A 512,077-nucleotide genomic window follows, 5' to 3' on the forward strand; every position below is an offset into this window, starting at 1 on the left:
TTGCTGAACAGTCACCACAGGTCTAGAGCCATTTCCAGCTCACATTCAGTCTCCAAAAAACACAATCCTGGACCTGCTTGGTGTATAGATGAATCTTCTTCTCACCAGGTTTGAGTAGACAAGACTGCACAAGCCATGGCACTAGGGAGTGTGCAGGGCCACTAATGTCATGGTTGTTCAGTGGGAAGAGAGTTCAACCTCATCCACTATTGAAAAGTCCAGAATTTGTGGAAATCCTGATATCATCCATTTTGTCTGGCTGCCCTACGTACATATCCATGAACATCCTGACACTGGCACCACAGGAGTTATAGCTCAGTGGTTTGAGCATTGGCCTGCTAAACCCAGGGCTGTGAGTTCAATCCTTGAGGGGCCATCTAGGGATGTGGGGCAAAAATTGGGGAGTGGCCCTGCTTTGAGCAGGGGGTTGGACTAGATGATCTCTGGAGGTCCCTTCCAACCCTGATAATCTATGATTCTATAGGACTTTGGGGAGCGTCACAAGGAATTATGGGAGTCTGAAGTCTTCTCCTATATTTTCCAACTTCCTGAGAATTCCAGAAGACCTTTCAAAATCTCCTAGAATCCATTACTTCTGGGAGCTGTGCCAGGAATTGTGGGATAAGCACCCAGAAAGCAGTATTACTGCATTGCTGTAGAAGAGCAGTTGTGTACATGGGGGGCAAAATTCCAAATGGTCCATCACCCAAACCTGTACAGCTAGTGTGGGTGCAATGCCCTATTGGTGCTTAGCAATGGTTCACTTCTCTAGTGAAGGCACAGCAGGGGAGATAGAGAGTCATCTCCAAGTCTTGTCTACAGTGCACATATTCACTGTGCTGACGTGGTTTCTGCAACAACGCTCAAATTAGTTTATCCTTGCCTATACTGAAGCTAAACTGTATTCTAATACTGTACCTGTCCTTGACAATCATTGTCAATAATGCATCATTTCTGTGTTGTAAACAAGTCCAAGAAGTCATGTTCCACCAAGATTTTACTGTAGATGGAAACCTTGCAAAAAGTGTGCTAGAAACCAGCGCCTGATTGTCCCTTCTTTACACTGATGTAAATCCATTTACTTCAATGGAGTTCTCCTACAGGTGTAAGTCAGAGGACAATCAGGCCTCAGTCCACAAAAACTAAAAGAGCTGAAAGTGGTTTAGCCCCATCTATGCTAGCAGCCAAAATGTTTTTTCAGCTCCAGTTGAAGGAAGTCCAAGGGGCAAACTATTGTTAACAATCATTGTCAACAATGACAGGTTTCAGAGTAACAGCAGGAGAGTGGGGTGGGGGGAGGTATTTTTTCATGCTTTGTGTGTATATAAAAAGATCTTCTACACTTTCCACAGTATGCATCCGATGAAGTGAGCTGTAGCTCACGAAAGCTTATGCTCAAATAAATTGGTTAGTCTCTAAGGTGCCACAAGTACTCCTTTTCTTATTGTCAACAATAGGACTGCTTCCTAGTACAGACAGACCCTTGCAACTGCCAGTTTCTGGAGGCCATTCATGTGGAAAATCCATGTTTGAGAGCTTATCATGATTTTTACTAAGGGTTCAAATGATCACTAGATTTGGGGAAGATTTCAATACAGGCCTCCCACTTATCTGTACTCCTCATCTCCAGATGTGTCTATGATAGCAGGAACTCCACTTCAGCCCTCTGGGAGTTAATAACCTGATTGTCTGCTTCTCCTCTTTTGTTCTTAAAGTCCAAAAGGGCATAAACTAGTATGTGAGACCCAGCAGCCAATGCGGGTACATAACTTACATTTTCATAGAGCTCATAGAAGTTTTATGTGTGGGCCATGATGCTTCTGGGCTGGGCCTGGACAGGGATCGGGGGCCTTTCTGCAGGGCAGGGAGAAAGAATAAAATCCTCACCGAGAAAGGAGAGAACGTATATTAGTAGAGGGAGGTGGGCCAGAAACACAGACACAAGCACACCCACACTACATACCCCGCCCTTTCCCCCAGCTAGCTTCCTGCTCTGCTAGGACAGAACAGCTAGGGAAAGAACGGGGAGGAGAAAAGAGGAGTGAGAAGGAGCACAGAAAAGAGGAGAGAAAAAAGAGAAAATAGATGATCATACAGAAGTGAAACTTTGGATTCAGTGCTTGGAAAAAGGAGGCCAAGCCACTGTAACAAGGTCTCGCTGTGGTTTGCTACCTTCCCACATTCACTGCTCACCAGCATATAAAGAGCTCCCTTGGGAGTGTGAAAGGAGTCAAGGGAAGAGAAGGGAGAGCTTTTGGTAGCGTCTCTTTCTCAGGTCAGGGAGAGGAAGGCAAGGAATATATTCAAAAGAGGCTTACAGATAGTTCCTTGGAATGAAGAGAGAAGGCAAGAGAATATATTGGCTGGTACTGGCTCCAGAAGGCTATCTCTGGTGAGTGTATGCTGAAAGTGATGGCACAAAGGCTGCTGCAAAAGACTGTCTTGATGGAGGCAGCTGGAGAATGTGTGTCTGTGCGACTGCTGTGTGAATCAACGTGTATGAATGTGCATATGTGCTTGCAGGAGTTCAGATGTGCATAGGTATAACTGTACGTATACCACAGCTGTGTATTTGTCTATGGGGGAAGGGAGGTGTGTAAAAGAGAGTGTGAGTGCACACATAAGTAGGCTTACAGGGTTAGCCCCCAAAGGAACAGTGCACATACTAGGTGCTTCAGAGAAAGGCAAATGTTATGAGGATATTCCCTCCTGATGTCTTGAAACATAAGATTTGATTAGCCCTAGTCTGGTTTGTAGAATTACAACTATTAATGCTCACAATATCACCCATCCCTTTTTTAAATCTAGGCATGGCATTTGATACAATGTGTGTATGAACATTTGTTTGTGAGTGTGCCTATCTAAGTAAGAATACTTGAGAGTGTGCTTGGGAGTAGATGTGGTTGCCTATATTACTGTGTGTCTGTGGTATGTCTGGGTACATGCATGAACATGTCCATGTATGTGCCTGTTTGTGAATGTGTACATGCTTGTGTGGGTGTATTCACCTGCCTGTGAATACATGTATGTGCAAGTGTATGCCTATGAAAGTATGTATGCAAATGTGTTTTTATATCTGTATATCTATCATAGAATCATAGAATATCAGGGTTGGAAGGGACCTCAGGAGGTCATGTAGTCCAACCCCCTGCTCAAAAGCAGGACCCATCCCCAATTAAATCATCCCAGCCAAGGCTTTGTCAAGCCTGACCTTAAAAACTTCTAAGGAAGGAGATTCCACCACCTCCCTAGGCAACGCATTCCAGTGTTTCACCACCCTCCTAGTGAAAAAGTTTTTCCTAATATCCAACCTAAACCTCCCCCACTGCATATCGTTTGTATGCGTGTGTGTTTGAAGCTGTGTGAATCAGTATAATCTGTGTGAATGCAAGAGTAAGCATTAAATAAAGAGAAATTTGATTTTGATTACAAAAACAAAAAACATCCTGTGTAGGTCCAGGCAAATGTCCAGCACTGGTGTCTGTATGCCTATCACTTCTCTCCCTCTCTGTGTCACTATTTCTGTCTTTTTCCTGTTCTCTGTCCCTCTCTCCTTTCTCCCCAGCCTGAGTCTGGGATTTCCTAGGTATGCAGCTCCATTTCTAGTCTCAGGCTCTGCACTAGCAACATGGGAGGCAAGGGCCCTCTCTCTGTAGAATGTTCCTGGAACTGTCCAGTGTTTGCTAACAAAGTCTGCGTCGATCTTAGATAGGGACAGGGTGGCCTTAGAAGCAGCGTTCAATACAGCACTGACTTCACATAAGGAGAGCATTCCCTAGCCTGGGATGAGCTTGTGGCTGGCCTATGGGACCAATGTTCACTAACACCATAAAGCAAGGAGAGGGATCCCTCAGGTGTTTCCCTAGGATTGACCAATTGTTAGAGGAGACTTGTGCTAGTGTCAGACGATAGAGGGCGTCCTTGCACTGTAATTTTGCTGTGCTGTAAGTATTGACTCTGAGGTTTGCCTGCTCTATTCTCCTGAGTTTTCCCACTAAGCGGGGTAAAGGAGGGGACAACTCCTTACTTCTGGTCTTTGCTTCAGCACCAGAGGTCCCTGGTATTTGTGACATACAGGCTGCAACACAATGATAATCCCTGTCTCCTGCAACAAAGAAAAGATGACAGGGAGAGTCAACCAGGGAGTCAACTGGGGTACTTGGAACGTGGAGGTGGGAAAGAGCCAGCCAACAGGAAGGGATTTGGAGGGGCCACAGTGCATCTAAAATAAACCCCAACAAGATTTGTGCTGAGTTTTGCCTGTGTGCTGGAATCAAAGCTGAGTCTGGTCACAGCCATAGGGTATGCATAGAGCCCTGCAAATCTGGGGATATCTACCTTATATCTGCAGATATGTGCATCTGTGGATGTGGATATCCACAGACCATTTTTTGTGGATTGCAGATCAGATGTGGATACAAATTATGTAGCCACACAGGGCTCTAGGTATATGGCTGCATGTTGCACATTATTTGACAACAGACGCTTATGCTCAGGCAACTGATATTCCTGTGTTCAAGGATTCAAGTGTGTACATGCCACATTCCATTATCTTTTGTTACTCCATTGTGTTTGCCTGTCATTTCTTTTATATATGCCCTCATGGGAGAGTATTTGCATGTCTGTGTACATTTGTCCACACTAATTTCCTCATATTTGTGCATGTTGACCTGTAGACATGTTTGCATATGTGTATCCTACATTTGGTGTGTATTTGCATAAGCATGTCCTCATGGTGATGTGTATTGATATTGGCATCTATTTATATACCTGTGTCCCTGTGTTGTGCATGTGCATGTTCTTGTGGTGGCATGTATTTGCACAGGCATGCACCCATGTTGACATGTTTTGTGGTCTCATGTTTTATGTTCAAAACCCCTCCATATCTTCCACAGATCTCTGTTTCCCCAGCTGCCCAGCCTTCTCCCACTGCCTGCCATCACCATCCACATCACCATGTGGGTAGAGTCACATTGGAGAGGCATCCGCCAAGCTCTGTTGTTTGTCTTCACTGCTGCACTTCTCACTGGGGTCACCATGCTGGCTATCTCCTCTACCATCAACCCCGTGGGATTCTTCTTCCTGGGGGTGGGGGGCATGTGCCTGATTGGCTACCTGCTGAGTGTGTTTGTGGAATGCTTCCTGAAGCATCGGCACCCACAGGATACAAATCAGGCAGCCACAAGGAGGCAGAGCCAGGCAGGGTAAGCAACTATATCTATTACTTCCCTTTATTTACTCCTTCCTTCAGCCACAACCATTTTAATCTTTCCCTTTCCTCATCCTTCTGCTACCCTTCTCCCAAGAGGCAAAAGTCAAAGTCCATTCCAGGAGGCACAGTAATCTCTTCTCCTCCCATATGGAGGTTCCCAAAGTCACAGGATTTTAGAAATGTAGGACTAGAAGGGCCCTCTAGAGCAGTGTTTCCCATTTTTTTTTTATACCAGATACTGGTTTGCTGCCTTCCTAAACTGTGTCAGGGAGATCTCAGGGACTGGCGCTGGTCCATGGACCAGTCGTTGAGAAACACTCCATTAGAAGTCATCTTGTCCATCCTCCTGTTAAGACTGGGCTAAGTATTTTTTACAACACAGATATCACATTCATGGTATTCCCTTCACTGACTCAGAGTCCATTTCAGAGGCCACATAGATCCAGCCCAGTTTTCTCTGCCCCTCAGTAATCCTGTCTTACCCCAACCTTCCCTGCAACGCTTTCCTGAATGCTAGCATCACTAATGAGCCAGAACAGAACAACTACTGTCTTGCAACAAAATGAGCCACACAAGATAGGAGATAGAAATAGCTGGGGAAATGCTATGGTATGGTATATGCTCAGCTGGGTTTCTGCTGCTCGCTTCTCCAAACCTCATCTCCAGGGCAATTATTCCCTAGAAAAGTAGTCTCTAATTTTTGGTGCCTCTGTGTTTTGACTGTCCAACTTGAGACACACAGGGACTGAATTTGAGAGGCGTTGAACACCCACAACTCCTATTGGCTTCAATTAGAGCTGTAGGTGCTAAGCACCTACATAAATTAGACCCAAATTGTCTATAATTAGACACCCAAAAATAGAGTCCACACAGGGCCTTAAGTTCTCTGTACCTCAGTTTCCCCTATCTGTAAAATGGAGATAAGAAGTTACCCATCTTGGTAAAATACTTTCAGATCCTCAGATGCTGTATAAGAGGAAAAGATTATTTATTATTAGAAAGGCAACATATTAAAAACTGATTTAAATATTTTTTTAGATATTGTTCATTGCCGCTGCCTATTCTGGAGGCAAATAGCTCATGAGAGTTAAAAAAAAAAGATTAGATATTATTAGGAAGAACTGCATCTACAATGTTGTTACCTAGGATAAAAATGACAAGGGCTGTCAGTTCTCCTGACAGATACCCGTTAATTCTACATGGAATAGAAAGTTCCTATTATTTAAACTAAAATACAGTATTTCTTATTTTCCTTACTCTTTGTCTTCAAAAAACCCACCACTGCCAGTCTGATATAGTACGGTAGAGCTAAAAGGTGCAGTGTTTTTTCTCCCTATTAATTGATTTTAAATGTTGGCAGATCTGCTATGTCTGCTAAACTGAGCACCAGTTGATGGGTCAGGAGGAAACCAGACTAGATAGATTAGTATGATCCATTGTGGCAAGTGTTGGAATACCAGGCTAGATGAACCATTGTTTGGATCCTGCACAACAGGAGGTGGGATATTGAATTATATGAACCAGTGTTCTGATTTAGAGTGGCAGAACATGGCATACAGGACCATATGGACTAATGATCTGAGAACTGCTGACCTGTTGAGCTATTGTCTGTTGCATGGCCCCCATTCTGGAGGACTCAGATCCCCTCCCTCATGGGTTTATCTCTGTGTAGAGTATAAACATCACAATGTCCTATTTAGTCAATGTCCCTATCTTTTGTGTGTAGGGTGAATGCTGCCTATGAAGCACCAGCCTATGAGGAGGTGGTGACAATGACACCAGCCCCAACAGTCTGGACGATCACCTCCAATTCAGGCACAGTGCCCTCAACAGTGGGGGAGCCCCCACCATACAGTGTGGTCATTGAGCCGCCCAGCATGGCAGAAACTGGGGCGGAGACCTTCAGCATCTCAGTGGCATCAGGCATCAGGCGTGCCTCTGAGACAGACGCAGGCTCCAGGCTGCACCTTAGGTTGGTGCTGCCCCCGAGGATGCAGCGCTTTGTCTCAGATATCCATGACGTCAAAGGTGTTGAAGAGAGGCTGGAGCGGCTGGAGCCACTCACCCCACCACCTGCTTATGAGAGTCCCACTGATGATGATGTCTTTGCAGAAGCTTTCCAACCCTCAAGACAATGATTAAAAACAGACAGAGCCTGCTTGTTGTGGATGAGGCACAAAACCTATCTAGTGCCACCACAAACTGGAGAAAGGGGGTCAGTGCTGTGGGCCATGTCATGGAAGCACCAAAGGGTCCACAATGGAGGATGTGGGGCAAAGATGGAACATTGAGCCCACATATTTGCCAACATCCTGGATCATTCCTTAGATTTCATGCTGTCTTGGCATCTTCCTCAGAAATTAAGTTTTAGGTTTTTCCAGAAACAATACAATAACTGATGGGCTGTGAGTTAGAAACTATCCCTTAAAGTGGGTTGTTCAGAACCAGGGTAGTCTTAGATGAGAAACAGAAATGAGTGACTACTCACCAGCAGGTACCAAAGACATTAACGGCCTTGCAGAGACAGCCCTACATTTTATAGGGTCCTACACTACACAAAGTCCCTGTCTGTCTGCATCCCCTCCTGAAAAGCTATTTATGGGACCCCACAGATTCCTTTGCCTTCTCTCCATGGAGCCAAAAGGTGGAGAAGAAACACAACTGTCTTAAAGGAAGCTGGGAGAAGGAATTAAGGGACTTAACTGTCTGCCATGGACTGCTGGGACCAGAATCAGATGGGTCTGTGCATGTGGAACTGATTGCAAAAAGTGTTCCAGAGCCACTGAAGGCCACAGCCCAGTGCAGCTGCATTAGTTGCAGGAGCCCAAGTTGCCCTGCATCCTTGGAGAATAACCAGAAATCTAGGTTCCAACTTACTACAGTCTTGAATTTATATATTTTTTTAAACTTGTATTTTTAGTGCTGTTGATTTATGATTTTTTAAAAATACAATTAAGTGTGTTTCAGCCAAAGCTTCACTTCCCAGTGACTTATTAAATATTACTGGTATTACAGTAATGGCTACATGTTCCAACCAAGATCAGAACCTCATTGTGCTAGGCAGTGATAAACAGATAGTAAAGGACAGTTGCTGTCCCAAACAACTTACAAGACAATGGATAGGAAGAAAAAAAGTGTGTGTGACACCTTATATGGCAGTCTCTTTTGGCGTTGAAATATATTAATTTTGTTTCCCATAGAGGCACTATTGCAGAGAGAGAGAGAGAGAGAGAGAGAGAAGCAGTACTCTTCATACTTAAAACAGTAGCAGGTCTACCACTCCTTGAACCACACTAGAACTTCTGCAATAAAGCTTTTGATTCTACTGGAATCCTTTGCATGTTCAAAACAATACTGCAATGGACCCTCTTGACAGAAGGGGCATAGAGAGACAAAGAATGAAGCAGTATGATCTAGAACAAGAAGCCCAGATGCACACTGCAAAGCACAGTGGACTAAAGGAATGAACCCTAGATCAGAGAATGGAGGTATCATAGCCAGCAGCAGGGGTGGGGTGAGCATACATCCAGTTTTGGCTAGGACAGTCCCTTTTTTAAGCCCAGTCCCGGCCCCCCAAGGGGCTGTAGTTGGAGCAGCTGCAGCAACCAAGGGTGGGGAGGTCCAGCAGCCGACCAGCAACCAGATAGCAGAGAAGGAGGGGGTGGTGTCTGGCCCAGCCAGGGGGGAGCAGCTGGAGCAGAAACAGCAGCAGCAGGGAGAGCCCATGGCCTAGCAGCAGCACCAGCAACAGGAGCAGGAGCCCTCTCTCTCCTTTCTCCCTCCAGGCCAGAGGGCAGCAGGAGGGTGATCCTATTGGGATCCAGGAAGTGGGCAGGTGAAGCCCTCCCACTGCTAAAGGATCCCCCCCAGCCTAAGAGTGGGGTCCACAGGACCTGGAAACCAAATGGTTATGGGGGTCAACTAATGAAATAACAGGGATAGGAGTGCGATTGAAGGGTCAAATGAAGGGAACCAGATGGGGACACCGAGCAGAGAACCCCGGACAGCGCCTACTGCTCCTCAAAGGCATCAAGGGAGTCAGTGGATGGCACCCAGAGGAACTCTGCCCGGATACGTGAACGGATGGAGGATTGGAAATAGGCCCCACAGTCACAGGAGACTCCATCGGCCGACCTCCTCACGCTGGTTTTATAGATGGCCGTTTTAGCCAGGGCCAGGAGGAGGTTGACCAGGAGGTCCTGTGACTTTGTGGGGCCATGGATAGGGAGTGCATAAATAAGAAGGTGAGTGGAAAAGTGCAACCAAAATCTTAACAAAATGTCTAAGAGGAGCCGGAATAGGGGCTGCAGCCTGGTGTACTCCAGGTAAATGTGTGCCAGGGTTTCCCTCATGCTGCAAAAGAGGCAGGTGTCTGGGATAGGGGTAAACTGCGCCAAGTACACGCCCGTGCTCACGGCCCTGTGAAGGAGCTGCCAACTAATATCCCTGGCGGGCCTCGGGACCAAGGTGGAGTAAAGGCTGGCCCAGAGACAGGAGGCCGAACGACAGACCATCCCTACACCTGAGCTCCAAGAGGTCCCGGACCACATACAGGTTGTCAAAGATGGTGCGACCCAGGACGGTGTAGGTCTGGTCTCGGTGGACCATGTCCGCCACCATGGACCCTAGCTGCAGCGAGATGGCTTTTGCTACGATTTTGTAGTCCATGCTAAAGAGCGAGATGGGACGCCAATTTCGTAAATCACGGAGGTACCCCTTCTTCGGCAGTAAGGTGAGCACGGCTCGCCTGTACGAAAGAGGGAGGACCTTGCTCTGCAAGGACTCGGCCCAGACGGTGACTAGGTCTGGCCTGAGGACATCCCAGAACATGCGGTAGAACTCCACGGTCAGCCCATCCATGCCCAGAGATTTATTGGTGGGCATGCAGTGGAGGCTTCTGAGAACTTGGCCAGAGTGAGAGGCAGCTCTAGCTGGTCTCGGTCACCCGCTTACTGTAGGGAGTTTGTCCCAGAGCACTCTGCAAGTGTTAGGATCGGTCGGATCCCGGGAGAAAAGGCCTGCGTAGAAGGCCCTGGCTCTCCCGCACATCTCCACTGGATCCGTGAGGGGGGTGCCGTCCTCTGCCAGAAGGTAAGTGACATACTTCTTGGCCCCCCTCCTTTTCTACGGGGCATGGATCATGGCTCCCACTTCCTCTATCTCCCGAAGGAGACGGATGTGGGATTGAACAAAGGTGCCTGGGGCCCGATGGTCTTTGAGGGCCCGGAGCTCCTCCCACTTCTCCCGGAACGCTCCGCAGAGGGATGGATCCTCGGGGCTGGCGGTCAGACGCCTCTCCAGCTCTAAGTCCTCCTGTTCCAACTGCTGTATTGCCGCATCCCTCTGTCAGCTGGCGCCCCGGGTGTAGTCATGGCAGAAGAGCCGGGCTCGCACCTTCCCCAGGTCCCACCACCGCCGTGCCAAGGAATAGGCACACCGCTGCCTTTGCCAGGCCAGCCAGAACTCCTGGAAGGATGTCACAAAGCCCAAATCCTCCAACGAGCTGTTGTTGAAATGCCAATAGGCCGGCCCCAGCCTCTCCGGTGGTTAAATGATGATCAGAGAACGGGGCCGGCTGGATTCTGGAGGAGTGGGCCTGTGAAAGGTGAAAATATGATAAATAGATGTGGTCCAATTGGGAGTGGCGCGAGCAATGGGCCTCCACCCGGACAAAGGTGAACGTCGAGATGTTGTCCAGGTGGTGGTCGCACCAGACGTCCACTGGGGAGTGAAGTCTGACAATCTCCTGGAGGATGTCTGCGGTGGCCAGGCACTGCTTGGTCCCTGAGCAGTCCCACTCCTCGAGGGTGTTAAAGTCCCTGCCCAGGACCAGGCACTCTCGAGGATCCAAGGTGCCAAAGAAGGCGGACACCTGCTGATAGAAACGCAGCCGCTCCGGGCTCGATGTCAGGGCAGAGACGTTGACGAGATTGATCACAAGCCCCTCCATACAGATCCAGAGGTGCAGCAGGAAACCCGGCACAGTCTCGGCGACCCCCAGCACCTCAGGCTGTAGGTCGGGAGAGAACAGGGTTGCCACTCCAGCTGTACGAATGGTGAGATGGCTAAAGTACACCCTGTCCCCCCATTCCAGCTGCCAGCTGTCTTCGGCAGCTGGACCCATATGGGTCTCCTGCAGAAAAACCACAGAGTACCCCCACTCCCGAAGGAAGGAGAGCACCCGGCTCCTGCGGAAACCCATCCTACAGCCCCAAGTGTTCAATGTTACAAAGATGATGGGTGCCATGAGGAGGGCTTGGGGGGATCCTTGCTGGCAGGATCGCTCATGGCCCCCGTCAGGCCGTGCAGCAAACCGTGACCTACCCTGTAGGTGAGTAAGGAGTCACGGAAGAGGCGGACCCGCTGGTAGGCTGCGGCGGCCTGCTTCCTGGTCCTTTTACCCTCCCCCATGAGGGCCCTTGCGGCCCAGAGGATTTGATGAACCCTGGGGGCCAGGGGAGGGGCATCTGCAGAGCTGGCAGAGGGAGCAGCGGGGAGGGCCGCGGCTGTGGGGGCAGTCACTGCCATGGAGGGCCTGGTCTTTTTGGTGGGGCCCTTCCCCTTCTTCTTACCCTGGCCCTTCCTGCTGGCTGGGGGAGCTCCCCCAGAATCTGAGGGGGCAAGGGATGTGGCAGCAGCAGAGGTCACCCTGTTGCCTGCTGCTGCTGATGCCCCAGCGGGGGCAGTAGCCCATGGTTTGGCAGCGGCGGTTGAGGTAGAGGCTTGGGGGGGGTGACGGAGGGGCAGGTGGGGGAGTGGCAGCTGGGTCTGCTGGAGGGGTCCAGCCTGTCTTGTCCCCTGCAATAATGAGCGGGGAGGGAGGGGAAACACCGGAGAGAGGAGAGGAAAGGGTAAGGCGGTCAACCACTCCTCCCTGCTAGGCTGCAGGGAGGGGAGGAGGGCGTCAAAAGGGGTGGACTGGATGGGGGGAGGCAATCAAGGGCTAGGGGTCAGTTACTGACATGGGGTGGGATTCAGGCTCCTCTAGCTGCACTAGGGAATGGGGGAAATACAACAGCATTGGGGGGGGTGTAGTGAAAGAGGTTCAAACTAAAATGGGGAGGGGCACAAGCGCATGGGAGGGGGCATGGGCACATGGAGCAAGGGGCTAAGCAGGCTGGAGGTAGGACAGGGAATCCAAGGGGTTAGCTTCAGAGGCTGGGGTGAGGCAAACAAACAAAAGCTGCAGAGGGAAAAGGGCGGGGCAGGCAAACAAACTGAAGCTAGTATGGGGGGCTGGGGCAAAGGGGAGGGGCAAAAGGCTGCTAGGGGCAAATGGGGCAGGTAGCAAGGGGCAAAGCTGTGGGAGGAGGTCAGTTCAAGGGGGGGCACATGTGCCCACATGCAAAAAAAGAGTCCTTGTTTGGGCTGGCTGCTGCTTCTGGCCCAAATGGTGGAATCAGGGCATGGCAAGCCAAGCAAGCAGCTGAGTCCAGAGGCAGGAGCTGAGGCAGATGGTAAACAGCCAGTGGGGGCGGTGGAGGGGGCAGCAGTGGGGGGGGGGACAACACAGATGGATTGGGGGGCAGGCTCCATGCCACACCCACTGTGTCCCCACAAACACAGTCAAAACCCCCACCACAAGAGCACAGTTCAAAAGTTACTCAGTCCAGGGTTGGAAAGCCCCCTCCACGGTGATCTGCAGAGCCTCTGTGTGGTCCCCCACTGGTAGATGGTCCTCTTCGTTCTCCTCCCTGAGGATCCAGCAGCTTCTCGGCAGCAAGCTCCTCAGCAGTAGCTCCAGCAACTCCAGGTGGCAGTGCAGGCAGGCAGAAAGGACCCCTCTTAGGTGGTGGTGGTGATGGTGGTGTCTGCAGCAGCAACAGCTGGGGCCCCTCACTCCCCTCCTCTGGGTAGTGGGCCAGCATCCCCCCACCCCCCAACGGGCTGTAGTTGGAGCAGTAGCAGCAACCAAGGGTGTGTGTGGGGGGTCCAGCAGCTGACCAGCAATCAGGTAGCAGAGAAGGAGGGGGTTGTGTCTGGCCCAGCGGGGGTGGGGGTGGGGGGGAGAGCAGCTGGAGAAACAGCCCTATTGGGATCTGGGAAGTGGGCGGGCAAAGCCCATCCACTGCTAAAGGATCTTCCCCCAGCCTAAGAGGGGGATCCACAGGACCTGGATACCAAATGATTATGGGGGGCAACTAATGAAATAACAGGGACAGGAGTGTGGTCAAAGGGTCAAACGAAGGGAACCGGATGGGGGAACCGAGCAGAGAACCCCGGACAGCGCCCACTGCTCCTCAAAGGCATCAAGGGAGTCAGTGGACGCCGCCCAGAGGAACTCTGCCTGGATACGTGAATGGACCGAGGATCAGAAATAGGCCCCACAGTCACAGGAGACTCCATCGGCCTCCTCACTCTGGTTTTATAGATGGTCATTTTAGCTAGGGCCAGGAGGAGGATGACCAGGAGGTCCCGTGACTTTGTGGGGCCATGGATAAGGAGTGCATAAATAAGAAGGTGTGGGGAGAAGTGCAACCAAAAACGTAATAAAATATTTGTGAGGAGCTGGAATAGGGGCTGCAGCCTGGCACACTCCAGATATACGTGTGCCAGGGTTTCCCTCACGCCGCAAAGGGGGCAGGTGTCTGGGATAGAGGTGAACCGCGCCAAGAACACGCCCGTGCTCATGGCTCCGTGAAGGAGCCGCCAACTGATATCCCCGGCAGGCCTCGGGACCAAGGTGGAATATAGGCTGGCCCACTGGGGCTCCTCACCCTCCAAAGGTGGCAGGAGGTCCCGCCATTTTGTATCGGGGTGGGACACCAGGGTGAGGGCGTGTAGGTTGTGGAGTATGAGCGTGTATAGATGTTTCCTTGGCATAGTTTGGAAACAGATCGGCTGCAGCTTGTGCAGCTGGCTCATAGTGAAGGGGTGAGCGAGTCGGTTGGGTCCACAGGGCAGGGGCCCAATTAAAAGGTCCGGCGGGCCTGGGGTAGAGGGTATGCGGGGCGCGCTCTCGTGCAGGACCTGGTCGAGGTAAACCTGAGCAGCGGGCGGCAAAGCAGCCTTCACCTCCTGAAGTACGCGCTGGGGAGTATGAGGTCTGGAGAGCCCCATGCGCTGAGCAAGTGTCAGGGGATGCAGCCAGTCTCCCCGGTTGTAGTTGAGGTCTCCGACTCTTGTGACTTCTGCCAGGACCAACCTCTGGCGCACGAGGGGGACTTTGCCGCCTGCATGCGAGCCTGGGGGCTGTGTAGCAGGGGCTTCATGAGGAAATCTGCCCCATTGGTGGCCGCCACGGACCTGGTCGTTGAAAACAGTTTCCAGGTCCGGAGGAGGTCCTGGTAGAAGACCGGCAGCACGGAGAGGTCTCGCGGAAGACCTCTCGGATGGATAAAAAAGGAGCTGCTGGTCGTATCGGAGCTCTCGGAAACAGTGCAGGAAGGCGTGCACCAGTATGCTCCACGCCTGAGTATTCAGACATTTCAGGCCCTGCCCTCCCTCCTCCAGGAGCAGATGGAGAGCCCCTGCAGGGATCCAGTGCAGTCCTGACCAGAAGAACTCCAGAATCGATGTCCGGAGGGTGGCCAGGAAACCCGGGGCCAGGACCAGGGTGTTGAGCCGGTACCAGAGCATGGACAGGACTAGTTGATTAAGCACCAGTGCTCTCCCTCAAAGGAAGAGGCACTGGAGTAGTCCTGTCCATTTCCGGAGCCACTCTATCACCCCGCCCTCTAAATTTTGCCAGTTCTCCGGCAGAGAGGGATGTGTGGCAGAAAGGTAAATGCCGAGATAGAGCAGTGGGCCCACGCTCCACCGGATGGCCTGAAGCGCGGGTGGGAGGGAGCTCACCTGCCAGCCGTCCCCGACCACCAGGCTAGAGCTCTTGACCCAGTTGACCTGGGCGGAGGAGGCTGCCGAATAGATGGCCTGGCAAGCCTCCACCTGCGCCAAGTCGACCGGGTCCTGGACTACGAGGAGCACGTCATCGGCATACACCGACAGGACCAGCCGCAGCTCCCACAGCTCCTGTCAACCTCCTTTGGAGGAGACAGAGGAAGGGCTCAATCGACAGAGCATACAGCTGGCCCGAGAGGGGGCACCCCTGCTGTACTCCTCGCCCGAAGATGACCGGTTCGGTCAGGGTCCAGTTGAGCCTGACCAGACACTCTGCAGAGGTGTACAGCACCCGGAGAAAACCCACAAACTGGGTTCCGAAGCCAAATGCTTGCAGAGTGTTCAGGAGATACCCGTGATCCACCCTGTCGAACGCCTTCTCCTAATCCAAGGACAGGAGAGCGAACGACAGACCATCCCTACACCCGAGTTCTAAAAGGTCCTGGACCAGATATAGGTTGTCAAAGATGCTGCAGCCTGGGATGGTGTAGGTCTGGTCTGGGTGGACCACGTCTGCCACCACAGACCCTAGCCGCAGTGAGATTGCTTTTGCCATGACTTTGTAGTCCGTGCAGAGGAGTGAGACGGGATGCCAATTTCATAAATCGCGGAGGTCCCCCTTCTTTGGCAATAAGGTGAGCATGGCTCGCCTGCACGAAAGAGGGAGGACCCCGCTCTGCAAAGACTCGGCCCAGACGGTGACTAGGTCGGGGCCAAGGATGTCCCAGAACATGCGGTAGAACTCCACGGTCAGCCCATCCATGCCCGGAGATTTATTGGTGGGCATGCAATGGAGGGCTTCCGAGAACTCGGCCAGAGTGAGACCGTAGGGAGCTCCTCCCAGAGCACTCTGCAAGCGTTAGGATCAGTTGGATCCGGGGAGAAAAGGCTTGCGTAGAAGGCTCTTGCCCTCCCGCACATCTCCACTGGATCTGTGAGGGGGGTGCTGTCTTCTGCCAGAAGGCAGGTGATGTGTTTCTGGCCCCCCTCCTTTTCTCCAGGGTGTAGAAGAAGTGGGAGCCACGATCCATCTCCCGAAGGAGGTGGATGCGGGATTGAACAAAGGCACCCCGGGCCCGATGGTCCTCGAGGGCCCGGAGCTCCTCCCAGCACACTCCGCAGAGGGGCGGATCCTCGGGGCTGGCGGCCAGACGCCTCTCCAGCTCTAAGACCTCCCGTTCCAACTGCTCTATCGCCGCATCTCTCCGTCGGCTGGCGCACCTTGGGCCATAGGTCAGGGGAGAACAGGGTCACCACTCCAGCCGTACGAACTGTGAGATGGCTAAAGTAGACCCTGTCCCCCCAGTTCAGCTACCAGCTGTCTTCGGCGGTCAGATCCATATGGGTCTCCTGCAGGAAAACCACAGAGTACTCCCCTCCCGAAGGAAGGAGAGCACCTGGGACCTGCGGAGACCCATCCTATAGCCCCGGGTGTTCAATGTTGCGATGGTGAGAGGTGCCATGAGGAGGGCTGGGGGGATCCTCACCGGCAGGGACGCTTGCGGCTCCCGACGGGCCGCGCAACAGCCCGTGAGCTACCCTGTAAGTGAGTAAGGTGTCACGGAAGAGGCGGACCTGCCAGTAGGCCGCAGCGCCCTGCTTCCTGGTCCTTTTACCCTCCCCCATGAGGGACCTCGCGGCCCAGAGGATTTGATGAAAGTCCCCCCATCGCTGGAGAGCAAGCTGTACCTTGTTGTGGGAGCCACGGACATCTTCTAAAAACTCCCGCAACTCTTCTTGCAGCGCATGGGGGGTTGGGGTTACGGTCTCCTGGTTATTCCCAGACACGGACCTTGGTACAGCCCTGTGGCCCACCAAGACAGGCAGACATGGTGCGGACCCCCGACGTAGCGCCTGATGGACTGGTGCCATTTGGCCTGCCTTGAACCTTGGGGCAATAAGGATAGCAGCTCCTAGTGGGTCGGGACAGGTAAACACAAAGGCCGCTCCCTGGGGGTCATCTCCTGGAAAAGGGAAGGAGACAGCCCCAGGGGTGGCAATAACATCGCGGGAGGTGGACGGGATAGGGACAGGGTCAGGGGTGAGATTCTGGGCTTCAGAAGCCAAGCAGCTGGATGGTGGTGCCTCCCGATCAGGCTCAAGGGTTGAGGGGGTGGGGAGGAAGGAAGGAAGTAGATTCCTCACACCAACAAGGTGTGCCCCTGGTGGCTCGGGTCCCGGCCGTGTGGCACTGGCTGTCGCCTGAACAGGCTGGGTGGCCGTCAGCGGGGTGTCATCTGTGGCCGGGTTGATGGAGGAGTCCAGGGGCTCCTCAGAGGTGGGAGTGGAAATAATGGTTAGGGGGAGGGAGCATGGGAAAAGGAGGGCTGGAGTGAGGTCGCCCAGATCGAGGCCCATTGGCATAGGGTCGTCCTCCCCTTGGGTGACTGGGGTCAGACCCAGGGCCTCGATCTCCTCGTACATGGAGGGGAGATCGCTTTCTGCCACCCTGGGGTTCTCCCCGCTGGCACCCGATGCGATGGTCGCCTCGAGGATTACAGAGGCTTCAAATGGTACCAGGGCAGAAGGGGCCCCCTTGGGGGTCTCGGAGGGGAGGGACTCCCATGGAGGGGAGATACTGCCTTCCAGTGCTGCCACATCTTCCCCAGCCGGCACCGGTGGATGGAATACACCCGTGGGCAAAGCAGAAGGCTCGGCATTGGTGCCCCCCTTCCTGGTCTTCTGGGGGGCCTCCGTATCAGATGGGAGGGGCGGAGTTCGAGCCTTCCGCTTGCCCCGCTTCCCCTGGACTAGAGCCCAGCCCTCCATGGCATCATCTGGGGGCTGGCTAGCAGGGGTCGTGTCAGGGGGCAGAGGCGATGGCTCAGGGACTCGGGGGCTAATGGTGGGGCAGCACGAGGGAGGGAGGATTCCCCCTGGGACGGGCCCTCTCCCATGCCCGGCAGTGTCCCTGCCGCACCCTCCTCCACGGGCCTCACTAGATTGCAAGCAGCAGGGGCGGGGCTCTCTCGCTCATCTGGGCATAGTGGGGGAGGTGCCTCTTGGGCCTGAGTGGGAGCAGTGGTAGACTGAGAAGGAAAAGGGGTGGCTTCGGGGGCTGGGCAGCTCCGGGCACTGGTGATGATGGGGCCGGTGCCCTGCTGGGGCTCGGGGGTCCCAGATGCCCCTCCTTGCCGGGCCAAGGGGCAGTCCCTCCAGACATGCCCCATCGCCCGGCAGAGGTAGCACTGGGCCTCCCCTGTAGAGTAATGCACCAGGTAATGGGCGCCCTGGTACGGGACCAGGAAGGACCCCTCAAGCGCCTCTCCGTCATGCACCGCTGGCGGCAGTTGAAGCTGCACTTGCCGGCGGAATGAGAGGACATGACAGAGGGCGGGGTCTTTGCAGCCCAATGGGAGAGGGCTGATCACAGAGATAGGTTTCCCCAGGGTGGAGAGGGCGGGTAACAGAGCGGCATTGGGAAGAAAGGGAGGGACGGAGGTCAGGATCAGGCGGACGCTCAGGTCCTCTAGCAGCTCCAGGGGGACGAACACCCCTCCCTCCCCCCACTGCCAGGCCCTTCTCAACCGCCTCCTGGGCGGCGGCCTCCAATGCTAAGAAGAAGACGACCTTGCCATACATTTTGGAGGCCGCCACAATGGCCGTGGGCCCCACCACCCTCGCCAACACCCGCACGTAGGTCTCCACATGGGGCGAGGTGGGCACCAGGAGGCAACGGACGTCATGGTGGGAAAGGGGCCCCGGCCGCTATAGATGGTAGTGGAGGCGGTGGGCAGGGGAGATGATGTAGCGGCAAGCGGGCGGGGGCTGCCACCATCTGGGCGTATGCCCTGGGGGCCGGGAGAGGGACACCCACAGAGCTGGTGGAGGGAACAGTGGGGAGGGACGCTGCGGCCGGTGGTGGAGCCGCAGCAGTGGGGGCAGCCCCTGCCATGCAGGGCCTGGTCTTTTTAGCAGGGCCCTTCCCCTTCTTCTTACCCTGGCCTTTCCTGCCGGCTGGGGGGGCTCCCTCCGAATCTGAGGAGGCAAGGGACGCAGCAGCAGCGGAGGTCACCATGGGTGTGGTAGCAGGTGGTTCAGCAGCGGTGGTAGAGGTTTGGGGGGTGACGGAGGGGCAGGCAGGGGAGGGGTAGCTGGGGCTGCTGGAGGGACCCCACCCGTCTCGTCCCCCGCCATCGTGAGCGGGGAGGGAAGGGGAGACACCAGAAGGAGGAGGGGAAAGGGGAAGCAGGTCAACCCCTCCTTCCCGCTAGACTGCAGGGAGGGGAGGAGGGCACCAAAAGGGGTGGGCTGGATGTGGGGACAAAACAAGGGTTAGGGGTCAGTCGCCAACACGGGGTGGAATTCCGGCTCCTCTAGCTGCACTAGAGGTGGGCGGGATACAACAACATTGGGGGTGCAGTGAAGAGGGTTGAAACTAAAATGGGGAGTGGCACAAGCACACGGGAGGGGGCATGGGCGCATGGAGCAAGGGGCCAAGCGGGCTGGAGTTAGGGCAGGGAAACCAAAGGGCTAGCTTCAAAGGCTGGGGCAGGGCAAACAAACAAAGGCTGCAGAGGGAAAACCAGCAGGGCAGGCAAAGAAACTGAAGCTAGTAAGGGGGCTGGGGCAAAAGGGGGGGCAAAGGCTGCAAAGGGGGCAGGTAGCTAGGGGAAAAAGCTGTGAGGTGGGCAGTCCGGGGGAGGGGGCACGTGCGCCCACGTGCGCTTGCACAAAGTCAATTTGGCTGGCTGCTGCTTCTGGCCCAAATGGTGGAATCAGGGCATGGCAAGCCAAGCAAGCAGCTGAGTCCAGAGGCAGGAGCTGAGGCAGATGGCATACAGCCAGTGGGGGTGGTGGAGGGGGCACTGGTGGTGGTAGTGGTGGGGTTTGGGGGGGGACACAGATGGATTGGGGGGCAGCTCCACACCACACCCCCTGTGTTCCTACAAACACAGTCAAGACCCCCACCACAAGAGCACAGTTCAAAAGTTACTCAGTCTTAAGGCCCCCTCCATGGTGGTCTGCAGAGTCTCTAGGTGCTCCTCCACTGGTAGATGGTCCTCCTCTTCTCCTCCTTGGGGCCTCAGCAGCTCCAGGCAGTAACGTCCGCAGCAGCAGCTCCAGGAACTCCAGGTGGTGATCCAGGCAGGCAGGCAGACAGAACCTCTCTCAGGTGGTGGTGGTGTCCACAGCAGCAACAGCTGAGGCTGGGGTCCCATCACTCCTCCCTTCTGGGGAGCAGGCCAGCAACTCCCCCCAAGGGACTGCAGTAGCAGCACCCAAAGGTGAGGGGGGGAAGGTCCAGCAGCCGGACAGCAACCAGGTAGCAGCAGAGAAGAGGGGTGGTGTCTAGCTTAGCCAGGGAAGCAGCTGGAGCAACAACAGCAACAGGGAGAGCCCAGGGCCTGGCGGCAGCGGCTTACACACTCTCTCTCTCTCCTTGCTAAAGAGCAGCAGGAGAGTGATAGAGAGGAGAGTTGTAAGCCCCAGGATGAGGAGAGCTTTATTCCCTGTAGAGGGAAGAGAGGTTGCTATAAATTAATTAGAGCACCTGAAGCCAATTAGAGCACCTGTAGCCAGTCATCTGATAACCCCCCCCCCCCACTTCAATCAGACAGTTGGAGGAGTTGAAGCAGAGTGGTTTGGTGTTGGAGTAGAGAGCAGTTTGAAGGGAAGCAGAGGAGAGTTTGGAGAAGTACTGTGGCGGGCCAGAAGACCAAGACCCTAGGTAAAGAGAAACCTGGCTTGTGCAGAGCAGAGGGACTCCACAGACACAAGGGGTTGGGAGAAACCTAGCCCAAGCAGAGAGAGGGCAGGAAGTCCCACAAGCTGAAGGGCCAGAGAGAGAAGTAGCCCAGGGGAAGGAATTGCTAGTTCAAATGGTTTGCCACTATCCCTAGGGCCCCTAGGCTGGGACCCAGAGTAGAGGGTGGGCCTGAGTCCCTCCCTCTCCACTCCCCTTCTCTGGAATACTAGTGGGATAGTTAATACTCCAGATCAGGGGCAAGAAATGGTACCCTGAACCCCCCCCCCACCCCCACAAGAAGAGAAAGCATGGGACCTATCATTGTAGTGCTGGCAATTTCCCACACCTTGTAAAAAACTCACTGGTTGTAGAAACTGAACCAGGTTACCATTACAGTAAAAATGGCTGGTCAGCAGAGAATACTACCAACCCCTCATGCTGCATGAGGGCTCCTGGTGAAAGTCAGTCTCTGGAAGCCAGGACATGAAAATGTTTGATGCTGGCAGCAAGAAAACACTTCAAGGTTGGTTACTGGAAAATGTTTCAAACATCAAAAATCTCACAGATCCATAAGAAAGATGAACAATTATGGACTCAAAATCCTAGGCATCAGTGAGAGCAAATTGACAGGTACGGATAAGAAGCATTTCAAGCAACAGAAGAAACATCTCATTTATTCAGGTCACAGTGACAATGAACACTCAGAGGGACTAAAACTTATTATGACAGATTCTGCAGAAAAATCACTCATCAGTGGGGAACCTACCAACCTACACATCATAGAGTCATAGAATATCAGAGCTGGAAGGGACCTCAGGAGGCCATCCAGTCCAACGCCCTGCTCAAAGCAGGACCAATCCCCAACTAAATCATCCCAGCCAGGGCTTTGTCAAGCCCGACCTTAAAAACTTCTAAGGAAGGAGGTTCCACCACCTCCCTAGGTAACGAATTCTAGTGCTTCACCACCCTCCTAGTGAACAGGTTTTTCCTAATATCCAACCTAAACCTCACCCACTGCAACTTGAGACCATTACTCCTCGTTCTGTCATCTGCTATCACTGAGAACAGTCTAGATCCATCCTTTTTGGAACCCCCTTTCAGATAGTTGAAAGCAACTATCAAATCCCCCCTCATTCTTCTCTTCCGCAGACTAAACATCCCCAGTTCCCTCAGCCTCTCCTCATAAGTCATGTGTTCCAGTCCCCTAATCATTTTTGTTGCCCTCCGCTGGACTCTTTCCAATTTTTCCACATCCTTCTCGTAGTGTGGGGCCCAAAACTGGACACAGTACTCCAGATGAGGCCTCACCAATGTCGAATAGAGGGGAACGCTCACGTCCCTCGATCTGCTGGCAATGCCCCTACATCATATACACCAAAGTCCAAAAATGTCAATTTTACAGTGCTATGCTCTGACAGAGGAATATAGTGATGAGGATAAAGATGAGTTCTACAAATGCCTCCAAACTGCGCTTGACAGAATACCAAAACATGCCTTATTCCTTGCAATGTGCAACTTTAATGCTGAAGTAGGATATCTTTTATTGAACCAACTTCTGTTACCTTACCCACCTTGTCTCTCTAATATCCTGGGACCAACACAGCTATAACAATACTATATGCAAAGTACGATGTGACACTGAAGAAATGAAAGACCAATAGGGATGCATAGTTGAATTGTCCTTGGTGTCCGACCTAGTTCTTGCAAGTAACCTGTTCCCTCACAAAGACATACACAAAGAAAGAGGAAGATACTCACCTTGTGCAGTAACGATGGTTCTTTGAGATGTGCGTCCCTATGGGTGCTCCACTGTAGATGTAAGTGAGCCCCTGCACCTCTAATCGGAGATTTTTGGTAGCAGTGTCCATAGAGCCGGTGCATATACCCTCCCCCACTCGTGGTCTGCCTCGAGGCTATTTAGCACTGCACAGACAAACCCCCCTCACTTCCTTCTCCACCGCAGATCCCTATAGAGAACTCCAAAGTAGAGGGGAGGAGGAAGGGTTGTGGAGCACCCATAGGGACACACATCTCCAAGAACCATTGTTACTGCACTAGGTGAGTTAACTTCCTCTTCTTCTTCGAGTAGTGTCCCTATGGGTGCTCCACTGTAGGTGACTCCTGAGCAGTACCCACCACTGGAGGCTGGGACTTTGGAGTGATGTCTTTTACTACAAAGAGCAGTGTGGAGTCGAAGATGGTGTCAGCGGCCAAATCTTCAGTGATCACATAATGTTCTGCAGAAGTATGGGCAGAGGCCCAAGTCATTGCTCTATAGATTGCTGAGATAGGGGTATCCCTATGGAATGTGATTGAGGTAGAAACTGACCTTGTGGGGTGCGTAAGGACTCTGGACAGAAGCAAGTTGTGCCCTTGATAAGAGACTAATGCAACTAGAACTCATATGGATAGTTTTTGAGCCAATATCACAGAGCTTTTGGATCTTTCTGTGGACAAAAGGAAGAGTTTAGGGGATTTCCTGAAGTCCTTAGTCCTGTCCAAGTAGAATGCTAATATCCTTCTAATATCTAGCATATGCACAATTGTCTCCCAGTTGTCATGATGGTTTTGGGAAAAAACAGGGAGATGGATCTATTGATTCATATGGAAAGTGTAGAGAAAGTAGGGAGAAACTTGGGATATGGCCTTAGAGTTACTCTGTCTTTAAAAAGGGGCCGTGAATGGTGGGTGTGCCAACAGGGCTGCTATTTCTCCTATGTGCCTAGCTGATCTAATGGCAATTAGAAATGCTGTCTTCATGGACAGGTGTAAGAGAGAACAAGTTGCCCTGGAATTGGAGGGAGGTCTAGTCAAAGTTCTGAGAACTAGGTTAAAGTCCCAGGCTGGAGAGGGTGGTGTCACATGCGGGAAGAGATTCCCAAAGCTCGTAAAGAATCTATGCCTTAGTGGGTGAGGAAACACCAGGTGGGAAGCCATTTTTGCTGCAAGATGTACCTTAAGGTTGCTGAGTGAGAATTTAAAATGTAGTGCAAAATCAGAGGGAGGAAAGATGAGATTGGGTCTGTGTGTTTGGAATGACGCAAATTTGGAGTCGTTTTTCCATTTTGTAGGTAAGTATGTCGAGTGGTCAACTTTTGGTTGTGTTGTAACACTTCTTTCAGCTTGTCAGAGCATTCTGCCTCTAAGCCTTGGAACTAAGAAGGAGCCAAGACTGGAGGCAGAGGACCCGCAGGTTGGAGTGAAGGGTCAGCCCATTGTCTTGAGAAAGCGGATGAGGAATGGGTTAAAGAGAAACAGGAGGGCATATTGCCATCTGTGTCAGGTAAGGGAGCCAGACTTGTCATGGTCAAGAGGGACAATCAGAATAACTCTCGCTTCGTCTCGTTAAATTTTCAATAGAATCTTGGATAGAGTAGGAAACTGGGAAAAGACATACAAATGGGCCCTGTCCATGGGAAGATGAGGGCAACTGCCAGCGAATGTTTTCCCAGGCCAGCATGGAGCAGTAACAAAGACCTTTCTTGTTCCCTTAAGTAGAGAAGAGATCCATAGTCAGGGTTCCCCAAAGGGCGGATATATCTTGAAGCACCTCTTAATTCAGTACACACTCATTGTCGTGAGAAAATTCCAAATGAGACTGTTGGCTGTCACATTCTGTATCCCTGGTAGACAGCTGAGATGGGCACAATGGAATTGATGCGCCCATCACAAAGTTTGAGTGCTGTCTTGTAAAGGGAAAGAGAGCTGGCAGCCTGTTGGCGGTTTATACAAAACATACAGGTCACATTAAGTCCATCATGACCTTTGTGTGTTGCTGAAAGTGTGCACAGGCACTCCTGACAACCCTTAGCTCCAAAAGAGTGATATGGAAGGTCATTTCTGTGGAAGGCCATTTGTCCTGGACCTTGTGGTTGTGTAGGTGAGCTCCCCAGTGTATTAGGGAGATGTGTCCCAGAGTGGTGAATGTGGGTAGCGAGAGGAACGCTGTCACTTATACTGCATCAAGGCTGGTGCTGATAAAGTCCAGTCACTGTACTGGGGTTAGTATGCCGCTACAATGAAGAGAACCTTGGAGAATACCCTGTGTGGAGTAGTCTGTACTGATAATGATCCTGTCCCAAAGGTAAGCAACAGGAAATCTCCTGTACAATGGCTGTATTGAGATATGGAAGTAGACACTGTCAAGGTTCCTTCCCCACTCTGAACTCTAGGGTACAGATGTGGGGACCCGTGTAAAAGACCCCCTAAGCTTATTCTTACCAGCTTAGGTTAAAAACCTCCCCAAGGTACAAACTTTGCCTTGTCCTTGAACAGTATGCTGCCATCACCAAGCGTTTTAAACAAAGAACAGGGAAGAGACCATTGGAGACGTCTTCCCCCAAAATATCCCCCCAAGCCCTACACACCCCTTTCCTGGGGAGGCTTGAGAATAATACCCTAACCAATTTGTTACAAAATCATCAAAGACCCAAACCCCTGGATCTTGGAACAATGGAAAAATCAGTCAGGTTCTTAAAAGAAGGATTTTATTAAAAAAAAGAGAGGTAAAAATCATCTCTGTAAAATCAGGATGGAAAATACTTTACAGGGTATTCAGATTCAAAACACAGAGGATCCCCCTCTGGGTAAAACCTTAAAGTTACAGAAAACAGGAATAAACCTCTCTCTTAAAACAGGGAAAAATGACATAAAACAAAAGATAAACTAATCTGCCTTGCCTGGCTTACCTATACTGGTTGCAATATTGGAGACTTGGATTAGGATGGGTTGGAGAAGATGGATTTCTGTCCGATCTCTCTCAGTCCCAAAAGAGAACCACCACGTAAACAAAGAGCACAATAAAAGCATCCCCGCCCCCGCAAGATTTGAAAATATCGTGTCCCCTCATTGGTCCTTTGGGTCAGGTGCCAGCCAGGTTAGCTGAGCTTCTTAACCCTTTACAGGTAACAGGATGTTGCCTCTGGCCAGGAGGGATTTTATAGCACTGTATACAGAAAGGAGGGATTTTATAGCACTGTATACAGAAAGGTGGTTACCCTTCCCTTTATTTATGACAGGCACCCTGTAGGTTCAGGGCTAGAGTATGCTCTAGAACTGGTCTTAACTGCTGTGAAGTAGGGCAAGGTGATTTCTGAGTGGCGTGACAGGTGTATAGATGGCAGCTGATGTTGTAAGGTATCATTGTTCAGGCCCTTGAGCAGCTCATCAAACGTGCTTATAAGAGGCAGTTTGAGAGGTCATGGACTGGGGTGCAGACTGTTCCCACTTTTGAACTCTGGTCCTCTTACACTGTGGCTCATAACAGCACTGAGATGGTGGGTATTGAGAAGATTGTGACCTGTGGTGTGGCTGAGAGGTATATCTTCTCTTCTGTCCAACAATGTAGATTCCTAAGGAGTGTAATGTGGTCCGAGAATCCTTCAGGATCTGGAAAGAAAACCTGTCTTCTACGCGAAGAGTTTGGCCCTTCAAACTGGAATTCTGTAGCTCTTTGGGCAATCTAGAGAGATGTAGCCAAAAAACCCCCACAAAAAACAAAAACACAACCTGCCTCAGTACCACTGTCTTGGAGACTGGGAAGGCAGCTGTAACAGCTACACATCCAGTGCTGTCTCTAGGACCAGTGTGGCTATTAACTGACTGTCTTTAAGAATGGTCTGAATCTGTTCTTTTTGTGTTTCCAGTAATGTTCCAGAAACACACTAGGTTTCCCATAATTAGTAAAATTGTATTTGGCCATGACAGTTTGGGAATTCATGACTCTAAACAGTAATTTTGTCGATGAATATGCCATCTTGCCAAGTCTGATCGTATGGAGTTGAGTTGGCATTATATTGCTTGCTTCATCCATTAACCACATCCACTATGATGGAGTTGGGGTGCAGATGTTCAAAACAAAGTCTGCCTCTTTGGGTAGAGACGTAGGGTGGATTTTTTTTTAACCACTCTGTTGTTGTTTGGTGCAAAGGAGGCTGGTGTCTGCCAGATGACTTTAGGAGGATCTAGAATCGCCTCATTAATTTGGAGGACAATTCTAGAGGAGAAGGTGGTGTGCAGAATTTCCACCAACTTGTGATGTGTATCCGCCACCTTCTGTAGGGGAATCTGCAGCTCGTCTGCCACCCTCTTGGTAAAATCCAGAAAGTTCTTAAAATCTTCACCTAGTGATGAGGGCTGGGCAGTACAGCCTCATCTGGTAGAGATTAGGAGAAGTGTGCTGGAGGGGTACCTTCCTCTTCAGGTTCTTTTTTCCTGTTCTGAAAAAGCTCTCTTGACCTGGCTCAGGTGCTCTGGACAGCCAGGTTGTAGCAAACCATCTGGTGGACTCTCCCTGAGAGACACCGGGGACGGTCACGACATGAGTGTATACATCACCCAAGAGTTACAATATGGTCTTTGGGAGAGGGAGGAAGGCGGGCATGGGAGGTGGGCTTACCTCAGGGGGCCTGCACTGCAGTTGTAGGTTGGCTTGATGGAATTGGGGAGGACACTTGTAGTGTGACGGTGCCCACAATGAGGGGCCAGGGAAATGATCTCCTCCTGGCCAGTGTCAGATTCTTCAGTGGGTAAGGGTGGTGTTGACTGGGGTATTGGCAGCATACAGCCCAGTACTAAGCGATTCTGGATGCTGGAATGTGCTCGATGCCGGGGTCCTGGTACCAGTAATGGGGATTGCGGTTCTTCCCCAACCATCAGGTCTCCAGGGTACTAGAGCTCATGCAGTACCATGGGCTCATTTGACACCACAGAGGAGTGTCCGTGGTACATTGTCAGTACCAATAGTTGGGCAGAGCACTCCCTAAATGAGAGTTTTGTTCTGTCCGGTACAGAAAGTTTGTTGGTACCACTATTTTAGAGATGGTACGGTAATTGTCTTTCCCTGGGTACTGAGGCCACAGGTCTCCAGAGTACCAGAGCACGTGTGTTACCATGGGCTCACATGGTACCACAGAGCAGTGCCCGTAGTATGTTGTCAGTATCAATGGTTGGGAAGGTGAAAAACGCTTCCTAGATGGGAGTTTTGTTGCATTTGGTACCAAAGGGTTTCTCTGTGCTGCTCTTTCAGAGATGGTATGGTAATTGTCCCCTCTCCTTAGTGGGTGGTACTGTTGCCTCAGAGCCTGACTGCGCAGACCTCACAGCAGGGGGCCTCTTCTGGGTGCCCCGTGGTGCAGAGCTTGGAGGCCCCTTCTCGGTGCCGTACTTCAGAGCTGCTGGTGTTGTCCGACCGAGGTGGCTGCCCTGGGGAGCCCCACTGGCTGGCCAGCTACTCGGAAAAGATAGTTACTCACCTTTATAACTGTTGTTCTTCGAGATATGTTGCTCAAATCCATTCCAATTAGGTGTGTGCATGCTGCATGCACAGCCATTGGAGAATTTTTACCCGAGCAACACCCGGTGGGTTGGCTGTGGAGCCCCCTGGAGTGGGGCCTTCATGGCGCTGGATATATACCCCAGCCAACCCAGCGCCCCCTTAGTTCCTTCTTGCCGGCTACTCCGACAGAGGGGAAGGAGGGCGGGTTTGAAATGGATATGAGCAACACATCTCGAAGAACAACTGTTACAAAGCTGAGTAACCGCCTTTTCTTCATATCGATTCCAATTAGGTGACTCCCAAGCCTCACGTAGGTGGTGGGGTTGGAGTGAAGTACCGTAGATTGTAGGACTGCTCTATCTAATGCCGCATCTTCTCTGCTTGCTGGACGATGGCATAGTGAGAGGCAAAAGTATGTACTGAAGACCAAGTAGCAGCTCTACAGATCTCCTGGATTGGAACCTGGGCCAGGAAAGCTGCCGAGGAGGCCTGAGCCCTTGTAGAGTGAGCGCTGAGGGGCGGGGTTGGAACACCGGCCAGATCATAGCAAGCACGGATACAGGACATGATCCAAGAGGAGATCCGCTGGGAGGAGACTGGGAGGCCCTTCATCCGGTCTGCCACCGCAATGAAGAGCTGGGTCGTTTTCCTGAACGGCTTCGTATGCTCATTGTAGATGGCAAGGGCCCTACAAACATCAAGGGAGTGTAGCTGTTGTTCCTGACGAGTAGCATGCGGTTTTAGATAAAAAAGCGTGAGGAAATTGTCCTGGTTGATATGAAAGGTTGATACCACCTTGGGAAGAAAGGCTGGGTGGGGTCATAGCTGCATCTTGTCCTTATGGAAGATCGTGTATGGTGGTTCCGAGGTAAGAGCTTTGAGCTCGGATACACGCCTCACCGACATAATAGTGACGAAGAACACTGTTTTCCAAGAGAGGTATAAGAGGGAACAGGTGGCCAACAGCTCGAACGGGGCCCCCATAAGCCTGGAGAAGACCAGGTTAAGGTCCCACGTGGGGACTGGCTGCCGTACCTGTGGGTAGAAACGGTCCAGGCCCTTAAGGAACCTACCGACCATGGGGTTGGCGAAGACAGATCGGCCATTCGCTCCCGGGTGGAAAGCTGAAATGGCCACTAGGTGGACCCTGATGGATGATATTGTTAGGCCCTGCTGTTTCAGGCTCAGGAGATAGTCCAAAATGAGAGGCATGGACGCTTGGATGGGGGGGCATGCCATGGTGAGTGTACCAGCATGAGAATCGCTTCCATTTAGCCATATATGTGGCCCGAGTGGAAGCTTTCCTGCTACCCAACAAAACCTGCTGCACCAAATGAGAACAGAGGAGCTCTGAGTGGCTCAGCCATGCAGCATCCATGCTGTGAAGTGGAGGGATTGTAGGTTGGGATGACAGAGGCAACTGTGATCCTGAGTGAGCAGGTCCGGAAAAAGAGGCCGTGGAACTGGGGCATCCATCAAGATCTCCAACAGTGTGGTGTACCAATGTTGCCTGGGGCATGCCAGGGCAACCAGAATCAGCCGTGTTCTATCCCTGTGCACCTTGAGCAGGACCTTGTGTACAAGGGGAAACGGCAGGAAGGCGTAAAACAATCAGCTCGTCCATGGGAGTAGGAAGGTGTCTGTGAGAGCCCGGAGAGCAGCCTTGAAGGGAGCAAAACACCAGGCACTTCTGACTGCTGCACGAGGCAAACAGGTCAACCTGAGGAACCCCCCACTTTAGGAAGATGGAGTGGATGACATCGGGACGGAGCGACCACTCATGGGATTGGAAGGACCTCCTGAGGTGGTCCGCCAATGTGTTCTGGACCCCTGGGAGAAAAGACGCTACCAGGTGAATGGAGTAGGCTATGCAGAACTCCCACAGTCGAGTGGCCTCCTGACAGAGGAGGGAGGAACGGGCCTCCCCTTGCTTGTTGATGTAGAACATGGCCGTGCTGTTGTCTGTGAGGACTGCCACACAACGACCATGCAACCATTCCCGAAAGGCTTGACACACAAGATGCACCGCCATCAGCTCCTGCACGTTGATATAAAGAGAGAGCTTGGACGGGGCCCACAGACCCTGCATCTGGATGTCCCCAAGATGTGCGCCCCATCCCAGGGCTGACGCGTCCGTGACGAGGGACAAGGAGGGCTGAGGGGTGTGGAAGGGGACCCCTTCACATACTGCCCTGGGGTCTAGCCACCAGCGGAGAGAGACAAGGACCTTTTCTGGGACTATGACCACCAGGTTCAGGCTGTCTCGACCTGGACGATAGACTGATGCCAGCCAGGCTTGAAGTGGGCGGAGCTGTAATCTGGCATGCCAGGTCACGTATGTGCAGGAAGCCATGTGCCCTACAAGACTCAAGCACGTTCTTGCTGTCAAGGTTGGGAAGCTTTGAAGGCTCTGGTTGAGGCCCGACAAAGCTTGGAAACTAGTGTCTGGCAGGAGGCTCCATGAAGATGCCACTCCAGCGGGCTCCACAGCCGACCCACCTGGTGTTGCTAAGGTAAAAATTCTCTGACTGCTGTACACGCAGCGTGCGCACACCTAATTGGAATCGATATGAGCAAGCACTCGAAGAAGAACCCATGTGTTTGGATAGGTGCTGAGATGGCCACGCTGGGGAACCCCTCTGGCTAGCCAGCTGCTTGGAGGAGCCTCGGGGGTGGGGGGGTGGGGAGTCTGCTGGTGGTTTGTTTGTTTTTCTTCTTCTCCTCTCCTCTTCACAACTCGACCCCTTTTGAAGTGAAGGCTCTGGGGATGATCCAGGGTCAGCACCCACCAGAGTCCCCTGCAGACTGAAGTGTTTTTTTCCATAGGGAGTGTTAGGGGGCTTATTCCTTCACCCACTCACTTCCCTGGTCCTTCTCGCATGAACAGAGAGCAACAATACCCGAAGTCCGAAGGTGCAAACAATTCGATGTTTATTGGGGTGAACTTCCAGCAAGCTTAAATACAAGTTCCTTTTTTCCTTATTTTCGAATCCCAACTTACTTCCTGTTTGCCCCTAATTTATATAGTAATATTCTTAGCTATACCTTAACCAATCATTCTACTAAAATTTAACTAACCAATCCTAACATGGATTAGCTAACCAATTATATCCCACCACCTTAATTAGTTTACACCCAGCAAAATTAATTATACAGCAGACAGAAGCAATCACAGAACCAGACAGAGACCATGCCAATAAACAATAGCAAAGTGGGAACTATAATGACAAAACAATACAGAAGTGAGGATTTCACAACTACATCTGTAAAGACATAAGAGTTTCCCAGCTATGTCTATTGATAAGTGAGTTCTTACCAGACAGAAAACTATCAACCTCAATTTCCTTTTACAGCTTCTAGGCACTTCCCTTTCTCTGGAGGTGATAGGCACTATAAGGACAGGATTAAATTCCTAACAGCCCAATAGCACCTTATTTCAATGTGACTAGTTTGGAATGTGAGGATGTGACCATTCACTTCCCAGCTTATGGCTGCCTCTGTCGCTTAGCCAAAGGCCTTAGCCTAAGAACAGGGCCTCAGACTGTCACAGTAAGAGAAGGCCCTTACACTGGCAGACAGTGATTTTGATTCTTTCTTTTATACCTCTAACTAGCCAAGTGATAGGAATACACCTAAATTCTTAGAGTATAGGCCTTTACAGACAGGCCTGAATATCTATATCCTAACAGGGAGGAGTTTTAACTTCAGCTCCCAGCTTCTGTGAGGCTGCGGTTTTAGCTGTGGCAAGTAAAGCACTTCTGTGAGGTTCTCCCAGGCACAGTGAGAGTGTCTAGCCATTACAGGAACTGACTCCTGGCAGGAGAGGCACTGCTTGGAGCAGAGGGAGCCAGGCATGCCCCTAGGCAGCAGGTTGTCATCCTCTAGCAGTGAGGAATGCAGAAGAACATCGTCTTTACTTTTTTTTTGTTTAAAAAAAAAAAAAGAATGAGTCTACTAGATATCTGGGAATGCCCCCAGAGAGGGCAGGAAAATTGAAGTTCTGTTTCTTTCTCTCTCTCTCTTTTTTTTAACCCCAAGGAATACACTAGACTAGACTAGAATAAAATAAAATAAAGAAGCACTAGCCTAACTACTTTTAAGGAGAACAAAGGTAACAAAACAAACACTAATTATACTAATGCAGGGCTGGCCCTCAAGATTTTGGCACCTGAGGCGGGTAGCTCAAATGGCGCCCCCATGCACCCACATTTGGGCCAAAATTTGGAAAGGCTCAATTCTGCCTTATTCCTGTTCTACTCCTCTCATGGTACTGCTCTGCTACCTACCCCAATAAAATGCCTTGTTCACAAATTTTAAGTAACACTTAACTTTCAAATGCCTGAACAGCAAATGTAACTTTTCTTGTCTGTGTAGTAAACACTGGCATTTTTATCTGTTTGAATAATCAAAGTGGTGCTTTCCATCCCTTCTTGGTTGCAACGAGCTGAACAGCTTCCTGCCGAAGGTCCACAGTCTGGGCCAGCTCATGCTCTATTGAGATGGTTGCAAGGTCGACCAGCCTCTCCTGTGTCATTGTGGAGCATAGATGTGTTTTTATTAACTTCAGCTTGGAGAAGCTGCGTTCTCCACTGGCAACTGTTACAGGAAGTGTTAGAAGTATGCACAGAGCAACAAAAGCATTGGAAAGGGGGTGGTCATCTTATTTGTGCACATATATTCCAGAACAGCCTTTGGAGTTGATCCTGCTGAATTGTATCTTGAAAGGGCTTTCAAGTTCATCACCTAAATCACTCACACCAATATTGCGCATGTCATCATGAGTCAACACTGTCTCTAGTGCCCTGCATTGCTGGTGTAGGTCTTCTTCAGGTATAGTGAGGAGTTTTGGAATATCATACAACATCCCAAATATACTGCTGTGTACCTTGGGCTGCATGAAACGTTCAACTGACTGTATTGCACAATCTAGCACCTGATTAAAGAATTCAACTTAGAATTATTGTTTGGGGTCTCTTATGGGATTATCCCGTGCCTCATAATTAAAATTTCTTCTTCGGTGACTCCTGTATTCTTGAATGGATGGGAAAACAGCTTCAGTGTGAAGTTCCTCTGCCAACTTCTGTGCACTCTTCAGAACATATTGAAATCCCTCATCTGACCGGTAAGACTGTAGATATGACTTCGCTTTGCCCAGTTGTTCCATTGCTACAGATATATCAAGGTCACCACCTAGGAGTCTCTTGCTTACAACATTTACTTCAAACAGTATGTCATGCCACAACACTAAGCCACACAGAAATTTGAAGTTATGTATGTTTCTGGTGATTCCATTTCCCTCTGCCACTGTTCTCCCACGAACAGTTCCTGTCATAGCATTATATTCCATAATGGCAACTATGGCATCATCTATCTTACCAATGTGGTGTTTGATAGGCTTTATTGCCTCCACTCAACTTTCCCATCGTGTGGCACTCAGTGGTTTCAGTGTCAGAGAGGATGTTCCCAGAAGTTGCTTCAAAATTTGCCATTGATGAGTTGATGCAAAGAAAAATACATTAAAAAAATTCAGCAGCCTCACGAGAAGCTGATGCTGCATCACTGACCACCAAGTTCAATGAATGAGAACTGCATGAATGGGACAAAAAAAGAAACACATGTATTATACCAGCTCCCGTAGTATCATCAATGTGAATAAATTCTAGAAAATGCTCTCTGACAGTCACCATTGCAGGGACATTTTCACTAGGTTCTGTTACAAAACACACCATTAAAGTCATTTGTTCTGTATGGCTGACATTAGGTGTGCAGTCCAGAATAACAGAGTAACATCTTGCTGACTTCAGATTTGCCACAATCTTCTGTTTGACTTTTGTTGCCAGTAACTGTATGATCTCATTTTGAATTGTTTTCCCAAGGCAGTGGTGTGTGTACATTTCTTGGGTGGTGATGCTTCTTAGATGCTCCTAGAGTACAGCATCACTCAGCCATCAGCTCCACAATTTTAAGGAAGTTTCCATTGTTTGGCACATACAGCTGATCTGAAGTGCCATGCAGCGCTAGGTTTTATGTAGCAAGCATTCTCACAATGGCAATGAGCCTTTTCAGAACATTTTGCCAGTAAAGAGACACTGATGCAATCTTCTCTTGATGCTGATCATCTATGGTGGCCTTTAACCTTAGTCTCATCTCAAGCTCTTTTCACCTATGGAATGCTCTCTGGTGATTTGCTGCCTTCTCATAGCATGCCAGATTTCTAGCCAGATTCTTCCAGTCCTTTGTTCCTGTAGAATCCAACGTGGCTGGAACATTAGACTGGAAGAGTTTGCAACAAAACAGTACGCAGCATTCTGGGTTTTTGAGTACATAAGCCATGGCCTCTCCATTTTGTCACCATTGGGGATTTCATGCCAGTAACGTGTTGGAGGGAAACTTCTATTTTCATTGTCTTTGGGGAACATGAAGTTTTTCACTTGCTGTGGTGCATGCAGTACAAGGAAGTCCCTCGGGCTACTGCTCAAGTGGGTCCACAGTCCTGGATCATCTAGACTTAAGGAACTAAACTCAGCAGCAGCTGTTTCTTGTGCCTCCACCACACTCTTCTCTGATCTACACTTTTCTTCAGGAGTGTGCATGGTTACATCCATTTGAGATGGACATATGGATGCTGCGGTAACTGCCAGGTCACCTGCACTCTAACTGGAAGATCAGGCATCTCCTCACCACTCACATCCTCCGTGGGGCCAGAAGGCTCAGCATGAACATTTGTTTCTATGTATCTCAGGAGAGCTCCTTTCTGCTTAGCTAGAAAAGCTTTCCTTTGCTTTCTTTCTTTTTCTGAATGCTGTCCCAGAGGGGTGTTTTCTTCTTTCACTCACAACTGCTGTTCTGTGCCAGGTATAGTGGCTCTCAACACTCAGTTGAAGGGGACAAATAAGCAGGCTGGTAGCAAGGCCTGAGTGAGGCAAGATATCAGCGTCTTAAGGGCCTAATTGGCTCCTACTTCAGTTATCTGCCTGTTCTCCTCAAGTGGGTTCAGGGAAGCAACAGGAAGCTCCCTGAGAAGCTGGTGTTAATCAGTCCAGGCTCCTGGGGGTGCTAGAGAGGTACACTCCTCCTCCTTTATCTCCCTGCAGCTCCTGCTGCTTTCTGTTATTCCCTCTCACCTTTTCGCCTGCCTGCCTGTTATGTTTCTTGTGCCCGCCTTCCTCTAGCACAGCACTCCACCATCTCTGTGCATCTAGAGCAGAGAGAATACATATGCACCAGCAGCAGACACATTTTCTACACTCTGGGTCCTAGTGGCGCCCCCCCACAGTCTGGCACCTGAGGCAGCCGCCTGAGTTCGCTTCATGGTAAGGCCAGCCCTGTGCTAATGACACAGATAAGGAAGGGATGACTGCTCAAGGCAGTACAGAAGGAAGTGAGGGGGGTTTGCCCGTGCAGTGCTAAATAGCCTGGAGGCAGACCATGAGGGAGGGAGGGCACATACGCGGGCTCAACAGCTACTGCTAGCAAAAATCTCTGATTAGGGGCGCACATACACCTACAGTGGAGCACCCATAGGGATACTACTTGAAGAACATGGAATTCATAAGATGGCAAAATGAAAAACCAGATTGACCACATATGATGGGGTTCCTGGGGTGCAACCTGGACTGTGGGACCACTGAGCCCTCTGTCCCACCAATCTAGGGTATCCCTCTTGCACTGTGATGTTGTTTTTAAGTCACAAGCCTTTAAGCCACTTACAGACATCCACAGGCAGGGACACACCCAACTGAGTTACATGAATGGTTGGCCAGCCACTCATGAACCAACAATAGAGAGGCTCCAGCCAATTCCCCAGCCTTGCACCCCACAACTGTACAGTCTTGCCCTGGTTAGAAGCCTGAACAACACTAGACTTTAGGAACAAAGTGCATTCTATGCTGCACAGGTTTACTGTTGTAACAGGAAGGTCTCACATTACCTAGTGAATAAGCAACACCTCCCACAGCACCTAACTTTTTCTGAGAGGCTTCCCACCCAATTACTAAACGTAAACCTGCTTCACTTACAAGGGCTGAAAATATCAGGTAGTATGGTCACAAAAGCAAGGCACTTCTGAATTCAGTAGGAATTTTGGATGTGCACAGAACACAGACAGGACTGGTTCCTGCATGGTTACAGAACTGCAGTAAAGTGGAACAATTTTCAGCTTGTGTGATTGGAGGATATTTGGGTCCATATTATAATACTGTCCTACATAAATGAGGAAAAGTTGAGTTGCCTTTATTATTCTTTTGTTCCACTCTTCGTTTCTATGGGGAATTTGCCAATAGAATATTACTGTCTTCCTTTTAAACAAACAAAACTAAAGAAAAAATGGTAATGGTTGTTGAAAATAGCAATTCCAGTCCTAGTTAGTGCTGGGGAGATGCCACCATTTGTTGCTCAATTTTATCCTACTTTTTCTAGAGCAAGTTACAGTGGACCAGCATATTTGATTTGGGAGAAATGAAGTAACAGCAGCCACAATTGAGCTTCAGCACTCCTGAATTTTGGGAGTGTTCAAATCTGGAAGGCAGGTGCTAAGATTCCCTTTCTGAATACTAGATAAATCTGGAAAGGAAAAGCCAATTTCTGCTTCCATGGCTCAGATGTGGAAATCCTCCTACGTGCCTGATACTGCATCTAAAGCTGCCCAGGTCCTCTAGTAGAGCTTTCCCTCCCTTACTTATCATTTTAACTTCTGGTGGGATCCACATACCTCCCTTGCTAGGCTTCAGATAGAGAGGTGCACTGTCCATTTAGTCCACCCAATTCCTTCTTTGGGGGCTGCCAGGTGAGGTCACACCAGCATCCCTAATCCAGTCTGGGGAAGTCTTCTGAGGGTGATATCTGAGTCAAAGCCTTCTACTCCTTGTTTATACTTGTTCCCCCTTCTAACAGCCAGCTCTCCATTCACAGCAAGCTGCAGTGCCAGGGAATGCTGGGAAATGTAGTTCCTTCCCTTCTCCAGGAACTCTATATGCAGGGAGCTGGCCAACGCCCCTTGGGTTCTCAGCTCCCATACTGGATCCCTGCTGCTCTGAGGTTCACGCTCAGGGCCTCAGCATCTGCCGTGCTGCGAGAGGGGAGGAAGTGAGTGTTATGGGGTCCCTTCTGAACTTGGGCCTGGAGCTATGGAGCCATTGGTGAAATGGTATATCCGGTACTGTGTGTAGGCTGTCAAATGCCTTTTGAACATCAATGAAATTGATGAGCGAGCCTGCCATTCTGTACATTCTTCTATAATGGTCCTTAATATGACTATCTGATCTACACAGGATCTCTTGGGCTTGAATCCAGCCTGTTCTTGTGTAAACTTTGCATCCACTGCCTAGATTCATAGATTTCAAGACCAGAAGGGATCCTGTGATCATCTAATCTAATCTGACCTCCTGTATAACACAGGCCATAGAACTTTACTCCTGGGGGAATTCTGCGCCAAAAAATTAAAGTCTACACACAATATTTTAAAATTCTGCAAATTTTATTTGTCAAAATAACACAAAATAACACCCAGTTTCAATTATTTTGGTAATTTATTTCAAAATACCTGTCAGCAAGTATGTCTGTCACAATATAGACATATACAAAAATTCCCCCAGGAGTAGAGAGTTAAACCCCTATGACAACCCAGTTCCTGTTTCTCTGCCCCTTACGCACACACCCCAGGGCTCAGCCGGGGGGCCAGACACTCACAGTCACTACCCCCCCAGAGGCACGCTGCAACTCCCCGCAGCCCAGACACTCACCCCCACTGCCAGAGGTCAGCCTTGAGGCCCCCCGGCCCAGACGCTCACATCCCCTACCTCCAAAAGGTCATCTGCGGAGCCCGCCTGGCCCAGACACTTACACCCCGTCTCTCCCAGAGCCCAGCCGCACCCTCCCAGCCCAGACACTCACCCTCTACTCCTCAGAGCCCAAGGATCTGGAGGGAGAAATAGCCTGATGCTGGTTCCCAGGGTTGCAGAGTTTTCTGTGCACCGCAGCCTCCTTCCCAGTGACGTAGCCAGGTGGAAAAAACAGGGGGAGCGGAGATTAAAAAAAAAAAAAAGGCGCCACCCCCTGGTATTCACCTGGCGGCGCTCCAGTCTTCTGCACTGAAGGACCCCCCTGCCCCCCCAAATGCCGCCAAAGACGAGAGCGAGTGAAGGACCCGACACAGAAGGGCTGCTGAAGACCCGGAGCGCCACCGGGTGAGTACCAGGGGGTGGCGCCTTTTTTTATCTCCACTCCCCCGACCCGCCACCAAAGACCCAGAGCGCCGCTGGGTGAGTAAAAATTTAAAAGGCGCCAAGTAATTAAAAAGGCGCCACTTCTGCTCAGTGCGGGAGCAGCTACTGCCCCGCTCCCCCCATAGCTACGCTACTGCTCCTTCCTTCAGGGCACGCTGGGAACTTCAGCTGCTGGGAACCCTCCGGTTCCTTTCCCCTCCCCCTGGCCTTGTCTTCTATTTGTGAGCTGGGCTCTGCTGGGTCCAGCGGCCTCTAGTGGTGGCCAATATTTCTGCAGCCCATTTCAGGGGGGAGGGGGGAGGAGGAAAGGAAGTTCTGCACACACATTAATTTCTGCAAAATTCTGCATTGCACAGTGATGCAGAATTCCCCCAGGAGTAGAACTTGCCCAAAATAATTCCTAGAGCATATTTTTTAGAAAAACATTTGATCTTCATGTAAAAATTTCAGCTGGAGAATCCGACATGACCCTGGTAAATTGTGCCAATGGTTAATTACCTTCACTGTTAAAAATATACACCTTATTTTCAGTCTGAATTTATCTAGCTTCAACTTTCAGCCATTGGATCATGTTATATCTTTCTGTGCTAGATTGAACAGTCCATTATTAAATACATGTTCATCATGGAGGTACTTACAGACTGTAATCAAGTCACCTCTTAACCTTCTGTTTGTTAAACTAAATAGACAGAGTCAAGGAACACTATAAGACATGTTTACCAATCCTGCCTCTTTCATCCTGTGTAGAACCAGACTGCAGAAGGCTTTCCCCATAACAAAGTAGAGTTAACTCCTCTCCAGTCAATAAGATCACTCATTTGTATTCTCACAATCATTCCATGTTACTACTGGTCGGGGTGTTTCCTTTGCTCAGACTTTAGGGTTGTGGTAAGTGATTTTAGCATTTCTGTTGTGATTTGATCACCTCCTGCCATTTTGTTGTTTTTCAGCTTCTTAATTACAGCCTGTACTTCTGACATCTCTACTGGACCAATGCTAATGTCAAGTTGATCAAGTTTGCTTGTTTCATTGAAATCTGCTGCTGAGGTGGGGCTGGCTCTGTTGAGGACTTCTTTGAAATGCTCTGCCACACTGGTTCTCTGTTCTACCTCAGCTGATGTGGAGGCACATAATGTGTTTGGTGTCCTCTATGCTGCCAGACAGCTTGAGAACTAACTCAGTTGTAAACATTTTTCCATCTTTGCTTTTTAAATTTTTGAAATTTCCACACTGGATTTTAGTTACTCGGTAAATGGCTGTGTGTACTCCTTTGTTTCCAGTTTTGTATTATTGATTTCTTTACAACTTTCTGTTTAAAGCTGATCTTTTTCTATTTTAATTTCAGTTTAGCAATGCAAAGATATGTGGTGACTGCTGACATCTCGTGCTTGATAGGCCTTTGCCTATCGAACAGATGACCTGAAGCTTGAGCTGACGTAGATGTGGTGTGACACTCCACCATCCCTGCCCAGCACCCCACTTACACAGCCACACCACTGCTGCCCAATGCACTTCCCCACAGCCCACCACCACAACTACACATCACCTCACTCAGACCCGCCACTGCCCAGCATCCCAACACACAGACCTCCCGCACCGCCCCCCAACAGACCCTCCACTGGCCAGCAGCCCCCCCACACCTCCAGAGACCCTCCCCCCTCACACCCTGCCCCCTGGCCACACTCACTGACCCTGCTGGAAGGTGACGGTGTCTGCCAGGCTGAGGTGGCAGCGCAGCTGGGGCCGGCCCAGTGCCAGGGCGTGGAATCACTCCAGCCTTTCGGGAGTGGCACAATTAGCCAGGCCAGGGTCTGCTCCTGCCCTGGCCGGACTGCCTCAGGACCCACTTGCCTGGAGATAGGATGACCATACGTCCCCGTTTGGCCAGGACAGTTCCCCTTTTAAGCTTTGTCCTGGCCATCCTGACATTTTTTGACAAAAATGGGCTTTTATCCTGTTTGCTCTTGCCAACTGATCAGCAAATGAACAAATGCCCAGTTTACAAAAAAAAAAGTCCTGTGTGTCCCCCAGCGGGGTGTGGAGGAGTGTGTGTGTGGGGGTGGGGCAATGTGAGGTGTCAGGCAGCAGGGCCAGGGGGGTCAGCCCCAGGTAGAATGGAGCTGGGGGGGGGGGGTGGTTAGGAGCCAGCCCCAGCTTCTGGCAGCGGTGTGGGAAAGGTGTTAGCCTCAGTTCCTAGCAGTGGTGCGGTGAACTGGGGCGAGGGAAGGATCAGCCCCTGTCCTGCAAGCGGCACGTGGAGCTTGGCGGGGGGGTGGGGGTGGTCAGCCCCTGACTGTAGCATGGGGAGCTGTGGCGGATTTAGAGTTAGCGGGGCCCTGTGCTCAGCTTCATTTTTGGGGCCCCCTCCTTAGGACCGAGCCAAGAAAAAGAACATTCTCTCATCTCCCTCCCGTCCCCGTTTTTCATTCTTTTTTCTTCATCCTCCTCCTATAAGTAATAGCAAGTAAATGAAAATAAAGTGAGGTACCTTGATTGTTTTTGTAGACTAACTTATTTTTCCACAGACCTCTTGAAAATCGCTGGGAGTCTCGGCAGACCACTTAATGATCTTTTCAAATATTGTTTGTACCGTTAGGTAACTATTGTAAAGTGCTTTGGATAAGAGTGCTTTATAAAAAAAAGTAAAAAAAAATGTTGAGGTGCGGGGTCTGGCCAGGACATAAGGTGTGGGAGGGGGCTCAGGGTCTGGGCAGGAGTTAGGGTGCAGGAGCAAGCTGGGGTTGGGGTGCAGGGTCTGGCCAGGAGTTATGTTAGGAGTTAAGATTCAGGAGGGAGCTCAGGGTTGGGGCAGGACGTTTGGGTGTGGAGCACTTACCTGGGGCAGCTCCTATTTGGTGCGAGGGGTGCAGGTGGGAATGTGGGGGGGGGGTGCAGGAGCTCCCATTTGGTGCTCAGGGTGGGGATGTGGAGGGGGCGGTGCAGGAGTCAGGGCATGGGGTGTGGGGGGGCTGGGTATGTGTGGGGGGTGCAGGAGTCAGAGCTGGAGTCGTGACAGTGTCCGAGGGGGGGATGCAGGAGTCAAGGCACGGTGCTGGGGTCATGGGGGGGCTCTGTGCTCCCAGCCCCCTTCCCTGAGAGGCTCAGGGCAGGGGGGGGGTATGTGTAGGGGGAATGCAGGGGCCCCACCTTTGCTCTGCCCTACCCTGATTCCACCCCCTTCCCCAAGGCCCCGCCCCTGCCTCTTCTCTGCCTCCTTCTCCCAGTGCACTGTAGCCCTGCTCCTCCCGCTCCCTTCAGGGGTGCCAGCAAACAGCTGTTCAGCAGCGGGGGAAGCGCTGGGAGGGAGGAGAGGGAACACAGCATACTAGGGGAGGAGGCAGAGGTGGGAACTTGGCTGACGGTGGGTGGGTATGTGTAGCCAGACAGACAGCCACCCCCCCCTCAGACCAGCATTGCTGGAAACACAGGAGGAAGCCGGAACAGGGCACTTAACATATATTCCAGCACAGCCTTTGAAGCTGTGAAAAGCACAGGTGTGCTGCTACAATGTGCCTCTGGGAACATATACAACGATTAAGCTCACAGCAGGCAGAGGCCCTGTGACAGACATGGCTCTTAGCCCCTACTAAACAGCGTGATGCACACACACCAACATCCTAGGTGGGAAAATATTTACCCTGATAAAAGAAATGTCCAGTAGTCAAAACTTATTGTTTCTCTCCCTTGCAAGTGTAAACTACTCTTGCGAAAGCTGGTGTCACCCCGACAGACCAGCCTCAATTTGGCATAAGAAAGGAGAAAGAGAATAAAGGAGTACAGAGGTATAAGTAGGGGACCTACAGCACCACGATTTTTGAGTGCTTTTCACTATCTATCTGCTGGTCAGATAAGTGACAGCCTCCCAAGGCTTCTGCAGCTAAGAGGGTCCCTAAGCCTTGTCCCTTATTTGTCTTTCCACGGAATTGAGTGACCAATCCTGGCTTGGCACCGCTGGAATCGAGAGATGCAAGGAGGGTAAGAAGCACCCACACCTGATCTCCTATCTTTAGTGTACACATATTTTGAAATAGAGCTCTATACTTCGTTTTCTTTCTTTGGGATTGTGGCTTCAGTTTTGTAACTTGTTTGTGTGTGTAACATCTCTACATTTAAATAAGTAGGCACTAGCAATTTTGTAACCACATGATTAGAATCTAGCTTAATAAATTTTTGGTAACCATTTGTGCATAAGCCTGACTTGTTTTCTCTGGTTTACTGTAAAGCAGCCAACACAATTAAAAAACCTCAGCCGTTTTGGCTCTAAAGCCTGGCCATTAGGTGAGAGTACTAAGAACCTTAGCGTTGAGTTGTGCCGCCTCCACGGGGCAAACTCTTGGGGCACCTGTCAGTCAATCCTGGCTGCCCGCTGCGAAGGAGCTCTGAGCTCTAGCAGTTAAAGTCACGGGTGGTTAGGACCTTGGGGCATCCGTCAGCCTAGCCTGGGCTGCCCGCCGCGAAGGGACAGTGTGTCCTAGCGGTTAAAGTCACGCATGGTATAAACGGGCATAGCTGGCACCTCACCAAACATCCTTGGCCGTCGGCTAACAGTATGGGACAGAGGCGGGGGGCGGAGAAGAGCTGATGGGGCTGCAGCCCAAGCAGAGCAGGCTGGGCCGGCTGGGGCCCCTTTGGACTGTGTCTCAGAGATTTAGTACTGGGTATACTATGGCACCAATGGCACTGCCACACCAGGCCCACACTCGGAGCCCACAAATATGTTTGGTGCTGGGGCCCACAAAAGGTTAATCAGGCCCTGCCTACACAGACAAACATTATGGAATATTCTCATCTTATGGAACCCCAGCTAAAGCTGACATCATCATCAAGACCAGGCATAAAGATGCACTCTGCTCTGTAAGAGTGAACAACCAGACAACACAGTGATTTAATATGGACACTGGCATAAAACAAGGCTGCACTTTATAGAATCATAGAACTGGAAGGGACCTTGAGAGGTCATCTAGTCCAATCCCTTGCACTCATGACGGGACTAAGTATCTAGACCATCCCTGACAGGTGTTTGTCTAACCTGCTCTTAAAAATCTCCAATGATGGAGATTCCACAACCTCCCTGGACAATTTATTCCAGTACTTAACCACCCTGACAGCTAGAAAGTTTTTCCTAATGTCCAACCTAAACCTCCCTTGCTACAATTTAAGCCCATTGCTTCTTGTCCTATCCTCAGAGGTTAACAAGAACAATTTTTCTCCCTTCTTCTTGTAACAACCTTTTATGTACTTGAAAAGTATTATGTCCCCTCCCAGTCTTCTCTTTTCCAGACTAAACAAACCCAATTTTTTCAATCTTCCTTCATAAGGCATGTTTTCTAGACCAGTGGTTCTCAAACTTTTTTTTTTGCGGACCACTTGAAAACTGCTGAGGATCTTTCCAAATGTTGTTTGTACCATTAGCTAACTATTGTAAAGCATTTTGGATAGAAGCGCTATATAATAAAAACTTAAAAATAATAAACTTTTTTTGTTCTACAAATAAGAACACACAACTCATATTTTAATATCAGTAGTCTTACCTTTCTAATGCAATGGATGTGCCCTCTCTCCCCTGCTGGGGCTGGGAAGGAAGGGGGTCTCCCCTGCCACGGCAGCCACTGAGCTGGGCTGGGAAGGAGGGGCATTTCTCCCCCGCTACAGCAGCCAGAGAGCTCAGACTGGGAAGGAGGGCCGTCTCTCCCGGCAGCCGCAGACCCGGAGCTGGGGAAAGTCACCTCTTTCTCTGGCCGCTGCAACCCTGCACATCCCAAATTCCTCCCACCCCCTCTTCTCACCCCACTTCCCCCTCCCACCTATCCCTTATTCCCCCAAGACCACCACCTCACCTTACATGTGGGTCTTCTCCAGGGTCCAGGCACTTAATTAGTGGAGCCATGCCTGCACAACTCCACTAATTAGGTGGATGGTCCTTCATTCTCTTGTGTGCGGCCGCCCAGGCATGCACCTTGGAGGGAACTAACCTCTGTTCTAGACCTTTAATAATTTTTGTTGCTCTTCTCTGGACTTTCTCCAATTTGTCCACATCTTTCCTGAAATGTGGTGCCCAGAACTGGACACAATACTCCAATTGAGGCCTAATCAGCATGAAGTACAGCGGAAGAATTACTTCTCATGTCTTGCTTACAACACTCTTGCTAATACATCCCAGACTGATGTTAGCTTTTTTTCAACAGTATTACACTGTGGACTCATATTTAACTTGTGGTCCACTATGACCCCCCCAGAGCTCTCCCCGCAGTGCTCCTTCCTGGGCATTCATTTCCCATTTTGTACGTGTGCAACTCATTGTTCCTTCCTAAGTGGAGTACTCTGCATTTATCCTTATTGAATTTCATCCTATTTACTTCAGTCCATTTCTCCAGTTTGTCCAGATCATTTTGAATTATAATCCTATCCTCCAAAGCACTTGCAACCCCTCCAAGCTTGGTATCATCCACAAACTTTATAAGTGTACTCTCTATGCCATTATCTAAATAATTGATATATCTACTGTTGTTTGGCATTGCCATAGACTGGAGAGTGAAGAAGTGTACGAGCAACACAAACTCTGGTATAGCATGGATAGATGGCAAATACCTAGAACTTTGCTGACAATATTGTGCTACTGAGTGATACCTTCCAAAAAGCTACAAATTAAGACAATTTGGTAAAAACAGGAGGCCAAATAGGGCTCAGAATCAGTTATGCTAAAAGAAACTCCTTGAAACCCTGACATCAGGCAACATCATCATATTAGAAGGCAAAAATATCAAGAAAGTATAACAGTTCACATACCCTATAAGTCAATGGCCACCTCAAGAAGAAAGGGACACCAAAGATAGAAAAGGCATCCACAGCATTTGCTAAACTTGACAAAGCATGGAAATCAAAAAGATACACAATACCAGAACAAAACTGAGAATTGTTAACTTGAACATAATCTCAGTGCTAACCTATGGCTATGAGAGCTGGAGATTCACCAAAACAACAGACAGAAAACTAGACATGTTAAAAAATAAGTGCCTGTGAAAGATTTTGGGCATTGGCTGGAGAGACTTTCACCAACAAACAGATTTGAAAAATCTTCACCAGAATCAGAAGAAAGTGCTGGACACATTTAGAGCAAGTACACAGGGACTCCCACATGAAGCCATCAAGTGGGAACCAACTGGTGTGAGGAAATGAGGATGTCCAAGATAAACCTTAAGAAAAACCCGTAGCAGGGAGGACAGAACAGTTGATGTCAGCACCACAGAGCAGACAGAAGCAGCAGTAAATGTCAGAGTGGAGCAGAAGAGATTACTTTCCATCCTAAGCACCAACACTGGCATAAGAGTAATATATATATATTAAAAAAGTTGCCAACCACAAGCATAAAAAATTATGAGTCAAGCTCCAAAATAAATAAATAAATAAAAAACATGATTGACTTAAAAATGAGCTATTTTTAAAATGACTTTGGGTTCTTTCTAATTTGTCTTCTGGTGTCAGAGTCTTTGTGGGACACAATTTCAAGTTTTTCTTTGCAATCAGGAAGGCTGAAACCTTTTCCCCCCCCCACATAATCCCAGGACTCCAGGAACTGAGGCTTTCAGAAAAGCAACAACTATCCCAAGGCTGCTGATAAAATCATGCAAATTGGCAGCCCTACCCCAACTATGGGAGCAAAGCAGAGTGGAGGGAGTGGCAGGGTGGGGATCCCATCTGCCTGGGTGCATTTTAGGGTTGCTAGGTGCCTTGTTTTCAACTGGAAAGCCTGGACAAAAGGGGACTGGTACCATGTCCGGTTACCATGAATGGGAGAGGAGGGAGAGGGTGTCAGCATCTCATGGGCCGACAGGCTCTGCATCAGGGGCTGTAGCTCATATCCGAGCCCCAGAACAGAGGGCCCCAGCTGGTGGTGGAGCCGGGGGAGATGGAGAAGATCCAGTAACCTGGAAAGGGGAAGGACAGAAGCGTAGTGATCAAGGAGCCACAGGGGATGGGGAGGGAGAGAGAGAGAGAGGAGCAAACGGGGAGAGACCTTGAGAGAAGAGATAGGGTGCGAAGCTGGGCTCCAGGGGAGAGGCGGGGCAGGGGATCCAATGAGAAATTTGGCAAGCGTAGTCCCAGACCGCCCCTCCCCCCCAAGTAGCAGCCCCAGAGCAGGGGTCAACAACGTGTCCATAGATGGACACAAGTGTCCATGGTAAAAATGCTGAGGTCTGTGGTAATTTTTCAAAAAACTGAATGACTAAATGACATATCCTCTTCCCCCCACAATGTCCGTCACTAAGTACGGTAATTTTGTCAGGCACCCATCGGGCAACATGGTGGTACCGACCCCTGCCCGAGAGGAGCGACCAGGGGGCGGGGAGCGGTGGGGGAGCGTGGTCAAGGGGTGGAGAGAAGCCAGCGACGCAGGGCCCGCAGCGGCGGCGCTGTCAGCCGGGTACTGCCCGGAATAGGGATCGGGCTGCCCTGCCACGTGGGCAGCAAACACCAAGGGGGCTCGCGGGGCGCCCTCGCCGCCGCCACGCCAAAACTGTCCCCGCAGACCCGTCACGGAAGCCCCCGCTGTGCCCCCACCTCTCCTGCGACCGGCGCACGCGCACAGCTGCCTTGCCCGCCCAGACCACGCCCCTCTCCTTCCCGTGAAGGAACATAGACGCATGCGCGTTAACTCCAGAAGGCTGAAAATCCCTCGGCTGCAGGCCCCATGCACATCCACGGGAGGGGGAGGGAGATGAGGGGACTACGCATGCGCATATGGACAGTGCCCAATTTTGTGTAGGTGCTAGGGGCCGTTGAGGCTATCCCGGAGGGAGGGGTTTCCATTACAGGAGCCTGGCTCACGTGATCCAGAGGAGCGGGTGCCTTGTTTGAATCCCCAGCTCGGAGAAGCGGGTGCGCGCTGTAGCGCGCGGGAAGAGCAGGTGAGTGATCCGTGCAACGGACCCAGCACGAGGGGACGGAAGTGGAGCAGCCTCAGTGCCTCTTACTGACCGTTCTCTCCCCTCCCCGCGTAAGTCACCCCCGGCGGGAACAGCCTAGGAGCACGGCGGACAGGGCCTGGGCCACCCGTGCAACAGGTCTGGGCGGGGGAGCAGAGGCAGCCTGGCTAGTAGCGGGTGCGTCAGGGCCAATGTGCCCTGGAGAGCAGGGGCAATGCCCCGCCCTGGCAGCCAGTGCCCCGCCTAGGGAGAGGGATGCCAGCCCACGTAGGGGAGCAGGGCCCTCTGGGGATGGGCAGGGGAGGCGAGTGACAGCCTGCAGTGCCCCATGGGGCAGGGAGGAGACATCCTGGGGACATTGAGGCAGATTACTAAGAGTTAGCTGGGCTATACCAGCGCCTGGGAGGAAACGCTCAGGAGGTGAAATCACACTCAGCTAGTTGTCCCTGCCCAGTGATAGCATATGGTGGGGTGGGACTGCTGGCTGGGCTGTCTCGGTGCCAGTTGGATGGATGAGGGTGCCCTTTCTAGGTTTGTTATTAATGCTGTCTTCCCCCCCTTACCCCCCCCCCCCGCTGTGTGGGGAGAACTGTTGACCCTCATGCTGGGGCTTGTGTGTTTTCTTTCCCCTTTGACAGGATGCTGGGTACATGTGGCATGCAACGATGTCACCAAGAGGTTCTAAAGAAGAACAGGGTGTCACTGGCAAAGCAGCTGGTGTTGAAGGAATTGCTGGAGCATCTGATAGAGAAGGACGTTATCACCATAGAAATGATGGAAACTATACAGGTATTCCTCACATTCCTGTTTGGCCTAAGCAGTTTGTATAATTTTGTTTTCTGTGAAATAGTGACATCACCAAACCCGTGTTCATATTAATTTCAGGTTTGCAGTCTGAGCTGGTCTGTGTCCTCCCCTCCCCTGCCCCCAGTACTTTGAAAACTCTGGCTATGTTTTCTCTGTTAAGGAAAAGCATTGTGTCCTAAAATAGTTTAACTAATATTTTAAACTTGAGTTAGCATGTAGCATAGGCAAGAACAAGTCCGTATTTAAATAGGTGTTAGTTGGTTGAGGTCACCTGTAGGACACCCTGTCAGTGATGAGAGGCAGCTGTGTAGAAGCTTAACCAAACAAAAGAAGAGAGAGAACAGAATGCTATTTGCATCCACTTGCCATGTAAATAGCACTAATGTCAGCAGTGGGTGGAGCATAAGTCCTCTCAGGTTTTTCAGGGTCAGAGCCTCTATTTTTAATAGGTCCTGATGAAAGTAGTGGTTTTGACAAAAATAACTAAAACAAAAGTGGATCTTCATGGAGCATGAATCTCATAAATTGGAAAAGGTGAACAAACTCAAGAAAGGTTTGCAGGTTATTTTTAAAACACAGGTCTGATAGTCACTGGTGTGATATCATTGTAATCATATCTCTGTTATAGATGTACAGTGTTATCTTTGCAAGTAACTTCACCTCAACTCAGTTTCCCTAGGATAACATCTGCCTTCAAAAGGGTGCGATAATGCTGAAATACATTCATGTCTTTGATTATACGTTATGTGCTTGTACAGTGGGGCCAATCCTCAGTGTGGCCATTAATTGCTTCTCCAATAAAATTATTAAAAAAAAAACAATGTTGTGTAGACTGCTTTAAGAAGGTTGGATAGCAAGTGCTCTAATGATTGCAGATAGGTACTAAGAAGGGCAAGGTGCTATTATCCTAGCTAGAGCAGTAGGGACTGATCAGTTGGGACATTCATCTCTTATAAGTAGGGCTGTCAAGCGATTAAAAAAATTAATCGTAATTAATCACACTAGTAAACAGTAACAGAATACCATTTAAATATTGTTGGATGTTTTCTAAATTTTCAAATATATTTTAATTCTAACACAATACAAATTATACAGTGCTACCTTTATTTTTGATTACAAATATCTGCACTGTAAAAAACCAAAAGAAATAGTATTTTTCAATTCACCTAATACAAATACTGTAGTGCAATCTCTTTGTCATGAAAGTGGAACTTACAAATGTAGAATAATGTACAAAAAATAACTGCATTCAAAAATAAAACAATGTAAAACTTTAGAGCGTACAAGTCCACTCAATCCTATTTCTTCAGCCAATCGCTCAGACAAACAAGATCATTTACATTTGCAGGAGATAATGCTGCCCGCTTCTTGTTTACAGTGTCACCTGAAAGTGAGAAAAGGCGTTCTCATGTCACTATTGTAGCCAGCGTTGCAAGATATTTACATGCCAGATGTGCTAAAGATTCATATGTCCCTTAATACTTCAACCACCATTCAAGAGGATATGCTTCCATGCTGATGATAGGTTCTGCTTGATATCAATCCAAAGCAGTGCGGACCGATACATGTTCATTTTCATCATCTGAGTCAGGTGCCATCAGCAGACGATAGATTTTCTGTTTTGGTGGTTTGGGTTCTGTAGTTTCTGCATCAGAGTGTTGCTCTTTTAAGACTTGTGAAACCATGCTCCACACCTCATCCCTCTCAGATTTTGGAAGACACTTCAGATTCTTAAACCTTTGGTCAAGTACTGTAGCTATCTTTAGAAATCTCACATTCGTACTGTCTTTGCATTTTGTCAAGTTTGCAGTGAAAGTGTTCTTAAAATGAACATGTGCTGAGTCATCATCTGAGACTACTATAACATGAAATATGGCAGAATGCAGGTAAAATAGAGCTGGAGACATACAATTCTCCCCAAAGGAGGTCAGTCACAAATTTAATTAATGCATTATTTTTTTTAATGAGCATGTTCTCTGGAATGGTGGCCGAAGCATGAAAGGGCATTTGAATGTTGAGGCTGAGGTGCACGTATGTGTACAGCTAATTTACCTGAACAGTGTAAAAAATGTAGTGACGTGCACAGAGTCCTTTGGGCATCATTCATAAGGTATGTGGCATAGACCATTCTGATGAACTCCAGTGATAAATTTCCATGACATGGAAGTTTTTTTCTTTTTTAAACCCTAAGAAATTTCATCCAAAAAACTGTTAATGCTCATATAAATGTTCCTTATTACATTTGTCTTTAATTATGCAATCTTATATTATTTCTCAAATACTATGTCATAGTTCTTTTTTCCTACCAGTTTAGATACTTATATATAGCATCTTGTAACATTTTTCTTATTTAACAAGGAAACATTATGCTTATACTAACACATTTTCTGATGGATTTGTATATAAATATATGGGACCTGGAACTGAGTGGTTGGGATATGATAGAAATTGTGTTAGAATGCAGAGTGTGGAATAAAGGAAGAACAGGATAGATACTTTTCAGAGTAACAGCCGTGTTAGTCTGTATTCGCAAAAAGAAAAGGAGGACTTGTGGCACCTTAGAGACTAACCAATTTAATAGAGCATAAGCTTTCGTGAGCTAAGTGAGCTGTAGCTCACGAAAGCTTATGCTCTATTAAATTGGTTAGTCTCTAAGGTGCCACAAGTCCTCCTTTTCTTTTTGCAGGATAGATACTGTACAGGGAAGTGGGGGTAAGAATCATATAGAGGAAAAATATGAAAGATACACAGCCTAGAGGGCATGATGATGGAGCATTTGAGCAGGGAGTTGGACTAGATGACCTCCTAAGGTCCCTTCCAACCCTGATATTCTATGATTCTGTGATCTCAGATGAGGGAAGAGGATTTGAAACTCATTTTGAGGTGTAATTAAAATTAATTCTGGAGGGGTTTTTTGTTCTGGTTTTAATTTTCTTATCTGTGGATCCAGGCTAAGGCTGGGAGCTTCAGCCAAAATGTAGAGTTACTCAATCTGCTGCCCAAGAGGGGCCCCACAGCCTTCTCAGCCTTCTGTGAAGCTCTGCGAGAAACCAAACAGCAGCACCTGGAGGAAATGCTCTTGAATGCCATACCCAGCCTGAGCAATGGGATTTCAAGGGTAAGAGAGGGCTACAAAATCGGGAGAATGGAACTTATTTGGGAATAGATGTGATCATGAAGGGCGGGTGTACCTTGAATGTAAACAAAAGAAATTTTTGGCTTTTGGGGGTGAGAAGAGATTGGGGGAGAACCTGAGTGTAATAAGTGATAAGCAAAGGGTTGTGGGGATATTATACTGTGAATTGGGCTCATATACTGTGAAGAAGTATAAAGGCCTGAAAAGGTTTGTTGTGGTGCTCTTTTACATTAAAGTTTGGGTACTGTCTAAGGGTGGAAGATTCTCTGACTAGAGAGCTGGTGAAAGTGAGTTGTTAAGAGGGGAAGGGATTTTGTTCTTGCTTTTTTATTTACAGTGGCTAATGTTGGAATAAAGGAAGCCTTTGTTAAAGATTCAGTACCATTACCATATTAACTATGGTGATCTCTCAATAAGCACTTTAAACCTGGGAAAGACCAGATTTTACGATCCTGATTGTTAAAAACAAGCAGAAAAATCCTTTTGGTAAAAATACAACACTTCCCAGGCATTTTTTATACCTCATAAAGAGGCAAGGGCAGGGGGAAGCACCAGCACAATTTAAAAAAACCCTTTGAAAGTAGCCTAAAAGAGGGGAATGGTGGGGGAGGAGGAGGTTGAGTGGGGCATATAGCTGAGAATAAAGATGAATCCAGAGAGGGCACCCTGAATGTGCGGAGGGGGAACTCTACAGGGGGATTCAGATGGGATTATGTGAGCATGGAGAAGAAGAGATCTTGTGTTTAAAGAAAACATAGCCTAATCCTCTTGAGCCACGCATTCCTTGTGACTGAGATCTGGATCAGAGTTGGTGATCTAAAGGTTTAAAGTTTTATATTCAATTCCTCAATCCCTACAGTTCTGTACTGGAAAGATTAACAGGAATCTTCGACTGGTGACTTCATGGATTTCTATAATCTCTTGCAGCCGGGCCAAGGTTACGAGTCAAGTGTCCCGTTCCCAGTTCGTGAATCCTGCTTCTCACCAAAGAGACCATGCCGGATTCGTGGTGAGTAATCCAAGGCATAGTGAAGGTTGAATTGGCCATTTCTTCAAGGGGCAAAATGGACTACTACTTGCTCTCCTTCCCCGAAATACTGCACACCATTTTGCTTAGCCCAGAAATCTGGAAGTTCCAATGGTAACACACACTTTTCACCAAGAATGTCTTGAGACGTGGGATATTAGAAATATACTTTGTTAGATTAGCTTTTTTGAGTTTGTTGCTGGAGGAAGAATTTAGTTGAGAAATGACTGTGACCCTAGTGGAAGAGACAGCAAATCAGTTTCTAATTAGCTTTCATCATGGTTCATACAATCATAGAAGTAACTGCATTATGTAAGCAAAATGTGTGAACTGTAAAATTCTGAGTTTTAAAATTCTTCTTTTTAAGTTTAAGATGTATGAGAAGAGAGGGATAGAATATAGAGAATGAGAGCTTGAGTTAGCACTAGAGATTGAGAGGATTATATTGTTATCTTAACAGCACCCACAGGTATGGTGAGTGCTTTTACAAAACAAAAGAAAGGCACAGCCACACAGTCCCAATGAGTTTACAATCTAATTTTAGATGTGATTTGACATCTGGGGTTAGCAAACAGTAGAGGGAGGAAGGAAGGATTACGTCAGTAAAGTAAAAGTTACAAATCTATGGCACGTGCATGTTTTACTGATTCGGTTCTGTGGATCATATAATAATGAGTTTTATGTTCTAATAAAAAAAAGGCAGCAAATGAAAATTTTAAATAATTACTAAGACAAACAGAGTTAAATCACAAAAAAAACTTGTGATACTAAAAGAAATGTGATCCCTTTAGTCCCCTTGCTCTAGTCCCCAGCCTCTTTTTTTATTACCTACATATATCCCATCCTGACTGGATCTGTGTTACTCTTCCATTCTGGGACTTCTCATCCAACCTAAGTGTTCTTGCCTCCACTGGATCCTTGTCCCAGCCAGCATAGAGGAGAGAGAGAGAGAGAGAGACAGAAAAGGGACAATGATGGGAGTAAAGGTTGGGGAAACAAGTCACACGTCCACCCAAATTAGGCCTAATCAATTTTTTGCCTTTATTCAACAATTTCAGACAGAATTATTGTCACTTATAATGTCTGGATATACCTTTATGCCAAACAAATAATAACAGACAAGACAGAACTAGTAAATGGCCCAAATTACCACATTTTGGGGCACTGGGAAGGTCTTCCACCTTCCATAATAGACATTGCTTTCTCTCATCCCTTGGTCCCATTCTTCAGTTTCTGGTCCAGTGTTTTTCCACTTTAGGTCCATGTTCATTATACATTTCTACGTTACAGATTAATCTTTATCCAGTCGGCTTTTAGCACCGCTCCTCTTTGGATTTTACTCATGTGTAAGCTTCAATTACCCAACTTCTACGTATTTCCTGCTGGTTTTGCAGTTTTTGGATCATGTCCTGGGCCTTTTCAGAAAAAGGAGGGGTTTATTTATCATTACATGTTTGTGTATCTCTTACTTACATCTTTCAACACACACATAACGTGATATTGCTTATAGAAAAAGGGTAAAGAAGATTAGCAATCCTATGTAAAGGAAGAATTGGCAAAATCACACTTATGCTAGCAAGGACTTGGTCTAATCATTTACCTCATCTGTGTTCATTCACTATATAGAATTACAAACTATTAAAAGTATAGGTATCAATACTCTTAATCTTACCATTAACAATTCTTCATTTTGTATTTCATTGTTACGCATCAGTATGTGATTCTGTGCTCCCCTTAATCTTTTGGGAAGGGGGAGTTATGAAAAACATGATGATTCTTTAATGTCAACATTTCTTAACTTAACACTTTCTTTTTTTTTTTTTTAATTTAAAGTCCAGTTTTGTTTGTGAATCATTGCAAAGAAACTTCATTAGAGTTTTTTCTGTGAGTGCAGTTTTAGTGCATGGATATGTAGTTGCTTTTAATGGTACCCCAACAGACAGGTTCCCTGCTTTCACTTCTGGTGCCCAGCTCCACCTTAGCATGGACCAGTTGCGGGTCCAGGCTACCCCTCCCCTGGCCACCCAGTGTGACAGGTTGGACCCCTTAGGATGCCACCTGATGTGCTGGGATACCACTGAGCCCGCCTGTTATGCCAGCCTTAGGCCATTAAGCCTCCTCCAGCAAACAGACAGGCAGGGCCACACCCCACTGCAGAACAAAACAGACACTGAGATCAGATCTGGGAAGGCTCAGCTTAAGGGACTTGCCCAAGCACTCAGGTGTCCACCTCCCTTCGAGTGCAGACCCAAAGGTATATTAGGAAATCCGCCTCCTCTCTCAATGTAGAGGAAAGTATGCATGTCTCTTCTCTTCTTTTCTCTTCTCCCCCACCCCGCCCAATTAGAAATGACAGAAACTGAGTTTAATAAGAAACAAAATAAATTTTATTAACTATAAAAGGCAGGTTTTGAGTGGTTAAAGCGATAGCAAACAGAACAAAGTAGATTACTAAGGAAATAAAAACAAACACTTAAACTAAGTTTGTTTCACTAAAGAAATTGGTTACAAATAGTAATTTCTCACCCTAGATATTGTTGCAGGCAGATTACAGAAAGTTTTGAAAGACAAATGCTCTGGTCTCCATCTTGAAACCTCGGTTAGTATTACTCACAAGCTAGATACCCTTCCAGCTTGGGCTCAATATTTCTCCCTCCAGTTCAGTTCTTGCTTTCAGGTCTTTTGCAGTGTTTCTTAGGCTGGGGAGGCAGAGGAGACTCCTAATGATGTCACTCCCTGCCTTATATAGCTCTTGTGTAAGGCGGGAACTCTGTCTTCTAGTGGAAAACCACTGGCATTCCAAAAGGGGAGGAGTATCCAGTACCAGGTGATTCAGACCCATGACGCTGCATGGCTGTGGCAGGCATTGCCTGTAGGCTGTCTCCAGCATCCACAGGAAGACTAATCTCTTTCACAGTCCATTGTCTCTGCTAATGGCCCATTAGCCCTGTCTGGCTTTTCCATTGTTATACCTAAAGGGCTGGTTGGGGGTGACACCCAAAGTCACACATTTGAAATACAGATACATAGTTAATATTCCTACTTCAGATACAGAAATGATACAGGCATACAAATTGGATAATCACATTCAGTAAATCATAACCTTTCCAATGATATGTCACATGAGCCATCTTGCATAGAGTATATATCAGTTATGTCCTATTAGATCATAAACCTATTTTCATAAAGAATATGGAGTGAAACATCATGGGCAGGTCTGGGGCTGAGTGGGTGCCCCCATAGACTGACTCTGTGGATGTTCCAGGGCTGGAGCACCCACAGATTAAAATTAGCAAGTGCTGCTCAGCAGCACCCACTGGCAGCCAAGCTTCCCCCTCCCCCAGCTCCTCTCACCTGCTGGCAGCCCCATTGACCAACTCCTCCCCCTCCCTCCCAGCACCTCCCACCTGCCACAAACAGCTGTTTTGCGGTATGTCGGAAGGTCTGGGAGGGAGAAGTGGGGATGGGGTGTGTTCTGGGGAAGAGGTGGGGCAGGGAAGGCAGAGTGTGGGCAGGGACTTGGGGAAGGGGTCGGGGGGGGGTGAAGCACTCCCTGGTGAGTGGCAAGTCCCGGCTGGGCGGGTTCCCCAAGTGCCTGCGTGGTGCTAAATAGGCACAGCTTACAGGGAACTTAGCACATCATTTCTTTTTTTTTTTAATCCCTTGCTTAAATGTAAGAATTAAGAACTTTTAATTAAAAAAATAAAAATAAAAACTTCCTTTACATGTCTGAAATTCTTTAATTGACACACTGCCATCCTGTGTATATCACAAGGAATGTCAAAACAAACTACCACAGTTTTGCCTTAAAAGGTGCAGGTTTTTTCAATGATTATAAAAAGTAAGTTTAAAAAAACCCCAAAACTGGAATTGTTTAAATCGCTTAAGTGCCGTTTTTAGAACTTTGATACCGAAATAACTTGAATGGTATGTATCAGGATTACTGTTGCTTTTTGAAAAAAATTTAACAGAAAAACTGCTCACAGAACTGACAGCAAGCTGGTACAACAGTGACGGCATAGGTGCTAAGCACCCACGGAGAAAAATTTGTTGGTGCTTAGCACCCACCAGCAGTCAAGCTCCCCTCCCTCCACCCCACTCCTGCCCACTGCAGGTCCCTGCTCATCAGCTCCTCCCTCTCTCTCCTGCATGCAGTAGAACAGCTGTTCAGGGGCATGAGGTGCTGGGAGGGAGCAGAAAGAGGCGGGGTGGGGTGGAGCGGGGGCAGGAAGAGGTGGGGCCTTGGGGGAAGGAGTAAAGTGGGGGCGGGGCCTGGGGCTGAGTGGAGATTGAGTACCTTTGGGGAAAATTAGAAACTGGCGCCTGTGAGTGACAGTATGTGACATCACAGAACAACAAAACCTGTGAGTGTGATTCTCTGACCAGACTTGAGCCGGTGTACTACACCGGATTCGGGGCAAGGGAGATAAACATATATAGGAGAGAGAGGCTCAGACAAAATATTTAGCAATTTCCTGAATAGGCGACTTTTGGTAAACCAATGAGAGACTTAGTGTTTTCCTGCAAATTACCACAGTCTGTGTGGTGGGTTTTTTTTTCTTTTCTTTTGCCCACCCAACGCCGCTTGCAAGAAAATACATTTTACCTGTTCCTGCTATTATGGCAGCTGGTTCTGTCATATTATGGGATCCCAGTCCCATTGCAGGTGACTGAAAAGTGACTAAAAATGATCTTTTAGAAGACTGCTTCCTATGTGTATTATTCAGTCGTGTATACTCCTTTTAATAACTACAAAGATTCTACTGCTTTTTTTTCTTCTGCTGCAGAAACAGCATAGCTCAGAAGGAGTGAGCTAGGTTCCCTTTCCTGTTGTGCAGTTCAAATTAATTGAAGTGATACAAAAGCCAATAAAAACCCTGGGTTTGCATGAGTGTCACTGAAGGAATAATTGGTGGTGATGAATGCGGAGGAGAAAGCCCAGTTTGATAAATCAAACTGTGTCCCTTGTCCCCAGTCCAGTTTCCTTTAATGGGTTTGCATGGATGTAACTGATTTGGGACTTGGTAAACAATTCTGTTGATGCACAAGAAGCAATAGGCACCAGTTCCTTTCTCTGAGCAATAGGCACCAGTTCCTTTGTGCAGGGCAAACAGCAGTAAAAGCAGTAATAACTTCTCATTCACATCACAGAGCTGACCCCAAATACCCACAAGGGGCTGACCTACTGGATGAAAGATGAGTGAAAACATCTTACAGTAGAACCACACTTTAACATTAGCTAGTTAACATTTGTGCAGTGCTTTCAGTATGTGAAGCACTGTATACTATGTCTAAGTAACTGTTTCATATTAAATATGTTTTGCAGCCAGATCTTTCATTTGTTCATTGCTGATTTTTTTTGCATCAAACAGAGCTGATGGAGCATTCCTTGGATAATGGAGATGGTCCTCCTTACGTTCCGGTGAAGCCATGCACCCCAGAATTCTATTATGCTCACCAGCGCTTGGTGAGTACTTGGTGGGGCAGGAACTGAGGTGGGATGGTTGGATGAGCTGAAGAAAGAGCACTCCACAAGCAGGCTGGGTGAAGAAAAATGCATTTTTGGGCTGTAAATATATATATAATATTGACACACATGTAACTCAAAGGTGTTACCTGCCATAGTCCACCTCATGCGACTCCCACCAGCAAGAGTCGGAGAAAACCCTAGATCAGTGTCATAATCCTGTGCTACAGACCCATGCCTTCTTGAAACAGCTATTCCAGTCTGTCACTCTTTGTGCCAACATTCACAACTACATGTGCCTGTCAGTCCGTGCATACATCTGTTTCATCTGTGTTGGGACTGACAAACTCTGCTGCTTTCGTTTTGTCTCAGCTGGAAAGGGAGGAGTTGCTCCCTAGATTCACAGGAACTGGATGAGTATTCTGTACAAATCCTATGGGAGAAGCACCTAATCCTCCACGGTGGTCTGTATGTCTCAGTACCTGTCACAGATGATGGAGCCTTCACCCCATGTAGGAAGCAAAATAGAGCATTTCTAGCCCGAGATGGTTTCTCTATCTGTATCTTTGCATCTCTTGTGCCCCAAAGGTCTTGCACACCTCATCACAATAATGGAGTGGATGTGTAGTACCCTGTAACTTTATTTCTTTTCCCACATAGCTGGGTTTATCTATTTCTGCCCTTCTCTGTTAACAGTCATATAAGTTGATATCACAGCCCCGGGGCCTGGCACTTGTGCTCAGCAACATGCATTTCAGCAGTGAGAAGGACCTGGAGTTCCGTTCAGGTGGAGATGTGGATTACACTGCTCTGGAGATGCTTTTCAAGCACCTTGGCTACAGGGTGACTGTCCTGCACGATCAAACTGTGCCGGTGAGGAGGTTCCTTTGCTGCCTAGAGATTGGGGTTGGGGATTTGTAGCTATTGCATTGGTGTCTTGGGGACAAGCTGAGAGTAAATGGAAGGGAAGGATGGGGCAGAGTAATGGTAAGGGGCGGTGTCCATGAGACACTCTCTCTATTAGGATATGGTCGACAATATGAAAGTGTTTGAGAGCCCCTGTATGGAAGGTCTCAGATTAATGTTTTCACATAAATATTTCTGTTAGAGAATATATGGTCTGTGAAGGATTCAGATCTTTAGGGATGTTACCTTATTACTGTCATACTCTTCAGTAGTAAAGCTGGGGGTTTAACTGCAGCTGTAGTATTTTTTCCTAACGTTTGTTACACCAACAAGCTTAATTTAATGTTAACAAAGGGCGGGGTTGGTTTTTTGTTCTGGTTAAATAATCCGAAATTCTCTATTTCATTCTGAGGATCTTGTAGAACCTCACAAATATTCACTGATTAAGCCTCACGGTGAGAGTGTAAAGTATTAACCCATTTTGTAGATGGTGAAACTGAAGTGACTTGCACAAAGTCTTGTGGAAGTTAAGGTTAGAGGTTCTCTTAAAACCCAGGTCTTTTGACTTCCAGGCCTATGGTCTTGCCAGTAGACATCAGTCTCCTCAGCAAACTTGTTCTTCATTTGCTAGTTCAGTAGGAGTGTTTTTCCCTCGAGTTGATAGTAAACCAAGTGATGCACACTAAGGGGTGCTGTGCTGCTCCAGAAGCCATTTTCTGGATAACAGATCAAACCCAAGGACCTGTCTATTCATTAAAGATCCATCCATTGTAAACAGTTCTACCACAACAACAATGAGGACACCGGTGGCACCTTAAAGCCTAACAGATTTATTTGGGCATAAGCTTTCATGGGTAAAAAACCCCCACTTCTTCAGATGCATGGAGTGAAAATTACAGATATGTGCCAATATGTTTATGACTGTATCTGTAATTTTCACTCCATGCATCTGAAGAAGTGGGTTTTTTTTACCCATGAACGCTTATGCCCAAATAAATCTGTTAGTCTGTAAGATGCCACCGGACTTCTCGTTGTTTTGGTGGATACAGACTAACACGGCTACCGCTCTGATACTTGGCAGTTCTACCATGTTCATGACTATTAGTATCTAAGTACCTGAGTTACCATGGGCACTTATCCCAAAAGCTGCCCCAGTATCCTTACCAGGCTCTGGCAAATAATATTCTGTCAACCTAAGCTCCCTGTGTAGTAATTGTCTATGAAATTTATTATCTCTCAAATGGCTCTTAACGTAGCTGAATTTCAGAAGTGGTTGAGTGGCTCCTATGTAGAGCCTACAAAACATTTTGGGATCCTTAGGAATGAAAGATACTAAAGAAATAAGGGCATTTTGCTGCTGTTTAAAAGCATTAGAATATTCCTTCCTCCCTATCCTCCCCCTTTAAATTAGGTTTATGGTTCACTTTACTCCTGGGGGAATTCTACACCAAAAAATTAAAAATTCTGTGCAAATAATTTTAAAATTCTGCATATTTTATTTGTGAAAACAACACTATATAATCATGCCAGTTTCAATTATTTTGGTAATTTATTTCAAAATACCTATCGGCAGCTATGTCTGTAACAGTACACAAAAAAATTCCTTTAGGAATAGTGTGTTAAGGAAACCCCTACAACACCCCAGTTCCTGTTTCTCTGCTCCCTCCCCCCAGAGCCCACTAGGGGAGTTAGATACCCACACTCCATCGCCCCACCAGAGCCCAGCTGTGGGGTGTATTCCCCAGGCCAGACATTCATATGCACCCCCTAACCCTCAGAGCCCAGCTGTGGTGCACCCCTAGACCAGACACCCACACCCACTTCCCCCAAGACCCTAGCTGTGAGCCGCCCCCCAGCCCAGACACTTGCACCCCCTCCCCCTCAGAGCCCAGGGATCAAGAGGGAGAAAAAGCCTGATGCTGGATTCTGAGTGGAGTTCTTGTGTGGAGTTTCCTGCATGTCACATGCTTCTTTCAGGGTGTGCTGAGAACTGCAGCTGCCAGGAACCCTCTAGCTCTCTCCCTCTTCCTGACAGTGTCTTTTACTTTCAAGCTGTGCTCCGCTGGGTCCAGCGGCCCCTAGTGGCAGCCAGCAGTTCATTTTTGTGGAGGGCAAGAAAACATTAATTTCTGTGTAAATTCTGCAAGCGCAGTGGCACAGAACTGCCCCAGGAGTATCACTTGACTCCTTCCACTCGTTTCCCTTTCTGAAGGGACCACTGAGTATGTTTCTCTCCCTCCAGGAGATGCAGGAGGCATTGCAGATGTTCTCTCAGCTGCCAGCTCACCGAGATGTGGATTCCTGCATTGTGGCCCTACTCTCGCATGGCATCGAGGGTGGGATCTATGGAGTTGATGGCAAGTTACTGCAGGTACCTTCCGACATACTAATCCCTTCCATAGCTTTACGAAGCGGTACTGGGGAGGAGGGATATTGGGGAGGCTGGAAGCACATGTGGAGTGGATGGGAACTGGTGGGGAACTCAATGTAATACTGAGAAGATTGCATGTAAGAAGCGTAAAGGGAAATTATGGGAAGTTATGGGGAGGCACATATGGAAAGAAGGGGGAAGTACTGTGGGGATATGCTTAGCTCTCTTCTTTCTTCTCACAGTTGCAGGAGATTTTCAGGCTCTTTGATAATGCAAACTGCCCAAATCTCCAGAACAAGCCCAAAATGTTCTTTATTCAGGCCTGTCGTGGAGGTGAGTGATGCCAGGGATCATGAGGGCCAGGTACTTGGTACAGCATTAAAGCTGGAGTCTGGATTACGCACATACGCACACATCCTCCCACCCAATTTCCTGTCAACTCTCCTCTTTGCTTCTCTCAGGTGTAAGCAGAACCCACATTCACCTCCCTGCTGCCACAGCCTCTGTTGTTCTGTAAGTGCCTTTCACTCTGCATGGGGTGTGTGCATTGAATCACAGACCCCACAGCACCCTGGGAATGACAAGTTTCATCATGGCATTTCTACTTGGGGCTTTCTCTTGCTGTGCCTGCATGGGGGAATAGGGGCATATAATATTATAATCCTTGTGCAATTTTGAGTGATGCATCTATACTCTCGAGTCTTGTTTGAAATCCTTCTCTCTCTCTCGCTCCCTTTCTTCCCCCCACCCCCCAATGTCCTGAAGCTGTTGTCTCCTCTTTCCCTATCCCGAGCTCCCAGAACTGGGCTCTCCTAATGTCAGAGCCCTTTCCTCTTATCTACCTTCTGGTCCCCAAACCAGTGTGTTCTCTCATTTTTTTTTTTTTTACATCCATGTGCGGAATGAATTTGTTATGTGCAACAATATGGAGGTGATGTGGGGTGAGGCTGAGGGGTTTGGAGTGTGGGAGGGGGCAGAGGCTTGGGGTGCAGGGGGATGAGGATTCTGGCTGGGGGTGTGGGATCTGGGGGGGTAGGGATGAGGGGCTTGGGGTGCGGGAGGGGGCTCAGGCTGAAGCAGAGGGTTGGGGTGCAGGCTCTGGGGTGGGGCTGGGGATGAGGGGTTTAGGGTGTAGGCTGCCCTGGGGCTGTGGCGGGGAGAGAGGACCCTCCCTCCCCCGCCCTCTCTTGCTGCAGCAGTTTGGTTCCAGGGGAGGGGCACCTCTCTGTGGCAGCTCGGGCTGGGCTGGGCTGGGCTGGACTGGGCCGGGGGAGTGGCTCCTCTCTCCGGCAGCTCTGGCGGGCCTGGGCTGGGCCGGGCCGGGGAGGGGCTCCTGTCTCTGGCTGCGGCAGGTCTGGCGTGGCCGGGCCGGGGAAGGGGCTCCTCTGCCCGGCAGCTCTGGGCATTTTACAGGAACTTAGCCCCAAACCCTTGTCCATGTCTCTTCCCACCTCTGTCTCCTTCTTTTCCTGAAGTTCTTTCCCTTCTCCATCCATGCACTAAGTCTACTCTTATGGCAGTATGTAGAGTGTATATACACTGCACATACCCGTAGCACGCTTGTAAATAGAGTAGTTGATATGGCACTGCTTAAGTGAGTAGATACCTGCCTGAACCTTAAGATGTAAACCCTGTGTGGCTCTCTAAGCACCCAAGCAATGCCTCCCAGTTTTAGGAGTGTAGTGTCCCACTGCTGTGAAAGGCTGAAGCAGCAGGGAAAGGCTTATGCAATGGGGAGGCAGCTGGGAAAGGCTCTGGCAGCTGGAGCCTTTCCCTTCTGCCTTTCATTGCCAGATGTAGCTACACACCACAGCCTGCTTTTCACAGCTGCAAGTCATCACTCCCAGAGGAATTCATGCATTGCACAGAATTCATGTTATGTGCAGAATTTTTTTCTGCAGGAAATACGTTCTGCCCCAGAAGTGCTGCAGTTCCGCCTTTCACCCACCAGAGGCTGCTGTGGCACCAGAATAGCCAGCAGCATGAATACATCTGGCTGTTCTGGGACCACAGTGGCCTCTGGTGGGGGAAAAATGCAGTACTGCAGCACTTCTGGGGCAGAACATAAGATTTTATGCAGGGCGGGGGGTGGGGGGAGGAATTATGTGCATGCGCATTGGCACAGAATTACCCCAGGAGTAGAAGTTCATCACAGCACTCTGCCCATGGAGCCAGGTTAGGACAGAGTGGGGCACATGGAGCTGCTGGGTGTGTGTGTGTGTGAGAGAGAGAGAGACGGGTTCAGAATGGCTAGTATGGCGGGGTGGGGGACAGACTGGGGCATAGATTCAGGAGCTAGTAGGGTGACAGCCTTGGGCCAGGGGCTGAATGGGAGTGAGGGTGCAAGGCCATATGGGGAGGGGGCTGCAGGGACACATGGGGATGTGGGGAGGAGGCTGCAGACACCCATGGGGGTGGGGAGGTGCCAGGACAGGGGCAGTCGTGCCTGACTGAATGGGAGAGGCTTGGGATCAGCCGGGTCTGCATGGGGGAGGCTCCCCAACTTCCTAACAATCCTTACTCCCCTCCCCCCCCCCCAAACCCAAAAAACTGTTCTGTACTTATGCCACCCACACCCAACAACCCTCCAGGTTCACTCCAGGCTCCTACCCTCTCCCTTAGCTCCTCCATTACCTCTGACTCCCCCAAGCCTTTTCACTGCTTCTGACAGGTGAAGGAAATACAGTTCTGTATTGTAATTCAAATGAATTACTCAAAATTCTGTATTAATATGCCTAGTAAGGAATCTATTTGTGTGATTTTAAAAAAAAAAAAAAAAAAATTTACCAGAATCTCTTTTTTGGTCTGTATTGTTACAGACATACTTGCTGACAGATATTTTGAAATAAATTACCAAAATAATTGAAACTGGCATGATTATATTGTGTTTTTGACAAAATATACAGAATTTAAAAATCTTGTGTGTAGAATTTTAAATTTTTTGGCTTGGAAATTTCCCAGGAATAATATTATATGTACCCCACATGCTGCCACCAGTGTCAACAAGGCCATAGTCTCCTACTGGCCTCATTGCCCCTTTTCCAATCTCCTCTTAATCTTCTAGCTGTCTCTCTTTTCTCTACTGTGCTGTCCCCATCACACTTCTTCATGCTTCTCACTTCTTGGTTCCTTCGTAACTCTAACGTGGCCCTACAGCATGCAGACCCTTCCCAAGTAATATCCTCCTTTTGGCCCTGCTGCTATGATACAATCCAACACAGCCTCTCTTTAGAGCATCTGTTGTACAAGCTGTCTTTCTATCTGTGTCAGTGGCAGTGAAGTCTGAAGATGACTGTTGAAGTCTCTACCCCTCTTCATAGTTGCTTGCAACTGCCTTACAAATTTTCCTTTTGGGCTGAAAGTTCATATCTGGAGGTGGGGGTGTTTAAGCAAAATTAAGTCCACCATTTGAGTTTGGTGAATTTTATTTCAGACTTGGAAAATCTCCCAAATCTCAGAAATAAAAATTTCTAACTGGACCTCAATAGGAATGTTTGGGCAAAAAGGTGTTCAGATCTTTTTTTAAAATGTCATAATAACTTGAAGTTATGCTGTAGTACATGTAGGAACTACATACAGTAAGATTTTAGTGTGATTATAACATTTTCCTGTGTTGTGCCAGCAGATGCTCTCTTGTACAGAAGTGAAAATGAATCTGAGTTACCTGCAAATGTCTTTTTTTTTTTTTTTTTTTTTATTTTAAAGGAGCTTCTACCCTCTTTTTTTAAATTCTTTCCGATGTATAGGTTTTCCCTTCTAGTGAGAGAATGGTATGGTAGATCTCAAATCAATGAAGGCTATACTCAGAAAGACCTCAAGATTTCTGGAATATGCTGCTCAAACAGTTTCACTTTTGTTTCTACTGCCTGTCCCTCCCTTCTCACATTTATCTCCAAGCTTCTTCTTGTCCAGATTTATTCCACCCCCAACAATCTTCTATTCATTGAACTTTTTGAAACTTTGCACTTTTAGAGAGAGGTAAGGGATTGACTCTGTGTACACAAATTTGCAGAGGGACAGTAGGACTGAGATCTGTTTGTTTGTTTTATTTATTTATTAACATTTTTGCTGTTAACAAGCATGTTGTCTCTGGAGACACACATCCACAGTTTGAGAACTGCAAAACTAAGCATCTCTGATGGTATCCTCTAGAGCGGGGGTCTCAAACATGCGGCATGCGGCCCCTGCAGTTATTTCCTGCGGCCCGCCATAGGCACCAACTCCGTGGGTGCTCTGGAGCACCCACGGGGGAAAAATTAGTGGGTGTTCTGCACCCACAGCAGCCAAGCTCCCCTTCTCCCCCCAGCGCGCCCCAGTCCCACTCCTTTGCCTACCTCCCAGCGCTTCCCACTGCCAAACAGCTATTCTCCAGTTATTCTCCACCCTAGAGCAGTCCCTAGAGGCCATTTCAGATTGTCCCAGAAATCCAGGGCAGGATTTTCCCTACCTCAATCCAGATGAAGGAACAGGCTGCGAGAGTCCTCTGTCTCTCTTAACCCTAATGCAAGAGGTTAAGAAGAACAATTTTTCTCCTTCCTCCTTGTAACAGTCTTTTATGTACTTGAAAACTGTTATTGTGTCCCCTCTCAGTCCTCTTATCCAGACTAAACAAACCCAGTTTTTTCAGCCTTCCCTCATAGGTCATGTTTTCTAGACCTTCAGTCATTTTTGTTGCTCTTCTCTGGACTTTCTCCAGTGTGTCCACATCTTTCCTGAAATGTGGCCCCCAGAACTGGACACAATAATCCAGTTGAGGCCTAATCAGTGCGGAGTAGAGCAGCTGAATTACTTTTCCTATCTTGCTTACAATACTGCTGCTAATACATCCCAGAATGATGTTTGCTTTGTTTTTGCAACAGTGTTACACTGTTGATTCATATTTAGCTTGTGATCCACTATGACCCCCAGATCCCTTTCTGTAGTACTCCTTCCTAGGCAGTCATTTCCCATTTTGTATGTATGCAACTAATTGTTTCTTCCTAAGTGGAGTACTTTGCATTTGTCCTTATTGAATTTCATCCTATTTACTTCAGACCATTTCTCGTTTGTTCAGATCACTTTGAATTTTAATCCTATCCTCCAAAGCACTTGCAGCCCCTCCCAGGTTGGTATCATCCACAAACTTTACAAGTGTACTCTCTAGGCCATTATCTAAATAATTGATGAGGATATTGACCAGAACCGGACCCAGAACCTATCCCTGTGGGACCCCACTCGTTATGCCCTTTCAGCATGACTTTGAACCACTGATGATTACTCTCTGGGAACAATTTTCCAACCAGTTATGTAGCCACCTTATAGTAGCTCCATCTAGGTTGTATTTCCCTAGTTTGTGTATGAGAAGGTCATGAGAGTATCAAAAGCCTTACTAAAGTCAGGATATACCACATCTACCCCCCCCCCCCCCAAAAAAAGGGGGGGGGTTTGTTACCCTGTCAAAGAAAGCTATCAGGTTGGTTTGACATGAGTTCTTGACAAATCCATGTTGACTGTTATATGTCACCTTATTATCTTCTAGGTGTTTGCAAATTGATTGCTTAATTATTTGCTCCATTATCTTTCCGGGTACAGAAGTTAAACTGACTGATCTGTAATTCCCCGAGTTGTCCTTATTTCCCTTTTTATAGAAGGGCCCTTTTCCAGTCTTTTGGAATGTCTCCTGTCTTCCATGACTTTTCAAAGATAATTGCTAATGGCTCAGATATCTCCTCAGTCAGCTCCTTGAGTATTCTAGGATGCATTTCATCAGGCCCTGGTGATTTCATGACATCTAACTCGTCTAAGTAATTTTTGACTTGTTCTTTCCCTATTTTAGATTTTAATGCTACCTCATTTTCACTGGCATTCACTATGTTAGACATCCAATTGCCACCAACCTTCTTGGTGAAAACCAAAACAAAGAAGTCCTTAAGAACCTCTGCCATTTCCACATTTTCTGTTATTGTCTTTCCCCCCTCATTGAGTAATGGGTCTGCTCTGTCCTTGGTCTTCCTCTTGCTTCTAATGTATTTGTAGAATGTTTTCTTGTTTCCTTTTATGTCCTTACTAGCCCCTTGTTTTGTGCCTTGGCTTTTCTAATTTTGTCCCTACATACTTGTTGTTTGTTTATATTCACCATTCGTAATTTGACCAAGTTTCCACTTTTTGTAGGACTCTTTTTTGAGTTTTAGATCATTGAAGATCTCCTGGTTAAGCCAGGATGGTCTCTTGCCATACTTCCTATCTTTCCTATGCAGTGAGATATTTTGCTCTTGTGCCCTTAATAATGTCTCTTTGAAAAACTGCCAACTGTCTTCAATTGTTTTTCCCCTTAGACTTGCTTCCCATGGGATTTTACCTACCAACTCCCTGAGTTTGCTACAGTCTGCCTTCTTGAAATCCATTGTCTTTATTGTGCTGTTCTTCCTCCTACCATTCCTTAGAATCATGAACTCTACCATTTCATGATTATCCATAAAAATGTTCAGAGTTCTCAACTAATGCTAACAAATTCTGGAAGGGATATTAAGCATACTTAAGCAAGTTAAAGACCTGCACGAGACCTAATGTATGGGGGACTTTATCTCCTATCAGCCTACTGTGATGTTCTTACACCTTCCTTTTGAAGTAGCTGGAGTTGGCTACTGTCAGAGACAGGACATTGGACTAAATGTAGACTTGAAATTTAGATGAAGGTTTCTAACCATCAGAAGAATGAAGTTCTGGAACAGCATTCCAAGGGAAGCAGTGGGGCAAAAGACGTATCTGGCTTCAAGACTAAACTGATAAGTTTCTGGAGGGGATGATATGATGGGATAGCCTAATTTTGGCAATTAATTGATCTTCAACTATTAGTGGTAGATATGCCCAATGGCCTGTGATGGGATGTTAGATGGGGTGGGATCTGAGTTACTACAGAGAATTCTTTCCTGGGTGTCTGGCTAGTGAGTCTTGCCCACATGCTCAGGGTTTAGCTGGTCACCATATTTGGGGTCGGGAAGGAATTTTCCTCCAGGGCAGATTGGCAGAGGCCCTGGAGGTTTTTCGCCTTCCTCTGCAGCATGGGGCACGGATCACTTGCTGGAGGATTCTCTGCACCTTGAAGTCTTTAAACCACGATTTGAGGACTTCAGTAGCTCAGACATAGGTTACGGGTTTGTTACAGGAGTGGGTGGGTGAGATTCTCTGGCCTGCGTTGTGCAGGAGGTCAGATTAGACCAGGAGCGGGCAAACTTTTTGGCCTGAGGGCCACATTGGGTTTCCGAAATTGTATGGAGGGCCAGTTAGGGAAGGCTGTTTCTCCCCAAACAGCCAGGCGTGACTCTGCCCCCTATCTGATCCCTCCTGCTTCTTGCCCACCGCTGACTCCCCCCCTGCCCCCCCATCCAACCCCTCCTCTTATTCCTGACTGCCCCCCGGGACCCCTGCCGCATACAACCACCCCTTCTCCCTGTCCCCTGACCGCCCCTGGAACCCCTGCCCCTGACTGCCCCCTCCACCCCCCCATTCAACCCCCCTGTTCCCTGCTCTTGGACTGCCCCAACCCCAATCCACACCCCTGCCCACTGACCACCACCCCAAACTCCCCTGCCCTCTATTCACCCCCCCACACCCGCTCCCTTACTGTGCTGCCTGGAGCACTGGTGGGTGGAGGTCTACAGCCGCCCCACCCAGAGCACTAGGACAGGCAGCGACGCTGCCCGGCTGGAGCCAGCCACGCCACCGCATAGCACAGGTCAGGCCGGGCTCTGCAGCTTTGCTGCCCCAGGAGCTCACAGCCCTGCCGCCCAGAGCATTGCGCGAGTGGTGCAGTGAGCTGAAGCTGCAGGGAAGGAGGGGACAGGACGGGGGCTAGCCTCCCAGGCCAGGAGCTCAGGGGCTGGGCAGGAGGGTCCCATAGGCTGGATGTGGCCCATGGGCCATAGTTTGCCCACCTCTGGACTAGAGGATCATAATGGTCCCTTCTGACCTTAAAGTCTATGATTCTATGAAATGGATCTTGAGTTTGATTCACTATGGCAATCTCTGTTCCCATGCTCCCCTTCAGGCCTTTTCATTTGAGGACTGAGAGAACTTGTAGTTCAGAACTGAGTCTTCCAGAGAGCACTTAGCGAAAAGCACTGAAGACACAAGGCTTTATATCCTTGAAATGTCTAAGGTAGAAAACATGCAGGAGGGGAAAAAACATTAAAAAGAAAACCAAAATCCCTTCAGTCTTCATATGTTATAAAGAACTAAAAAAAGAACCATTATTTTTTCTTTGCAGGTCTCCTTTAGATGTGTAGGGGGTAGAGGGAAATGCAGAACTCAGATCATCCCTGGTCTGGTCAGACTGAGTCAGTTCATTGCAGCGAGCTGTACGCTAGCACTTTTTGGTATCCCCAGCCATTCATGCAGTATCAAGGCTCTAATTTTTAAATAGTGTTTCTAGTCTTCATGGCTGTATAGAGAATCTGTCCAAAAGTGCAACCAGTGCAGGGATTCCTGATTTTATCTACGGATCGAGAAAACTAATAGGGTTAAATGGGTTCTGTTGGAACTGTTGACATTGTGAACTGCTATTTTAGCAGATGCATCCTGCTATCCTGGGATTGAGGGGAAGATTTGGGATTTGGAGTTGTGTCCAGGGTTTAGAAAGAGTGCTGCAACTTCCCAACACACCCAAATTCTCAGTGATTATAGAGCTATGCTACTGTAATATATAGACATTGAAGAAGAGCTAGTGGTACTGCAGCAGTGATACTAAATTAACGACAATAGTAGCGTGGGCTTAGTCAGCACAATATTAACAGAGTTTCTATTGCTGCCAGTAATCACAGAAGACCACATGTAGAAGGAAAGAGGAGTTTAAATGTTATAGGTAAGGGAAAAGATTTTTCTGTTGAAATTTGAGAAGACACAGATGCAGAAATGCAGGAGTTGTAGAGAAGGTTCTTGTGCTAACAGCTGTGGCGTTGGGTCCTGGACAAAGGAAGCCAGCACTATGGAAGCAGATAGGGCTCAGTGACTGGGGGAATATGAGGAGACTGCACAACAGGTTTGGGAGTAACTTGTTTCCCTGTTGCTGTTTTTTTTCCCCAACCCCTCAGATGAGACAGACCGGGGAGTGGATCAGAGGGATGGGAAAGAGCGCTCTGACTCTCCAGGCTGCGAGGAGAGTGATGCCAACAAAGAGGAGAATCCCAGGCTGCGTTTGCCCACACGTTCTGATATGATCTGTGGCTATGCCTGTCTGAAAGGTATCAGGGAGGGTCCCAGGGAGGTGTCTGTCTCCCTGTCTTTGAGGGTGTTAAAGGTGGTAGCCCTCCTCTGAGCTTCAGCAGTTCCCCTGTGTGTGTCTGCTAGAGACTTCCTTCTCTCGATCTTCCTGTGTTTGTCTGTCTCTTTTTTTCACCATGGACTGATGCACTTTTTATGTTTTCAGGCACAGCAGCCATGAGGAATACCAAGCGTGGATCCTGGTATATTGAGGCTCTCACCTCTGTGTTTGCCGAGGATTCTCAAAACATGCATGTGGCTGACATGTTGGTGAAGGTAAACTGAGACACCCCTCTCCTACATTTGCCTGGTTCTTGCAGTGTCTTGTGCTTCAAGTTGTTAGGCCTGAGCTGCCCACAGAAGAGTGCTCCTGCCCCACACTCTACAGCAGAGGTTCTCAAACTGGGGGGTCTCAAACTGCAGAATGTATTCTGAGGGGACATGAGAAGCTTTAGGAGTGCAGAGGCTGCTGGCCGGGCACCCAGCTCTGAAGGCATCGCCAGCAGCAGCGGAGGGTGGCAATGCCTGGCCAGAAGCTGCCGTTCTCCACTCTGCCTTCAGAGCTGGGCAGCGGTATATACTTCGGTGGTGGTGGTGTGGGGGGGGGGCATAAACAACTACAAACACACAGAAGGGGGGCTGCAATCAAATAAGTTGGAGGAAAAACTGCTCTGTGGTACCTCCTGCTGTGAATGGCCATGGCAGAGCCTCCTACATCCATTGCTCCTACACCACTATCTATAGAGCCTCCTGCTAGGAGGAACTGAGACAGTTCCCTAGAACTAATTCTCTGTGGATGCCTCTACCTGAGAGCTTTGGACTGGAGTAACTTAACTGCCTGATCTGTTTGTTGGGGCTTGTTTCACTTATACCCCAGGAATGAAGTTTTCCTTAGCTCTGTTTGTTTTGTTTCTCAAACCACCTCCTGTATCTTTCCTCTTTCAGGTGAATAGACTGATCAAGCAGCGAGAAGGCTATGCCCCTGGCACAGAGTTCCACCGATGTAAGGAGATGTCAGAGTACTGTAGCACACTCTGCCAAGACCTTTATCTGTTCCCTGGCTATGTTCCTAGGAACTAACCCTGCTGTTCTTGCTCTGACGGATGTTCTGACAAAGCTTTAATGTGGACAGCCACACCTTTACTGCTGTCAGTCTGGGCATCTGACAGTGCAGCCCACAACAGGAAGTGTCCCTTCAAGATTGGGTGTTCTTCCTGCTTGTGTGACTCTCGCTAACTCCTCTCTGTCTTGGAGAATCTCGCAACTGTTGGTGACCCCCAACTCAGTTCAAGGTTTAAAATCTTAATGTTCCACTGGATTGTCTCACTTTTAGCTGCTGGACCAGGGGGAATCAATGGGGGAATCAGGGCAGTGGTGGCAGCACCTTTTGAATGAAAGGAGACCTGTGGGCATTGGTAGCCAGGAATGTGAAATCAGAATCGGCCTTTCCTTTTTAAATTTTGGAAAACTTGGGTCTGTTTCTGTCAGGGTTCCCTCCCCACTCTGAATGTGGAACTCCAAGTGGTCCTTTCCCTGATTCTTTGCCGCCACCACCAAGTGATTTAACAGTATACCCTCCAAGGGCAAAGAATTTGTGCCTTGGGGAAGTTTTAACCTAAACTGGTAGAAATAAGCTTAGGGGGTCTCTTATTTCTAAAATTTTTTTTTATACTGCTTAACTTGTTATGACTTTTTAAGAAGTTCTCTGCCTGGTTTCCCAAGCAGCAGGGTCTACAACTGTGAAGGACAGGAAGGGATGCCCCTCCCTGAAGTCAGGAGAGACCTTCCTCCCAGTAAAACAGAATCTCTCACCACTGAAAGTCCATGGTGAAGGTTTTCTCTTCATTTCCAGTATATACCCAAATTTGACACACTCATCTGATTTGGTTTGGTTTTTGTGTTTGTTGTTTTGTGTGGTTTTTTTTAAAGTCGTGATATTTTGCCTGTGTTTTCTGTAGCCATAGGAGAATTTCAGATTAGCTGGAAAAGACATTGTGTTGAGATCTAGCTCTGAAGGCAAAGGTATGTTTTTATTTTAGAAGTCTAATTCTGTCTTGGAAATATTTTGAATCTGGGAACTCCAGGCTTGTTTCCCTCATGAGTTCCAAATGTGAGTTAGTACACAGTTTTTGTAACATCCACATCTAGTTGCTGTGGTTTTCTGACCATTTAAATACTTCAGCAGGCTTCTGATGAGTCTATAAACTGTACTTGGCTTGTGGATTCCTTGTCTTTTTTGTTTAAGTAACGTATAAATCTTTTTCCTTGCAAAGAGCCTGTCACTGTTTCTTCATCAGTGATTTTCTTTTCTTTTTTAAAAAAAAAAGGGGGGGGGGTTGCAGAATTCAGCTTCACTCCTCCCCTCCCCCATAACTTTTGCTCCCCCCAACTATGGGCAGATAGAGATCTTTGCTTGTCCACTGTTCAGTGCCACCACACAGGGCCAGTCAGAGAGAAGAGATGGAGTAGGACACTCCATCTGTTGGAATCTACCTATGCGTTCTCTTTTCCAGTACTGTAATTGTCTCCCACTTCAGGACCTGCCCTGGGGTGTGATCAGGGAGATAGAGGGCGTTTCTGCACCCTCCCTTTGTTGTCCTCTTGTGTGTTTCATGGCAGCCAAAGCCCAGGAGTGCTGGATTAAGGTCTGAATTCCTGAGCCTACTTTTTCCCTACTCCATGGCAGTGTGTTAGCAGCTCTCTCACTTGGATTACTCTGTGTGTCTCCTTTTGCCAGGATCTTTCTTATTTTAAAAAAATATTGTAGGGTTTTTTTTTTATATTTCCGGAGGAAGGCCAGAAGGCTAGGTGTCTGCTTCCTTCTTGCCCTGCCCAGCAGATATGAAGGTCATATTCTTCCAGTTAAAAGGTGTGCTGCACGGTTATACGTCCTACATACAGCAACTGAGGAGCAGAATACCAGTGACCATGTCTGCCAGCTGGCACCTTACCCTGGAGCTCAAGATAGCAACTCAAGGGGTATTTCCTCTCTAGATGAGAAGTTTTTCTCGGAGTGCTCCTTCCTCGGCAGGAATGCATGTCAGTGCGGCATCTCCTCTCTGTTTGGTGAAGGGAACTCCAGTAGAGCTACACCAGGTCTCAATGTCACTGCCACTTTCATATATACTTTTTTTATATGCCTGTATGTACTACCTCTGGATGCCAAAATACAGAGTTCATGTTTGGTTATATCTGTGCCTTGTTTCCTGTCTAGAACACTGCACCTTTTTATTTTTTTTTTAAAACCCCCATAATGGAACTTTGTGTATGGAGAGAATTTTGAATGAGCTTTTGTGCAGCAGTGCCCAGGGACTCTGCTTGGGGGGTTGTGTTCTTGTGCTATTGCCCAGGCATTCTGGTGTAGGGAGTGTGGCCAACTGAGAAATAGTTGGGCTGTGGTATGAGGCAGACTTCCTTACAGCAGTGATCAGCCTGAGTGTGAGTGTGCCTGGTAGGTTGTGAATAGAATCAGGTCCTGGAAAATCTCCCACAAGGGTGAGGGTTTGTTCAGAGCACCTGCCATTAAAGCTAAAAGAAAAGAGTACTTGTGGCACCTTAAGACTAACCAATTTATTTGAGCATAAGCTTTCGTGAGCTACAGCTCACTTCATCACTGCATCCGATGAAGTGAGCTGTAGCTCACGAAAGCTTATACTCAAATAAATTGGTTAGTCTCTAAGGTGCCACAAGTACTCCTTTTCTTTTTGCGAATACAGACTAACACGGCTGTTACTCTGAAACCTGCTATTAAAGCTGTGAGTCTGTTTATAAGAATTAGCCACACTGAGGAAAGAATATAGCAGAAGGTTTTTTAATAATATCTTTCCCTGTGGCCACCTACTCCGTCCAATTTCACAGAAATGGGCATCATAAAGGGTCCCCTGAATGACATCTCCCTGTCTCTTACTTTTAGTGTTTTTGCAACCCACATATGGGTGCAAAAGTGCAGTACCAATGGGAAGCCACATGGTGGCTGCAGAGATGCAGGCATAGAAGGCTGAAGGGGATAAAACCCGGTCCCATTACTAGTGAAAGAGAATACAATCTTCTATAGAGAGTCATTTCTGTGACTAAGCCCTAAAGAGTTTATAAACGAACTGTAGATAAGTCAAGGAGCCATTTCCTCCCATCTCCCACAAAAACACCCATCACTGTCTCCTCTGCTCTCTGTGCCCCTCATTGTACTTCCCTGCCTCATTTTCCAGAATTTGCGAAGAAATCTGTGAGTGAAGTACAGTACAATGGAAGGAAGAATTATTAAAATCCAGCAGTGTAGAAAGTAACTGGAGAATTGTAGAAGATGCAGCAGTAAGCACCCATTGCTATATTCCTCTGGCTGTTCCTGTTGCTTTTTCAAAGTGCCTTAATAAGCAACTGTTAAGATTTGAACTAAAAACAAACAAACAAAAACAACCCTAAAAGAATCAGTTAAAGCTTTCAGGGAGAAGAAGACACACAAGAAAAAGTTAATGCTAGCCAAAGGGGTTCCTATAAATAAGCCTTTTATAAATCTATCAGTTGAAAAGAATTGGAGAGTGAAAGTAATTGTTAGTGAGTGAATTTGGAGTTTAAGTTCATAAAGACATGAAAAATGTGACGATACTAAACTTTTTTCCATCTCTATAAGGATTAATAGAGATTCTGGTGATTGGGAAGAAAGGGAGCTTTTGTAAAAATAGTTACTGATGGCAGAAGGAAAAAAGGGGGAAACACTGAGTCTGTAGTAAATACTAATGATGGACTATGTTTTATGGAGTGTAGGAGGAATTAGTTAATGAGCTTTCCAAACCACTTATTTAAAAAAACAAAATCATAGAGAAGCAAGCACTCATCCAGGCTGCAATGTGTTGCTATAACTGAGGCATTTATCTGCAGGACCTGAGGAGGATTTTTGACCACATTACTAACAATTCCCCAGGCCAGCATGGAGTCTGAGAAGAAAACCTCAGAAGAAAACTGAGTAGCAGTGCTATCAGCAACACATCACCCATACAGTGGATTATCTCGTCTGTCCTATGGTACATAGTCTGAGCTCATCCCTACAGAACACATTTCTTCAAGTAAAGTTAAAAAATGGGAGCAGAACCCCCAGCATACATAGCTGCTGCTGCTGCTGTAGTATCAGGCTTCTGGATTTCACCAGGCACAAGCAGTAGGGTTCATGGGTCACCTTTGCTACTCAGCCTATCATCTTGTGTGCTGCTGCTATCAGTGTCGTCTTGTTCCTGGGTAGTTTCTGTCCATCTGTACATGTTCCATTGTCCATCTGTGCTGCTGCCTGTCCTTTAAAGCAACCTCGAGCTGCACTTTTTCACAAACTACTGCTGGTGCCTGAATGCACAGGACTTTAGGGGGACGCTGCAATGTATGCAGTTCATTATCATCTGCCCAGGGGTCAAAGTATATATTGCATGCTTACTTCTCCATTGCAGCACAACAAGTAGTGAATGGGATAATGGGGGCTACTGTTAAGGAAAATATTTACCATTTTCTTCTGTTTCTCCCAGAAACTCTGATCTTAATTTGGAAAATGAATTAAATTCAGCTTGGATAGCAACATTTGCTTGGGTTGAAATCTGGCAGAAGAACAAAGGACATGCTGCACTGGGAAAGTATCTAGGGGTGGGTCTCTGTTCTTATTTATGGTCTTTGGTAATAATCTGGAAGAGAAGACCAGCAGTATGTTAATGATATTCACAGATGAGGCTAAAGTGGAAGGAGTTACAATCAGCACTGAGGACATGGAAATAATTAGCTACCCATAGAGATTAGAAAAATAGGCAGGATAAAAATATTTTAACTTGGAAAAATTCAGTCCAGGCAATAATACAATTATTTAACAGTAGGGAGAAACCTGGGAAGCACTGAGCCTGTGGAGCATTTGGTGTGATAGAGAACAGCAACTTGATTAGACATCTTCAAAATGGGAGATGGTAGGACAAAAAGGCCTCTGTGGTTTGGGGCCATACATGAAGAGCTATCAAATCACATAGCAGGGAGATAATTTTTCAAAAGATAGCAGGGGTGAGATCAGATCTAGAGCATGCATTCCATTCTGGGCTCCTACTTACCAAAGTGCAGGGTTTTCAGAACCACAAAACTGATTGGGGAGCTGGAGGATATGACTATTCATTATTATTTCTGTGCACCCAAAACTGTGGGAGGTGCCTCAACAAAACAAGGGACCCAGTGGAGTCTGTAATCTAAATTTGACATGAAACAAGCATGGGGCTCCTAACAGGTATGGCAGAGAGGAAGGCACGTGGGTGACAATAGTAAGGTTGCCTAGTAAGGATTTTACATTTCCGGATGGTTTCATTAAATTAGTTTATCTACAATGAGTTATAAAAGTTTCTTCTTGTGGACATCATGACAGAATTGGTTTTCAGAAGAGAGAATGAAATGAGAAATACGAGAGCTGTAGTAAACCTAAGTTGACTAAATGATGGGTGTGGAGGTGATAGTGTGGAATGATTACTGGCTACAAGAGTGTAAACATCAAGGAAGGAGAACAAATGTGGCGGGGGTGGGGTGGAGGGATAGAACCAGGAGTAATAGGACATAATTTAAAAAACAAAAAAACCCCAAACAAACAAACAACCTACATTGAATGTGAGGGCATCTATGTGCACAGTGAGATTTGAATGTAGAATACTCTCCCACGGGTTGCTGTAGAAGTCTTGTCATCTGGGACATTTAAAATGCACAAAGCTGTACTATAGTATTCTTGCCAGCAAGTTAAAGTATGGGCTGGATGAATGGACTATAAGGTGGATAGAAAGCTGGCTAGATTGTCGGGCTCAACGGGTACAGACAAAGGACTAAATGGCTAGGCAGCAGTTCTGCAGACAAGGACCTAGGGGTTTCAGTGGATGAGAAGCTGGGTATGAGTCAACAGTGTGCCCTTGTTGCCAAGAAGGCCAATGGCATTTTGGGATGTATAAGTAGGGGCATTGCCAGCAGATCGAGGGATGTGATTGTTCCCCTCTATTTGACATTGGTGAGGCCTCATTTGGAGTACTGTGTCCAGTTTTGGGCCCCACACTACAAGAAGGATGTGAAAAAATTGGGAAGAGTCCAGCAGAGGGCAACAAAAATGATTCGGGGGCTGGAACACATGACTTATGAGGAGAGGCTGAGGGAACTGGGATTGTTTACTCTGTGGAAGAGAAGAATAAGGGGGGATTTGATAGCTGCTTTCAACTACCTGAAAGGGGGTTCCAAAGAGGATGGATCTAGACTGTTCTCAGTGGTAGCAGATGACAGAACGAGGAGTAATGGTCTCAAGTTGCAGTGGGGGAGGTTTAGGTTGGATATTAGGAAAAACTTGTTAACTAGGAGGGTGGTGAAGCACTGGAATACGTTACCTAGGGAGGTGGTGGAATCTCCTTCCTTTGAGGTTTTTAGGGTCAGGCTTGACAAAGCCCTGGCTGGGCTGAATTAGTTGAGGATTGGTCTTGCTTTGAGCAGGTGGTTGGACTAGATGACCTCCTGAGGTCCCTTCCAACCCTGATATTCTATGACTAGGAACTGCTGTAGGGAATAATCCTGCACAGGCCTCATAGACGAGGGTCCAGATCCTCACAGGTATATAGGTGCCTAACTTCCATTTATATCGTTGGGAGTTAGGTGCATAAATACCTTCAAGCATCTGGGCCTAGATGACTCAAGAGAGTTTCCCCTATGTGTAGTTTAGGTGATTCTTAACTTCCAACCTCTCCAATTTTTAATCTTCCTCTTCACCAGCCTTCAAGTGCCACGAAGCCCCATTCTGCCCCAAGAACCTGCCATCCACCCCTCCCAATCTCTGGCCTTGGATGGAGAAACAACACCGCCTGAGCAGGGAGACAGAAATCTTATCACCTTTTAATTTACTGAGCTGTCCCAGTGCCAGTGCAGCAGGGACAGATATCAGAGCAGAGAAGCGGCTGCTGTGTCAGAGTATGGACAGAGTAGGGGGTCTCTGGTTACATTCTCCCACCCCCACCTTCACTCTCAGGTTCTCTCGACTCTTAGCTGGAGCACTCCGACTCCCTCCTCTGTTCTTTCCCATTCTGTAATCCTGCAGCGGGGAGGCAGAAGGGCCTCCCCGCATACCTTCCTCTCCCCAATATTTTTTCATTCTGGATATGACTGGTGACACCCTTCCAAAAAAGGAATTTCAATACCAGCAGACTCTGGTGAGTATGACACCTGCACGACTCCTCTAGTCTTCTTCCATTTCTCTGCTTCCTCCTACCTGGGCCCCCAGATATCCAGCAGAACAGCCCTGCAGGAAGCAATCTCTGGTTCCCTTCTCTCCTGGTTAGCTGGATAACATTTTACAAGGCCATGCATGGGAGCCACAGGGAATCTTCAAACTTGCTGCTTCCAAACACCAGTTCTTCCCTCTACCCAAATCCCCCTGAAGGAGAGCACTGCCCAAGCTCTTTCTAGGAGGGGAGAGGATTGTTTTTTAGGACAATTGCTCCCTCCTGCATACAAGGGTTAAATCACCCATTTAACCCCAGCCCCCTTTCCTTATGAACTTGGTGGGGGTTTGTCTGGGCCGGTGACATGAGAATCCCCACATTCTCTCACAGTGAGGGAAAGGAAAATGGTACTTCCCAATGTGCTGTGAACTGGCACTACTGAAGTTGGAGGAGGATAGGAAGGGAATGCCTGGGAGGTTGGACCAGTGCCTCTAGGGGTGGGTGGCTGCCAGCCCCCAAACTGAGCTCTTGCTCCCCTGGGAGAGCTATAGACTGCCGTAGAGGTCAGTGTCCTGCCCTGCCCTGTCCTGTTATACTCATCCTAAGGAGTTAGTGCCCTTCCCTATCCTGCATAATGGGTGTCCTAGGGGGCAACTGCCCTGCATAGTCCTTTGTTATGGACACCTTAGAGGGTTATACAGGTGCCTTTGAGTCAGTCATTTGAACTACTATGTGTTGTGGGCACCTTAGAGGTCAGTGGCCTACATTGCCTAGTGTTATGGGTGCTGCAGGGGTCAGTGTCCTGCAGTGCTATGTATTATGGGGCCTGAGGGATCAGTCCCCTGCAGTGCTGTATGTTGTGGGGCCCGAGGGGTGCGTGCTGTGCTGTGTGTTGTGGGGCCTGAGGGGTCAGTCCCCTGCAGTGCTGTGTGTTAGACTCTAAGCGTCAATGTCTAGTAGGAAAACTGGGGTCCCTTGTGCTCCCTGGTCTCTCACTCCCCAGGGCTGTCAGAAGAAGAGGTATTCATCTGCACCGCAGTGGAGAAACCCTGCCTTTGACTATTAAAGGAAGAGGCGTGTCCTCCCATCAAGACTGGCTAGGGAATAATGCAGATGGAATCCTAGCCCTCCTCTGGATGGTGGTGGCTGAGTGGCACTCAGACCCACTGGGTATGTGTTATACAGTACAGTGATAGAAGAGGTGCTGGGCAGAGGCTGTAAGGCTGAACTACATCAGATCTGATGGGAAAGCAATATTTAATACTTTTCATCTGAGTGCTGCAAGCGAGCACTGCCCTGTCCTGAGGCCCAGTTCCATCCAGGTCAATGAGAAGCTGGGTTAATTCTAGGGTCATCCACACCACTTTATCCTCTGAAAACTTTATTTCAAATCCTGATTTAAGTGACTTAAGCCTTTGGTTCCATTGCAAATGTATGAATAAATTCACACCATTCTGCTCAAGCACTCAAGGGCTGGAATTGTGAGAGTGCTACATGTCAGTACTGAGGGCATTGGCAGAGCTGGAGGGAGCCATGCTTGCTATAGCAGGTTGTGTGCATTAGTTAAGCTTTCTGAGGGCCAAGTCTAGAAGAACAAGAGGTACTGAGTGGGTCAGGAGGACTGAGTTATTAGCAGAGTTGGGTGGAGAGTGTAGGACTAAAATAGCAGGTCAGAACTGAGGTTTCTTGGTGGAATGGCAGGTAGGAGCCCAGGATTGAAATAGCAGGGGGAGCTGAGTATTAGCATCAAGTTATAGTGATGAAAATCTCTAGGTTTGAGGATGATAGCTGGGAGAACTGCAATTCAGATTAAGATTAATAGATTTGTTGATTTATAAAACCAGAATGGACTACTGAGATCATCTAGTCAGACCTCCTGTGTAACAGGACTGAACTAGAGCATATGCCTTAGAAAAACAGCCAATCTTGATTTTAAAATTGCCAGTGATGAAAATTCACTACAACCCTTGTTATGCTGTTCCAATTGTTAATTACCTCACTGTTAAAAATGTACACATTATTTCTGGTCTGAATTTGTTTACCTTCAGCTTCCAACCATTGGACCTTGCTGTACCTTCTCTGCTAGACTGAACAGCCCGTTAACATTATTTTGCTCCCAATGCAGGTACTTATAAACTGTGATCAAGTCATCCCTTAACGTTCTCTTTGTTTAACTAAACAGACTGAGCTCCTTGTGTCTATCACTATGAGGTGTGATTTCCAAACTTTTAATCATTCTCATGGCTCTTCTCTGAACCCTCTCCAATTTATCAACATTCTTCTTGAACTGTGGACACCAGAACAAGACACAGTATTTGAGTAGCAATCACATCAATGCCAAATACAATATCCTCCGTACTACTACTCAAGATTCTCTTGCTTACCTGTACAAGGATGACATTAATCCTTTTGGTCACAGCATTGCAGCTGGTTATTCACCATAACCTCCAAATCTTTTTCAGAGTCACTGTTTCCCAGGACAGGGTCCCCCATTCTGTAGGTATGGACTATGTTCTTTCTTCCTTCCTACATGTATAACTTTGCATTTGGCTATATTAAAATGCATATTGTTTTCTTATGCCCAGTTTACTAATCGAACCAGATTGCTCCGTATCAATGATCTGTCCTCTTTAGTTTTTACCACTTACCCATTGTGTCACCTGCAAACTTTTTTCTTCCAGGTCATTGACAAACATGTTGACTAGCACAGGGATAACAACTAATCCCTGTGGGACCCCACTAGAAACACACCCGCTTGATGATAATTCCCCATTTACAATTACATTTTGAGACGTATCAGTTAGACAATTTTTAATCTATTTAATGTGTGCCATGTTAATTTTGTATCATTTTAGTTTTTTAATTAAAATGTCAAGCAATACCAAGTCAAGTTAGTCTCTAAGGTGCCACAAGTACTTGTTCTTCTTGCTGATACAGACTAACACAGCTATCACTCTGAAACCTGTACATCAACACTGTTACCCTTATCAACCAAACTTGTAATCTCATCAAAAACAAGTAAGAAGTTAGTCAAGATTTGTTTTTCATAAATCCATGTTGACTGGCATTAAGTATATTACCCTCCTTTAATTCTTCATTAATCCAGTCCTATATCAGTTTTTTTTTTTTGTTTTGCCTGGGATCAATATCAGGCTGACAAGCCTATAATTACCCAGGACATCCATTTACTTGTTTTATATATTGGCACATTAGCTTTCTTCCAGTCTTCTGGCTGCGCTGGAGAAGCTCAATGGGTTATAGCAAGTATTGCAGAATTGAGTGGCAATGGCAGAGCTGGAGAAAAATGTACTAACATACCTTATTCTTTTTATGTAGCACAACTGGTGGGTGCAATTGAAATAGCTGGGAGTGCTGCGGGTCACGACTGAAGTGCATCAGCAGTACTGAGTGTATGTATGTACATCAGGACTTGAACAGCAGTGGGGGCTGCTAATCAAGACTGAAGTACACTGTTAGAGCTCAGATGAACCCCCAAACTGGAAGTATAAAGGGGCTCCAGATCATGACAGTAGCACTAGCAGAGCTGGGTAAGAGGCCAAGGCTTGAATATAAGGGGGTGCTGCATGTTTCAGTCAAGGTATATTGGCAGGAGCTATATGTAGTCCCAAAACTGGAATTGCAAGGGGTGCTGGAAGTAAGAGATGGAATGACAATTGCCTGTATATGTCAGATGATGCTCTGAGGAGAAGCACAACTAGTTAATAGCTATATGAACAAGAATGATGCAATGTTCATATACTTAAACTATGCATGTGATCCAGCTCATCTATGCCAAGAGTGCTGCTGGCACTTAATAAATAACAATAATGAAAGCCCAGACCAATTTTTTCAAAACTATAATCCTGCCTATAAAAGATGTATAAAACAATCACAACCCTACCAAGCATTAACAACTCATTAAAATAGGCTCAAATGTAGATTGTAACCAAACAAACCATTCCCCAAAGCTGATCTTTACATTTGAATACAGGTGCTTGTTCTCCCCCCCCCCCCCCATTCAGATTCTAGAACCCTAAGGCTTGGGTTCCTAGGCACGATGGTGGTGGTAATAAATAAAGTATAGTATTCTAGAACTCCATCTCCACTCCCAGAATTGTTTTCTCTGAAATTTCATCGTTACTCTTTGTTGTCTGTCACAGTTTTGGTCCACTACAGCACTGGAAAGAGATCAGTCTGTGGCAAGTGGACACAATCATTGGGACCCACCTGAATATAAGCCAACTGGGTCTGGTCCAAGAAATAGCTTCCAAGGCCAAAAAAGAACCATTGTGATCATCTAGTCTGACCTCTTATATAGCACAGGCCAAAGAACTTTCCAAAAATAATTCCTAGAGCAGATCTTTTAGGAAAAACATCCAATCGTGATTTAAAAATTGTCAGTGATATAGAATCCACTACAATCCTTGGTAAATTGTTCTAATGATTAATTGCTCTCATTGTTAAAAATGTACACCTTATTTCCAGTTTGAATTTGTCTAGCTTCTTTAGCTGAGCAAGATAATGGGGTGACTGATATGAGACTCAATTAATAAAGAATTAAAAGAGAGTAATATAATTATTGCCAGTCAACATAGTTTATAGACAATAGATCCTGTGAAACTAACTTGATATTTTTTTTTGGTGAGATTACAAGTTTGGTTGATTACAATGAATTGTAGTTGTCTATTCAGCATATGACACAGAAAGGAGGTTGTAATACAAAATTGAGCTTACAATACAAAATGCAGTTCATCGTTTGATTCAGATATTCCCCATTCTGTCACAGCCGCCACTTGAATTTTAATTAGAATCATAGAACCATAGGGTTAGAAGGGATTGCAGGGATCATCCAGTCTAACCACCTGCCAAGCTGTAGGATTTGTTGGGTCTAAACCATCCAAGACAGATGGCTATCCAGCCTCCTTTTGAAAGCCTCCAGTGAAGGAGCTTCCACAATCTCCCTAAGCAGTCTGTTCCATTTTCCTACTGTTCCTACAGTTAGGAAGATTTTTCCTGAGATTTAATCTAAATCTGCCATGCTGTAGTTTGAACCCATTGCCTCTTGTCCTGTCCTCTGCTGCAAGAGAGAACAACTTTTCTTCATCTTTTTAGAGACACTTGATTTGCTTCTGGATATGCTAAGGGAGCTTTGGGCAATGACATGTAAACTGGACTTTCACCCCTCTAAGCAGGTGAAGTTCTGCCAGGAGGTACTGTGTATGTTATCAGAGGAGGCTGTCAATGCCTTTCTATGGAAATGCAAGGACTGAGCATTTCTTAAATAAATGGGTGTTTGGCTCTTGTTCAAGAAAAAAGTTCTTGTAATGGACTTGCTAATTATCACCCAGTCTTCAGTCTTCCTTTCCTGGAGATAGCTTTGGTGACACCTGGAGTTTCCTCATTCTTTTTTGACCATGGTTGCAGGCTGTATGCTGGTTTCAGTGACAAGTGATCTCCTAGGAGTGCAGAACAAATATCCATGGTGAAATGTTTAAATTCAAAGATTTTAAGGCCCGAAGGTCTAGGCCTCTTGCATAATACAGGTCCTATAATTTCTTCTGCATCAAGCCCATAATTTCTGATTGTACAAGAGCATACTTTTTAGAATGACATTTAATCCTGGTTTAAAGGCATAAGGTGTTGGAGAATCCACCACATCCCTTCATAGATCTCAAGACCAAGTTGCTCTTGAGTGACTCTATTCTTTCCTTTCTGAGAGCTCCCAGAGAATAGACTGGGTGATTCCTTACCTGCTCCTAGGGCTTTCTCATGGCTGGTTCAGTCGGGTCTCATTCTTATTCAGCATGTAGATGTGCTAGTACAATGGAGGGCCTATTTACATATGAAGTCAAGGGAGGGATGTGAAGTCAGCAGGAGGCAGGGCACTGGAGAATAAGCCACACGGTGGGAGGTGTCATTCTGACTCTGGGGACAAACAATGAACATTGGGGGATGTAAGAAGGAGGCAAGGAAGATACCCTTTGATCCTGCACGTAGGACATAAATAGACAGCATGTTTACATTCATGAAAATGAAATCCCAACCAGACTTGGTTGAAAACACAGCAGAGGACATTTGAGGCGAGATGAAACTGATTTAGACTGGAGGTTAGCCTGTTAAATTATAAAGTGATATAACTTTGTTTTATTTATAACCTGTTTCCATTAGCCTTACTCACTATCTCTTAAATATCGATATTTGATAATAAATTTGAGTGTTTTTCACAATACATATAACTCACTGCTGTGCTGTTAAGCTTGGTGTTGACCCTGAGTACAATCATACAAGGTGGAGTGTACACTGTTTCCTTGGGATAGCAGACCTGGGAAGTCTGTGAGTGTTCAGTGGATAATGGACTGGATGCTACAGGGGATCCCTTCAAAGGGACTCTGGGACTGGGTTGTACCTATTTGTTAATCTGCAAGGCACAGTAAGGGCTGGTATATCCCAGAGAAGCACAAATAAGCACAAATAAGTCTCCCTCTGGCTGGAAGCAGGGAGGCAACAAGGTGACTCAAGACATGAATCTGATGAAGTGAGCTGTAGCTCACGAAAGCTTATACTCAAATAAATTTGTTAGTCTCTAAGGTGCTACAAGTCCTCCTTTTCTTTTTGCGGATACAGACTAACATGGCTGCTACTCTGAAACAAGGTCCTGGGTATCTCAAAAATTGTCACAGAGCCCTTGGGGAGATATTGAGGCTTTGTGAGCTGTGGTGCCTCTGCTATGCAGCTAACACCTGCCTGAACATCTCTGTTTTAGCAGCATCAGCTGGTGCAGTTATTTATTTCTATTGTACTATAAACATGTTTACAGACAAATAGAAAATGATGCCACTAGCCCAAGGAGTTTGTAATTTTGACTCAGTACCCAGCAGCTGTGACTGGGCTTGTTAAATGGAGGAAACCTAACTCAGCTGAGACTGAGGTGATTTTTGTGAGGTGCAAAGGGGAGAAATGGTAGAGATTACATCAATCACCTGGATTTAAGGGAGTTTACTCAGGTTGGCAACCCAGGAGCTCCTCAGCCATTCTAGATGTCCAAAGAAACAAGAGGCAGGAACTTTTTTTTTTTTCCCTTCATCTGAGCTTGGCTGGAAAGTTTGCTGTCTTTTCTTTTGGATATGCACCTTACCCCAATGATCCCTGCCTTTGTCATCTCAAAACATCTTTGTCTATGTCTTAAAACCATTTGAAAACTGTAGCTGATGCAGAATGTGGCTGCCCATGTGTTTAAACTATATTTCTTACAGGGAGCATTTTGCCACCTCTTGTGATTCCAAGCAGTAGCAGTATTAATTTTCTTCAACTGTCAGTGTAATGAATGCATTACACTGTAGACAGCAGACACAGCTATTGTATAAATTGCTTAACACACCCATGGAGAGCTAAGACTAGACCTAGAGCTCCAAAGTCTAACCTCTGCCACTCGAGCTAAGGCAGAACTCCTTTAGCTGTAAATAGCAAATGGTTAGAAACACTCAGGCAGCTATTTGAGGGAGACACTAAGACAATGTATTACATACTCCCCATTAGACAAGTTTATCCCAATGTTTGAACTCTATGGGAGGTTCTGTCCCATCTGGGTTATATTATCATTTTGTAACAAATGATGGTTACACACACCTACAAACACTGAGGGATTTAGCACCAAAACATAAGATCATGCCACTTGTAATAAAGGAATAAGGGACAGATTTTTAGAGGTACGTAGCCACCTGAAGATTGTCACAAGAACCAAAGCAAGTTAGCTACCTAACTCCCATTGAAATCAATGGGCATACACTGTCTACACTGGCAAGCTTCTGTGCAGTAAAGCAGCTTTCTGCATAGTAATTCCTGAGGTGTACACACTGCCAAGCCACGTAGTGCACAGAAATTGCACAGTTGCCACACTGTAAAAAAAAAAACCCCACCCCGATGATAGAGGCATACGACTTTCTGCACCGGGGGTACACTGTACGTGCGGTGCCCGTGTAGATACCGTGGTCGATTACAGCACTGCAATTGGCCTCCAGGAGGTGTCCCACAATGCCTGCTCTCGCCTCTCTGGTCATCAGTTTGAACTCTACTGCCCTGCCCTCAGGTGGCCAACCGTCATCCCCACCCCGTAAATTCCTTTGGAATTTTGAAAGTCCCCTTCCTGTTTGCTCGGTGATGCGTGCAGTGATCTCAGCGCATCCTTCCAGGTGGCCATGCCTACTCCATGCACCAGGCGATCCCCTGCTTGGAGCAATGCCGAGCTGCTGGCCCTCATCAGCATTTGGGGAGAGGAAGCAGTCCAGTCCGAGCTGTGCTCTAGCCAAAAAATTATGATACCTACGGACAGGTTTCACAATGCATGACAGAAAGGGTCCATGACCGGGACACATTGCAGTGCAGGGTCAAAGTGAAGGAGCTGTGGAACACCTACCACAAGGTGCTGCGCCCATGAGCTGCTGGTTCTACAAATAGCCAGACACGATACTCGGTGGTTACCCCACCTCTACTGCGAAGGCCGCTGTAGATACTTCAGTGGCTCGCGTGCCAGTCGTGAGTGGACCAAGCCAGGAGGAGGAAATCTTGGATGAGGATGTGGAGCAGGAGGGGGACTCAGAGGCAGAGGATGACTCGGAGGTCAGAGGTGTATGCAGCCAGGAGCTCTTTTCTACCCTGGAGGAGGCTAGCCAGTCACAGCTGTCGGATGTTGGCAAAGCACAAGCAGGAGAGGAGGCCCTTGGTAAGTGGATTTGATTTTGGGAATCGCTGAAGCAAGTTGTTGGGGACAGGAGGGTTGCAGAAAGCAGGCTTCTGTCGGTATTATGCACGTATCACCACATGCCTAGTCTGAGTGGTGGAACAGGCTGTTCATTGACTCCCTCACTTCACGGGAATCTGCCTCAGAGATCTCCAGGAAACTCTCGTGGAGATACTAGGCAATCCGTTGCTGCAGGTTCTTCAGCAGAGCTGCTTTGTTTCTTGCCCCATTAATGGTAACTTTCCCATGCCACTCTGCCCTCACTGGGGGGGACCATTGCTGCACCCAGGCAAGCCACATAAGGGCCAGGGCGGAAGCTGCAGTCTTGGAGAAAACCCTCCTTTGATTCCTCGCTCACCTTTAGCAGAAAGATATCTTCCATAATGAACACAGCCTGTGGAAAATGTGGGGACAGGAATGATTATGAGGCCCCCCACTTACAGTGCTGGCTCTCCCCAAGAGCCACATGCCCAGTGTACAGCAGGGTTTGGGAAGACTTATTTACCCTGCCCCTGTGGCTACTCACCATTTTGGGGGTCTTGTGGCTCATATGTGCTTGCCTGGGGTCATCCAGTTAGTGACAGGTATGTGAATAGTGGCTGTGTTTTAAATCACTGAAGCAGTGTTCTGTGTATTGCAAACAGTACTGCTTCTGTAAAATGTTGCGTTTTGGCTTCACAGAGATGACCTTGGGAGCCCAGCCTCCCTCTTTGTAATCGGCAGCTGAATGGCTGCGCAGAATTAGAAAGCGACCATGAAGAACTAAGGAGGACTTTCTGCATGAGGCTGAAAAACAGGAATTTAAGGAGTGGTGGGACAGTGAGAAGAGGGACCAAAAGGAGAATGAAGCCACAGAGTGGTTCTTAAATGTTATGGAGCGCTAAGTGGACACACTCCAGGCGATACTACTTCTTCAAACCGAACAGCTCTGCGCCTGCCCTCCCTTGCAGCCACTGTCACAAAACTCTTTCCCATATGGCCCCCAGACAACGCCAACACACTCTTATTAACCTCCTGGCTCCAGTCTATACCCGCGGTATTCCACTTCTCCCCCCTCACAGTCCAGTACTGCGGACTCCCAGTACCCACTGCACTCAACACCCATCCCTCTGCAGTTTAACCCTGTAGAAGTACAGTACCTGCTGCACTGTCCTCCAAAGGAGAAGGTTAGATATGATCCCTGGACATACACAAATCTTTAACCATCCTGGGACCCCACCTCCTCCTGGGACCTTCCATTCCCCCCGTCCTCCTCACTGCTGATGTGTTTTTTTGTTTGTCTGTCTCCTCCAGTTGTTTTTTAATAAAAGAGTTGTGTTGGTTTGAAAGCAATCTTTATTCTATTAATTGAAAGCAAACAGAGCCCTGCAAAGCAACAGACAATTATCTTAAACCTTCATATTTCTTCCTCTCCACCAATCACAATCACCTCCGAGCATTACAAGCACTGAACTCCTGAGCATAGCAACAAATATTATAGAATCATAGAAGATAAGGTTGGAAGAGACCTCATGAGGTCATCTAGTCCAACCCCCTGCTCAAAGCAGGACCAACACCAGCTAAACCATCCCAGCCAGGGCTTTGTCAAGCTGGGCCTTAAAAACCTCTTAAGGATGGAGATTCCACCACCTCCCTAGGAAACTCATTCCAGTGCTTCATCACCCTCCTAAAGAAATAGTGTTTCCTAATATCCAACCTAGACCTCCCCCACTGCAACTTGAGACCATTGCTCCTTGTTCTGTCATCTGCCACCACTGAGAAGAGCCGAGCTCCATCCTCTTTGGAACCCCCTTTCAGGTAGTTGAAGGCTGCTATCAAATCCCCCCTCACTCCTCTCTTCTGCAGACTAAACAATCCCAGTTCCCTCAGCCTCTCCTTGTAAGTCATGTGCCCCAGCCCCCTTATAATTTTCATTGCCCTCTGCTGGACTCCCTCCAGATTGTCGACATTCATTCTGTAGTGGGGGGCCCAAAACTGGACACAGTACTCCAGATGTGGCCTCACCAATGCTGAATAGAGGGGAATAATCACTTCCCTTGATCTTCTGGCAATGTGCCTACTAATGCAGCCCAATATGCCGTTAGCCTTCTTGGCAACAAGGGCACATTGCTGACTCATATCCAGCTTCTCATCCACTGTAATCCCCAGGTCCTTTTCTGCAGAACTGCTGCTTAGCCAGTTGGTCCCCAGCCTGTAGCAGTGCATGGGATTCTTCTGTCCTAAGTGCAGGACTGTGCACTTGTTCTTGTTGAACCTCATCAAATTTCTTTTGGCCCAATTCTCCAATTTGTCTAGGTCACTCTGGACCCTATCCCTGTCCTCCAGCATATCTACCTTTCCCTGCAGCTTAATGTCATCCGTGAACTAGCTGAGGGTGCAATCTACCCCATCATCATTAGTTGGGGATTGGTCGGGGTTGGACTAAATGACCTCCTGAGGTCCCTTCCAACCCTGATATTCTATGTTGAACAAAACTGGCCCCCGGACCGACCCCTCGGGCACTCCGCTTGATACTGGCTGCCAACTAGACATCGAGCCATTGATCACTACCCTTTGAGCCCGACAATGTAGCCAGCTTTTTATCCACCTTAAACCATAAATCCATCCATACTTTTTTAACTTGCTGGCAAGAATACTTTGGGAGACCATTCAAAGTTAGTGGCTTTCAACTTAAAATTGCTGCCTCAAGGCATCCCTGATGCTTATGGTCCTGCTCTGTGCCCCTCTAATAGCCCTGGTCTGTGGCTGTTCAAATTCAGCCTCCAGGTGCTGAGCCTCAGCAGTCCAGCCCTGAGTGAAGCTTTCACCCTTCCCTTCACAAATATTATGGAGTGTACAGCACGCGGCTATAAGCATGGGAATATTGTCATTGGCCAGGTCCAGCTTCCCATATAGGTAGCACCAGTGGGCCTTTAAACGGTCAAAAGCACACTCAGCAGTCATTCTGCACTTGCTCAGCCTGTTGTTGAATTGCTCCTTGCTGCTGTCAAGGTGCCCCATGTATGCCTTCATAAGCCACGGCATTAAGGGGTAGGTGGGGTCTCCCAGGATCACAGTGGGCATTTCGACTTCCCCTGTGGTGATCTTCTGTTCCAGGAAGAAAGTCCCTGCTTGCGGCTTCCTGAACAGGCTAGTGTTCCGAAAGATGCATGTGTCATGCACCTTTCCAGACATTAATGTCCGTGAAACGCTCACAGTGATCCACAAGCGCCTGGAGAACCGTTGAGAAATACCCCTTCTGATTAATGTACTCAGGGGCTAGGTGGTCTGGTGCCAGAATTGGAATGTGCATGCCATCTATTGCCCCTCAGCAGTTAGGGAAGCCCATTTGTGCAAAGCCATTCACAATGTCATGCTCGTTGCCCAGAGTCATGGTCTTTCAGAGCAGGATACGATTAATGGCCCCGCACACTTCCATCAACACGAGTCCAATGGTCGACTTTCCCACACCGAACTGGTTAGTGCCCGAACTGGTTAGTTAGCAGTCCGGAGTTGCCAGCTTCCACAGTGCAATTGCCACGTGCTTCTCCAAAGGCAGGGCAGCTCTCATTCTCGTGTCCTTGTGCCGTAGGGCTGAGGCGAGCTCATCACACAGTCCCATGAATGTGGCTTTCCTCATGTGAAAGTTCTGCAGCCACTTCTCATCATCCCAGAAGTGCATGACGATGTGATCCCACCACTCAGTGCTTGTTTCCTGAGCCCAAAAGCGGCGTTCCACTGTGGTCAGCACCTCCGTGAAAGCCTCAAGCTGTCTCGTGTTGTAGCTATTACGCTTGGTGAGAACAATGTCACGCTCCTCTTGCCTTTTTAGTTTAAGGAATAACTCCACTGCCACTCGTGACATGTTAGTCAGAGTGAGCAGCATTCTGGTCAACAGTTTGGGATCTATTCCTGCAGCCCTAAGCCCTGGTCTACACTAGGACTTTAGGTCGAATTTAGCAACGTTAAATCGATTTAAACCTGCACCCGTCCACACAGTGAAGCCCTTTATTTCGACTTAAAGGGCTCTTAAAATCGATTTCCTTACTCCACCCCTGACAAGTGGATTAGCGCTTAAATCGACGTTCCCAGCTCGAATTTGGGGTACTGTGGACACAATTCGATGGTATTGGCCTCCGGGAGCTATCCCAGAGTGCTCCATTCTGACCGCTCTGGACAGCACTCTCAACTCAGATGCACTGGCCAGGTAGACAGGAAAAGAACCGCGAACTTTTGAATCTCATTTCCTGTTTGGCCAGCGTGGCAAGCTGCAGGTGACCATGCAGAGCTCATCAGCACAGGTGACCATGATGGAGTCCCAGAATCGCAAAAGAGCTCCAGCATGGACCGAACGGGAGGTACGGGATCTGATCGCTGTTTGGGGAGAGGAATCCGTGCTATCAGAACTCCGTTCCAGTTTTCGAAATGCCAAAACCTTTGTGAAAATCTCCCAGGGCATGAAGGACAGAGGCCATAACAGGGACCCGAAGCAGTGCCGCGTGAAACTGAAGGAGCTGAGGCAAGCCTACCAGAAAACCAGAGAGGCGAACAGCCGCTCTGGGTCAGAGCCCCAAACATGCCGCTTCTATGATGAGCTGCATGCCATTTTAGGGGGTTCAGCCACCACTACCCCAGCCATGTTGTTTGACTCCTTCAATGGAGATGGAGGCAATACGGAAGCAGGTTTTGGGGACGAAGAAGATGATGATGAGGAGGAGGTTGTAGATAGCTCACAGCAAGCAAGCGGAGAAACCGGTTTTCCCGACAGCCAGGAACTGTTTCTCACCCTAGACCTGGAGCCAGTACCCCCCGAACCCACCCAAGGCTGCCTCCTGGACCCAGCAGGCGGAGAAGGGACCTCTGGTGAGTGTACCTTTTAAAATGCTATACATGGTTTAAAAGCAAGCATGTGAAAGGATTACTTTGCCCTGGCATTTGCGGTTCTCCTAGATGTAGTCCTAAAGCCTTTGCAAAAGGTTTCTGGGGAGGGCAGCCTTATTTCGTCCTTCATGGTAGGACACTTTATCACTCCAGGCCAGTAACACATACTCGGGAATCACTGTAGAACAAAGCATTGCAGTGTATGTTTGCTGGCATTCAACCAAAATCCGTTCTTTCTCTCTCTGTGTTATCCTCAGGAGAGTGAGATATAATTCATGGTCACCTGGTTGAAATAGGGTGCTTTTCTTCAGGGACACTCAGTATAGCCCATTCCTGCTGGGCTGTTTGCCTGTGGCTGAACAGAAATGTTCCCCGCTGTTAGCCACAGGGAGGGGGGAAGGTTGAGGGGGTAGTCACGCGGTGGGAGGAGGCAAAATGTGACCTTGTAACGAAAGCACATGTGCTATGTATGTAATGTTAACAGCAAGGTTTACCCTGAAAGAGTGTAGCGACTGTTTTATAAAATGTGTCTTTTTAAATACTGCTGTCCCTTTTTTTTTCTCCACCAGCTGCATGTGTTTCAATGATCACAGGATCTTCTCCTTCCCAGAGGCTAGTGAAGCTTAGAAAGAAAAAAAAAACGCACTCGCGATGAAATGTTCTCCGAGCTCATGCTGTCCTCCCACACTGACAGAGCACAGACGAATGCGTGGAGGCAAATAATGTCAGAGTGCAGGAAAGCACAAAATGACCGGGAGGAGAGGTGGAGGGCTGAAGAGAGTAAGTGGCGGGCTGAAGACAGGGCTGAAGCTCAAATGTGGCGGCAGCGTGATGAGAGGAGGCAGGATTCAATGCTGAGGCTGCTGCAGGACCAAACCAGAATGCTCCAGTGTATGGTTGAGCTGCAGCAAAGGCAGCTGGAGCACAGACTGCCACTGCTGCCCCTCTGTAACCAACCGCCCTCCTCCCCAAGTTCCATAGCCTCCACACCCAGACGCCCAAGAATGCGGTGGGGGGGCCTCCGGCCAACCAGCCACTCCACAACAGAGGATTGCCCAAAAAAAAGAAGGCTGTCATTCAATAAATTTTAAAGTTGTAAACTTTTAAAGTGCTGTGCTTAAAGTGCTGTGTGGCATTTTCCTTCCCTCCTCCACCACCCCTCCTGGGATACCTTGGTAGTCATCTCCCTATTTGTGTGATGAATGAATAACGAATGCATGACTGTGAAGCAGCAATGACTTTATTGCCTCTGCAAGCGGTGATTAAAGGGAGGAGGGGAGGGTGGTTAGCTTACAGGGAAGTAGAGTGAACCAAGGGGCGGGGGGTTTCATCAAGGAGAAACAAACAGAACTTTCACACTGTAGCCTGGCCAGTCATGAAACTGGTTTTCAAAGCTTCTCTGATGCGTACCGCGCCCTCCTGAGCTCTTCTAACCGCCCTGGTGTCTGGCTGCGCGTAACCAGCAGCTAGGCGATTTGCCTCAACCTCCCACCCCGCCATAAACGTCTCCCCCTTACTCTCACAGATATTGTGGAGCACACAGCAAGCAGTAATAACAGTGGGAATATTGGTTTCGCTGAGGTCTAAGCGAGTCAGTAAACTGCGCCAGCACGCCTTTAAACGTCCAAATGCACATTCTACCACCATTCTGCACTTGCTCAGCCTGTAGTTGAACAGCTCCTGACCACTGTCCAGGCTGCCTGTGTACGGCTTCATGAGCCATGGCATTAAGGGGTAGGCTGGGTCCCCAAGGATACATATAGGCATTTCAACATCCCCAACAGTTATTTTCTGGTCTGGGAAGAAAGTCCCTTCCTGCAGCTTTTGAAACAGACCAGAGTTCCTGAAGATGCGAGCGTCATGCACCTTTCCCGGCCATCCCACGTTGATGTTGGTGAAACGTCCCTTGTGATCCACCAGAGCTTGCAGCACTATCGAAAAGTACCCCTTGCGGTTTATGTACTCGGCGGCTTGGTGCTCCGGTGCCAAGATAGGGATATGGGTTCCGTCTATAGCCCCACCACAGTTAGGGAATCCCATTGCAGCAAAGCCATCCACTATGACCTGCACATTTCCCAGGGTCACTACCCTTGATATCAGCAGATCTTTGATTGCGTGAGCTACTTGCATCACAGCAGCCCCCACAGTAGATTTGCCCACTCCAAATTGATTCCCAACTGACCGGTAGCTGTCTGGCGTTGCAAGCTTCCACAGGGCTATCGCCACTTGCTTCTCAACTGTGAGGGCTGCTCTCATCCTGGTATTCATGCGCTTCAGGGCAGGGGAAAGCAAGTCACAAAGTTCCATGAAAGTGCCCTTACGCATGCGAAAGTTTCGCAGCCACTGGGAATCGTCCCAGACCTGCAACACTATGCGGTCCCACCAGTCTGTGCTTGTTTCCCGAGCCGAGAATCGGCGTTCCACAGCATGAACCTGCCCCATTAGCACCATGATGCATGCATTGGCAGGGCCCATGCTTTCAGAGAAATCTGTGTCCATGTCCTGATCACTCACGGGACCACGCTGATGTCGCCTCCTCGCCCGGTATCGCGTTGCCATGTTCTGGTGCTGCATATACTGCTGGATAATGCGTGTGGTGGTTGACGTGCTCCTAATTGCCAAAATGAGCTCAGCGGCCTCCATGCTTGCCTTGGTATGGCGTCCGCACAGAAAAAAGGCGCGGAACGATTGTCTGCCGTTGCTCTGACGGAGGGAGGGGCGACTGACGACACGGCTTACAGGGTTGGCTTCAGGGAGCTAAAATCAACAAAGGGTGTGCCTGTACATCAAGGAGTATTTCAGGCAGGACTGCACGGAGGGTTCCAATAAGAAATGGTGCACCAAAGTTATCGTTGTTATTGGAACAAGGAGGTTAGCCTGGCCTCTGATTGATACATGGCTAGATTAACCTCGCTGCGCCTTCTCTGTGACTGACTGCAGTGTGATCTAGACAGGGGAGGAGGAAAATGAGTACAAAACAAATCTGGTCTATTTTTTGTTCTGACCCACTCCATCTATCCTTTACATCTTTGGCTGGCAGCAGACAAAAAAGGCGCGAAATGATTGTCTGCCCTTGCTTTCACGGGGGGAGGGAGGGTGGGAACGGGGTCCTGACGATATGTACCCAGAACCACCCGCGACAATGTTTTAGCCCCATCAGGCATTGGGATATCAACCCAGAATTCCAATGGGCAGTGGAGACTGCGGGAACTGTGGGATAGCTACCCACAGTGCAACGCTCCGGAAGTCGACGCTTGCCTCGGTACTGTGGAAGCGCTCCGCCGAGTTAATGCACTTAATGCACTTAGAGCATTTTCTGTGGGGACACACACACTCGAATATATAAAACCGATTTCAAAAAAACCGACTTCTATAAATTCAACCTAATTTCGTAGTGTAGACATACCCTAAGAGGCATTGGGAGAGGACCCAGGATGCCGCACAACCCCCTCCGCCTTCCCACAACCTTTGGCGGCAGAAGAGGAAGAGATGCTCTATGGGATAGCTGCCCAGAGTGCACCGCTCCGAATACCCACTGCAAGTGCCACAAGTGTGAACATGCTATTGCGCAGGCAGCTGACAGTGTGAACACACAACAGCGGTTTTCCTTCAGCGCTCTCTGAGCAGCGCTGTAATTACTGGCACTGTGTCTCTGCCAGTGTAGACATACCCTTACACACTTTTGAAATCTCCGCTAGGCACCTATCTGTATATTTAAGTGCCTAAGGACTTGAAAATCTGGCCCTAAGGCTATGTCTACACAGCGCACCTTACAGCAGCACAGCTGTGCTGCTACAGCCATGCCGTTGTATGGTATGCACTGTAGCCCCTCTTTGTTGGCAGGAGAGAGCTCTCCCACCAACAAAATAAAACCATCCCAACGAGGGGTGGTAGCTTTGTCGGCGGGAGATTGTTTCCCACCGACATAGCGCTGTCCACACCAGTGCTTTTTGTCAGTAAAACTTTTGTTGGTCAGGGTTTTTTTTTTTTGACACCCCTGCCCCACAAAAATTTTACCAATGAAAGTGAAGTGTAGACAAAGATGTTAATCACTGAGCTAAAAGAAAAGGAGTACTTGTGGCACCTTAGAGACTAACAAATTTATTTGAGCATAAGCTTTCATGAGCTACAGCTCACTTCGCTCACAAAAGCTTACGCTCAAATAAATTGGTTAGTCTCTAAGGTGCCACAAGTACTCCTTTTCTTTTTGTGAATACAAACTAACACGGCTGTTACTCTGAAACCAATCACTGAGCTGTAAGTTCAAGTCTTTTATCCTAAGAGGGAGACATGATTGCATGTGCTAAGCACCTTTTCTCCTGCACATTGCAGACACACATGCAAATGGCTGTTGCAGCCCATGGCCATGATGGATACATGTCGATTCCAAACTTTGTTGCTGAAGTATCCTCTCATGAGGTCCCAGAGAATGTTAACCATTCAGATTGGGATTCAGTATTCAACAAATATTACACCATTTCTTGGAAAGCGAATACTATACTGAGCAAACCAGTTTCAGTTCTAAGTTCTTTTTCAGTTGCATTTCACCAGCTGAAAAATTTTCCTTGTCGCTTAAATTTATCAGCTGAAAAGCAGATTTAGAAAAAAATTAAGGAAATCTCATTGTTAATGATATGCATGAGACTGAAAAACAACTCAAACCTGTGTCCGACCCTCCCTCATGCCTTCTCTGCCCCAAAACTCACTTTCCCTTCCCAGCTCTCCCAATTCTCCTCCCTTACCACACCCTTTCTTTTCCCCCTTTCTCAGTGGGTCCTACTTTCTCTCTTCCCTTTTCCAAGTGCCACTGTTACATTCCTCTGCTTCCTCGTTCTCTTATCTCCAGCATAATGGTAATACAGGGTTTTCCAGTTATGGCAGATTATGTCCAGGCAGGAGCAATCACAGTGGGGTTTCCCCCAAAAGATTAATCAGGAAAGTGATCTAAAAGAGTGTGCGTCTCTGAAGGGAGAGGAGGAATTCCCCTTCCTACCTCTTTCTGAGTACTCTCAAATAGGGTGATTCATCCCCCTGCCTGCAGGAGAAACTTCGGAAGAGCAAATATTTTGCCTTTGGGATGCACCAGGTGGGATGGCTTTTTTAAAACAATGTCACTGGGGAGGGAACTGAAAGAGACACCTAAAAGGGCTTTATCTCTGCGGAGGAGGGGTAGCATATGTAGATTCTCACCACCTGCCTATGCCAGGGATAAGCTAAGTGGGAAGAGCCCTGATGAGCCAACTGGCCTTTTCCTGTCCTGCAATTCCTTCGGCCCTTAAAGAGACAGTTTTTGATTATTTACAGAACACACAACATGGTCAATTAAGTTCCACCTCTCTCTCTTGCCCACTTATTCTCTCTCTCCTTTTCAGCTCTTTCTTTCCCATGTCCTATCACTTTTTCTTTCCTCAGTCTCTCTCTCTTTCCCTGACCCTTCACTTTCTTCCCACCACTTATCTCTCTCTCTCTCTCTGCCTCCTCAGTTTCTCAGCCCACCTCCTCCTCCTGTCCCTCTCTCAGTGGCTCCTGCCCTCAGCAGAGAGGAGGCCAGGCATTAGGTTTCACAGCTGCGGTTCTCTCTGCCCCTCCCTGCGTCACTGCCATAGAATTCTGTTCTATAAATATCCCACATGACTTTGCCCCTGAGCTGTCCCAAAAGGGTGCAGGGGAGGGGGTATCTGTGGGAAACTACTTTATCTTTGCTCCCCCTCATCCCAGGACCTGTAAACCCCAAAAAGTAACATCAGAGGGAAGGCGAGAAACCCAAGGGAAGCAAGGTCATGGGCGAGAGCTCTGGCAGGGGATTCCACAGCTAATTCCAGGGCTGGAGAGAATAGAACAGCCGGGTGGACCTAGGGCCAACATTTCATAAAAGGAAACAAACAAAGGGCCAGGTGGGCTGTTGGCACTGCTGGGAGAAGGGGAGCGGGACCTGCTAGTGCCTCTTCCTGGTGAGATTTGAAAGGGACTCAGGCTTTCTCATAAAAAATGCAGGAGTTAATCCCTCTTGAATGCCAGAGCGTCCCCTACTGATATGAGGGAGACATTTGCAGTTCCTCACACTCGGTCCTGGAGTCTCTTCTTTGGGGTACTGTCTGTACTCCCTGACCTGGGGAGAGCATCCCCTGCAAATGCTAAGGAAAAATATCTCCCCCTTCCCACCCCGTCTATTGGCCTCCTCTCCCTCTGCACTGTTAGCATGTCCCAAGCTACAGTCTCATCCCCAACACGCTCATTCCTGGACTCCATGAACTGATAGCAGCCCTCACCCTGGGGCAAAGGAAACAATAAGGCCCAGATCCTCAAAGGAGTGGAATTTGGGTACCTAAATGATTTTGAGGATCTGGCCTTCCTTCCCTGCAGACTCAGGCCTGGAGTCTCTTCTCTGAGGCACAGTGCACCGTAAGTGCTCCGTATTGGGAGTGGACCCCCTGCTGGGGCCAGGGAGACATTACTATCACTTTCTCACACAGTCCTGGGATCTCTTCTTGCCTGAGCTGTTAATCCCAACTCCCCGACCACTGAGAATGCCTGCCCCACGCTGAGCGCCTCTGGCTCCTCCCAGCCTGGGGGACTGTGTGACAGGATCACTGAGGGTATAGTATGTTTTGTCACTTCCAAACCGCTTCTGGGAGCAGAATGTGTTTGGTGCTACTGGGTGCCCACAGAGGAGGGTAGGAGAGTGGAGAAGGGGGTACAGGTGACTGGAGTTAGTAGCAGCTGACTCTCCTCTTTCCCTCCACCTCCCAAAATGGATTTCATTTTGATTAATTTTAGGCTAAGCCAGGAAGTGCTTGACATTGCCTGGCTACAAATTGGGGGCAGGTCAGAAGGTGGCATGGGTATTGAGTTCCTGCCCTGGGCAGCACCAAGCCATGGAGGGAGACCAGATGGAGTCATTTGTGGTTGCTAAGAGGATGGCTGACAGCAACTGGGATAACAGAATTGCAATGCTTAAAATGATCTTGTGTCTATTCCAATCTAGGAGCAGCAACTTTAGTAAAACAGAGCTTAAAGTGTGTGCCTTAGCAGCCCAGCTCATTGATTTATTTATTGTCGGGTCTGAAACCCTTTGTGACTCCCTTTCTCCCCCACCCCTCCAGTTTAAGCACTACCAAGTCACATATGAGCCCCCGGCTATTCCACAAGAGCTTCCCCCTCTATCTTCTAGGGGCTGCTGCAGGTCCCAGAGCCAGATGGGGATAGGAGATTCCCATAAGCTCACACCGTCTATCTGTGTCTGTACCTCTTGCCTTAAGCCCCATAACAGTTCTCACCCACCCCTAGAGCTCCCTGGATAGTCTCAGTTTACCTTTTTAGGGGATTGTGGTCTTCCATGAGTGAGAAATGCCAGGCCTCATTCCTGCTTCACTGGCAGGACTATATCCATGATAGCAGAACCTCAAGTCCATATTTTCCCTCCCTGAGATAGAGGCTCTGAGAGCTCATAGCTCACCCTTGTCCCTCAGAAGGGCATCAAAGACCCATTTGCACATACCTTTTTCCAAAAAGGGGGCTATAATTCAGGCTGTGACACTCAACAGCTAGTGAAACTTCTGCTTGGGACTGCTTTTGTACTCTAAATCAGGATTTCTCAACACATGGGTTGGACCCAAAATTGGGTCACCAGAATGTTTCAAAGGGTCACATGGCAGCTCCTGTCCCACGGGGCTGGCTGGGCTCACCTCCCTGCTCCCGGCACTGCAATCTCTGGCGTCCCAGTGCCACTCAGGTTTGGCCCAGCCATCAGGATGGTGGGAGTCTGAGTAGGTCAAATTTGAGTGAGTGGCATTGCAACCCCATGAGCCAGGTCACAACTCCACTCACACAAATTCGGTCCAGTCACAAGGGCGGGGTAAAACCTGAGCAATGCTGCAACTCTGGAGGCTGCAATGCCTGGAGCAGAGAGCCAAGCCCAGCCAGCCCCACAACACAGGAGCTGCCACTGTCGGGTGAGTGCCAGGCAAGACCAAACCCCCAACCCCGGTGGGTGGGACCCAAACAAAACCACCCCAGGGCCTCCACCCCTAGACTATTTACTGGGTAAAGACCTGCCATAAACATTTACAAATGGGTTCTGAGTCCAAAAAAGTTGAGAACCACTTCTCTAAACTCTCCCCAGCTGGGGCCTCTGTTCCACATGCTGCAGGTGTAAACATTCACCAGCAGAGGGAGATATTCCCATGTGGATGGTTTGCCTGCAGGTGTTTTAGCCTTGCTCCATGGGATTGTTCAGGCTTCAGAGTGTCATGCCCAGCGCTCCTCCTGGGTCCAAGCCACAGAGAAACATGCCGTATTGACCTCTGCCATTACTCCAAAAAGGCGGGTACTTACACTGCTCTCCATCTTCCTGTCTCTGAGAAGGTTAAACAGGGACAAGCTAGAGGGGCTGCCATGCCCCGAGTTAGCTGCAGTCCCCTGTCTGTATCCCTCAGTGATTCCCCACTCTCTCTAAGAGGATGTTAAATAGGGGTCACCCTCATCTGAACTGCCCCAAACACATGTCTGGTTCCCCTGTCTGCATCATTCACCCCCCTTCCCTCCCTCTCTCTTGGAAGAACCCCATTGGAGCTGCCACAAACATCATCATGTCCCCTAAGGATTCCCTGCTCTCTTGTTCTGTCAGTGACCTGAAGACAGTTATGTGGGAAAGTAAGAACCATCAGGCCAGTGCCTGAGCCTCAGATCCGCAAAGAGAACAAGCCATTGCAATACTTATAGGTATCTAGAAAATCACAGGAACAACAATGGGATCCCCAAAGCCTGAGTCAGGTGCCTAGGTTCCTTAGCCAATGAATGGGGAGAGAGAGGCCCATAAATCTGGGATCAAAAAAAGCCAGAATGTTAGGTGAAGAGGTGGCTAAGATAGCCAGTGAGAAATACCAATGAGAGGGGTGTGCCTAAAACTTGCCCCCTCCTGGGATTAGGCACCCAAACCCAGGCTATAGATAGGGTTAGACCAAGGGTCATCTAGTCTACCCCCCTGCCAAGATGCAGGATTTATTGCATCTAGACCATCCAAGACAGATGACTATCCAGTCTCCTTTTGAAAACCTCCAGTGAAGGAACTTCCACAACCTCCCTAAGCAGTCTGTTCCATTGTCCTACTGTTCTTACAGTTAGGAAGTCTTTCCAGAGATTTAATCCAAATCTACTATACTGTAGTTTGAACCCACTGCCTCTTGTCTTGCCCTCTATGGCAACTTTTCTCCATCTTATTTATGGCAGCCTTTCAAGTATTTGAAGACCACCATCATGTCCCCCCCTTAATCTCCTCTTTTCCAAACTAAACATACCCAGTTACTTCAGCCTTTGCTCGTGTGGTTTGCATTCCATCCCTTTGATCATCTTTCAGAGTAACAGCCGTGTTAGTCTGTATTGGCAAAAAGCAAAGGAGTACTTGTGGCACCTTAGAGACTAACCAATTTATTTGAGCATAAGCTTTCGTGAGCTACAGCTCACTTCATTGGATGCATACTGTGGAAAATACAGAAGATGTTTTTATACACACAAACCATGAAAAAATGGGTGTTTATCACTACAAAAGGTTTTCTCTCTCCCCACCCCACTCTCCTGCTGGTAATAGCTTATCTAAAGTGATCACTCTCCTTACAATGTGTGTGATAATCAAGGTGGCCATTTCCAGCACAAATCCAGGTATTCTCCCCACCCTTCCCAACAAACCCACTCTCCTGTTGGTAATAGCTTATCTAGGGTGATCACTCTCCTTACAATGTGTGTGATAATCAAGGTGGGCCATTTTCAGCACAAATCCAGGGTTTAACAAGAACATCTGAGGAACGGGGTGGAGGGGGGAGGGTAGGAAAAAACAAGGGGAAATAGGTTACTTTGCATAATGACTTAGCCACTCCCAGTCTCTATTCAAACCTAAGTTAATTGTATCCAATTTGCAAATGAATTCCAATTCAGCAGTCTCTCGCTGGAGTCTGGTTTTGAAGTTTTTCTGTTGTAATATTGCAACTTTCATGTCTGTAATCGCGTGACCAGAGAGTTTGAAGTGTTCTCCGACTAGTTTATGAATGTTATAATTCTTGATATCTGATTTGTGTCCATTTATTCTTTTACGTAGAGACTGTCCAGTTTGACCAATGTACATGGCAGAGGGGCATTGCTGGCACATGATGGCATATATCACATTGGTGGATGTGCAGGTGAACGAGCCTCTGATAGTGTGGCTGATGTTATTAGGCCCTGTGACGGTGTCCCCTGAATAGATATGTGGGCACAGTTGGCAACGGGCTTTGTTGCAAGGATAGGTTCCTGGGTTAGTGGTTCTGTTGTGTGGTATGTGGTTGCTGGTGAGTATTCGCTTCAGGTTGGGGGGCTGTCTATAGGCAAGGACTGGCCTGTCTCCCAAGATTTGTGAGAGTGTTGGGTCATCCTTCAGGATAGGTTGTAGATCCTTGATAATGCATTGGAGGGGTTTTAGTTGGGGGCTGAAGGTGACGGCTAGTGGCATTCTGTTATTTTCTTTGTTAGGCCTGTCCTGTAGTAGGTGACTTCTGGGAACTCTTCTGGCTCTATCAATCTGTTTCTTCACTTCCGCAGGTGGGTACTGTAGTTGTAAGAATGCTTGATAGAGATCTTGTAGGTGTTTGTCTCTGTCTGAGGGGTTGGAGCAAATGCGGTTATATCGCAGAGCTTGGCTGTAGACGATGGATTGTGTGTTGTGGTCAGGGTGAAAGCTGGAGGCATATAGGTAGGAATAGCGGTCAGTAGGTTTCCGGTATAGGGTGGTGTTTATGTGACCATCGCTTATTAGCACTGTAGTGTCCAGGAAGTGGATCTCTTGTGTGGACTGGGCCAGGCTGAGGTTGATGGTGGGATGGAAATTGTTGAAATCATGGTGGAATTCCTCAAGGGCTTCTTTTCCATGGGTCCAGATGATGAAGATGTCATCAATATAGCGCAAGTAGAGTAGGGGCGTTAGGGGACGAGAGCTGAGGAAGCGTTGTTCTAAGTCAGCCATAAAAATGTTGGCATATTGTGGGGCCATGCGGGTACCCATAGCAATGCCGCTGATTTGAAGATATACATACTAATCCACAGAGACCTCCCTACCAACACTACAAAAAGAAGGATTCTAGGTGGACTCCTCCTGACGGTCGAGACAGCAGACATGACTTCTACATAGAGTGCTTCTGCTGACGTGCACGGGCTGAAATTGTGGAAAAGTAGCATCACTTGCCCCACAATCTCAGCCATGCAGAACACAATGCCATCCACAGCCTCAGAAACAACTCTGACATCATAATCAAAAAGGCTGACAAAGGAGGTGCTGTTGTCATCATGAATCTCCTACCTGTCAGTCGTGAATCAGTTTGGTGTCAAGAAGTCCACCGTTGGGTGTGTTAATGCAAGTGTGTAGGGCCATTAATTGCATCCTGCTATGACTCTTGGCAATGTGGGTGAAATAGTGGGTGGCTTTGCGTAAATGGGCTTCCCTAACTGTGGAAGGGCAATAGATGGCACGCATATTCCAACTTTGGCACCGGACAACCTTGCAACTGAATTGGTATTCCATGGCACTTGTTGATCACTGCAGGCATTTCACTGACATCAATGTGGTGTGGTCTGGGAAGGTGCCTGATGCACGCATCTTCAGGAATACTGGCCTGTACAGAAAGCTCCAAGCACGGCCTTTCTTTCCAGACCAGAAGATTACAGTAAGGGATGTTGAAATGCTCATAGTGATCCTGGGAGACCCAGCATACACCTTATTCCGATGTCTCATGAAGCCTTACATGGGAAACATGGATAGCCGAAAAGAGTGCTTCAACAATAGGCTGAGTAGGTGTAGAATGACAGTGGAATATGTGTTTGGCAGATTAAAAGCTCGGTGGAGATGCCTTTATGGCAGATTAGATCTAAATGAGGAAAACATTCCGATGGTCATTGCTGCATGCTGCATGTTGCATAATCTTTGTGAAGCAAAGGGCAAAAGTTTTGCTCAGGGATGGGGTGCTGAGGCAGATTGGTTGGCTGCTGATTTTGAGCAGCCTGGGCTATCAGAGGGGCCCAAAAACCTGAGTGTCTCTGGATTAAGTTTAGAAGTGTGAGCAACAGGAGTGATGTAGTGGTGGGAGTCTGCTATAGACCACCGGACCAGGGGGATGAGGTGGATGAGGCTTTCTTCCGGCAGCTCGCAGAAGCTACTAGATCGCATGCCCTGGTTCTCATGGGTGACTTTAATTTTCCTGATATCTGCTGGGAGAGCAGTACAGCGGTGCATAGACAATCCAGGAAGTTTTTGGAAAGCGTAGGGGACAATTTCCTGGTGCAAGTGCTAGAGGAGCCAACTAGGGGGGGAGCTTTTCTTGACCTGCTGCTCACAAACCGGGAAGAATTAGTAGGGGAAGCAAAAGTGGATGGGAATCTGGGAGGCAGTGACCATGAGTTGGTTGAGTTCAGGATCCTGACACAGGGAAGAAAGGTAAGCAGCAGGATACGGACCCTGGACTTCAGGAAAGCAGACTTTGACTCCCTCAGGGAACGGATGGGTAGGATCCCCTGGGGGACTAACATGAAGGGGAAAGGAGTCCAGGAGAGCTGGCTGTATTTCAAGGAATCCCTGTTGAGGTTAAAGGGACAAGCCATCCCGATGTGTCGAAAGAATAGTAAATATGGCAGGCGACCAGCTTGGCTTAATGGTGAAATCCTAGTGGATCTTAAGCATAAAAAAGAAGCTTACAAGAAGTGGAAGGTTGGACATATGACCAGCGAAGAGTATAAAAATATTGCTTGGGCATGTAGGAATGAAATTAGGAGGGCCAAATCGCACCTGGAGCTGCAGCTAGCGAGAGATGTTAAGAGTAACAAGAAGGGTTTCTTCAGGTATGTTGGCAACAAGAAGAAAGCCAAGGAAAGTGTGGGCCCCTTAATGAATGAGGGAGGCAACCTAGTGACAGAGGATGTGGAAAAAGCTAATGTACTCAATGCTTTTTTTGCCTCTGTCTTCATGAACAAGGTCAGCTCCCAGACTGCTGTGCTGGGCATCACAACATGGGGAATAGATGGCCAGCCCTCTGTGGAGAAAGAGGTGGTTAGGGACTATTTAGAAAAACTGGACGTGCACAAGTCCATGGGGCCGGATGAGTTGCATCCGAGAGTGCTAAAGGAACTGGCGGCTGTGATTGCAGAGCCATTGGCCATTATCTTTGAAAACTCGTGGCGAACAGGGGAAGTCCTGGATGACTGGAAAAAGGCTAATGTAATGCCAATCTTTAAAAAAGGGAAGAAGGAGGATCCTGGGAACTACAGGCCAGTCAGCCTCACTTCAGTCCCCGGAAAAATCATGGAGCAGGTCCTCAAAGAATCTATCCTGAAGCACTTACACAAGAGGAAAGTGATCAGGAACAGTCAGCATGGATTCACCAAGGGAAGGTCATGCCTGACTAATCTAATCGCCTTCTATGATGAGATTACTGGTTCTGTGGATGAAGGGAAAGCAGTGGATGTATTGTATCTTGACTTTAGCAAAGCTTTTGACACGGTCTCCCACAGTATTCTTGTCAGCAAGTTAAGGAAGTACGGGCTGGATGAATGCACCATAAGGTGGGTAGAAAGTTGGCTAGATTGCCGGGCTCAACGGGTAGTGATCAATGGCTCCATGTCTAGTTGGCAGCCGGTGTCAAGTGGAGTGCCCCAGGGGTCAGTCCTGGGGCCGGTTTTGTTCAATATCTTCATAAATGATTTGGAGGATGGTGTGGATTGCACTCTCAGCAAATTTGCAGATGATACTAAACTGGGAGGAGTGGTAGATATGCTGGAGGGCAGGGATAGGATACAGAAAGACGTAGACAAATCGGAGGATTGGGCCAAAAGAAATCTGATGAGGTTCAATAAGGATAAGTGCAGGGTCCTGCACTTAGGACGGAAGAACCCAATGCACAGCTACAGACTAGGGACCGAATGGCTAGGCAGCAGTTGTGCAGAAAAGGATCTAGGGGTGACAGTGGACGAGAAGCTGGATATGAGCCAGCAGTGTGCCCTTGTTGCCAAGAAGGCCAATGGCATTTTGGGATGTATAAGTAGGGGCATAGAGAGCAGATCGAGGGACGTGATCGTCCCCCTCTATTCGACATTGGTGAGGCCTCATCTGGAGTACTGTGTCCAGTTTTGGGCCCCACACTACAAGAAGGATGTGGATAAATTGGAGAGAGTCCAGCGAAGGGCAACAAAAATGATTAGGGGTCTGGAACACATGACTTATGAGGAGAGGCTGAGGGAACTGTGATTGTTTAGTCTGCAGAAGAGAAGAATGAGGGGGGATTTGATAGCTGCTTTCAACTACCTGAGAGGTAGTTCCAGAGAGGATGGTTCTAGACTATTCTCAGTGGTGGAAGAGGACAGGACAAGGAGTAATGGTCTCAAGTTACAGGGGGGGTAGGTTCAGGTTGGATATTAGGAAAAACTTTTTAACTAGGAGGGTGGTGAAACACTGGAATGCGTTGCCTAGGGAGGTGGTGGAATCTCCTTCCTTAGAAGTTTTTAAGGTCAGGCTTGACAAAGCCCTGGCTGGGATGATTTAATTGGGTATGGGTCCTGCTTTTGAGCAGGGGGTTGGACAAGATGACCTCCTGAGGTCCCTTCCAACCCTAATATTCTATGATTCTATGATTCTATGATTCAATGGAGAGCAATTTGAATCAGGGAGGCTTTGAGAACCGGTGATGTATATTTCTACACAGCAAGCATTAAATAGAGTTTTGTTTGTTAGCACTTGTGATGATTCCTGAGCTGGATTTTCAGTAAGTAAATGATTAAACTGCCTATATATGTTTAATCACCAGCTGCTATCACAATTTGTAAGAGACAAATAAAGATTTGTTATATTTAAGAGACTTTGTTTTTAATAAACACCAGTTAACACAGTCACACAGAGGCTTTGGGGGAAGGGAGGTACTAGTGAAGGGCAGGCTCTCATAGCTGTGAGTAAGTCCAAATATCATTTTGGAAGCTGTCCGAAGGGGTGGCGTGAACAGTAAACCGAGACGTTCCAGAAAGTTGAAAGGACTGTGTGTGGGAGTTTGGGGAGGGCATGGAAAACAGGTCTGTACGGGCTGCGGGGGGTGTGTGTGGGGGGGAAGGTGAGCATGCATCTGTTCTGACTGCAGTGTGATTAGAGACTTCAGCATTTCTGTTTGTTCCTCAATTACTTTAATCATTCGCTCCATGACCTTTTGAACAATCTCTTGATTTTCTTTTCTGTCCCACCTTTCTATTACTCTCCACTCCCTGCATTCCCTTTTTTCTGACTCAGAGGATTGCAACACTTCTTGGAACATGTCCTCCTTGCTCCGCCTTGGTTGCTTTCTTATCTGGTGGTGGTGCTCCGCTGGTGTGTAGGGGGTTCCCCAAAGGCCACACCTGCATAAACACAAGAAACAATGCACAGAAGAATGATTGTTAGTTCATTAACAGCATTGAATCATTACAGTAAAATACACCTCTTGTAACATATCAGTCACTTTGTCACTGACCCTTGGCAAGCACACATCTTGGCTAACACCCTAAACATGGTGAGTTCTGCCCCGGTGGGTATGGGACATTTAAGCTGCGGTAAACAGCGATAATGATGATTCCAGGGTAGCAGTGTAGGAGACTAGGGACAATACTGTAAAATTCTGATGCCATTTTCCACAGGCAGGGTCATTGAAGCAGATATCTCACTGCTGAGGGTAAGCAAGGACACAAGGGTGCATTTACTGCATGCATCTGGCTTCAGACCCAGGCCCTATGCTGCTTGCTTGTGTGCTACTTTGGTCCCTGTACAAGTGATTGCCAAGTGGCATGGGAAAGCAGCTCTGCCAAGAAAGCTTCGGCAGAGGATTACTAAGTACCTCCAGGAAAGTTTCCTAGGGATCTCTCTGAAGGATTCCCGTGAAATTTTGAAGTGCGTCAACAAACTGTTCTGCCACACTGCTCAGCTGCACAGGGGAATTTGTAGCACAATGAAACACAGCTAGTCTTGTAAACTTCTTGCCCTTCAGCCACTTCCACATTATACATAGCAAAGGAAAGTTAAACGTCATATAACTGACTCAAAAAGATCACTTATCAGGGGTCTCCTCTCTGGCTTCTTGCTTACCAGAAATGTACTGCTGGGACTGGCTAGACACTTCCAAAGTGGAGAAAAATTCCTGACTATTTGCCCTGCCAGGCAACCCTGACATGGGCTCCACATCATCCTCCATCTCCACCTCCTCATCCAAGACTTCGTCCTCCGGGTTAGGCCAACTTTCTACCACCTGCAGCCAAAGTATGTAGGGGGCTCTTGGTGAGGGAGGTGGGGGTTGCTACCAAGGATAGCGTCCAGCTTCTTATAGAAGCGGCAAGTCTTTGGTGCAGCTATGGAGTGATGGTTTGCTTACCTTGCCTCCTGGTATGCCTGCCTCAGCTCCTTTATCTTCGCTCTGCCCTGCACTGTCTCATTTGTAGCCCTTTTCACACAAGACACATGAAATCTGCCTGTAGGTATCGAAATTCCTATGGCTGGAGCGCAGCTGGGACTGCATGGCCTCCTCTCCCCATATACTTGCAGATCCAACAGCTCCACAGAGGTCCAAGTGGGAGAATGTTTGTTGCATGGAAGCGGAATTTCAAAAATTCCTGGGCCTTTAAAGGGGGAGGGGCAGATGCTTATTTACCTGGTTGCAGGGCAGCGGAGTTCGACCTGCTGACCAGGGCGGTCATGTGGACATTGTGGGACACCTCTTGGAGACCATTTACAGTGACAAAACCAAGCGTGGTGTCTACACTGACACTTTGTTGATAAGCCTTTGCTGAAAAAAAGCCTCTTGCTGAGGTGGTTTTATTTTGTTGCCAAAACAGAAGAGTTTTGTTACCAAAAGTCGCATTGTAGTGTGTACACCTCCACTGTTTTGTCGGAAAAAAACCCTGTCTTTTGCCGACAAAACTGTGTAGTGTAGACAAGGCCTGTGTCTACACTAGAAACCTTACAGCAGCACAGCTGTACCGATGCAGCTGCTCCACAGTATGCTGATGGGAGACAGCCCCACATCCCTGAGTGATGTAGTCATACTGACATGAGTTTGTAGCGTAGACCTGGGCTCAGGCTCCAGTCCTATTTCTTCCATTACACTTTAATTATCTATAAACAGTGGAACAGATTCAACAGGAGAGACTGACATCAGAATATCTGATAGTTCAGTGGTTAGAGCATTCTCCTGAAAAGTAGGAGACCCCTCTTCTTTCCTCAGGCAGAGGGGAAGATTGAAGCCAGTGCTCTAACCATTTGGCTCAAAGCTATAAAGTAGGCAGCACCCCCACCATTTTGTATGGAGTGAGGCAAATTGATAATTTTATCTCAAGGAAGCAAAATTAGGCAGACTAACCACTTGGTAAAAGGCAAGAGCACCTTGCTCCCCACCCCAAAAAATACTGTGAAGAAGATGATTGCAGTCACCAGGGGCACAGGGAAGGCTGTAAGAGCTGAGGAGCTCCAAGCCTGGTTACCATACAGCATTTAGCAGTAAGCCTGTGTTGAGGTGTCTGGGTCTGACTCTGAATGTTCTCATATTTAAGGGGATGATGTTGATGTTCTCATTTGATGTTCAATTGCTACAATTATTATAACATTCATGGGTGGGGCCAGGGCCGGCCCACAACATTTTGGCACCTGAGGCGGGGAGCTCAAATGATGCCCCCATGCATCCTCGCTTGGGCCAAAACTTTGAAAAGTCTCAATTCTGCCTTATTCCTGTTCTACTCCTCTCGTGGTACTGCTCTGCTACCTACCCCAATAAAGGAAAACTAATAACTTAAAATGCCTTGTTCAAAAATTTTAAGTAACACTTAACTATCAAATGCCTGAACAGCAAATGTAACTTTTCTTGTCTGCATAGTAAAGACTGGCATTTTTATCTGTTTGAATAATCAAAGTGGTGCTTTCCATGCCTGCTTGGTTGCAAAGATTTGAACTGCTTCCTGAAGGTCCACAGTCTGGGCCAGCTCATGCTCTACTGAGACAGTTGCAAGGCTGACCAGCCTCTCCTGTGTCATTGTGGATTGTAGATGTGTTTTTATTAACTTCAGCTTGGAGAAGCTGCGTTCTCCACTGGCAACTGTTACAGGAAGTGTTAGAAGTATGCGCAGAGCAACAAAAGCATTTGGAAAGAGGGTGGTGGTCTTATTTGTGCACATATGTTCCAGAACAGCCTTTGGAGTTGATCCTGCTGAAATGTATCTTGAAAGGGCTTTCAGTTCATCGCCTAAATCACTCGCATCAATATTGAGCATGTCATCAGGTGTCAACACTGTCTCTAGTGCCCTGCATTGCTGATATAGGTCTTCTTCAGGTATAGTGAGGAGTTTTGGAATATCATACAACATCCCAAATATACTGCAGTGTTCCTTGAGGTGCATGAAACGTTCTTCAGCTGACTGTATTGCACAGTCTAGCACCTGATTAAAGAATTCAACTTAGAATTGTTGTTTGGGGTCTCTTATGGGATTATCCCGTGCCTCATAATTAAAATTTCTTCTTCGGTGACTCCTGTATTCTTGAATGGATGGGAAAACAGCTTCAGTGTGAAGTTCCTCTGCCAACTTCTGTGCACTCTTCAGAACATATTGAAATCCCTCATCTGACCGGTAAGACTGTAGATATGACTTCGCTTTGCCCAGTTGTTCCATTGCTACAGATATATCAAGGTCAACACCTTGGAGTCTCTTGCTTACAACATTTATTTCAAACAGTATGTCATGCCACAACACTAAGCCACACAGAAATTTGAAGTTATGTATGTTTCTGGTGATTCCATTTCCCTCTGCCACTGTTCTCCCACAAACAGTTCTTGTCATAGCATTATCCTCCATAATGGCAACTATGGCATCATCTATCTTCCCAATTTGGTGTTTGATAGGCTTTATCACCTCCACTTAACTTTCCCATCATTTGGCACTCAGTGGTTTCAGTGTCAGAGAGGATGTTCCCAGATGTTGCTTCAAAATTTGCCATCGATGAGCTGATGCAAAGAAAAATACATAGATGCTTTGAATTACATTAAAAAATTCAGCAGCCTCACTAGAAGCTGATGCTGCATCACTGACTGCCATGTTCAATGAATGAGAACTGCATGGGACAAAAAAACCTTGAGGGTTTAACTCTGCACTCCTCTGTTCTTTCCTCTCATGTTGGCACCATTGTCATAGCCCTGACCTCTCATGTCAGCTATCGCAATTCCCATATCTTACAGCTTTTTAAGAAGCACATTTGTCATACCAGCTCCTGTAGTATCATCAATGTCAATACATTCTAGAAAATGTTCTCTAACAGTCACCATTGCAGAGACATTTTCACTAGGTTCTGTTGTTACAAAATGTACCATTAGAGTCATTTGTTCTGTGTGGTTGATATCAGGTGTGCAGTCCAGAATAACAGAGTAATATCTTGCTGACTTCAGATCTGCCACAATCTTCTGTTTGACTTTTGTTGCCAGTAACTCTATGATCTCATTTTGAATTGTTTTCCCAAGGCAGTGGTGTGTGTACATTTCTTGGGTGGTGATGCTTCTTAGATGCTCCTGGAGTACAGCATCAAACTCAGCCATCAGCGCCACAATTTTAAGGAAGTTTCCATTGTTTGGCACATACAGCTGATCTGAAGTGCCACGGAGTGCTAGGTTTTGGGTAGCAAGCATTCTCACAATGTCAATGAGCCTTTTCAGAACATTTTGTCAGTAAAGAGACACTGATGCAATCTTCTCTTGATGCTGATCATCGATGGTGGCCTTTAACCTTAGTCTCACCTCAAGCTCTTTCCACCTGTGGAATGCTCTCTGGTGATTTGCTGCCTTCTCATGGCATACCAGATTTCTAGCCAGATTTTTCCAGTCCTTTGTTCCTGTAAAACCCAATGTGGCTGGAACACTAGACTGGAAGAATTTGCAACAAAAACAGTTCGCAGCATTCTGGGTTTTTGAGTACATAAGCCATGGCCTCTCCACTTTGTCACCATTGGGGATCTCATGCCAGTAATGTGTGGGAAGGAAACTTCTATTTTCATTGTCTTTGGGGAACATGAAGTTTTTCACTTGCTGTGGTGCATGCAGTACAAGGAAGTCCCTCAGGCTACTGCTCAAGTGGGTCCACAGTCCTGGATCATCTAGACTTAAGGAACTAAACTCAGCAGCAGCTGTTTCTTGCGCCCCCACCACACTCTTCTCTGATCTACACTTTTCTTCAGGAATGTGCAGGGTTACATCCATTTGAGAGATGGAGACATGGGTGCTGCAGTAGCTGCCAGGTCACCTGCACTCTGACTAACTGGAAGATCAGGCATCTCCTCACCTCTCACATCCTCAGTGGGGCCGGAAGGCTCACTGTGAACATCTGTGTCTATGCAAAAAGAAAAGGAGTACTTGTGGCACCTTAGAGACTAACAAATTTGTTAGTCTCTAAGGTGCCACAAGTACTCCTTTTCTTTTTGCGAATACAGACTAACATGGCTACTACTCTGAAACCTGTCATTTGTGTCTATGTATCTCAGGAAAGCTCCTTTCTGCTTAGCTAGAAAAGCTTCCTTTGCTTTCTTTCTTTTTCTGAATGCTGCCCTAGAGGGGCATTTTCTTCTTTCGCTCACGACTGCTGTTCTGTGCCAGCTACAGTGGCTCTCAACACTCAGTTGAAGGGGACAAATAAGCAGGCTGGTAGCAGGGCTTGAGTGAGGGAAGATATCAGCGTCTTAAGGGCCTAACTGGCTCCTACTACTTCAGTTGACAGCCTTTTCTCCTCCAGTGCGTTCAGGGAAGCAGCAGGAAACAGGAAGCTCCCTGAGAAGCTGTTGTTAATCAGTCCAGGCTCCTGGGGGTGCTAGAGAGGTACATAAGAGGCTCCTCCTCCTCTCTCCCCCTGCAGCTCCTGCTGCTTTCTGTTATTCCCTCTCCCCTTTTCTCCTGCCTACCTGTTATGTTTCTTGTGCCCTCCTTCCTCTAGCACTCATGCTCAAATAAATTGGTTAGTCTCTAAGGTGCCACAAGTACTCCTTTTCTTTTTGCGAATACAGACTAACACGGCTGTTACTCTGAAACCACCATCTCTGTGCATCTAGAGCAGAGAGAATACATATGCACCAGCAGCAGACACAATTTTCTACACTCTGGGGCATAGTGGCACCCCGCCATAGTCTGGCACCTGTGTCAGTGGGATAGTGGCCACCTCAGTTCACTTCATGGTAAGGCCAGCCCTGAGTGTGGCAAGTCAAATGGAACATTTCACAAGGATCATTTGTTGCCCTCATCTCACAGCCTGGAGCAAGAGGGAGAGAAGTGCATAAGGGCTTGTCTGCACTACAGGTTATGTCGCTCAGGGCTGTGAATAAGTCACCCCCACCCCGAGCAACGTAAGTTATACTGACCCAAGCACTGGTGTGCACAGCACTATGTCGGCAGGAAAGCTTCTCCCACAGACATAGCTACCACTTTTCATGGATGTGGACCAATATAGTGCTTCTAATGTAGACTAGCATAACTCCTCTCCGCTACAGAAAGAGGGGGGCAGCCAGCAGTAGCCTCCCAAGTGGTATTTTTGTCTCCCTTGGTGGAAGCATGGCTGATTTCAGTCCCCTGCCATGGGAATCGCTGCTTGGAGCTTCATGGAGTGGATGGTGGAGACACTCAACACACACAGCTATTGCAGGGCAATAATGGCACATGTACTTTGGATCCTGAATATTTAAAAATAAAACCTTTTTTTAAAGGGTTGTTTAACAATAATAAATGGGGGTGGGCAGAGGCATTTTAAACAGTCTGGTAGTTCTCCAACTGTCTGTCAGAGAGGGCAGACAAGGCTTGAATTCCTTTTGAAGAAAATAATCGCCTTTAACTCTGCCTGGGCTCAGCAAACCTAAGCATAGCATTGCCAGGCAGGTGGGAGGAACAGATCAATTCATGTGCAGTTACAGGTGACCAACAAACACCCCCCGCCCCCAACCTATTGGTCTGTGACTTTTTTTACTAGGCATTGATGTTTGGAGGAGAGCTGAGCAAATAATGGATTTTCTGGTTCAAGGACCAAACCAGTACTTAAAAGGGAAATTTGATTCAACCTAAAATTATCTTTTTTTAAATTTTGTTGACTCAAAATACTCAAAAAATAAAGATTATTTCATATCAGCTGAAGTGTTTTGGGTTGATTTGAAATGAAAGGGTTTGTTTTTTCAATTTGTTTTGAGTTGGCCAAAATATTTCAGTTGACTTGAAACAATTTTTTTGAGTTTTTCAATTCAACTGTTTTCAGGTGGTTTTATTGTTGTTGTTGGGGTTTTTTTGGCCAAATTTGAATTTGAAACACTGTTTTGGAGAGCAAAGTCAAAACAAAATGTTTTCTTATTTTCAAAATGAAACATTTTGAAACAAAAAAGTCAAAATGAAATGTTTTGACTTTTTAAAACAGTTTTTCAGATTTTTTCTTGGCTGAAACTATTAATCAAATTCCACCAGAATTCACAAATAGTTTCAGAGCACCAAAACCCACATTTTTATTAAAAATATCTATTAAAACATTTTTTTTTTGCCCAGCTCTAGTTCAGAGAAGGCCTGAAAGTCTGTCCTCTCCCCTCCCTCCCCCCCCGGTTGTTTTTTTACATTAGAAGAAATTAAGGTTCTAAAAATCCATTTGTTCCTGAAAGACTCTAGGGAGAACTATATCACATTATAGCATCAGAGACACCAAGTAGGTAAAACACAACTGAGTGAGAGAGGAAGGGATTTACATTCAGGTAACGTTTAAAACTCCTTGGGCCTAATTCTGCACACATTTATTCAGGCACAACCCTTTTAAATGCATTTTGCACCCCCATAACTGTGAGCAGAATTTGGCCCTTTGTATTTTTTGATGCCTGAATTGTGGTGTCATTTTTACATAAGAAAGGAGCAAAAAAAGGGCACAACCTCTTTTTGCCCTTTTCATTAATTGTCTTAATTGATTTCACTTTTAAGTCTTCGCAAACATAAGCCAGACTTGCTCCCCTCAACCCACAGCTATGGCCTGTTTCATGCACCACATGCTGGGTAATAACACATGTTTCTAAACCTAAGCTGGCTCTTTATAAAGATAACTACTTACACAGAGGGAATCCCATAGATATCAAACATGCAAAAAATATAAATATAACCTTAAGATTTCAAAGTCAAGCACTTAGCAACAGATTTTCAAAGGTATTTAGGTATCTGGGCACCCAAGTTGGATTTTCAGATGCATCTTGGCACCTAACTCAATGGGATTTAGGCACCTAGGATATTGAAAATCCCTCTAGTCACCTATCTACAACTTTAGGTGCCTCAATACCTTTGAAAATCCAACACTTAACATTTTGGAAATTCCAGAATTAATACTACCCATTTATTTGGGCAAAAGCTTTTGTGGGCTAGAACCCACTTCATCAGATGCATCTGATGAAGTGGGTTCTAGCCCATGAAAGCTTATGCCCAAATAAATCTGTTAGTCTTTAAGGTGCCACCAGACTCCTTGTTGTTTTTGTGGATACAGAATTAATACTACCCATTTATTTGGGCATAAGCTTTCATGGGCTAGAACCCACTTCATCGGATGCATCCGATGAATTGGGTTCTAGCCCACGAAAGCTTATGCCCAAATAAATCTGTTAGTCTTTAAGGTGCCACCAGACTCCTTGTTGTTTTTGTGGATACACGGCTACCCCCTGATACTTAATACTACCCATGTAACCTTAATTCGGTCCTCTTGTGCATATGCATTATGATATAGTATTTAATTACATGATCACATACTGGTTTTTCCCACATGGATCATCATCAGCATTTGTATTGTCAGATCCATAGCACTGACATTTATTACTTGAACTAAAGGAGTGACTGGTAGCAGAAGATAGCTACTAGTGGGTGGTGTGATACAGTAGTTAGATAAGTATTTGCTAGGTTGCAGTAGAATCCAGATTCCTGGCACTGGGAGGAGAATGTAATCTAGTGGTTAGACCAGTGGTTACAGACAGAACAGCCAAGCACACAGTTCTATCATATTATTTCTGCAATGCAATATGGCTGAGTGGAAGAGACTTGAATCTGCCATGGGAGGATCCTCGATTCCATTCTAAACTCTGCCTGACGTGAGCTTATCTGAAAAATGGGGAGACTGATAGCTGCCAGCTAAGGCTATGTCTACACTACGAAATTAGGTCGAATTTACAGAAGTCGGTTTTGTAGAAAGCGTTTTTATACAGCCGATTGTGTGTGTCCCCACACAAATGCTCTAAGTGCATTTAGTCAGTGGAGTGCGTCCACAGTACTGAGGCAATCATCAACTTCCGGAGCATTGCACTGTGGGTAGCTATCCCACTGTTTCTGCAGTCTCCGCCGCCCATTTGAATTCTGGGTAGAAATCCCAATGCCTGATGGGGCAAAAACATTGTCACGGGTGGTTCTGGGTACATATCAAAAGGCACCCCCTTCCCTCCCTCCCTCCGTGAAAGCAATGGCAGACAGTTGTTTCGTGCCTTTTTCCTGGGTTACCCGTGCAGACGCCATATTACAGCAAGCATGGAGCCCGCTCAGCTCACCGTCACCGTATGTCTCCTGGGTGCTGGCAGACGCGGTACTGCATTGCTACACAGCAGCAGCTCATTGCCTTTTGGCAGCAGAGAGTGCAGTATGACTGGTAGCTACTGTTGCCGTACTCCAGGGTGCTCTTTTAGCTGACCTCGGTGAGGTCGGTCGGGGCGCCTGGGCAAACATGGGAGTGACTCAGCCAGGTCATTTCCCTTTTAAGTTTTGTCTCGTGGTGATTCAGTCCTGCCGGCAGCCCTACTGCACTGTCTTCTAATGAGCAGCCAGGAGACGACGATGGCCAGCAGACATACTGCACCGTCTTCTGCCAGCAAGATGTATAAAGATAGGTGAAGTGGATCAAAACAAGAAATAGACCAGATTTGTTTTGTATTCATTTTCTCCTCCCTCCCTCCGTGAAATCAATGGCCTGCTAAACTCAGGGTTTTGAGTTCTATCCTTGAGGGGCCATTCTGTTTCTCCTTGATGCAAAGCCATCCCCTTTGTTGATTTTATTTCCCCGTAAGCCAACCCTGTAAGCCATGTTGTCAGTCACCCCTCCCTCCATCAGAGCAATGGTGGACAATCGTTTCGCGCCTTTTTTCAGCGCAGATGCCATAGCACTGGGAACATGGAGCCCGCTCAGATCACTGCAGCAATTATGAGCACTATAAACACTGCACACGTTATCCAGCAGGATACGCAGAACCATAACCTGCAAGAAAAGCGAAACCAGGTGAGGAGGAGGTGACTGCAGCGCGGTGATGAGAGTGATGAGGACATGGACATAGACTTCTCACAAAGTACGGGCTACCGCAATGTGCACATCATGGTGTCAATTGGGCAGGTTCATGGCGTGGAACGCCAATTCTGGGCCCAGGAAACAAGCACAGAGTGGTGGGACCGCATAGTGCTGCAGGTCTGGGATGATTCCCAGTGGCTGTGAAACTTTTGAATGCGTAAGGGCACTTTCATGGAACTTTGTGACTTGCTTTCCCCTGCCCTGAAGTGCAAGAATACCAAGATGAGAGCAGCCCTCACAGTTGAGCAGCAAATGGCGATAGCCCTGTGGAAGCTTGCAAAGCCAGACAGCTACCGGTCAGTCGGGAGTCAATTTGGAGTTGGCAAATCTACTGTGGGGGCTGCAGTGATGCAAGTAGCCAACGCTATCACTAAGCTGCTGATATCAAGGGTAGTGACTCTGGGAAATGTGCAGGTCATAGTAGATGGCTTTGCTGCAATGGGATTCCCTAACTGTGGTGGGGTGATAGACGGAATCCATATCCCTATCTTGGCACCGGAGCACCAAGGCAGTGAGTACATAAACCAAAAGGGGTACTTTTCAATGGTGCTGCAAGCACTGGTGGATCACAAGGGATGTTTCACCAACATCAACGTGGGATGGCCAGGAAAGGTACATGACACTTGCATCTTCAGGAACTCTGGTCTGTTTCAACAGCTGCAGCAAGGGACTTACTTTCCAGACCAGAAAATAACCATTGGGGATGTTGAAATGCCTATAGTTATCCTTGGGGACCCAGCCTACCGCTTAATGCCCTGGCTCATGAAGCCATACACAGGCACCCTTGACATAGTCAGGAGCTGTTCAACTATAGGCTGAGCAAGTGCAGAATGGTGGTAGAATATGCATTTGGGCATTTAAAAGCACGTTGGCGCAGTTTACTGACTCGGTTAGACCTCAGTGAAACCAATATTTCCATTATTATTATCGCTTGCTGTGCGCTCCACAATATCTGTGAGAGTAAGGGGGAGACGTTTACAGCAGGGTGGGAGGTTGAGGCAAATCACCTGGCCGCTGATTACACGCAGCTAGATACCAGGGTGGTTAGAAGAGTACAGGAGGGCACAGTGCGCATCAGAGAAGCTTTAAAAACCAGTTTCAGGAATGGTCAGGCTACGGTGTGAAAGTTCTGTTTGTTTCTCTGTGATGGAAACAACCTCCCCCGCCCCGCCAGTTTCACTCTACTTTCCTGTAAGCTAAGCACCCTCCCCCCGCTTCGATCACCGCTTGCAGAGGCAATAAAGTCATTGTTGCTTCACATTCATGCATTCTTTATTTATTCATCACACAAATAGGGGGATAACTACCAAGGTAGCCCAGGAGGGGTGGTGGAGGAGGGAAGGACAAGGCCACACAGCACTTTAAAACTTTAAAACTTATTGAATGCCAGCCTTCTGTTGCTTGGGCAATCCTCTGGGGTGGAGTGGCTGGGTGGCCAGAGGCCCCCCCACCATGTTCTTGGGCGTCTAGGTGAGGAGGCTATGGAACTTGGGGAGGAGGGTGGTTGGTTACACAGGGGCTGTAGTGACAGTCTGTGCTTCTGCTGCCTTTCCTGCAGCTCAACCGTATGCTGCAGCATATGAGTTTGATCCTCCAGCAGCCTGAGCATTGACTCCTGCCTTGTTTCAGCAAGCTGATGCCACCTACCATCTTCAGCCCGTCACCTCTCCTCGTGGTCATATTGTGTTTTCCTGCACTCTGAGATTGTCTGCCTCCCACATATTTTGCTGTGCTCTGTCAGTGTGGGAGGACAGCATGAGGTCAGAGAACATTTCATCACAAGTGCGTTTTTTTTCGCCTTCTAATCTTCGCTAGCCTCTGGGAAGGAGAAACACATCCAGCTGGTGGAGGAAAAAAAAAGGGAGAGTGGTAGTTAAAAAGACACATTTTGTAGAACAATGGGTACACTCTTTCACAGTAAACCTTGCTGTTAACATTACATAGCACATGTGCTTTCACTACAAGGTCGCATTTTGCCTCTTATTGAGGGGATGCCAGTTTGGTGTGAGAGATCACTCATGCAGGGCCGGGCAGCAGAATACAACTTGCAGGCAGCCATGGTAAGCCACAGTCTTTTGGCTTCTTTAACCCTCACAACATGTGGGAATGGTTTCAAAAACCAGTGCCCTCATTTCCCATACGAAGTAGCTGTTGGGTTGGCCATTAAAAATGGGTTGGCAATTTAAAGGAGGGGCTGCGGTTTCCGGGTTCACGTGCAGCAGAAACCCAACTAACGCCCCTCTCCCCCCCAATTCTCTGGGATGATGGCTTCACCCCTCCCCCCACTGCGTGGCTAACAGCGGAGAAGATTTCTGTTCAGCCACAGGCAAACAGCCCAGCAGGAACGGACACCTCTGATGTCCGCTTACTAAAACCACCCTATTTCAACCAGGTGACCATGAATGATATCACTCTCCTGAGGGTAAGTCAGAGAGATAAAGAATGGACATTGTTTGAATGCCAGCAAACACCGGGACCATATGCTGCAATGCTTTGTTCTGCAGTGATTCCCAACTACGTGCTACTGGCTTCAGTAAAGTGTCCTACCATGGAGGATGGAATAAGGCTGCCCTCCCCAGAAACCTTTTACAAAGGCTTTGGGAGTACATCCAGGAGAGCTTTATAGAGATGCCCCTGGAGGATTTCCGCTCCATCCCCAGACACGTTAACAGACTTTTCCAGTAGCTGTACTGGCCGCGAATGCCAGGGCAAATTAATCATTAAACACGCTTGCTTTTAAACCATGTATAATATTTACAAAGGTACACTCACCAGAGGTCCCTTCTCTGCCTTCAAGGTCCGGGAGCCCACGTTGGGCGGGTTCGGGAGGTACTGGCTCCAGGTCCAGAGTGAGAAACAGATCCTGGCTGTTGGGGAAACCAGTTTCTCCACTTCCTTGCTGTGAGCTATCTACAATCTCCTCCTCCTCCTCATCTTCCTCACCCCCAAAACCCGCTTCCGTGTTGCCTGCCACTCCTTGGACGGAGTCAAAGCACATTGTTGGGGTAGTGGTGGCTGCACCCCCTAGAATGGCATGCAGCTCATCATAGAAGTGGCATGTCTAGGGCTCTGAACTGGAGTGGCTGTTTGCCTCTCTGGTTTTTTGGTAGGCTTGCTTGAGCTCCTTAATTTTCACACAGGACTGCTGCAGGTCCCTCTTATAGCCTCTGTCCGTCATGCGATTGGAGATTTTTTCAAATATTTTGGCATTTCGCCTTTTCGAACGGAGTTCTGCCAGCACGGATTTGTCTCCTCATACAGGGATCAGATCCCGTACCTCCCGTTCGGTCCATGCTGGAGCTCTTTGGCGATTCTGGGACTGCATGGTCTCCTGTGATGATGAGCTCAGCATGATGACCTATGCAGGTGAGCTCGCCACGCTGGCCAAATAGGAAATGAGATTCAAAAGTTCGCCGGCCTTTTCCTGTATACCTGGCCAGTGCATCTGAGTTGAGAACGCTGTCCAGAGTGGTCACAACTGAGCACTCTGGGATAGCTCCCGGAGGCCAATACCGTCGAATTGCATCCACAGTACCCCAAATTCAACCCGGCAAGGCCGATTTCAGCGCTAATCCCCTCATCGGGGGTGGAGTAAAGAAATCGATTTTAAGAGCCATTTAAGTCAAAAAAAGGGCTTTGTCATGTGGATGGGTGCAGGCTTAAATTGAGATAACGCTGCTAAATTCGACCTAACCTCTTAACATAGACCAGGCCTAAGAGAGGGATATGAGGCCTTGCTTAGTAATCAAGTTTGTGAAGTGCACAGAAATATTAACTGAGACTTGAACTCATAGTCTCTGGACTCCCAGCTCAGAGCACAACTGCCAAAGCACATTTTATTGGGGAAGGGAGAAGATCTCTCGCTCTTTCTCTCAGCAGTCAGGATCTAGGCTGACTCAGGAAGGTGGGACGGCATCCTGAATTTAGGACTGTCCTGCAAAATTCAGAATAGGAGGCAAATCTAGCCCAGCCCTTGCAGATGCTGAACAGGAAAGGCACAGATTGCTTCTCCTCTGTTCCTATGACCATATCTGCACCAGTGCAGGGATGAAGTTTTCTATGTATGTTCACAAGTCCTGCCACACAGAGTCTCAAATGACTCTCCCATACTTCAGTCCCTCTGCCCAGGGTAGTTACACTGTTGATCTCCACATAGGGAGCATTCCTCCTTTCCCCCTTCTAATGAAAGTTATTTTCCTTTCTTACTCTCAGATCTTTTTCTGGAGTTCAGTCAGACAAGTAACAGATGTTCCATGGGCAGACTTTGCCTGCCCCACTCCCAACCTTGGCCATAGAAACCATCTATAAAGTTCAATGACCCTACTAAGGGATCATATAAAAGAATGGGCCCTTTTAACATTCGCACATCACTCTATCCAAACCAAATGAGGCTAATAACTTGCTAAAAAAATGTGTTGTTCATATTGTCAGACCTACACAATTCTGCAAAGACTGTTTAGCTGTTGAAATATGCATATATTTATAGGGGCTCGGAACAAAGAGCAGGGGTATTCAGTGATAAATTAGCTTTGGGCACACAACAAACACCCACCTGAAAGTAAAGTTTAAGAACTTTTTCCCCACCCCAAATCTTGTGTACCCCTTCTGCCAGGTGGTGTCGGCAGCAACAAGGACTCCTCTTAACAGCACAAAACAGAACTGGATCTAGGCCTCATCCAGAAATCTGGGAAAACTAACCACCTCCAAGGCAATACTTCCTCTCTTGCAAGCACTGAGCCTGTGTACAACAAAATAAAACTTCTATTAAAACCAGCATTAATTTGTGAAACCATCACAATCACAATTGAAAAGCATGTAACCCTCAGCAAACACCACCTCACTGTACATTGTCCTTTGCTTCAGTTTCCCACCACGCAATGTGAAAGTCCAAGGAATGGATATCCCTTTGACACACCACTCCACTTTTTCTCCACTGCACCCCACGCACAGTTGGCTGTCCTTGATCAGCAAAGACCTAGAGTTCAGAGATGCATTCACAAACAAGGTCAGCTCCCAGACTACTGCACTGGGCAGCACAGCATGGGGAGGAGGTGACCAGCCCTCTGTGGAGAAAGAAGTGGTTCGGGACTATTTAGAAAAGCTGGACAAGCACAAGTCCATGGGGCCGGATGCGCTGCATCCAAGAGTGCTAAAGCAGTTGGTGGATGTGATTGCAGAGCCATTGGCCATTATCTTTGAAAACACATGGCAATCGGGGGAAGTCCCGGACGACTGGAAAAAGGCTGATGTGGTGCCCATCTTTAAAAAAGGGAAGAAGGAGGATCCTGGGAACTACAGGCCAGTCAGCCTCACCTCAGTCCCTGGAAAAATCATGGAGCAGGTCCTCAAGAAATCAATTCTGAAGCACTTAGAGGAGAGGAAAGTGATCAGGAACAGTCAGCATGGATTCACCAAAGGCAAGTCATGCCTGACTAATCTAATTGCCTTCTATGATGAGATAATTGGCTCTGTGGATGAGGGGAAAGCAGTGGACGTGCTGTTCCTTGACTTTAGCAAAGCTTTTGACACCGTCTCCCACAGTATTCTTGCCAGCAAGTTAAAGAAGTATGGGCTGGATGAAAGGACTATAAGGTGTATGGAAAGTTGGCTAGATTGTCGGGCTCAACGGGTAGTGATCAATGGCTCCATGTCTAGTTGGCAGCCGGTGTCAAGTGGAGTGCCCCAAGGGTCAGTCCTGGGGCCGGTTTTGTTCAATATCTTCTGGTGTGGATCTGGTGTGGATTGCACCCTCAGCAAGTTTGCAGATGACACTAAACTGGGAGGAGAGGTAGATACGCTGACGGGTAGGGATAGGATACAGAGGGCCCTAGACAAATTAGAGGATTGGGCCAAAAGAAATCTGATGAGGTTCAACAAGGACAAGTGCAGAGTCCTGCACTTAGGACGGAAGAATCCCATGTACCGCTACAGACTAGGGACTGAATGGCTCGGCATCAGTTCTGCAGAAAAGGACCTAGGGGTTACAATGGACGAGAAGCTGGATATGAGTCAACAGTGTGCCCTTGTTGCCAAGAAGGCCAATGGCATTTTGGCTGTATATGTAAGGGCATTGCCAGCAGATCGAGGGACGTGATCGTTCCCCTCTATTTGACATTGGTGAGGCCTCATCTGGAGTAGTGTGTCCAGTTTTGGGCCCCACACTACAAGAAGGATGTGGAAAAATTGGAAAGAGTCCAGCAGAGGGCAACAAAAATGATTAGGGGACTGGAATACATGACTTATAAGGAGAAGCTGAGGGAACTGTGATTGTTTAGTGTGTGGAAGAGAAGAATAAGGGGGGATTTGATAGCTGCTTTCAACTACCTGAAAGGGGGTTCCAAAGAGGATGGCTCTAGACTGTTCTCAGTGGTAGCAGATGACAGAAGAAGGAGTAATGGTCTCAAGTTGCAGTGGGGGAGGTTTAGGTTGGATATTAGGAAAAACTTTTTACTAGGAGGGTGGTGAAACACTGAAATGTGTTACCTAGGGAGGTGGTGGAATCCCCTTCCTTAGAAGTTTTTAAGGTCAGGCTTGAGAAAGCCCTGGCTGGGATGATTTAGTTAGGGATTGATCCTGCTTTGAGCAGGGGGTTGGACTAGATGACCTCCTGAGGTCCCTTCCAACCCTGATATTCTATGATTCTATGATTCACGTGGGTTCACTTTCTAGACCTGAAGGATGGAGGGATTGAGCAATGTCTCTGCTGCTGCCGCTGTTTTCTCTCCTGCCCCTGGCCATCGCCTGCCACTCACTGCCACCTCTGCCACTGTTACCTCTGCTGCAGCTTGCTGCTCACTGCCACTTCTGTGTTGCCATGTTAGTCCAGCTCTTAGTGATTTCAGTTCTTAGTAATTTCACTGGATATCAGCAAACCTCACTGCTATTGCAGCCTCTGCACTGTCACCACTCCAGATCTAAAGCTTAGCTCCTAGACCTAGCTCATCAGTGATTCAGTTCTGGCAATCACAGAACAGAAATGAGAACTCTCAATGCAACCTAATGCACTGTGTTATTAAATGCTGGAAAGAAAAGAGTCAAATGGTATCTAGGATTCTTCAGTCAAAACCCATACCCTCAGATACAAACACCTATCCCCTCTTTCTCTTTCACTGGGATTTGGCGTCCCGATCCTTGCTTAGCAAGTGAGGTTACTCTTAGGGTGACCCGTCAATCAGGACATACTAAGTACAGTTCTGCTGTACCCCTTACTCATACAATAAGGATAACAACATTTCATTACCCTGCATTCAATACTAAAGTGAATTGTAACCCCAAACCAGCCAAAATCAATCACTTTGGAAAGGCAGCTCTAGCTGCTGTGCACCTAGGCAGAGTAGTTTTCAGAATAGCAGCCGTGTTAGTCTGTATTCGCAAAAAACAAAAGGAGTACTTGTGGCACCTTAGAGACTAACCAATTTATTTGAGCATAAGCTTTCGTGAGCTACAGCTCACTTCATAGGATGCATGCAGTGGAAAATACAGTGAGGAGATTTATATACACACACCCATTGTTTCATGTTCTCTGTGTATATAAAATCTCCCCACTGTATTTTCCACTGAATGCATCGGATGAAGTGAGCTGTTGCTCACGAAAGCTTATGCTCAAATAAATTGGTTAGTCTCTAAGGTGCCACAAGTACTCCTTTTCTTTAGGCAGAGTAGGTGTATCTATGTAAATACAATCTGCTTGTGAAGTCTTTTCCCTCAGTTCATCATTAGATGTCGGGGGAGCTCATTCAGAGCCTGCTTACACCCTCTATGGGTATGTCTACATGGGGATAAAAACCCGTGGTTGGCCCTGGTCAGCTGACTCAGGCCCATGGGGGTTGTGCTCTGTGGCTGAAAAATTGCTATTTAGACATTTGGGCTTAGGTTAGAGCAGGGGTACTCAAACTTTATCTTCCTGAACACCGCCCCCACAACATGCTATAAAAATTCCATGGTCCTGCTGTGCCACAACTGGTTTTCTGCATATAAAAGCCAGGGCCAGTGTTAGGGGGTAGCACACAGGGCAATTGCCTATGCCCCCATGCCACAGAAGCCCCTGCAAAGCTAAGTTGTTCAGGCTTCGGCTTCAGCCCAGGTGGCAGAACTCAGGGTCCCAGGCTTCAGCCCCATGCGGTGGGGCTTCAGCTTTCTGCCCTGGGCCCAAGCAAGTCTAATGTTGGCCCTGAGTTCAAACATCTACACAGCAATTTTTAGTTCCACAGTCTGAGACCCGCAAGTCCAAGTCAGCAGACCCGGGCCAGCCATGCGGCTTTTATCCCCATGTAGACGTACCTTATGTATTAGTTCTAAGAGAGGATTCGGTCCATGTGCAGTGCTCCCTTGCCTGATCTTCCCTCAGTCCCTGGAGGCTGACTTCTGTGGCCCTAGCATGACCTCCCAGTGGTTCCCTGTGGCCATTTGTCCTAATGAGTTTGCTCCTCATGTCCTTCCCCTGCTCTGACACATACCACTGGCTGTACTTTTTTGGGCCTACATCACTGCTTCCCCATCATGGCTGGGGAAATCACCCAGTAAAACATAGAAGTGATTCTTATGTAGTTGCTACCTGGATCCCAAGAGAAGCCCTTCCTCCTTGGAAAGGCCTGTTTAAAGGGCCTCTAATCTACCAGGACTCATTGGCTGAGGGGTGTGGTGTGCAGTTTCTTCTCCTCTCCTGTCCACTCCCCTATCAACTGAATACCCTCATAGTCATTCTATGGTGAGGAGTACATTATTGAATCTGCTGCTCAGCAGGTTAATTGCCCAGCTTCAGGTGGTGTGGCTGGCTGACTGCCTAGCTGTAGCTTCAGTGCCTAAGGTAGAAACTCTCAAGACACAGGCCTTGTCTACACTGGCAAGTTTCTGTGCAGTAAAACAGCTTTCTGCGCTGTAACTCCTGAGGTGCACACACTACCAAGCCACTTAGTGCTCAGAAACTGTGCAGTTGTAGTGCTTTAAAAAACCCACCCCAAGGAGAGGCTTTCTGCACCGGGGCTACAGCGCTGCGGTGCCCATGTAGACACCGTGGTCAATTACAGTGCTGCAACTGGCCTCCGGGAGGTGTCCCACAATGCCTGTTCTCACCTCTCTGGTCATCGGTTTGAACTCTACTGCCCTGCCCTCAGGTGACCAACCGGCATCCCTACCCCGTAATTTCACTTGGAATTTTGAAAGTCCCTTTCCTGTTTGCTCGGTGATGCGTGCAGTGGTCTCAGCGCATCTTTCCAGGTGGTCATGCCTGCTCCACGCACCAGGTGATCCCCCGCTTGGAGCAATGCTGAGCCACTGGACCTCATCAGCATTTGGAAAGAGGAGGCTGTCCACTCCCAGCTACACTCCAGCCATAGGAATTATGATACGTTGGACAGATTTCACAATGCCTGACAGAAGGGGGCCACGACTCGGACATATTGCAGTGCAGGGTCAAAGTGAAGGAGCTGCGGAATGCCTACCACAAGTCATGGGAGGCAAGCAACCACTCTGGTGCTGCACCACCGAGCTGCCAGTTCTACAAAGAGCTGGACGCGATACTCAGCGGTAACCCCACCTCCACTGCCAAGACCACTGTGGATACTTTGGTGGCTTGCGTGCCAGTCGAGAGTGGACCAAGCCAAGAGGAGGCAATCTTGGATGAGGATGTGGAGGGGGACTCAGAGGCAGAGGATGACTTGACGGTCAGAGATGCATGCAGCCAGGAGCTCTTTTCTACCCCGGAGAGGCTAGCCAATCACAGATGTCAGAAGTTGGCAAAGTGCAAAAAGGAGAAGAGACCTCTGGTAAGTGGATTTGATTTTGGGAAACACTGAAGCGAGTTGTTGGGGGCAGGAGGGTTGCAGAGAGCAGACTTGTCTCCCACCGCATGCCTAGTCTGAGTGGTGGAACAGGCTGTTGATTGACTCCCTCACTTCATGGTAATCTCCCTCAGAGATCTCCAGGAAACTCTCATGGAGATACTGGGCAATCCATTGCAGCAGGTTCTTTGGAGCTGCTTTGTTTCTTGTCCCATTAATGGTAACTTTCCCGCACCACTATGCCATCACGGGCCGGGGGGTGGGACCATTGCTGCACACAAGCAAGCCACATAAGGGCCAGGGAGGAAGCCACAGGCTTGGAGAAGACCCTCCCTTGATTCCCTGCTCTCCCTCAGCAGCAAGATATCTTCTATAATGAACACAGCCTGTGGAAAGTGTGGGGACTGGAATGATTATCAGGCCCCACACTTACAGTGCTGGCTGTCCCCAAGAGCCACGTGCCCAGTGTACAGCAGGCTGATTTACCCTGATCCTGCAGCTACTCACCATTTTGGGGGTCTTGTGGCTCATGTGTGCTTGCCTGGGGTCAGCCAGTTAGTGACAGCTGTTTGAGTACTGGCTGTGTTTTAAATCACTGAATCAGTGTTCTCTGTGTTGCAAACAATACTGCTTCTGTAAAATGTTGTGTTTAAACTTCACAGAGATGACCTTGGGAGCCCAGCCTCCCTCTTTGTTATCGGCAGCTGAATGGCTGCGCAGAATTAGAAAGGCCAAGGAGAACTAAGGAGGACTTTCTGCATGATGTTATGATGCACTCATCTGCTGAGAAACTGGAATTGAAGGAGTGGTGGGACAGTGAGAAGAGGGACTGAAAGGAGAACACGGCATGCCAGAATGAAGCCATGGAGTGGCTCTTAAAGGTTATGGAGCACAAAGACACGCTCCAGGAGATACTAGTTCTTCAAACCGAACAGCTCTGCGCCCGCCCTCCCCTGCAGCTGCTTTCTCAAAACTCTTTCTCATGCTCCCCCAGACACCGCCAATACAATATTATCAACCTCCTGGCTCCAGCCTATACCCACAGCATTCCACTCCTCCCCCATCACAGTCCAACACTGTGGACTTCCAGTACCTACTGCACTCAACACCCATCCCTCTGAAGTTTGGCCGTGCTGAAGTACAGTACCTGCTGCATTGTACTCCAAAGGAGAAATTTGGATATGATCCCTGGACATACACAAATCTTTAGCTGTCCCGGGACCCCTCCTCCTCCTGGGACCTTCCCTTCCCCCATCCCACTCACTGCTGATGGCTTTTTTTGTTTAACTCTCTCCCCCAGTTGTTGTTTTTAATAAAAGAATTGTGTTGGTTTGAAAGCAATCTTTATTCTATTAATTGAAAGCAAACAGAGCCCTGCAAAGCAACAGACAATTATCTTAAACCTTCATATTGCATCATCTGCACCAATCACCTAGCATTACAAGCACTGCACTCCTGAGAATTGCAACAAATATTAGTGGCTTTCAGCTTCAAATTGCTGCCTCAAGGCATCCCTGATCCTTATGGCCCTGTGCTGCGCCCCTCTAATAGCCCTGGTCTCTGGCTGTTCAAACAGCCTCCAGGTGCTGAGCCTCTGTTGTCGAGCCCTGAGTGAAGCTTTTACCCTTCACCTCACAAATATTATGGAGCGTACAGCATGCGGCTATAAGTACAGGAATATTGTCATTGGCCAGGTCCAGCTTCCCATATAGGCAGCACCAGTGGGCTTTTAAACAGCCAAAAGCACACTCAACAGTCATTCTGTGCTTGTTCAGCCTGTTGTTGAACCGCTCCTTGCTGCTGTCAAGGTGCCCCATGTATGGCTTCGTAAGCCACGGCATTAAGGGGTAGGCGAAGTCTCCCAGGATCACAGTGGGCATTTCAACTTCCTCTGTGGTGATCTTCTGGTCCAGGAAGAAAGTCCCTGCTTGCAGCTTCCTGAACAGGCCAGTGTTCCAAAAGATGTGTGTGTCATGCACCTTTCCAGACCGCCTTGCATTAATATCTGTGAAACGCCCACAGTGATTCACAAGGGCCTGGAGAACCATTGAGAAATACCTCTTGCGATTACTATACTCGGTGGCTCAGTGGTCTGGTGTCAGAATTGGAATATGTGTGCCACCTATCACCCCTCCGCAGTAAGGGAAGCCCATTTGTGCAAAGCCATCTACAATGTCACTCATGTTGCCCAGAGTCACGGTCTTTCAGAGCTGGATGCGATTAATGGCCCTCCAGACTTCCGTCAACATGAGTCCAAGGGTAGATTTTCCCACTCCGAACTGGTTAGCGACTGATCGGTAGCAGTCTGGAGTAGCCAGCTTCCACAGTGCAATCACCACATGCTTCTCCAATGGCAGGGCAGATCTCATTCTCATGTCCTTGTGCCACAGGGCTGGGGTGAGCTCAGCACACAGTCGCATGTATGTGGCTTTCCTCATACTAAAGATCTGCGGCCACTGGTCGTCATCCCAGACGTGCATGACGATGTGATCCCACCACTCAGTGCTTGTTTCCCGAGCCCAAAAGCGGCGTTCCACTGTGGTCAGCACCTCCGTGAATGTGAATGGAAGCACAGGGATTGCTGGGATGCGAAGCAATGCATCCTGGGACAGGACCCAGGATGCCCCGCTACCCCCTCTGCCTTCCCACAACTCTTGGTGGCAGAAAAGGAAGAGGTGCTCTGTGGGATAGCTGCCCAGAGTGCACTACTCCGAATACTACTGCAAGTGCGAACACGCTACTGCACAGGCAGCTGACAGTGTGAACACACAACAGCGGTTTCCCTTCAGTGCTCTCTGAGCAGCGCTGCAACTCCCGGCGCTGTAACTCTGGCAGTGTGGACATGCCCATATTCTCTGAATCTTGAGAATTGAGAAAGCAAGATGTCCATCCCAACCTGTAGGCTTCTATTCATCAGCTGACCTTGAATACATGGTGTATGAGTCACACTGAAATGGTGCCCTTACCTCAGTCCCTCATTTGTACCAGATGTCAGCTCTTCTGCCAGCTACAGCCCTTGCCCAGAAGTTTTTATCTAGCTTTATCAAGCCCTTTGATAACAGAGTGGATTAGTTCCAAGGTTACAGCTCACTCCACATGTACTGAGAGTTCCAGAACATTATGGTTTTGCTTCCCCTTCTTTAAAAAAAGAAGGATTTATGCTTTTATTTGTCTGTTTTCCCTCACTAGGGGGAAGGTTACACAAAAGAGGGATGCAGAGGGTTGCTCACAACTATGGTAATGGCAAGGAAAAAACGTCCTGCTTAGAATATGAATTAAAATCTATGCCTCATGCAAGGAAGGGTATGAACCCTTGGGCTGAAAGAACATAAAGATCCTTCTAGAGTAAGATTGGGAACCCATTAGAAGATTGGGGAGCAGTGGGTGGAAGAGGTCTAACTGTCTCTGCTGCCCCATCCTTTTTCTCTCCCACCCACCACACACATACTTGTTTCTTTATTTTCCCTGCATCTCGTCAAATGACTGGCTCCCTCAGGGATACATGCAGGTGGATTTGAGAGCATTTCTTCAGGAGCATTTCTGCTCTCATCCTTTTCTGACTGGTTCCTATTGAAATGTGCCGCAAACTGACAGCATGGTGACTGCTCCTGGCATATGTCTCTGATGCGGATGGGAAGATGCTGAATTGAAGCCAGGACCACATGGCTGGCTCCCAAACACCAGGTTAAAAGCACCCTGACTGATTTTGCTGACCCCTCAGGCCAAGTTCATGTGTGAGCTATAAGCAATGTCACTTGAGGTAAACACTCAAACAGGACTTCCAAATTCAGTCTGTTCTCATGTCTGAACTGAGTTTAATAAGTCCAATCTCTCAATTGCCAAGATAAATGAGACTGAGACAGTTCCCACCACCGTTATTTGCTCTCTACATTTCCATTTCTGTAGTCCATCCCCATTCCTCCACCCCTGCCCACACACAGCTCTGCCAATGCCCCTATAACCTGACTTCAGTGCTAGCCCTCAAAGCTCTACCAATGCATCTCAATCTGGACCTGACAGAAGGCTGTACACATTATCCAGCTGATGGCTCTCCATCTTGGGTCTGAGATATTCTCAACATCCTCCTCCCCTTTGCAGCAGTCACAGTCTCTCAGTTCATGCTAGTTAATCTTTAGCAGCTTCAGTTTTATGAGCTCTGCAGAGAAAGCTTTTTTTACAGCCTTAGCTGGAAACGTGGTGACAAAGCTTCATCCAATGCTGCAGCCTCAATTCTGTCTGTCTGCCCAAATCCTTCCCCTTCCCCTGTCCTGCCCCAATTCCTCTGAGATTCCCACTCCTCCCTGAAAGCCCAAAAGCTGGGAGAGGGTCCCACGAACGAACGTCATGCTCTGTCCCTTATCTGTGGCCAGTGACAGCTCTGTTGCAGGAGACGAAGTTATCACCAGGAGAGAATTGCTTTGGCCTCACCCACAATGGATTTATTATACTGGCTGCTTTCTCTTCTGTCTTTTCCTTGTTTCTCATCTCCTGGCACATCATCACTGTGGATCATATTGTGGGAAGCAGGAGAAAGACTCCAGCCTCCTAGGTCTGTCATACATTTTGCTGCAGTGAGGTGTGTATCTGTGTGTGTGAGGCCTGATCAGCACTTTTAAGACGTTTTATTGGAATAAGTGTTGGTAAGTGGTGTGATTTTTTAACCAACATAACTAGACCAGCAAAGCCCTAGTGTAGATGCAGTTATTCCAGTATAGTTTATTTCTTCCTGCTGAACTGGAATAAGCATTTTTATACCAGTATAACTGTGTCCACAGGTGGGTGGGTAATATCTTATATTGGACCAACAGAAGCTTTTGAGTTTACACAGTCAGAACAAGGAGCAATGGGCTCAAGTTGCAGTGGGGGAGGTCTAGGTTGGGTATCAGGAAATACTATTTCACTAGGAGGGTGGTGAAGCACTGGAATGCGTTACTTAGGGAGGTGGTGGAATCTCCATCCTTAGAGGTTTTTAAGGCCCGGCTTGACAAAGCCCTGGCGGAGATGATTTAGTTGGTGTTGGTTGCTTTGAGCAGGGGATTGGACTAGATGACCTCCAGAGGTCTCTTCCAACCCTGATATTCTATGGTTCGTGATTCTTTGAGAGAACTCACCTAGTCTCTCTAATAGGGGTATGAAAAAACCACATCCCCTACCCATCATAGCTATGATTGCAAAAACCCTGAGTGTAGATGCAGCTATGTCAACAAAGAGCTTCTGCCTGCATACCTACCATCACTCAGGGAGGTAGTGTGACTATGGGTATGTCTACACTATGAAATCAGGTCTCTTTTATAGAAGTCGATTTTTAGAAATCGATTTTATTCAGTCAATTGTGTATGTCCCCCCTAAGCGCATTAAGTTGGCGGAGTGCATCCTTAATACTGTGGCTAGCATCGACTTATAGAGCAGTGTACTGTGGGTAGCTATCCCACAGTTCCCGCAGTCTCTGCTGCCCATTGGAATTCTGGGTTAAACTCCCAATGCCTGATGGGGCAAAAACATTGTTGCGGGTGGTTTTGGGTACATGTTGTCAGTCACCCCTCCCTCCCTCTGTGAAAGCAACAGCAGACAATTGTTTTGTGTCTTTTTTCCTGGGTTACCTGTGCAGACACCACATCACGGCAAGCATGGAGCCCGCTCAGCTTACTGCTGCTGTTGTGAGCATTGTAAACACCTCACGCATTATCCTGGAGTATGTACAGAACCAGGCTAAGAGAAGCCAGCACAAGGATGATTGTGGTGAGGACTTGGACACAGATGTTCCTGAAAGCACGGGCTGTGGCAATTGGGACATCATGGTGGCAGTGGGGCTGGTTGATACAGTGGAACGCCAATTCTGGGCCAGGCTCATGAAGCAGTACACAGGCAGCCTGGACAGTAGTAAGGAGCAGTTCATCTACAGGCTGAGCAAGTGCAGAATGGTGGTAGAATGTGCCTTTGGATGTTTAAAAGCTCGCTGGCACTGTTTGCTGACTAGGTTAGACCTCAGCGCAACCAACATTCCCATTGTTATTGCTGCTTGCTGTGTGCTCCATAATATCTGTGAGAGTAAGGAGAAGAGGTTTATGGCGGGGTGGGAGGTTGAGGCAAATCACCTGGCAGCCGATTTTGAGCAGCCAGACACTAGGGTGATTAGAAGAGCACAGCAAGGCGTGCTGTGCATCAGAGAGGCTTTGAAAACCAGTTTCATGACTGGCCAGGCTATGGTGTGACAGCTGTGTGTGTTTCTCCTTGCTGCAAACCTGCACCCTTTGTTGATTTTAATTCCCTGTAAGGCAACCACCCTCCCTGCTTTGATCACAGCTGGCAAAGGAAATAAAGTAACTATTGTTTTGAAACCATACATTCTTTCTTTATTAATTAAAAAAAAGTGAGATAACTGACAAGGGAGCCTGGGTGGGGTGGGGTGCGGGAGGAGGGAAGGACAAGGGCACATTGCTTATTGTAGACACACTACAAATCAAAACTGTTTGAATGACAGCCTTCTGTTGCTTGGGCCATCCTCTGAAGTGGTGTGGCTGGGTTCCCGGAGCCTCCCGCTCTGTGTTCTTGAGCATCTGGGTGAGGAGGATATGGAACTTGGGGAGGAGAGCAGGCGGTAATACAATGGATGCAGCGGGGGGTCTGTGCTCTTGTTGGCTTTCCTGCAGCTCCAACAGACACATCATCATGTCTGTTTGCTCCCCTGTTTGCTGCCTCTGCTCTTCACGTTCACTTAATGCTTTCCTGGCCTCTGCCACTGAATGCCTCTATGCATTAAGTTGTGCCCTATCAGTGCGGGAGGACTGCATGAGCTTGGAAAACATGTCATTGTGAGTGCGTTTTTTTTGCCTTCTAATCTGCGATAACCTCAGGGAAGGAGATGATAGAGGGAGCATAGAAACATTTGCACCTGGAGTGAGATAAAAAGGAAGAGTAAAATTTAAGATGATACATTTCTGAGAACAAAAGGGAAACTCTTTCACAGTGAATCAAGCAATTCACAGCAGACAGCACATGTGATTTAGGTACAAGGCTGCATTTTGCTTTTATATTGAGCGCCTGCTGGTATGGTGACACAACACAAACGGCTGGGCAACAGAATTCGGTTTCCAGGCAGCCATGGTAAGCCTTTTGGTACATGGGGTTGGCTTCTTACGCCTTCATAACATGTGGGAATGGTTTCAAACTGCAGCGCCATCCTTTCCCATAGCAAACAATGCTGGTTGGGTTTCACATTTAAAAGGAGGGGCTGCTGTTTTTAGGTGGATGTGTAGCACCCACTTCCCCCCAACTCACCGTGTGGCTATTCTCTGGGATGATCTCTTCACCCCTCCCCCAGCCATGTGGCTATTCTCCAGGATAATTCCTTTTAGCCAAGTGCAAACAACCCAGCATGAACAGGGTCCTTTTACTGTTCCCTTACAAAAATTCCCCTATTTCAACCAGGTGACCATGAATGATATCACTCTCCTGAGGCTAACACAGAAAGATATAGACTGAATGTTACTTGAATGCAACCAAAACCCAGGACCATTCGCTGCTATGCTTTGTGCTGCAATGATTCCAGACTACTTGCTACTGGCTTGGCATGGTAAAGTGTCCCATCATGGCGGACGAAATAAGGCTGCCCTCCCCAGAAACCTTCTGCAAAGGCTTTCAGAGTACCTCCAGGAGAGCTTCATGGAGATGTCCCTGGAGGATTCCCGCTCCATCTCCAGACAGGTTAACAGACTTTTCCAGTAGCTGTACTGGCCGTGAATGCATCCCAATTCTTCAGGGCAAATCAAACATTAAACACTATTGCTTTTAAACCCTGTACTGTAGTTACAAATGTGCACTCACCAGAGCTGCCTTCTCCGGCTTCAGGGTCGGGGATCCCACCTTGGGCGGGTATTGGCTCCAGGGTGATGAAAAGGTCCTGACTGCTGGGGAGAACGGATTCACCGCTTGCCTGTTGCACATTCTCCTCCTCCTCTTCCTCATCCACAAAATCCTCCTCCCTGTTGCATGAGACTCCTCCCTTGCAGTCTCCACGGACAGTGGTGGGGTAGTGGTAGGGTCCCCCCATAGAATGCCATGCCGCTGATCATAGAAGCGGCATGTCTGGGGCTCTGACCCAGAGCGACCATTTGCCTCCTTTGTCTTTTGGTAGGCTTGCCTGAGCTCCTTAACTTTAAGGCAGTACTGCTGTGTGTCCCTGTTGTAGCCTCTCTCCACCATGCCCTGTGTGATTTTGGCATATATATTAGCATTTCTTCTTTTTGATTGGAGTTCGGCCTTCACAGATACTTCTCCCCATACAGCAATCAGATCCATGGTCTCCCTTTCGGTCCATGCTGGAGCTCGTTTGTGATTCTGGGGGGACTGCATGGTCACCTGTGCTGCTGAGCTCGCCGCTCTGACCAAACAGGAAATGAAATTCAAAATTTCCTGGGGCTTTTCCTGTGTACCTGGCTAGTGCAATGGAGTTCAAAGTGCTGTCCAGAACGGTCACATTGGAGCACTCTGGGATAGCTCCTGGAGGCCAATACTGTCAAAATTCGACACAGCAAGGTCAATTTTAGCGCTACTCCCCTCACCAGGGAGGAGTACAGAAGTTGATTTTAAGAGCCCTTGAGGTCTATGGAATGGGGTTGGTTGTGTAGACACATTCATTTTAAAATTGACCTAATGCAGCTAAATTTGACCTAACCCCGTAGTGTAGACCAGGGCTATATGTTGACATATGCTGTGTCTACACAAGGGTGTTCTGCCAATATTGCTGTATCTGCAAAGCTTGTGTAGTTTACATTAGCCCTAAATGCATGTAAGAAAGAGTGAGAGATATGTGGTTTCCCCTTTCCCCTTAGAGCAGGGGTGGGCAAACTTTTTGGCCCAAGGGCCACATCAGGGAATAGAGATTGTATGGCGAGCCATGAATGGTCACAAAATTAGGGTTGGGGTGTGGGAGGTGGTGTGGGCTCTGGGGTGGGGCTGGGGATGAGGACTTTGGGGTGTAGAAGGGTGCTCTGGGCTGTGACAGAGGGGTTCGGAGGGGAGGAGGGGGATCAGGGCTGTGGCGGGGTGCGGGAAGGGGTGCAGGTTTTGGCTGGGGGTGTAGGCTCTGGGGTGGGGCTGTGGATGAAATATTTGGGGTGCAGGAGGGTGGTCCAGGCTGGAATAGAAGGGTTTGGAGAGCAGGAGGGGTATTGCATAGGAGCTGGAGCGGGGCTATGCTGGCTTCCGGGAGCTGTGTGGTGCAGCCCCGACCCAGTGCCCTGGCCCAAGCACTGGAGCAGGGGCCGGCTTAAAATGGCTTGCAGGCCAGATTTGGCCCGCAGGCTGTAGTTTGCCCACCCCTGCCCTAAAGAATTGTCTTCTACACTTCTGAAAACTGAAATCAAACCAATCACACATCCCTGCAGCCCCACCAGCTGTGGTTCAAAACCTACACATCTTCAGGTTCACTCTGTTGAAGCTGGACAACGAGCAATTCCAGAGTCTGGCATGTATGTCAGTTCTACTGCACTGTACAAAGGATTTTTTTCTGAATTGTGTCTCCTTCCAAGCAGAGAGCATTGGGTGGTGACTTAGTAGGGGTTGTCCTTCAGTCTGAGTTAGTACTGACTCCATTGCTCTACTTGTCTAACCCAATGCTAATGTGTATATAGGATTCATGGTGGAATGTTGTGTTATAAAGATTTCATCAGCATAGGTCTGGGATGGCAGCATTACCCAACTGTGAAAGGTGCTTCACTGATGGCTTTGGAGACTGAAGTATCCCCACAACAGGTACACAGCTGGCAGTATCACAAGCTTGCATATGGGTCTCTAAGGAAACCAGTCTCTAAGGATGAGTCTGCATGCCCCATTCAGTCTATGAGCCATTGCTGAGAATACCTGTAAGGGAACCAATTGAGATGCTGCTGTTTGGAATGTGGATACCTGTCCTACTAGGAAACGGACAAAGACCCACCTAACTCATTTCAAACAGCTCACTGAGCAGTTGTCAGGTGGAAACAATTTTCATTCACTACCGAGTTAGGCTGGATTTGGACTAGTAGCCTAGAGTTGAAAGGTTTCAGAGTAGTAGCCATGTTAGTCTGTATCTGCAAAAAGAAAAGGAGTACTTGTGGCACCTTAGAGACTAACCAATTTATTTGAGCATGAGCTTTCGTGAGCTACAGCTCACTTCATTGGATGCATGCAGTGGAAAATACAGTGAGGAGATTTTATATACACAGAGAACATGTGTATAAGGAAAGTGCCGTGCTCTATGTGTGTGTAAAGCTCTGTCTACCTTGCTGGCACTCTGTACAAGTTGTTTTGCATAATAGTAACTCTGCCTCCTCAAATTCTTCCCTCATCTCCCTGAAGTTTTAATTCAATATAGGATTCTTCATCACCCTTTGCTCTAAGCTGTTGTGTAGCATTGCTGAATGGCCCACTAAACAGCTGTCATGTTCCATCTGGGAGGGGGTTGCATTCTAATGGGGGGTCCTGAGATTCTTATACACAGAGATTGTAAAGCGCTCTAGGGCCTTTTAGAATGAAAATGCCAGAGAAATGTATGAGATTGTTATTCCTCTAATCCCTGGTTTGAACACAAGGCTCAGAACCTGGTGTTTGAGAACTGTATGGGCAGGGCACAGTGGGTAGTATTAGTCCTACTCCTGGTGATTGATAGCACTGGGATTTGAGGTAATAAATTTCCAGGACAGGGCTGTGAGAGAGGTGCTAGCACCCAAGGTCGGTCTAGATATCGCCCCCTCCTCTCACTCCTCTTCAGTGAGAACCTGGGAGGAGAAGTCTCACTGTTTACATCATAAAGGTGGCAGGTGGGAAGGGTTTGGGAGGGTGAGTGGGTGGGAGACTAGGAACTATATTACAGCAGGTCTAAACAGGTGACTGCAGCATCCTTAGAGACAGAAGAAGTGAGTGTTGGCCTGGAGTGAGAGACTGGGGATCAGAAAAGAACGTGGGGCTTGAGAGTGAGCTGGCGAGGGAAGGAGAAAGAGAGAGAGAGACAGATGGCTGACAGGAGGAGACTCCCATCTCATGTGAGTCTTCCCTCCATTTCTCTTCCTTTCTGTTTCATGCTGTTTTAAATAAAAATAGAGTACAGGGCTGTAGTCACAGCCCCATGCTGAGATGGGGGTTTGCAACCTGAGGGGAGTGCCATGAGCACTGTGCTTTGGGGGAATCCAGATCTGCCGTCCCAGTGCTGCCAGGCATGCAGAGGGGCCACACCTGTGAGGGGTTGAGGCATATTAGAACGGGGTGACATTTTTTCAGAGAGTAGAAATTTCACCAAAAATGCATTTTTTTGCGGCTCTGAAATGTTTCATGAATTGGATCAAACTGGACAAAACCCCTGATTTTTTCCAAAAATTCAAAATGTTTCTTTTCAACCATTTTGAGACATTTCATTTTGATTTTTTTCATTTCAAACTGGCATTTTGTTTTCAAATTTGGCCAATTAAAAAAAAACACAAAAGAGGGTGAAGAACACCCAAAATGGCCAAATCACAATGAAAATCTGGAGAAAAAAATCATTTCAAATGAATTGAAATGATTTGGTTGATTCAAAATCAATTTTTTCCTAGTTTTTCAATTCGATGGAAAATGTTGAAAAAATTGATTTCAGTTCGAATCAAAGTGGATTTTTCCCCAGATTTTTTAGTTTGGCCCCTGAACCCCAAAATCCATTATTTGCTCAGCTCTGCAGCATATGTCCTCTTGCACAGTCAGCTATCTTGGGTAGATGCTGGAGCAGTAATGAGGAGCCACCCCTGAGTTTGTGCCAATAGTGAAGGCTCCTTGCACTGTCCCCTGCTTTGTACACTTACCCAAAATGAGAAATGTTTACTGGTCCTGGAGTGGGGTCACATGGGTCACTTGCCAAGCACCACAGTACAATGCTGCTGTGTCTTGGGGGAAGGGGAGTGATATGCCAAGCAATGATGAAACCAGGTAGCAAGGAGGACTTGGGGGGCTGAGGGCAGTAAGAGAGATGGGGGGAGGGTGAGAGACAGAGAGGGATATCACTTCAGTGGATACATGGAGGATGAACTGGGGTGATTCACAGCAGAGGTGGTAGGTTGATGGCAACAGACACGGACAGGGGATGCACACAGGAGTATGGGCAGTTCCGAGCTGGGTGACCACTTGTAAGAGTCACATAGGGAAAGAAGGGCTGAGAGACGCAGAGGGGGAATCTCTTCTAGGGGATCCTCACCAGGGGATTTTGGGCAGATCTAAATAGAGAATCTCCCTTTAATGTTCCCACAGAACGAGAGAAGGAAGGGTTGGAAAGCTGAAGCAGGGGGTCTCAAACTGGGACTGTGGAATGGAACATTTGGAGACCCCAAGCAGTATGGGACTGAGCCCATGAAAGGGCCATCTTCCCCGCAAAGTGGTCCCCAGAGTGAAAAGCTGGGTAATCCCTGCTCTTGGGGGGATTGTGTGGGGACTGGGGCAGCCTCTTTATCATGGAGAGAGTGATCAAACCCCAGGAGATACACACAAGGGACTGGGACCGTTCAGAGAGGCTGACCCTCTTTAGCTTCCACAGGAGGAAGGAAGGGGCTGATAACAGCTCCTGGACAGTTGTGTCTCAGGCATATGATTTCCTCTTTCCCTGCATGCGATTCCTGCCAAAGAAATATTCCTGGGTTCCTTGCCTCATTAATTAAAAGCCCATTAACAGTCATAAAGTCACTGACAGGCCAATAACAGCATGAAGACTTGCGGCTGGGCCATGTGGAGGAAAGTGTTCCCTATTCTTGTCACTGGCTGGCAGGCTCAGTGGCCCAGATGAACTGGGTGCTCCCTAGCCTGACTGCAAGCAGAGCTGTGAAATGGAAGGCAGAGAGATGGGGTGAAGGTCCCAGCTGCTCCAGTCCATGGGAACCTTAGCACTAGGACAAATAAATTTCTGAAAGGAGCCAAGGCTGAGCACCCACAAAACTCAGTTCAGTTACATTCTTACAGCAAGTTAATCCTTGGGGCAGTCAGCAGGGATGTGGTTAAAGACTAGTTATAAGTACCTTCAGGAGGTGCTCTAGGACCCGTCTTCCATGTGCTGCTACTCTCACAGCCACTAGGGCCTTGAACACTTATGGGGCTTTGTGCACATTCCCAGCTTGTTCTAGTTGCATGATTCCACACTGGGCCCCATGGTCCCCTTTACCTTTTAATTTTGGTTCCCCAGGCTCTCTTGGGAGCTGGAGAAACATAGGAAAGAAACAACCTACTAACGGGGTACTGTAAATGTGGCACACTCATGACAGGAAAGATGTGCAGGGACAGGGGAGCCATTGGACGGGCACTCCTTCCTTCTCACACTTCCTCCTTCTGTGTCTCTGTACCTCTGGGTTTTTTTCTCACTGTGTATCTCTCTCTCCCTCAGTGCCTTCTTCTCCCCCCTTCCCTCTCCTTCAGGATTCCCCCCTCGCACACACCTGATACTCAATCCTGGCAGAGTTAATGCCTCTCGCTCAGATCAGATGTGGCACTGGGGGGGGATCATGTGACAGAGGACGGTTGCTATAAATATAGTTAAACCCTGCAATCACTGCCCCAGACGCCTTTGGGCAGGAAGAGGAGAAAGTAAGAGAGACACAAGGAGGAGGGTGAGGGGGGGAAAGAGAGAGAGAGAGAAAGACAGAGATAAGGAGTAGGAGTACATGACAGGCAGAGGCCATGCTCTGGGCCAGCCGGCTAGGTGGTTCAGGGTTGGGCCTAGACCAGCACCATCGTCACAGCTGAGAGTGTGTGTTTGTGGGGCAGGGCAGTAGCATCATGGAGAGTTCTGAACATAAGATGGCAGAGCCCAGATCGGACTCAACCCTGTGGGGTGGTGCTCCTCAGTACGTCTATGTCCACTTTGAGAAGTGCACCAGTTACGGAATCCCGTCGGAGGCAGGGTGCGAGGTGAGGGGTACGGGGGATGACCTGCACTATCTGGAGAACTCCCTCAGCCATCCACAGGTAGGGCTGGGCAATGGGGATGTTGGGGCAGCATAGATCTCTGTGGGGTGACATGGGAGGATGAGGCTGAAATGGTTCTGGGGAGTCCTCCTGGAGGTGCCGTGGAGCATGCAGCCCTATCAGAGTGCCCTTCCAAACCTCTCCCTCCCTTTGTTCCTTGGCCCACAGAGCTGGAATTGGCCCATCCACCAGGCTTCTGTGGTGGCACTTACATTCAGGAACACTGAATAGTGCTGTCCAGGGTTGTCCCCCCTTCAGGGGACACAGAGTACTTCGTGGAGATGGGGAAAGTGGGGTGGGGGGAAGAAAACTGCCCCCATAACATATGTATAGTGTGATAAGAGAAATGTAGTCTACCACAAAAGCATAGCACTGAGACACCACTGTGATAATATTTAGAGAGATCTGGAGAGAGAGAAAAAGAGAGAGAACACATATAGATGTATAGACAAAGATACACACCCGATGCCATGATTTATCCCTGCACTAGTGCTGAGCCCAGCACAGGGACCAACAAGAGACAGCTTTCACCACCCCCTCCCTGATCCTGGGGCTTCTGGGGGCTGGTTTGACTCCTCGTGCAGATTAAGATTTATTCAACCCCTAATGCTGCTCTGATTTGCACCCATGCCAACCTCCCTCCCCTTGCCATGCTCATGACCTGCCTCTGGTATGTTCCCTGCACCAGAGGCTCCAGCGGGGGCAGATGAGGAGCTGGTTATGCTAGCTCTGTGCCTGACAAAAAGGCCTCCTCCACTGGTATTCCCTGGGGAGGCCCTTATGTCTGCTTTTCAGCCACTTTGCTCAGGTTTAGCTGGCAACAAAGGGGCTTTACAATGACAGTGAATTTAGCCCAGTGATTATAGACAGAAAGAGTGAGAGAGTGAAAGACAGAGTGAGAGAGTGAACAGGGCTGGAAAGTATTTGCAAACATTTGTTTGAATAAAATGCTGCCAGTTTGTCTGGATGTTTTTTCTGGCTTCTGTGACGTTGCACTCCATATGTTTTATGGAAATATGCTTATGAGTGTAAATATGATGTAACTGGAATATGCTTAAGCAAAAGGTCTTTTGTAAGGTATCATTACAAAGCTTATAATCTACTGAGTGTGTTCATCCTATTTGTGTGCATGTATCATTCTTGTATCTGAAGCTAGAAATATGAAGTCTAACTCTGAGGTCCTATTGTAATTGTGCAAAGTGTGGGCCATTAATGATGGTTTGGAAGTTTGATGGCTGCCATTGACTTGGACAATTGGTTATAAATGGCTCTGTTTACTTGCAAACCTCCCTGGGTACACGCGGGCCAGCCCTAGAAGAATGAAGAATGAGGGCTCACAGGACATGTGACCATATCACATAATGCTGAAATCCATCTTAAATCTGGTGCTTTTCCATTTAGAAGGAGGGGTGGGGATCCAGAGAGACAGAGGGTTCCCACCTTGGGCCAAAGCTATAAAAGGAGATGGAACAGAACAAAGGGGGCTGCCAGTCATGAGAAATTCCCTAGTTACCACCTGAGCTGGAACTAACAAAGGCTGTACCAGGGGAAAGGATTGGGCCCAGAATAGGAAGGAGTGTAGTCTGTGAAAGAATCTTATTGGAACATCTCTGAGGGTGAGATTTATCTATAAACAGTTTCTTAATATGTTAGGCTTAAAATTGTGTGTTTTGTTTTATTTTGCTTGGTAACTTACTTTGTTCTGTCTGTTATTATTTGAAACCACTTAAATCCTACTTTTTATACTTAATAAAATCACTTTTGTTTATTAATTAACCCAGAGTAAGTGATTAATACCTGGGGGAGCAAACAGCTGTGCATACCTCTCTATCAGTGTTATAGAGAGTGGACAGTTTTTGAGTTTACCTTGTATAAGCTTTATACAGATTAAAATGGATGTATTTGGGGTTTGGATTCCATTGGGAACTGGGTGTCTGGGTGCTGGAGATAAGTGACCTGCTGAGCAGTTTTTGGTTAAAGTCTGCAGCTCTGGGGTGTGGACCAGACCTGGGTCTGTGTTCCAGCAAGCTAGTGTGTCTGGCTCAACAAGGCAGGGTTTTGGAGTCCCAAGCCGGCAGGGAAAATGGGCTCAGAGGTAATTCCAGCACGTCACGTGACAGTCCCGGGGGGGGTGGGGTGTCTCTGTGACCGAACTCGTCACAGCCTCTTTCTAGTTGTTTTTCATAAATATTTAGATGAGTGATTTTTGTTGGTATCAGAAAGTGACAATCTGGTGAATATTCATGCACAGCTTCCCATCTTGAGAATGCTTTGATTTCTATCCTCCTGTATAGAAAGGTGTCAGCCATCCAATCGGGGAGCAAAATGCCAGATCATGTGGCTTAGGTGACCAATCACACGGACAAAAATAACAAACTTTCATCAGCAATAGCAGCCACAGCAAAGAGTTACAAGTGGCCCCTAGACTGAAATATATTCACAGGAACCATTTGCTGAATAATTTGGAAGAACGAGCCAAAATAGAAAAATTGGAAAGTGTCTGCAAACAGAAAAGTAGTCTAAATTTGTTATATATAAATTGTTCTCTTCTAAAGATTGCCTAACAACACACAGAATGAGAGACAGATGGATAAACACATACACATACACACACCCAGATAATATATAATATATGCATGCTCCATCATCAAAGCACATCCATACAAACACAGTACACTAACACACACAACCTCACGCATAAGCAGAGCTACCTAGACACACACAAAGCCACCCCCATGTCCACCCGCTCTCACACACAAACAAGCACACAGGGACACAGACACCACAAACAATGACACCAAACACCCTACACACATGCCCTGGTTCCCAGACACTGCATGGAGTTATAAGCAGACACATACCTCAAGTAGTCAAACACATGTTTTTCCCTCAATGTCCTCTACCTGAGTGCACATGCATAAACACGCCCTCATGCAAAAAACAGCATGAAGTCACACGTGTGCATGCACATACACATACATACCCCCCACATGTATATGCGTACATGGTCTCACACATTCTCCTTCAACATCCATACACATGCAGCCACACAGATGTTTGCACACTCACTGAACACATGCACACACTCAGACACACAGCAATATGTACATAGGTCTCAAACATACAAACATATGCACATACAGCTTCACAAAAAGATACATTCATGCACAAACATGCCTTGCACACACATTTCTCATGCACATATATTGCATGTGCACAACCCCCCAGCATAAATACATATGTGGACACTCACAGCTTCACACACATAACTTGCACAGACACACATGCATGCACATAACCTCTTGTGCATATATGTGAATGCACACAGCCTCCCAACCTCCCACTCACAGAATCTCTCTCTCTCTTGCTCTCTGCCACATACACACACAGAGAGACCCTCATGCACATGCACTGTCCGATGCATACCCACAAAGAATCATCTATACATGAATGCTGCTGCACAGTGGAGTTTTGGATCATTCTATCTCTACATCTTAAATAAGACGCTTTCCCAAAGAAGTTCCAGGTGCTGCAGGGAGTGCAGCAAGCAGGTTGTGAGTCACACTAGAACAGTCTCCCATTCTGAGTCCCCCACTCGCAGCAGGGGGTTCTCTGAGCAGTGGGTGGGCGAGCAAAAGGGGAATTGGAGGTACAATAATTACCAGGAGATTGCTGTGGGAGATATGGTGGATGAGGCAATGACTTTATGTCCCGTTAGGTCTAGAGACTTATCTTGATATTTAAAGTTACACATGAAATGAATATAGTGAGGTCTCAAACATCAAGCCCAAGAGGAACTGTGGCCACATCACACTGCTAGTTGAAGTAGAACTGCAATAGCAGGGGGCTGCCGGGCAGGACTGAGGGGCATTGACAGGGCTGTGTGGGGAGCTCAACACTGGAATAGCATGGAGGTTGCAGGGCAGGACTGAGGGGCATTGGCAGGGCTGTGTGGGCAGCCCAGCACTGGGACAGCAGGGGATGAGGAGGCTGCTGTTAAGGCTAAGGTGAATGGGAAGCAGTTCGTGTTTTGGACTGAGTTATACTGGCAACTGCATGCAGTTGCCCAGGACAAGAATAGCAAATCGGTAAGTCTTGTGAGATCATCACTACATACATACATTTTACCTGGTGCTCTCTCCAGCCTCCCTTAGAATAACTCAAGGCATGAGGCTTCCCTCACTTCCTTTGGGAATCTCTTCTGTGCTCTAGTAGATTACTAGATTTCACCACTAAGAAATACTTTCTTATATCCATCCTGAAATTTACCATTGCCCAATTTCATTTAATTTACTTTTAGCTTCTTCTCCCTCCTCAGTATTTACACCCTTCAGATATTTGGAGACTGTTATTATGTTCCCTCTTAGTCATCATTTAGCCGAGCTAGACATACTTAGCCCCTTTAATCTTTCCTTTCAGGTCCATCCCTCCAGCTGCTTCTCAGGATCCTCTGCAAATTTCCTGTTTTTTTCTGGTACTGAGGTTGCTCCCTGTGCTGAAAAAGTGAAGTCACTGAACTAGTCCCATCAAGAGAGGGACTGTCTCTCACACACATACCCCACCCCCAGTCAATGGCAGGAAACCTGTTGTGCTATTTTTTTAGTTATACATCTCTTCTCCCCTGACAGAATGGGGAGTTCCTGGCATATCCCAGTTTTCCTAAGTACTAGGAATGCCAGACGCTTTAATTTTCAAGGCTCTGTCCTACTCTTTCCTCCTACCCCTTCCTCCTTATGATCTCAGACAATTCCAGAGGTCTAGAAGCACCTAGAAGCCTGGATATTTGGTCTGCCATCAGAACTGGACAGTTAATGTGATTTTTGGTATCCCCTGCTTCCAGTTGGGCAGGACCTGCTGTATGAAGGCCTTTCACTTGGGCTATTGCAACCCTTCCAGTTGATCCAGTCTAACCAGCCTGAATCAACAAATTTTTCTAGCTACTCCAGATAGGTTTTTTCACCTGGCCTCTTCTAGTTCATATTCCTTTTTCTTGTGAGACTCTTCCTCAGCCCCAACAAACAAACACTCACACACAAGCTCCATACAGACTTTAACCTGTCTTCACTGGACAGACCTTTCTTCCAAGTCCTTTCCCTGCCCCCTGGGACTAACTCATTTTCCTCCAAGTCCTGATTCTTTCATCCTCCTGTCAAATGAGGCTGCCCGGGCAAGTGCAGCAGGAGGCTGACTGGCTGGCAGCAGCACTCAGCTGGGTGGTCCCCTGGAGTTTCTGCTTTCAGGCCTCTTTAGACGAGTCAAAGCAGTCTTGTTTGAGCATCATACATCGCTCAGGTTCCAGTTCATAGCTTGGATGCTGTTCATTTTACCTGAACTAATGACAGTCCATTCCTGGTCCATGTGTGATAATGGAGCAAACATTAGGTGAGGTGATCCAGATACACTCAAATGCATTGGCCGGGTGAAATCCACATAACGAATGAGAGATGGCGCATGGTCTGGCGGCCAGGGCAGATAACTGGGAGTCAGAACTCCTGGGTTGTATTTGTGATGCTGACACTTATTTGCCATGTGAGCAAGTCCCTTTCCTACCTGATGCCTCAGTTTCTCCCTTCGTAACATGGGCATAATAATATTGACCTACCTCGCCTCAGGAGGCTGTGAGGCTTAATGTCTTCCGTGCTTTGAGATCCTTGGATGGAAATGTCTGACCAGGGAAGCAGTTAGTAACTAAATGAAACTGACCCTCTCTTTCCCAGACCTGCCTGCAGTGAGTTCTGAGCTCCTCTGCCTAGCACGTTTAGGTTTCCTGGTATGGGCAGCTGTCCTTGTGACCACCAGCTGGGGTCTGGAAGAACAAAAAGGAGGAAGAGATCTTCTTATGTTACTCAGTGTGGGTAACTCCTGCTCGTGTTAATGGCGGGGGAGATGGATTTATCCTAAAAGACTGGCATTAAGTATGAAATCCCTTGTTCTAACTCTTTGTCCCTTTTTCCCCTTGACAGAGACTTGGCTCCATCTCAGTGTACAGACTGCCTCTGCCTCCCAAAAGTGCCCAACCTGGCCCCACCACTGTAGGTTTCCTTCACTCAGTTCCCAACTCCCTTCCTATAATGCTGAGTTCTCCAGTTACACAACATCCCCACTACAGAAATGATCTAACACCCTCCAAGTACTCAAGATACATACTAACCCCTCCAGCTTCTACTCCTTGCCCACTAGTTCCCTCCTTATCCCTGGATGGCCTACAGTAGCCTTGCAGCAGGCAAGGTGCATTTCTAGGGTGGAGGAGGGATAAGGAGCATTTCCAACAACAGGGTAGTTAGCTGAGGAGCATGCCCAGCAGGTGGTATGGGACCATACAGTGTGCAGGGGGAACTGGGCAGTCTCTGACAGCCAGGAAAACGCCTTGGAAAAGCAGTGACTGAGTGAGCGGAGTGTGATAACTGCTTACAAGTATCTCCAGAGCGTAAACACCAAAGACTCTAGAGAGGGATTGTTCAGGCTGGTACAAGTGGAGATAGCTGAACTTCAGCAAATGGGGGACATTTTGGCCTGGTTAGAATCCCCAAGGGACGTGATGGCAGCCCCATCTCCTGCGGCACTTACAAATGAGTCTGGACAAACCCTCATGTATGGGGCTCAGGGTAACTCATGATGCTTTATGTCTCTCTCTTTTATATCCTGTGATTCTCCTGCTGAAGTGTCTGGTTCTGCTGTTCCAAGCAAGGCCCATCCCCCTCCTGGCACTCAGAAAATCTTAAAGGACTCTTGTGTGTGTGGGCTGGAGGGTGGGGGAGGGCTACATTCTGGGAGGTGTGAAGTACCAAGACCTCAGGACATGCCACCAGCAGGGGAACACGAGCTTCAATGAGCCCTCAAGCCAACGTCGGGTCATTGAAGGGCATGTGACGAGGAGCCGCCTATTCTCAGCTTCTCAAACAAATCACTCCCCACCCTACTTGCTGAGCCCAGAAGGAGGGAGGGCAGCTACTCCCTCTGGAGCCTGATACCCTACAAGAGAGCACAGCCAGGATCCCTGGAGTTTCCATAAAGAAAAGGAGTACTTGTGGCACCTTAGAGACTAACCAATTTATTTGAGCATGAGCTTTCGTGAGCTACAGCTCACTTCATCGGATCATCATGCATCCGATGAAGTGAGCTGTAGCTCACGAAAGCTCATGCTCAAATAAATTGGTTAGTCTCTAAGGTGCCACGAGTACTCCTTTTCTTTTTGCGAATACAGACTAACACGGCTGTTACTCTGAAACCTGGAGTTTCCATGTAACCCCGGACCTTCTAAGAGTACCTAGTCTCTGAGGACATTAAAGGGTGGGGAAGTCATACTGTTCTGAGCTGGTCTGTCTCCCTCAGCTCAAGTGTGTCCCTGCCTAGAGATCTCTCCTGCTCTCACTCTTTCTCTCTGTGAGGTGGCATGGCTGCCAAGTTTGGTGCAGCTCAATGTGGGACATTTCATGCAAATTATTTAATGACCTAATTTGCATATTTTAACTAATTTGCACATAGCCTTATACTTTCAAGCAGTGATGGAGACAGGGTGTGGAGCCACATAGAAGTAGGCATCTCTGGCGGAGGAGGTGTGGAGGTGTGGGGGTGCTGGTTAGTGGTCTGGGGTGCTGGAGAGTGGTAGGTTGAGTGGCTGCTGTTTCTGAGGTCTGGGGTAGCTATGTGCTCAGAGAGGGCTGTTTGAGGGAGTGGCTGAGGCCAGCACTAGGTCTGCCTCACATGTCTCTGCTGATTCTGCCTGTTGTTCCCTCCCCATTGGAATCCAGCACGGGTAGCTGCGAGAGGGGAGGCAGAGTGGCTGCCTGCAGGGCAGTCCCACAGCCACCCACCCTGGCAGGAAGAGAAGTTGGAGGCAATTCTTGCAGCCATCTGGACGTGAGAGATCCCAGCTGGCTGCAGGGAGGTGTGACAGGGATGGCTAATGCATGAGGCAGCCCTGAGGGCATCACCCTACGGTGAGCTGCACCAGCCCCCTGTATGTGTTCCCTAGCGATCCCCCAAATGGTATCTCTCAGCCCAACTTTCTCTTTGGCTGAAGAGAGCTGGAGATACTTGTGGTTGTATCTGGTACCCAAAGAAGGGGGTCTCAGAGGAGATTGAGGGCTGGCTGGCAGGTGGTGGAAGAAAGACTGAAATACTGAGCAAACCCCTATCCCCTGCCACCTTCAGACAAATTTTTAAAAATGCCATTTAAAAAATGCACATTCAAGGAGGTAGAGTTTGCTTTAGGCACCTGCAATGTCTACAGCGAAGGGTGGAGCTTCCACCTATCCCCAAATTCCCAGGACACCCACGGGGTTTATGAATTCTTTGTGGGATAACTAAAGTGGTAAAATAATTTCAAGAGTCCCATGCACACCCATAGCTGCTGCAGCCTCCACTCCCTGGGGAGAATGCTGTGTTCTCATGGCATCACAATGCAACAGTGAGTGAAAGCCCCACTGCAACTCATGGGATTTCATGTCAAAACCCGAGGGCATCTGTGTAAGCGGGGGAATGGTCCTGCTATTGTAGGGAACTTTCCTGGCTTATCCACTACCCTGGTGAAGTGGGCTAGAGAAAGGATCTGAGTTCTTGCTCCCACTTCCTTTAACCAGAGGCCTGCTTGACCTCAAGGGCTCCCCTTCCACTCTCCTGTGTGGCAGAGTCCTCGTATCCCCAACAAGACTGGGCCTAGGATTCCTGGGGGGCTTGACCCCCAACCTTGTTGTGGTCACTTAGAGTAGGGGCTAGGATGTCCCCACTCCGGGGTGCTCTCTCTGGATTGGATGCTTCCCTGACCCATTGATCATTTCATACAGTTCAAAGTAAATACAATTTATTAAACAGCAATCCATTAAAAAAATAAGGAAAAAATGGGAAAGGTTAAAGGAAAACACATAACCCTGCTCTGTGGCACGGGGACATCACAACCAGCGTCTCTGGAATGTAAGGGAAGTTCACAGTCTGTTCCTCACAAATCCCAGGCCTCCTTCTTAGGCCCTGGCTGTGCTGCAGGGATGCTGCGGGTCGGACACTTGCTCTGGCGGTGGCCATATGCTCTCAGGCTGTAGGTGGCAGGACCTTTCTTCCCAGTGTCGCCCCGCCCCGTCGAGGTTACGATCCCCCTCGAAGTCTGGCCTGCATGGGTGTCTTCCTGCACTGGGACTGCTGCCCAGGGTCCCCCTTGCTTTCCCCAGCTGCTCACTGCACCTGGCTCCGGATTGGTCCAGGCCCAGCTCCACTCTGCCTCAGCACTGCTGCTGCTGCTCTGCCTCCAGCTCCCTGAGCTGCTTCTCTGGCCCCTCTGGCTCTGGTTGCTGCAGCTCTGCTCCCAGGACAAGTCTGCTGTGTGGGCTGCTTCTGTCACTCTGCTCCCAGCACTGACCTGCTTCCTGGGCTGTTTTTCTAACCCCTCTGGATCTGACATAGCTCTGCTCCCTAGCTCAGCTTGGGCCCAGGCTTTCTTCTTAGCTCATCCCCACTCTGTCTGACCCAGGCAATTCCAGCTCACACAGAAGATGGGACCCCACTGGCCTCCTGACTCCCTGATTAGCCTGCCGGCCCTGTCAATCAGGCTGACCTGGAGCATTGGCCTCTCCCCATTGTTCACGGGGACTCTCAGTCTCAGGGTCCTGATTTCCCATCGACCCTTCCCCTTTCTTTTGGTACTAGGAGCTAGCCAACCAAAACACCCCCTGTGACGTTATGAGTGTAGTATAATATTTCATTGAAAGGTGAGATAAGGCCAGAAAGAATTAATTAACTCACAGACTGACCTGACCCATAGCTGAACTTTAAAGACTGGTTAGGAAGATATGTAAATGAATAGAGCTTTAAAATGCAAGCCTGCATTATTAGAGATAGAAGGGTAGATATGTGCTCAGGTCTTGTGATGTAAGCAAACAAGTCTTGTCTATTGCTATAGCTTTGATTCAAAGATCAAAAAAGGAATATTAACATTTATGAAGACACTTGAGTAAAATTGTATTGTTGTCTATATGTCTCTTTGAAGGTTGTGGTAACCTGTATCTGAACTGTTTAATGGATAAATTACCCTGTGCTAATTGCCATGATGTTTAGGAGAAGGAAAGTTAAGCCTATTGTTTTCTCAGGCCAAAAGGCTGTTGGAAATTTATAAAAACCTTGGGACATGATCCTTCTTCATCTCAGATCTACTTTGGGTTTCAAGAGGGGGAAACCTTAAGCCATAAGGATTGAGATCCCCAGTCACTGACTGGAGTCACACTGAATATGGACATTGGACTATAACCTATGGACCATTTCTAAAAGGATTTTTGGCAACTACAAGCTCATCTCTGCTATCTATCTGAACCTCAAGAATTGAATTCAAGTCTGTATGGAGATTGATCTTTTAACCAACACTCTCTCTTCTTTTTTTAATAAATTTTAGTTTAGTTAACAAAAATTGACTATAGTGTGTATTTTGGGTAAGATCTAAGTTATAATTGTACCTGGGTCTGGGGCCTGATCCTTTGGGATTGGGAAAACCTGTTATTTTATATGATGAAGTAAGATTTTCAGAATTCATAGAATATCAGGGTTGGAAGGGACCTTAGGAGGTCATCTAGTCCAACCCCCTGCTGAAAAGCAGGACCAATCCCCAATTTTTGCCCCAGATCCCTAAATGGCCCCCTCAAGGATTGAACTCACAACCCTGGGTTTAGCAGGCCAATGTTCAAACCACTGAGCTACCCCTTCCTCTCCAAGTCATCATTATATGGTTGACGTGTGACTGGATAGAGGCCTGAGGCTTGGTACTTTAAGGGAACTGCATTGTTTGAACTTCTGAGTAACCAGTGAGGTACAGTAACTCCTCACTTAATGTTGTAGTTATGTTCCTGAAAAATGCAACTTTAAGTGAAATGATGTTAAACGAATCCAATTTTCCCATAAGATTTAATGTAAATGCGGGGGGTTAGGTTTCAAGGAAAAAATTTTTGGGCAGACAAAAGGCATTATGTACTGTACAGTACTGTACTGTGGTTGGGAAGTGCCCCTGGCTTACCCCACACAGGCACAGCCCACTGCAGGCAAGGACGCTAGGAAGCACCTTCGCAGCAGCAGTGGCAGCTTACCCAGAGAAGAATATGCGTCGACTTTGCCAGGGGATGCTCCAGACCCACCTCTTCCTGTCCCCGCTCCACTCCAGGCCCTCCTCTTCCCACTCCCACTCCACCTCTTCTCTGGAGCACACCGCATCCCCGCTCCTTTCCCCCCTCCCCGAAAGTCCTAAGCGCTGCCAAACAGCTGTTTGTCGGCGATTAGGACTTTCTGGGGAGGAGGGAGAGGAGTGGAGACGTGGCGCTTTCTGACTTTCTGGGACGGTGGGAAAGGAGGGGGCTCTCTTCCCCCTCCCTCCCAGAAAGTGGGGGAAGCGCTGGGAGGGAGGGGGAGGAGGTGGAGAAGGGGAACTTGTGCAATGCTCCCTTGTAAAGTTGCTGCTCTTCCACAAAATCTTACAAGCAGTGGACAGAGCAGGCAGCCAAACGATGTTATAAGGGAGCATTGCACAACTTTAAATGAGCATGTTCCCTAATTGAGCAGCGACGTAACTTTGAAACAACGTTAAGGAGAGAGGACTTTAAGTGAGGAGTTACTGTACTATAGAAGCTGTTTTGTGTTGGCTTGGTATATCTAAATATTGGAATATCCACCAGGTTTTGGGGTTTGTCTGCCCCGTTCTGTTTGCAGTTCACCCTAATTGAGTGACCTCAGCTGGCTCCCATGGGCAGCATCATTACAACAGTCCCCTTACATCTGCACCAATTCCAGGGAGTGTCTGTAACCAGAAGAAATTTCACATTTGATTATACCATACTGTACATCTCTATATATTTGCTGGCTTATTTGAGTTACCCACACCACTCTGTGCAACACCTGGCCTTTTCAGAAGGTCTCTCCTCCAACTATTACCAGGCATAGTCCAGTTTAGTTTATGGGGTTTGCAGAAGTAATAGCACCTGAAAGGGGGATGGGTGCAGACCATGCATTTAGATTAAAATATAGAGGGATAAATTCAGTCCTGGTGTAAGTGTGTGCTCCTCCAGTGAAACCAACTGCTTTGCATGAGATCTGAATTTGGCCCATCTTTTCTAATAGGGGAAGCAGGGTCACACTAGTCAGCCCCGTGAGGTGGAGTGGATCCACAGCTGGGACATAGGGACAAGGCGAGCAAGGAGAGCAGGAGTGGAAACACTAAAGACTTTTGACAGGGGAGTCAGGCCTCCCTGGAGAGGGATCTGAGGATGTTTACACCTTTACACTGTATTATTACTATTATTAAGCTCAAAACAATACCCCCATGGGCTTTACAGAATGAGACAATGCTCTCCCGATACCTGGTGCCATGTCTTGCCGAGACAACAGATGGGGGGGGGCATGCAGGGTCACATGCCCACCCCCACCCCCCAAGATTTCTGCCAGGGTTCACACCACAATATGGTCAGCAGCAACCTTTTGGCACTGTGAAGGAGGGAAGTGACAGGAGCTACTTCCAGATGCAGCAGGGGAGGAGGGGAGGAAGGGATGACCTGGCCATGTCTTTGCAGAGTTCATTTCTTTTTCTTCTCCCCTCATGCCCCCCATTCCCAGCTGGAAGCAGCTTGTTCCTTCCTCCCTGCACATTGTTTTTTTTTTTTTTAATTTTGTATTTATTTTATTTTTTTACAAGAGGAATAAAAACTTTTATTTGAAAATAGGCCCCCCACATTTCATATTTCTGCCAAGAAGAGCTCTACAAAAATAATTCTCTAAAGAGAAAATCTGAATAATCACAAGAAGAACAACGTTAACCCTCCCCAACAGCAGCAGGATCAGGCAGCTAATACCTCCAGGCTGCTGCTGGGCACTGACATAACCCAACCACCTCCTGTCCCCCGGCTCCAGCATGGGCAGGAAGGGGTTAAGCCCTAAGGACATATTGTGCACCAGGGCCCAGGGAACCTGACTTCAGGGCCTTCAGTGAACCAGCCAGAGAGGTGGCTCAGCAGGGGAGGATACAGGAACAAGCTGGAAATTGCTTCCCCCCCCCAACTCCAGAGCTAAGCTGAGGGGTGGAGAGGCTTTCCCATGCCAGTGCTGTGCAGGGCTTTGGCACATGTAGGGCTTGGCTCCTCCTGGCCAGTGACTGGGCCGGTGGGTCTTGAGCTTTCCCAGGGCGCTGGCCCAGCCAGAGGCAGTGGGGGAAGGAAGGAGCCTGACAGCCAGGCTGTGATGAGCTGAGAGCTCTGACCAGGAGCTGGTTCTCTGCACAGTGCTGGGAGCAGGATGTGCCCCACCTGGGGCGATATGGAGGAGCAGCGGGGCTTAGGGGGTGAAGGGGCAAAGCAGGGAGAGGACAGTGAGAGGGGGAGTCCATAAAGGTGACACGTAACTGGCCGCCGCCTGGTGCCTGCCTGCATTGACTAACCACCACAGCTTGCAATGCACAGTTAGTGCCAGCCAGAAATGGGATGCGGGACGGGTCTTGAGGGCCAAAAGCCAGCATGTAGCAGGGGCTGTGCTGACAGACCAGAGGGGGGAGCGGCTGGCCCTGCGCGCTGCATCTTTGCTCCGTCACCAGCCTTGCACACGCACCCCCATCGTCAGTCACTGTACCCCCTCCCTGCTCCCTGCTAGTGGGCTGGTGACTGACGAGCAGGGATCTGGCCAGCAGCAGGACCCGCCAGTACTGATGCGGGGTGGGGGGAGACAGAAAATATGGGAAAATTTACCCATTTTAAAGAAAAAGTCAGGACACCTGCAGGGGGGCTTAAATACGGGACTATCCCTTTAAAAACGGGACATCTGGTCACCCTAGTCATTCCCAGCTTGCGTAGACATTCCTGCAATAGCTCTGATTTAGCTAGTGCACTGAGAATAGAAGTAGCCATGGTGGTGCAAATGGCAAGCCGCCACAAGTATGATCCCATCCAAGATGCAAGGCACATACTGTGGGCAGCTAGCCCCTCCCACCACTGCATCTGTGCTTCTATTTTTAGCACCCTAGCTCAGTCTGAGCTAGTGCAGGTATGTCTACTTAAGCCGCTAATTACACCTTCCAGCTCAAAGTGTAAACATAGCCTTAGTATTTACCATCTCAATGATTCCAGATCAACTGTACTCCATTTACAAGTAAAAAAGTTTTCTTTTTAAAAGCAGCACCACAACATCCCTTTGAGATGTGAGGGTCAAGCTGGGATCTTTCCATCCTGCACAACATCAACATAATTAGGCTCTCTGTGACACCTGTGCCTTTTGGGAGGTGGTGGGGGGCAGTTTACAGGCACAGATAAGACTACACTTTGAAGACAATGTGGTTGCACAGGTGTCAGTGAGGACACAATTTGTGTAGCAGAACCTTTATTATGGTTTATGAAGAGGGAAGGAGCCCAGCTTGACTCTCAAATACCAGGCTGAATGTGCAAAGTTGGCAGCAGGTGAAAATGTTTTTTTACTAGTAAACTGCATACGTTTGAGCTAAGAAATGATAAACACGTAGCCCTATCATGGCATTTATGTGGACATGCTTTTTAAAGTCCTGAGGTAAGTGGGGAAGTGGGATACCGGGAGGAAGCACGAGCAGGAGATGGTGAGAGGGAAGGGCTCCTGCCTCATACTGAGAAAGAGGGACGATCAGCCATTTATCTCAAGTGCCTATACACAAATGCAAGATGCCTGGGAAACAAGCAGGGAGAACTGGAAGTCCTGGCAGAGTCAAGGAATTATGATGTGATTGGAATAACAGAGACTTGGTGGGATAACTCACATGACTGGAGTACTATCATGGATGGATATAAACTGTTCAGGAAGGACAGGCAGGGCAGAAAAGATGGGGGAGTTGCATTGTATGTAAGAGAACAGTATGACTGCTCAGAGCTCTGGTATGAAACCGCAGAAAAATCTGAGAGTCTCTGGATTAAGTTTAGAAGCATGAGCAACAAGGGTGATATCGTGGTGGGAGTCTGCTATAGGCCACCGAACCAGGGGGATGAGGTGGACGAGGCTTTCGTCTGACAACTAACAGAAGCTACTAGATCACAGGCCCTGGTTCTCATGGGAGACTTCAATCACCCTGATATCTGCTGGGAGAGCAATACAGCGGTGCACAGACAATCCAGGAAGTTTTTGGAAAGTGTAGGGGACAATTTCCTGGTGCAAGTGCTGAAGGAACCAACGAGGGGCAGAACTCTTCTTGACCTGCTGCTCACAAACCAGGAAGAATTAGTAGGGGGAGCAAAAGTGGATGGGAACCTGGGAGGCAGTGACTATGAGATGGTCAAGTTCAGGAAACCTGACACAGGGAAGAAAGGAGAGCAGCAGAATACGGACCTTGGACTTCAGAAAAGGAGACTTTGACTCCCTCAGGGAACTGATGGGCAGGATCCCCTGGGAGAATAACATGCGGGGGAAAGGAGTCCAGGAGAGCTGGCTGTATTTTAAAGAATCCTTATTGAGGTTACAGGGACAAACCATCCCAATGTGTAGAAAGAATAGCAAATATTGCAGACGACCAGCTTGGCTTAACAGCGAAATCCTTGTTGATCTTAAACACAAAAAAGAAGCTTACAAGAAGTGGAAGATTGGACAAATGACCAGGGAGGACTACAAAAATATTGCTCAGGCATGCAGGAGTGAAATCAGGAAGGCCAAATCACACTTGGAGTTGCAGCTAGCAAGGGATGTTAAGAGGAACAAGAAGGGTGTCTACAGGTATGTTAGCAACAAGAAGAAGGTCAGGGAAAGTGTGGACCCCCTACTGAATGGGGGAGGCAAACTAGTGACAGAGGATGTGGAAAAAGCTAATGTACTCAATGCTTTTTTTGCCTCTGTCTTCACGAACAAGGTCAGCTCCCAGACTACTGCACTGGGCAGCACAGCATGGGGAGGAGGTGACCAACCCTCTGTTGAGAAAGAAGTGGTTTGGGACTATTTAGAAAAGCTGGACGAGCACAAGTCCATGGGGCCGGATGCGCTGCATCCGAGAGTGCTAAAGGAGTTGGCGGATGTGATTGCAGAGCCATTGGCCATTATCTTTGAAAACTCATGGTGATCGGGGAGGTCCTGGACGACTGGAAAAAGGCTAATTTAGTGCCCATCTTTAAAAAAGGGAAGAAGGAGGATCCTGGGAACTACAGGCCAGTCAGCCTCACCTCAGTCCTTGGAAAAATCATGGAGCAGGTCCTCAAGGAATCAATTCTGAAGCACTTAGAGGAGAGGAAAGTGATCAGGAACAGTCAGCATGGATTCACCAAGGGCAAGTCATGCCTGACTAATCTAATTGCCTTCTATGATGAGATAACTGGCTCTGTGGATGAGGGGAAAGCAGTGGACGTGTTATTCCTTGACTTTAGTAAAGCTTTTGACACGGTCTCCCACAGTATTCTTGCCATCAAGTTAAAGAAGTATGGGCTGGATGAATGGACTATAAGGTGGATAGAAAGCTGGCTATATTGTCGGGCTCAACGGGTAGTGATCAATGGCTCCATGTCTAGGTGGCAGCTGGTATCAAGCGGAGTGCCCCAAGGGTCGGTCCTGGGGCCGGTTTTGTTCAATATCTTCATTAATGATCTGAAGGATGGGATGGATTACACCCTCAGTAAGTTTGCAGATGACACTAAACTGGGAGGAGAGGTAGATAAGCTGGAGGGTAGGGATAGGATACAGAGGGACCTAGACAAATTAGAGGATTGGGCCAAATGAAATCTGATGAGGTTCAACAAGGACAAGTGCAGAGGCCTGCACTTAGGACGGAAGAATCCCATGCACCGCTACAGACTAGGGACCAAATGGCTAGGCATTAGTTCTGCAGAAAAGGACCTAGGGGTTACAGTGGACAAGAAGCTGGATATGAGTCAACAGTGTGCCCTTGTTGCCAAGAAGGCCAATGGCATTTTGGCTGTATATGTAGGGGCATTGCCAGCAGATGGAGGGACATGATCGTTCCCCTCTATGCGACATTGGTGAGGCCTCATCTGGAGTAGTGTGTCCAGTTTTGGGCCCCACACTACAAGAAGGATGTGAAAAAATTGGAAAGCGTCCAGCAGAGGGCAACAAAAATGATTAGGGGACTGGAACACATGAGTTATGAGGAGAGGCTGAGGGAACTGGGATTGTTTAGTCTGCGGAAAAGAAGAATGAGGGGGGATTTGATAGCTGCTTTCAGCTACCTGAAAGGGGGGTTCCAAAGAGAATGGATCTTTACTGTTCTCAGTGGTAGCAGATGACAGAACGAGGAGTAATGGTCTCAAGTTGCAGTGGGGGAGGTTTAGGTTGGATATTAGGAAAAATGTTTTCACTAGGAGGGTGGTGAAACACTGGAATGCGTTACCTAGGGAGATGGTGGAATCTCCTTCCTTAGAAGTTTTTAAGGTCAGGCTTGACAAAGCCCTGGCTGGGATGATTTAGTTGGGGATTGGTCCTGCTTTGAGCAGGGGGTTGGACTAGATGACCTCCTGAGGTCCCTTCCAACCCTGATATTCTATGATTCTATGAAAGCAAGGCCGTATTTCAAACCATTGTAGGGAAAATGCAGCTTTAATACTATAGTTTAGTCCAGGCAATGGAGAAAGATGATTTGTCACCACTGAGAGATTCAAGCTGAGCTCTATCACTGGTGGATTAACGATCACCCAATTCTGGCACAATGTGGAGGGAGGATGGGATGGTCAGCAAAAGCCCCATTCTGCCCTAAATGAGCCTGTTGGTCCTTACTAGGAATGGAAGTTGTTGGGAGTCTGTAGCCCTGGAGTAGACTGTGGATGATGGCCTGGCCCCAGCAATATGGTGACAGGAGACATGTTTGAGGGAAGATCAGTCACATGGAGTATGTAATATTCATGCCACCCCCCAATCCCAGACCATGCTTGCTGTGGAGAGGAGCTGCTCACAGTGGTCACACCCAGTCTTAAGTGGCTGGAGATGATGGGGAGCGATTGTAGGCAGGGAACAGTGGATGGGCTACTCTGGGTGTGAAGTTGTTTCCTCCCAATAGGTAAGGACCAGCAGAGGAGAAGAACAATGAGACAAACTCTGTCTGTCTGGGTCTTCCTGAGTTTCTGTCTTCTCTGTTTGGGTTTGTGCATCTGACTGTCTGTGGTACTCTCTGTCCATCTGTGGAGCTGTCTCTTTGTCTCTGTCTGTGAATTGGGACATTAACCTTGCTTTTTCCTCTCATCTTTCCCTCTTCTGGCTCCTCTAGCTCTATAGGCAGTACACAGACCAGCTCTCTGACTTTGCACAGAAGGAAGCGGCAAAACTACTGGGTGAGAAAGAAACCCAAGGGAACAGCCAGAGCCCCCAGAAACAGGACAGCCAGACAGAAGTCAAAGAGGAGCGGTACTCCAAATGCCAAGGTAGGACCACTCAGCTGCACTGGACAGACAGGCTCACTTTATTACCAAAAGATGGACAGTTCAAGCTGGAGGTGCAGAGGGATGGAATTCAAGTGGGGCAAAAGGGGGACAAGTGCACACTGTTCCAGGAGAAGGAGGAAGAAGTCCCACTGGGTGGAAGAGGAGAAGCTAACAGAGGCTAAATTTCCTTTCCCATCTGCCCCGCAGGAATATGTGTGACAGCAAGGGATAGTTTTTCTCAGAGCAGTCTCTCCTTCCATCACACAGTAGGTTACAGATCTCCTGTAGGGGGAGATCTGTAGAAAGAGGCCTTTTCACACTTGCGGGATCATTTGAGGAGATCTCTCCTTCCGGTGCACAAGAGGTTAAACACCCCATCCTGCCCATACTGCAGATGACTTTGCAGTACTGTATAGCACAGGGATATGTGCCGAGTCCTCCAGCACTCAGACATGATGTTTCCACAGGAGCTGCTTGTGATGGGATCTCCAGGGTGCAGCCTGAGAGTGTGGGACTGCTGTGTGCCCTGAACTCTCTCCAGCCTGGGCTATCTCTCACAATGCCTTGCTAGCAACCAACAGCAAGCCCCTCCAGGCACTGTGATCACTCAACACAACAGCATGTGGAGCCCCACACCCAGCTTTATTGCATGAATGCTCCCAGAGCCACTCATGAATCACATAGAGAAAGGCACCAGAGTCAAATCCCCCAAGCTCCCAGCACTGTACCCCAGGAATATACTGTCTTGCACTGCTTATGATGAGCAATGCCGATTTATTAATTGGTTCACCACTTCATCAATGGAAAGTGGACATACACCAGCCTTTGCAAAACCTAAGCAGATTTACCACACACTTCATACAAACTTGCTGGTAAAGGTAAATAGTTAAACAAATTTATTTACTACAAAAGATAAATTTTAAGTGTTTTAAGTGATAGGCAAATAGTCAGAGTTAGTTACTAAAAGAAATAAAATATAAGCACGCTGTCTAAATTTTCAACCCTATTAGACTCAGCAACATATAGATTAAGCAGTTTTTCTCACCCCACTGGATATTGCAGTCCCTAGTATACAGATTTCACCCTTGAAATCTGGGCCAGTCCCCTCAGTTGGAGTCTTCAGAGTGTCCTTGTTGCTTGCAGCGTAGGTGGGGGCAGGGGAAAGGTCCAGCTTGTGGCCACTGTGTTCTGTTTTATACCCTCAGTCCCATGTACTTGGGGAGCACAAGTCCAGGCATGTCTGGGGGCATTGCTGAGTCTCCAGGCAAGGTTGAGCAATTCCCCTGGTGTGGCCTCATGATGCATTCAGGTGAGTCATTGAATTGCAACTCCCTTGCTGGACAATGGTTGTTGATGGGTTGTTTGACATTCCACCCGGACATTGGTTATTTTCCTTGCTGTTGCCTCTGGGGAGCTAATATCTGGCTGATCCCCCAATTTACAGCATGGTTTAGTGACAACCATACACAATCTCACAACTTCATAGGCATTAATGATATACATATTTGGATAGAAAAATGACTTTCAGCAGATTATAACCTTTCCCCTGATACCTCACATGGCTTGCTTTATATGCAAGATCACAAATATATATAAATGAGGAATATGGAGGTTACAGGGTGCTCCCCCAAGGTATAGAATGTCACACTGCTATCTTGCCATCCTCAATAAGGGAAAGAAGAGACAGACACGGGGCTTCCTCAATATTTCTTGACCCTCCCTGGCTTACCCTCTTGTCTCAAGACTTTTTCTCATCCACAGACTGTTCTAGACACATTCAGAAATATGTTACCAAGAAGCTTGGAGAAGACTGGATATTCCTGGTTCTGTTGGGTCTGGTCATGGCACTGGTGAGCTGGGGAATGGATTATGCCAGCGCCAAGAGCCTGCAGGGTGGGTCCCATTCAGGTGCTATGAAACTGCCTCATAAATCACATGAACAATTCACTTCTATGCCTAATGTCTCATGTTCCTCATCCTTCAGCACCAGTTCCCTGCAGCACATTGCCCCATAGTGCCATTGGGGTCAGTACTAACTCCCAGGGCAGAATATCCCCTAGTTTGTTACCCACACCACTCCCTGAGTACAGCTTTTCTCGCACCACACTGGGGCACTGGGATCAGTACTGACCTAGAGGGGAGAGTATCCTCTTCTAAAGAGTCACACTAGATCTTGCAGAACATTCATTTTATTTGGAAGTTGCTCCTCAAAATATAGGCCAGACATCCTCTGCTTAGCTTAGGATATTTAACAGTTACAGACCAAGGTAGAATGGTATGGCTTGACCATGAAGTCGTGTTAATTTAATATTATATTTCTCCTCTCAAGATACATACGTACACACAGCTCCTCTAATCCAGTCCCCACGTCCTCTTTATACTGGGGTGAATTCAGTCTTCAGGTTCATTCAGCCTTGTGTTTCACATCCCCCTAATACACACTGCTCCCTGTGACACCTGCTGTCTGCTGGCAGGACCCCTTTCTGCTGAAGGGTTCAGTCCTGAACGTGGTTGGATTGTTCTCGGTGGGGCTATCCTGATTTTGAGCTGGGTTTGTTTGATGCTCATCAGCCCCTTTGGGGAGGTACTGCTCTCGCTGACTCCTGCTCTGTCTGCCCACAGCTTACAAGTGGATGTACAAGGAGCTGCACCCGAGTGTCCCTATGCAGTACCTGGCCTGGGTCACCTACCCCCTCATCCTCATCCTCTTTGCTGCTGTCTTCTGCCACCTTGTCTCCCCACAGGCTGTTGGTGAGAGCAGGGGGCAAGGGAAGATCTGCCTTTGTCTGTCTCTTTTTCTGTATGGCATGTTCCTTGTTTCTATGGCTTATTTATTCATTCTCTGGTCTGGTTTTTTTCAGGGTCTGGGATTCCTGAGCTGAAAACAATCATGCGGGGAGTGGTCCTCAAGGAATACCTCACGCTCAAAGCTTTTGTGGCCAAAGTTGTAGGCCTGACAGCTGGGCTGGGGAGTGGCATGCCTATAGGGAAAGAGGTGAGTGTTGCTGTTGTGTCTGTGTGGAGTAATGGCCAGGGAGGGGGAGGCAGGTATAGGTGTCTCTTTGGGCACTGTGAAGCCCTGGGGAGGAAGGGGCTATAAATAGCTTATCTTTATGGACAAGGGGCCATTTCTCCCCCCACCTCGCACTCTGCTTTTGTTTCTGAATTTCCCTACAGCATTGACCTCCCATTGGTCATTTTCCTGACTCTGTAAAAGGTTTGCTAGAGAAGGGGTTAAAGGAAGTGTGACATTGCACTCCATAATGATTTATGGAAATATGCTTAAGAGTGTAAATATGATGTAACTGGAATATGCTTTATGCAAAAGGTCTCTTGTAAGGTATCATTACAAAGCTTAAAATCTACTGAGTGTGTTCATTCTATTTGTATGCATGTATCATTCTTGTATCTGAAGCTAGAAATATAAAGTATAACTCTGAGGCCCTATTGTAATTATGCAAAGTGTGGGCCATTGATGATCATTTAGAATCTTGATGGCTCCCATTGACTAGAACAATTGGTTGTAAATGGCTCTGTTTACTTGCAAGCCTTCCTGTGTTCCTGTAAGCCAGCCCAGGAAGAATGGTGGACTCCATCTTAAACCTGGTGCTTTTCCATTTAGAAGGAGGGGTGGGGACCCAGAGAGACAAAAGATTCCCGCCTTGTGCCAAAGCTATAAAAGGGGGTGGAAGAGAACAAAGGAGGCTGCAGTCATGAGAAAACCCCTAGTTACCACCTGAGCTGGAACTAACAAGGACTGTACCGGGGAAAGGATTGGGCCCAGACTAGGAAGGAGTCTAGTCTGTGAAAGAAGCTTATTGGAACATCTCTGAGGGTGAGATATTATCTGTAAGCAGTTTCTTAATGTATTAGGCTTAGACTTGCGTGTTTTTGCTTTATTTTATTTGGTAACTTATTTTGTTCTGTCTGTTATTATTTGAATCCACTTAAATCCTACTTTTTATAGTGAATACAATCACTTTTGTTTATTAATTAACCCAGAGTAAATGATTAATACCTGGGGGAGCAAACAGCTGTGCATACCTCTCTATCAGTGTTATAGAGGGTGGACAATTTATGAGTTTACCTTGTATAAGCTTTATACAGATTAAAATGGATGTATTTGGGGTTTGGATTCCATTGGGAACTGGGTGTCTGGGTGCTGGAGATAGATGACCTACTGAGCAGTTTTTGGTTAAAGTCTGCAGCTTTGGGACCAGACTTGGGTCTGTGTTGCAGCAGGCTAGTGTGTCTGGCTCAACAAGGCAGGGTTTTGGAGTCCCAAGCTGGCAGGGAAAATGGGCTCAGAGGTAATCTCAGCACATCAGGTGACAGTCCCAAGGGGGGGTCTCTGTGACCAAACCTATCAGGAAGATGCTGAGATACCTTCAAATCAGTGATTTCCTACCTGAGAGAAAGAGGGGAGAGGTGGGAGGAGAGAGACAGAGATGATCAGAGAGAGAGAGAGAGAGAGAGAGAGAGAGAGAGAGAGAGAGAGAGGAAAGTGTGCGCCAACTTCTGTGTTTATTAAATCCATGTCAGTTGCACAATGCACTGACCCTCTTTCCTCATCATCTTTTCCCTTCTCTTCTCTGACAGGGTCCCTTCGTGCACATTGCCAGCATCTGTGCTGCTGTGCTCAGCAAGTTCATGTCAATCTTCTGTGGCGTGTATGAGGTAAGGCACAGGTTTCTGTGTACACTTGTCCTGAAGCTCTCCATCTCCTGGGAGAGACAACATGATTTCTTCTCTGGAGGAGGGCATAGCAGGGGGAGGGGGCAGGATACTGGTACAGGGAACGCAGTCAGTTCACCAAGGTGTTACAGACCAGTACATTACATGCACTGGCCAGGATTATGGACAGTGGCCAGGTATACAGTCCAGTAAGTTATAAGTACTGGCCTGGTATGTGGCATACTAAGTTACAGAACAGACTGGCTAGGAATATGATCTGGCAAGTCTGGATTCTGATAGTGCTGAAGCCATAAGCTGCCTCATTGTAGTCACTCTCCATACATAAAGACTTGCCAAAAGCTTTGCATAAAGACCAGTTTGTCTTAGAATGTGCATGCACAGAGCACTGCTAATCATAGGAGTGGTCTATATATCTGCTGTAGAAACACCCTTTACAGTAAAAAGATCATTGTAGTGATGAGCTGTTTATTAAGACTGGCAGTGTCCCTAGAGGCTAACTATATGCTATATAGAGAGACTGACTCACTGTAATAGAAACAGCTTGTGCAGACTGGCTCCCTGCAGAGACTGGCTGTGTAATATAAGATAACTACAGCAGTTGTTTATATAGACCAGATCTGTATAGAGACTGGTGCACAAGAGTAGATTGGTGGCATGCAGGCACCACATCACAGCAATACAGTAGACCTTGGCTGTGCATAGTGACCAGATCTCCATATTAGAGACAAGCTTACTGTACTAAAGACTGGCAATGTGTAGAGCCCGGCTCACCATAGCAGAGACGTCTGCATTTGCTGCTGGCTGTTGCTTCATTTTGGAGGATGGGGGGACTAACCCTGTGGCTGTGCTCCCTCTAACCCTGGCATGCCCTTCTCTGGCTGGGCTCTCTGTTCCAGAATGTGTACAGGCAGCTAGAACTCCTGGTGGCGGCTTGCGCGGTTGGAGTTGGATGTTGCTTCGGGGCTCCTCTCGGAGGCAAGTGTATTCTTATATACAACAGTTTGTATACATCACCTCAACTGTCTCACTGTGAATCTCCTACATGAAAACAAGTTCTGCACAGACTTACCTCCTTTCCAGTTCTGTGGTGAAATGTTATTTCTTTTTTCATGTAATCATGGAGGATGGAAGGCAAGGCGGGGGGAAGGAGGGGGGAATGCCATAGAGGAAGTGACATTTGGGCAGGAAGTGTCATAACTAATGGCTGAGCCTATTTAGTCCCCAAGTATCAGGCCGAATCTCCAAAGATGGGTCTGCCTACACAATCAGTAAAGACCACCTTCCACAATAGAGAGGAAGGACCAAAAAACACTAGTGGCGGGGAGTGACATCACTCATGGGCAGCAAGTGATAATACTCATGAACAGGAAGTTATATTTTTAGTGCACAAAATAAATTCTTTATCAGTAAGCTAGAGAATAATAAGGCTTTGGAGAGAAATGTGAGTGTTAATCACTCACATCTTTGCTTCTGAATCAGAGCCACTCTCTTAAATAACACGTATGACAGAGATATAGATATATATCTATTGTTCAGCTAGATGGGCAAGGCCCAGGGCAACAGTACACAAGGTGCAACAGCCTCCAGTCAAGAGGGAGAAAACTGATACATAGATCATTTGTCATAGAATGTTTCCCTTTTGATTAGTCCTGAGCGGGTGTCTGAGTGTGCCCACCCCACCCCAAGGCACTACTCCGATCACTTGGACGCTGTGCCCAGGGTAATTTTGAGGGTATTCACAGTTTGATGGTTGTTCAAATACTGTGTTATTTCCTTGAGACAAATACTTCACTTCCTGTCTTTAGATGGAGTGAGTGAGGGGAGTAATAAACTGTAGCCCAGTTGGCTCAGGCCATCCGAAAGAGTTCATTTCATTACTGTTTGCCATAAACAAAAAGCAGCCAGTTAAGCATCTAGCCAATAGAGGGCTTCTGAATGCTTAGCAGACTGGTAACAGACCTGACATCCAGAGGGCAGGGGATCCTTCTAAGGGAAAGAGACAGAGGTATGTGTGTGAGAATGGAGCAGCAGGCCGGAGACAGCTTGATGTTGGCTTCAGAGGGAAGGCTAGATAGCAGGCAGCCTGAGAGCTGCAACAAGGAGGCTGGATGAGAGCCAGGTGTCTAGCAGAGAAGCAGGCTGTGACTGGCTGAGGGCCAGCAACACCACACAGGAGGAGCCCTCTACAAACACGAGGCATGAGACTCTCACTATCTGGATGACAAGAGAACAGTGCAAAGGGGCTCCCACCAGATGATGGGCCAGTGGGGTCTGCAGGCCAACTCTTAATTACCTCCAAGAGAGGGATGGACTAGAGGAGCAACTAGGGGTTAAAGGAGATTAAAACAGCAGAAGGCTCTCTTACAGCATCAGCCAAGAAGCAGGGTGAGCTGTGAAGGGGCACTGCTTACCCAAGCCAGGGGGAAGAGGGAGAGCTCCCTCTGCATTTAGCAGAGGAGGGGGAGAAATGCCCCCACCCCACTTCACTTCAACCCCTGTGGACAGCCCATTACCTCTCTACTGGACTGCAACATCCATTAATATACATGTTTAAGCCTTGCACCTAGTGTACATGGACTTTTTCTTGTCTCCAAACCTTAGTAAAGAATCCTCCATTGCTCACGCAGAATGTGAACGTGGTGTGTGGAGCAACTCTAGTGCTGGCCACTGAGTGTGCTGTCCGATCCCTAGAAGGAGCGGGGGTACCACAGCCCAACAGTGACAATACCTGAGGAGGAATCCAGTGCTTCCCATAGGAATATTTTTGTGGGGAGGTGGTAAAAGAAAGCAAAACAAAAACAAAAGAAAGTGGCCTCTCCATGGGACAGTCCAACGTGTGTCTCTCCTTTGCAACAGGCTGCAGAAACGCCCCCTTACAAAAATGGTAGCCACCCAGCAAACAGCAGATTCCTGGACATGCAGAACTGCAGCACAGAGGAAACAAGAGTTGCACGTAGCAATTACAAAGATAGATATACCACAGGAGAATCTCTTCCCATAGTCTCCCGGCCCCCCAAACTCCATATGTGGAGCTGATAGACTCACAGAAGGAGCAAAAGGCATTTCATTTGGCTTTTGCCAAGCTCATTGTGTCTGCTCTAATTGTGGGACCCTCACTGCTTATCAGAGATATGCATGCACAAAGCAAACACTGCTGGAATGAGCTGGGGTGCTAGCAGCAGTGAGATGAAACCTTCTTCCAGACTCACCAACTGATTGGGCCCACCAGCCTTGAAGGTGAGGCAAATAAATGCAGGGATACCCAGATACCATGTTTTCATAATGGCTTTTCTGAGCCTAACCATGATTTAGCTTCCTGTTTCTGCCACGGTAGCAAGTAGAGGACATTTCTTGTCCTAGCTAGCTCCTTTTGAGGTTATTTCCTGTTCAGATATATGTTTAATGTTATTTCCTGTTTGGATGGATTTGTTCTGAGGTAATTTCCTGTTTGATATATATTTTACCACGGAATGGTGTGTTCCTCTCTCCTCATTTTTAAGCAGTGGATTTCAGGGGTTCACACAGGGCAAGATTAAATCAAGATGGGTCCCTAGGCTTTTCCCCACTTGTGGGTACCCTTGGGCCTTGCTCCTGCACTATAGCTATGGCCTCTACCCTCCTTGGGGTGTCAGGGACCATCCGCACAAGAGCGATCTGCTGAATTGGTGTTTGACCCACTAGCACTCCTCTTTGGGAAAACTGGGGCCTCCCCTGTCTCTAGACCATCACCCCCTTTCTTCAGACAGGCAATACATGACTGGTGCCTCCCCATACTGGAGGGGCACAAGGTAAATGTGAGGACACATGATCGCCCCACATGTCTTCCCTGCCTAGTGACCCCTCCCGCCCTGAACCCAGCCCAGGGCCACAGCACTCTCCCCATTCCACATTATCTGTGAGGGGCTGGGCTCTCTGCGCCGCTCCAGTGCATGTTTGGCTGCTCTCCCTGGCAGCTGCAGCTCCGTCCCACTCCCCGCCTGGCTGCCAGGGAGAGAGGCTGAATGTGCCAGGGGTTGGGGTGGGGGAGAGGCACAGGGAGAGGAGGATAGAGTCCCTCTCCTTCCCTGCCTGCATTTGACCCCCCCCATGCTGCCCCACGCGTTGCCTCTGCACTGGAGGAGGAAGGACTTAGCTCCCACTGGTCTGCATATGGGGCCTCCGCTGACACCACACCAGCAGTCATGATGAAGTGGCTGCTGTGAGAGTCCCCACAACACAGAATTCCTGGCTGGGGCATTTTTTCACAACCATGAGGGCTAGAAATACATGTACTTCAATGAGAGCTGAGACTGTGCCCTCATCACTTGACTAGTGCCTATGCCTTATTCCAGACCCAATTTTACCTCAGCCCCTTTGGATATTTTGGAGGTGTCCAGGAGGGAGGAATGAGAGAGAGATTATGGACATACACCCCACAAGCATTAGTGATAGCGGGTTGGTGACAAGCTGTGACACTTGGTCTAATTTTGTCACTCACTCTCCCTTTTCTTTCCTCTTGTCTTCTGTCTGTCTGTCTCTCTTCTGTCTCTTCCACCAGTAGCAGCCGTATTATTACACTGATGTCCTAACTGTGGGCTGTGCTGTGGGGGTTGGCTGCTGCTTCGGGACACCACTTGGAGGCAAGTGGCTGCTCCCCTTCCTCTGCCTTTCCTCAGGATACCTTCGTCCCCGACCCCCAATTCAATGACCATTCCCTGTAGTTTCAGCCTCACCCACACTCATTCCCTGTTATGTCCTCCCCACAGAGAGATACCCTCCATCAGCAAGAGACTCTGCCCTCTCACTTTTGCCATCCCTTCAACTCTGCCTCCTTTGCAAACTCTTTTTGATCCAAACTTGATGGGAGCAGTGGCCAAGGATGGCTGGACGGGATTCTAGACATTCTGGGGAGATTTCCAGTATATGTCCAGGTGATAACATCTCTGTTTTATCTAGGGGTGCTCTTCAGCATTGAGGTCACTTCCACCTACTTTGCCGTGCGCAATTACTGGCGTGGTTTCTTCGCAGCCACATTCAGTGCCTTCATCTTCCGAGTGCTCGCCGTGTGGAACAAGGATGCAGGTAAGGCTAGAACCATGACCTCTGTGTCTGGTGCATAGGCCTCTATTATCTACTTCATCTCCAATTTTTCCCCAAATCCAGAAATACAGTGGGGATGTGACATTTCCTCCACCATTTTCCTTGCATACATAACAGGCAAAGACAGGGAAGGAAGCGGGAGAATGGCAAACTTTTGTCACAAATTAGCTAACTCCCTGATTCCTCTGAGGCCTAGGTGTGTCTGGGGTTACCCAAAAAATTCACCATGCAGATACATGAGTCCCCAAGAACTGGGGGGATCCTTGAGGTGAGAATTCACAGTTGGTCAATGTAATGTGGGGCTGCATACACAGAGGCATGCCATCCCAGAGCAGGGAGGTGACAGTATTTGCAGCCTCACACTGGGAATGCTGTGCTCTGGTTGGGTACCTGTCAAGCAGAAAGGTAACAAATTGGAGGGAATTCAGACAAGTGCAATAACCAACTGATTAGGAGGCTGGAAGGACTGATTTATGAGGAAAGATTGAAAGAGCAAAATATACTGGTTAATGATGATGAAAAAGGACAAAATAACTCTACAGGTAGCAGAAGAGGGTAAATGCATTCTCATGCAGACACAAACACCACAGGGGGTGAGGCTTGTTCAGGATGGTGCAGGGAGGTAAAGGGAAAGTTTCAGATATTGCAATAATGGAGACAGAGAGAGATTAAGTAGCTGGATATGAGGAAAATATCTTCTAATGTTGAGGGGTTGTTAAACTGTGCATGGTCCATCTAGTCCAGTGTCCCATCTCTGACAGTAGCCAGGACCAACCGCTTCAGATGAAGGTATAAGAGCACTGCAGTGTGCAGATCTGCCCCCCCACATTAGGCCTCATACTAGTCCCTAGTAGTTAGAGACTAAATTAGGGCCTGAAACATGGGGTTTAACATCCCTTCCAATACTTACTGTCATTAACTATGATAACCCTGGATATTCTTGTTAATCTTGTCCAGTCTCTTTCTGAATCTTACTAGGTGCTTGGCTGCAAGTACTTCCTGGGGCAGTGATTTCCACAGTGTAATCCCACTTTGGGTTGGAAAGTATTTCCTTTTGTAGTTCTGAATTTTCCACCTTTCAGTGTCATTGAATGTCGCCTTGTTGTTGTGTTAAGTGACAAGGAGCATAGAAGTTCTTGCTCTACCGTCTCTAGACCAGTCATAGACTTTTATCATGTCCCCTGTTATTTGACTCCTTTCTAAGATAACAGTCCCAATCTTTTCAATCTCTCTTCATACAAGAATTTTTCCAGGTCCTCAATCATTCTCATTGCTCTTCTCTGAGCCCCCTCTAGCTCTTTAATATCCTTTGGAGATGAGGTGACCCGTGCTGAAAACAAAATCCAGATGAAGCTGTACCATGATTTCTATCAAGGCATTATAATGTTCTCCATATCATTCTTCATCCCATTCCTTATGCATTCTAGCATCTTGTTTGTTTTTTTGATTGCAGCTGCACATTAAGAAAACGTCACCACTGCTGTCTATGAGACCTGGGTCCCCTTCCTGAGTTAATACAGTTAATTTAGAACCCTATACTGTGTATCAGCTTAAATTTTTCCCTCCACTGTGTGTTACTTTGCATTAATCCACACTGAATTTCATTTGCCACCATGTTGCTCATTCCCCTAGTGTGTTTAGGTCTCTCTGAAGTTCCTCCCAGGCCTCTTTGGTCCTGACTAACCCAAATAACTCTCATCTTCAGATTCTGCTACTTTATTACTCATCCTCTTTTCCAGATCATTAATATATTAAACTGAACAGAACCTATTACAGAACCTTGTGGCCCCCACTGTTAATCTTTAGCCATGATGAAAATGGACCCTTTACTCCTACTCTTTGCTTTCAGTCTCATAGCCAGTTTTTTCTCCATGAGAACACTTTGCCTCTTACCATATTGTGCAGGACTAAATAAATTATGTCAACCGGCCCCTATTTTACTGACATGTTCAAAGAATTCTAAGAGATCAATGAGACATGACTTGCCTTTGTAGAATCCATGCAGGTTACAACCTGTCAGATCATAAACTTTGTTATTGTTTTTAATGATCATTTCAACCAGTTTATGGATCTGAGGCTCACTGGGTTGTCATTCTCCAGAGCACCTCTAGAACCTTTTTAAAATATAGGTACATTTGCTACTCTCCAATCTTTGGAAGCAGTGGCTGTTGTTAATGAGAGACAGTGTATTTTTTATTAACAACTCATCTACTTTATCTTTAAACTATTTCAGAACTCTTGGGTGTAACCATCTAAGCCTGGTGATTTATTGCCTTTGAAATTATCAGTTTGTCCCAGCACCTCTTCTCTGACACCTCAATCTCTGAGACCTCATCTCTAATGTTAGGAAAGAGAAGGTCAGGGTCAGAATCTCCCCAACACTCTCAGCAGCAAAGACAGATGCATCTTACCTTCTCAGCCAAGTCCTTATCTTCCTTAATTTCTCCCTTTAACTCCTGGGGGTGATCAAAGGGACCCACCAATTCTTTCTCCAGTTTTCTGCTTCCCATATACTTGTTTTTACACCTTCAGCTATTTGCTCTTCAAACTCCATTTTAGCCCTTCTAATTTCCCTCCCACTTAATGCCTGCTATAGTTTGTTTTCCTGTTTACTGGCTTCACTAGGGTCAGATTTTCAAATTTTGAAGGATTTTTGTTTGGCTTGGATAGGCTCTCAAGCCTTGCCTGAAGCTATATTTGTTTACTCCTTGCCTTCCTGGTTGTCTTTTTGTTCAACGGTGCACATGTCTTCTGAAAGTACTAATGTTTCTTTAAATTGCATCCATTCCACCTGGAGGGCTTTCACCTCCTTTGCTTTCAGCTTTAGGGCCTTTTGACTAACCATTTCATTTATTGAAGTGTTCCTTTTTAAAGTATAGTGTCACTTTTTGGTACCTTACTTGCCGCTGGGATGTTGAGCCTTATTATACTGTGGTCACTGTTACTTAAGTCTGGTCTACACTGTGGGGGGAGGGGGAGAATCGATCTAAGTTATGCAACTTCAGCTACGTGAATAACGTAGCTGAAGTCGGCATACTTAGATCTACTTACTGCGGTGTCTTCACTGCAGTAGGTTGACTGCTGATGCTCCCCTGTCGACTCTGCCTATGCTTCTTGCTCCAGTGGAGTACTGGAGTTGACGGGAGAGCGCTCGGTGGTTGATTTATCGCGTCTTCACTAGTGAAGACGCGATAAATCGACCCCTGCTGGATCGATCGCTCCGGAGGTAAGTGTAGACATGCCCTTAGTGACTCATCTACTGTCACTTCTTGAATTAGCAACTCTGTTTCATAAGAGTAAGCTGAGAATAACCTCTCTTCACTTGTGGTCTAGAACTAGCTGTTCCCAGAAGCAATCACCCCAGTGTCAAGAAATTGTTTCTCTAAATTTGGTCATGTTGTGCTGTTTGACCAGTTTATATTTAGGTAGCTAAAGTCCCCCCATTATCACCATTTATTAGGTTTTCCTGCCTCTGATCTCTCTCCACATTGTGCACTCAATTTCCTTTGCTTCATCTGGAGGCCAGTAGTACATTCTTACATCTTGGAATTTGAGATTTAAAATCCTAGAGATTTTAAAATCCTAGAGATCCTAGAGATTTAGCTGTGTGGTTCTGTCCACTCTACATTTGTATCTCACCATATTCTATGGAAACCTTCAGTCACAAAGCTACTCCCGCACCTCTTCAGCTTAGTTTGCCTTTCCTGTATAGTTTATAATCAGATATTGCAGTATCACATGAATTTTTGTCATTCCAACACGTTTCCGTAAAGCCTATTGTATTAAAATCCTCATCTGCTGCAAGACCTTCTTAGTTCACTGATTTTAGCTTTTGAACGTCTTGCATTAGTATGTAGATGTTTATAGTTTTAACTCTTGGGTAGGTGCCTCCAAGGGAAGAAGTGGTAACCCCATCACTTGAGTCATTTAAAACTAGAGTGGAAAACAGTGAGGGTGTGGGAGCAGAAGGTAGGAAGGGGCTGATGGATAAGATGTGACCTAATTGGTCTCTTCCCTCTTTGATTTCTATGACTGTGATAATTCCTTCTGTACCTCTTATGAGAACTGGGTAAATGCAGTTCCCAGAGAGGAGCCCAGCTTTGTCCCCATGAGGTGATCTTGTCAATTTGTGACAGGGATGATCTTATCAGGGGCTGACTGAAATGCAGTGAATAGAAAGGAAAAATCCCATTTATCTTCTGAGGATAAGAAACTATTCCCAAGCAGAAAACTTTGACAAACTGAGGTTAGATTGAAAGTACATCACTTCCATTAACCCTCTACCCTCCATCTCCACACAAATTAAAAGAACATTAAGGGTTTGCACCAAGTTAAAGCTGTCTGCACACACTTAATTTGGTGTGTGCATTGCCATGCAGTCTTTAATTACACAAGCCCATGCTGCTATTTCCCCACAGATCCTATCTCATATTCTCATTCAGTATGCAGACTGTACTTTCTCACACTTTCCCCCCCCCCCCCTTCCCGTCTCTTGCTCTCTCTTCTCTCACGCAGTCACCATCACGGCCCTGTTCAGAACTAACTTTCGAATGGATTTCCCCTTTGATCTGCAGGAGCTGCCAGCCTTTGCTGTGATAGGGTAAGTCCAAAGGGACTCAACAAATTGCAGTGCTAAACTGATATCAAGCTGACCCCATTGCAAATCTTCATATAAAATGGAATGACAGTCTGTTTAGACCATAAAAAGAAAAGGAGTACTTGTGGCACCTTAGAGACTAACCAATTTATTTGAGCATGAGCTTTCGTGAGCTACAGCTCACTTCATCGGATGCATCCGATGAAGTGAGCTGTAGCTCACGAAAGCTCATGCTCAAATAAATTGGTTAGTCTCTAAGGTGCCACAAGTACTCCTTTTCTTTTTGCGAATACAGACTAACATGGCTGTTACTCTGAAACCTGTTTAGACCATAGGACTCTTTCTGGAGGCTTGCCCTTAGAGATATTGCAGAACAACCATGTTTGAATGAGCATGGAAACCCAGTCCCAGTTCTTCGACTGCTCACGGGGTCTGAGCCCAGAGCCCATTCGAAGAGTGCAGAAATCCAGTTCAGGTTCTTCACCTTCTTTTGGGAGGCTGCACCCAAATCCATTCTAGGGGGGTATAGAACTGCAGTGGAATTTTCAAAAGCACCTAATGTCTGCACTTCAAGCTGGTGGCGTACCTTCCAGCATGAGGGGATATATCCATGCTAGGTCTGATTGAGCTAGCACACTAAAAATGGAGTGTAGCTGCAGGCACAAGCGATGGGAGGGGCTAGCTGCTTGAGTACATATGTACTCGTTTGAGATGCTAGGCATATACTGGGGGCAGCTAGCCTCTCCTACTGCTCATGTCCATCAGTGCTGGAACTAGAGGTGCTGAAGTGGTTTCCATCATATACAGGGTTTACACTGGGGTTCAATGGCTCTCAGCACCCCCACTACACAAATTGTTCCAGCACCTCTGGCTGTGCCACTGTGGCAACACTCTATTTGTAGTGCACTAGCTCTGATATGTCTATCCAAGCTCGAATTTACACCTCCAGCTCACAGTGTGGACATACCATAGTGAGCTAGGAACACGAGTCCCACTGAAAGTCACTTAGGCACTTTTGAAAATCCCACTCATCCAGTTTGTTCTCCTGCTTCTAAGGCTGCCTTGCAAAAGTCCACTCACTTACTGACTGTAGGTGAGTCCATTTGTTTGGGTGGGCAAGGGGAAATTGCTTTTTAACTTTGAAACTGTAGGACTGTGACAGCTCCTGCAGATGTCTTTTGAGCTGCCTCAGACTGTAGTTCTGTTCTTCTCCAGCACCACCCCTCCGGGAAAGGGGTGTACTGATGGGACACTAAAAAAACCCTTCTGAAGCTGAAAAGGAGTGTCAAATATCACAGCGATCAGTGTGGTATAAAGGGAGAGAGCGACCTCCCCTGGGGGAAGCCAGGTGCCACCTTGGAACTCACAAAGCTCATTGCAGCATAGCTCTAATCCTCCACCCATTTAGAAATGCATTTCCCCCACTCTAGCCAGCATCTTTCCTCACTTTCAGGAAGCACAAAGAAAGACACAAGTCCATGCAACATGAGTGAACAGATTTTGTTTTCCTGGGCTTGTAAATGTACAAGACTGTTCTAAGAGGAGCACCGCCTCCCCTCAGTGCCAGGGTGGTGGGGAGGAGAGCACAGAAATCCACGTCAGATTAGAGAGAGCACACCTGAATCCACCAAAGGGAATTTCTTTTCTATTAAAACCAGAAAATGAACCAATGTTACAAACATAGTGTAGACAACACATGTGATTTTATCATGTCTTATGCTGTTTGGCACTTCTGTTAAAACACCAGGTCCTGGAGTTATGTGATTTCACGAGAATTTCAGCTTTCATTGAAACAAAGTAAGTTTCTAGCCATTGTGATTTCAAAGAAAAGCTTGAAAAGGCACCTGAGTGCACGTCAAAGGCTCCAAAACTGGAAGGCCAAGAAATACAGCTCCCCTGTTTATTGTTTAAAAATCTCATGATTTTTAAGCCAATCTCAAGATTTTTTGGGGCCTGACTCATGAGTTTGAGTGCTTGGGGTTGGCAGTAAGATTACATTTTCCTTGTGGATATACCCAGAAAATATTTTAGAGCTTGGTTAAAGGTCTGGTTGTAAAAATATTTCTCTCTTGAGTAAAGGCAGCTGGTCAACATTTTCTGAACAAAACTCTTTTTAATTGAAAAATGGTTTTATTTTAAAAATGAACATTTTGGTGAAAGTTTCCTCATTAGGGTTTTTCTTCTTTTGAAAAATATGGACAGATGCTGTATGTGAAACACTCAGTTGCTGGTGTTTTTGTCTTTGTTTCTCTGTCGGGCTGTTGGTGTTTGTGATGTGGCAGGTGTGGCCCGTGCAGCTTGGCCAGAGGTTTTTGTGGCCTGTGCAGCCAGTGAGGCCCAGTGGTTGGTTGTGAGTAGTTTTTGTTCCCATTGCCAGTTTTGATTGGTGGGGCCAGTCACATGGCTGGAATTTTTCAAAATGACATGTATCTTTTTGTCATTTTTCAATTTTGAAATAAAAAATAATATTTGGAATGGCTGAGTTGGAAATTAAAAAGATAAAAAATTCTATAGAAAATTTCATAAAATGAAAAATTCATCAATTTTGAAAATGCATGCAATGAAAAGTGAGTTCTTGACGATATCTTGTGGCAATGAATTCCCCAGCTTAATTATGTGCTGTGAAAACAGTATTTCCTTTTACCAGTTTCCAGCATGTTGCCTTTTAACTTCATTGGGTGAATGAGATGCAACCCTGTCTCTCAGGTTACATTCCCTGGTCCTGATTACAGCAGGAAGTACAGAGGCAAATGCTAGCACAGAGAGTCCGTCACACTTTTTGGTTAAATAATGAATAATTAGGAACATAGGCTTCTGTTCAGCAAAGCACTTAAGCATGTGCTTTCCTTAAAGCACATGAGTGGTACCATTACTTTGCTGAATCAGGGCCAGAGTCTCTGTATACTCTGTATGATTGTATTTCCTGGTCCAATCTGACTTCTCAATTCTTCTGGCCAGATTGGTCCTCCACCTTGACCCGGATCCCCTCTTTCATCCCCCCATTGGATCTATCAAACTCTCATAGTTTCTTATACCTCGCCCATCACCCTGGTATCTGAGCAACTAGTCAGTTGCTCGTACACATAGCTACAATGATGTGCAGTGTGGTTGGTCTCCATCTTGGTAATGCCAAGTGGAACCTCTGACAAGTCTTATATCCCACTGCTGAGCAAAAGCGGTATCCCCTCCATTGCACCGGATCCCTGCAACCAACGTAACACAGACTGACTGTGGGGTTTCCCTATGGGGTGTGTGTGCCTCCAGAAAGCATCTTTGGAGGCCTTTGTAACAGATGGCACTCTCCAAAAAATAAATAAAAAGCTGGAAAGCAGCAGACAAAAGACTAGAACACCCTTGGAAGGTTCCTGTGGCACTCAGGACTGGGGCGTCCCTTTCTAACACATGTTCTGGATCCCCTTTTGGACATGGGAATGTTTAAGATATAAAGTGGGGGAGAAGGGAGTTATAATACGTTTTTTATCCCTTTACCAGAAACCCCAGTGACATCAGTAAGTGGCTGCTCTGACTGAGATACGCAGCCTTAGGTGCAAACTTTGATTCTGCCCATTTGTTGCCATTTAAAAGGCAGGTGAATATCCATATGTGAAAAATACTTAGACTTTATTCCCTGGTGGATAAATGGCATTTTGTGGGTTGTGCTTCATGTTACTTTATTTCATTTCCTCCACTTTAGGATCTGTTGTGGGTTCCTTGGAGCCTTTTTCGTTTACCTCAATCGCCAGGTGGTTCTGTGTGTCCGACGGCATACAGCTCTGAGCCGATTTCTCACCAAATAGTGAGTGTGCTTGAGCAGCAGTACTCTGCCTTAGAGGCCATTACCCTTCCTGACACTGGATAATACCTGTGGAGTTAGGTGCTACTCAACATCAGTAAGAGTATCAGAATCTGGCCCTAAGAGTCTAATTCATGTTAAAATATTTTTATCTGCAGGGAAGAAAATCTCTTCTGGGCTGAACGTTTGTCTTTACAAGCCATAAATGGCTTCTTGGTCCAGGAGAGACAGTCTAACAACCCCCTGCAATTTTTATTAGGAGGAGAAAATATAACTGGTTAGAAAGGAAATGTTCTTAAAGTAGAAAATCAATAATTTCTTCATAACAGCCACAGTTTATTTTTAGAATATATCAAAGAGAAAATGCCAGTTGAAATCTGACCCAGTATTTCAGTTTTGTAAAACAGACATTTATAAAATTAGGGCTGACAGAAATGTTTCCATGTTAAAAAAAATTCCAGTGAAAAAGTGATTTTTAAAAAAACAATTAAACACTGCCTTACATCAACCCAAATATTGCATCCCTGAGAACAAACAGTGAAACTGATTCTGTTGATGTTCTTTGTCCCAGCTGAAAGCCATATTAAAAAGAAAGATAACAAAGAGCTTTAAAATAATGACATTTGTGCAGGACATTTTGAAATATCTTTCACCTCTAATAAATCCTAAATTATTATTACCAACACAGAGAAAGAAACATGTCTGTTTGCAACATGTGTGTTTTAAGTGAGCATTGTTCATTTAAAGAATAAATAAAATATTGTATTGCCTCCTAAAATTTTTAAGGTCCTTACCCTCTGAGTTGCTGAGTGGCCTCAACAGCTAGCAATTTGCAGGTCTGAGTAGTGAGGAGCTCCTAGTTAAAGGAAAATAGTGACATTTCCCTTTGAGTGTCAAAAGAACTGGATTAATGATGTGGAGGCAGAATTTTCTTTCATTCATTATGGAGCCTTTTGCTGGGGTACCATCAGAACAATCTAAAATATGACAAAGTAAGTGTAAAAGGAGAGCAGAGCCCGAGAAGCAAGTATTTTAATTTATATTTGTGAACAACTTTTCCATAGATTCATAGAGTTTAAGGCCAGAAGGGACCATTACATCATCTAGTCCAGAGGTGGGCAAACTACGGCCCATGGGCCGCATCCGGCCTGCTGGACCGTCCTGCCTGGCCCCTGAGCTCCCAGCTGGGGAGGCTAGCCCCTGGCCCCTCCCCTGCTATTCCGCCTCCCCCGCAGTCTCAGCGTGCCACCAGCGCCCTGGCTCGCCGCTCCTGCCAGGCAGCGCAGGCAGTGTGGCTGGCTCCGGCCAGGCCGTGGGGCTGCGAGCTCCTGCCGCTCTGAGCAGCATGGTAAGGGGGCGGGCAGTGTGTGTGTGTGGGGGGGTTGGGTAAGGGGTAGGAGGTTCCGGGGGGCAGTCAGGGGATGGGGAACAGGGGCGTTGGATAGGCATGGGAGCCTGGGGGGCCTGTCAGGGATCGAGGGAGTCAGGGGACAGGCAGCAGGGGGGGTTGGATAGTGGGTGGGGTCCCGGGGGGTGGTTAGGGTTGGGAGGTCTCGGGAGGGGGCGGTCAGGGGACAAGGAGCAGGGGGGGTTGGATGGGTCAGGGGTTCTGAAGGGGACAGTCAGGGGGCGGGAAGTGGGAGGGGGCAAATAGGGGGCAGGGGCCAGGCCATTTGGGGAGGCACAACCTTCCCTACCGGGCCCTCCATAGAGTTTCACAACACAGATGTGGCCCTTGGGCCAAAAAGTTTGCCCACCCCTGATCTAGTCTGATCTCCTGTATGTCACCCAGTTATTCCTGTATTGAGCCCAGTAACCTGTGTTTAATACTAAAAGCTGCATGAGAGGAATTCAGAAAAGTGTGATGAATAACAATAATATCTTGCACTAAAATCATATTTTTGCCCAAAGGATTCCATTGCCTCAACTTTACATCTCAGCTAAGCAACATACTTCCCTTTAGCATCATACTGGGCCATTGGGATCAGTGCTGATTCAGTGGGGAGAGCACCCTCCCCACTACTAAGCCACCCACCCCACTGCCTGCAGCACAGCGACCCCTAGCACCACACTGGCACCTTGGGGTCAGTGCTGGCTCAGAGGGGAGAGCATCCCCTAGTGAGTTATTCTCTGTAGTCTGTCTAACACCTTAGTTGTTGACTCTTCTGCAAGCATTATGAACATAAGAACAGCCACACTGGGGCAGAACAATGGTCCATCTAGCCTAGTATCCTGTCTTCTGACAATGGCCTGTGCCAGATGCTTCAGAGGGCGTGAACAGAACAGTGCAAATTATTGAGTGATTCCCCAGGCCCACCTCTGCTTGTATGATCTGACATAGTCACAGCCAAGGAAATAAGACTGCAGGAAAAGAACATAATATTACAGTTTGTTAAACTTCTTTCTTTCTTGTTTCAGCCACCTTGTATACCCAGGAGTTATAACCTTCCTGATAGCAACAGTGACCTTCCCGCCGGGGTTCGGGCAGTTCATGGCTGGAGAGGTAAGAGTAGTTATAAAGGAGTAAATGTGTAATCCTGAAAGAATCCCCAAATCAACAAACACACACCATGGTGAGTAAGAAGAACTCTGAGGTTCCCCTTCCTGAGCAGGAGGCAGGGAGAGATTTAGGAAGAGTCTGACCTCTCCTGGGCTGGAAGGAGAGATTTCTCTGAGAGTAATAATCTCCACGCTCCCCTTCAGGCAGATCTGGGGTGGGTCCCTCCATTCCCACCTAGGGGGTTTAGGCGTGGAAATGTAACCCCTTGAACACTAGAAGAGATTAAATAGATTCTCCTGCATCCAAAGCCCTCTCTCTTTTCTGAGCGGGTTAAGGTTTAACGCTTCATATTCTAGGAGGAAATATCCAAAGAGAATCAAATGTGGGGATCCTCTCTCCTCTCTGGTGGGGACCCTGGGTATAACATTGACCCCATTTAATCTTTTGAGACTCACTGACTGTTTTCTTGTCTTCTTTCCTTGAAGCTGATGCCCAGGGAAGCCATCAGCTCCCTGTTTGATAACTACACCTGGGCAAAGCACATGGGGGACCCACAAATCCTAGGGAAATCTGCCATTTGGATCCACCCCAAAGTCAGTGTCTTCGTCATCATCCTGCTTTTCTTCGTCATGAAGGTAGGAAGCCCACCCATCCTGACCTGGCAGTGTGTCGCCCCTCTTGTGGGGGTCAGAGCTCTTGACACCACCCTGCTGTTTGTAAAGTGCTTTGAGACCTGCTGATGACAAAGTTCTACCTGAGAGAGGAGATTGAAACAGAAAGAGATTTTCTACTCCAGTGACCAAAATAGGAACTAGCAAGAATGAGATTTCCTTACAGAAAAATAATGATGAGGACAAACTGTGTGTTATCCTGGGGGAAGGAAGAGAGACAGCATCCCCCAGATCAGGACTGGACAATAATGGCCAGTGGGCACAGGGGTCCCAATATACCATCCTGGGCAGACTGTATGTACTTCCAACGGACGCTAACAGGTTCTGCTTCTTTGGTAATGCTGGGATTGCTTGTCATTGCATGCAGATAAAGGGTTAATTATTTGAACTGAGAGATGGTGGGCAATGGGGAGTAGCAGTGCAGTGTACATCTGATCTGCAATGCAAGAAGTGTATCCTTCTAGAGTCATGTGAATGTTCCCATATAGTTTTATAGGTCATTCCTGCCTCTAGAGTCTTTGCTGATGTGACAAACTGCTAGAGTGGCTGTTTCAGGCTGCTTATTTTGGTGTTGGTTTGTGTTAAAGAGGAGCAGACCGCACAAAGAAGCCCTGCCTCTGTGGCTCTGGGCAAAGGTTGGGCCTGATCATGGGTCGTGCGTGAACCAGCCCCACACCTTCCACCCAAGGCCCTGCCCCTTTGCCCCCCCTCCACCGCAGACACCGGCTCCAGGCCCAAAGGAGTGCCAGGAGGGCGAGCGGTGCGCAGCCCCAGCTTCCCCAGCTCCAGAGCATGAGCAGCCCCAGCCCCGGAGTGCCGGGAAGGCGGATGATGCGGCCCCAGCCTCCCCAGCTGGAGCACTGGGGGCTGAAGGACTGGAGCCGCACACAGGGAGCAGTGGTAAGCAGGGGCTGGGGTCACACCTGGCTGTTTGGGGAGGCAAAGTCTCCCCCAGTCTATGCGATCCATCGCCCATGGGCCTGATTCTGCACTGCATTGCACCTTGGTCCCAATACTCAGCTGCATATGGGCTGAGTTTGGTACTGCTCAGTGGAAAGGGAGCAGAGCTGGTTGTACTCCTCTGTTGCAGCTTCCAGATTCTGGGACCAGCCAAGAACCAATCAGGTCCTCTTTGTTAGAGTAGCCACAGGGCTGCTGACCCAAGGGCCCACTGCAGCAGCCAAGAATAGCCAGAGTGTGGAGGTGCTCAGGCCATGGATACTCACCCCTAGCATGTCTCTACACTAGAAGCTGTAGAGCTGTTCTGCTGGCTCCACACCACTTGGAGGTTCTCCATCTGCTGGGGGTGTAGCTGGATATACTAGCTTTATGGCCCTTTTACATCAACTACTCTGCACAAAGCTACCCTTGAAAGGCATTCAGCAACTACATGATGCAGAGTGTGTCACACCCACTTTCTGAAGCGCTTACTGACTTTCAGCTCTCCTAGAGGAAATTCAAGGTGTTGCTCTCTGGATACCATAGACAGCGCCTCTCTCCCTAGGAACTGTACCACTTCAACAGCTGAGATCTGCTGGGCCACACCTGCTGAGAATCCCTTGATGTGAGCTGTCTGGGGATGGGTGGCAGAGTTCTCTGTGGAGCCATCAATGGTAGAATTCACTCACCCTTTTAATCTGATGAAGGCCAAGTGTGTTGGCTGTCAGGGCATGGGACAAGGCTGGTCTGTTTCCTGAAGAAGGTGACTGTGAGATCAGCTAGGGAGAGGTTTAGGGGTGCCCAGTTCCAGCATGATAGTTTGTTGTGGCTCTCCCAGAGGTTGTGGCCTGCACCATTTTATAAATAAATAAAACTTCCTGCAGCATGGGGGGGGGCCCATCTCTATGGATCAAAGGGAAAGTAATTTTCCAAGTTCAGCCCATTCCTTATGGATTAGCTTCCCTAGCAGCACAACAGTCACTGGGAAGCTCTGTGCAGTAGACAGTCTCTGGGAGTGATGGTGGTTTGCATGAATTCTTCCCACTCTCCTTTGCTCCCCACATTCCCAGCTGCCCTTGGCTTCCTTGCTGAGTCTGTCAGATTCCCCAGAAGGCATTTCCTCATAAGCAGGCAGGCTGGAGGATGTGGTGCAGCTGCAGGAGATGCTGTTACCACACACTAACTGTGACCCCATATCCCTCTGTCCTAGTTCTGGATGTCTGTCGTCGCCACTACCATGCCGATACCTTGTGGAGGCTTCATGCCTGTTTTTGTACTGGGTGAGTGTTAACCTCCTTCTTGGCCTTCTCAGAGAGAAAGAGAGAGAGAGAGAAAGAGGGAGAGAGAGAGAGAGAGAGAAATTATCATTGACAGGGAGACAGAGAGAGCAAGCTCACAATGGTGTTTCTAAGAGGGAATTCGGATCATGGCTCCCACAAGCTGTCTATGAGGAGCTTCATTAACAGTCCAGTTGCCCAGCCTCTGACCTTCAGCTCCTCTTCCTTTCTCCCCAAACTCACAGATGCTGATCTGGAAATTCCTGCAGTTTCTCCACATAATGGACTGTGCACAGTAAACAACAGACATACTTACTAGATAAATCAGACACAGGGTCAGGACTTGAACCCTGACACTTCAGTTCCAAAAACTCAGGTCCCTGCCTCTTGAAGAAAAGCTCCCCTAACTAGTACTAATAGTAGGTCCCCTGTCCTCTCTGTGGGCCCAGCTACAAGACAGCAACATCCAGCCTTCACTCAGAACCAGTACCTTACAACCTCAGCCATGGATTATCAAGTGATTGATGACTGATTATTGATTGTTAATCCTAAAACAGAAAAAAAACTATGTTAAAGTGTCATTTGTACTGAGAGTACATATTAGTTCAGTAGAACCTCAGACTTACGAACACCAGAGTTACAAACTGATCAGCCAACCACACACCTCTTTTGGAACTGGAAGTACACAATAAGGCAGAAGCAGAAACAAAAGAAAAACAAACAAAAAAGCAAATACAATACATGTTAAATGTAAACTACTAAAAAAATTTAAAAAGAGAAAGCAGCATTTTTCTTCTGTATAGTAAGAAAGCTGTATCAAGTCAATGTTCAGTTGTAAACTTTTAGAAGAACAATAATGTTTTATTCAGAGTTACGAACATTTCAGAGTTATGAACAACTTCCATTCCTGAGGTGTTCATAACTCTGACGTTCTACTGTAATTTAGAGTAAAATGTTGTAATTATCCAAGCAATTATCCAACAATTAAAATGTTGTAATAACCAAGCATTGCAATCCCAGGAAATTCAGTTATGGTTGCACTTAAAAGATATCCAAACATGGCTGGACTCGCACAGTTTGGACACCCAAAGAACCCTTAACTTTGCACTATATGGACATCATGCAAAATATGATCCAAAACCCAGTTTTGTCCAGTCTGGGACCACAGACTCACAGTAATCATAATTGTATGGTCATTGCATGGTGTCACTACAGGGCAGAGTTAAGGTTATTTGAGTGCCTTAACTGTGCATTTTCAGACTTGAACATATTTGGATTTATTTTAAGTGTAAACTTAACTCTAAATTTCCTGGATTTGTATTTCTGTGTTTTGGGATAAATACACCCTCCCTGGAGTGGTTTTTGTCCTTTTATTACTGATACAAAATCTCTACCTTAACTCCGTCATAATGTAGTTTTTGTTTTAACATATAAGCACTGGTAAATTACCATATGGCTTTTATCGGCAGAAGAGCACAGCCATTTTGGGTGGATGGGTGTTAATCACTGACTTCATGTGATGCTTTCCAGGGGCTGCATTCGGCCGTCTCATTGGTGAAATCATGGCATCACTCTTCCCTGATGGGATCCTCTTTGATGGCATTGTTTACAAAATCTTACCTGGAGGATACGCCGTCATTGGTGAGTCTCCACGTCTTTCTTTTTTCTATCCCTCCTCCATGAATCCCCTGGTCTGCATGACACTGTCTTTCCTCTTCCCCCACAACTGGGAAAGGCGCAGCAGCCCTGACAGGAGCAGTGAGCCACACTGTCTCCACAGCAGTGATCTGCTTTGAGTTGACGGGTCAGATCTCCCACATCCTGCCCATGATGGTTGCCGTCATCCTTGCCAACATGGTGGCCCAGAGTTTGCAGCCCAGTCTCTATGACAGCATCATCCAGGTGAAGAAGCTGCCTTACCTGCCTGACCTGGGCTGGAATTACATAAGGTGTGGTACCACCAGTGGGGATTGGGGAGAGGAGGGAGAACACAGCAGAAGAGGGTCTGGCAATGGGAAATGAAGGGGGATAGGCTAGGCCACAAAGAAATGGAGCAGGGATGGGGGGTGGCAGACACATAAATAGAGTGGGATGAGGCAGAGAAACAGCGGGAGGGCAATAGAGAAGGAGGTGATCATCCATGAGGGGCGGGAGCAGAACCATGCCTTAGTAGAAACCCAGTTGGTTTGTGGATGGTCTCACTTCCCCTGTAGTTACTCCCACATGCAAGTATGTATCTGGCTGTATAAAGCACACACCTGAAAGGAGCTCCTGTTTTGCTTTCCTCTTTGGGAAGCTTTTCTTTTAGACATATTTGAATGGTATGTTAACCCCTCTCTTTATTTTCTTTGTTCCTCTAGCAAATACAATATCTTTGTTGAGGATATTATGGTCTGTGATGTGAAATTCATCTCCTCTACTTGTACATACCAGGACCTGCAGACCCTGCTTCAGAGCACCACTGTCAAGACCTTGCCTCTGGTAGATTCACCAGGTACGCAGTATGGGGAATCTGACCTTTTCTGAAGCCTTCCTTGTTTGAAAGAGTCTGTCTCCAGAGGTATGTAGTTTGGAAGATAGGGAACCAGCCTGGGAACCCAGTGATGTGACCCTAGCTCTGCTGCTGATTTGTTGTATGACCTTGTCCGAAAAAACACCACCATCTCCATTCCTCAGTTTCCCTATCTGTAAAATGGGAATGATCATGCTCCTTATCCACGTGGATAAAGTGCTTTGAGATCTTTGGATGAAGAACATGATTAGTTTTCTGCTTTGGTTGGAATGGATGTCAATTGGCCATTGTGGTAGAGACACAGGATTTGGCTGTAATGCCACTCGGGGGATTCTCTGCTGAGGCTGTTGGAGAAGACAGACCCTGTTGTTCTCTCTGGCTCTGTAGCTGCCTTTTCTCAGCACACAGGGATTCCCCTGTCACAGAAGAGACTGGTGACTATAATACCTCTAGTTGTCTGGGAGGGAAAAAACTCAGGCCTGAGCACTTTTGAGAAGAAGGGATTGCAAGGAGGGTTTCACAGCTGGGAGTGGGATAGGCATTTGTTGTGCGGGTTGTGAGGGCAGCTTGGCAGGGTGGGGCACTGGGGAGTGAGTGGATGAGGGCAGAAAGCGGGAAGGAGACTTTGGCCAAAAGTTTTGGCTGCAGGGATGGCTGTTGTATTTCAGAAGGAGGCTGATCTGATTCATTGTCAGGCAGAGATGGGGCTCAGCAGCAATTCGGACTTGTGGGAGGTCAGTTGGCTGGGGTGTCATGTCAGGGCCATCTGTTGGGTAGCAGAAGGGAGAAGGAGTCAGGAGTGTTTTGTAGAGGCCTCGAGCTGGGATGAGTATGAGGAGGACCTCTTGCCACACCATCTTTGGGATCCTCAGGGCTAATGTGGCCAGTTTGGGCAGGGAGTGCTGGCCCACACACATCCTTCGACTGGCTCCCCATGTTATCTCCTCCTGCAGAGTCCATGATCCTGCTGGGCTCAGTGGAGCGGTCAGAGCTGCAGGCTCTTCTCCAGAGGCATATTGGCCAGGAACGGCGCCTGCGCATCATCAAGGAGATGCAGCAGAAGCTGGCTGAGGCGCCCTATGACGGGCACAGCAAAGGCCAGTGGGCAGCCATGCCCAGTTGGAAACGCGAATCTTTTGCTTTTGTGGATGAGGATGAGGATGAAGAGGAGAAGGCTGAGGTAAGGAGGGGAGGAGCGAGAGACTGAGGTGGGGAGATGAGGGGGAGAGAGAGAGTGAGCCCTGGTCTACACTAGAAACATGTCTGTATAACTCCGTTGCTCAGGGGTATGGAAAATCCACACCCCGAGTGACGCAGTTATACTAACTGAACTCCCAGTGTAGACAGCACTATGTCCCTGGGAGGGATTCTCCCATTGCCAGCATAGCTACTGCTGTCAGGGAGGTGGAGAACCTACACTGAGGGGAGAGCTTCTCTCGACAGCGTAGGCAGAGTCTTAACTACATGCTACAGCAGCACTGTATGCGTACACGAGCCCTGAGAAGCAGAGAGGCACTGGGAAAGGGAGGGAAAGGAGCTATTCAGGGTGATTCTTGTTTTATTTCCTTTCCTTCTGTAGCCACCTCAGCAACCCTCTCCTGCTCCCAGTCACCCTGAGGAACCCAATGGCCCAGTGGCGCCTCATAAACCAATGCCAGAAACACTGGGGCCCCAGGAAACCCCAGGTATTGTGACCTCCAGAGTGCCCCAGCTTGCCACGTCCCAGTCAGCACTGGGAAAGCCTCACTGCCTATTGCTTGTGTGAGTGTGAGGGGCTGAGGCTAGAGCTGGCTGGAAAATTTTCACTGGAAAAACTATTTCAAAATTATTTTTTCACCAAATTGTGTCAGTTTTGACAAAATTTACTACAGAATTTTTTCTCAAAACAAAAATGTTTTTGTTTCATTTTGAAATTTTGTTTCAAATGTTATTTTTTTCATTTTTGCATTATTTTTGCTTTTCTTATAGTGTGTCCTGACATGTCCATATGAATAGTACATGTAATGCACTACTGTTATTAACATGTCATAATATAATAGTGGAGCTAGTTTATTTTTAAAAGTAGCAGCTGCTCTTAATGATTTTAACAATATTATGCACAACTACTACTGACGTCAGGAAGTAAGGTAAAAATTGCATACAGATGAAAAATAAAATAAAATTCAAAATGAAAATTTGACATTTGAAATGAAGATTCACAGTTCCAAAACAAAAATCCAAAACTTTCTGAAATGCACATTTTCCAAAATGGACATTGTATAGAAATTTGTTTCATGGGGAAAGCACACAAATTTTGAATATATTTGTTTTGTTCCAATTCAGAATGAAAACAAATTTCAAAATGTGGAAATTTCTTGCAAAATGGAAATTGTGAGGTTTGACCAGCTGTAGCTGAGACACTGTGTCTGTTTGTATGAGTGATGATGGGGAGGTGCTGGCTGCTGTGAGCTTATCTGCTCTCCGCATGTTAAGGGGATTGTGTTGAAATACTATCTGCAATGTGCCTTGTTACCATATACTATGAGCATGTGACTTCCTCTGTAGCCTTTTGTAGACTCGTGGTAATGTGGACAGATCAGGCTCACCAAGTCTGTCTCCCTCACATTGCAGGACTCATCACACCGTCTTTCTCACTAATATCTCTTCTAGCCAGCTCTAGAGAACCTGTGGTGAAGTTGCCACCACCACTTGCCCACCCGCTCCACATTGTCCTGCCTGTGAAGACTCTTGTCCTGACATCTTATCCTACATTTTCATCCTTAATAGCTTAGACTATCTCCTTAGTGCCATCTCCTGAGGCTGAATGGCCTCCCTGCCCCACATATACACACATCTTTACTTATCCAGCTCCGTCTGTGGGGTGTATGTGCAGTGACATATTGTCTTCCCCAGTTTGGAACCATATGAGCTGAGCTCTCCTGACTCTAGTCACGTCTCTCCTCTGATCCCTGAATCACATTTGTTGCTCCATGTTGTAGTTTCTCTCTGTGCCTCCTGTGCACAGAGAGAGCCTAATGGTGGCTAGCTCCTGAGGGTGAGCAAGGAAGGCAGGGCTCCTGGCTAGTGTTTGTAGCTGTCCAAAAGGGAAGAGGGGAGTTGGGACCATAGTCTCACTCTCCACCCTACCCTGGCCAGTGGAGCTGGCTGGCCAGGGAAGAGAGCACTTCCTTGCTGCACTCCATTGGGGTGTAGCATTGGGCACAATCCCCTTTCTGCAGCACCACCAATGTGGGCCAGTGCCTTTAAGGCACAATAGGGTCCCTTATATGCTCAGTGTGGTTGCAGAGCAGTATACCAGCTAATCCCCCTACTTACCAGATGGCAAAGGTTTACTTGTCTGAGGAATAGTCACCCCAAGGAAATTGGGTGGGGGGGCATTGCTTGAGCCATTTTAAACAAGGCTAGACAAAGCCCTGCAGAATAGATTGCAGGGAGCCATCCTGAGGTGGCAGGAGGAAGAGGGGATGGAGCAGATGTGCCCGAACAGGGCTTTCCCCTCCCTCATTTTTATTCCTGGGTCACCATCAGCTTAAAATCTGCGTATCAATATCAGCTCTCCTCTCTTCTTGTTCCTATCAGGATGAATAATCCATGGTCCTTTCCATTCCCAGCCTCAGGCCCATGGTGTTATCCTTGACCCCTCTCTCTCCTACACCCCTCACATCCAGACTGTTGACAAATTCAGCTGCTGCTTTGTCTATGATGGCATCTCCAGATCCCATCCTGCCCTGTCTGTCCCTGCTGCCCAAACCACATTCCTGCCTCTGCCACACCCTTTTTGCTCCCCTCTAATTTAACCAAAATGCTGCCAGACTCCTGTTCTTCACCCACCACTCTGACATCATCACCCCTCCTTTACGAGTCCTCTCAGGGTCTCCACAACCCTTTCTGTGTGAACAGCATGGCACTGGGACCTTGCACGTGGGTGACCCTCTGCTTCTGGCCCCTTCTTGAAATCATTGCTCTCTGGATAGCCACCTTCCAAGGCTCTCTCTTTGCAGAGTTAGTTCCCCTCAGTAGGTAGGGGATATTGCATGGATTAGTGTGGTTGATTCCTGCCTGTCTCAGATCTTGCCCCATCAGCAATGGAATAGTGTATTCTGACTGGCTGGACCCTTTCATACTAACACAGAATTCTCCCCAGCCTGCCTTGGGCGAGGCCTGGTGCCTTGTGTTTAGTCTCTCACTTGTCCTCGTTTTTTCTCCTCTTTGTTCATTCTCTTCCTGCAGCCAGGAGTTTCTGGAGCTTGAGGCAGCTGATCCAGCAGCTTTTGTGTCATTACAACCGGCCACCAGAGATGGAGAGTGTTGCCCAGGTTAGGGACCCAGAGAGCTCACCTGCGCAGTAATGAGGGAGGGAAGGTGAAGGAAAGAAGGCTCCCTCTGAGAGGTCTTGGTCATAGGGTGGGGGCAGTGGTGTCAGAAAGGGAGATGCATGAATGATGCTGAGTGTCATGGCGTCACTGGGCCAATGCTCTGGAACTACTCCATATGAAACCAGTCAGGACTCTGGGGTAGCATGCCTCCTCTCTCTGAGCATACTGTTGCCAGGGCAAGAAGCTTACACAGCTTCGACCTTCCTGGGTTTGACCTCGGAACATTCAGCATCCCCTTCCAAACTGTGCACTTCCCACAGCGAGTCCGCCTGGGCGGGGAAGCCAGAGGTCCTGTACTCCAACTCCGCAGTCAGCAGTGACTCTCAACCAGCATAAAACAGTATAAAACAGACTTTATTAGTCGACAGGAACACAGCGTAGAACAGAACTTGTTAGCACGGAAATCAGTGACTTTCAGCCAAGTCCATCTTGGGGGAATCCTGGGCCAGATGCCCTGGACTCCCCGCTCCAGTCCCTCCAAGCAGATCGGCCAGCTACCAGCGACCCAACCTCAAAGACCCCCATTGCGCCTCTTCCTGGTCTTTGTCTCACTTTCCAGGCAATGTGTCACCTGGTTGCATTCCCCTCCTGGGGCTCAGGTTACGAAGGGCACCGGCTACGGGCTGGCAGCTGGAGCAGCCTCACCTGCTTCTGAGGGTCTCAGTCAAAGTCCCACCACCTAGGCATTGGTGCAGCACAGAGGGAAACTGAGACACACACAGTATTCATGAAAAACAGTAAGACTCACATAGGCTCACAGATCACATAACAAGGGAAAATCCCCTCTTTGTTACACTGAGCTCCTGGTAAAGCATTAGGGATTTCCGCAGAAGAGAATGGCTATGGCATGCATGGGGAAGTGAGGATCCTGCTGGCTAGGTGCTGTCTGTGCTGCCAGTACTGAGAGAGACAAGGTGGGTGAGGTCATATCTTTTACTGGACCAACTTCTGCTGGTGGGAGGTACAAGCTTTCGAGCTATACAGAGCTCTTCACTAGCTCTGGGAAAGGAAGCAGACTGCAAACTGCAGGTACTGAGGCAGGCTTTATGATGATCTGTTCAGATCTAAAGAATGTATAGGCCAAGGGGGCTGTCCAAAAGGCATCCTAAGCAAAACCCCACACCAAACCAGAACCTGCATCAGTGTGCAGGTCAGAAGCATCCCAGTGCACAGATTCCGACCTCCATGACGGTGACATCTGGGGAAGGACGAGGGCCCCTGAGTATCTGGGGGGTGAACAGTGGGGATTAGGGGGAGCAGGAAGCGGGGGATCCTGAGTATAATGAAGACTTTCTGGGCTTAGGGATGGGGTGGGGCGACAGGAGGGTTAGTTGCCAGAGAGTGGGTGATACAGCTGAGATTAGGAATAAGGGGGTCTTGTACTCCGGGGTTCTCCTGTGGAGCTAGAGCTGCATACTCTTTCACTGACCATGGCCGTGTTTTCTGTTCTCCCCAGGAGTCTGTAGAGGTTACAGATACAATGAAGCCAGAGGAGGTAAGTCTGGATGAGGAGAGGGGGGGCGGGCTGATCTCTCCTCTCACCCTTGGAAGTTGTCTCTTTCCTGGGAGGGTCCAGTGGCCAGGATATGCTCATATGCTACAAGGAGAGGCCATCCTGAGAGAAACTATCCCCTCATCCCATGGAAATGGAGCAGCCTATCCTGGAGTGACTGAAGCAGGAAGGAGAGACAAGGAGCTCTCATCCCCTCTAAGCAGGCCTGGGGAAGCCCTCACCTTCCTGGCTATTTTTCTCACTGTGTGTCACTGTGTGTCACCCTTGCTGGGGGCATCTCAATCAATGACACCTCTAGTGGCTGCAGCACCACCAGGTTTCCAAAAGGGAGGCTCCAGCTCATGCTGGAGGGATGGGAAACCTCAGAGGAATAATATATTGGGGGCGGCAGATGGGGAGGAGCGGGAAACAGCAGCAGGAGACTGGGGAGGCTTGGAGTATGGGCTGGGAGCAGTGTTGGTCACTGTGATTGTGATCCCCTCTTCCCTGTGTCAGATAGATGCTTGGGAGCAGGACGAGCTGAATAAGGAGGTGTGCTTTGACAGCTGCCGCATAGACCCCTCCCCTTTTCAGCTAGTGGAGAGGACTTCCCTGCACAAGGTGGGTCGGACCTCCCTCCCAGCTACAGTCCATCCTTCTCCAACTTGTCTGTCTCTGTGCTAGCCCACCCCAGGGCTCATCCCCTCCCCTCTCCCCGTCTCCCTCCCCTCGCTTTGCATTTTTCTCTCTCTTGCTCTCTCTTTGTTGCCGTTGCTATCTGAGGAGCTCACTGAGCTCCCATCAGCACAGTGTCTGACTGCAGTCTCCTGGAACGTGAGCAGATTAGTTTAATAAAAGAGCTTCAGAGAACCACACTAGGATCCAGCCAGCCATTGCATTAGTGTTGGAATTCCCTCTCCCAGCCTCTGGGGGCTGTCTAGATACACATACATTAGCACTGGGATTCCCACTCTCAGGCACTGAGTGCAGAAGCAGCCACACCTTAGGTGTTTGTAAAAGCAATGATACAGTAATGATGGGTTTCATACATTAGCCGGTCCACGTGCAGCAGTGTGGGGTGGGATTCACACTCCTGGCTCCTCTCGGACCAGGGATCTCCATACCAGCACATGAATCCTGGGATTCACCCTCCCTGCCTGAGAATGCCTTTATCATTGTATTTATTAGGGGTCTATCACTGATTATAGCATTGCTGGAATCCACACTCTCAGTCCCAGAGCACAGCAGGATCTACCCCACTGTGCATTGGTCCCTGCTGGGTGGACTGGGATCTGATCCCTCGTAGCCATATGCCAGGTGTGGGGATGTGAGTTAGTGTGAGAATGTTCTGGGTGTCCCTAAAGCATCCCAAGCATGCACCAGTGTGACCTGAGGGGAGTCCTGGCTGATTAGAAGTCCCAGGAATAAAAGGAATGTTTGAGCTGTATGGGACTGCTGCTCTGGGCTAACTACTGGTATATACCAGGAGTTCCAGGTCCTCCGGAGTCCCCACTACCACCCTGCAAGTGCAATGAGACTACCCACCAAGGATTAACATTAGATTTCCCACTCCTAGGGCAGCTTCTTACCAGGGTGGTGCCAAACCCAAAGGAATTTGAGTTGGGATTCCCACTCCTAGCTTTGGAGCCCAGAGGGGATCTCAGGCCTAGGCTTAGCACCAAGACTCTCATTCCCAGCCTTTGAGGACATCAAGCCCTATGCAACTGGTAATGGAGATTCTCTTGTGTTTTCTCCCACAGACACACACCTTGTTCTCCTTGCTGGGCCTCAGCCATGCCTATGTGACCAGTAAGGGGAAGCTGAAGGGAGTGCTGGCTTTGGAAGAGGTAAATACAGTCAAGTTTTCGTGCAGACACTCCCACCTCCTGCTCAGCCTCAGACATTCTGTGTGTTATCGCAATATCCCACAGCAGGCGAGAACCAGCTTTGGGATGGAAGTTTCAGCTCTGCAGTCAGTACATTTCCTAGCATTCCAGTTTCGAGTCGTGGCAGCACACTGACTTAGCCCTTTTCCCTTCTGAGGGGAGAAATTCCGTTTCTGGATGTGAGTTTTTCAGAAGGGGCCTTAACAAACTAAGGGCCTGTCTGCTTTACATGGATATTAAAGATCCCCTACTCCTTTTTGTGAGAGACAGGCTCTTACCTGTTTGGCTCGTGCCGAATCCATTTAGCCAGTGTCCCTCCCAGAAGTGGCTACATTGAGATGGCATGGAGTTTGCCAAGTGCTGTGGGATGAAAGGCACTGTAGCAATGCAAAATCTGATCTTTCCAGGGGCTAGTCTCCTGCCCCCTTATTTTGGAGAGTAGCTGAACTGTTGTGCTGTGGTTTATCAGCTGCCCTTTAATTCCTTCTCTGTTCCTCTAACCTTCTGCCCCTCCAATAGCTCCAGAAGGCAATTGAGGGCTCCACGTGCTCTGGTGTCCGCCTCCGTCCGCCCCTCGCCAGCTTCCGTGACACCAACAGGACCTCAGTCAGCAATGACCAGAGTAGCCATGTTTCACAGGTGTGGAGCCGACAGGACAGCTGTGTGGTGCCTGTGAGAGGAGCTGCAGACTCAGGAATGGGGAGCCCACTGTCCTCCAGCTCCCCTTCCCCACAGCCTCCGCCCTTCCCTGAGGAGGGGAAGGGGCTGCGCTCTGTCTCAGCTGCTGACGCTGAGCTGGAGGAGATGGAGCTGTCTGGCCCTGCTGCTGAGAACATCTCAGACATCCTCAAGGATCTGAGCCTGCGCTCCACGGACCTGGAGGAGGAGGATGAAGAGGATGTGCCCCTATAACCGGGGGGAGGAGGGGATGTCCCACTCCACTCCCTTCAGCGAGCCAGCCCTGCTACACATGCTTCTCAGGGAGAGGCCTGGGGACTCTCTCGCCAGTGCTCCAGCATCCGCAGTAGCTTAGTTGGGGGAGGAGTCACAGGACTGCCCTTTTGTCTGCTGCCCTCACTGCCTGGAGTGTCGTACTACCTGGGACAGATGGGGGTGTGTGTGTGAGAGGGGGGAGATGGACTCCCCCAGGTGGCAAGGGGGTGGCTGGGATTAAGGCCCCTACTCTTTCTTTCCCAGCACTCATGGTAAGCATGTGGGGGAGAGGCAGCAGGAACCGTAATCAGGCATGGACACCACCTGCTGCAGGGGCAGACAGTCTGGATAGATTGTGCCACTGTGAGAGAGAGGTGGGGAGCAGATGGGGGCCACAGCCCTTCCTCTTCTCCATTCCCCAAACACCCTGCAGAACAGCATGACTTTCTCTGCTTCCCCCACCCCCCAACAGTTCCTGCAGGAACCTCCCCACAACCCAGGATTTCTGACTAGTGAAAATTCACAGGGCCAGGGGGATTGTGCAGGCAATGAGAGGGGAGAGGGCAAGACCCCTGAGCACCATCCTGTACAATCCACCTAGCCACAGCTGTATCCCCTGAGATTGTGGGTTGAGCCAGCCTGGCACCTAGAGACACCCAGCATCCCTGGGGTAATAATAGCTTTATAAACAGTGGCTCATTCATTAGCACGACACTCTTTCCTGCAGTTCCTAACGGTGGTCGCCATCTTCCCAGACACCTCACACGCACACGCTGCCCACACTTGTATCCTAGAAGCAACTTTCTATCTCAGAATCCCAGCACTCCATGCCCCTGCAGCCCCTTCAGGCCCCTCTCCCATCCTGTGCACCAAGAACATTCTTGTCCAGAAACACTGGGTCTTGTTCTGGATTCTTCCGCTGTTATTTTTCTTGGTGGGAGGAATGCTGGGGGCTTCTCCTGGGCCTGCCAGCACTGCCACAAAGAAGGAGCTTTCTTACTGCTCCCATAAGCATGGTTGGAAGGGAGGAAAGGCTGCCTGATCTGTGTCACTGTTCTTTAATATACTCAGGACTTTAAAAAAGAATTGGACGGGAGGAAAGACTCCTTGCTGTCCGGTTGGCTCGCTGAAGTCTTTAAGCAGAATGGCCAAGATTGGAGTGGGTTGGTCAGAGGTCACAAATGCATGGGCAAATGGCAGTAAGACTATATATATTTTTATCTTTCAGATATTCATGTGTTTGTTTCTGAACCACTATCAGCAATTTCTATGAAGTTATAGTCTTAAAATATAAGATCGTCCACAGAGGGGGATTGTGGGCTGGGAGCAGGCTGATGAGCCACTCCCCTGCCTTCCCCTTTGCTAACACAGGAAGGCCCCTGTCTTTAAACACTGCTCTCTCCTGCTTCTCCAGGAGTGGGTACCCTCCACACATCTCTGCCAGTACAACTCAATTGTAACTTGCAGCACCCTTTGCTATTCCAGTTCCATCTTCACCTGTGTCCGGAGGAGAGACGCTGCAGCAGCTTGGTGCATGCATGTGACACTCTGACTCTGGGAGATGAGAGACTGCCAGGCTAACTCACTATCCCTGCCAGGTTTTCTCAGTACAATGGCAAAATTCAATGCTGTAGGGTCGGCAGATTTCCCCAGCCATTGTGCAGCTTTCTACTGTCAAATTTTTATAAAAGAAACCAGGAGCAGTCCCTGGGGCTCTGCCAGACACAATCCCACTCATCAGGCTGTGAGGAGAGGAGATCCCAGGCACTTTATGGTATGTCCTGATGCCTGGCCAGGTGCACCTCCACGAGCTGGCTGCCTGGAGACTATGACAAAGCCAGAGGCAGCACGTTTCGCAGTTCCTGCCCTGTTCCGGGAGACATCTCAGAGACAACTGGGAGACATCAACTATGTTGGGTTTGCCAGGCTTATTTAAGCAGATGGTTCCCCTGCAGTGCTCCAGAGGCAGGTAAAATCCTGGGGCACCTGCCAATATACTAGTGAGAATTCTTCCTTGGCCTCAATTCTAGCAATTAGGCTTGTACATGTAAACAAAAATCCTTTCTAAAGCTGGGGGTCTCCATTGTGACCTGACCTGGCCTGTGTCCAGCTGGGGGCAGTTATATTGGGGAAGAAAGGGTTTGATTTAATTCCCTAACAATCCCAGGGTCCCTGCCCAGCTCACCCTTCCCTCTGCATTGGAATCTCTGTGTTCTATGTCTGTCCCTCCCCTTTGGGGACAGATGCTTTCTCTCATACTCTTTTTTGAGCTGGTGTTTATTTTTTCCAGTTTTACGTAGAGGCAACATAATTTTAAGACTAACACAAGTAAATAGAAGGGGGGTGGCAGCCTCATGGCAGCAGCCCAATTCACAGAGACTGCCTCTCCCCCAGGCAGCAGTGCTCAGACAGGCCCTGTTTCCTCCCTGTCCCCATGGGGGGAGAACAGAGTAGCCACCCTTTTTTTCTCTTTTTCTTAAAGTTTTAAAGCATGGGGAAGTGGGAAAGAAAGAAAACAATAAAGGCTTATCTTCTCGTAAAGTACCTGCAACTATCTGGTGTGTCATGCCCCATCAGCACTAGGGCTCTGTGAGCTGCCACCAAGCCTGAGTTCTTACCTCTCTGGGATGGCAAGGTCTGTGGCTTGGGCTGATGTTGAAGCTGGCTCTTTAAATCAAAAATCAGAGAAAGGGAGAGAGGTGTGTGCATGAGAGCAAGACAGAGACAGATACAGACAGAGAAGCGATAATTAAGTCCCAGGCAGACTGTGAAGAGCTACAAAAGGATCTCTCATTATGGGCAACAAAATGGCAGGTGAAATTCAATGTTGATAAATACTAAGTAATGCACATTGGAGAACATAATCCCAACTATACATATAAAATGAAGGGATCTAAATTACTTGTTGCCGCTCAAGAAAGAGATCGTGGAGTCATTGTGGATAGTTCTCTGAAAACATCCACTCAATGTGCAGCGGCAGTCAAAAAAGCAAACAGAATGTTGGGAATCATTAGGAAAGGGACAGATAATAGGACAGAAAATATTATATTGCCTCCATATAAATCCATAGTATGCCCACATCTTGAATGCAGATGTGCAGATGTGGTCACCCCATTTCAAAAAAGATATAGTGGAATTGGAAAAGGTTCAGAAAAGGGGTATGGAATGGCTTCTGTATGAGGAGCGATTAATAAGACTGGCACTTTTCAGCTTGGAAAAGAGATGACTAAGGGGGGGATATGACTGAGGTCTATAAAATCATGATTGGTGTGGAGAAAGTGAATAAGGAAGTGTTATTTACTCCTTGTCATAACACAAGAACTAGGGGTCACCAAATAAAATTAGTAGGCAGCAGATTTAAAACAAACAAATATTGTATTGCAAGTATTTCTTCACACAACGCAGTCAGTCTGTGGAACTCTTTGCCAGAGGATGTTGTGAAGGCCAAGACTATAACAGGGTTAAAAAAAGAAATAGATAAATGCGTAGAGGACAGATCATTAAAGTGGCTATTAGCCAGGATGGGCAGGGATGGTGTCCCTAGCCTCTATTTGCCAGAAGTTGGGAATGAGTGACAGGAAATGGATCACTTGATGATTACCTTTATCTTTTCATTCCCTCTGGGGCACCTAGCATTGGCCACTGTCAGAAGACAAAAAGAAAAGGAGGACTTGTGGCACCTTAGAGACTAACCAATTTATTAGAGCATAAGCTTTCGTGAGCTACAGCTCACTTCCTCAGGAAGTGAGCTGTAGCTCACGAAAGCTTATGCTCTAATAAATTGGTTAGTCTCTAAGGTGCCACAAGTCCTCCTTTTCTTTTTGCGAATACAGACTAACACGGCTGCTACTCTGAAACCTGTCAGAAGACAGGATACTGGGCTAGATGAACCTTTGGTCTGACCCAGTATCCATATCGTTCTTATGGTCTTAAGATGGGAACCGAGAAATACAAAGAGGGGGAATCTTGGGCTTGCACACAAAGGGCTGGGGCAGCTCAAAATATACCTCGTAAGGCCTCGTATACACTAAAGAGTTTTTGTCTGTGAGCTAGGAGTGTGAAAAACTCACGCCCTGAAATAGCTAACTGTCTAGATGGTAGTACTGCTGGAAAGGTCTGGGGGTTATATTGGATCACAAATTGAATACGAGTCAACAATGTGATGCAGTTGTGAAAATGGCTAATAGCATTCTGGGGTGTATTTACAGGAGTATTGTATGTAAGACACAAGAAGTAATTGTCATGCTCTGGTGAGGCCTCAACTGGAGTCTTGTGTCCATTTCTAGGCACCACACTTCTGAGGAAAGATTAGAAAACCTGGCCATGTCCTGTCTTAGAAAAGAAGCATGAGCAAGAATGTGCTAACTGCCTTCAAATGTGTAAAGGGCTGTTTTAAAGAGGATGGTGATCAGTTGTTCTCCATGTCCACTGAAGGTAGGCAAGTAGTAATGGGCTTAATCTGCAGCAAGGGAGATTTAAATTAGATGTTAGGATAAACTTTCTAACTATGAGGGGTAGTTTAAGATCTGGAACAGGCTTCCAAGGGAGGTTGTAGAATCCCCCACACTGGAGGTTTTAAGAATAGGCTGGACAAACACCTGTCAGGGATGGTCTAAGTATACTTGGCCCTGCCTCAGTGCAGGGGACTGGCCTAGTTGACCTACCGAGGTCCCTTACAGCCCTACATTTCTATGATAGCTATGCTACAAAAGCCCTGGTGTACATGCAGTTATATCAGCAAAAAGTGATTTTGCAGTATAGCTATATCAATACAGTAACCTATGATGCATTTGAACACCTGGAATAGACTTCCACTTCAACCGTTGGGCAAAAAAGTAGAACTGGTTGTGGATTCGTATACCCTAGGATACAGCATTGATAAGCCCATTACTGGAATACTGGCTCCAGTTCTATTATCCACTTTGAAAAGAATGTTGAAGAATTGGAAAGGACTCAGAAAAGACTTACAACAATAATTAGAGGTCTGGAAAGCCTGCCTTACAGTAAGAGCTATAAGAAGCTAACTGTTGAGTTAATCCAAGAGAAGGCTAAGAGGTGAGTTGATTGATTCACGGGGAAGAGATTTTTTGATCTTGCAGAAGGCATAACAAGATCCAGTGGTTGGAACCTGAAGCTAGACAAATTCAAGCTAGAACTAAGGCATACATTTTTAACTCTGAAGGTAACTTACCAATGGATTTGGTGAGTTTTCCATCACTTGGCGTTGTTAAATGAAGACTCGATGTCTTTCTAAAAGGTACATTCTAGCTCATCCAGAAGTTATGGGCTCGATGTAGAAACTATTGGGTGGGTTCTCTGGACTGTGTTATGCAGGAGCTCAGTCTAGATGATTATAATGGCTCCTTCTGGCCTTAAAAGTATAAGAAACCATTTCTAGGCCCTGTTGAAAAGGGGATTCATCATCTGGAAGTACTGAGGCCAGCAAATAGAACAAGGGAAGGAAGCTTGTGTCTGCTTGATCCTGGGGGCCAGTTCAGTCATTGAGCTAGTAAGATCAGACCCCAGATCTACCTCAATGTGTACCTCAGCTGATGAAGTGCCTAAAGGCCTTGTGGGAGCTGGGGAATAATCAGGTGTAGGAATCCTTTGTCCATGACTCCTCCTGCCCTTGGCCCAGAATGCCCCCAGCACTGGGCAAATCCTGCAGGGCATGTGCAGAGCTCTCATAGGGTACCTGGGTATTCCTCAAGAATTCTGAAGGCTGCTCTGCAGCCCCTTTGTGCCATGTAGCCAGCCCACAGATGCTGTAGAGCAGTGAAGGATTCCTCTGAGGGCTGGTCTCTGACTCTGCCCAGGCTTCCCGTTACACACAGTAAAGGCACCACACTCCCTTAGACCTGTTTTTTTCTGGATACCTTTCTCCATGCATAGAAGTGGTCCTGTGTGCTGTACAGGAAACCATAGATGCCAACTCCATGGGTGCTTTAGGGCTGGAGCACCCATGGGGAAAAAATGGTGGGTGCTGAACACACACCAGCAGCTAGCTCCCCCTTCCCTCCCAACGCCTCCTGCCCATCACAATCAGCTGTTCTGCAGCATGCAGAAGGCACTGGGGGGAGAGGGGGAGGGGGAGGAGCGGGGGCTGGGCAGCTTGGGGGAGGGAGCGGAATGTGGCGTGAGACAGGAAGAGGTGCGGTGAAGGTGGGGGCTTGGGGGGAGAGGTAGAGTGGGGGCAGGGCAGGAGCGGAGCAGGGGTGGGAAGAGGTGGAGCGGGAGTGGGAGCTTGGGATTAGGGTGAGGGTTAAGGTTAGGTACATGAGTTGGCACCTCTGCAGGAAGCCTCAGAGTTTGACCTGGAAACCTTTGCTCCACAACATGAATCCCAAACCTTCAGGCCAGAACCTGAATCTCCAGCTTCTACCCCATAAAACACACACAGGGAGCTTTACTTTAAAATCAGAATCTTTTCCCAAAACCTGTAAACTTCATCCCACAATTGAACTATCACCAAAGCCTTGAACTTTCTCTACAAATTCAAACCCAGGTCTATATGCCCAACCTTCATCTGCAAAACTGAATTCTTCAAAGCCAAGAAGCACTGGAGCATACAGAATTGAAAGCAGATTGTATCACTCCCTAGCACCACCTTGCCCTGCCCAACTCCCCTAGCCTTTCTATACCTCTGTGCTTTTCCGTTTCCTCACTTGAAGAATGCAATATTCCACGTGCTCGGAATGGCCTGTTGCCACTGGATGTTGCTAGCCCAGTGCTTAGCCAGGGAGCACTGCAGTAAGGGGAGGGTGAGAGAAACTGATTCTGGGTGATTTCCTGAGCCCTTTTCTCTCCAGAGAAGACAGACAACCCCACCCAGACTTCTGGCTCCTGCTGGACCTGGTGGCTCTGAGAGCTAGTGGAGTACGTGTCCTGGGAGGGGATATTGTCAGTAACAAGGCAGTGTGGAGGGAGGCACTAAGGGAGGGAGGGAGCTGAGCAGCAGTACTTGCTGCAGCTGAAAGACAGATATAGCATGTGTTCCCCACAGGCCTGCACTTCCACAATGGCTGGTATATGGGGTGGAAGGGAAGCCAGGCCTTCTCCACGTCCCCTTACTTCCCTATGTGCCCAGACACATCCCCCCGAGTTCACTCGGAGAGCACAGGCAGCAGTAGCATTTTGGCAGCCGCCTCCGGCCAAGGTGTGCTAAGGGGTAGACAATACTCCTGTGGCCTCCTTCTCCTTCCCAAACTCAACTCAGTGGATTCACACAGAGCAGCCATAACAGAACCAGTCTCCACTCCGTTCCTCAGTGTTCCCCACCTATACAATGGGGAGAATTATAATTACCAATGGTACCTTCACAGAGGCATTGTGAGGCTCAGTTCATTAATGTTAAGGCCTTAAAGTTCCTGAGCTGGAAGACGCTAAAGGAAGAACTTGGATACTACTGAGATGACTAATCTGTATAAATGCCTAGAAAGAGACAAACATGGAGAGAGAGGACATGAGAGAGCTATTACTGACTTAATTTTCCAATCAAGAACAAGTTTTAAAACAACCATAATGAAGACAGATTTTAAAATGTAAACTATTTATTTTTAAATAAATGTCTTAAAGCTGCCCAGTAATAAATGGCAAAGTCACCTGTGACTCTGAACAATGAAGGAAAATTAAAGAAAAAATCAAGGTAGAAAAAGGAAAATCACTAACATAAGGTCAGCATTTCAGCCACACAAGCTGAAGCTACAGTCTCCTCAAAGCCTAACCTTTAACCCCAAGTGCAACAGAACTGTGAGCAAAAGGCAGCACTGAGGATTTATGAAGAATAAGTTGACAACAAACTTGGCTGCCTTTTGCTCCTGAGATATACAATATAAGTGGTTACAGAGAAAGCAGGAGTTGTAACATACTTGGATGTTGGTCCAATATTTTATGAGATGTTTGTGTGTTTCACCAACCTAACCCCAGTGTAAACAATGCTATGTTGAGGGAAGGGCTTCTCCCATCAACATAGCTACCTCCTCTCGCAGAGGTGAATTAACTATGCCGATGGGAGAAGCTCTCCTGTCAGCATAGTAGCAGCTTCACTAAAGTGCTACAGCTTTATAAGTGTAGACCTGCAGCTTTATAAGTGTAGACTTGCCCTCACTCTCAGTCATAATTCAAAGTGACTGGGATATGAGAACTGCTATGTGCAGCTAAGAACTGTCTGAAGAACTGTAAAGAAATCATGCTGGCAAATGGCAAAGCTGAAGCTGGGGAGGTGTCAAGCAGGACTGTTCCACGTCCATCTTATTTAAAATCTTCATGAATAACTGGAAGAGGAAGTAAATGGCCTGGCTAATGAAATTCACAGACGATAACTTGGGAAGAGCAGTGAATACCAGACAGGACAGAGAATAAGAAAGAGACCTACAGAGAGCTGAGATTGGGACAGAAAATAACAGGATAAGAAAATAATGAGATAAGAAAATAACAAGAAAACACAGCTAACTTGTCTGGGCAAAAGAATCCAAAACATACTCAGTGGGAGGAGAACCCTAGGACAGAGAGATGCTTAAAAAGACCTTGAAAAGCTACAACATACAGCAAATTAAACATCTGTTTGTAGTGTAACAGGCAGTAAAAAGGCCCATACAGTTTTGGTATATGCAGAGGCATCACTTCAGGGGTCAGGGAAGTGATAGCCCTCTTCTGTGGCTCTGGTGCAAGCACACTTGGAGTATTTGAACTCCGAGCACCACATTTCAAGAACAACTACTGGCAAACTGGAGGCAATTCAGAGAAAAGCACCAGAAATGGTTAGAAGGCTAGGGACTCACTGACAAGGAAAGACTAGAGGTGTTAACAATGTATGTTTTGTGAAAGCAACATCTAAGGTAAAGGTGCACAATAGTATAGACATATCTGCAGGGTATTCACACCAAGGAAGAGAGAAATTATATTCGGTGGCAAAGGGGGTACAACTAGGAGTTTTGGGATGAAACTAAGGTAAAAAAACATTTAGAATGGACAGCAGCAAACTCTTGCTGACAGTGAAATGTATTAGGCCATTAGTCTTTCAAGTGTTGAAAGCTACATTGGTTGGCAGATGTAAACTAGACTGGAAAAGCTGCAAGGAGATGGCAGCAATGTTGGCGACTCCATAGGGGCATCTCCCCTCTGAGTCAACATTAAACCACTACTCCAATACACTAGTAGGGGGATCATGCAGCTAGAATTGCAGTTTTTTGGATTAGATGTACAGCCAAAGTCTGGATTATTCAAGGTCATTATAGATCTCATCCTGTTTAAACCTTCCCTGTGGTTTCATCTGGCTCTGGATTTTTCTCCATGTCCTGTCCTAACCTGCTGTCTAGCACATTGTGTACCATCTGCTAGGCTCCATCTCAAAGATGGCAGCATTTCATTAGTGATTGAATGACTCTTATATGTATAGTCTGTAACATGCTTTGAGATGAAAGACTGGAGAAATATCAGCATGAAAATGCATACCACAGCTAAATGAAAAGAGAAGGGCAGGGGAGGGCAGCAGTGTCAGGCCAGACACTGTTGAGCTCACACAATGATCTCTGTTCTGTGACACAATGGCTGCAGATGAAGTGTCATCTTTTTATTGTGGAGTGCAAAAAGCTCTCTTGCCTGCTCGGCATGAGATACTGCCCCTATACTTGTATATGTCTCCAGCATGCTCTGGCTTTACTCCTATCAATGATTTTGTGCCTCCACTCCTGCTAGGATACTGTTTCCTCAGACGCAAGTCCCTTGGATCCTCCCCGCAGAAATAAAACACTTCCACCAGACAGAATGGCAAGACCACATTCTGTTTAATAATAACTCTATAAGGACTGTACATGCCATTTTGGCCTACATCGTCTCCTTTTTCAGTGGCTGCTGCCACACATAGGTATGGACGTGTGTAGTGCCATATAGTTTCCTATGTCTGTATGTATAGTTTATATCTATATCTCTATATATATATTTTTTCTCATAAGTCACATTATCAAAACATGCAAAGAATAACCAGCGAAAAAATTTCAGGCAAAGAAGTTTTGGACTGGGAAGACCGAAGGCAAATCAGTTTTGTTTTTGTTTATTTGGGGGTGGCAGGGGTAGGAGGGTTTCAATGACAGACCCCCTTCTCTTCCTGCTCTTTCTTTCCCCATGAAGAGCCATGGCCCTCCACAAAATGCATCCTTGAGGGATAAAAAGAATCTCTATTCAGTCCCGCACAAAATCACACACAGCTGGGGAAGAGGGTCTTTACATTGCCCAGCTACAACCCCTCCTTGTCCTGTCCCCTTATGCAATAGCAGTTTCATATGTTGAGAATACAAAATCTTAAGCCCCAAACCTTTGGTTGCTTTTAAACATGCTTCAAGATTCCACTCCCCATTCTCCCACCCACCAATAGACACCCACCCATACCACCCAGAGATCACTGTACCTCCCACTCCCCAGCCCTTACCCACCCAACCCCAAAAAGAGCTTTTTAAAAAAGTCCTGCTCATTGTAAAATGATTTTTGATGCTCATTCTGTAGTTTGGAGGATCCCAGGGACCCATTGGTGACTACCCCAATCATGGAAGACACCCACAAAACCAGAGAAGATAAACAGAAATCAACAAACAAAATACACCTGCAAAGCTGTTTCTGCTTTTCACACTGCTCATCTGTGCACCACACGGGAACTGGATGGAGGTGGAGTAGATGCCTGTGCTTGCCTGGAATGGACTGGGCACAGCATCTAGGTCAAGAACCTGAATGGGATTTATGACCTCTAGAAAGGGAGCAGGGCAACAAGGGAAAATGCTTCTACTGGTTTTCTATCCCTCCTGCAAAGGGCTTTGGGGTTCAGGTGAACCTGGACTGGATGCCTGTGTTATCCTGGAATTAACTGTCAATGCATGACTTTTCTCCTGGGTGGAGAAGAACTTTGCCTGACAGGATGGACACTAGTTGTACCCTTGGGAGGAGCAGAACCAAAACTAGATTTCTGAAGACACTGAGCATTGACTCAGTGCAAGGTGGAAATGGAGGCTGAATTCCCACCCACCCAGTGATAAGATAGCAACTCTCCCTTCTTAAGAGTACCACTTAGCCTAACCAGGAGCCCTTACCATCATTCTAGAACAGGCAGGTTCCTTGTTGACTGCCCTGAGGAGCAACATTCATGACTGAACAGATAACCTGTCAGTCCCTACATTTCCAGGAGAAATCCTATTGTCTGGGTGGAAATATTGTCCAAAACCGGGGCCTGGCCTGGTTACATTGCTTCCATTCGAATCCAGATCTGTCTGTGCTGGGGAAATACAATACACAACCCCAGCTGGTCCATATTACTCTTGTACAGACCTGTTCATATCCATACAAGGGAAGGACAAAATGTCCAAAAAAGGTCTAACTGGTACACATCACACACACCTGTACATGTACTGTCTGTGCTAGGAAGAGCCAGATATATAACAAAAACCCAGATGGTCTCTATGCTCCAATGCAGATCCTGCCATATCTGTGCTGGTAACACAGTGACCATGTGGTCTGTATCACTTCCCAACAAACCTAGAGAGCTGTCTGTGCTGGCAGGGGCCTGTGATCTCCAGCAAGGGGCCAGACATTCTGCATAGTGAGAAACACTGTGCTGGGGAGAGAGGCAGAAAGATACTGATCTGGCACAGATGTCTGTCACTCTCCTACAGATCCAGCCCTATCCATCTCACCTGGGGAGCGACTGTGATATGAAAGAGGGCCCCAGCTGGCTCCATTCATAACAGACACTGCCTCTGCTGTGCTATCTAATGGGTGCACACCAAATCCATATTCTGCATATCGCTCTGTTTATCCTTCCCTTCCCTGAGTTAAGGCACAGCACATCCCTGTCAGACTCCCTCTTCTGTGCTCCAGCTAAACAGAGAATGTTAATTCCTCTCCACTTCTCTCCAGACAGCATTAAATATGCTGATTGCAGATCACTGGTGATTGCTGTATTTGGAAGGCTCTTTTGGTAACAGCAGTTTAAAATGACATTTCCCATTGTTTAGAAATGTCTGAAAATGAGGAAAATCCAAAGTGGGGTGAGATGGAGAAATTTTCCCTCATACCAGCTAGTGTGAGATAGTCTGAGCTGGCAGGAAGAAACAGTTCTAGGCTGTGAGAGAGCAAGAACCTTCTCCTTACATGGGAAGGCTGAGGTGATACCTTTCCAGATTATGCAGCTAAGCTTAATGCCAGCCTGCGCTACTCTCCAGAGTACTGAAGGGTGTTTACTTTTTACTTATCTTTTCCTCTGTCAGGACAATTAATCTGACATTTAAGTCAAATGGGACTGACTCTGGTGATTCAGGGCCTCACCCTGTTCCCATGAAAGGCAAAGTCCCAGCTAACTTCAGTTGGAGCAGAATTGGGCTCTTACTTGGGACAGTTGCTGGCTGGTGCCCAGAGGAGGAGGAATATAGTATTCTGGCTGTTCAGGGGAGACAAGGAAAGAAGTAGGTAACTTCTTGAGTGTGGAGAAATCGCTCTCTTCCTCCTTGTCTTCCAGAGGGGAAAGCTAGATGGCCTATGCATAGGCTTGGAAGGATTAGATTTTTATTGGTAACGGTCAGTAAACGCTGATTTCACTGTACACACACACACAAAAACTAATGAAAAAATATTTCCATTGACAATAAATGAAATTTACAGCTAGGCAAGGTAAGAAAAATGCTGCTTGAGAACTTTGAGTTTGATCTAAAGATATTTACTTTGTATATTTTAACATGACATGTTGACAATTTGTGTTTTAACACTTATGAAGCTATATAACTTTTTGAATCTCAACATCTGTCATTAAATAATCATTGTCTGACCCACCCATAATTTCATGCAACTGTGAAAACTGAAATAGATAAAACTAGAAAAAATGCTTAAAAATAATATTGATATTATCCATCAAAATTATATATTAAAAATCTAATTCTGCCAAGCCTATTTATTCAGTACCAAGCTCTGTAACAGCACTTGAGCTACACCAGATTGGAAGAATCTCTTTCTTATTCTGTGATTAACCCCTCCCCCCAACACACACACCTTTTCAGATTTAGAAAATAGTTTCCTTTCCCCTGGCTGTCCTGCCGGCTCCACAGACAATTTCCATTTGCTGGACACAGTAAGGATGGTCCAGGCTTTAGCCACACATGTGGCCAGTCTATAAATCTCAGGGCCATTCCAACTCTCAAGTCACCTTGGAACTGGCATGAAAACAGGCATGTTCCCTGGCTGCAGAAGCTGTCTCACCCCAGGAGCCCACCACAGTCCCCAGTCCTTCTCACAGACTTGCTCCTGCCCTACAATCACAGGACAGGACTTATCAGTGGTGCTTACCTTTCCCTGTCCCAGCGTAGTCAAAGAAAAGGGGTGGAATTGGCAAGGGTGACTAGCCACTGCCTGAGATCTGTCAGTTCACATGGAAACTGAAGAGCTGCCAGATGGGAATGACTGTCAGTCACTACAAAGTAGGAACAGATTGGAACCAGTCACCTAGGAGTGGTAAGATCTGTGGCCTTTCCTTAACTCCCTGAGCCATTTCCCCAGACCGAAGGATGTATCAGAACTGATGCCCTACAGATGAATGGCCCCTTCCCCTTGTCTCATTCACCCAGCCAGTTCCCCCAGCCTGGAGCCAAATTGAAAATTGTGCTTTAGAGATGAAAGACCCTATATCTCACTTCATGATTCCCCTGAGCCAGGCACTGGAACTGGTGCCCTGGAGGTAAAGACTCCAAACCTGCAAACAACTTGTAGGTTTAACAACAGTAATGTGAACTGGACAGATGGTGACAGTAGAGGGCACAGGAGTGAGAAAGAGGTCTGTCTGTCTGAGAGCTGATTCAACTACTAGAGTCACCCATATTTAAAGAAACACTTCTCTGTTCAGCAAAGAACAGAAGTCATGGCTCCTGCTAAAAACTTAATGGCTTTACGGCGGAAAGCAAACAAAGGCAGGGAGCCCTCTAGCTACACAGCTTCAAGCAATTTTAGAAATATTTCATGAGTGCAGCTCTGTTCACAAGTGACGACTCCAGATCAAACTTACTTGACAAATAAAAAGATATTTGTTTCTGTCAGCCCTGCAAACTCAGCCTGGGCTCTGAGAGTCAAGTTGGACTCTTTCCAGATCATCCCCTAGAATAAAGGATCTGCAATTCAAATTGTGCCCCCAATGACACCTGTGGCAACCCCATGGCCTTCAGGAGGTTTGCACAGGTGTGACTAATTAGAACATAGTAAACAATTCTGCAGATGCTGCACAAGAAGGAATAGGTTCCATTACCCTCTTTCTGAGCTAGGCTGGCTCTGCAGAGATAATTTGAATAAAAAGCAAGTCAAAATCTAGGGCCAAGATTTTCAAAAGGGACTAGTAACTTTGCATTCCTCTGTTTTTGGATACTTTCAGTAGACCTGATTTTCAGAAAGTGCCGAAAATCAGGGAGCCTTAAGGCATCTGAAATTGGGCCCCCAAAAACTGATGAATCCAGAACCATGTGTCACTTCTGAAAACCTTAGCAACGTGAGAAGATCTGATTCTGGATACAGGCAGGGTGCAGGCCTGTTGCATAAGGAAAGCCCATTTTTATACAGTCACTTTTTAAGGTAGAATAACATTTTGCAGGAGACTCAAAGTGACCTATCAGTTTGTTATTAATATTGTCCATTTGGGCCTCACTTAGGCAATAGTTGGAGGCCATGGGAATGCTGTGTCCAGTCAGGTTCCTGGCAACGAGAAAGGCATATGTGTTCTTGGATGGTGGGGACACCAGCGGAAAGTGCTGTTGTTTTTTAAAAAGGTAAGATCTTTATTTGCAAAAAAGCAAGATCTTTATGAAAAATCTTATAGAATTTAATAACGTGAAAATAATACGTTTCTGTAGAAATTACTTTAAACACCTGTAGGATTTAATAGACAATGAGATCCCATCTATAAGCTTTTTGAAACTGTGCTATAGAATTCTGTAGCAGAAGTATAATTCTCCAGAGGTCAGAAAACTCTGTGGGAAGGTTTTCATTTGCTATTACATTCTGTGGGATTTTCATAAGGTACATTTCTTTTCTTTTTCTTTTTTAGTCTTTGTTTTCCATGTAATGTGTGTCCCTCTGTCACTTCTCTCCTATGGAGAAAATGCACCGCATACATTTGTCACACATCTTACCAAATGCACAACTTGTCTGCATTAAAAAAAATAGACCTAACCAAGATGACCCCCTTGTCCTGGTCCTGTGAATGACAAGGTGGGAGCAGGATACATTTGAAGATACACTGAAATATAATTACTGTAAACATCGGTTGGTCCTGGCTAGGACCTTGGAGGCAGAATGGTTGGGAAAAAATAAGAAGCAGGCTTATCAAACCTTCCCCCCGAAAGAAACACCCCAAAGAAACACACCTTCAGTTTTCCTGCCCATGCACTTTCCCAGTTTCTCTGTTCTTGCTAGTGAGATTTCCCCAATCCATGTAGCAGCCAAACCAAAGCAGTTCAGATAAACTCAGGATAATGAGTCCTCCCGGGATTTTGGGAGGTGCTTTAGCCAACCTTCTCAACCTTGGGAGGTTGGTACCAGAACGTGTAAACATATTTAAGTAGATATTGAAACCTCATCACCCATGAAAGGAGCAACCTCCCCTGGGAAAGACAGGGAAGCTCCAAAGAAATGGGGACAAAGAGGTGGTAACAAATGCTTTTGTCTCATATCCACCCCCAAGCGTCAGCCTCACATAATCCTCCCAAACACTCCTCCCAGTGGCGTTTCCATTAGAGGTGCAGTGGAGCGGGAAGACAGATCCTCTTGAAATGGAGCTTTGCCAGAGAGACTCAGAAGTTCTCTGTGGAGTTCCCTATAATCCCAATTGCTGGTAGGAAAGGTGTGTGAGCGGAAATACCATCTCCAAGGCTCCATAATTCACCCTCCTCTTGACTCCTGGACATGATCCACTTCTGTTTTCCTGTGGCTGTCTCAGCTCCTAGCCTCCTGGATAATATTCCTGCCACATTCTCCTCTCCTGATACATTCTCCTTCCCTGCTACATGGGTTGGGTTCCAAACCTGGATCAGGAGAGGAACATGCCTCACTCTCCCATCCTGCAAGCAGCAATATCAATTCTACCATCAGGGAGGAGAAGACAGAGAGGAGACAAACATCTGTATTGCAGTTGAAAAGAGTGGCTCTGGCTTGGAGCAAGTGGGGAAGAGATGCCTCCGGGGTAGTGCAGAAAGAGGGCAATCTCCAGCTTGGTTCATTTATCCAGTCCCCCACCCTTAACTCACCCTTTGGTGGGACTTCTTTGTTGGAGGGATGCAATTGCTCACACACTGCCCACATTTCAGTGAACACCCAACACTTCTACCATCCCCTGGTGGTCATGTTCTGCTATCTGAACATCTGAACAATGATTGCCCCCACACAATTTTTGTCTCCTGTTTATTCCCTAGCAAGAGCAGAGGGGAAACAATTGGTTAATACCTATTTAAAGTCCCTTCTCCTGTAGTATGTCTGCAGCAACAAGAAGGGGAATCACATGGAATCAAAACCCCATCAGTCCATGAATCATAAACTTTGTTAACAAAAATATAGAACCCGTACAAATGGGGAAAATCCCCCAAAATCCAGCCTTCCCCACCCCTGAAAGAGAGATGGGAGGAATGAGAAAAAAGAAAACAGTGCCAAGGAATATTTACATTGTCAAGAAAAAACAGAAAATGTAAAGCAGGAAAGAGAAATGAACAGGAGGGAGGAGAAAAGTTTCCCTCCCACCCCCTTTCCTTCATCCACATTTGGCACCACAGAAGGATCGGGGATACTGAGAATGGTATGGCAGTTATGGTCAGTGGTGGCCAGCCCATAGGCCATTCCCTTTGTTAACCACTGTGTTTAGAACCAGTACTCGGCAATATAAACCTGTAGAAAAAGAAACAGCAACAAAAATCCAATATAAACTGGAAAATGGTGATACTGTTTGTTCCTGCTGTTCCTGGCCTCCCTGCAGAGGAAAAGAGGGAAGGATTCAGGCAGCAGTACAGAGGTGGACAAACTCCCAAATCCTCCTGGAAAGTCAGCTTTATGTTACAATGTTTATATAGTAGAAAATGGCAGGTGACCCCCTCCCCGTGCATGTAGTGTCCAACACCACCTGGAAATATCCCCATGCCCACTCTCCCCCCACCCCCCGCCCCCTGGCCTGTTCTCCTGCAGCTCCCAGGCAGACAGACATGTCAGCGGGAGCAAAAGAAAAATGTTTCAAAGAGACCGAAGCACAGCTGTTGCTGTATGGATTGAGGTCTGTATCCACAGAGCCTCACCATCCGTACCAGAGCACAGCCCGTGTCCACAGAGCCACACCATCCGTACCAGCACACATCCTGTATCCACAGAGCCTCACCATCCGTACCAGAGCACAGCCCGTGTCCACAGAGCCACACCATCCGTACTAGAGCACAACCCTTGTCCACAGAGGTATGCCATCCTTACCAGAGCACATCCCGAATCCACAGAGCCACACCTTCCATACCACAGTACAGTCTGTATCCACAGAGCCTTGGTTCTCATATCAAAGAACTGTACAGTATTTATCCATATAGCTCATCCATCCTATTAGTGCAGTGGCTATATCCATACAGCCTTACCCTGTATATCAGCCACAATCCCTGTATCAGTGCAACCTATATCCGCACAGTCTTGTGCCCTGTTCAAAACAGACTCTGTATTCACATATCCCATGGATCAAAGCAGATTGTAGCCCCAAAACAACATCCATTCTGCCAAGATAGATCCTATCCATACAGCCACATCCTTGTATCAAGCCACTGTTTGTATTTTGGGAGCCACATCCCAGCATCTGAGCAGTCTGAATCCAGAGCCAAACCCTTGTATCAAAAAGATTTAAAGTCCAGAGTTCCCTGAGCCCCCAGCATGCTGTCCAGAGCAGTGGGGCCAGGGGATCAGTCCATGATGGTGGGCAAGGAGGGCTCCGCCCCTGTCAAACACCTCCAGTCCTTTACTTCCCTTTTGTTAAAAATTAAATGTCTGAATGAAAGATGTGTCCGCCTGGGAACCTGGGGAGAGGTTTTCCTGTCATTTCATTCCCCCCTCCCCTCCCATTTGGTAATGGTGAAAGATTCCTCACTGGCAGCATCAATTGTTTGCTTCCCCCTCCTCCTCATCAAAGGATTGCACCCCAGATGAGGTGACATCTGAGACCTTGCGGCTGAGTGCGGCATGTTCCAGCTCCTCCCGAGGTGACAGTGACTCCAGGTCCCGGCATACAGCATCGTCCTCCTCTGGAGATGTCTTCTTGTTTAGCAGCGGGGCCTTCTCCAGTAGTGGGTTCCCTTCCTCCTCTGTGTGCACTCCCATGTATGTGCTGGATTCAGCCCCACCACCACCCCCTGCAGCAGTCTGAGGGGGCCACATGTCAACGAGCCCTGGGTTCTGGAGCAAGGCCTGTGGTTGCTGCTGCTGCATCTGATGCTGCTGGATGAGGCTACTCTGAATCAATGTGCTCTCCTGCAGGTTGGACTGGGTCTCCTCAAAGTTCTGGCCTAGGTAGGAGCCAGTAGCCGGGGAAGCAATGAGGGATTGGTCACTGGTCTCCCAAGCATCAGAGGAGCCCAGGCAATACATGCCCTGAGAAACATAGGAGTGGGGCCAGCTGTCATACTGTGTCTGGGCCATGTGATCTGCAGAAAGAGAAGGGGGAGAGTGAAAGGGGAAAAGAAAGAGTGCAAAGGGAGGAATTGGAGAGAGAGAATGAGAAAGAGAGTGAGACAGAGCAACAGAAACAGGGAGAGACAGAGGGGGGAGATCAGAGAGAGGTGTCGGGGAGGTCAGGAAAAGAGAGGGAGGGCAAGATGGGAGCCATTGGAAATGGCAGACAGACAGATCTGCAGAACCTGGGTATACAGGTGATTGATTCCAGCAGATGCTGGCCTCCCCTGCTGTGCCCAGAGGCCTAGGAGAATGGGGTCTGGAGTTTGTCTGCTGGGCCCTGACTCTACGGGGAGCTCCACGAGTGGGGAATATTCCTCTCTCTGCCGGATCTCAGCTCAAGAGAAAGGGTAACAGTGACTCCCTCAGAGGATAAAGAAACTAGTAGGGATGGAAAGGAGCCTGGCAGCAAGGATGGGGGAGGGCAGGGACGTCCCAGGACCAGCAGGAAGGGGGTAGGGCTCACCCTGGTTCTCCATCAGCTCCTGGTAGTTCTCACTGTAGTTGCCTGCTGGGTTCTCCTGGTTGGAGTTGACACTCACATCCTCACCATCCATGGAGGACCAGGCCATGAGAGTGGCCTCAGAGATGGCGAACTGCTCCATCACCCCTACACCAGAGAGAGACAGGGAGAGGCAGTGGAGACATGAGGAGCTCCCCATGTACCCCCACCTCACTGACACCCCTGAAACACTGATCCTTCCTATTCCTGTCTCAATGATATCCCCTGCTCTGACCTGCCCCCCCTCATGCATATCCCCCAGCGAGTCCCTCCTGCCCCCATCTGAGCTGCACCTCCCCAGCCGATCTGTGTGCATTCCCCAGCAATTTTTCTTCTCTGGATCTCTCAGGCTCCCCTTTCTCTCTCTCTGCTCTCAGACACCCCAGATCCCTGGTGTGGGGGAAGTCAGCACTACCTGCAAGGAATCGGGCCTCCTTCTCACCGTCGCTCAGGTCTGAGTAGGCATCAGCATCCTTGCGCACCGCCTCATGTGTGTGCTGTTGTTGCTGGCTGTTACCTTTGCCCCAGCCTTGCCACTCAATCATGTGAGCTACACGACCCTGTCCCATAGCCGTTGGCTTTGTGACGTGATCCTTCATGCTGCGGGATATCCCTAAGGGGCCAGACATCAGAAAACAAGGAGGGGCTATTACACAGCTCCACGGCTGTTTGTCACTCTATTCACCCTTCCCTGGAAAGGGGCTCCCCCCATCGTCCCCTGGACTCCTTCCCTTAGATGGTGCCCCCTCCCTCCCTTGCTGTGGGGCTCAAAAGGCCTATTAAGCAACTCCAGGAGTTGTAATTGCTCTGTATACCCCTCCCTGATATGGTTTGCCATCATTTCATGGATAGGGTCCCATTGGGGGTGCAGTAAGGAAAGGAGGAGAAACCCAGAAGTGAAAGACCCTGGAGAAAGAATTATTTTTTTTTTTTTGCCCAGCACAGAGTTCAGTGTTAGGGGAACAGTGGGTACAAGGGGAAAATCCCAGAACTGGATGAACTAGGAGACTGAAAAAGGGTCTCCTCCCAGGGCAGTCTTGAGGGAAAGTAGTTGAAGAGGTCTGAGCATGGGGGCACAGTGAGAAGAGCCTGAGGGGTATGAGACAAACTTGAAGTTTTAAGAGGCAACAACTGGGATAGGCTTGAGGCTAAGCAGTTGTGGATTAGAGAGGTCTTTAGTTGGGCAGAGCAGTGAGGAGAGGACAAGGATTAAGGGGCAGCAATAAGAATAACAGTGAGGAGAGGCCTCAGATTAGGGGGCAGCAGTTAGGAGATCAGCAAGTAGAAGAGGCCTCTGGTTACGGGGCAATGGTAAGGAGAAGTCTCAGGTTGAACAGAGAGTGGGAAGACACCAGGGAAACCCTGCTGCTGCCCCACAAACCCAGGTGTCTCCCCACTCTCTGTTCAACCTGAACAAATGGGGAGAGGCCCAAGGTCAAAGGGAGAGGAGCAGTGGCAAATAAACCCAAAACAATGGGGAGAGGCCCCAGGTCAAAGGGAGAGGAGCAGTGGCAAATAAACCCAGGTTTGAGGTTCTCACCAGAGAAAGACGACTTAGCCAGAGCCCCGATTCCATAAGCATTGGAGTTCCGCTTCAGCTTGGGGAGAATGGAGGTTGTGTCTTCCATGGAAAGCTGAAAAGAGAGAGAGCATGAAGGTGTGAAAGAGAGGGAAAGATGAAGGAAAAAGAAAACAAGAGAAGGAGAAGAAGGGGATGGAAATGAGAGATCAGTTGAAGAGTTCGGGAAGGATGGGAAGCAGAAGAAAATGACAAGAGAAGGAATACAAAGAGAAAGGGAAAAGGGGATGCAATATAATCTGCGACAAAGAATCTGCATGACTCCCTTTGCAGGGCTGCATGAGGTAAGAGCAGGGTTGAGGGGGAGGCCCCTCTCTGTGGGGATGTTGCCCTTCCTCCATCTCTCTTTTGATGACTGTGGTGAGTTTTTCTTTATGGTGACTGCTGGTTTGGGGTGCAAGGAGTAGGGGTTGAGGGTGAGGAGGTGTGATGTTATTGACATGAACTGTGACTGTATAGACCATTGTTGTAACCAAGGTCCTATAGTGGCACCAAATCTTGTACAAAGGAGGTCACATAAGGTGTCCATTAAAAGGTTATGATTTGCTGGTTATGATTTTGCTATCTGTATGAATGTATCATTTTTGTATTTCAAGTTATAAATATTGGATCTATACTGTCTGTATTTCAAACTTGTGCTATGATTCTGGGTGACACCCCAGACAATTTGGTGTCAGCACTGCCTAACTTGCTTGATGGCCCATTAAGGACCATCAGCTATACAACTGACCCATTGAGAGAAAGCAGATACACCTTGTAACTCAGCAAGGCATGCAGGGACATACCTATGGACAGAACTCTAAGGTTTTTCCATGCCATGGGCGGGGTGGCTTGTGGTTGGAACAAAGAAAGCACAAGTCACATGGCAAAAGGACTATAAAAGGCATCATCATCATCTCCATTTTGTCTTCAATCCTGCTTCTGACCTCTGGAAGAACTGTGCTTGAAACTGAAGCTCTGAACAAAGGACTGAATGACCCATCCCAGATGTGGATGTACTCCAGAGACTTGATTTGAGCCTGCAGTTTATTCCATCACTGCTACAAGCCTGAACCAAGAACTTTGCCATTATTGTATGTAATTGATTCCATTTAACTAATTTTAGCTCTCATCTATATTTCTTTCTTCTTATGGATAAACCTTTAGATTTTAGATTCTAAAGGATTGGCAACAGCATGATTTGTGGGTAAGATCTGACTTGTATATTGACCTGGGTTTGGGGCTTAGTCCTTTGGGATCGGGAGAATCTTTTTTCTTTTACTGGGGCATTGGTTTTCATAACCATTTGTCCCCATAACGAATGGCATTGGTGGTGATACTGGGAAACTGGAATGTCGAAGAGAATTGCTTATATGACTTATGGTTAGCCAGTGGGGTGATACCGAAGTCCTCTCTGTTTGGCTGGTTTGGTGTGCCTTAGATATGGAGAACCACCAGCCTGGGGCTGTGACTGCCCTGCTCTAAGCAATTTGTCCTGAATTGATACTCTCAGTTGTGTCCCGCCAGAGGCCGCGTCGTTACAGGAGGTGACAGCACAACAGGGCAGGAGGCAAGAAGAAGTAATAACAGGGGAAGAATATGCTTTTGGCCATTGTTTTCTCTCACATTTTAAATAATCTGTAATGAAAAAAACAAAATGAAGAAGCATGTGATGATTCGCTCTTTATTCTGTCCATTCACAGCTACAAAAAAAATACACAAACAAACAATAATAATGGCCTCATCCTTGTAACTCCCAGCCATTCCCCTCTCTATACTCAGCCTCAACTCTAGAGAGAGGGGGACACTAAACCACCACAGGAGAGAGGGGTTAATTGGTGTTTGTTTCTCCTAGGAGTGCATTCATCCCCTTCTTCCTTGAGAATGACAGGGTTTTGAACTCCACATGCTCCTCCACAAGGGCTAGTTTCTCCAGCTAAATCCATCAGGTTCCCTCATCTATTCCAGCCAAAATCATCAGACTTTGGGGTTGCTTATAAAATTGGGCACCTATGGGCTGATTTTCACAGGGGCTGAGCAACCACTGCTCCCACTCCCAACAATTACAGGTGAAGATATAGGTGAACAGCCCTTCTGAAAATCATAAGAGCATAAGAATGATACTGGGTCAGATTACTGGTCCATCTAGCACAGTATCCTGGCTCTGACAGTGGCTGATGCCATATGTTTCAGAGGGAATTAACAGAACAGGACAATCATCAAGTGATCCATCTGTCATCCACTTCCAGCATTTGACAGTCAGAGGCTTAGAGTTATAGTTTTTGCCTTCACAACATCCCCTGGCAATGAGTTCCACAGGTTGACTGTGCGTTGTGTGAAGAAGTACTTCATTTTTGTTTGTCTTAAGCCTGATGCCTATTAATTTCATTGGGTGATCCCTTGTTCTTGTGTTATGTGAAGGGGTAAATAATACTTCCTTATACACTTTCTCCACAGCATTCGTGATTTTATCATCTCTTCTCCAAGTTGAAAAGTTCCAGTTTTTTTAATCCCTTCTCATATGGAATCTGTTCCGTATCCCTGATATTTTTTGTTGCCCTTTTGTTTTCATTTCTAATACATCTAATAATCAGGCCCAGAGTGTTTCAAGCTGGGCAACCAAAAATGAAGGCACTCAAAATTAATGGCACTGTTTTGCTGGAAGGTGTTAATAGCTGCTATCAAGCAATTGTTTGATCTAGGGGCAATCACAGAACTTGCTAAGGCTGATGAGTGTGCCAGCTACCCTTCATTCAGGTTAAATGGAAGAAGCAATTAAGTGCCTTTATGGAATAAGATTTCTGGAGACAGTGGAAGCCACCGTCCAGGGCACTAAGCCACATGCAAGGCCAATCAGAAGCTAAGCAATATGGCCAAGGGATTTCCCTGGAGATTGATCTGGGCCACTGATTAGTTGGAGTTCTGTATGTGTCTGCATGTGTCAGAGGGAGAAAGCAACAAGAAAGCCAGAGAGCAGTTCTGAGTATGGCCATGAAAGGAAGCAGAGGGACAGAGCTCCTTGGGACAAAGGATTGGCTGAAAAGGCAGGCTTTGGAACTGTGAGCAAGGAAACTGCCTGTTGCTGTTTGTTTCTATTACAATCAGGGAAACAGGACTTTGTACATTCTTTGTAAATAAACAGGTTTGCACCAAAGAAATACCTGACTGTATCATCAATTTCTCCTTCTCACAGAAATAATCCAGCAAGGCCCCAAATATTGGATAACCGCTCAAGAAAGTGGTCAACAGGAATTTTTGAAACAATGGTCCTTGGAGTGTAAATAATTGTATACACAGGGAACGCATGCAGGTATTGTTTAGTGCAAGGATTTTATCAACAGGAATTTGGGATGGTTCCATTACTCACTAGTGACAAAGCCACAAATCATCCAAGTGCCAAAAAAACTTTTTCTTCCACCATACCACCATGGATTCTGTACATGCCACAGATTTTACAGGAATACTATGTTAGGAACATTTTAAAGAATTTTTACAAAATTTTATTGGAACTTTAATTAGTATATTTCTATACTTGTATCCAGTCGCCCGGGTTACCTACTGTACAGGGCTCAGATGAAGCCATGGAAACCCCAAATAACATCTTTATTAAATAGCATTTTGATATATGAACAAATAATGATTTTAAGATCTGATAATTCAGGCACTACCAGTCCTACTTGTTCACTGGAAGCTGGGAATTCCCTTTCAAGTGATATGAAGTTCCTATTTCTAGCTTAGCAGTGACATGAGATTTGAAATGTAAATCTGTCAGTGGCATGGGATTGAGTCTCATCTATCCTGGATCTCAGGCAGGTGCAGTTATGGGGATAAATTTATACTTGTAGGAAGGAAACAGCTCTGTGCCTGGCTGATTTTGGAAAATGGTGATTGAGTAAGTACAGAGTGCTGGAAGGAGTCCCAAGGGAGTGGGCACAATGAGGGCTGAAAGATAGGGAAGCACAAAAAAATGCGAGCCATCTGATACATGTATTTATCCCCTGGAGACCAGCTCCACGTACTATACATGGTGAGACACACAGAGTTATTGTTGGTACAGTTCTTCTGGGGCTTGTGGTAGAGATGAGTCTTCATTAAGGACCTGAATGTGCAGAGGAGGTGGCCTGAAGAACAGGGATAAGGTCAAGGAAAGCATTTCACACATAGGGATGGAGTGGAAAAGGGCAAAAATGGAAGTGGACAAAGGAGGGGAATATGATTTCAAGGCTGATTGTCACTGGTGGAATAGAGGGCAATGTGATAAGACTCAAGGCCTTTGACCATTATCTTTGAAAACTCATGGCGATCGGGGGAGGTCCTGGATGACTGGAAAAAGGCTAATGTAGTGCCCATCTTTAAAAAAGGGAAGAAGGAGGATCCGGGGAACTACAGGCCAGTCAGCCTCACCTCAGTCCCTGGAAAAATCATGGAGCAGGTCCTCAAGGAATCAATTCTGAAGCACTTAGAGGAGAGGAAAGTGATCAGGAACAGTCAGCATGGATCCACCAAGGGCAAGTCATGCCTGACTAATCTAATTGCCTTCTATGACGAGATAACTTGGCTCTGTGGATGAGGGGAAAGCAGTGGATGTGTTATTCCTTGACTTTAGCAAAGCTTTTGACATGGTCTCCCACAGTATTCTTGCCAGTAAGTTAAAGAAGTATGGGCTGGATGAATGGACTATAAGGTGGATAGAAAGCTGGCTAGATCGTCGGGCTCAACGGGTAGTGATCAATGGCTCCATGTCTAGTTGGCAGCTGGTATCAAGAGGAATGCCCCAAGGGTCGGTCCTGGGTCCGGTTTTGTTCAATATTTTCATTAATGATCTGGAGGATGGCATGGATTGCACCCTCATCGAGTTTTCAGATGACATTAAACTGGGAGGAGAGGTAGATATGCTGGAGGGTAGGGATAGGATACAGAGGTACCTAGACAAATTGGAGGATTGGGCCAAAAGAAATCTGATGAGGTTCAACAAGGACAAGTGCAGAGTCCTGCACTTAGGATGGAAGAATCCCATGCACTGCTACAGACGAGGGACTGAGTGGCTAGGCAGCAGTTCTGCAGAAAAGGACCTAGGGGTTACAGTGGACAAGAAGCTGGGTATGAGTCAGCAGTGTGCCCTTGTTGCCAAGAAGGCCAATGGCTTTTTGGGATGTATAAGTAGGGGCATTGCCAGCAGATCGAGGGACGTGATCGTTCCCCTCTATTTGACATTGGTGAGGCCTCTTCTGGAGTACTATGTCCAGTTTTGGGCCCCACACTACAAGAAGGATGTGAAAAAATTGGAAAACGTCCAGCGGAGGGCAACAAAAATGATTAGGGAACTGGAACACATGACTTATGAGGTTAGGCTGAGGGAACTGGGCTTGTTTAGTCTGCGGAAGAGAAGAATGAGGGGGGATTTGATAGCTGCTTTCTACTACCTGAAAGGGGGTTCCAAAGAGGATGGATCTAGACTGTTCTCAGTGGTGGCAGATGACAGAACGAGGAGTAATGGTCTCAAGTTGCAGTGGGGGAGGTTTAGGTTGGATATTAGGAAAAACGTTTTCACTAGGAGGGTGGTGAAACACTGGAATGCTTTACCTAGGGAGGTGGTGGATTTATTACAGCTGACCCACAAGAAAACATGTACTCTCTTTTTCATAAAAAAACCCCAAACCCAACTGTGGACAATCATATGAACAGACTTGTGAAGAGTAGAGAATAAAATTATGTGATGGATCTGCAAAGCAGGAAACGACAACTCCCATCAGCTCTCTCCACATTGTACATTCCCTTTCCCCTGGCTAGTGGCCATGTATGGGAAAAGGCCCTGAACCAGGAAGTGTCTGGGATCAGTTGACGAGGAGTAGAGGTTGTGGGAAGGGGAGCAGAAGCAGTGGCCACATGGCGGCAGCGGGGAGCTGGAGAGAAGCTAGAGGCAGGAACAGTTGCAGAGCTGTTTGTGGATTGGGCTGTGATTGCCTGGCATCACAGCTGGGTGCAGGGCTGTGCAGAGTTTATGGGGGAGCAGCAGCGGCTGGACAGGGAGCCAGTACAGAGGGGCCCCAGTGAGACACTAACTGAGCCTGTCCTGGAACCATGCAAACTCCTATTTGCATGAATAGAGACTGGGCTGGAGAGGACATCCTAGGCACTAGGCCTGAAGAGTCCTGACTCTCTATTGGACTGCCCCGTGGACCAAAACAGGAACCACTGTTGCTCCCTTTGAACTGTAACTGTTTAATCCTCTGTACCTAGGGTATCTGTAATCTTTCCCCTTCCTGCCAGCCCTAGGAAAATATCTTTTCCTTTAGCCATGTGTCTGAGCGGTTAGTGGGACCCATCAGGGTTAAGCCTACAAGGCCTAGTTGCTGAAGCACTTATAGTGCTTGCCTTGGAGTCGCAGTATACCTGGCACTAGGGTTGCCAGGTGTCCAGTTTTTGACTGGAACGCCCCGTCGAAAAGGGACTTTGGCAGCTCCGGTCACCACCACTGACCGGGCCATTAAAAGTCTGGTCGGTGGTGCAACAGGCTCCAGGGCTGTCCTTAGGCAATAGCAGCATATGTAGCTGCATAGGGCATCCGAAAATTTGGGGCATCCCTAGGTCTTAGTGTCCACCCTTCTGCCTCTTCCTATCCCTGTTCTGACCCTTTCTGCAGGTTCACACCACAGCTGGCTGCTGCAGCCTGGTGAGTCTAGTACTTAAAAGCGAAAAAGCCTTCCAGCCTGCCAGACCTATTAGCACAACACTGAAACTGTTAAAGAGTCACTCAAGTGGTAATGAAGCCATTTAACAGGCATTTGCCAATATACTGTCAGTTTCTGAGTTTACTACAAAAACAGCTGTGCATTACTGTTTAAAATTTGCTTTAAAATATTTCATTAGTGTGTTGCTGAAGATTATAAAATCACATCTCTAAAAAATCCTTGCATAGATTTTTAGGTGCACAATCTGAGTATTCATCTTTAGCCTTAAATGCTCGGATCTTCAGACATATAGTTTTTTAAATAAATCCTTCAAAAGACCACCCTTATCTAAAATACATGTGTGAGCCCGGGCTGCCGTCGGTCATAGGGGCACCAGTTTAATAATACTGCATAGGACACCATAAATCCTAAGGATGGCCCTGGCAGGCTCCCTGCCTGCTCTGGCTCTGTGCGGCTCCGGGAAGCGGCCGGCATGAACCTGTGGCCCCTAGGTGCAGGGGCAATCAGGGAAGCTCTATGCACTGTCCCTGCCCTGAGCGCCACCTCCGCATCTCCCATTGGCCAGGAACTGCAACCAAAGGGATCTGCGGGGGTGGTGCCTGCTGGCATGGAGGTACCTGGCTGCCCCTGCACCAAGGAGCTGGGTTGGACATGCTGGCTGCTTATGGGAGCAGCGCGGAGCCAGGGCAGGCATCCCTGCCTTAGCCCCCCTGCGCCACTGCCCGGCTGGAGCCCACACACTGAACCCTCTGCCCCAGGTCAGAACCCCCTCCCACACCCTAACCCCCTCCCAGAGCCCACACCCCAAACTCCCTCCCCCTCCCTCAGGTTGGAACCCTGTCCCGTACCCTGACTCCCTCCCAGAGCCTGCATCCCAACCCCAGCCCTGAGCCCCCTCCCAGAGCCCACACCCCACGCCTCCTCCCACACCCCAAACCCCTACCCCAGCCCTGAGCCCACTTCCGCACTCAGAACCCCTCGGCTCCAGCCCAGAATCCCCTCCTGCACCCCAAGCCCATCATCTGCACCCTCAACTGGAGCCATCACCCCCTCCAGTACCCCAACCCTCTGCCCCAGCCCAGTGAAAGTGAGTGGTGGTGGGGGAAAGCGAGCAACAGAGGGAGGGGGGAATGGAGTGAGTGGGGGTGGGGACTTGGAGAAGGGGCGGAGCCTTGGGGAAAGGGCAGGGTAGGGGACAGGGCAAGAGTGTTTAGTTTTGTGCCATTAGAAAGTTGGCAACCCTACTGCACTGCTTGCACCTTTACGGTGTGGGTTACTCCATTTCTGAGCAGTCCCAATAATCACATGACATGAGCTCATATCTCATGAGCTGCCAGTGCTAGAAATACTTTTGGGGGAACCAGTACAAATGGCTTCAGCACCAGGAAACTTTCCTCTGCACTGATATTGCACTAGCGAGCAGAGAAAACAAACACAAATATGGTCATTGCAGGTTAAATATGACCTGCAAAAGGGGGAGAAGTGGGAGCAATGGCTTGTATCTTTTCTCTTTTCCTTACGGTGTATGGAAAAAGCTTTGCTTTTAATCTATGCCTTTGCCTGTTGTTTTTTCCCCTCCCTGTTGACAACAGTGGTCAGTGCTGGATACTCCAGAGAGAAGCATAAAACCCGAAACCTCATTGTATAATGCTGTCCTGTAAGGATACATTTCTTCCTAACCTCTGAAGGTGATATTATGCCCTGATCAAGAGTATTAATAGCCAGATATGCTACAGATATACCTCAATAATCCAGCCATACCCAGAAACCCCAGGAAAGCACCCGAAATAATCTAGCAGCCTCAGAGATCACACATAGGCACCCAAAGATGGCTAGAGATAGCTCAAGATCCAATGGCACCTACAGAGCCCACAGTTATCTCCACTAGCAAAACACCAGAGGACCTGGAGACAACCCAAATCCACCAACACACAGATACTCCCCAAAATATTACTGCAAGGTCTATCAACAGCCAGACACCCCATAAAGATGCCCAGAATTTCAGTGGCACTCCAGGTCCCCAGAGATATCTCCATAATTGTGTTCACTATTCATAGTGACAGAGTTAGACATATTCTGTTAATCCTGGGGTGCCATTCAGTGAAAACTTGAACATCCTCATCAGCTGTGCAAATGCTCCTTTGCTGCCTCTCATTAAAGGAGGAGGGCTTCAGGGTTTATACTCACATTAATACCATCCCAGGAGAAATCTGTCCGGGTTTGCTATGGAAGAAAGAGAACATGTTAATGTAACACATGGGTGTAGTGTGTGCGACCATGTATTTCTCTAGTGGCTGGTCCTAATGATTATAACAGCCTGCTACTTACTCACAGATAAAGGAGTTACTCCTTTAGCTCAAGTGGTATGGGCTTGTGCTTTTGGTTCTGAAGGTCCCCGTTTCATTCCCTCCTGATCACTGTGGTGTCTGTATGTATGCGGCCATGGTTTATGACATAAGGGAGTGGGAATATACAAAGAAACACAGAGGGAAAAAGAGAGACAGACAATATATAACCCTCTGATAGGAATCCCCTGCATTCACACTGCCTTCCTTCTCTGAACATTGTGCACTGGCAATGTCAGATATTTTCAAAGAGGATGAATTTGTCAGGTCCTTATTTCAGGGCAGTAACAAGTGCATAACCCTTTGTGGGAGCTGCACGGCCCTTGGACTCACTCAAAGAGGAACTAGAAAACTAGAATATTTCAGACGAAAATGGTTCTATAACAGGGTACAAAACCATTCACTCCTGAAGTGGTTAAATGCATCCACAGAAAACCAATCTTCCTTCTGCAAACCAGTTCCAAGTGTCCCCTTCTGCCACTATAGTGCTAGTTCATTGAGGATCTCCTTGAGTTACTTATCTCCTGTTCATGGCACAACTCCCTAAAACAGGAGCTTCTGGGAGTTACACTCCACAGTTGAAGAAATGCTGAATCAAGATGCAATTCTTATATATCGTTATTTTGTAATGTGTAAAATTGTATGTGCTTTGTAAATTAACATGGCATGGCTACTGAATAAAAAGATCCGTGATCTTTTTTGTTTAATGTGAAAGGTCTTGTGATTGCATGCACTGGACATTACAAAACAGAAAACTCATATGTGTTAAATTACAGAAGCTGCATCATTCAAAACATGAAATGAATCAGCACAGGAGATACTGCCCAATAATTTAAGAGCAGAGATTTAACTGTGAATACCCCCTAAAAAACGTAACGAGAGACTAAAATGCTCTTTGTGTGGAAGAAAAATCTAATAGGCCTAAACTAATAGGCCTAAAACTTTGGTCAAGCTAACTGTGTGTTTAAAGCATAAGAAGAGGGTGAGGAAAATTCTATTAAGACGCAGATAGCAACAGCTCAGCTTAAAAATGTAACCACAACCGCTAGAAGTTAGAAAAGACCGTTAACCACAAAGGAAGCACCTGTCAATAACAGGTAAAACTTGTTTTACTATATTCCAAATAAGGCAAAGCTACCATTGAAGCTTGCACTATATGCTAAATAAGGAAAATGCTGTTGAAGGAAATGTGCTTAACAGATTGTGGTTTTCAGCTATATAAGCTCCTGTATTTTCTGTTCATGTCAGAGCAGCTCCGGCTGACTCTCTCTGTATGCACATACTTAAATAAAGCGGGTCTCAGGCTTGGTTCTGATCCAAGCACAATGTGTGGTTAATTTTTCCACTACAATCTTGGTGCTAGAGTAACAGCCGTGTTAGTCTGTATTCGCAAAAAGAAAAGGAGGACTTGTGGCACCTTAGAGACTAACCAATTTATTAGAGCATAAGCTTTCGTGAGCTACAGCTCACTTCCTCAGATGCATATCGTGGAAACTGCAGCAGGCTTTATATATACACAGAGAATATGAAACAATACCTATTCCCACCCCACTGTCCTGCTGGTAATAGCTTATCTAAAGTGATTTCCAGCACAAATCCAGGTTTTCTCACCCTCCACCCCCCACACAAATTCACTCTCCTGCTGGTGATAGCCCATCCAAAGTGACAACTCTTTACACAATGTGCATGACAATCAAGCTGGGCTATTTCCTGCACAAATCCAGGTTCTCACATCCCCCCCACCCCCATACACACACAAACTCACTCTCCTGCTGGTAATAGCTCATCCAAACTGACCACTCTTCAAGTTAAAATCCAAGTTAAACCAGAACATCTGGGGGGGGGGGGGGGTAGGAAAAAACAAGAGGAAACAGGCTACCTTGCATAATGACTTAGCCACTCCAAGTCTCTATTTAAGCCTAAATTAATAGTATCCAATTTGCAAATGAATTCCAATTCAGCAGTTTCTCGCTGGAGTCTGGATTTGAAGTTTTTTTGTTTTAAGATAGCGACCTTCATGTCTGTGATCGCGTGACCAGAGAGATTGAAGTGTTCTCTAGCAAAGTGTGTGTTGTAAATGAACACTTCAATCTCTCTGGTCACGTGATCACAGACATGAAGGTCGCTATCTTAAAACAAAAAAACTTCAAATCCAGACTCCAGCGAGAAACTGCTGAATTGGAATTCATTTGCAAATTGGATACTATTAATTTAGGCTTAAATAGAGACTTGGAGTGGCTAAGTCATTATGCAAGGTAGCCTGTTTCCTCTTGTTTTTTCCTACCCCCCCCCCCCCAGATGTTCTGGTTTAACTTGGATTTTAACTTGAAGAGTGGTCAGTTTGGATGAGCTATTACCAGCAGGAGAGTGAGTTTGTGTGTGTATGGGGGTGGGGGGGATGTGAGAACCTGGATTTGTGCAGGAAATAGCCCAGCTTGATTGTCATGCACATTGTGTAAAGAGTTGTCACTTTGGATGGGCTATCACCAGCAGGAGAGTGAATTTGTGTGGGGGGTGGAGGGTGAGAAAACCTGGATTTGTGCTGGATATCACTTTAGATAAGCTATTACCAGCAGGACAGTGGGGTGGGAATAGGTATTGTTTCATATTCTCTGTGTATATATAAAGCCTGCTGCAGTTTCCACGATATGCATCTGAGGAAGTGAGCTGTAGCTCACGAAAGCTTATGCTCTAATAAATTGGTTAGTCTCTAAGGTGCCACAAGTCCTCCTTTTCTTTTTGCGAATCTTGGTGCTGTGACTCGGATAGACAGCAACCCCCGAGAGCCGGAGGACCGTGAGCTGTTCCCCACCAGACCCCGGGCCCATCAGAAAGGTAAGAGACCTTTTGAAATCTCTATATTGGGTTTCTGGTGGAGGACTGCCTGTAGGCTCTGGGCTTGGGTGAGTTGTATGCTCTATCCTGACATTTTGCTGCCAGACACGCCTGACGCCCTTGTGGTAGGTTAGAGTCCAATCCAGCTTTGGTTTCCCCAGGAAAAGCCACTGGTTGTGGCTGGGCAGGTCGTGGATAGATCTGGGTCCATGTGCCAGTGTGAAAGTGAAGGTTGGTAGACCGGTGTGAATGTGAGTCACAGGAAGACTCCCAGAGTGCCCTGCAAAGTCAGAGGTGTCTCTAAAGCAAGCCCTGTGACTCCATCTAGTGGGCATTGTGATAAATGCCCTGACCTCGGCAGTTTCTCTCTGCATGGCATGGCATGACCGGCGAGGGGCCTGTCTTGGTCTAGGAGTGTGTGATCCTATCCCTTCCGTCGTCGGACAGTCTGTTTCCGTACCCTCTTTCCTCCCCTGTCTCTAGCTCCTGCCCAGAAGGCGGCTTAACAAGCCACTGACTGGTCTGATCATCTCACCTGAAACAACAGAGTATGTGGTGCCAGCCAATGCTCTTTGCTGAAGGCAGGCTGTAAGACAGTCGTGGAGACCCTAAACAAAACCTTCCCTGTGTGAGTGTGATGAGTGAATTGAGGTAAGTACTGGGGGCCGTGAAATCCAAAAAGGATTCCCCTCTCACCAGGTGAAGTACTGGGGACCAGAGGATCCAAGAGGATTCCCCTCTCGCTAGGTACAGATGGGGGCCGGTGAGTCAAAAAGGATCACCATCCAGCCAAAAGGCACACCGGCATGTACGCAAATTATAGCCCTTTCACTTGCAAGTTTTTAGAGAAATGGAATTGGTATACCATGGATGATCCGAAATTACAGTTTCCCCTAGAGGGAAGTTTCGACCTTGACAAGATTGTGCACCTCCGAGGCGCACTTCTTGCCAATAATGTCGGACAAGGTTAGTTTGATGCATATTTCGATTGGTATGGGAAAACAGAAAAATGGCGCCGTGAATCTCAAATGAGGAATCTGAAGGACTCCCAGGAGAAACTTAAAACACAATTAAAAGAGGCAAAGGAGAAATTAACTCTTTCCCAAACCCCAGCTGGCCAGCAAATACCCCTTTACCCTTCAAGGCCTCTTCAGAAAAACCCCTCGGCCCCATTCACTGATCTTATAGATTTATACTTAGAATGTAGACAGCTGACTGCCCCTACATCACCTAGACAGGCAAGTGCAGGTCCATCCACTCAGGGCAGAAGAAATGGAGAGGGCAGTGGACCCCACACACCTCCACCAGACTACAGTCTGGAGGCTGACTCCACTATCCAGGGACCCCTGCTCCAAGCAGTAACACCAATGTCAGCATCTACTTCACCCCCTTCCCCTGAGTTGCCCTCATATCCCACAGGGAGACCAACCACTACCCTAGCAGACTCAGTCCAATACAAAGACAAACTGCCGGAAAGTTCATCTGGACCGCCGGCAAGTAATACTAGACAACAGAAGTTACAATCCCAGGGGCCTCTCTCCCCGTCATGTAACAGTGTTCCCCTTGCACCAACTCCTAGGCCCAAGTGTTGATAATTCGGGTCACGCAATCCTGGTGACTATACACACCCCTTGGTCTCCCACAGATCTGTATAATTTGATTGAAAAATTTCCTAAAATAAGGGAAGACCCCATCAAATTTCAAGAAGAATTAAAAACAGTCATAAGCTGTTACAACCCTAACTGGGCAGATTTAAATCAAATCCTAAGAGGAGTCCTGTCCAGGGAAACATTAAATCACCTCCTACAAGAGGCCCAGTGGCCCAGCGATGACCAAGGCCATAATAGGAACTTAAACACAGACAGGAACAACCTGCTAGATGCAGTTCTCAAAATCTGCCCAAAAAGGCAGATTGGACTAAAATTAGTGCTTGTAAACAAAATAAAGGAGAAAACCCTGCTGATTATATGCAGCGCATTAAGCAGGTTTTCAAGAGATATTCTGGCATAAATAATGTAGAGGAAGATGCTAAACAAGACATAGTGGCCGCTTTTGTCCAAGGACTCAATCCACGATTGGGAGCCCAATTAAAAATTGGTACCATAGATTGGGAAGGAAAAAACCCAGATGAAATTCTAGCAGTTGCCCAGCATTACTACCGTCAGTTAGAAAAGAAAAAGGATGACATTGAAACTAAATTAATGACCCTCCAGATCCAGAATATACTGAAACCCCACAGCAACCGCCCGTTAAGGGGAAGAGGAGGGAGACCCAACAGAGGTCCCCACTGTCCCCCTACTCAGGGGCAAACCAGTGATGCCTGTTACTGTTGCGGACAGGTGGGCCATTGGAAAAGTAATTGTCCCAATTGCTTTAACTGACCAATCGACCCTGCCCTTGCACTGCAATATTCTTCCACAGTTCCTTTGTGCCCTCAAAACCGTTAGGATAGCCAGGAGATGGGTAATTTCATTGCTCCGCTTGTCCCTTTAAACCAAACAGGACCATATGTAAACTGTATAATTAATGGCAGCCCTACCTCTTGCCTGCTAGATATCGGTGCCTTGTGGTCCACCCTCCGCACGGGCGACTTCCCTTCCCTTCCAGTAAGCTCCGAAATAGTAAATGCAGTAGGAGTGAGCAACACTCCTATTCCCCATCCCGTCTTCTCACCTCTGACTGTCTCTACCGGTCCTCTGTCTGAGCACCACGCTTTCCTCCTCAGCCCCTGCTCACCTGTTAACCTTTTGGGAAGAGACTTGCTGTGCAAATTAAATTGTACAATTTATTGTACCCCAGATGGTGTGTATTTGGATTGTTGGATCATATTAAAGAAGTTCTGTATTAAAATCACAAATGAGTTTGATTCCCCATAGTTTAAATTCCAGGGTATTACTAATTAAGAGGTCTCTTGGTTTTTGGTACTGTTTCTCTCCCTCTATGTGTGAAACTTGCAAGCTGCTAATTGCGTTAGTACATTCTAAAACAGAGTTTGTTCTCAAAGCAATTCACACACAGAGAGAGACTCAAAGCAATACTCTGTAACAACAGAAACAGCACCCAGAGACTCCCCGCCCTTTTGTTGTATTAACAATTGTGATTAAAATAGAGATAGAGGATGTTTGTGGATGGATGCTTGGTGTGGATAATAACTGAATGATCAGGTAGGTGCCAGCCTAAGAATCCAGTGTCCATCGGCTGAAGAAGGCGTCAAGTCGAAATAACCAGAGGATCCCCGGAGGGCAGACTGGAATCCACCCAACAGCCTCAAGAATGGGAGAACCAAAGAACAAGATAATATCTGGCAGCACTGAGCCGTCAGGAATGTGCCGTCTGCTGATTGATTCAGCAATAACATGATGAAGCAATTCCCATAGACTGGCATAGGAAGAAATTCCTATAAAAATGGACTCTAGAAAGTGAGAACTTTGGGGTCTGATTCTGCAAACCAACTTCCAGGAGCATCAGATGAGCATCTGACAAGGCCCTGCTCCCTCCTCATGTCCAGGCCACCTGGCCAGTGGCTTGGCATGAGCAACTCTAAGGCTGGTAACTATGATAACAACTGTGCAGAACCTGTGTGTGTGTGTTTGTATGAATGAATGTGTGAATAAATATGAGATTGAATGGAATGTTATAGCTATAACTAACTGCTTACTATGATTCTTTCTGTATTCACAATAAATGTGGTATTTTGCCTTTTCCTCTTTAATAAGATCCTGCTGGTTTTTATTTTATTGGTATAAGAGGATGTCCCTGACCCCCATCAAAATGAGGTCCTGGCAGTCCTGCATTTGGGTGCTCCAGAGGAGGAGACCGACCCCAGCCCTTCCTTGTTGCAACAGGAATTGCTGGCCAAGGTTCCTCCTTGTTTGTGGGCCGAGCATGCCAAACAGGTAGGGTGCATCAGGACTGCCCGACTGGTTCAAATTCGCCTAGATCCGACAAAACCCCTTCCTAGAGTTCAGCAATACCCTCTTTCAAGGGAGGCCAAAGAGGGAATCCGCCCAGTGATTACCTCCCTAATTTGGCAAGGAGTTATTATTCCTACAGTCAGTAAATGTAACACCCCCATTTTACCTGTAAGGAAACCTGGCAAGCAGACTTGGTGCTTTGTCCAGGATCTCCGGGCTGTCAATGCTGCTGTTCTCCCTACCTACCCAGTTGTCCAAAACCCTGCTATTATCCTCTCCTATATTCCTCCCTCTGCTGTTTATTTCACGGTTGTTGACCTCTGCTCGGCTTTCTTCTCTATCCCTGTCCACAGAGATAGTAAATATCTGTTTGCTTTCACCTACCAAGGGTGTCAGTACACTTGGACCAGGTTACCCCAGAGCTACACGGAATCGCCCACCTTGTTCTCGCAGATCCTCAAAAGGGATCTGGATGATATTGAATTCAAAATGGGGTCCACTCTAGTCCAGTACGTAGACAACCTGCTATTGGCATTGTCGTCTTTAGAGGCCTCTAAAACTGATTCCCTTACGCTATTGCAAGCTCTAGCGAGAAGGGTCATAAAGCCTCCAAGTCTAAACTGCAGCTCTGTCTGCCCAAAATCCACTATTTGGGACATGATATTTCAGCTGGAGAGAGATGCTTGTCCTCTGCGCAAATACAAGCCACCCTCCAGGTCCCTAAACCAACCACTAAGAAACAAATGTGCAGCTTCCTAGGTATGGCCGGGTATTGCCGACAGTGGATTCTTAGATATACAGCTATTGTTAGGCCCCTGCAAGAATTAACCCTTGACAAAGTCCCTGAACCCCTTCCGTGCACCCCAAAAGCTGAGGAAGCATTTACTAAGATTAAGGAGGCTCTTACCAGGTCCCCCGCCTTGGGCTTACCTGACTACCAGAAGCTTTTCACCCTCTACTGCCATAAGAAGGAGGGAATAGCCTTGGGGGTCCTTACTCAAACTCATGGTGACAAATGATGCCCCGTAGCATATTATAGCTCATCTTTGGACCCTGTAGCAGCTGGACTCCCTCCTTGTCTTCGGGCGGTAGCTGCAGCCACTTCCCTTGTGGAGGCTTCTGCTACTCTCGTTTTCGGTTCCCCCTTATGTGTTGCCGTCCCGCATGCTCTGACCACCCTACTTCTAAAAAGCAAAACCCAGCACCTCTCTAACTCCAGACTAAGTATGAAATGCTGCTTTTAAATGCCTCAAATGTAACTCTTACTCGCTGCCCTGTTCTTAACCCCACTTCCCTACTTCCCATGGCAGCTGAGGGAGAACCTCATGACTGTTTAGCCAAGACAGCAGAACTCTCCACCCCTAGAATTGATTTGAAGGATACCCCACTTCATAATCCTGATCTATTATTCTATGTAGACGGGTCCTGCCTCAGAAATTCTGCAGGCCTGCTCGTGGTTGGCTATGCTGTTTGTTCCTAACACAAGCCTGTTGAGGCCCACTCCCTTCCGGGAGCACACTCAGCCCAAGTCGCAGAGCTTGTCGCCCTTACCCATGCTTGTACTTTAGCCAAGGACAAGTCTGTTACCATCTACACCAGGGGTCAACAACCTTTGAGAAGTGGTGTCCCGAGTCTTCATTTATTCACTTTAATTTAAGGTTTTGTGTGCTGGTAATACATTTTAACGTTTTCTAGAAGGTCTCTCTCTATAAGTCTATATATTATATAACTAAACTATTGTTGTATGTAAAGTAAACAAGGTTTTCAAAATGTTTAAGAAGCTTCATTTAAAATTAAATTAAAATGCTGATCTTACGTCGCTGGCCTGCTCAGCCCGCTGCCAGCCTGGGGTTCCGTTCACCTAGGCCAGCAGCAGGCTGAGCGGGGCTGGCGGCCAGGACCCCAGACTTGCAGTGTGCTGAGTGGCTCAGCCCGCTGCTGGTTTGGGGTTCCGTCCGCTGGCTCCTGCCAGCCACAGCCCTGGGTGCTGACCCCACTCAGCCCGCTGCTGGTCTGGGATCCCGGCCCTGCCCACATAGAGTGGGTACCTTCCTTCTCCCTGATTCTAGCCGATTCTCTTCCTCTCTCTCTGCACTGAGCTGAGGGTGGGAGTGCACTGAGCACAGGGCTGGGAGTGAAGGAGCAGGCTGGGGGGTGGGGTGTAGGGTCTGGACAGGAGCTAGAATGAGGGAGGGGACTCAGGGTTGGGGCAGGAGGTTTGGGGGTGGACTGCTTACTTGGGCAGCTCCCATTTGGTGGGAGGGGTGCAGATGGGAATGTGGGGGGTGCAGGAGTCAGAACACAGGGTGTGTGGGGGCTGGGTGTGTGTGAGGAGGGTGCAGGAGTCAGGGCAGAGGGCTGGGGGCATGTGAGGAGGGTGCAGGAGTCAGGAAAGGGGTGTGGGGGGGCTGGGTATGTGTGGAGGGTGCTGGAGTCAGGGCTGAGTTCGTGGGGGGGTGTGGGCTGGGGTCATGGGGGTGCTCCCAGCCCCCTGCCCTGAGCAGCTCACGGCAGGGGGTTGGAGGGGATATGCCCTGATTCCACCCCCCTTCCCCAAGGTCTCGTCCCCTCCTCTTCTCTGCCTCCTCCCCAGAGCAGGAAGCACGCTAAGGCTCCGCTTCTCCCCCTCCCCCCTCCACAAGGGCCATCAGCTGATCGGAGGCAGGGAGGGAGAGGAGGAGGGGCAGGAACCCAGCATGCTGGGTGAAGAGGCGGGGGAGGGGGAAGCTTGCCTGCTCTGCAGCAGCAGCTGGCAGGACCAAGCTTCTTCACCCTGCCCCGGTGGGGGGGGAGCAGCGGCGGAGAAGAGCGAGCCGGGGCAGGAAGGAGTTTTAATGGCACGCTGCTGCCTGCCAGGGTCCTGGCCTGGGTTCGGCAGCGGGCTGAGCGAGGCCGGTGGCTGGGACTCGGCAGGCAGCAGTGTGCCATTAAAAATCGGCTTGCATGCCATCTTTGGCATGCGTGCCATAGGTTGACGTCCCCTGATCTACACAGACTCTCGATATGCCTTTGGGGTGGTTCATGATTATGGGCAACTATGGAAACACCAAGGATTTCTCACTTTGGGGGGGGAAGCGGGGGCAAAAATTAGTAATGGGCCCTTTGTTGGTGCCCTTCTCTCTGCCCTTCAACTCCCTTCTGCCATTGCCATTGTGAAATGTACTGCTCACCAAAAACCTTATGATGATGTTACCAGAGGAAATGTACTGGCAGATGCTACTGCCAGACAGGCAGCCCTTTTCGGGTCTCTGGCTCCACTTGATTTTATTTTCCTCAGTTCATAGTTCCCCCCCAGGCCTGCCTCTCTCCAAGATTTAGCTCTTATGCAAGATTCGTCCCCAGAACCAGAGAAGGACGGATGGAGGTGGGATGGATGTACTTTGCATCTGGATGCCTTGCTCCCCAGATGGCCGCTTGGTGGCGCCCAAGGTTGTGCTCCTCTATCTTGTCCGTGTGTCCCATGGATTGGCGCATGTGAGCAAAGGGGGGATGATCGCTTCAGTACTGCGTCATTGGTATGCCCCGAATTTCTCCATTATGGCACAGCAGTACTGCAATTCTTGTCCGACCTGCTGAGCCCACAATAGTGGCAGACCAGTTCAGAAAAAACCCGCTGCACACCCCACTCCATGGGGACCTTTTGTAAATATGCAAATCCATTTTATCAACATGCTGAAATGTTGTTCTTATGAATATGTTCTTGTTTGTGTCTGTGTGTATTCTGGTTGGACAGAGGCCTACCCTTGTGCCAAGGCTGATTCCCTCATCGTAGCAAAAAAATTGTTGAGGGATTTTATTCCTCGGTTTGGTCTACCTCTCTCTATTAACAGTGAATGAGGTACCCATTTCACAGGCCAAATCATGCAACAGATTTGCAAGGCTCTTAACATCACCCAATACTTTCATTGTGCTCATCACCCCCAGAGTGCAGGGGCGGTTGAGCGCAAAAATGGGGAACTAAAGAACAAAATCTCTAAGATCTGTGCCGAAACCAGCCTTAAATGGCTTGATGCCCTACCCCTTGCTCTCATGTATATGAGAAGCACACCTGCAAGCAAAAATGGCCTATCCCCATATGAAATCCTTATGGCCAGACCCATGCGTATGCTGGCATCCCCTCCCCCACTCCCTTGTCAGTTGGACTTGCAACTAAACGATGATACTGTTATAACATACTGTCAAACGCTAATTCATTGCATTAGGTCTATCCACTCACAGGTCCAAAGTGCCCTGGTGGAACCAGCTGACACACCGTGCCACCCCCTTCAGCCTGGAGATTGGGTTTATATTAAGGTATATCAAAGAAAGACTTCTTTGGAACCCTGTTGGAAGGGCCCCTACCAGATCCTATTGACCACCCATACAGCGGTCAAGTGTAAGGGACTCGTCAACTGGATACACACCTCCCACTGCAAGAAAATAAAGCCACCCTTGAACCCAGACGCTGAGGATTTCCAACCGCCAGACCCAGTTCCTGAAAGCAACGAGAGTGGCCGTGACGACAACCCCGCTTCAGGCCCCAAAAGGGAACCTAGGTATTACCTCAAGAAGAGACAGTGATACCTCTAGTGATTTGCCCTTATAGCCAGTTAAGGCTTCAGGCCTGCTGGTAAAGGGGACAACAGAGATCAAAGGTCAAAACAAAGCCTTTAGAAGTCCAGTGGAGAGCCTAGTACCCACTGGCACCCGACTGCCATGACTGACCCCGCGGTCAGAATAAAGGAATCAGCCATGATGCAAAAATGGCTGATGCCTTCTGTTTGGTTCGTATGTGGAACTATGTTCTTGCTACTATTGCTGAATTTTCATGATACTGTTATGTTCCTTTGGATGCACAAAGCCACCAGCAATTTACCAATAAACAACCCCTCCAAAGAACCGAATAAAGTGCCAGTAACCTCTCCCTTATATGATGCTAAACCACGGAGATTCCAAGAAAGGAAAAGGAACATCCGCTCTGCTGAAGCCAAGGTACAAGAATTTCTGACCACAAAAGACATTAAGAACTGGCCCTGGTGGAAAAGATGGAATGTTGTAAATTGGCAAGGAGGAACCTGTGGGTCCCATTCTTGGGAATGTGGTATTAATTGGGTATTGGGGTTTATTCCACAGGCTGCGCCCTGTGTTTTTGGACAAGTGCCTTCACCTTGCACTGCCCTCCCTAATTGGCTTCCAGACAATGAATATCAAAAATGCCTTGCTACCACAACCACCAAACCCACCATCCCTTCCTCCATTAACCTCACCACTGCCCCCACAACCTACCCAAATGTAGACGATACCATATATTCAAATGAAGCCCAATGGCCAAAACCTTCACATTTAAGTGATTTATGGAAATTTTGCTCAGAGAAATTATTTTTCAAGGTTCAGGACCGTTCATATAAGCGAATGATTGAGTGGAGAACAGATGGGGTGGTGGAAATAGAAATATATGATATCACTGCCACTGAGCCCCAAAAGTTGAAAATTGAAATTGATGGGGCCCATGGCGGGACAGATATGATGGCCATTCCCGGAGTTTGTAGCCTGATAAATCAAAAAGGCCCTTATTGTTATTTGGTTACCCAACTAGTAAATAATCAAACAAATACCCCAAAAGTTTGCTTCTCTGCTGAAAAAATTTCCTGTACTGAATATGTCCCAATAACTACTAATTTAAACTGCACTATATTGCAGTACACCCCGTCCTACGATATTGATGCTGAGGCCTCTCAAAAGTATATACAGGTGTTCAGCCATCAAATGTGGTATAATACTTCATCAAAAAGAGATGGGTTGCAGTTTCGATGGACTGTAATTAATGCTACATTAGGGACTGTAAAATTTACACTACCCTTATCTAGTTTTCAGATTACCTGTATATATCCTAATTGTTCAAAAGAAGCTGCCATTCGACTGGCACAGCAACGGACCTGGATTTCCGCTAGAAAAAGGAGGGACTTAGCCGGACACCTATGGGATGGGGCAAATAGCGTAGCTGCAGTCTGGAATATCTATAAAGGTCAGCAACATGAGGAAAAATTGGGACAGTTGGAAAAAGCCATGGGCCTTATTACTGGAGCACAGCTAGCCCAGGTTCAGGCCAGTGTTGGCGAATTACGTGTTATCTCCGCCCTTAGTTCAATGACTCAAAAGCTGTTAACAGAAATGGTACTGGGTATCACCAACGCTGGAAAGGTATTGCAGTGGGATCTGGCTTGTTTGGAGGTTCAGGATTTTCTGAATGACCAGCTTATGGCCATTCAAAGGGATCTTGAACATCAGGCATGGCCTACTGCCCTTACAAATACCTCAGGAGTTCCACCTAATCTGTGGCCGTGGAGACATACTTGGAGATTTTCTGCGTGGAAATGCAGATGTTCACAGTGCTCCTTCCAAGCCTACAGGCCAATCAAAGGGATATGGGCTCCCACCTACTGAATCCTGCTGGGTCCGTGGGGAGGATGCATGTGGGACTGGATAATTCATTTGGGAACTTAAACTACCTGGTCTGCCCAACCAATTCATAGTCAGTGCTCCTGGAGTAACACCCGACATTTGGCTAGGGGTTGGAAGCCAATGGACACTTTGGCCGTTAGAACCCCCTCAACTTCAGTGTGTACGTAAACTAAAATCAGGAGAGGTTGTTACCATTCGTGACAACATTTGTTGGGAGGGTATGGGACACAGAATTATCCTGACAGGACACTTACTTTTCCAAACTAATAATAGCTATGTGCATGTTGAGACTACCACCTTGAATGACGTACATTTTAATCTCACCACAGCCGCAGGCAATCATGTCATTTATTGGCCTGCGGATAACACTGTACAATTAGCCCTCAGGTTCCAGATACCCTTTAACTGGACTGCTTTAGTACCTGACCAATTCCAAAATTTGCTTTCAATTTTACCTAAGGTTCAGAAAATTTCCGAATTACAGGGACAAATTCACGTGCTCCAAAATATATATCAAGCTGAAAAAAATGCCTTTTATACTGCCTATAGAATGTCTACTTTTTGTACCAAAACTGATGTATTGTGTTTTGTAACTAAAGCTATTCGACAATCCCAACCACATCATATTATCGCCATGGGAATGTTGTTGCTTTTACTGCTGTTTAGCATAGGATTGTGTTATTGTTGTTATAAAAGATGTATTTACCATTGCCTGTCCAGCCCTAAACCTGACAGCCTCGGTGCAAGGAAGCAGGTGGCACTAATGATTGTAAATGAAATGTATGACACTGCTTGGGCAAAAGAACATGAGAACGAAAAGGAGGAAATTAACAGGCTGATGGCTATGGAAGTTTAGGCCCAATTAGTGGTGCCAAAAAAAAAATGGCACCAAAGGGGGGAATGTGGAAGAAAAATCTAATGGGCCTAAACTAATAGGCCTAAAACTTTGGTCAAGTTAACTGTGTGTATAAAGCAAAATAAGAGGGTGAGGAAAATTCTATTAAGAGGCAGATAGCAACAGCTCAGCTTAAAAATGTAACCACAACCGCTTGAAGTTAGAAAAGACCGTTAACCACAAAGGAAGCACGTGTCAATAACAGGTAAAACTTGTTTTGCTTTTTTCCAAATAAGGCAAAGCTACCTTTGAAGCTTGCACTATATGCCAAATAAGGAAAATGCTGTTGAAGGAAATGTGCTTAACAGATTGTGGTTTTCAATCTGTGGTTATATAAACTCCTGTATTTTCTGTTCATGGCAGAGCAGCTCCGGCTGACTCTCTCTGTAGGCGCATACTTAAATAAAGCAGGTCTCAGGCTTGGTTCTGATCCAAACACAATGCGTGGTTAATTTTTCCACTGCATTTATTTCCCCACAACAGTGTAGATCTGTTCTATGCCAGGGCCTCCCATCTAAGCCAGCACTCAAGCAATTCAGACTGAAATGGTTTTCAGACTCACCCTGAGCTACTTTTAATGTTCTACTCTAGGAACTGAAAATCAAAGCTTTCACTTCTGAAAATTAACAAGGAGTCCAGTGGCACCTTAAAGACTAACAGATTTATTTGGGCATAAGATTTCATGGGTAAAAAACTCACTTCTTCTACCCACAAAAGCTTATGCCCAAATAAATCTGTTAGTCTTTAAGGTGCCACAGGACTCCTTGTTGTTTTTGTGGATACATACTAACACGGCTATCCCCTGATACTTCTGAAAATTGATGCCCCAAAGTCTTTAGTGCAAGTAAGACTTTTGTGCCTTTCCCAGCTGAGGTTGGTGACCCCAGACTCTTTATATGTATTCAGTGGGGTTGAGACTTTCTAGTCTTCTCCCCCTAAGCATAGGATGGGCACTCACCTCAGTGGAGGGTCGGTGGATGCTGCTGCCATGCAATGAGCTGGTGCTGTCCATATTGATCTGATCCACATCTTTCAATCCCTTCCAGTCCACTGCAATCACCTCATTCCCTGCGGGGACACAACATCCAGTCAGGATTCCTTGCTTCCATCACTTTAAACAGTGCTATAAGGGGTTTTACATGAGAGTTCAGCAAAGGAAGGAGTGTGTGTCATAGATTCATAAAGCTTAAAGCCGTAACAGGCCTTTAGATCATTTAGACTGACCTCTGTATAGAACAGACCATTCAGTTTCATCCACTGATCCCTGTATTGAGCCCAATAACTTGTGTTTGACTAAAGCATATCTTCTAGACAGGTATTCAGCACTGATATGGGATGGAGAATCCACCGCTGGTAGTTTATTCCAGTGGTTAATCACCCTCACTGTTACAATTTTGTGCCTTATTTCTAATTTGAGTTTGTCTGGCTTCAACTTCCAGTTCTTGTTCTGTCTTTCTCTAGATTAAAGAGCCCTTGAGTACCCAGCATTTTCTCCCACATGAAGGTTACTTATCCACCATAATCAAATCACCACTCAGTCTTCTTTTTGATAAGCTCTCTCACTGATAAATCTCTCACTGTAAGGCATTTTCTCCAGCTCTCAAATTTGTGGCTCTTCTCCACAGCCTTTCCAATTCTCCAACATCATTTTAAAAAATGTGGACACCAGAACTGGATATGGTATTCAAGTACTTATCTCAGCAATGCCATGTACAGAGGTAAAACCACCTCTCTACCAGGGTTGGCAATTTCCAGGGAAAAACTAGTTTAGGACAGGGTACATACTAGCTTAAACCTGGGTTAAACTGTGAAAAATAATGGCATCAGTGGCCAGCAAGTTCAGCAAGCACAGAACGAATCTTTTCAAACTTTGAATACATTCATTCAAAACTGAGGAATAGGTGCGGTCTATCCACTACCTCAAAGTTGGTCTTCTGCTACAGAATGCTGTATGGCCAAGTGGACCCGGACTAGTAGTTTGCAACTCTGCATGCTTCTGATTGCTTAATGCTTCAACTCTGCATTATTGTCATTTTCATATAATCAAATGTTTTTGACTTCTGTTTATATAATATTGAAAACTGAAATGAGTCATGACCTGTACAACTTCCTTGAGAAAATTCCGAACCAGAATGTATAGACAGTCAAATGTTCAGTATTATAATTATATATATTAGTATTACACTCACTGCAGGTTTACATTTTATTTGTACAACTCTAAATTAATCTACAAATCTACTGCTTTATGACACCACAACTTGAATATGTAACTAAAACAAAGTAGAATGTAGTGTGCATTAATGAAAACTTTTTTAAAATAGAAAATGCCTTAAACTGTGACTAACTAGTTTTTCCCATGATTTTACCAGGTAAAATGCACTTCTGGTAAATACCATGTCATCTCTGCTCCCTACTCCTACTCACTACTTCCCTGTTTATACATCCAAGAATTGCATTAGTCTTTTTTTCCCCCACAGCATTACTGAAAGTTCATGTTCAGTTGCTTGTCCACTGTGATCCCTAAATCCTTTTCAGAGTCTCTACTTTCGAGGATATGGTCCCCCATTCTGCAGGTGTGATCAGCATTCCTTGTTCCTAGATGTATAATTTTGCATTTGGCTGTATTAAAACACACATTGCTTGAATTGGCCCAGTCTACCAAGTGATCCAGATTATTCAGTATAACTGCCCTGCCCTCATCATTATTTACCACTCTGCTAATCATTGTATCATCTGCAAATTTTATCAGCAATGATTTTATATTTACTTCCAGATCATCAATGAAAATTTTGAAAAGTATTGGGCCTAGTACCTATGTCTGTGAAACCCCACTAAAAATACACACCAATTTGATGATGATTCCCCATTGACTACTACTTTTTGAGATCTGTCAGTTAGCCAGTTCTTAATCAATTTAACATGTGCTTTGTTGATATTGTATAGTGCTGATTTTTTAATCAAAATGTTGTGTGGTATTAAATCAAATGCCTTACAAAAGTCTAAGGGCTTGTCAACATGCAGAATAAAGCTAAGGTGTGAATTTAAAGTGCAATAGCTATTCCACACTAAGTTCCTGTGTGGACCTTCTTATTACACACTAAGAGTGTCTATTTATGGTTTAGGTTTATCCACTGCCAAAGTGGATCCAATTCCAAAGTGGATTAAGGTAAACCACACAAAGGCACTCTTAATGCAGAGTAAGTGTGTTCACACAGCAAACTATTGAGGAATAGCTATTCAGCAATACCTATTGTGCAATATATATTCTGGATTTTTCCCTGTATAGACAAGCCCTAAGTATATTACACCTATGCAGTTACGTTTATCAATGCAACTTGCAATCTCATCAAAAAATGAAATGAGGTTTGTTTGACAATACTTATTTTCCACCAAACCATGTTGACTGGCCTTAATTATATTCCTGTCCTTTAATTTATCAGTTAAATCCTATATCAGTTTTTCCCACTATTTTTCCCAACCTGCAGTTATTTGTGTCATCTTGCTTGCCCTCTTTGAATACAGGCATAACCAGCCTTCTGAAATTTTCCCCATATTCCAAACTGTATTAAAAATGAACATCAGTAGGCCAGAGATCTCATCAGCCAACTCTTTTAGGATTTTTGGCGGCAAGTTATCTGAGCCTGTTGATTTAAAAATGTTTAACATCCTCCTTAATTAATAATGGACTGGCAAGTACTTCATCATCCCCATGTGGTACAAGTCCATCATCTTGCTTCTTTTCAGGAAGGACAGGCAGGGCAGAAAAGGTGGGGGAGTTGCACTGTGTGTAAGGGAGCAGTATGACTGCTCAGAGCTCAAGTATGAAACTGCAGAAAAACCTGAGAGTCTCTGGATTAAGTTTAGAAGTGTGAGCAACAAGGGTGATGTTGTGGTGGGAGTCTGCTATAGACCACCAGACCAGGGGGATGAGCTGGATGAGGCTTTCTTCTGGCAACTCATGGAAGTTACTAGATCGCAGGCCCTGGTTCTCATGGGAGACTTCAATCACCCTGATATCTGCTGGGAGAGCAATATAACGGTGCACAGACAATCCAGGAAGTTTTTGGAAAGTGTAGGGGACAATTTCCTGGTGCAAGTGCTGGAGGAACCAACGAGGGGCAGAACTCTTCTTGACCTGCTGCTCACAAACCGGGAAGAATTAGTAGGGGAAGCTAAAGTGGATGGGAACCTGGGAGGCAGTGACTATGAGATGGTCGAGTTCAGGATCCTGACACAGGGAAGAAAGAAGAGCAGCAGAATACGGACCCTGGACTTCAGAAAAGCAGACTTTGACTCCCTCAGAAAACTGATGGGAAAGATCCCCTGGGAAAATAACATGAGGGGGAAAGGAGTCCACAAGAGCTGGCTGTATTTTAAAGAATCCTTATTGAGGTTACAGGGACAAACCATCCAGATGTGTAAAAAGAATAGTAAATATGGCAGGCGACGAGCTTGGCTTAACGGTGAAATCCTTGCTGATCTTAAACACAAAAAAGAAGCTTACAAGAAGTGGAAGATTGGACAAATGACCAGGGAAGATAATAAAAATATTGCTTGGGCATGCAGGAGTGAAATCAGGAAGGCCAAATCACACCTGGAGTTGCAGCTAGCAAGAGATGTTAAGAGTAACAAGAAGGGTTTCTTCAGGTATGTTAGCAACAAGAAGAAAGTCAAGGAAAGTGTGGGCCCCTTACTGAATGAGGGAGGCAACCTAGTGACAGAGGATGTGGAAAAAGCTAATGTACTCAAGGCTTTTTTTGCCTCTGTCTTCACGAACAAGGTCAGCTCCCAGACTACTGCACTGGGCAGCACAGCATGGGGAGGAGGTGACCAGCCCTCAGTGGAAAAAGAAGTGGTTCAGGACTATTTAGAAAAGCTGGACGAGCACAAGTCCATGGGGCCGGATGCGCTGCATCCGAGAGTGCTAAAGGAGTTGGCGGATGTGATTGTAGAGCCATTGGCCATTATCTTTGAAAACTCATGGCGATCGGGGAAAGTCCCGGATGACTGGAAAAAGGCTAATGTAGTTCCCATCTTTAAAAAAGGGAAGAAGGAGGATTCTGGGAACTACAGGCCAGTCAGCCTCACTTCAGTCCCTGGAAAAATCATGGAGCAGGTTCTCAAGGAATCAATTCTGAAGCACTTAGAGGAGAGGAAAGTGATCAGGAACAGTCAGCATGGATTCACCAAGGGCAAGTCATGCCTGACTAATCTAATTGCTTTCTATGACGAGATAACTTGGCTCTGTGGATGAGGGGAAAGCAGTGGACGTGTTGTTCCTTGACTTTAGCAAAGCTTTTGATACGGTCTCCCACAGTATTCTTGCCAGCAAGTTAAAGAAGTATGGGCTGGATGAAAGGACTATAAGGTGGATAGAAAGTTGGCTAGATTGTCGGGTTCAACGGGTAGCGATCAATGGCTCCATGTCTAGTTGGCAGCCAGTATCAAGTGGAGTGCCCCAAGGGTCAGTCCTGGGGCCGGTTTTGTTCAATATCTTCATAAATGATCTGGAGGATGGTGTGGATTGCACCCTCAGCAAGTTTGCAGATGACACTAAACTGGGAGGAGAGGTAGATACACTGGAGGGTAGGGATAGGATACAGAGGGCCTTAGACAAATTAGAGGATTGGGCCAAAAGAAATCTGATGAGGTTCAACAAGGACAAGTGCAGAGTCCTGCACTTAGGACGGAAGAATCCTATGTACTGCTACAGACTAGGGACCGAATGGCTCGGCATCAGTTCTGCAGAAAAGGACCTAGGGGTTACAGTGGACGAGAAGCTGGATAGGAGTTAACAGTGTGCCCTTGTTGCCAAGAAGGCCAATGGCATTTTGGGACGTATAAGTAGGAGCATTGCCAGCAGATTGAGGGATGTGATCGTTCCCCTCTATTTGACATTGGGGAGGCCTCATCTGGAGTACTGTGTCCAGTTTTGGGCCCCACACTACAAGAAGGATGTGGAAAAATTGGAAAACGTCCAGCGGAGGGCAACAAAAATGATTAGGGAACTGGAACACATGACTTATGAGTAAAGGCAAGAGAACTGGGATTGTTTAGTCTGCAGAAGAGAAGAATGAGGGGGGATTTGATAGCTGCTTTCCACTACCTGAAATGGGGTTCCAAAGAGGATGGATCTAGACTGTTCTCAGTGGTAGCAGATGATAGAACGAGGAATAATGGTCTCAAGTTGCAGTGGGGGAGGTTTAGGTTGGATATTAGGAAAAACGTTTCACTAGGAGGGTGGTGAAACACTGGAATGCATTACCTAGGGAGGTGGTGGAATCTCCTTCCTTAGAAGTTTTTAAGGTCAGGCTTGACAAAGCCCTGGCTGGGATGATTTAGTTGGGGACTGGTCCTGCTTTGAGCAGGGGGTTGGACTAGATGACCTCCTGAGGTCCCTTCCAACCCTGATATTCTATGATTCTATGAAATACAAAATAGAAATATTTATTGAACACTTCTGCCATTTCTGCATCTTTATTAACATTTTTACCATCTCTGCATAGTAATGGATTTATTTTTATGGATTCTAGGAGTTTGTTGGTTCCTAATGTACTTTAAAAACTCTGTCTTGTTATTCTTAGCCCTGTCAGCCATGGATTTTTCCCTGATGTCTTTATCTTTCCTTACACATTTTCTCCACTTTATAGCTTCTAATTTATACTGATTACTTTCTAATTCCCCTTTTTTCCATTTGTAATATATTGTTCTTTTTTTTCTAAATGCTGCCATCAGTTCACCACTGAACCCACCTGGGCTTTTAGCCAAAGTTGTCCTCTTCCTTGATTGTGGAATCATGTCTTTTTGGCCAGCTAAAAAAACTCTTCTTAAAAGCTTCCAATTTACAGGCATATTTTTCTGCCTAAATTTTTCCTCACAATCAGTTTTGTTCATGAAGGCAGCAAATGTAATTATATATATCACAATCAAGAAAGATATATATACTGATTGGGACTGTCCTCTATTTTTCATAGGTTCATAGATTCTAAGGCTGGAAGGGACCATTGTGATAGTTTAGTCTGACCTCCTGTGTTACACAGGCTATAGAACTTCCTATGATGAGGTGTGTAGCCCATACAGGTGCTGACAGGGTTAATGTGGGCCTAGGAGGCCAATAATGGTACCTGGCTGCACCTGGAAGGGGAGCCAGGCTTAACGGAGCCCACCTAGGCAGGAGCAGGCTGGTTAGTATAAAGGCAGGAAGTTGACAGCAGCAGAGGGCTGCAGAGAGGGAGTCTGCAGTCACTCTCTGGGAACAGAGAGGTGGTGAGGAGGAGGAAACCCAGGGGAGAGGATCAGTCCTAGGATCCTAGCCCTGAAAGAAGGGTCAACCCAGAGAAGTTGCGGGGAAGAAAGGCTGGGTAGGAAGAAGCCCAAGGAAACAGCATCATGGAATGGAACTGGCAGAACTTGGCTGCTGGCTCAAGGGTGGGAACCCACTGTAGAGGGAGAGCCTGGGTTCTCCAGTCAGCCACTGGGGGAAAGTGGCACAGGACCTGGAGATCTGGAATGGAAGACCATCTAAGACAGTGTATGGTGGGACTTTGTTACTTCAGAAGAGGAGGACTATATAGTGACCTGGACAGATGGCTGAGTCATGAAGATGGAGCATTCTGAATCACAAAGAGAGACGGGCCACAGTCTGAGCAACCAGCAAAAGGGGGTGCCAGACAGGGCGAGTGCTCATTCCCAGATGTACCCAAAAGGAGGTGCACCTGCAGTGAAAGAACTCCTTTACACTTCCCCAGAATAATTCCTAGAGCAGATCTTTTTAAAAAAATCCAATCCTGATTTAAAAACTGTCAGTGATGGAGATCCACCACAACCCTTAGTAAATTGTTCAATGGTTAATTACACTCACTAATTAAAAATTTACATCTTATTTCCAGTCTGAATTTGTCTAGCTTCAACTTCCAGCTATTGACTCTGGTTATACCTTCCTCTGCTTGATTGAGCTCCTTGCCTCTATCACTGTAAGGCAGGTTTTCTAATCCTTTAATCATTCTTGTGGCTCTTCTCTGAACCCTCTAAAATTTACCAACATTCTTTTTGAATTGTGGACACCAGAACTGTACACAGTATTCCAGCAGTGATTGCACCAGTGCCCATTTTGAATGTAATCAGGTCATGATCACTGGTCCCCATGGCAACCACCAACTTCCAGTCCAGTGAGTAATTCATCTTTATCCATCATAATGAGACCCAGAATAGTTACCTCATGTTGGGTGCAATACCTTTTGTGTTAGACAATTATCTATAACTTACAAAAGTACCCCCTGCTTGTTAGCACATTGATCCCTGTGCATTCGAGATACTGTGCCTCTGACTTATCAATATCTCTAAAACAGGTAAGGGTGTCTTTAATGTAGAGTGTCACTCCTCACCTTTTTCACCTACCCTGTCTTTCCTGAACGGGTTGTTGTTATGTTCATGGCATGCACACAGCAAAGTTAAATAGAAACATAAAATACTCTTGCCAGATGGTTGCAAAGTAACACTACTTTATTGCTTAACATTCAGAATGATAACACAAAAGAACCACATAACTGAAGAGACAAAGCAGGCTGCTCCCTAAGGCAGAGAGGCACAACTCATCCCAACTTACTGGCTCTTCGCAGTGTTGCCAACTCCACATACCATGAAGTCACCAGACAAACCCTGAAAAGTCACTAGATGTAGCTATTTAAGCACTCAAAAGGTGTAAAAAATGTCACTAAAAAAAAAATGTCCAGAGAATTCAACAGAGAATTATATATTAGGGCTGTCAAGCAATTAAAAAAATTAATTGTGATTAATCACGCTATTAAAAAAATAATAGAGTACCATTTATTTGCATATTTTTGGATGTTCTCTACTTTTTCAAATATATTGATTTCAGTTACAGCGCACAATACAAAGCATACAGTGTTCACTTTATGCTTATTATTATTGCAAATATTTGCACTGTAAAAAACAAAATAAATAGTATTTTTCAATTCACCTCATACAAGTACTGTAGTGCAATCTCTTTATCATGAAAATTGAATTTACCAATGTAGTATTATGTACAAAAAAAACTTCATTCAAAAATAAAACAATGTAAAACTTTAAAGCCTACAAGTCCATTCAGTCCTACTTCTTGTTCAGCCAGTTGCTCAGACAAACAAGTTTGTTTACATTTGCAGGAGATAATGCTGCCCGCTTCTTGTTTACAATGTCACCAGAAAGTGAGAACAGGCATGGCACTGTTGTAGCCGCGTCACAAAATATTTACACGTCAGATGCGCTAAAGATTCATATGTCCCTTCATGCTTCAACCACCATTCCAGGGGACATGTGTCCATGCTGATGACCGGTTCTGCTTGATAACAATTCAAAGCAGTGTGGACTGACACATGTTCATTTTCGTCATCTGAGTCAGATGCCACAAGCAGAAGGTTGATTTTCTTTTTTGGTGGTTCAGGTTCTGTAGTTTCTGCGTAAGAGTGTTGCTCTTTTAAGACTTCTGAAAGCATGCTCCATATCTCTCCCGCTGAGATTTTGGAAGGCACTTCAGATTCTTAAACCTTGGGTCGAGTGCTGTAGCTATCTTTAGAAATCTCATATTGGTACTTTCTTTGTGTTTTGTCACACCTGCAGTGAAAGTATTCTTAAAATGAACAACATGTGCTGGGTCATCATCTGAGACTGCTATAACACGAAATATATGGCATAATGAGGATAAAACAGAGCAGCAGACATACAATTCTCCCCCAAGGAGTTCAGTCACAAATTTAATTAACACATTTTTTTAATGAGAGTCATCAATACGAAAGCATGTCCTCTGGAATGGTGGCCAAAGCATGAAGGGGCATATGAATGTTTAGCATATCTGGCACGTAAATACCTTGCAGTGCCAACAAAAAAGTGCCATGCGAATGCCTGTTCTCACTTTCAGGTGACATTGTAAATAAGAAGCGGGCAGCATTATCTCCCATAAATGTAAACAAACTTGTTTCTCTTCATGATTGGCTGAAGAAGAAGTAGGACTGAATAGACTTGGAGGCTCTAAAGTTTTACATTGTGTTGTTTTTGAGTGCAGTTATATAACAAAAAAATTTACATTTTTAAGTTGCACTTTCATGACAAAGAGATTGCACTAGTGTGCTTGTATGAGGTGAACTGAAAAATACTATTTATTTTGTTTATTATTTTTACAGTGCAAATATTTGTAATAAAAATAATAATATAAATGTACACTTTGTATTCTGTGTTGTAATTGAAATCAATATATTTGAAAATGTAGGAAAACATCCAAAAATATTTAATAAATTTCAATTGGTATTCTATTGTTTAACAATGTGATTCATTAATCACTGTTAATTTTTGAGGTAATCACATGAATTAACTGCGATTAATCGACGGCCCTAATACACACACACACACACGTGCGCACAGGCAAGTATAGTAACAAAATCATTCAGAAGCAGCTCAATAGTGTTAATAAAATCATAGAATCATAGAATCATAGAATATCAGGGTTGGAAGGGACCCCAGAAGGTCATCTAGTCCAACCCCCTGCTCAAAGCAGGACCAATTCCCAGTTAAATCATCCCAGCCAGGGCTTTGTCAAGCCTGAACTTAAAAACCTCTAAGGAAGGAGATTCTACCACCTCCCTAGGTAACGCATTCCAGTGTTTCACCACCCTCTTAGTGAAAAAGTTTTTCCTAATATCCAATCTAAACCTCCCCCACTGCAACTTGAGACCATTACTCCTCGTTCTGTCATCTGCTACCATTGAGAACAGTCTAGAGCCATCCTCTTTGGAACCCCCTTTCAGGTAGTTGAAAGCAGCTATCAAATCCCCCCTCATTCTTCTCTTCTGCAGGCTAAACAATCCCAGCTCCCTCAGCCTCTCCTCATAAGTCATGTGTTCCAGACCCCTAATCATTTTTGTTGCCCTTCGCTGGACTCTCTCCAATTTATCCACATCCTTCTTGTAGTGTGGGGCCCAAAACTGGACACAGTACTCCAGATGAGGCCTCACCAATGTCAAATAGAGGGGAACGATCACGTCCCTCGATCTGCTCGCTATGCCCCTACTTATACATCCCAAAATGCCATTGGCCTTCTTGGCAACAAGGGCACACTGCTGACTCATATCCAGCTTCTCGTCCACTGTCACCCCTAGGTCCTTTTCCGCAGAACTGCTGCCTAGCCATTCGGTCCCTAGTCTGTAGCTGTGCATTGGGTTCTTCCGTCCTAAGTGCAGGACCCTGCACTTATCCTTATTGAACCTCATCAGATTTCTTTTGGCCCAATCCTCCAATTTGTCTAGGTCCTTCTGTATCCTATCCCTCCCCTCCAGCGTATCTACCACTCCTCCCAGTTTAGTATCATCCGCAAATTTGCTGAGAGTGCAATCCACACCATCCTCCAGATCATTTATGAAGATATTGAACAAAACTGGCCCCAGGACCGACCCTTGGGGCACTCCACTTGATACTGGCTGCCAACTAGATATGGAGCCATTGATCACTAGCCGTTGAGCCCGACAATCTAGCCAGCTTTCTACCCACCTTATAGTGCATTCATCCAGCCCATACTTCCTTAACTTGCTGACAAGAATACTGTGGGAGACCATGTCAAAAGCTTTGCTAAAGTCAAGAAACAATACATCCACTGCTTTCCCTTCATCCACAGAACCAGTAATCTCATCATAAAAGGCGATTAGATTAGTCAGGCATGACCTTCCCTTGGTGAATCCATGCTGGCTGTTCCTGATCACTTTCCTCTCCTCTAAGTGCTTCAGGATTGATTCTTTGAGGACCTGCTCCATGATTTTTCCAGGGACTGAAGTGAGGCTGACTGGCCTGTAGTTCCCAGGATCCTCCTTCTTCCCTTTTTTAAAGATTGGCACTACATTAGCCTTTTTCCAGTCATCCGGGACTTCCCCGGTTCGCCACGAGTTTTCAAAGATAATGGCCAATGGCTCTGCAATCACAGCCGCCAATTCCTTCAGCACTCTCGGATGCAACTCGTCCGGCCCCATGGACTTGTGCACGTCCAGCTTTTCTAAATAGTCCCTAACCACCTCTATCTCCACAGAGGGCTGGCCATCTCTTCCCCATTTTGTGATGCCCAGCGCAGCAGTCTGGGAGCTGACCTTGTTAGTGAAAACAGAGGCAAAAAAAGCATTGAGTACATTAGCTTTTTCCACATCCTCTGTCACTAGGTTGCCTCCCTCATTCAGTAAGGGGCCCACACATTCCTTGGCTTTCTTCTTGTTGCCAACATACCTGAAGAAACCCTTCTTGTTACTCTTGACATCTCTGGCTAGCTGCAGCTCCAGGTGCGATTTGGCCCTCCTGATATCATTCCTACATGCCCGAGCAATATTTTTATACTCTTCCCTGGTCATATGTCCAACCTTCCACTTCTTGTAAGCTTCTTTTTTATGTTTAAGATCCGCTAGGATTTCACCATTAAGCCAAGCTGGTCGCCTGCCATATTTACTATTCTTTCGACTCATCGGGATGGTTTGTCCCTGTAACCTCAACAGGGATTCCTTGAAATACAGCCAGCTCTCCTGGACTCCTTTCCCCTTCAAGTTAGTCCCCCAGGGGATCCTGGCCATCCGTTCCCTGAGGGAGTCGACGTCTGCTTTCCTGAAGTCCAGGGTCCGTATCCTGCTGCTTACCTTTCTTCCCTGCGTCAGGATCCTGAACTCAACCAACTCATGGTCACTGCCTCCCAGATTCCATTCTATGCTCTTCTTACTACATTCTGTTGCACACCAGAAGCAACTACAACAAACTACAACAGTACACTGTCATTATCAGGAGGGTGCCCTCTGCTCATTGAGAAGGAAATGGCAGCCCTCTGCTTATTGGGAAGGGCGCTTTGTACACTGCAGCTCTTGCCATCCTGGATTTGAGTCAACAGGTTAGTGAAAGGGAGAGCCCAGAGCCAGGGGGAAGAGGGCATTCGCCTCACCTGAGCTCGTTGCTGCAGGGAGCCAAGAAAGTAGATTTAAAAACAAAAATCTGCTAGCCAGCACCCTTCCCCACCCCTGAGTTTGATTTCTGAAAACAGGTGGGCAGCTAACCCCAGGCCAAGGCAGGAGAAGGAGTAAAGGGGAGCCGAAATCAAGCTAGCTCCACCTTTGATCCTGGAGTAAGGGCTTCATCCCTGGAGGCATGGTGCCCCTGCCCCATTGGGGCACATGGCCCTGTCTCATCCCACCCCATCTTCCATCTGTGCAGCTCTCCTCACTGGCTAACTTGCCTCTCCCACTCTGCCTACTTCATTAGCCATCTTTCTTTGCATCACAAAGAACATATCTGGATAAAACAAGCCCTGGCTAATGTGCAGCTCTCTCCGAAGTGTATCTGGCTTTAGCAAAGTATTTAATTAGCCTCCAGAAACTACTTTTCTTCACCTGCAGATTATAGTGATCTTAGCCCAAGAAGCCCTGGAGTGTGATTCCTTCCAAGGACATGCTCAGTTGAGACATAATGACATTGACTTGGTGTGCAAAAGAATGTAGTAAGAAGAACATGGAATGGATTTTATTAATAGTATTGAGCTGCTTCTGAATGATTTTGTGATTATATATATTGGTGACTTCTTTCTCTGAATGTCACTGTAATTTGCAGTGAAAGTCGCTAGATTTGTCACTGGTCAGTTTGACACTTATTTTTTCACTAGGGAAACCAAAAAGTCACTAAACCTAATGACAAAGTAGCTACACACTTCCCTACCGGGCCCCATAGCCCACAAGCAGGACCAGGAAAACCCCTGAGCATTTAAAGTGATAGCTTACAATTTCAATTCAGTTTTCAATGCACTACAGTTGTAACTAGGGTGACCAGGTGTCTGGTTTTCAACCAGAACACCCAGTAGAAAAGGGACCCTGGTGGTTCCGGTCAGCACCATGGACTGGGCACATACAAGTCTGGTCGGCAGTGCTGTGGCACTAAGGCAGGCTAGTCTCTACCTGTCCTGGCTCTGCGCTGCGCCCCGGAAGGGGCCAGGAGGTCTGGCTCCTAGGCGGGGGTGCTACCCAAGCACCAGCTGCGCACTCCCACTGGCTGGGAACCTGTGGACGAGAGCCTGCCACGCCTCCGATTAGGAGCCAGACCTGCTGGCCACTTCTGGGGCACACTGCGGAGCCAGGACAGGCAGAAAGCCTGCCTTAGCACCCCCCACTGAGTTGCTGACCAGGAGCCACCGGAGGTAAGTCTGTGCCCCAACCCCAAGCTCCAACCCCCTGCCCCAGCCCTGAGCCCCCCCAAACCCATGGCCCCCTCCTGCACCCCAGAGCCTGCAGCCCCAGATGGAGCCCTCACCCCCCTTCACCCCAACTCCTTGCCACAGCCCAGAGCTACCTCCCACACCCTGAACCCCGCTGCCACATCCCACAGCCTGGAGCCCCCTCCTGCATCCCAAACCCCTCATCTCTGGCCCTACCCCAGAGCCTGCACCCCCAGACAGAGCCCTCACCCCCTCAGGCACCTAACTCCCTGCCCCAGTCTGGAGCTCCCTCACGCACCCTGAACTCCTCATTTCTGGCCCCACCCTGGAGGCCGCACTCCCAATTAGAGCCTTCACCTCCTCACGCACCCCAACCCCCTGCCCCAGTCCAGTGAAAGTGAGTGAGGGTCGGGGAGAGCGAGCCACCAAGGGAGGGGGAATGTAGTCAGCGGGGGGCAGGGTCTTGGGGAAGGGCCAGTGCAGGGGGCGTGGCCTCGGGGAAGGGGCAACCCTAGTTGTAACTAGTGATTTTAATACTTTAATCATGTGAATTGTCCCAGCAGGTTTCAGCAATGCCAATTATATAAAATTTCTTCTAATCAATAAGAGTTTGCATTTCCTCTTGCCTGTTACCCAGACTCTTAGCACTGATGGGAGCCTGGGGTGGCTGGCTGTGACACATAGAGGAGTCTGAGGAAACTCCTCCAGGAGGAAATATGTGACAACGAAGGGAACCAGGGGGCACTCACTGGCTGACATTCACAGTAGAAAAAAATAATTCATTCCTTTTAGAAAGCTAAACTTTACTTAAGCTAAAACTAAAAGGAATCAAATGCCATCTGATGTAGAGCACATGTCATCCAGCAAACCACTGCTCTTCAGGTGGGAGGTAGAGACCCAGTAACTGTGCAGATATTCCATCTCACATTCAAAACATGCTTCCATCCAATAGCGTAATTGGGACCTGTTGTTTTAACAATGTCCCCAAACCATGTTATTGCCTTGGATAGAGTAGAGCAGAAGCAGGTTAGGGCACATGATTAAAAGACAAGTGAGGTTTCAGTATTGTATGATAACATGAACAGGCACATTAGAGCTTAGACACAGACAAATTTCCAAAGAGAAGAGTCAGGACGAGAGTATGATGAGTATAAGGAGGATTCTCTCTTGAGGCAGTGGTCCTCACTGTCTGCTATAGACCACCGGACCAGGGGGATGAGGTGGATGAGGCTTTCTTCCGGCAGCTTGCGGAAGCTACTAGATCGCACGCCCTGGTTCTCATGGGTGACTTTAATTTTCCTGATATCTGCTGGGAGAGCAATACAGCGGTCCATAGACAATCCAGGAAGTTTTTGGAAAGCGTAGGGGACAATTTCCTGGTGCAAGTGCTAGAGGAGCCAACTAGGGGGGGGAGCTATTCTTGACCTGCTGCTCACAAACCGGGAAGAATTAGTAGGGGAAGCAAAAGTGGATGGGAATCTGGGAGGCAGTGACCATGAGTTGGTTGAGTTCAGGATCCTGACACAGGGAAGAAAGGTAAGCAGCAGGATACGGACCGGGGACTTCAGGCAAGCAGACTTCGACTCCCTCAGGGAACAGATGGGTAGGATCCCCTGGGGGACTAACATGAAGGGGAAAGGAGTCCAGGAGAGCTGGCTGTATTTCAAGGAATCCCTGTTGAGGTTACAGGGACAAACCATCCCGATGTGTCGAAAGAATAGTAAATATGGCAGGCGACCAGCTTGGCTTAACGGTGAAATCCTAGCGGATCTTAAACATAAAAAAGAAGCTTACAAGAAGTGGAAGGTTGGACATATGACTAGGGAAGAGTATAAAAATATTGCTCGGGCATGTAGGAATGAAATCAGGAGGGCCAAATCGCACCTGGAGCTGCAGCTAGCGAGAGACGTTAAGAGTAACAAGAAGGGTTTCTTCAGGTATGTTGGCAACAAGAAGAAAGCCAAGGAAAGTGTGGGCCCCTTACTGAATGAGGGAGGCAACCTAGTGACAGAGGATGTGGAAAAAGCTAATGTACTCAATGCTTTTTTTGCCTCTGTCTTCACTAACAAGGTCAGCTCCCAGACTGCTGCGCTGGGCATCACAACATGGGGAATAGATGGCCAGCCCTCTGTGGAGAAAGAGGTGGTTAGGGACTATTTAGAAAAGCTGGACGTGCACAAGTCCATGGGGCCGGATGAGTTGCATCCGAGAGTGCTAAAGGAACTGGCGGCTGTGATTGCAGAGCCATTGGCCATTATCTTTGAAAACTTGTGGCAAACGGGGGAAGTCCCGGACGACTGGAAAAAGGCTAATGTAGTGCCCATCTTTAAAAAAGGGAAGAAGGAGGATCCTGGGAACTACAGGCCATTCAGCCTCACTTCAGTCCCCGGAAAAATCATGGAGCAGGTCCTCAAAGAATCAATCCTAAAGCACTTACACAAGAGGAAAGTGATCAGGAACAGTCAGCATGGATTCACCAAGGGAAGGTCATGCCTGACTAATCTAATCACCTTCTATGATGAGATTACTGGTTCTGTGGATGAAGGGAAAGCAGTGGATGTATTGTATCTTCACTTTAGCAAAGCTTTTGACATGGTCTCCCACAGTATTCTTGTCAGCAAGTTAAAGAAGTATGGGCTGGATGAATGCACTATAAGGTGGGTAGAAAGTTGGCTAGATTGTCGGGCTCAACAGGTAATGATCAATGGCTCCATGTCTAGTTGGCAGCCGGTGTCAAGTGGAGTGCCCCAGGGGTCGGTCCTGGGGCTGGTTTTGTTCAATATCTTCATAAATGATCTGGAGGATGGTGTGGATTGCACTCTCAGCAAATCTGCGGATGATACTAAACTGGGAGGAGTGGTAGATACGCTGGAGGGGAGGGATAGGATACAGAAGGACCTAGACAAATTGGAGGATTGGGCCAAAAGAAATCTGATGAGGTTCAATAAGGATAAGTGCAGGGTCCTGCACTTAGGACGGAAGAACCTAATGCACAGCTACAGACTAGGGACCGAATGGCTAGGCAGCAGTTCTGCGGAAAAGGACCTAGGGGTGACAGTGGACGAGAAGCTGGATATGAGTCAGCAGTGTGCCCTTGTTGCCAAGAAGGCCAATGGCATTTTGGGATGTATAAGTAGGGGCATAGCGAGCAGATCGAGGGACGTGATCGTTCCCCTCTATTCGACATTGGTGAGGCCTCATCTGGAGTACTGTGTCCAGTTTTGGGCCCCACACTACAAGAAGGATGTGGATAAATTGGAAGGAGTCCAGAGAAGGGCAACAAAAATGATTAGGAGAGGCTGAGGGAACTGGGATTGTTGAATCTGCAGAAGAGAAGAATGAGGGGGGATTTGATAGCTGCTTTCAACTACCTGAGAGGTGGATCCAGAGAGGATGGTTCTAGACTATTCTCAGTGGTGGAAGAGGACAGGACAAGGTTTAATGGTCTCAAGTTGCAGTGGGGGAGGTTTAGGTTGGATATTAGGAAAAACTTTTTCACTAGGAGGGTGGTGAAACACTGGAATGCGTTGCCTAGGGAGGTGGTGGAATCTCCTTCCTTAGAAGTTTTTAAGGTCAGGCTTGACAAAGCCCTGGCTGGGCTGATTTATTTGGGGATTAGTCCTGCTCTTGAGCAGGGGGTTGGACTAGATGACCTCCTGAGGTCCCTTCCAACCCTGATATTCTATGATTCTATGATTCCTCTCTGGCCCAGAATTTCTAACAGAACCTGGGAATTGCTTAGTGTTAACACAGGGTCTCCCTAAATCCTGGCCTGGCAACCACAGTTCATCGAAGGGTCTGCCGGCTACACTACATCTGTCAGTGCGCATATTGATTAAATAAAAACCTCAAAACAAAAAAACAAAAGCCACAGTTCCAAAGGAGACAAATCACAGAAACACAAAAACATTCAAACCCTCCACACTCCAGATTCCCTTCCCTCCCTCTACTCCTCTGGGTTATTTTCTAACAAGAATGCACCTCCCCAAGCAAACACAAACGTTTATTGCTGAGTTCTCCAACTGGGGGTTGGGACCCATCAGGGGGTCATGAAGTTATTACATGAGGGGTCGCGAGCTGTCAGTCGCCACTGCCAAACCCCACTTTGCCTCCAGCATTTATAATAGTGTTAAATATAAAAAATGTGTTTTTAATTTATAAGGGGTTGTCACACTCAGAAGCTTGCTGTGTGAAAGGGGTCACCAATACAAAAGTTTGAGAACCACCGCTTTATCGCTATGTAAAGCCTGCCATATCATCCCAGGCCCCTTCCCAGCTTCCTCCCATTCTTTGCTTCTCCCATATCAATTGAAGCAAGTACTTTTATATAGCCCTGTGTGGGGTAGGGCAGCCACCTGTCCAGGATTTCCCAGGATCGTCCCTTTTTTGAGGTAGCTGCTCTGGGACATCTGCAAAAGGGTGCTCCAGACACTGCCAACTGGCTAGTTTTATGGAATCAGGCTCACCCCAAACGTCCCAGTTTTTTGAACCTCAGATGTGGTAAATCTAGTGTGGGGTGGAGCGGGAATAACATGGTAATGGGAGGTTGAGGACACTATTATTTAATTGGGGCAACAGAGCAGTCTGTTGGAAATCTCCCTATGAGTGGGGAAAGCTGCAGCTTACTACAGAGCAGATTGTGTCCATTAAAGTTGTTGCCATCTCTTGCAATTATATTTTAAGTCTCATGAATTTGGTGTTTTCCTTACATCTTTAGCTCCTGGAGTCCTGAGAACACACAAGAATTTCAGCTTTCATTTAAAAAAAGGTTTTCTTTTCTCATAGTTGCAAAGAAGGGCTTGAAAATGTGAACCCGAAAGGCTCAAACACCCAAAGAATCAGAATAAATTTCTTATATATAAAACCTCATGGTTTTTTAATCCACTTGGGAGCCTAACTTATGCTTTATTTGACAATACTGTTATTAGGCTCTGGTTCTCTTTGAAGGTGGTACAGACTCTATTATGCTCAGAGGAAGCTCTAGGAGGCACAATGTCTCTCAGAGGTCAGTTGTGCAGCACAGGGGAAACATGCCTGTTGTAAAGTTTTTTGGATGCAACAGTGTGCTCCTTTTCAGTGGTTGCCCTGTTTTCTCCATTAGGGGGTACTATCAGGGAGCAGTTGCTGCATTCAAAAGAGTGCAATAACTGCAAACATGCATGGCACCTGCATAAGCGGGTAAGAGAGGGAAAGACTCCATGCACCTTCCTCCATTTGTACAATAGTCATGAACAATCTGGTCCTGTGATGGCAGCAGCTGTAAATGGGAAGGGGTGCAATCAGTCTAGGTAAAGCCTCTGCTCTCACTTCATCATGATGGCTTCAAATAGTCTCCTCTAAGGCTGAAACTTCCTATGTTTTGTCTCAGTCCAAAGGTTAATTTTAATTGTTTTTTTTTTGTTTTTGTTTTTTTAGGTTTGAGCTTAATTCATTTTCAGATCAGACATGTAGGAAACAAGCAAACTTTCTTCACTAGGAAAAAAATGACTTTGCATGCAGAAAAACGTAGAAGTGACTAAACCATAAGATGGTGAGTTGTCCTCCTCGGGGAGGATAATGGCACATTAAAATCTGCTTATATATAATAGTGAATAATTGAATTTCAATCAGAGTTGGGTTCCTACATACTTTCGGCTCCTTTAAAACTTGTTGCCTTAAAAACCACACAAGTTACAAGGAATTAAAATTTTGTTTCACAAACAATTTGTACAAAATATTAATGTTAGATTGCTAGGTATCTGCAAAAATTTTTGGAAATCCCAAAAAGAAAAGGAGTACTTGTGGCACCTTAGAGACTAATCAATTTATTTGAGCATAAGCTTTCGTGATCTACAGCTCACTTCATCGGATGCAATGAAGTGAGCTGTAGCTCACGAAAGCTTAAGCTCAAATAAATTGGTTAGTCTCTAAGGTGCCACAAGTACTCCTTTTCTTTTTGCGAATACAGACTAACACGGCTGTTACTCTGAAACCTAGAAATCCCAAAAGCTTCATGAATTTTAACATAATTATTTATCTGAAAATTCACACTAAAAAGTGCCTTATTTATCATTCATCATTCTCCTAATGAAATATTTCAGTCATGCAATCATGGAACAGAAACAATAATATGTGACCAATTGCAAACTAGAAATAGTGAATAGTCAAAGTGAAAAATTCATGAATGACCCACAAGCTGAAAATTATCTGTCCAAATTATTCAGTGAACACTTGGGAAAAATGAACACATTTGAAGGAAATCAGAAACAGTTTGTGAACATTTAACACACAGAAATTAAATGCAAAAAATAGGGGTTGCCAATTTTGGTTGGACATATTCTTGGAGGTTTCATTACATGACATAATCATAGATTATCTTTAATTCCTGGAGACTCCAGGACAATCCTGGAGGGTTGGCAACCCTAAAATCTGTATTAACAGTCAATGCTAGGGAGGAAGCGAAGGTAACTTTTGTATCTAAATATGATCAGGCCTGGGAGGTACCCCTCCTGTCCAAAGTCAGGAATAGTTTCAGATTTGCTTTTGTGAGAAACAGTCAAAACAGCATTAATTCATAGACAAAGAGCCAACTTCTGATCTCAATCATTGAACATAATGGGGTTGCACCAAGGTAAATGGGAGGTACATTTATCACATGATGTTGGATAAAGTGAATTTTCTATAAAAAGAAATTAGTGTTTGCCTTACAGTTGTGTTTTTCTAACTTCTTTCCCTTTCCCCCTCAGTCTTCACATTTCCTTCTATATTTTCAGGAATCTTTTCTTTCATCTCTTCCACCCTCAGTGTTAATTTTTTAAGTACGTGATCTTTAACTTTTCCCTCTAAAACATTCTTCTCCTTCAAAATGTTTTTCTTTTCTGATTTTACCTTTTTTCAGATGTTCCCTCTCTGCCCTCCTTACCCACCTTTATCCCAATCTCTACTAATGATTATCTCTCTAACCCATTGCTCCTTCCAGCACCGGTCTTCTATTCTCTCCCAGAGCACAGGTCTTGCTCAACCTACATATAAAGCTGATGAGAGCGTATTAAAGGGTGAATGGGTGACATAGCTAATTTGAGGGTGTCACCTTCCAAATGTGAGCAAGTTAATTGCCCTGTTAAAATGATGAGCAACCAGAAAATGAAAAGAAAATTGAGTTTTTTGTTTTTGTATAATGTATAAGGAAGGGCTGAAAGGGGTTGTCTTTTTGTTTTGGGGTTGTTTGTTTTTTGTTGTAGCTGTTGTTCTTTTTAGAGTCTTCTTGGGTTTTTTTTTATAGTAGTTTTTTACATTAGAAATTCCGATCTTCTCTTGGAACACCCTACAGATGACTGGCTAACTAGTAGGATGTAGCATCACAGGAAAGGAAATGAAACCTGAGCAACTGAGATAGCAAAGTATTTTTAGTCAGAATGTTTATTTAAAGCTTTTTTTTGGAGGGAAGGGTGGGTTCTGTTTTTGTTTAACACAAATTTAACTCAAACATCTGCCAAACAGTTTGGTAAAAAGATCTCTTTGTTAACAATTTAACACTACCATCCCTTCAACAACTAAAGGGCAGGAAAGCTTCAATTCAAGTTCTCTGGTCCATCAGATCAGGAAAAGCCAAAGTGGTTATCCCTAGTATTTCTAAGGTAAAGATCAAAGAGATTTAAAAATAAATCAGACACCATAAAAAAGCAAAACATACAACAAAATAAAAATGGAGGTGGGGCATCACAAACACTTGTTTCCCTTTTCAACCCACTTTTAAAGTAAAAGTTAAAGTTCTCAAAGCAATGTGAACTCACCCACATTGTGAAAAATGTCATGGAACATCCAAGGGCTAGACTGAATGAATCTATCTCATTGTGTTCATTTTATATTACTGCCCATTTCTATTTCAGTGGCTCAGGCTGTCACATTCTGTCCCATATGTCCTGCATGTCTTTCAGTTCTCCCAGACACATACAGGGATTTTCTTCGTGGGTCATTTTTTTCTTTTTCGAGTGACTTTCTTCTATTTCTGTCTCTTTCTTGTACCTTTTGTATTTTGTAGGAAGAGTGTCTTGTTTTAAATTTCTCTTCTGTCATAATGTTTACAAGTCCATTCTCCTTGGGTTTCCAATGGGCCGTATGTTTTCTCAGTTCCTATTTCCAATCTGTAATCACTGATACTATATTTCATAAGTTTGCCTGTGTTTTGTTCATTTGACTATAATAAGGTCATCTGTACTGGGCCCGCTAACAATCTACTTTGTTGTAATCTTTCAACTGCTCATACAATAGGCCTGATGCTGTCTTTTTTCTTATTTGGTTTAGTGTGAAGTACAATTTTTAAATGTTGTTTTGTCTCTTGGTCCTGATTGTAAATGTCATTGGGAGCTGGAAGTGATGCTACTGTATACAGGTATGGAGTGTGTACCTATCACATTTTTAGGTGTTTTGTGATTAAAGCTGGTCAAATAATACAAGAAGTGATTTGTAAATAAACATAGTGATTTCCCTCCACTGCTACTGGTGGGGTCATATTATTAATTCTTTACAAATAATCTCCTGTTTCTAAAGTGTCCATCATTTCATCAGGGAACAAAAACACTATAATGTAATTTAGCTGACCAATCACACCCCCTGAATAATGAAGTTCATTCATTTCTCCTCATAAACTATTAGGCAAACAATAAATACAGTCATGGAAGTTCAGATCAGTCGTTGAGTGATTAATGAATAGAAAAAAGTTAAAAAGATAAGATACTCTTGCGGTGACCGAGGAAATGTATGTTGTTTTGACTGCAATGACACCAGAAACAGAATATTCTCTTTTAAAGAGTAACTAGTGGAGACAATCATCTCAGTGCGACGTTTCAGCCATTGTTGGAAACAATACTGTATTAAAAATGGGCCTGATTTTCCTCACTTATATTGGTAGAGCTGCATTTATTTCAGTGGTAATATTCCTGATCAAATATCAGGTCTGTAGCATTTATTTGCAGATCTTCAGATGCAGGTTTACTGGGTTTGGTCCCATATGTTATAATCTTTGGTAAGTACAGGGCCCTGGGTATTTCAAACATATATAAAGTAAAATTGATTGAATGACATTATCTATTCACTTATAATCCTGTACTTCTCTGAAGAGTGAGTGTAAAAATGGCACCTTTGTTCCCTGGTAGTTATTCACTCCTCTGCAGAGGATCAGCACAAGCACTATTTAGTGACTATTTAGGGATTTAGTGAAACTGAAGTAGTACATACACACTTTGTGCTTACCTTCCTAACAGAGATGAATTTCAAGCCCTGTGTCTATTTAGAGTCTTAATTCATGTCTTGAATGACAAAAATAAGTTTTAACAGCTCTTTTCCACATTTTAGCCCTGCAGAGATAGCACAGCTCTGAAAGTGCAAGCTAGGTACTTTTCCATTTTGGGCCTCATCAACAGAATTGTTTACCAAATGCCAATCAATGACCCCTGTGCAAACCCACTGAGGAAAAAAGAGACTGAACAGGAGTTACAGAGGCATCAAGTGAAGGCAATGAGGTTGCAGAGGAGTCAACACAGGCCTAATTTGGCCTGCATAACCTTGTTTACCTGTGATGATGTGGGAGGAGGAAAGAGCCCAGCTTGCCACTTAGCGCCTAGGCTGAGTCTGTTGGGCTGGTGGTTGGAGAGTATATCTGTGTAAACTGAATAGGACTTGTTGGAAAATATAATTAATTAACAGTAACAATACATTTCCATTCCAACAACAAAATTTACCATTTTCTGTTCACAGATTCTAGATTTTGTTCATAGATTTTAAGGCCAGAAGGGACCATTAGATCATTTAGCCTGACCTCCTGTATAACATTCAGCCTGGCAGCTGAATCAGGAGCATGCAATGGAAATATTGTGGGGGGGCTGATCTAGGTTTCTGCCCCCAGCACATCATTCTGTGTGCATTTGTGAGGAGGGGCCAGAGGAGGAAGTGGAGGCAAGAGTGGGATCCTCAGGGGCTGGAGAGGCCACTGCAGTGCCCAGGATCAGTCTGAGGATAGAGTGACCAGGTGTCTGGTTTTGGATCGGAACACCCGGTCAGAAAGGGATCCTGACAGCTCTGGTCAGCACTGCTGACTGGGCCATTGACTGTCCGGTTTGCGGTGGCATATCCGGCTCCTAGCCTTAGGGGTGGCCAGGGAGGGCCACGTGCTGCCCCGCCCGCTGCCTGCAAGGGCAGCTCCCTTTGGCTAGGTCAGGGCAGTGGAGGAACTAGCATGAGCGTGACTCGTGAGCGTTCAGCAGGCAGCTGTTGAGGGGTCGCATGGTGTGCACCTCTTCTGCTGCTGCTTGGTCCTCTTCTCACGCTCTTCATGTGGCTGGGCTCGAGCTCTGGCACGTGCCCTGCAGTGAACCGTGGTCTGTCGCCCCATCACCAGCACCCAGGAGTTTGAGGTATGTATATCCCCATCTCCAAATGCTGGGAATGGGGCTGCACCCCCGTCCCCCTCACTGCATCTCTGCCCCGTCCCATGCTGTCCTTCACCCCACACCTTCCCATCCCAGCCCTGTACCCCTTATAGCGTTCTCCCACCCATCCTCTCCACCTTCCAGAGCCACCACCCCCATGTCCCTCACCCCCCACAGCCCTGCACCCCATTTACCTCCATACACTGCTGCACTCCCATTATGTCCCTATACACTCCTGTGCCCCCACATCCTCAAGCACCTGTAGCCTTCTGCCTCTCCCTGCATCCCCATCCACCCCACATACCCCCGACACCCATTCCTCTCTCCTTCACTGCTCCCTCTCATCCCCACCCTGCTCTCGTTCTTGCCCACTTTCCCTCCCCATCCTCTGTCCTCCACCGCCACCCATCTTTTCCCCCCCAGACCACCCTCCTCCTTTCTGGCTGGGTGATTTAGGCAAAAGTGGAATGAGAATTGTGGCACTGGAAAAGTGTATGAAAAAGTGTCTCTGTGTAGGCAAGAGTGTGCATGCATACTTTGTATGTGTTTAAGAGACTGTGTGTCTTTGTGTAGGGAGGTGTGTGTATTGCCGCATGTGTGTATACCTATATGAATAAAATTAGCATCCTAACTCTTTGACTTTTATTAATTTTGCTGTCTTGCACACAAAAAAATTGATGATGTAAAATATGTGTGTATTCATTTCATAATAAGTTTTTAAAAGAGAAGGGAACTCTAAAAGAAATGTATTATTTCTTAAAAAGTGAACGTCGTTGACTAGTAATTGAAGAAGAGCCAATGTATCATAGATTTCTCCCCACCTTTGTTTAGCTACATTATGAACTCTTTGTTGCAGACTCTCTCTTTTTATGTGTAAGTCCAGCACCTACCACCCTGGAGTCCTGATCCTAGTTGGGGTTTCTAAACACTAAACGACAATTGTAATATTAAATAATGTGGAAGTATATGCGTTGGTGCATGCTAGATGTGTACACATGAATACATATGTGTATCTGCATGTAGGTGTGGGAGTCAGTTTCTACAGATTTATTTATCTGGGTATCTGAACAGGTGTGCATTTCTGTGGTTGTGCTCTATGGATTTGTATTTGGGCTCAGGAGTGGGCCTTTAATGGACCCAGTGCAGTTGTGATAATGTGTGGTCCTAATTCCACACATAAAATTACAATAACTTTAGTGAACAAAAAAGATGGAACTGGTTACGAAAAATGGGAAGAGGGGAGGCAAAGAATCATGAAAACCTTTGTGAAATTTAATTTTTTTTAAAATTACCCTTTTTGACTATTTTGCTGCCAGCTCTAGCATCCTGTAACAAATAAAACCTGAACTTAGCATAGTACATCCATCAAAACTATAAATATGCCTGTTAGGACCTAGCAGTGAAAATGAGCACATGAGAGAGGACAGGGAAAAGCAAGCGATGGAGGGAGGGGAGAATGGAGTGAATGGAGGCGGGGCCTTGGGAAGGGGCGGGTCAGGGTCTCAGGGAAGGGGTGGGGCAGTGGGCAGGGCAAGAGTGTTTTCTGGAATTAGAAAGTTGGCAACCCTAGCTGAGGAGCAGGTAAGAAACACACTCCCCACTGCCAAGTCTCACTAGCTCCCATCACTCCCCTTGCAGAGCACCCACCCTGCTCCCCCTCCTATCTCTGAGACCCTGATCCCTCACCTCAACCTGCTGCCCTGATTCTACCCGCTGCCCATTCAGAGCACCTCCACTCCATCCACCCCCCCATTCAAAGCGAGCTTCTGCCACCTCTGCTGCATAACACCGGCTATAACACTTCTCCAAAATAAATTCTTCCAACCAGCTATAAAACTGAGCACATCTGATATTCTGTCACTAAGAAAGGTCAAACACAGTCAGAGCCCAAGAGCAGAGTGCAGACACACCCTTTATTGGGAAGCAAAACACGTCTAGTGGACACAATTACTTTTTGAATTTAATCTTTTAATCTGGTGTTGATGAAAGGTGCCAGGGTGACAGTCTGAGACACTAAAGTCCTCCATTGGCCACAAGACAGATATTGGCTCAGCATAGACAGCAGCAGTGAGCTAATCATCATGCTGTCCCTGCGTCGGCTCGGATTAACCACTTGAACGTGTACCCACAGAATCAGGCGGTCTTAAATTTGGGCATCTAGCCCAAGCCGTGCCCTGGGCCAGTGTGGCCACACTGCTATTTTTAGTGTTAGCTTGAGCAGAGCTAGCGTGTTTCTGTTCATCAGTACTGAGAAGCACCATCCCAGCTGGAATGTAGACATACCCTTTGATGCAACTACAACTACAGACTTCAGCCTTCTCCACTTAAATTAGTAGAAGTTTTGCCATTTAATCTTTCCCCAGAAGCCATCTCGCCTCCCCATACCACCTCCTTCCCAGACATTCAGGCCACAATCTAGGTGTTACCTTCGACTCAGCCCTCTCTGTAGACTAGACCAGTCATCCAAGCTGTGTCTAAATCTTGCCACTACTTTCTACACAACATCGCTAATATCTGACCTTTTCTTTTCGTCCACACAGCTAAACTCTGGTTCAGGCCCCTATCATCTTCCATCTTGACTACTGCAACATTCTCCCATTCTGCCCCTTATCCATGGGAGGTATGACCCATAAACATCCACAAAGCCTCCTTTGTCCATGGTCCTCCTTCAAATTCACCTCTCATGTGATGCCTACAAAACTCTTGATAATGGCCCCGCAGTTAGTGTAACCACTGCTTACTATATTGAATATGACCATTCCCACTGTTACCTGTCTCCTCCCTTTCTTGGTCTGTTATATGCCAAGATCATAAGCACATGAGGACAGGGTCTATCTGTATGACATGTGTACATGGCCTAGAACAATGGTGCCTACTTTCCTGACTAGGGCTGCAATACAAACAATCAACAAACAATCATAATGATTACAGTAGGAGTGGAATCACACCCTAAGTGGCCCATTTGTGCCAGACGTGGAGATGGTCTTTGATGAAGATATCATTTCTTACATTCCACATCATGGTAAGCTGTGTCAAAAGCAAACAGATCTGGCATTTTCTAGAGGGTGCTAGGTTCCTGGTCCAAGTTCTGATGGATCATACAAAACTGCAGTAACTAAAACAGCTAGGCACCTAAACCAGTGACAGGCACCCTGATCCTTCCACTTGATGTGATTCAAGTTTGTGGTCACCTATGAGCCAGGGACAAGGAATGGGAAGGAGGATGCATTGTCACAAAAGGATGAGTACTACAAATTGGGTGAGGAGACTATGTCCATGATTCTCAAGCCCTCCAAGGTCATTTCTGGCACTCTATCCTTCAGGATAGGTTGTAGATCCTTGATGAAGCATTCTTACAACTACTATACCCACCTGCTGAAGTGAAGAAACAGATTGACAGAGCCAGAAGAGTACCCAGAAGTCACCTACTACAGGACAGGCCCAACAAAGAAAATAACAGAACGCCACTAGCCATCACCTTCAGCCCCCAACTAAAACCTCTCCAATGCATCATCAAGGCTCTACAACCTATCCTGAAGGACGACCCATCACTCTCACAGATCTTGGGAGACAGGCCAGTCCTTGCTTACAGACAGCCCCCCAACCTGAAGCAAATACTCACCAGCAACCACACACCACACAACAGAACCACTAACCCAGGAACCTATCCTTGCAACAAAGCCTGTTGCCAACTGTGTCCACATATCTATTCAGGGGACACCATCATAGGGCCTAATCACATCAGCCACACTATCAGAGGCTCGTTCACCTGCACATCTACCAATGTGATATATGCCATCATGTGCCAGCAATGCCCCTCTGCCATGTACATTGGTCAGACTGGACAGTCTCTACGTAAAAGAATAAATGGACACAAATCAGACGTCAAGAATTGTAACATTCAAAAACCAGTTGGAGAACACTTCAATCTCTTTGGTCACTCAATTACAGACCTAAAAGTGGCAATTCTTCAACAAAAAAACTTCAAAAACGGACTCTAACGAGAGACTGCTGAATTGGAATTAATTTGCAAACTGGATACAATTAACTTAGGCTTGAATAGAGACTGGGAGTGGATGGGTCATTACACAAAGTAAAACTATTTCCCCATGTTTATTTCCCCACCCCCCATCATTCCTCAGACATTCTTGTCAACTGCTGGAAATGGCCCACCTTGATTATCACTAGGGAAGGTTCCCTTCCCCCCCCCCTCCTGCTGGTAATAGCTCACCTTAAGTGATCACTCTCCTTACAGTGTGTATGGTAACACCCATTGTTTCATGTTCTCTGTGTATATAAATCTCCCCACTGTATTTTCCACTGAATGCATCCGATGAAGTGAGCTGTAGCTCACGAAAGCTTGTGCTCAAATAAATTTGTTATTGTCTAAGGTGCCACAAGTACTCCTTTTCTTTTTGCGAATACAGACTAACACGACTGCTACTCTGAAACTTAACCAAGATAGTGTATTTTGTTCCATTGCAGGTGCCTCCTCCCTCTGGTCAGGAGACAGCCTGTTTATTTGTAAAAAGAAAAGGAGTACTTGTGGCACCTTAGAGACTAACCAATTTATTTGAGCATGAGCTTTCGTGAGCTACAGCTCACTTCATCAGATGCATGCCGTGGAAACTGCAGCAGACTTTATTTATACACAGAGAATATGAAAAAATACCTCCTCCCACCCCACTGTCCTGCTGGTAATAGCTTATCTAAAGTGATCATCAGGTGGGCTATTTCCAGCACAAATCCAGGTTTTCTCACCCTCCACCCCCCCACACAAATTCACTCTCCTGGTGGTGATAGCCCATCCAAAGTGACAACTCTTTACACAATGTGCATGATAATAAAGTTGGGCCATTTCCTGCACAAATCCAGGTTCTCTCACCCCCTCACCCCCCTCCCAAAAACCACACACACAAACTCACTATCCTGCTGGTAATAGCTCATCCAAAGTGACCATTCTCCCTACAATGTGCATAATTAAGATGGGCCATTTCCAGCACAAATCCAGGTTTTCTCACACACACCCCCACCCCCATACACATACATCCTGCTATTACCAGCAGGAGAGTGAGTTTGTGTGTGTATGGGGGTGGGGGGGATGTGAGAAAACCTGGATTTGTGCTGGAAATGGCCCATTATTTTATAAATAAAATCTGCTGCAGTTTCCACGGCATGCATCCGATGAAGTGAGCTGTAGCTCACGAAAGCTCATGCTCAAATAAATTGGTTAGTCTCTAAGGTGCCACAAGTACTCCTTTTCTTTTTGCGAATACAGACTAACACGGCTGTTACTCTGAAACCTGTTTATTTGTGAGCAACATCTTTCGTCTCCACTGCATGCCTGCAGGATAATGTCTGACTGAGGATCCCAATTTATCTCCTACTTCTGGTGAGAATTTCTATGCTGTCTGAGTGTCAATGCCCTAATCTCAGTGGCCTATCACCCAAGCACCAATGGGCAGGCAGAGCAGGTCAGTCAAGCCCTTGAGCTACATGGCTTCCTAAATCTATCACCAATATTACTGACTGTCCCTGATCCCTCATGCTGAGTTTGCTTATAGAAACCACCAAGCACACTCCCTTCTTTGCTCACTATGGTTTCTATCTTTGTGCTCATCCAGTAATCCCCTCTGAATCATCAATGCCCACTGCTACCAAACTCACAACTCACATCCAGCAAACTCTCCAAGAACTCCAGAGGCAATTAGAAGTCACCAGGGCAACTTACAAATGGCATGCTGACCTATCCCTCCAGTTGACACCTGGCTTTGGGGTAGAGAGCCAAGAAGAACATGTGCTTCAGCAGATTCTAGACTCTCATTGGGTCCAAGGGAAACTACAATATGTAATTGACTGGAATGGGTACATCCCAGACAAACATTCATGGGAATGTACAGAACACTTCTGTGCCCCAGCTCTCCTGCGTTCCTTTCACCATGCTTATCCTTAGAAACCAGACCCCAGGGCCTGGATGGTGCCCTCCAGAGGAGAGTATTGTCTAGAATCAGGACCTGCAGCAGACTTAATCTCCAAGCAGTTTCATCACAACAGCTGGCCTGCAGCATGTTGCCTGATTCACCATGCCACCTGATTGGCTGCAGGGGCAGCAGGCCGGCTCTTAAGACGGCAGCAGTAGCTCTCTGGCTGCTCAGTGCTCATGCTCACCAGTGTGCATGCTCCTGTGTTACCTTGTTTCTGCTGTCTCTGCCTTGCACCCAGCCTTGCCTCTGTATTGTCCTCTCCTTGAGTGCTACCCTGCTCGCTCCAGTTCCTGGCCTCCGGCTTGACCCTTGGCTCTGGTATCCAGTTCCTGACCTCTGGTTTGACCCTTGACTTTGGCTTCTGACTGCTGACTTCAGCTCTGATCCTTGTCCTTGGTTCTTGATGCCTGCTCCAACCACTAGACTAAATCACCCTCATCCTGGTTGGCTGAAAACAGTGTAAACAGGGTCTGAATGAGCTCTCCCCTGACATCTAGTGATGAACTGTGGAAGAACAGTTCAGGAGCTGACCTCATTTGCATCGGCACACCCACTCTGTCTCGGTGCTCAGCAGGATGGGATTGCTTGTCCAAATGATCACTTTTGGCTTGTGTTGGATCCCCAGTCTCCTTGTTATTGGGGCAGCAGTAATAAAGGGTTGTTATCCTTGGTATGTGCATCAAAGGCAGCAGAACTATGCTTGGCATACCCTGATTGAGGGACTTACCCTCGATGAAACAGCATTCACTAGGCAGGGGACATGGGTTCCAAACCCCCAGTGAGGGGAGAGAGGGTGGGGACAGGTAACTGTACCTGGTGGTGTGGGTACTGCTTAAGGGCTTTAGGTACCATTTGACCCTTTCTCTCTCCACTGTGTAATAAAAGAGATAATTTAGGATCAATTGAGAATCTTCTGTTGAGGTTACAGGGACAAACCATCCCGATGAGTCGAAAGAATAGTAAATATGGCAGGCGACCAACTTGGCTTAATGGTGAAATCCTAGCGGATCTTAAACATAAAAAAGAAGCTTACAAGAAGTGGAAGGTTGGACATATGACCAGGGAAGAGTATAAAAATATTGCTCGGGCATGTAGGAATGTTATCAGGAGGGCCAAATCGCACCTGGAGCTGCAGCTAGCCAGAGATGTCAAGAGTAACAAGAAGGGTTTCTTCAGGTATGTTGGCAACAAGAAGAAAGCCAAGGAATGTGTGGGCCCCTTACTGAATGAGGGAGGCAACCTAGTGACAGAGGATGTGGAAAAAGCTAATGTACTCAATGCTTTTTTTGCCTCTGTTTTCACTAACAAGGTCAGCTCCCAGAGTGCTGCGCTGGGCATCACAAAATGCGGAAGAGATGGCCAGCCCTCTGTGGAGATAGAGGCGGTTAGGGACTATTTAGAAAAGCTGGACGTGCACAAGTCCATGGGGCCGGACGAGTTGCATCCGAGAGTGCTGAAGGAATTGGCGGCTGTGATTGCAGAGCCACTGGCCATTATCTTTGAAAACTCGTGGCGAACCGGGGAAGTCCCGGATGACTGGTAAAAGGCTAATGTAGTGCCAATCTTTAAAAAAGGGAAGAAGGAAGATCCTGGGAACTACAGGCCAGTCAGCCTCACCTCAGTCCCTGGAAAAATCATGGAGCAGGTCCTCAAAGAATCAATCCTGAAGCACTTGCATGAGAGGAAAGTGATCAGGAACAGCCAGCATGGATTCACCAAGGGAAGGTCATGCCTGACTAATCTAATCGCCTTTTATGATGAGATTACTGGTTCTGTGGATGAAGGGAAAGCAGTGGATGTATTGTTTCTTGACTTTAGCAAAGCTTTTGACACGGTCTCCCATAGTATTCTTGTCAGCAAGTTAAGGAAGTATGGGCTGGATGAATGCACTATAAGGTGGGTAGAAAGCTGGCTAAATTGTCGGGCTCAACGGGTAGTGATCAATGGCTCCATGTCTAGTTGGCAGCCGGTATCAAGTGGAGTGCCCCAAGGGTCGGTTTTATTCAATATCTTCATAAATGATCTGGAGGATGGTGTGGATTGCACTCTCAGCAAATTTGCGGATGATACTAAACTGGGAGGAGTGGTAGATACGCTGGAGGGGAGGGATAGGATACAGAAGGACCTAGACCAATTGGAAGATTGGGCCAAAAGGAATCTGATGAGGTTCAATAAGGATAAGTGCAGGGTCCTGCACTTAGGACGGAAGAACCCAATGCACAGCTACAGACTAGGGACCGAATGGCTAGGCAGCAGTTCTGCGGAAAAGGACCTAGGGGTGACAGTGGACGAGAAGCTGGATATGAGTCAGCAGTGTGCCCTTGTTGCCAAGAAGGCCAATGGCATTTTGGGATGTATAAGTAGGGGCATAGCGAGCAGATCGAGGGACGTGATCGTTCCCCTCTATTCGACATTGGTGAGGCCTCATCTGGAGTACTGTGTCCAGTTTTGGGCCCCACACTTCAAGAAGGATGTGGATAAATTGGAGAGAGTCCAGCGAAGGGCAACAAAAATGATTAGGGGACTGGAACACATGAGTTATGAGGAGAGGCTGAGGGAGCTGGGATTGTTTAGCCTGCAGAAGAGAAGAATGAGGGGGGATTTGATAGCTGCTTTCAACTACCTGAAAGGGGGTTCCAAAGAGGATGGCTCTAGACTGTTCTCAATGGTAGCAGATGACAGAACGAGGAGTAATGGTCTCAAGTTGCAGTGGGGGAGGTTTAGGTTGGATATTAGGAAAAACTTTTTCACTAAGAGGGTGGTGAAACACTGGAATGCGTTACCTAGGGAGGTGGTAGAATCTCCTTCCTTAGAGGTTTTTAAGGTCAGGCTTGACAAAGCCCTGGCTGGGATGATTTAACTGGGAATTGGTCCTGCTTTGAGCAGGGGGTTGGACTAGATGACCTTCTGGGGTCCCTTCCAACCCTGATATTCTATGATTCTATGATTCTATGATTCTTACACACCACAGAGCTGAAATCATTGATATGTAGGTCTCAGCATTAGACCTGCTTTGGGACAGTATCTCTGATGCAAGGGACTATTCAGTGTGCACCAGCAGTGAGGATCCCCCACTAACAGCTGTGATCCCTACGAGCTGTGTTAAATGGTGGGAAGACATCCTGACAAGTGGCCAGCAAGGTGGCTGGCGATGAGGAGAGGTGAGCGAATGCCTGGACAGTGGAGTGAGCATGGTGTCTTCTTACACCCCTCTTCCACCTAGGGTGGGAGGTGAACTCTGCAGATGCACTCTGAACTCTGGGCCTGCACTGATCCAGGACAAGAACTGTGAGTGGGGTGCAGAGATGGGATGGGCATGTTAAAGGGACTTTTGGTTGCTTAACTTAAGAACCTGAGGGAAAAGGACACTGCCCAACCTACTTAGGCAGGGTAGGGTGGGTCTTTTGCTCATGGTTTATGTTTATGAACTCTGATTGCGGCATTTTCCCAAATTAATGCCCAGTTACTTCCCTCCTTTTATTAAAAGTTTCTTTGCTACACTCAGACTCTGTACTTGCGAGAAGGGAAGTATTGCCTCTTAAGAGGTGCCCAGTGAGTAGTATGTATTTGTTCCAGGTCACTGGGTGGGGGCTCTAACTGGTTTTGTGTTGTATTCATAGAATCATAGAATATCAGGGTTGGAAGGGACCTCAGGAGATCATCTAGTCCAACCCCCTGCTCAAAGCAGGACCAATCCCCAATTTTTGCCCCAGATCCCTAAATGGCCCCCTCAAGGATTGAACTCACAACCCTGGGTTTAGCAGGCCAATGCTCAAACCACTGAGCTATCCCTCCCCCCATTGTTGAAAAGGAACCCCTAGATACTGAACCCAGCCCTTGTTGCTGCCAACTCTGAATGGCAGAAGGGTTACAACTGCACAGATAACTTGAATGTTACCCCTAACTTGACTCATGTCCACACCCAAAAATCGTCGTGCTTTTAACTCAGGCTAGCTGGCCTATCATGGTGGTGAGCTGAATCTTGAGAGATGCTGATGCGCAAGCTAGTGATGCAGAAGAAATGCAACATCTTGAGATACAATTCATCAGTAGCTAATCCAGTCACTCCATTCTGCTAATCATATTAGTTTGTACAAACTTTCGAGCCACAAAGAGCTCTTCTTCAGAAGAACTCTGTGTGGCTCGAAAGCGTGTCTCTCTCACCAACAGAAGTGAGCCTAATAAAATATATTACCTCACCCGCCTTGTCTCTCTAATATCCTGGGACCAACATGGCTATGAATACATGGCATATAACTCCAGTGTTGTTTTGCAGTGTGGTCACTCTCACCCAAGCAAAGCTAGTGTGAGTTCATTCGTTAAGACTCCCCTTTATATTCATTACAGCTGAGGCCAGTCTACACTATGGGGACTATAGCAGCATAGATACAGCACTGCAGCTCTGCCAAGATAACCCCATAATGTAGATGCCACCTACAGTGATGGCAAGGGGTTTTTCCATTGCTGTAGGAACTCCACCTCTCTGAGTGATAGTAACAGAAGCATTCTTCTGTTGACCTAGCTGTGTCAGCATATTTATGTCACTCAGGGATGTGGATTTTTTACATCCCTAAGCATTGTAGCTATGTCAACTTAAATATTAAGTGTAGACTAGACCTGAGTCCTGTCTCTTCTCTATCATGGGGGGGCACTACATATCTTTCAGGAAATTATTGTCCTACTCAGAGGTGGGCAAAATGTTTCAACTGAAACTTTTTTCTGTGAAAATTATAGTTCAGGCCACACCAAAAAAATTCATGAATTCCTGTCAATTTCACTGAATTGTTTCAATAAAAAAATCAAAATGTTTTGTTTAGACATTTTTGAAACAAAACAATTCAAATTTTTATTCAAAATAAATGTGTGAAATTTTCTTCAATTTTATCAAAACATAATTAAAAAGTGTTATGCTAGAAATATAAATGAAACATTTCAATAATTTTGGAAATTTTTTAGTATTTTTTTTAATTTTGAAAATGAAATTTCTCGTATTCTTCCATTTCCTAAAAAAAAGAAAAATTAAAATCATCTTCAATTCAACCTGAAACCACACACACACTTTATTGTTAGGAATTGGCAGCAAATCAAAAAGTTCATTATTTGCCCAGCTCTAGTCCTGACTAGCAATATGCAGAACTGTCTTCCTTCCATCACTGTACATGGAACGGCTCAGAGATAACAGTAGCATGTCCTCATATAAGGTTGCAAGGTGTCTGTAGAGGGGTGAGCACCAGCTCCAGCCCTGAAGGGGTTGGAAAAGCCCTGCAGAGGGCTGGGGCTGGGGAAGGGAGCAAAATCCTGGCTGACTGGGGGAAGTGGCAGCAACTGAGGGCCACGCTCCAATCAGGGCCCAGCTGGCTCTAGAAAGGCTTTAAGCCAGAAGTTTCAGTAGAGACTCTCTGTAGCTTGCAGAGAGGGGGACCTGGCTGAGAAAGTACCTAGATTGGGAGCCGGGGAGCTTGGGCCTACAAAAGCCCCAGGCTGCAGACCTGGAAAGGCCTGTTAGGTACAGCGGTTGCAGGGGCAGCCACGGGTAGGCAGAGGCAGCAGGTCCAAACCCCCTTGCCTGTGATGAGTGGCTCATACTGCAGTCTGCCCCAGGGAGCAGGGGCTAGTTGGTGACTGGCAGTAGCTTAAGACTGAGGTGAGGTGGGGATAGTGGGTGGGGGTTCCCCTGGGAGGGGGAGACCCAGAACTGTGGGGGTACTGCCGGGGGCCTGAAGAGGGTGCTTCGGAGGCTGGAATGCTAATTCCCTGAGACGACCAGCAGGAGGCACCGCCGGTGAGTCTGTGTCCGGTTACAGTGTCATAAAATCCCATTTCATTTATATTCTTACTGAGCTGCTCAGTCATGAAGCTGCTCAATCACTCTCCCTAGGGAAAGGGAACGTGTCACTCTGTGTAATAACTGGAAGAACCACTCAGCATGCTTCAGCCAGGATGGCACCTCACCTTCCACCCAGAAGAGACTGGTTATACACCTCAGTCAATGGGAGATTGCATTGCCATTAGTTTTTACAAAACACATCATGCAGAGTAATTAACTACTTCCAAGATCTTATTGAGAAATCTTTACCTTCAACAAGGAGAGTGATCCAACTGGCTCAAGAGAGATTGGCTTTAACATGACTGAACTGACTTCCTAGTGAACTGTCAGGAATCGGGGCCTGCCGCAGAGCCAATCTCTGGACACCCTAACCAGCACAGCTGGCCTGTTTGCTGCCTGATTGGCTACACTGCCAGCTTGGTGGGAAGAGCCATCGGACCAGCTGTTAAGCCCAGCAGCAGCAGTTTGGTGGCTGTTCAAAGCATTCACCCACAGCTGTGATAGCTCCTGCCTTCTTCCCAGCCCTGCTCTCACTGGGGCTTATTCCAGGTAACCCAGTTCTGATCCATGGTTCTGATTGGTGGCTCTGCTCTGACCTTGGGCTCCTGTTCCTGGTGACTGACTCCTACTCCAACCAGCAGGCCTGACCATCCACATCATGGTCTCTGACATGAAGAAGCTGGAAAACTGATCACCAACAAGTCTGCTTCACAGGAGCGGGAGTCTGGATGAACACAGGGAAATGCTCTGCCACATCTAATCAAGGCAACTAACTTCTTTCATTGTCTGTACTATAGATCCAGTACAGGGTTCCTTGTACAATGTGATTATGCAGCTGCATAATAACCTTTTTTTCTTGAAGTTGGTACATAACTGTGCTCCAGACTCCATGTTTTCATTTTAAAAAACTGAAATCTCTTGCAGCTGGCTGGCAACAGTCTGGGAGACACTCTGTGGTCCATGTGTGTTGTGTCCTACCATTACAACCAATCCATACAGCATCTGAGTCTGTTACAGCCCCTCCTATGGAACCTGGTACTTTAGCTTAAGTTGGCTTTCTGTTCTGGGTCCCTAATGTCAGCCACGATAGAAGCCGTCACACCGGCACAGCCACTGTCCATGAGGTACCAGATCAGTACAGATCTTCAGTTCCTAATGCTGTAAACGTGGCAGCTTTCACAGCCAATAAGTCAATTTAATCTTTTGTTCAAAGTTTAAAAACAATGTGCTAGTGTTACCAGACTAAGGGCTTTTCTACATAGCAAGTTAGTGTGCAGTAAGCTAGGGTGTGAATTTAAAGTGCACTAGCTACTCTGCACTAACTCCCTATTTGGGCATTCTTACTGAGCACTAAGGGTATATCTACACAGGGATAAAAGACCGCAGCTGGCTCAGGTCAGCTGACTTGGGCTAGGGGTCTTGGGCTGTGGGGCTAAAAATTGCTGTGTAGATGCCCGGGCTCTAGGCCCTTCTCCCTCACAGGAGTCCAGAGCTTGAATTCCAACCCAGGCCCAAACATCTACAAAACAATTTTTCAGCCTCAAAGCCTGAGTCCCATGAGCCAGCTGACCCAGGCCAGCCAAGGCTTTTTTATCCCTGTGTAGACATACCCTAAGTGTGCCATCAGGCAGTTTGACTTAGTACACTTCCAAAGAACATTAAACTAATGTACACAAGGTTACTTTCCATGGTCAGTAAGCGTGTCCACATAGGCAGTTTGTGTAGAGGAGCTGCTGTGCACCAGCTCCTGTTGGCTTTTTCCCCATGTAGACAAGCCCTAATGCATTAAGATGGTCTGGAGAAAGATACTCTGATCATAGAATATCAGGGTTGGAAGGGACCTCAGGAGGTCATCTAGTCCAACGCCCCGCTCAAAGCAGGACCAATCCCCAACTAAATCAGGGCTTTGTCAAGCCTGACCTTAAAAACCTCTAAGGAAGGAGATTCCATCACCTCCCATTTCCCTAGCTACCCCATTCCAGTGCTTCACCACCCTCCTAGGGAACAAGTTTTTCCTAATATCCAACCTAAACCTCCCCCACTGCAACTTGAGACCATTACTCCTCGTTCTATCATCTGCTACCACTGAGAACAGTCTAGATCCATCCTCTTTGGAACCCCATTTCAGGTAGTTGAAAGCAGCTATCAAATCCTCCCTCATTCTTCTTTTCTGCAGACTGACTAATCCCAGTTCCCTCAGCATCTCCTCATAAATCATGTGCTCCAGACCCCTAATCATTTTTGTTACCCTTCGCTGAACTCTTTCCAATTTTTCCACATCCTTCTTGTAGTGTGGGGCCCAAAACTGGACACAGTACTCCAGATGAGGCTGCACCAATGTCGAATAGAGGGGAACGATCACGTCCCTCGATCTGCTGGCAATGCTCCTACTTATACAGCCCAAAATGCCGTTAGCCTTCTTGGCAACAAGGGCACACTGTTGACTCATATCCAGCTTCTCGTCCACTGTAACCCCTAGGTCCTTTTCTGCAGAACTGCTGCCTAGCCATTCGGTCCCTAGTCTGTAGCGGTGCATGGGATTCTTCCGTCCTAAGTGCAGGACTCTGCACTTGTCCTTGTTGAACCTCACCAGATTTCTTTTGGCCCAATCCTCTAATTTGTCTAGGTCCCTCTGTATCCTATCCCTACCTTCCAGTATATCTACAACTTCTCCTAGTTTAGTGTAATCTGCAAGCTTGCTGAGGGTGCAATCCACGCCATCCTCCAGATCATTAATGAAGATATTGAACAAAACCGGCTCTAGGACCGACCCTTGGGGCACTCTGCTTGATATCGGCTGCCAACTTGACATGGAGCCATTGATCACTACCCGTTGAGCCCGACAATCTAGCCTGCTTTTTATCCACCTTATAGTCCATTCATCCAGCCCATACTCCTTTAACTTGCTGACAAGAATACTGTGGGAGACCGAATCAAAAGCTTTGCTAAAGTCAAGGAATAGCATGTTCGCTGCTTTCCCCTCATTCGCAAAGCCAGTTATCTCATCATAGAAGGCAATTAGATTAGTCAGGTATGACTTGCCCTCGGTTCCTGTTCCTGATCACTTTCCTCTCCTCAAAGTGCTTCAGAATTGATTCCTTGAGGACCTGCTCCATGATTTTTCCAGGGACTGAGGTGAGGCTGACTGGTCTGTAGTTCCCCGGATCCTCCTTCTTCCCTTTTTTAAAGATAGGCACTACATTAGCCTTTTTCCAGTCATCCGGGACCTCGCCCAATCGCCATGAGTTTTCAAAGATAATGGCCAATGGCTCTACAATCACATCTGCCAACTCCTTTAGCACCCTCGGATGCAGCGCCGAAATTCAGATTCATTAAAAAGAGCAAGAGCTCCAACAGGACAATATTTTTGTTCTGTGTCTATACAGTGCCTAGCACAATAGGATCTTGGCCCATGACTGGGGCGCCTGGGCACTACCACAGTACACATAAATATTATCACCATTATGTCTACTTGGCTGCAGAGCCTGAGAGAGAGAGAGAGAGAGAGAGAGAGAGACTCTCTAAATGACCAAATAGTGGATGCCATTATATCTGCAAAATCTCTGACAAACAAACAGAAGTTGTCCTCAGTATAGTGGCTGATACCCTCACAGCACCAAGGAATTCAAAAAGCAGGGAAGAGAGGTAGCTTAGTTAGCTCAGAGGTACCTGGCTACTGAGGCAGATGGCCCACCAAGAGGATTTTCAAAGAAGGTCTTTCCTGAGAGTAATAAATTGGGGCAAGGGGATATAACTAGGAGTCGTGAAATGAAATTCAATAAAGGAATATTTCAGGCTGCATATCAGCAAATATTTGCTAATGGTGAGATCTAATAGACCGTGGAATAATCTCCACAAGGGAGATTGTAAACCTCCTAGGACAGGAACCAGGGTGGATAAAAATCAATGATTTAAAAAATAAAATCTGATTTTTTTAAAAATTTAAATTGGATTTTGATAAAATAGTTTTAGTGAAGACACACTGTAGCTCAAAGATATCTCATCATGGAACAGGGATTATAAATTCTAATTCTATAGTATGACACAATATATTCATGTAATGTTTAAGAAAAGGTTTGTAAATGAGTTCCAGTAGTTCATGGATTAGGGACCCAAATTTATGGGATTCCAGGGGCTTCTGTATAGATTATTTAGGTTAATCTTTCTATCTACCCAATGGGACTCAGTGCTCAGTCTAGAAGATACCATCAGAGATGCTGAGTTTTGCAGTTCTCAAACTGGATTTGTGTCTCCAGAGATAACATGCTTGTTGACAGCAAAAATGTTTTTAAATAAATAAATATCGAGGTGAGAAATAACAGACCTCAATCCTACTGTCCCTCTGCAAATTTGTGTACAAAGAGTCAATCCCTTACCTCTCTCTAAAAGTGCAAAGTTTCAAAAACAAAATCAGTGAATAGGAGATTGTTGGGGGGGGGGGGGAATAAATCTGGACAAGGAGAAGAAGCTTGGAGATAAATGTGAGAAGGGAGGGACAGGCAGTAGAAACAAAAGTGAAACTGTTTGAGCAGCATATTCCAGAAGTCTTGAGGTCTTTGAGTGTAGCCTTCATTGATTTGAGATCTACTATACCATTCTCTCACTAGAAGGGAAAACCTATAATGGCAGCAGGCCCTAAAAGAGACCCAGTTTGGGAATATTTTAATGAAATTCCTCTACCTGTGGGTAAGACAGGCATGTGTGCAAAATGCAAACAGTGCAACAAAGAAATGCAAGAATGAAACAACATCATGAGAAATGTTCCCTCTCAGGAGGAAGCTGTGTTGAAGATGATGAAAGGAACATGTCTGAACATGCAGGATCTTCAGGTTGGTAAACTTTTTTATTTCATATTTCTTTCTTAAGGACTGCCTGTGTTCCTTCTAGACTATTCTTGAATTCTCATGTTTGAGCAAAAAAATACAGTTATTCTATGGTAGGGGTTCCCAAACTTGGTTCTCGGCTTGTTCAGGGTAAGTCCCTGGCAGGCTGTGAGACTTTGTTTATCTGAGCGTCCGCAGGTATGGCGTTCGCAGCTCCCAGTGGCCGCGATTTGCCGTTTCTGGCCAATGGGAGCTGCAGGAAGTGGTGGCCCAGCCCGCGCTGGTTCCCGCAGCTCCCATTGGCTGGGAACGGCAAACCACAGCCACTGGGAGCTCCGAGTGGCTGTACCTGCAGATGCTCAGGTAAACAAAGCATCTCGCAGCCTGCCAGGGGCTTACCCTGAACAAGCCTTGAACCAAGTTTGGGAACCCCTGCTCTATGGTACTATCATTTTAGATGCAGTTGTGATAAAAAAATAAATAGTTGTAATAGGCAGATCATCCTTTCACAATTTCACCTTTAAAGTAGTACTGAGTGTCAGTAAATGCAATGAGTAATACTAAATGAGCGGTATGGTAATAATAATTAAATAACTGCATTGATTTATTTTGTTTAGGAAAATCCATCCCCAACATATAGGATTCTGAAGACAATCCACCTTCAAGATCACTATTGTTTTCTATAGTTTCAGAGTTATCTGCCAATGATAGTGTTTCAGTCACATCATGTATGTCACATAGCCACAGTATATCACCTGTAGCAAAAAAAAATAAAATAAATAAAAATAAACAAATAAAAAATCTCCATCATCCAGAAACAACCATAAATTTGTGATAAGAACCAGCAGATTACAAAAAGAGGTAATTGATGAAAAAATTGCCTGGTTTGTTTATGCAACAAACTCTCCTTTCCGTACCATTGAGAACTCACACTTCATTAACATGGTTCAGTCATTAAGACCAGGATAGAGTCCACCCAACAGAGCAGATGTTGCAGGCAAATTGCTGGATAAAGTGTATGAAAGAGAAACTGAACAGTGTGCAAAAGGTCTAGAGGGCAAAATTATTAACCTGAGTCTTGATGGATGGAGCAATGTCCACAATGATCCTGGTGTATGTGCTTGTGTGACAACAGAAGAAGGGAATGTCTTCCTTACAGAAATAATTGATACATCAGGAAATGCACACAAAGCAGAATACTTATAAGAAGTAGCAGTAAAAACTATAACAAACTGTGGGGGGAAAAAATTCAAATGTCTATTACGCAGCTTGGTCACAGACAATACACAGCTTGCAAATGTATCCAAGATGAGAAGAAATTATTTAGAAGAGAGTCCCAAGCTAATAACATATGGTTGCAGTGCTCATTTGATGCACCTCCTAGTCAAAGACTTCAGTGTTCCATAAATAAAGGCTAATGTTGTTGAAATTGCTAAATTCTTCTGTAACAACCACTTTGCAGCAGCTGCTCTGGAAAAAAACAGTGGGAGGAGCCAAGCTAACTCTCCCACAAGACGTGTGATGGAACTCAGCAGTGGACTGTTTTGAGCACTATATCAAGAACTGGCGTAATCTGACAGTTTGTGAACAAAATCATGAAAAAATAGATGGCACTGTCACAGCCAAAGTTCTCAACACTGGGCTTAAGAGAAATGTTGACCACATGCTGAATATCCTGAAGCCTATTTCTGTAGCCTTGAACAAAATGCAGGGAAATAGCTGTTTTATTGCTGATGCTGTTGGAATTTGGAAGGAACTGAGTGAGATCTTAAAAAGAGAAATATGCAATGACAGAGTTACATTACAAGCATTAAAAAAACAAATGGGACAAGCACTATCCCCAGCTCATTTTTCTTGCAGATATTCTCAATACTCGGTACCAGGGTCAAACCTTAACTGCTGAAGAAGAGGAGTTGGCTATGACATGGCCATCCAGCAATCATCCCTCCATAATGCCACCTATAATACCCTTCAGAGCTAAGGGTGAACCATTCAAGAAATATATGTTTGCTGATGATGTTTTAAAGAAAGTCACACCAGTGAACTGGTGGAAGCCATTTAAGCACTTGGATTCAGAGACTGTTGAAGTGATCATCTCACTTTTAACAGCAGTAGCTTCTTCTACCGGTGTAGAAAGAATATTTTCTTCCTTTGGACTAATTCATTCCAAACTGAGAAATCGTGGTTTTTCTTTTTCAAATTATGAACAAACAGGAAAATGAAGGTGAAGATAACTGAGTTAGCTGCAGAAGCCAATATTTTAAGTTTCTCATGTTGACCTGGCTGACATAGTCTAATTTTTTTAAAAAAATTTCATTTAACTGTTTTAGTTAAAAACAATTTTAATAAAAACAAACCTGATTTTAAAAAACTTGAATGTTTAACTAAATAAAAAAAATCATGTTTGTTTTGTTATGTGATACAGCATGGTCAGAAGGCATCAGGATAGTGATATAGGAGAGAGATGTAAGTCCCAGGATGAGGAATCATAGAATCATAGAATATCAGGGTTGGAAGGGACCTCAGGAGGTCATCTAGTCCAACCCCCTGCTCAAAGCAGGACCAATCCCCAATTAAATCATCCCAGCCAGGGCTTTGTCAAGCCTGACCTTAAAAACTTCTAAGGAAGGAGATTCTACCACCTCCCTAGGTAACGCATTCCAGTGTTTCACCACCTTCTTAGTGAAAAAGTTTTTCCTAATATCCAACCTAAACCTCCCCCACTGCAACTTGAGACCATTACTCCTTGTTCTGTCCTCTTCTACCACTGAGAATAGTCTAGAACCATCCTCTCTGGAACCACCTCTCAGGTAGTTGAAAGCAGCTATCAAATCCCCCCTCATTCTTCTCTTCTGCAGATTAAACAATCCCAGTTCCCTCAGCCTCTCCTCATAAGTCATATGTTCCTGATCCCTAATCATTTTTGTTACCCTTCGCTGGTCTCTCTCCAGTTTATCCACATCCTTCTTGTAGTGTGGGGCCCAAAACTGGACACAGTACTCCAGGTGAGGCCTCACCAATGTCAAATAGAGGGGAACGATCACGTCCCTCAATCTACTCGCTATGCCCCTACTTATACATCCCAAAATGCCATTGGCCTTCTTGGCAACAAGGGCACACTGCTGACTCATATCCAGCTTCTCGTCCACTGTCACCCCTAGGTCCTTTTCCGCAGAACTGCTGCCTAGCCATTCGGTCCCTAGTCTGTAGCTGTGCATTGGGTTCTTCCGTCCTAAGTGCAGGACCCTGCACTTATCCTTATTGAACCTCATCAGATTTCTTTTGGCCCAATCCTCCAATTTGTCTAGGTCCCTCTGTATCCTATCCCTGCCCTCCAGCGTATCTACCACTCCTCCTAGTTTAGTATCATCCACAAATTTGCTGAGAGTGCAATCCACACCATCCTCCAGATCATTTATGAAGATATTGAACAAAACCGGCCCCAGGACCGACCCCTGGGGCACTCCACTTGACACCGGCTGCCAACTAGACATGGAGCCATTGGTCACTGCCCGTTGAGCCCGGCAATCTAGCCAACTTTCTACCCACCTTATAGTGCATTCATCCAGCCCATACTTCCTTAACTTGCTGACAAGAATACTGTGGGAGACCGTGTCAAAAGCTTTGCTAAAGTCAAGAAACAATACATCCACTGCTTTCCCTTCATCTACAGAACCAGTAATCTCATCATAGAAGGTGATTAGATTAGTCAGGCATGACCTTCCCTTGGTGAATCCATGCTGGGAGAAGCCTTATTCCCTGTAGAGGGAAGAAAGGTTTCTATAGATTAATTAAAAGCACCTGAAGCCAATTAGAGCACCTGAAGCTAGTCACCTGATAAAACCCCCCTGCTTCAATCAGCCAGGGAAAGGAGTTGGAGCAGAGTGCAGTTTGGAGAAGTGCTGTGGCTGGCTAGAAGATCAAGACCCTAGGTAAAGAGACACCCAGCTTGTGCAGAGAGAGAGAGAGCGAGAGAGAGAGCAGGAAGCCCCACAAGCTGAAGAGCAGGAAAGGGAAGTAGCACAGGGGAAGGAAGCACTAGTTCAAGTGGCTTACCACTATCCCGAGGGCCCCTGGGCTGGGACACGGAGTAGAGGGTGGACCCGGGTCCCTCCCTCTACTGTCCCACTAGTAACCCAGAGAAGGGTAGTGGAAATACCCTAGTTTAGGGGCAGGAAACTGTGCCCGAACCCCCCCACCCCCAAGAAGAGGAAGTGCGGGACCCATCATAATTGTACTGGCAATTTGCCACATGTGGTGTTAGGAGTGGGATCTGCACGCTGGGGACTTAAACCAAAGTTAACCAAAACCATCCTGTCCCCAAGATGGACAACGTGGTCAAGGCTCTAATACAAGCCACTGCGGCCCAGCAGGAGGCTACCCAAATCCAAGCAACTGCCCAACTGGAGGCGACTCGGGTGCAGCAGGAGATTAATCAGCTGTTGATGAATCAGGCTGCCCAGGACCGAGCTCTGCTACAGGAGCTGGCAAACCAGATGAAGGCCCTTATGGAGCAGAACCACAATTGTGACGGAACCCGGACTGTATGGGCCAGCCACTGCCTACAGAAAATGACATGGGAGGATGATGTAGAGGCATACTTCCTGGCATTTGAGAGAACAGCCCTGCGGGAGGCCTGGCCCTGAGATCAGTGGTCTGGTATCCTCTCCCTGTTCCTGTGTGGAGAGGCCCAGAAGGTCTACTACGATATGGCTGCAGAGACTGCGGAGGATTACCCCCAGCTGAAGGCAGAGACCCTGGCCAGAGTAACCACGGTGTTGCGAGCCCAGAGGTTTCATGAATGGCAGTGTACAGAGGACAAGACACCCCGATCGCAATTGTTTGACCTGATCCACCTGACCCGGAAATGGCTGCGCCCTGACGCCCTCAGCTCTGGGAAGATGATGGAGCTCCTGGTACTGGACCGGTATATGAGGGGGCCTTTGGGCTTGGGTTGGCCAGAATGACCCCTCTACCTATGATGAGTTGGTCTCCCTTGTGGAAAGACAGCTGGCAGCCTGTGAACTGTTCCAGACCCCAGGGGGTGAAACACGGCAAACCAGGAAGACACCCAAACCCAAGGCCCTGGATTGTTGAAAACTACAGAAGAACCATAACTGGGTGGAAAGACACTGAGGAAGGGCCCGAGGCCAAGAAGGGACCTGGGGGTTTGGGAAGAGAGGGCTGGGGGGGCCAACCAAATAGCCCCAGGCAGAGGGCGGCAACTGGGATAAGGGGTCGGTGTTACGAGTGTGGGGAATTGGGGCATATAGCAGCACAATGCCCCAACATGGAAGAACCTATGCAGTGCAATCTGGGGGATCCTGGGGAACAATGTGACCCCTACCCGGCTGATTAGGCCACAATGACCTCACATGGGTATACAAGGTCAGTAAAGATGAATGGTATTGTGACCATAGCATTAGTAGATCCGGGAGTGCTGTCACGCTGGTCTTGGGGAAGTTGGTGGGGCAAGACCAACTAACCCGGGCTAAAACCACAGGGGTAAGGTGCGTTCATGGCACCGTAAATTTCTACCCCACAATCCCAGTACGGATTGAGATCCAGGGAAACACTACCAGGGTAACTGCAGGAGTGGTCCGTATGCTCCCCTACCCAGTCTTAATTGGTAGGGACTTCCCTGGGTTTGAGAGCTTACTCCCCACAGTAGAGCCAGGGGAGGGTAGCAACCCCTGGGCTGAGACGGAGGCACCTACAGATAGCCTCACCCCAATTTTTGCCGAATTTGCCCCAGAGCTATTTTCATCCCCCGGGAAACCCTGAAAGTCTAGGCGGGAAAAGAGGGCAGATAAAAGGCTAGGGACCAGGATTCTAGCAGAGAACCAGAAAGCCTCCCTTGTTGGTAAGCAAACCCGTTCAGGAGGCCAGGAGACAATTCAGGCCAGTGAGGACTCAGAGGCAGTTCCTAGCCTAAGTAGGGCAACCCAAGGGGCGGAGAAGAAATAGGTCCCATGGAGTTAGGTCAAATTGGTACCGCAAGTGAGAATTTCGGGCAGGACGAAGCCAATGACCCACTATATGCGAATATGAGCGAGGAGGTAGTGGAAGTAAATGGCATACCCGTGGAAGGAAAGACCAAAGGCCCAAGGCCGTATTATGTGATCAAACGTGATCTGTTGTACCTAATAGTGCAAATTTGAGGGGAAGTAGTAGAGCAGCTCTTAGTCCCACGGAAACACACAAGGGCAGTACTAGAGTTAGCTCACAGTCATTTATTTGGGGGACATTTAGGAGTAGACAAGACACTTGATAGAGTCCTAAGAAGATTTTATTGGCCAGGAATACATGCGGAGGTCCAGTGCTATTGTACCTCCTGCCCAGAATGCCAGTTGCATAGCCCCCGACCTCACTTGCAGGCCCCATAAGTACCTTTGCCTATTATTGAAGTCCCTTTCGAAAGGATAGCCATAGACCTTGTGGGCCCGCTGGAAAGATCAGCACGGGGCCACCGAAATGTATTAGTCATCCTTGACTACGCCACACGGTATCCAGAAGCCATTCCTTTAAGAAACCCCACATACAAGGCAATAGCAAAAGAACTACTTCAGATTTTTGCCAGAGTGGGCATCCCTAAGGTCCTGACTGACCAAGGAACCCCTTTCATGTCAAAATTAATGAAGGACTTATGTACCCTGCTCTGCATCCATGCCATATGGACCTCAGTCTACCATCCACAGATGGACTGGTAGAGCGGTTTAACCGCACCCTTCATGGTATGATCTGGAAGGTGGTAGCACAGGACGGAAAAGACTGGGATACCCTTCTACCGTATCTAATGTTTGCAATACGGGAAGTCCCGGTTTCTCTCCCTTTGAGCTACTATACGGACATCACCCACGCGGAATATTAGATATCGCCAAGGAGGACTGGGAAGAACCCAACCCAGGAAAGAATGCCATTGAGCATGTGACACAGATGAAAGAGCGTATAGTTCGAGTAACCCCTGTAGTATAAGAACATTTGGAAAAAGCACAAGAGACCCAGCGGACATATAACTGCCGGGCGAACGTATGGAAATTTCAGCCGGGAGAACAGGTGATGGTGCTAGTGCCGACAGCAGAAAGCAAACTCCTGGACAGCTGGCATGAGCCGTATGAGATAGTGGAAGCCATTGGGGAAGTGGACTATAAGGTCAGACAACCAGACCTCCAAAGACCGGAGCAGATCTACCACGTAAACTTACTGAAGCCCTGGCCTGACCGAGGCACATGCCTGGTCATTCGGAGAGCTCCACCTCAGATGGACGACCCACAGGAGCAGGTGAAGATATCTCACGAGTTAGTCCCAGAACAACGAACAGAGGTCATTGATAAGATCCAACAGAACCAAGATGTGTTCTGTACACAGCCGGGCCATACAACACTGGTCCAACATCATATTGTCACCAGGCCCAGAATAAGGGTGATGATAAGACTACCAGATACCGGAAGCTAAAAGAGAGAAAATTAGGACAGAAGTGAAGATGATGTTGGAACTTGGGGTTATTGAAGAATCCCACAGCCAGTGGTCCAGCCCTATCGTCCTAGTACCCAAGCCTGACGGCACCCTGAGATTTTGCAACGACTTCCGGAAGTTGAATGAAGTATCCCAATTCGATGCCTATCCGATACCACGTGTCGATGAGCTAGTTGATCAGTTAGGCAAGGCTTGATACCTAACCACTCTGGACCTGACCAAAGGATATTGGCAAATTCCCCTGGCCAAGAACGCCAAGGAGAAGACTGCTTTCTCTACACCTGATGGCCTGTTCCAATACACTGTCCATCCTTTCGGACTCCATGAGGCCCCTGCAACATTCTAACGAGTTACGGATAAATTGCTGCGACCCCATGCCAGGTATGCCGCCACCTATTTAGACGATATAGTCATCCATAGCCCTGACTGGGAAATGCACCTAGGGAAAGTAGAAGCGGTACTAGACACCCTGTGGAAGGCCGGCCTCGCTGCCAACCCTCTCAAGTGCGTGATAGGACTAGCTTAGGCGAGATACCTCGGGTATGTAGTAGGGAGAGGCTTGGTAAAACCCCAATGGAACAAAGTGGAGGCAATACAAGATTGGCCTCGGCCAGTCCGTAAAAGACAGGTCAGAGCGTTTCTTGGGTTAGTAGGATACTATTGGAGATTCATCCCTCTTTTCGCCACAAGAGCAGGGCCATTGATGCACCTGATAAAGGCTCGGGGCCCCAAGATAGTAAAATGGTCTGATGCAGCAGAAGGAGCATTCACAGATTTAAGGACAGCCCTTTGCTGCCATCCAGTACTCATAGCCCCAGACTTCAAGAAAGAATTTGTCCTACAAACAGATGCCTTGGAAGTAGGGCTAGGAGCCGTCCTTTTGCAGATGGTAGGGGAGGATTCATAGATTCATAGATATTTAGGTCAGAAGGGACCATTATGATCATCTAGTCTGACCTCCTGCACAATGCAGGCCACAGAATTTCACCCACCACTCCTAAAAAAGACCTCACACCTATATCTGTGCTATTGAAGTCCTCAAATTGTAGTTTGAAGACCTCAAGGAGCAGAGAATCCTCCAGCAAGTGACCCGTGCCCCATGCTACAGAGGAAGGCGAAAAACCTCCAGGGCCTTCCAATCTGCCCTGGAGGAAAATTCCTTCCCGACCCCAAATATGGCGATCAGCTAAACCCTGAGCATATGGGCAAGATTCATCAGCCAGATACTACAGAAAATTCTTTCCCGGGTAACTTGGATCTTACCCCATCTAAAAACCCATCACAGTCCATTGGGCCTATTTACCATGAATATTTAATTACCAAAACCATGTTATCCCATCATACCATCTCCTCCATAAACTTATAGAGTTTAATCTTAAAGCAAGATAGATCTTTTGCCCCCACTACTTCCCTCGGAAGGCTATTCCAAAACTTCACTCCTCTGATGGTTAGAAACCTTCGTCTAATTTCTAATCTAAATTTCCTAGTGGCCAGTTTATATCCATTTGTTCTTGTGTCCACATTGGTACTAAGTTTAAATAATTCCTCTCCCTCTCTGGTATTTATCCCTCTGATATATTTATAGAGAGCAATCATATCTCCCCTCAACCTTCTTTTAGTTAGGCTAAACAAGCCAAGCTCCCTGAGTCTCCTTTCATAAGACAAGTTTTCCATTCCTCGGATCATCCTAGTAGCCCTTCTCTGTACCTGTTCCAGTTTGAATTCATCCTTCTTAAACATGGGAGACCAGAACTGCACACAGTATTCCAGGTGAGGTCTCACCAGTGCCTTATATAACGGTACTAAAACCTCCTTATCCCTACTGGAAATACCTCTCCTGATGCATCCCAAGACGACATTAGCTTTTTTCACAGCCATATCACATTGGCAGCTCATAGTCATCCTATGATCAACCAATACTCCAAGGTCCTTTTCCTCCTCCGTTACTTCTAGTTGATGCGTCCCTAGCTTATAACTAAAATTCTTGTTATTAATCCCTAAATGCATAACCTTACACTTCTCACTATTAAATTTCATCCTATTCCTATTACTCCAGTTTACAAGGTCATCCAGATCCTCCTGTAGGGTATCCCTGTCCTTCTCTAAATTAGCAATACCTCCCAGCTTTGTATCATCTGCAAACTTTATTAGCACACTCCCACTTTTTGTGCCCAGGTCAGTAATAAAAAGATTAAATAAGATTGGTCCCAAAACTGATCCTTGAGGAACTCCACTGGTAACCTCCCTCCAACTTGACAGTTCACCTTTCAGTAGGACCCGTTGTAGTCTCCCCTTTAACCAATTCCCTATCCACCTTTCAATTTTCCTATTGATGCCCATCTTATCCAATTTAACTAATAATTCCCCATGTGGCACAGTATCAAACGCCTTACTAAAATCTAAGTAAATTAGATCCACTGCATTTCCTTTATCTAAAAAATCTGTTACTCTCTCAAAGAAGGAGATCAGGTTGGTTTGGCACGATCTACCTTTTGTAAAACCATGTTGTATTTTGTCCCATTTACCATTGACTTCAATGTCCTTAACTACCTTCTCCTTCAAAATTTTTTCCAAGACCTTGCATACTACAGATGTCAAACTAACAGGCCTATAATTACTTGGATCACTTTTTTTCGCTTTCTTAAAAATGGGAACTATGTTAGCAATTCTCCAATCATACGGTACAACCCCTGAGTTTACAGATTCATTAAAAATTCTTGCTAATGGGCTTGCAATTTCTTGTGCCAATTCTTTTAATATTCTTGGATGAAGATTATCTGGGCCCCCCGATTTAGTCCCATTAAGCTGTTTGAGTTTCGCTTCTACCTCAGATATGGTGATGTCTACCTCCATATCCTCATTCCCATTTATCATGCTACCATTATCCCTAAGATCCTCTTTAGTCTTATTAAAGACTGAGGCAAAGTATTTGTTTAGATATTGGGCCATCCCTAGATTATCCTTGACCTCCACTCCATCCTCAGTTTTTAGCGGTCCCACTTCTTCTTTCTTTGTTTTCTTCCTATTTATATGACTATAGAACCTTTTACTATTGGTTTTAATTCCCTTTGCAAGGTCCAACTCTACTTGACTTTTAGGCTGTCTCACTTTATCCCTACATATTCTGACCTCAATAAGGTAGCTTTCCTTACTGATCCCTCCCTTCTTCCACTCCCTATATGCTTTCTGCTTTTTCTTAATTACCTCTCTAAGATGCTTGCTCATCCAGCTTGGTCTACAACTCCTGCCTATGAATTTTTTCCCCTTTCTTGGGATGCAGGCTTCCGATAGCTTCTGCAGCTTTAATTTAAAATAATCCCAGGCCTCCTCTACCTTTAAACCCATAAATTCTTCAGTCCAATCCACTTCCCTAACTAATTTCCTTAATTTTTGAAAGTCAGCCCTTTTGAAATCAAAAACCCTAGTTGCAGATTTATTTTTGTTAATCCTTCCATTCAATTTGAACTGAATTAGCTCATGATCACTTGAGCCAAGATTATCCCCTACAACCATTTCCTCTATGAGATCCTCATTACTCACCAAGACCAAATCTAAAATGGCATCCCCTCTAGTCGGTTCAGCAACTACTTGTTGAAGGAGGAACACCCAATCCTGTACCTCAGCCAGAAGCTCCTCCCCAGGGAACGAAAGTATGCCGTTGTTGAAAACGAATGTCTGGTGATAAAATGGGCCATGGAAATGCTCCGCTACTACCTACTGGGGCAGCGATTTACCCTGATGGCAGACCACGCCCCGCTCCACTGGATGCACAGAAACAAGAAGAATGAAGAGTGACTAGATGGTTCCTATCTCTGCAACTCTTTCATTTCTGAGTACAGCATAGGGCTGGAAGCCAACACGGCAATGCAGATGGCTTGTCACAAAAGCATTGCCTCTCATCCCAAGTAGCCCAACCCCATGGTGTTGAGCTGGGGGGGAGGATATGTGATACAGCATGGCCAGAAGGCATCAGGATAGTAATATAGGAGAGATATGTAAGTCCCAGGATGAGGAGAAGCCTTATTCCCTGTAGAGGGAAGAAAGGTTTCGATAGATTAATTAAAAGCACCTGAAGCCAATTAGAGCACCTGAAGCTAGTCATCTGATACCCCCCCCCCCGCTTCAATCAGCCAGGGAAAGGAGTTGGAGCAGAGTGCAGTTTGGAGGAGTTGGAGTAGAGGAGAGTTTGGAGAAGTGCCGTGGCTGGCTAGAAGACCAAGACCCTAGGTAAAGAGACACCCAGCTTGTGCAGAGAGAGAGGGCAGGAAGCCCCACAAGCTGAAGAGCAGGAGAGGGAAGTAGCACAGGGGAAGGAAGCACTAGTTCAAGTGGTTTACCACTATCCCTAGGGCTCCTGGGCTGGGACCCGGAGTAGAAGGCGGGCCCGGGTCCCTCCCTCTCCACTACCCTTCTCTGGGTTACTAGTGGGACAGTAAATACCCTAGTTCAGGAGCAGGAAACTGCACCCTGAACCCCCACCCCGAAGAAGAGGAAGCGTGGGACCCATCATAATCGTACCGGCAGTTTGCCACTGTTAAAATATTATATGTTTGCTGTTCGAAGAAAAAAAATCCAGAATACATAATGTTGTTGTTTTAGTTAAATAAAATAATTTAAATGTCTGTCTGGTGATGTTCTCCTCCTAATACAGCATGGCAAGAAAATCTTCCAAATACTAATGATGAACCTGTTGAATTGGAGATAGTTCACCTCCCAATGACTTCATAAATATCTGCTTCAGTTACCTTTGGTAAATAAAATAACCAAACAATCATTCATTTTCTGATATACCTGTAAAACTAATCTGAAAAGTTTTCAAAATAAGTCACTTTTAAAATGTATAGTGTGTACCTTCTAAAAATGAAACTTACATCTCTGGGTTGTGAAGAATATGTATTAAGGTTATAACAATCAACAAGAATGCACTTTTATGTAGAAATCCATGATTAAATTGAGTCTTCCTGACTAGTGATTTAACTCATGATTTAAATCAAATTGATTTAAATCAAATCCACCCTGACAGGAACTTTTTTTTTATTCAGGATTTGTACAGCACCTAGCACAAGGGGGCTCCTGATCCATGACTAAGGCTCTTGGGTGCTATGGTAATATAAATAAGAAATAATTAGGTGGGAGAAACCACTTGGATTGCTTAAAATTGGAATGGACAAAGCCCTGGAGCAATCCTAAGGAAAAATCCAGCAGTAGTGTATGAGGGACTAAATGTGATTTACTAGGTCTTTTCTATCACTAACTGCCATAATCCAAAATCCTGAGTTGAAAACTATTCCGATTCAGAGATACAACTAGTACAGTATCATTGCTCCCTCTCTAGCCCCACAAACACTTGATCTGAGTGATGGAACATGTAGACCCCATATTAAATCAATTCTGCAAGAAACAGGGCAGCAAGATTCATAGATTCCAAGGCCAGAAGGGACCATTGGGATCATCTAGTCTGACCTCTGGTATAACATAGGTCATAGAACTTCCCTGAAAAAATTCCTAGAGGAGATCTTTTAGACAAACAATCTAATCCTGATTTAAAAATTCTAAGTCATGGAGAACCCACCATCACTCTTGTTAAATTGTTCCACTTGATAATTGCTCTCACTTTTAAAAATGTATACCTTTTTTCGAGTCTGAATATTTCTAGTTTCAACTTCCAACCACTGGATCATGTTATATCTTTCTATACTAGATTGAAGAGCCTATTATCAAATATTTATTCCGCATATATATACTTGTAGATGGTAATCAATCCATCCCTTAACCTTCCCTTTGATAAGCTAAATAGATTGAGCTCCTTGAGTCTGTCACTTGAAGGGATGTTGTCCAATCCTTTAATCATTCTCGTGGCTCTTCTCTGAACCCTCTACAATTTATCAACATTTTTCTTGAATTGTGGACACCAGAACTGGAGACAATAGTCCAGCAACAGTCACTTCAGTGCCAAGTACGGAGGAAATATAACATCTCTACTCCTACTTGAGATTCCCCTGTTTATGCACTCCAGGATTGCATTAGCTCTTTTGACCATAGAGTAGCATTGAGAATGTATGTTTAGCTGATTATCCAACAGGACCCCCAAATCCTTTTCAGAGTCAATGCTTCCCAAATTAGAGTCCTGAAACTATGGTTGACATATTTTGTTCCTCAATGTATACATTTATATTTAGCCATATCAAAATGCATATTGTTTGCTTGCAGGCAGCGTACCAAGTGAGCTAGTACCACTTCCGCAATTTTTGTGTCATCTGCAAACTTTTTCTGTGACAGTTTTCTATGTTTTCTTCCAGGTCATTGATAAAAATGTTAAATAGCGTAGAAGTGAGAACTGTTCCCAGTAGCGTAGAACTGAGAACTGTTCTTAGTGGGACCTCACTAGAAACACACACACACACACACACACACACACTGAGTTCACATTTGAGTCCTAACAGTAAACCAGCTTTTAATCCATTTAATGTATGCCATGCTAATTTTATATAGTTCTAGTTTTTTTATCATGTCATGAACTAAGTTCACAACCATGTCTTGGAGCTCAGAGGCCTATACCTGTCTGACCTGGTATTTAAAGGCATTAATTTCCTACACTGGCCATCTTCACAGTCCTGAGGAAGCCTCATAATGGGAGCCTATAAGATTGGATAACACAGATTCTCCACTCCCAGCAGAATTCCTCCAGACAAACTTCCCCACTTTTCCCACCACTTCTGTGCAGTCTTTAGCTCCCTGACCCAGCACTCCAGAGAGATATGGTCACTGATTAGCCAGAGCTGGGAACAGTGGGCACAGGTGGTAGGCATCAGACACAATTACTAGGCAGATCTCTCTCTCTCTCTCTCACACACGGTTCTACAGCTCCCAAAACACAGGTCTCTATCATATGAACTAAAGGCAAATTCCTTCAGCTAACTCTATTAGTAGATCTCTTATTTTCTTTGTGGGCCCAGCAACTATGGGACAATGCCCCTCATAAATATACAAAGCCAGTTTATTACAACAGGTCCAACAACACCTTGGGATATTATGGACCATATTTTTAAAAGTTATGGTATAGGTGCACTTGCACATGCAAGTTGCAATTAGTTATCATCAACAGGTGACCAGATGGACATTTAGTCACCTAAACAACCATGTCCACACATTGTTACCTGCAAATGCAGGTGACCAGTTACACAGACTTTTTGCAATGCAGAATTCAGGCCTCCAGTCATAAAAACATAGTCCTATGTTTAAAAAAAAATGTGTGGGTAAAGATGAGCAGCTCAGTACAGTTCTAGCCAACTGGGAGTGGGTGTCACTGAAGATGTTTGTTATTTTCTGATGGGGGGGCAAAATGAGGGGGTGGAAGGGGATCAAATATGTTTAGTTCAGAGACCACACGGATATGGCAACATGGCAGGATAGATAAATAATGTCCTTGGCACAGTGCTCACTCAGCCTGGGGGGAAGAGGAGTAGGGAGGGCAGTGTTGTTGACTTGCTACAGGGAAAGGGTCCAGGTGCCATCATGTTGGGTAAGAAGTATCCTAGAAAGTGTTTGGTGTTCTCTGATGTTGTGAGGTATTAGAGAAGAGAGTACCTTCTTGGTGGATGTGGTGGGAGAGGACGGGTGGATGTGGGGTAGAAACCTTTCTGTCATGGTGTACGCTTGTTACTCTGAGGGTACATTGGTGACACAGTGAGAAGATGTTCCCAGGAGTGTTCTCTTGATGTGTAGAGGGAGGGTGAGGTGCTCAGCAGCAGGGGAAAACTGGGTTTCTCGTCCTCTGATCAGGCACAGGTGTCACAGGATAGGAACACATCTTTTGAAAAGTCTTCCCTGGGTTTGCTTTTGGGGGAAGTGGTTCAATGACCCCCACAGCCCTAGTTGATTGGTTCTGGTCTCAGGGGGTTGTACAGGGTTTATGTAGTTTGGAAAGGTCTTGGGGTGGGAGATACTGGTGAGCTGGATGAGGTGGGTGTGTAACATATACCCCTTGGGGTGTGTTGTGTGAGAGTGTGGGCTGCAGAGGTAGATGTGTGGATAGTGTCCCCGGGGACCTGTGAGAAACAAGGTGCGTGAGGTCGTATCTGTTAATAGACCCCCTTCTGTTGGTGAAAGAGACCAGCGTTTGAGCTACACAGAGCTCTTCTTCAGGTCGTGTGAGGATGTGTTATTCTGAGGCATTGTGCCTAAGCGTGCGTTTAGTGGCGGGGGGGGGGGTCCCTTGGCAGGATGGGGGTTGTCACAGAGGCTGCGAAGTGGGTGCACAGCAGAAGGGGGTGCCTTGGTATGCCTCTTGTGCGGTGGGAGGGACTCTCTGGGTGTTGTTATTCTCCGATGAGGCGTGGGTAGCAGAGGGGCGGGGGGGGGGGAAGATGTGCAGCTCTCACTGCAGTGATATGGATAGTCCGATCATAACAATAACCCCCCCCCCAGTAGGAGGAGAAGGTGCGGCTGGCCCCTAATCCAGGTCTCCCGCCTCTCAGGAGCATACCCGCACCTCGGGATCCACTGAGCCACACCGCGGGGGCTCGCCCCGCAGCAGGGAAAGCACGGCAAAGAACAGCAAAGAACAGGGAGCTGTAAAGCACCGTGCACACCCAATGGCGTTGAGAGACTGGGGGCAGGGATAGAGGGAGAGAAAGACCGGGGGAGAAAAGTCCTTACCTGTCCATCCCCCTTCAGCCACGGAAGGATCGCTACATGCAAAGGGAAGGGCAGCCGGAGAGCTGAACAGCAGCAGCTCCCTGGAGCCTCCTTCCCCCCACCCTCCCCGGCTTCTTACCTACAGTCCTGGATCCTATGCAGCCCATCAGTCTAGCAGGTCCCCGCGGAGGAGGCAGCAGCCGCAGCAGGGAGGAGGAGGGAAGTGGGCGAAGGTGTCGGAGGAGAGGGTGGGGTGGGGGAGCTCCAGTTATGGTGAATGTCCAGTGTGGCCCAGCCTGTGCCAGCGGAGGGGCATGGTCCGCAGTGAGCTCGCCTTTCCCGCCCCGGACAGACAGCCCGGAGAAGAGGCAGGGAGGGAGGCAGGAGATGCTCCGGGCCAGGCTCTCCGACCAAGATGCTCTAACCAGCCACACCTCGCCTGCCACAGCGCTGCCTCCTCTCCCTCTGCGTCCCTGTCTCTTTCCCTCGCTCCTCTCTCCCCCCTCGCTCGCTCTTCCAGGCTTGGATGCTACAAGGATCTTCAGAGGAGGAGGCGCAGGAGGAGGGCTGAGATTGGGTAAACAGCTCAGGTCCTGAGCGCCGGGCTACCATTGGCTGAGCCCGCGCCGCGGCTGCAGGAGGCAGGGAAGAGGGAGCAAGGAGCCCGCACGATGCTGGACGCGCCGTCCGTACACACCCACCCGCTGGCAGCCGGGCTGGAGAGGCTGCCTGGCCCTGGGACCGGGGGAGGGCGGGAAGCAGGCGAGGAGGTGATAAGCGCTGGAAGGAGCAATTCGCGTTCCCAACAGAAGACAAAGGGAGCAATGGAGAGGGAGAGCTCCCAGGGACGGGGCCATTTTGAGGCTGTCAGAGAGGGACAGACGGACAGAGGCAGGGAGGGGAGCAGGGCAGCTGGCCGGAGAGGCCAAGACGTCACGCATCAGGAGTAAATGTGGAGCGAGCAGTTACACTGAGAACATCCTGACAAGCTCAGTTCACAAGGGGCTAAGAGGCGGTGGAGGAAGGGGAGAGAGGCAGAGGCCAGGGAAAGGAAAAGCAGGGGGAAAGGAAAAGAGAGAGGCACTGAAGAACAAGTGACACAGGGCGGGGCAAGTGGCCAGAGGTCAGAACCTGGACAATGCAGTCCCGTCCATACACACATAGTCACAAACAGCACACCAAGGGGAAGAGGGGGGCAGAGAAACGATCGCTGGGAGGGGGCCCAAGCTCCCGCACCGCCGGCCCCCTGCGGGAGGGAGGGAGATGCTCTTTGTCACACGCTTCCATCTGTCCAGAGCATCCCATCTCCAAAGCTCATTTGCTAATCTAGCTGCAGCACTGTGAGGGCTGGGCCCAGCCAACGCCGAGAGCTGCACCGCACAGCCGTGGTATGAATCACCAACGGGGGCAGGGAGAGAGGAGGAAAGAGATGAGGTGAGAAGGCAGCAAAATGTGTGTGTGTGTGTGGGGGGGAACAGAACAGGTGAGAAGGTCAGGGGAGACAGTGAAGAGGAAGGAGGAGGGCTGGAGTGAAAACTGAGAAAGAAGTACAACCAGAGGAAAGGGATGGCCAAGGAGGAAGGAAAGAGGACGATCACTCGGGTGACTGAAGGAGGATGGAGACTGGAGAGAGAGAGAGAATCAGAGAGCAGGGACAGGCAAGTGGATGGCATGGCAGTTGTCAGAAAACTGTCTCAGTAACTATACTTCTAAACTGGATCCAATTAAAAGGAAAGACCCTCTGGTGGCCAGAGGTGGCAGCAGCAGCTGGATCCCATGGGGTGGGTCTGGCTCACTCACAGGTACTGGCTCTTAATTGAGCTACAGGTCCAGGAGCAGTTATTCCACGCAGAGAAAGGACAATCCCAAGTATCCCTGGCCCTGCACTGCACTGCCTCACACACTGTACAGCCCAAACATCCCCCTGATGCTCATGAACCAGGAGACAGCTTGCAACATTGGGCTTTTGCAGTGTGGTTTTACTCTAAAAAGAGACTAAAATATTGGTTGTTTTATGCTCACAGACCTGTCCCCTGTGTTATCCAGGGTCCTAGCTGCTGGTCTTGAGTTACAGCTTTACTATATTCTACATCTATTAGTTCAGCAGAGCCAATACTGCTCAGAGAAGGGAACCTCGTTCTTCTTATGCATCAAGAGAATTGTTTACCAAGTTCTTCTAATCAGTTACTACTGTATAGGCCTTTTGAAGACAAATGGAGCTGCATAGTAGTCACTGAGAAATGAATTTGGCCTGTAGAACCATTATTACCAATCACAGTGGGTTAGAGGGAAAGGTCCCAGCTTGACTCTCAGATCCCCCACTGAGCCTGCAGGACTGGAGCACTCCCTCCTTCCCCAATCATTTTTTTTTTTTAGATAGAATACATGTGAACCTGAACATGAAATCTGGCCTCCTTGAGGAGTTTCCTTGCATACTCCTTGAAACAGCATTTGTGCCTTACCTTAGTCATGGTAGAGGTGTTGCAGGCACAGCTAAGATTGAATTTCAGTTTTACACTCTCTTCTCTGAGCCCATTTCTCCTTTCAGACTTCTCATGCTCTCTAATCTCAAACTCTTTGTGGTTTATGTCTTCACACCTCAAATCTGACCCCTTTTCTCTCCCTGACTGGTGTCTTCTCTGGTTTTCTCTTCAAGTGATTTTAGAGCATGGGCTGATGAGGCCACTGAACCCCTTTGCTCCATCTTCTTATTCTCCATCCTTGCCTCCCTCAGTCTTAGTTTATCATCTCACCCAACCCAACTCATGGCCATATTCTTGTTCTCATCATAAGCAACTTTCTCTTTCCGCTTTCATATTCCATCTGCAGTATAACTTGTACCAGTCTCTCCTTGGTTATGACAAAGCCTCTACCCTTCAACCTTCAGAGGATTATTTTCCTGCCTCATCACTATCTCAAATGTCTTGATACTATCAGGCCTTTCCATCTTTATCTGTAATAATGATCTCTTATTTCCTTCACTTCCAACAGTTCCTTGTTTTGTTATATACAACCCTGTCTTGTCCACTTCCCTTAACCTAATTAACTTAATCACAGAATCCGTACTCTTCTCTTTACCTGTAGTTCTTCCTGATGGTCCATAACCAATTAATCTCTCACATACATAAATTTAAGTTTAAAAAATCATCTCTGTAGTCATGAAAAGTTCTGGAGATCTCATCATATTCTCAGGGTTTCTCAAACTGTGGATTGGGCCCTATAGGTGGCGCATGATGAGTCTTTAGGTACCTCATGATATGTAACTGATTAAAATTTTAAAATGTGGAAACTTTCCATTTTTCTAATAAATTGAAAGCTAACAGATAATTCAACAGGACTGAAAATGGTTTCCAATATCAAGCAAGGATTTACCAACAGTTATACGCAGTGGCATCAGAAATACAACACTTAATCTAGCTGCATCTCAGACAGTAGCATGATAACTGCTAGTAAATACCGACTTAAAATGGCTACCACTATATCTCTTGTTTTCTGGAAGACAAAGGCCAACCATAATTGCATAATGACTTTGTAAAAGAAAGAGGGATCCCTGATTGTCAAACTGATAGTCAAACTAAATGCGGAATGTGGCCACATGAACACCATTAGGACTCTGCTAGGTTTATAACCACGACTTCTACTGCTACACTCCCAGCACCATATCTAATTTTCATTGTGTGCTTTTTCCTTCTGCTTTTTTCTCATCTGAAAATCCTACGACTTTCTAACCTGATAAATCTAGATTTGCCCTGTTTTGTTTTGTTCCAGAAGAAAAATAAACCAGGGAAATTAATATATAAGAACTTCAGTTAATATTATGTTAAGGACTATGAATTTAAATAAGCCCTCAACATTCAGGAAATACCAAAGTGAAGATTCAGCCAATAACCTTAAATCTTCACCCCTCTACAAATGCAATACAATTTTTTATTACATGATCATGTTATAGTTCTCAAATAATACATTATACCATAGTTTTTTCTACAGCTTTAGATACATTGGTGAGAGCTTTTTCATGTTTGAATATTTACATTAAATTTAGAACATTTTATATGATCAATTTTCTCAATCACAGAAGTTAGAGATGGAAAAAGCAAAATAGCTCATCAAATTCATCACACAACTAAAGCAGGATTAGAGAAATTTACAGACTGACAGATGTACTTTTTGCTTTGTAAACAAATACAATCAGAAAAGTTACTTGTTTTAGTAACTCACAAACTGGTTCTCAGTAAATTCATTTATAATGTAGTAACTTTGTGTATTTTAAAATATTTTTTGTATTATATCTTTTAAGCCGTATAGTTATTTGCATTCATCATACAACCTATCCTCAAACTTTCTTAATATTGTTAAAGTATTATTTGTAGGGCTTATTGAATATTTTTCTTCAAACCTGTTTTTCAACAAAAATTGGGGTTTTGATTAAAAAAATTTCACGAAAAGAAAGTGCTTTCTACGGAAAATTTCAAGTTTTCATCAAAAAATGTTCAATCAAAAATTTAAAAAATTTTTAAGTTGAACTCTGCAGATAATTTCACCATTTTTTTCTTCATTTTCATCAAACCTGTCTAAGAAAAAAAATACACTTTCTGACCAACTCGAAATATTTGCTTTAAGTATTGGAAATACTCTTTAAAACCACTCTGAAGCTGTTTTTTCACATAAGCATGTATACACAAAATGTATATTTGTACACAACTGATCTGAAAGTTATCCTGAAATTTCTTGACAAGTATAAGAGTGCTCAGATACTACCATGATGGGAGGATATAAATACATAAAGAGACAGGAATACAGATACTGTACATAGATTTATAGATAGATACTGCAGAGTGAAGGATTGATGGGGCCCAATTCTCCGTTCTACTGCAGCATGATAAAGGAAATGTATAGGGGGAAGAACTGTCCCTTGGGGAATATCCTCTGTGTTGGGGGGTTTCTTGCTTGATGTAGAACTCTATGTCACCCTCTTCCCAGACCATGATGTAGGAGGTGTGCTGGGTGTGTGAGAATCATAGAATATCAGGGTTGGAAGGGACCTCAGGAGGTCATCTAGTCCAACCCCCGCCTCAAAGCAGGACCAATCCCCAACTAAATCATCCCAGGCAGGGCTTTGTCAAGCCTGACCTTAAAAACCTCAAAGGAAGGAGATTCCACCACCTCCCTAGGTAACGCATTCCAGTGTTTCACCACCCTCCTAGTGAAAAAGTTTTTTCTAATATCCAACCTAAACCTCCCCCACTGCAACTTGAGACCATTACTCCTTGTTCTGTCATCAGCTACCACTGAGAACAGACTAGATCCATCCTCTTTGGAACCCCCTTTTAGGTAGTTGAAAGCAGCTATCAAATCCCCCTCATTCTTCTCTTCCGCAGACTAAACAATCCCATTTCCCTCAGCCTCTCCTCATAACTCATGTGCTCCAGTCCCCTAATCATTTTTGTTGCCCTCCGCTGGACTCTTTCCAATTTTTCCACATCCTTCTTGTAGTGTGGGGCCCAAAACTGGACCCAGTACTCTAGATGAGGCCTCACCAATGTCGAATAGAGGGGAACGATCACGTCTCTTGATCTGCTGGCAATGCCCCTACGTATACATCCCAAAATGCCATTGGCCTTCTTGGCAACAAGGGCACACTGTTGACTCATATCCAGCTGGAGCATGCCGAATTCTGGCTATCCTTGTTGCCACTGCCCAAAGGGGGCTTTTGCAGCAGAGTGTGAATTAGAACAGCTTCAGGTCTGCTCTAATTTATATACCAGCAGGGTCAGGAATGCAGGAAATGAAAAGGTAGCATAAAGCCCCCTTGTCTCCTCCACTATTCCTGTACCTATCTGAGGAACACAGCAACAGGGAACTGGGCTCAGAAGCTGTAGTTAGATAGCATTATACTGCAGGTAAATACTGCAAACTGATAAAGTTTAAAAAAAACCAAAACAATCAGACATGTTTCACATGATGTACATTTTTCAAACCATTGTTGAATCATATCTATTAAACTGTATTCTTCCAAATGTTCCCTCAATCTATCCATAAATATCACGTCAAGATCTTTTCCTAATATAGATGTTAGATGTACAGGGCTGTAATTTTTCAGCCTCCTTCCTAGAGCCTATCCTTGTAACAAACGGGGCTATAGTCACTGTTTCCCAGCAACCTGATACCTATATACATTTATGTAATTAATTCATTTATTTAAATGTATACCAATTATATCACAATAATTAAAGAGCTCCAGTCCTGTGCCCTCGGTGCCCTTAATGACCACTTAAAAATACAAATATAAACCCAGCAGCATGATCTCCCACTCTCAGCTAAAAATATCCAGCCAGAAAGATAATTTACAATGTCATTATAACACCCACCCAAATCCTTGGCTTGGATGCCAGCCTCTCACAGCCTTCACTAGAACCCCTGCCCAAAAGCCCACAAAAAGACTTGCTAAGAAATAATTAAAAGGAGTACTTGTGGCACCTTAGAGCCACAAGTACTCCTTTTCTTTTTAGAGTAGCAGCCGTGTTAGTCTGTATTCGCAAAAAGAAAAGGAAAGGAGTACTAGTGGCACCTTAGAGACGAACCAATTTATTTGAGCATAAGCTTTCGCGAGCTAAGTGAGCTGTAGCTCACGAAAGCTTATGCTCAAATAAATTGGTTGGTCTCTCAGGTGCCACTAGTACTTCTTTCCTTTTCTTTTTGTGGATACAAACTAACACGGCTGCTACTCTGAAACCTAAGAAATAATTGTTCACCTCTTTGCTCCTTGATCTCCTCTGCATTACTACCGGCTCCTTTGTGCACTTTAATTTTATCTAAATTCTTATGGCCAGATCACCTCCTCCCATGGAAAAACCTACAGGAGGAAGGTCCCCTTGCAGAGTTTCCTGAGAGGCATATATTCAGGTTTGGGAGACTTACAGAGGGCTGGGAGTTGAGGCCTCCTAACCTCATGCAGGAAAAAGAGCCTCCAGATCTGTGGAGCTAGGAACTAATTCTTCAAGGACTGTTGCTCCTCTGTGCAGTTCTGGTGGCCTTCTGCCATTGACAGTATAGCTTCTTCAGTAAGTGTCTGAGTCCCCTATGATTGCTATAGCAGTCATGGAGGAGACACCACAGGAGTTAATGATACATCAAGCAGAATTAGCACCTGATAGGCATTCTGCAGTACCATCTCCTTTCAAGTCCACAGGAAAAACCTAATGCCTGTTCTCTACTCTTTCCTGTCTGGAGCTCCTTCTGTGCAGAGGTTACACAGAGAACCTTTTGTGAGGACCCAAGGAATAGAGGAAAGTACCCTTAATATAATATTGTACCTTCTTTCGCTTTGTAATGGGGATTCCCTCCCATGTTAAGTTCCCTCTGCTCAGGTAAGGAACAGGGTCTATTTTAGGCTTGCTCAACACATTTTCAGTAATCTCAGTCTCTTCCAATTTGACCTCATTGGAACCCACAAACCTATCTGCCACAGGATACGTTGTTAATTCTTGATTTCTCCCACATCCCATTAATAACACCACTGCTTCTCTCCCTTTTAGTCCTCTACTATTATACGTGAACTGCAAAGCATTACCTATAAATTTGTCCAAGTGTTTCCATTATAAGTGTGAGGAGGCAGATTTAATTATAGCATTTCCTCTCTTTTGAGTACTTCACTTGTCCAAGATACTATTTTCATTTGGACTATTTAAAGGATCTCCAGTTTTTATCTCAATACCTTTATCTATGTATACTTAATTTCCCATTTGTTCTGGTACCCTTTTCATTCCCTCTGTCTTCTTCATAATCCTCTGTAGCTGTATTGCAGTCTTGAGCTCCCTCTAATTTTTAGATCTCACTTTTTACTCACAATTAATATTAACAGTATATCTTTCACTCACACTGGCTTTAAAATTTGATGTTTAGTTTAATATAGTGATACACACTCCCTTTGAACCAGCTCTGTGACTTCTGTAATCTTTAGCTAATTGTTGCTTGCAGTATTTCTTTTCTAAGAAACATTGTCAATATTTCTCTCTTCATTTGATCAAACTGGCCATTTACTAGGGTGAGCATATGTCCCGTTTGGGCTGGGACAGTCCCTTTTTTAAGCCGTCCCAACTTTTTTTTCCAAAAGGAGGCATTTGTCCCGTTTACTCTTGCTGACTTGATCAGTTGACAAGAGGAAACAGGACAAATGTCCACTTTTGTCAAAAAAGTGGGGTGCAGTGCAGATGGTGCAGGCAGAAATGCCAGCCCCCCACAGGTTGGAGGCAGGGCTGGGGGGTGGGAGGGAAAGCAGGGTTCCAGCATGCAGGGCTCCCGCAGGGTTCCTGCGACCGGACAATAGCCTCCTGAGGGGGCCCTGCAGGGTCCCAGCGACCAGGCAACAGCTTGGCATGGGGTGGGGTGGGGGGATAGAGTTCCAGAAACCGGCAACAGCATGTTGGGGGAGCCCTCGGGAAAGCGTTTAGGGTTGTTCCATTTTCTCTTTGGGAAATATGGTCACCCTACTATTTACTTATATTTGAATCCAAAACATCTCCAATAGTTAAAATTTGGACCTTATTAAATGGAAATCACTATTTCCAAAACTATCCTTTATAGTCACTTTATTTACCATTTCTTCAACATTCACTAACATCTCTAGTTATCAGAGACAGTATAGGTGCAGTGGTTCCCAAACTTGTTCCGTTGCTTGTGCATGGAAAGCCCCTGGCTGCGGTTCGCTGCTCCAGGCCAATGGGAGCCACGATCGGCTGAATCTGCGGATGCAGGAGTTAAACAAACCGGCTCGGCCCGCCAGGGGCTTTCCCTTCACAAGTGGCAGAACAACTTTGGGAACCACTGGTCTAGTGCATAAGGCAATGAGATCAGTTTTTTACTTGATTCTGCCATAGACGTCTCATGTAATCTTAGGCAAATCCCCTAGACTAAAATTTTCAAAACTAGCCACTAATTTGGGGTGCTTCAATTTTTGGGTGTCCAATTTCGGGCACTTTGGGCCTGATTATGAGAGATGTTGATCATTCACAGCTCCTATTTATTTTAGCTGGAGTTCTGAGTTCTCATAAGTCCTGAAAATCAGGCCCTAGGTGTCCCAAATTGGGCACCCAAAAATGGAAGCACCCAAAATTAATGGGCAATAATGAAAATACGGTCTTAATCTTTCTATGGTTCAGCTGCCCACCTACATGATAGGGATAATGATACTTGCCATTTTTGTAAAACCCTTTGAGGTCTACAGATGATCACTAAGAATTATTATTATTAACTTTTATTTAGTTTCAAGTGCTTTTTTGCCATTCCTGTGACTGTACCCAATTTTAACTTTTTGTAACTATTAGTAAACAGTTTTGTCAGAGATGACAAGCATGAAAATTATTATTTTTTTATTTATTATAGTTGAGAACTAATGGTTTACTAATGCCACAAAACCTCACAGCTCAGTAATATTGGATGGGAACGCTAAAGCACCATTATTTGCCCTTTAACTGGGAGACTCCTTCTGCCTCAACTATGTTGTGACGGGTTGGACCCCCCCTTCCGGGGTGCCACTTGATGCGCTGGGATCCCACTGAGCCCGCCCGTTCCACCAGCCTGGGCTCCCTCACCCTGTTCCTCTGTGCCAGGCCCTCAAGCCTTCTCCAGCACACACACACTGGTAGGGACACACTCAGCTGCAAATGGACACAGTGACACTGGGATCAGCTCTGTGTGGAAGGATTCAGCTTGGGGATTGCCCAGCACTGAAGTGAACACCTCATTTGGGATGCAAATCCAAAATTATATTGTCTTTCGCTATATAGAGATTTATGTAGCGTAAGCTCATAAATTCGCCTCTTCTCTCAAAGTGGAGGAAGGTATAACTGGGGGAGGCGCAAAGAGCTGTGCATAATTTGCACAAACTGGGTTTTAGAAAACAAAACAAGTTTAACAACTACAAAAGGTAAATTTTAAGTGACTATAAGAGATAGCAAACAGAACAAAGCAGATTGCCGAGCAAATAAAACAAAACGCGCAATTCCTCATTAGCACTACAAAAAGTGATTTTCCCTCTGTTGATATTCACCCCTTCTTGTCCACTGTTGGGAATGGGCCACATCCACCTTAACTGAATTGGCCTTATTAGCACAGACCCCCCACTTGGTAAGGCAACTCCCATCTTTTCATATGCTGTGTAATTATATATGCTTACTGTATTTTTCACTCCACGCATCTGATGAAGTGGGTTATAGCCCACGAAAGCTTATGCCCAAATAAATTTGTTTAGTTTCTAAGGTGCCACAAGGATGCCTCATTGTTTTTGCTGATACAGACTAACACAGCTACCCCTCTGAAACCTGTCAACCTTTCCAATGATACCTCATATGACTCATCTTGCATAAAACATATGTTAGTTATGCCATATTCATATTATAAAAATATTTTTATGAAGAATATGAGGTGCAGCATCACATACATGTCCTAAGAAAAGGATACCACCCTGAAAACATGAGTGCTTTGTTTTTCTTATTCTCAGTCGCATAGTCTCGAAGTTTATAGAGCTTTCTGGTTAGAGGAATGCATTGCTGAGAGGTCCCCTTAGCTATAATACTGACCTGATAACATTTTGCTCCTTGCAATATCTGATCCATAATGCAATGAAAAAACACCGTGGCACTAGTCATACCATAGGGTAACCAGTTATAGTGGAATAATATTTTCAATAAACTAAGGCCAAAGAATTGTTTAGGTTTCAGTATCCAGAGCCAATTTTGATGAAATTCTTCCCTCCTGCCATCACTGAATTACAGATCCAGAGTCTTAGGAACGGGACATTATACTACCTCAAAGCAAGGATGTCACTTTATAACCCCAGCAAATTTTCCACTACTGTAGATGCAAGGCCTACTCGCTATGAGTCTGAGAGAAGATTGTGCAGTCAAGGCCTGATCCAACTCCCACTGAAGTCTATGCAAAGACTTCCATGGACTTCAATGGCAGTTGGATAAGTCCCTCATTTTCTAGTTCCTTGGCTTCTGAATCCCAGTATCTCTCAGTGGACATAGCACTGGTCTAATTTTATAGAGTTTAGGAATGGGCTTTCTCTGAAACATACAGGTTTGATTCATTTCCTTTAACCAAACCCATTTCCAATTTAAATATGGAGTATATTTCACATACAACTGTCAGGCTCAAGCTATCTGGTTAACTGTTCACAACTCTTAACATAGCTTCTCACCCTAACTTCAGCTCAACAGAGCAGAACCTTTGTTATTTGATATTGAGAGTGTTACAGTTTCCACCTCATCCTGATGTTTCACTTCCATTAACTTTCCCACAGTTTTTCTAGTTATTGTGTTTTCAGAACAACATTGCTGTGTTATACCTTAGTTTTTCAAAAATAACACTATAGCTCTTCCAGAATCTATGTCCATTCTGATCTTCACCCTCTGCCACAGAGGATTGCCGGATATGATTAGTGCTGTATTTGTTACACAGAGTCTTATATCAATATTGTCATTTCAACAGTTCCCATTTCAAGATTTTGGGTGTATGGAGGATTAGCAGAAAGTAATCCACCATCTGGAACTATGGTTAGATAGGTTGTCTATTAACATTTCTGAAATACATTTGTAACATACTGGCCTAGTTTGTGTGATCATACCTCTTTCTAGTGGCTGGCTGGCAGTGACTATAACATCCAGCTACTTAGCTACAGCTAACAGATGTCTTGTGTTAGCACAAGTGGTGAGAGTTTGTGCATTTGGTGCTGAACACCTAGAGTTCATTCCCCAGAGATGACCACAGTGTTTGTCTGCCTTTTGTCTTTTTGTTTGTTTGTCTCACATTTTGTCTTTTGTATTCATACATTCCCACTTTGGATACTGCCAACACTGGAATTCTTTAAATCTGCATCTCTCTGCAATAAATGTCTGATCCTCAGACAGGAAACAAACAGAAGCTAGTTTTACTAAGTGTTCACTTTTGAGGCTTTGCACATGACAACCTGTTGTTCCCTATGAATGGAATTGTTAAAAGTGATCTGCCAATAAAAGAATAAAAAAGCTTTTTTTTATTTTATTCTTTTTTTTTTCTTCTCTCTGATGTATAAAAAAGTAGAACATTTTCTTCCTAAATAATTTGTTTTTCAGATTGTTTTTTATTTTAGGAATATCAAGGCTTGTTTTCCTTCCTGTGGTGCTCTATACCTCGGGGGGGGGGGAATACCCAGCACCCCCATGTTCATCTTTATAAAATGATTGTGTGGTATCCAGTATAAAGTTTGTCATGTTGGGTGTCTTCGGAAGCCTCATGATGCACTGAGCATGGTTATTACAGTGATGTTATAATGATGTTACAGGTTATAATTTCATGTATATAGTTATGAGGCTGAAAATGTATCCTCATGGCTTAAAACAAGCCCAGACAAAAACTCTCCAGAAGCAGAGGGGCAATTCACACCTCATCAGGGTGTGGATGGGACAAACCCAGCCCAGCCTCACAGGAACAAAGGTCACTGGCTTAGGCAGCAACAAAAGAATCTGTTAGACTCTGGAGGGAGTCACTCCCCTTCCTTTGGTCAGTTTGGAACTGCGATGAGGTAATGCTCACCTGACTCTGAAGGGGGGGCGGCAAAGCCAAGAGGGAAGAAAGGACATGATAAAAGGGAGACACATTTGCCATGCTCTCTCTCTGTCTTCCACCTACATCTACAGACACCACACCAAGCGACTGAAGCGCTGATCAAAGGGTTTCAGAGTAATAGCCGTGCTAGTCTGTATTTGCACAAAGAAAAGGAGTACTTGTGGCACCTTAGAGACTAACCAATTTATTTGAGCATAAGCTTTCGTGAGCTACAGCTCACTTCATCGGATCAAAGGGGAGAGCCTGGCTGAAGAGCAACCAGCCAGCCTGTGGTGAGAAGCATCTACGTTTGTAAGGGCATTGAAAGTGTTAAGATCAGCTTAGAATGAGTTCTGCTTTTATTTCATTTGACCAAATCTGACTTGTTATGCTTTGATTTATAATCTATCTTTCATAATTAATAAATTTGTTTGTTTATTCTACCTGAACCACTGTGTTTGGTTTGAAGTGTGTCAGAGACTCCCCTTGGGATAACAAGCCTGGTACATATCAATTTCTTTGTTAAATTGATGAACTCATAATAAGCTTCCAGCGTCCAGTGGGCATAACTGGACACTGCAAGATGGAGGTTCCTAGGATTGTGTCTGGGACCGGAAATATTGGCTAGTGTCATTAGGTTGCAAGTAACTGGGAGCAGCTTACATGCCAGAGGCTGTGCGTGAACAGCCCAGGAGTGGGGGTTCTCACAGCAGAGCAAGGTAAGGCTGGCTCCCAGAGTCGAGGATTGGAGTGATCTAGCAGATCACCGCTCCAGATAACACCAGAGGGGAATGTCACACTTCCTTTGTTGGAGAACTCATTGGAGTCATCAGAGATGAGGACTGGAAGCTTCTTCAGTCCTTAATTGAAGGATTTCTCAGACATTTGAGTTAAATGAATGTTAATAAAACCATATCAAAATGATTAAAATAAAGTCCAAATAAAAATTGATTCAATTTTTTTCCTTTTATTTTCTTTCAGAGATTTATCGAGTCCTCTTCCTCATCTAAAATACATGTGTCATAAATATAAAGGGAAGGGTAAACCCCTTTAAAATCCCTCCTGGCCAGAGGAAAAATCCTCTCACCTGTAAAGGGTTAAGAAGCTAAAGGTAACCTCACTGGCACCTGACCAAAATGACCAATGAGGAGACAAGATACTTTCAAAAGCTGGGAGGAGGGAAGGAAACAAAGGGTCTGTGTCTGTCTGCTGCTTTTGCCAGGGACAGAACAGGAATGGAGTCTTAGAACTTTTAGTAAGTAATCTAGCTAGGTATGTGTTAGATTATGATTTCTTTAAATGGCTGAGAAAAGAACTGTGCTGAATAGAATGACTATCCCTGTCTGTGTGTCTTTTTTGTAACTTAAGGTTTTGCCTAGAGGGATTCTCTATGTTTTGAATCTAATTACCCTGTAAAGTATCTACCATCCTGATTTTACAGAGGTGATTTCTTTACTTCTATTAAAAGTCTTCTTGTAAGAAAACTGAATGCTTTTTCATTGTTCTAAGAGACAAGGGTTTGGGTCTGTGGTCACTTATGCAAATTGGTGAGGATTTTTACCAAACCTTCCCCAGGAAGTGGGGTGCAAGGGTTGGGAGGATTTTGGGGGGAAAGATGTGTCCAAACTACATTTCCCAGTAAACCTAGTTAAAGTTTGGTGGTGGCAGTGGAAATTCCAAGGGCAAAAGCTAAAATTAATTTGTACCTTGGGGAAGTTTTAACCTAAGCTGGTAAAAGTAAGCTTAGGAGGTTTTCATGCAGGTCCCCACATCTGTACCCTAGAGTTCAGAGTGGGGGAGGAACCTTGACAGCATGCAATTTCATCTTTATTGTCAAATTGTTATATTTGAGTAACAATATTAAGGAGACCAGAAGTGAATTTGAAATATAGCAATGGAGGTTAATTAAAGAGATTAAGTGAGTTTCGGTAAAACTGCTCAAATCTAAAGAGCGAATTCCAGTTCCCGGCTTCTCAGGCGAAGAAACTCTGCCCACCCAAAAGGGGAATAGGCATAGAAAGGAGTTGCAGTGGGAGTTGTTTGCTTCTGGAGTTACTCACATCTGGCAGAGGGATGGCATCCAGGTTTGTTTCCAGATTACAAAACCACAGGCTTTAAAATCACTTAGGTGGCAGGTGTGACTCAGACTCACAGCTTTATCATTCCTGTGAACTCTGCTCTGTCATTTCCAGGTTTCCTATACCCACCTGCTAAACACTTCTCAATTTCTTATCAGCTTTAGTTGTGACAAGTTACTACAAAAAGATCTAAGTGCCTGCTTTCATTCCTCCCATTCCTGATCTATTTGACGCTGCCAGATAAAGTACATTTCTGTTCAGTCAGAGAGGAATATGCCCCATGATGGTGAGAGAATTGAAAGTACTAGAGGTGTGTGAAGTGAAACCGAACAGGACCAGGCTTCTGCAGTGAAATTATACTGCAAGAGTGTATTATACTAGTAGCTGATAGACTGGCTGTCAGAGGTGTAATTCATAAAATCGTGTGTAAAAAAACTGAAAATGGCTGATGTGACAAAGCTCTGTCCTTGTCTCTTTAGGTCCCGCATTTCCTGGTGGATTTTGCTAGCCTCAGAGGCTCACTGTGACCCTCCACGTAACCCTTCTCTCTCTAGAGACAAGGGTCACAGTCTACTGAGCCATTTTCATCATAAGCCAGCAAGGGAGGTGAGGAGAAGCTATCCTCCCTTGCACAGTCTCTGTTGTCTCCCACTCTCAGTGATTAATCGGGGAGCCCAGGCCCACCCTCTACTCCAGGCACTAGCCCAGGGACCCTAATAATGTCAGTTATGGTAGCTGACCTTTTAGAAACATGACACATACCACTCCCTGGGCTACTTCACCACAGCAGCCCCCACTTCCTCAAACTCCACTTCACCCTTACCTCAGGGCCTCCTTCCTTGTGCCTGATATGGTGTGTACTACTCAGTCTCTCCAACAGTGCAACTTCCTCCCACAGCTCCTAACATCCACACCCACCTGACTAACTGGGAGGCTTTTAACTAGTTTCAGCCAGCCCCTGATTGGCTTCAGGTGTCCCAATCAACCTAGCGGTCTCCCTGCCTTCTGGAAAGTTCTTAATTGGCCCCAGATGTCTTAACTGACCTGGAGCAGCTGCCATTTATCCTGGTACCAGGGATTTGTTTAGCCTGGAGCTAATATATGTATCTCCCACTACTTTTCTATAGCCAGCTGGCCTTGACCCATCACCCTGAGAACTTAAAAATTGGACAGTAACTGACCGAGAATCCCAGTGATGATGGAACTTGAAGATATTGTAAACAAAAGATCTCTCAACCATGCTTGGAGCTGTTTCCATCACGTCACAGGAACTCAACAGCCCATTCTAGGCTTCCAAGTGATGTTTCAGGTTATCGTTTGTACTGGGTGTTTGGTGTACGTGGTTGGGGAGAGTTGTGCAGGTGGCAAGTAAGGAGTGTGTGCTTTGGTGTGAGGCAAAATGTGTGTTTGAGGTTATTGCGTGCACAGGCTGTGTTGTTGTGTGGTTGGTTTTGAAGAACTGTGGCAGTTGATCAAAGTAATCCACCATCTGTGTAGTCTCCTTCATACAACTAATGAATCTGTTGCATGGAAATTGGCTGGAGAGTAAGTGTGCTGATTGATTGAATTACATCTTATGCCACACAATGATCATAGAATCATAGAATATCAGGGTTGGAAGGGACCCCAGAAGGTCATCTAGTCCAACCCCCTGCTCCATGTAGAGAGACAAGGTGAGTGAGACATGTTGATGTAGAGAGACAAGGTGAGTGAGATAATATCTTTGATTGGACCAACTTCTATTGGTGAGAGAGAGAAGCTTTTGAACCACACAGAGCACTTCTTCAGTTCTGGGAAACTAACTCAAAGGCCAAGTCTACACTACAGACCCATATTGGTATAACTACGTCACTCAGGGGTGTGAAAAATCCACACCAGTGAGACGTAGTTATACCGACCTAACCCCCCATGTAGACAGTGCTATGTCGACGGGACAGCTTCTCTCACCGACATAGCTACTGCCTCTTGGGGAAGTGGATTAACTATGCCAATGGGAGAATGTCTCCCATCGTCATAGTAGCGTCTTCACTAAAGCGCTACAGCGGCACAGCTGTACTGGTGCAGCTGTGTCCCTGTAAGGCTACCTCTACAGTAGAAACTTCAAGTGCTTTGAAGTGTGAGTGTGGTCACGCTCAAGCGCTGGGAGAGAGCTCTCCCAGCACTCCTTGTAATCCACCTCCACGAGGGGAATAGCTCCCAGCGCTCTGAGCCTGTCCACACTAGTGCTTTAAAGAGCTCAAACTTGCTGTGCTCAGTGGGGTGATTTTTCACACCCCTGAGCTAGCAAGTTAGAGCGCTATAAAATGTAAGTGTAGACAAGCCCTTATCAGTGAAGACAAGCCTAAAGTGTCACTGCTAAATACAAGGTTTGAACAGATTGTTTAGCATAAGTAGTTAACACATATTTCAAGGGACCATTCACAGTGAAGTGGCCCATTAACACCCCTCCAGTCAAAGAGAGGAAATGAAGGCAGGGAGGGGAAACAACTGGGAGAGGGTTGTTTTTAGGTTACAGGTTGTTGTAATAAGCCATAAATCTAGTGTCTCTATTCAGTTCATGATTGTTAGTGTCTAGCATCTGAAAGTGTTTTTTACCCACAAAAGCTTATGCCCAAATAAAGTTAGTCTTTATTAGTCTGTTAGTCTTTAAGGTGCCACCAGACTCCTTGTTGTTTTAGTGTCTAGCAAAGTTATGATTTTATGATCCCAGGCTCGTCTTTTAAAAGTGTTGTGCAGTTTTCCTTTGAGGATGAGGACTGAGAGGTCGGAAGTGATCGATTTGTGAAAAGTGTTCACCCACAGGTGATCTGATGCTTTTGTCTTTTATAGTTTTCCTGTGTGAGTTCATTCAAGGGCACAGTGATTCTTTCACCCACATAATTGCGAATGGAACATTTAGGGCACTGGACGAGTAGAGCCCTGCAAATCCGTGGATATCTGTATTGTATCTGCGTAGGGCTCTGTGGGCCAGCAGATAGAGGGGAATGATCACGTCCCTCGATTCGACATTGGTGAGGCCTCATCTGGAGTACTGTGTCCAGTTTTGGGCCCCACACTACAAGAAGGATGTGGAAAAATTGGAAAGAGTCCAGCGGAGGGCAACAAAAATGATTAGGAGGCTGGAGCACATGACTTATGAGGAGAGGCTGAGAGAACTGGGATTGTTTAGTCTGCGGAAGAGAAGAATGAGGGGAATTTGATAGCTGCTTTCAACTACCTGAAAGGGGGTTCCAAAAAGGATGGATCTAGACTGTTCTCGGTGGTGGCTGATGACAGAACAAGGAGTAATGGTCTCAAGATGCAGTGGGGGAGGTTTAGGTTGGATATTAGGAAAAACGTTTTCACTAGGAGGGTGGTGAAACACTGGAATGCGTTACCTAGGGAGGTGGTGGAATCTCCTTCCTTTGAGGTTTTTAAGGTCAGGCTTGACAAAGCCCTGGCTGGGATGATTTAGTTGGGGATTGGTTCTGCTTTGAGCAGGGAGTTGGACTAGATGACCTCCTGAGGTCCCTTCCAACCCTGATATTCTATGATTCTATGATTAGGTACACCACATGTTGTGACAGGCATGTGTAGGACCCATGGATGTTGAAATGTGTGTTGTGGCGGGTGTTGATTGCTGTAGCAGTGGAGATATGTCTACAGATTTTGTATCTATTGTTCTGGCAGGGTCTGGTGCTGCTGTGAGTTGGTGTGTCCTGGTCTGTGGGGAGAATGTATACCTTCAAATCAGCGGCACTGTTATGGGTACCTGCATGGCCCCACAGTATGCCAACATTTTTATGGCTGACTTAGAACAACGCTTCCACAGCTCTCTTCCTCTAATGCCCCTACTCTACTTGCGCTACATTGATGACATCTTCATCATCTGGACCCTTGGGAATTCCACCATGATTTCAACAATTTCCATCCCACCATCAACCTCAGCCTGGACCAGTCCACACAACAGATCCACTTCCTGGATACTGCGGTGCTAATAAGCGATGGTCACATAAACACCATCCTATACCGGAAACCTACTAACCGCTATTCCTACCTACATGCCTCCAGCTTTCATCCAGACCACACCACACAATCCATTGTCTACAGCCAAGCTCTACGATACAACCGCATTTGCTCCAACCCCTCAGAGACAAACACTTACAAGATCTCTATCAAGCATTCTTACAACTACAATACCCACCTGCTGAAGAGAAGAAACAGATTGACAGAGCCAGAAGAGTACCCAGAAGTTACCTACTACAGGACAGGCCCAACAAAGAAAATAACAGAACGCCACTAGCCATCACCTTCAGTCCCCAACTAAAACCTCTCCAACGCATCATCAAGGATCTACAACCTATCCTGAAGGACGACCCATCGCTCTCACAGATCTTGGGAGACAGGCCAGTCCTTGCTTACAGACAGCCCCCCAACCTGAAGCAAATACTCACCAGCAACACACACCACACAACAGAACCACTAATCCAGGAACCTATCCTTGCAACAAAGCCCATTGCCAACTGTGCCCACATATCTATTCAGGGGACACCATCATAAGGCCTAATCACATCAGTCACACTAACAGAGGCTCATTCACCTGCACATCTACCAATGTGATCTATGCCATCATGTGCCAGCAATGCCCCTCTGCCATGTACATTGGCCAAACTGGACAGTCTCTACGTAAAAGAATAAATGGACACAAGTCAGATGTCAAGAATTGTAACATTCAAAAACCAGTTAGAGAACACTTCGATCTCTTTGGTCACCGATTACAAACCTAAAAGTGGCAATTCTTCAACAAAAAAACTTCAAAAACGGACTCTAACGAGAGACTGCTGAATTGGAATTAATTTGCAAACTGGACACAATTAACTTAGGCTTGAATAAAGACTGGGAGTGGATGTGTCATTACACAAAGTAAAACTATTTCCCCTTGTTTATTCCCTGCCCCCCGCCCGTACTGTTCCCAACAGGTTCTTGTCAACTGCTGGAAATGGCCCACCTTGATTATCACTATAAAAGGTCATCCGTCCATCCCCCGTTTTCCCCCCCCCCCCACTCTCCTGCTGGTAATAGCTCACCTTACCTGATCACTCTCATTAAGTGTGTATGGTAACACCCATTGTTTCATGTTCTCTGTGTACATAAATCTCCCCACTGTATTTTCCACTGAATGCATCTGATGAAGTGAGCTATAGCTCACGAAAGCTTATGCACTAATAAATTTGTTACTCTCTAAGGTGCCACAAGTACTCCTTTTCTTTTTGCTGGTCTGTGGGGAGCTTGCTTCTGATGATGACCTTGGAGAAGCTGGGGGGTTGTTTGAAGGTCAGAAGATGGGGTTCAGAAAAAATTGTTTTCAGGATGAGGTCCCCATCAAGTATGGGTTGTAGCTGTTTGATACCCTGCAGGGGTTCCAGTGTGAGGTAGTAGTTGACAACAAGGGGTGTGCAATCAGGAGGTGGGTATTTCTGTATTGAACCATGTTCTCTTGGGGGTATTTGGGTGGCTCATTCCATCATGCTATCTTCTCTGGTAGATGCTCTGGGGAGAAAGTCTGGGATATACACCTACTGCCTTCACCAAACAATGACAGTCCACCAGAGAAGTCGATCACATCATAGGTGCTGACTTTTATTTTTCCCTGGGGGTGCCCCACCCCTACTCCGTCTCTTCCCCCAAGGCCCTGCCCTTGCTCTCGCTCTCATAGAATCATAGAATATCAGGGTTGGAAGGGACCTCAGGAGGTCATCTAGTCCAACCCCCTGCGGTAAGGGGGCAGGGAGCTGGGGGGGTTCGATAGAGGGCAGGGGAGCTTGGGGGGTGATCAGGGGCATGGATAGGGGTTGGGGCGGTCAGAGGGCGGGGAACAGGGGGGTTGAATGGTGGCAGGGCTCCTGGGGGGGGCAGTCAGGAAGGAGAGGAGGGGTTGGATGGGACGGCGGGGGGCGGTCATGGGACAGGGAGCAGGGGGGATGGATGGGGCAGGGGTCCCGGGGGGGCAGTCAGGAAGGAGAGGGGGGTTGAATGGGGTGGTGGGGGGCAGTTAGGGGTGGGGGGCAGTTAGGGGCGAGAGGTCCGGGAGTGGTCAGGGAGAAGGGGTGGTTGGATGGGGCAGGGGTCCCAGGGGGGACAGTCAGGAAGGGGGGGGTTGGGTGGGGCAGCAGGGGGCAGTTAGGGGTGGGAGGTCCGGGGGCTGTCAGGGGACCGAGAGCAGGGGAGGTGGATGGGGCAGGGGTCCCCGGGGGGCCTTCAGGGAACAGGGGGCGTTGGATAGGGCAGAAGTCCCGGGGGGGGGGTGAGAAGCAGGGGGGGTTGGATAGGGGGCGGGGCCGGGCCATGCCTGGCTGGTTGGGGAGGCACAGCCTCCCCTAACCAGGCCTCCATATAATTTGAGAAACCCGATGCGGCCCTCAGGCCAAAAAGTTTGCCCACCCCTCAAATAGAGGCACCGGATTTATGGCTTATTACAACAATCTGTAACCCACTAACCCTCCTCCCTCTTCTTTTCCTCCCTGTGACTGTAGGGATGTTAACGGGCCACTTCACTGTGAATGGTCCCTTGAAATATGTGTTAACTACTTATGCTAAATAATCTGTTCAAACCTTGTATTTAGCTGTGACATTTTGAGTTACTGTAGTTTCTCAGACCTGAAGAAGAGCTCTGTGTAAGATCAAAAGCTTGTCTTTCTTACCAACAGAAGCTGATCCAATAAAAGATATGACCTCACACCCACCTTGTCTCTTTAATATCCTGAGACCAACATGGCTACAACAACACTGCATGCAACACTGGTGTAGGACATTCAATATTGCATAGATACATGCCTTACTGTAATGTACACTGCACGATTATAATTCTTAAGGACAAAATGGCTGAGAATTTAAAAATAAGATTGTAACAGACTGAAAAACCCAGTGATGATTGAAATTGGTGGTATTCTGAACAAAGTGAGATCTCGACCACACCTGTAGCTGCTTGTATAACTTCACATGGACTCAACAGATGTTTTAGGCTCCAGATCAATATTCCTGGAAGCTTTTATTATATAGATTATTCATATTCCAGTAGTGCCTTGAGAACCAAATGAGATTATGGCCCCATTGTGCTAAGCATGGTACATAGTACAAGGCAATCCTGGCCTTGAGGAGCTGAGTCTAAGCAGATGAGACAGACAAAGGGTGGAAGACTAAACAAATGGAAAGTAACATGCTCAAAATCGGTCACCAGCAAAGCCAGTAATAGAACTCATATCTCCTGAGTCTTAGTCCAGTGCCCTAATGCACTAGATCACACTGTCACCACCACACTGGGTTCTATGCTCTTGCAGCCAGAGCAGTTTGGGCTGGAACTCTGTTATCATAGCTAGCTCATATATCCTACAAAATCACATGGTGCATGAACTGTGTCTGGGGACAACCAGATTGTAAACGGGTCTCCTGACATGTCTGCACTTGTAGTATCATAATAACAATACTCAGCACTTGTATAAGAGATAATCAGTATAGTTAGTCCCATTTCACCAACAGGAAAATTGAGGCACAGAGAAATGCAGTGACTTGCTCAGGCTACACAATAGTGGAGGTGTCATGTTTCACATGACATGTACAATTAAGGGTTTGTCTGTGTTAGAGTTTTTAGACACTCTTGTAGCTACACCAACATAGCTGCATCAGTACAAATCCCTAGTTCAGACACTTTGTACCAGTGTAAACTGGGATTTGAACTAGTGCCTTTTACCCCAGACAAGCTGCACCAATGAAAGTCCCATGCACCACTAGGGGTGTGCACTGTGGCAGCTACATCAGTGTAATAGGTGAATAAATACCCCAGTGTAGATATTTCCTAAATCCTCTGAGCATTGCAAAGAGTAAGTAACCTCTGGAAATTTGGCAACAGGAGAGCAGAAAGCTCAATATCATGGCCAGATTCCAAGGTGAAAGTATGGTGATTACATAAAGAACAGGAATTCCCCCTTGGCTCCCTACTTGGAAGCAATAGGTTTAGGGAGGCTGCCCTGCAAAAAGAAGGGCTCAGGGAAAGAGAACACCAAAGATAGGAAATTTCTATTTTAAACTCCTTGATGCAGGGACCAGATCTTCTTCTGTGTGAGGTACAGTATTAAACACGGTATCCATGCTCAGATTAAAAACAAAACCTAATAGGTAATACTGGAATGGATTTGGGAATAATGTGGATCCTACAGATCAGTAGGTACAATTTGCAAAGCACAAAACTGGAATAGCCAGAGGATTGCATCATGGCTATGTTAGGAGTGAGGGGCATCAGTAGAGCTGTGTGGCCTGTGAGAGCATGTCACCAGGGAGTTAAGTGGTCTGTTTGGGTGCTGGGGTTTGGGATAAGGTCCTGTCCAGTACTGAGTAAATGAGGAATTACATTACTTGCAGTATTGTGGGTTTGGTTGTTTTTTTAAAAAAACAGTGCCTGTAGGATTAGGAAAGTCTGAGTCACATTCTCTTGCAGCTGGTTGCTGTGGGGAGGGGGTGGGGAAGAGACTGAGAGGGACCCTGACTCACCAGAACTGCCAAGTTTCTCCTTACATGTAGGGTTTAGTGGAAATGAAGTCACTGGTGGGTGAGGGAAAAGTGGGGGTCACTGGGTGAAGGAATGGGGTGGGGGTTGACACAGGGAAAACACCAGCTGCTGAAAAAGAAGGAGGCAGTTCCTATTCTGGAGCAAGAGATAAAACACAAGCCAGCAGGGGGAAGCCTAAACTGAGGGGCTTTGACTGAGCTGGGGGCTGGGGGGAAGAAGACAGGAGTGGATTGGAAGGGGCTGGGAAGCAGGATTAAGAGGCCTGACAAATCTCGGGGGGTGGGGGGAAGAGAAAATCCAGGAATAGAAAGAAAGCAGAAAGGGTATGAAATATGGGCCTTCCATAAGCAGCAATAGGACAGAAAACTAACACCTCCATCCCTTGAAAACACAGAGGGAAAGGGGGAAAGATAATGAGATGCTGATTTTAAGAGTGGGAGAGTTGCTGTTTTCCCCCCAACAGCCCTGTCTAGTGAATTCATCCTCCCCCGTTACCTCATTGCCACATTCCCTGGTGAGTGAGCTCAGCTGTTCACATAGCCTCTCTCCTTTTATGGTCAAACAGCTTCGCTTGGGCGAGGCCTTTTTGCTAGATGTTAGGGAAGTCCTTAGGCCTGGTAACTCTACCTAGAGCCACTCCTCTTCCTCCCCCCGCCCCTTTTTGGCAGACATGAGACTGAAGCAAGTCCAGAGTGGAGCGCAGGGGGCGGAGAGAGCAGGACGCTCAGCTACGGGGTGGAAGGAGTGAAGCTGGGCTTGTGTTCCAGCAGCACTAGAGACTTTACAAGCAGCAGCAAACTTTTAGTCCAAGGGACGCCACCCTTCTCTTCCTGAACTTCTCTCCAAAGGTGAGTCCTCTCCCCCACGCTCCCCTTGGAGAAGAGCTTGTCCTGGGGGAAGCTCTTGCCTCTTAGTTTTATTGTAGCTTTATGCTCCGAAACTAAATGCATGTTTGTTCATCAGGGAACCCCACCCCCCAATTTCCTACCACACCCACTGCGGATGAGAGGCTGAACTTGCTGTTGTGTTTTGTGGTTTATGCTGGTTGCACAGCTTGGGACCGTATTTAGCGTTAAATTTATGGGTTTGACGTGTCTGTGTCCCCGACTTATTTTCCGTGGGAGCCTCAACTTTTTGAAAGCCTGACAAACTACTTGCCAACTTTTAGCTGGGTACGTTCCTCCCCTCCCCATCAAAATGAAATATTTTCCAAGTCGCCTCCTTTCCTTTGTAAAGGTTTAGCAATGGGGGGAGGGGGAGGAGAAGGGGCTCCGCTGGCTGGTTTGAGTTGAGACATTCTTCTAGTGTGTGTGAGACCCGCTCTAGAGCCTTTTCCAGATGTGCTTAGGTGGGGAAAGAACCCGTAACACTTTTGGGAACTGCTTCATTTCTCCTCTGCCTTCCTGGGCGGGGATCTGAAGATACTTGTGCCTGCAAATTTGTGACTGCCTGGAGTCTGAAATATGTTTGCATGTTCCTTTCCTGCTGTGCAGAGAGGAAGACCGGGGGGCGGTATTTAGTTATGTGTTTGTTACAGATTGACTCCAGGCCTGGCTCGTAGCTTTGAAAGTTCCCCTTTCCCCGGTCCGATTCTTGACTACAATTTACATGCAGGGTTTAGTGACTGGAATGAATTTACTGGTGGGGGAAGGGAAGTGGGGGTCACTGGGCAAAAGAATGGGGGTGGTGGTTGAACAGGGAAACACTAGCTGCTTGAAAAATAAATGACTTTGTTGCTGGGGCTCTGTAACTTTTTTTTGCCAACCAAGCAAACTTTGCAGGATTAACCAGAGTTTGAAGGGGTGGAAATGCATGTGGCTCTTTGTTTAATTAAAAACAAAACAAAATCCTTCAGTTTTTGGGTTTTTTGTAAATCAGCTTGATTCTTTCACTTCATATTTTTAATAGCACATCCCCTTTCTCCACTTTCCATTTGGAGGAGGCCTGTGACTCTGTGGGTGCAGTTGCCAGAGTTACTGCATTGTGGCAATTCTAAAACATTACCCCTCCTCCCACCCAATACTCCCTGCTTGGTCTGAATTGATATCCTACATAACAGGGGTTCTCAAACTTCATTGCACTGTGACCCCCTTCTGACATCAAAAATTACTACACGACCTCAGGATGGGGAGACTGAAGCCTGAGCCCACCTGAGTTTCAAAACCCAAGGGCTTCAGCCCTAGGCATGGGACTTATAACCTGAGCCCTACCACCCAGGGCTAAAGCCCTCAGGCTGCAGCTTCAGCCCTGTGTGCTTTGGCTTGGGCTTTGGCCCGGGCCCCAGCAAGTCTAAGCCAGCCCTGGCGACCCCATAAAAATAGGGTCACGAACCGCTGCTTCATAGGGAAGGAATAATTTTGGAGGATGTTAGGGTGGGTCTCTCTTTCCATGTTCCCTTCCCTACTTGAGAGTGGGATGCACTGGAGACTGGCCCATGGAGGCAGAAGCCTAAGACAGAGTTGGTTAGTTTCCCTTCCCAGAGTTGGTGGGTCACTGAGTAGGTATGGTTTAGGTCAGGGGTCTACAGCACTTGCATAGAAAACAGAGCAGTCTGTGATGCCTTAAAATGGGTTGCTTTCATGTAACCAGTGCAACTATGGCCAGTGAAAGGATCTAAATCTCAATTTCTGCCCCTAATCAGTAGAGACAGGTCATACATAGCCCTTGCTTGAGGCTTTGGTGTCATTAGCCTCTACGGCTACATGGATCTGTGGCTACATCTTCTCATTGATGTAGATGTCAGGAAATATCTTTCTTTGGGGGAGGTCTGATAACTAATTTAGGCTCAGGCTTGCCTAGTGACACACCCTCAGTACTTTTTGTTTTTTTGGTATGCTTGAGTAACAGGACCCTGTTAATGCACATTTCATAATCGGGGAGCTGCAAGTCAGGATTGATGGATACCAGTAGAACTGTGGCGGAACCATAGCATGGATAGGGGGAGGAGAGGAAGGCCAGTCCCTGACATCTCCGTTTTCCCTTCCCTCTAGGCTATAGGGTGGCTGATGGACAAACAGAAGATATGCCTTCATGCTGTTTTTTAAGCAGAACTTGGGACAGACAGGGGCAGCTGTAGGAGGGAGGCTGCTGTGAGGAGAGAGAGGCTTTGGGCTAGAGAGAGTATATGGGGAAAAGGACTGCTCTGGGGTCAGGGAGATGGGAACAGCTGCTGGTAATGAAACTAAGGTATCTGCATGAAGCAGCAGATGTCCCACAATCCATCTCTATAAAGACCAGCCCCATTATAGAGTATGATCATGAGGTGACTAGGATGTCATCTTCAAGTGCCGACAAGGGGAGAGGATTTTTCATGTCGGAGGACACTTTAAACTAGCCCGTAAAGGCATAACAAGACCCAGTGGCTGGTAATTAACCATTGGAACAGTTTACCAGAGTACATAGTGTATTCACCATCACTTGGTGTCTTTAAATGAAGACTGGATATCTTTCAAAATGATATGCCTGATATCTCAAGTGGAAATTAGTTAGAAGCAGAATCACTGGGTGAGAGTCTATGATCTGTTATGCGGAAGGTCCCAATAATGATGGTGTCATAAATATAAAGGGAAGGGTAAACATCTTTAAATCCCTCTTGGCCAAAGGAAAAACTTTCACCTGTAAAGGGTTAAGAAGCTAAGATAACCTCGCTGGCACCTGACCAAAATTACCAATGAGGAGACAAGATACTTTCAAAGCTGGCGGGGGGGGGGGGGGGGGCGACAAAGGGTTAGCTCTGTCTGTGTTGCTTTTGCTGGGACCATAGCAGGAATGCAGGTCAGAACTCCTGTAAAAAGTCAGTAAGCAATCTAGTTAGATATGCGTTAGATTCTGTTTTGTTTAAATGGCTGATAAAATAAGTTGTGCTGAATGGAATGTATATTCCTGTTTTTGTGTCTTTTTGTAACTTAAGGTTTTGCCTAGAGGGATTCTCTGTTTTGAATCTGATTACCTTGTAAGGTATTTACCATCCTGATTTTACAGAGGTGATTCTTTTACTTTTTCTTCAATTAAAATTCTTCTTTTAAGAACCTGGTTGTTGTTTCATTGTTCTTAAGATCCAAGGGTTTAGGTCTGTGCTCACCTATGCAAATTGGCGAGGATTTTTATCAATCCTTCCCCAGGAAAGGGGGTGTAGGGTTTGGGAGGATTTTCGGGGTAAAGACTTTTCCAAGTGGGCTCTTTCCCTGTTATATTTGTTAAATGCTTGGTGGCAGCAATAAGGTCCAGGGTCAAAAGGTAAAATAGTTTGTACCTTGGAAGTTTTAACCTAAGCTGGTAAAAATAAGCTTAGGGGGTTTTTCATGCAGGTCCGCACATCTGTACCCTAGAGTTCAGAGGGGGGAAGGAACCTTGACAGATGGTAAGGCCCCTTCTGGGCTTAACATTGGGTAATCTACTCCCCAGCACCCTTATGGATGGTTGATATGCCCAGTGCCTGACCTTGGGGGGAAAAATAAGGTCTTGTGGTTTCAGACACTTAGGGCTTGTCTACATTGGCACTTTACAGCACTGCAACTTTCTTGCTCGGGGTAGTGCTTTAACATTGCCAGTATAGATTTGCCCTTAGTCAATGCTGATGATTCTTCTTCCCTCCCTGACCCTCAGCTGGATGTAAGTATGATATAGGGGGAGAGGGAGGGCTGGTGAGGATTGGTTCCAATATAACAACTAACTCAAATACAGTATCTGAGGTATCGGTACCCCACAACTTCGAGAACTTGTATGGGTAAGTGGCCCACGTATGTCTCCTCAGTGATAGCAGCACTGTGGAATAGCTGCAGGAGGACGTCCTGTTGTTACAGCAGCCCATCATCATCCATGCTGACAGTGCAGCAGCAGGCACTGTAGAAGAATGTTGTTCAAAACAAACTAAGTCCAAATGCTGGCATACTTGCCTCTCTACCATTGGGAGCATTACTGTGTGCGGTCAGCATGATAAACTTAGTGCCTCTCTGGCCTGGATACCAGCATGGGGAGAAATCTTAGACATCTGGGCTCTTATCAGGAGATTGTCAATAGCTCCTGGCTGTTGTGAGTTTGGAAACATCCTGAGGGCAACATGAGTGGTGGTTTGGGGGGTGGGGGGAGGATGAGGCAGGAGATGGGGAGTGTTTCAGGGAGTTCCAAGTTCGCCACATACAAGCCTTAGAGAACTTGCTTTTCAGGACATGGCTGGGCCCTGATCCTGGGAGTGGAAATATGCAGCTTGCTGTACTCTAGCTAGACCAGAGATTCTCAAACTAGGGGTCGGGACCCTTCAGGGGGGTTGCGAGGTATCAACCTTGCTGGGAACCCTGCTTTGCCTCTGGCATTTATAATGGTGTTAAATCTATAAAAGTATTCTTAATTTATAAGAGGGGGGTTGCACTTGGAAGCTTGCTATGTGAAAGGGGTCACCAGTACAAAAGTTTGAGAACCACTGAGCTAGACCCTAGGAAGACACCATTGGTAGGATGGACCTGTGAGCACATTCTGCGGCAAACAGGAAAGTGCTGCGTGCTGTGCTATGCTGCACCCTGAGGCCAGGCCATGGATGGGCTGGCTTTAGGGCAGCATCTATACCAGAGGTGGGCAAACTATGGCCCGTGGAACCCTTCTGCATGGCCCCTGAGCTCCTAGCCCGGGAGGCTAGTCCCCGGCCCCTCCCCTGCTGTTCCCCCCTCCCCTGCAGCCTCTGCCCCAAGCCACTGGCACAATGCTCTGGGCGGCCGGGCAGCGCGGTTGCAGAGCCATGGCCTGACCCGGTGCTCTGGGTGGCGCGGCTGTAGCGCCGCAAGCCACCGGCCTCCAGGCAGCACGGTAAGGGGGGAGTGGGGGTTGGATAGAGGGCAGGGGAGTTTGGGGGGTGTGGATAGGGGTTGTGGCAGACAAGGGCAGGGAACAGGGGGGTTGGATGGGGCAGAAGTTCTGGGGGGGCAGTCAGGAATGGGGGGGTTGGATGGGGTGGCAGGGGGCAGTCAGGGGTGGGGTGTCCGGGGGCAGTCAGGGAGCAGGGGGGTTTGATGGGGCAGGAGTCCTGGGGGAGCCGTTGGAGTGGGGGGAGAAGGGGGTTCTGATAGGAGGCAGGGGCCAGGCCATACCTGGCTGTTTGGGGAGACACAGCCTCCCCTAACCGGCCCTCTATACAATTTTGGAAACCCAATGTGGCCCTCAGGCCAAAAAGTTTGCTCGCTCCTGCTCTATACAGCAGGGGCTGGGAGGGAATGACTCTAGGAATGTGTTAGTGAGGCTGGCTGGATCCAGGAGCTGCTTCCTGCAGGAAGGGGCGGGGGCAGGGCAGGCAGCCGTTGCGGCCATTGAGGATACTGTAGGAGCTCTTGCTTATTGCTACAATGACAGGAAGGGACAGCAAGACAGAAATGACAGCAAGACAAAGGGCTTGGCTGGGGAATGTGTGACCTTATGGAATCGCCCAGGCTTCCCTTTGTTCTGCTTGTGCTGCAGCTGTCGGAGCTTCCCCCCGACCAGAGAGGGCTGAGGGTCTACAGGTAAAAGGATGGGGGTGGGGTTGTGAGGAGAGGATTGGGAGAGGTGGACAGACAGAGTTGGTGGGGATGCAGTGGTGACACACCCTCCTGAAGCCCCGAGCTTATGGGTGGTAGTGTGATGTGAGAGATGCTAAAGCTGCCTCTTGGGGGGGGGGGGGGGGCTCCAGTGTGGGGATCTGAGCCATCTGCAGAAGGCTGGCTTCTCGAGCAGTTCTCTTCTGCATTGATCCCAGCTTTGTCCTTCTCTCAGTTTATAATTACTGCCTCCCCCCCCCGACCCCTCCATGTTTGTTAATCCCATTCAGCAAAGGGCTGAAGGTGGAGAGAGTTTATTGGTGCTTTGGCCAGTTGTTCCTCCCCTGCATCCCAGGGAGAAGCACTTGTTAAGGGTTTGCCTCTGGGTTAGACAGTATTTCTTACTTCAAAACATATGTCTCCCAGTCCTGGGGGCATCCAAGCTCTACTCATGTCCCTCAAATCTCACTCAGGTGCACCCACCCTCCAATTCTGTTTCCTGCTATGCCTTTCTCCAGATTTGTTTTCCCTTGCAGGGTCATGTCTGATCTCATGTCTGTGTCTCCACTCTCCTCCTGGCCCCCAGGTGCTGAGCAGCCAGCAGCAAGATGGCATCATCTGGTAGCCCGGGGACTCGCATGACTTCCACAGTCAGCATCAATATTTCCACCCCAACTTTCTACAACCCGCAGAAGAAGTTTGCACCAGTGGTTGCCCCTAAGCCCAAAATGAACCCATTCAAGGCTGGGGGTGCTGTACCTGGGAGTGCCTCAGATCTGCCACTGCCCCAGCCTTCTGGGGCTGGTGCCCAATGTGCTCGGATAGGGAAAGTGGGGGAGATCCCACCAGCTGCAGCACCTTTGCTTGCTGAAGGTATGTGATATCCATAACTTATTACTTGCTCCATCTGTGGGAGCTTATGTGCATTCCTGCATTCTCAGTGCATATGGTCTGTGCCTGGTCTAAACAATGAATAAGCAACTTGCTACGAAGAATAGATGGGTGCTCACACTGGGAGGGTGGCAGGACTCCAGAGCGAGCTACAAAGGGGTGTGTGTGTTGGGGGAGGGGGGAGGGGGAAACAGGAGGAAACTATTCTGATCACTTTGATCTAGGCATGCATAGCATCTTCCTCCCCAAGAGGAAAGGGGGCAGAGAGATTCTGGTCTCTCACCAGAGTCTGTAGGAATACCATAAATATCAGTGTAGGGGGCAGTTATATTGCAGGGAAGAATCCCCCAGCTTGGCTCACTGTGGGATGGCTCACACTGTCTTCCATATCTGTGATTCATCCCTTACCTCACTCTGTAGCTTGTCTCAGATTGTGAAAGCTCTTCCCCTTTGGTCTCACTCACTTCCTGCCATTTCACCATTGTGCATACCCTGCCTGAGTGGCTGGAGTAGTTGCGGGGACAGATGGGAGCTGCCATAAACAGGAAGTGAGACGTAGCAGTTTGCCTCCCTGGGTTTTGTTTTCTCTTGTGGGGGGTGTGTGGTATTTTTTGTTGTTGTTGTTGTTTGTGTTTTCTGGGCAGGGTTCTGGTGCAAATATAGCTTTTACTTTAGCTTTTGATCCCTGTTGGGGCCCTTTTCACTCCCCTAAGACCACCTGGTGATTTAGCCCCCATGCTAGACCTGGCCAGCACAAGCCACTAGGAGTGTCCTTACTACCCACATTCTCCTTCTTGACATCTCTGTATATCACCACAGTGTCACTGGGTTTGTCTCGACTAGGATAGGTGGTGTGATGTTAGCCACCATCTTCTAAAAGGTAGTGTAGACAAGATAATGTCAACTTTAATGTTCGCTAGCTGGCCAAGTTAGTCTAGCAGGCAGCCTAACTGATGTTCTAACACCATCTTTAATTCCTGGTTAAGACACACAGCCACAGAGGAGATAGGTGGTAATGGGAAAACTTGCTGTGTGTGGCCCCCCCCTCCATTTTTTGGCAGTGTATCTGCATTGACTTCAGTGCTGTTCCCGACCGTACTCCACTGGTAAAATGAGAGCAGGATTAGGCCCCCACTAGCTTTTCATTGGTAGTCAGAATGAGGAACTGAGATAAGGAACTTTTTCTCTTGCCTTCTGAGTTTCTTCTGTTAATTTGCCCTACTGAAATGCTCAGTCCCTGTTCCTGAATTCAGCCCTCTGTGGCTTCGGTATCTCTTCAGGTATATGCAAGTTGTGTGCTGCAGCCAGCTCAGAATGTCTGTGGAGATGATGGCTTGCAGTGTGTGGTCTGTCATTGCAGTAAAAGACACTGACTACATTGGGAAACATTAGGTTGGTAGCAGCCTATCCTGTAGCTGCTCTTCATCCGGCTTTAGGAAGCTGTGGTGTTGTCCAGTTGTGAATACTAAGTAGGAGTAGAATGGGGCAGTTGCTTAATGGGAGGATAAGAAAATTGGGGATGTGCTTTCTTCCTTCTGAGTAAGTAGTGATCTCAATGCCCCACGGTGGTGCTTTGCTGCATGGAGGTGACTGGATAGATGGTGGTTGAGCTGTTGTCTATATCCGATGCTACTTCATTGGGTTATGTTCCTGATGCAGTACTATAGCCCTGGGCTCGGGCTGTGGGGAGGGAAGAACTTGAACAGAATATTGTATTTTTTTTTTAAAGGGTGGTACATGCTGGGAAACTCAAGGTTACATTTTTAAAGTAGACCTGCAAAACGTGGTGAAAAATGAGCTTTGTACACTTTCTTTGTTACTTTATCGGGGATAAAGGAGGCCTGAAATGCTTTCCCTCTGGGGAAAAAATGGAAGGTTTTTTGTTGTTTGTTTTTTTTCTCCCTCCGTGCTTATTTCTTTTGTCTGGGAATTCAGGCCCTGTCTAGCTTAGGAGACTCTGGTGACTAGTGTCACAATTTTCACTAGTTCTCTAAACAGCAAAACCTGAGCAGGAAGGGGACTTTTAATTGGACTGGTTAAAACTTTCTTAAACACTACTCTAACTTCAGTGAAGATGGGTGCTCACTATATATATTCTTATCTATCCATTTCTCTGCTGTGGAGTCCTATTTCAGTGTGTTCAAAATTCTGCACAAACATGAAGATTGGATAGACTTGAATCCTTAGTACTGCTTTGTGAGGTAGCTGTTCTCCCCATTTTACTGAGGAGGAAACTGATGCTGAAAGGTAAAATGACTTTCATAATAGGCAACGTGGCTTTATTTATTAATCTCTGAACTGGGAGTCAAGAGACCTTTGTGTTCCCATTTCTGCCATGGGCACACTTGGACAAGGCACTGCTTCAGACCCTTTTTCCCCAGCTGGGAAACAGGGATATACACTCCGTGGACTGTGAAACTCCCTTTTTCTGGAGTCTGGCTGTTTGTAAATCACATAGTGAGTCCTTGGAAAGGAGCTGTATAAATCCAAAGGTGCCTTGTTAGGGCCCACCTATTGTGACAAGGCTGGGACTAGATCTTGTGTATTGCTGGCTTCCAGCTTTCTCTTTGGCCACTAGATGTCTGTGTTCCTGTCCAAACAAGATGGCTGCTTGAAAATGGCAGGGTGATTATAAAACACCCAATACTCTCCAGACCTTAAGAGTCTGGAGAGGATTGGGCTCCACCTAACGAAGAGAGGGGAGAGCATCTTCGCAAGCAGGCTGGCTAACCTAGTGAGGAGAGGGCTTTAAACTAGGTTCACCGGGGGAAGGAGACCAAAGCCCTGAGGTAAGTGGGGAAGTGGGATACCAGGAGGGAGCAGGAGCGCGCATGAGGGGAGGGCTCCTGCCTCATACTAAGAAAGCAGGACAAACAGCAAGTTATCTCAAGTGCCTATACACAAATGCAAGAAGCCTGGGAAACAAGCAGGGAGAACTGGAAGTCCTGGCAGAGTCAAGGAATTATGATGTGATTGGCATAACGGAGACTTGGTGGGATAACTCGCGTGACTGGAGTACTGTCATGGATGGATATAAACTGTTCAGGAAGGACAGGCAGGGCAGAAAAGGTGGGGGAGTTGCACTGTATGTAAGAACAGTATGACTGCTCAGAGCTCTGGTATGAAACTGCAGAAAAACCTGTGTGTCTGGATTAAGTTTAGAAGTGTGAGCAACAAGGGTGACGTCGTGGTGGGAGTCTGCTATAGACCACCAAGCCAGGGGGATGAGCTGGACAAGGCTTTCTTCTGGCATCTAACAGAAGTTACTAGATCACAGGCCCTGGTTCTCATGGGAGACTTCAATCACCCTGATATCTCCTGGGAGAGCAATACAGCAGTGCACAGACAATCCAGGAAGTTTTTGGAAAATGTAGGGGACAATTTCCTGGTGCAAGTGCTGGAGGAACCAACTAGGGGCAGAGCTCTTCTTGACCTGCTGCTCACAAACAGGGAAGAATTAGTAGGGGAAGCAAAAGTGGATGGAAACCTGGGAGGCAGTGACCATGAGATGGTCGAGGTCAGGATCCTGACACAGGGAAGAAAGGAGAGCAGCAGAATATGGACCCTGGACTTCAGAAGCAGACTTTGACTCCCTCAGGAAACTGATGGGCAGGATCCCCTGGGAGAATAACATGAGGGGGAAAGGAGTCCAGGAGAGCTGGCTGTATTTTAAAGAATCCTTATTGAGGTTACAGGAACAAACCATCCCGATGTGTAGAAAGAATAGTAAATATGGCAGGCGACCAGCTTGGCTTAACAGTGAAATCCTTGCTGATCTTAAACACAAAAATGACTCTTACAAGAAGTGGAAGATTGGACAAATGACCAGCGCGGAATATACAAATATTGCTCAGGCATACAGGAGAGAAATCAGGAAGGCCAAATGACACTTGGAGTTGCAGCTAGCAAGAGATGTGAAGGGTTTCTACAGGTATGTTGGCAACAAGAAGAAAGCCAAGGAAAGTGTGGGCCCCTTACTGAATGAGGGAGGCAACCTAGTGACAGAGGATGTGGAAAAAGCTAATGTACTCAATGCTTTTTTTGCTTCTGTTTTCACGAACAAGGTCAGCTCCCAGACTGCTGCACTGGGCACCACAGCATGGGGAGGAGGTGACCAGCCCTCTGTGGAGAGAAAAGTGGTTTGGGACAATTTAGAAAAGCTGGACGAGCACAAGTCCACGGGACCGGATGCTCTGCATCTGAGGGTGCTAAAGGAGTTGGCGGATGTGATTGCAGAGCCATTGGCCATTATCTTTGAAAACTCATGGTGATCGGGGGAGGTCCCAGACCACTGGAAAAAGGCTAATGCATTGCCTATCCTGAAAAAAGGAAGGAGGAGGATATGGGGAGCTACAGGCCAGTCAGCCTCACCTGAGTCCCTGGAAAAATCATGGAGCAGATCCTCAAGGGATCAATTCTGAAGCACTTGAAGGAGAGGAAAGTGGTCAGGAACACTCAGCATGGATTTGCCAAGGACAGGTTAGTCAGGAATGACTTAATTGCCTTCTATGATGAGATAACTGGCTCTGTGGATGAGAAAGCAGTGAATGCGCTATTCCTTGACTTTAGCAAAGCTTTTGACACAATCTCCCACAGTATTCTTGCCAGCAAGTTAAAGTAGTATGGGCTGGATGAATGGACTATAAGGTGGATAGAAAGCTGGCTAGATCGTCGGGCTCAACGGGTATTGATCAATGGCTCCATGTCTAGTTGGCAGCTGGTATCAAGCGGAGTGCCCCAAGGGTCGGTCCTGGGACCGGTTTTGTTCAATATCTTCATTAATTGTCTGGAAGATGGCGTGGATTGCACCCTCAGCAAGTTTTCAGATGACACTAAACTGGGAGGAGTTGTAGATATGCTGGAGGGTAGGGATAGGATACAGAGGGCCCTAGACAAATTAGAGGATTGGGCCAAAAGAAATCTGAGGTTCAAAAAGGACAAGTGCAGTGTTCTGAACTTAGGACGGAAGAATCCCATGCACTGCTGCAGACTAGGGACTGAATGGCTCGGCAGCAGTTCTGCGGAAAAGGACGTAAGGGTTACAGTGGGTGAGAAGCTGGATATGAGTCAACAGTGTGCCCTTGTTGCCAATAAGGCTAATGGCATTTTGGGCTGTATAAGTAGGGGCATTGCCAGCAGATTGAGGGACATGATCATTCCCCTCTGTTCGACATTGGTGAGGCCTCATCTGGAGTACTGTGTCCAGTTTTGCACCCCACACTCCAATTTTTCCACATCCTTCTTGTAAAGAGTCCAATGGAGGGCAACAAAAGTAATTAGGGGCCTGGAGCACATGACTTATGAGGAGAGGCTGAGGGAACTGGGATTATTTCTTCTGCGGAAGAGAAGAATGAAGGGGGATTTGATAGCTGCTTTCAACTACCTGAAGAGGGGGGAGGGGTTCCAAAGAGGATGGATCTAGACTGTTCTCAATGGTAGCAGATGACAGAACAAGGAGTAATGGTCTCAAGGTGCAGTGGGGGAGGTTTAGGTTGGACATTAGGAAAAACGTTTTCACTAGGAGGGTGGTGAAGCACTGGAATGGGTTACCTAGGGAGGTGGTGGAATCACCTTCCTTAGAGGTTTTCAAGGTCAGGCTTGACAAAGCCCTGGCTGGGATGATTTAGTTTGGGAATGGCCCTGCTTTGAGCAGGGGGGTGGACTAAATGACCTCCTGAAGTCCCTTTCAATCCTGATATTCTAGGAAGCTTTTTTCACGTAACTTCCCTGTCTATAAATTTCCTCTCTGATTCATTCAAACTTGCAACAAAAGTCGAAGGGCAAGAGGCCAAAGACAGACTTCATGCAGATTGGTTTTGTGAATTTTGAAGCTTAATTGTGGAGAGACACTGCCTTTGTGTTATGGAGAGAGAGTAAAGAAAAAATACCATGTTAATGTGGAAACTAAATACAAAATCAAGTAATGCAGTGTTAACTGTATCAACTTCTGTGGCCTGTTTTTATAGAGGAGGTCAGACTAGATGATTTGATGGTCTCTTCTGGCCTTAAAGTCTATGAAACTCAGCCATGCTGCACAGACAGACTCAACTAGTAGTACACAAAAAACACTAGTAGTATAATGTTAAATGGGAAGAGAAAATGCTGCTTCTATGCAACATGGCAAGTAAATATTGCTATAAGAATTCTTTCATATCTACTATTTAGGATTAAGATCAAGCTAGTGTAGGTGCAGTAACTAACCAATTAATCTTTTATGAATAATGGTATGAAGCCATTTTGGTGGCTAATTCATAATCTGTCCTGGTACTACACCTACCATCCTGGCAGATCTTGGTTCCATTTTGCAAACTGCTTTGTGGTGTTTGAGCAACTATTTTCTTTTTGCATTCAATCTTCCAGCATTATCTTTCCTTCTCCAGTTGAAACAGCTAAATGGACTTTGCTTGAACTTTCCATTCAGTTGCGGGGGCGGTGTGTGCACGCATGCAGAAACCAAGGTTTGAAAATTCCATTTGCTGGTGGCAAGCAGGAAGCTTTCCCTGAGTTGGGGGTCAAATTGCAGGTTCGGGGTGAAGGTGGTGGTACTTTCTCATGCTCTAGCTAGAAAAATAAGCTCTGCCCTCTTGAGGAGAAAATGAGATGGTTCTAGCAATAGACTATGCAGATGTTCAGAATATGATCACGTGTTCCACTGGGCTTTCTGTACCTGGCTCCTTCCATGAGCTCTTCTGGGTGCAGTGGGTCCCGCTCCTTGAACAGGGAGGGGAAAAAACAAATGGTATCTACTAACTTGTGGTGCCAAAATGAGCTTGTCACTCAGAGTAGATCCTTTTGTTTTTTACATACTTTGAGCAGTGAAAGAGCTAACAGTGACAGTTAACTTCAATACCGATTGATACTTTAACAGATGCTTAGATCAGGGTTGGCCAACCTGAGGCTGAAAAGGAGCCAGAATTTTGGCAATGTTCATTGCCAAAGAGCCACAGTAATACATCAGCAGCCCCTAATCAGCACCTCCCGATTAACTGTTTCATGGCAAGCAGGAGCCTTTGGGATGGTAGAAGGGAGAAGCAAGGGCACTGCAGATTCAGGGGTGGAGTGGGGGCAGGGTCTGTGGCAGAGCCAGGCGTTGAGCAGTGAGCACCCCCCAGCCCATTGGAAAGTTGGTGCCTGTAGCTCCAGCCCTGGAGTCGGTGCCTAGACAAGGAGCTGCATGTGGTTCCGGAGCCACAGGTTGGCCACCCCTGGCTTAGGTGAATGGGCAGTGCCCACATCCCTGAGTTCTTGTTTTGGGCTCTCTGTAAACTCGAGCAGACCATGCTGCTATGGTTATGTTTGTATCACATCTTCATGGTTTTCTTTGCAACCATAACAGTTAAACTTTTTTTTTTTAAATGAAGGCAGAAATTTGGAGAATGAGAGCGGCTTGAGAGCAAGTCTGCATAACACCAAATTCACGAAAAGAGGAGTACTTGTGGCACCTTAGAGACTAACATTTATTTGAGCATAAGCTTCCGTGAGCTACAGCTCACTTCATCGGATGCATTCAGTGGAAATTCAGTGAGCTGTAGCTCACGGAAGCTTATGCTCAAATAAATGTTAGTCTCTAAGGTGCCACAAGTACTCCTTTTCTTTTTGCGAATACAGACTAACACGGCTGTTACTCTGAAACCAAATTCACGGTGCACCTTGGCTAAAAGGAAATCTTAAGAAAAGGTGTATCCTATCCCTTGTAGTTTTGAAGAGAACCTCTCAAATGTGATCCAGCATATTGCTGATGGTTGAGTCTAACTTCCCCAAGCAGCAGCAAGTCAAAACCAACAAGGCTAGAAAGTTTCACTTCTGCTGCTTCTGCTCAGAGTTCTGTATCCAGCAGTGGAATGGACAATAATCAGGTCAATTTCATGCTGCTAGTCAGGGGTAACTATAAGCAGCAATAGACACAGTGGATTTCGGGTAAGGGATATAATAGTGGATGCCTTCCCTTTCCTAGCAGGAGCCAGAAGCCTTTGTAGCTTTGGGTTGAGGGGAGGAGAGAATGCAAGGAGAGTTCTATTCTCTTGTAGAAGGTGGGGAGGAGAAGAGGGTACAGGTTTATCTGAGCTCTGCTGGCTTGAGGACATCTGCCTCATAAGAACCTCAACAACTGGAGGGGAATGGAGTTTTTCACCAGAGCACGATCCCTGGACTTATGGGTCCCTTCCTCTTTCTTCTCTACCTCTGTCAAGAAGGTGTCTGGTAAGTTTCTCAAGGCCTTGTGGAGACCAGGCATGGAAAACTTTAACCCCAAAGTCAATGTTTCTTTCAGCTACCAGAAAAAGAATAGCGGCCTACAACAGCACCCTAGTGTCTGGTTTGTGTGATGGGCCAGATAGAGAGCCACTGCATTAGGCTATCTTTCCAGACTACTGTACCCCTTTCAGGAGTCTGATTTGTCTTGTGTACCCCCAAGTTTCACCTCACTTAAACTGCCTGCTTAACAAAATGACACAAATATAAGAGTCATAGCACACTAGTACTGAAAAATTGCTTGCTTTCTAATTTTTACCATATGATTAGAAAATCAACTGGAATATAAATATTATGCTGAAGTGTAAGTACATAGAGCAGTATAAACAACTCATTGTATGAAATTTTAGTTTGTACTGACTTTGCTATTGCTTTTTATGTAGCCTGTTGTAAAACTAGGCAAATATCTAGAGGAGTTGATGTACTCCCTGGAAGACTTCTGCATACGCCCAGGGGTACATGTAGCTAGGGTTGACAATCACTGGTCTAATGCACCGGTTCCCAAACCTGTCATCCATGTGTACTTGCTGGCAGGTTATATGGTCATATCTGCTTGGACTTGATCTATTTAGCCTTCTAGGCTCTTCATTGCAAAAAGCCTGGGTGCTTGAAAAGGTACTGGAAAATGAGGAATAGGCACTCTAACCTGTCCTAATGGAAGCTGCTATGTAGGAGTAAGAGAGGAAATGGGAAGCCACCTGCTAGTGGGAGAGGATCAGGCACTGGAGAAGCATGTGCAGGAGAATGAGGAGAGAGGACAAAATGGCTGGGAAGGGAGATATTTAAATAAGGGCAAACATGCATGGTGGTATATGCACACCCCTTCCCCTGCCAGGGTGGATAGTGGGTGTGTGGACACTGCGGTTACTGTCTACCTGACTGTCTCATACCTCACCACATAGAGGTCCAAGAGCCAGAGTGAAAGCAGCAGCCCTTGGGTTCAGGGTCGCATGGCCTAGCAGCCATTATCCAAGGGGCTGCTACCAGGGGTGTGGCAGCCCAGGTAGGGGGGCCTGGGCCCACCCAACTCCACCAGACCCCAACCCAGGGCCCTATCAGTGGCAAAGTGGACCACCACTGGGTCAGTGGGGAATCCCAACGAAACATGCTGACCTCACACAGGTGGGGATATCACTTGCTCACCCTCCTTGAGTCACTTTCTGCCATGCTTTCTGAAGCTGTAGTCCATAGGCTATCAGGGTCTTTGGGCTCTTCAGCACAGGTAAATCCCTGGGGCTTCATTGGTCACAGATATCCAGTCTGGTTCTTGAGATCTCTAGCTCCTGCAAGCAAGGGCTGTGATGGCTTCCCAGTTAGAGACTCCACCAAGGTCCTCCCTCTCCATCAGTCAGTCCAGACTGGGCTGCTCCCTTTTATACTGGCATAGCACTTGGATCATTCTTCTGCCCATAGTGTGGTGTTAATCCCTTCTGGCCCAGTGTGGGGTATGCACACCCCATCACAGTGTGCAGGAGATCAGACTGGATGATCACAGTTTGTCCCTTCTGACCTTAGTCTGCATCTAAAATACATTAAATGCTATGGTAACTCTCCAAGGTGCACAATTGCTGTTTGTCTTCTATGCACTGGCAAATGTGTTGGGGAATAGTCTGTGTGATGCCAAGCTCGTGAGGGTTGTGGTCCCTGTGGGATGAGAGTTAGAGACCCCATAGTTTCACAGTTCTTGTGTCTCTGGTCTGACAAGCTCTTGGATCTTCTGTCTGAGTGTTGCTGGAGAAGCATGGTCAAAACCTGTCCTTTTTTTCTTTTCCTTGTTCTTACCTGCAGAACTTCCACTGCCACCTCCGCCCCCTCCAGGAGAGGAGACAGTCATCTCCCCAACCAGTGCTTTCCCCCCGCCCCCACCGCCATTCGAAGAGCCCTTCCCCCCAGCCCCAGAAGAGGTTTTTCCTTCTCCCCCTCCCCCCATGGCTGACGAGGGGCTTGTGACTGGGGTACCTGCCCCACAGGTAAGTATAGCCATGGCTAGTCTGGGGTTCTTTTCTTAGGTGGGCCACTCTAGTTCCCTCTGTTCTGAACACATACAGGCACTTGGCAGGGCTGTGTGGCCTTGAGTCAACACTTCTGCACGCACACCTCAGCACTGGGAAGATGCTGGGAGCAGAGAAGCTCTCACTTCAGGCACCTCCTCAGTGTTTTCAGAGTGCTTTGTTCCTGGAGAGGTCACTACTGTGGCACCATCTGTCTGGGCCTGCATTCTGTACTGCCCACAGTGCTCCCACAGCATGCACCTAACCCCCACCGTCACCTCCAGCTTGCCTCTCAACCAAAATGAGTTGTAGGATTATGCTATGATCCAAGACTCACAGCATTCTATTGCAGCAGAGGACTGTGGGGTTGGATAGGGATGACCCCAGGTTTGCAGCTGTTCCTGATAGGGGTGAGTCACGTAACATGTCCTATTGCTCCTTCCTCCCCCATTGGTTGATGACACAGGTGCGTGGGAAGATGAATAGCATTGATCTGGAGATTGACTCACTGTCCTCAATGCTGGATGACATGGAGAAGAATGACCCCTTCAAATCCCGGGTGGAGCTGCCCTCTAGGGTACATTGCGCTCTCTGGATGGATCATGTTGAAGGGAAGGGGTGGTAGGCTGGTTTCACTAGGGGTGAGGTGGGGTCAGAAGGGATGGCTGAATGGGGATATTGTGGGGGTGGGGGAAGGGGTAGCTGGAGCTGTTCCTGAAGTAGGAAATGAATAGATAAACCATAGGGAGAGGGAGCATAGCTGGAAGGGGGGAAAACAGTCCTGCAACTGAGATGTCAGGGATGTTTAGTGGATTGAAGGGTTAGCCAGATAGATGAGGTGGGATGTGGAGTCAGGGAGAAGAAAGAAGGGCAGCTCTAGCCTTCCCTCAGTCTGTGGGAGTGGATGAGCTCAGTGTGTGTCTGAGGTTGGGGATTGCCTCAAGCAGTGATGCAGACTCTCCAAGGACCTTATACTGAAGTGCATTAACACTCCCTGCAAAGCATGGTGGATTATCACTTCATAATACTGATTGGCTGTCTGTTCTCCCTATCTGTTCTCCTTGCAGGTGTCTCCAGGATCCACAGCTCCCCTGGAAACACCTCCTGCCCCGAAAGGCCATATAGAAATCATGGCTGTGCCTAAAGATCCCCTAGCTCCTGCTTCTTTCCCCCCTAAGTTCACCCCAAAACCCAGTGGAGGCTTCATGCCAAAACCATCTGAAGTGGATGTGGTCCCTGCACCAGCACCTTGGGCAGCCCCACTGCAACGTAGAGACCCCACAGCAACGCAGTCCAAAGCACCAGCCCCATCTGCGCATCTTCTTACCTCAGGCCAGCCTGCCCCCAAATTTACTCCATCCCCGGTTGCCAGCTCCCCCAAATTTGGATCCAAACCAGCTGCCAGTGCTTCTGGGGTCCCCACAAACTCCATGAGATTTACTGCCCCACCCCCTGCTCAGACCCGATTCACAGCCCCTTCAGCTATGGGCTTGGCCCCAAGGCCCCAGCCTCCCAGTTTCACCTATGCCCAGCAGCGGGAGAGACCTCAGGTGCAGGAGAAGCCATGTCCCACAGGACAGCCTGCTGCCCCACAGGACATGGTAAGGAGCAGAGCCACACTTCAGATAGCTTGTGACAGGGAGTGTGTCGGGGAGGGGGAGAAACAGCGTTCCCTCCAATGTGAGGAAAGTTAGTACTCCTATCTGAGAGGGATCAGCTAAGGAAGAGCCTTCACTGTATCTTATTTGAGGGGAGGGGGCAGGCAGTATGTGGAGAAGGGTGTTCCCCAGAGATACCAGGGAAGGGGGCAGGCATTGCAGGGTGCTCCTGAGAGATACTGTGCCAGTGGGGAAGGGGGTGCAAACATGGAGGGAGGGAGGCTCCTGTCCCCCAGTAAATGCTCTCTGGCACTGAATGTCTTCCTCTGCCTTTCTGCAGCACAGGGCTCCTGTGGGCACTGGTTCAGAGTCCCCCAGGGGAAACACTTCACTGACCATGAAAGAGGTGGAGGAGCTGGAGATGCTAACCCAGAAACTCATGAAGGATATGGAGCACCCACCCCATGCAGAAGCCTCCACTTCTGGTGGGTGCTGGCAAGTGAGGTCCCCCCATGGAGAAGCTGGGTATTACAGTCTGGGTTGTGGTGGCTATCCCCCTTCTCTAACCCTCTCCCCCCTCCTGTGGCAGAGCTGTGCGGCCTCTGCCGGAGGCCCTTGTCCCGAACTCAGCCAGCTGTACGTGCTCTTGACCATCTCTTCCATGTGGAGTGCTTCACCTGCTTCAAGTGTGAGAAGCAGCTGCAGGGGCAGCAGTTCTACAATGTGGACGAGAAGCCCTTCTGTGAGGACTGCTATGCTGTGAGTGATGAAGGGGCCCAGGGTGTTGGGGCATTGCTGTGCTGGAAGGGTAATGGGCATGGGGTTGCTGCTGTGCTCTCAGTGGGCACAGGGCCCTGTGTGGTTGGCCTGCCCTAGTCTCCCCTCCCTCAATTGCCTGAAGGAGGACTGCCCCTCCTGTCCAGTGTGCCACCCTGGGGATACTGTTGGGTTGGGCTCTTGTCTCTCTGGTTCACTTGCTCTTTCCTCTCCCTAGGGTACCCTGGAGAAGTGCAGTGTCTGCAAACAAACCATCACAGACCGGATGCTGAAAGCCACAGGCAACTCATACCATCCCCAGTGCTTCACCTGTGTGGTGTGCCAGACCCCACTCGAGGGAGCCTCTTTCATTGTGGACCAGGCCAATCAGCCCCACTGTGTGGATGACTATCACAGGTAGGCAGGAGGCCTCTGGCCAGAGGAGGAGCCAGCCCCATAGGTAGGTAGTCTCCCAAGAGAGGGGAGCCACTCTCTCCCCCCCCGCCATCCTTGCTGCAGGGAGGCCCTCTTCCATACCAGGCTGCCTCTCCGCTCTCCTGCACTGTTTGACTGGATCCCCATTGGGAAGGCTGCTGTTGTCAGTGTCTCCTCTCCTCTGTGTGCTGCAGGAAGTATGCCCCCCGCTGCTCAGTCTGTGCCGAGCCCATCATGCCAGAGCCCGGAAAGGATGAGACCGTGCGTGTGGTGGCCTTGGAGAAGAACTTCCATATGAAGTGCTATAAGTGCGAGGTAACCAGCCGCTCTTCCAAATCTCCCTCCGTTTTCTCTATGTCCATTTCCTGTCCATGCCTCACTATGGCATTGTCCTGTTCTCGAGCCTGTCAACCCTCCCACGGGAGTCCCCCATGTGCATCTGTCTCTTCTCCTCCCCTCCCCCCCCAATCTCATTCACATTAGTTTTAGTTGTCACTGAACTTCATTCATCTTCTCCTCCCCAGGACTGTGAGAGGCCCTTGTCTATTGAGGCAGATGAGAATGGCTGCTTCCCTCTGGATGGTCACGTACTGTGTATGAAGTGTCACACCACTCGTGCCAAAGCTGCGCGCTGAGGGGCTTGGAGTGGGGTGGGCCCCTGATACCTCTCCTCCCCCATACCAATGGCCTGCATTCCCCTGCTCTCAATGGTCCAATCCCTTTGCCCCACAGGGCACATTCCTACCTACAGATACCCTGGCAGCAGTCCTTCCTTCACACAGGGATCACCACCCCTAATCCCCTCCTCCGTGCCAGGATCCCCTTCTGCAATGCCCGCTTTTCCTGGCCACAGTGCATTCCAGACTGGGGAGTATGGGAGATTCCTCTTTCCCCTAAATTGCTGTAGAATGGATATTTAAATAGTCTGGCCTCTCCAGCCCTGTGCTCTCACTCCTTCAGTTCCACCTGGTAGAGCTAGGCAGAACTACCTAGTGGTTGTCTGAGGCTAAAGGTATCTTTACTCCACGGAGCAGTACACGTATTTGGCATTGTGAGGTGAAGTGCCTTTCTCTTCAGCGCTCCTTTCTCTGCTGTCTCCCTCTCATGCCCATGCTCCTAGATGTAGGTATTTATGAGAAGAGTGGAGACCGAACTTGGTGGGTGGCCTTGCTCCCTGGGCTGGAAAGAGTTAATCTAGGTCAGGGGTGACCAACCTGAGCCGGAGAAAGAGCCAGAGTTTACCAATGTACGCTGCCAAAGAGCCACAGTAATATGTCAGCAGCCCCCCATGAGCTCCCTCACCGCCCACCCACTGGTAGTGCCACAAATCAGCACCTCTCCTCCTTCCCCCCCCCCCCCCCATCAGTTGTTTTGTGGCATGTGGGAGGAGCGAGGGCATAGGCTCAGGGGAGGGGGTGGGAAGGGGTGGAATTGGGGTAAGGCCTGGGGCAGAGCCAGGGGCTGAGCAGTGAGCACCCCCCAGCACATTGGGAAGTTGGCGCCTGTAGCTCCAGCCCTGGAGTCGGTGCCTGTACGAGGAGCCGCGTATTCACTTCTGAAGAGCCGCATGGGGCTCCGGAGCCACAGGTTGGCCACCCCTGTGCTAGGTTATAGCTTTCCTGCCTCTGTCAGATCTCACCAGCTGGCTGATCCTGTCTAACATTTTTCCCTGCCAGATAAACCGGTCAGCCTGGAGAGGGGCATCTCGCTGGGTTTGGGACCCTCTTCCTCCCCTGGTCTCCCAAAAGGTGTCTACTCCATTTCCTTTCATTCAGTGTCTTCCTTGGTGCTTGGCCCAATTGCTTGGCATAGCAAACTATCCAAAGGATTTGTGTGTTTACAAAGGACTCTTAGAGCTCATTGTGGGGGCTGCCAGTGCCCAGTAGGGAATGGCCCCAGGGTGTGGTATGAGGATTCACTGCCAGCACAAGGTGGGAGGGATGTCTCCTCAGGTACCAATAGGGGTTGCTCACTGTTACTGGGAAGGCTGCAGTGAGATTGCAATGTCCTTGTTGGCTCTGCCTGTCACTAGGGTGATCCCCTCTTTCTGGGCTGGAATCTGTCTGACTGAACTGGCATTTTGGATACTGTACTTTCCAGCCACTGTGTGCATCTAATAAAGTGTTTTTGGGTTTTTTAATTGAAATCTCCTCCTTGGTCTGTTAATCCAACCTTGTGCACGAGAATCACCATGTTCCACCACCATACAGCCATGAGATAGCATTGCTGTCCCAGCAATGGTCCGGTCACTTCCCCATTCCACACCTGAACCCCAAGGTTATGGATTCTGCCTTTGCATTGGCAATGAAAAGGGCTGGGTTTCCCCCACCCTCTGTCATTCGCTTCCTCTTCACACTGTGTAAACTGAAGAGCTCAAACTCTCTGCAAATCTGGCCCTTAGATCAAAGGTATTTAGGCACATATTGATGCAGATAATCAGGTGTTTTATCTGCTTAGGTACGTAACTCCTGTTGAAGCATCTCTAGGAGCCTTAGTACCTTTCAAAAATCTGACCCTAAAGCCCTCCATACTTTTGATTAGGCTAATTGTTTTTGTTCTCTGGACTGTCTCTAGAATTGAATGGTGCCCAACCTTGAATGCATGTCCTTCTTTGGAAGTACGGTAGCATCTCTGGGCTCATTCACAATGCTCCTGTTGTATCCTCTTCATTTTGACACCTAAATCTTTTTGTGGATCTAGCCCCACATGACACAGATCTTCAATTCCCCACTCAACTACTGCCTAATCCTCTAGGCACCTAAACTTCCTCTACTAAAGTTCCTTAGGTGCCAAGTTTCTGCCAGTGAGCATGTTCACAGCATCCTCAGTTGAGGTGCCTAGGTACTTATCTCACACTTAAGTATCAGTGGGATCCTCAGGTGGGGAAACACCTACTTGATCTTGCCTGTGGGGCCTGATCCATTCAGAGTTCTCCAAGCATGCCAAACCTCACATAAAATGGCAGGAGTGGAGAGTAGGTGGGGTGCCCACTGGTTAGAGCTCTCAGCTGGGATGTGGGAGACCCAGGTTCAGTTCCTTTCTGCCTGATGTGGAGAATGGATTTGAATTTGGGTGTGTCATCTCTCTCTCCTCCCCCCTCCCCCCGCACGCAAAAGAATGCCCTAACCACTGGTCTATGGAGTCCTTCTCTCTCAGAACAGCTCAAACAAGGGAATGAGAAGCATGTATGATGGGATAATATGATTTTGGCAATTAATTGATCTTTAAATATTCATGGTAAATAGGCCCGATGGGGTGGGATCTGAGTTACCCAGGAAAGAATTATCTGTAGTATCTGGCTGGAGAATCTTGCCAATATGCTCAGGGTTCAGCTGATCGCCATATTTGGGGTCAGGAAGGAATTTTCCTCCATGGCAGATTGGAAGAGGTCCTGGAGGTTTTTTGCCTTCCTCTGTAGCATGGGGAACGGGTCACTTGCTGGAGGATTCTCTGCTCCTTGAAGTCTTTAAACCATGATTTGAGGACTTCAATAGCTCAGACAGGTGAGAGGCTTATCGCAGGAGTGTGTGGGATTCTGTGGCCTGCACTGTGCAGGAGGTCAGAGTAGATGATCATAATGGTCCCTTCTGACCTTAATATCTATGCCCCAGAATACTCCATAGACCAGTGTCTAGGGCACTTGCAGGGGAATGGGGGTGGGGTGGGGACTCAAAGTTCCAGTTTCTTCACATGAAGCAGAGAGGGCAATTGAGCCTGGGTGAGTGCTCTAACCCCTGGGGCAAAAATTATAAAGGGGGAGGAACAGTGCCACCATCTCCCTGCTTGTCTATTTTTTTAAAAAAAAACAAAAAACACACTCCTTGCCTGGCTTGGGTGCCTAGCCCCGGAAGAGGGGTTCGTGGCTGTGAATCCTGAGCAGAGATAGGCACCTAACCTCCTGTTAGCTTTGTCTAGTGTCTCTGTGGCACTCACAGGAGTGAAAAGCAGGAAGAACTTTAGACACTACAGCGTGTAGCTGGGACTCTGCTACACATGGTGTAGCAGTATAGAATGAGGAGGGACCAGTTTCTCATAGAACCACATTTTGTCTCCCTCTCACTTGCAACGTTTCATGTGTTTAACCAGTTCAGTATGTAGGTTGCCTTACCTTTACAATTGGAAACGCATACCATGAGTATGATGATTAAATTTTTGAGGCTTCAAAGTCAAACTATTAATTCAATTTTCTATTTTAGAGACAGGCAACAGTTGCCTCTCTCCAAAGATCACTTGCAAACTGAGACGTGACTGACCACTGAGACATCCCACTAGCAGCTTAGTGGTCACATGAATGCTTGATGCTTCTAGCAAGCAAGTGGTTGCGTATCTCATTCATAGGCCTTTCTAGCCTGAATAAGGATCAGGTGGCAATAATACTTGTTGCTTTACACACAAGTTCTTACATTCATTCCATCACTTCACAACCAACTACTGCTAGCGACACCTCGGGGAGTTAGATGTATAAATGCTCTCTATTTGACTGTCACTGTTGTCAGAAAACCCAGTAGCTCTTAGAGCTTGTCTACACTACCAAGTTTTGTTGACAAAACTTATGTTGATGCCCAAAAGTCAACAAAACAAAAAATTGCCAGTGTTCACACTTGCTCCCTCTGTCGACAGATCACGTCCACACTGGGGACACCATCAACAGGGTGAGCAAAGCACCATGTGTTTGTATCCTACAGTGCAGTGTTGTGGGAAGGAAGAACTGATCGCTGTGCATCTTGGGATTCTCTGAGTTCTCCTACGGCCCCCTTAGCTACCGAGAGCAGCATCACGAGTAGCTCTGTGAACTCTCTGTTATTGAGGAATGGCAAAGCAGCACGGCAGTCTGCCTGCTGCTGTGTTCCTAGTGCCAGGCAGAACAGGAGCATGCCAATGATTTGCTCTTTGTTCCCCAAAGGGAGCAGCACACACATACTTCCAGGAGCTTTGAAAGGGGCAGGGCGCATGCCTGCAGGGCAGCAGAGATCAAAACACTGAGCAGAGCAATCAGGGCAGTCATTGTGGGACACTGGCAGAAGCCAGTTTTGTTGACAAAACAATCAGCAGTGTCTACACTGGCTTTGTCAACAATAAAGGGAGGGGAGAAGACAAAAAGTCTCATAGGGATGGAAGTTTTTAGTCGCCAAAACTGGGCCTGGGTGTTTTTCGTGATGAAAGTCCCATTGTAGTGTGTACCACTCTTGCTGTTTTGTCACCAAAAGGCAATTTTTGGTGACAAAACTTGCCAGTGTAGACAAGCCCTTATTTTGCCTGCATGTATGTGTAATCTTTTCTGCCTGATACTTATTTACAGCTGAATTAATGCTTCTAGAGCAGTGATAGGTGCTCTTGATTTTTGGTGCTGAAGGCTTCTATATACGTAGATAGGTTAAGGCGATGCTGAGCTTTCAATTGCATTGAAGTTGGAAAAGCATGTCCCATTGTGCATATGACCTCTCAACTCAGACAGCAAGCAATAGGACTAACATTATGGGATTATAACAGAAGGTACTTGTAAAATGCATATGTAATGCATACACACCCCACCTGGTTTGTGTGCTGAGCACTGTAGGGTATGTATGCATTTTACAAGTACCTTCTGTTATAATTCTATAATGTTAGTCCTATTGCTTGCTGTCTGAGTTGAGAGATCATATGCACAATGGGACATACTTTTCCAACTTCAATGCAATTGAAAGCTCAGCATCGCCTTAACCTATCTACGTATATAGAATGTAACCTATTGCTTGTAATAAACTCATTGTTCCTGGTGGCAGGAAACAAGGGTGAGAGAGTTAAAAGCAACACTGCCAACTTGAAACTCATGTTTCCCTCTGAATGCTTCATTTCTATTCTAAATAACCCGCAAGATCAGTAGAATAGATGCACTCCATGCATCTAATGAAGTGGGTTCTAGCCCACGAAAGCTTATGCCCAGATAAATTTGTTAGTCTCTAAGGTGCCACAAGGACTCCTTGTTGTTTTTGCTGATACAGACTAACATGGCTATCACTCTGAAACCTAGAATAGAAGTGAAAGAGATTAGAGAACTATTCTCCTTGTTTGTTTACAATGTGTATTTGATAACATTGTCTAGCCATTTTTCCTGTTTTGTTGAAAGTTGGTTGCCCTTCCTGTATGATCCACTAGCATGATATCACTCAAATATTGCTCTGGGGAAGCTTCAGCCTATTCCCCAGGTTCTGCACAAGGGTATTTTACTTGTAACAGGTACAGCAAAGGGGTAGCTGGTAAATATATTGGGGAGGGTGTGTGTGTGTGTAAGGGACAGGAGAGGTAGATTCCAAGTTGCTCTTGAACTGACCTAAAAGTTCCTTCCACACCTAAGCTGGGTACCAGAAAACCATCACTGCCTGAATGTTTTGAAATTTGTCACCTTAAATTTAACTTTCAGGTTTACAGGGTCTTGCTGGGATAGATATACTGGCAAAGCAATTGTCATGTAGACAAGACCTTAGTTCCAGTGGCTGAGGTCTTAAAGGACAAAGAATCTGCATCTGTGTGTATGTGGCTATTGCTTGTCACATATACATCCCATGATCATAAAATTTGCCATAGAACCATAGGGTTAGAAGGGACCGCAAGGGTAATCTAATCTAGTCCCCTGCCAAGATGCAGGATTTATTGTGTCTAGACCATCCAAGACAGATGGCTCTCCAGCCTCCTTTTGAAAACCTCCAGTGAAGAAGCTTTCACAACCTCCCTAAGCAGTCTGTTCCATTGTCCTACTGGTCTTAAAGTTAAGAAGTTTTTCCTGAGATTTAATCTAAATCTGCTATGCTATCGTTGACCCCATTGCCTCTTGTCCTGACTCTGTGGCAAAAGAGAACAACTTTTTCCATCTTTTTTTATGGCAGCCTTTCAAGTATTTGAAGACGGCTGTCCTGTCTCCCCACCCCCACCTTAATCTCCTCTTTTACAAACTAAACATACCCAGGTTTCAGAGTAACAGCCGTGTTAGTCTGTATTCACAAAAAGAAAAGGAGTACTTGTGGCACCTTAGAGACTAACCAATTTATTTGAGCAAGAGCTTTCGTGAGCTACAGCTCACTTCATCGGATGCATACTGTGGAAAGTGTAGAAGATCTTTTTATACACACAAAGCATGAAAAAATACCTCCCCCCACCCCACTCTCCTGCTGATAATAGCTTATCTAAAGTGACCACTCTCCTTACAATGTGTATGATAATCAAGGTGGGCCATTTCCAGCACAAATCCAGGGTTTAACAAGAACATCTGGGGGGGGGGGGGTAGGAAAAAACAAGGGGAAATAGGTTACCTTGCATAATGACTTAGGTTTGAATAGAGACTGGGAGTGGCTAAGTTAATTGTATCAAATTTGCAAATGAATTCCAATTCAACAGTTTCTTGCTGGAGTCTGGATTTGAAGTTTTTTTGTTGTAATATCACAACTTTCTTGTCTGTAATCGCGTGACCAGAGAGATTGAAGTGTTCTCCGACTGGTTGATGAATGTTATAATTCTTGACATCTGATTTGTGTCCATTTATTCTTTTACGTAGAGACTGTCCAGTTTGACCAATGTACATGGCAGAGGGGCATTGCTGGCACATGATGGCATATATCACATTGGTGGATGTGTAGGTGAACGAGCCTCTGATAGTGTGGCCGATGTTATTAGGCCCTGTGATGGTGTCCCCTGAATAGATATGTGGGCACAGTTGGCAACGGGCTTTGTTGCAAGGATAGGTTCCTGGGTTAGTGGTTCTGTTGTGTGATATGTGGTTGCTGGTGAGTATTTGCTTCAGGTTGGGGGGCTGTCTGTAGGCAAGGACATCCATAGCGGCCAGGATGGTGTTATCAGGAAGATCACCGATGGATTGTAGTTTCCTCAGGAAGTCAGTGGTGTCTCGAAGGTAGCTGGGAGTGCTGGTAGCGTAGGGCCTGAGGAGGGAGTCTACATAGCCAGACAATCCTGCTGTCAGGGTGCCAATGCCTGAGATGATGGGGCGCCCAGGATTTCCAGGTTTATGTATCTTGGGTAGTAGATAGAATATCCCAGGTCGGGGTTCCAGGGGTGTGTCTGTGCGGATTTGATCTTGTGCTTTTTCAGGGAGTTTCTCTATATCATATATCTATATCTACATACAGACATATATATACATATACATGATATATATATACACACATACATATATACATATAGATATATCTATATCTACATCATAATCAAAAAGGCTGACAAAGGAGGTGCTGTTGTCATCATGAATAGGTCAGAATATGAACAAGAGGCTGCTCGGCAGGTCTCCAACACCACTTTCTACAAGCCATTACCCTCTGATCCCACTGAGAGTTACCAAAAGAAACTACAGCATTTGCTCAAGAAACTCCCTGAAAAAGCACAAGATCAAATCCGCACAGACACACCCCTGGAACCCCGACCTGGGATATTCTATCTACTTCCCAAGATCCATAAACCTGGAAATCCTGGGCGCCCCATCATCTCAGGCATTGGCACCCTGACAGCAGGATTGTCTGGCTATGTAGACTCCCTCCTCAGGCCCTACGCTACCAGCACTCCCAGCTACCTTCGAGACACCACTGACTTCCTGAGGAAACTACAATCCATCGGTGATCTTCCTGATAACACCATCCTGGCCACTATGGATGTAGAAGCCCTCTACACCAACATTCCACACAAAGATGGACTACAAGCCGTCAAGAACACTATCCCCGATAATGTCACGGCTAACCTGGTGGCTGAACTTTGTGACTTTGTCCTTAACTATTTTACATTTGGGGACAATGTATACCTTCAGATCAGCGGCACTGCTATGGGTACCCGCATGGCCCCACAGTATGCCAACATTTTTATGGCTGACTTAGAACAATGCTTCCTCAGCTCTCGTCCCCTAATGCCCCTACTCTACTTGCGCTATATTGATCATAGGCAGTGATCATAGGCATCTTCATCATCTGGACTCATGGAAAAGAAGCCCTTGAGGAATTCCACCATGATTTCAACAATTTCCATCCCACCATCAACCTCAGCCTGGTCCAGTCCACACAAGAGATCCACTTCCTGGACACTACAGTGCTAATAAACGATGGTCACATAAACACCACCCTATACCGGAAACCTACTGACTGCTATTCCTACCTACATGCCTCCAGCTTTCACCCTGACCATACCACACGATCCATCGTCTACAGCCAAGCTCTGCGATACAACCGCATTTGCTCCAACCCCTCAGACAGAGACAAACACCTACAAGATCTCTATCAAGCATTCTTACAACTACAATACCCACCTGCGGAAGTGAAGAAACAGATTGATAGAGCCAGAAGAGTTCCCAGAAGTCTCCTACTACAGGACAGGCCTAACAAAGAAAATAACAGAACGCCACTAGCCATCACCTTCAGCCCCCAACTAAAACCCCTCCAACGCATTATTAAGGATCTACAACCTATCCTGAACGATGACCCAACACTCTCACAAACCTTGGGAGACAGGCCAGTCCTTGCCTACAGACAGCCCCCCAACCTGAAGCAAATACTCACCAACAACCACATACCACACAACAGAACCACTAACCCAGGAACCTATCCTTGCAACAAAGCCCGTTGCCAACAGTGCCCACATATCTATTCAGGGGACACCATCACAGGGCCTAATAACATCGGCCACACTATCAGAGGCTCGTTCACCTGCACATCCACCAATGTGATATTATGCCATCATGTGCCAGCAATGCCCCTCTGCCATGTACATTGGTCAAACTGGACAGTCTCTATGTAAAAGAATAAATGGACACAAATCAGATGTCAAGAATTATAACATTCATAAACCAGTCGGAGAACACTTCAATCTCACTGGTCACGTGATTACAGACATGAAAGTTGTGATATTACAACAAAATAACTTCAAATCCAGACTCCAGCAAGAAACTGTTGAATTGGAATTCATTTGCAAATTTGATACAATTAACTTAGGTTACCTTGCATAATGACTTAGCCACTCCCAGTCTCTATTGAAGCCTATTTCCCCTTGTTTTTTTCCTACACGCTCCCCCCCCCCCCCCCGACGTTCTTGTTAAACCCTGGATTTGTGCTGGAAATGGCCCACCTTGATTATCATACACATTGTAAGGAGAGTGATCACTTTAGATAAGCTATTAGCAGCAGGAGAGTGGGGTGGGAGGAGGTATTTTTTCATGCTTTGTGTGTATATAAAAAGATCTTCTACACTTTCCACAGTATGCATCCGATGAAGTGAGCTGTAGCTCATGAAAGTTTATGCTCAAATAAATTGGTTAGTCTCTAAGGTGCCACAAGTACTCCTTTTCTTTAAGCATACCCAGTTCCTTCAGCCTTTGCTCATATGGCTTGCATTCCTTCCCTTTAATCATCTTTGTTGCTTGCGTCTGGATCGTTTCCAGGTTCTCTGTTTCTATGTATTGGTGACCAAGATTGGACACACTACTCCAGCTGAGGCCTAACCAGTGCCAAGTAGAGTGGTACTATCATCTCCCGTGACTTGCATGCTATGCCTCTGTTAACGCAACCTAAAATTGCATGTGTTTGCGTTTTTTTTTTTTAACAGCATCGCATTGCTGACTCATGTTGAGGTTGTGATCCACCACAACTCGCAGATCCTTCTCAGCAGTGCTGCAGCCAAGACAGTTTTTTTCCCCATTCTGTATTTGTGCCTTTGGTTTTTCTACTCCAAGTTTAGCACCTTACATTTGTCTTTGTTGAATTTTATTTTGTTGTCTATAGCCCAATCCTCCAATTTATCAAGATCCCTCTGAATTTTCGCTCCAAGGTATCAGCAAACCCCTGCCCTCTCGCAGCTTTGTCTCATCTATAGACTTGATCAGTATGCTCTCTATACCTACCTCCAGGTCATTAATAAAGATCCCTGTGGAACTCCACTTGAGACCTCCCTCCAATCTGACATCATTCCATTAATAGTTACTCTTTGCAGTTGTTTAACCATTTTTGTATCCACTTAATGGTAGTTCCACCAATCCTGCATTTCTCCAGTGTAGTTATCAGAATGTTATGTGGGACTGTCAAAAGCCTTGCTGAAGTCCAGGTATAATACGTCCATCATGTAGCAGTTGTGTGTGCAGTAGACAAAAGCCTTTCTGCAATACACCGGTGGGGGTGGGGTCAAAATTTGCAATAGGAAATCTAATTCTGGATTTCTTGTGTGCATTTAAACCAGCAATATGCCTTGTTGATTGTCTACTACATGCTTCCTGTAGTAGGAAGATGCTGAAGTGCTTGTGTTTGCATATAGAGACTTGCCCAGCGACCTAATAGCTGAATGTGGTTGTTGCTAGGGTGACCACACACAAGTGTGAAAAATCGGGATGGGCGTGGGGGGTAATAGGTGTCTATATAAGACAGCCCCAAATATCAGGACTGTTCCTATAAAATTGGGACATCTGGTCACCCTAGTGGTTGCATACCTGAAACTCTACACAACAGGACAAGAAGTGAAGCATAATATTCCATTCTGTTGAAATGGCATGGGAGAGTGATTGGGAGTATAGAAAATGTGGGCTGCTGGCCTGAAATATGCAATTTTGCAGATGGAAAACTGGATCTTTTCCGGAAAACCAGTCTCACTGATTGGCGTGGGGCAGCGAGCACTAAGTACAAGCTAGACAAGATGGATACTGCATCTAGTACCGCAGTGGTCACCAACCGGTTGATCACAATTGACTGGTCGATCCTAGAAGATGTCCCAATTGATTGCGATCTCTGGTAGTGGAGCTTGGCTGCCGCTAAGGCAGACTCCCTACCTTGGCCCCACACTGCTCCCGAAAGCAGCCAGCGCGGCTCAGCTTGGGGGGAAGGGGTCTCCCTTTGCATGCTGCTCCTGCCTGCAAGCATTGCCCCTGCAGCTTGCATTATCAGGGAGAGCTGTAGGGGCGGTGCTTGCAGAGAGGGCAGCATGCAGAACCACATGCCCCCCTTCGCAGGGGTATGTTGGCTCCTTCCTGGAGTGGTGTGGGGCCATGGTAGGCAGGGAGCCTACCTTAGCCTCCTTGCACCTGCCACCGACCGGGAGCTGCTGGAGGTAAGTGCTGCCTGGTGGGAGGCTGCACCCTATACCCCCCCTCCTGCACCCCAAACCCCAGCCCTGAGCCCCCTCCTGGAGCCAGCACCCTGTACCCCCTCCTACATCCCAATCCCCTGCCCCAGGCTCAGCCCAGAGTCCCCTCCCACACTGCGAATGCCTCAGCACCAGCCCGGTGAAAGTGAGGGTGGGGGAGAGCGAGCAGGGCAGGGCTTTGGGAAAGGGGCAAAAAAGTTGGTTGAAAAGTGATCTTGGGTGTAAAACAGAGACCCCTGTACTACTGACTGCGAGTGTCCTTCCACGGGGAGTTGCTGCTTGGTTGTGCCTCCTATTTTTATTCTGAGGGTATTTTCATGCTGCTGCTGTGCTTCTGCCTAGCTTGCCTGGCATTCTGGGGATGTGTCGTCATTCATGTCTGAGTAAAACACAAATACTCCAGTGACAGATAATGCATTTGTTTTTTCTTAGCACACTAATTCATTGCCAATTGTAGCCAACAGGGATACAAGTCCTAGAAGTGTCTTTGCTTGCTATCGAAGCAAGCGTGTTCAACAGGAAACTGATGAGTAGCCCCTCAAGTTGAATCAGCGGAAGGATCTTGTGCTGAGAGAACTTGGACTGGTGTGCCTTTTTGGAAAGGTGGTGTGGAACTGGAGCCTGCTGATTCCTCCTGTTCCCACCACATTGGAACATACTCCTAGCCAACTAAACCTGTGTGAAATGGGGGTGTCCAGACTGATGCAGGGGTATTTTGAGAACTGATTGGTCTTTTGAAGTTAAGGGTTTTTAAAAATCTATGCTTCGGCTTTGTTTGAGGTGTGTGGTTTGTTTGTTTTTTTTTGTCAGAGCACAAGCAGTTGAGGGTTTTCTGGGATCAGGGATCGGGAGAAGGTAACTTTGGCAATGTGTGATTTTGTTTTTAAACAAAATCAGCTGTAACACCTCCATAGTTTAGAGTAGGAATTCAAAAACTGGCCTGTCATGTGTTGAGAGAAGTTGTCTTTTGTTGTACCTGTGACTTCCAAGTATTTGCCACGTTATCTATGCCTCTAAACATCTCAGTGTTTGCCCAAGCTCAGTGCAGCTTACTCTACAGATGTTCCTTGATTTTGAAGAATGTTCCAAGTGCATAGGTTCTCAGTACCCCTTTGTTTAGGGGAAGATGCACCAGGCTTGAAGTCAGCGGAACAGGGCCTCACGTATAGCCTTTTCTACTGCCTGGTGTTAATGTTTCTGTATACTTCATAACCCTTGTGGCTAAACAAGGCTGCATGTCCCTACCCAAGGGGCAGACAAATATTCTTCATTCTTTACAGCTGGAGGCAACTGAGAAATTGCACAAGCTTATGATCACATTACATACTTTCTTTCTCTTTCCCTCCCTATTCCATTATAAAGGATCTATATTGGCTGAAGAAGGGTTGCTTGTGGGATGCCTACCACACTGGAAGATGTGTAGACAATTAGGGAGGACGTTGCATGAAAAAAGATGACTTTGTGTTTAAGCCCCTGGATTGGAAACTAGGCAGTTTTTCTGTGTCTGACATAGACTTCAAGCTGCTATTGGGCAAATCACTTAAACCAGAGTCTTTGCAAGATTGCTAATTGTATGCTTCTCATTTTCTGGAGGCCCACCATGAAACACTTATGACCTGACTTCTGCAATTGTGAGAATGCTCTCAACTAAAGTTGGAGACAGTGGGTGCTGAAGATGGTCGTTGTAACAAAGGGGACTTAAAATAGTGGTCATACACAACTTTGGCTTTAATGTCTCTGTGCCTGTGTTAGTTCTTCAGCTATCTTATCTCCATCTCCCAGGGATGTTGGGAAGTTGCATTCAGTTGTGTGGGAGGCTCTCTGACATTGTCAAAGAAGCCCAAGAGAAATGAATATTTGTTCCTGCAGTCAATAAAATAAATATTGGATAGCTGCCTCAGTGACCTGAGCACCGTTGTTCTTTTTTCCCAGCCCTGGCTGGGATGATTTAACTGGGAATTGGTCCTGCTTTGAGCAGGGGGTTGGACTAGATGACCTTCTGGGGTCCCTTCCAACCCTGATATTCTATGATTCTTGTGCACTGAATGAGGGAAGGGTCCTAGGGAAAGATAGTATGTGATCATGTATATGTTGTACCCCAATATATACAGGGTTACAGCATAAGGTAGGATGATAGTAGGGAATGTGTTACTGAACGTGGGGATTGTGAATAAATGTGGCTATTGCTGTGCAAATAAATTATTTAGCCCTGTGTTTACTCTGCCACTTTTGGTGTTGAGTAGAAACCAGGCTGCATCAAGTTTCTGAATCTACAGCAAGTAGGTTATCTCATCAGCCTCCTATGTTCCAGTTTATTAAGACAAATGTTTAGTTTTAGGTCAATAAGGTCAAACTGCCCCACTTGAAATCCAGCTAGACTTAACACTGCTGCTTAAAAATTGATGAAAGCTTTAACCATGGCTGTTCCAGATGGAGGACTGCACCATCTTATTGCCTATCATTCTGCATGGACTAGAAAGGCAAAAGTCTAGCTTGAGTTCCCAACATCTCTTCCTGTAGCATACAGCACTTGGGGAGGCACCCTACCCACCTATGAAGCCAGCCCCCTTATGGGGTGAGCACTGCTGAGCTGAGTCCCACAAGTCAAAATTAAGGAAATTCTACATCTCCTGCAAATCCTGTCTTTTGCTTTATTTTAAAGGATTCCAGCTCTCTTCATCTCTTTTGTTCTTCTCTCCATGGCCCATGTGCCACTAGCACCCAGTGACAGCCCTCTGCTCTTGGCAAGGACATGAGGAAATCAGATTTCCTGCAGCACTAATAATGAGTGGGGGCCTTACATAAGCTAATCAACAGCATGTGGTATATGATCATGCAGTTCAGATAACTTTTTTTTTTTGTGACCAGCTGCAGAACTAATCCGAGGGAGGGGGAAAGAATGTCTTCTAAATAGAGAGCCAGGAGTAATGGTGTCTGGAAAGGGGTCCAGGCCTGGGGCTCCTGTTCAGCAGCCTGCATTGTATTTCACTACTGTAATTAAAATGCTACCTTATGCTTCAGTGGCGGGGGTAGGAGTTTTCTTGGGAAAGATTTGACATTCTGGTGTCTGACTCCCTTGAACTGGGGGAGGTTGGGAAAGCAAGCCTTGTAAGTTGAAGAGAAATCTCCATTCTCTGATGCTGGCTGGCCATAGAGTAGGGTCTCTCCTGCAGTGTGGCTGCAGAGCTGACAGGAGTGTCATTTCTGCAGCAGCAGCTGGGAGTGCCTACACTGGCTTCACTTGAGTGCTTGCATGGCTGACAGCTGTGCCACTGCAGCAGGGCTGTGGTCTGTCAGATCTTACAATGCCAGGGCAGCCAGTTTGGGCTGGAGCTGGGAGATCCCCAGGGACAACACAAGTGATACAGTATTAATAGATACAGCAGTAAATCCTGCCCCACTGGGGTGAGGGACTCCTGGGGTTGAGTGCCTGTTGGGGAACAGGGGAAGGTATAAGCCAGCTCAGGTTTGAGCAGTGCGGCACGAGAGAGCCTATGCCTAGCACAGCTGGCCCTTACAGATCTCGCCCTGCCTCTGGACACTACTGAAGGAAAGCTCCCTATAGTGCCCACATACTAGTCAAGGAAAGCCACAGAGCCCCTGCCTCTGCCATTAGTTTATTTACAAAAAAGTTACAGCCCACAGTGCCTTCCCCTGAGCACCAAGACTTTAAAAATCCATATTTATTCCACACAGGAACAATTCCCCCCTTGCAGCAAAAGCAGCCCATCCCCACATTTGGAACAGGCTGCAGAGGAGAACAGGAGAAGGGGAAGTACAGGCTACACATGGTGGGGTGTGAATATCCCTGCTTCAGCATTAACCCTGGTTTTGTCTCATGGAAGAAACTACAGGAAGCACATGAGCAAGAGCAGGGTACCCCATTTCCTTCTTTTTCAGGCTCTCCTCTCCCTCACAGGGAGGATGGTGCAGTGTATAATAGGGGAAGGTGTATATAGTTATTTAGCATTATTGGCAGATAAACTCACTGCAATGAGAGCTAAGAACAATCCTTACCCTGATCTCTGCAGATGATTGTACCTGCTTCCACCATAACAATGAAATGGGGAAGGCAGATGCCCTGTTGCTGCAATAAGGAACATGCTCCAAAGGTGGTAGCAGGAAAAGCAGGGATGGGGCTTTCTTCTGTCCAAGCCCCCATATAGGTTCCCTAGAGATTTCAGTTCTTGTCTCTCAACAGATCTTAACAGGGTCGTCACTCCATGTGTCTTTGCATCCCTAAAGATTTCCTCCTCTGTATCACTCAGGCCCCAATCTGTGCTGCAGGGGCTATTTCAGTGCTGCACAGAATATTGTACAGAGAATGTCAAGTGCTGGAGCTGAGAACGCTGTCCTGGCTCTGGTGTATGTACAGCACCCTGCAGCCTCGGTGCAGACACACTCATGGATGGAGTAAAGGAGCAGGCAGAGCAGAGCAGGCAGGTTTTGCAAGAGAGTTCTTTTTGTCCTGTTAGTTGCTTTGATCACCTCAGTCTCTCGTCTTGGAAACAACTGCTATGGGAATGGCTCCAAGTGACACCCAGTAGGCTTGGGAACGTTGGCAGCTTGAGGGCCTGAGGCCCGGTCACTCCTTGAAGCCCTGGATGCTACAGAGAATCCTCTTCTGGTGGCCTGGAAGTGACACCCCCATCTTTTTCAAGTCCCTTAAAGAGATTGGGGGAGGGAGAAGAGAAAGATCGGTTGACTCAATGCTCTTGCTCCTTGTTGACAGGGGAATGGAGTGGCACAGGGCTACCATTCATTCTGTGGAAATGTGGAAATCAAACTCTAGGATCAGTTCCTAGGTCCAGGCACTTCTCCCTGCCTTTATCTTAGAGCCTACTGCCCCCCAGTGCCCTCCCCTGTAGTCAATGGATGTTGAGAGCCTACAGCAGGGCTGCATGTCACTACTGCCATCAGACTCAGCAACTTACTCTTCCTGCCGGCATGGGGATGTGGGACGTGAAGGGAGAAAGATGGACACCCATGACACTGGACCTAAATGTCACTGTTGTAACTATCACACATGATACACCAGTTGTCTTCCCCCCCGCAGAATAAACCAGCATCTTCCTACATCCCACTCCTATGGCTCCTGCCCTTCCTCTAGGCAGATGCTTCCTTAAATTATGTACTTACCATACTCCCCTGGTGCTATGCCCCTCCCATTTCCTGATATCTCCTTACAAGCATGAGGGCTATGCCACCCACGCAGCCTGCTCTGACTCCTTCCTATTGAGCATCAACCGCATGGGCTCTCTGCTGTCCAGGTGGCATGGATGAGCAGCACCTGGTTCAGGCTCCCCATGGACAGAGCAGAGAAGACTGTCAGTTGGCAGAGCCTGCAGAGGAATCTGTCCTCAAAGGTAGGGGAAGTCCTGTTAGACTCAGCTCTGCTCCTTGATGTACTTTCCCCTCTGGGTCTGAGCAGCAGACAGCCCCCTTTCCTGGCAATGGAGTCCCAGGCAGAGCTTTAGCATCTCCAGACAAGACATGCTGTACCTGCAGCAGACTGTGCCTGCCACTGAGAAACTAAAGCTGGTAGAGCACAGAGTGGCTGGCCAGCTGACTGAGAGAGACCATGGATAACATGTCCCTACAGAGCCTCACATTCTGCCTTCCCTGCCTAGCCAGTTCAGAGTCTGATGCAAGCCCCTGCTCCTCCTTTCCAAAGTCCTACATGGCTGGGAACAGGCCTGCTCAGGAGACTGCCTCTCAGTGCTCAAGAAGAGCAGCTGCCTGTGGCTGATGGCTGTCCACAATACGTCTGGGAGGACACAGCAGAACCAGAACCAGAACTCCAGGAGGGCAGAGCAGAAAAGACTCAGCTGGCAGAGCCTATGAGGAGGTGGAGGGCTACAGCTATGGAACAAGCTCCAGGGGATTAGGATGAGTTGGTTTTATCACCTTCCGGGAAAGGGGAAAGCTTCCCCTCTTTGTGACTCCAGAGAGCTGGAAGGGGATGCTATGATCCCCATGGGTAATCTGTGTACTCATTTCTGGAGGTGTGCTCAGATACCACAGGGATGGCTGCATAAGTTTAGTGTGGGTCTCACCCCATGCCCTGCTGGCTCTAAGAGGAGCCAGGTCTACCCAGGAGGACCACAGTGGCTTCTGCTTACTCAGTAGTGAGCTCCAGGATGGATTCCATGGTGTCCAAGCCAGCGGTGCGGAAGTTGATGATATACCGCTTCATGCGGATGGATTCCAGCCATTCTGGGATTGACCTATAAGGGATCCCGTCAGACCCACTGCAGCTGGGGAGCCGCAGCGTCACCCTGGGGACAAAAAGTCATTATCAAGGCAACTACCTTGAACTGAATGCCAGCACCATAAAACTGAAACTTATCTAAAGAGCAAGAGTATCCTCTGCTGGGGCCAGGCAGGTTTGTCTGCTCCCTACACTCCCTGAGCCTTAACTCAGCAACAGTGTCCTGTGCTGGCACCAAAGAGACAGTACTTCCATGTCCTGCACACACAGCCTGGAGGCTCCTCTCCCCTGTGTTGTCAGTGCCCCATCTTCTGGGGAGAGCACCGATGCTGGAGCCAGGAACCAACTGCATTCTCTCCCAGTTCTGCGAAACCTCCCACCCCAGCACCACCTACCTGGGGTCGAAGTCTGCAACAGATCGGAGTAAATGGGGGCTGGAGATGAAATGTTCTAGCTGGCCCTGGATCTCCTGGAAGCGGGGCCGTCGCATGCGATCGTGCGACCAGCAGCCTTTCATGAGCTCATAGAGGATGGATGGGCAGTCCACAGGGGGGGGGAGTCGGTACCCATCCTCTATGCTCTTCATCACCTACACCCAGAAGGGCAGAGAGACTTGTGAACAAATTCTACTCATGGCAGAGACACCACAGAGATTATCAAAGAGGAGCCAGAATGCCTCCCTAGGGAAAGCCATGCGATGGTCACAGAGTTTTGTGGAGCCCTGTGCGATGAAAAGCAGATGGGGTCACTTCATAAACATGTATGGGGGAAGGTTACTGGGCAGCCTAGTGAGGGATCAGGATGCTTGGAGGTGCCAGGGAGCACATTGATAGGTACAATGGGGTTTAAATTGACACTTGTCACTGGGCTCCCATCTCCATACACACATGTTCATCTTTCCAGATGTGAGATATGGGGGTCTATAGTCCTGTCCCAGGATTAGTGGGGAAAGGGTTAACAATCTCTGAGGAAGAATTCAGCGGGATAATCTTGCTGAGGCAGAGAGTGGAGAATAGGGATGATAAGGTAAAATAATTATCCAGAATACTACAAAAGGGTAGTCTGGGTGGGAGGAGACTGAGAGGGGTTTTCAGAGGTGAAGGGAGGAAAAGAGCTTTTCTCTGTACTTATGGTGGCCTTGGCCAGAGTAAGCCATCCTTTATCTTTATATGGGATTATAGCTGAAGAAGCCCTTGCATAACCAACTCTGCTGGGAACAGCCTGCCACGTGGTGTGGGGGAAATATAAGTGTGACACCTCAGAGGGCTGGGTCTTTTTTCCTCGCTCCACTAACATGAATGAGGTTAGGGTAACAAGAATTTATTCCCCTGTCATACGGCAGAGGTTAGCATACACTGGTGGCAGTGGCTACTCTTAGAGGGGCAGGGGTGTCACGAGCAGGGATTGCAGACAGTGGGTTCCCCAAAGCAGGTGGTCCTGTGTGCCTTCTCCATTCCATTCAGCTTAGGCCCAGCCCTGCCTGCTCAGCACATGACCTCCACGCCAACACCACAGCCTCTCCCTCCCTGTTACCTCCTGATTGGTCATGTCTCCGTAGGGCTTGTCCCCAAAGGACAGCACCTCCCACATGACAATGCCGTAACTCCAGACATCACTGGCTGAGGTGAAGATCCGATGGGCAATGGCCTCGGGTGCTGTCCAGCGGATGGGGATCTTCCCGCCCTGCAGGAAGGGGTCAGAGCACAGCTAGCGGTTACCATCTGGTCATATTTCAGCACTGTTCACCCCAGAGGATCCCAAAGTGCATTACAAAACACATATAACAATGTGCTTGCTTCATCCACCAGTGACATGCAGCCATTGCTGGGCTAAATAAGACAACTTTTTAACAGTGAGTGACAGTTTTGGGGAAAAAATGAAGGAGACTCCTCTATCCAACTGAATCCATAAGGGGAATGCTAGGGAGGTGTCACAGAACCATCCAAGTTGGAATTTGGTCAGGACGCCATGGTTAATTCCGAAAGTTTATACAAAGTGACATAGGTTCTTAACTGACTGCAAATGGTCAGGACTTTGGTTTTACGCCTCACCTAAATGACAGCCACTCCAGCACAGTGCTTACCAGCACCACTCTGAGGTTCATACTGACTCCAGAGGGAAGAGCACCACCTTCTGAGTCACCCACACCCCTCCTTGGAGGTTTCCCATCCAAATCTTCACCTGGCCTGGTCTCCCTTAGCATGAGATCCAGAAGGCTCTCTACCCACAATGTACAATAATTCCATTTAGAAGTTATAAGACCCTGAGGGGCCCCCAGCCTTCACACAGGTTGCTGCCATGTCACCTTAGTTTCGTATGTCCCCTCCACATCATTTTCCAATATCCGGGACAGGCCGAAGTCAGACACCTTGCACTGTAGGCTGTGAGTTACCAAGATGTTGCGGGCAGCCAGGTCCCGGTGCACGTAGTTGCGGTCTGAGAGGTAGGTCATGCCTGAGGCAATGCCCTGCAGCATAATTACCAGCTGTACAGAGCTGAACTTCTCCTCGTTCTCCTGCAGGGCAAGGGGGAAGATGTGGCAGTTCAATGATGAGACAGAACACAGCTTTATGCAAGCAAGCAGGCTGGTCAGCTGAGATGGGCTGTTCTGCCCCCCGCCTTCCACCTTCTCCTTTTATTATATTTCTCCCCCCTAAGCATTACACACTGCTACCGCAAAAAGATACACAAAGGAATGTATGACGTTGATTAATATACTTATTTACCATCTTTTATCTACTACAATCCTGGTTCTCAGACCTTGAGCCCAGGCTAAGAAAGCTTCCCACAGCCACTGTCCCAACAATCAAGTTCTCATGGTTCATATCTAGCCCTTGTCCTTGGATAGAGCAATGTGTGCATTGCTTCTACAAAACAGTCAGGGTGTGCCCTGCCTGCTTCCAGGTGGAATAACTAAACATGAACCCTTCAGGAAGAAACAGGTCCCATCAGGTCACTGGAGTCTGCAGATTCTTGGCTAGCGGGCTTACCAGTTCGCAAGGGGACTAGCAAACATCACAGGTGAGAGGATCAGAAGGGAGGAAGGAGAGCCCTCTGGAATCATATACAGGGATCTGCAGTTCATTCCCCAGCAGGGAAAGCCCTTGGACAATAAACAGTCTGAATGGGATCCAGCCTCAGCTGCTGCAACTGCGGGAGCAATTCCCAGCAAACAGAGCTCTCTGTGAGTGGAAGTGGCCAAGTTGGCCTAGTTTTCCTGCCCCTCAGCACAGGCAATGGCTGGCAAATGCCAACAGCATACAAACACATTACAAACTCCTGTCCCTCACCCGGAGGAACGTGTCCAGGGCACCATTCTCCATATACTCAGTGATGATCATCATTGGCTTCCCTGGGGCAAGAGGAAAAAACAGCATCACCCACACTGCACCCCTGTCTGCTACAGGACCCACCGTGAGCCACCTGGCTCCCTTACTCACAAAGCAGCATGACTCCTCACCTCCTCTTCACCCTGCAGTGCCCTTCACCCCACACCCCCAACTTGGAGCCCAGCCCCAGCCAGCTCCCTGCCTTCCCCCCTCACACCTCCAGAGATGAATTCATACCTTTCCTCTCCTCATGCCCACAGGAGACACATCCCTATTCCTCACTCCCCCACCATCCCTACTGGGGGCTCTCATGATGGTGTCCCCCAACTCTCACAGAGCTACATCCCTCTCTCTGCCACAGGCTAACATGATGGTAGTCTTCCTCTCCCCCCTGCACAGGCTAGTGGGCAGCACTCCCTCCTCCTCTGGCTCTCACAGGAATATTGCCGTTCTATCCCCACCCTGGACTCACACAGCACTGCCCATCCCACATGGGATCTTACGCTTGGTGACAACCCCCTCCAGGCGCACGATGTTGTGGTGATTGAACTGGCCCATGATTGTTGCCTCACGCAGAAAATTCCACCACTGAGAGTCCGAATACGTTGACTTCAGGGTTTTGATGGCAACCACAATACGCTCCTTCCCTGGCAGGCGTAGGGTGCCGCGATAGACCTCCCCGAACTCCCCTGCGGCACCACCAGAGACAGGAGGTTACTGGGGAATGCAGGAATAGGGGCAGCAGGCAAGGGGAGGTCTGAGGGGGAAACCCAGGAATGAGGGCATGGAGCCAGCCCCAACGAGACTCACCCTCCCCGATAACATTCTCCATGGTGACATAGGCCACATCTAGTTCCTTGGTGAACTCCAAGACCCCCCTGCTCGGGTCCTCATAGGGCTGTAGATCCACATAGGGCTTCAACCAGACCTTCTCCTCTATGGCAAAGGGAAACAGAGAGAAATAAACACCCTATCACCAAGATTCCTGGGACTTTCTTGAGAGCCAGGATGCTCTGGTTTCCCAAGCAGAGCACTGGGCGAATCAGCTGGCAATTGTATGTGGAAAACCAGAGCCATTAAGGGAAGAAACAAACTAATGTAGAAAGTGCTGACAGCCAAGGAAGCCCATCCAGAGCCAGGGCCCTCCAGTCTCTCTCATTAAGAATGTCTGACCCACCCCAGACCTCCTCCTGAACCCGCTGCCCTCTCTCCCAGCAGAGCTCCCCTCCCCTTCCTGGCTTTGGATTTCACCTCGGTCGAAGGCTGAGATGTCATAGTCTGGCCGTGCTTGGTGACAACGGGCTTTCCTGGAAGACATAGATAGACAGTCATCATTAAACCTGAACAATTAGCAGAGCAACAGGACACTAAGGCAAAGGCAAAGGCAAGAACAGACGTCTCGGAATCCTTTCCCCAGCTGGTCAGGATCAGGGCTCCATGCACTCTGCAGCAGTGTGGATTCAAGTGCTGCACCCACTTCCTGTGTTCTGATGACGAAGGTGCAAAATACCGGAGCAGCTTCATTTACGCTTAAAACTGAGGTTTTAACTCACTACGCATGGGAATGAACAATACCATTGCACAGGGCCCAGGGAAGTTACTTAGAGATTAAAATCCATTAATTTACATTGTCCCCACACTTCTAGTTTTCAGTGTGCCACAGGTCCTTCTACTGACAACATATAATGGCATCATAGAGAAGCTGGAGAATTTAGTAGCTGAGCTAGCCTGGGGACAGCTGTGGGAGGTGGCATATGGGAGATTGAGATCATGGATATGAACATGAGCTGGATGTTTCTGCTGAAGTGATCAGTACTGAAATAAGTTACCCGTGCTATGTAAATTATTGCATAACAACAACAAACTGTCACAGCTAACACTCTCTTAATAGAAACAGAGCAGTTCACACCTCTGAGTTATTGTTCAGGCTGTCTGCAGACCCAGTCGCAGCACCACTTACATTTGGTTCACATTCTCAAGATTTTCTTTGCAACCAGGAGAGGCAGACCCATAATTAATAGGGGGTGGAGTTTGCTGTAATTTCTGCAGCTGCAGAATACATAGGCCCTTGTGAAAATGCACAAGACTGCCGGCCTCAAACCGCTGCTCTTCTAGTTCAGACTATGAACTTTACAATCTTTAGTGGCTAAAATGTCACAGACTTAATCAGCTCCTGCTTCCTTCCTCCTGAAAGAGCTCCCCTTCACATCCAAACATGAGCAGACAACATCAGCTTTCTATGGTAGGGGGTGGGCAGGGCCAGGGTTAGAATTTGGAGTCCACCATCCCAAACCTGTTCTGTCCCCCTGCAATGCATGAAATGGCACCCTGACAAAGATAATGCCATCACAGTGCCAGATCATAAAGGGGCAGTGTCCAAGCAGGGCCAGTGCAACCACTAGGCAAACTAGGCGGCCACCTAGGGCGCCAACTGGTTGGGGGTGGCTAAAAGCACGCTCTGGAGAGGTGGTGGAGTGGAGGTGAGCTGGGGTAGGGGGGCGCGGGGAGGGCTGCCTGCAGCTAGTAACGCGGGGGGAGGGGCTCGGCGCACAGGAGAACCACTCCCAACCCCAGCTCACCTCTGCTCCGCCTCCTCCCCTGAGCATGCCACCCCGCTCTGCTTCTCTCCCTCCCAGGCTTGCAGCACCAAACAGCTGATTGGCACCACAAGCCTGGGAGGTGAGAGAAGCGGAATGGTGGCGGCGTGCTCGGGGAGGAGGCGGAGCAGAGGTGAGCTGGGGTGGGGAGCTGCCGCACAGACTCCCTGGGCCGAGGGGGGTGGGCCGGGGAACTGCCGCATGGCTCCCCGGGCCAAGGGGAGGGAGGGGGGTAGGGAGCTGCTGCATGGTTCCCCAGGCCGAGGGGAGGTAGGGAGAGGTGCGGGGAGCTGCCGCACGGCTTCCGGGGTGGGTGGGTGCACGGTGGAAGTTTCGCCTAGGGTGTGAAACATCCTTGCATTGGCCCTGTGTCCAAGAGGAAATAGGATAGTGGGGAAAGCCACTACTCCTTTCTCAGTTGTCAGCAGTGAGTGCCAACCCCACAGACCTATCATGCAAACCTCATGCCAGCCCTGCAAGTCACCTTCTACAGCATGAGCACATTGTCAATGCAAATGGGTAAGTCCCTCAGTACACCGTCAAACCACAACTGTCTCCTTCCAGCTGGCCATGGCCTCCCATCCTTCCTTCCATCTCTAACCAGTCACCCCCAACTTCTATCCGTTCTGCTCCCCAATGAACAGCCAAGCCTCACCATCACACTGCCCGGCTCCTCTCTCCACAGCTCGTCCCTCACCATACCACCCAGCCCACCCCCCCCCTTTTAACCCAAGAAGGGGCTGAGTTTACCTTTGTGTGAAGACGAAGATTCCCACAACCAGCCCAATAAACAGTAGGATTCCAAAGACAATGGAGACAAGCACCCCGCCAGATGGAGCCCCGGTGTCTGCGGGATAGAATGACAGTCACATGCTTTCCCCACACAAATGCAAAAGACCAGCACTCCCCTCCCCAGGTTGTGGTGACTGGGAATGTAACAGCCAGCCGGTCTAGCAGATGGTGCTGAACGAGCCATGGCCATCTGCCCTCCCTAGTGCTGGGCAATAGCATAGAACTACAAGTGGCTAGAAATACCAGTTGTGTCATTTCAGGGAACATGGGGATGGGAGCAGGGAAGGAATAGCGCTGACACATCCTGAGGTGTGGCCATCAGCCAGACTGGACTCCCAGTGTATAATTATTACCCATGTACATAGTGCATAGCCACATGGCACTTTGAGTGTAAAAGCCAGCAGGTTTGGGCCAAATACCATTATTATTGTTATTTCACATGTTGGATGAATAAAATTCACCTTCAAATGGATCTCTGGATGAATCCCAGCTAAGATCCTGATATTCAGCTCCAACTGAATTATTTTTCCAAATACTTTCAGATACCAAATATTTCCACTCCCTCCTTCTCAGCTGTTCGTACCTACCCACTTTGTATTAGACCCTTCGTTCTGCTCAGGAATGAAGTCAGGGAGCCTGGCACACAGGAGGCTTGAGTCTCCAAAGGAGTCTAGCTTGCCTTCTTCCCCACTCATGCAATCTGTCCTGAAAAATGGACATTTTCCTCCACCTTCTGCACACATTCATCAAACTCTGAGCTTGGTCCTGAGGCCAATTAGTTCATTGGCAGTTGCTGGATACTGAGCACTTTTGAAAATCCAGCAGATGACTAATTATGGATTTGGGAGCCTAACTGCAGGCTCCTGTTTTTAAAATATTGGTCCTAGTTTCTGTCTTGCAACGGGGTTTGTGTCCGGTTTGTTTGGATAAAGCAGATTCTCTTCTCCATTCAGATTCTTGAGGCAGAGCAATTCTAGTCCACAACAGCCCATGCATGTTTATCACAAGAGCTACGTGACTAGGAGAGCTGGGTGAATTATATTAACTGAATCACTTACCTGACACAACTTCTCAACTCTATTATTTGATTTTTTTTTATTATTGTTTTTTACCCAGTTCTAATAACACCACTATTCTTTAGAAAATTTAACTAGTGAGACATTTGGGGAAACACCCAGGAGAAAGAAAAACAGGAAATTCCTAGACAAAGAAGGACTAAGGGAGAATGAAGGATGAGACAATATTTCACTTACAACCAATGCTAGCTAGACCACTAATTCAAAAGCCAAATAAAAAGCGTTAGAGCTAGTGGCAGCAGTGTGACATTAAGGAAGAGAAAGTTTCGGCTGAATGTCAGGACACTATGTTGAGATCTGTGAGTCTGTGGAATTGTCTCCAAAAGGGATTGAGAGGGAGACCCCCCATATAGGATGTAGGGAACAATCCTGCACTGACCTGGGGCTGGGGGTGAGAGGCCTGTGAGAGACAGGGTGCCTCCCCTATCACGTGGTGTCTGCAGCACTAATCGCTACACTCTGTGCTCTCAGGGAGACCTCCCTTCCTTCACCTACCTTGTTCCAGCTTGTAGCTGAGTTCACAACCAGAATCATGCTCAGGGGCCAGGTAAAATGCGGCGGGACTTGGCCCCAGATAACAAGAATCCCAAAAGTACTATTCGTCTGTTCTTTTCTTCCACAACTCTATGTGTTGGGGGAAGAACCTAGGGCATAAGTGGGAAGCCCCTGCAACCCACCAATCAGATAGAGGGAAGCTGTGCCTCACCTGGCGGGAGGGTGCGAAACTCCTGTTCCTGGGAGAAGGGGCCAGGGCCTAGGGGCGTGATGGAGCGCACACGGAGCAGGTAGGCTGTGTCCGGCTGCAGGTCCCTCAGAGTGACATTGGGTTCATGGAATTGCTTCACCGTGTAGTGTGCATCCTCTCCCTGTGGGGGCCAGACAACAGATAACAGCTAACACACACATGGAAACAGAGAACATAAGAACGGCCATAATGGGTCAGACCAAAGGTCCATCTAGCCCAGTATCCTGTCTTCCGAGAGTGGCCAATGCCAGGTGCCCCAGAGGGAATGAACAGAACAGGTAATCATCAAGTGATCCACCCCCTGTCGCCCATTCCCAGCTTCTGGCAAACACAGCCATTGATGGACCATGAACTTATCTAATTCTTTTTTGAACCCTGTTATAGTCTTGGCTTTCACAACATCCTCTGGCAAGGAGTTCCACAGGTTGACTGTGCATTGTGTGAAGAAATACTTCCTTTTGTTTGTTTTAAACCTGCTGCTTATTAATTCCATTTGGTGACCCCTAGTTCTTGTGTTATGAGAAGGAGTAAATAACACTATCTTATGTACTTTCTCCACACCAGTCATGATTTTATAGACCTCAATCATATCCTCTCTTAGTCATCTCTTTTCCAAGCTGAAAAGTCCCAGTCTTATTAATCTCTCCTCATATGGCAGCTGTTCCATACCCCTAATCATTTTTGTTGCCCTTTTCTGAACCTTTTTCAATTCCAATATATCTTTTTTGACTTGGGGTGACCATATCTACATGCAGTATTCAGGATGTGGGCATACCATGGATTTATAAAGAGGCAATATGATATTTTCTGTCTTATTATCTATCCCTTTCTTAATGATTCCCAACATTCTGTTCGCTTTTTTGACTGCTGCTGCACATTGAGTGTATGTTTTTAGAGAACTATCCACAATGACTCCACAATCTCTTTCTTGAGTGGTAACAGCCAATTTAGACCCCATTACTGTATATGTATAGTTGGGATTATGTTTTCCAATGTGCATTACTTTGCATTTATCAACATTGAATTTCATCTGCCATTTTGTTGTCCAGTCACCCAGTTTTGAGAGATCCTTCTATAACTCTTTGCAGTCTGCCTTTGACTTAACTATCTTGAGCAATTTTGTATAATCTGCAAATTTTGCCACCTCACTGTTTATCTCTTTTTCCAGATCATTTATTAATATGTTGAATAGGACTGGGCCCCATACAGACCCCTGGGGGACACCACTATTTACCTCTCTCCATTCTGAAAACTGACCATTTATTCCTCCCTTTGTTTCCTATCTTTTAACCAGTTACCAATCCATGAGAGGACCTTCCCTCTTATCCCATGACAGCTTACTTTGCTTAAGAGCCTTTGGTGAGGGACCCTATCATAGGCTTTCTGAAAATCTAAGTACACTATATCCACTGGATCTCCCTTGACCATATGCTTGGTGAACCCCTCAAAGAACTCAAGTGGATTGGTGAGGCATTATTTCCCTTTACAAAAACCATGTTGACTCTTCCCCAACAAATTATGTTCATCTGTATATCTGACAGTTTTGTTCTTTACTATAGTTTCAACCAGTTTGCCCAGCACTGAAGTCAGGCTTACCGACCTGTAATTGCTGGGATCACCTCTGGAGCCCTTTTTAAAAACTGGCATCACATTAGCTATCCTCCAATCATTTGGTACAGAAGCTGATTTAAATGAAAGGTTACAGACTACAGTTAGTAGTTCTGCAATTTCACATTTGAGTTCCTTCAGAACTCTTGAGTGAATACCATCTGGTCCTGGTGACTTATTACTGTTTAGTTTATCAATTTGTTCCAAAACTTCCTCTAATGACACCTCAATCAGGGACAATTCCCCAGATTTGTCACCTAAAAAGAATGGCTCAGGTTTGGGAATCTCCCTCACATCCTCAGCCGTGAAGACCGATGCAAAGAATTCATTTAGTTTCTCCGCAATGGCCTTATTGTCCTTGAGTGCTCCTTTAGCATCTCGATCATCCAGTGGCGCCATTGTTTGTTTAGCAGGCTTCCTGCTTCTGATGTACTTAAACATTTTTTTGCTATTTCTTCTTGAGTGTTTGGCTAGCTGTTCTTTTTTTGGTCTTCCTAATTATATGTTTACATTTCATTTGCTAGAGTTTATGTTCCTTTCTATTTTCCTCGCTAGGATTTAACTTCCACTTTTTAAAGGATGCCTTTTTGCCTCTCACTCCTTCTTCTACTTTGTTGTTTAGCCACAGTGGCACTTTTTTGGTTCTCTTACCATGTTTTTAATTTGGGGTATACATTTAGGTTAAGCCTGTATTGTGGTGTCTTAAAAACTTTCTATGCAGCTTGCAGGGATTTCACTTTTGGCGCTGTATCTTTTAATTTCTATTTAATTAACCTTCTTATTTTTGTGTAGTTCCCCATTCTGAAATTAAATGCTACAGTGTGGGGCTGCTGTGGTGTTTTCCCTGCCACAGGGATCTTAAGTTTAATTATATTATGGTCACTATTACCAAGCGGTCCAGCTATATTCACCTCTTGGACCAGATCCTGTGCTCCACTTAGGACTAAATTAAGAATTGCCTCTCCTCTCGTGGGTTCCAAGCTCAATGGGTAGTGATCAATGACTTGATGTCTAGTTGGCAGCCAGCATCAAGTGGAGTGCCCCAGGGGTTGGTCCTGGGGCCGGTTTTGTTCAGATCTTCATTAATGATCTGTATGATGGGATGGATTGCACCCTCAGCAAGTTCATGGATGACACTAAGCTGGGAGGAGAGGAAGATACACTGGAGGGTAGGGATAGGGTCCAGAGGGACCTAGACAAATTGGAGGATTGGGCCAAAAGAAATCTGATGAGGTTCAACAAGGACAAGTGCAGAGTCCTGCACTTAGGACGGAAGAATTGTATGCACTGCTACAGGCTGGGCACCGACTCGCTAAGTGGCAATTCTGCAGAAAAGGACCTGGGGATTACAGTGGACAAGAAGCTGGATAGCAGTCAACAGTGTGCCCTTATTGCCAAGAAGGCTAACGGCATATTGGGCTGCATTAGTAGGAGCATTGCCAGCAGATCGAGGGAAGTGATTATTCCCTTCTATTTGGCACTGATGAGGCCACATCTGGAGTACTGTGTCCAGTTTTGGGTCCCCCTCTACAGAAATGATGTGGACACATTGGAGAGAGTCCAGCAGAGGGCAGCAAAAATGATTAGGGGCCTGGGGCACATGACTTATGAGGAGAGGCTGAGGGAATTGGGCTTATTTAATCTGAAGAAGAGAAGAGGGAGGGAGGATTTGACAGCAGCCTTCAACTACCTGAAGGGGTTTCCAAAGAATCATAGAATGTTAGGGTTGGAAGAGATCTCCTGAGGTCATCTAGTCCAATCCCCTGCTCAAAACAGGACCAACACCAACTAAATCATCCCAGCCAAGGCTTTTAGAGGTTGTTCTCAGTGGTGGAAGATGACTGATCAAGGAGTAATGGTCTCAAGTTGCAGTGTGGGAGGGCTAGGTTGGATATTAGGAAAAACTATTTCACTAGGAGATTGGTGAAGTACTGGAATGGGTTGGTGAAGCACTGGAATACCTAGGGAGGTGGTGGAATCTCCATCCTTAGACTTTTTTAAGGCCCAGCTTGACAAAGTCCTGGCTGTGATGATTTATTTGGGGTTGGTCCTGCTTTGAGCAGGGGTTTGGACTAGATGACCTCCTGAGGTCTCTTCCAACCCTAATCTTCTATGCTTCTATGACTAGCTGCTCCAAGAAGCAGTCATTTAAGATGTCAAGAAACTGTAACTCTGCATCCCATCCTGAGGTGACATGTACCCAATCAATATGGGGATAGTTGAAATCCCCCATTATTAATGAGTTTTTTATTTTAATAGTTTCTCTAATCTCCCTGAGAATTTCACAGCCACCATCACATCCTGGTCAGGTGGTCGGTAATAGATCCCTACTGCTATATTCTTATGATTAGAACAGGGAATTACTATCCATAGAGATTCTATGGTAGAGTTTGGTTCATTTAAGATTTTTACTTCATTTGATTCTACACTTTCTTTCACATATAGTGCCACTCCCCGACCAGCAAGACCTGTTCTGTCCTTCCGATATATTTTGTACCCTGGTATTACTGTGTCCCATTGATTACACTCATTCCACCAAGTTTCTGTGATGCCTATTATATCAATATACTCATTTAAAATGAGGCACTCTAGTTCACCCATCTTATTATTTCGACTCCTAGCATATTATTGAGACATCTAGAGGAGGAAAGTTTCTGAGTGTCACAAACAAAAAGCAGAAGAGACACAGGTAAGGAGCAGAGAGGAGGTGCCTCTCACCTTCTCAAAGTACATGACCTCGTACTGCACTGAGCTCCGGCTGCGGTGCCGTGGGGCTGGCCAAGACACAGACAGGCTGCTGTCATCACGTTGGGTGAGAGTCAGGTGGGACACCGTTACTGGAGCTACAGGGGAGAGCAATGGCATGAAACAGAAATAGATGAGAACACAAACTAAACCCACTCCATCCTCCCAGGCTCTGTGTGGCCCCTTTGCCCAGATTACAGCTTCTCCCATTGCTGCCCCTGCTGAGCTTCCAGTACTGCATTCAGCTCATCCTTCTCTGGTGTGCCTGAGGGTAAGCCAGGGGTTCAATAGTAAATCATTGCTGATGGCAAGGGCACTTCAGCTGTGATTTTGTTGTACTTTTGAAACATCATCCACACCCACTGTAGCTCTATTAATGCAGCATCGAGGTGAAGACTTTAAATGCAGAAAGGAATTTCCATAGGTAGGGCTCCTACAGCAACATGAATACACCCTCACTTAACACCATACAGCTCTGACAAGTGACAGTGAAATGCCAAATTCCTCTTGTTTTTTCCTACCCCCCCCCCCCGATGTTCTGGTTTAACTTGGATTTAAACTTGAAGAGTGGTCAGTTTGGATGAGCTATTACCAGCAGGAGAGTGAGTTTGTGTGTGTATGGGGGTGGGGGGGATGTGAGAAAACCTGGATTTGTGCAGGAAATAGCCCAACTTGATTGTCATGCACATTGTGTAAAGAGTTGTCACTTTGGATGGGCTATCACCAGCAGGAGAGTGAATTTGTGTGGGGGGGTGGAGGGTGAGAAAACCTGGATTTGTGCTGGAAATGGCCCACCTGATGATCACTTTAGATAAGCTATTACCAGCAGGACAGTGGGGTGGGAATAGGTATTGTTTCATATTCTCTGTGTATATATAAAGCCTGCTGCAGTTTCCATGATATGCATCTGAGGAAGTGAGCTGTAGCTCACGAAAGCTTATGCTCTAATAAATTGGTTAGTCTCTAAGGTGCCACAAGTACTCCTTTTCTTTTTGCGAATACAGACTAACACGGCTGTTACTCTGAAACCTGAAATGCCATCGTGAGACTTCACATTTATCATCTCTCAGCTAGTCCAGGGCAAACGTGTTCTGTTTAGGTGTGAAAACATGGTCCCCTAATGGCAGCATTGTGAATTATCCTGGGATCCAAGAGTCAAGCCACACTCTTTCCATGTCTCACACCATCATTGGTGGATAAGTGAGTGGTGAGGTAGGAACCTGCACTTGTGAATGTCCTGACTTCAGTGTGTTTAAAGGCTCTATTTGCACCAAGATGTTGTGGTTTGTTTGTTGCATATATCGGACAGGAAGGTGTCTCTCTCTACAGGCCCAGTTCGGTACTGTTACATGGGGGCACCTTAGAAGAGACTCAGTCAATAGGCAGAAGGTAGGTACCATGCTGACGGGTGCAGCATAAGGAGAGATATAAGATGAAGAAGGCTCAGAGACCCACAGTGACTCTCCTCTTGCCTCCCCTTCGAAGGAAATCGCTCCCCTGCCCACCTCGGTGACTCACCTGCGTGCCCGACAGAGACCCAGACTGCAGGGGAGGTCCGCTGAGGGAAAGGGCTGACCTCTGAGACACCATTACGTGCCTTCACGGTGAAGCTGTAGTTGGTATAAGCCTCTAGACCATCCACATCTATGGATGTATTGTTGAGGCCTGAGGCACTGGGGGAGAAGACCACGCTATCCTCACATGGCTCGCATGCCAGGACAGAGCAGCGCTGGCATGAGATGCTGTAGGTCAGATCCTTGCGCCCACCATGGTCGCTGGGTGGCTGCCACCAAAGGGAGAGTTGCGTCCCCACCAGGGAGAAGCTGACATTGCGGGGAGTAGAAGGGGGACCTGCAGAGAGTGGGGGAGAGAGAATTAGATCCAGCATACAGGCTCCAATGCACAAACTAGTACAGTAGTTTCTCTTCCCCCTCATGTGGCTCAGGACTGCCTCTCTCCCCGCCCCATAAGGCACTTCTCTCTCCACAGCACCAGCATCTCCCTCTCCAAAGCCTTCTCTCTGCACCTGGATCTCCCCCCTCCTCTCTCCTGCTGACCCTTCCTCTTCTTGCTCTCCTCCCCAAGCCCTGACTCACGAGTGCAGGCAACACTTTGACTCTCCGTGGGTGCCCGGTAGAAGCCCAGGTTGCAGGGACAAGCTGTGGCCCCTGTAGCACTGGACGAGCTGTTCGGGGGGCACTTGAGGCAGCGCTTGGTCTCTGGGAAGTGACGGTAGAATCCTCGCGGGCAGGCTGCAGACACACAAACAACAGGGAAGCACAGGGTTAGTGGTAAGTAACCAGCCAACTCTGCCTGGCTCCCACATCTTCCACCTCCACAGCCCTGGTACTCCTCCCTCTCTCCTGCTCCCAGGGGTAGGGAATACAAGATCATGGCTGCTGGAGACTGCACATGGGAGGTCCCTGGAAAAATCAATCAAACACTTGGGACTTGGTCAGCCTCAAAGAGACTCCTCCCAACATAAATACAGCACATTTCCTGTCCCTTCAAGATTTACACCAAACCTGGCTGTGCCACCCTGGGCTGCAAATGCCAGAGCTGGGTGTGGTCTAGGGCTAGGCAGCTATGGAACTGCTAGCACTTAGTTTTCTTGCACTACTCCTCTACTTTCTGGAGCATCTGCTTGTCCAGAAGAGCAACTGTGAGGCAGATTTGATGCAGCCTGGTACCAAAAAAATGCCCACACTCTCATGAAGACTTTCCTTTTCTTTCTTATTTGATTGTTTCCCTTAATCTAAAATAAAAATTTCACTGGACATACAGGGTTTCTCTTTGGGCTGTGGAAATCCATAACAAGGAAGGGTGCCCACTGACACCACAGGTTTCAGTCGGGGGACTGTTAGCACGAGTGGCCTTGCCGATCTTGACAATGCATTGCCTAGCCAGCCTCGGGGCATGTAGCAATTTCTAGATCAATGTCAACACCCTGAACTACACTTGGATGCAGCTGGACATGAAGCCAGTGTAGACTGCAAAGAAGAGATACCATGTGCTCCCTATGGCCAAAACCACTAAGTCGGAGGGCAGCTGTATTCTGCATTGGTTGTAGCATCTCAGGAGTCTTCTAGGGAAGCCCAATGAAGAGTACTTGCAATCACCCAGTAGGGAGGTCACAGGTGTGGGTTACCGTGGTGAGGTTTGCACCACATAAATGACTGTAATCATCTCACCCAAAGGAGATGGAAAGAGATGCTCCAGGCCACCAATGCTATTTGGGAACTGGGGAGCAGTTGAGGGACCCAGCAATGTTTCCAGGAGCTCATTGACAAAGGGCAGGCATACCCCTTTCAACAACAGGGTCAGGCACTCTCTCTGCCACAAATTCAGGCTTCTCCCTAACTTCTGTCACTGCTGGACTGAGCCTCAGCCTTTCATTTCCATCCATCCTTTGTCTTGGCCAGGGAGAGCAGGCAGACCGCTCCATCCAGGTTTGATGACACAGACTTGTATGTCAGTCCCATAATAGTGGCGTCATGACCCAAAGAGTGTCACAGCCTCACCCATCAGCTGTGGATACACATTGAGCAGGTAAAGCACAAAGAGTGAAGCCTGCAGAGTGCAGGAAGAGGGAACCACTGAGGACATGTGGGCACTTGCCCAGCAGCACTCTCTTGTCATCTTTCAGGAAAAAGCAGAACCATTCAAGTGTAAGCCCATCTTTGCTGGCCAGTATCTGCAGCTGAATCAACAAAATTACGTGCCCCGTGGTGTTAAAGGGTGCTGATAGATCTAGAAGAATCAAGGATGGGCCCCTGGCTAGTGCCGAGTGAATAACTGATTTGTCAGTTCAGCCAGCAAACTGAAAAAATATTCAGTTATGAAAATGTTCTGATTTTGTCAACAAATTGAAAAAGTCTGCTTCAGGTTAGCAAACCATCTATGGGTATGTTTACACTGCAATTAAAATCCTGTGCCTGGCCCGTGCCAGCTGACTCAGGCTCACGGGGCTCGGGCTGGGGGGCTGTTTCATTACACACAGATGTCTGGGACCACCGTGCAGGATCCTAGAGCCCAGGCTCAAGCCCGAGCCCAGAAATCTATATGGCAATTAAACCCTTCTAAGCAAACCCTAGTCAGATCACTAACACCCCAAAAGGGGCAACCATCTCACCATACAATTCTCAACCAACCCTACAGACCTCTTCTAATTCATGGACTGGAGGGACAAAAGCACTTATGTGATGCTCATCCCCTATTGACCTCGAAACCCTTTACAAACCCTGGGGAGCAGGAGCACTATCACCCCACCAGACAGACAGGAAGCTGAAGAACAGAGGGGAAGTGACTTTACCAAGGTTTCAAGCAAGTCAGTGGCAGAGCCAGGAATGGAACTCAGGTCTCCTCACGCTTACTGAACTACACTGCCTGCCAGGTATGTGGAGATGGCATATATACCCAGTCCCTGCTGCTAAGGTGAGCAAGGGCTGAATGGGGAAACCAAGTGAGGAGGACAACCACTTCAGTGGATACCAACCCTACATCCTGACTTTACCCCCAGAAACCTGACTTCCTCTGCCCTTCCTTCCTCTGAACTCTCACTTGTCCAGCAATATCATCTGCATCCTCTTGTCACCTGCAGCAATCCTGCCACCAAGCAGCTTTGGGGGGTCTCCCTCGCCCTTCCCCAGGTGGCAAGGACTGCAGGTGGGAAAGAGTCCAGCGGAGGGCAACAAAAATGATTAGGGGACTGGAACACATGAGTTATGAGGAGAGGCTGAGGGAACTGGGGATGTTTAGTCTACGGAAGAGAAGAATGAGGGGGGATTTGATAGCTGCTTTCAACTACCTGAAAGGGGGTTACAAAGAGGATGGCTCTAGACTGTTCTCAGAGGTAGCAGATGACAGAATAAGGAGTAATGGTCTCAAGTTGCAGAGGGGGAGATTTAGGTTGGATATTAGGAAAAACTTTTTCACTAGGAGGGTGGTGAAACACTGGAATGCCTTGCCTATTTAGGTGGTGGAATCTCCTTCCTTAGAAGTTTTTAAGGTCAGGCTTGACAAAGCCCTGGCTGGGATGATTTAGTTGGGGATGGGTCCTGCTTTTGAGCAGGGGGTTGGACTAGATGACCTCCTGAGGTCCCTTCTAACCCTGATATTCTATGATTCTATGATAGGACAGGGCCTGGTGAAGCAGGATTGGACAGGGCCTGGTGAAGCAGCAGCCTCCAGGGGTTTCCAAGTGCTACAGGCAGGGAGCGGGATGAGTGTGTTTTTATACTCTCCCCTTACGCTGTCCTGATATGTTTCCTCATGTACTACCCTTCTCTCCTCTCCTGCCCTGCACTGCTGGTGTTGGTGACAGTTGGCAAGCCCATCAGAAGACAATGGGTGGGGATGAGGCATCATTTGGTATGCGGCAGAAAGGGCATTTGACCTTAGCTCCCCCCAGCTCCCAGACTTTGAGGAGGGTGGCAGATTTGGTCCAGCTGTCCCTGTGTCATGACAGGGGGCGGCTGGGCCTGGCCAAACAGGAAGAAGAACAGAGAGCCTCTGTCCTACCAGCCAGACAGGAAGCAGCACCAACCAGGGCCAGAGCTGAGCATGGAGCAAGCTGGGCCCTGATCCTTGTGCCAGGCCAGCCATTGGTGAAAAACACCCCACCCCCACCCCCACCTCTACCTCACTGCCCACTCCTCAGGATAGAACCAGCCAGCCACTTCCCCGCCCCCCACCAGGATAGGACCGGCCCACTAACCCCCCACAAGCTGCCACAGCCTCAGTGGGGAGGCGGAAGCAGGGATGCTGCTCGCCCTCCCTGCATTTTTCTGAAATGATGGCCCTGGGTGAGGAACGCCTAGTTAGACAGAGTGGGCTGCTGCTTCTAAAGGTAAGAAAATAAGATGGGAAATTGTAGTGTGGGCCTGTGGAGGGTGTGCTGACGAGCAGGGGAGGGAACACGACTAGAATCTAACAGGGAAGAGGCATGCCAGACAGACAGGATTATGTCACCACACTGAGCTAGCATGAGAGAATGGAATGAACCCAAGTCAGATGGAAGGTGCAATGGTAACAAGTGCCTGCAAGGGGCAGCACCACACCAGAAAGGCAGATTCTTACTGCAGTGCAGAGTGTGGCAGCTTGCTTCCCATACTGGTGTCCTTAGGGACCCCTGCACACACTACCCCTGGGGGCTGGGGTGGCTGGATGGCAGGAAGGGGTTAAGCAAGATGGCAGGGGTAGCAGAACTAGGGGAGGAGCACAGGCTAATGCCGCAGCAATGGAAATATTATGAGAGCTGATCTATGTTTTGGTCCCCACAATATTTCCTCTGTCCCATGGGAGGATTGATTGTGAGAAGGGGCAGCCTGGTCTCCCTTGGCATGAGGGAGAGACATGGGGGCTGGTGGTAGGCTAGGTGGGAAGGGGTGGCCAGGCAGGTGTCATTTCAGGGATGTGAGGAGAGCTGTTTCCACTCCAGGGCAGGAACCTCTGCCAGTAGTCTAAAAGCAGCAGATGGGGAGCAGGAAGGTGGCTGGGGGGATGCTTTTGAGGCCTGGGGTGGGGGTGGGGGTGGCAGGGATACCAAGCTGCCTAACTGTGCCACTTCCTCAACCTGCTATTTGGGTCTGAGGCCAAGGTGAGTGCTTGCCCCGCTGCTGCCCTCCCACCCCCATGACTGCCAGAACCCCAAGCTCCCTGGCACACACCCCAGCCCCCATCCCCCACATTCAAAGCAAGGTTTCCCTGCCTCTGTCTGAGGGGCAGCTGTGCCGGGTTTCCATCCCAGAGCCGAGAATTCTGATTCACATGTGGGAGGAGGATATGAGAAGGGAACAAGTTTCAGATAAATCAGATACAAACTGGGGTGACCCCGCCACGTTAGCAGAAAATGAGGCACCCCTCCCCTGCGGGGGCGGTACAGAGTGTGGGACTGGCCCAGCGCGCTGTTGCCATCGCTGCCGCCATGTCCCACCCACCAATTATCTTTAACAAGGCCTCTGTGGGCTCATCAAACAGGAAGAGGAACAGAGAGTCTCTGCCCTCAGTGCACCCAGAGTGGGAGGTGACTCCCCGTTAGAGACGTCAGCTGAGCCCTTCTCAGACTTCCTGTACCCTGCCCCTCCTCGCCACCCCCAACTGCCTGTTCCCCATGCCTTCCCAGCACATAGCATATGAGCAGCTTTGTTGTTTGGAATTAAAGTCCGAAGGAATCAAATGGGGAAAACAGGTTCTGGGAAAGGCAAAAGACCAGGACCGCCCTCCTGAGGGCAAAGATCAGAACCGGCTGCCCTGCCCTTCATTCATCGTTATTACAAGTATTTATTTGGTGCATGTCACTAGGGTGACTGGGCACCTTACAAGGATTAAGATGAGGCAATCAAGAGTTCAATAATAAAAGACCAAACCACATGCTCCCTGCTGCTTTGCCATTCAGCTAGGAAACCAGGGGACCCAACTGGCTTGGAAGTCTTCGGCAAAGAGAGGCATCCTGCACCTTCATAATTAATTGTTTTACCACAGGGAGCTCATGCCAGAGGTGCAGGCTGGCCACTGGGAAAGCTATGCCACCAGTGCCCACAAGCAACACCTTTGGGATGCAGAACCATCTATCTCCACATGAGCATAGATCTATGGTGGGTGCAATGAGGTGAGATGCCTGGGCTTAGACCCCTTAAGGCTTTACACTCTGATATCAGTACCTGGAAAGTCACCCAACAGTTGTCTGAACTAGTGCACAGCTGGGACCCCCTCACACCACAAGTACTATCCCTCCTCATCCTCCTATTCCAAGGCAAAGGTCAGAGATGTCTTCCATTCGGTGCCCTCCTCCCTTATCAGAGGGTACAGGTCACAGCTGGATCTCCCCTGGCCCCCATCCCATCCCATCCCATCCCATCCCATCCCATCCCATGACTCTTCCTACCTTTCCACCCCTCTTCCCATCAGAGGACAACAAAGGCCAGAGCTGAGTCCTCCTCATGGAGGACCAGAGCTGAGTCCTCCTCCCCATGCCAGGATGGAGCTCTGAGCTGGAGCCCGCCTCCTTCCAAAGGCAAAGGTCAGAGCCACGATCCTGGCCTCTGCCGCACTGGGTGGGTTCAGCAAGAGATCTAGATCAGTTCTGATCCTTTGCAGAGCACTTGGCCCCTTGCCACTGGCAAGCAACTGGAATGGAGATGTGGGTGGACAAACAGGTGCCCTAGACCTAGCCTTCCTTCTTTGCATCCACCAACAAGATGCCACTTCAAGCTTTGCCATTCCCTCACACACACCCCACCCCACCCCCACCACCCGCTGGGCGACTACCCTGATCCCTGCTGTCCCTTTGGAGGACACATCTGGCTTCAGCTATATTTGGGTTGGGAGGGGGAGTAGCCAGGACCTGGAGGCTGTCCCACCCCATGATAGCGGTGAGAACCAGCCCAGGCATGATGGGTTCCCTGCCCCTTCCCAGGAGAGCGTGCTCAGCTCCCAGGAGGGCGGGGAGAGTTCAGCAGCAGCAGCTAAGTGGAAAAACTGGCTGAGCCATTGAAGGAGAGCAAAGGGGAGGGGCAGGGATCTCCCTTAACCCTTCATCAGCTCCCAGAGCAAGGCTGGAATGGGGAGGCATCAGCAATCCAAACAGAGATCAAGTTGCCACACTGGAGCAAACAGAGGGAGAGCAAGGCAGGGAGACGGGGAATCAGTCAAGGCCCCTATAGACACTAAGAATCTAGTGTGGATTGCCTGACACCCTGTGCACTTAGGCTCCCATCAATTCTCCCTCTCCTCTTCATTCCTGTAGCTGCAACTATGCGGGACATGAGCAGGAATGTATCACTTGTGGGCCCTGTAACTGCCTGGGCACAGTCACCACCCCCATCAGCAATATAGGTTCAGCAATGTGCCATCCACATACCCTCAACACATCCCCTTTCTCTCCCAGCTGCTACAGGCTGGAAGACAGTCCACTAGCACCTTCTCTCCCCTCGCTGCCAAAGGGAGACTCAATCTACTGCTGTGATGGGCCCAGTTCAGTTTGTCAAGCGCTCCCCTCCAATACAGTGGGTGTGCCCATGGTCTCTCATGTGCTCGTTCTCCCTGAATGCTGAGTTGGGCTGTGCAGGGGGTGCTACACTCATTCCCCAACATAGCAGAATTCTCTCCCACACAGGGAATGCATGTGCACAATACAGGGAGAGCTTTGACCCTTCCCACCCACATATCCAAGTTCCTGGACATGGGGGACAAAGGTGCTGATCTGTCCATCTGCTCTTCCCTAACCTAGCTGCAGTACCCCAGAGAACACGGCTGCCATTTAATGGTTGGGAGCTGGTTGCTGAGTGAGTCAGTGTCAGTCATATACTTACAGCTCCCAGAAACCAGCTCCAGACCTGAAGGGCTGCTGGAAGGAGACCAAGAGGGAGTGGAGGAGTGTGTGCAACTGTTACGCCTGACAGGGACAGGAACAAAAGAGAGAGAGAAATAAAGAGAGACTAACTGAATCAGTGAGAGACAGACAGGGCACAGACAGCAGGGGTGAGAGATGGGGACACAGAGAGAGAGGCAGTAGCAAAGTCAGATGCACTTAGGGTAGCTCTTGGTCAGGTGAGTATAACTCACCTCTCACCCCCTGCAAATACTGCTGGATTATATCACTGCCCAGATCTCCATCTCCCCATTGTTCCCCTTGCACCTGACTGCCCCCTTCCCACCTCTGCACACCTACCTACACAGCTTCTGTCAGCCTCCTCAAACCCAACAGCACACAGGCACCGGCCCATTGGCACCAGCCACTCCCCATCAGCACTGCAATGCATCCTGGGTGGGAAGCCTGCTTCTTCGGCTGCATCCTTTACACAGACCCCTGGCACCTCTGTCAGCCCCTCTGAGCCTGCCAGTGTCTCTGGAAAGCGGGCCAGTCCCCCCACTGTTTCTGGGCAAGTCTTGTAATATACCCGGACAGAGACCAGAGCCACACAGGCCCCAGAGTTCTGGAAAGCAAGGTAGAATCCACGCTGAGACAGCTTCCGTATCGGGCACACTTCCACATTCAGCTGCATAGCGCCTGACTCAATGTCCCGGCTTGTGAAACTCCGATCTGCTGCCACTGTGTTGACCTGAATAGGAGAGGAAGAATCAAGATCTATGGCACCTGAAGATCTTCCTCCAAGGTTACATTTGTCATGCGTCTTTCACCCCAAAGCCCCTGTGTCAAGAGTGCTGAGATAGATGGGCCAGCACTCTGATCACTGTAGCCTCAATTAGTTTCCCAGTGACAGCTGATTGAGGAAATAGAGGAATTAGCTAATCAGATGGGGAATCTGGGTGAGTGAGGGAACTAACTGGCTCATCAGTTGACTATCTTGATAAAAGGCAGGAAGGAAGCATTAGCAGGAGGGGAAGACAGGGCTAGCTATGCCCAGACTGAAGCTGATCCCAAGAAAAGGAGGTCTCTTTTCCTCACAGGGCCCTGAAGAACAGGTAATAGGGTCATAGGTATTAGAATTGTTGTTATTGCACTGCACAAGTGTTGGTGGAGGCAACTGAATAAATTCTATGGAGTGGACACTAAAAGAAGAGAGTCTGAAGGTTATTGCAGTGATCAGGGATCAGGTGTGGGAAAGAAAACCTATGCCCTGTTACAGCCCCATACAGCCTTCATTGTAACTTCTTTCTCTATGGCCTCTCTAGCTCTGGTGCTCTGGACTCCAGGATCTTCCCATCTTTGCATGTGGATGACTAAGCACAAACACATAAAACCAGTGCACTCGTTCCCCATTGTTTCCCTCATTTTATATAACCCCTATGGACATCCCCCATCTGCCTCACAAGCCTTGTTTCTATTTTTTCCTCCCAGCTCTCCACTTAACTTCTCTTCAGGAGCCATGTGACGGATTCATTGTTTGTACACCACCTAGCATAATGGGCCCTGATCTCAGGATGGCCTTTGAGCGCTGCCACAGCACACTTACAGACTACAGAAACAAGTCATTCTTCTGAGGTGGATTCGTTCTTTTTCTGTCAGCAATTTGTCTACCAATAAACAGTGATAGTCTTTGGATTTGTTTAGTTGAAATTACATTTTGAATAAACTGCTGCTGACAATTCTCTGTCTGTCAGGTGCTTGTGAGCAGTCCTGCATGTGCCTTCGATATTTCCCATCTGTTGATATAATCCATAGGGGACAGTGGGTGTGTTTCCAGACCCTGGCTAGATGGGCATTGCTTCTGCATTTAGGCTTTTGAGGCAAATCTGAAGTCCGTGGGAGTTGGGCACCTAACTCCCTTAGGTCTTGTTTACACTTACTGGAGGATTGATGCTGTGGCGATCGATGCATCGACCGCCGATTGCTCTCCCGTCGACTCCTGTACTCCACCTGATCGAGAAGAGTAAGGGAAGTCGATGGGAGAGCATCTCCCGTCCCCGTCGCTTAGTGTGGACCCCGCGGTAAGTAGATCTAAGCTATGCCAATTTGAGTTACGCTATTCATGTAACTCAAATTGCGTACCTTAGATCGACTTTTCCCTTTAGTGTAGACAAGGCCTTAGACTCCTCTGAAAACCCCAGCCTGAAACATCTCTGCAGTCAACTGGTAATCAGCTCACAAGAAACTTCAAGTGGGCTCAACTGCCATCTTTGGATGCAGCAACAACAGACGTGAGGAGTGGGGAATTGGGACAGCTGTTGCCGTAAAGCTGGATGCAAAGAAGTAGGTGTTAAAATTCCACAAAAAAACATGTCTAGTCACTTCTGCCCCTGCCCCAAGGGGGAGGAAAAGAGGTGATGAAGGCAATGTTGCCTAGTGGATACAAAACCAGACTGGGACTCAAGAGACCTGGATTCTATTCCCAGCTCTGCCACTTGCCTGCTGGGTGACCTTCAGCAACCCTCTTCACCTCTCTGTGCCTCAGTTTCCCCATCTGTAAAATGGGGATTTGATCCTGTCCTCCTTTTTAAAGTGTTTTGAGATCTACTGATGCAACATGGTAGATATCAAAAAACATAGGCCATAACTACAGGATGTGGGACTCTGCTTTGGGAAACAGTGACTCTGAAAAAAATTTGGGGCTTGTGGTGGATAATCAGCTGAATATGAGCTCCCAGTGTGATGCTGTGGTTAAAAGAGCTAATGTGATCCTGGAATGCCTAAAGAGGGGAATCTCGAGCAGGAGCAGAGAGGTTATGTTACCTCTGTATTTAACATTGCTGTGACCATGGCTGGAATAGTGTGTACAGTTCTGTGCCCACAATTCAAGAAGGCTGTTGGTAAATTGGGGAGGATTCAGAGAAGAGCCACAAGAAAGATTAAATGATTAGAAAACCTGTTTTACAGTGATTGAGCTCTTTGAGTCTATCTATTTAACAAAGGTTAAGGGGTGACTTGATTGCAGTCTATTAGTATCCACATGGCGAATACATATTCGATAATGGGCTCTTCAATCTAGCAGAGAAAGAGATAATATGATCCAATGACTGGAAGCTGAAACTTGACAAATTCAGACTGGAAATATGATGTAAATTAATGTAAATTGAAGTGAGGGTAATTAATCACTGGAACAATTTACCAAGTGTCTTGGTCAATCACTGACAATTTTAAAATCAAGACTGGATGTTTTTTCTAAAAGGTTTGCTCTACAAATTATTTTGTGGAAGTTCTGAGACCTGTGTTATACAGGAGGCCACAATGGTCCCTTCTGGCCTTGGAATCTATGAATAAGATCTGGGTGATGATGATCTCCTCCTTTTTAATACTGGAAGCCCCAACTTCCTCCTACCTGTCAAAATCCCCACCTGTCCCCTACCCAACTGCCTAAATCTCCAGAATTTCACTAGAACATAGTGAAAATGTGGGGGCAGCGGGAATGAATAGAAAAACATGAATTTAATGTCAAAATAAATAACCCAAATGAAGTTACAAGATACTTGTATTTTTCATTTTCCTATTTAATTCAGTGCAACTCTCTGGGCTTGAGTTTACTAGAAGTTGCTGTAGAAATTTCAAGAAGAATTTTATCATGATGTGTTGCAGAAAATGAAGAGGGGAGGACTGCCAAAGAATGTAGGTCTATGGCTTGCCACAAAACATACTGGGCCCTGATTATGGGAGACTGTTTACAGGAAAGCTGAGATTCTCTTCACTGGAATTCAGCTGCTTCTGGGGAAGAAGGGACAATAAGTACCATATCCAAATGAAACTGCAGGAGAAACATAGGGCGGCAGAGCATGGTGATGCAAATAAGAATTTGGTACAACCAATGAGACCATTACCTCTACCCTCAAAGAAAATGCCACGCACTCTTTTCTGACCAGTGATCAGAGCAGGGGATTAGGTGTCGGGAGACCTATGTCCTATTTCTTTATCTGTCCTGACTTACTTTATTACCTTGGGCAAGTCACTTGATCTCTCTTGGTCCCAGTTTCCCTATTTGTAACATAGGAATGATGATGTTTGTTAGAACCCTTCATGGTCCTTGGATATGTAAATGCAAAGCATTACCATCAACATTAAATGTTCTCAGTCCCTCTGTTCTACAGCTCATTTGACAATTGGCACCTCCTGCAGCAAAGAGGGCCCTGACCATCATGCTGGGGCAGCAGAGAGAGAGCATTTCCTATGGCATCACCCATTCTGTTCCCTATGGGACCCTTGATTTCCATGGAGGTCTCCCATCTGGCCAGCCTCATCTTGTTTAGGTTGGGGGGGTCAAAAGGATCCCCAACCCCCATTGCTACTGACCTTGGTGAACAGGGGGCGACGGAACTGGATGCCGACATCCTGCTCTGACTCCATATAGTAGAGATTGAAGGTCTCTTTGCAGGTCACCACCTCACCCCTGAAGCTCTTGCAGTCACGCACGGTGAACTTTAGTTCCACATAGATGCGGGAGGCTGCCTCACCCCGGTATATCCAGTTGGTGCGGAGCCAGTGATCAGTGTCGCCCAATGAGAGCACGCTGCAGTCCTGGTACATATAGATGGGGGTACTGTTTATCATCTGCTGCACCTCGCTCCACTACTCCCAGGGGGAAAAGAAAACACAACACATGCAAACAAGCTGATGTTATCCAGAGGAGAGACATGTGGCACTTAAATATGCAATAAAACCAGGCCCACAAGATCCAAGCCCCTGCAAACTTCGGACTCAGATTCTGACTAACCTCAAGGCCTTGAATAATGAACAAAATCTGCTTCTGGTTCAGAGGGCTGAACCTGCCTTAACACTGTGAGCACGGAGCAATAAATATGATCTGCAATTCGGGTATGACTCAGGTCTAGCTGACAATGACTCACCACTTCTCCTGAACATGAGCTCCTGATGCAATGCTGTGGCCAGAAGGGCTAATGTGATCCTTGGATGTATAAGCAGGGAAATCTCAAGTAGGAGTAGGGAGGTTATATTACCCCTGTATTTGGCACTGGTGCAACCACTGCTGGAATGCTGTGTCCAGTTCTGGTGTCCACAGTTCAAGAAGGATGTGGATAAATTGGAGAGGGTTTAGAGAAGAGCCATGAGAATGATTAAAGGATTAAACAATATGCCTTCTAGTGGTAGATTGAGCTCCTTGAGTCTAGTTAGCTAAACAAAGAGAAGGTTAATGAGTGATGATCGCAGTCTAAAAGTACCTACAGATGGGGAACAAATATTTGATAATGGGCTCTTCAATCTATCACAGAAAGGTATAACATGATGCAATGGCTGGAAGTTGAAGCTTGACAAATTCAGACAGGCAATAAGATACAAAATTTTAGCAATGAAGGTAATTACCTTTGGAATAATTTGGAATACATCTGTGGCATATTCTCCATCACTGGCAATTTTAAAATCAAGATTGGGTGTTTTTCCAAGGCTATGTCTACACAAGATAGGGCTGTGATTCCCCTACTTATGTACACATGTTCATGCTAGCTCTCATCAAGTTAGCATGAGTATAAATAGCAATGTAGCCTTGGCAGCATGGGTAGTGGCTGAGCTGTGCCAAGTACAAACCCAATTGAGACCTATGGGTATGTAGTGAGTATGGCTAGGGCCTCCCATCTGCCCCTGAAAATTGTGTCACCAGAAGGGGTATCAGACGCTAGCGTATCCCCCTCTACAAAGGCAATACCAGCTTGGAGAGTAGAGTGAGTAAGGAGATGGGTCTGTCACAGAATCTCATTGTGGGAGGGTCAATCACAGGGCTTTCTTTCTTAATCCTAGTCTAAAATGACATGGAAACACACAGCTGCCACACCATTCAGTTAGCATCTGGGCTGGCAGCTGGCTCATGGGGAATTTTAAAGTAAATAAGCGTTTTCCATGCTGCAAAAGAAAGCAAAAGATTTATTGGATGGTTTATTAATTGTGTAAATCTACCAGTGACAATCTAGACTAATGTGTTTAGTTGTGTCTTGTAGAAACACTCTCCTCTTGCTTATTGTTTTTCATAAATATGTTTTAATTCTTTTAAGGAAACTGGCAGCCTGCTTACATAAACGAGTAATGTTTACCCCTTTCAGCCAGCATGGTGCTACCATCAGGGCTGGCTCCAGGCACCAGCTTTCCAAGCAGATGCTTGGGGCAGCATTTCATAGAATATCAGGGTTGGAAGGGCCCTCAGGAGGTCATCTCGTCCAACCCCCTGCTCAAAGCAGGACCAATCCCCAATTTTTGCCCCAGATCCCTTCATGGCCCCTCAAGGATTGAACTCCCAACCCTGGCTTTAGTAGGCCAATGCTCAAACCACTGAGCTCTCCCTCCCCCCATTGAGAATGGGGCGGCAGTCCGTGTCCCGCAGCAGTAATTTGGTGGCAGCTCCACTGCTCTTCCCGCTGTGGTGGCTTGCGGTGGCAGCTCCGCTGCTTTTGCAGCGGCAGCAATTCGGCGGCGACTGCTTGGGGCGGCAAAATTGGTAGAGCCGCCCCTGGCTGCAATGGCATCTACCTGATGAACATCCGGAAACAGAGGCAGAGACAAGAGACCCCCTAACAGAGAGATGGTTTGGGGAGAGTTTTCATACAGCAGGCAGCACAGGAAGGGTTGGCCAACCATTATTTCTTCAGGAGGAAGTTATACTTTGGTAACAGATACATATTACCTGCAGCAAACTCTTATCTGAAATACAAAGATTCTGCTGCTGGTGAAACCTGCACAGCCTCATTATACCTAGGGGCCTGATTTGGCTAGCATTTCCACTGATGTAACTCCATTGATTTCAGGGGACTCATTCCTGACTTACATTGGTGGAAGTAAGCTCAGATTCAGCACCAGGTTGCCTATTTGAAAGCCACCTTTTCACAGGAAATCATACATTATTTATTTTGATAGTCTGCAGTAGCGATGGGTAGCTTCTTCCTTTGGTCTGGTCTACGCTACGGATCTATATCGGTATAACTACATTGCTCAGGTGTGTGAAAAATCCACACCCCTGAGCAACGCACTAATACCCACCTAACCTCCAGTGCAGATAGTGCTATGTTGGCAGAAGAGCTTCTCCCATCAACACAGTTAATCCACCTCCCTGAGAGGAGGTAGCTATGCCGGCGGGAGAAACTCTCCCATCAACTTACAGCAGCTTCATTAAAGCACTACAGCAGGGCAGCTGCATCAATGCAGAGTTTTAAGTGTAGACTTGCCTGTAGTCCTGTTTATGTCCCTTGTCTGTGAAATGTTCAGCAAGCTGCTACTGTTTTGTATGGGAATTTACCAGGAATCAACTAATCACTAGGGCTGAGAGTTTGTCATAGTGACTGTTTCTCACTGGCATAAACTAGTCATGTGCCCTGCCACAGCGGCCCATGAGCAACCATGGGTACCACAGGGGGGTGTGTGAGCAGTACAGAGACTAACAATGGATTGAAAGTAGGTTGAGGGATCAAGGTAGTGAGGGTGGGGGAAGAGGAAGACCATAAAGGTTAATTAACAGCAAACCTGACACTGAAAGAGATAAAGGAAACTGAGGCTGGAATATTTTGAAGGAGAGAAAAGACAAGGAATAAAAGAGAAACAGCAAAGCCAAGGGAGAGGCAATAACTATAATGTCATATACCATTTGAGGCAAACACAGCGAGAATGGTATAGATTTGAACTTAACTCAGGAGACATGATTAGATAGAGGATGGGTGGGTGCGTGGGTGGATGGGAGACATGGGAACGCTGTGATGTATTTTTCAAGTTCATTACACTGAGACGGGCTTTTGGAAGGTTTTCTGTATACAGTATGGCTGTATGCCTGCATGTCTGTTGGGAAATACATGAGTATGCTGCTACAGCAGGTCAGAGCAGATGATCACAATGGTCTCTACTAGCCTTGGAATCTCTGAATATGAGGCCCAGCAGCTGTGCTGCACTGTTTGCCACAGGCAAGATATTTAAGTACAGCATTTCAGATGAGTACCATCAGGTGGCTTAGTGATTTTGCATACATGTTTGAGGGAAGGGAAGGGCAGCAGAGGCTGAAAAGGTTCGAAAAGATAGGGAAAGGTTAGAAAATAAATGAGATCTGTGTAAAGACTTGCATGGACTGGATAGCAGTCCTGTGGAAGATGCTGGGGGGGCTTCAGTGACAAATGTGCTTGGGAAATTCCAAAGCTTTCCATTGTAACCCAAATGACGGTGTACACAAAAGGGAACAGTTTCCAACATGACTTAGGCCCTTAGGCGCTTTTGAAAATTTTACCCTAAGTTCTGGACAAAACCACCGAGTCCTCCCCACCTGCAAACAAATAACAATGAAACTGGCAACAAACCCTACACAAGTTAGACCAGATGGATAAAGCAAAGCAGAATGAAGCCATCACCTATTAACGCAATTTTTCCCATTAAACAGTTCAACTTTTAAATTCAGCGAACTGTGAAGTATGCAACATTGATTAAAGGGTTAATCAGCTCACCAGTTGCTAGGCAGCAGTGTAATGTCCTTGGAACATCAGCAGCCAATCAGAGTTTATGCCTCTGATGCAATGCTTATTAATTCAATGTCCTTGCAGAGTTGTGTGGGTGAAATTTGGCTCAATCACTCTAAACTACCTGCCCTTCCAGCTTGCCTGCTGGTGGTATTGAATTAATCTCCTCTAAAACAGTCGTTACCTTTCCATTTCATCTCCACACTCTTTACCATTGCTCCAGTCACCACAGGTTGGCAATGAGGAAAAGAATTGGTGTTGCTTAGGAAGAGAGGGAAAAACAGAGAAAGGACCATTTTAGCAGTGAGTCTGGATTGTGCTTTTGTGATCCTACAGAAAGCATTAGAGCTCATGAGAAGCATCTAAGAGTTTTTAGAAGCAGGGCCAAGATTTTCAAGACAGGATCCCATTAGGGACCTGGTTTTCAAAGAGGGCTAAACACCTTACCCACTCCACCTGGGATCAAAAGGAATGATTGGGTACTCCATACTTTTGAAAAATTAGCCCTCTTACTTAGGCATCTAATTTTAGACTCCTAATAAGCAAGCCTTGGCTAAATACCTTAAGAATAATGCAGAAAGAGAGCCAAGTTCTTGTCACTGTTGTGCCCAAAGGCATTTGGTCAGCTAAAGGACATATCCAGGATAAAACCAGGTTTAATGTTACCATCAGAGTGCTAAGTGAATGAATATCTCTTAAGATAGCTATCTTAGCAAAAAGAAAAGGAGTACTTGTGGCACCTTAAAGACTAACCAATTTATCTGAGCATGCTCGGGGGTCGCATAACTTAGCAAAAGTACCATTAGTGCCCATAGACAGCTGGGAGCAGCAAAGCAATCTAATTTAGAGAAAATACAAGAGGTTTGGGCTTCCCTGTGCAAGTGTGATTTTATGTCAGGAGAATGGCTGGGAGGTAAATTTGTTCAGGGGATTATTAGTTGTGAGCGGAGCAGCAAATCAGTAAAGGCAGCCTTTGGAGAAGACTGGTCTTGGATCTGAACTCTGGCCATTGCGAATCATTGGGAGAGCATTAGACACATTTGATGATTTAACTCTGATAACTGGCGATTTTAAAATCGAGATTGGATGTTTTTCTAAAAAAATATGGCTCTAGCCTAGTTCAGAGAGGAATTAATTCAGGGAAGTCCTATGGTCTGTGTTATACAGGAGGTCAAACTAGAAGATCACAGAGGTCCATTCTGGTCTTAGTATCTACAAACTGCATAATGCTGCTCTACACAGGCATACTGAACATTCTGATCATAGAGCAATATGGAGCCGGAAAGCAAGACTTGTAAAGATTTCAGCCCTTTGTTTTCACTGACTTAGGGCTTGTCTACATTACTCACTGGATCGACGGGCAGCAATCGAGTCAGCGGGGGGTCAATTTATCGTGTCTAGTCTAGACGTGATAAATTGACCGCCAAGTGCTCTCCCATCGACTCCCATACTCCACCGGAGCAAGAGGCGCAGGCGGAGTTGATGGGGGAGCGTCAGCAGTTGACTTACCACAGTGAAGACACCACGGTAAATAGATCTAAGTACGTCGACTTCAGCTACGTTATTCACGTAGCTGAAGTTGCGTAACTTAGATCGATCCCCGCCCCTACTGTAGACCAGGACTAGCACTGGATATATTCAGGTTTAAAGACATTCTAGAATTGGTATCAGAGTAACAGCCGTGTTAGTCTGTATTCGCAAAAAGAAAAGGAGTACTTGTGGCACCTTAGAGACTAACCAATTTATTAGAGCATAAGCTTTCGTGAGCTACAGAGCTGTAGCTCACGAAAGCTTATGCTCTAATAAATTGGTTAGTCTCTAAGGTGCCACAAGTACTCCTTTTCTTTTTTAGAATTGGTATGTTCACAGTGGAGGCAGATCAAGAAGGATGTGGAATTAGGAATCAGATTTCTTTTGGCCCAATCCTTCAATTTGTCTAGGTCACTCTGGACCCTATCCCTACCCTCCAGCATATCTACCTCTCCCCCCAGCTTAGTGTCATCTGCGAACTTGCTGAGGGTGCAATTCATCCCATCATCCAGATCATTAATAAAGCTGTTGAACAAAACCAGACCCAGGACCGACCCCTGGGGCATTCTGCTTGATACCGGCTGCCAACTAGACATCAAGCCATTGATCACTACCCATTGAGCCTGACAATCTAGCCAGCTCTCTATCCACTTAATAGTCCATTCATCCAATCCTTACTTCTTCAACTTGCTGGCAAGAATACTGTGGGAGACTGTACCAAGAGCTTTGCTAAAGTCAGTATTATATCACATCCACTCCCAAGTCATGCTTCTGTCAACCCTCCCCTCATCCCTACAGTGAGTACCTTAGTGTAGAGAAAAAAGAATGAGGAGTACTTGTGGTACTTTAGAGAATAAAATTTATTTGGGCATAAGCTTTTGTGGAAAATCCACTTCATCAGATGTATGGAGTGGAAAATACAGTAGGAAGATATATATATATATATATATACACATACACATATACACAGAGAACATGAAAAGATGGTGGTTGCCTTACCAACTCTAACGAGATAAATCAATTAAAGTGGGCTATTATCAGCAGGAGGAAAAATCACTTTTATAGTGGTAATCAGGATGGCCCATTTTAAACAGTTGACAAGAAGGTGTGAGTAACAGTCGGGGGAAAAATTAGCAGGGGGAAATAGTTTTTAGTTTGTGTAATGACCCATCCACACCCAGTCTTTATTCAGGCCTAATTTGATGGTGTCCAGTTTGCAAATTAATTCCAGTTCTGCAGCTTCTCGTTGGAGTCTGTTTTTGAAGTTTTTTTGTTGAAGAATTGCCACTTTTAGGTCTGTAATTGAGTGTCCAGGGAGGTTGAAGTGTTCTCCAATTATTTTTCGAATGTTATAATTCTTGACGTCCATTTATTCTTTTGTGCAGAGACTGTCTGGTTTGGCCAATGTACATGGCAGAGGGGCATTGTTGGCACATGATGGCATATATCACACTGGGAGATGTGCAGGTGATTTCTCCCCTCTTGTCTCCCCAGCCCACAGCAAAAGCAGTTCATTTTTCACTGAGCTGAATATTTATTATGAGGAAGAACATGGCATTTCCCACCTGGTACGGATGAGGAGCAGCAGGAGTGGAAGAGTGAGAAGGCAGAAGGAGGAGATGGTATGATGGGATAACATGATTTTGGCAATTAATTAATCTTTAAATATTCATGGTAAATAGGCCCAATGTCCTGTGATGGGATGTTAGATGGGGTGGGATCTGAGTTACTACAGAGAATTCTTTCCTGGGTATCTGGCTGGTGAATCTTGCCCATATGCTCAGGGTTCAGCTGATCGCCATATTTGGGGTTGGGAAGGAATTTTCCTCCAGGGCCTCTTCCAATCTGCCCTGGAGGTTTTTCACCTTCCTCTGTAGCATGGGGCATGGGTCACTTGCTGGAGGATTCTCTGCTCCTTGAAGTCTTTAAATCATGATTTGAGGACTTCAATAGCTCAGACATAGGTGAGAGGTTTATCACAGGAGTGGGTGGGTGAGAGTCTGTGGCCTGCACTGTGCATAATAGTCTCTTCTGACCTTGATATCTATGAATCCATAAGAAGTGTTTCTATTTCCACTGCCAGTCGCTGTTGATTTTGCAAATCAAACAAAACCCTGCCAGTGTTTTATCCCAGGTTTTCTAACTTCCTTGCAAACTTAGTCCAGATGAAGGAGCTACAAAGGTGACAAGCCCCATACATTAACAGCAGGTGGAATCACAGAAAGCAACCCCACCCAGGACTTCTTAGCGAACCCCCCACCTACACACCCCTTGAGTCAGTCCTTCCACTCAGAGCCATATGGAGACAGACTCATCAGCTGGGGGACAGACAAATATTAGGTATAGAATTTCCACAGGTTATTTCCCCTGCAATCTATCAATCTATCTCAGTCTTATCTGGAATGAGCTTCAACTGGCTAGGTCTCTGCAAGCCCTTATTTCAGGAAGATACTGAGAAAGCTGATTAATTGCACTGTCTAGGTATGATGCAAGACACAGAGCTGGTATTTAGCTGCACAGGGAAGGCAGCACAGCCCACAATGCTTCCCTATCTCCCCTAATGACAGTGTCGAGGTGTTCAGCAGGAGTGATTATACAGCCCTCTGATATCCTGCTTGTGAATGCCCTCAAGGCAGACGAGCAATCAGCTAACGCTACCCTTTGGGACCTCTCAGAAAGGGAAGGATTTTACAGGAACACTGTCTATCCTTGCCAAGGTCAGCAGGCATGTAAACAATACTTGGTAGTCAGTGGTATCAAAGACTGCTGACAGGTCATGGATCAGTGATCTTCACCTATCACTACAAGAAAATCATTGACCAATGCAGTGCCTCTGCAATGCCTGGGATTGAACACCAGACTAACAGGGAAGAAAGAGAACACAGGGAACTATAGCCTCACTTCAGTCCCCAGCAAAATCATGGAGCAGGTCCTCAAGGAATCCATTTGGAAGCACTTGGAGGAGAGGAAGGTGATCAGGAACAGTCAGCATGGATTCACCAAGGCCAAGTAATGCCTGACCAACCTGACTGCCTTCTATGATGAGATAACTGGCTTGGGGATATGGGGAAAGAAGTGGATGTGATACATATTGACTTTAGCAAAGCTTTTCATACAGTCTCCCACAGAATTCTTGCCAGCAAGTTGATTGGATGAATGGTCTATTAGGTGGATAGAGAGCTGGCTAGATTGTCAGGCTCAATGGGTAGTGATCAACGGCTTGATGTCTAGTTGGCAGCCGGTATCAAGCGGAGTGCCCCAAGGGTCGGTCCTGGGTCTGGTTTTGTTCAACATCTTTATTAATGCTCTGGATGATGGGATGAATTGCACCCTCAGCAAGTTCGCAGATGACACTAAGCTGGGGGGAGAGGTAGATATGCTGGAGGGTAGGGATAGGGTCCAGAGTGACCTAGACAAATTGAAGGATTGGGCCAAAGGAAATCTGATGCGGTTCAACAAGGACAAATGCAGAGTCCTGCACTTAGGAAGGAAGAATCCCATGTACCGCCTCAGGCTGGGGACCGACTGGCTAAGCAGCAGTTCTGCACAAAAGGATCTGGGAATTACAGTGGATGAGAAGCTGTATATGAGTCAGCAGTGTGCCTTTGTTGCCAAGAAAGCCAACGGCATGTTGGGCTATATTAGTAGGAACATAGCCAGCAGATTGAGGGAAGTGATTATTCCCCTCTATTTGGCACTGGTGAGGCCACACCTGGAGTATTGCGTCCAGTATTGGTCCCCCCACTACAGAAGGGATGTGGGCAAATTGGAGAGAGTTCAGCAGAGGGCAATGAAAATGATTAGGGGGCTGGGGCACATGATTTATGAGGAGAGGCTGAGCAAACTGGGCTTATTTAGTCTGCAGAAGAGAAGAGTGAGGGGGAATTTGATAGCAGCCTTCAACTACCTGAAGGGGGGTTCCAAAGAGGATGGAGCTAGGCTGTTCTCAGTGGTGGAAGATAACAGAACTAGAAGCAATGGTTTCAAGTAGCAGTAGGGGAGGTATAAGTTGGATATTAGGAAACACTATTTCACTAGGAGGGTGGTGAAGCACTGGAATGGGTTACCTAGGGAGGTAGTGGAATCTCCTTCCTTAGAGGTTTTTAAGGCCCAGCTTGACAAAGCCCTGGCTGGGATGATTTAGTTGGTGTTGGTCCTGCTTTGAGCAGGGGATTGGACTAGATGACCTCCTGAGGTCTCTTCCAACCCTAATATTCTATGATTCTATGAACAGCGGCAAAGAAAATCTGACAACTCTGTCTACTGCTGAAGTTATCCTATTCACAGATTCCAAGGCCAGAAGGGACCATTGTGATAATTGAGTCTGACCTCCTGTGTAACACAGGCCAAACGACCTCACACAGTAATTCCTGCACCAAGCCATAACTTTTCACAACAGTAATGGCTGGAGTTAGCGGTACTGACTTGCTCACCGTTTTGTGACTCTGACCAGGTTCAGGTGACTGGGATGAGGTGCACACCCTTATTACCAAGTGTCAAAATGAAACTACAGTAGAACTTCAGAGTTACAAGCACCAGAGTTAAAACCTGATCGGTCAACCACACACCTAATTTGGAATTATGATTATCATACTATCTATGATTCTATGAACTGGAAGTACGCGATCAGGCAGCAGTAGAGACCCCCCCCCCCAAAAAAAAGAAAAAAAAAGGCAAATACAGTACAGTACTGTGTTAAACATAAACTACTAAAAAAATAAAGGGAAAGTTTAAAAAAAGCTTTGACAAAGTAAGGAAACTGTTTCTGTGCTTGTTTCACTTATATTAAGATGGTTAAAAGCAGCATTTTTCTTCTGCACAGTAAAGTTTCAAAGCTGAATTAAGTCAAGGTTCAGTTGTAAATTTTTGAAAGAACAACCATAACGTTTTGTTCAGAGTTATGAACAACCTCCATTCCCAAGGTGTTTGCAAAGTTAGCAAAATTGGACTAAATGAAACCTCCTTCATCCTGAAAGGTAAACGGTCAGGAAACTGAAGCCGGTGGCAGCACTTCAAAGCTTTCACGGAAGTAAGTAGCACTGCAGAGAAACCAGAGGCGCTAAATCCTCCACACCACTACATGGGGCAGACCCCGAGCCACTGAAGGCCCGAGGCCTGCCATACTCTCCAGTGGGAGCACAAGGGTACTGCAAACCACCCAACAGAGCCATTGAGAAATCAGCAAGATACTGTGATCCATGCAAGAATGTCAGTTGGAGAAAATATATTTTAAACCACAAGAAACTAGCTGATAGGTGAGAGCAGAGCCTATGTAATAATGCTAAGTCATGCAAATTTGAAAATTAAGAGAAGGACTAGAGACCAAATTATTTGTGAAATAACTGATGACCAGGTCAAAATAAAGTTTTTGTGAAAAACTGACTGCGAAAAATAATAGGGTAGTTGCAGGGCTAGTGAGAAGTTGTGCTTCCCAAATGGAAGCATTAATAAGTAGCAAAACAACTGAAGTGCATTTTATTAAAGATGTATACAGAGGTATAAAGATAGAACACAAGGATAAACAGCAGAGTGTGCAGTAAATGTGGAAGCAATTGCAATACCACACACAGATATCTAGAATAAGGAATATAGTGTCAAGCATGCAATAAAAGCAAGTATTGTGCAAGTGTCACTCACAACAGACTGCAAATAAATACAGTAGCCAAATATATTCATGAACATTGACCTGGATGATGCAAGCACAGTTGAGCATCTTAATACATTTACCAAAAAAAATATCTATAAGTGTGGCATTTTATGGTAGACACTGGAGTTGAGTTGCAATGTAATCATAGCAAACATATATTAAAAAATTAGTGATTGTTCAATGCTGAAGTTGAAAATGTCATGAACACAAAAGAAGCCCATATGGCAAAATTACATTGGCATATCAATAGGCTCAGATACCACTCTGTTTAAAATAGCCGAACAAGAAGAACTGGAAGTCCCCTGTGTGCTTGGGCTGAAAAGCAGACTGAAAATGCAGCTAATCAGCAGGTATATAACTTGTCTACAGGAAGCAGAATGTGAATGAATAATAAAACACATGAGACTTCTCATCACCCTTGATCCAAAATTGATGTTAATCTATTTCTTTTAAAGAAAAAAATTACTGTAGCTTTTAAAATTGTGTTATTCTACAACACACCAAGTAGCAGGATAATAAATGTGTTGTAAATCAGTTTGCTTACTTTTAGGATTCCAGATGAATTCATAACAGATATCTTGAAGTATATCAGTTCAAGTATCCCATGCTAATCTGTATAGTTTAGTGTGCTAGGAGAAAAGTCAAGACAAATAATAAAGGAGTTGATTTAAAGAGTCCTGATGAATTCAAGGGATCTGTCTTTAGTTAGCATTGTGAGAATATCACAACAGACTTCACAATGCTTTACTGGATTCACTAGCTCAGAGACTCATAGATCCGACAAAATATTTCTAAACTCCTTGATAAAAGACAATTAACTTTGAAATAGTTATGAGCTATAGGCCCCATCTCGACAAGCCCAGAAAGTTCTGTTTTTCAATCATGTTTGCTTAAAATGGGTTCTTAACAGTCATTAAGATGCAGACTAACACACTTTCATACATTTTAGCCTGTGACTTAGACCTCGCCCAGACTAGGATTTAAGGTTTGACAGCATGCTAGCTACCACATACACCCTTTAGAAGTCTATTGTAGAGAAGGAGTACTTGTGGCACCTTGGCACCTTGGTGCCACAAGTACTCCTTTTCTTTTTGCGGATACAGACTAACACGGCTGCTACTCTGAAACCTGTCATTATTGTAGAGAAGACACTGCCCATGTAAGTTAAAGCTTAGCTTGCCCACTAAGCTTTAAACATGAGTTTTGCATGTGTTAAAGGAAACAATGTCTACACTAGATATTTTTAAATGTGTTAGTTAGCAAGTTAGCTAGCACATGCTAACATCACACCTTGAAGTCTAGACAAGGCCTTGTCAAGTACTGAGTGCTTTTCAATCACATTAAGCAACTTGACTGAAGAAAAAAAAAAACACACCTTTTTGCCCATTGTGGTCAAAACTCAATAACTGAAAAAGGTACAGTTCTGTTCCCACAGACAATCTCCTCTCTAAACCCAAGTGACCGTATCCACAAAGTAAACTGAAAATTCCTCCCAGCGAGAAATGCTTGCTGCCTCTATAGCTAAGCAGACAGATGACGACTTGAAAGCTCCAGGTTATCCACCACTGATGACGCCTTTGCAGATTGGGTGGAGGCAACAAATCGTTTCTTTGCTCCTGCATAGATGTTAGCTTTCAAACATTCTTTATGTCACAAGTCAACTTAATTTGGGCCACGGTTTCACCACAAGGTACTCTAACCATCACCGCTCCCGAGTCACTTGTGGCAGCCCATTCTCCTATCAAAATTACCTCAGAGGACAGAAGAGGGTGAGAGGTCTTTTTATGTGTCATTGTGCCAAAGACACAAAATTACGCTCCGACCAGGCCATCAAAAGAGTGGTCTGTCAGAATTCATCCTCAAAGTCATCCAAAAGCAACCTGGTTTCATTAGCTTCTGAGGTAAGATCTGTATAATAGGTTCCATCACTTCAGTGAGAGACGTGAGCCCTTGACCATGAAAGAGAGGGTAATAGCTAGTCCATGACAAGAGTATAACTCTACTCCTCTCCTCCTCTCTTATCCACATATGTCTAGCTATATACCCCAAATCAGTAACATCCAAGATGGCCAGCGGTCTTGAGCTAATCCAGAACAATCACCAGGATGGATAATCACATCACCCAGAATAAACAGTCTCAGCAACTCCTAAAACCACTGCCAGAGGAAACTCAAATCATCTCAAGCAGAGCCTGTGAACATGTGTGGCGTGGCCAATACACCAACACTGTCCCCATCCGAACTCCAACCATATATCTTACACACAAGACAAGCACATTCACACGAATCCAGTTTGGAATGGGAGATCCTGCATTTGAGAACAGCAGTTACCACCAAATCCTCATCCTCCTTCCAGTCCTTTAGCTATTAATCAAGCTGCTTAAGCTATTCATTGTTAACCTAGCCATTTTTATTCAAGAATTTTATGAACTGATCCTGATTTGCTTGGAATATGTTATTTCCAATTTTTTGGAGGAATAGCTTTCAAACTGAATTGTTCATGAACTGTTTGTTTCAACAACATAAAAACAGCCATACTGAGTCAGACCTATGGTCCATATAGCCCAGTATCCTGTTTTCCAACAGTGGCCAATGCCAGATGCTTCAGAGAGAATGAACAAAACAGGCAGTCATCAAGTGATCCATCCCCTGTCATCCAATTCCAGCTTCTGGCAATCAGAGGCTAGGGATACCTAGAGCATGAGGTTGCATCCCTGACCATCTTGGCTAATAGTCATTGATGGACCTGTCCTACATGAACTTATTTAATTCTATTTTGAACACTGCTATGGTTTTGGCCTTCACAGCATCCTTTGGCAACAAGTTCCACAGGTTAACTGTGCGTTGTGTGAAGAATTACTTCCTTTTGCTTATTTTAAACCAGCTGCCTATTAATTTAATTGGGTGACCCCTGGTTCTTGTGTTAGGTGAAAATATAAATAACACTTCCTTATTCTCTTTCTCCACACCATTCATGACTTTATAGACCTCTGTCCTATCCCCTCTTAGTTATCTCTTTTCCAAACTGAAAAGTCCCAGTTGTGTAATCTCTGCTCATACAGAAGCTGTTCCATATCCTTAATCATTTTTTGTTGCCCTTCTCTGTATCTTTTCCAACTTTTATATATCTTTTTTAAGATGGGGTGACCAGAACTGCACACAGTATTCAAGGTATGGGCATACCATAGATGTATATAGTGGCATTATGATATTTTCTGTCTTATTTTCTACTCCTTTCTTAATGGATCCTAACATTCCGGTAGCTTTTTTGACTGCCGCTGCACATTGAGAAGATGTTTTCAGAGAACTATCCAAAATAACTCCAAGATCTCTTTCTTGAGTGGCAACAGCTAATTCACAGCCCATCATTTTGTATGTATAATCGGGATTAGGTTTTCTAATGTGCATCATTTTGCATATATCAACATTGAATTTCATCTGCCATTTTGTTGCTCATTCACCCAATTTTGTGAGATCCCTTTTTAACTCTGTTTTAAACTTAACTATCCTAAGTAATTTTGTATCATCTGAAAATTTTGCCATCTCATTGTTTATCCCTTTTTTCAGAACATTTATGAGTATGTTGAACAGTACCGGCCCCAGTACACAAACCGCTATTTACCTCTCTCCATTCTGAATATCGACCATTTATTCTTACCCTTTGTTTTCTGTCTTTTAATCAGTTACTGATCCATGAGAGGACCTTCCATGTTATTCCATGACTGCTTAATTTGCTTAAGAGCCTTTGATGAGGGACCTTTCAAAGGCTTTCTGAAAGTCCAAATACATTATATCCACTGGATCACCCTTGTCCACATGTTTGTTTATCCCCTCAAAGAAACCTAATAGATTGGTGAGACATGATTTCCTTTTACAAAAGCTATGTTGACTCTTCGCCAACAAATTATGTTAATCTATGTGTCTGATAATTCTGTTCTTTACAATAGTTATAACCAATTTGCCTGGTACTGGAGTTAGCCTTACTGGCGTATAATTGCCAGAATTGCCTCTGGAGCCTTTTTAAAATTTGGTTTCATATTAGCTATCCTCCAGTCAAGTGATACAGAAGCTGATTTAAATGATAGGTTAGATATTACAGTTAAATGAGAAATTGCAGAACTTCTGAGTTCCTTCAGAACTATTGGGTGAATACCATCTGATCCTGGGTGACTTATTACTCTTTAATTTATCAATTTCTTCCAAAACCTTCTCTATTGACACCTCAGTCTGGGACAGTTCCTCAGATTTGATACCTAAAAAGAATGGCTGAAGTATGGGAATCTCCCTCACGTTCTCAGCCTTGAAGACTGATGCAAAGAATTCATCTAGCTTCTTCGCAACAGCCTTGTCTTCCTTGAGTGTTTCTTTAGCACCTCGATCATCCAGTGGCCCCACTGATTGATTGGCAGGCTTCTTGCTTCTGATATACTTTAAAAAAAATTATGCTGTTAGTTTTTGAGTCTTTGGCTAGTTGCTCTTCAGATTCTTTTTTGGCCTGCCCAATTAAACTTTTACACTTGACTTGCCAAAGTTTATGCACCATTCTATTTTCCTCAGTAGGATTTAACTTCCAATTTTTAAAGGATGCCTTTGCCCATTGTTTTTGTGTTTGTGGCAACTTTTCATCTATTCACATTACAGTTACTGAGAAATGATCAAGCAAATCCCTGCAATCTTGTTGGTAGAAAACCAATACAGGTCAGAGATCAGGGAGTTCCATAAATGAAAAGTAATCAAACAGTCATGGAGCAGTAACCATAGAATACCCTCTCTCAGCAAGTCTCAGCTCAATTCCCTTTCAAAATAGTCTCTCACCTCTCCTATTTCACTAGGCCTCTATTAGTACCACCAGTACAACCATGGAAGTCTTTTCAATGCACATTGCAGTTAAGTCACTATCACTCTCCGCTGTATGGTACAGGACATTTTGTAAGTAGGCAGGCTAAAAATACAGTTTGTGTTTGTTGACTGTTCTGTAAAAGTCTCCATAAAACCCATCTGGCAACCTGGATTTCTCAATGATCTAAGAATATTTGCTGTCCAGTATGCACAGATGAACCTAGTATTGCCAACCCCATCTGTTCAAGAATCATGAGATTTCAAAATACATGGGCTTTTCTCTTTGCCTGTGATTTCTGAGCCTTTGGGATACAAGTGGGTCACATTCTCAAGCATTTCTCTGCAACTGCAAGGGCTAGAAACTTTTTTAAAATGGAAGGTGAGATATTCATGCAATCTCTTGATGCAAGCAGCTGGGGCATTGGGAAACTCCCCCCCGCTCCCTCCCACCCCCCTTCCACCAAATATTGTGACATGTGGCAAAACCTACTCAAAAAATAACTTTGCCACTAACAGACAGTTTGTTCTCTCTACCCCACTTCATCTCCCAAATCCCCTTACCTAATCATTTTAACCGGCACTCCTCACTCCCTGCTGCCTGATCCTAGGCTTTTCTTTCAACAGTTGGGGCTGCACACCTCCTCTTCAGAGTCCAAGAGTCCAAAGTGGGGTTTATCTTGCTACCAATCTACTGGAGTGGAACATTTGGATTCCATACTCCCCATTAGCCAACTGGGAATATTGTATTAGTCAAAGCCACATGGTGGTGGCAAGGCAGGCGGAAAGACTGAGAAGTGTTACTGGCATAACTATTTTGGTTAGAGGCGTGATTTTTTTTTAAAACAAAATAGTAATACTGGTAAAAGTCCTAGTGTGGATGCAGTTTTGCTAACTTATTCTGCTTCTTAAACTGGAATAAGTTATACTGATACAAGCACATTTATACGGATATAACTGTGATCACACTGATGGGGGGGCAGGGGATTGCACAGGAATTGTCATGCCCTGTAATTGCATTCCCAGCTCCCAAGAAACATAGAGAAGGGGCATTATTTTAGTTGCTGCAGCTACAGTACAAAGACAGGCTCTTTGGATAGGCATTGCCAAAGTTGGCTATCCAGGCTTATCCTATGCAGATGAAGATATTATCTTGGTGCCAACTAGTGAAACCCTTCCTGTGGTAATGGTATGTGGCTATGTAGCACTTCATTTTACGCATAGTGCATCTTTAAACTTTCTGAAGAAATCTGCTATTTTGTGTGCAGTTCAGATGCCACACATTACGGAGAAGACAAAAGACCATATCGTCTTTTCATAGAGTCTTTATTTTTGTTCTCTTATTTTGGTGAGGGGTTGGGTTCCCTTGATCTAAAACAAAAGTAATTTTATGGAGCGTACACAATTGCTTTGTTTGTACATAACAGATAAGAGCAGAAGAAAACCAAGCACTCAGTGAGACGTGTAAATGCCAGGTCAGAGTTTGTAGTGCTGGCAACTAGAAAAGTCATATTATGATTTGTAATAATAATAGATCTCAAAGCACTTTAAAAATGAGGCCAGTATCCTTATTCCCATTTTACAGATAGGGAAACTGAGGCACAGAGAGACGTGACTTGCCCAAGGTCACCCAGCAGGTCAGTAGCACAGGCAGAACTAGAACCCAGGTTTCCTGAATTCTAGTGTAAGGCTCTATCCCAGGGGTGGGCAAACTTTTTGGCCCAAGGGCCATATCAGGGTGCGAAACTGTATGGAGGGCTGGGTAGGGAAGGCTGTGCCCCCCAAACAGCCTAGTCCCAGCGCCCTACCCACCCCCACCCACTTCCCACCCACTGACTGCCCCTCTCAGAACCTCTGACCCATCCAACCCGCACCCCCAGCTCCTTGTCCCCTGACCGCCCCGACCCCTATCCACACCCCTGCCTCCTGACAGGCCCCCCAGGACTCCCATGCCCTATCCAACCCCCGCTGTTCCCCGACCCCTGACAGCCCCACCTCAGAACCTCTGCCCCATCCAACCGCCCCCTGCTCCCTGTCCTCTGACTGCCCCCCCGGGATCCCCTACCCAACCCCCTTTGCTGCCGCGCACGCCGTCGCTGCTGCCCCCTTACCATGACGCTCAGAGCTGCAGAAGCTCGCAGCCCTGCTGCCTGCACGGAGCCAGCCGCACTACCTGTACGGTGGCATAACTGCAGGGGAGGAGGGACAGCGGGGGAGGGGCCCGGGACTAGACTCCTCAGCCAGGAGCTCAAGGGCCTGGCAGGATGGTTCTGTGGGCCGGATGTGGCCTGCGGGCCATAGTTTGCCCACCTCTGCTCTATCCACTAGACGAGTGGTCACCAACCAGTCAATCACGATTGATTGGTCGATCCTAGAGGAACCAGCTGGGGCAGAGCTCTTCTTGACCTGCTGCTCACAAACCAGGAAGAATTAGTAGGGGAAGCAAAAGTGGATGGGAACCTGAGAGGCAGTGACCATGAGATGGTCGAGTTCAGGATCCTGACACAGGGAAGAAAGGAGAGCAGCAGAATACGGACGCTGGACTTCAGAAAAGCAGACTTCAACTCCCTCAGGGAACTCATGGGCAGGATCCTCTGGGAGAAAAACATGAGGGGGAAAGGAGTCCAGGAGAGCTGGATGCATTTTAAAGAATCCTTATGGAGGTTTCAGGAACAAACCATCCCGATGTGTAGAAAGAATAGTAAATATGGCAGGCGACCAGCTTGGCTTAACAATGATGCATCCGATGAAGTGAGCTGTAGCTCACGAAAGCTCATGCTCAAATAAATTGGTTAGTCTCTAAGGTGCCACAAGTACTCCTTTTCTTTTTGCGAATACAGACTAACACGGCTGTTACTCTGAAACCTGAAATGAAATCCTTGCTGATCTTAAACACAAAAAAGAAGCTTGCAAGAAGTGGAAGACTGGACAAATGACCAGGGAGGACTATAAAAATATTGCTCGGGCATGCAGGAGTGAAATCAGGAAGGCCAAATGACACTTGGAGTTGCAGCTAGCAAGGGATGTGAAGGGTAACAAGAAGGGTTTCTACAGGTATGTTAGCAACAAGAAGGTGGTCAGGGAAAGTATGGGCCTCCTACTGAATGGGGGAGGCAACCTAGTGACAGAGGATGTGGAAAAAGCTATGTACTCAATGCTTTTTTTGCCTCTGTCTTCACGAACAAGGTCAGCTCCCAGACTACTGCATGGACAGCACAGCATGGGGAGGAGGTAACCAGCGCTCTATGGAAAAAGAAGTGGTTCAGGACTATTTAGAAAAGCTCGATGAGCACAAGTCCATGGGGCCGGATGCGCTGCATCCAAGGGTGCTAAAGAAGTTGGCTGATGTAATTGCAGAGCCATTGGCCATTATCTTTGAAAACTCATGACGATCGAGGGAGGTCCTGGATGACTGGAAAAAGGCTAATGTAGTTCCCAGCTTTAAAAAAGGGAAGAACGAGGATCCGGGGAACTACAGACCAGTCAGCCTCACCTCAGTCCCTGGAAAAATCATGGAGCAGGTCCTCAAGGAATCCATTTTGAAGCACTTAGAGGAGCAGAAAGTGATCAGGAACAGTCAGCATGGATTCACCAAGGTCAAGTAATGCCTGACTAACCTATTTGCCTTCTCTGATGAGATAACTGGCTATGTAGATGAGGAGAAAGCAGGTGACATGTTATTCCTGGACTTTAGCAAAGCTTTTGATACGGTCTCCCACAGTATTCTTGCCAGCAAGTTAAGGGAGTTTGGGCTGGATGAATGGACTATAAGGTTGATAGAAAGCTTGCTAGATCGTCAGGCTCAACGGGTATTGATCAATGGCTCCATGTCTAGTTGGCAGCCGGTATCAAGCGGAGTGCCCCAAGGTGTCGGTCCTGGGGCTGGTTTTGTTCAATATCTTCATTAATGATCTGGAGGATGGCATAGATTGCACCCTCAGCAAGTTTGCAGATGACACTAAACTGGGAGGAATGGTAGAAACGCTGGAAGGTAGGGATAGGATTCAGAGGGCCCTAGACAAATTAAAGGATTGGGCCAAAAGAAATCTGATGTGGTTCAACAAGGACAAGTGCAGAGACCCTGCACTTAGGATGGAAGAATCCCATGCACTGCTACAGACTAGGGACCGAGCGGCTTGGCAGCAGTTCTGCAGAAAAGGACCTAGGGGTTACAGTGGACGAGAAGCTGGATATGAGTCAACAATGTGCCCTTGTTGCCAAGAAGGCTAACAGCATTTTGGGCTGTATAAGTAGGAGCATTGCCAGCAGATTGAGGGACATGATCATTCCCCTCTATTCGGCATTGGTGAGGCCTCATCTGGAGTACTGTGTCCAGTTTTGGGCCCCACACTACAAGGAGGACATAGAAAAATTGGAAGTTCAGTGAAGGGCAACAAAAATTATTCGGGGGCTGGAGCACATGACTTATGAGGAGAGGCTGAGGGAACTGGGATTATTTAGTCTGCAGAAGAGAAGAATGAGGGGGGATTTGATAGCTGGTTTCAACTACCTGAAAGGGGGTTCCAAAGAGGATGGATCTAGACTGTTTTCAGTGGTAGCAGATGACAGAACCAGGAGTAATGGTCTCAAGTTGCAGTGGGGGAGGTTTAGGTTGGATATTAGGAAAAACTTTTTCACTAGGAGGGTGGTGAAGCACTTGAATGGGTTACCTAGGCAGGTGGTGGAATCTCCTTCCTTAGAGGTTTTTAAGGTCAGGCTTGACAAAGCCCTAGCCAGGATGATTTAGTTGGGGACTGGTCCTGCGTTAAGCAGGGGATTGGACTAGATGACCTCCTGAGGTCCCTTCCAACCCTGATATTTTATGATTCTATGATCTCCCAGTTGATCGCGATCTCCAGTGGCGCCGCATAGTTGCTGCTAAGGCAGACTGTCTACGCTGGCCCCACACCACTCCTGGAAGTGGCCAACACGGCCCTGTGGCCAGGGGTCTCCCTCTACGCACTGCTCCTGCCCACAAGCAGAACCACCGCAGCTCCCATTGGCTGGGAGAGCTGTGGGGACGGTGCTTGTAGAGAGGAGCAGCTCGTGGAGCCACGTGTCTTCTGCCCCTTCCCCCAGGGACCGCAGATGTGCGTTGACCCCTTCCAGGTCTCGTGTGGAGCCAGGGTAGACAGGGTCCCTGCCTTAGCCTCGCAGCGCCCACTGCCAACCAGAGGCTGCCAGAGGTAAGTGCTGCCCAGAGGGAGGCTGCACCCGAATGCCCAGCCCTGAGCGCTCTCCCGGAGCCAGATCCCCAAGCCTCACCCTGAGCCCCCTCCCAGAGCCAGCACCCCAAGCCCCCTTCTGCATCCCAACCCCCAGTCCAGAGCCCCCTCCTGGAGCCAGCACCCCATACCCCCTTCTCCACCCCAAACCCCCTGCCCCAGCCCTGACCCCCCTCCCAGAGCCAGCACCCTGTACCCTCTCCTGCACCCCAACACTCTGCCCCAGCCTGGAGCCCCCTCCTGCACCCAAACTCCCTCCTAGAGTTTGCATCCCTCACTCCCTCCTGCACCCCAACCCATGCCCCAGGCTCAGCCCAGAGTCCCACAGTGCAAAACCCTTGGCCCCCACCCAGAGCCTGCACCCCAATCCCATAACCCAGCCGGGTGAAAGTGAGTGAGGGTGGGGGACAATGAGCAACGGGGGGTGGTGGGGAATGGAGTGAGGGGGCGGAGCTTTGAAGAAGGGGCGGGGCCTCAGGGAAGGCATGGGGGTAGATCCTTGGTTGCCCTTAGATTCAAAAGGTGATCTTGGGTGTAAAAAGGTTGGAGACCACTGCACTAGAACATACTGCTTCTCCATGGGGCAGTCTCTCAATTGACTGTTCACAGTCAATTAATAATCTAGTATATTCAGTTTATAACCCCTGAGAGGGAGCGAACAGAGAGTCCCACTTATTTTCAAATTGTTCCAGATTCTTCAAAATCATTAGGAAGTAGTTCTGTCGTGGGTATTTCAATGGGAGTGGGAAGCGCACACTCTACTTACAAAAAGGGACAGAGGAACTCAGGTGACAAGACAGGACATCAGTTTTATTCTTCTTCCTCCTGTATTTAGATTCAACATATGAATCCATTTGAAAGATTTCATATTTAAATACCAACTGCCAATAATCACTAAAAAGTAACAACATTATTATATTTCTTTAGTAATGGGATCCATGGCACTGAACTAACAGGGCAGGGCAGGACTTAGGGGCATTGGCAGAGCTGTGAGGGGAGCCTAGGACTGGAATAACAGGGCGGCTGCAGGGCAGGACTGAGGGGCATTGGCAGAGCTGTGTCGGGAGGCCAGGACTGAAATACTAGGGGGAGCTGCATGGCAGGACTAAGGCTAAGACTAAGAGTCCCTTTTTGGGATTAATCCTTCATTTCTCTCCATTTCTCTCCAATACTCCAGAGTTCTGCCCTTCCTTCCCCAGCATAGTACTCACCCCTGTTTCTGGAGGATCCGGAAGCCAGCCCAGTTCACTCTGTGCAGTGCTTGTGTCCAGGAGATTCACTGAAAGCCAAAAGGAAAGGATGAGAAACCCAACTATCACGGTTTTTGGAACAGGCATAGAGAGCCTTTCCATTTTGTCACTGCTTCTTAGCACTACTGCTTTTGACTTTCCCCATTCTATTCAATGTGACTGTATCCAGGTCATTCAGCAATGTCTGCAGCTCTGCCCCGCAATTCATAGCCATATCATCTCTCCCCAATTCCTTCTTCTCCAGCCAGGAAAAGAGCATCTTTCCCCTCCACTCATGCAACAGCATGGCTAGAGGGAGGATAGCAATAGATTGCAGTAACACTGCAGCTATCCAAAATTTTTTCCAATCCACAAACCTAGGCAGCAAAAAACCAAAGAGGAGCCCCCCCTAAAGCCCATCAGAGAAGGCTCCCTCTCAGTGCTCCCCCACCCCACCTAAATGGGTAAGAGATACTGGGATGAATTAAAATGGGAATTCAATGCCCCAAAAACTGGCATGGTAATGGAACCTCTCCAAGAATCTCCCTTCAGAACAGGAATAGCAAAGCCAACAGGGGGATGAAAAGAGATAAGTGCTGAGGTGACTGAACAAATTACCACCAGAAAAGGTCAATTTGTGTTGCCTCAGGGAACTAGCCAGGGCTGGGGAAGGGAGAGCAAGGAGGGTCATGGGAAGGTGCTGTGTAAAGAGACCACATGAAGAGTGTAACCTCCACTGTATCAGTCACAGCAACCAGGAGCCTTTAGCAGCTAGTTCATGGATGTATCATCTCCCCTACATATGGAAAAACAATGAGGAGTCCTTGTGGCACCGTAGAGACTAATAACTTTATTTGGGCATAAGCTTTCATGGGCTAAAACCCACTTCATCAGAAGCATGGAGTGGAAAATATAGTAGGTAGGTATAAATACACAGCACATGAAAAGATGGGAGTTGCCTTACCAAGTGGGGGGACAGTGCTAACAAGTCAGTTCAATTAAGGTGGAAGTGGCCTATTCTCAACAGTAGGCCACCTTAATTGAATAGGCAGGAGGGTTTCAGTCAGCTATGTTTTAGTATCAACTGTCCACAACCACCCAGTTTCTCTCTCCTCTCCCTCTGTATTTCTGTGGGGAGGTGTTTTAACTCAAAGATCTCCTCCATGTGCAGGGATGGGAATAAGAAAGAAATTTACAAGCCTTATCTCAGCATTCACCTTCCCCCATATCCCAATATCTCCCTCACTAACCTTCCATCTCCCATCCCTCATACCCACGCTGTTCAACTCATCTCTCTCCTTTGACTTTTGTAACCCATGACCTCCACCTTTCATCCCTTCCCCTTTCAAATGCACTGCCTCATCTGCTTCATGCAGTAGCTAACTCAGCAAGCGTGCAAGGGCTGCAGAATGCAGTATTGCCACTTCTCATGGTTTTCTCATGAGTCTCAAGCTGTTTGGTGTTTTTCTTAGTGTCTTGACTCCTGGAAAGCATGTGATTAGGTGAGAATCCTGCTTTCAGTTTAGTTTCCAACCTTCATGGTTGCTGTGAAAAAAATGAAAATGTGATCTGTGTGCACCCTAAAGTCTTGGGATCTAGAAGTAGGGCTGGCTCCAGCATTTTTGCTGCCCCAAGCGGCAAAAAAACCACAACTTGCCGCTGAACGGGGAGGCGGAATCCTGCCCGCCGAACACGGAGGCAGAGTGACGGTGTGCCCGCCGAATTGCCGCCGGTGAACAAAGAAGAATTGCGTTCCCCGCCACCAAATTGCCGTCAAGAGCGAAACGTGCTGTGACGGAGTGGCCACCGAATTCCTGCCGCCTCCGAGGGCGGATTGCCGCCCCAGAGCCCGACATCCTGCCACCCCTTTACATTTGCTGCCCCAGGCACCTGCTTGGTTCGCTGGTGCCTGGAGCCGGCCCTGTCTAGAAGCCAGCCTCATGATTTTTTGAGGTTTGGCTCACGATTTTTGAATGCTTTTGTAGTTGGCAATCCTGAGGCCAGGCCTACACTATAAAGCAGGGGGTCTCAAACTGGGGGTTGGGACCCCTCAGGCGGTCACAGGTTATTACAGGATCATGAGCTGTCAGCCTCCACCCCAAACCCCGCTTTGCCTCCAGCATTTATAGTGGTGTTAAATATATTAAAAAGTGTTTTTAATTTATAAGGGGGGGGGTCACACTCAGAGGCTTCCTATCTGAAAGGGGTCACCAGTGCAAAAGTTTGAGAACCACTGCTATAAAGCTTTGCCGGCTCTGTTGGCCAAGGTATGAAGAGGAGTGTTCCCTGATCAACAGAGCTGTGCTGACAAAAGTCCCTAGTGTAGATACAGTTATACCAGCAGAACTGCACTCTTCCATGTGCGGATCTTAAACATAAAAAAGAAGCTTACAAGAAGTGGAAGGTTGGACATATGACCAGGGAAGAGTATAAAAATATTGCTCGGGCATGTAGGAATGATATCAGGAGGGCCAAATCGCACCTGGAGCTGCAGCTAGCGAGAGATGTTAAGAGTAACAAGAAGGGTTTCTTCAGGTATGTTGGCAACAAGAAGAAAGCCAAGGAAAGTGTGGGCCCCTTACTGAATGAGGGAGGCAACCTAGTGACAGAGGATGTGGAAAAAGCTAATGTACTCAATGCTTTTTTTGCCTCTGTTTTCACTAACAAGGTCAGCTTCCAGACTGCTGCGCTGGGCATCACAAAATGGGGAAGAGATGGCCAGGCCTCTGTGGAGATAGAGGTGGTTAGGGACTATTTAGAAAAGCTGGACATGCACAAGTCCATGGGGCCGGACGAGTTGCATCCGAGAGTGCTGAAGGAATTGGCAGCTGTGATTGCAGAGCCATTGGCCATTATCTTTGAAAACTCGTGGAGAACGGGGGAAGTCCCGGATGACTGGAAAAAGGCTAATGTAGTGCCAATCTTTAAAAAAGGGAAGAAGGAGGATCCTGGGAACTACAGGCCAGTCAGCCTCACCTCAGTCCCTGGAAAAATCATGGAGCAGGTCCTCAAAGAATCAATCCTGAAGCACTTGCATGAGAGGAAAGTGATCAGGAACAGCCAGCATGGATTCACCAAGGGAAGGTCATGCCTGACTAATCTAATCGCCTTTTATGATGAGATTACTGGTTCTGTGAATGAAGGGAAAGCAGTGGATGTATTGTTTCTTGACTTTAGCAAAGCTTTTGACACGGTCTCCCACAGTATTCTTGTCAGCAAGTTAAGGAAGTATGGGCTGGATGAATGCACTATAAGGTGGGTAGAAAGCTGGCTAGATTGTCGGGCTCAACGGGTAGTGATCAATGGCTCCATGTCTAGTTGGCAGCCGGTATCAAGTGGAGTGCCCCAAGGGTCGGTCCTGGGGCCGGTTTTGTTCAATATCTTCATAAATGATCTGGAGGATGGTGTGGATTACACCCTCAGCAAATTTGCGGATGATACTAAACTGGGAGGAGTGGTAGATACGCTGGAGGGGAGGGATAGGATACAGAAGGACCTAGACAAATTGGAGGATTGGGCCAAAAGAAATCTGATGAGGTTCAATAAGGATAAGTGCAGGGTCCTGCACTTAGGATGGAAGAATCCAATGCACCGCTACAGACTAGGGACCGAATGGCTAGGCAGCAGTTCTGCGGAAAAGGACCTAGGGGTGACAGTGGACGAGAAGCTGGATATGAGTCAGCAGTGTGCCCTTGTTGCCAAGAAGGCCAATGGCATTTTGGGATGTATAAGTAGGGGCATAGCGAGCAGATCGAGGGACGTGATCATTCCCCTCTATTTGACATTGGTGAGGCCTCATCTGGAGTACTGTGTCCAGTTTTGGGCCCCACACTACAAGGAGGACATAGAAAAATTGGAAGTTCAGTGAAGGGCAACAAAAATTATTCGGGGGCTGGAGCACATGACTTATGAGGAGAGGCTGAGGGAGCTGGGATTGTTTAGCCTGCAGAAGAGAAGAATGAGGGGGGATTTGATAGCTGCTTTCAACTACCTGAAAGGAGGTTTCAAAGAGGATGGATCTAGACTGTTCTCAATGGTAGCAGATGACAGAACGAGGAGTAATGATCTCAAGTTGCAGTGGGGGAGTTTAGATTGGATATTAGGAAAAACTTTTTCACTAAGAGGGTGGTGAAGCACTTGAATGGGTTACCTAGGGAGGTGGTAGAATCTCCTTCCTTAGAGGTTTTTAAGGTCAGGCTTGACAAAGCCCTGGCTGGGATGATTTAACTGGGAATTGGTCCTGCTTCAAGCAGGGGGTTGGACTAGATGACCTTCAGGGGTCCCTTCCAACCCTGATATTCTATGATTCTATGTATTGCTTGTTTTTAGGCTTGGAAGGATTAGATTTTTATTGGTCAGTGTTAGTAACAATTCACACAAACTGATAAAAAATATTTCTATTGATAATTAAAATGTGCAGTTAGGCAAAGTAAGAAAAATGCTGCTTGAGAACTTTACTAGAGTTTGATTTAAGAATATTTACTTTTTATATTTTGCCATGTGATGTTGACAATTTGTGTTTTAGCAATTATAAAGCTTTAACTTTCTGAATCTCAACATCTACTGTCATTAAATAATTATTGTCTGACCTCCCCCCCTAATTTTCTACTACTGTGAAAATTTAAATTGACAAGCATTGAAAAACTGCTTAAAAATAAACATTGCTATTATCCATCAAAATGATCAAAAAATAAAACCCAAATCCTGCTAAGTCTACTGGTTTGTCTTGGGGTGTGGGTTGTGTCCAGGAATAAACTATACCAGCAAAGAGTAGTTTTGCTGGTATAAGCTGCATCCTCACTAAGAGCACTTTGCTGGTATAATATTCCAGGTCAGCTATACCAGAAAAGGACTCCTAGTGTAAACCTGGCCTGAGAATTACAGTTTTGCAGCACATAGAAAAAACCCTGAAGATGCCCTGTCGAATTCCACTAGCTTTGCTCTGAGGGCCATATCCAACTGGACTGGGAAAGAACTGGGGGTGATAAAGAGCCATTTAAATAGCTGGAACCTCTCTCTTGCTTCCCCTGACTAGTTCTGTAGCTGGCAGGCAACACTGATCAAGGAGCAACAGTCTCAAGTTGCAGTGGGGGAGGCCTAGGTTGCATATTAGAAAAAACTTTTTCATCGTATTTTCCCCAGGAATTGAAATGGGGGGAGGGGGTGTTTGAATTTACGAAAGGGGGGTGGTGTCAGGGCCGATGAGAGGTGAGACTGTGAGGGTGAAGGCAGGCTGTATGTCACCACAGTAAAAAACTGAAAAATGTTTCATGAACATTTTATTTAGATTTAACTCATATTTTAAAATCATCACACAAATTAAAGTTGGCTACTCAAGCCTTCTATGAAGCACTACATCTACATCCTTCTTGGTTTCTTGTTATAATTTTGCACAACTCTGTTAATGAACTTCTTGAATGAAATGCATTCATCTTTGGTGGCTTCTCGTGTGTCCGGTACTTCCATTCCTTCAAGTGATATGTTCATTAGTTCATTCACATGATCAGGCAGAAGGCGACTTCTTTCAGAACACAAAATTCTATTCAATGATGAAAAAGAACGCTCAACTGTGGCTGTTGTGACTGGGAGTAGCAAAAGATGAATTCCCACTTCTTTCAGCCCAGGAAACATAACACAAAGATTGGGTTGAGCCACTAGTGATGATAAAGAAGAATCTGAAGTCAAATCTTCATTCATTCGTCATATGATATTCCACTCTGTGTTCAAATTCTCTATTCTGTCCTGAGCAAATGGCAGCCCCATTGCTGGTAGCGCCTCACTCCACTCAACTGTCAGTGTTTTATAGGACAGGGATCTGTAAAAGCTACGTAGAAGTTGAGCAGAATCTAGAAGTCGCTGTTGTAGATTTTTAAGAATCAAGTCTGTGTACTTGTTCAGTTGTCTTAACAAACACTACTTGTCCTCTTCACTTAAGGATTCAATATAAATGCCTTCATTCGTCAACTTCTGGACTGAAGTCTTTGCTTCTTCCAGTACTTTTTCAATGGATAGCTCTCTGATTGATCCAAATGTAGCTTCTATTGCTGAACAAAGATCTACTACTGTTGTAGCAGATGCCTGGATGGCATTGTTTAATAACCCAAGTGGTTTTAACAGTAGACTTACTTACTGTTCTTCACTTTTTCAACTGTTGAGTCTTTCACCACATGCTTCTAGCCAGTCAGTTGAGTTTCTTGCAGAAAGATAGTGAGCATTTGCTGGTCTTGTTCGGAACCAGTGTTCAACTTCAGGATGAACAAGTCACAATGCACTTAACATTGGCCTCCAGTTTGCAGTGTGTGGTATCTCTTGCTTAAATAGAAAGTATGATACCACAGCCACGTTTGTTCGCATGAACTGTGTTGTGTCTTCAGCATTCTTAACAGCCTCATTAAGTACTTCTAAAATTGGCTTTGAAAGTGGACTTTTAAGGCTTTCTGCATGTTGATGCACTCCAGAGGCATGGTGTTTTGCAGCCTTTTCACATAGTTTGTCAGCATTGGCTTTGCTGATCGGTCTAACAAACCAAGCTCCTCCACTTTTACCAGTTGTAACACTGGAAAGCTTTCCTTCTTCATAAGCTTTTTTGCAAGAGGTGCATCAGTAGCCATCTTTTATAACTTCAATAAATGGGAACACTTTGACCGACAAAGACTGGGAACTGCCTTTAGGTTTTGGAGACACTGTTTCTTCAGTAGGTAGCTGTATTTGTGCTGCTCAGAGGTAGATACACCACTTGAACCTTCAGATGACATGTTGATGTATTCTTGGTTCTTGATGTGTTCTTCACATTGGTTGGTTTTTGAGGCCTTTGGGTGGAAACATTGTTGCATTGTTTTTTTTCCTTTTCATTTTCACTTTGACCTGCAACATATAAAAGAGATATGAATAAATTAAATGTTTTGTTAGGATAATGCAAATTTAACATAAGGATAATGCAAATTACACCAAAACACATAACAGTTCTAGATTTCTAAAACAAATATACATTTCTTTTTTAAAAAATATTTAATTTAAATTGACTTTTGAAAAGTAAGCCATCATGGGGTAAGAGGGAAGGTCCTCTCATGGATCAGTAACTGGTTAAAAGATGGGAAACAAAGGGTAGGAATAAATGTTCAGTTTTCAGAATGGAGAGAGATAAATAGTGGTATCCCTGAGGGGTCAGTACGGGGACCATTACTGTTCAACATATTCATAAATGATCTGCAAAAAGAGGTAAACAGTGAGGTGGCAAAATTTACAGATGGTACAAAACTACTCAAAATAGTTAAGTCCAAAGCAGACTGTGAAGAGTTACAAAGGGATCTCACCAAATTGGGTGACTGGGCAACAAAATGGCAGATTAAATTCAATGGTGATAAATGCAAAGCAATACACATTGGAAAACATAATCTCAACTATACATACAAAATGATGGGGGTCTAAATTAGCTGTTAACACTCAAGAAAGAGATGTTGGAGTCATTGTGGATGGTTCTCTGAAAGTATCTACTCAATGTGCAGGGGCAGTCAAAAAAGCAAACAGAATGTTGGGAATCATTAAGAAAGGGATAGATAATAAGACAGAAAATATCATATTGCCTCTATATACATCCATGGTACACCACATCTTGAATACTGTGTGCAGATCTGGTCACCCCATCCCAAAAAAGATATATTGGAATTGGAAAAGGTACAGAGATGGGCAACTAAAATGATTGGGGTATGAAAAAGGAGGAGAGATTAAAATGACTGGGAATTTTTATCTTAGAAAAGAGATGACTAAGGGGGGATATGATAGAGGCTTAAAAATCTTGACTGGTGTGAAGAAAGTGAATAAGGAAATGTTATTTAATCCTTCACATAACACAAGAACTAGCAGTCACCCAATGAAATTAATAGGCAACAGGTTTAAAAAAACAAAACAAAAGGAAGTACTTCTTCACACAACATAAAGTCAACCCATGGAACTCTTTGCCAGGGGATGCTGTGAAGACCAAAACTATAACAGGATTAAAAAAAGAACCAGATATGTTCATGAAGGTTAGGTCCATCAGTGGCTATTAGCCAGGATGGGGAGGGATGCCACACCATGCTCTGAGCATCCCTAGCTTGTTTACCAGAAGCTGGGAATGGGCAACAGGGGATGGATCACTTGATGATTACCTGTTCCGTTCATTCCCTCTGAAGCACCTGGCCTTGACCACTGTCAGAAGACAGGATACTGGGCTATATGGACCACTGGTCTGACCGAGTATGGCCATTCTTATGTAAAAATTAATTATAATAATAAGAATGTTTAGTACAGAAACTCCCCAACATAATGACCTCTCAAGATAGCAGCGATGTGAGATAACAACCTTGGCAAATAATGCACTTTAAAAATCTTGGCCTGCTAGGAAACATATTTATATAAGTTTCCATTCCCAGTCACAGATCTAGCATTCTGGAGCAAAGTCACTAAAATATAGTCCAATAAACAAATGTCTATTTAACGTGCCCCTCACTTTTCCCTCCACCACACCCCACTCACTGGTGTTGTCCTTGGTCAGTGGAGACTCAGAGTTCAGAGGTGCTTTCACATGAGTTCACCTGCCAGGTGGGGGGCAAGAAGGCACCTTGCTTGTTCTTCCAGCTGCTCACTGTTCACTCTGGTCACTGCTGTTCATTGTGCTACCGTTCACTCCATCGCTCTGTTGCCAATGGCCCTGTGCCGTCACCTTCTGCTGCCACTGTGACCCTGCAAGTTGGTCTCTTGTGATTTCAGCTGAGCTCTCAGTGGGGGAACCTTGCTGCTAGTGCAGGCAGGGCTGTCTCTTCCACAGAAACACTGTCCCACAGCAGGTCTAAGCACTTAGACCTGATTATCAATGCTTTCAGCTGTAGTGCTGACTTAACAAAACAAAAGACTATATCTATGGAGCCTAATCAGATCTGTCTGTAAACACTGGAGAGGGGCAGGTCAAATAGTACTTGTTTCTAAGGCAGACCATCAAGCAAAATACCTGTTCCCACCCTCTCTCTTGATGCCCCCAATCAGCACAGGTTAAGTACAGTTCTACTGCCCTTTACTCATACAATAAGAATAACAACATTTCACACACCCCCCACATTCAAGTGGTTTGTAACCCAACCCCAGCCAAAATCACTTGGGCAACACAACTCTGTCTGCTGTATATCTAGGTAGATTAGGTGTGAATGTAAATACAATCTGGTCCTGAAGCCTTTCCCCCCATCCCCCAGCTCATCACTACCTGTCAGGGAGAGTTCAATTAGACTTTGCTTACAAATCATAATTTGAAATTATTAGATTGGCCAACATCACCGAAATGAATGCATTGACATTGTCATAAAAACAACAGCTGTATAAGGAAGTTAGTCTATGTTCATACTTTTCAAATCTATTATACTTTTTCAGATAAACATATTTTATCATACACTTTATATGCTTTTAAAGTGCGTATTAATGTTTCCATTTCAATTCAAATTCCCAAACAATCACTAAACTGGCAACACTGCACGTAACTAGTTCACAAAACTAGGATGGGAGGGTGGGGGATGTATGGGAAATTCAGGTGTGGTGTAGGGAAATCCCTGCTTTTTCACTAGGAGGTTGGTGAAGCACTGGAATGGATCACCAAGGGAGGTGGTGGAATCTGCATCCCTAGAGGTTTTTAAGGCCTGGCTTGACAAAGCCCTGGCTTTCACAGCTTGACAGAGCCCTGGCTGGGATGATTTAGTTGGTGTGCTCTTGTTTTGAGCAGGGGATTGGACTAGACAACCTCCTGAGGTCTCTTCCAACCCTAATCTTCTATGATTCTACACCCAGCAGAGTATAAAGTGCAGGAGAGAGCATGCAAGAGACCTGTGGAATGAGGAAGCAGGGCATGGCCCAGGATCAGAGATTCGGTCATGAATCTTTGCAGCCCTCCCTTCTTCTTCCCTTCTCCACTGTATTCTCTCTGGGACTTTTGAGGAGATAACACTTCCACAGTACTTGTAGTCCCAAATCCTATTTGCACGAGGTGCTCCTCACTCCAGTCACTTCCTAGAGGACACAGTATCTATTCCACACTAGTAAGGGGCAGGATAAAGTGAGGGAGAAGAGATCTGAGAGGGACAGGCAGTTTTTATAATGGTAGGGAGAGGAGACAAATACTATAGTCAACAAGAGAGATTTAAGAGCTTTCTAGGCAAGGACAGGACCCAGCTGTGCAGAAGCTCATGCTGCCTTGGAGTACCATCTGGTAGTACAGGATTGCTGCTGTGAGTTGTGGTGGGAACACATATATGCACAGCCTGTCCCCATGGACAGTGCACCGGCAAGGCAGGTCTCCAGATGGGTCACACCCACAAGGCTCACAATTTGGAAGCTGCATGGAGGTGGAGGGAAGGTAGTGTTGAGCCACTGACCTGCAAAGTTTAGATATTGTGGGACAGAGGGCACACTGGTGGGGTAGAGAGCTTGGCTGCCCATCCCCTGGCATGTGCAAGGCTCACTGATATGTGACATATAGTGAGGGAGGGAATCTCTCCAAGAGAAATAAAGGCCCCATCCATATTGGGACCCAAACAGAGTCAGGGGATATGATCAGTGGGGATGAGTCCTATTAGGGCCTGTCTACCCTTTGGGCTGGGGGCACAATCCCCAGCGCAAGGAGATATACTTGCACTGGCTCTGACTGAACTAGTGTGCTAAAAATAAAATGTAGCAGCCGTGGCTGGCATCAGGGGCTAGCTGACCCAAGTACCTATCCATCAAAGACTCTAGGCATAGACTGTAGCCACAGTGGAGAGATCAGCTAGCCACCCTGAGTCCATGGTATGAACTGGTATGTACTCAGGAAGGCTAGCCCCTCCTGCTGCTGTGGCCTCACTCTATTTTTAGAGCTCTAGTTTGATCAGAAATGGCAGGGGTATGTCTCCTCAAGCTGCGAATTACACCCCTAGCTGAAAGCATCTCAGGGCATGTCTACACATGTTCTAGGGGCTGGACTTGAGGAAGGGATCACAGCCACAACCAAAACAAAACAATCTGAGGCAGGTGAGCTGTTAGTGAACGGGGCATGGCAGATGTATTTGAAGAAGTTATCCAGTCCCCAAAATGTTATCACCAACTATTCTTCCAATAGACAAGTCTGTTCCTGGAGTTCACTTGGAGCCCAAATTAGGTTCTAACCCAATCTGATCCTCTCTGCAACAGATGCGGCCAAACCTGTCTAGAAACTTATTTATCCGGAACCCTATTTGAAGTGTGTCTGAGAATGACATCCAGTATAAAGCCCAGAGCAGGGCCAGAGAGAGAGAGAGAGGCCCATACCCTAATCTGCACAGAGGTGGACAGCTCTTCTAGTTGAGTGCTAGGGGAAGAGCAACTCCAGTAGGAGGGGAGAACACTGAAGCCGTTCGTACAAATGTGCAGAGAAAGGTGACAGACAGGTGGCGTAAAGGAGGGTCAGACAATTTCACAAGTTCACTTTAACCTCTCAGAAAGGTAGAGAATCATTCCTCCCACTCCCTGTTCTACACAGGTTCTGAATCCCTCACAAGCACCACACTGTCTAGGAATATCTATCACTACATCTGGCAAAAGGGGCTAAGTGGGAGAGGAGGGAGAAGGAGCTTAGCAGGAAAGGGAAGTGGAGCAGAGGCAGGCCAAGAGGTGGAAAGGAAAGACAAATGGGAGGGGGGAGGACAGGGATCAAGGGGAAGGCAAAGGGCAGGGTAGATAAGTTGTGCAGGGTAGATGAACCGTACAGGTCCCTCGCCCTGCCACAAGGAAGTGGAAGGGGAGACCAGTACTGATGGGTTTTCTAATGCAGAAATCTCCACAAGAGCTACAAATCAAGCAAAAAATGTTATTGCTGAAAGTGTTAACTCCCCTCAGTCCCCAGAGAGATTCTTCAGGGAGAGGGGGAGGGGATTTATTTATTTGGTTTGTGTTTGAACTTGTAACCCCAGAGCTTGTGTTAAATGCAAAAGGAGAAAAATCCCTTCTGGACCTACAAATGCTTTAAGGTGTTATGCTTAAAACTGACTGGGGGGAGGGAAGGTGCAGTTCCCTGAAGTTGCAGCAACACGCCTGCTTCCCCACACACCTGGAGGAGTGTGAAAATAATTTACAGAGTCACAAAGAAAAGTAAGGAGTGAGGCATTAGTTTCCTGAGCAAACCCCACCTGTCAGTCTCCCCACAGCCCTCCACACACACAATTCCCTGTCTTAATTTTACAACTTCCTCCCTCCCTATTCCGGTGCCCCTTTGAGGAAGGCCAGTCCAGCCCCCCACCGAGGAGGCTCTCCTTCCCAGGCCTCCCAAGGAACATTCCGTTCCCACCCCTCTCTCAGCCAAGCTGCAGGGGTTCCTGTTGCTGGAGGCAGAGCCCTGCCCAGCTCCCGGGGGATGGGGGAGGCCAGGCACTATCCTTACCTTCTTTCCCAGGTATCTCAGGAGGCAGGAAAGCACAAAGCAGGAGAAAGAGCCCAGTGGAGAGGCCTGTCCTGCTGCCAGGGGATCGCATCTCCATAGTCCCCGGGGAGGAAGCCCTGCTCCCCCCTGCCCCTTGCACCCTGAGTCTCTGCTTCCTTGGCTTATGCCCTGGACACTTGGCACTTGCTCCCTGTGCGTGAAGTATTCCCGGAGCCTCCTGACGGGAGCGCACACATTGCAAAATCTGCCTGCCAGGCCCGGAGTTATGATGAAAGACCAAAGCGAGGGGTGGAGAAGCCAGTTCTCTCTCTACCCACTTGCTGCTTTACCTGCTCTTTAAAGGGGCTGGTTACAGACTTCCCATCTGGCAGGCAAATAAATCCACCTTAAAGGCAGCCAGCCACCTATTGCCGGGATCGTCCCAACACCCGACCTTTGCTCCAAAGCTGTGCATGGTTCCCGGATGCCACCTTCTGGGCTAGCGTTGCTACAGCCCCCATCCGGGGTTAAAGCCATGCGTCCTGCAGTCTGAAAGTTGTTCCAGCTGCTTCTTGGTGACCTCTGTGAAAGGGCCTTAGCTGGTCCGTGTATTCCATTCCTTGACAGAGCACTAAGTAGAAAAGACAGTGCCACTTTTGTTTGGTTTTAGTGTGTCCTATGGGAGAGACTGGGACTGGAACAGTTAAATGAGGAGATACATCAGAGGATGACATTGAAACCTTTGAGTGCCTGGAGTGTTTCTAAACACACAAATCACTAATATTATGCAAAACTCTCCTGCCTCTCCCCTTACAGCTGAGCCCCAGAGAATGTCATAGAATATCAGTGTTGGAAGGGACCTCAGGAGGTCACCTCAAGGATTAAACTCACAACCCTGGGTTTAGCAGGCCAATGCTCAAACCACTGAGCTATCCCTCCCACAATGTCTGAGCTTCATCATTAGTGCTAACTGTCTATACACATGCTTTTATCTTTGTAAGTCCCAGGTTCAGGCCCTGGCGTCGGCCAAGATGGCAACTGTTGTACATGGATGGAATGTGGTACCGACAAAAGCAGCAGATGGGGCTGGTTTCTCAGAAAGAAAGGCCTAAAAGCAGGAGGCGATAGCAACAAACTTGTCAGATACGCTGAATGAAGGGGGTGGTGGGGAACTCTCTCCCTGTCTAGTTTTACCGGAGTGTTTGCTCTCTCTTAGGCCTTGACTCCATTGGGGTTTGCTCCATTTCAGCTGTAGTTGCAGCTCCACCAGTATAAAACCCAAGTGTAGACAAGGAAGCTGCAACTTACACCAGTGGAGCTTACCCATTTCAAGTTCCATCAATACAAATATTGCACCAACCCCTATAGACAAGGCCTGAGACAGAGATTGTGCTGAGGAGATGGAAGGGGAGAGAACCAGCAGTAGGAGAGGGGAATTGCACTAAGGATGACGATTCTAGTTGTGTTCAACAGCTAAAAGAAGTCACAGCAGGGGGGAGAAGAAGAGAGAGAGCTGAGGACTCACTTTCAGGTCCTTAGTTCTGTAAGAAGTGTGTCTGTGTGTATGGTGTTTTCACAGCTTCAGAAGGATACTCCAGAAATTCTAGAAGCAAGTTTATCAAACAGCCATCACTCTGATATGACCTGCTCAGGAATTTCCTGTCCATGGCTCCTGTACAAGGTTGCCATTTCTCTATGTTGCCAATTCATCAGCCAGCCAACTATTGGGAGTCTGAACAACATGGCTTTGGGTCTTAGCTAGTTAGTGTATGGGTCATAATGCCAGGAATAGCATCAAGTAGTTTTACTGTTGCTTTAAGTGCTGGAATTTGCTAGCTGTTTGTATATATTTTCTACCAGTAGCTCACTCCAAGATACTGAAACAAAACACTCTGTGATGCCACATTAAGATCTGGGCAAATAGTTTAATATAAAACAGGAAATGAACCCAACCATCCAAAACTCAAACCCAAATCCCCCTTACTATCTTTGATGGTTGGGAAAAACATTCAGTTATGTTTCCTTATCATAGAATCATAGAATCATAGAATATCAGGGTTGGAAGGGACCCCAGAAGGTCATCTAGTCCAACCCCCTGCTCAAAGCAGGACCAATTCCCAGTTAAATCATCCCAGCCAGGGCTTTGTCAAGCCTGACCTTAAAAACCTCTAAGGAAGGAGATTCTACCACCTCCCTAGGTAACGCATTCCAGTGTTTCACCACCCTCTTAGTGAAAAAGTTTTTCCTAATATCCAATCTAAACCTCCCCCACTGCAACTTGAGACCATTACTCCTCGTTCTGTCATCTGCTACAATTGAGAACAGTCTAGAGCCATCCTCTTTGGAACCCCCTTTCAGGTAGTTGAAAGCAGCTATCAAATCCCCCCTCATTCTTCTCTTCTGCAGGCTAAACAATCCCAGCTCCCTCAGCCTCTCCTCGTAACTCATGTGTTCCAGTCCCCTAATCATTTTGTTGCCCTTCGCTGGACTCTCTCCAATTTATCCACATCCTTCTTGAAGTGTGGGGCCCAAAACTGGACACAGTACTCCAGATGAGGCCTAACCAATGTCGAATAGAGGGGAACGATCACGTCCCTCGATCTGCTCGCTATGCCCCTACTTATACATCCCAAAATGCCATTGGCCTTCTTGGCAACAAGGGCACACTGCTGACTCATATCCAGCTTCTCGTCCACTGTTACCCCTAGGTCCTTTTCCGCAGAACTGCTGCCTAGCCATTCGGTCCCTAGTCTGTAGCGGTGCATTGGATTCTTCCATCCTAAGTGCAGGACCCTGCACTTATCCTTATTGAACCTCATCAGATTTCTTTTGGCCCAATCCTCCAATTTGTCTAGGTCCTTCTGTATCCTATCCCTCCCCTCCAGCGTATCTACCACTCCTCCCAGTTTAGTATCATCCGCAAATTTGCTGAGAGTGCAATCCACACCATCCTCCATATCATTTATGAAGGTATTGAACAAAACCGGTCCCAGGACCGACCCTTGGGGCACTCCACTTGATACCGGCTGCCAACTAGATATGGAGCCATTGATCACTACCCGTTGAGCCCGACAATCTAGCCAGCTTTCTACCCACCTTATAGTGCATTCATCCAGCCCATACTTCCTTAACTTGCTGACAAGAATACTGTGGGAGACCGTGTCAAAAGCTTTGCTAAAGTCAAGAAACAATACATCCACTGCTTTCCCTTCATCCACAGAACCAGTAATCTCATCATAAAAGGCGATTAGATTAGTCAGGCATGACCTTCCCTTGGTGAATCCATGCTGGCTGTTCCTGATCACTTTCCTCTCATGCAAGTGCTTCAGGATTGATTCTTTGAGGACCTGCTCCATGATTTTTCCAGGGACTGAGGTGAGGCTGACTGGCCTGTAGTTCCCAGGATCCTCCTTCTTCCCTTTTTTAAAGATTGGCACTACATTAGCCTTTTTCCAGCCTTTATCCTCCATCCTGTTCACTGAATGAGGCAGGACCTGTGGAAAATAGAATATGCAATCATGCAGATAAAGACTGTGCAAAAATAAATACACACATGAGCCAAAATAAGGTTGCACAGGAAAGCTTAATTCTGGCATTTCCTAATTTGAGTGCCTGACTTTGCAGCCGCAATAGTCTTTTAAACATAGTTAACATGTCATAGACATATATTCAGCAATTTCTTCTAGTCTTTCCTCACTCACTTCCTCCAGGCACATGATCACTTTGTTGCTGTTCTTTGAACACCCTGATTTGTCAGTATCTTTGTGGGAAATGTGGTGCCCAGAATCAGGGATTGTATTCTAGATGCAGGTGCATCAGTCATATAGAAATGCTCCATTGACATGGTGCCTTTGCATGTGCAGCTCAGAATGGGATTGTCTCTCTGCAGGCATATCACATTGCTAAGTCATGTCTAGAAGGTGCCTAGTACATTTCTGGATGATCAAAAATAGAATCTATTTGGTGTCTCATCACCTCTAGGTCTTTCTCAGGATCACAGCTTTGCACATTCCTTCCTTCCACTGTGTATCTGTTTCAAATCCCCTCCCAACCCCATTCAAATGTATTAGTTTCATATTTCCAATTTGCTTCTTATTCTGTTGTTTTTTGCCCAGGTTCCTTGGCTCTCTAGGTCTCTTCTGAACTATTTTTCCAGTCCTTGTTACTGTTTGCTGTTCCTCCCAATTTTAGTAACATTTGTGAATTTTCAGTGTTCTGTTTGCTCATCCTTCCAGATCATGACTGATGATAAATAAGACAGGGCCCAACACTGCTCCTTGTGGTTCCTCATTAGTTACCATGCTCCACATTGATTCACTGCCATTTATCACAAATCTTTCTTTACAATCATTTAGCCAATTCTCAAACTATGTGACTGCAAGTTGGAATTCATTTTTAAGTTAAAAGATTTTATGACAGACAGTACTAAATGATCCAGAGATCGAAGGGTCCAATTCTCCCCTGCAGGATACCAGTATTCCTTCTTAAGTCTAAGGCAGTTACTCATATCCTGGGGAAGGGGAAGGGGGGGGAGGAACAAGACCCCAGCTGTAGGGCCTGTAATGCCTTCCCCTCAAAAAAAAACAAAATAATTACAATTAATTTTGTAATTGACAGGAAAAACAGACAGTTTGCCTTGCAGTTTCTCTCTGTCAACACTTACTACTGTCTATTTCAAGAGAGAAAAGGAGGACTTGTGGCACCTTAGAGACTAACCAATTTATTAGAGCATAAGCTTTCGTGAGCTACAGCTCACTTCCTCAGATGCATATCGTGGAAACTGCAGCAGGCTTTATATATACACAGAGAATATGAAACAATACCTATTCCCACCCCACTGTCCTGCTGGTAATAGCTTATCTAAAGTGATTTCCAGCACAAATCCAGGTTTTCTCACCCTCCACCCCCCCACACAAATTCACTCTCCTGCTGGTGATAGCCCATCCAAAGTGACAACTCTTTACACAATGTGCATGACAATCAAGCTGGGCTATTTCCTGCATAAATCCAGGTTCTCACATCCCCCCACCCCCATACACACACAAACTCACTCTCCTGCTGGTAATAGCTCATCCAAACTGACCACTCTTCAAGTTAAAATCCAAGTTAAACCAGAACATCTGGGGGGGGGGGGTAGGAAAAAACAAGAGGAAACAGGCTACCTTGCATAATGACTTAGCCACTCCAAGTCTCTATTTAAGCCTAAATTAATAGTATCCAATTTGCAAATGAATTCCAATTCAGCAGTTTCTCGCTGGAGTCTGGATTTGAAGTTTTTTTGTTTTAAGATAGCGACCTTCATGTCTGTGATCGCGTGACCAGAGAGATTGAAGTGTTCTCCGACTGGTTTATGAATGTTACAATTCTTGACATCTGATTTGTGTCCATTTATTCTTTTACGTAGAGACTGTCCAGTTTGACCAATGTACATGGCAGAGGGGCATTGCTGGCACATGATGGCATATATCACATTGGTGGATGTGCAGGTGAACGAGCCTCTGATAGTGTGGCTGATGTTATTAGGCCCTGTGATGGTGTCCCCTGAATAGATATGTGGGCACAGTTGGCAACGGGCTTTGTTGCAAGGATAAGTTCCTGGGTTAGTGGTTCTGTTGTGTGGTATGTGGTTGTTGGTGAGTATTTGCTTCAGGTTGCGGGGCTGTCTGTAGGCAAGGACTGGCCTGTCTCCCAAGATTTGTGAGAGTGTTGGGTCATCCTTTAGGATAGGTTGTAGATCCTTAATAATGCGTTGGAGGGGTTTTAGTTGGGGGCTGAAGGTGACGGCTAGTGGCGTTCTGTTATTTTCTTTGTTAGGCCTGTCCTGTAGTAGGTAACTTCTGGGAACTCTTCTGGCTCTATCAATCTGTTTCTTTACTTCTGCAGGTGGGTATTGTAGTTGTAAGAAAGCTTGACAGAGATCTTGTAGGTGTTTGTCTCTGTCTGAGGGGTTGGAGCAAATGCGGTTGTATCGCAGAGCTTGGCTGTAGACGATGGATTGTGTGGTGTGGTCAGGGTGAAAGCTGGAGGCATGCAGGTAGGAATAGCGGTCAGTAGGTTTCCGGTATAGGGTGGTGTTTATGTGACCATTGTTTATTAGCACTGTAGTGTCCAGGAAGTGGATCTCTTGTGTGGACTGGACCAGGCTGAGGTTGATGGTGGTATGGAAATTGTTGAAATCATGGTGGAATTCCTCAAGGGCTTCTTTTCCATGGGTCCAGATGATGAAGATGTCATCAATATAGCGCAAGTAGAGTAGGGGCTTTAGGGGACGAGAGCTGAGGAAGCGTTGTTCTAAATCAGCCATAAAAATGTTGGCATACTGTGGGGCCATGCGGGTACCCATAGCAGTGCCGCTGATCTGAAGGTATACATTGTCCCCAAATGTGAAGTAGTTATGGGTAAGGACAAAGTCACAAAGTTCAGCCACCAGGTTAGCCGTGACATTATCGGGGATAGTGTTCTTGACGGCTTGTAGTCCATCTTTGTGTGGAATGTTGGTGTAGAGGGCTTCTACATCCATAGTGGCCAGGATGGTGTTATCAGGAAGATCACCGATGGATTGTAGTTTCCTCAGGAAGTCAGTGGTGTCTCGAAGGTAGCTGGGAGTGCTGGTAGCGTAGGGCCTGAGGAGGGAGTCTACATAGCCAGACAATCCTGCTGTCAGGGTGCCAATGCCTGAGATGATGGGGCGCCCAGGATTTCCAGGTTTATGGATCTTGGGTAGTAGATAGAATATCCCAGGTCGGGGTTCCAGGGGTGTGTCTGTGCGGATTTGATCTTGTGCTTTTTCAGGAAGTTTCTTGAGCAAATGCTGTAGTTGCTTTTGGTAACTCTCAGTGGGATCAGAGGGTAATGGCTTGTAGAAACTCGTGTTGGAGAGCTGCCGAGCAGCCTCTTGTTCATATTCCGACCTATTCATGACGACAACAGCACCTCCTTTGTCAGCCTTTTTGATTATGATGTCAGAGTTGTTTCTGAGGCTGTGGATGGCATTGCGTTCCGCATGGCTGAGGTTATGGGGCAAGTGATGCTGCTTTTCCACAATTTCAGCCCGTGCACGTCGGCGGAAGCACTCTATGTAGAAGTCCAGTCTGCTGTTTCGACCTTCAGGAGGAGTCCACCTAGAATCCCTCTTTCTGTAGTGTTGGTAGGGAGACCTCTGTGGATTAGTATGCTGTTCAGAGGTATTTTGGAAATATTCCTTGAGTCGGAGACGTCGAAAATAGGATTCTAGGTCACCACAGAACTGTATCATGTTCGTGGGGGTGGAGGGGCAGAAGGAGAGGCCCCGAGATAGAACAGCTGCTTCTGCTGGGCTGAGAGTATAGTTGGATAGGTTAACAATATTGCTAGGTGGGTTGAGGGAACCATTGCTGTGGCCCCTTGTAGCATGTAGTAGTTTAGAAAGTTTAGTGTCCTTTTTCTTTTGTAGAGAAGCAAAATGTGCGTTGTAAATGGCTTGTCTAGTTTTAGTAAAATCCAGCCACCCCTGGAACCCCGACCTGGGATATTCTATCTACTACCCAAGATCCATAAACCTGGAAATCCTGGGCGCCCCATCATCTCAGGCATTGGCACCCTGACAGCAGGATTGTCTGGCTATGTAGACTCCCTCCTCAGGCCCTACGCTACCAGCACTCCCAGCTACCTTCGAGACACCACTGACTTCCTGAGGAAACTACAATCCATCGGTGATCTTCCTGATAACACCATCCTGGCCACTATGGATGTAGAAGCCCTCTACACCAACATTCCACACAAAGATGGACTACAAGCCGTCAAGAACACTATCCCCGATAATGTCACGGCTAACCTGGTGGCTGAACTTTGTGACTTTGTCCTTACCCATAACTACTTCACATTTGGGGACAATGTATACCTTCAGATCAGCGGCACTGCTATGGGTACCCGCATGGCCCCACAGTATGCCAACATTTTTATGGCTGATTTAGAACAACGCTTCCTCAGCTCTCGTCCCCTAAAGCCCCTACTCTACTTGCGCTATATTGATGACATCTTCATCATCTGGACCCATGGAAAAGAAGCCCTTGAGGAATTCCACCATGATTTCAACAATTTCCATACCACCATCAACCTCAGCCTGGTCCAGTCCACACAAGAGATCCACTTCCTGGACACTACAGTGCTAATAAACAATGGTCACATAAACACCACCCTATACCGGAAACCTACTGACCGCTATTCCTACCTGCATGCCTCCAGCTTTCACCCTGACCACACCACACAATCCATCGTCTACAGCCAAGCTCTGCGATACAACCGCATTTGCTCCAACCCCTCAGACAGAGACAAACACCTACAAGATCTCTGTCAAGCTTTCTTACAACTACAATACCCACCTGCAGAAGTAAAGAAACAGATTGATAGAGCCAGAAGAGTTCCCAGAAGTTACCTACTACAGGACAGGCCTAACAAAGAAAATAACAGAACGCCACTAGCCGTCACCTTCAGCCCCCAACTAAAACCCCTCCAACGCATTATTAAGGATCTACAACCTATCCTAAAGGATGACCCAACACTCTCACAAATCTTGGGAGACAGGCCAGTCCTTGCCTACAGACAGCCCCGCAACCTGAAGCAAATACTCACCAACAACCACATACCACACAACAGAACCACTAACCCAGGAACTTATCCTTGCAACAAAGCCCGTTGCCAACTGTGCCCACATATCTATTCAGGGGACACCATCACAGGGCCTAATAACATCAGCCACACTATCAGAGGCTCGTTCACCTGCACATCCACCAATGTGATATATGCCATCATGTGCCAGCAATGCCCCTCTGCCATGTACATTGGTCAAACTGGACAGTCTCTACGTAAAAGAATAAATGGACACAAATCAGATGTCAAGAATTGTAACATTCATAAACCAGTCGGAGAACACTTCAATCTCTCTGGTCACGCGATCACAGACATGAAGGTCGCTATCTTAAAACAAAAAAACTTCAAATCCAGACTCCAGCGAGAAACTGCTGAATTGGAATTCATTTGCAAATTGGATACTATTAATTTAGGCTTAAATAGAGACTTGGAGTGGCTAAGTCATTATGCAAGGTAGCCTGTTTCCTCTTGTTTTTTCCTACCCCCCCCCCCCCCAGATGTTCTGGTTTAACTTGGATTTTAACTTGAAGAGTGGTCAGTTTGGATGAGCTATTACCAGCAGGAGAGTGAGTTTGTGTGTGTATGGGGGTGGGGGGATGTGAGAACCTGGATTTATGCAGGAAATAGCCCAGCTTGATTGTCATGCACATTGTGTAAAGAGTTGTCACTTTGGATGGGCTATCACCAGCAGGAGAGTGAATTTGTGTGGGGGGGTGGAGGGTGAGAAAACCTGGATTTGTGCTGGAAATCACTTTAGATAAGCTATTACCAGCAGGACAGTGGGGTGGGAATAGGTATTGTTTCATATTCTCTGTGTATATATAAAGCCTGCTGCAGTTTCCACGATATGCATCTGAGGAAGTGAGCTGTAGCTCACGAAAGCTTATGCTCTAATAAATTGGTTAGTCTCTAAGGTGCCACAAGTCCTCCTTTTCTTTTTGCGAATACAGACTAACACGGCTGCTACTCTGAAATATTTCAAGAGAGTTTCTGTCCTTCCTTATGTCTCTGCCCTTCCCTCACCCACATACCCCACAGTATACCTGTCCAGTATTTCTTTATCTCTGAAAGTTTCCCAGCTGTCTGCCCAAAGGTACCTTAGTAGTTTTACTGTCCTTCTGCAGAGGATGGACTCTTGGCGCCATCAAGTGGCTTTAAATTCTCACTGCGGTTCACCTACTTTAGCCTGAAGGTCCCACATTATTTAAGGTAAGTGAATTTCAAAGAGCAGCAGATTCTTTGCCTTGTTCTGCTCTCTTCATTCTCAGACACACAGTATTGCTAACCTTGAACATTCAAAAACATAAGTCAAGCACACAAACTAGGAAATTGGCCCCAAACCAGGAGATTATTTTAAAATTGTAGTTCTTTTTATTTGCCTTCTCGTTTCTTTACCTTTAGGGTGCACTTGCTTTGTGTTTTCAAGCTTTTCTCTGCAACCATGAGGTCTAGAAATTTACTTTAAAAAAATGAAGCTGAGATTTTCATGCAATCTTTTGATTCCATGAGCTGAAACTTTAAGAAATACCTAAAAAATCACAACTTGCAATAAAATCATAAGAGCTGATAACCTTGGAAGCCATCTGCAAGTCCTCCTTTGGGGATTCACTCAACACTCCAAGTACTACCCTTCTGTGGGTGTAGTACTGGCATAAGCTGGCTCCTATACCTGCTTATGCTGTGTTCTGGGGTACATGAGCAAACTGTGTCCTGGCTAGTCCCAGTTAGCATATGGCCTGTTGAGGACTATACCCAATTGGTGCAAATTAGAGCAACCCCCAGGCTGCTTTAAACAGGGCTGAGGCAGAGAAACAAGTAGCTGTAATTGGTTGTTGATTCACTTCTTTTCCCTTCTCCTGGGCTACCCTGAGTGGCTGTTGGGAAAGGGAGCCATCCAGCAGTAGGCTCAGGCAGAGCCAGTCAAGATCCTATCCTGTGGTTCTTGGGTCAGGAAAGCTGACAATGGAACAACCAGAGCAATTCTTTTCACTTTGGGACACAGTAGATGGTCAGATGGGGAACTGCTGAGCAGCTCCAAAGCACACAGTCAACCTGTGGAACTCCTTGCCTGAGGAGGTTGTGAAGGCTAGGACTATAACAGGGTTTAAAAGAGAACTGGATAAATTCATGGAGGTTAAGTCAATTAATGGCTATTAGCCAGGATGGGTAAGGAATGGTGTCCCTAGCCTCTGTTTGTCAGAGGGTGGAGATGGATGGCAGGAGAGAGATCACTAGAACATTTCCTGTTAGGTTCACTCCCTCTGGGGCACCTGGCATTGGCCATTGTCGGTAGACAGGGCTGGATGGACCAGTATGGCCATTCTTATATTCTTATGTTCTCCTGCAGGGAAATGTCTGCTGGTGCTCCCAGAACTCCCAGCTCACACCACACCTGCTCCTATTGCTGCAGCAGATGTCAAGGGAGGCACAGGACCAATTCAAACACAAGTTTAAAATCTTAGTACACAATTTGGTAAGCACTGTGACAGGTTGCCCCCCTTTAAGATGCCACCTGATGTGCTGGGATACCACTGAGCCCACCTGTTCTGTCAGCCTGGGCACCCTTTTTACCTGTCTTGCTGAGCCAGGCTATTAAGCCTCCTCCAGCACACACACAGAGGCAGGACCACCCCCAACTGTGCATTATGAATTGTACAAATGGGCTTATATTATAAACAAGAAATAAGTTTAACAACTACAAAAGGTGAATTTTAAGTGGTTAAAGTGATAGCAAACAGAACAAAGCAGATTATTAAGCAAATAAAACAAAATATGCAAACTAAGCTTGTTTCACTAAAGAAACTGGTTACAAATAGTAATTTCTCACCCTAGATATTGTTACAGACAGATTGCTGAAAATCTTGAAAGGCAGCGTACACGTCACTGAGGGTAACATTTGATCTGCATAATCTTGATTTTTAGTGATGACAAAGAAAGAGTAGAGCTTAAATTCAAACAGTGTTTGAATATATTAGGAGCTAGAACTGGGGGTTAATTAACTGATGCACAGTTCAAATTCTATCTATAGTAGTCCCTGCTTGAAAAGTACATATATCCTAGAATATCAGGTTTGGAAGGGACCTCAGGAGGTCATCTAGTCCAACCCGCTGCTCAAAGCAGGACCCATACCCAGTATTTGCCCCAGATCTCTAAATGGCCCCCTCAAGGAGTGGGCTCACAACCCTGGGTTTAGGAGGCCAATGCTCAAACCACTGAGCTCTCCCTCCCTGCAAAATATCTCTGTATTCTGCCACCTGTTACTATTTTCAGACTAGTACAGGGGTCCCAAACACTCCGCCTGCAGGCCGCATGCTCCCCGCGGCCCACCAGCTCCCCGCGGCCCCCCCAGGGTTTACCTAGAGTGGCTCTGGCCTTGTGTGCACTGGGGGCATGGCAGGCTCCCTGCCTGCCTGCCCTGCCCCTGCGCCACTCTGGGAAGCGGCCAGGACCTGGGGGGACGGGGACGGACACAGGGGGTCTGTATGTTTTCCTGGTCGTGCCTCCAGGTACCTCCCCCAAGCTCCCACTGGCTGTGGTTCCCCGTTTCCGGCCAATGGGAGCTGCGGGGGGTGGGGCCTGGAGGCGCAGCCAGGGCAACACACAGATCCCTGTGGCCCCCCTCCCCCAGGTCCCGGCCACTTCCCGGAGCGGTGCGGGGGCAGGGCAGGCAGGCGGGGAGCTGCCCGCACTCCTCCTGCACCCGGACCCCCAGCAGCACCAAGCACCCCTCCTGCACCCCAACCCCCTGCCCTGAGCCCCCTCCCGCAACCTGCACCTCTCCTGCACCCTTGGGGGCAGGGAGGGGGCGGAGTTGGGGTGGGGATTTCGGGGAAGGGGTTGGAATGGGGGCAGGGAAGAGGTGAGGCAGGGGTGGGGCCTCATGGAAGGGGTGGAGTGGGGGCGGGGCCGGGGCAGTAGGGGAGGTCAGTGGTGCGGCCCTTGGGCCAATGTACTAGTCCTCATGTGGCCCTCGTGGTCATTTGAGTTTGAGACCTCTGGAATAGCAGATGTTCTGAATGCCACTGAAAAAGTTTTCAGTCTTGTTTGGAAGTGTTTTTACATTTGTTTCCAAGTGTCACTGACCTGAGGATAGAAGGGAGGAAAAATGTAAATAACTGTAGCCAACATGTCTATAACTATTTTTATTGTATAATTTTTCCATTGAAATAGCTGAAGATGAAGACTTAATGCAGGTTTTCCATGTCTAATTTGTATGGTATGTTCAGGCCTGTCAAGAGAAATTTGGGGCTCCAGTACATCATGTTTGCTGAGGCCGCACCCCCTTCTGTTCACTTTATTTACACAGACATTATATTTACACAGACATTGACCCATCCTTGAGCCTGGGGCCCATGGTACAATTGTCCCCCATTTCAATCCTTCTGGTCAATGTCTCTTTTAAATTTGCAGCAGTTTTCAGTTTCAGTTTCATTTTTCTTGGTAAATTCCATATTGATCCACAATGCAGGTACAATTGAGAGGGGTCATACACTTAGCAATGGACTTGTCACAATGTCAGAATACATTGATACAATAGAGTTGCCATCCTTTTGTGCCTAATGCATAAGTGAAGAAATTCCAGCTGGTTGCTGTGTTAACTACCTTTGTCTGTCCTGAACAAATCTCTGTTTTGATCCAGGACCACATTTGAACCAGAAGAAGACCACATTGCCATCTAGGAGCTCGAACAATGGCCTGGCACTAACCACAACAGTAACATCTTCCCAACTCATATTGTTCACTTGAATGACGAGGTTGGACATTTCAGATTCTAAATCAGAGTAAAACATGGAAACATTTATCACATGCTGCAAGCCCCCACAACTGCAAAATAGCATGGAGAAGGTTTTGGACATTACTAAAGTTGAGCTCTGTAGCAATTACATCTGTAAATCCCATTCCTTGTGCCTCTGAGCCACCAGACCCTCCCCTCCCTTTCTGAATCCTAGCTTTTGTAATGATTTGATATAAAACAAAAGGCTTTTGGAGTTGGAGTATCATAAAGCTGTGAGAAGAGGGCAGAGTCTCTTAAATTGGGGAGAATTACATACTGTTATACAATTAATTTTTTAAAAATATTCTAGTTATTCTACAGTCTCAAGCCTGAAATCCTATAACATTTAACAGACAATAATAGACTTTCTAGACTTTTCTGCAGCCGTCCTATGAAATTTCATAGAAAACTATATCCTGGCTATGGAATTCTATAGGATGGTGCAAAAGCCTACAGCAAGAATCTCATTCCGTAATAAATACAACACTGTGGTTTCTACCCTACTAAATTCCACAGGGGTTATTTTGATTAAAATGTCCCTAATAGAAAATTTGTATCTTTTCTCTGATTAGAATTTACCATCTCTGCCTGTTTATTCCCCTTCTGATGGCAAAATCCTTTGCATATGTTTGTCTTCAGCAGGATTCACAGCTCCCACTTTGGTAAGATGAGACTTTCATATTGTTGTGGATAATTGAATGAGCGAGTCTAACCTCAATTCTCACTTATTCATTTGCAATCATTCCATGTGCCTGAGACAACAGTCCACAAGCAGCGGTTATGGATAAGCATCTAAAAGTCCATGGGCTTTTACACATCTCATCTGAACATCTAGGGCATGTGAAACAGTGCTAAGACTCTTGCAAGAGAGCAAGCTCTCTCAGCAAGACTCCTGGTACTTCCTGATTCTGGTTAGCAGGAATGTCCTCTCTTGCTGATATTTCCTGAAGAAGAGCTAACAAACCTTTTCAATCCTCAAAAAAAGTTTAATTTGTTTTGTTTAGAGGTTGGTTTTTTGGTTTCTTTTTTGTTTAGACGTTGTGTCTCGATAACCCTCAGCTTGGCACTGGAGCCAGGAGTCTGCAGCTAGCGAGAGCACAGTGATGCATGAGCTCCCCCAAACTCGGCCCTGGGATCTCTCCTGGCTGGGAACCAAGCTCCAGCCTCCAGCCCCACAGTCATGGCCCTGAACCAGAGCAGAGATTCCACTGCCCAGAGTAGGAGTGGGTGCATGAGGTGAGTACATTTGCTAGAAGAGGCCTGCAGATGGTCAAACCACAGGCCAGGTGTGATGAGAATTACAGCGATTGCTGCCCAGGCACTCACTGACACAGTTCTTCCCATCCAGGGTCCGGTCAAACCCTTCCTGGCATAGGCACTGGAAGGAGCCAATGCTTTTATGCACTGGCCATTCCAGCACACCTGCCCCACCAGGGACGAGCACTCATCAATGTCTGCAGAGAGCAGGAGAGAAAAGCACAATGGGACAAACCCACAGGGTGAGTGTGTGACACCCGACCCTCACACCCACACAGCCATGGCTGTGTGACACTGACCCTTACGACCTCACACCTGTGTCTGTGTGACACCCTCCCCTCACACCCACACAGCTGTGACTTGTGTGAAACCCGACCCGTACGACCTCACAGCTGTGACTGTGTGACATCCGACCCTCACACCCATACAACTGACTCTGTGTAACACCCAAATGTCATGCCCAGACAGCTGTGACTGTGTGACACCTGACCCTTATGCCCTGACAGCCGCAACTGTGTGTGACACCCAACCCTCTCATCCACATAGCCATCACCGTGTGTCACCTGACCCTTACTCTCACACAGCTGTGACTGAGTGACACTTGACCCTCATGCCTCCACAGCTGTGACAACCAACCCTTGTTCCCACATAGCTGTCACTGTGTTTACAACCAACCCTCATGTCCACACAGCCGTGACTGAGATATCTGACTCTCACATCCACACAGCAGTGACTGTGTGACACCTGACTCTCATGCCCACAGAGCAGTGACTGTGTATGACTCTCATCCATGCAGTCATTACTGTGTGTCAACTCAAAGGCAGGGAAGCAAAGGCAGTTGTGGGAGCCGACTGTATTCTTGCAGGTGCTATTCCCACAGGGCTGCCGGTCGCATTCATAGATATCTGAAAAGGGAAGATCAGTGCAGATCAGGGGCCGATTCCTCGCTTGCCTGTGGCTGGGCAGTCTGTCAGTGCTGCTCATGATGTGGGCGGCAGCCTGGTGCTGCTTAAGTGAGCATGAGGACTCAGAAACCTGGGGTCGAGGAGATGCAATGGCCCAGCTCCCTGCCTGCCTTACGATGTGCCATGGCCCGTCCTTCTCCTGCAAGCCCACTCACCAGGGGCCCAGAGAACTCTCACTTCCTTTGTAAAGGGCTTAAATCTATTGACAAGCAATAGGGAACAGCCCACGGGGCTGCCTAACCCATGCACATGGTCTTCTCTCTTGTGGTCTTGAACCATTGTGAAAGATGCAGATATAGCTGTCCTCGGTGTACACACAGTCCCCATGGCTGCAGACATTGGGGATTTCCTGGCATTCATTGCAACCTATAACAAAAGAACCCAGAAAGCTTAGAAAGTTTACATTTATTAGGAAGTGGGGAAACTTTTGGGATAGGAGGAGCCTATACAGGAAGGATGGGCTCCACCTAAACCAAAGTGGATCCAGACTGCTGGCACTTGACATTAAAAAGGTTGCAGAGCAGTTTTTAAACTAAGAGATGGGAGAAAGCTGACTGCTGCAGAGGCGCACGTGGATCGGACAGAGACTTCTCTTAGAGGACAGCCTATTGATAGAGATTCTCTTGGTTTTAGTCAGGGGAAGGGGATGAAAGAGGATAAAGTATGGGCCAGATCAGATGAGAAACGTTCACATAAAGAATCTGACACATCAGAAAAGCGCAGACAAATAAACAGTGACAAGTTTTTAAAGTGCTTGTACACAAATGCTAGAAGTCTAAATAATAAGATGGGTGAACTAGAGTGCCTTGTGTTAAAGGAGGATATTGATATAATAGGCATCACAGAAACCTGGTGGAGTGAGGACACAATCATTCCGGGGTACAAAATATATTGGAAGGACAGAACAGGTCGTGCAGGGGGGAGTGGCTTTATATGTGAAAGAAAATGTAGAATCAAATGAAATAAAAATCTTAAATGAATCCACATGTTCCACAGAATCTTGATGGATAGTAATTCCATGCTCTAATAAGAATATAACAGTAGGGATCTATTATCAACCACCTGATCAGGACAGTGATAGTGATGATGAAATGCTAAGGGAGATTAGAGAGGCTATCAAAATAAAAAACTCAATAATAGTGGGGGATTTCAATTATCCCCATATTGACTGGGTACATGTCACCTCAGGACAAAATGCAGAGACAGAATTTCTTGATACTTTAAATGACTGCTTCTTGGAGCAGCTGGTAGAGGAACCCACAAGGGGAGAGGCAACTCTCGATCTAGTCCTGAGTGGAGCGCAGGATCTGGTCTAAGAGGTAACTATAACAGGACCGCTTGGAAATAGTGACCACAGTATAATAACATTTAACATTCCTGTGATGGGAAGAACACCTCCACAGCCCAACACTGTGGCATTTAATTTCAGAAAGGGGAACTATGCAAAAATGAGGAGGTTAGTTAAACAGAAATTAAAAGGTACAGTGACTAGAGTGAAATCCCTGCAAGCTGCATGGACACTTTTCAAAGACATCATAATAGAGGCTCAACTTAAATGTATACCCCAAATTAAAAAAACGCTGTAAAAGAACTAAAAAAGAGCCACTGTGGCTTAACAATCGTGTAAAAGAAGAAGTGAGCGATAAAAAGGCATCTTTTAAAAAGTGGAAGTCAAATCCTAGTGAGGTAAATAGAAAGCAGCATAAACACTGCCAAATTAAATGTAAAAATGTAATAAGAAAAGCCAAAACGGAGTTTGAAGAACAGCTAGCCAAAAACTCAAAAGGTAATAACAAAATGTTTTTTAAGTACATCAGAAGCAGGAAGCCTGCTGAACAACCAGTGGGGCCCCTGGACGATCGAGATAGAAAAGGAGCACTTAAAGATGATAAAGTAATCGCAGAGAAACTAAATGAATTCTTTGCTTCAGTCTTCACGGCTGAGGATGTTAGGGAGATTCCCAAACCTGAGCCATCTTTTGTAGGTGACAAATCTGAGGAATTGTCACAGATTGAAGTGTCACTAGAGGAGGTTTTGGAATTAATTGAGAAACTTAACAGTAACAAGTCACCAGGACCAGATGACATTCACCCAAGAGTTCTGAAAGAACTCAAATGTGAAATTGCAGAACTATTAACTATCGTTTGTAACCTGTCCTGTAAATCAGCTACTGTACCCAGTGACTGGAAGACAGCTAATGTAATGCCAATATTTAAGAAGGGCTCTAGAGGTGATCCTGGCAATTATAGACCAGTAAGTCTAACGTCAGTACCGGGCAAATTAGTTGAAACAATAGTAAAGAATAAAATTGTCAGACACATAGAAGAACATAAATTGTTGCACAAAAGTCAACATGGTTTCTGTAGATCATGGGAGATCATGTCTTACTAATTTATTAGAGTTCTTTGAGGAGGTCAACAAAAGTGTGGACAAGGGGGATCCAGTGGACATAGTGTACTTAGATTTCCAGAAAGCCTTTGACAAGGTCCCTCACCAAAGGCTCTTACATAGATTAAGTTGTCATGGGATAAGAGGGAAGATCCTTTCATGGATTGAGAACTGGTTAAAAGACAGGGAACAAAGGGTAGGAATAAATGGTAAATTTTCAGAGTGGAGAGGGGTAACTTGTGGTGTTCCCCAAGGGTCAGTCCTAGGACCAATCCTGTTCAATTTATTCATAAATGATCTGGAGAAAGGAGTAAACAGTGAGGTGGCAAAGTTTGCAGATGATACTAAACTGCTCAAGATAGTTAAGACCAAAGCAGACTGTGAAGAACTTCAAAAAGATCTCACAAAACTAAGTGATTGGGCAACAAAATGGCAAATGAAATTTAATGTGGATAAATGTAAAGTAATGCACATTGGAAAAAATAACCCCAACTATATGTACAATATAATGGGGTCTAATTTAGCTACAACTAATCAGGAGAAAGATCTGGGAGTCATCATGGATATTTCTCTGAAGATGTCCACGCAGTGTGCAGTGGCAGTCAAAAAAGCAAATGGGATGTTAGGAATCATTAAAAAAGGGATAAAGAATAAGACGGAGAATATCTTATTGCCCTTATATAAATCCATGGTACGCCCACATCTTGAATACTAAGTACAGATGTGGTCCCCTCATCTCAAAAAAGATATCCTGGCATTAGAAAAGGTTCAGAAAAGGGCAACTAAAATGATGAGGGGTTTGGAATGGGTCCCATATGAGGAGAGATTAAAGAGGCTAGGACTTTTCAGCTTGGAAAAGGGGAGACTAAGGTGGGATATGATAGAGGTATATAAAATTATGAGTGGTGTGGAGAAAGTGAATAAGGAAAAGTTATTTACTTGTGCCCATAATATAAGAACTAGGGGCCACCAAATGAAATTAATGGGTAGCAGGTTTAAAACAAATAAAAGGAAGTTCTTCACTCAGTGCACAGTCAACCTGTAGAACTCCTTGCCTGAGGAGGTTGTGAAGGCTAGGACTATAACAGGGTTTAAAAGAGAACTGGATAAATTCATGGAGGTTAAGTCCATTAATGGCTATTAGCCAGGATGGGTAAGGAATGGTGTCTCTAGCCCCTGTTTGTCAGAGGGTGGAGATGGATGGCAGGAGACAGATCACTAGATCATTACCTGTTAGGTTCACTCCCTCTGGGGCACCTGGCGTTGGCCACTGTCAGAAAACAGGATACTGGGCTGGATGGACCTTTGGTCCGACCCAGTATGGCCATTCTTATGATCTTTTGTTCTTAAAGCAGCGAATAGGAAAGACCCCAACCAAAGTGGGAACAGATGCCCTCCCAGTGTGGCCATGTGGCTTCCATGCCTGTGGATACCAGCTGGTAGCAGTCTCTCTGAGCAGCAGTGCTGCCAACACCCACGATTGTACCTCAAATCTCATGCTATCTGGTGTTTTAATGAAAGCCCTAGCTCCTGGAGCTCTGAGAAGCTCAGGCCTTGTTTCTAAAAATAGCAAGTTGCTAGCTCTCCTGGCTGCAGAAAAGCATGTGACAGTAGGACCCCTCGAGCAAGGCCTCTAACTGCTCAGAACACAGGAGGCAAAGAAAAAGAACCCAGAATTTATCATTTTTTAGCCAATCGTATGATTTTCCGGGCCCTGATTCATGGGCTGCAGAGGTATGAAGTTAGAACATAAGAATGACCATAATGGGTCTGACTAATGGTCCATCTAGCCCAGTACTTTGTCTTCCAAGAGTGGCCAATGCCAGGTGCTCCAGAGGGAATGAATAGAACATGGCATTTATCAAGTGATTTAACCCATCATGCAGTCCCAGCTTCTGGCAGTCAGAGGTTTAGGACACCCAGAGTAGCATGGGGCTGCAACCCTGACCATCTAGGCTACTAGCCACTCTTCCCCAACATATTGTGTTCATTTATGTGTCTGATACATCTGTTCTTTACTATAGTTTCAAGCAATTGTCTGGCACTGAAGTTAGGCTTCCTGGCCTGTAATTGTCAGGATTGCCTCTAGAGCCCTTTTCAAAAATAGGCATCACATTAGCTACCTGTCAGTCATGTGATAAAGAGGCATGTTTCAGCAATAGGTTACATACCACAGCTAGTAATTCTGCAATTTTATATCTGAGTTCCTTCAGAACTTCTGGGTGAATACCATCTGGGCCTGGTGACTCATTACTGTTCAATTTATCAATGTGTTCCAAAACCTCCTCTATCGACACCTCAATCTGGGACAGTACCTCAGACTTGTCACCTAAAAAAAATGGATCAGGTGTGGGAATCTCCCTCACAACCTCTGCTATGAAGACCAAATCCAAAGAATTCATTTATATTCTCCTGAATGGCCCTGTCTTACTTGAGTGCTCCTTTAGACCTTGATTGTCCAGTGGCCTCACTGATTGTTTGACAGGCTTCCTGCTTCTGGTGTACTTACACAAAATTTTGCTATTAGTTTTTGTGTCTTTTGCTCCTCAAATTCTTTTTTGGCCTGCCTGATTATACTTTTACACTTGACTTGCAAGAGTTTATGTTTCTTTCTATTTTCCTCTGTAGAATTTGACTTCCAATTTTTAAAGGATGCCTTTTTACCTCTAACTGCCTCTTTTACTCTATTGTTTAGCTATGGTGGCATTTTTTTGGTCCTTTTACTGTTTTTTAGTTCTTTTACAGTGTTTTTTTAATTTGGGATATACATTTAGTTTGAACCTCTATTATGGTGTTTTTAAATAGTTTCCGTGCAGCTTGCAGGAATTGCACTCTTGTAACTGTTCTTTTTAATTTCTGTTTAACTAGCCTTTTCATTTTTGTGTAGTTCCCCTTTTTGAAGTTAAATGCTACTGTGGTGGGCTTCTTTGGTATTTTTGCTCCTACAAGGATGTTAAGGTCACTGTTACTGAGCGGTTCAGCTATATTCACCTCTTGGACTAGATTCTGTGCTCCACTTAGGACTAAATAAAGAATTGGCTGTCCCCTTGTGGGTTCCAGAACTAGCTGCTCCAAGAAGCGGTTATTAATGGTGTTTAGAAACTTTATCTCAGCATCCCATCCTGAGGTGACATATATCCAGTTGTCAGGGTTCTCCCCCACTCTGAGCTCTGGGGTACAGATGTGGGGACCTGCATGAAAGACCCCCTATGCTTATATCCTACCAGCTTAGGTTAAAACTTCCCCAAGGCACAAATTCCTTTCCTTGTCCTTTGACGGTATTGCTGCCACCACCAATTGATTTACACAAAAATTCAGGGAAGGGTCACTTGGGACCCCTATCCCCTCAAAATATCCCCCCAATGCCCTTCACCCCCTTTCCTGGGGAGGCTTGAGAATAATATACCAACCCATTGCCTTAGCAATGTGAGCACAGACCAGTCCCTTTGGCTTCAGGACACTGAAAATCAATCAGGTTCTTAAAAGAAGAACTTTATTTATAAAGAAAAAAAATAAAAGAATCACACTTGCAAAATCAGGAGAGAAGGTAACTTTACAGTGTAAATAAAAGATTTAAAACACAGAGGATTCCTCTCTGGCTCAGATTCACAGTTACAAAAACAAGAATAAAACTACCTTTCTAACATATAAAAATCCACAAGCCAAAACAAAAGATAACCCAAAGCATTTCTTTGCCCTACTTACAATTTCTGTGATTTTAGATGAATTATTCCAGGTATATTTTCAGGAGATGTTGTGCCTGTTTGGCTTCTCCTTCCATCCGGAGAGGGAACAACAAAGAGAACAACAAACAAATCATTCCCCTCCCTCCCCCCCCCCCGATTTGAAAGTATCTTCTTTCCTCATTGGTCCTTCTGGTCAGGTGCCAACTAGGTTATTTGAACTGTTTAACCCCTTACAGGTAAAGCAATCCAGTATAGCTGCCAAGGAGGGATTTTATGCTACTCTTTCCTCTGTATTTATGACACCAGTCAATATGGGGATAGTTGAAATCTCCCATTATTGTTGAGTTTTCTATTTTTATATCCTCTCTAATCTCCTGGAGCATTTCACAATCACCATCACCATCCTGGTCAAGTGGTCGATAGTATATTCCTACTGCTTTATTCTTATTATTCAAGAGTGGATTTCTATCCGGAGAGATTCTATGGTACAGTTTGATTCATTTAAGATTTTTACTATACTTGACTTTGTGCTTTCTTTCACATATAATGCCACTCCCCCACCAGCACAACCTACTCTGTCATTCCGATAGATTTACCGTGGAATTACCGTGTCCCATTGATTATCATCATTCCACCAAGTTTTTGTAGTGCCTATTATACGAATAGCCTCATTTAATACCAGGCACTCAAGTTCACCCATCTTAGTATTACACTTCTAGCATTTGTATACAAACACTTATAAAATCTGTCAATATTTAGTTGTCTGGCTTCATGGGATGTAATTGAATGGGACTCTTTTTCATTTGACTGTTTCTTTTAGTTCCTACCAGTACTTTATCACATGCTATCCTCTCCTCTTCACTAGCATATAGAGCAGGGGTAGTCAATAGGTAGACCGTGGGCCAAATCTGGACCACCAGATGCTTTTGAATGGACCCCAAAATCTTTTTATTCACAACTTATCATCTTTATTGTTATTTTTTTAATTATTTTCTCTGGAGTCTGGACCTTGACTATACCTTGACCAAGAAATTAGGATCTTGACAAAAAATAATTGACTATCCCTGATATAGAGAATCCCATTGAACAAATCCTCTCCTAAGAGATCTGAATGGTGTGCTCCTCTGCCCCTATCAGCTTTCCATCGGAGACCACCCCATTGAGAGGAATACATCCTGACCCAATAGCACAGTTCATCCCAATGTGCGTTCTTCTCCCACCCTCTCCAAAAGTCTATCCCAGCTGTGCAGTGGAATATCAGTTTTCAAGACTATCTTGCTAGCTATGGGGGCTTGAGAGCAATCTGAATATTAAAATCAGCTTCTTATCAGAGGGGCTGTGTTTGAGGAACTCCTTGTCCAAATGACCTACCCCCCTTCCCTTGAACCACCAACCCTATCTTGGGCCCTGCTGTGGTGAAGTGATGTTGGAGGGAGGGGTGGCAGCAGGATTTCAGTGTTGCAGCAGGATTTCAATTTTAAAAACAGTAAAAAATGCCTATCAAACTTCTGTCTTCTGGATTAGAGTCTCACTGAAAATGTTTGTTATAGTCTGTGTACTGCTTGACTTTTCTATAGCAGTTTGTTCAGGGGGTGGGGGAGATCATTTAAGGTTTGCTATGACTGTTCTGAAAAGGGCCATGTAATTCAATTTTTCCTATTGTCTGGCATTTCCTTTGGACTCCTTTCCAAGGAAGTACAGCACTTTGAAGGGTGAAAATGACAGGTGGGATCCCTTGGTTGCTGTGGACTGGATGAATGATTGTAGAACACTGAAACTTGCTTTCTGTGTTTATTTTTTATGATAAATTGAGTTATTCTTTAGACCGAGGACAGTATCCTGGTGCCATATTAGTTGGCATCAACTGTCCTTAGAATGGGGTTCTCTGTCATGGGTGTATATCCTGATGCTCAGCAAGCCCTTTGATCATGCTGACATTGATGAGAATATCAGATACTCCCACCCCTCTAGGTTAGGGGTGGGTGCATGGGGGAGACAAGTATGGGGGCAGCTCACATTGCCATTGCCTGTGTAACACGAGCAAACCCTGGTCGTCAGTGGACGGGATCGAACCGGGGACTCTGGAGCTTAGTGCATGAGCCTCTGGCTGTTAGCAATGGCTGTTGAGCAGACCCATTTAACTCTCTTTCTAAGTGGTCTCGGTGCCACTAGATGGGACAAAAACACCACACCCAGAAGATGTGTGGGTTACACCTGCACCTTTGCTTGTACCTGGGCTGTGGAGAAGTAGATAGGCTCACTTCCTAGGCCTGGATTATTATAGTAGCACCATGAAGATTATGGTTGACAGCTGATTTTTTCTAAATGCTCTAAAATTCACATGCTGAGTCAGATTGTCTTGAAAATTGCTGTATCTCCCATGGGTCTGGGATAAGGCTACTGGTCCAGATTTCAGGTTGTTTGAGCAAGGGGTTCCCAAGTTACAGCCCCCCTAAAAATCAAATGCCATCAAAATTTAACAGTTCTTACTTTTTTTTTTGCACAAACCTGTGGCTCAAACTCTGGCTCTGGTCCTCCCTAGGCAGATCTCATCTGGTCAGGTTTGATTTCAGCCAGTGTCTGGCACCCACTGGGCCTTTGAAGAAGCAATATTTTAAAAGTCATTTGGGTAAAAGTTGGATCTCTAGTCCAGCTCAAGCCAAGCTGATAAGACAGGCAAGGTCATTTGTGCAGGTGCAGAAGGACTGGGACTCTGTTGCAATTCAGTGTTTGCAGGCAGCCAGGTGGTTCAGGTTGGCATATGGTAAATGTGACTAAGAGGATGATACAATCTGACCAGAAATATACTGGGCTAAGTGAAGGGCATGTCTCTGGCTACTGGTCCAGGGAAGTTCCACAACATTCCTGGCCTCCTCAGCCAGAGAGGACTCCTCCTTCTTAAGGGTAAATACCTGCCTACCCCAATAATCAGTCAATCAGCTCTCCATGGTGTTTGCAGATTAGGCCAAGACAGGTCCAGAGCAGAGTCTGTGATTCTCTCTAACCATCTTGGCAGTGGTGCTGGGGGATGCCCTGAGCATGTTCCCAGAGCCCCACCACAGCACAGCCCTTGGGCAGGATGTTCCCATCAGACATTGAGACAAAATGGCACAAAGGATAACAGGGTCATGACTCAAAGTCATGAAGCTCTCCTGGGCTGATCTCTCTGCTCCAGGGGCAGAAGGGAGCCAACCCAGTGTCTGGTGGGATGGGGGCACAGAACATCCTCGGCTCCAATGCTCCAGAGCAGTTTTCAAACGATAGTTTAGCCATGCCCCAGACAGTCACTTTCCTGACCCCTCACTGGTTACACTCCAAGGCTGCAGGACGGGCAGAGTGACATTACTTGTCCCTAGAATGGGGATTCTCAGTGTATGGTGGGAAGGAAGCCCATTTCCCCCAGTCTACATGAGTAACTGCTAGTCTCACCACAGACCCACCACAGACCCAGCCTCCACAGCTAGAGCTTGGCAAAAAACAGAAACAAGATGGTTTGGTTCTCTGGCCATTGGGGAAAAAAAGCAAAAAAACCCAACACTGTTTTGAGCTGAGCCAAAAATGACTTTGTGTGTGTGTGTGTGCACACGCAATTTTTGGCAAATGCAAAAGTAAAAAAAGTTTAATGTTGAATGAAACCATTTGGTGTTCTTTTGGACATTAGTTAATGTTTGTTTGTTTTTATAGATAAAATTAAAGGAACTTTCTAATGGAAAAATACGATAAAATTGAAAAAAACAAAATGTTTTCTTTAGAAAGTGTTGAAAGGAAATGAATTGTTCTGTGTGTATTTGGAACAATTGGGTGAAATCGACAGGAATTTGTGAAATGTTTCGGTGTCTCAGAATCTGCATTTTTCACCAAAACATTTTGCAATGGAGACTTGTGCCCAGCTCCAAGGACAAGCTCACAGGGCTGAAGCTGCAGTGATTTAACTCTGGGTCAGGGCCTCAGATGGAAAGGGCATTAGAAAGCTGCTCCCTGTTAAGAGTGAGACACACAGACCTGAGCGACTGAACTTCTCCTGCTTCTCTCTCATCAGGTTTCCTTGTACACGGCCTCAGAGAAGGGAGCCAAGTGTCCTCTGGAGCCTGAAAACAAAGGGCAGGGTTTGCACAGGGTCATTGAAACCAGAGACGGGAAACACTCGTGGGATCATCCAGTCCCTCCGCCTGGGCCCACTGTGAGCCTGAACCCTGCCGCACATTCCCACTGCTGGAATTTAAATGAGCCAGGTGACAGGGTTTTTTTCCACAACAGCCCTTTGATGATGGTTCCCAGGGCTAGTTCGCTGTCTGGAAGCTTCCTCACATTCATCTTAAATGTTCCCTTTTTGATCTCATCCCATTATTCCTGGCTATTCCCCTTCGGAGCAGCTTAAATCATTCTTCCTCCATGCTGGTGTTTAACTGCAAAATGGTGATAACACTTTTTTTTTCCCCATTGAGTTTAAGGCCAGATGGGACCATGAGAACATCGAGTCTGACCTCCTGTACAATACGGGCCACTGCATTTCACCCAGAACCCCCGAGGTTTGAGCCCAAAGATGCACTTAGACTACAGCATTTCAGTCCTCAAGAGAATAAGCTATTGTGTGCCACAGGCAGTAACCAGGAGCGACTAAGGTACCACCAATGCCCAAGGCCCCTCCAATGGCATGGAACTGACTAGGTGAGAGATGCCGAGATAATGCGGAAAAAGACCTAGGGGTGACAGTGGACGAGAAGCTGGATATGAGTCAGCAGTGTGCCCTTGTTGCCAAGAAGGCCAATGGCATTTTGGGATGTATAAGTAGGGGCATAGCGAGCAGATCGAGGGACGTGATCGTCCCCCTCTATTCGACATTGGTGAGGCCTCATCTGGAGTACTGTGTCCAGTTTTGGGCCCCACACTACAAGAAGGATGTAGATAAATTGGAAAGAGTCCAGCGAAGGGCAACAAAAATGATTAGGGGTCTGGAACACATGAGTTATGAGGAGAGGCTGAGGGAACTGGGATTGTTTAGTCTGCGGAAGAGAAGAAGGAGGGGGGATTTGATAGCTGCTTTCAACTACCTGAGAGATGGTTCCAGAGAGGATGGTTCTAGACTATTCTCAATGGTGGAAGAGGACAGGACAAGGAGTAATAGTCTCAAGTTGCAGTGGGGGAGGTTTAGGTTGGATATTAGGAAAAACTTTTTCACTAGGAGGGTGGTGAAACACTGGAATGCCTTGCCTATTTAGGTGGTGGAATCTCCTTCCTTAGAAGTTTTTAAGGTCAGGCTTGACAAAGCCCTGGCTGGGATGATTTAGTTGGGGATGGGTCCTGCTTTTGAGCAGGGGGTTGGACTAGATGACCTCCTGAGGTCCCTTCCAACCCTGATATTCTATGATTCTATGATTCTATGAATGCTGGCATGCGATCCATATTCCATGGTTCAGAGGAAGAGGAAAACTCCCAAGGTCCATTTTGCCAATGTGACCTGGGGGAAATTCCTTCCTGACCCCAAATCTGACAATCAGTTTGACCCTGAGCATGTGGAAAAGACACATCAGCCAGATATCTTAGAAAGAGGTTTCTCTGTACCACTTCAGAGGACTGGTCCAGCCTATCCAGCATCATAGCTCCCTCTGTAGCTAAAGTCTGATGCTTCACAGGAAGGCAAGAAACAAAGCAAAGCAAAACAAAACACAAATATGGGGGCTTCCCACAATTCCTTCCTGAGCCTTGCAGGTGACTGGCTGAAGCCCTGAACCATGAGGTCTGATTATAGTCTTTGTCTTGTTGCAAAGTTTTGAATGTTATGTGTATGTTGATGGCAAGGAGCTGGTAGCTAATGTTTGTACAGTGTTTCATAGAATCATAGAATATCAGGGTTGGAAGGGACCTCAGGAGGTCATCTAGTCCAACCCCCTGCTCAAAGCAGGACCAATCCCCAACTAAATCATCCCAGCCTGGGCTTTGTCAAGCCTGACCTTAAAAACTTCAAAGGAAGGAGATTCCACCACCTCCCTAGATAATGCATTTGAGTGTTTTACCACCCTCCTAGTTTTTCCTAATATCCAACCTAAACGTCCCCCACTGCAACTTGAGACCATTACTCCTCGTTCTGTCATCTGCTACCACTGAGAACAGTCTAGATCCATCCTCTTTGGAGCCCCCTTTCAGGTAGTTGAAAGCAGCTATCAAATCCCCCCTCATTCTTCTCTTCTGCAGACTAAACAATCCCAGTCCCCTCAGCCTCTCCTCATAAGTCGTGTGTTCCAGTCCCCTAATCATTTTTGTTACCCTTTGCTGAACTCTTTCCAATTTTTCCACATCCTTCTTGTAGTGTGAGGCCCCAAACTGGACACAGTACTCCAGATGAGGCCTCACCAATGTTGAATAGAGGGTGGCCCCCTGGCCTGGTGGTCTATAGCAGACTCCCACCACAACATCACCCTTGTTGCTCACACTTCTAAACTTAATCCAGAGACTCTCAGGTTTTTCTGCAATTTCATACCAGAGCTCTGAGCAGTCATACTGCTCTCTTACATACAATGCAACTCCCCCACCTTTTCTGCCCTGCCTGTCCTTCCTGAACAGTTTATATCCATCCATGACCGTACTCCAGTCATGTGAGTTATCCCACCAAGTCTCTGTTATTCCAATCACATCATAATTCCTTGACTCTGCCAGGACTTCCAGTTCTCCTTGCCTGTTTCCCAGGCTTCTTGCATTTGTGTATAGGCACTTAAGATAACTCGTTGGTCATCCTGCTTTCTCAGTATGAAGCAGGATTCCTCCCCTCTTGCGCTCTCCTGCTCATGCTTCCTCCTGATATCCCACTTCCCCACTTACCTCAGGGCTTTGGTCTCCTTCCCCAGGTGAACCTAGTTTAGGGCCCTCCTCACTAGGTTAGCCAGCCTGCCTGCAAAGATGCTCTTCCTTTCTTCATTAGGTGGAGCCCGTCTCTGCCTAGCAATCCTTCTTCTTGGAACACCATCCCATGGTCAAAGAATCCAAAGCCTTCTCTCCGACACCACCTGCGTAGCCATTCGTTGACTTCCACGATTTGACGATCTCTACCCAGGCCTTTTCCTTCCACAGGGAGGATGGACGGAAACACCACTTTCACCTCAAACTCCTTTATCCTTCTTCCCAGAGCCACATAGTCTGCAGTGATCTGCTCAAGGTCATAGAAATATAGAATATCAGGGTTGGAAGGGACCTCAGGAGGTCATCTAGTGCAACCCCCTGCTCAAAGCAGGACCAATCCCCAGTTTTTGCCCCGGATCCCTAAATGGCCCCCTCAAGGATTGAACTCACAACCCTGGGTTTAGTAGGCCAATGCTCAAACCACTGAGCTATCCCTCCCCCCAAAACAAGACTGTCCCTCTTCTAAATGACAGGTTGTATCCAACTTTTAGAAAGGTTCTACCCAAAGAAGATTCACCATTGAATTGGAAGCCTGAGTAACACAGTTGGTTGCCAGGTCATTCTTGGCAGTATCATTGGTGCCCACATGGAGAAGCAGGAAGGGGTAGTGATCTGAGGGCTTGATGAGTCTTGGCAGTCTCTCTGTCACATCTTGAATCCTAACTCCAGGCAAGCAGCACACTTCTCAGCTTTCCCGGTCGGGATGGCAGATAGATGACTCAGTCCCCTTTAGAAGGGAGTCCCCAACCACCACCAGCCGCCTCCTTCTCTTGGGAATTTGGTCATGGAACACCCATCCCTAGGAAAATCATAGAATATCAGAGTTGGAAGGGACCTCAGGAGGTCATCTAGTCCAAACCCCTGCTCAAAGCAGGACCAATCCCCAACTAAATCATCCCGGCCAGGGCTTTGTCAAGCCTGACCTTAAAAATATCTAAGGAAGAAGATTCCATCACCTCCCTAGGTAACTCATTCGAGTGTTTCACTACCTTCCTAGTGAAAAAGCTTTTCCTAATATCCAACCTAAACCTCCCCCATTGCAACTTGAGACCAGTACTCCTTGTTCTGTCATCAGCTACCACTGAGAACAGTCTAGATCCAAAGGAAGAAAGGAGAGCAGCAGAATACAGACGCTGGACTTCAGAAAAGCAGACTTTGACTCCCTCAGTGAACTGATGGGCAGAATCCCCTGGGAGAATAACATGAGGGGGAAAGGAGTCCAGGAGAGCTGGCTGTATTTTAAAGAATCCTTATTGAGGTTACAGGGACAAACCATCCCAATGTGTAGAAAGAATAGTAAATATGGCAGGCGACCAGCTTGGCTTAACGGTGAAATCCTTGCTGATCTTGAACACAAAAAAGAAGCTTACAAGAAGTGGAAGCTTGGACAAATGACCAGGGAGGAGTACAAAAATATCAGGGATGCAGGAGTGAAATCAGGAAGGCCAAATCACACCTGGAGTTGCAGCTAGCAAGAGATGTTAAGAGTAACAAGAAGGGTTTCTTCAGGTATGTTAGCAACAAGAAGAAAGTCAAGGAAAGTGTGGGCCCCTTACTGAATGAGGGAAGCAACCTAGTGACAGAGGATGTGGAAAAAGCTACTGTATGCTTTTTTGCCTCTGTCTTCATGAACAAGGTCAGCTCCCAGACTAATGCACTGGGCAGCACAGCATGGGGAGTAGGTGACCAGCCCTCTGTGGAGAAAGAAGTGGTTCGGGACTATTTAGAAAAGCTGGACGAGCACAAGACCATGGAGCTGGATGCGCTGCATCCGAGAGTGCTAAAAGAGTTGGCGGATGTGATTGAAGAGCCATTGGCCATTATCTTTGAAAACTCATGGCGATTGGGGGAAGTCCTGGATGACTGGAAAAAGGCTAATGTAGTGCCCATCTTTAAAAAAGGGAAGAAGGAGGATCCGGGGAACTACAGGCCAGTCAGCCTCACCTCAGTCCCTGAAAAAATCATGGAGCAGGTCCTCAAGGAATCAATTCTGAAGCACTTAGAGGAGAGGAAAGTGATCAGGAATAGTCAGCATGGATTCACCAAGGGCAAGTCATGCCTGACTAATCTAATTACCTTCTATAACGAGATAACTGGTTCTGTGGATGAGGGGAAAGCGATGGACGTGTTGTTCCTTGACTTTAGCAAATCTTTTGACACGGTCTCCCACAGTATTCTTGACAGCAAGTTGAAGAAGTATGGGCTGGATGAATGGACCATAAAGTGGATAGAAAGCTAACTAGATCATTGGCTCAACGGGTAGTGATCAATGGCTCCATGTCTAGTTGGCAACTGGTATCAAGCGGAGTGCCCCAAGGGTTGGTCCTGGGGCTGGTTTTCTTCAATATCTTCATTAATGATCTGGAGGATGGTGTAGATTGCACCCTCAGCAAGTTTGCAGATGACATGGTGACGTTGCACCCCATAACACTTTATGGAAATATGTTTATGAATGTAAATATGACATAACTGGAATATGTTTTATGCTACATATGCCATGTAACATATCTCTGCAAAGGTTATGATCTACTGAATATATTCATCCTATTTGTATGCATGTATCATTTTTGTATTTGAAGTTATGAATATTCGCTGTGTACTTGTTTGATTTTAAGTAGCCTTAATAAAGCATTTGGTCAGCTTCTTTAGAAAGGAATTTGCAAGTTAAGTGCCCAATCAAGAAACACTTAACCAACAATGGAACCTAGGAAGACTCCAATCCACATAAGAAGTCTACCTGGGGACATTCAAAGTAGCATGTGAACAATGGCTGCCACCTGTAAAGTTCTGAGTCATGCATGGACATGTGATTTGCCCATGTGACTCCAAAACTCCACCTTGCAGATGGATTCTGCATAGGAGAGAGGAGGGGGTCTCCACCTACAAGAGAAAGTCTATTTAAGTCCCTCCATTTTGTCTTCAGCTGGCCTCTCCATCCCCAAAGGATTCTTGAAAGAAACTGGAACAAAGGACAATAACCACAGGGTTGTGAGTGATTGCTGGAGCCAGACTAGAAGGAGGCTAGTATATAAAAGAAATTTTTAGAACATCTCTGAGGGTGAGATTTCATCTGTAATCACTTTCTTACTGTATTAGGTTTAGACTTGCATGTTTTATTTTGTTTTGTTTGGTAATTTACTTTGTTCTGTCTGCTGTCACTTGGAACCGAGAGGCGGGGGGGGGGGAACTGCTATGCATATCTCTCTATCAGTGTTATAGAGGGCAAACGATTAATGAGTTTATCCTGTATAAGCTTTATACAGGGTAAAATGGGTTTATTTGGGGTTTGGACCGCGCTGGGAGCTGAATACCTGAGTGTTGGAGACAGGAGCACTTCTTAAGCTGTTTTCCGTTACGCCTGCAGTTTGTGGGATGTAGTTCAGACCTGGGTCTGTGTTGCAGCAGGCTAGCGTGTCTGGCTCAAACAAAGCAAGGTTCTGAAGTTCCAAGCTGCCAGGGAAAATGGGTTTAGAGGTAGTCTCAGCACATCAGTTGGCAGTCCCAAGGGGGTTTCTGTGATCCAACCCATCACAGACACTAAACTGGGAGGAGTGGTAGATATGCTGGAGGGTAGGGATAGGATACAGAGTGACCTAGACAAATTAGAGGATTGGGCCAAAAGAAATCTGATGAGTTTCAACAAGGACAAATGCAGAGTCCTGCACTTAGGATGGAAGAATCCCATGCACCGCTACAGACTAGGGACCGAACGGCTAGGCAGCAGTTCTGCAGAAAAAGACCTAGGGTTTACAGTGGACAAAAAGCTGGATATGAGTCAACAGTGTGCCCTTGTTGAAGAAGGCTAACAGCATTTTGGACTGTATAAGTAGGAGCGTTGCCAGCAGATTGAGGGATGTGACCATTCCCCTCTCTTTGGCATTGGTGAGGCCTCATCTGGAGTACTGTGTCCAGTTGGGACCCACACTACAAGAAGGATATGGAAAAATTGGAAAGAGTCCAGCAGAGGGCAACAAAAATGATTAGGGGGCTGGAGCACATGACTTATGAGGAGAGCTGAGGGAACTGGGATTATTTAGTTTGAAGAAGAGAAGAATGAGGGGGGATTTGATAGCTGCTTTTAACTACCTGAAACAGGGTTCCAAAGAGGATGGATCTAGACTGTTCTCAGTGGTAGCAGATGACAAAACAAGGAGTAATGGTCTCAAGTTGCTGTGGGAGAGGTTTAGGTTGGATATTAGAAAATCTTTTTTCACTAGGAGGGTGGTGAAGCACTGGAATGGGTTACCTAGGGAGGTGTTGGAATCTCCTTCCTTAGAGGTTTTTAAGGTCAGGCTTGATAAAGCTCTGACTGGGATGATTTAGTTGGTGATTCGTCCTGCTTAGAGCAGGGGGTTGGACTAGATGACCTCCTGAGGTCCCTTTGAAGCCTGATATTCTATGATTCTATGGGCATGGCTACACTGGCGAGTGAGAGTGCATTAAAGTAGCTCCGGGCACCCTAACTCATGATGCGTCCACACTGGTAAGGCACTTAGAGTGTCTGGACTTTGCGGCTGGAGCGTTCCTGGTAATTCCCCTCCACAAGAAGCATAACGTTTGATACACCCCAGCTGGAGCGCGGTGCCAGTCTGGATGCCTGGTCTATAAATGCACTCTGATCGGCCTCCAGAAGTGTCCCACGATGCCTGTTCTAGTCACTATGGTCATCACTTTGAACTCTACTGCTCTGCCCTAGGGTGACCAACTGTCAGACCCGACCTTTAAATTCTCTGGAAATTTTGAAAATCTTCTTCCTGTTTGGTCAGCAAGGCATGGAGTGCTCTCAGAGAATCTTTCCAGGTGACCATGCCTCCACATGCCAGGTGATCCCAAGTATGGAGCAATGGTGAGGTGCTGGACCTCATTAGTGTTTGGGGGGAGGTTATAAATGGTCTATTTACCTGCAAGCCTTCTAGTGCTCCCAGTGAATCTTTCCAGATGACCATGCCTCCACGTGCCAGGTGATCCCCAGTATGGAGCAATGGAGAGGTGCTGGACCTCATCAGTGTTTGGAGGGAGGTTGTAATGTCCTATTTACCTGCAAGCCTTCCTGTGTACATTTGGGCCAGCCCATGGGTACTGAAGAATGAGGTCTTACAGTGACATGTGACCATGTCACCTGATAATGAAATCCATCTTAAATCTGGTACTTTTCCATTTAGAAGGAGGGGTTGGGACCATGAGAAAGCTCCGTCTTACCACCTGAGATGTCTGCTGGAACTAACAAGGACTGTAACAGAGGAAAAGGATTGGGCCCAGACTAGGAAGGAGCCTAGTCTGTGAAAGAAGCTTATTGGAACATCTTTGAGGGTGAGATATTGCCTGTAATCAGTTTCTTAATGCATTAGGCTTAAACTTGTGAGTTTGTTTTATTTTGCTTTTGTGACTTACTTTGTTCTGTCTGTTATTACTTGAAACCACTTAAATCCTACTTTTTATACTTAATAAAATCACTTTTGTTTATTGATAAACCCAGAGTAAGTGATTAATACCTGGAGGAGAAAACAGCTATGCATATCTCTCTATCAGTGTTATAGAGGGCAGACAATTTATGAGTTTATCCAGTATACGCTTTATACAGAGTAAAACAGATTTATTTGGGGTTTGGATCCCATTGGGAACTGGGTGTCTGGGTGCTGGAGAGGTGACCTGCTGAGCTGTTTTTGGTTAAAGTCTGCAGCTTTCGGGGTGTGGCCCAGACCCAGAGTCTGTGTTGCAGCGGGCTAGCATGTCTGGCTCAAGAAGGCAGGGTTCTGGAAGTCCCCCGCTGACAGGGAAAACGGGCTCAGAGGTATTTTCAGCACATCAGGTGACAGTCTAAAGGGGGTCCCTGTGACCGAACCTGTCCAGGAACATTGGTCCAGGAGCTCACATCTGTTACTGGCTTGGTGAAATCTACTTGTAGAACACACCACCAGTTTGGGGTATTGCCTTGTTTCTCACCATCTGCCCTGCAATGGGCAGTCAGAGCTGTGAGCTACTCCAGACAGTGTGACAGGGATCATGATATCAAATAGTTTGACCTTCTGTAAAACAGCAGCATAGAGTCTAATAACTTGAGTTTGACTTAAGCATAGCTTTCAGAAAGGCATCCAATCTAGACAGGAAGACTTCAAGAGATGCAGAATGTACCATTTCCCTGGTAGTTTATTCCGATGGTTAATCACCTTCCCTGTTAAAAACCTGGGCCTTATTTCTGATGTGAATTTGTCTGGTTTCAGCTTCCAGCCATCAACTCTTGTTCTGCCTTTCTGCATTAGATTAAAGAGCCCTTTAGTAAGTGGTATGTTCTCCTTGTGAAGGAACTTATGCACTGTAATCAAGTTACCTCTTGATCATTTTGATAAGCTAAACTGATTCCGCATCTTAAATCTCCCACTGTAAGTCTTTTATTCAAGCCTCGAGATTTCCTTTATTGTTAGCAGCAGGAGCCCAGTATCCATCTGATTTTTATAGCTAAAAGGCAAAAGTGAATGTATTAGAACTACAACAAACTTAAATTCATTCACATTCATAACATCTAAGTCACAATATGAAACTTAAAATTAGATTCTCATCTGCTATCCACAAGATGTAACTCTTTAATAATGCAGTTATCCTCTATCTCTGTCCTTAACACCTATTAGCATGACTATAGGTATGGCTGATTTGGGTATCTGTTTCATTGCGACTGAGCCTGGGCAAAAGACCCTGTTTATGTCTTCAGGTGACAAATGTGGAGAGAAATGGGAGAGTGAGCTGCTGAGACCAGCAGGCTGCTCTTTGAGCCTTCTAGCTCCCTCCCTGCATGACTGAAAGTGCTGCATTATCTGCAGAAAGTTACCTGCCTGGCAGCAGCCAGCTGTTGTGAAAGAAAGATTTATTCAAGTGTACAGAATGAGGAAGAAAGAAAGGGAAACCCATGAAACCCTGGCATGAGTCACTGCCCCTAAAAGGCAAAGGGAACTGGATAAAAAAATAAAACTAAAAACGGGAAGTGAATGTGCACTAGTCATGGATATTCTCATCATTAAGATGCCTCCGTTCAGCTAGAAAATGCAATACAGGATGCAAAGTTTGCTGGCTGCTTTGTGCTGACATTATGAACACCAGCTGCAGTGCTCTGGGAAATGCCTGAAACAGCACTCAACTAGTTTCCCCAAGATTTTAGAGAAAGGAAGATGTTGGAATTCTTATTTATGCAGGGTATTACCATGACACTAATTTAACCATACATTCCTTTATTAAAGCCAAAGGCTGATCTGTATTTATACAATTGCTCTAAACATGCCTAAAAAGGCCTAAATAATAAGCAATTTACTACGCAAACAGGAACAAAACATTGATAAGCATTTGATCAAGACACTTACAACAGGATAAACCCAGAGGTGCTTAGACCCATATTGGTTCCAGCTTGGTCATGCAGCTTTTAACAATGAATCCTTTAAGAGTTTACTTCTTTATACTCTTTAGCAAATGGTAGATTTTTCTAGGGGTCCCCCAGTTGGCCAGGGTCCCTGGGCACGGGCCCAGTGGCTAATCTGCCACTAATAGTGAATACTGTAAGCAAACTGTTTCCCAACAGATATCATTAGAGGACAATAGGCAGAGGCTGTAGATTTCCAGGTGGAAGTTGGCTAGAACAGTGCCATGTGAATGCCTGTTCTCACTTTCAGGTTACATTGTAAATAAGAAGTGGGCAGCATTATCTCCCATAACTGTAAACAAACTTGCTTGTCTTAGCAATTTGCTGAACAAGAAGGAGGACTGAGTGGACTTGTAGGTTCTAAAGTTTTACATTGTTTTATTTTTGAGTTCAGTTTTGTAAAAAATAATCTACATTTGTAAGTTGTACTTTCACAATAAAGAGATTGCACTACAGTACGTGTATGAGGTGAATTGAAAAATGCCATTTCTTTCCTTTATATTTTTTACAGTGGAAATATTTTAATAAAAATAATGTAAAGTGAGCACTGTACACTTTGTATTCTGTGTTGTAATTGAAATCAATATATTTGAAAATGTAGAAAACATCCAAAATATTTAAATAAATTTTATTCTATTATTGTTTAACAGTGTGTTTAAAACTGCGATTAATCACAATTTAAAAAAATCTCACGGTTAATCATGATTTTTTTAATCGCTTGAGAGCCCTACTTATTATTTGATAATTTGGGAATAGCCAGGTGAGCAAATTTTTATTTGCAGGAACATTTATGAAAAGCAAAATGGTATTGGAGGTAATACTTTTGCAAATATCTAATTCTCACAAGTATTCACATGGTAATTATTTGCACAGTCGTCTGGAAAAGATTTGATTTATTTAACGTAAGAACATAAGAATGGCCATACTGGGTCAGACCAGTGCTCCATCTAGCCCAGTATCCTGTCTTCTGACAGTTGGCCAGAGCCAGATGCTTTAGAGGGAATGAATAGCACTTGGAAAGGATTGAGTGATCCATTCCCTGTTGTCCAGTCCGAGTTCTGTCAGTCAGAGCTTTAGGGACACCCAGAGCATGGGGTTGCATCCCTGACCATCTTAGTTAATAGCCACTGATGCACTTATCCTTCTTATCTAATTCTTTTTTGAATCCAGCTAGACTTTTGGTCTTCACAACATCCCCTGGCAATGAGTTCTGCAGGTTAACTGTACGTTTGTGTGAAGAAGCACTTCCTTATGTTTGTTTTAAACCTGCTGCCTATTAATTTCATTGGGGGACCTCCAGTGCTTGTGTTATGGGAAGGGGTAAATGAAACTTCCTTATTCAGTTTCTCCACAGCAGTCATGATTTTGTACACCTCTAACATACCCGCCCCCTTAGTCATCACTTTTTTCTAAACTGAACAGTCCCAGTCTTCTGAATCTATGTTCATATGGAAGCTGTTCCATACCTGTAGTCGTTTTTGGGGATTTCTCTTTTCTGCATTCTAGTACATCTTTTCAGAGATAGGGTGACAAGAATGGCATGCAGTATTCAAGGTGTGGGCATACCATGGATTTATATAGTGGTATTATGATATTTTCTATTTTATTATCTATCCCTTTCCTAATGGTTCCTAACATTCTGTTAGTTTTGCTGGCTGCTGCAGCACATTGAACAGATGTTTTCAGAGAACTATTCACAATGACCCCGAGGTCTCTTTCTTGAGTGGTAACAGCTAATATAGACGTCATCATTTTGTATGTATAGCTGGGATTATGTTTTCCAATGTGCATTACTTGCATTTATCAGTATTGAATTTCATCTCCCATTGTGTTGCCCAGTCACACAGCTTTGTGAGATCACTTTGTGGCTTTTCACTTAAGTATCTTGAGTAATTTGGACTTAATTATCTTGAGCAATTTTGTATCATATGCAAACTTTGTCAGCTCACTCTTTACCTCTTCTTCCATATCATTTAAGAATATGGTGAACTGCACTGGCCTAGTATGGCCTAGTCCCTGGGGGACACCACTATTTATCTCTCTCCATTGTGAAAGCTGATCAGTTTTTCCATGACAGCTTACTTTGCTTAAGAGCCTTTGGTGACAGACCTTAAGAGCTTTCTGAAAGTCCAAGTATACTGTATCTACTGGATCACCCTTGTTGACATGTTTGTTGACCCCCTGAAAGAATTCCCATGGATTGGTGAGGCATGATTTTCCTTTACAAAAGCTGTGTTGACTCTTCTACAACATAATGTGTCCATATTTGTTTCTGATAATTCTATTCTTTACTATAGTTTCAACCAATTTGCCTGGTCTGCATTTAGTTACTGGACTGTAATTGCCAGAATCACCTCTGGAGCCGTTTTTAAAGTTGGCTTTGCTTCCTGTGGTTTATAAATATTTCAGTCATCCAGCCAGTGAGCATAAGCAATACTCTAATGACTTAGGGCACAGGTTATGCAATGAGAATAGCAAGCCACTCATAGGTGAGACTTGCATGAACATTCACAGGAAATGAACAATCCATAGATTAAAGCTTTTACAAAATATTGAACATGATAACAATTAGTTCATAAAATCTGTTGCAAATAATACAAGGGGACTTTACTGTGTGAAGCCAGCACACTTCTTGTGTAATGAAGTGATGAACTTTCTGCTGTTCCATAGCAGGGAAAAGCCTACAACCAGCTAGCTTGAGGGGAAGACAAAGCTCAATTGATGTTATCTAGCTCATTAAAAATTAAGTTTTGCAGGTAAGAAATGAGTGAAGGGAACTGTGACAGTGCAGCCCATATTCTTCATAGTGGTATCATTACCATACGATTAAGACATAGTAGTAATGCATTTTGTACAAAATAGGGCATGTAAGGTGTCATTGGAAACGTTATGATTTGATTAATATGATTATCCTATTTGTATGCATGTATCATTTTTGTATATGAAGTTATGAATACTGACTATGTATCCTGAGGTCCCTTCCAGCCCTTTTGTTCTTTGATTTTATGATTCTATCTGTATTTCAGATGTGCTCACACTAGAAAACATCCACAGCTAGCATTTCAGGTACAACAATAAAGAAGCTAAACGGTGCTGATGGCCCAACAGCAATGACAATGGACTGTGGCAGAGCTTAGCCTTCCTGTAAATGTTTCAGCTGGCCTGTAAGTAATGGCTGCTATGACTCAGCAAGGGCATGTGACCAGACCACATGATACTGAACGCCGTTTTCGGTACCTGTATTTTTCCACAAACTGGGCTGGGAACTGTTTTTGGAACAAAGGGTTCCTGCCATATGTTAAAGCTATATAAGGTGGGGTGTGACATCATCTAGGGGCCTCACTCCCCACACAAGAGAACTCCTGGAAACACCTGAGGAAGAAGGACTGAACTGAAGGAACTGCTGGACACAGGCTAAAGGGATTTCTAGACTGTGTATGGAAACCTGATGAACTGCTAGTGTGACAGGTTTAGTAAAAGAGACCCCCTTGGGACTGTCACCTGACATGCTGAGCCAGTTTTCCCTGCTAGCTTGGGACTCCAGAACCCTGCCTTGTTGAGCCAGACAAGCTAGCCTGCTGCAACACAGACTCAAGTCTGGTCCATGACCCAAAGCTGCAACCTTTAACCAAAAACTGCTCAGCAGATTACTTGCCTCCAGCACCCAAACACTCAGTTCCCACTGGGATCCAAATCCCAAATAAATCCATTTTACCCTGTATAAAGCTTATGTAGGGTAAAAACTCAAATTGTCCGCCCTCTATATCAGTGATAGAGAGATATGTGCAGCTGTTTCCTCCCCCAGGTATTAATCACTTACTCTGGGTTCAATAATTCTCAGGGTTCCTCCCCAACTCTGAACTCTGTGGTTCAGATGTGGGGACCGCCATGAAAGACCGCCTCAGCTTATATTCTACCAGCGAAGGTTAAAACTTCCCCAAGGCACAAATTCCTTTCCTTGTCCTTGGACGGTACTCTTGCCACCACCAAGTGATTTACACAAAAATTCAGGGAATCCCTATCCCCGCAAAATATCCCCCCAATCCCCTTCACCCCATTTCCTACCAACCAATTGCTTTAGCAATGTGAACACAGACCAGACCCTTTGTCTTTATGGCACTGAAATCTTTCAGGTTCTTAAAAAAGAACTTTATTTATAAAGAAAAAGAATCACATCTGCAAAATCAGGGTGGAAGGTAACATTGCAGAGTAAATAAAAGATTTAAAACACAGAGGACTCCCCTCTGGGCTCAGCTTCACCGTTACAAAAACAGGAATAAAACTACCTTTGTAGAACAGGAAAATTCACAAGCTAAAACAGAAGATAATTTAATGCATTTCCTTGCCCTACTTACAAGTTCTATGGTATTAGATGGATTACTATGCATAAACTGGGAGGAGTGGTAGATACACTGCAGGGTAGGGATAGGATACAGAGGGACCTAGACAAATTAGAGGATTAGGCCAAAAGAAATCTGATGAGGTTCAACAAGGACAAGTGCAGAGTCCTGCACTTAGGATGGAAGAATCCCATGCACTGCTGCAGACTAGGGACCAAGTGGCTAGGCAGCAGTTCTGCAGAAAAGGTCCTAGGGATTACAGTAGATGAGAAGCTGGATATGAGTCAACATTGTGCCCTTTTTGCCAAGCAGGCTAACAGCATTTTGGGCTGTATAAGTAGGAGCATTGCCAGCTGATTGAGAGACGGGATCATTCCCCTCTATTCGGCATTGATGAGGCCTCATCTGGAGTACTGTGTTCAGTTTTGGGCCCCACACTACAAGAAGGGTATGGAAAAATTGGAAAGAGTCCAGTGGAGGGCAGGAAAAATGATTAGGGGATTGGAACACATGATTTATGAGGAGAGGCTGAGGGAACTGGGATTGTTTAGTCTGCAGAAGAGAAGATTGAGGGGGGATTTGATAGCTGCTTTCTGAACCTGAAAGGGGGTTCCAAAGAGGATGGATCTAGACTGTTCTCAGTGGTGGCTGATGACAGAACAAGGAGTAATGGTCTCAAGTTGCAGTGCGGGAGGTAGGTTGGATATTAGGAAAATCTTTTTCACTAGGAGGGTGGTGAAACACTGGAATGCGTTACGTAGGGAGGTGGTGGAATCTCCTTCCTTAAAGTTTTTAAGGTCAGGCTTGATGAAGCCCTGGCTGGGTTGATTTAGTTGGGGATGGGTCCTGCTTTGAGCAGGGGGATTGGACTAGATGACCTTCTGGGGTCCCTTCCAACCCTGATATTCTATGATTCCAGGTATATTTTCAGGAGATGTTGTACCTGCTTAGCTTCTCCCTCCCTTGGGAGAGGGAACAACAAGAAAAGAGACCAACAAACAAATCCTCCTCCTCCCCCCGATTTGAAAGTATCTACTTTCCTCATTGGTCCTTCTGATCAGGTGCCAACTAGTTTATTTGAACTGTGTAACCCCTTACAGGTAAGGCAATTCAGTACAGCTGCCAAGGAGGGATTTTATGCTACTTTTCCCCCTATTTATGAAATCCCCCCCAAAATCAGAGACGGTGCTGGACAGCCTGTTCCACACTGGCTGTGATTTCTTCCTGGAGCTCTAGGAGAAAACAGAGTTAATAAGACACATGCACCTCTAGACAAACTACTGATTAGATAAGAACTAACAGAATTTTTTACATTTTAAGGACTATTTTAACCAGTTGATTCTTCCACAGGAGCATGCATCAGCAACTTTGTTAGAAGTTCCTGAAATGTGTTGTATTTCAAAATCAAAATCTTGGAGAGCTAAACTCCACCGAAGAAGTTTTTTGTTATTTTCCTTGATGGTATGAAGCCACTTCAGCTCAGCATGGTTGGTCTGCAGGTGGAAATGCCGTCCTCAAACGTATGGGCATAGCTTCTCCAGAACGTACACAATGGCATAACATTCCTTCTCTGTGATTGACCAGTGGCTTTCCCTCTCAGACAGTTTTTTGCTGAGAAACACGACAGGATGGGATTCTTGATCCGGTCCTTTCTGCATTAAAACTGCTCCCACACCACACTTGGACGCATCTGTGGTTACTAGGAAAGGTTTGTCAAAATCTGGGGCCCTTAGCACAGGCTCAGACATGAGCGTGGCTTTAAGCTGGTTAAAGGCCTTCTGACACTTTTCAGTCCACTGAACTGCATATGGCTGTTTCTTTTTGGTCAGGTCTGTCAGTGGGGCGACGATTTGGCTGGAGTGTGGTACAAATCACCCGTAATACCCAGCGAAGCCTAAGAAGGATTGGACCTGTTTCTTTGACTTTGGGACAGGCCACTTTTGGATAGCATTCACTTTGGCCTGTAGGGGGTTGATAGTTCCTTGACCCACCAGGTGTCCAAGGTAAGTTACTCTGTTTAGGCCTATTTGACACTTTTTAGCCTTAACAGTTAGTCCTGCCTCCCTTATGTGCTTGAAGACTTTTTGTAGATGCTCCAGGTGTTCTGCCCATGAATTAGAAAATATGGCCACATTGTTAAGGTAGGTGACTGCAGATTCTCCCAATTACACTAGGAGACTATTTCCAAGTTTCTGGAAGGTGGCAGGTGGATTTCGCAGCCCAAAAGGGAGCACATTAAATTCATACAGCTCCTTATGGGTGATGAAGGCTGACGTTTCCTTGGTGGATTCATCTAGCAGTACTTGCCAGTACCCTTGGTTAAGTCTAAGGTAGACATGAACTGGGCATGTCACAGCTTCTCCAATAGCTCATTGGCGCGTGGAATTGGATAGTTGTCTGGGCAAGTTATAGCATTTAGCTTATGGTAGTCCATGCAAAAGCTTATTTCTCCATCTGGTTTGGGAACTAGAACCACTGGAGATGCCCATGCACTGCGTGAGGAGTGGATTACACCCATCTGTAGCATGCTCTTGATCTCCCATTCTATAGCAGTTTTGACTTGAGGAGCCACTTGGTAAGGTTGGGCTCTAATGGGGTGAGCATTACCTGTGTCAATGGCATGGTATGCCCATTCAGTCAGTCCTGGGGAGGCTGAGAATGTTGGTGCAAAGCCAGTGCACAGCTCCCTGATCTGCTATCACTGTATATGTCCAAGGGTCATGGAGAGGCTCACCTATTCCATGCCACTGTCACTTTTTCTTCATAGTAGACACCTTCAGGCCACCCAGCGTCATCTCCTCCCTGGGCTGTAAACCGCAAAACCTTTAATTCTCTGGAATAAAAGGGCTTGAGAGAATTAACATGGTTCACTTTAGGCTTTAGGGTTGAGGTGGGGATGCTATGAGATAGTTAACAGCTCCCAGGTGTTCTTGGACTGTAAATGGCCCTGCCCACAATGCTTCCATCTTATAGGCCTGGAGCGCCTTCAAGACCATGACTTGGTCCCCTACTTTGAAGGAATGCTTTCTGGCATGTTTATCATACCAGGCCTTTTACTCTTCCTGAGCATTTTTAGGTTATCGAGCAAGGGCTAAAAAGAGTCTTGGAGGGTGTTTTGTAGGTTGTTTACAAAGTCCAGAATGTTAGTTCCTGGAGAAGGTGTAAACCCCTCCTATTGCTGCTTCACCAAATGTAATGGCCCCTTAACCTCATGGCCATACAAAGGTTCAAAGGGTGAAAAGCCCAAACTGGGATATGGTACAGCCCTGTAGGTAAAGAGCAACTGCTGCAACACTAGGTCCCAATCGTTGGAGTGCTCATTTATGAATTTACATATCATGGCCCCCAAAATTCCATTAAACTTCTCCACCATGCCATTTGTTTGATGGTGGTAAGGGGTGTCAACCAAATGGTTCACCCCATGAACTTCCCAAAGGCTTTCCATAGTTCCTGCCAGGAAATTAGTTCCTGAATCTGTAAGGATGTCGAAAAGCCAACCTACTCTGGCAAAAATGTCTGTTAATGGCTGGCAAATGCTTTTAGCCCTGGTGTTGCTTAGAGCTACTGCTTCCGGCCATTGGGTGGCAAAACCCATGAAGGTCAGGATGTACTGCTTTCCTCTGGATGTCTTCATAGGGAAAGGACCCAGAATACCCACAGATATATGCTATAATGGAAACTCAATTATGGGGAGGGGCTAGAGAGGGGCTTTGACCTGGTCTTGGGGCTTTCCCACTCTTTGGCACACCTCACAAGACTGGACATAGGTAGAAACATCCTTGCCCATTCCCTCCCAGTGGAAGGACCTCCCCAAATGGTCTTTGGTCCTGTTCACCGCAGCATGGCCACTAGGATGATCATGGGCTAAGCTCAAGAGCTTTACCTGGTACTGGGTGGAACTACCAACTGTCTTTGAGGATGCCAGTCTTCCTGGTGCCAACCAGAAAGAGTTTCCCCCCTTGTATAAAAGTCATCTTTCTACAACAAACCAGGATAGATTAGAAGAGCTGAGATGCGGTGGGTTGCTTTGTGCAGCCTCCAATCTCCTTGGAGGCTTTCATCTGCTTCCTGCTTGGCCTGGAATTGTTCTCTTGATGCTGGAGACATCAGTTCCTCACTGGATTGTGGACCTGGGCTTGGTCCCTCTGAAAGTGATGTAGGGGATGGGGCTGTTTCTGTTGACTGTGAACCACTCTCCGCTGGTGCACTATGTTGTGTTTCAGGCTCCAGCTGAGACTCTTGTGCAGGGTTAGCTGCTGCTGCCAGTGCGGGGTCAGTGGTTCCCTCTGGTGTTGGAGTTGCAGACGGGGTTGCAAGCACTGGATTCAGTGCTGGCAATGGTTCTTGTGCTGGTTGCTCTGCCATTTCTGGTTCTGGGACTGGATCCACTACGGCTGTTGCAGATGTTGGCATGGCGTCCAGTTCCACCACCTCAATCTGGGTCTCTGGTAACACAGACTGGGCCCTTGTAGAAGGCTCAGGAACATGGATAGATGTGGAGGCTTGCTTAGCCTGGCTGCGGGTGACCATTCCCACCCCCTTGGCCAGCTTCACATGGTTGGCCAAGTCTTCCCCCAGCACCATGGGAATGGAATAATCATCATAGATTGCAAAAGTCCACATTCCTGACCAGCCCTTGTACTGGACAGGCAACTTGGCTATAGGCAAGTCAAAAGAGTTTGACTTGAAGGGTTGAATCATCACTTGGGCCTCTGGGTTGATGAATTTGGGGTCCACTAAGGACTGGTGGATAGCTGACACCTGTGCTCCAGTGTCCCTCCACGCGATAACCTTATTTCCGCCCACACTCACAGTTTCCCTTTTCTCTGAGGGTATCTGGGAAGCATCTGGGCCTGAGGAACTTTGGTGTGACCCTGGTGCAATGAACTGTAATCTGTTGGGGTTCTTGGGGCAGTTGGCCTTTACATGTCCCAGCTCATTACCTTTAAAACATCGCCCAGGTGACTCGTCAGTGGGGCAAGGTGGGTTGCTGGAGAATGGTGTGGTGGGACGATAAGGTGTCTGGGCTTTTCCTTGGGGTGTGGGTGGGGCTTTGGACTTTCTCTGGTGGTATGGTGTGGTCTCTGGTTGTCGCTTCTGGTATCTGCCCAAACTGCGACCAGGGTTGTTTCTCTCTGTTACGTCCACCCATTTTGTTCCAATTTGCCCCATCTCTCGGGCTGTCTGGGACTGCTCTTTTTGATCAGCATAAGAAGCAAGACTTTCTGCTGAGTCCATTTTCTTATCCCTTAAGCACTGTTTTACATCATCATTGGTCATAGTCAGGAACTGCTCCTGTACAATCAAATCACACATTCCTTCAAAGCTAGTTACACCCCTTCTTTTGACCCATTTTTCTAACAGATCCTTCATCTGGTTTACATAAGCCACATTACTTAGTCCAGCCCCTTTCTTAAGGGCTCTAAATTTTACTCTGTATGTTTCAGGTGTAATTTGAAATTGTTTCAAAACAAAATCCTTAAATTTACCATAGTCAGAAGCATCCTTGATAGGCAACTTGATGAATATGTCCAGAGCTCTTCCAGTCAATTTTGCTACTAGTGTGGTCATCTTGTTATTGTCAGGAATTGCATGGAGGGTGCACATTCTCTCAAAGGTGATGAAATATTCAGCAATATCACTGGATTCATTATGTGGACATAGTCACTCCCATTTGTGGATTTTTGGGGAAGTGGAGCCAGCTGCTGAAGGGTTCTGTCTTTTCAGCTCCATAACAGCCAGTTCATGCTTCTGGGCCTCAATCTGGACCTGTATTTCTCTGTCTTTTAACTCCAGGGCTCTTTTATGGGCAGCCTCCTCCCTGACTGTTTCTGCCTCCAAGCATTTTGCCTTCTTCCTCTCCTCTGTGTCCGACTCCAAGTGTTTTAAGGCCATTTGTCTTTCATGTTCATTCTGTCTCTCTTCAGCTTTCAATCTGGGTAATTCTAGTTTCTTTTGGACCTCACTTTCCATCATCCTAGGCTTCCTGTGCTTAGCCTACCCTAACCCAAGAGCTAGAAAAAAAACCCCAGCTTGTAAATTCCCTTGGAGGACTTAACTACTGTGCTCTGAGGCAGAGAAAAAAAACTCCAGCTGCTCTCAGTTAAAAAAAAAGTCCTTTTTTAAAAACCTCCCTGGTTTTCAAGCCCAAAAGAAGAAGAAAAAAAGTCCTTTTAATATCCTGAGGTCTGTTCTTCTGGCTCAAAATGATCCCACTGCTCTGCCACCATGTCAGGGTTACGTCCCCACTCTGAACTCTGGGGTGCAGATGTGGGGACCTACATGAAAGACCCCCAAAGTTTATTTTTGCCAGCTTAGGTTAAAAACTTCCCCAAGGCACAAATTCTTCCTTCTCCTTGGATGGTACTGCTGCCACCACCAAGTGAGTTAGACAAAGATTCAGGAAAAGGACAACTTGGAGTTCCTGTTTGCCCAAAATATCCCCCCAAGCCCCTTCACCCCCTTTTCTGGGGAGACTTGAGAATAATATATCAAACAAATAGGTAAACAAGGTGAGCACAGACCAGACCCTTGGGTTTTTAGGACACTTAAAACCAATCAGGTTCTTAAAAGCAGAACTTTATTATAAAGAAAAAAGTAAAAGAAGTAAAATCAGGATGGAAGGTAATTTTACAGGGCAATAAGATTAAAAACACAGAGGATTCCCCTCTAGGCAAAACTTTAAGGTTACAAAAAACAGGAATAAACCTCTCTCTTAGCCTAGGGAAAATTCACAAACTAAAACAAAAGATAATCTAATACATTTCCTTGCTTTACTTACACTTTTTGTAATCTTAGATGCTTATTTCAGGTAGGGCTTTAGGAGAGGTTTTTTTCCTGCCTGGTCCCTCTCTGTGTCCCGAGAGAGCACAAACAAAGAGAGCACAAACAAAACCTCCCCCCACAGATTTGAAAGGATCTTCTTCCCTTATCAGTCCTTTTGGTCAGGTGCCAACCCGGTTATTTGAGCTTCTTAACCCGTTACACATAAAGGAGGGATTTTATGCTACCCTTAGCTGTAAGTTTATAACAAGTGCATATTACTAATAATTAATGCCTTTGGCTACATGATTAAAATACTAATCCCTCCTCCTTTTTTAATGGCTTGACCTAATCCATCAGTTAACAAGTGAATTTTACAGTGTAATTTCTTACTGTTTGCAAAATTTCATAGAATTCCTGTGCTACCCAGTATGGTTGCCACTATGTCCCTTCTGGCTCTCCAGCTGGGTTCTATTTATATACACATCCACCAATCATTTTGGGTGTACTAAAGTACAATTGTTTTGCCTTAGAAAAACCCCAGACTTGTTTATATGCAACAACATTCAATATTTTCTTACCAATTTGTTTTTCCTTACCTTTATATTGTTTGCTGTAATTAGTTTGTTCATTTTTACTAGTATTTGGTTAAACAATTTAGCAGTCAGGCCCTTAATACCATAAATTACAGAGATAGTTTCCACTGCTTGGTAGTAAAAATAGTTAGTTTTTATCATCTATCTATCTATCTATCTATCTATCTATCTATCTATCTATCTATCTATCTATCTCCTTACTCCTGTTCCAAATAGATCTCCAGATTCAGATAATCTTGAAATGTAATCATAATTCCATCTAGATTTCGGAGTCTCATATTTTGAGAGATAACAGACTGTGGAATAGTCTCTTGCCCAGTCCTTGAGTGTTGTGCATATTTCTGATAAAATTCTAGTATATCAATTACCAGAGAAGTATACAGCAATAAACAGGTTTCAGAGTAGTAGCCGTGTTAGTCTGTATCTGCAAAAAGAAAAGGAGTACTTGTGGCACCTTAGAGACTAACAAATTTATTTGAGCATAAGCTTTCGTGAGCTACAGCTCACTTCATTGGATGCATTCAGTGGAAAATACAGTGGGGAGATTTATATACACAGAGAACATGAAACAATGGGTGTTACCACACACACTGTAACAAGAGTGATCAGGTAAGGTGAGCTATACCTGATCATTCTCGTTAGTGTGTATGGTAACACCCATTATTTCATGTTCTCTGTATATAAATCTCCTCACTGTATATTCCACTGAATGCATCCAATGAAGTGAGCTGTAGCTCACGAAAGCTTATGCTCAAACAAATTTGTTAGTCTCTAAGGTGCCACAAGTGCTCCTTTTCTTTTGAGCAATAATACAGTTGCTTTTACATGGTAGCCAAATCAATCCATATTTCAGAGATAAAGATTTAAAGCCACAGGCACATGAACTTACTTTGCTCAATAATATACATTTCAAAACCACAGTTAGACCTGTCCCAGCAAGTGGTTATCAGCTGATTGCACACTTAATTGTCCGTATATAGAAGAGTGAAGTAGAATTGACCAGTCTATTATTTATAAAGCACTTCATTTTTCTTTCTTGATGCCCAGGGGTTTCTTCACTGTGCACTGATATCTTCTGATATCTTCTGGTATTAACCAATTTAAACAGCTTATCTTAGTTAACATAATAAAATTGTTTATTTTTTGTTTGACATTTATCTTGTTTTCAGTTACCCAAATGTAATACACAGATTAACAAGTTTGTTTACAACATAATAGGGAGCAAGTTTTTTATAACACAAGCTATTTTTTGTTTTGATTTTTCCAACTTTCTGGCACAAATATAACTGTTTCAAATGCATTTGCAGTTTTTGCATAGACATTTATTTTTACTTCCTTAACATGTGTGTTACTTATTTTTATACTAAATAGAGTGCTTAACTGCTAAGATAGATGTCCACCATCTTCTGTGAGAAAGTGTATTGCTTTCTCATGCTGAGCACTGTTTTAGCAAAAGAGTTAGCATCATAATTTTTACCCATGCTTTTTAGAGTTCATACCAATTCAATGTTGTTAACTACTGTATTTGAAAGCACAAACTTTAACAACCATTACTTCCCTTTAACATAACAAAATAAAAGAGCGTAAAAATTAAATCAAAATGAATATTAAATGCAGGTCTATGCACACACTTTGAGGGTATTAAGCTTTTATGACACCTGGTTGTGTTTGGGAGACAAAGGTGGAAACCAGTTGAAATTGTTTGGTTATCTTTAATATTTTGCAAAATAACCAGACATATATATTGTTATATTTTTTTTACATTTTCATTATAACATTCTTATAACTATATTTAAATGTGCAAACAAGTTTATAAAAACCCAAACAAGAAATTGACATTTTGCTAATATTTCCTTTATATTAATGTTAAGGTTTCCCTTTACATTTTTCCTTTGAATAAAATAAACAAACCTGTGATTAAAAAAAGAAAATCCTTTTTGTTTGCAATTGCTTTATTTGTTGAGGCAGAAATATATGTAGATATATTTATAGCTGAGGCATTTGGAGCTTTGCAAAATATAATCAGTTATTAATAATATGATGGTTATACCTCAACCATAATATTAAAATAGGTGGTACCACTTATATTTTTAAAAAGTATAATATTGACTTTTGTTACAACAAAATAAAAAAAATTTCGTGTGACAAACACAACGTACAATACAGGACAACATTAATGAAATACAGAACAAACTTACTATTAAAGACAAATGGTGCTAAAATTATATTCATAACTATGCAAAATAAGTCATTAAGAATTTAGTTATTAAAGTAGTGCATTTTAGAAAACAGACAGGTAAACAAAAATATTAAACATTTAAATAAGCAAAATATTAACTTTTTATTTAAAACTTTTACTAAGAATTGATAAAAATCCATATTATTTCCCCCTTTGTTGTATTAATTTAGTTAACTTAAGGCAATTTTCATTACTTCATATTACTTTTATTTTAAACACTTCTGTTGTTTGGCAACCATATCTTCAAGAAAGTTCAGAGCATTTGCAACGATTGCATTCCTGAAGGATTAGAATAATTAATTTACTGGACTTCTTTAAAATAAAGTTTTTACCTTAAGTTTTCTGTTTAAATCATAGAATATCAGGGTTGGAAGGAGCCTCAGGAGGTCATCTAGTCCAACCCCCTGCTCAAAGCAGGACCAATCCCCAAATAAATCAGCCCAGCCAGGGCTTTGTCAAGCCTGACCTTAAAAACTTCAAAGGAAGGAGATTCCACCACCTCCCTAGATAATGCATTCCAGTGTTTCACCACCCTCCTAGTGAAAAAGTTTTTCCTAATATCCAACCTAAACCTCTCCCACTGCAACTTGAAACCATTACTCCTCATTCTGTCATCTGCCACCACTGAGAACAGTCTAGATCCGTCCTCTTTGGAACCCCCTTTCAGGTAGTTGAAAGCAGCTATCAAACCCCCCCTCATTCTTCTCTTCTGCAGACTAAACAATCCCAGTTCCCTCAGCCTCTCCTCATAACTCATGTGTTCCAGCCCCCTAATCATTTTTGTTGCCCGTGGCTGGACTCTTTCCAATTTTTTCACATCCTTCTTGTAGTGTGGGGCCCAAAACTGGACACAGTACTCCAGATGAGGCCTCACCAATGTCGAATAGAGGGGAATGATCATGTCCCTCAATCTGCTGGCAATGCCCCTATCTATACATCCCAAAATGCCATTGGCTTTCTTGGCAACAAGGGCACACTGTTGACTCATGTCTAGCTTCTCGTCCACTGTAAACCCCTAGGACCTTTTCTGCAGAACTGCTACCTAGCCATTTGGTCCCTAGTCTGTAGCAGTGCATGGGATTCTTCCATCCTAAGTGCAGGACTCTGCACTTGTCCTTGTTGAACCTCATCAGATTTCTTTTGGCCCATCCTCTAATTTGTCTAGGTCCCTCGGTATCCTATCCCTACCCTCCAGTGTATCTACCTATCCTCCCAGTTTAGTGTCATCTGCACACTTGCTGAGGGTGCAGTCCACGCCATCCTCCAGATCATTAATGAAGAGATTGCACAAAACTGGCCCCAGGACCGACCCTTGGGGCAATCCGCTTGATACCGGCTGCCAACTAGACATGGAGCCATTGAGCACTTCCCATTGAGCCTGATGATCTAGCCAGCTTTCTATCCACCTTATAGTCCATTCATCCAGCCCATACTTCTTTAACTTGCTGGCAAGAATACTGTGGGAGACTGTGTCAAAAGCTTTGCTAAAGTCAATGAATAACACATCCACTGTTTTCCCCTCATCCCCAGAGCCAGTTATGTCGTCACAGAAGGCAATTAGATTAGTCAGGTATGACTTGCCCTTGGTGAATCCATGCTGACTGTTCCTGATCACTTTCCTCTCCTCTAAGTGCTTCAGAATTGATTCCTTGAGGACCTGCTCCATGATTTTACCAGGGACTGAGGTGAGGCTGACTGGCCTGTAGTTCCCTGGATCTTCCTTCTTCGAAGTGCCATCTTCCCTCAAAGGAGCCATTGGTAGGCCCCCCACCCAAGAATAGGCCCAGATTAAATAATTTTGGGATCCTTATGGAAATTAAGGGGCCCCCTACCTTCTTTAAACTAGAGCTCTGCTCCAGCTGCTGCCTGCCCTGCATGGCATGAACAGTATGCTGAGCTCCTGCAGAGGAGCTGCTCAGCAAAGTGCCTCATACATACCACCCCACCCCACCCAGACCCCAGAATGTCTCTCTCTCCCCACCTCACACACAGATCCCCCCCAATCCCGCCCAACCCACACATATCCCAACAGCCCTCCACCAGCCTCCATTTATCCTGACAGCCCCCACCACACCTCTCAGCAGCTGTGATATACACCCTGCTCACTGCATCCCCCAACACAGGCCCATCAGCCACAGTCCACAATATCCTCCTTGCCCTTCAACATCCCATCCCACATCTCCACTGCCCCCCAACACAATTCCTCCCAACATCCTCCACCTTCCCTCAACATCCCATCCCCCATCCCCACTGACCCCAACATCCTGAGTCCCATTCTCATCATCCCTCATTCACCCCACAGTCCCCACAACTCATCCCAACCCCCCAGCATCCTGGCCCCAGTGACTCCAACATCCCACATTCCCTCCACAACCATCACAACTCACCCCAGCATCTTCCACTCATTCCCAACCCCTAATCCCGCAGCCTCCAACACACCCCACTCATCCCACCAACAACTCACCCCCAACTCCTCACCCACTGCCCCTAGAACTTTCTTGGCCACTCACCAGCATCTCCCAACTCAGCACTCTCCTCCCATCCCAGGCTAGGGTGACACTTCCCTATACCAGCCACCCAGCTCTGCCCTCTCCCACCATCCAACCCACACTTGCATGTCCCAGTGCCACTCAGGTTTGGCCTGGCTGCCCTTCCGTTATGAAAGGAGGGAGTCAGCTAGGGCAAATTTGAATGAGTGTCATTGTGATCTAGCACATGGGTTTGCAGAGCCACTTAGGTTTTTTCCCCTGGTAGTTGGGGCCCCCCTAGATGGGGCTCCTGTGTGACTGCACTGAGTGGACACTGGTTAATGTGGGCCTGCCCAAAGAAGCCATGTCTACAAGCTGTTCTCAGAAACTCTTGCTCTGCCTTTATTTTTCATATTCAGGGTTATTTCTTTGGGCAAGCTGTGGGGAAGCTGTTCTGGTATCATCTGATGTACTTGAGTTGTCTCAGTCAGGATACATCCTGGACATGGAATGGAAAATGCTCTGATTTCATTGGTTGATTATCTCCTTCTAGCTATGCTGGCTCTCTTAAATCTGCTATCAGCCTTTGAAACTCTTGACTCTGAGGTGTGGTGGCCTTATCTGCATGCCATAGCTGGAGTGAAAGGTACTGCCCTGAAATGGCTCAATTCTTTCCTTCCATACAGATCCCAGAGCATTGTGGTAGACATGGTGAGGGAAATGTTTAAAACTTTGCAATTTCATTGAATTTTTGGTCATAATTTATAATTTCAACAAAACAAAAATAATTTTTTCCAACACATTGTCACCAAATCCCCCTCTCACCCATTTTTCACCCACCCTGGTGTTGGGTAACTGCTCACCTGCTCTGCAGGTGCCCTTTGTGTGCCCTTCTGCAAGACTCTGTTGTGTAACCCCTTGTATTCAGAATCTATGTTAGGCTGGTGGGGGAGAGAGTGATGGTGAGATGTTTTGGGCTGTGGCACTATCAGGATGTTTTTTTTTCCATCTCACATGAATGGTGCAGTCACCCTGCGCTAGCCATTGCATGGCTGTAGTGAGAACAAGATGGCTGATGATACTGGTAGGTCAGAGAAGTATCTGAAGGAAGAGGGGTGGTGCTGTTATCTCCCATTAGTGAAGGTGTTCTTCCAATCTGTCACTGAGGTTTGCAACGTGTGTGACTTCTATGTCTCTGTGATGGGGTGTGTACCCCGCACTGGTAATGAAAAAGCTCACTGGAGCCAAAGAGAAACTAGTGCACCCGATTGCACCTGTGTGGTGGGCAAGGCCCAATTAAGGACGAGTCCCAGCTGGGGAGGAGCTGGGTGCTTAATATAAAGAAAGGGCTTCAGGACAATAGTGTTGCGGTTCAGTGATGAGACAGAACACAGCTTTATGCAAGCAAACAGGCTGGTCAGCGGAGATGGGCTGTTTTGCCCCCCCTGCCTTCCACCTTCTCCTTTTATTATATTTCTCCCCCTAAGCATTACACACTGCTACACAAAGGAATGTATGACGTTGATTCATATGCTTAGTTACCATCCTCTATCTACTACAATCCTGGTTCTCAGGCCTTGAGCCCAGGCTAAAGAAACCTCCCACAGTTACTGTCCAAACAATCAAGTTCTCAGGGTTCATATCTAGCCCTTGTCCTTGGATAGAGCAATGTGTACATTGCTCCTAGGAAACAGTCAGGGTGTGCCCCGCCTGCTTCCAGGTGGAATAGCTAGACATTAACCCTTCATCTCCCCTTTTTTTGTTTATTGATAGTTGGCCATCTCATGGTAGCCGCCAATTTGTTTTGTCATGCTATTTAACTCCCAGACAGACAAGGACATAACCTGGGGAGCTTTCCAGGGCAAAAATTTTACAAAGTCTTAACAAGGAAGGAATACATTGTACACAGCAGCAACAAAAAAAAATAAGCCCAATGATTACAAACACAAAATAACCAAAAGCTTAACATCTGCAATATAATCATCTAAAAGGGGTACACTTCTTTTACTACAGTTGTGACCAGCAAAAGGCAATATAAGTATTATTCTACTAAGACAGCAAAGGGTGCCATCACTTAAATTTGCAGGAATATAATTAAAGGTGCATGAACCACAAGTAAAAATCCATCCTGATGGTAGGATGATATGGCCATAATTATATGAAACATTAACAGCATGGGAACAATTTAAAAGGGATTGAGAAATTTTTTGACAGCCCAAGGGCACCTTTGTACTAGTGCAGTTAACTACACGCGCACAGGTGACATTGTGAGCCCCGGCCGGGTACGGTGTGTGGAGAGATATAGCCGTGTGAGGCAGAGTATAGTTGGCCGGGCCCCAATTAGCCATGCTAGAGTACTGGGAGGAAAGATTAGCATAAGCAGAGAACAGTGTCTTATTCTCCTTCTCCTCAGGGTGATGACATACTGGAATAAGGCATGTACCTAACAAATCTCCGGCTGCTACAGAATTAGATAAACAAAAGTGGGTAACATTTGCTATTGAAGCCAATTTTTCCCATATGTTATATGTCATTCGGGCTTGTAACGGGGGAGGCGCTTCCGAGCCAACCCCTACAGGAAATAGCAGGCACAAAAGGCACACAATCATCACAGAATTAGCAGTGATTTGGGCGAGAATCGCCACAAACAAAGTCTTAGGAGTTTCTGGCTGCTGATCTGCTGCCAGTTTTCGTTGAGCCGTGGCGACCAATGCTTTTACTGCTCCCCATGTCACGGGCTGGCTTGGGATGCTACGCCTCCTCCGTTTCCGTCCCGTCGTTGTCGACTTCGGGGGGCAACGCGGTCTCCTCCAAGGTCAGCTGAAACTCTGGTATGGGATTCGACAGCCCCTGGTGCCATGCCATGTTGTTTAAGTGCTGGTCGCACACACCGGGCTGGAACCCACAACGGTCCTGCAGGGAGAGACACAGCAGCATATCCCCGACCCCAAGTGATTAGAGGTGCTGGGCCCAGCCACTGTGGATCGGGCAGCTGACGGTAAAAGACACGCGGTCTTTCCAGTACCTCAGATTTGTGAAAATGCCGATCCGCAGGAGTCTGCTGATCTGCATTCAGTGTTAAATTATTTAAAGTAAACAAGAGGATATGCATTTGTTGTTGAATGTCTCCTAAGGTTTGGAGACGCAGCTCCCCTTGTTTTAATTGTTTATCTAGCAAGGTTTTGAGTGTGCGATTGGCACGTTCAACAATGGCTTGGCCCGTGGAATTATAAGGGATTCTGTGTTTAACACGGATGTCCCAGCGGGCACAAAAGGTGGAGAGGGCTGCAGAGCAGTAGGCTGGGGCATTATCTATTTTAATTTGGCAAGGGCGACCCATAACAGAAAAGCAGGCCAGCAAATGGTGAATAACTTTGTTAGTGGCTTCCCCACATTGTGGGGTTGCCCAAAGGAAGCCTGAATAAGTATCAACGGAAACATGTAAAAATGAATAGGGGCGGAATTGTGGCACATGAGTAACATCCATTTGCCACAGCTGATTTGCTGCGGTACTTCGGGGGTTAACGGCATAAGAAAAAGTAGGAGCAGCAGCAGCACAGTGGGGGCAGGAACGAACAATGGAACCTGCATGATCAGCAGGAATGTGAAACTGCCGGGCCAAAACAGAGGCAGACTGATGAAAAAAGGCATGGCTTTTAATGGGGTCAGAAAAAAGGGAATTTACCTGACCACGCAACGCGCGATCATCGCGTGCATTGCCCTCAGTGAGTGGCCCAGGCAGAGGGGTATGACTGCGAATATGAGCAACAAAGTAAGGGAAATGACGAGTGGCAAGAAGATGCTGTAAAGACAAAAACAGGTGAAGGAGGTCTGCATCAACCTGAGGGGTAATGAGGGCAAGGGGTAAATGATCAATTACCTGATAAACATAATGGGTATCCACAATTAAATTAAAGGGACAATCAGCAAAAAGTTGACAGGCCAAAATAACAGCAGCTAATTCTAAGGGCAAAGGGGGATGGTAAAAAAAACAATCTTTTAAATCTAACACACAAAGTTGATCGGTTTGAGGAATTAAATTTGGATTTGGCAAGCCAAATTGCAAGGGGCCCATAGGTTGGATGCGTTTATTTATTTCCCTTAAATCATGTAACAGCCGCCAAGCACCTGATTTTTTCTTAATAACGAACACCGGGGTGTTCCAGGGACTAGTGGAGCTCTCCAGTCACTGTGCTTGCAAATGCTGCTGCACAAGTGAATGAAGCGCTTTTAGCTTTTCTAGAGGGAGGGGCCACTGGTTAATCCATATGGGCTCTAAGGATTGCCATACCAAGGGTAAGGCGGAGGGCACGGTGGGTGAGGGAAGGTTTTGGGCCATCAGATGTTAATATCGAGGGTGGTGTCTAACTTTGTAAGTAAATCACGGCCCCAAATATTGAGGTTGACAGGGAGCACAAAAGGGCGGATTGTAGCAAGGGCACGGCCTCCTGGTTTAGAGACCGTGACCCAAGACAAACTTTGGCGCCCAGGTTTGCTACCCCCAATCCCCCACAACTCTTTAGAAGGAACCGTAGGCCAACTAACCGGCCACTCCAGATCACGAATCACTGTAACGTCAGCTCCAGTGTCCACCAGCCCTGTAAAAGGAACATTATTTAAGAGAAGTGTTAACTGAGGTTTCGAGGGGCGGACTGACATTGTCAGAGCAACAAGTGGAGAAGACGCGCTGTGAGACGGCGAGTGAGACAACGTAGATCCAAAGCCTCTTCCGCCCCGAGTTCAATCCTCGGCAGCTGGCACCTGATAGGGGACTAAAATCAATTGTGCAATTGACCGTCCACGTGGGAGCGACTGTGGAAGATGAGTCCACACCTGAACCTTAATAATGCCAGTGTAATCAGCATTAATGACCCCTGGGATGACAAAAAAGCCCTGTTTCCCAGCATGTGAGCGAGGGAGAACAAGACCTACAAAGCCGGCAGGGAGAGGTCCCGTCACCTGTGTACGTATGGCACAGACCTCCCCTGGCAGCTGAAAGTCAGTGTCCTCCTGCATGATCAAATCAAGCCCTGCACTTCCAGCAGTCGCTGCCCTCATAGAGTCTACGGATTCCAAGGCAGAGGAGCGATTGCCTGAGTAGGAAACACCCCCGTTTGGCCCTGGGTTTGGGGGGGACCCGTCGCGCGGTTTCCCGACCTGCTACGACACTGATTAGCCCAGTGATAACCTTTCCCACACTTGGGGCACTTCTTTGAGGGTCGGGCTGGTGCCTTAGATGAGCGGCACTCCCGCTGAAAATGACCCTCCTTACCACAGCGGTAACAGTGCTTCCCCTCCTTCCCAGTTTTTCTGAGGGCGGCAGCCAGAACTTCAGCCTTGTGGGCTTGTGTGCCAATGTTCTGGCACGCCCGCAGCATGTCTGAGAGCTCTAAAATACCAGAGGCTTGTGCTGCCTGGAGAGCACGGCGGCAATCCTCATTTGCATTTTCAACTGCAAATTTTAACAGGAGCTCGTGAGCTGCCTCAGTGTTATCCACCTGTCGGAGGATAGCCTTCTGCAATCTGTTGGTAAAATTCAAAAAGGACTCTAAGGCACCCTGACGGATACTGACAAAGCTTTTGGTAGGCTTGCCTGAATCCGGGACCTTCTTGAAAGCATGCTGGGCACAGGTGGAAATAATGGGGAAGACGGCCTGAGGGAGTTGAGACTGCATCTCAATAGTAGCAAACTGGCCCTCCCCTGCCAAATGCTCATAAATGATACCTTGCTCTCTATATACCTGGGCTTGGCGTTTTGCCATCTGCCGATACTCACTAAGCCAAATAACATACTGACTGGGTGACAACATCATGCGCAGCAGCGTTTTCCAATCCTCAGGGATTAGGGAGTACCCAGTACCCATCCCTTCAATGAGACCACGCACAAAGGTACTAGTCAGGCCAAATTCATGAATTGCTTTCTTTACCTCTATAACCACTGAGTATGGCAGAGTGGTCCAGGTGCCCACGGGGTTGCCCTGGTCATCATTCTGCCAGGTCACCGGGCAAACGGAGACCAGATCAGCCAGCTTCTCTGCTGTAAGATCTGATCGAGCTTTCGCTGCGTGAACCATTTGTTGCACCAGCGAAAGCTTTTGAGCAGATGCAGATGACTCTCCCGGGGGCCCCACGGGGGGAGGGTGATCACACACCGGCTCCGGTGGGGAAGGCCAGGGAGGCGGTGGTAATAGAGGCACTGGGGGCGAAGCAGGGGGAGGGATGGCTGCAGGAGCGGACGGGGGTGGCAGGATCGGCAGCTCCTCTGTTGGTGCTGGAGAGGGCCTTTCCGAGGCGACACGCTGTGTCGCATCGCCAGGAGGGGGGATGGCTGCAGGGGCGGACGGGGGCGGCGAGAGCACCAGCCTCGCGAGGGAGGGTCTGTCCGAGGCGACACGCTGTACCACGTCGCGGCAGAGGTGCCAGGCATGTAAACCCTGCACGGGTGCCCGAGGCTCTTTGTGCAATGTCTGGCCCAATCGCTCCCAGTCCGCTAGCTTAAGGCTTCCGGCTTCAGGATACCACGGGCACTTGGCACGCACCTCCTGTAGCAGGAGAGTGAGTTCTCGAGCCGGGCAGTCATGCTGAGCCTTACGCAGCAAATACTGCAGCTCATTGCGGTGTTGCACTTGCAAAGCAGAGAGGGAGCTTCCCATACTTACCACAATGAAAAATACTCACCGGGATCCACGAAGTGGATGAGTGACGCGTCTGAAACCCTTGCCGGGCGAGGTGAGTGCTGAGGGCCCCACGTTGGGCGCCAGTTGTTGCGGTTCAGTGATGAGACAGAACACAGCTTTATGCAAGCAAACAGGCTGGTCAGCGGAGATGGGCTGTTTTGCCCCCCCTGCCTTCCACCTTCTCCTTTTATTATATTTCTCCCCCTAAGCATTACACACTGCTACACAAAGGAATGTATGACGTTGATTCATATGCTTAGTTACCATCCTCTATCTACTACAATCCTGGTTCTCAGGCCTTGAGCCCAGGCTAAAGAAACCTCCCACAGTTACTGTCCAAACAATCAAGTTCTCAGGGTTCATATCTAGCCCATCTTGTCCAGAGGGCCAAGTCATGAGAAAAAGCAGGCCACCAAAGGCCCAGAGTGACTCTTAGCAGGGGGTTCCAAGGAGGAGACCTTGCTATGCCATACCCAGCCACAGATAGATTGGAGAATAGCACCGTCACCAGGAAAAGGCAGGTCTACATGATCGGGGACTCCTTACTGAGAAGAATAGACAGGCCTGTAACCAGAGCTGATCCAGAGAATAGAAGGGTGTGCTGTCTTCCAGGTGTTAAGATACGGGATGTAGACTTGAGGTTGAAAAGGATCCTAAAGGGAGCGGGAAAGAATCCACTAATTATCCTTCATGTGGGAACAAATGATACCAGTAGATTCTCGTTGGAATGTATCAAGGGAGACTATGCCAGGCTGCGGAAGACACTTAAGGAAATTGAGGCTCAGGTGATCTTTAGTGGGATTCTGCCTGTTCTTAGAGAAGGGCAACAAAGGTGTGAAGCATTCATGGACAGAAGACAGTTCTCTCGGGATGGACTTCATCTGAGTAGGGAAGGAAATAGACTTCTAGGATGGAGGCTGGCACAACTGATTAAGAGAGCTTTAAACTAGGAATTTGGGGGAGATGGTTGGGAGATGTCCAGGTAATCTCCACGCTGGATTTTAGCATTGAGAGGGAAGAAAACAAAGTAAGAAAGGGTACAGCTGTGGGTAGGAGAATGGACATAAGGAGGAAGGGCAGTGTGGATACCAGTCTAATAGGTCATACTGGCTGTAGAATGACCGTGCCTAATCAGGTACAGAATGTGAGTGAGGCCAAACAGCAAAAATTAAGATGTTTGTACACCAATGCAAGGAGCCTAGGTAACAAAATGGAGGAACTAGAGCTACTGGTGCAGGAAGTGAAACCAGATATTATAGGGGTAACAGAAACATGGTGGAATAGCAGTCATGACTGGACTACAGCTATTGAAGGGTATGTGCTGTTTAGGAAAGACAGAAATAAAGGTAAAGGTGGTGGAGTAGCATTGTATATCAATGATGAGGTAGAATGTAAAGAAATAAGAACCGATGGAATGGATAAGACAGCATCCGTCTGGGCAAAAATCACATTGGGGAAGAAAAGTACTAAAGCCCCACTGTGAGTGCTTGGGGTGTGCTATAGACCACCAGGATTTAATTTGGATATGGATAGAGCTCTCTTTAACGTTTTTAATGAAGTAAATACTAATGGAAACTGCATGATCATGGGAGACTTTAACTTCCCAGGTATAGACTGGAGGACAAGTGCTAGTAATAATAATAGGGCTCAGATTTTCCTAGATGCAATAGCTGATGGATTCCTTCATCAAGTAATTGCTGAACTGACTAGAGGGGATGCCATTTTAGATTTGGTTTTGGTGAGTAGTGAGGACCTCATAGAAGAAATGGTTATAGGGGATAATCTTGGTTCAAGTGATCATGAGCTAATTCAGTTCAAACTGAATGGAAAGATAAACAAAAATAAATCTGCCACTAGGGTTTTTGATTTCAAAAGGGCTGACTTTCAAAAATTAAGGAAATTAGTTAGGGAAGTGGATTGGACTGAAGAACTTATGGATCTAAAGGCAGAGGAGGCCTGGGATTACTTTAAGTCAAAGCTGCAGAAGCTATCGGAAGCCTGCATCCCAAGAAAGGGGAAAAAATTCATAGGCAGGAGCTGTAGACCAAGTTGGATGAGCAAGCATCTCAGAGAGGTGATTAAGAAAAAGCAGAAAGCATACAGGGAGTGGAAGATGGGAGGGATCAGCAAGGAAAGCTACCTTATTGAGGTCAGAACATGTAGGGATAAAGTAAGAAAGGATAAAAGTCAAGTAGAGTTGGATCTTGCAAAGGGAATTAAAACCAATAGTAAAAAGTTCTATAGCCATATAAATCAGAAGAAAACAAAGAAAGAAGAAGTGGGACCGCTAAACACTGAGGATGGAGTGGAGGTTAAGGATAATCTAGGCATGGCCCAATATCTAAACAAATACTTTGCCTCAGTCTTTAATAAGGCTAATGAGTATCTTAGGGATAATGGTAGCATGACAAATGGGAATGAGGATATGGAGGTAGATATTACCATAGAAGCGAAACTCGAGCAACTTAATGGGACTAAATCAGGTGGCCCAGATAATCTTCATCCAAGAATATTAAAGGAATTGGCACATGAAATTGCAAGCCAATTATCAAGAATTTTTACTGAATCTGTAAACTCGGGGTTGTACCGTATGATTGGAGAATTGCTAACATAGTTCCTATTTTTAAGAAAGGAAAAAAAAGTGAGCCGGGTAACTATAGGCCTGTTAGTTTGACATCTGTAGTATGCAAGGTCTTGGAAAAAAATTTGAAGGAGAAAGTTGGTAAGGACGTTGAAGTCAATGATAAATGGGACAAAATACAACGTGGTTTTACAAAGGGTAGATTGTGCCAAACCAACCTGCTCTCCTTCTTTGAGAAAGTAACAGATTTTTTTAGACAAAGGAAACGCAGTGGATCTAATTTACCTCAATTTCAGTAAGGTGTTTGATATGGCGCCATATGGGGAATTATTAGTTAAAATGGAAAAGATGGGGATCAATATGAAAATTGAAAGGTGGATAAGGAATTGGTTAAAAGGGAGACTACAGTGGGTCCTACTGAAAGGTGAACTGTTAGGTTGGAGGGAGATTACCAGTGGAGTTCCTCAGGGGTCGGTTTTGGGACCAATCTTACTTAATCTTTTTTATTACTGACCTCTGCACAAAAAGTGGGAGTGTGCTAATGGATGATACAAAGCTGGGAGGTATGGTCAATTTAGAGAAGGACTGGGATATCATACAGGAGGATCTGGATGACCTTGCAAACTGGAGTAATAGTAATAGGATGAAATTTAATAGTGAGAAGTGTAAGGTCATGCATTTAGGGATTAATAACAAGAATTTTAGTTATAAGCTGAGGACGCATCAATTAGAAGTAATGGAGGAGGAGAAGGACCTTGGAGTATTGGTTGATCACAGGATGACTATGAACCGCCAATGTGACATGGCCGTGAAAAAAGCTAATGCGGTCTTGGGATGCACCAGGCAAGGTATTTCCAGTAGAGATAAGGAGGTGTTAGTACCATTATACAAGGCACTGGTGAGACCTCACCTGGAATACTGTGTTTCCCATGTTTAAGAAGGATGAATTCAAACTGGAACAGGTACAGAGAAGGGCTACTAGGATGATCTGAGGAATGGAAAATTTGTCTTATGAAAGGAGACTCAAGGAGCTTGGCTTGTTTAGCCTAACCAAAAGAAGGTTGAGGGGAGATATGATTGCTCTCTATAAATATATCAGAGGAATAAATACCGGAGAGGGAGAGGAATTATTTAAGCTCAATACCAATGTGGACACAACAACAAATGGATATAAACTGGCCATCGGGAAGTTTAGACTTGAAATTAGATGAAGGTTTCTCACCATCAGAGGAGTGAAGTTCTGGAATACCCTTCCAAGGGAAGCAGTGGGGGCAAAAGACCTATCTGGCTTCAAGATTAAACTCGATAAGTTTATGGAGGAGATGGTATGATGGGATAACATGATTTTGGTAATTAATTGATCTTTAAATATTCATGGTAAAGAGGCCCAATGGCCTGTGATGGGATGTTAGATGAGGTGGGATCTGAGTAACTACAGAGAATTCTTTCCTGGGTATCTGGCTGGTGAGTCTTGCCTATATGCTCAGGGTTCAGCTGAGCGCCATATTTGGGGTTGGGAAGGAATTTTCCTCCAGGGCAGATTGGAAGAGGCCCTGGAGGTTTTTCGCCTTCCTCTGTAGCATGGGGCACGGGTCACTTGCTGGAGGATCCTCTGCACCTTGAAGTCTTTAAACCATGATTTGAGGACTTCAATAGCTCAGACATAGGTGAGAGGTTTATTGCAGGAGTGGGTGGGTGAGATTCTGTGGCCTGCATTGTGCAGGAGGTCGGACTAGATGATAATGATGGTCCCTTCTGACCTTAATATCTATGAATCTATGACCAGGGCTCACTCTTCTACAGTCCCCAACTACTTGTAAATCCCCAGGTAGCATCCATTTGTGTTTAGCTACATCAATGCAGTGATTTGTCTGTGAACTGGACTCCTCGCAGTTGTCTCTGGCTCTGTGATCTCCTCACTGTGTACCTCTCAAGTGTCCCGCATTGTGTGGAACAGCAAGAATCTGGCCCAGAGTTTGAAAGTTGTCCCGTGGTCCTGCATTGCCACTGGAAAATCCCAATGATACTACTACCCCGATTAGTTTTTGTGGGAGAGGGGGCAGTTTACATCACCTACTCAGCATCTCCACACAGGGCATCACACAGCCAAAGATAACAGTGACCAATTTAAAGAACAGCATGCGGAAGGGGGAATAATGAACTAACACGCCCTCTTTTCCTCACAGGAGTAGAGGATGACACATCCCAAGCTTATGGCACCCTGGGTGGATCGTGTGGAAGGGGTTGGCACTTCCTGTGTGCTTGCGCTGTGCTGAGCGGCAGCGGGCTCACGCTGAGCACAGAGTACTCAGCAGCAGAGCTTAGAGGCTGGAGGTGGCAGTGCGCAGGCATAGTTTGACTTCTATATTGGGAGGGCAGAACATGGCGGGACTCAGGCCAGCTCTGCACAGTGGGACCCAGAGAGCAAGCACCACCTTCACCCCGACTCACCTCAGCAGGTCACCCACCTTGTCCGGGTTGTTGGGGGACATAATCAAAAATTATAACTCAAAGTGGGGGACTCAGCTCAAAAAGTCTGAAAACCGCTCAGGGTGCAGGCAGGGGGTAGTTAGGGGCTGCTGTAGTAGAAAGAGAGATCCTGAGCACGTGGACTGTTAAAGGGGGCCTGATGTAAGGCCTAAGGCATGAACTAAAGTCAGGCTCTGCTGGGATAAAGCAAAGTTAGCAAGAATCAAGCTATGAGCAAATGTCCGGCTCTATTACAAAGCAGGTACCTGCTTGCAGGTTCACTACCCGATATGTGAACTTGGCAAGAACAGGGCTGGCATTGCAAAAACACAAGCACTTCTTGCACTAAGTATTCATGTCAACACGTTCCAGAAGGGTGGTACCAGAACACCCAGATACACAGTTATGGTGTAAACACACTCCCCAAAGATGATGCATGGACACACTGACCCCTCTTAAAGATAAGGTCAGGATGACATGATGGGAAGAGATGTTTTGATCGAACCAACAGGAACAAGATAAAGGGTGGTAACTAACCACATCAGAGGGGCAATGCATTTGTGTGGCGGTTCAATACAAGACAGGACACGGCTTTAGGCAAGCAAGCAGGCTGGTCTGCTGACGGGATCTTTTCTGTCAGCTTTCCCACCTCTCCTTTATTTCTCTCCCCCCTGCGCATTACATACTCCGACCGCAAAAGGCATCAACAAAGGAAATAATATGACTTTGATGAATATTCTTATTTACCAGCCTCTATCTACTACAATCTTTATTCTCAGGTCTTGAGCCTAGGCCAAGGAAGCTTCCCATGGTTGATGTCCTTATTTTGACTTCCCAAATGTTCCCATGGTCCATGTCCTTGGACAGAGCAGAGCAATGTGTGCATTGCTCCTACACAACAGTCAGGGTGTGCCCTGACTGTTTTCAAGTGCATGAATGCTACATGAACTCTTCATCCCCCCTTTTTTTGTTATTTGTGCTCAGCCATCTCATGGTAGCCATCAATTTGCTTTTGCAAGCGATTTAACTCCCGGACAGACAAGGACATAACTCGGGGAGCCGGCCAGGGCGGGTCTCTACAAAGCCTTAGCAAAGAGGGAATACATTGTATACAGCAGCAGCAAAATATAAGCCCAACAATCACAAACACAGCATAACCGAAAAGTTGTCGCAGACATCCTAGAGAGGGCAGCCATCCTGTGAGCCAATTCCAAAAGCCCTCAAACCCCAGATCTTGGCGTATGTGTGCCGTAAGATTGGCCAATTCGGCCAATCTAGTTTCTATGGAGCGACTATTATCAGTTAAATTAAAACAACACATATGCCGAAACGTGGAACAGCCTAGATGGTGTTTCAGGAGCAGAAAATCAATGGCTGCTCTGTTATCCAAAATTGCATCCCTTAATTCATGTTGCTCTGTGTTAAGTAGGGCAATTGCCTGGGATGTTGTATTAATTGCCTTTGCCGCAAAGCATGCCAGGTTATTCAAAGTTCTGACTGTATAAGTGGCAAACCTGGGAACTTCAACAATAGAGACCGCTAAGGCGGTATACTCAGCGCGGCTAAAAAGATCAACATCTGCAACACAGTCTTCTGAAAGGGGTACACCTCTTTTACTGCGCTTTTGGCCGGCAAAAGGCAGAATGAGTGTCATTCTGCTGAGGCAGCAAAGGGTGCCATCCCTTAAATTTGCGGGAATGTAACTAAAGGTGCGTGAGCCGCAGGTAAAAAACCACCCTGATGGTAGGATGATATGGCCATAATTGTACGAAACATTCACGGCGTAGGAACAATTTAAAAAGGATTGAGAAATTTGCCGACAGCCCAAGGGCACCTTTGTACTAGTGCAGTTAACCACACGCACACAGGTGACATTGTTGGCCCCGACCGGATACGGTGTGTGGAGGGATATGGCCATGTGAGGCAAAGTATAGTTGGCCGGGCCCCAATTAACCATGCCAGAGTACTGGGAAGAGAGATTCGCGTAAGCAGCGAGCATCGTCTCATTCCCTATTTCCTCAGAGTGATGACATATTGGAATAAGGCATGTACCTAACAATTCTCCGGCTGCTACAGAATTAGATAAAAGTGGGTAACATTTGCTATTGAAGCCAATCTTTCCCATAGGTTATATGTCATTCGGGCCCATAATGGAGAAAGCGCTTCCAAGCCAACCCCTACAGGAAATAGCAGGCACAAAAGGCATACAATCAATACAGAATTAGCAGTAATTTGGGCAAGAATTGCCACAAACAAAGTCTCAGGAGTCTCTGGCTGTTGGTTTGCTGCCAGTTGTCGTTGAGCCACGGCGACCAATGCTTTTACTGCTCCCCATGTCACGGGCTGGCTTGGGACGCTACGCCTCTTCTGTTTCCGTCCCGTCGTTGTCGACCCGGGAGGCACTGTGCTTTCCTCCAGGGTCAGCTGAAACTCCGGTATGGGGTTCGATAGCCCCTGGTGCCACGCCATGCTGCTTCAGTGCTGGTCGCACACACCGGGCCGGAACCGACAACGGTCCTGCAAGGAGAGACACAGCAGCATATCCCCGACCCCAAGTGATTAGAGGTACTGGGCCCAGCCATTGCGGTTCGGGCAGCTGACGGTAATAGACACGCGGTCTTTCCAGTACCTCGGATTTATGAAAATGCTGATCCGCGGGGGTCTGCTGATCTGCGTTCAGCGTTAAGTTATTTAAAGTGAACAAAAGGATATGCAATTGTTGCTGAATGTCTCCTAAGGTTCGGAGACACAGCTCCGCTTGTTTTAATTGTTTGTCAAGCAAGGTTTTTAGCGTGCGATTTGCACGTTCAACAATGGCTTGGCCCGTGGAATTATAAGGGATCCCGTGTGTGAGACGGATGTCCCATTGGACACAAAAGGTGAAAAGGGCTGTGGAGCAATAGGCTGGGGCATTATCTGTTTTTATCTGGCTCGGGTGACCCATAACAGCAAAACAGGCTAGCAAATGATGAATAACTTTGGGAGTGGCTTCCCCATGCTGTGGGGTGGCCCAGAGGAATCCTGAATAGGTGTCAATGGAAACATGTAAAAACGAATAGGGACGGAATTGTGGCACGTGGGTGACATCCATTTGCCACAGCTGATTCGCTGCGGTGCGCTTGGTTAACGGCATAAGAAAAGGTAGGGGCAGCAGCGACACAGTGGGGGCAGGAGCGAACAATAGAACGTGCATGATCAGTAGGAATGTGAAACTGCTGGCCAAAACAGAGGCAGACTGATGAAAAAAGGCATGGCTTTCAATGGGGTCAGAAAAAAGGGAATTTACCTCACCACGTAATGCACGATCGGCGCGCGCATTGCCCTCAGTGAGCAGCCCAGGCAGAGGGGTGTGACTGCGAATATGAGCAACAAAATAAGGGAAATTACGAGTGGTGATGAGATACTGTAAAGACAAAAACAGGTGAAGGAGGTCTGCATCGACCTGAGGGGTAATGAGGGCTAGGGGTAAATGATCAATTACCTGATAAACATAATGGGTGTCCACAATCAAATTAAAGGGACAATCAGCAAAAAGTTGAAAGGCCAAAATAACAGCAGCCAGTTCTGAGCGCTGCGCGGAACGCTGAGGCAGCGTAAAACGAGAATGCCAATGAGGGGGGTCACCTAATTGATAGGTGACCACACCTCGACGTGGAGAGCCATCAGTAAAAAGAGTGACAGCTGAAACAATGGGTTGAGAGCGGCTAAGACGATGGACAACTAGGGGCACCTGTTGGGTGATTACCAATCGGGGATCTTTTGGGGGATTATAAGAGATCTCTTCCACATAATCACAAAGAGCAACCTGCCAGGCCAAGGAGGCATGGCACAAGGAATCAAATTCACTACGGGACAAGGGGAACACAATGGCAACTAAATCGGTATCCGTGAGTTGCACTGCACGGTGGCGGGCTTTACGAACAAGATCGGACAAGGCATCTAAATAAGGATAAATGTTCCGAGGAGGAGTGGATGACAAATATATCCACTCTATGATAGAGACGGCTGTGTCCGTACGAGGTACAAACAGAGCCGCAGTGGGCGTATGAGGGGTGGCAAGGAGAACCAATCGTAGGGGATGGACCTCAGTGAGTCTGTCCACAAACTGCTGACTCAACACTGCATTAATCTGTCGAATGCAGGCAATGTGCTCCTCAGTGATGGCAATAACTGCGCCCTGTGCCCAAGCTCCAAGTAGGAGCTCGAACAACGGCTGCAGCATTGATGTGGGGAGACGGAAGTAGGGGCGAATCCAATTTAAATGACCCAAAATCTGTTGTAATTTAACAAGGGTTAGGGGTTGAGGTAGAACCAGTTCTGGGCGAACAGGGGCGGCATAGGTTTGTAAAACCTTATGCCTGAGGTAGTGGTAGGGATAAGAGCGTTGGATTTTTTCTGGTGCCACTAATAGGCCATTTTGGCCGAGAATCTGGGACAAAGATTCAAGCTGTTCTGCTGTGACCTGGGGACCACTAAGCAAAATGTCATCCATATAATGGTAGACCTTTAGTGTGGGGTATCGGGCACGAAAAGGGGAGAGGGGCCGATCCACAAAGAGCTGACAAAAGGTCGGACTATTTTGCATTCCCTGGGGCAAGACCTTCCACTGATACCTATGAGAGGGTTGCTGATTATTATATTGTGGCACCGTAAACGCGAATTTTTCACGATCTTGTGGGCAAAGGGGGATGGTGAAGAAACAATCCTTTAAATATAACACACAAAGCTGATCGGTTTGAGGAATTAAATTTGGGTTCGGTAAGCCAAATTGTAAGGGGCCCATGGGTTGGATGCGTTTATTTATTTCCCTTAAATCATGTAACAGCCGCCATGCACCCGATTTTTTCTTAATAACGAACACCGGGGTGTTCCAGGGACTAGTGGAGCGTTCCAAGCGCTGTGCTTGCAAATGTTGCTGCACAAGCGAATGAAGCGCTTTCAGCTTCTCTAGAGGGAGGGGCCACTGGTCAATCCATACAGGCTCTAAGGATTGCCACACCAAGGGTAATGCTGAAGGCATGGCGGGTGCGGGAAGGTTTTGGGCCATTAGATATTAATATCGAGAGTGGTGTCCAGCTTTGTAAGTAAGTCACGGCCCCAAATATTGAGGTGGACAGGGAGCACAAAAGGGCGGATTGTAGCAAGGGCACGGCCTCCTGGTTTAGAGACCGTGACCCAAGACAAATTTTGGCGCCCAGGTTTGCTACCCCCGATCCCCCACAACTCTTTAGAAGGAACCGTAGGCCAACTGACCGGCCACTCCGGATCACGAATCACCGTAATGTCAGCTCCAGTGTCCACCAGCCCTGTAAAAGGAACATTATTTAAGAGAAGTGTTAACTGAGGTTTCGAGGGGCGGACCGACATTGTTAGAGCAACAAGTGGAGAGGACGTGTTGTGAGATGGTGACTGAGCCAGCGTCGATCCAAAGCCGCCTCCGCCCCAGGCTCGATCCTCTGCAGCTGGCACCTGATAGGGGACTAAAATCAATTGCGCAATTGACCGCCCACGCGGGAGTGACTGTGGAAGATGGGTCCATACCTGAACCTTAATAACGCCGGTGTAGTCGGCGTCAATGACCCCTGGGATGACAAAAAAACCCTGTTTCCCAGCGTGTGAGCGAAGAAGAACCAGACCCACAAATCCAGCAGGGAGAGGTCCCGTCACCTGGGTAGGTATGGCGCAAACCTCCCCCGGTAACCGAAAGTCAACGTCCTCCTGCATAATCAAATCAAGCCCTGCACTTCCGGCAGTCGCCGCCTTCATGGAGTCTATGGGTTTTAAAGCAGAGGAACAGTTGTCTGAGTGGGAAACACCCCCGTTTGGCCCTGGGTTCAGGGGGGACCCGCCGTGCGGTTTCCCGACCTGCTACGGCACTGATTAGCCCAGTGATAGCCCTTCCGACACTTGGGGCACTTCTTTGAGGGGCGAGCGGGTGCCGCCGATGAGCGGCACTCCCACTGAAAGTGACCCTTCTTACCACAGCGGTAACAACGCTTCCCCTCCTTCCCGCTTTTCCGCAGAACTCCAGCTTTATGTGCTTGTGTGCCGATGTTTTGGCACGCCCGCAGCATGTCTGACAGCTCTAGAATTCCAGAGGCTTGTGCCGCCTGGAGGGCACGGCGGCAATCCTCGTTCACATTTTCAACTGCCATTTTTAACAGGATCTCCTGAGCTGCTGCAGGGCTATCCACCTGTCGGAGGATAGCCTCCTGCAATCTGTTGGTAAAATCCATAAAGGACTCTGACGCACCCTGACGGATACTAGCAAAGCTTTTGGTAGGCTTGCCGGAATCCGGGACCTTCCGGAAAGCATGCTGGGCGCAGGTGGAAATAATGGGGAAGACGGCCTGAGGGAGTTAAGACTGCAGCTGGACAGTAGCAAACTGGCCCTCCCCTACCAAGTGCTCATAAATGACACCTTGCTCTCTATACACCTGGGCTTGGCATTCCGCCATCTGCCGAAATTCACTAAGCCAAATAACATACTGACTAGGTGTCAGCATCATGCGCAACAGCGCCTTCCAGTCTTCAGGGACCAGAGAGTATCCAGAACCTAGCCCTTCAATGAGACCACGCACATACGTGCTAGTCAGACTGAACTCGCGAATCACTTTCTTTACCTCTCTGATCACCGAATAAGGCAAACTGACCCAGTTTGCAACCTGGTTGCCCTGGCCATCATCCTGCCAGGTCACCGCAGCTCAGCTCAGCCAGCTCCTCTGCTGTAAGATCTGAGCGAGTCTTCGCTGCGTGAACCATTTGTTGTACCAGCGAAAGTCCCTGAGCAGACATGGACAACCCTCCGGGGGGCCCCGGAACATGGGGCCCCACGGGGGGAGGGTGATCACACACCAGCTCCGGTGGGGAAGGCCAGGGAGGCGGTGGTAATAGAGGCACTGGGGGCGAAGCAGGGGGAGGGATGGTTGCAGGAGCAGACAGGGGTGGCAAGATCGGCAGCCCCTCTGTTGGTGCGGGAGAGGGCCTTTCCCAGGCGACACACTGTGTCGCATCGCTAGGAGGGGGGACAGCTGCAGGGGCGGACAGGAGTGGCGAGAGCATCAGCCCCGCAAGGGAGGGCCTGTCCGAAGCGACACGCTGTATCGCGTCGCGGCAGAGGTGCCAGGCATGTAAAGCCTGCATGGGCGCCTGAAGCTCTTTGTGCAATGTCTGGCCCAACCGCTCCCAGTCCGCTACCTTAAGGGTTCCGGCTTCAGGGTACCACGGGCATTGGGCACTCACCTCCTGTAGCAGGAGAGGGAGTTCTCGAGTGGGGCAGTCATGCTGAGCCTTACGCAGCAAATACTGTAGCTCACTGTGGTGTTGCACTTGCAAAGCAGAGAGGGAGCTTCCCATATTTACCACAATGAAAAATACTCACCGAGATCCACGAAGCGGATGAGTGATGCATCTGAAACCCTTGCCGGGCAAGGTGAGTGCTGAGGGCCCCACGTTTGGGCGCCAGTTGTGGCGGTTCAATACAAGACAGGACACGGCTTTAAGCAAGCAAGCAGGCTGGTCTGCTGACGGGATCTTTTCTGTCAGCTTTTCCACCTCTACTTTATTTCTCTCCCCCCTGCGCATTACATACTCCGACCGCAAAAGGCATCAACAAAGGAAATAATATGACTTTGATGAATATTCTTATTTACCAGCCTCTATCTACTACAATCTTTATTCTCAGGTCTTGAGCCTAGGCCAAGGAAGCTTCCCATGGTTGATGTCCTTATTTTGACTTCCCAAATGTTCCCATGGTCCATGTCCTTGGACAGAGCAGAGCAATGTGTGCATCGCTCCTACACAACAGTCAGGGTGTGCCCTGACTGTTTCCAGGTGCATGAACGCTACCTGAACTCTTCACGTTTGTATCCGCGTATAAAAGAGGAATTACTGAGGGGGTGTCATTATTTGGCCAAGGGGGCATGGATTTCACTCATCTGGTCCGTTGTCATGGGCCTACATGTATTAAATGAATTTGTAGTATATATAGGGCACTAATATTGTGCTTTGTTGACAATAAACCTGGCCGAGCACCTTCGTCCCTGAATGGAGTCTGTGGTCTTCATGGGCAGTTCGATCAGAGCCTGCTGTACAGGCTAGCTGTCCAGAGCCAGTGCAGCGCACAGAGAACATACACGTGCAGCCAATGGCTGATGACAGCTGCGTGTCAGGAGGGGTATGCCTCAGGATGCAGGCAGGAATGTAGCTCAGGATGCAGGTGGAGGGTATCTAGGGGCTTTGTCCATGCAGGGGGGTAGCTCAGGGTGCAGGAAGGGGGTGTCTAGAGGCTGTGTGTGGGCAGGGGTAGCTCAGGTTGCAGTGAGAGGGGCAACTAGGTGTTGTGTGCAGGCAGAGGGGTAGTTCAGAGTGCATGCAGGGGGTAGCTAGGGGCTGTGTGCAGGCAGGGGGATAGCACATTGTGCAGAGATGTAGTAGTTAGGGGTTGTGTGTGGGAAGGGGGGTAGTTCAGGGTGTAGGGAGGGGAGTAGCTGGGGCTGCGTGCAGGCAGAGGGATAGCACGTTGTGCAGGGAGCTGGTAGCTAAGGGCTGTGTGCAGGCTTGGGGGCAGCTCAGTGTGCAGGCAGGGAATAGCTAAAGGCTGCATGCAGGCAAGGGGTAGCTCAGGGTGTAGGGAGGCAGTAGCTAGGGATTTGTGAGGGCCGGATGTAGCTCAGGGTGCATTGAGAGGAGTAACTAGGGGCTGAGTGCAGGCAGGGTTGTATCTCAGGTTGCAGGGATTGGGTAACTAGGGGCTCTGTGTGGGTAGCGGTGAAGCTTAGGGTGCAGAGAGGGGCTAGCTAGTGTCTGCGTGTGGAGGCAGGGGCATAGCTCAGGGTCCAGAGAGGGGATAGCTAGAGGCTGTGTGCACTAAGGGGTGTCACTCAGGGTACAGGGTGAGGGTAGCTAGGGGCTGTGTGCAGACAGGGGTATCACTCAGGACACTAGGAGAGGGGTAGTTGTTTATGGACAGGAATAGCTCAAGGTGCAGACAGGGGTATCACTCAGGGTACTAGGAGAGGGGTAGCTGTGTATGGACAGGAGGTAGCTCAGGGTGCAAGGATGGGGTAGCTAGGGCCTGTGTGCAGTCACCGTGCAGCTCAGGGTGAAGGGGGGGTAGCTAAGGGTTGTGTGCATTGGCTTCTTAGTCAGAACATGGTTCAATTCAAGCTATTGATCTATAATCCCCTCTGTAGTATAGGTCCTAGATAAACAAAGGACCCTCCTCTCTCCCTTCCCAACATCTGAGATGTCCCTACTTCCCTTCCTGAGATTTGACTATCTAGGGGAAGTGGGCAGCCCAAAGCGCTGATGCTCACTCCATACATGGGTGGGTTAAATCCTGTTTTGCTAACCTGCAGGATTGTGTCAGGCCAGATGTTTACTCACATGTTTTCCTGAGGTGCTGCTACTAGGGCCTGTGAAAGGCTGTCTGCTGCGGTGAGAGTCTTAGTGAATTATTATTTGTTAATAAATAATTTCCATTTTCCTAATCCCTGTGTCTGCCCCCAAAACTAAGTCAATAAATGCAAAGGTTAGTCCCTGCCCTTGGCTATTACTGGGGACATTTTTTCAGCTACCTGGGTGTTGACAGACAGACAGATACACACACAGAGGGATATTTGTTCAGTGACCTTGGTGTACACACACACACACAGCTATGAAATGACACAGGTGGAATCAAACACACAGATCCAGAGATATTGCTTTAGGTATTTAAAAATAAAGTCCCAGATATTCCCCTTCACGTTGTGATCTGGAGATTAAGCTCCTGAACATGCAGATTGCAGGTGCAGAAACCACAGCACATGGCAACCCATCAGCATAAGACTTGAACTCCCTCCAACAAGGCCCAAACCAGGAAGAAAGTGGTTTCTGTCTTTCCCCTTATTTCCCCCATTCAGTGTCACTTCTAGTAAAACACTGTGTGAGCTACTAATCCTCAATACACTGTTTTAATGAGCTGGTGGGCATGCTGGGGATATGGCCACTCTGCCCCTGCAGCCTTTTTCCCTGGGTCCATGGAGATCCCTTCCCCACTAACAAAGTACTCCAGGAAGAGGTTCCCTTTGGAATAATTTTCACTTTGCAGGGGGAGCTGTAAGTTTGCTCATCAAAGCTGCTCTAGCACATTCCTCAGCCTCTCCAGAGCTAGCTCAATGGCTCCTGCCTGGCCCAGGATATCATCCAAGTGCACTTGACAGCCAGCAGGCGGCGGATTCCCTAAGGCTGCTTCATTAACTGCTTAAATGTAGCAGGTGCCATATGATGAATCTTGCATTCAGTTTCTTCTTTCTATTATAAGTACCTTAACCTAACATACTCACACCCTTCTTTGAGGACCCAGTAATAGAGGTGAAGGACCAGCCTCACTCCTGGCATGCCAGATTATGTGATTGTGCTGGCTTCCCCAATGGTTAGGAATGTTGAGTAGTTATACTATACTGCACAAGATGAGCTGATAGCATGATAATAGATAGAAGATAGAATAGATAGATAGAGCTTAGAACTTAGAAGAGCTAAATTTAGCAGAACCCAACTGCACTAGCTGAAATCTCTTACAAGATATTTTATAGGATCCTGACCTATGTAATTCAGGCCCAACCTACTATACCCAAATCTTATTTCCTTACCCTAAGAAATTTATGTGTACCCTTCTCCTATATGTTAGTGGATTATGACACTTACTTTCTAAATATATTAATAAGGATTATCTCATTCCAAAACTGCAAACCTAGGCTCTCTTGATGACCTCCAAGTTGTGGTGTACCCTGAGGTTACCAACCAGTTGTAGAAGCCGGATAAACCTTTGATGTGATGTGGATAGTTCCTCACTTTGATTCCCCAAAGTTCATGGACCATTCTTATCTGTGCCAAAGGTTGCCAGCTTTTATGGTGACATATTTATAACTGATTATGCTTTTTGCAATATAGCAGATCTTACCGGATCTTACAGGCTGGTAGGCTTCTTGCATTTCAGCAAAACTTATTATTAGGAAACACATGCCTCAACACATCCTAAATTCCAAGGAATTAATACTGATAAAATATAAGAATAAAATGGATTAATTTCAGAAAAAGAAACATATTAATCGATACTGCTTGCTGGATTAGTAGGTTATAATACAGTAGCTAGCAAAATAATCCTATGGGCTACACCAGTGGTTCTAAAAGCTGGTCCGCCGCTTGTTCAGGGAAAGCCCCTGGCGCACCGGACCAGTTTGTTTACCTGCCGCGTCCGCAGGTTCGGCCGATCGTGGCTCCCACTAGCCGCGGTTCGCCGCTCCAGGCTAATAGGGGCTGCGGAAAGCGGCGCGGACCAAGGGGCGTGCTGGTCGCCCTTCCGGCAGCCCCCATTGGCCTGGAGCGGCAAACTGCAGCCAGTGGGAGCTGCGATTGGCCGAACCTGTGGACACGGCAGGTAAACAAACCGATCCGGTGCGCCAGGGGCTTTCCCTGAACAAGCAGCGGACCAGTTTTGAGAACCACTGGGCCACATTACCCACATCTCCTGTGGGACATCCATCTCCCCAAGTCTAATCTTCAGCAAGGCCTGCCCAACTATCCTGCCTAACTCCCTGATGCAGTCTTCAATTGCCCACTGGCTGGACCCTGTTTCTTCTGCAGGAAGCACCCACTTTGTGCAGGACTTGGGGGTCACAAAATAATCACAGCTGACCTTGTGTCAACCAGCCCTTATTGTACATGTTCTCAGTGCAACATCCCCCCACACAAGTATCGCTGCAATCCAGGGGACTCACTGTCCTTCTGCTGAGGCTGTTCCCCATCCATGGACACAACCTCCTAGTGTCCTTTGTTCGGTTTCCTAATCCAGGTCTCCTGGCTGGTTGCCTGGCTGGGGCTCTGGTGTCAGTTCCACAAGCCAGGTATCACCCCTTTATCCTGGCTCTCTCCTACTTGATAACAGGAACCCTTCCTCTTTGATAATGTGAAGTTAAAGGAAATGGGAAACAGGAAAAATTTCTAGTTGGGCTGTACCTGAAGTTAGAACAGAGAGATGAGGAGAAGAGGAGATTGCACAGGCCTGGCAAGCAGACCTGTCGCTTTCTATTCATGGCTTTGCCACTGAGTCACTGAATGGCCATGAGCAAGTCACTTGTCCTCGCTGTGACTTGGTGTCATAAATATAAAGGGAAGGGTAAACCCCTTTAAAATCCCTCCTGGCCAGAGGAAAACTCCTCTCACCTGTAAAGGGTTAAGAAGCTAAAGGTAACCTTGCTGGCCCCTGACCAAAATGACCAATGAGGAGACAAGATACTTTCAAAAGCTGGGAGGAGGGAGAGAAACAAAGGGTCTGTGTGTCTGTCTATATGCTGCTTTTGTCGGGGATAGACCAGGAATGGAGTCTTAGAACTTTTAGTAAGTAATCTAGCTAGGTATGTGTTAGATTATGATTTCTTTAAATGGCTGAGAAAAGAATTGTGCTGAATAGAATAATTATTTCTGTCTGTGTATCTTTTTTGTAACTTAAGATTTTGCCTAGAGGGATTCTCTATGTTTTGAATCTAATTACCCTGTAAGGTATCTACCATCCTGATTTTACAGAGGGGATTTCTTTACTTCTATTTACTCCTATTTCTATTAAAAGTCTTCTTGTAAGAAAACTGAATGCTTTTTCATTGTTTTCAGATCCAAGGGTTTGGGTCTGTGGTCACCTATGCAAATTGGTGAGGCCTTTTATCCAACATTTCCAAGGAAAGGGGGGGTGTAAGTGTTGGGAGGATTGTTCATTGTTCTTAAGATCCAAGGGTCTGGGTCTGTAGTCACCTAGGCTAATTGGTGAGGCTTTTTACCAAACCTTGTCCAGGAAATGGGGTGCAAGGTTTTGGGAAGTATTTGGGGGGAAAGACGTTTCCAAACAGCTCTTCCCCAGTAACCAGTATTTGTTTGGTGGTGGTAGTGGCCAATCCAAGGACAAAGGGTGGAATATTTTGTACCTTGGGGAAGTTTTGACCTAAGCTGGTAAAAATAAGCTTAGGAGGTTTTCATGCAGGTCCCCGCATCTGTACCCTAGAGTTCAGAGTGGGGGAGGAACCTTGACACTTGGTTTCCACAACTATAAAATGGAGGTACTCAAGGTTGTGTTTATTATCTCATTTAACAGGGTGAGAAATGGAGACGCAGAGATTTGGGCCCTGTCTATGTTTCAGACTTTTAGTGAGTTTTTAAGCTAGTGACTGCCTGAAAGGTTCAGAATCCCATGGCTGACATGGCTCCTAAGCATGTGCATATCCTGTGTTTGACCCCATGTGAGAGGTGGGCCAGGAGCCCTTTCCCTGCTCTTCAGGGAACAAGAGGATATGTGGTGCCTGAGGGCTGAAGAGCTAACTCAGTGTAGCATGGGGAGCAGCCTCTGCTATTATACTGGGTAACCTGATGATCCCTAGAATCACAGTGAGCAAATGGGGTCTTCCAGGAGATTCAAAAGGGCAGCTCAAACAACAAGAAGGGCTTGCCAGGGGCTGCGGGATGGGTGTGGAAGTGACTTCATTTGGCATAGGGGATGGAGTGGCAGTGACATCACAGAGCCCCCGACATCAGACATGCATGATCAGTGAGGGGGTGTGACCTCTGAAATCCCTGTCTTTTTGCTGGGGGAACATACAGAGGTTTCAGGGTCACAGCCCAGGTTGGGAGGTACAACAGCAAAGCTGACCCCAAGGTTGCAGGACAGCCGGTGACACAATCCATCACTGGTCTGGATTACACCCCCCCAACACTAGATCACTGTTCTGGACTTCCTCTTGCCAGTCTGTCTCTTTCCCTGTCTGCACCCCAACCTGCTGCCTGGGCAGTGTAATGTGCCAGTGCAGCATCCTCTGCAGCTCTTGTTGGTCCCAGAGTGTCAGGAGGAAAGTGAGAATCAGCATCTCTAAACATCCGCCAACAAGGACCATCATCTAAAGCAGTGGTTCTCAACCTATTTATAATTGTGGGCTGCATATGCGGCCCACAAAGTGTTACCTGGGTTGCAGGTTGAGGACCACAGTGCTCCCCACCTAACACCCCCACAAACCTCTATGCCCAGCATCCACCACCCAGAGACCCCTCCACAGAGTGGAGCCAGGAGCAGAGTGCTGGGCATGGGGTGGGTAGCAGGGACCCAGACCCTGTTGTGTGGGGACCCCTGACCCTGGATCCCGCTGTGTGGGGCCGGGGGGCAGCCAGGACTCTGACCTCAGACTCTGCTGCAACTCTGGGCCTCAGCTGGGACCCTGGACCCCGGACCCCGAGCCCGCTGTGTGGGGCTGGGCAGTGGGTGGCAGCCAACAGCCTGCAGCTCACCATGTGGGGCTGGGCGGTAGCTGGCAGTCCAGAGCCCGGAGCTTCCTGTGTGTTGTTTCCTAATACCCAACTAGACCTCCCACACTGCAACTTGAGACCACTGCTCCTTGTTCTGTGATCTACCATCACTGAGAACAGCCGAGCTCCATCCTCTTTGGAACCCCGCCCTCCCCCCATTCAGGTAGTTGAAGGCTGCTATCAAATCCCCTCTCACTCTTCTCTTCTGCAGACTAAACAAGCCCAGTTCCTTCAGCCTCTCCTCATAAGTCATGTGCTCCAGCCCCCTAATCATTTTTGCTGCCCTTCTCTGGACTCTCTCCAATTTGTCCACATCCTTTCTGTAGTGGGGGCCCCAAAACTGGACTCAGTACTCCAGGTGTGGCCTCACCAGTGCTGAATAGAGGGGAATAATCACTTCCCTCAATCTGCTGGCAATGCTCCTTCTAATGCAGCCCAATATGTCATTAGACTCCTTAGCAACAAGGGCACACTGCTGACTAATATCCAGCTTCTCATCCACTGTAATCCCCAGGTCCTTTTCTGCAGAACTGCTGCTTAGCCAGTGGGTTCTCAGCCTGTAGCTGTGCATGGGAATCTTCCATCCTAAGTGCAGAACTTTGCACTTGTCCTTGTTGAACCTCATCAGATTTCTTTTGGTCCAATCCTCCAATTTGTCCGGATCACTCTGGACCCTATCCCTACCCTCCAGTATATCTACCTCTCCCCCCAGCTTAGTGTCATCCGTGAACTTGCTGAAGGTGCAATCTATCCCATCATCCAGATCATTAAAAAAGATGTTGAACAAAACTGGCCCCAAGACCGACCCCCTGGGGCACTCCACTTGATACGGGCTGCCAACTAAACATTGAGCCGTTGATCACTACCCGTTGAGCCTGACAAACTAGCCAGATTTCTATCCACCTTATAGTCCATTCATCCAATCCATACTTTTTTAACTTGCTGGCAAGAATACTGTGGGAGACTGTGTCAAAAGCTTTGCTAAAGTAAAGATATACCATGTCCACTGCTTTCCCCATGACTGCAGAGCCAGTTATCTCATCATAGAAGGCAAGCAGGTTGGTCAGGCATGACTTGCCCTTGGTGAATCCATGTTGACTGTTCCTGATCACCTTCCTCTCCTCTAAGTGCTTCAAAATGGTTTTCTTGAGGACCTGTTCCATGATTTTTCCAGGGACTGAGATGATGTCTGTAGTTCCCCAGGTTCTCTTTCTTCTCTTTTTTAAAGATGGGCACTATATTTGCCTTTTTCCAATTGTCCGGGACCTCCCCCGATCACTATAAGTTTTTAAAGATAATGGCCAATGACTCTGCAATCACATCAGCCAATTCCTTCAGCACCCTCTGATGCATTAGAACTGGGCCCATGGACTTGTGTATGTCCAGCTTTTCTAAATAGTCCTTAACCTGTTCTTTCACCACCGAGGGCTGCTCACCTCCTCCTCATACAGTGTTGCCCAGGACAGCAGTGTGGGAGCTGACCTTGTCTGAGAAGACAGAGGCAAAAGAAGCATTGAGTACTTCAGCTTTTTCCAAATCATCTGTCACGAGGTTGCCTCCCCCATTCAGTAAGGGTCCCACACTTTCCCTGACCTTTTTCTTGTTGTTAACAAACCTGTAGAGACCCTCCTTGTTACCCTTCACATCTCTTGCTAGCTGCAACCCCAGTTGTGTTTTGGCCTTCCTAGTTACACCCCTGCATGCTTGAGCAATATTTTTATACTTTTCCCTAGTCATCTGACCAAGTTTCCTCTTCTTGTGAGCTTCCTTTTTGTGTTTAAGCTCACCGAAGATTTCACTTGTAAGCCAGACTGGTTGCCTGCCATATTTGCTATTCTTTTTGCACATCGGGATGGTTTGTTTCTGTGCCCTCAGTAAGGGTTCTTTAAAATACAGCCAGCTCTCCTGGACTCCTTTCCCCCTCATATGAGCCTCTCAGGGGATCTTGCCTATCATTTCCCTAAGGGAGTCAAAGTTTGCTTTTCTGAAGTCCAGGGTCTGTATTTTACTACTCTCCTTTCTTCCTTTTGTGAGGATCCTGAACTCAACTATCTCATGGTCACTGCTGCCCAGGTTGCCACCCACTTCTACTTCCCCTACCAAGTCTTCCCTGTTTGTAAGCAGCAGGTCAAGAGGAGAACGGCCCTTGGTTGGTTCCTCCAGTAGTTGCACCAAGAAGTCGTCCCCAACACTCTCTAAAAACTTCCTGGATTGTCTGTGCACTGCTGTATTGCTCTCCCAGCAGATGTCAGGGTGATTGAAGTCCCTCATTAGAACCAGGGCCTGTGCTCTGGAAACTTCATTTAATTGTCTGAAGAAAGGCTCATATACCTCATCCTCCTGGTCCGGTGCTCTATAGCAAACATCCACCACAACATCACCCTTGTTGCTCTTGCTTCTAAACCTAACCCAAAGACTCTCAACAGATGACAAATGTCATCTGCATATGTGACCTTGTGGGACTGGGTACATGGAAGGTTGTTTCTGTACAGGTTGAAAAACATAGGTGTCAGCACAAAGTCCTGGGGTAGACAGTTTGCTTGTTTTCTCCAGGCACTGTCTCCCATGTGCACTCAGAATGTCTGTTGCGGATGAGAATGTCAACAACACTGACTATTCATGCTGGGGGTGCTCTTGACTAAGAACCCCCATGTGCCAGACTATGTCATATGTTGCTGTCAGGTCCAGAAATATGACACCTGTCTCCAGGTTTTTCTGAAAACCATTTTCAATTAATGTTGGGAAAGCACCTTGAATGGAACAGACAACAGAGATATCGGTTGATGACTTTTGATATTCACCGTGTCTTCAAAAGTCGCTTTTTGTTGACCATTTGCTTGAAGAAGCGCTCCAGCCACTGATGAAAAAAACTCTCAAGGTAGTTCAAAAACTCTGGCGATATGTTGTCATAGCCAGCAGCAGTGCCACTCAGAATTTTGTCTAAATCTGAGGCTGTGAATGGCTCTCTGAGTTGCTAAGAGGCACTTCTCTGATGCCACTGACGCCATTCATCACAAACTTGTCATCTCACATGCTTCTCATTTAGGGTCTTTGACACATTCAGCAGATGGCTGGCAGCTTGGTTTGGTTTGACAGGTGGCTGGCTTAAGGTTATTGGTTGCTGAGCTGCACCGAGATGACAAATCAAATTCAAGCCTTTCTGGCTTGAGTGGGTGATGTCTTGATTCCAAGTTGTGTCTTCCCATTGTGCCCATCTGGCAGCATCCAGTGACCTGATTAGATTATCAGAAATATCTGGATCACCAAAGGATTCATTCTGACAGAGGAGTTTAGCACATTCAGCCTCAAGGCATGGTATATAGGCTGGATGGTGGCTGCATGGTACAAATGTACTGGCAGCACTGAAAATGGCTCATTGGAAGAGACTATAAGCTTCATTGACTGGGGTGATGCGTGATGGTATGGAGATGACACTTTTTTCTAGAGCATCTGAGTACTTCTACCACTTTGCCTTCTTGAAGTTCCATCTTGGTTTGTTAAAGGTTCTAATGATTGGGAGTTTTAGGACGATGTGGATAACAGAAGGTTTGTGTTGCCTGTGTGGGAAATCTTCCAAGACCAGATATGATGCAGGTTTGGAATGATCACTGATGACACCCAGCACAAATCATGAGGTATTCCTGAGAGCATCTGGCTGAGCAGAATATGCCTCTCTGCTTTGCATCATGGGTAAGGGCATGATTGTTGTTAGATGACCACTCCACCAGTTTGTCTCCATTAGAGTTTGATGCTGAGTATCTCCACTCAGGATTGTGGCAGTTGAAACCACCTATGTAGACAGCTGGGTGAGCTAGTCTCGACAAAACTTGCTGGTCCAGTTAACATTTGGTGGCTTATAAACATTTGTGATCTGGAAACCTCCCATCTGAATCACGTCACAGACATTAGTTGATGTATGTGGACCAGCATCTGAGAAGTTTGACAGGATGTAGATGGTGCGGCTGTATTTGGTGTGGGGGTGTGGCACAGTAGGTCAAAAACAGCTATCTTGAATCACCTTGAGAACAGCAATAGGAGGTGGGGGGACAACAAAAGTGTTAATGGGGATCAGAAAAGGCTTCAGGCTGGTGTGGTCTGATGTGAGGAAGGGCTGAGAGATGTCTTGTTATTATTCTTACAAGTGTGGAAGGGCAAGAAACTCCTGTATGGTCATATTGCCATTTTCCCCCAGCTTGGAGGAAAAAGGGAAGGATAGGGAGCTTCCCCCACCCTTGCAGGACACTACTGTCTGCTGAGCCATCAGCTGGTCCAAAAAAGAGTTTACCTGTCCCAACAAAGCCTGGCAGAGTGTGGTCAGTGAGATCTGTCCGAGAGAGAACTGGGACTGACTCTGCAATGTCTTGCGGATGGCCACCTCCAGATTTTTACCAATAGTTTGGAACTACCAGAGAATAGACAGGCCTCAGAAAATCCAGTTCAGGTCTTGTACTGACCCCAGTATGCGGTGGGAGTTTCTTATGCAGTGAAATCCCCGAAGGCTTATAAGACGATGGTGACACAGGGAAAGGATCTGCCCTTTCCAACCTCAGTTACACTTCCTGTCGCTGCTGAGACCCAAACATGAGGAACTCAAGCATAGGAACATCTGAGGGGTCACAATGTGGGCAATGCTGCTGCATTGTCTCAGGCTCCCCCACCCTCCTGTACAATGAATGTCAGGAAGATGTTACAATTCTCTTTCCTGTGTTCTGCTCCTTTAAATGTGAGGCGTCTCCTTGCCCTCCTCCAGGATGGGCCAGGCTGGGAGCACAGCACGGACCCCATACTGGGCCTCTCTCTCTTTATACTGATCACCTCTTTGGTGTTTTCTTGACTGTGAAATAAACTGAGATGGAAAGGGCCTTTGGAAAAGATTATTTTCTGTTTGTGGGGACTAACAGAGACACATACTAAAGTATATAGTCATACAGGAATGAATAGGAAATTCAAACAGGAAATGGTTGCCGTATCTAGCCACAGAGACAGAAGTAAAATTGTATCAATCGTCTCCCTGCCCATTCTCAATATGGAGTGAAACCCAATAGATTTTCTCCCTTAAGGAGTATACTAGCCTCAGTGCCAATCATGAGAGCCCAGTAGCAGGACTCTATGGATATTTTATGCTTTCTGGCAGTGTGAATTAGAACATTCCACATCTTCTCCCCACACTTTTGATCCCAGATCAGCAATGTCACAGGATGCAGTCCAGCATCGGTCCCCATGGTGTAGCAATGCTGCCACCCTATCCTCCATTTCCCCTGTGACAGTCCTAAAAAGTGCCCATACCCCATATGGCAGTTCCCCTTCCCTGGGGCTGTGTACTGGAACACTACAAATATGTACTCCTTTCTTCAGCTTCACAGCAGTGATCCTCCACCTTCTCCCTTTAGCCCTTCCTAGCTACACTTGGGCAGGGCATCACCAGCCCCTGTACTCCAGCTCCTAGTCTTGGTGTCTCTTTTATGTGAAGGATCTGGAGGATTCGACAAAGGAGCAGATATGAACGTGAACAACAAGAATTAGCCAAAGTTATAACAGTAAATACTGTGACATCATGGGTGTCTGAATGAATGAGGAGAGACCAAGCACATTGTCTAAAAGTCCACACTCAAATGCAGACAGATCCTTCATACAGCAGTGCCACCTCCCCTAAAACTGGGAATGGGTGGCACCTTCTTCCACAAGAAAGAACAATCACTTACCTTATAGTAACTGTGGTGTTTTGAGATGTCTTGTCCAGGTGGATCCCACTGTTGGCGCCAGAGCCCCATGTGGGTGACTTCAGAACTTTCTAGAAAGCAGAGTCCATTTGGGACTATGCTGAGCCTTACATATCCTCATGCCTTATTTCCCCTCATCCTTCCCAGGACAGAAAAGGCCTGTGACAGACAATTTCTAGGACAAACCTTATTGAATTAAGTATCTTAGTAGTTCATTGTATTAAAAATGAAAATGTGTGTGTCATATTGTCAGATTGTATGTAACTCCCCTAGATAGAAGGCCTGACTAAACCCTCTGAAATATTATGAGCTTCAAAGGACTATTTGAAACAATGCAAACTTTTAAAGTTGAGTGTGTTTCTTAGGACATATCTGGGATAATTTACATCTCTGGACCCAACCTTTTGAAGCTATGCCCTGAAGAGAGATCTATTGCTTACAAATTATCTGTTCCCAGATCAAAGACCCAGGCTATATAAAGGATGAGGCTAAATTATTCATCAGTGTGCTTGTTCTGAGACAAGGCTCTTATGAACTTGTAACCACACACACACACAAATCACACATGTATTAGCACATGTGAAGGTTCTTTTATATATGTAGATAGATAGATGATATGTTTTCTCCATAATGATTTCACTTTAAGAATAAACATGCTTGCTTAGAAAAAGCTGTGCAGTAAGTTAATGGTGAGCAATTACTCTGTTTATAGCCTGTGAGGAGAGGGCAAAGCAAGGCCGCTGAGGCAGTCTGCCTTGCTGGGGAATTCACAGTGTAGGCAAGGAACCGTGCAGCCTGGAAATGCCCAGGTCAGGAGAGAAAGAAAGAGACACATGTATCAGCCCCAAGAGAGGTAATGGCTGAAGAGCCAGAAGCCTAAGAGTGCGTGCCATTGCTCGACCACTAGGGGGAAATACAGGTGCAGTTGCTCTGACCTGTGACAGGGCCCAGCCGATCTTGGGTGGCTTGTGAATCCTCTGAGGTTGTCCTGAGGGCTGGGAACTGCTCATTGGGTGTCCAGCAGCTGAGGGAACTGGCAGCCTGACATCAGGAATGATAATGGACTTCTCAGAGACCTGATGGCTCAGGCTGCCATCAGTCCCCTCTGCCTCCATGTTGTCTTCTCCAGGGGACCTGTAGTGATAATTGGGGCCTACTAGTAACTGTAAGCCTAACTGTGAGAAAATGAATAAAAGTTTGTAATATGCCATACAACCTATAATACAAAGCACAAAATCAGTCACACCCATAAAGAATCATAAAGATCAATATAAAGAGATCCTTTAAATACATTAGGAGTAAGAGAAAGACAAAGGAAAGTATAGGTCTTCTACTTATTTGGGAAGGAGAGCTAATAACTTCACTAAAAAGGTGAATGGTGATCAGATACTCAACACAATTAATATTAACAAGGGATAAGGAATGCAAACCAAAATAGGGAAAGAACAGGTTACTTAGACAAATTAGATGTCTTCAAGTCACCAGGGCTTGATGAAATGCATCCTAGAATACTCAAGGAGCTGACTGAGGAGATATCTGAGCCATTAGCACTTATCTTTGAAAAGTCATGGAAGATGGGAGAGATTCCAAAAGACTGGAAAAGGGCAAATATAGTGCCAATCTATAAAAAGGTAAATAAGGACAACCTGGGGAATTACAGAACAGTCAGCTTAACTTCTGTACCTGGAAAGATAATGGAACAAATAATAAAGCAATCAGTTTGCAAACGTCTAGAAGATAATAAGGTGATAAGTAACAGTCAGCACGGATTTGTCAAGAACAAATCATGTCAAACCAACCGGATAGCTTTCTTTGACAGAGTAACAAGTCTTGTGGATAGCGGGGAAGTGGTAGATGTGGTATATCTTGACTTTAGTAAAGCTTTTGATACTGACTCGCATGACCTGCTCATAAACAAACTTGGAAATGCAACCTAGATGAAGCTACTATAAGGAGGGTACATAACTGGTTGGAAACCGTTCCCAGAGAGTAGTTATCAGTGGTTCACAGTCATGGTGGAAGGACATGATGAGTGGGGTCCCGCAGGTATCAGTTCTGGGTCTAGTTCTGTTCAATATCCTCAATGATTTGGATAATGGCATAGAGAGTACACTTATAAAGTTTGCAGATGATACCAAGATGGGAGGAGTTGCAAGTGCTTTGGAGGACAGGATTATAATTCAAAATTATCTGGACAAACTGGGGAAATGGTCTGAAGTAAATAGGATGATAAGGACAAATGCAAAGTACTCCACTTCGGAAGGAACAATCAGCTGCACACATACAAAATGGGAAATAACTGCCTAGGAAGGAGTACTGAGGAATGGCCATAGTGGACCACAAACTAAATATGCGTCAACCGTGTAACAACAGTGAACATCATTCTGGGATGTATTAGCAGGAGTGTTGTAAGCAAGAGATGAGAAGTAATTCTTCCGCTTTACTCCACGCTGATTAGGCCTCAAGTGGAGTATTGTGTCCAGTTCTGGGTGCCACATTTCAGGAAAGATATGGACAAATTGGAGAAAGTCCAGAGAAGAGCAACAAAAATGATTAAAGATCTGGAAAACATGACCGGGAAGACTGAAAAAATTGGATTTGTTTAGTCTGGAAAAGAGAAGACTGAGAGGGGACATGATAATAGTTTTCAAGTACATAAAAGGTTTTTACAAGGAGGAGGGAGAAAAATTTTTCTTCTTAACCTCTGAGGATAGGACAAGAAGCAATGGACTTAAACTGCAGCAAGGGAGGTTTAGGTTGGACATTAAGAAAAACTTCCTAACTGTCAGGGTGGTTAAGCTCTGGAATAAATTGCTTAGGGAGGTTGTGGAATCTCCATCATTGGAGATTTTTAAGAGCAGGTTAGACAAATACGTCCGGGATGGTCTAGATAATACTTAGTCCTGCCAGGAGTGCAGGGGACTGGACTAGATGACCTCTTGAGGTTCTTTCCAGTCCTATGATTCTATGATTGTATGAAATAATATATAGATAAATTGGATGTATTCAAGTCTGTAGGGCCTGATAAAATTCATCCAGGCCATTTAATGCACTAGGTGAAGCAAGCTCGGAACTGTTAGCAATTATCTTTGAAAACTCTTGGCGAATTGGTGAAGTTCCAGAGGACTGGAGAAGGGCAAATATAGTACCTATATTTTAAAAAGGGAGCAAAGAGGAACTGGGGAATTATAGCCCAGTCAGCCTAACTTTGGTACCTGGAAAGATACTAGAACCAATTATTAAACAATCAATTTGTAAACCCCTAGAGGATAATAGGGTTATCAGGAATAGCCAGCATAGATTTTGTCAAAAACAAATCATGCCAAACCAAGCTAAGTCCCTTCTTTGACAGTGTTGCTGGCCTAATGGATAAGGGGGAAGCAGTAGACATGATGTATTTCGATTTTAGTAAAGCTTTTTGATAATTGTCCCACATTACGTTCTCATAAGCAAACTAGGGAAATGTGGTTGAGATGAAATTACTATAAAGTAAAAGATGAAATTACTATAAACTGGTTGCAAGACCATACTCAAAGAGTACTCAATGGTTTGCTTTCAAACTGGGAGGGCGTATCTGGTGTGGTCCCAGAGGATCTGTCCTGGGTCTGGCACTATTCAGTATTTTCGTTAATGACCTGGATAATGGAGTAAACAGTATGTTTATAAAAAAGTAGATGACAGCAAGCTGAGAGGGTTGCAAGCACTTAGAGGACAGGATTAGAATTTAAAATGATCTTGACAAATTAGAGTATTGGTCTGAAATCAACAAGATGAAATTCAATAAAGACAAATGCAAAGTACTTCACTTAAGAAGGAAAAATCAAATGCACAACTACAAAATGGGGAATAATTGGTTAGGTGATAGTACTACTGAACAGGATATGGGGGTTATAGTGGATCACAAATTGAAGATGAGCCAACAATGTGATGCAGTTGCAAAAAGGGATAATATAATTCTCTGGTGTATTAACAGGAGTGTCATATGCAAGACACAGGAAATAATTGTCCCTCTATTTGGCACTGGTGAGGCCTCAGCTGGAATACTGCATGCAGTTCTGGATGCCACACTTTAGAAAAGATGTAGACAAACTGGAGAGAGTTCAGAGAAGAGAAACAAAAGTGATAAAATGTTTAGAAAACTGACCTATGAGGAAAGGTTGAAAAACACAGACTGAGAGAAGACCTGATAACAGTCTTTAAATATGTTAAGGGTTGTTATAAAGAGGAAGGTGATAAATTGTTCTCCAGGTCCACTGAAGCTAGGACAAGAAGTAATGGACTTAATCTACAGCAAGGGAGATTTAGGTTAGATATTAGGCAAAACTTTTTAACTATGAGGGTAACTAAGCTCTGGAACAGGTTTCCAAGGGATGTCGTGGATCCTCAGCACTGGAGGTTTTTAAGAACAGGTTGGCTAAACACCTGCCAGTGATGGTCTAGATTTACTTGGTCCTGCCTCAGCACAGCAGGCTGGACTTGATGATTTCTCAAGGTCCCTTACAGCCCTACATTTCTATGATTCTATGGACATGTTTTTTTTGATAAATGGTGCAAAAAAAAAAAAAAAAAGAAACAGACAAACTGAATTAGTCTAAACAAAAAGGCCTACTGTGACACTCTTTACTTTAGAGTAGCATGCTGGCACCCCCATATCAGTGACCATCCCTGGTGCTGTAGTGTAGTAAGCAACCCTTTCCAGGACTCTCAGTGCAGGCCAGTATTTAGGGCTGCCCTGTGTGGTAACTCTAGGATACACAATCTGCATTAGTCCACCAGTGTTGCCACAGGAGCCATTAGAGAAGCCACCTGCACCAGCCCCTGCAGATCCCTAGGGAGACTTAGGAGCATCTCAGCCATTTGTGTCCGGTGTGCCTGGAATTAGATGTGGCCCCTTTGCCTGCTTCCCATCTGGGCACAGGGCTTGGTAATTGCCAAGCTCCTCCATGCTAACAGAGGCCAGAACTGGTAGGGCTACCCCAGTCAGGCTGGTGGCCAAATATGGCCAAAAAGGACCTAGGGGTGACAGTGGACGAGAAGCTGGATATGAGTCAGCAGTGTGCCCTTGTTGCCAAGAAGGCCAATGGCATTTTGGGATGTATAAGTAGGGGCATAGCGAGCAGATCGAGGGACGTGATCGTTCCCCTCTATTCGACATTGGTGAGGCCTCATCTGGAGTACTGTGTCCAGTTTTGGGCCCCACACTTCAAGAAGGATGTGGATAAATTGGAGAGAGTCCAGCGAAGGGCAACAAAAATGATTAGGGGACTGGAACACATGAGTTATGAGGAGGGGCTGAGGGAGCTGGGATTGTTTAGCCTGCAGAAGAGAAGAATGAGGCGGGATTTGATAGCTGCTTTCAACTACCTGAAAGGGGGTTCCAAAGAGGATGGCTCTAGACTGTTCTCAATGGTAGCAGATGACAGAACGAGGAGTAATGGTCTCAAGTTGCAGTGGGGGAGGTTTAGATTGGATATTAGGAAAAACTTTTTCACTAAGAGGGTGGTGAAACACTGGAATGCGTTACCTAGGGAGGTGGTAGAATCTCCTTCCTTAGAGGTTTTTAAGGTCAGGCTTGACAAAGCCCTGGCTGGGATGATTTAACTGGGAATTGGTCCTGCTTTGAGCAGGGGGTTGGACTAGATGACCTTCTGGGGTCCCTTCCAACCCTGATATTCTATGATTCTATGATTCTATGATTCTATGTCCCCTTCTCTTTCTGAGATCAGCAGTTAGGCTCATTTGTCATTACTAATGGTGTTGGGTGCAGCATCCAGCTTCCTGACCATCAGACATGGGGGCTTCCTGACTCACCAGGGGCCTCTGCCATCCCCATCATCTCATTTGGTGCTGAAGCAGGGTGCATTCATAGAATCATAGAATATCAGGGTTGGAAGGGAACTCAGGAGGTCATCTAGTCCAACCCCCTGCTCAAAGCAGGACCAATCCCCAATTTTTGTCCCAGATCCCTAAATGGCCCTCTCAAGGATTGAACTCACAACCCTGGGTTTAGCAGGTCAATCCTCAAACCACTGAGCTCTCCCTCCCTGCATTGCTGTCCCAGGTCTTCCCTGACCCCTCAGTTGGTGGGAGATCCTGCAATTTCATTGCTCACTTCTCACAGTGGAGCCTCCATCTGTCCCCGCCTGCTCTGATTCAGCACACAACCTGCCTAGGACTGCCTACTCCATCTTGGCCCACCCTGAACGTAGCTGTGAAAGCTGCTTAGTGGACCCTGCTTCTGTTTGCTGGCATGGGCTCCCTTCCTCACCGTCCTGCAATTCTGGCCCCAGAGGGACATCTGGGGAATCCAAAGGGACAAGGAGAGACTATGTCCTCTAAAATCCAACGCTCTGCTGCCTGGGATAGGGGCCGAGTGAGCCAGAGCCCCTCCCTCCATGCTTGGCCCCGGGGAGGGAGGCACAGGAAGAGAGGAACAGAGGCCTCCCCCCAGGCAGGTAGTGTGGGGTGGGGAGAGTGCAGCAGTCCCCTGGGGCACAAGACAGGGGAGTCACTAGGCAGAGGACATGTGGGGCAATCACATATCCTCTCCTTTAGATTGTGCCCCCTTCAGTATGGGGAGGTGCCAGTCATCCATGCCTTCTGCTTTGCACCACACTTGCTGTGAGGGGCAGATTTAAAATTTCATGCTAAACTCTCCTCAGGTAGGCCTGCTCTAACACATACCTACTGTGGTGGGGTGTATATCCAATCTGGCACTGACAGAGTTAGAGGGAGCTGGAGAGCTCAATTAAGGCACATGGTGGAAACGACTGGGCATGGCTGGCCCAGTGAAGGATGAGACCCAGCTGAGGAGGAGCTGGGTGACTAATAAAAAGGAATGGCAGAAGGAGAGAGGGAAGCTCAGGGGAAGAGTTGGTCTTGAGATCCTCCCCCGAATACTCTGGCAAAAGTGCAGGAGGAGAAAGGGAGCAAACACAAGTGTGGAGCAAGCTCTGGCAGTGAGCCTTGATAAAAGAGAGAATCTGGATTTCCAAGGAGAAAGTACTGGCAGGTGCTCAGGTGAGGAATGGAGCACAGGGAGAACTTAAGATGGAGGAATGTTCAAGCCCAAAAGGGCTTGGGGAACTCCATGCGGGAGCCCTGTGAGCTCTGGCCCAGAAAGAAGGGTGAGCCTGGAGAAGCCGTGGTGCCTGGGAACATAGAGAGGTCATGGAGGCTGAGAAAAATACAGTTTCATACTGGGCCTAGGAAGAAGCTGTGGAAAAGGTCTGCTGACAGACTGAGGTAGGAAGAAGCCCAGGGCGGCAGTGCGTGTGTGTGGGATCTGAACAGACAGATTTTGCCTGCTCACTACAGGGTCCTTAGGCTGCAATCCAGAGGAGAGGGAGGGTCTGGGAACCCTGATAGCCCACTGAGAAGGGTGGTGCAAGGTCCCCAGAGACCAGGGGTGGAAGGATTAGTGAGTCTGGACTTGGATCAAAAACTCAGTGTGAGGCTGCTGGACTTTTATCTGTGGTGCTCTCTGCTATCCTGGAAAGGAAGGACTATAAGTGAGCTAGCCAGAGGGCCAAGTCCTGAGAAGAAGCAGGCCAGGCTGGGCTGGAGTGACTGTTGTCAGGGGGAACCTGCTATGCCATGCCCAGCCACTGCGGGCAGGCCAGCCAGTGAGCCATTCTTCAACATTGACACGTGGCTTCTTCAGGCTGAATTTAATCTTTGATTGCCCCTCCCCTGGCCACCTTTCCACTGGGTGGAAGTGATGGGGGCTGTCCATTTATTACTCATCCCATTTTTTTGGTGATATTCAAGACCCACCTGCCCCTTTGTTACACTTTGTGTGTATCAGTGTTACAATCTGCCATGCAAAATTAAGGACCCACCAGCCCCCTAATGCAGTGGTTTTCAAACTTTTTGCGCTGAGGCCCTGCTTTGAGATAAAAGTTTTGGTTGCGCCTCCCCAACCTAGACAAAAAGAGGTGAGTTGGGGGTGCAGGTGGAACTTCCTCCCCTAGCCCCGCCATGCTGAGCTGAAGCCTGAGCATCGCCACTCAACCCCCCTGAACGTTCCTCTCTTCCCCCTAGAAGGGCATGCCCCGGTTTGAAAACCACTGCCTGAATGTGTTACATAACGTGCTCCATTGTTTTTCCTTGCTGACGTCTCCACTTGGGGGCCTCATGTCCTTATGGCCAATGTAGTGCTCTCCTTGGTACAGGAGAGGTGGGATTCAGCTGCACTGACTACACAACAGAAGCTCTATCCAGATTGATGCAATCAAGCAGGACCCTGGGGTTCTCTCTAGCTGCCAGGCGGACTAATGCAGATTGTGTATCCTAGAGTTACCACATAGGGCAGCCCTAAATACTGGCCTGCACTGAGAGTCCTGGAAAGGGTTGCTAACTACACTACAGCACCAGGGATAGTCACTGATAATCAGACCTGGTCAAAAGTCGGAATTTCCATTCCTGAAAAAAAATCGTTCTATTTCTCAACAAAAAGTTAAATTTCCCATGAAAGCAAAAATCTGAAAAAAGAAATTCATTTGAAAATGTCTAATGGAAATTGAGCCTGAGAGCTCAGCTGTAGCTCCTAGGATTTCTAAACTCCTGACTCTCCACTGGCTGCCAGGAAGTCCTGAGAGCCCTGGCTCAAGCGGAAGTGAAATCTGAGCCTGAGAATCCAAGCTCCAAAGGTCCCAGTTCAGCTAAGGTTCAGGGGACCCTGGAAGCCCTGACGTCCCCGACTCTGGGGCAGTCTGTGTACAGGGCCTGGTCTGGAGCCACAGAGTCTGGATGTCCATTGGAAAATTCCTAATGGGCTCTACTCATAATCAGATCAGTAAGCATTAAGAACAAGGTCTAACAGCCTGAACAGAAAGCCCTACAAGCCTCTGTTGCCAGTGATAGTCACATGTTAAGAAGGAAGCTCTATGACACACTACTCCCTCCAATTTGCTACTGCTATTCATGCTCCATTCAGGAGGCCTTGAGCAGTCTAGGTTCCACAGGAGGAGCAGGGGTGGTTCCCTGTGTTTCTGATGCAGCTGATCCCAGGGGTACTGTCCCAGCTCTGTGGTTTTAGTGGTGTGGCTAAAACTGGACCCCAACATCTCTGAGGGGTTGGAT

General features: G+C 46.8%; 6 protein-coding genes across 16 annotated transcripts; 4 read left to right on the plus strand and 2 right to left on the minus strand.

Moving 5' to 3' along the window:
- The first annotated feature begins 2,030 nt into the window (after positions 1-2,030).
- On the plus strand, positions 2,031-8,086 carry TMEM139 (transmembrane protein 139). The gene is made up of 3 exons (XM_084641059.1): positions 2,031-2,392; positions 4,896-5,204; positions 6,939-8,086. The coding sequence occupies exons 2-3, from the start codon at positions 4,957-4,959 to the stop codon at positions 7,348-7,350; spliced, it is 660 nt and encodes a 219-aa protein (XP_084497185.1). The 5' UTR covers positions 2,031-2,392; positions 4,896-4,956; the 3' UTR covers positions 7,351-8,086.
- A 38,839-nt stretch (positions 8,087-46,925) lies between these two features.
- Positions 46,926-73,304, plus strand: CASP2 (caspase 2). 3 transcript variants are annotated; one of them, XM_084621102.1, is made up of 11 exons: positions 46,927-47,235; positions 47,803-47,953; positions 50,922-51,089; positions 52,035-52,116; positions 57,507-57,601; positions 58,298-58,474; positions 60,750-60,878; positions 61,121-61,211; positions 69,947-70,096; positions 70,282-70,391; positions 71,061-73,304. In XM_084621102.1, the coding sequence occupies exons 2-11, from the start codon at positions 47,804-47,806 to the stop codon at positions 71,193-71,195; spliced, it is 1,287 nt and encodes a 428-aa protein (XP_084477228.1). In that variant the 5' UTR covers positions 46,927-47,235; position 47,803; the 3' UTR covers positions 71,196-73,304. The 3 variants fall into 3 exon arrangements, with proteins under 3 accessions (XP_084477229.1, XP_084477228.1, XP_084477227.1); XM_084621101.1 differs by having other exon boundaries at positions 46,928-47,146; XM_084621103.1 differs by lacking the exon at positions 58,298-58,474 and having other exon boundaries at positions 46,926-47,146.
- Positions 73,305-140,812: 67,508 nt separating this feature from the next.
- CLCN1 (chloride voltage-gated channel 1) lies at positions 140,813-194,251 on the plus strand (the record flags this gene model as incomplete). Its single annotated transcript, XM_084623967.1, has 23 exons — positions 140,813-141,001; positions 159,168-159,321; positions 161,083-161,214; positions 161,944-162,072; positions 162,183-162,316; positions 163,921-163,998; positions 168,557-168,635; positions 168,952-169,077; positions 173,611-173,695; positions 177,387-177,488; positions 179,904-179,988; positions 180,471-180,620; positions 182,806-182,875; positions 184,403-184,513; positions 184,608-184,821; positions 185,233-185,366; positions 186,338-186,564; positions 186,964-187,069; positions 189,615-189,700; positions 191,217-191,255; positions 191,769-191,873; positions 193,013-193,099; positions 193,658-194,251. 23 exons carry the CDS (start codon positions 140,813-140,815, stop codon positions 194,048-194,050), a joined length of 3,015 nt encoding a protein of 1,004 aa, XP_084480093.1. The 3' UTR covers positions 194,051-194,251.
- Positions 178,259-319,111, minus strand: FAM131B (family with sequence similarity 131 member B). Of its 6 annotated transcripts, none has more exons than XR_014710949.1 (8): positions 295,457-295,836; positions 238,908-239,017; positions 223,707-223,742; positions 214,810-214,903; positions 213,685-213,882; positions 213,234-213,377; positions 211,532-212,739; positions 178,259-178,462 (listed from the first exon to the last, which is right to left on the minus strand). XR_014710949.1 is itself a non-coding variant. In XM_084624022.1 (7 exons), exons 2-7 carry the CDS (start codon positions 238,959-238,961, stop codon positions 212,195-212,197), a joined length of 1,071 nt encoding a protein of 356 aa, XP_084480148.1. In that variant the 5' UTR covers positions 238,962-239,017; positions 319,018-319,111; the 3' UTR covers positions 211,243-212,194. The 6 variants fall into 6 exon arrangements, 4 of the variants coding, with proteins under 4 accessions (XP_084480148.1, XP_084480146.1, XP_084480147.1 ...); XR_014710950.1 differs by lacking the exon at positions 178,259-178,462 and adding an exon at positions 208,987-211,043; XM_084624022.1 differs by lacking the exons at positions 178,259-178,462; positions 295,457-295,836 and adding an exon at positions 319,018-319,111 and having other exon boundaries at positions 211,243-212,739.
- Positions 319,112-319,218: 107 nt separating this feature from the next.
- On the plus strand, positions 319,219-341,086 carry ZYX (zyxin). Of its 4 annotated transcripts, none has more exons than XM_084623978.1 (10): positions 319,219-319,370; positions 325,612-325,898; positions 335,955-336,136; positions 336,624-336,734; positions 337,225-337,758; positions 338,096-338,240; positions 338,345-338,514; positions 338,750-338,928; positions 339,141-339,261; positions 339,471-341,086. In XM_084623978.1, exons 2-10 carry the CDS (start codon positions 325,634-325,636, stop codon positions 339,579-339,581), a joined length of 1,818 nt encoding a protein of 605 aa, XP_084480104.1. In that variant the 5' UTR covers positions 319,219-319,370; positions 325,612-325,633; the 3' UTR covers positions 339,582-341,086. The 4 variants fall into 4 exon arrangements, with proteins under 4 accessions (XP_084480104.1, XP_084480107.1, XP_084480106.1 ...); XM_084623980.1 differs by lacking the exon at positions 319,219-319,370 and adding an exon at positions 319,568-319,694; XM_084623979.1 differs by lacking the exon at positions 319,219-319,370 and adding an exon at positions 324,807-325,010.
- Positions 341,087-354,642: 13,556 nt separating this feature from the next.
- EPHA1 (EPH receptor A1) lies at positions 354,643-419,071 on the minus strand. The gene is made up of 18 exons (XM_084621159.1): positions 418,844-419,071; positions 406,417-406,484; positions 383,824-384,099; positions 379,813-380,203; positions 372,239-372,394; positions 371,661-371,993; positions 370,116-370,240; positions 365,751-365,910; positions 363,927-364,023; positions 361,831-361,886; positions 361,390-361,515; positions 361,083-361,268; positions 360,541-360,602; positions 359,556-359,765; positions 358,784-358,933; positions 357,646-357,839; positions 357,162-357,317; positions 354,643-355,703 (listed from the first exon to the last, which is right to left on the minus strand). The coding sequence occupies exons 1-18, from the start codon at positions 418,938-418,940 to the stop codon at positions 355,625-355,627; spliced, it is 2,922 nt and encodes a 973-aa protein (XP_084477285.1). The 5' UTR covers positions 418,941-419,071; the 3' UTR covers positions 354,643-355,624.
- Between the last annotated feature and the right edge of the window lie 93,006 nt (positions 419,072-512,077).

Source organism: Lepidochelys olivacea, assembly GCF_965140295.1.
Source record: "Lepidochelys olivacea isolate rLepOli2 genome assembly, chromosome: 1".
Taxonomy (NCBI): Eukaryota; Metazoa; Chordata; order Testudines; family Cheloniidae; genus Lepidochelys; species Lepidochelys olivacea.

Coding starts and splice junctions, on each gene's coding strand:
- ZYX (XM_084623978.1), top strand. CDS start 325,634: ATGGCATCATCTGGTAGCCCGGGGACTCGCATGACTTCCACAGTCAGC. Junction 337,759..338,095: donor CTGCTGCCCCACAGGACATG/GTAAGGAGCAGA, acceptor GCCTTTCTGCAG/CACAGGGCTCCTGTGGGCAC. Junction 338,241..338,344: donor TGCAGAAGCCTCCACTTCTG/GTGGGTGCTGGC, acceptor CTCCTGTGGCAG/AGCTGTGCGGCCTCTGCCGG.
- TMEM139 (XM_084641059.1), top strand. CDS start 4,957: ATGTGGGTAGAGTCACATTGGAGAGGCATCCGCCAAGCTCTGTTGTTT. Junction 5,205..6,938: donor AGGAGGCAGAGCCAGGCAGG/GTAAGCAACTAT, acceptor TTTTGTGTGTAG/GGTGAATGCTGCCTATGAAG.
- FAM131B (XM_084624020.1), bottom strand. CDS start 295,484: ATGGGCTGCATAGGATCCAGGACTGTAG. Junction 223,743..238,907: donor TCCACCGACCCTCCACTGAG/GTGAGTGCCCAT, acceptor TTTCTTCCATAG/CAAACCCGGACAGATTTCTC. Junction 213,883..214,809: donor GGCTAAGTCGTCTTTCTCTG/GTGAGAACCTCA, acceptor CTGGCCCCTTAG/GGATATCCCGCAGCATGAAG.
- CASP2 (XM_084621102.1), top strand. CDS start 47,804: ATGCTGGGTACATGTGGCATGCAACGATGTCACCAAGAGGTTCTAAAG. Junction 47,954..50,921: donor AAATGATGGAAACTATACAG/GTATTCCTCACA, acceptor CTGTGGATCCAG/GCTAAGGCTGGGAGCTTCAG. Junction 70,097..70,281: donor TGGCTATGCCTGTCTGAAAG/GTATCAGGGAGG, acceptor TTATGTTTTCAG/GCACAGCAGCCATGAGGAAT.
- EPHA1 (XM_084621159.1), bottom strand. CDS start 418,940: ATGGAGATGCGATCCCCTGGCAGCAGGACAGGCCTCTCCACTGGGCTC. Junction 365,911..370,115: donor AGGTCATGTACTTTGAGAAG/GTGAGAGGCACC, acceptor TGGCCCCCACAG/GGAGAGGATGCACACTACAC. Junction 361,887..363,926: donor ATCTTCGTCTTCACACAAAG/GTAAACTCAGCC, acceptor TATGTCTTCCAG/GAAAGCCCGTTGTCACCAAG.